Raw genomic sequence first — 499536 nt, forward strand, 5'->3', positions numbered from 1 at the left:
CAGTTGGATTCAATTTGCTAAAATTATATGTAGAATTTTTAAATCCATGTTCATGATGAATACTGATCTGTCATTTTCTCTTCTTGTGAGGTCTTTCTCTGGCTTATTCATAAAATGAATTTTAAAATACTTCCTTCTCTTCAATTTTCTGAGTTTATCTTAAAATGATATTTCTTTTTCCTTAAACATTTGGTAGAATTTACCAGTGATGCTTCTGAGTCTAGAGTTTTATTTGTGGGAAGGTTTTTAACTGCAAATTCATTTGTTAAGTTTGTAATTAACACTAATATCTATATCTATCATTATATTAATGTTAATATTTAACATTTAAATATTAATAGCATTAATATTAACCCTATAAAATAACCCTAGTAAAAATAGGGCTATTCATATTATCTACTTCTTCTTGAGTGAACTTTGGTATTAGGTAGTTTAAGCTTTTCGGGTAATTTGTCCATTTAATCTAAATGTTTTCATTTATTCAACAATAAGCCTAGTGTCAATTGTTCCTAGTATCTCCATATCTTATTTTAACATCTGTAGAATCTGTAGTAATATAATCTCTCCATTTTTATATCTATAATTTGTGTCTTACTTTTTTCCTGATCAGTTTGGCTAAAGGTTTATCAATTTTACTGATCTTGTCAAAGAACCAGTATTTTTTGTTTTAATTTTTTTCTATTTTTTACCATTTTCTATTTTGTTAATTTCTACTCTGACCTTTATGTATCTCTTGTTCTGCTCACGTAAGGCTAAATTTTCTTTTCTTTTTCTAGTTTCTTAAGATGGAAGTTAAGTTCATTGATTTGAGGACTTTCTCCTTTCCTAATAAAGGAATTTAGTAAATATCAATTCTCCCCAAAATATTCCACAGCTTTTGATCTGTTGTATTTTCATTTTTATTTAGTTCAAACTACTTTATAATTTCACATTCTGACTTCTTCTTTGAACCGAGGGTTCAAAGTTAGGACATTAAAAAAAAAAACAAAGTTAGGACATTTAGAAGTATACTGTTTAGTTTTCAGTGTTTGTGGATTATCCAGAGACCTTTCTGCTAGTTGGATTCTACTGTGGTCAGAAAACATACTTTGTATGACTTGAATCCTTTTAAATCTGTTGAGATTAGCTATATGGCTCAGAATATCTCGGTGAATATTCCTTGTTCACTTGGAAAGAATATATATTCTGCTATTGTTAGGTGGAGTGTTCTATAAATGTCAATTAGGTCAAACTGGTTGGAAGTATTGTTTAAACCTTCTACATTCTTAATCATTTTTGGTCTGCTTGTCCTAACAATTATTGAAAGTTCTTGAAATCTTAAATTATAATTGTGAATTTGGCTGTTTCTCCTTGCAGTTTTGTCACATTTCACTTCACGTATATTGAAGCTCTGTTGGTTAGGAACACCACTTGGATTTTCCTGTCCTTTTAATGAATTGGCCCCTTTGTCATTATGAAATGAACGTCTTTATCCCTGGTAACATTTTTTGCTATGAAATTAAGTTTGCTTGGTATTACTAGAGCCACTCCAACATTTTTTGTAGAATGTTATCAAAGTATATATTTTCTTATCTTTTTTACTTTTAATCTATTTGTATTTTTATATTTAAAGTGTGTTTCTCATGGACAGTATATAGTTGGATCTTGCTTTTTTAATCCATTCTGACTATCTGTGTCTTGTGGTGTTTAGACCATTTACTTTTTTCTTTTTTTGGCTGCACTGTGAGGCTTATGGGATCTTAGTTCCCCAATTAGGGATTGAACCCGGGCCCTGGCAGTGAAAGCACCAAGTCTAACCACTGGACCACCAGGGAATTCCCTAGACCATTTACTTTCAATGTGACTGTTAGTATAGACAGATTTAAATCTATCATCTTGTTATAACTCTTCATTTTACTATCTTAGTGATTGGTTTAGAATTTTTACTGCACATCTTTAACTTATTGTGATGTTATACCACCCCACATATAGTATAAGAACCTTACAATGAGGCACTTCTGTTTCTCCACATCCAAGTTTGTGCTATTGTTGTCAAATGTTTTGCTATTGCAAATGTGATAAATCTCACAGTGCATTGTTATTGCTTTTGTTTAAACAGCCCATCATCTTTTTTTTTTTTTTTTTGGTCTATACAGTCCATCATCTTTTTTTGTTTTTTTAATTTATTTATTTATTTATTTATTTATTTTATTGGCTGTGTTGGATCTTTGTTGCTGCACGCAGGCTTTCTCTAGTTGCAGCAAGTGGGGGCTACTCTTCCTTGTGGTGTGCAGGCTTCTCATTGCGGTGGCCTCTCTTCTTGCAGAGCACGGGCTCTAGGCGCATGGGCTTCAGTAGTTGCGGCACATGGGCTCAATAGTTGTGGCTCACGGGCTCTAGAGCGCAGGCTCAATCGTTATGGTGCATGGGCTTCATTGCTCCGCGGCATGTGGGATCTTCCCAGGGCAGGGCTCGAACCCGTGTCCCCTGCCTTGGCAGGTGGATTCTTAACCATTGCGCCACCAGGGAAGTCCCATCATCTTTTAAAGAGATTTAAATAAGAAAAAATCTTGTATTTACTCAGGTTATCATTTCCGGTGCCCTTCATTCTTCTCTATGGATTCCTGTTTCCGTGGGTATCTTTTTCCTTCTGCCTGAAGGATTTTCAGGTTTTGACATTCATGATGAGTATTTATAATTTTAACATTTCTTAGAGTACAAGCCAGCTGATGATGAACTCATGCAGCTCCTGCGTGCTGGCAAAAGTCTTCACTTCACCTTTGTTTTTAAAATACATTGTTGGACTTCCTAGGTGGTGCAGTGGTAAAGAATCCGCCTGCCCATGCAGGGGACACGGGTCTGAGCCCTGCTCTGGGAAGATTCCACATGCCACGGAGCAACGAAGCCCATGCGCCACAACTATTGAGTCTGTGCTCTAGAGCCCGTGAGCCACAACTACTGAGCCCATGTGCCAAAACTACTGAAGCCCATGTGCCTGGGCCCGTGCTCCACAACAAGAGAAGCGACTACAATGAGGAGCCTGCACACCACAATGAAGAGTAGCCCCCGCTCGCCACAACTAGAGAAAGCCCATGTGCAGCAATGAAGACCCAACGCAGCCAATAAATAAATAAAATTATTAAAAAATAAAATAAAATAAAATATATTGTTGCTGGGTATATTCCAGTTTGACAGATTTGTTTCTTCAGTACTTTAAAAGTTGTTATTTCATTATCTTCTTGTTCTCATCATTTATGACGAGAAATCTGCTGTCATTCTTGTTCTTCTGTGTGTAATATATGTTTTTTTCAACTGGCCGCTTTTAGTATTTTCTTTTACCATGGGTGGTCAGCAACTTGATTATGATGTGCTTTGGTACAGGTTACTTTTTTTTTTTCATGTTTCTTATGTTTTAGGTGCATTGAGCATGTTGGGTCTTTGTATTTAAAGTTTTTATCAAATTTAGAAACTTTCTGGTCGTTGTTTATTTAAAATTTTTTGTCTCCTCTCTCTCTTCTTTTTTTGGGGACTCCAGTTACGTGGATATTAAGGTTCTTGAAGTTTTCCCACAGCTCACCAATGCTGTGTTCAATTTTTCTTAATTCCATTTTCTCTCTGTGTTCCATTTTAGGTAGTTTCTATCGCTGTAAGTTTGACAATAGGTATCTTATCTTCTGCAATGTCTAAACTGCCATTAATCCTATCCAATGTATTTTTCATCTCACGCATTATACTTTTCAACTCAAAAAGCCAAATTTTAATTTTTTTCTTATATCTTTTCTTGTCTCAAACTTTTTTAAAACACAGAATATAGTTATATTAAATGTATCAATGTATTTTTCTGCCCATTCTAACATCTTTGTCAGCTCTGGGTCAGGTTGAATGGAACGATTTTTTATCCTCATTTTGAATTGTATTTTCCCGCCCCTTTACGTGTTTGATTTTTGATTGGATGCCAAACATTGTGTATTTTCTCTTGCTTGTTGCTTGATATTTTTTATTCCCATGGCTATTATTGAGCTTTGTTCTGGGATAAAGTTGAGTTTCCTCGAAAATAGTTTGATCTTTTTGGTGTTTCTTTTAGAACATGTTAAGATCCTTCTCTGCCCTCTACCCAGTGCTCTGTGAACCTTGAGGTTTTCTGGTCTTCCTGGGAGGAAGAGGCACAGCTCCGCACGCTTTGGGAGCCCCGAGTGCTGTTGCCTCTCATCCTTTCCCTGTCCTCAGGCCATCTTCTTATGCTCATGCGCCAATCATGACACAGCCCCTTTCTAGAGAGCAACTACTAATCACATGTATTTATAAATCGTTCGTGCATTTGCGACATGCTCCTTAATATAGCTCCTTGAGTGCACTCAGGACCATTGGGTGTGGTTCCCAAATGAGACAGCCTCATGACAATCCGTCACATGTTTCTGAGATAAAAATGGTCACACAGGAATTTGGAAACGGAACTTCTGTTCTGAACTACAAATATAGATTAATCATTATAAAACATGCCCCCAAAGTATGCTGAATTACATCACATTGACTTGATGCGTGTTGTATTTTCCAGAGACATTTTTCAATTCAAAGTCAAACCAAGAAGGAATTCTTTTGAGAACAATTTTAAGCATCCAGTTGAATGGAAACCAAAAGATCTCCAAACAGCACACATCCGTGATATTACAAAGTACCTGCTTTAAAGCGATGATACTCTGCTTTAAACCACATCCCTCTCTTCTCCAGAGAGGAGTGATATTTTATATAAAGGAGACAAGAAGAAAAGTTATAACAATGAACTCATGACACTTTCACAAGAGGTAGGCAGAAGCTAGGTGAGTCAATACATATTCATATTGTATATGAAAACAAATTTTAACAATTCTGCTCTACTTTGTAATCCCTGGAATATGATGTATATCGATATGTGCTTGCCAAATAAGTTAATGAGTTTCCATGAAAAGTTCCCTTCCCTTACATTTTGGTCAGGTTCTAAATAATCCACTGGGTATTATATAGGCATGTTGAAAAATCATGGGTTTCCCTAAGAATAAAACTCAGTAGTTGACCAATTTTAAATGGTTTAAAAAATTTAAAGCACCAAATGTGACCCATGACTACAAAAAAATTTATTTATCCAAACTACAATAATAATATTTATCCTTTCTATTTTATTTTTAGTTTTCCTATAATTTGAGCTCCTGCTATTTGAAAAAAACATGACCCAAGTGTCTATAGCAACCAGCTAATTAGGACATAGAACAGCTCATTCGAGAGCAGTTTGGCCATTTCAAGGAGCTGATGCATCTGGGAACCGTGTTTAGGACCACGCGGAATGCAGAATGGGGCGGTGGCTCACGGAAAAGGGCTTAATGTGACCAGACTGTATTTTCAGGCAGGTTAATCCATGTACTTCAACAGGACGTGTTGTTACTACAAAGCAACTCTTCCACTTAACCCATGTTTTAAAAGAAACAGCATTTTGCATCTGGAACCAAATGAAAGCTTTGAGATGAGAATAGTGGACTCCAGCCTTCTTGAATAAAAAATATACTAGGAGGAGGAAACAGAAAGTGTGGGTATAGGCACATTAGAGACACCACAAAATTTTAAATTGCCTCTTTGAAGCAGATCATCAGAAGAAATCGTCTGATTTCAAACTCGGCACCCACCTACCAAAGTAGCATTCATAACTCACGTCAGTGTCCTGATGTCACTACACTGGACGCATGGCAGCCTCAGGGAAATGTTCTGCCCTTAGATTTTCTCCATCCAGGGACAGTCAGGCGTACCTCCTGAAGGACGGAGAGTTTCTTTTCGTGCCATTATGCCCTGCTTTGAACGCTGCTCTAATTCCATTAGCCCTCATTCCCCAAACCAAACTCAACATCACAGAACTCTTCTGGGGAAATCCTAAAGGCCACCCATCACATCCCACCTGTTCTACTTCTGTAATAGGCACTGAAGCATCTCTACTCCCCAAATATGGGACAAAGAGGGAAGACCCAAGACAGCGGGAAGCCAGGGCACCCCTACAGCTAGAAGAGGCAACCAAAGCAACAGGGAAGCCAGAAGCTGATTAACTGCAGATTTTTCACTCTAGTGAAGACAAAACGAAAAGATTTATCCCTCTAACCAAGATGTATAATTTCATCTCAGTGGTGTGAAAGCTGCTCTTACATGCCCATTTGTATCTCAGTGCGGTAGGTTGTATGGGAGATGAGGTATTTCCCAAAGCTTCGCTGGTTCTTGTAGCATGAGAGTCCTGTTATCCTTAAAAGACACCACAAATATGTAATCGATAAACTTTTGGAATTCCGGTGCCTTTTCCTTTGGAATTTCTCAAGGAAGGAAAATAGGGCAGCCTCTATTTCAAAAGAAGCTCATTTACTGCCAAGGAGGAGCTCATCCACCAAAAGAATCTGTATCATTAAATTTGAGGACACATTTTTAAAATGCTGTCCCAGGGGAGCCAGGGGCGGGGGAGGGATGGACTGGAAGGTTGGGGTTAGCAGATGCAAACTAGTATATATAGAGTGGATAACAACAAGGTCCTGCTGTAGAGCACAGAGAACTATATTCAATATCCTGGGATAAACCATAGTGGAAGAGAATTTTTTTTTGAGATTGAACTATATTTTTATTCTTTGTTTTTAAGCTCTTTATTGGAATATAATTGCTTTACACCCTTGTACCAGATTTTGAGGTACACCAAAGTGAATCAGCTGTATTTATACACACATCCCCACATCCCCTCCCTCCCATGACTCCCTCCCACCCTCCCTGTCCTGGCCCTCTAAGGCATCTCCCATCATCAAGTTGCTCTCCCTTTATTGTACAGCAACTTCCCACTGGCTATCTATTTTACAGTTGGTAGTGTATGTATGTCTATGCTACTCTCTCACTTCGTCCCAGCTTCCCCTTCGCCCCTCGTCGCCCCAACCCCATGTCCTCCAGTCCATTCTCTGCATCTGCATCCTTATTTTGCCCTGTCAGTGGGTTCATCAGCACCACTTTTTTTTTTTTTTTTTTTTAGATTCCATATATATGAGTTATCATACAGTATTTGTTCTCCTCTTTCTGGCTTACTTCACTCTGTATGACAGACTCTAGGTCTATCCACAGAATATTTTAAAAGTTTAAAAAAAAAAGAAAATGCTGTCCTACTTAAAACCACGGGACTCGAATGGGGCTGCATCTTACTGCATTCTTATATATCCGTGTAAATTGGATACATAGTGGAAGACAGGTTACTTTCTTGGAAAGTTGTCAACATTGTCTTAATTCCCTTCTAATGGGGCATCCCAGTCCTGCAGTATCTTAACTGCATGTTTATATAATAGTCGACATAGAACCCAGCCTCGTTTTTAAGTAGCAAGATCAGAATATTGTCTTCTTTTCTGCTACAATACCCTTAGCACTGCTCCATGTCCTATAGCAGTTGCTTAATACATATTTATTTCAAAGAATGAAGCGGGTATTTTAAAGATTATATTTTCACCTCTTTTATTACCCTATATTTTCATTGCTATTCTGTTGTGAATTTTTCCTGTGACGTGAGGTTAATGTGATGGGGAAAACTGAAGTAATATTAACAAAAACTAACACAGTAACCCTCCTCTGACTAGTAACCAAAAGCAGCCAGAGCGTTCTGAGCGCGGCCCCGGTAAACAGGGCAGCAGAGCGGGGCTGACTAAAGACTGGTCCCCTTCATCTCTAGAAACCAAGGCCACAACCCATGCTGGCCAATTAGCCAGCCCTTTTCACACCCTCAGGGGCCATCGCAGGCATCCAGGAAGCATCAGCAAAAGACCTAATGAGCCCAGATTCTCCAGGAACAAAGCACTTAATCTTGACACCTTTAGAAAGCCAGTGACTATAAGCTCTCTTTCCTACACCTCCTGCTCTTCTGCATCTCAGCTCAGACATGATGACCTCAGGCCCTCAAAAGTCTATATGTGGCACACGGACGTCCCACAGTCCCCGGTACCCTCCCATCCCAGGGTCCATCCAACACACCAGGTAGCCCGTGGTTTAAGCTCTGTGTGCCGTCAGGGACCCTACCTGTCTCTTCACTGCTGATTCAGCTCCACATAGTACAATGAAGGAAGGAGGGAAGGAGTGAGGAAAAGAAAAACAGAAAGGGACGGAGGGGGCAGGGTTTGGTCAGCTATGGAGTGAGAGATGTTCAGAGTACCGCCTCCTATCGAAAGAGCAGTTATGATTCTAACATCTTCACGGACTAGGGAAAGCCCTCTTCTTGTTAATCAGAAGCAGAAACCTCACAACGCTATCGTGGACCAACCCCACACGTGCGCAGACTCCAGAAGCCAGAGGCAACAGCCAGGTGGGGTTTACAGAACTCTTTGCCACATCCCACAAAATGCTCAGGAAAAGCCTGCGTGAGGGTGTCTGCAGTGAGTTTCTGCACGCTGGGCCCTGAATGCTGTCAGGAACGCTTGCCCTCCCCTGCGCACGGAGGGCAGGCCCAGCTGCTCAGCTCTGATGTCCCCATTACACACTGTCTTTAACTCCTTCGCTCCGGGATCAAGTGCTCGCGGCTCAGTCCACCGATGACAACAGGAACCCTAACCCAAACCACCAACAGAAGGGGACGGAACGGGACAGAAAGAGAGCCGCTACCAGCAAGGCTGGCCAAGGGTTACTGAGATATCGGGGATGCCTGCAAATTTTTTAAAGTTGTTTTAAAAATGCTTCCCAAGATATAAGCTGGAATATAGTTGGAAAGTAGTGAGAAACCCAAGTGTGACTTTTCTCTTTGACTATCAACCGAAATAGCAAAGAGGCCTCTCCTCGGGGTTTTCCTTGCCTCCCTGGTGGCCACCGTGACACCATCTGACCTCAGAGCCGGGTCCACCAACCTGCTGCGTACGAGACGGGGCAGCGCAGAGAGGTAGAGCACACACACGGGAAGAACACTCGTGATCATTTCTTTCCAAAGAAAATTACAGGAAGAGGCCGTTTCTCATTTCTGCATGCCCCCCCCCCCCCCCCCCCGCCCCTGGTGAAGAAAACGTTGCAACAAAAATTCTTCTGAAGACCTAAGGGAGGCGGCCGCCCAGGCACGGGGCAGGCAGAGGGAGGAGCCACACGGGCGCTGCCCCCAGGCCCGCCCTGCACCCCCGCAGCCCACGACGCGGGGCGCCCTGCTGGCAGAGGGGGGCACCGTGCGGTCACGTAATTCCTCCCCATCCCACTTGTGACAATAAAGCATCAATGTGAAAATATGACATGTCTATGGACACATGTGGGTATCATGTCACGTGTATCAGACACACACACACACAGGGGCTTGGCTAACGCATCCTCTGACTCCATCTGGCGTGTTCCCCAACCCCCACTTCGTTGCTCTTTCGTGCAAGTGACCACAAACAGTGGATCTACATTTGGCACATTTCAGGGTCAAATGATGCAGCAAACAGAATCTGACCTCAGACGACGTACGCGCCTCTGTCCTCTCACCCTCCACGTCGATGTGCGCGCGCTCTGCGTTTCATAGATCTTTATCCTAGAACCCCCCTCCCTGAACGCTTACAGAAGAGACAGGACACCGGGACGTGTTCGTTCCTCCCACCCCGTCCCCCACACCCCCTCGTCCCTCAACACACACGCGACAGCTGTAAGAGCAAGGAGATCGTGTTTTTAAAATTCCATCGGTTCATGTAGGCACAGAATGGGAAGCAGCTCCAACATGGACATCAAGTAAAAAATACCAGTTTTCCAAAGTCTGTAATTATGTATTTACACAAATTACATAATCCTGTATGTATTTACATACAATTACAGATTATCAAGTAAAGAACACATGTAGTGTTAACGAGATGAGATAGAATGAAGCCCACAAACGGAAGCCGTCCACTTAACCACAGAACAGGACCTGGCAGGGACAGGTGCCCCGAGGTGACTGGGCATGTCCTTCGGCACCGCCTGGGGACATTCGCATGACAGATGGGGGGGCCAGTCCATGCCTGCTAAGTCTGTGACCAGGGTGCAGGTTGGCACCGACATCACAGCGGTCTGGCTGCCGGGCTTGTGTTTGTGAGAACTGGACCCAGCATCCCACGGAGGCTCGGGGTGGCCCTCCACGGCCTCGGGTCCCCTGGGACAAGAGCCGGAGACAAAGCCAGGAGCTGGGGGGACTCGCTCTGCGACCAGCAGGACAACGCCCGCACCAAAACCCTGAGCCGTCTACTCTCCCAGGACACTTATGTACAGAAATTGCATACGTCAGTATTTATTTATTTACAGACCATTACAGTTTATCGTATCAATTGCCAAAAGCATATAACATTTTCTTTAAAAGAAAAAAAAATGTAACCAAAACAAAATAACCCCAAAAGTAGACATTAAAGTAGCATTTTCTAGGAATGCATGGAGAGTTTAGTCTTTCCCACGAATCATTTTCTTCCTTTGAGGCTGATTAATCTAGCATCTCATGCTACTTTGAGATTACTTTTGGCTATCTCCTAAAATCAGTGCTAAACACTGTACCCATGACATGCTAGAAACTCGATTCTTCCCTGTGGTCACATGTTTTGTGTTTTTCAGCCAAAAATACTCAATGCCTTTTGGAAAAACTAAAGCCCGGATATGTGCACATTTCAGCAGCAGCAAAGGGTTAAATAATAAATAAGAATACTACATCTTGGAATTAAATGCAGTTCCTGTTAAGAAAACACAACAACAAAAAAATAAATGAAGAGGACGCGCTGACCTTGCTTGTACATCAGCTATTTTACACAGCGCCTGCGCCCTCCCCCCACCAGTTTTACTTCCAAACGTTGGACTTCGGTTTTCCTTAATGCACATCAGCAGGAGGGCCCTGCCTGCCGCTCTGCACTTTGGACCAGAGAAGGGCCCCCCGTGCACATGACAATAGCCATGTGCTTCTACTTCAAAACAGCTGTGACTCACCAGTGACATACTTTTATTTTTCATAGAGAATGTGCATCAGAGCAAAACAAAGTTGGAATATTAAATTTTAAAATTAGTTACATAAATCCCAACACATTTTTAACTGTCACTTTCCATTTCCCACACAACTGGCTAGAAAGTGTTATATGTGATATGAGAATTTGTTATAAATTTCTTTTTCTTAAATATTGCTTTAAGAATTTGGCTCTTTTCTCCCTAGTATATAGTAAGAAATAGTCTCCCTTGCCCAAGGGCAAGTTTCAAAATTATTGCTACTAAAGAAATATGTATTCTTACGCTTTTCAGCATAAAATGGTATAAAAGCCTTGTAAAAGAGAATCTATATAGTAACCTCCCCTCTAAAAAAAATCAAGTGCTTGTGAAGACCATTTTAAAAAACAAAACACAGTCAACAAGTATATACCTTCCCCCTCCTTGTCATGACTGATGGAGATTTACTGGTTTCATTTTGCAAGTTTTACTTGAAGGGTGCTTTTACCAGGTATTATGACAGGTCATACCGAAAGCAATTTTCTATAAAAGATGTTACAATGACCCCTATGACTTGTGTAATTTCATATTTGAGAGCCAAGTGCACAAATAAAAAGTTTATAAGAATTACCCTGTTGTTCTGACTTTCATTCTTGTCCCCTAAAAAAAAAAAAAACTGTGCCAAGTAAGCTGTTTTTTTTCCCTTTTTGAGAATCCTAAACCAATACAAGGTTTGATGAGTCCTGTTGTTCTGGCAATCGACTAAAATAAAAGCACAGTTACTGTTTAGCTTTGGTATATTCTGTGATAGATTTAGACAAGGAGGATATATACCAACCCTTATATTTTCCAACTGTGAAGTTACAATGCTGGAGGAAGTCACTTATGAGAGAGGAAATATTACAGACACAGAATAAAAGTTTGAGACCCAGTTTATCTTTAATCCTCTGGGATAAGCTATGGAACAAGCAGTCTGAAGAGTGGATACTCAGTGTCATGAACGATAAGCGTTAGTTTACAATAACACGGGCACAAAAGCGATTGTCGCCTTCAGGACATGAGGGCCATTCGAACGCCTCGAATCCACGCACGCCACGTTCGCTGCACGAATTGACCACAGGTTCGTAGCGGACGCTGCTGTTACTGCTTACAGAGCCTAAAGCTTCCAAAATGCCAATCCGGCCTGTACATATTTCATTAAAAATAAACTCTATATAATAAATAAATATATAAAATAAATAAAATGTTGCCTTTGGAATTTCTATAAATAAATTTAACTTTTCTTCTTTTTTCTTTTTTTTTTTTTACTAAGAGGTCTTTGCTTTAAATTCACTGGGACGGCACCCGTGGCAATGAACTGAGACAGTCTTGTCGGTCAGACCGCGCCCTCCTGCCCTTGGAGGTGCAGCGGGCCCCGCGAGGACCGCCAGCCGGATCCGACGCGTCCAGGTGTGGCAGCTGTGCTCGTGAGCATGGAGGACAGGAGATGTGGCGGGAAAGCATGTCTCTCCCCACATGCGCCGGCTGGTCCTCTCTGTGGCCCCCGCCGCGCCCCCACGCGCCCCCACCCCATGGCCTCGTGGCCTCCCGCCCTCCGCTCACAACCCGCCACCCACCCGGCAGTGGGCAGGGGGCCCCGCAGGAGGACCAGCCTGGAGCACAGAACAGAATCAGCACGTCCCCTCCTCGCCTCCATCAGACTATGCATGCGACAAAGTTTGGCAACAGTGGAGCTGATGTGATGACAGCAAATCATGAGAACCCACCGCGAGAAACCTTTATAGTGGTAACTTTTTTAAGGGCTCAAGTGAAGAAATGGTCTTTGTCAACTTTGGCTTAGGATATCCTTATAGAGTTCCGGTACTTTGTCGGGGTCCACCGGTCTGGGTAAAAAATGTGTGAATTTCTGGTGCCGTTTAGTCCTCGTTCCTTCTCGGGGGGTCCCGTCCTTATTTAATGCGACATAGAACCGCCTTCCAGTGTCCACGTGTTTATACAGGTTTGAGGAGTACGTGTTATACCAGTTTTCTTCAAACTGTTCTCTGAATACACACTCTTGGGTTAGTTTTTCCTGTTAAAAAACAAAAGCACATAGGTTGCAAAATTAGCTACCTTCGGGAGGTAAAGCAATTGCTACATAATATCACTGGTGAGAAGATACCGATTTTAACCCACTTCACCTGCATTCTGCAAAACCTTCTCACCTCTATAAATTTAACTACATCCTTATTGTTTTCATAATGATTAAAGCACAAAAGAGTCTAAATTTTTTCTAGTTAAACTTTTCCACGTGGCCAGGGTCTGAATGAGTCGCAGGCAAAGGCGGCTAACCCCACGAGCCGTTCCCGTTTTCACCACAGCAATTAGCCTGCCGACCATCCTGGGGGGCGGCCTTCTCGAAGGAAGAGTCTCAGAGAGCTGCTTCCCCTTCAGCGTATTTTTCATAAAGTCTTTGCCACAAAGACCAACATTACCAGTGACGTCAGAAATGTCCTGCCCATTGAAGCACTGGAGGTTATTTATTACTCCAGAAGAATGGTTTTCAAACTTCACTGTGCAGAAGAATTACTTTGGGATGCCTTTCTAAAATGTAGATTTCCAATCCCCAACCCTTTAAAATTCTGGTCCAAAAAAGTCTGGAAATATGCATTTTGAACAGGCCCTCGGGGAATGCTGCCGCAGCCACTGCGTGGTCCACGTTTTGAAATACGACGACGCTATCAGGACTGGGTCTTCCCGAGTCCAAAGAAGTAAAGCCCACTATTCTAGCCCTCCTGATTCCTTGAACTTAGACAGAAGAACCTCCCTCCCCAGTTTAAAAGGAGAAAAGCTCCACGTCTTCATGAAGGTATTATATATACTTCACGCTCCCCCAGAGCTTTAAGAAAGCCTGAGGGCCCCACAACCCGGGGCTCCTGCAGCCGCGTGTCTCAAGGACACAGTAAGGACCAGAGGCCATGCACACATCACACCCCGAGCCATGAACTCATTCCAGGCACAAACACGTGCTTCTAGCTTTGCCTGGAGAAGCGAGGCCACGGGGTGGACCCACTTCTTGTTCTTCTCACCATGTTGAAACTTTAAGGTCAACACCCTGCCAGATGGCAGTGTTGAAAAATAAACACGAAAATGACCGTGGCAAACATTCTCCTTGCTCTTACTCAGCTGGCCCCTCACGTAAATAAGATCTACAAATACACGTCCACACACACTTACACACGTGAGGACACAACTTGGTGCACTGATTCAGAAGCCATCATCTCCAACTGCCACGGACACGTCCAGAGAGGGAGGGTGGGGAGAAGGGGGTGTGTCAAACTGAGGATGCTGAAACCCAGAGGCCGGCGTGAGCCGCCTTCCCCACACTGCTCTTCCGTTCACCAAAGGCCTAAACCACCCAGAAGCACAAGTGACCCGCACCTCCTGGGAGGTGCTCTTCTAGGGGATCAAAACATACTGAGAAGGTTGGCAACAAAATATTATCTCCTTGGACAAGTCTCTGCTAAGTGAGCTGAAATAGGGAAAAGCAAAAAAAAAAAGCATCAAGCAAGACAGAATGACGAGGAACCCCTGGACCACTGGCGCTGGGTGTGTGGGGACAAGGAGGGCTGCAGGAGGCAAGAGGCACCTGCAGCTCCCCTCACCTGGGCACTAGCAGAGAGGCCCCCTCACCTCCCTCCACGAGCAAACCTAGAGGAGACCTCCTGCGCTGGGGAGACCAGGCTGAACGTGATTTCTATGTCACCTCCACTAAAACAGACAAAATAAAAAGAGTGTGTTAAAGCCATTAACAGCTATTTCAGACTTTACATCCATCTGTATAATAAATATTCTCCTTGCAGACAAGATTATTCCTGGCTTAAAATGTCTGGTTTGAGTTTGCAGTGATTAAGCAAATTTTCTAAACAAGCGATGCTCATTTATTTTCCACTTACTAAAGTGGACCAAAGTATGGAATTGTAGAGCCTTCAGTTCTACCAAGGAAATGAAAATCGAATCCAAATTAAGCTTTCTTTTTCTCAGCAGGAAATCGCATTACCTGTCAGATACTTTGCGTAAAAAACAGGGCTCTCCCTCCTCCTCCTGGACCCCAGCTGCGTCCTGGCCTCTACCTGCTTTGTATGAGTCGTACCTGCAGGGCAATGGCCTTGGGGGACCCGGAGGAGACACGGCCACCTCCGGGTCTGCACAGCGCGAGGGGCCTGGCTTCAGAGCCACAGGGCACCCAACGAGCTTCGCCCCCGACAGCACCCCGCCCAGGCAGCCTCACCGGGAGCAGGTCAGTGACCAGCACCTGAGCCAGGCCACCACAGGCGCGTAGCCGGGGGTCAGTGCCCAGCGCCCAGGACACCCTCGGTCACCCAGGTGGCTGTGCACACTCCTGATGTCAGAACCTCTCAGAACCGGAACCAACCTCAGCCAACAGCTCTCCTCAGAAAATGCCCAGGATGGGGTCCTGGAGGTGAGGCCACCTGCCACAGGCCCAGGCCCAGGATGCTGTCATGGCGGTGACAGGGTCACCTGCCCCAGACCCGCACCTTCCATGTTACACTCACAGGGGGTTCCCTTCCGACGCCCCCAGTCTGTGCAGGCCCGGGCTCCAGGGACCATGCTCCGATTCTGACAGGTCGTATCTGCTGCCTTTCTTCTTTACCTCAAAGGCAACTGTTTAAAAACACTATTCATTCTGCAGGAGGAACGGGTGGAGGTGGAGAGAAAATGGAGAGGATGGACAGAACTGCCGTGGGGAAGGCTGCCCCCAAGGTCGGAACACGGATGAGTCCAGAACTGAAGCCGAGCCTCATTTTACATGTTTTGGGGGTTTTGTCCATTTGTGAAATAAAATCTTTAAAAGAAGCTGAATGAGGTCAGAAACTGAACTAACCTTTCACTGCACAGCAAACACGGCTCTGTTCCCCTTATGAGGCTGTTGTAATACTGTTTACACACACGACAGAACTTTCTAGGCAATGCAGAAAATGAAGGGAACTGTTCCACGTAGAACAGTGTCATCTACAGACAGCAGCTCTTGTGATGGTTAAGAGTTCAGTCATTTGCTTCATGGAAGGGATGGATAAACTCAGTTAACTAGTTAAACACGGCTGTGCACACATTACATTGCAAAACCCTGGTCCAGCTCAGCTCCTGTAACCATCACACAAGGGGTGTGATGCCACTCAGATAAACCTGCAGACCTTAAAAAAATTCTGTTTACTTTAAACGACCATAAAAGTAAAAGACTCTGATACCTTTCTATACCATGCATATGCTTTCAAATAATTTCTTCTTACTATCTGGGTTTATGTGAATGTGTGATTTTTGTTTTAGACAAAGACAGACAAAGTAGCAAGGTTCACAGAATTAATCTCTTTATGATCAGACTTCAGTATCTGGCAATAAAATATTTAGTCGAGGTGAATATATTACGTCATGTCTTTGTACTCCAAGGTGATGTCTGTGAATTAAAAGTAAGTAAATGGACACAAATCGGGACAGAAAAAAATGTATTAACCTGTATTCGTATATACACACAGAGGAGAAAAAAAGGTTCTGCCTTCAAATAAACTACACACTTTAGAATTATAGAACTCAGATGTTTTAAAACTCACCACATGTTTCCAATGCAGACGGTTTATAGAGTATTCCACTATAAAGGGATCAATTCTTGTTTTATTGTATTTCCATGTTTTAATTTTCTTTTTAGATTATGTAACTGTAGCTGTTTATGGTACACCTACCTTTGAACTGCTGGATTATGTCACCAGGCTTGGGTGGAGAATATGGATTTAATTCAAACGTCTCCCGAAGCCCATGCTTTGGAACAAAATCTGGTGACCGTTAGCAACTGTGGAAACCTCTTTCCATTTTATATCATCACATTCTGAGCAGTGGGAAAAACTGAAATTAAAACCTCAAAACTTTTACCGATCCTATTAAAACCAAAGTATGAGATAATAATGTGAAAACTGCAGCATACCCCGGAGAACGTTCAGGAATGTTATACGACGTAAACGCACATGGACACTAATTTTAACTATTTGACAATTGGAAAACATGTGACGCACACGGGCATTACCAGGCCAATTAAAAACTCAAATCAAAAGTTCAAAATTCGAGATTTAAGAGTTCTCACTGAAAACGTACAGACTTACGCTGCTGTTTTAAAACACGATTTCCATTTTCATTCATATAAACACATGGTGTAGCTTTAACCACACCATCCAAACGCTTGCTTGTGTCCAGCTCCAACGGGCTGCTGAAACTCCCTGCGTAAACTCACGATGTAAATCCCAAGGTCAGAAACCACCTTGATAGGGCAGTTCTGGAACCTTTTATGAGTTACTGCCTACCGCTTCCCCCAGTCATGGTAATTAACCCCCCTTAACTGCGATTACTCGTAGGGACGTCCCTTCCTCATTAATAACCCAGCAGTAAAGTCTTCATGGGAATTGTCGCAAGGACCAGGGTGATTAAATATACTGACGAAAGGACCATTAATAAGAGGCCAGGTCTTTTAACGTTTCTCTCCCGGGAGAAGGCCCCAAACAGAAAGCAACGAACACACAGAACAGGAGGGAAGGCACTAGTTCTCATTTTATTAGACGCTCCATGCAGATCAGCCCCCTTGAGCCCTCAACATGCCTCACCTCGAGGCCCAGTTTTCAAAACCTCTTCAAAATCCCCACCATTCCCGATGGGCCTGCTTTTATACCCATGATCCTGGCCATCAAAACTGCCACGGGAGTTGTGAGAACAGTTAAGTCAGTTACGTCGGGTCCACGTACACAAAACGAAGCAAGCAGACGGGCAGCGTTTGTCTCTTCAAATACACAGAAAAGTAAGAATTCCTCCGTTCTCCCCACTCCTCCCCCACCAAACAAAACAAAAACCAGAAATCAGCTTCCCTCCAGAAGCTGCTTACCTAGGTATCTGTGGCTCAAAGGTGGGGCCCAGTCTGAATCGGGGCAGGGGGGACCCTAACATCTCCTATGCCGTGTGCTCACCAGTCACGTGGCACCTGCCACACAGCCAATGACAGAACCTGCCATGTGCACCACGGGGCAGACCAGACAACTTAGAGGTTGTCCTTAACAGCTACCCTAGAAATGGACTTTTGTTTAGCAAATCATGTGACCTCATAAACTTGCAATATATTTTCAGAGATAGAGACTGATGGGGGAAAGAAAATCCTGCCCAAGGTTGAGCAGAATTGAAATTGGAGAAGTTTAATATTCACTTTACAAAATAGTTTTGCTTGTGTCTGTGTGTAGACAATGCACATTCGATTCTTCTGCCAAGAACCCTACAGGAAAAGTTCATGAAATTTCTCTTAGGATCTTAGAACACCAAGTAAAAAAGAAATCATGTGTAACATCTCTTCTCATGAATGATTATCTGATAAGAGAAGTCATTCAAGGACCACTTAAAACGCACATCAGAGATTTGCAAAAGCTGAAAAAACTTCAAGCTAAATATTACTCTTTGTGAAAACTGAAAGCAGGACAGACAATGGGGGAGAAGTGGAGAGCTTCGGGCTGGGAGGTGGAATTACGGAAATAATTCCTATCATGAAGGACACCAGGCAGAGACAATGGGACCCAACCACCTTGTCTGCTGGATGCACTGCAGGGGGTAGAACAGAAACAGAAAAACATACCAAAGATTTTCTACGGCAGACAAAACAGGGTGAATTCAGGCCTCGGGTGGCAGAGATAACATTAGAGAAACTGAAAGATTAACCAAGATCATGGCAGTGTAAGCCCAAAGACAATTTGTGAAGAGCTGAAGGATTCACAGGGTTTCTACGGCCGAGGAATGACAGCCTCCCACAGACACACACACACACACACACAAGACGGGGCTGATTAACCACCCTGGGCCTCAAGTTCCTTCTCCTTGAAGAGAGGGGACCGGACCAGCGATGTCCGGGGTCTCTCTGAGCCTAAGACCCAACGACCCGGCCCCGGGGCATCCAGGGTGGAGGCAGAGCTGTGCGCCGTGGCCCGGGGAGGACGCCCCGAACGGGAAATGGAAAAGAAGCCGCAGCGTGGCTGGAAGACAGGGGAAGAAACCAACTAAAAGGTGCAGCACCCGCTACCGCTGCAGAGACACAGACCCAAGCAAAGCTTGCAGAAGCGACCAAGCAGGGAGGCTGCTGCCTCGCCGAAGGAGCCACGGCCTTGGCACAGGGGCCCCTCCTTCCCTCCCTGGAGGACCGGTGGGATGGCCCCTCCTGGAGGGTGTCTTGCACCGGGGGGCCTGCCGCTGACCTCCCCCCAGCGCTGGCCTCGAAACACATGGCTCACGAGCGCACGTCTGCCCGACCAACAAACCCTACGTCACGAGCTGCCTGAAGGGAACTTGCTGGCAAGAAAAACCAAATCCTGTAGGAAAACAGAGCGTTATCAAAGTCACAGAGTGCCCGGAGCTGGGGCAAAGCTGGATGTGTGCACTGATGAAAGGCAACGTCGAAGAGAAGGGACACCGGGGCTCTGGAATTTCTCAGACACAGCCCGTCACGCCCGCCCCCGACACACAGAGAGACCCCCCCAGTGGGGGACACGTGGCACACGCGTGGCTCTGGCACCTGCTCCCTCCCCGGGCCCCCCCCCCCCAGCTGCGGCTGGGCTCGTGTCAGCCCAGATCTCTCTGGACCCGCTCGACCCCCAGCACCGCGCCCCCGCCCCGGCCCGGCGGTGGAGACGTGGCCGCCTGACCGCTGCTGCTGGTCCTTCCTGACACGCGGCGCACCGGCCCATCCCCCCGGGGCCCCTCTGCTGACGGCCCACGTGCAGGACGCGACCGCGCCAACGCCGACAGCGGGCCGCCCTGCTCCCCGGGGCACGAGCCCCAGCCGTCCAGGCGGGCCGTCTCCAGCCCGAAGCACCGGCTCCAGGTGGGCGCGCGGCCCGGGGGCGTCTCCGGGGGCACGTGGACGGCGGACGCCAGCCCGGTCCTCATCGTGAGGAGACGCCGTCCTCAGCACAGAAACCCACCTGAGATTTTCGTGTGAGCGGGTGGACTAACCGTGCGCGGCCTCTGAGCCGACGGTCCACGAGCCCCGTCACACACCCGGCTGCCCGGCGGACAGCTGCCGGCGCCGCCGCGGCGGGTCGGAAGGAAACCGTCTACGTACCTTCCCAGAGCACGGCCCAGCTCGTCACTTCTGAATGCAGACTTGCGAGAACCCCCGTCTCCGTGCGCCTGCACGCGGCAGGGAGCGCCCGTATCGGGCAGGACGGCGCGTCCCCCGCGGCCACGCGCACCCCTGCAGGAGGCCCGGCAGCAGCTGCGCGCCCCGGCCGCGCCCCGGGCCCCCTCCCCCGTCCTCGCCGCGCGCTGTCACCACGCTGGCTCCCAGTCCCAGCCTCACTGGTCTCGGGAGGATGCCCAAGGCTTCACCGCCCACGAGCCACAGAGCTGGGGTCCCGGGCCCCGTGCTTCCCCCACTCCACACTTCATCTCCGAGTTCAAACTCTTCAGGACGCAAGGACAGGCCCGAACCTCCCAACAAAACGCAGTGACCTGAGGATCTACTCAAAAGACAGGGAAACAAAGAAAAAGGACACACGCCGCCCAAGAGGGTCCAGAGAAAACGACCTGCCACACGGCGATTCACAAGGCACATGGGAGGGAGGGGGGCAGGGAGAGGAGCCTCGGGCCGGGAGTGGAGGCCACGTGGCGGCCGCGCGGGCAAAGCCACTCCAGGCCTCCGCAAAGCCAGCCTGGCACGTGCCGGGCTGGGTGCCCTTGGCATGACCTTGGTAAGTCCGTGCTCAGAACACGGAGCTGAGCTGTGGGCACTTCCTCACAAGGGAAAAGCAGACTGCCGCAGCGATCTCTCTGGAAAATCGCAACCGCAGAAGACCGAGGAAGGAGGGGACTATGGAGCACCCTACAGCCCTTCGCGGGGCCCCACCCACGCCGTGACCTCTCCATCTTTGGGGAGCCTTGGCAGTGGGGCGCCGGGAAGGCAGACACGCTTCTCAGCCGCCTGTGCGGACGCTGCGGAGCTCCCCAGGCCGAAGGACAGACACGTGCACGCGCCAGTCCTGAGGGGCGGCGGGAAGGGGGGTCCGGCAAGGGGGTCTCTGGGGGGCTCGAGGGCACCTCCCAGGCCAGGACACGGAGCAGCATGGCAGAAGCACCCCTTGAACGGCTCATGACCTTGACAGTGGAGGACCCTCCAAATGTCAGCGTCGTGGCCTCTGGCAGCAGCTGGGAGAAACAGAAGCAGAGATGGGGCCTGTGGGATGGGGGGTGGTAAAGATAACAGAATCAGGATCCTTCAGCAGCCACGTCTCCAAACCCTGCAGCCCTGAAGCTGCTTTCACACCAGCTCGTCCCTCCCCGAGCACACCTGCCTACTTCCCCTCCACGTCCTCTGAATAATCCTGACTTCTCCTCCCAGCCCGAGGATGAGGCTCCCGTCCCTCAGCTCCCGGAGCGCTTCCTGCAGACAATCCCGACATCCATCACATCAAACTGCAATCCTTGGTTTGCATACCTGACTCCCCCTCAAAGTTGCAAGTTCTCCCTGAACCAGCCCCAAGGTCACCCCAGGAGGAAGCAGCACTGATTTGCCTGGGGTGTCGCGTGTGGATCTGGGCCCTGGACCACGGCTCCAGGGAAACACGGGGGAAGGTTCCTGGGAGCCTCTGCTCAGAATGTTTTCGTCAAACAATCGATGCATAACTTTGTTTGATGTCTGCTTCTGTTTAGGTTAATGGTGTGGGTTCAGTAGCCGCAGACGCGGGGCTGTGACTCAGGCCGACAGAGGCTCCCCTAAGATACAAGTTTCCTCCGTGCGACGCGCCCGCCTCCAGCACCTGGGACGCTGCACAGCATCTCAGCACTAGGCCCCGCGGGGGCATTCTCATCAGCAAAACTACCCACGAGAAGCACAAAAACGTGGGCTCCGTGGCACTAAATAGATGCCGGAAAGGATGCTTGCTCAGTGGGAGCTGAAGGCAGGAAGTGACGTGGACGCGTAGGGCCTTGGCCAGGAGCTGCCCTCACGAGACACAGCTTCTGCTTCTCTGTGCGGGTCTGTGAGTGACACGATTTCAGGGTCACGTGCAAATTTCAGCCGGTAGACAGACGTGCAAACACACAGCCCGCAGTCACGAGGGTCAAGTCTACTCCCGCACTTACGAAAGTGGCGGCCCATGTGAGCAGTGACACCATCACGGCCTCTGGTTTTGTGAAAGCAAACGCGTGTGCGAGGGAGTGTGGGAGCAAGTGGAGGCAGCGACAGGGCGGGGAACGTGGGAGCGGGGGGGGAGGGGGGCAGGCAGGGCCCCTGGAAGGAGACGCGGAAGCCCTGCGTCCCCAGCGTCCCTGCAGCAGGCCAGGCTCCAGCCCCCAGAGAGCCTGTTCTGAAAAGAGGCGTGATGTGGGGGCGAGGGAGGCACCGGGGCACAGACTCAGGGACGATTCTGCTCTGAGATCCTCGACCCCAAAGAGAGACCATCCCCGCGCACGGAGCATGGCCCCTGGTCCTGGAACCATCCTCCTCCCACCCCTCCTCCCAGACGGGTCTGCTGAGCCCGACCCGCGAGCTCTGATGGTTAAACCGGGTCCTTCCCAAAGCCTGCGAAGGCTCCAGACCTGTGCGCCATGACTGCTGCCACCGCTACCTCTCACAGTTCTCCACGCACCTCAGACTGTCAGCAGAGGCCGCTTCCCCACTTACCAACAAAAACTCGACTAAAGTTAAATAAGTAAGTAGGTAAGTTTTTTAAAAGAGGATTTTCCACTAATTAATGGCCAGGAGCATAAATGCTAAGGAAACAAATGAACCACCAAATAAAAATTAGGCTACTAGAAAGGAACAATTGTCAAAATTCTATCTGTGAAGGGGACACTACAATTCTGCTCTAATACAGGGTTATTTCTGGCAAAAAAAATATATATATATATATATTTTTTTTTTAATTCACATAAACAGATGGCCACTCTTACACATGTGTAACAGACAAGGTTTACTAACTGACCTACATTCAAATCGCAATTCCTTTCTTACTCTCTGTGTGACCTTGAGTCAGTTGCTAAGCCACTGAACTCTCACTCCCATCACCTCTAGAACAAGGACACTCTACGAACTAAATCAGCTAACACAGAAGATGCCCTTCTGAGGCACTGCCCTCCCATCATCAAAGAATCACCACTTGATCCTCGGAACACTGGCAACGTACACGTGCCACTGAAGGCCTTGCTCTATCGCACAAAGTATCTGTTTCACACCGCCCACTTCCAGAGCACACCTGCCATCAAGGAAATTGCTGCACAAATGACCCTTTTCATTTCCTTTAGAGGAATGACTTTCCTTGGAGACTCGGCGTACAGGACACGCCTGACCTTCCACCATCAAAGTCACCTGAACTGACACAGCACATGACACACTGCTAAGTCCAGTGGGGACCGGCCACTAGGTACAGGGTCCTGCTCCATAAAAACACACGTTCACTCTGCTTGTCCCCAAGCCGCTCACGGTGGTGCCGCAGACACCTAACGTAGACCGCAGGGACCCCCCGCCCCCACCAGGGCCTCCCAGCCCGGGACGTCTTCACAAGCGGCACCTGCAGCCCCCAGGAGGATAAAGGACCAAACCTGGGGGCTCTTCATTTCATGAAAAAGTAAAGGGATCCTTTTAAGGCCACTCTAGACCCTCCCGGTGACCGCCCATAACCACAGACTGCTGCCAAGAATGTGTCTGTGCCTACAGCCACCTTCAGCACCGCACAGTGCGGCGCTCACCATCGGGGCTACTGGGAAGAGAAACGACAGCCTCGGAATGTCAGTGAAGGCCAGGCGACACCTGGCTTCCCTGCAAGTTGCACAGGAAGACATGCGGACAGGTGCGCAGAGCTCAAAGCCGGGACAGCGACGAGGCGTCTCAGCCCGTCAGGTAGCATCGCCCATTCCATGAGACCCACCCTCCCGCTTCGCAGTCTGCTGGTCTCACCGTCCAGTGCAAATTGTAACAGAAACGTGTTTTGAATTGCAGTTGCCAAAGGGGCATAAGGGGTCTGTGTCTGTACATGTTCAAATAAGGTGATAAAAACGATTTTAGGCAAACGGGGTTCTGAGGATCTGAGATACTTTCCAGTTTCCTCTTACAGATGGGGATACACTCCTTCATCCTGGGATGTGTGGTCCTTCTGGCTCCCCTGCTCCCCCCACTGTGGAAAAACCACACACCACGGAAACACACACACATGGACACGCCACACACGTGGACACACCGTACACGTGGACACACCGCACACCATGGACACACCACACACGTGGACACACCACACATGTGGACACGCTGCACACATGGACACAACACACATGTGGACACACCGCACACCATGGACACACCACACACGTGGACACACCACACATGTGGATATGCTGCACACGTGGACACACCGCACACGTGGACACACCGCACACGTGGACACGCTGCACACGTGGACACACCACACACCATGGACACACTGCACACGTGGACACACCGCACACCATGGAAACACTGCACACCACAGACACACTGCACACGTGGACACACTGCACACCACGGACACATCGCACACCACAGACACACTGCACACCACAGACACACTGCACACGTGGACACACTGCACACCATGGAAACACCACACACGTGGACACACCGCACACCACGGACACACTGCACACGTGGACACACCACACGAGGGACTGCTCTGGCTCACACAGGTCCACCCACTAGAGACAACTACCCCAGCTAAGGTCTTGGGCTTTTTTAAGTCTCTGTGCACTGGAAACATAGTCCAAACCCGTCAAACCTTGGTTGCCAGTTACATGGACTCACGTAAACCCAACCGGGCCAGCAGTGTCCTGGAAACGCAACAACAAACTGGCTAGACCACAGGTGCCTGTGTGACCAACACCTCTGTCGGGCTGGTGGCCGGGCCCCACCTCTGGTCTCCGTCCTTCCTGGGCCCCCTGAGCTCCGGCCCGGGAGCAAGTCGCCCCGCTCCCTCCCTTTCTGCCTTAACAGTTAAACGGGGTCCCACCTGCAGACGCCCCAGAGGAGAGTGACATCCTGGGTATCACTGTCCACACGCAACGCACAGACACGGCGTGATGGCTGAATAGCTGGGGTGACAAACCCCACCTGCCAACTGCGTGTGACACACACCACAGGGCCTTCGGGAAACACACAGGCTGTAAAGGCAGAGACCAGCTCCTATGAGCTTAATCCAGTGGGAAAGACCAACAGGAATGAAAACTCCGGACAGAATAAAGGTGCTAAAAGGGATGCGAACCATAAACCTGCTCCATCCTTTGCCCACGTTTACAGGTCCCGGGCGCGACCTCCCTGTGTCACTGCAGTTTCACAGGCCCTACCTGCACTGCAGCACTGCAGCACTCCAGCACGGACTGTGCTGCCGCTTTTTAATGCAAAGGTCAACATCTCTCGCTAAATGTAGGCTTCTTGAAACTGACTAGTTTTTTTCAAGGCATTCTTTTTTAAAGAAATGTTTACTACAGTCAATTATCCTTGACACTTTGAAGTATTTTGATGATACTTAGGTAATTTAGATCAAGACCCTAAACGTGACTGAGCCTTACTTCTAGTCTCTTTGATAAGAACAAAAGTGACAAATGTACCCTAACTCTCTAACACTTTAATCCTCTAAGTATATGCACTCACATGAGTGCGTGTGAGATCTAACATCCTCCCTGCATCTCACCCAGGCAGGATAGTCTCGTATTTCCATCTGAAAGGTTACGTGCCCGTCCTCGTCTGCCCTCTCTTTCCTGAGACTCCTATTCATCCCTCAAGACCCAGTTAAGCGCTACCATCCAGCTCCCCCCAGCAGTTATGCAGACACTCCTCTGGGCTCCCAAGAGACTTGCGAGTCCTCTGATACAGTGCATTTCATGTTGCGCCGAATCACCCCTGTCTCTCCCACCAGATTTCGAGATGTCTGCTGCGCTGTCGCACATGTAGCACGACGCTGGGCACCACGTAGGCGTGAGTGTTGGTGAACAAATGAGCAAACGAATGGAGGTGCTGCTGGATGAACACGTGGATCCAATAATCAAACTCCATCCCAGAGTCAGAATGACTCAGGTTTTCCTTACATCACATCATGATACACATCAGCTATAGCGCTTCTCCTATTTCCACAATCTAACAGGATGTCAGAATCCTACGTATTTACTGAAGAAATATTACCCCATCCACCTCTGGCCTTTTACATCTAATCCTAATGTAATCTTGGAAACAGAACTACATAGAGTTTTACATTCATTTTTGCTACATTTACACATTCACTTACTTTGTAAAGTAATGGCTATTTCCCCAAATCTCCTATTTACCTTCTTTCCCAGTGAGGTCAGTGTTTTTAAGGTTTCCCCAGTGTTTAGAAACATACCTTCTCCACTTCACTGAGCTTCACACAACTTCACACAAGCAAACTCCTCTGGCTACCGCTTCCAGAGTGTTTAATAACAGAATCGCTGCCTGTTTCTCTCTGTCCTTGTCCCCATCTCATCAGGATGAAAGGGGACATGTGGGTGTCCCCCCCTTCTCACTGCCACACGAGGCATGACAGCCACAAAAGGAGGGAAGAGTGACTCCTCTGTCCCAGATGGGGCCACAGGGAGGAGGGCGGTGGTGGGGAGGGGGCAGGTGGCCCCCGGAGGCCCTGACGACCGGTCAAGGCCTCGCAGACACGAGTCCACCTGCAGTCCGTGTGGCCCAGGGATGGAAGTCAAGCAGCATGGCCTCTGTCCACGCGCTCCTCGCTGCCTTCAAGACACTTTACCTTAATGCATGTTTTACAAAATAACCTAACATGTATGCACTACACTTTATATACACAATTTTCAAATAATTTAAGATGTGGCGCTGAGATTCACACTCAAAAAAATCTGGAGACCACGGTGATGAAACACACACTCCCTTCCACCCATTGAAAGGTGAGACCGTGCCCCAACACAGAAAGCCTTCTACTGAGTCCAGCGATGACAGACTTAATTAAACCCACGTTATGGACCTAAAAGTGAGGGGGGAAGTGAGGGGTGACAAAAAGAGAACATCATTTCATGTCTTAAAATTTTTAAAGCTTCCTTACATCTTGTACCTCTGCAATTAAAAGCGTTGGCAAAGATAATGTATGAAGTAGATAACTTCACCTAGACTAAGAACTGTGTTTAAAAAGCTAACCTCAGTCGTATGCTTAAAAACATATTTTTAAATAATCCATTCTCTCAAGGAAGCACTTTTTTAAAGAGACAAATATCTAACAAAATCAACCAGTCTACGCTCAGATTTTACCAAGGCAGAAAAACCGTCCTCGTGTCATGAAAAGCAGTGAGCGTTATATTCAAACTATACCCTTTATCGTCACCTGCAGTTTCTGAGTAAAAGTTTGATACCCTCCCAACACTTGTCTGTGTGTGTGTGTGTACACACACACACACACAGTTACAAGTATATGAATAAGAAAAAAGTATATCTAGAAAAATTTCTCCTGATTCTGCATAAACATGCCCTTCATTTCTGTCAGCAGAGGACTCCAGAATGTCTCCCCTTCTGAGACTCTTTTAATGTCCACGTTTCGTAGATTCTAACCAAAGTTCTCATGTTGCAGATAATACGGATTGAACTCTCACTGGACCACCAATAACAGCAATGAAAAACTAAAGGCTGATTTCACAAGTCTTTTGTTGAAAACTCAGATTAGTATGCAGTAACTGATAACCTAGTATTCACACTCATACCTTCAGCAAAAAGGTATTCAGGTCCTATTGTGCACCATGCACTGTGCTTTAGAAACCGTGCAGTAAAGAGATACAAAGGCGTCAAGTCTGCCCCCTCCTCTCAAAGCAGAAGCAGGGACTCCGTCTTGTTCATTTCTGTCCCCTCGCCCCTCTGCTGGCACCTAGAACCGTGCCTGACACCTGGCGGGCTACAGGGAGTGCTCTTCTCTGCCTCCCCCAAGGAGCTTACAACCCAGTGGAGAAGGGAAGTCAGACAGGGAAAAAAGAAACTCATAATACTTGCAAATAATTATTATATTTTTATATTCTTATTCACATACAAGAATATCTGACAATAATTTCCATCTCCCTTCTCTCTCTACATGATGAAAATCTTATGTAGCTCAGAGAAAGGGTTTATACTCACTGCATGGTCTATTTCTAGTTTTAATTACAATGCTTGGCAAAGCTTGGGAGAAGATCATTTCAATTCATTTCAAAAATAACTCCCATTCAATACCAGAAGATGTGATTTTTCACAGTTGTGCATTTCTTATTTACTTGATAATGAAAATGGTTTGGCATATAAATAAAGCATTTGCTTAGAAACTCTGCTCTAGTGAATATCCAGGGCTGATATCTATTAATAAAAATGAAGTGGTTCTCATCAAAAAGTGAAAACTAACACTCCCCTTCCCACCACCGTTTCATTTCTATTTATAACCTAGAGAAAGAGCAGGTCCCAGGAAGGCTGGCGAGGCCTCTCGCGGCACTTACCGATCCGTACAGCTCCCCCTTCTCATTCATGCCGAGGTAGAGTCCGCTGTCCACGCCTCGAATGCTGACCAGGCCCACCGCTATACTGATAAACTCCAGGATGCCTGCGAGACGGACAGCAGAGCAAGACAGGTCAGAGCACAGAGCATCTCCCCACGAGCCTCCGCATCCCGGGAGCATCTAAGAGGAAGGCCGCACATTCACTCGAGAAGTATCTTCTCGTAAAACCACTGTCGCAAAGAACTGAATTTTCAACTAAATTTTATCTTACAAAATGAAACAAAAATACTTATCAACGTGACACATAACAAACAAAATGTTTTTTAAGTAAAAAAGCTAGCCTTTACATAGATATGGTAAGAAGTGCCATGTCAGATAAACCAACGTACATGTTCTAATAACTTAAAAGAGGATAATGTAAAGAAAACTTACTTCCACTTTAAAAATGTGAAATTAAGTATCTGTGTATAGCCATGGATTGGAAAAAAAGTTCTATTCAGAGAAGGGTCAATGTCCCTCAAAATAAGAATAGGAGATGCCAACCAAAGACTTTGTTTGGTTTACACCAAAAATTATCCAGCTGTCTACTGTATAAATGTACTGAGCTCCATCTGGAAAACTAAAAAGCCTACACACGTCCCAAGTATTTCTGCTTAAACAAAGTATTGATTTTCACTGTGTTTATCTAAGCCCCAAAGAGATAGTTAAGCAATTAAGATAACACAATATTCTGGGGGGAAAAAAATGCTGATTCCAAAAATGCTCTTGATTTAAAATAGTCACGGAATACTATATCCCAAAATCAAATCAACATAACGATCTTCTTTTATTTCCTTCTTTCGCCTTTCTTACCTCACTAAGAATAACAATACCTAAGCTGGGCATAAATCCAGAATTTTATGGGCACACAACAGCGGCTCCAGGTTCTATAACTGCATTGTTGTTTTAACGTGATTACCCACTGGTGTATTTGGGACGATGCTAACATCACTCGTGCGTAGCCATTTTCTCCATTTTGTATTAAAGTGCTACACTTTGTGTAAACCTGGCATTCACACATACCAAATATTGAGTTGTTTTAAAAAAAGTCTCCAAAAGTTAAAAAATTTACTTACATTTAAGAGTTTAGGAAAAAAACTAAGGATAACACTGTGCTATAGTCAGTCTCATGTGACTCATAAAAAAGCACTTACATGGATTTTTAAACAATTAATTTTGCAACTCTCACAAAAGAGTCTGTGCTGCAATCACAAGAAGACGTGAACTACAGAAAGTGAGCAAAGCAAAGGTTCCCAGGTGATGGACAAAGGGGAAGAGATTTCTTACAAAGAGGTATTCCTCACTCTGCTACAAGCACAAAATGCAACAAATATTTTGAGCTTACAGTTTACAGAAATGTCTACCTGTACCTGCAAAACTATGTATTTTAACAGAGTGTGAAAATAGTATGTGGAAAAATATAAAGAGAAGTTACGAACTGCGTTCTGGATCTGATGACCTGCGACTCTCCAGTGAAAAATACATCTGAAGTAAGTTCATTACCAGTCACCCCTACTTCACAAAGCAAATGGAAAGACAAACAAGGCACTAGTTCCATGAGAGTCATTTCATGTGAGATGCACACCCTCACTGACGAATCATTTTATGTCATTATACTACGACTAACTCTTACGATTAAAAATAACTTGCATTGTAGCATTTTATTCCTATAGGAGTCACATACATGTGAATCTCTTCTTAGCTACTTGAAAATACACAATATAAATCATAGTTACCCTGAAATAGTATAAGGAATTCACTAATGTCCAAGTTTCATTGTAAAATGAAAACACTTGGCCCCTTCGCAGCTGACTGATTCAATAGACAATGTTAACAAAACTGAAAGTCATAAAACTAAAAGATACTTGCACCTTCTAAGAGGGTATTTGATGATCTTTCTCTTTTCCCTAAACATGAAGCAGCTCTGAGACTATTAACCGACACTGCCCATCAGACCTAACAAAAAAGAGTGCACGTAATCTAACAAAGCCATGTGACTGGCTGGTCTGCAGAACATCAGGAGTAAGAATATCTACAGTGACAATCGTAACAGCTGGACTCCTTGAGCATCTAGTCTGTGCCCGGTGAGGGGCCTGCTGTCACTCAGCCCTCAGAAGAGCCCCAGGTATTACCATACACTAATCCCCAGGTGACACATGGGGACACCAGGTTTAAGGATCACTTGCCCCCAAGCAATCAGACTCCAAAGCCTAGGTCCTTACTGACTAGGCACATCGTCCCATCACTTTTACCTCTTCTCATGGATCTGTGATTTCTGTACCACTTTCATATAGTTATTCCCTCACTCGTGACTGGAAGATGTTACCTGGATGAGACTCTGTAGACCCAGTGCCCAGGACTAGAAGCAGCAGCAGAAAGGAAGAGCAGGTGAGCTCCTGGGACTGTGCTCTCATCACACAGAACATGGAAGGTGGGCACCTCCTGTGTGTGCAGACTATTAACACATTGTTTTTTGTGCACACAGCACATAGCCTTTTTTGTTAAAGGACTTAAGTTCTGAAATGATTATACATTTTGGAAACGAAGAGAGTAAGATATCTACCTTGTTATCTCCTTCTGGCATCAACAAGATATGCACTCACTCATTCAATCAACGAACTAAGGAGTCACTGCTGTAAGCCAAGCACCACGCCCTTTGTTGAGGATGCGAGGACAAACAAGGTCTAGCCTACACCCTCACAGAGCTTCCTATCCAGTGGGAGGAAGGGCAAATAACCAGATAAATGCAATCACAATGTGGGAGACGCAGTGAGAGAGAGGTGTTATGGGTACCATCAGTGTTCAAGGGTGGGCAGCTCACTCAGGCTGGGCAAGGGGCGCCAGAGGGGCCTCCTGCAAGGAATGAGACCAGAGACGAGCCTCTGAAGGCTGCTCTATGTAAGGAGGACCACGTCTAGGGATCCCAGGTGGAGAAGGCTTCATCATCTCACACCAGTACCCGCATCTCTGCAGCTCTTGAGAAGCAGAGGCCTCAAAAGGAGGCAAAAGGGCACCTCATGATTCGAGGGCAAGCAGAACTCAGCACATCTGAGTCCCAGCTGTTCCCCAACACGCAGAGAGGGCAATGCTGCAAGGCCAGAAAGGCCCGGCCACCTGGCAACCAGCTCCGCCCCGCCCAGTCTGCAACCCTTATTATTCCTGCGACCATCGTATCCACCACACACTCCAGAACCTCAGCCAGGTCAGCGAACCTGTCTCTGGGCCTGAGCCGCTGCCAAGCAAGTGCTTTCAGCCACACTGATCCGGAGTGGGGCCGCTCCCCCAGCGTCTGTTCACATGGGCTCCGGAACAGCCCAGAAGGCTTCTGTGTAGAAACGGTGAAATGCTTCACAACCAATGGGAGAGGGAGGGAAAGAAGGAAAGAGCTAGAAAGAGAAGAAGGAAGAAAGGGAGGAAGGGAGAGAATGCTGTGCCTGAAGTTAAAGTGTGCCCTCACAAGTGTCCCCGGTGGCCTGTCTCTCTTAGGCAGTTCAGAAGAGCCAGAGCAACGGGCAGTGATGGAGTGGCCTGGGAGGCCCACAGTCAGTGACGAGTGACCTCTGGCCATCCCCTTCGCAGCAGGCAACGGTTCTGATGGGGATGCACCACTGGCCCAGGAGGTCATAGGATGCCCTGTGGTCATCTATGGTCCCCAACAGGCCAGGTCAGTTCCTGGGACCACTTCAGGAAAATGACCTCAGCAGGGCATCATCCTTGCTCCAGACTCACCAGGTACACGTGCTCAGCCCCCAAGCTCTGTTCACACGGACCACTGCCCCAGAGCTGGCCCAGCTCCCAGGAGCCCCTCTGCAGGGGCCTCACCTCCACGCTGGCCATGGGAAGTGGGTGGGCCGGCGGAAGCTGCTCCACTCCAGCCCATGTTAAACAACCTCCAGCCTAAAAGCCCCCAACATTTAACAGAGCTGCATTCTTCAGAGGACAAGAATGTGTGCAGCCTGTGGAGAGAGCCATGACACGAGGCTCTCAAAAATAGATTCCCCCCCCACCCCCACCCTCAAGAGCTCCCTGCTAGCCGGGGAACCCCACACCAGGGCTGCCACACCAGTCATCTCAGGGCCTGAATGCCCGCAACCCCCAGAGTTCATCTGGGAAATGACTGACTGAACGGGAACCATATGCCCGCCGATTTTTCGACAACCTGAACCTATCCTGAAAACAGCTCCTTAAACAGGCAGCCTTTCCCCTACTGAGATACTGAAGAGCCAGACGGCCAGAACTGTTTCAAGTGCAAAACCCTGGAAAAAAGACGCTTTCCCCTCTCTCTGTTTAAAGCACGCTGTTTATCGTGTTTCTCCCCTCTGGCACAACGTCACCTGACCCCTGGACGGGGCAGCCCCGGCCGGGAGCCCTGGGCCTGATGCAGGCGGCCCGGGCGAGCTGCGCTCAGGCCAGAAGGCGAGGGGCAGGGACGCAGCCATCCCCGCGCCAGGAGACAAGGCACGGAGCGCATCAGGCCCGACGCGGACTTTTTTATTATTCCACGCTTCCGTTTCTTCAGCTGACGTTCTGCTCGCTTCTCCCGCCTAGCATAGAGCTCTAAAGAGAAACGCGCTCAGGAAACGGACCGTCCGGCTGCCCCGGCCTGTCCCCCGGAGGCAGGAGCCTGGGCTCCCCCGCCGCCGGCTCGGCCTCAGCTCCGCGCAGCACCCCCGCGGGGGGCACGGGGGGCCCCCTCCGCGTCCCCCCCGAGCTGCCACCGCGCAGCTCCCGCCGGGACGGCCGCCGGGCGCCCCCGCCCCCACGGCCCGCGCCGCCGCCGCAGGGTCACCGCCGCGCCGCCGGCAGCTGCAGTCACCTGCGGCGGCGGGGGCGGGGCCCGCTTCCCGCCCGCGTCCTTCCGCCGCTCCGTGCCAGGTAGCAGCTGCACCTTCCGCTTCAACCACCGTGCGCGCCCCCCTCACCCCCCACCCACGGCGACGCCTTCCTGGCGACGCGGAGGCGACACGGGGGGCGCGAGCGACGGCCCGGAGCGCGGCGGGCGAGGAGGGGGGCACCCGCGGGGCGGGGGCGGGGAGGGCCCGAGGTGAGGCGGGGTCGGGGGCGCCAGGTGGGACGGCCGCGGCCCCGCGCCCGCCCCGCGCCGGGTCCTAGCGCCCGCCCCCCGCCGCCCCGGGCGGGGCCGCGGGCGAGGGCGGGAGGCGCGGCCGCGCGGCGCTGCGGAGGTTGCTAATATTGGGACCTGCCGCAGCGGGAGACCGCGGCACTGCTGTCGCCCCGGGGGCGCGTCTCCCTGCCACCGGATGCAAGCTGAAATACGCCTCCCGCCTCGCCCTCCTTCCCCGCCCCCACTGCGCACACCACCCACTCAGCCGCATCCAAACCCGGGCGAGGGCGCGGCGAGCGCCGGGCGCGCCCCTCCCCCGCCGCCAGCTCCCGCCGACCCCCGGGCTCAGGCCGGACCCCCACCCCACCCCGGGCCGGGGCTTCCGCTGCCCGGCCTCCCAGCCCGACTGCGCCGGGCGGACCGGGAGCGGACGTGTCCCCTCCGGCCCTGCGGGTGGGGGTGCCGAGGCCGGGTTTTTGTCTCCCGGTCTCTGTGCAGCCACCGCGCCAGCGTCCTTGGCGGCTGACCCCGGAGCGCGCCTCTCGCCGCCCCCCTTCCGGTCCCCGGCCCCTCCATCCACCCTGGTCCCTCGCTGTCCCCGTGGCAGAGTCACCGGATTCCTAATGACTCGGTAGCGTGTAGCGAACGTCCTACACGAAAGGTGACTGCGTTAAAAAAAAAAAAAAAAAGCCCACGGTGGGAGTGGGGGTGGGGTGGAGGAGCCCCAACCGGGGCCTCCCCGTCTCTCTGCGCGGGTCCCGGGCGCGCCCGGCCCGGGCTCGGCTGCTCCGCACACGAGGCCGCCGGCCGCACTCGAGCGCCCACCGCGGGCTCCCCGGGCCCGGGCCCGGCCACGCAGGGCGCGCAGAGGGGCGGCGAGCCCCGCTCGGGAGCGGAAACAATGGCACGCGGCCCCCGCCGCCCGCGCCGCCCTTTGTCCCCCTCCCTTCCCCGCGGCTCCGGCCCTGCCGGCCGGCCCTACCCACCTCCGGCGCCGCGAGCCCACCGCTGCCGAGACCCGGCTGTGAGCGTCGAAGCGGGGAGAGGGCTCCGACAAGGGACGGGGCTCGGGGGCCTCGGCCCCGCCGCCAAGTCCCCTGCCGCGCGCGCCTCCGGCAGCTCCCACCCCGCGCGCGGCCGCGCTGCCCGGGCGGCGGCCGGATCCGCTGGGCCCGCGCTCGCACGCCGCCAGCGCCCAGGGACGCAGCTCGGGCAAAAGGAGCCCGACCCCTACACGCGGCCGCAGCGCGCCAGCCGGCCGGGCGCCCGGGACGCCGCGGTCCCCGCAGCCGAGGGCGCGCGGGGCGGGGGAAGCAGCCGAACCCGAGCGCGTCTAGGACCGCGCGGAGCTGGCCGCCGAGTGCGCCGCGGGGCCCGGGCGGCCGAGTGGCACCTGCCGGACCGCGCGCGGGGGACCCCGCTGGGCGCCGCGCCCCCGCACCCGGCCGCCCACGCCGCCCGCCCGGCCGCCGGGGCCCTGGAGCGCCGCGCGGGCTCGGCCGCAGCCCCGGGGGCGGCCGGAGGGAGCCCCTGCGCGAAGTTTGGTCCTCGCCCTGCAGCGGCCCGAGCGCCTGCGCCTCCCGGAGCCGCGTCTCCGCAACTGAAGGCGGCCGAGCAGGGAAGGGGGCAGCCCGGGCCGCTCAGCCCCGCGGGCTCAGTGCGGGCTGCGCCGAGGCAGAAGGTCCCGCGGCTCGTGCATCCGGGGCCAGCCCCGTCTCAGGCCCGAGCCGCGCTCACCCTCGGCATCGTCTGCAGCCCACGAACCTCACAGATAGTTTAGATCGCCTTCGACATCTGGCCTTAAAGCTGGAGCAAGAGAAGCACCGCAGGACTTTGTTTCTACGACCTAGTTTAAGTGTTGTCAGGTGGGTTTACTCAACTTAACTCCTTCCCGCAGTCTTGTTGCCCAAACCCCCCCCCCCCTTTTTTTTTTTGGTAAGTAAGGAAAAAACCCAAGACCCACCCACCCCACCCCCCGACTGTGTGCTCGCTGAGCCGCTGCTGCCGGGCTCTGGGTGGCCTAGCAGGCACGTGTGTGCAGTCATTACAGGGGACAGTCACCAGCCCTCGGGTCTGCAGCCCTCCGTGCTGAGTCACAAATACCCTCCTCGGGAAATGAAATCCTCGGAATGTCCTTTAAAATTAGCTCGCAGCTTTTGCACGCGCGCACACACTCACACCAGAGCCACCCAGGAAACCCACACAGGGCTGCACACCATGGAGATTACAGAGCACAGGGAATAACTCGATGGCTGGAAGGACAAACGCCCCTGGTGAGCGCCCTGCCCCTTCCCGAGTCTTTTTCCCCCAGCGCCTCTGCCCCTGCAGCCCAGAGGCTAAAATACGACTTCAGTGCTCTTCCCAACAGAACCATCAAGCAACCTTCGCCTAAAGGGTTCCAGACCCTCACGGTGGGAATAAGACTTACGCTTAATTTACAATTCAAGCAGGATACTTATTGGAGGAAAAAAAGGAAGGGGCGAAAACTTCATTTGGCACAAGATGATAAACACTGCCTTCAGGAAAATGCATTGTAAGTTCTCAGTAGTTAATGATTAAAGCTTTAAACTCGTGGAATCAGTCCATTCAAAACTTCCTAAACCCGACCTCCCCGTGTATCTGATGCAACAGAACTAGGGGCTTGTGCTATATTTATAAATCATGCCCTCCTTAAAAAAAAAAAAAAAAAAAAAAAAACCCTTCAATGTAGACCCGCATCGGTGCCAGCGGCAGATCTGCAATTCCGGAGGCTTTTTTTTTTCCCCCTCCCCGTGAGCTAGCAAGACAGAGACAGACGGAGACCGAGAGAGAGGGAGAGACCCCCTTCCCGCACCCCCTCCCGGCCACCTTCTCGGTAGTTACAATCCGAACATGCCAGCACGGACCGTAAAGGGTTAACGGTATACCTACCGAATCGGCTGTGGTCTTTCCTGGTTCCCTGGATGGTACCGTTGGGAAAGATCTCCAAGTGAAATCCAGTCCTGCAGTAGAGCTGCCTCCGCCTGAGAATCCCCTTTAAGTGATCCAGGTCCGTGACTGCGGGTCCCCTGGGAAGCCCCCCTGCTTCGGACTGGCCCAGGTGGTCACTTAACAAAACCGGGCTGTCCACCGGCAACACGGGCACATTCCCAAACGGTACCGCATCCTGCACGCCGAAATAGTTCCCAACTTCACCCAGAGGAGCCATCGGAAGCCTCGGCGTTCGGGGCGCAGCGACAAACAATAATGACGGTGCCAACCCGGGAGACACCGGGCGAGGTATATCCACCTCCCCTCCCGCGCTGCGGCCGCAGAGAGAGAAGACAAGGTCCTCCTCTTCAATCCATGCAATGCATAAATACAAGGGGTCTGCTGTTTCGCTGGCACAGGTTCAAGGTCAGACCGCGGGGAGTCTAAGAGGCCACCACTCGCTGCTCACACCCTGACATATTGATACGCGTATCTGCGTGTCTCTGCGGGCAGATCCCGGCTCTCCGCAGGCAGGAAGGTCCTCATCCCATCCGGCCGCGCCGAGGGGCGCAGACCCGTAGTTTCTCCACGGGGCGCGCGATCCGAATGGCCATCGCAACTTGGATGCCGGGGGTTATTATAGGGGTTTTAAGATGCACGGGCTACGTCAGAATGCACGGATCCTGACTCCGGGAAGGCATGCGCCGTCTTTACTCTAAGCGACTCTGCAGACATCAGCAGGAATCCTTCGGGGGGGGGTGGGGGGGAGTCTCCCGCGGGTGGCGGCGACCGATCCGCCTTCCGCGCCCCCCTCCAAAAAATGAGAACGGCGAGGATAGCACAACCCGAAGGGAAAACTTTAGGCGTCCAAGGCCAGCATCCAGGCAGCTCCCGGGGCGCGGCGGGCGTCCATGGGCGCAGCGCGGGCGGCGGGCGGCGGCGGGGCGGGGGGCGCCGCGGCTGGACCCGCGTGCCGCCGGCGGCCGCGAACAGGTGTCGGGGCGGGCGCGGGGCGAGGGGCCGGCGAGCGCTCCTCCCGCGCAGCCCCGGGCGCGCAGAGTGGCGCGGGCGGCGGCATTGGGCCGGGTTTAAGGCCGCGCCGCGCCGCCCGCGCGCCCCGCGGTCCTAGCGCCCGCCGCGCCCCGCCCGCGCTGCGGCAGGCCCCGCGCCGCGTGCCCGAGCGCGGGACCGGGGGGCGCCCCGAGCCCCGGCCGCGCCCCCACCCCGGCCGTGGGGGTAGTGGGGGGCTGCCGCTCCCCCGCGGGGCCGCAGCCGCGAGCCCCCGCTGCCGCAGTCGGGAGACGAGTTCTCCCCCGGGCTCTGGTGCGGCTGTGCGTTACGGGACCAAACTTAGCTGAGAGTTGGAGGGAAGGGGGGTGATATCGCGCGCCCGAGCGGACGCCGCGGCTCCTCTCGCGCGCCTCCCGCGGACGGACAGGCGCGCAGCGCGCGGCAGGTGAGACGGGGGTGTGCGCCCAGCCCCTCCCGCGCGCACACACGGGCCGCCGTGCCCGCGCTCCCGCTCTGGTTCGGGGCTTTCCGGGCATCCCGGGCCGGCGCCGCGTTCAGGGCTCGCCCGGCAGTGCGGCCGGCTGGGGGGCGGGGGAGCGGCCGGAGGAGCGCCTCGGTCCCCGAGCTCGCCCGGCGCGCGTCTGCGGAGAGTCCGGGTACAGGAGCGCGCGCCGGGGGCTCCCCCTGCCCCGGACCGCGCCCCGAGGGCGAGCCGGGCCCGCCCTCGGGGACGCGAGAGGCGAGGTCTCCGCGTCCCTCACGGCCGGAGGCTGCCGCCGAACGCCGGCAGCTCGGCGCGGGGGACGCCCGGGGTCGCGGCCGCTGCTTCCCGCCCTGGCCCGCGGGGCGCACGTGGGCGCCGCAGCCCCGAGCCCGGGTCGCGGTTCTGCTGGCGGCCGGCGGCCTGCGCGCCCAGCCCGGGTCCGGGACAAAGAAACTCGCCGCCCGAGCCGCCCGGGAGCCGCGCGGCGCGCTCTGCGCCCGATCCCCGCGGGGCCGGCTGGCGCGCGGCGGCCCCACGCTCGCCCCCAGCCCGCCCGCGCGCCCCGCTCGCCCCGGCTCCACTCTTTGTTCACATTGTCTTAGAAACGGCCCGACTCTCCGGGCGAGATGGTGAAAGTTGCCGAGACGGAGCACCGCTCCAGACCGCGGGACGTGCAAGTGAGACGCAAAGTCGAACGCAGACCCGGACCCCTGCGCTGAGAAAGGGAACCGGGGCCTTTTTATGGGGAGAGGTCGCATCCGCCTCGGCGGTCAGCCAGAGGCCGGCGGCGAAGGACGGGGCTGGCCCTACTCGGGGCCGAGGGCTTTCGCGGGAAGATGAAAGGGAGCAATGAATGTGCAGATTTCTCGGGCGCTGGAGGTGCTGGCGACCCGGAGCGACCTGCCCCTGCCCCCCCCCCCCCCCCCCCCGGGCTGGAAGGCGTGCTCGGCCCGCCGGGAGGAAGGAGGGTGCGCGGTGCCCTCCCTCTCCATCCCCACACCCTCTGCCGCAGTCCCGGGGCATCGGGCGTCCGGGGCTGCCTCGTGCGTCCCGCTTACGTGTTTATGAAGCTCCGGAGCCCTGCCCCGTGGTATTTACAGCGGTCACGTCGACGGTGGGCTTTAACCTTAACTGCTCAGCGGCAGATACAAGAAGCTGGGGAGGAAGTGTCACTTCTCATAAACCACCCGAGCGGCTCGCATTCATCACGCAGGCAGCCGGCGGCGCTAGGCTAGGCGGGGTCGTCACTGGACCCCTTGGGTACAATGCGCCGGGTTGGTTACTTTTTGTAAAAGCTAATGAAGAAAGACAGGCAGGCAGACAGAGGGAGCGACGGAGAGAGGGAGACGCTTGACAGGGCAAGGGCGCGCAGCACGTGGACATGTGCGCTGAAGACGGGCCCGGGACAGCTTCCACCAGCTGTCTCCAACCACATTCTTTCGGTCTGAGTTTAGACTGCCAGCCAATGAGCAGAGGCCATTTCCGCTTCCGAAGCCTGCGGCCCCGCGCCTGTCCCTTTAAAAGCGCCGCCGCGGCGGGCGAGCGGGCCGGGGGCTGATGGAGCGCGCTCCCGGCTGCAGGCCGCCTTCCCCGGCGCCTCTCTCTCCCGCGGCAGCCGCCGGGCCCTCGCTTCCCCCGCGGCTCCAGCTCCGGCGGCAGGAAGCCGGCGCTGCTCCCTCGCCCCCAGGGCCTGCCCACCGGCTTTCTCTCCCGGCTCCCGCTGGGTCGAGCGTCCCTCCTGCAGTCAGAGGCACGGCGTCCTCCCGCTCGCCGCGCACATCCCGCCTCTCCGGACCTGGCCCGCCGCCCCGGGCGGACGTCCGCGCGATCTGGCCCGGCCCCGCCGTGCCCGGAGCCCCGCTCGCAAGGCTTCTTCAGTGAGGGCGGAGACGCCGAGCTCCGGGGGGCCGCGGCCTGGCCTTCTTAGAGACACGCGGCGCGCCTGGCTTCAGAGCAGCGCCGTGGAAGGCCGCTCTTAGGAATGAAAGGGAAGATGCGCGTGAGACGGGCGGCACACAATAGACACGGACGGCACGGTGCTTCTGAGCGCTGCTCCTCGCGCAGCGCGGGGGGCTTCAGCTGCCCGCGGGGGGTTCCGCAGATGCTGTTACGGATCGGAACCCCGACGCTCCCTTAGGCCGCCTCTTCCCAGTAGGTCAGTCCCGCTGGTTTCTGCTTTTTCCAGTTTGCCACCTGGCTTCCCTGGTGACAATTTAGTCCTCAGACCCCCACAGGAACAGTAAGAAGGGACGTGAAGAGAGACGCGGAGAGGAACGCGCTCGAGGGCAGGGGTCGGCGCCTCTGGACCCGCTGCCCCCACCCCCTGGGGTTTCCGGTTCCTGGCTCGCGGAGCTGCTGAGCGGAGGCAAAGATGGGTTTAGGACGTGTGTGTGTAAAAATGGCCTGGGAGCTATCACGTCTCTGCAGATCTAAGGTGACCACGTGGAGAAAGTGCCCTGTCCACCTCCACCACTTACTTCGTTGGCACGGGGCTCCTCCTTTGATTTCCTCGGGCTCCCCAAGTGCACACCACCACAGAACCCTCTCGTGCCTTTCCTACAGCAGTGAGGTAAGGGGCCTCGGTCCTTCTATGTCCATTTCCCCCCACCCCACAGCCTTTCCTCTGCTGCCGAGCTTTGCTGTGGGAACTGTAGGAGTGGGGGTGGGGGTAGTGGTTGGAGGAGATTGAAGGTTGTTTCCAGTCCGACCCGCACGGACTGGGTTTAAGGTTCTATGATAAGGGCTCAGAACCACTATAGCCAGCACTTCTCCATAACTTACTGTGCTCCAGGGGCTCTCGTAAGTGCTTTATCCTTTTAATGCTCAAAACTACTTTACGATGTAGGTACTATTGTTATCCCATTCTACACCAGAGGACACTAGCTTACCAAGGTTAAGTAACATGCCCAGTGCCGCGGTGCTCATAGTGGTGGGGCCAAGTCCATAGACCTCAGACCCCCATCGTGCAGATCCCCAACTGCCCTCTGTCATACTGGGCATATGCTTCTAAACATTTAGAAATAGTATGTTTCCACAAAATAAACATATAGAAATAAACAGCTTATGTACACGTATAAAGAGCCAGTTAAAATACATAATTAAGAAATAAAGACTACCCTTACAATAGGAAAAGAAAAAGATTCCCGGGGAAAAAATTAACAAAACTGTGCAAGATTTACATGAAGAAATGTGTTTAAAGCTCTCAAGGGACACAAAAGAAAACATGAACAAATGAAAAGCCACACAGTGTTCTTAGACAGAAGAACTCAATTTCATAAATATGCAATCATTCCTAAATTAATCTAAAAAAATACTTAACATCATCATAAAAAAGCAAGTGTTTTTATTAGAAGAACCAGTTGCAAAAATTAATATACAAAATTAAATTTAAATTGACAAAAATGTCTGAAATTGACAAGGAAAATAAAAGGGTAACTAGGGACTTCCCTGGTTAAGAATCCACCTGCCAGTGCAGGGGACACGGGTTCCATCCCTGGTCCAGAAAGATCCCACATGCCTCGGAGCAACTAAGCCCATGCACCACAACTACTGAGCCCTTGAGCTGCAACTACTGAAGCCCAATCACCTACAGCCGTGCTCCACAACCAGAGAAGCCACCACACTGAGAAGCCCTCGCACCGCGATGAAGAGTAGCCTCCGCTTGCCACAACTCGAGAAAGCCCTCGCACAGCATTGAAGACCTGACGCAGCCAAAAATAAATAAAAATAAATAAATAAATATTAAATAAATAAAAGGGTAACTATATAATATTTTAAATATTTTAAAGCTGTACTAATTAAAACAGAGTAGTGTTTTCCTGTGACATTCATATTAACATGAAAAACAAGATAAAGCAATAACACAGAATAGGAATTATAGAAATAGACTCAAATACATATTGGAATTTAATATATGATAATCAATGGGAAAAAATGAACTATTGAGTAAATGGTTTTGAAACAACTGAATAGACAACTAGAAAAAAATAAGTAGTACCTATTCTTCACATTCTGCATGAGGGTAAAACCTAAATGGAGCAAATACTTAAAGCCATCACAAGTACTAAAAGAAATAATGGAAGAATTCCTTTATATTCTGAGTTGTGAAGGCCTTACTGATTGTATCACAGAATCAAAATGTCTAAAAGAGTAATGAAAATTCAACCACACACAAAACATTTGTTTAATTACATGGGGGAAAACACAAATTTAAAAGATAAATGACAGAAAAAAAATGGGCATCTCATATCAAGATAAAGGACAAATCTCCCTAATATATAAAGAGCTCCTACAAATCAATAAGAAAAATATGACTTCTGGTTTCCAGTCTGACATGCAGAACTTGGAAGTCTCCTCTCTTCACAAAAAGAAAAAAGTTGGACAAACTGAAAGTCAACAACTCTTCTTAGAGCCATCAAAGAACTGAGGTCACAGGACAAACTGCTGGTCTGGAAACTGGAGAGACAGACAGACAGACACAGGGAATTCTCACTGGAGCCGAAGCCCACAGCTGTAACCAGTATCACTAGGAACACTTTAAACTGTAATTGATGAGTTGCTGGGAGCTCAGTGTGGACAAGCTTAAGACTTAAAAACCCAGAAAAGTCCCAGTCTTAGAAGGGTCCCCACACTTTCCTGAGCTTAACCTCCAGAAGGCCCATCAGGTTCTCACTGAGGGGATCTCCTCCTTCCTTCAGGAGGAGAGGGGGAAGTAACCATTTTGAAACATGCGGAGAACTCTCTGTTCTCCTTCACAAAGTCTGCCTTCAAGGTAACCTATTTTACCAGCACTTAACCAACCTGGGGGGAGGGGACTATCCAATTCCAGCTCCCTCTAGCCTTCAATGTGGGGGAAGGGAAACATCGGACTCGGGCTCACGGGAGACTGAGACCTAGTCATAGGACCAGAGGACCTTTCCCTCCCCGCCCCCACCAACCCACCACCACATCCACAGGGCTTCCGGGTAATAACAGGGATTAGAGCTCAAAGAACAGCAAAAATCAGATCCAATTTGGGGAGCCTCTGGGGAAACCTAAAGGCAACAGGGGGGGCAAAAACAAGGACACCAGAAGAAATGTTAGCCCCTGACACCATAAGCACTGCAAACAGTAAAAACAGCGTAGCTCCTAGCCAGACAGATATAAAACCTCACACTAAAGGACTACCTACCTCAGTAATTTTTACCCAATATGTCAAATTAGCTTTCAACAGAAACTTACAAGGCATGCGAAAGGTTAAAAAGAAAAAAAAAAGCACAAATAAACCACAGTATGAAGAGACAAGCAAGCATCAGAACCAGACTCAGACAGACTCGTCTGTGGTGGAGATTTTGGAATTATCACACCAGGAATATGAAATAACCACGATTGACATGCTAAGGGCTCTGTTGGGAAAAGTGGACAATGTGCAAGACTAGGTGGGTAACTGAGCAGAGAGACCAAGACTGCAGGAGGTACCCTGAAGGGAATGTTAGAAATCACAGCCGCTCACAGAGAAGAACGCCTTTGATGGGTTCATCCATAGACGGGAGACAGCCAAGTAAAGAACCAGTGAGTCTGAACATCTGTTAATAGAAAGAAAGAAAGGAAAAATAAAACTAGAATGGCCGATAACTGTGGGACAATTACATGCACATAACGGGAAGATCAGAAGGAGAAGAAAGAGCGGAAAAAAACAAAAGAAATATTTGAAGTGATAACAATTGAGATATCTCCAAAATTGTTGACAGACTCTAAGCCACAGATCTAGGAAGCTCAGAGATACTAAGTAGGAAAAATACAAAAAAAATCTATGCTGTATATCATATTCAACCTACCACATTCCATGTCTACAATGTAGACAACCAAAGACAAAGAGAAAATCTTGAAAAGGGCCAGAGAGGGAAAAGAAACATCTTACCTATAGAGGAACAGGGTAAGAAGTACATCAGACTTGTCTTCAGAAACCATGCAATCAAGAAAAGAGTGGAATGAAATATTTAGTGTTTAAAGAAAAAAGAAAAAGACTAGCAATAGAATAAAATAGTTTACAGAAAAAGAAATGCACATGGTTCTTAAACATTAGTATACATGCTCAACTCCATTCATAACAAAAAGAAACAAAAAATAAAACTGTGCTGGTATACCATTTCTTACCTATAAACTTAACAAATATTAAAAATAATATGAAATGGTGTTCAAGTTTGGGGAACTCAGGCATTCCTATGGAGGTGAAAGTGGCACAACCTTTATGAACGGCACTTCGGTGATATTTACTAAAATTACAAAGACACAGGTCCTTTGACTTGACAATCTTTCTTCTGGAAATTTATCTTAAATACCTGTGGGCACATGTGCAGAACCATGTGTGTAGAAGATTCCTCACTGAAGCACTCTTCTTGGTGGCAAAAGGTTGGAAACAGCCCATCAAAAATGCCCATCATGAATGACTGGCCACAGGAATTATCATAAATCCACAAAGCAAAATCTTGAGCAGATTGTTAAAGGAAAAAAAAAAATAGGGAAGCTTTTTGTATACTGCTGTGAACTAATGTCCAGAGAATATTGTTAAGGAAAAAGTAAAGCCCAGAACAGTGTATGTGGTATGCCATCACTTGTGTCCTGAAGGGAAGACTTCGTATTTATACATGTAAGTAACATCTCTATAAGTATATGCTATCTCTTTGGTTGCCTTCAGGAAAAGAAATTGTATAGCTGAAGGATTCAGGGTAGGAGGGAGAAGCCTCATTCGATACACTTCTTGGCTTTTTGAACCACGGGAATGTAGTATCTATTTACAAAAACATAAGCCCGGTTTGATTTTTGTAATAATCACATTTCCCTCCTTCAGAGGAGTAGAAGCACAGTGCCTGATGCAAAGACCTTGGGAGCAACCGCAGAAGATGCTGTGATTAGGGACCACGTGCCCCCACACGCCCCCAGGAGCGTGAACGGACACATCTCTGACAACGAGACAGCATCAGACCCCTCGGGCTCTAGGGCAGCTGCGTGGGCTGCTCGCCGCCCATCGCTGACGCTTCCACTGCAGTGCTGGTCCCTCCTCGGCCGTGCTCGGCTCTCTTCCTGCCCATCCTGCCTTCCTGCCTGTCCCTCTGTCTCCTGTCACAAAATACGGCTGACGAAGAAGCCTGGGACTTCCTTCACTTAAAATTGTCCCGACGTTACATCACTTTGCTCGTTCAAAACGCCTCCCGCCCGCCCCGCGCTCACCCTCGTGGGCAGCGAGCTGCCAGCTTCCTCACGTGGCCTCCCCTCCTTGTTTGCCTCTTTCACCCCCTTTTTCTTCCCTTTCCTTTTGGTCGCTCCAGCGTGGCCCGTTTTAACTTTGCTTTTTTTGCCTGTTTGCCTCCTTTTAGACGGCAGCTGAAGTAGCAGCAGCGTCAAGGAAACAATAATATTTATCAGACATTTATTTATAGAAGGAACTTCATACACATCGTTTCACCTAAGCTTCATTACAGTGTAAATTAGACATTATTACCCCTGTCTGTTACGGTGAGGGAAGCTGAGGCTCAGGGAGGTTAAGACACCTGACCAAAGTCACACAGCTAGGAAGTGAGGGAGCAGGACTCTAACACAGACCTTCCAACACCAAATCTTGAGTTTTCATCTCCTTTAATATCTCGTGAAATTTAACACGCTACAACTGGGGGAGGGGAGGTGGTTCTCTTAAATATCTGACTTAGGGATTCTTCCTTTCAAGCTATGAGGAGAGAAAAAGCTCCCCTCCTGCCTCAAGGCCTCTTCAGTATTTGCTCCTTCCTTTGTGGTTGATGGGTGTCCCCAGTACCCTCTAAGGACGGTTAGAAACAAGCAGCAAATCACTCACTACTCACTGGTCTCGTTGGTGCCGCCCAGATCCTCCTGAAATGAATGAGGTTCTCAGCCTCTGCCCCGACCTCTCAGCGGGACCTGACGTGCACTCAGCTTTCATTCGCTTGTTTCGAGTCTTCCAGACTATACGCGTCCTCACCTTCCTCCTCCTTCAGCATCACTTTCTCAGTTTCTCCATTTCCTTTGCCGCATCCCCCTCTCCTTCTCAGCACGCGACACCTGAAGCGTCCGAAGGCTCCGTCCCGGGTGTGTTCTCTGTGAGCCCCTCCTAGGGGATTTCATCTCCTCAGGAAGCTGTAAATATAGCCCAGCAGCCAAGACATCCTGAATGACCCCTCCAGCCTCCCCTCTCCCCTAAACAGTAACGTGTATCCAGCCCCCTCCCTGCCACCTCCGCCTGACTGTCTAGGGGGCCTCCAACAGCCAACACTACCCCTCCCCCCGGAAATCTGGGCCCCCAGGTACCCCCCCCCCCCGTCTCAGTCCGTGGTACCAGCATGCACGCAGCTGCTCAGACCCCAAACATATACACTTCATCCAAACCCTAAGGCTTCTACTTTCAAAACACATCCACCATCCACTGATGCCACCTCAGTCCTCACACCAGCATCTCCCCTGGGTGCTGCAGTGCCTGCCTCGCGGTCCCGCTGCTGCAGCGTGCCATCCAGGCCACATCAGCACATCAGGTCCTGTCACACACACCGTCCCCCTCCCCCCACACCGTGGCCCTTACACCCAATTACCTGCAGCACCTTGGAGCACCTGAGCCCTGACTTCTTCCCACGTGTTCCCTCTGACTCCCGAAAACTGGCTCCTCGATGTTCCCCTAATGTGCCAAGGACGTCCCATCCTCTGGCGGACATTCAGCTCGAAGCACTTCTCAAACACCCCAGGGCTTGTCCCCGTGCTTTGTGGAGGCCTCCATGGAACTGCCACCCCCTTAGACGTTCCCTGGTCACCCACCATCACTAGTGTTGTCACAATAGTTATTACTGGCCCGTGTGTTTACGATAAACAACATAGACAAGGCCCTTTCTGCCGTGAGGCGTACGTTCCAGGCAGAGGAGCAGACCAAACCAAGTAAAGAAGGTGATTCCAGACAGTATCCAGCACATCAGCCAAGAAGGGTCCTGCAGAGGTGCCTGGAAGCTCTTCCTTCTCGGAAAACGACAAAAGGGAGCTGGCCTTGCTAGGACCTGAGCCGGGAGAACTCGGCTGGACAGAGTCCGCAGCGAGGATGTGCGGGGACGCCTGAGGAGCAGAGAGTCACCGCGTGGCCGAGGAAGTGAAGCCGGAGCCGCGGCACGCGGAGGAGAGTGGCGGATCCCACGGAGCCGGGAGCCCTCGGGGGTCGGGACGGAGAGCGATTCCCTCCGAAGGGCCCACACGTGGACCACGTGGCGCAGGCACGTCCCTCGTCAAGCCTAGCAAAGCCTGGGGCAGGGTTAAAAACGCCGTGCGCGTCCTCTGGAGTTTTATTAACTCTCATTGGCATCGGTCTTTCTCTCTCCCAACACTTCCTGCAAGTCCTCACTCTTTCCCCTGGTCTCCACCCCCATTTCTCCCCGACTCAGCGTCGCGTGGAACCAGGCGCCCACTCAGTCATCTGTCCCTGTTCTCTGCTCCCCTTTTCCAGCTCAGCTCTTCAGCACTAACAGGATGCTGAAGCCACTGGAGCGTCTACCTGCAGCGTTTCCTACAGAGCCATGCTTCTTAGAGATTCAGTGGGTAATTACCCAGTTACCATTTTTATAACAAGTACCTAAAAACATAAGACATGGGAAGAATAGGAAAACTGTAAAAGCACAGATTGTATTAAGAAGAAAAAAACAGTATTAGAGGTGTGACTTAAATTTCCAGAAGCTGTGTATCAAATGTGGTGAGGGAGAAGCAGAAAAGAAAAGAAGGATAAAGAGAAAATTATTAACAAGGAAAGTAAGGGCATCTAACTCCTATTATCAGCCAGCAAAAACTTCATACTTCATTAAAGAATTGCTTTTCCAATTAGGCTAGAATTTCTTTAGAATATGAGAAAATAACCAGAAAAATATTATTGAGTATGTATTTTATACAAGGCACTGGTTTAGAGTCTGTCTGGGGCGTGCATGCAAATAAGACAGGCTTCTTCCGCTCACGTTTATTTTTATACAGTCTATGTCCATTTACATCTTTCCGTCCCGTTATTTCCTCCTGCCTTTCCCTGCTTTCATCTGGGAATGTTTTCCTTCCGTGGTTTTTCTTTCCAGTGAAGCCTCTAGGCCACACATTCCTTCCGTTTTTGTTTGTTGGAAAATGTGTTCATCGCGCTCTCCTCTTTTCAGATAGTTCCATCGGGTGCAGAACTCCTGGTTGACGGTCATTCTGTTCAACTGCTCCAAAGTTGTCCTTTTATTTTATTGTTTTATAGCTTCTGAAATTTCAGTGAAGTCAGCTGTAAGTCTTACTGTCCATACTTTGCAGGTATCGTGTCCTTTATCTCGAGATGCTTTTAATATTTTTCTTTTTGTCTTTGACTTTATAGAAGCTTTAACATGTTGCCCGCAGACACACATTTTTGTGTGTTTACTCTGCTAGGGATTTACTGAGCTTCTTAAATCTCTAACTGGTGACCTGTGGCTGTGGGAAATTCTTGGTCATGTTTTTGAATATTGCTTTTCCCCCATGCTCTCTTTTCTTGGGCTACAGTCACGTGTATGTTAGACATTTTTTGCTTTGTTTTGTTTCCCGTTCCTTTTCTCTTTGTACTTCACTTTCAGTATTTTCTAATATCCCATTTTCTACTCTGTCCGTCCTGCTACTAAAGCACTCCAGTGCTTAATTTCAGATAATATTTTCTTCGGTTCTAAAATGTCCATTTGATTATTTTTAATAGATTCCCATCCTCTGGCAGAATTTTCCGTACTTTCAACTGTTATTTCTATTCCCTATTTCTATATATTCTTGAATATTATTTTATATATTTTATGTATATATATGTTCTTGAATATTATTTTAAACTTTGTGTCTATTAACTCCAGTAGTTTTAGCATGTGGTCTGCTTCCGCTGTCTGGTTTTGTCTCTTTACCATCATTCGTATTTTCTTGCATCTTCGCATGTCTAGATATTGTTGCTTGCAGGCCAGATGTTATCTATAAAAAGTGGGGGCTCCATTCCTTTGGAAAGACTGAGTGAGGGGCTGGTCTCCTGAATCCAGGAGGAGTTGAGCCGGGCTGGCCTGGGTTGCGGTTTCAGTCTGACTCTGGACCTGTGGTTCACCGCTCTTCCACGGTGTAGCCCCTCACCCCATGCTTCTGAAGGAGAGGCTGGTGGGTATCAGTTTCCTCAACCCTGAAAGATGATGGGAAATCTCTCTCTACCCTTCACAGATTTTCACACCAGCTCACCAGCCTCCTGGCCCCACAAAGCTTCTGAGTTTGAAGCCCCTGGAGTTTCCAGGTTGTCCCACTAGCCCCGTGGGGGTTAAAGCTTTGCTGGTTTCTCTTTCCTTCACAGGGACCCCCTGCCTGAGCTACGTCTGATCCTAAGCCCGTGTCCAAAATCACCGAGTGCTCCGGGGCTAACAGCTGTCAATCGCCGGCTTACCCTGGAATTATGTCCCCGCTCTGTAATTTTAGTTCTATCTAGTTTCTTCCACAAGGTTCAGTGTCTTTAAAAGTGTTGTTTTTGTAATTTCTCCCATGTTTCCTAGTTGCTGCAGTAGGACGACTGGCCTGCAGTAGGACCCACTACCTGCAATCCAAAAATAGTGGTGAATTCTTATGTCAAGGATTCTACATTCTATTTCAGTATCTTCTAGTTTTCAAAGATCTGACACATCCACTCTTTCAACTGAACCTTTCCCACGTCTGGGACATGGGTAAACCCGGGCATCTGCCTCAGCAGGGACCCACCGACGTCCTATCCGCGGGCACGACTGTCCATGAGAAAGGCCAGGAGGGCTTTCCAGGTTCTCCCAAGACCTAGCTTGTCTGCACCGATGCTAACTTACGGACATAAGAATAAATGGGAGGACTTCCCTGGTGGCGCAGTGGTTAAGAATCCGCCTGCCAATGCAGGGGACACGGGTTCGATCCCTGGAAGAGCCCACGTGCCAAGGAGCAACTAAGCCTGTGCGCCACAACTACTGAGCCTGCCCTCTAGAGCCCGTGAACCACAACTGCTGAGCCCACATGCCACAGCCATTGAAGCCCGCACGCCTAGAGCCCGTGCTCCACAACAAGAGAAGCCACTGCAATGAGAAGCCCTCGCACCACAATGAAGAGTAGCCCCTGTTCGCCACAACTAGAGAAAGCCCACATGCAGCAGCAAAGACCTAACACAGCCAATAAATAAACAGATAAATTTATTTAAAAATTTAAAAACCATCAAATGTATATTTAAAAAAAGAATAAAGGGGAGGTTATTCACCAGGCAAAAGTATAGCCTTCAACAACTGACTTGGACTTGCCAGCCTTCGCTTACAAGACTGCCTGGATGCAGACAGGTTCAAGGTGAGGGTGAAGGTCATCAGTGAATCACCTTCTTAGGTCTTCATAAAGGCAGCTTTACACATGTATGAAACAATCACCTCAAACAGCATTTTCCACTGGGTTACAGAACAGAGAAAGCACAAAATCAAAAATTACATTCCAAACTTGTCTAAGGACTTCTGTGGCAGTAAAATTACACCGTATATGAACTTCCTGGCACATTAATTCTGTGAATTATGCTGGTAGGTAAACTCACCTCCAGATAACTCTGCTGGCTTCTTGATATTATAAAACAGGGAGGAAATGTTTATCCTTACTGTCTCTCTAGGGAGCTTTACCAAGCTGGCCTTGCAAGAACGTGGAACGCGCAGCATCTTTAAGCATCTTCTTGTAGATACCTTGGCCAATTCAATAAAGCCCTTTCCCTGGGGCACGGTGGCTGCTCTTGGGCCGAGCTGGCCCGCAGCATGGTGGTGAGCAGGATTTCTGCAGTAGCCTCTGAACGAGATCCAGAAAGTCTCTGTGCCCAAAACTTCTCCCCTCTCACTAAAGGAACCAAAACCAAACAACAAACACAACAAAATCAGAGGGGAAAGGAGAGTGAGTCTTATTCATGAACTAGCCAGACCTAGAAGACACCGTTAGTATCAAGCCGTGTGCGAGCATTTATCAAGAATAATTAAATAGCTCGGGCTCAAAGAAAAGCAAGAAAATACAGCCACACCCAGCACGCGCCATCACGGGAGACGGTTCATGTTGGTGAGGCGGTCTTATGTGCAACATGCAGGAGCAACTCCAGGGCAAAGGAAGTGAAGGCACGTTTTAAACACCAACAGTAGTGATGCCTCCTCCTCCCCAGTGCTGTAGTTTGAGCGTGTACATATTCTAATCGGGCAATCACATTTGAGGTTGCTTAGTGTAGCACTGTTTACTTCAATACGTGACAGGACACTGAAAAGTTCTCAGTGTTTCTAAGAATACCTGAATACGGAGAGAATGCTGTATTTTGAATCAGTTCTCGTGTGAAAAACTACAAGGAGATCCATCTGGCAGCGCCCATGCTTAATCTTTGAACGTTTCTTGGAGGATAGCTGAATTTTACTTATTTTACTTTCCATCCTTCCCATTGGGTTGGATGCGCGTGTAGCCCTTTTTCTGTCAGTTTCAAGTGTGTATCTGATTGTGTGGATTTCTAATAGGATACTTACCAGTGACTAACCCAGAACCTAAAAATGATGGCTTTTTCCTCTGTAAAAATTAGTGGAATGAGAACTGAACTTGAAAGCACACATTGAAGTAAGACATCGACATGCATGCACCTGAAGAAGAAAGCCGTGCTCCCCTTGGCTGAGTTGTAGAAAACTGCTCACGCTGCATGATAGAGTACGGAGACGATTCTGGGTCTCTGACGTCCTCTTTCCCATAGAACAAGATGCAAAGGGCTGCTCCCCCACAATTCATAAACCCCTTTATCCATGAAGGAAAAAATAAGGTAAAATAAGCAAAGCAAGACAGCACAGCAAAGTAGAAAGAGGGAGTCTCCAGAGCCCTGCCACCTGGCAGACGGGACAAGCTCTTCAATGGTCCTAAGACCGATTTCCTCATCTGCGCGGTGAGGATTGGAATAATATTTGCCCCGTACTTGTTCTGAGAGTAAAAACAGAGGGACCATGTAAAATGCCCGATACCTAAAACAGGCTCCGTAAAGGTGCATCTTATTAATGAGCATAAATTAACTACATCCGCAGGAAAGCTATTTTCAACAAAGGAGAAATAAAGAGGAAATGATATTTATGAGGACTAAGTAATAAAGGGAAAAGCAAAAAAGAGGAAACCCCAAAACTAAAAACCTTTTAAGACGGCGCGATCCCCAGCACACAAACACACGCCTGCGTGGGGAGGGGCTGGGAGGGAAGCCTGGCGCACACGGAAGGCCGGCCCCGTTTGCTTCGATCCTGAACTTGCAGCGTGCCTGTGCTCTAGTTCACAGACGCTCAGTGGTGTGTTTAATGTTACTTACATAATGAAAAAAGTTGTTTTCGAATTTTGAGAGCTAAATGATGCCTTCTCTCACAAAAATGACCAACTTCCTAGCAGAGACATTCAAAATACTGTTTTATATACTCCAGAGCTGTTTGCGTAATTGCTAATAATAATTTCATTCAATCCATCATTTATTGAGGGCCCGTGTGCCACAGCCCAGAAGAAACAAAATAAATGAGATGGGGTCCTGTCCTCATTACCTCCCTTGACAGTTACAATGGTGGTGGTTCTCCTGTTGTAAATCAGTCCGTTCATTAGGCTTCCAGGGGAACAGAGACAGAGAGGGAGGGGAGGGGAGGGGGAGGCTGATTGCAAGGCATTGTGGGGGCCGGCTTGGCAAAGGCAAACTCTGTCTGGCAGGCCTGCAGGCTGGACACTCGCTAGGGCAGGAGACGTTTCTCCTGCTTCAGGGAAACCTCACTTCTGCTTCTGTTAAATGCATTGGGTCAGTCCCACCCAGACTATCAAGGATCACCTCACCTGCTTAAAGCCATTGGATGCAGAGCTAACAGCACCTACGCGAACCCGAGGGAGAGCCTGGGGGATTGTTGACGGGGTCACGGGGCTGCGGCCTCTCCAGGCGGACACTCACACTGACCTCCAGGCACCCAACTGCTCTCTCCTTTCTCTTCTCCTACCTCCTCGTTTACTTGAAGCCACTGGTGTCAGCCCATTTCGGACGCCACCGGAAGCAGGGCGCTCGGGAAACAAGTTTCCCGCTAAACCCCTGTCTCCCCTCCCAAGGCCAGCTGGACACAACGCGTGGTTGTTCAAGAACTTCCCACGTAGCTGAACCATCATTAATCAAACACGGTGTCCTTACTGCAGAGGTGTAAAAGCTCTCTCGCTGGACCATGTTCTTATTCGGGGGGGGCCTGTTACTTTGATCCCGGAGAAACCAAGGTAGAGAGGCACCAGAAAAGTCCACGGATGGCAAAAGCCGCCTCCTGTTAACTGCACATCAAGTCTGAGGAGCCAGCCCTACAGGCTCGAAGCTTCTGTCATTCATTAATCTTTACTTGCACCTTTTTATAGGGCAGTCTCTCGTCTGAACTGATTTTTAGGCTGTGGCCCCTTACTGATTCATGTACCATATGCTCCCGTCATCGGTGTCTACACGGAGGCCGCGCCGCCCCTGGGACTCTGGGCGACAGCCGGAGCCCTGTGTGGTGGCCGCCCCTGGGGGGTGGGGGGCAGGGGTGCTGCTGGCATCTACAGGTACGGGTGCATCCACAAGGGGCAGGACAGGGCCCCATGGCGAAGAAGTATCCAACCCAAATGCCACTGGGGCCAGGGGTGAGAACCTCTGGTCCAGCGTGAGTGCTGCCACAAATTCTAATCAAGTTCCTCAAAAACGAAGGCTATAAAAAAATTAACGTGTTCAATTTCCTTAACTTTTAGTGTCTAGACATTGCTGAAATTGCCCTTCAGAGTTGTGTTAGAGTTTTTAGTGATTTTGCAAGCGTAAGGTGAAGAAAATATGTGTACATTTAAACTAGCTGAAAACATGTTCTGAGTGAAAGTTACTGATTGTAGTTAAAGTACTAAACCTTTAGGTATGATCTCAGGTATGAGATGTCTGCTACACGGCTGTTAGTTTATCATGAAACATAATTTGTTATTGATTTTTAAGTAACATATTTCAAGTGATTTATTCAGTTTTCACTTATTCTTTAACTGAACCGACGTTAAATATCATTTGCTCCTTTCAAAATCCATTTCATCTCAAATGCAGAATGAGAGGAAGGTTTCCAGATCATAACTGTGGCATCCTCATGCCCAATGGTTCTAATTTACAGGTGACACAACACATACTGTTCTGCTAACAGTCCAATATATTTGTCATTGAGGAAAAAAAGCCTAAAAATAAACTGAAAACTGGGGGGTTTTCGTTCCCCCTTGTACTAATCGGTGTCCTCTAAAGACATATAATCAATGTGTGTGCATGTGTACCCATACATACATAGAGAGAGGGATCGATTACATGCAATAGTATTGCACGATGTACATAAAGATACACACAGGGAGATTTACTGTGAGAAACGCTCCTGGCAAGTCCAAGTCCAGAATCCGCAGGGCCGTCCAAAGGCTTGAGGCTGCTGGAGAGCAAGAGCCCACGTCCTCATTCGAAGGCCGACAGGTGGGAAGAGTCGGTGTTACTCAGGGTGGGAGTCAGACTTTTGTTGCATCCAGGCCTTCAACTGATTGGATGAGGCCTCGTCTTGCAGGGCCATCGGCTTTCCGTGGCTACGGATGTAAGTGTCAGCCTCATCCAAGAGAACCCTCACGGAGACACCCAGAATAATGTTTGACCAAATTTCTGGCACATAAAATTAACCACCACACACGCTGAGGGGAAAAAAATGACACCAGGAAAAGGGAAGAAAAAAATAGAAGTAACTTAAATGTCCAATAATAGGGAATCAGACTAATTTAGCCACAAACCAATACACACAAAGCATTATTGTTTCGTGTAGCAGAAGATTGCTTCGTATCATAGAAAAGTTTCTTAAATACCATTTCCCAGGCTCTACCATTATACACATGAATTCTTATTGTACCTTGATATATAACTCATCCAGGCCTGGAAATTTAAACCTGCTTAATGCTCTCCGGTACTCACTTATCAGAGCCATAAACTGGAATCACGTAATTGGAAAGAAACTTTCTGATGACCTCATCCAAATACCCGCTAAGAGTGAGAAAGAAAAATAAGATGGTGATTTCAGTTTACCTTGAATTATTGATGGTACCTTGATTTCAGACACTTTAATAAGCATTTAAATACCACACTAGGATTTGATACTGACCACTAAAAAGCATGGGAAAAGTACAAACCTATGATGGCAAAATAATGTTCCACTATTCCTATGTTTTTTTTCAACACACACACAAAAATTCCCAATGTTTTGTTACACGGGAGAGATTGTTTTATGCTCTGAAGAGTATCGTCACCGTCTAAGGAAACCCTAGACATCTGTCTGGGTCCTGCTGATGGGTGAGGATTCTGTGTCGGGACAAAAATGTATAGTTGCTTGGGACGTGTCTCAGACGAACTTCTAGGATTTCCCGCCCCTTCTGGTGAGAGTGCTGGTCTAGATATTTTAATTTTTGACTTGCTTTACTCAGAAATGCCCAAAGCGAAAAGCAAAAAAGGGTGTTGGGTGTGCAAATTATAATACAAAAGAAAACAGGCCTGCAATTTAAGAAACTGTTTCCACAGCTACAGTTTTCCACGTTTTTTTTTTATCAGAGAAAGTCTTACTGAAGTCATTTCTGACGTTAATCACAAAAAAGTAAAAAGATTATTGATTTTAACTTGATCAATGTCAGGGACCAGCCTTTCAGAATTCAGTTATAAATTTGTAGTACATCTATCTGTTAACAAAGGAGAATGTCCATGTGATAGGTTAAGATCCTGAGACAAAGGTACCACTAGCCCCAGACTCGGAAGCTACAGCATTCTCATCCTACAGTAGGCAACGTCATCAGAAAACTTTTCTTCAGTTTTGCAAAACCAGTTACTGAAGTATATTACCTCTTAAACCTAATTCAATAATTTTTCAAAGGACCTTCCTTCCCACAGCACACAGCTTCCTGTAAGTGGCCACTAAGTAAAGACGCTGCTACTGAGCCAGGTCTGTGCACCCGGGGTTCCAGAACTTTACCTGGAAATTACGGGGATCTTTGTTTAAAATGCACATTCCTGAGATCAACCCACAGAGATTCCACCCACATTTTTAAGTGTACCCCAAGGGACTCTGTGTGGATAGCCAAAGATAACTCAATCAAGAAACAGTTAATAAATTAAAAAATAGTAAAGATCTCATGTGTTTACTTATTTATGTATTTATGCTTGGCTACCAAAACACAACAGTTCTCTTGAAGGAGAGGGACCCTCCTTTCCTAGGTGGGTATACGTAATACAAACATTATGGCACAAGTAATACAAGCTTGCTGTAAAACGTCCAGACAATTCGGAATTCCTCTCCGGGAAGAAAAAGTTCCTTCCGGGAAGCCCATCCTCCACATGCAAGTCAGACACAAAACGCATTTGTTCTCTAACATGCGGAGCTGTGTGTGGCTCGCGTCCTGTGTTTCTCCCTCTGAGGCAATTTGTTGTTGATTTATGTTCAATACGTTAGGGTTGTTTCAGGAATGACGTGGGATTGACCTTGTTTTTCCTCCGCTGGCATCTCACCCCGTCCCTCCACATCCTCAAGTTTAGATTTCCTTCCTAGCGACTCGTTTCTTCTGATCTGTCTTCAGCAGAGACGGTCCCTGTCCTCCCCAGGTAGCAATTCTCCCTAATTGAAGTGCCATCAATGTCTCGTTTTCCACCGATTTCCTCACCCCACTCTCGCTGTCCGCACCTTCCGCCCTCACACTATGTCGTGAATTTTCTCTGACCCTCCCATCCAGTAGGACATGCCCCCAACACCACCCAGGGGTGAGCCCTGCCGTCAGGCTTTGTCCCCTACACGTCTGAGTCCCCGGAAGGGGCTGCATCACGCCAGGTGCTCAGCAAAGAGGACCTGCTACCCTCCAGGCCTTCAGTTCCCCTCTCCTGACACGACGCTGCTGGTGGTCAGGGCGTTCACGTGCGCGTCTCCAGAGGCGACGTCTTCGAGCTCTATAACGTAATACCTGTGGCTGCTGTCCAAAACGGTCCCCATTCACTCGAGGTATTCTGTACACATCAGCCGTGAGGTTACAGCGCTCACTTTGCCTCCAACCGTATATCACTCCCGGTTTCCAAAAAGCAAAGTGTTTTCATGCCAAGCCCCAGCTTTGCCGTCACTGATAAGTAAGCATACCCTCTGGCAGGATAGGTCAGTGAATGTTGACACTGGGTCAGAAACCCGTTTCTGCATGAAAGGCTAACGTCTTCCTCTTCCTTTGTGAGTGACGGTCCCATCTTCAGCTTTTGTCCCCGAGCACAGTGATTTCCGGAAGGAGGCATTCGGCTCGGAAAAGCCTGGACGGATTGACCCTCAGGTAAAATACAAGCTCCCTCCTTCCTTTCCCTTCAGTGTGGGGGTGTTTGCTGTTGTTCTTTAGACTCTGCAGAGAGCAGAGAAAACCCTAAGAGAAGAATCCGGACAACCCTGAAGGCTCCATTAGACCTTGGCAGAGACCCAAGGAGACCACCAAGCTTGCTCATAAATGCACAGTGTCTGATAAAAACGTGATGATGATTACTATGATACAGTTATTAAGCAGAAAAATGCGCTAAAAATGTCCGCGCTCTGTTACCGGGGCCTCCTGATGGGTGTGCAGAAACTGCTGTCCGGCTGTTTTCCGCAGCTCCTGCCTCTCATCTTCCTGGCCTGCTGACTGCCCGTGGCCACCATTCTGCTCGCGTGCTGGGGGTTTTCCGTGGACCAAGGGCTGCGCCCGACCGTCACCTCACATCGGGACCCCTTAATTGCGGGTCAAGCTCCATTCCATGGAGTCAAGGATGTTTACCAAGCCCACTGGATTTTTTTTTTCTGTTTCCCCAGAGGAAAGCATTTATCTGAGCTCTCAAAGTGAGGAATTTGCTTCTTCACCCGAAGATCACACACACACACACACACACACACACACACACACACACAGAAGCGACTTTGTATCCCGAATCCACTCTGACTTGGAGATCACTGCAGGAAATCAGGGGAACGCCCATTCTGTCTGGAGAACGCTGACCAGGAGGAGAAATGAGCTCCTCGGGGAATCTCCCCTGACAGCCATTCCTTGGCAAGCACTTTATCAACTCTTAGGCAAAGTGTCCTAAAATACAGCAAATGTTTAACAAGTGGGAAACCACAAGTTGTATGTCAAACCAGAAATAGGTGCTTTGTGAACTGCTTGCTTTCTCTAAATTCTGCAATGAGAAGAATAAAACCAGCCGATAGAAAACTCTGGTTTTCAATCAGGTGAGTCTGTTTTTCTTTGTGCCTCCCACTCCCTTAAAGCTGCAAGTCACCAAAATGACTCAGCCAAAGCAGAGACGTCGCCTTGCAGGACCCAGCTGTGCCGGGCGTCCGGACCCAGCACACCGAAGGCCGGTTCTTAGCCGGTCCCCGCCGTTAGGACACCTGCAGCCATTTCCAGGCACAAGTAGTAGAAATGAAATTGGTCACTTGTGACCAAAATTCAGCACCGGCTCCTCATTTCGACTGCATGAGGAATCCTCTTCTAGTGAAATTATATTTTACGAGCACTTTTTGTGTCTGCGTGCCACGGCCGAAAGAAACCACCTTAAAAATGATAGCAACCACTCTCTTTAAAACTCAGTAGTAAAACAACAACAGCAACAAAACAAAAACAACTCAGTAGTACACTAAACATATTTGCTATTCTCTCTCCTGGCTTTTCTAAGATGATAAATCAACACCTGTCACACACATGCAAATTCAAAAAAACTAAAATAAATTCAAAGTTTCACGTGTTTCGTTTTCCCAAAACAAGGTCTGGATTTGAGGCAGTCGGTTGCACTCAGGAAAAATTCCTGTGATGAAAACGACCCAGCTTATCTCCGAATCCACCCAGTAAAAATATTGTCCTAATTTTTTTCTTAGCTGTTGTATTTAAAAATAGTTTGCTGTTCATGCAACTCCTGTCTTTCTCCGCAAAGGAAGCAGCATCTGTGTCCATGTTTCAGCAAAGGTACCCAGGTATTCGGTGCAGGAAAGATAAATGAATGAGATCACTTTGAGAAAGAGTGCCGTGACCGGAACTGAAGGGGCTCTTCTCAGGAGGGACTGGGGTGGGCAGGTGAGGCACCCAGGATACAGACTTCAGGAGGCTTTGGGGAGCTGACCTGCCCTGGAGGGACCCCGAGCCAGAGGACTGCTTTGTCCCTCCCCTGAGGCCAGGTCACTCTGGGGTCAGCAAGGATGATGGGACCAGACAGGGCCGGTCCCTCTAACAGCCATGTGACCTGAGAGGACGGTGGCCCTCACCCCCAGGCCTGGAAGCCCGCGTTCAGTCCCCGCGTGTATTAAACCTGTGATGCTGAGCTGGGCGAGTCCTTTAGGTGGGATCCGGGTCTCCCGTCTCCACTGTTCCTGCTGAACAGTTTCAGGGAAATGTGGAGGCTGGGGGGCGGGGGGGGCTCTGTGTTTGTTGGGCTGCAGAGATGCATTTGCAGCGGGTGGGCTCCGCAGGCAGAGCTCTTGGGGGTCTGTTCATGCACCAGGCGGCAGACAGTCTGGGGTCCGACCTTCTGTCTGGGCTCTCTCGGGGGCTGGAAAGGCACCCCTGGACCCCAGCCACTGGCGCTCCGTGAGGTTCATCTCTAACTGGTGCCGCGGCCTCATTGCAAAGGCCCCACGGTCATTGTCACCATCAGCCAGTTGCCGGGAACTTCCCGGAGGGGCTCGCCGGCGGCCGGGGGCCGGGGCTCACTCATGTGGAAGCGCGGCCGCACTGATTCCCAGGCCCCCAGCCATTAGGGAGCGAAGCAGCTCATTAGGGGTCCTACCCTCTCCACTCCAATTACCCCCAGATAATGACGGACCCGGTCCCGCCGCAGATGCCCAGAGCCGCGCAGCTCTCCCCTCACCCGTGATCTCGCCAGAGCATCCTCAGAGCTCAGCCCCAGACCCGGCCTCCTCCTAACCGGCTGGGAACATGTGGCCCAGAGTGTGGGTCCCTTCCAGGACTGTGGGGAAAGTGCAGGGCACGCAGAGGAGTGTAGAGAGGCTTCCCCAGCTCCTCACATTCAGAGCTAGGGGAGCAAACTGTGAGTCGCAGAGGTTTCAGTGTCTCTTGTCTTTGCAGAAAACAATACAGAACAAAAAGCCAACCCAACCCCAACCCCTCATATTAATTTAGGAGTAAAAGGCCAGGCAGGGAAGCCGAGAGGGAGAAAGGGAAACACTTCCCAGGAAAGCAGAAAACAGCGTGAATCTGCTCTAAAAACAGCATCTTCACCAGGTACCGCGGGAAGGACCACTGGATAGAGGCCCCTGGGCCTCAAGGCGCTGCTGTGCACGTGCTTTTGTCCGGTGTTACCAAGTTGAACTTGTTTTCTCCACCTCTGATCTGCTTAGTTCACTCTCCGTGTTGCAATATCACCCTGAATCCGAAAGCCACGATTGTGAATTTCCAGCTTTCTGGCCACGTCAAGGAGTCTGTGTTTGTCCACCCATGTCCTCACCTGCAGCCCCTTCCTTATAGCTGGTGGCATCTGAAAAGTGTCACGCGACTCACAGCTGCCCTGTTAATGGAATGTCTCCAGAGCCGTCACTGTCCCATCATGAGAAAGCGTGTCATTCCATCCTTTCACTATCTTAAATGAATCAACTCGTGTTCTCTGTTGTGTCAATATTCTTTCAAATACGCAGCAGCACAACTTGGAGACCATTATTTTACTGACAGATCTAGTTCATGGGCACAAATGAAGGAGATGTTTTCACAGATGATCCAAATAGCACGGAGCCCATGTTTTCTAGGGATACCATTTGTTTTTAGGGTTACACGTTTCCTGATGTCCTAAACTAACATCCCAAAGTCCCGATGGAAAAAAAAAAAAACACAACTGTTTGGAATGTAACAGAACTGTCAAAAGTGACATGAGATCAGCTGTGCAAACAGAAAGCTGAAGTCACTCTTCTGTTTTTCCGGTGCCAGGGTTTTCACGTCGTGGATGGTCGTTTCCACAAGTAGATGGTGGTTTCCACGTGGACGATGGACCCAAAGGATATAGGCGCCCCCTCGTGGACAGAGCCGACACTGCACCTCAGGATGGCTGGTCCCCATCAGACAAGAGTGCAAATCACAGGTACGTTTCCAGGGCCTCGCTGTCCTGACTGCAGCTCGGGTGAACGCTCATCCTGCTAGGCCAGGGCGTCAGGGCCTCCTGTGCTGTGTAATCAGGGCCCTGCCCCCGGAGTCTCCTTAACAGACCCACTGTGCGTCTCCAGAGCCCCAGGGCCGGTGGCCCCTCTGCTGGGAGAGCACCCCCCTTTCGGCGACAGCCTGAAGCTGCCCTAGCCTTCCTGCTGCACGTCTGAGAAACGAGCCCCGCACCCCACCCCCGCTGATCACTCTGCATTCCCTGCACCTTCACTGTGTGGAAAAGAGCGCCTGACACGAACACGCCCTGTGTCCCCGTCCTCGGAGAGGGCACAGCACTGTCCTGTGCCTGGAGGGCACTGCAGGGCCAGCGCTGGCCGCGGGGTGCTGCGGGGGCGGCGGCCTTCTCCTCGTTTGACTGTGGCACTCGGAGGCCTCACTCGATGTCCGACACGTGCTGGGCGCGTGGTGACTGGGTGTCACACAAATAAACCCTGTGCCGATGCCGGTGTCCGAATCTGGCCTGCTAGAAGGTGGGACCTGCACAAAGGACTGGTCAGGCCTGCGAGGAAAAAGCTGCCCTCCTCCAGCCACAGGGAGCTGGGGGTAGGAGGGGAGGCCGGGCAGCGTCTGCCCCCGCCCTTCCCCTTGAGGAGGCAGCAGACCCCCTTGAGCCCCAGGGAGCAGGTCTGGCTGGGGCCCGAGAATGTGCCCCTCTGACAAGTTTCCAGGTGAGGCTGTTGGTCTGAGGACCACACTTGGAGAACCACTGATGGGAAATGCAGTGTGCGTCTCACTGTTAGGACCTTCTGGAAACTTCTGAAAACTTGGTGTGCAGACCACCCCCAGGACAACTGAAATCAGAACCTCTACGCCTGGGGCCCAAGCCCAGATAAGCTATCAGTTTTGATAACGGAAACACACACTAACAATGTGTCTCTACTACAAAGTCTGCCCCGACATTATCTCCTTGGAGCCTCAAACAATCCTGGGAGAAAGGAAGGAACGGTTTTAGCTCGCCGCAAGAGAAAAGCAGTCGGGCAAGAGGTGGCCGCTCTTGGAATTGACTTGGAGGATGGGTCAAAATCAACTCCAGACTCAAATGTACTTGGGATGGAGGTGTTAGGAGGTGACAGAGATTAACAGTGACACCTGAACTGAAAGGGAACCAGGGTCCCTTGGTGGCCGCTGACCCCATGGTGGTCCAGGGGTTGGGGGGAGACACAACTGGCCTCTCCCTCTTGTCTGTGGGATCCAAGCTGAGATCAGGGCATGGGCAGAGTGAGATCCTGCCTACCACCCAGCCTAGAAGAGCGACCACTGCTGGACAGATGGACACGGAGGTGTGAGGTGTAGACCCACCCCAAATGGTACCACCCGCGCCATCAGGGTGGTGACCACGAGCTCTGGATTTGACCTCCCTCTGCCGTCCAGTGGGGCACCCACGCGGCAAAGCATCTTCCAAACACGTTGTCATGGACACGCGGGGCATTAATTTCATATCACGATTTTTTATTGTCAGTCAAAGGCAGGAGACACAGCTTCTGGTCACTGTTCATTTAGGGAAGCCGGATGTACATTATACAAGAATCCATCCGTAAAGACATATAAGAAAGAAGAGAGAGTGGCAGGTAGGAAAGAAGGAAGCAAGACTTTTGTCATTAACAACCTGACACCGTAGGTTTCAGGTTTGCTAGTCTGTTTGTGGAATGCAACATTATTAAAGCCTAGTAACGAGAGGGTGCTTCTATATTTTTTATAAATTTATTTATTTATTGGCTGCATTGGGTCTTTGTTGCTGCACACGGGCTTTCTCTAGTTGTGGCGAGCGGGGCTCCTCATTGCCGTGGCTTCTCTTGTTGCGGAGCACGGGCTCTAGAGCGCAGGCTTCAGTAGTTGAGGCGCACAGACTTAGTTGCTCTGCGGCATGTGGGATCTTCCTGGAGCAGGGATCAAACCCGTGTCCCCTGCGTTGGCAGGCGGATTCTCAACCACTGCACCACCAAGAAAGTCCCAAGATGGTGTTTTTTAAAAAAGTAAAATCTTTGTCTAGAGGAAAATCCTTGACTAGGAGCCAGGAGGCCCGGGTTCTTGAAAGATCGGCACGGAAACGTCCAGTCTCTGGGTTCATTTTACGTCCTTTGTAAAATTAGAGAGTTAATAAAACATTTCAAAGGTTTGCTCCCAAATCTAAAATTATATAATGCCTTTAACAATTGAACAAGAAATTTCAATTTTCATCTTTTACTTTTCTTAACGCCAGCGTTGTGTACCCACTATTGTGCCTTGTTTTTATTGTGTGCACGGGTCAGCTGTGATCCCAAAGAACATTAGCCAGTCAGGGGAGGGTCAGCTCTGAAATGAGCACTAACCCAGTAGGGCGGTTGCACGACCTCCTCCCTGGGGGGAGCACAGCCCCAGAGTCAGGGAGGGACACTGGAAACCAGACTGCCCCAGGCTCAGAGCCTGGGCAGCTCTGCACACAGCATGGTGACTGACTCCTCCTGCCTCACACACAGAGCATCCTGCCAGCCATGGGGCCGTTACTAACAACACTTACAGGCTAAGAAATAATTTTTTGTTGTTAGTCAGTATGTAAGACATTTGCAGAATCCCATAACAAATTTTATCATGAAAAAAGAGTTTTTAAATTTTTTCTGGTCTATTAAATAGTCATTCAAAGATAAAATTAACTTCCAGAGAATTCAGACATTCCTATCATTACATACAAAGGACAAACAGGTCTTTTTCCCTTGTCATTAGTATAAATATTAGAATAATAATACCTTTTCCTCTATTCAGATAGCACCTCTTTCCCCAAGGAATTTGATGTGTTTTTCAAAAGTATTTTCTTTAAATATCTTGGCTACAGGAAATAATCCCAGTTATAATACCATGTGTTTTATAGGAATCAATAAATGTGATGTAGTTTTACAAACTTTACTGACGAAAAAATTACATACAGTTTGTCATCTCCAATATCATTTTTAAAAGCATCACATTTTAAGATAGACTTTACTATTAATTATTATTATTAACAGTAATAATACTAATTATAATCATTAGCCCTGGACAGCTGCTCACACAGAGAAACTAGACTCAATAAGCTTCTTCGAGTTTAGCATTTTCATGTAACATATCATTTTGAAATACTGAAAATAGATTTAAACACTAGTCATTCTATACTTGTGTCCTTAATAGTGTTGTGACGTAATAGATGTCTTTCCTACTTAAATTGTTTCTTCCAGCTGCATACATAGTAATTACCCAAAACTCTGTAATTCACATTAGACTCAGATACAGAGACCCTAATAAATCTTACTGGAGTTTGGAGTAAAATATATCAATTAACATTGTTAATCCTGACATGATTTATTATGCTTCTTAATTCAGCTTATTTTAGAGCCTAGAGACGAATATATATATATATATATATAGATATGATCTACATTTATATAAAATTTCCTATTATAATACCATGTGACAAAGAAAACCGTCAACAACAGAAGCAACAACATTAATCATTCTAATGAGAATGAAGAAGAAGTAATTCCACTACTGTTACACATCCTAAACTTTCTAGAAATGATCATGTCCCCCGAGTACCATTATTAGTATGTATCAGAGAGGAATCTGGAATATTCAGTTGCTTCAAAGGAGCAACGTGAGTGACAGCATGTGTGCCTGATACTTTTTTCCCAACATCATTTCCCTTCTCAGTCCCGTTTGACTTGCATTTTTCCCAGTGTCTCCCTTTAGATCCATAAACACTGCTCTGTGCTTCCTCTGCCAGCACTGATATTCACTATAATCTATTGCGTTAAATGTAAACAATTCAAGCATTTGCTCTTGGGTGAATAACATTAGGCACGATCTCATACTCCATACACCTCATCAGAATTAGTCAGTTGAGTTTTTGGAACCTGAAAGTGGGATTTGTGGCACTGCGTGGCTCTCACATCTTGGTGCACCTAAGGTGACCTGGGGCCTCCACTCCAGTGGAATCGCAGGTGGCACAGTCTGAAAGCAAAAGACACGTCACCGGGATCCCACAGTCGGACAGTGAGCAGACATCTCAGAAGCCAGCAACAAAATATCCTCAGCACGTAAAGAATAAATCACTGTCAGTCTAGAAGTAATGGGAGTCTCCGAGCACAAGCGTTTCTAAGGACACGTCACTTCATGATGCTGAAAGGGTTCAGTACCACAAATTACTACAATTTCAAAACTAATACAGCTCAAAACTTAGAAAGCAGACATTGCTAGAACTACAGGAAGAAAGCAAAAAATTACCATCACAAGATGTATACACTGAGTGGGGAGGGTTCAACATACCTTTCTCAAATAAGATAGGTCAAGCAAACAAACAAACAATAGCAACTATGGCGATAGAAGAATTTGAACACAACAAACAGGCTTGACTTATTGGACATACCTAGAATGGATTTAATAACTAGAAAATATACATTCTTTCTAAGCACAAATGGAATATTTGCAGAAAATAATGTAAAGCAAGTCTCTACATTTCACAGAAATACCATACAGGTCACATTCACTAAACACAAGACAATGCAATAACAAAAGAGAAAAACAAAAGTCCCTGTATTTGGAAATTAAATAAAAACTTCTGAAAATGGGTCAAAGAAACTATCGTAGTGGAAATTTTTTAATGTTTATAAATAAGTAATAGAAACACTATATTTGAAAGCCTGCTGGGATATAGCCAAAGCAGTAGTTCATGAAAATTTAAAGACTTGGATGGTTATTTTAGAAAAGAATAAAGACTAAAATTTAAGTGTACACTGTAGAAGTTAGTAAAAAGGAAAAAAAGGGAAACAGAAAGTAGAAAAAAGGCAACAAAAAAGAGAAAAACAGAAATTAACTTAATATGAAAACAAAAGAAGCTAACAAAGAAATGATGCCCTAAGACAAGTCTGATTATCTAAATCAGTGGCTCTCAAGCTTCACGCTGCAAGAGATCACATGGAGGGCTTGTTAAAATACGAATGGTTGAGAATCATCCCCAAAGTTTCTGAGTCAGTAGGTCCAAGATGGGCCCAAGATTCTGCCTTTGTAACAAACTCCCAGGTGGTGGTGGTGCTGCTGGACCAAGGACCGTGCTCTAGGAACCATGGGTGTGAGTCAGTGTTTCACATTCCACCCAAAGTAACAGTAAAGATGCTTTAACTCCAGTTGGAGACAGATTACACACACGCATTTATCTTCCCTCCCGTCTGAGACTCTGCTAAGAGGGAAACCTGAGTAACCATCAGCAGGTAAGAAAGTAAAATAAGGTTCTGGAAGAAAGCAATTGAAGTAGTGGTGGCAGAGCCCACAGTAAAGAAATCCACAACTTCCTTAAAGACAAGCAGGACTGAATTCCTCCCAGTAGAACTCTGGACGGGACCAGAATCAACCTAGGATATGTGACACCAGACGCATAGGAACTCAAGGGGAAAAGGAGAGAGAAAATAGAGGGAAACGTCATCAGTGACACACAAGAAAATACAGGAAGCCCGCTACATACGGACGAGTTTCATTCTGAGAGCGCGTTCTTACGTCCAATTTGTTCTTAAGTCCAACAAAGTGAGCTCTGGTACCCAACTAAGACCATCGGCGACAGAGTACCCTACTGTAACACGTTTATAATACTTTTCACACAAATACATAAAAAACAAACACAACACATGTTTAATCTTACAGTACCGTACCCTGAACAGTATGCTAGACCAGTACCACATCTGGGACACGGGGGCGGCATCGGGTGAACAGGCAGGAAGAGGTACTGCCTGGAGGAGGGAGGAGGTGGGAGACGGTAGAGCTGAAGGGTCGTCCGCAACAGGAGACGGAGGGCGAGCTGCGGTTTCACTCTCGCCTGACGTGGCTGGAGCGCACATTCGCATTTTTGAAAGTTCGCAACTTGAAGGTTCGTATGCAGAGGACTTACTGTCATTCGGCTTCAAGTGCCTTAGGATGCACTTGGAGAGAGAGACAGATTCAGATGAAGACGGTGATTATCGAGTAGTCAAGCTGCATAACAAGAAACATAAGGAAGGTTTTTAGAAAAGAAGTAGAACTTGACCTAGTCCTTACCCTCCCTGTGTTAAATGGGTGGCAAGAGGTTTCGGGGGGGGTTTTGTTCTTTTTTTAATGTTTCATCTTCTAAAGTAGTTTGTGTCACTGATGGGTGTCAAGGTGGGTTACAAAACGTATCGAATTATTAAGGAGAATTGCTAATCTAAAGTACTCGATACAAATTAGAATGTTAAACACATTCATAGCTTCAGTAGGCAAGCAGGAAAAGTCGATAATAGAAGTATTTTATGAGCAGAAGGTCTTCAAATAATGTGAATATACTCAAAGCAATATTTTATATTCCAAAGACCACAGAAATCCAGGAACATCTAAAGTACACTGTATACCTCAGGTGTTTGCCATTAAGAAAGATTCAAAATGAATTTGTGAACTTACAACTAGAGGGAAAAAATGTAAAGGACTAACTTTAAAACTTTAATAATAAATACTTAGTTGTACCTTGGGTGTTCCTATTTCTCTAAATCTTGCTCTAAATCACATATCATTCTCATGTGCAATACCATAGAACAGAAGAGAAATATTGAAAACAATTGAGCCCTTGCATTTTATATAAGAAAAAGGAGTCCCGAAGGGATTAAATGAGTCCATTAGTTGCTGTTCTCTTATTTTAATCAAGATTTCAGTTTAAAGAAAACCCTTAGCAGCAGTTAGATTTTTATGTGGTGGTATAAAATTAAATTTAACTTATTTAGAGAAAAGCATTTATTTGACCATGGTTGGCACCCGTCTGGTGACAAACACCCAGCCGCAGTGCTTTTTAAGTGACATTTAATAAGTAAAACTTCCTGAGTGCTAGCTTCGCAAATGGAAAACCTCAGAGGAGCTACAAACATCTTACAGTAAGTATAGTCAAGTCTTCATTTTCATGGGTTTTTTCTCCCCAGGGGACATTTTCTTGGACATCTATGTGGTCATCACACCTTTGAATACTTTTTTGGAAGAGATAGGCATGAAGTTCACAGCACCTTTTTTTAAAGTCTCGGATACCTAGGGTTTCAGTGATCATTCTGTCCCTAAAGTTCTCTCTTTTTTTCCTACATCTTCTACCTTGGCCAGCATTGCTGTGGGATGTGCGAATACAATCCTTGGTTTCCTCCATTGTTTAGAATGTGTTTTGAGAAATTAAGTGAATTTTCTGGTTAGACATTCTCCAAGAGCGCTGGCTTTTATTGTCGGTCTCCTCACCAGGAGACCAGACAACCTCATACGTTGTAGCAAGCGTGTTCCTGGGTTGAAAGCATCTTCCAGCTCCAGAGCTGCTCCTACCCCCACATGGTTCACTGGAATTGGATTCCTGGTCTTTGGTCAGTTCAAGTATCTTATATTTCCCTCCCATCTATTAATATTTCTATTGGGTTAAATATAGATGAGATGCTTGTGTGCTAGTGCCACCTATTGTTGAAAAATACATGTGAAAATGACTTTTGCTGGTGAACCTAGAAATTGGATTCATCTTGGCTTTAAGATTACCAAGCGACAGACCACAATCTCATATTTAATCTATTACGAAAACAATACTGCAACAGGAGAATATACAAAGTAGCTACATTTTATCTTCGTTTTCATTTGAGATTTATAATAACTATTTTCATTTCTGCCAAATTCAATTGGACTAATTTTATAGTAATAGCAAGCAAAACGCATCTTCCAAGTATAGAAAAAGAGACTGTAACTCAAGTGAAAAAGCAAACAAGTTAAGGGATGAACTGTACCGCTTACATATAGTCAAAAAGGTTGTGTTACGGTCAATTCAGAAATTTAAGGTATTTTGTAGTGATACCAAGTCTTCAAATATCATAGCGTAAACACTGATAATTTTTCCACTTAAACTCCATGAGTTGGCTTGGAATAAAATGTTGAAGATGTAATTTAAAAATAAAGTTTCTCTTTGTGGCTGCCTTCAAAATTCAAACAAAACAAAACATCCATTACAACATGTTTCCGGTCTTATTCTCCACACCCAGGAACTGAAAATATTAAAAGGTTGGAAAATAAGAGCCATGAGGAAAGATGAAAGGCGCTGAGGTCATTCCCAGCCTCACGGGAGCCTTTCAACACAAGTGTCCTTGGGCAGAGAGCAGGACCCAGCCCTCACAGTGCAGCACCCAGTGACCTTCGACCCCTGACCCTGCAGGGAGCGCAGAGAGCTCGGGCGGTCTCAGGGCGGCCGTCATTCGGGCCAACTTCCCACCCAAATAAAACGCCGTTAGAAGTAACCTCAACAGAGAGCCAACCCTGTCTCCCTGAAACACTCCCAGGCTGGGAAGCTTAAGGCCTCCCAAAGAAGTTGCTTCCATTGTTGAGCATTTATAACTGCTGGGAAGTTCATCTTCAAATTACATAAAACTAGAAATGCTTTCTAAGTGATTAGAAGGACTTAAGAATTGTAGGCAGAATCATTTTCCAGGTCATGGGCTGCCCGCACCACTTTCTATCTGACGGCCCCATCCAAACACGAAGGTGGTGGTATTTTTCTGTACACGTAGTCTTCAACCGTTCAGGGGCCCATTGTAAAACATAAACTCAATATCCAATTTAAACCAAAAATATAAAAACCAATAGCAAGGCTTCCTTCAATCAACAACTAATTCTTTAAGCTAGGCCCTGAGCGGGACTACCCCTTCTTTCTCCAGAATCAGTAAGTCTTTTCTTTTTTTATCCCATTAGTGTTTTTCTATTTTATATATATTTTCCTCCCTAGACATAATTATGTTTAGTAAGTAATAATGCCCTAAGTATTTTTCCAAGAGGATAAAGTTACTTTAAATAATATAGTATTTCTATAGCACAGAAAGGCTTGGTCATCGCCTTTCTCTCTAAAATCCTTTCTTTAGTTAATAATATTTATCCCTGAGCTCTGACTGCTCTTCGCAACTCCAAACATGAATTTTTCACTCCCTGCTGGACTTCCCTACATCAGTGCTTCAAGAATTCCAGAAGACCACAATAGACTCTCCACGCTCCCCCCCTTCACCACATCCCTGCAGGAACTCCTCCTGGGCCTCCCTCCCACGACTCAGGTTTCCCTCCTCATCAACATCCTGTCGGCTGCCAGGTTCTCGCGAGTCTACCTCCACCTCGTGCCTCCATCCCCCTGTTCTCCATGTCTTCTGCCCCTTTCCTAGGTCAGATCTTTACATCCTGACTCCAGGACCATTTCAACAGCTTCCCAACTGAACTTCCGATCCTCCAGTGAGACACCTTGATGATTCTCCAATTAATATGGAATGAAGTCCAAATACTTCAATCTGGGATTCAAAGAAAAACCCTTCTCTTCTGGAATGTTCGACTTCTTTCCAGGTTTATTTCCACTTCACGTCCCTCTAACCACACCCTCCTGCTTCTCCTTCCCCCAGAATCTGTGCATTCTGTCCACATCAGCACCTCTGCCCACGTAGTCCCAGGGCAGCGTCCTCCAGGGAACAGCTGCTAGTTGACAAACTCTCCATTCCTGAGTCCCCGGTACAAACTCCTGACCTCTTTCAAGGCCCTCCCAGTCATAATCAGCCCCTTTGTCCCCAGACATTTGAACCTGGATTGCAGCATTTAACACATTTTACCTTACAGCATAGTTATTTATATCTGAGTCTTTCTCCCACCAAGCTGGAAACTTCCTGAAAGCAGGCACTATGTCCTATTTATTTCTGCATCATCCACAAATTCTAGCAAAATCCTTTATTCATAGTGGGTGCTTTATACATATTTGTAATAGGAATGGACAAAAGTTTCATGAGAATCAGAGTAGATTAACCTACAACATGAGTCAGCTCTTTAGGAAAGGTTAAGAGAAGAAGTCCTGTTTTTTAGTGTTTTATGTCTGTATATTGACTAACAAGATACTGTCTGTTGCCATTGTGTGCTATGGAAATTAGTAACACAGAAGAAAAGAAAAACTTTTTTGAGAAAATCAGTTCCACCAAAACTTGGTTGACGGCAAATGTAAAGAAATTTTCAAAGCCTGCCCTATGATTTGTCCTCAGAATGCCGGATTTGGGTTGTTTTCCTTGTAAAAGATAACATTTCATAAACACTTATAACCTAATGGGGAATGTGCAAGTGTCCTTCAGGAGTTCTTTGGTCACATAATATATTTCTTCTTTGCTTTTGGGCTCAAAGAAAGGGGATGACAGAGAGACTGAATGGAAAAGGGAAGGAGGGGAGGAAGAGGTGGGCAGAGGGGAGAGTGGACGGAGAGAATGAAAGGACCAGAGGTGATTTACAATCCGCTTGGTGTCCAGTGTGCTCTGCCCTCTGGTCCCCGGCTGCCTTTGATCTTCCTCACAGCTCGTCCCGTCTGCTCCCTGGAGAAGCTGGAAGCCCCAAGGGTCAGAGCAATGTTACTTCTTCTGTTGCCAAACCTCAGGCTCTCCCTGGAGTCCTGCTTCCTTGCTGCTTTTACTGAGGCTAAAATCAACAATCTGCATGTACGTGTACATGCATCTATGTTTACATGGACTGTTGTGGGTGTCTTGTGTCCTCCAAAAAGATGCTCCAGTCCTGGTGAATGTGACCTGATTTGGACATAGTCCTTGCAGATGTAATCAGGTTAGGATGAGGTCATAGTGGACTGAAGTGGACCCTAACCCAGGGACTGGTGGCTTTGTAAGAGAAAAAAGAAGGACATTTGGACACGGACACACACAGATGGGAGACAGCACGTGCTGATGGAGGCACAGGTTGGAGGATGCAGCTGTCAGCCCAGCAGCCACCAGGTGGGAAGAGGCAGGAAGGATTCTCCCCGGAGCCTTCAGAGGGAGCACGGCCCTGCTGACACCTTGATTTCAGACTTCTGGCCTCTAGAAGCGCAGGAGAACACATTTCTGATGTTTGAATCCCCACAGTTTGCGCTCATGTGTTGTGGCAGCCTGAGGAAACTGACACAGGCACTCAGGAGGCTGAGTAATCAGAGGGGATCTCAGACCAGAGGAGAACGCTATAAAACTTCTCTCTTCCTAAGACCAAAGTCAGTCCATGTGCCCAGACTGCTAAAGAATGTGGTTTGCTCTACTTAGAACATATTTTGTAATATTAAGTTCTGGCTGGGCAATTTCATTTTATTACTGTTTAAAATCTCGGGCAGAAGAGAGAAGCTGCCTTGGAAGAAGAGAACAAAGACAAAGAACGAACAGATGCCTGGTAGCTAGTAGGTATTTAATAAATGCTCGTCAAATGCATGAGTGAAGTGAATGGAAACAGAATTATCAGAAAATGTCGTAGGACATAAAGGCAGAACCTCTGATCCACCAGCATAAAGAGCTTTTACGAGCTGATCTGAGTTACACAAGAACATGGGCTTGCGACTGGGGGGTGAGAGACCCACAAAGTCAAGGGCAGTTTGCAGAACATAAAATACGTGTAGAGCAATACACGACAGCACTGCAGAAAGCAGTGTACGGTCAGGGGAAGAAAATGTTTTCCTAAGTGGATGGGTTCCGTAGTGTGTACCCACCGCTCAGGAAAAAAGGTAGAAAGTCAAAATAATGGGTTCTGATGTGAGCAACTAATTTTATCCTTCCCCCCAAACTAAACTTGCCCTGCTCCGCTACTTGTCCCTGCCCTCCAGCTCAAACGCTGTCGTCGAGCTATCTCTGTCTAGTTGAACGTTTCTTCGATAACTTCCAGCCACCACGTAAATCAAGCTTTTGTTCCTTTTTTGCCCCTTGTGTCCAACAGAACTTTCTGGGATGATGAAGATGTCCTGAATCTGCAGCGCTGTCCCACGGGGGAGGCACTGACCACCTGCGCACCTGAAATGTACCCAGTGCAACTGCAGAACTGAACTGACAGTTTTCATGTAATGCTAATTAAACCGCCAGAAGGGGCTGGTGCCTCCTGCGCGGGACAGCCCAGCTCTGGACTATTTTTGAGAGAATCCCAGCCTTTTTCATGGCTTTCGTCTCCTGCTTCCTCACCTTCAAACGCCAGTCTAACCAGGAGACAGTGACTACCCATCCATCTCGCACACTCTGTCCGCCGGCCTGGCCATCTGCAGAACGTCCCCAGGCAGTGAAGGAGCGGCCTGCCCTGCTCTGTCTGTGAAGAGGCAAGTCTGGGGGGAGTCGATGAAGTTGCAAAGAAACCCACCACCCAGCCACTCCGAGAATCCATTACTGAAAGGAATTTTATCACGAGACCGAAAGATCCGGTTCCTCCTGGAATTTCCATCTGGTATTTGTGATGACCTATGATGACAGGTAGTTGGCATTTCTTAACTGCTACTATGTACAGAGTGATTTTCCAGACACTCCATAAGAAGTGAAAAAGGAGCTGGCCAGGAGGGGTGTTCAGCAAATTAGGAAAAATCTATCATTCAGAAAGAAATAATATGCATTGTTTGAAACTCAGATGAATTCAACATATACTTATTGTTGTCTTATTTCTGTTCCTTTGTTTCATCTACTGCCTTAAGTGGGAGCTCTCTAAAGGTGGGAGCCTTTCCTAGGGCAGTAGGGCCTTCCGGCCTCCGGCCTCATGCTGATGGTCAGGCTGCTTCAGAATCTCTGGGAGCTTGTGAGAAATGCCTGTTCCACCTCATTCCTGCAGAACTCGACCTGCATCTTAACAAGACGCCCCGTTTGTCTGCACATTACAGTCGAAAAGCACTGATCTAAACTATCTAGATTTGTCCACACTGATGCCACTAAATATTTGTGCTTATTAGAAAAATGGTAATAGGCTGGTCTTTAGCCCATATTATATTTGTGGGTATATTTAAGTCATTTGTGAAAAGTTCATCAATTGACTAATTAATCGTAATCTAATTTAAATTAATTTTTCTTAAATTTTTAAAATTTTATTTTCTCATTGACGTGTAGTTGATTTACAATGTTGTGTTAGTTTCAGGTGTACAGCAAAGTGATTCAGTTTTTTATATATATATATATATATATCTCCTTTTTCAGATTCTTTTCCCATATAGGTTATTGCAAGATACTGAATATAGTCCCCTGTGCTATACAGTAGATCCTTGTTGATTATCTGTTTTATATACAGTGGTGTATATATGTTAATCCCAAGCTTCTAATTTATCTGCACCCCTCCCCCACTCCTTCCCCCTTGGGTAACCCTGAGTTTGTTTTCTATGTCTGTGAGTCTGTTTCTGTTTTGTAAATAAGTTCCTCAATCATAATTTAAATGTGAGAAGTAGGATATTGTGTGGAAAGAACACTCCACTGAGACTAGAAAGCCTGAATTCTCTGTTCTTAATGCCATCGTTATCTCGTGGTGTAACTTCGGGCAACCCATTCATTCTGTTAGGTTTCAGTTAACTTTTTGTTTTTTTATTACTCTTCATTTAAATATATAAAATGAGGGCTTTCTACTAGTTGCTCCCAAACTGGAACCACAGGCTCTTTAAAATTTCACAAAAGAATCATGATCGGACCTCAAATGATCTTTTGTATTATATCGAAGAAGCCCAGTAGGGTCACCCAGAATTTACTCTTGGCTACAACATCTTCATTGCCTCCCAGATTAATGTCAAGAGTTAAGCTGTCTCAGACAGAGGAGAAATTCTCTCGTTTTATAAGACTTCCGGAGTTACTATGGGACCGATATTTAACCGTCTCCACGGTAAAAGAACATAACCGCTTCCATCCTTACGCTGTAGTTGGAGCCTGATTCCTCAGCATCGTGGGGATTAGGGCCAGCAAGCCCCCTCCTCTCAGCAGGGCCCTTCTCAGATCCCTTACTCGGATTAGCTGGCCCTCTCGGGGGCCAGGCCCTCCGGGACGGAGGGTGGACGGAGCGTACGACGGAAACACCGCCACCTGCTTCCCGGGGCTGCCCAAGGTCAGAGGCCTTTCAAGTCAGAGACAGCAAGGAGGCTGGACCGGGTCTCCTGGCTCCTGCTCTGTGGTTTGTCTTTCTTCCCTGGGCTTCGCCATGAATTGGGAGCCTCTTTTACCTTTTCTTTGGTCCAGCCTCAATGGTTTCGTACAGTCACAACCTTGTAAAATTGAAAGCAGATCTGTCCCCAGTAGGGACACCTGAAAATGTTCCAGTCCCTCAATGTTCTAGGGACTTGGGGCTATATTTAGAAACCACACTGCACCTCAGAGAAAATGTGGTTTCCCTTGAAGGGTTTGTCACACATCCCCTTCTTAAAGCAAACATATTTTCAAGTTAATAAAAGCCCTACCTGCCGAGACAGCGAATCTGGCTATAATTAAAAGGGAGGAAACATTTTACACAAGAAAATGTGTTATTTGGTGAAAGCATAAACACAAAAACCCATTAAAGCTGATAGCAAGATATAATTTATACTGCTGTTTTTTATTTACTGAACAAGAAGTTGGAAGAAAATCGTTTTAACTCTTAACTTACTGTATTCTAATACCTTTTTAATGTTGCACATAGTGACTGCAGTGGAGCCTGTAAAAATAACTTTAAATTCCAATGTCAAGTGGAGCGTGAAGATTTGGTTTCATTTTCAGAACTGCTCTGTTGAGAAATACGCCCTAAAAAGCAATTCTCATTTTACTCCATTATAGCTCCGACAGCTGCAGGATGAATTATAAAATGTATTTAACCCAATCTGAAATTTAGAATTTTGATCTCTGAGGAAAGTATTTTTGAAGAATCTCACACATGCTAGAAAAAGGATTTAGAACTTTGATAAGGCTTCACAAAGAAAGAAGCACTGTGAAATTTTAACAAAAGGTACCTTCTTTTTTTTTCCCAAGAATGCTTCAGATCTATACTATACAGTTTACTACTTTATGTACTGTATTATATATGGATAAGTAATCCTTTATTCCTGAATTTGACACCCTCTGGACACGTTAAATTATCATATACAAAAAGATACTTCACACAAACAAATTCAAACAAACATTTGTTCACAATTAAGCAAATGTTACACACACACACACCCCCAGCCCCACACACACCACACCACACACACACACACGCCACACACACACTACATAGTCATGTCTATTTGTTTCCTGGCAATTCACCCATAAAAACCATGCTTTCAAACGTGGTGTATCTTTCTGATGCTGCAGACAGCTCTCACGCCTTCACAGGGAGCCAGGGGCTTGGTGATTTTTCAGTGGCTGCCCCAGGGGACATCACGGCCGTCCAGCGAATGAAGGAAAGGTCTGTCTGTCCTGCTGGCCGCTCCTCTAGCTGCGGCCCCACCTGACACAGGCAGGTAGATACGGCCACAGTCAGACCTCATCTTCACTCATTACGACATGAGACTCATCATTGCCATCATCTTTTTAGGAAAAAAACCACAATGCAGTGTTTCAGTATCTGTTTCTGTGCAGCTGTTATGATTTTGATATTTGCACTAGGGAAAAATATACTTAAATAATTCTTATATTAATAAAAAACGTCCTATGCACTCTCACTGCTTTTCTCCTTTTACTCCATAAAAGGATATTTAATGAAATTTGTAAACACTATATTTCTGCCTAAATAAGTTATTATGCTTCTCAATCTCTACATTTGAATGAGAAAGTATTTCTTACAAAAAGATTGCAATACACACTGAGATCATTGGAACTGAAATATAGAAAAGCATATACATAACAAAAGACATGTGCACCATAATGATATACCTACAGTTTGTGTCTGATCTTTAATCATTTAATATAATAATATCCCTTTTCCTAACTTCTGTTCTATCTATTCCATCTGATTCCATTTTAAATTTAACATTTTTAAATCAACACATATGCTAAGATCTTTATTAATCAATCAACCAAAAAATATTTATTAGATGTTATTGGGAGAGTTACCAAAAACCTAGAAAACCTATTACAAACTCTAGTTTACATTCTAACTGAAAAATATGACAGATAACAGTAAAAGTCTCCATATTTTTTAATGTGTTCATATCAGCTTCTTTACCAAAAAGTATTTGAAGCATTTAAAGAAACATTAAAAGAGTGATTTATTTTTATTTTTTTAGTAGGAAAGTATGAGTCACTGGCTCTCAACCACCTCAGCTCAGGGTGGATGCAAACCACCTCTCCTCGCACGGCTGCAGCCAGACGTGATGGCCTGGCCAAACCTCACCACAACCGCCGTGTGCCCCGGCAGAGGCGAATACTGGGATTTGGTGAATCTATAATGTTGTCTTTGCCACAACTGGGACGTTGTTAGGCTGGGAGACTGGATTTGCTCCAAGATGCACTAGGCCTGTTGTTCTCAAAGGAGAGCATACACATCACAGGTGACACTGGAGCAGGACGTTATCACTCCCACGTGTTGCTTTATTCCAATCCAACTAAAACGTTGCAAAGTCCCACAGTCCCTGTGGAATGTGGCCTCACGTCACCCATGCTCCCACTTGGCCCTGCGATAAAGCCTGCCCTTCCCATCAGCCCGTGTCAGTGGACTGGCTTTCTGTGCCGGGCAAATAGACCCAGGCTGGCTTGGTGACAGGTGGGACCCTGTAAACGTCACGGTGGGAATCGGGCTGTGCGGTCAGAAGTGCCAGTCGTGCGAGCTCCCCGCTGTCTCCACGCCACCCCACGGGCTCCCAGCTCACCCACGCAGGGCCACGTGTAAGCGGCCACGGGCGGCCACCGGCCCACGACGATGCCACTGGCCAGCAGCCCTGCCAAGTGTCCGCCATCCTCGCCGGCACCCCAGCAATCAGAGCAAACGCGGCAGCCTCCCAGTCTTCCCCTCCAGGCTCAGAAATCACACTCCTGGTTTCCTGCTGCCTCTGCTCACCTGCCCGTGTTTCTGGACGGGGCTCCACTCCAGCCCCACTACTGAAGGCAAGGGGCCCTGCCAGCCCAGCCCTGCAAAACATCTCAGGTGCCCCAGGAGGCCCAGAGGACCCCCAAAGAGGAGCAGCAAACCAGCCACGTGAGCCTGGGGTTGAGGGTGCAGGGGAACCCAGCGGGCCCGCCCCCACCCGCACCCTGTGGCTGTCTCCCTGAAGACAGGCCTCCGGGGTCACGCCTTCCCCCAGGGAGCCCAGAGGCAGCCCCGTCCTCCCCTGTGCCGGCCCTTCTACACGCCAGCACCCCTCCCAACCCCGCCCCGGAGCCCACGCCCGAACACGATGCTGTCCCGCACCTGAAGTCACGCACTCGGGTTAATGGCTCAGCTTGTGAAGCTGCCCGGTGGCGTGGCCGGGGCTGCTGGCTCTCGCGGGCCACACGGCCCCCGCCCGGCTCCCCTTAATCTCCGTTAACAGTGTCCTGGCCCTAACCTCCACCCCCCGCCCCGACACCCAAAGGTCGCAGCTGAAGGCCTCACAGCTGGCAGAGGTCACGGTGGTCTCGGCCAGGAAGATGTAGTGAGCCAGGCCGATCCCTTTGAGGCCAACTGCATCACCCCCCTGCCCACCGAGCAGGTCCCCGACACGCCCAGCCGTCCGTCTGCTGTCCCCAGGTGGGTTACCAGAGGGCCACTGTCCCCCAGCCCCACCTGCCCTGCTGCAACCCCGACAAGTCTCGAGTCCCCGGAGCACAAAAGAAACTCGGGCAACCTAGTCAGTTAGAGAAAGAAGCTTCTGGAGATTCTGCTGCCAGATGGCCATGCCGCACCCTGCCGGCCTCCGCTGGACATGTCACCTCAGGCCACATGGTCACATAGTGTGGGAGCCTGAAGACAGAGAAACAACAGACTTGCCCTTGGGGGAAGGGAAAGCATAACAAAGCTGAATTTTTTTTTGTTTGAAACAATAAAAGTAGCAAAGCTTCTACATTAACTGAATGCCTCAGATTTTTGCGCAGTTGAAGACATCTATGGCATCCTGGGGGATTTGATCACATAAGTACATATCACGGACTTGGAAATTTCTGCTGAAATCCTGGGATCAAAGAACATTTCATAGGCTTTTGTTCCTGTCCCCGTCTCCCCTTACTCATCTGGACGGGCGTGCCAACGTCCTTAACTCTCCTCCAGTCACCACCATTGATTTGCTTGAGATGTATGCTTTACAACTGAAGAGGGGCAGAGGAGAGAAATGTGTTGATTTCCTTTCTTGGTGGGATATACAAAACTTTGGAGACATTTGAAGTGACTTGAAAACAATCAACTACCCCAGACATGCACAGCCTGCCCCACAAACGTGGTCTCTGGAGGAGACCCTGCTCGCAGCTTCAGAGGCTGTGCTGTCACGCCTGTGTCAGTGCACTTCAACCCACGCAGGCGGCTCTCCCCGGCATGTGGAAGTGTGACACGCGCTTGTACAAGACTTTACTCACTCTTCTTCTCTCCACCTCCTTGGTGTTTCCTAACTTTCTAGCATTTTTTTTTTCTCAGTGAAGTTTTGTGGGTTCATTGGATTACAAGCATTATTAAGAAATACAAAACAAAAAAATTGGTATGTGGTTTTTCTTATGAGTCCTCCTCTTTTAAAAATACATGATGAAACATGTAGAATAAACTTATATGAGGTTGAGAATTACTTCGCCATAACCTAGTTGGGGAGATGGAGGAGTTATGGATGAAACAAAGTAGGTCATGAGTTGATAACTGTTGAAGTCAGGTTAGATGTACACGAAGGCCCATTATTTTATTCTGATTTTGTATATTTTTGAGTTTTTCATAATAAAAGTTTAAAAGGACACAAGTACCATGATTTCATACCTTTAGTTAATAATACACTCACTCCTTCCATTTGAACCCAATGTATATTTCTGAGATATCTTTTTGAGCTATGACAGTCATTAAAGACTAATGTTTAAATTAACTGAACAGAATGCCGGACCTTTGCATCCCTAGCTCATAAAACTTAAGTCAAGATATTCTAAGTTAACAAAGCCAATTTAATCACACTGATCTCACTAAAATAATATTAACAGTTTTAGAGAAAGCAAAACATTCATTGCACCTTTAATAATAAAATCAAAGTTTTATAAATACGATTTCATCTTTATCTCACCATTTACGTTTTTATTATGTGATTTTTAACGTTTAGTTGTAAATGTGTAGATCTGGAAAACACACCTACACAAATGGGGGTACCCTGCTCGTACAAGTCCTAAGCGTGGGGCCCAACCCAGTGGGGGACAACCTGCCCGTGACAGGCACCGAGAGGGGGGCGTGTCTGCAACTCTAAGGTGTGGCACTCTGCTCGGCATGGATTCCACACTCGTTATTATTTGCCGAATGAAAAAAAAAAGCCACTCTGGAGTGGCACATAGTGAGAATTTTAGAACTGGAAAAATAAACTGAAAGCAATCTCCTCATTTTCCAACCAGGAGACGGAGGTTTAGGAAGGTTAAACCGCACAGCTAATGGAAGTGTGGTGAAAGAAATGTTTTAGGAAGATTGATCTGACATAGATCTATGGGATGCTTCAGAGGAGAAAAAGAGTAGAAGCAACAGTCCGTGGTAAGAGAGGACGGCGATCATCAAAGCCCGCGGCAGCGAGAGCGTGAGCGGGGTGATGGGGAGGGAATGAGAAGCAGGGGAGGATCTGAAAGATGTTGAAAATGCAACTCTTGGCACTGCTTTTTCACTGTCAGGAAGATTTAATCTTGACCTATTTCTACACATGCTGGTATCAATCACGATACCCAGATATTTTTACCCACGGCCCCAAACGGCACAAAAAGACATAATTAGCAATTCTTTCGACTCATCTGGGGCCTCTGAAGATGATTCATACCCTGTGCTACACAATTATCCCCCATAAATATAGATTAACCTCTGTCTATTCCAAGCAATAGTTCTTTATAACGTCCATTCAAATGCTATTTACTCTATTACCACAGGACTGAGTCCAACCTCTTTAATTCATCTTTCAAGACCCTCCATCTTTTTTTCTCCTCCACCTGAGATGATCAATCTTAACACCCCTTATTCCGTAATATAACAGTAAACAATCTTTCAGAATCAGGATAGCAATTTTTATCTTCCCCACACATGCTAGGATTAAAGATGCATTTGAGTTAATAACCTCATCTTTTGAAATGGGGACACGATAGAATAAATGCCTTCAATGAGAAAAGCTAGGTGATCTTTTTTGTTCAAGACCAGCAACCCAGAGAAAATCAAAGTCAGGTTGTAGGCAGGAAGGAAGATAATTTAGAGAAGCTCATGGGACAGTGGGCAAGAAAGGATAAACTCTGCACAGGCAGAAGAGAGTCGCCGGGCAGAGAGCATCTGCGCTGCAGAGACCAGGCACCAGGTGGGCGGGGATGCCACAAAGGAGGCGTGAGTACCCCGGAGACAAGTGCGTAGAGGCCTCAAGAGAGCTGACAGCTGGTCCATATGTTGGTGGAGATTATTGCATGACGCCCTAGTGGCCCACAGGCCACTCCAGCGCAGCCTTAAACCAGCCCTTCTGCTCCAAGCCGAGGAAACACCCACTGAATCTACCTCCTCCCAAGCTCTCAACCCTAGTGTTCCTCCAGTCTTGGAGGATTCTACCTATAGAAACCCTTCTGATTTCCCAAGTTCCAGATCAAGTCTCCCTGCTTCTCAGATGCCTTCCTCACTACTCAAGCCCACCACACTCTTCCTGCTCTGTTCAGTACCATCCTGCACTGTTTTAAATTCAGGCTTGGTTCTCCAGTGAAAATAATGCCCCTCGAGCACAGTTTTTCTACCATATAACTTTTGTCCCTCCTACAGAAGAGGAGCACAGAGTAGGTGAATTAAGAATGCTATTTTGGGATTTCCCTGGTGGTGCCATGGTTAAGACTCTGCCTGTCAATGCAGGGAACACAGGTTTGATCCCTAGTCCGGGAAGATGTATATGCCATGGAGTAACTAAGCCCGTGCGCCACAACTACCGAGCCTGCACTCTAGAGCCTGTGAACCACAGCTATTGAGCCTGTGTGCCGCAACTACTGAAGTCCCTGCACCTAAAGCCCATGCTTCACAACAAGAGAAGACATCACCACAAGAAGCCCACACACCACAATGAAAAGTAGCCCCCGCTTACCATAACTAGAGAAAGCCCGTGTGCAACAACAAAGACCCAATGCAGCCAAAAATAAATAAATAAATCTTAAAAAAAAATAAAAAAGAATGATATTTTGAAACAATCCGTGTTTATATTCTGTTTTTCTCCAATGACCATTTAAAACAGCATAAACCTTTTAGTTTTAGAAGTCATTCCGTATTTGGGGATTGGTTTATAAACTACGTGGTTGAAAATATATCCCAGCCAAGAATTTTCTCTACAGCTGGTGAGGAAGAAATGAACAAAGCTGGAGCCTGAAAAGACCAATACATTCAATGTGTTCAGACAAATGTCAGCAGCTGCCAGGGAAGATTTCATACTTAGAATGGTTAGTAGGCCAGAGATTGGCTCTATTATAAGCATGTGTTTCCTCTGCAAAAAAAAACAAAAAAAGTTTGAATGCATTAAATCTTAATGAGAGTTCCAGAGGCCTGGGCACATAACATGCAAATAATAATAATAATAATAATAATAATAATAATAATTATGAAGTACAGTTTTTCAAGTAGGTTCCAAGATTTTCAGCAAAATGAAATAACCAAAAATGAGGTTTTTGTCTTGGAAAATAAATCACACAAAAGGAATAATGTATTTCTGTATGTGTGATACCCAAAGAGTGGAAATCAGCACAGCAGTGCTGCATTTGTGCCACCCATTTACTCACTGGGTGACAGTCACTCCTTCACTGAATGTCTAATATGTGCTGGCCATTGTACTCAGAAAAATAAGATATCCTCACCCACGAGGATGTCAAACTGTGGGAGAAATACAATGTTTGTAAACACGCCAAATGCTCTAATAGGAATATGTACCTATTTGGGGCTTGGGACCGTGACTGTGTGACAGATGCCAGCTTTCATTAAGTGCATAGAGGAACTGTGAATTATACACACAGCACACAACTGCATTCTGTAATTGTGTTTCCTGGAAATCAAGAATAGCTTTGGCACTTCCCTGGTGGTTCAGTGCTTTAGACTCTGTGCTCCCACTGTCGGGGGGAACTGGTTCCATCCCCGGTTGAGGAACCAAGATCCCGCATGCTGCAAGGTACAGCCAAAAAAAAAAAAAAAAGAATAAGCTTAAAGGTAAGACATCCAGGATGTACAAACATATCCTAGGAATCCTGTAACCACCAGGGGACAGAAATGAGCTAGATGTCAATAATCCAGAAAAGTAGGACACATGCCAAAAGCTACCAGAGTCAGCAGAGGTGGAAAACAGACCAGAGGACTATGAGGTCAAGTCAGCTAGGAAAGAGCAGGAATATTTCGGGTTAGACGGGCCAGCCATCTGGACTCATGGACATTCGGTCTAGCTTATTTGCGATCAGAAGGCAGGAGTGAGCCAAATCTTGAAGAGGGTAAGCTGACATCTGTGGTGAGTCTACAGGGCATCTGGCTAGTTGCTTCCTGTTGGACGTCTCATGTGATTCCCTCAACTCCAAACCATGAGGCAGTTGTTTACAGCTGAGAAAACTAAGACTTGGAGAGTTTAAGTAATTTGCCTCAAATCACAGTGATCACCCTGGTAGAGGCAGGATGCAAGCCCTGTGGTCTGGCTCACAGCTGTGCACCAAGTCCTCTCTACTTCCCGCCTGGGAAGGACATGGAAGGTGGTTCCAGCAGCTGGGAGAGTGCAGAAGCTGTTGCAGCAGAACAGTTTAGACAAGCTGACTAAGGAAGAGGAGCAAGCACCAAGGGCAGAGCGTGACAAGAGGGTCCAGGGGATTAAATGGTCAGAGTAGAGTTAGTGCTGCACTTGTTCTTTGTTTTGGGGTTTTGGTTTGTTTTGCATAACTTCAAGATGGCCGTGATTATGTGATGAGGACTCTTGGCACCTTTGACGTCGGCCGTGAGTTACTGCATGCCCCAGTAAAGCTTCTGATGGCTTAGGGACATTTCAGAGGCTGAAGCAAGTGTATTAAGTAAATTTACTCTGAAAAGTAAAGACCAAAGAATGGAGGGTGGGAGACTACAAAACAAAGCCAAGGTATCTGCCTCAGCTAAATCATTTCTTATGAGCAGTGGAACAGCCAGGAAAACACCTGGGTCCCTGATACTAGGGACATGGGATGCACAAGCTGTGATGCTGCATCTGACTCGGCGCCCGGTGGGATAGCAGACACCATCAAACACTTTATTAGAAGAGTTTAAATCTAACAGTCGGCAAATAGTGCTTGCCTGAAGTAAAGAGACTGACTCTGGGAATTCATTAAAAACTACTTCATCAAAGTTAGACAGCTGGCATAGGACATGATTTAGCAAAAACCATGGAGCAGACAAGAATGTAAGGACAGGAAGGATGAAAAAGACAGACGGGGGACGTCGCTTTTTTTTTCTTAAGTTTGCCAGTTTTGCAAGATGAAAAATGTTCTGGAGATGATGGTGGTGATGGTTGCACAACAACGTGAATGTACTTGATGCCACTGACCTGTGCTGTTAAAAAAATGATTAAGATGATAGTGTTACGTATATTTCACCACAATTAAAAAATACATTTTTAAAAAAGTTTGTTCAAGCAGCCACAGTGAGACAATAGAACACAATTTTTTTTAACAAGGTTGTGTCCTCCAGGCCTGTGGGGAAGCCTGTATAGCCTGGGCAGCTGTCTGACTCAGGGAAGAGATTCTGAACGCAAGACCGAAGGAGGCAGAGCCGACCCGGTTCCCAGGACTCGCCGGGCGAGCCCGTCCGCGCCCAGCACCGGGGACCCGGTCGCACCGCCGTGATCACTCCCACCGGGAAAGAGGCTCCAGGCTCACCGCGACCACAACCCCGCGCCCGCGGCCCGCCGCCGGGCCCGCCCGCGGCCCCAGGCCCTCCACCCCCGCCGGGGCCCCGGCCCGACAGGACACGTCCCCCGCAGGCGGCAAGGCGGCCCGGGTACCAGCCCCGGCGGCGAGCCCACGCCCTGCGGGCCACCGCGCCCCGCCCCGCCCCGCCCCGCCCCGCCCCTCCCGGGACCCAGCTCGGCGCGCGGGCTCGGGGGCGGGGCGGAGACCGCCCGGGTCTCGCGACGCCGCGGCCGCGCGAGAGTTTCCGGGCCGCCGCGGGAAGCGACGCGGGCGCGGCGACAGGGCGCTTCCGCAAAGATGGCGGCGGCGGCGGGCGGCGCGCGCCTAGCGGCCTGGGGCGGAAGGCTGCGGCGCGGGCTCGTGGCCGGCCGGGGGGCCTGGCCGGGCCGCGGGCCCGCGGCGGCGGCGGCGGCCGGCGTGGCCCTGGCGGGAGCGGGAGCGGCGTGGTACCACGGCCGCGTGAACGTGGCGGCGCCCCAGGGCGGCCTCAGCGCCGCCGCCCAGGTACGGGACGGGCCCCGCGGCCCCGGCCGCCCGGCGGGTGGGGGGGCGGGGCGAGGGGCGTGTCCCGGGGCCGCGGCCCGCAGCCGCGCGTGGGGTCCCGACGGGCCACCCTTGTGAGAAGAGGCGTGTCCGCCGTGGGAACGGGCCGGCCGGCGGCCGCCGCGTGGGGACGTCAGGCCCCGCCGGGCACCGTCGCGCTGCCGCGGGCTCGCAGAGCCCAGCGAAGACGCTTCCGGTAAAAGCGCCGCGTCTGGAGGCAGCGGTCGCGCTCCCTTGGGTCGGTGTCAGATGGCCGCGTGACGCGTGGGAGCGTTTGGAAACGAGTGCTGCTTCTTAAATATTTAACGGGCGTTTTAACTTTATTAAGTTTGTGTTTTTGAAAATCAAAAGCCGTACTTATCCTTTTTCTGTTGGGAGTGCCTCGAGTTCTCAGATACAGCAACAGAGAGGAGAGCAGGCCTTGTGAATTGAAATTTAAGTCCTGACAGACAGTATTCTTACTTGCGTTAAGTCAGGATGCCGCAAAGTTAATACGTGCAGTCACTCTCCCCATCCTCATACCGTTTCTCATCACAGGTGGAAGGATCTGTCTAACGGTGTTTTATAGCTTTTTTGTTCGTCTTGCGTCAAGCAGTTCAATTCATTATTCATCTCTGGTGTCTCTGCGTCAGGTCTCAACCCCCTGCTTCATCCCGTTCATCTTCCCAAGGGTATCGCTTTAACCACGTAATGGACCCTTCTTCAGACACCGTTAGTGACTCGTGCTCCTGGGATAAAGTCCACGTTTTTAAACTTCGTCATTCAGAGCCCTCTGTCGTCACACTCTGACCTAGCACTGCTCAAGACACACCTTCTGTCAAAGGGATTCGCTCCGTGTGCCCAGAGATGGCTTCAGTTTCACCCCCTCAGCTACATGTAGATTCCAGGGTCAGTGCGTGTCTCATCGCGTTTCTGTGGCCCACTGCTGGCCTGTGTGTGTGTGCAGTTCCTGACAGGACACTAAAACTTCACACCGGCCTCGTGTCTTGAACTCTCCCCAGCTCCAGCTCCCTTCCCTCCCCGCAGCCTGTGGTACTTCCAGCCCAGTGAAAGCAACAGAGACCATTGTATTCTCAGCGTGTTTACAGGGGCTGTTGACAAGCGCTTGCTTGATCTGCTGTGGGACCACTTTAATGAAAACAGTGGTTTTCGTCCTGTTGCCACCATAGTGGACTTGAAGATGACCTCAGCTTCCTCTCCGCAGCAGTGGCTGGATACAGCAGGGATGGAGGGGCCTATGGTTTGAAAAGCCCCTCCACCTCATGGGCTGTGGTAACATTTCCCTAAGAGGGGCCTGCCCGTCCCTCCGCTGCCCCAGCTGCTGCCTGGGCGGTCAGCACCGGCACTGCCTCCTTGGAGTCATGTGTGCTTAGTTGAGAACTATTGAGATAGACATGCTCTTGATACGATTTTATGTATTGCATAGTTATTTTACTTAGTATTGCAAGGTGGTAAAATCTTCCTGACATGGATTTAATAATAGTGATAATGTCCGTCATTTCCAGTCATCACACTAAGTGATTTCTCCAATAAAAATAGTGAATTTATACTCATTGATTTGCACACTTTTCAGATTTCCATTGTGACCAATGCTTGCATTTGTGAAGATCGGTCAGGAATTAAGGGTAGAAGGTATTTGAAACAGTGAATAAATTGGGATTTCCCTTTTTTCTTTCTTCTTTCCACAATTATCAAAGTGCTACCCCTGTGCCAAGCAGTATGCAGCGAGTAGGGAATTCAAGACACGGTTCAGGTGCTTACAGTTTAATGTGAGGGGCAGTTTTAATATAGGGTGACAGGGATGGTAAGCGCTGGGCGCTCTGGGGGCACCTGGAAGAGCCCCTCACACAGGCTCAGTTTCCTGAAGCAGGGACCTGTAAGTGGGTGCCTGTGGGATGAATGGAGTTTGCTGGGCAAAGAAAAGGGGATGAATGTTGCAGGCACGGGATCAGTGTTGCAGAGGCCTGGAGGGAGGGGTTAAACTCAGTAGGATGTGAGCTGTAGAAGATGAGGTTCAGAACCGGCAGCGGTGGGGGGAGGGGGGTGGCGGGGAATCCGGTCATGAAGAAATTTTTATTTTGAGGACAGCAGGGAGCCATGGAAGGGGTTCTTAACCTTCACAGCCCCCCAAGAATACAGGCACAGCATCAGGGAGTCTGTGAACTTACATAGAAAAATATTACACTTTTGTTTTCATTGACCTATAACTCAGCATTTTCTTCAGTTGTGAATGTAGGCAACTAGCTACAGAAGTATTAACAGTAACCAACTGTCATCAATAACAATCTCAGGTCTTTTCCAGTTCTGATACAGTTGTTACCGATATCTCAAAGTATCACTTCTTTGAAATTAGAATGCTTATTAAACCTGCCACCATAACATGTTAATTAATGCATAAATCAAGAATCACACATTACTATATTGCAGGTTTGGCTTTGACCTTTGGAAAGAGTGTAGAGACTTTAGTGAAGGGAATGGATTGAAAGCGAGCTCGGAAGCTGTGCAGTAATTCAGGAGGGAGTTGGTGATGGCTGATTAGTTGATAAATTTGAAAGAAATTTAGAAGATAAATTTGTAGAGTCTGAGTTGCAGGAGTCTTGTGTAAAATGTAACTGTATTGTTTCAGAAAATACACATTTCCTCCCCACTATCCAAACATAGAGCGTTCCTATGAAACCTTTTGTAAGCTGAAATGGCATAAAGTGAAGAAGCAGCGACCTTAGGACACGCCTTGCTAACAGATGCACAGAATGCAGGGAGATGAAGCACTGACGCTCACAGCCACAGTTCAGAGCTCTGGCATCTGATGCCGAGAGGCTGAGTGCAGTTCTGGGGAGGAGGCTTGGCCTGGGGTGTGCGCTGCCCCCATAACGGCTCGCTGAAAACCAAAGGCTGAGCACTATTTTCGATTTTTGCCTTTATTCATAAAAGCAAAAATCCTCTTTGGGTTTTTTGGGGTAGTGGAAGCGGGTGCTAACATAGGTCTCTGGTGAAAGTGAAGTGGCCTGATGTGGGGCTTCCGGCAGGAATCCTGTACAGGTGGTTACATCTGGGCAGCAGCACCCTGCTTCCTGCAAAGACCCTTTAGGGCATGACTTGCCTTAGACGTATCAGCCCATCAGTTACTGTTATGTAAGCTGCTTCCTCTGAAACAGTCGAGTATATTTGAAAGCTGCTCTACAGTTTTAATATTACTCTCTTTACAGAATTATATTTGATTCTGGCATAGTAACGTCAGATAAGAAATGACAGAAGGGAAAAGACAGGATTACTCTGTTATTCCAATCCATTCTGCTTTCAAAGGATGGCTGCCTTCTTAATAAACCTTGATATGTTTAAAAAATATGAAAAGTTATTTCATGGGGAAAGTTAGGACTTCTAGAGGTTTTGAGTTGCAATGGCAAAATTATTTTCTTCTGCAGGAATTTCAATAATATGTAAAAGTTTTGTAGCTTTTATTGTATTTTGTGATTGCAAGCTAGAAATAATATATTGGTAAAGCAAAACTGATGAGAACAAATCTCCATATCACTAAGTAACTCCTCAGTGGCATGTAAGATCAGACTCAAAAGTAAAGCTTTTCTGAATCATTTTGATATTATAAATCCTTGTAATAAGACCTAAAACTGAGGGGAGGGGGGAGTAAAGAAAAATAAAGCTAGAAATGTTCAGAATCAGCTAAGTTACTAAATGTCCTACTCAGTTACACATTTAGCCTCATGGAGATGTACGCCACATTCCCAGTAGGAAACCTAGGTAAATAAGAAACCTTGCTCTTCTCTGCTGTGTCCCAAGGGCCTGGAAAAGAGTCCTGTGCATAGTAGGTGTGCCGGGTATTTGTTGAATGGGTAAATAAATTGATGAAATCTGAAATGAAACAATAATAGGTATACCTTTGTCTTAAAAGTTTAAAGACAGGTCCATTTCACCTATTACTGTGTATGAGATTTAGTTTTCAATTCATATTGTTAACATTTATATCTATATGCAGCAGGCTTTTGTCCTGAGCTATCACATTAAAATATCACAATTAATTTTAGCATAAAATAAATTGCATTTCCTTCCAATTATTGAGATGCTCCAACTTGTAAACCTCAAGCCAATTAAATTATTTTTAAATTTGGAAAATACTCCTGACATATGGCGAAAACCAGCTGTATTAATAAACACTATATTTTGGTGGTATAGTTAAACGCATGGCACACGTTTTGTATCATATTGATTACACTGACTAAAGATTTAAATACAAGATCTGTATCTTCACACCCGGCTAAACTCCTCTCAGGGAGAGAATGGTTTTGGTTGACGTGGTCAGGGTTTTCCGTAGAGAGTCAGCCCCTGAGGGGCTGAGTGTGGCTCAGGCTCCACGGGGAGGGCAGGCTGCTTGCAGGAGAGGCAGGAGAATTTGGAGCCTGCAGAGCAGCGGTCCCCAACCCCTGGGCTCTAATGCCTGATGGTCTGAGGTGGAGCTGATGTAATCATACTAAACAAAGTGCACAATACATGTCATGTGCTTGAAGCATCCTGAAACCATCTCCCTCCCCCACCCCAGTCCTTGGAAAAACTGTCTTCCAGGAAAACGGCCCCGATGCCAAAAAGGTTGGGGACCGCTGATGGAGGGAAGTCTGGGCATAGAAACAGAAGGGAGGGGGGAGCAGGACGGGAAAGGGTGTGTTCTCTTACAACCTTTTCATCTTCCCACCTGCCACCCAGTCTGAAGTCTGGTATGCTCACAGCGGGTTGGACAGAGTTACACAAGGTTGCTGTGGTGAGAGCACCTGTGGTGAGAGCAGAGGCAGTATCGGGTGGAGGGATGCCCAGGAGAGGAGGCCGGGAGAATGCAGTTCCCCCCATTCCCAAGTTTTTAGCAGTGCTCCTGGAAGGGGCTTTTGTTTTGCTTACCCTTCAGTTTCACTGAGGTGTACTGTGTATATTTAAGGTGCACACCTTGGTGTTTTGTTTGTATACATGGTGAGATGATCAGCACAGCCAGGCTCGTGAGCATCCTTCACCTCGCATAGTTACCGCTGTTGCCTGTGGGGGGTGCGGGGGTGGGTGTGGTTGGTGAGAACACTTAAGATCTGCCCTCCTGGTGAGCGTCAGGCGTGCAGCACAGTGTGACACGTGTGGTCTGTATGTGCAGTTGTCCCTGTCACGCCCTCGTCCTGTGTGGCTGACACTTCATACCCCTCGGCCAGCATCCCCGCACCCCCCAGCCTCTGGCAGCTACTGCTCTACTCTATTCTGAGGTTGACTGCTTAGATGTCACAAATGTGTGAGCTGTGTGGTATCTGTCTGTCTGTATCTGGCTTATTTCACTGAGCACAGTGCCCTCCACTGTCATCCATGTTGTCACAGATGGCGACATTTTCTTTTTCCAGGTTGGACAGTGCTCCCTCTGTGGGTGTGGGTGTGTATCGGTATTTTCTTCATCTATTCACCTGGGGATGGAAACTTAGGTTCTTTCCATATCTTGGCTCTTGTGAATAAAGCTGCAGTGACCCTGGGAGTGCAGACGTCTCTTAGAGACATGGATTTCACTTGCTTTAGGTATACACCCAGAAGCAGGACTGCTGGATCCCATGGTCATTCTGTGGTTAATTTTGTGAAGAATCTCCTTATTGTTCTCCACAGTGGCTGCACCAACTTACATTCCCGCTAATGGTGTAGGAGGGCTCCCTTTTCTCCACACCATCCCCAGCACTTAGGTCTTGTCTTTCTGATAATAGCCACTGTGACAGGTGGAGGTAATACCTCATTGTGATTTTGACGTGCATTTCCCTGGTGATTAGTGACGATGAGCACTGTTTCATATAGTCGCTGGTTTTTTTATGTCTTCAAAAATGTTAATCAACTCCTTTGCCCATTTTTTAATCAGGGGTTTTTGGTTTTTTTGCCATTGACTCGAGTTCCCTGTATATTTTAGGTATTAACTTTTTATCAAATGTATGGTTTGTAAATATTTTCTCCCACTCCATAGGTTGTCTTTCACATTGCTTTGCAGAAGCTTTTTAGTTTGATAATTTTTGCTTTTGTTCCTTGTGCTTTTGGTGTCGTATCCAAAAAAAATCACTGCCCAGACCAATGTCAAGAAGATTTCCCTATGTTTCCATCTTATAGTTTTACTATTTCGATTCTTACATTTTATTTAAGTTTTTAACCCATTTTGAATTAATTTTTGTATAAGGTGTGAGATGAGGGTCCAGTTCATTCTTCTGCGTGTGGCCATCCAGTTTTCCCAACACCATTTTTTGAAGAGACTGTCCTTTCCCCATTGAGTGTTCATGGCACCCTTATTGAAGATCAGTTGACTGTAAATGCATGAATTTACTTCTGGGCTCTTCTTCTGTTCCATCGGTCTGTATATCTGTTTTTATGCCAGTACCATGCTTTTTGGCACCTGCTGCGTCTGGTTTTATTGCCGTAGCTTTGTAATAGACTTTGAAATCAGGAAGTGTGATGCCCCCCAGGTTTGTTCTTCTCGCTCAAGATTGCTTTGACTTTTCAGGGTCTTTTGTGGTTCCTTGTGAATTTTTGGATTTTTTTTTTCTGTTTCCATAAAGAATGTCATTGGGCTTTTGATGGAGATCACTTCGGATCTGTAAGTCACTGGGGTCTGTTGCCGCTGAGAGGGTGAGGACAGACCGTTGAGCTTTGGGTCTGGCAGTAGAGGAGTCCTGACTCGACAAAGGCATTTCGGTGAAATACCGGGGGCAGATTTAATTGGAATGTGTTGAGGAGAGATTGTGAAATCAGGAAGCAAAGAAAGCGAATAGAGATGCTTCTTTCTAGAAGTGTTGCTGTAAAGGATATTAAAAGAAATACTTGCTGGGAGAGTGATGTAATGAGAGGCAAAAGTTGGTCCAGCTCTTTGGGAGTAATTAGAGGTGGAAGTCTTTGAGTCAGACCCCGGGTAGTAAGGTCAGGCTTTGAGACTAGCAAGTTTTCCTCCTTCGTCCTAACAGAAGTGAAAGCAGAGGGCACAGTTAACCCTAGCAGCTGGTGGTAGACAGGAGCACCTGATGGTGAGCTGCTCTGGAAAATTAAGAGGCAGAATCAGGGAAACATGGGCAACTCAGGAGGGTCAGAGCAGTAATGATTGCTGCTGGAGAAAAGAACCCACACAGGGAGGCAGAGATGGGTTAACGTGTTCATGAAGAACAAGAGCTTTGAAAGAGCAGTTATGATGACGATGGGACCAGTGGCCACAAACTTCTGATGGCTTGCTTTTGGTGAGTTTTTCCAATGTAGCTAAAAATATTACCTAACATTATTTTTAAGAAGCTTTGGTATTATGAGTTTAATGTGAATAATATATTGCATCATGGCATTAAATTTTAAAGTTGTTAAAATTCTAAAATAGTAGGAGAACGTCAAATATAGTTTTTCTTTGATCGTATTTAAATTTGCATTTTGAACTCATTTTATATTTTTTGAGTACAACCTGACTAAAACAAATGATCACAAATTTTAAATAAAGCAAGGAATTTGCGTCATGTTTAAATAGTCAAAGAAAAATATGTTAACTTGAAAAGCGACTTTGCAGGTGTTATTAGATGCAGGACTCTCTGTTGCATATCAAAGAGTATTTTAAAAACTCAAATAATGTAATGAACGAGCTGGAACTATTTTAATTTGCTATAAGAGCCCTAAACAATTCATAACATTAAATTGGCATTGCTTTCTTTTGTTTCAAGTTGTCTGACTATATTTATGGTCATTATTTTTGTGAAAAGGGGAGGTAAAGACATCAGTAAGACATTAGCAAGGATAAAACGAGTATATTGGAGTCTACTTGGATGGGAGTGTATTTGTGTGCAGTGGTTGGGTTTAACGTTAGCACATTTACAGTTGGTGTGCCCGTGGGCAGTGAAACATTGTAAGCCTAATGAAGACTAAAGCTTTCTTGCAACAGTAAAGCAGGAATGCAAAGAAGTTTTTATACTTTATTGCCTCAGGTAAAAATGTCTTTAGAAACAGATAAGTGATGACAAAGCTTTGATGTTAATAAACCCAAATGGAAGTCAAAAATCAAAGTGGTGTAAATGGCCAGATTATGAAAAGAAAGATGCCAAAGTTATACCCTGTAATTAGATGTAATTTGTGCTTTTGGCATAGCTATTTGTCCTGCATGAATGAGAGGTTGTCTTACTTTCCTTCCTTGTGTGTTAGGACACTATTTCCATATCCTACTATAAATCTGTGGAGGTGCTTTTCCGGGAGGGGGGACAAGGGGGCCAAGAAAGGAAGAAAAACAAATTGTAATGTAAAAGCAGAAGCATTTTTTTAATCTGTCCTTTTGCGATTATATATATTCAGCCGAACCCGAGGAAAAAATTACTGTTTACTTTTATTCTATAAAGCATATGTTCTGGTAGATAATGCATTCAAATTAATGCTTTCGTGACTGTGAGCTTTGGAGTTTTATGAATTATAACAGGGCATAAACATATCCTAAGCCAGCAATAGTAGCAGTATATGAACTTAAAAGTTACAGTTTAGGGACTTCCCTGGTGGCGCAGTGGTTAAGAATCTGCCTGCCAGTGCAAGGGACACGGGTTCAATCCCTGGGCTGGGAAGATCCCACATGCTGCAGAGCAACTAAGCCCACGTGTCATAACTACTGAGCCTGTGTGCCTAGAGCCTGTGCTCTGCAGCAGGAGAAGCCACTGCAATGAGGAGCCCATGCATCCCAGTGAGGAGTAGTCCCCGCTTGTCGCAACTAGAGAAAGCCCGTGTGCAGCAACGAAGACCCAATGCAGCCAATAATAAATTAATTTTTTAAAAAGTTTAAAAAGTGGTAAGTGTTTGGTAAAGTAAACCATAGTAAATATATTCTTTGAATAATCTGTTCTCCATAGAAAAGATTGTTAAATGTTTCAAATTATAAATAATTTCAATACAGAAATAATACTTAACGGATCCTATATTTAAGCACAGCCTGATCTGTATAGAAATTTTTCATTGACGTCTGTGACAGTTTCTTGGATGTGTGGCATGCAGAATAAAAGTCCTGATTCCTGTTTGTTAAGAACTGCGGCCTTAAATCCTCAGTTCATCCACGTGGGTGTTGCGGGGTTGGTGGGCTCTGTACTAGCAGTTCTGTAGCTCGGTGTTTCCACAGCACAGTTCCAGGCGTCCCCCACCTCGGTCCTCATCACTTGGCTGCCGTGTGCCCTGGACATGCAAACCATTTTTCAAATTAGACAAAATGGACCTTAAAAGGGAACACACAGTGTTTTTTCATGAAGTGTCCTGGATGTTCCAAAGCAAAGCATGGTTGGCTTAGTCTGTCTGCTGTTTGGAAATATCAGTCACTTCTCTCATTTGCTGGTGTACACAGAACATTATACATAATAAATGATAAATAGGTTGGTTTCTATGTTTTTGAGTGTGTGCAGTTATAAATACCAAGAGATTAAATCACACTATTAAGTGTTTTAAAGACAAAATCTTTTTCAGTCTAAGTTTGGTTGTAATTGACCCGTTAAGATCCAGGTCAAATCAGAAGCAGATCCCCAGTAGGGCTTCCGCCTCTGTTCAGACTCGCAGTTGTGGGGAGTGCTGGAACGCTTGGAGTTGCTCCAGGGCTGAAGTCACGTCAGGAGCCTGCTCTTGTGGTATCTCCTGCTCTGAGTGTGTGGCTTCGGTGGGCACCCAGAGCCGTGGCCGCTGAGGAGAAGCAGTAATCAGCTGAACATCTGGTGACAGTCCTGCCGGCACTGGAGTGTGATGTGAAAGGCTCAGCTCCTCTCATAGTTCTCACTCTCAGACTTACCAGGTGAGATGCTCTAGTGTGCAGCCAGGGAGGCGTGGTGATGAGGGGACATTGCAGTTTACCCAGGGAGCTACTGCAGTAGAGAGAGGACAATGAGGGTTATCCTGTGAGCCAGACACACTTTTCTTCTTTAAAAACTTAATACTAACCATATTTTATTTGTAATTGAAGCTTGACTTAATTTGATGCTGCAACTGTTTTGTTTTTAAATTAGGACTTTGTATTTTATTAGCACTGCCATTAGACTGCAATATGCAATTACAGTCATGAAAACATTGCTTCTTGAAACACTAAAGAAATGCCGTTTTATTGTGGTTATTGAAATTTCTTGAACTATATTAGGAAGGGAGTTCCAGCTGTCGGCTGTTTCTTAATTCTTAAAGATTACTTACTTATGTTGGCTTTTTTTCTTATTGAGATATGTGTGTTATGGAAAATTTAGGGAAAGAGGCAAAAAGAAACACGTAAGAACCATCTTTCCTCTTCATGACTTGAAAAGACGAGTCAGTCATGCTAAAGTTTGGGGTGTTGTATCTTGAGTGGGAAGGTTTTTATTAAAATTTATTTAAAACGTTGCAAGGCAATATTAGGGTATTAATAAATATTGTTCTCTCGTGTTATAGAAATAAAGCCAATGGCTCTGAAGTTAAGAAATAATTGTGGTTCCAGAGAGGGTCGTTCTAGTGAAATTGAGCTGTCCCTGCCCTTCTGGAGACCATCTCTTGCCCCTGTCTTTTTGCTCTCCAGTCTCTTCTCATCTGCATTTCTCTTTAGTTGTTTCTCTATTAGAAGCTGTATTTATTATGCTTCCTTGTATAGGGCAGTGCCTGGTTGGGAAAGGCAGCCTACATGGCTTTAGCCCATATAAATGAGAAGAGGAAGCGATACAAAAATCAGAATTGTGCAGATACACATATAAGACTTTATTAAGACCAAGCTTTTATTTGAATTTTTTATACAACAGTGATGTCCTTTAGTACTTTGCTTTATTCTGGCTACCCAGCAGTTGTGTATTCTTTATTTTAATCTGCTTTAGCTGGTGGAAAATGTAAGACATTTTTAAAGGACTTGAAATTTTCTCATTTTATACTTAGTCCTGCTGGACAAAACTTTTTTTGTTTTCAATGTTAAGAGTCCTCTACGACCATGTGTTGAGAATGGATTGACTCTCATATTTGTCTCAGTTATTTAAAGTTAATTAACTCTATACACGATTCTAACATGAGCAGTACTTAAAATTGGAGCTTTTTTCTAACTAATCATTATTCTGTTTTACTATATTATCACTCGTTTGCTGATTCATCTTTGTCATTTATTCTTAATCTTTGAATAGGTTGAGAATATAATAAAAGTCATGTTCTCTCTCCCAAAGAAGCGCCTACACTGTTTTCACGTATGATTTCCAGGGGTCACAGGCGCCAGGAAGCGTGACTGTAGTGTGGGCTTATGAGCCTCCGCTCTAAATTTTTAGGTTCCATTCTTGTCCCTTCAGGGTTCTTAATATTTGTCCTTCTTCACGTTACAGAGTGCTTCAGGTGTTATGTCTAAAATTATTTTCAAGTGAACTGTTTTGATCCTGTCACTGTGTTACTCTTTGGTTTTGGATGGTGTTACCCTCAGATCAGATAATTTTCTACATTTGCCTTTATCTTAAGGTATTTCCTCTTCCCTTTTACCAGTTCTTCACTTCTGCTCTGACGGTGCATTCTCTTTTCTAGCCCAGTGTGCCTTCTGTTAGCCCTGCTGTACTAGCTTATCCTGTTTACGTCTTTATGAATGTCACAGATGCCTTGGTCTGTTACTGTATCCCTCTCCTATAAATTGTCCAAGAGAGTGTCTCCGAGTTTATTCTCTTTACCCTCCAGCCTGTAAGTGAGGTGGGTTGTTCAGGAGCTCAGAGCCTAGAGAGTCTACCTGTGATTTCATAGTAACATTTTTCTTTGTGGGGTTTTTTTTTTTTTTTTTTGGATAGTAACATTTTTAATACTGGTGATAATATAACTGTGTAAAGTTTTTTATTATAAGCTAAAAGAGTAAACAACAGCCATAAATATTTGGAAACTAATTTTACACTAAACAAAATGACAAAGTTCATCCAAGTCTTTAAATATTCAGAGTAACTCTTTGGGACTTCACTAGCAGTTCAGGTTTGGAAATTAGGGTTGCCGGAATCATTTTAGAACTTAAGGCTCTATTTTAGCCTACAGATATCTGTTCCTTCTTTTCCCCTACTCTCTTCCCAAGATTTAACTAGGATTAGTCTCTTGATTATAAAGAGCATAGGAGTAAGTTAACCACCAAATAAACTTTAAAAGGGAAAGATTATCCAAGTGCTAGTTCCGTCCATGCCAACCCTTAAATATGTATGTAACAACTTATCATAAACTGTAAGCTTTTACTGGTTTTTTTAAAAAAATTAATTCAGTTAGTTATTGGCTGTGTTGGGTCTTCGTTGCTGCACACGGGCTTTCTCTAGCTGCGGCGAGCAGGGGCTACTCTTCATTGTGGTGCAAGGACTCCTCATTGCAGTGGCTTCTCTTGTGGAGCACGGGCTCTAGGCGCGTGGGCTTCAGTAGCTGCGGCACATGGGCTCAAGAGCTGTGGCTCATGGGTTCTAGAGCGCAGGCTCAATAGTTGCAGCGCACGGGCTTAGTTGCTCTGTGGCATGTGGGATCTTCCTGGAGCAGGGATCAAACCCGTGTCCTCTGCATTGGCAGGCAGATTCTTAACCACTGCACCACCAGTGAAGTCCCTTTCACTGGTTTTGTTTCTCATATAAGATTCTAAAATTTTCAGGGGTCAAGGTAAGGATTTCTCTGTAATGTGCACCCAAAGAGCTTCATGTTTGGGGCAGGCCTCACTGCTGCCTGAGCAGCTGCTGACAGTTCTTGCGTGGGCTGTGATTCCCTGGCACAGTTTTATCCCACTGCTGCCCTCTACGCGAGGTCTCAGATATGGAAACTCACGTAGCCTCGTTTGATACCGCCTGTCATTAAAGGCAGAGAAGGGTGGTGGAGCTGAAGGGAAACAGGGCTGAACGTCAGCAGCGGTGGTCAAAGAAGTGGGAAAGTACGGGTGCTGTTCAGCTTGTTTCTGTAGCGGTTGTTTACTTCAGTTATGCTTGGTGCTACCTTGAAGCAGACAAACAAAAGCAAACGTGGTCTGTTCGGTTTTTCAGCCATTGTGTAGCAAATTCTATTACGGCATCTTTTAAAATCTTCGCTGTTCAAGTGTCTTCGGAAATTACTCAGCGAGTACATGGGCGTCTTATAAGCATGAAATATGTCCAAAGAATCAGGTAAAAGCAAAAAGAGAGATTTCGGCAAGTCCTTGCCAGGTTTTAAATGATTTGTTCTATGTTCATATTTTACAGCTACAAAGCAGAGCTTTATTGAATAATTAATTTGCCAAAATATGTAATCATATCTGTGCATTACTTTCCTTTTTGTAACTTAGTGCCTTTTTTGTAAAACTAGTAACTTTAACTGTTTTGCCAATGCTTGATAAAATGTTCAGCCCATCCCCTGCTCATTTGCTACAAATACATTTTAATCAAAACTTTATCTTAGATATATTGTATTAAGTTATGTCCGGGAACTCCAAGCTGAAGCTGAAAAAATCCTTTACAACCCAAACCAAACATGGCATAAGGCCTGAAATCCACCAGATCATTCAGATTTACGGACAGAAAGTGTGCAGCAGCTGGTGCAGCCCAGCTTCAGGGCATCCGTTTCTGAGAGTCTGTGACTCCTACAGTAGGCACAAGATAAGGCCATATCCTTTTGGTACAGTTGACACTGCCACCACCTGCTTTGCCTCTGTGCTCCTGTTATGAAGGCATTTTAAAAATCTGTCGTAATTCACAGTATGCAGTAATTTGTGGCTGTGATAAGAGGAAACAAAGGACCTTTGTTTCTATCTGTGTACACACTGAGGCGCAGCTGTACAAGGCAGGGCACATACCGAGCTACCTAAAGATATTTTAATAAACTATTAGTAGTGTTTAAAATGTATGAGCAGAAAACCCTTCTGCATATTGGTTCAAGGACTGAAATCTATTAAAAAAAATTTTTTTTTTAATATCACACTTCGGTTTAGAATTGGTTCCCATTCATAAAGATTCACTTGTTCCTGGCACACTTTTTTTTTTAAGTTCTTTATTGGAATTTAATTGCTTTACACTATTGTGCCAGTTGGCACACTTTTTTAACCATTTAACATATGAACCATGTATTAGGCACTAGGGATACGGAGGAAAGAGAGACTTCCTGTCCTTTAGGAAGGCATGCAGGGGGGCAGACAGGTCCAGGGAGAGTCACCAGGGCTTTGATAAATGTTTCCTGAGTCCTGTCCTCAATCTCGAGGACACCTTACCCAGAATGGTTGCTCGGGGAATGGCTCTTGGAGGAGGAAGCTACCGGAAATCTTAACAAGTGAAAAAAGGGACAAGATGACAACTAACTGTATCACATACTTAGCTTTGTGAAGTTTTTTAATTACAGTCAGAAGCGGTAAGTGGTTATTTAATCTGTCTTCTGGAAAGGTATGCAGTAAAGGTCTATTAAAGGTCATCAGAGATAGCCAGGTAAAAACTGAAGCTAAGGACGTACTGGCAAACCCAGTCAGTCTTAGGAAAATTATATTAGCGGTGACCAAACCTAAGGCTGACATTTTAAATTAGTACAATATTTGTTTTGTACAAGACCAACCCATAAAAATGATAGTATCAATGGAATTTTAAAATAGAAATGTAATTCTTGTTTCTAATAAGAAATTACAAATCTGTCCATTCAAGCTTTCGTTATTTTTCCATTTATCTGAAGGTTTTCAAAAAGTTTGTTCTATTTTTGTTTTGGATAAAATTTGTATGCAAACAACATGTTGCCGTTTGGGCTTTTTTTCTGTTTGTTTGTTTTTTTTTAACTAATTCCGGTGTTTGACCAGATTTTGTGTAGGGCTAGAATGTGGAGCTTCAGGGACTTGGCGGTAGAGGCAAGCGGACATCAGTATTGAGCCACAAGCTTTGAAAAGCTGTCCTCGCTGTGTGCTTCCTGTAAACTGAGGAAGCACGTGGCAGGGACGGTCTTTTGCTGGGGACTGCGGATGTGGAAACCTGAGCGGGTCACGGGGAAGGTGGGAGCATGAGGGGAAGCGGTGCAGAATACTGTGTGGATGAACCGCCTTCCTTCTGGAATCCCAGTTATAAAATACACGCAGCTACAGCCAGCAGCTGTTGCCCACGAAGGGATGGGCGAGGTGGGAGGGATCCTTTAATCCGTCCCCTCTCTGCTCCATGCTGTGTGGTTGGAGGATACGATATCCTGAATGTTCAGCCCTCCTGGTGGCCTCTGTTTACGACTCAGCCCTTTGAGAGCGGCACTTTCCCCAGGCTTACTTGAAGTCCTCAGTTTTGAGGAGACCTTTCTGCGTGGGTGTGTAAGGGTCCTGAAATTAGAGCGTAGCTTATATCACAGAAGATTCCTTGTATGCTCTGCTGTACTTCTCAGTTGCCTGAAGAAGAGAGATCACAACCCAGGCAAATTTGTGGATACCAGACCTGTTAGTAGTCTTCTATTTAAATGTAATTGTATAATAACGAAAACTATTAGTCTGGTGCCTCTCTCTCTCTTTTTTTAGTTCCTTGTGCTATACAGTAAACCCTTGCTGTTTATCTGTTTTATATATAGTGATGTGTATCTGTTAATCCCAATCTCCTAATTTATCCCTGCCACCTTTCCCCTTTGGTAGTGATAAGTTTATTTTCTATGTCTCTGAGTCTGTTTTTATTTTGTAAATGAGTTCATTTGTGCCATATTTTAGATTCCACATATATGTGATGTCATATGGTATTTGTCTTTCTCTGACTGACTTCACTTAGCATGGTAATCTCTAGGTCCATCCATGTTGCTGCAAATGGCATTATTTCATTCCTTTTTATGGCTGAGTAATATTCCATTGTATGTATGTATCATGTCTTCTTTATCCATTCATCTATTGATGGGCACGGGTTGCTCCCATGCCTTGGCTGTTGTGAATAGTGCTGCTATGAACATTGGGGTACACGCACATATCTCTCATTTTGAAAAGAAAGAAGTCGAAAAGCCTGTGGTTGATAAATAACATTGGAAAAGTACCTATCAGAGATTGGAATTGATCATTGTGGGACTTTCGCGTTTGCTGAATGCTTGGTACGCCTTCCACACGTCTGTCCCGCCCTCACCCCCTTGTGTTATGCCTCTCCCACTAGGAAGGGGGTGTCTGTCCACGTTATCATAGCAGACGTAATATTTATTAGATAAGTTGATGTTGAGTGCTTGTGGGAGTTCGCAGAGTAGCATCTCCCTGGTGAGTAGGGCAGCAGGCTAAAGCAGCTCTGTCACTTCTCAGGAGCAGCTTTGCTTAGTCGTGGTGCAGTGAGTGATACTGATGACGCTTTAGGAAGGTACTGAGGTTCGGGCGCTAGTGTTTTTTTAAGCACTTGAAAGCTAATTTAAACTTTTTGTTTAGAGCATAAACAAAAACGTATGTGGTTATGGTGTATCTGAAAAGTAGTCCTGGCGGGAGGGGACGTGAGTGTCCTGCTCAGCCATCTCCTCGTGAGAGGGAGCCGTTGCCAGGGGAGGAGGTGCCGCTTTCTGTCTCCTCGGCACCCTGACAGTGGCCACTCCTCTTCAGACAGGTTGCTGTGGTCTAGAGGATGTTTTTTAATTCATATATATAGGCGTATGTCATTTCATTTTACTGTGCTCATCTGGGGAAAGCCACACGAGCTTTCTTCCCGTCTCTGGAAAGCTGTCTGGACTAGGCCATCACTGGGTGAAACAGTGTCTAGGAGCCACAGAGAGTAGTTCCCAGAGCTCCCAGGTTTCCCAGGGATGACTTTTGTCTCCCTCACTAATACTCTGTCATTTTGTAGAGTTCATCATGAAGCATAGCTTATGCAGTGAATATTTCTAATTTAGTCTGCTGGTGTTTTGTTTCATGTACAATAACATCTCCCTGATTCAGAACAAAATGGAAAAGTTCTGTCTAATGACTGAAAATTTCCAGTTGTAAAGTTTCTTTAAGAAGGAAGGATATTCTTTAATTATACCACAGAAAGTTCAAAGACAACAAAACAGTTACATTTTATCCAGATTATTGCAAATTCCAAAATAAAGACCCCAGATGAATAGGTTTTACTACATTTTGCCTGATGCAATGTATATATATTGGACATATTGAAAGCATTGTAAGAAAGGCCTTTTCTTTTCCCACTTTCTTCCTGAGAAATGTAGAGACCAAAGAATGTTCAACAAAGAACAGAGCACTTTTTCCAATTTGTCACTTCATGGATAAAAAGTAGAGACAGAGTGGTGAAGCACCTGTTACTTTAAAGGCAATAAACTAGTGAAATGTTTTAACAGAAGTCATCAGCTTTCAAAGATCTCTTTTATCCAGTTCACATCACTCATTGCTCTTAATTCCTTTGTCACATTTTTTACTGCATTACAAGTAATCCTTGAAAGCCACGGAGCATTTTGCATTTAACCAGAACCATGTGGAGGGTTCTCACATGTTGAGGGTGGCCCAGCCCGGCCTTTATGGCGCCCCTCCTTTCCCGTACATTTAGCTTCAGATGCAGGCTGGAGAAGCAGATGGCGTGGTCATGGGAGGACTTCGTCGCGGCTCCCATCGCTTTCCACCCGTCCCGGAGGGTTAGGGGCAGCCCCCGCGGCCCTCATGCGCTCCACAGCACGTTGATCTCCCCGAGCACATTCCACACGCTCCTCTTCTTCCTGACGGGCCGCTGCCCGCGTCGGTTATTTATGTGTAACGGTGTGCGTTGGCCATCACGGTTGATTCCAAGTATCTCAGGACATCTTACTCAGATAAAGGCTAGGATTGGTACTGTTTAGTCCATTCCTACTGAAATAGTTCTCTTGAACTGCAGTAAATAAGTTGGGGTGAAGAGGGGCAAAAAAATTCTCCCCAGCCTTTCGGATTGAATCGATTATGTTACCCCCCCTCACACTGCTTTCGTTTCCTCACGTAGTGTGCGAGGGTGATGTGTGTCTTTTAAGAATTATCTTAAATGTGCATCTTGCCTGATCCTTTACTATGTCATTTTTTTGTATTAACTTCTCTGAGAACAGCTTTTAAAAGGTTGAATCCAGCAATAAGGGCATCATGCTTCTCTCCTGACAGATTTTCTAACGTCTGCCTTATTTAGGTTTTCTGAAAGAACTAAAACTGACCAGTCTCCCCTGAGGTCTTCTAGGGTTATTCAAGCCTAAGAGTGTATATTCACACAGGGTGGTGGTAGATAGAGTAGTGAATCCAGGTCTTTGAGGTTTTTCCCTCTGTTTTTGAAGTAGTTGCTTGATTTGCTCTTTCTCTTCCTGAGGCACAGCCGTTTTCATGTTGAACCCTTGGTGTCTGCCACGCACGTGGACACTCTTTTCCCTAATTGCTTTTCTCTGTGCTTTTCTTCTGCCTTCTGTGTAATTTTTTTGCCTCCATCAGTAGTTTGTATACTTTCTGTAGTATTGATTCTACTTCTTCCCGTTTCTTAAAGCTTCTGTTTCCTACTGGCATCTTTCTCCTCTGCTCCTTCTGTGTAGCTGGGCCAGCTCCCTTCAGGTGCCTCTGTCATCTTACATCTCTGCTCTGTACCCATCGATCACGTCTTTCATTTTCTGTGATTTTTTTTCTGCTTTCTTTCAGATTTTGATTTTCATTGTTTCCTGTTGCTCTTCATTTTTCTACAGAATTTGGATAAGCCCAACATCAGGTTTTAAACAGATGGTCTAGCCAGGTATGTTAGTTGCCAAAGACAATGTGGATACATAAGCTCGACCCCTTTCCATCTTGAACTGAGCACCCTTTGCCTTCCATCAGAGTATCAGATGCAAAGCTGATAGTTTCCGTGGACTGTCAGTCATTCAGTGGCCTGAGGGATTGGAGGACGAGCGGGGCCGTGTCCTGGCTCTCCTCTGGGTGTTCTGCCTTCCTGTCACGCCGGGGGTTAGCCCATCCCCGGGGGTGGCCTCTGGGTCTCACTCTGTACCCCCATTGGGGGTGCCTGGCCCGTAGAGAAATGCCGTCAGACATAGTTGCTGGCTGTTTGGCCAGTGTGGTCGTGGACACAGTACTTTCCTCTAGCGCAGCCCCGCCCATCCTCCTCTGCCGATGCCAGCCCTCCGTGGACGGACACAGGAGGCGCGTGCCGGTGGCCCGTGATGGGGGCTGCCGGGGGACGCCCCTCGCACCTCTCTGGCCGGCGTGTTCCTGCACTTGGGAACTCTCAGTGACAGCATTACCCCCGGCATCTGTGGCCCCTCTGCAGGTCAGAGGACTCCCCCTGCCATCTGCTCGACAGCTGTGTGACACTCCCTGCACACCCCTGGGTGCCCCAGTGCACACGCGCAGGCCTGGCAGCCCCATCGCAAGGGATCCCAGAACCTCCCCTCTCGTTCCGTCACACTCTGGAGGAGAAAGCGAGTTTTCTTTCCTAATATTGCCGTGCAGGTGGGTCCAAATTGTCAGTATCTAGAAGGTCTTTCCAGAGCAGGTTTAATGTGGGAGGTCAGGAGCTGGCGTCCCCACGGTGGTGCATGCTTGCTGGTTTCTGTTCTGGTTCTTTGTCACGTTATGGGATGGAGATTTTTTTTTTTTTAATTTATTTATTTATTATTTTTTGGGGGGGTACACCAAGTTCAATCATCTGTTTTTATACACGTATCCCCAAGGGACGGAGATTTTAAGCAATTTTACTTACTGTTTTCACCTCAGTTTATAGTTGCTTTTTTTTTTAATGACCCTTTGATTTTATCGAGTTAACTCTCTCAAGAAGGTATTGATACATTATACCTTTTTTTTTTTTTTAGCATAGAGAAAGGACCCTCCCAAATTTTATTTGCAAGTGGATTATTATATAGATTGAGAGTAAAAACCAAAAATCCAAAGGAAAAAAGAAAACTTGCTTTTTGTAGCAGAACCTATAAAAGTTGGTATATACCTCCAGTGCTGGTATTCTCAGCATACCCTTGAAACAGCCCCTGGAACATAAAAGATTTTTAGACGTGAATAGCAACATTTATACTAAAATTTATATCCTAAATAAATTGCTTTAAATTATGGTTTGCCTAGTTGGGGGGGGAATGAATTGGGAGATTGGGATACCAAATTGTACACTCTAAATATATGCAGTGTATTGTATGTTAAAGTTCTTAAAAAATAAAAAAAAAAAATTTACATTATGGTTTGCCTTATGAAATTATTTATCTTTGAAAGGAATTGATTTAGCCCTAAGAGATAACAGTCAGATTTCTCTTGACATCCTGAAACCCCAAACCTAAGTGTCAGCATACTGAGTTGCTATTTGTATAGATGCTTTTCCTGTGAGTGAGAGCTCATCATGGTTAAGAATATGCTAGTAGTAAGTTCTTTTTAAAGTGTCTGTTAACAGTGTTGGAAAGATGAAAAGATTGGTATCCTGTGGTCTAATTTTATTTGATGTCATAGTATTTATGACGAGCCCAAACTATGTATACTTGTATTTTTCTGAAAGAGGTTATGCTTTTGCTCACAGTGCTAATCATTTTTTGTGTACATAAACACCGCCCTGGTGTTTTTACATATAGCGTGCATGCTGTGAAGCTCCCTGGCGGGGGGGGGGGGGGGGGGGGGGGGGGGGGGGGGGTGTGCTAGATCAGAGAGTCATGCTGGGTTTACACAGCATCAGTGGGGTGTGCTTCCTGCCCTGTGAGGGAGGCGTCCTGCCCTGTGAGGGAGGCTTCCAGGTGCTGAAATTACCCTCCAAAGTAATGAAACATCTTTTTTTATGCAAGATTCACATTAAAAACAGTTAAACTACATTACACATTTTCCTACATTTTTAACAGAATCCTCCCTACGTAATTAGCGATTCCTGAGTAACAGAATATCATCACCCCCATAAGTAGACCCAGTGGCTGTTTGTTGGTTGTCGTAACACTGATTGATCTGATCCAGACTGTTGTGGCCGGTCTGGCGTGTTTAGTTTTTCTCTCCTGTGTCACTGTAAGACTGTTAGATGTCCCTTCTGCCATTAGTATCCTTGACTTTAGCATTTCTAATGTAATGTTTTTAATATGCTGGGATTTTGAAACTGAAGAACCAAGTGTGTTGAATTGATACATAGATTGAGAGTAAGTGCTGAGTCATGTATGAGCTAGCCTGTAGAATCAGCCATATGCCTGGCTTCCAGTGTCTTACATCTGTGGTGGCTATTGCATGAATTAAAGGAAAATGCCCATATCCAAGGTGGTCTTTCCAGTGCAGTATGTCTGCTCTTCTCCTCTTCTGTCCATTTTTGTCACGTCCCCCAGAGACCCTCTGCCGCATGGATCTGCTGCCCAGACCTCAGGACCGACTCTAGGGCGCTTTGCTCTACTGCTGTTCCCTGTCTTGGCAGGCTCCTCCTCACCTCTGCAGCCCAGATCACGGAGCTCCTGGCCTGTGGTGCCTTTGCTCCGTCTTCCAGTGAACAAGGCAGGTAGCTGGTCCTCTGCCTTCTCCGAGAATCTTTTACATATTTCTGTTAGAGCATCTGTTTAAGTTATGACGACCATAATAGCAACAGTGACCTTCCAGAGCATGTACTATGTGTGTTATTTCATCAGATACACAGGTTTTTTGCACAATTTTTTTTTTGGGGGGGGTACACCAGGTTCAATCATCTGTTTTTATACACATATCCCCGTATTCCCTCCCTTCCTTGACTCCTGCAGCCTCGAGTCCCCCCCACCCTCCCCGCCCCAGTCCTCTAAGGCATCTTCCATCCTCGAGTTGGATTCCCTTTGTTATACAACAACTTCCCACTGACTATTTTACAGTTGGTAGTATATATATGTCTGTGCTACTCTCTCGCTTCGTCTCAGTTTCCCCTTCACCCCCCGCCCCCTCCCATACCTCGAGTTCTCCAGTCCATTCTCTGTATCTGCATCCTTGTTCTTGTCACTGAGTTCATCAGTACCATTTTTAGATTCCATATATGTGAGTTAGCATACAATATTTGTCCTTCTCTTTCTGACTTACTTCACTCTGTATGACAGATTGTAGTTCTATCCACCTCATGACATATAGCTCCATCTCATCCCTTTTTATAGCTGAGTAATATTCCATTGTATATATATGCCACATCTTCTGTATCCATTCATTTGTTGATGGGCATTTAGGTTGCTTCCATGTCCTGGCTATTGTAAATAGTGCTGCAATAAACATTATGGTACAAGTTTCTTTTGGGATTATGGTTTTCTTTGGGTATATGCCCAGTAGTGGGATTACTGGATCATATGGTAGTTCTATTTGTAGTTTTTTAAGGAACCTCCAAATTGTTTTCCATAGTGGCTGTACCAACTTACAGTCCCACCAACAGTGCAGGAGAGCTCCCTTTTCTCCACACCCTCTCCAACATTTGTTGTTTCCAGATTTTGTGATGATGGCCATTCTGATTGGTGTGAGGTGATACCTCATTGTGGCTTTGACTTGCATTTCTCTGATGATTAGTGATGTTGAGCATCTTTTCATGTGTTTGTTGGCCATCTGTATGTCTTCTTTGGAGAAATGTCTATTTAGGTCTTCTGCCCATTTGTGGATTGGGTTATTTGCTTTTTTGGTATTAAGCTTCATGAGCTGCTTGTATATTTTGGAGGTTAATCCTTTGTCCGATGTTTCATAGGCAGTTATTTTTTCCCATTCTGAGGGTTGCTTTTTAGTCTTGTTTATGGTTTCTTTTGCTGTGCAAAAGCTTTTAAGTTTCATGAGGTCCCATTTGTTTATTCTTGATTTTATTTCCGTGATTCTAGGAGGTGGGTCCAAAAGGATCTTGCTTTGATGGATGTCATAGAGTGTTCTGCCTATGTTTTCCTCTAGGAGTTTTATAGTGTCTGGCCTTACATTTAGGTCTTTAATCCATTTGGAGTTTATTTTTGAGATACACAGGTTTTTAAAAACCCTTTGAAGTAGATACTACTGGCTTCTCCATTTTACAGATTAGTTAATTGAGGGAAAAGTCACGGTAGTAACTTGGCCAACCAGGCAGCTTGGTTCCTGTTTCCTCACTCTTCATGAGTCAGCTGAGGTATAACTGGTTCAAGGTCACATACCTACCAAGTGATAGAACTGGAATTTGCATCCTGGGCAGTTTGACCTTTGGAGCCAGTGCTCTGAATTGTTTGTTTCCTCTCCAGCCATTCCCTTTGTGAGCTCCTTAAAGGCCAAGACCTCACAGTGTCTGTCTGTATATCTGCAGAACAGTGACACGTAAAGGTTTTTAAACGTTTGAAAATGAATTTGTGCACTTTTTCACCGCCGGACACGGAGCAGCACTAGCAGTGCCGAGCCGGGCATACGTTCCTCTGTTGTCTTTCTCAGACAGAACTTTAATACCTTGACCTCTGTTATTCCTCCCCGTCCTCTTCGTCCAAGCGGGAGGAGGGGGGGACAGGAGGATGCGGCAGAGAGAGCGCACTCCCGTGAGCAGGACAACACCCAGGGGAGGGGATGGAAGGGTTGGGGGCGGAGGGGCGTTGTTAACTCTTGCCGTTAAATCCATCTCGGAAGTCTGAGCTTTGACAGTAGTGGTCATACATGTGAAGTATGGCAGGAATAAACTTTATAGATAGACAAAAGATTAAAAGTGGCAAACTGATCTTCCAAATTCTGTGAAGTAAGCATAAACATATAATATACATCAATTTGTGATCCTTTACAATTCAACTACTGTATGATAAAGGGACCTAAATAAAATTGATTTGTTGGTTCGTCAGCTTGGAATTAGAAAGGCTCTGGCAATTTCCCAGTACTCTTTTTCCTCCATGTAAATTTTGCTGTAGTGAAGAAATATGTTCAGAACATCCTGCTTATTTTAAATTTTATCAAATTAGGGAAGTAACACATGTCATTTAGGAAATGGACAACACTTAGCTCAGGCCTTAAGGATGCTAATTCTAGTTCTGTTCTTTGTTATTCTCTAGAGCCTAAGTTAAATCCCAGCTTTTTAAGAAAACTCTCTCCGCTGTCGTTACCCACACTGCTTTCTCTGTTTTCCTGATTTCTGTAATTCTTAGAGGTGGTGGCTGAGACTGAGCTTGTCATGTTGCCTCTGCTGTCAGCTGACGTGCCGTGTTAGCCCAGGAGAGCTGGTTAACCTTGACAAGCTTTCCTTTCTTCTTTTGTAAAGTGAAGCTGTTGAAATGAAGTCTCCTGTTAGGGTCACTGTGAGGAGTGAGTGGGACCAGGTGCCTTGTGTACCTTGAGGTCACCTAGCGGTTACTGTCGGCGTTTGTTACTGTGCTGTTGCCGCTTTGCTCGCAGCTCCGCCTCTTCCTGGGGTGCCTTCACACTAGTAGATGCTTGATTTTGTGTTTACTTGGGAGGTCGGCGGGGAGAGTGAGGATGAAAAGACTGGTACTAAGAGTTGGTGACCTGGGAGCTTCCGCTGTATGTTGCATAGGAAAATGGTGGGATTAGAATCTACACAGGTGATGGCCTCCAGCTGATAGCTGTGTCCTCAGGAAGCAGCGTGAGAGGTGGTGGGGAGGATCAGAGAAGGGAGAAACATGGCCGGTGCTGGCAAAGGGAGTTGCAGGATTCGGAGCAGGGAGTAGGTCTGTTCACACTGTGAAGCAGCAGAAATCAAAGGTGTGAGGCCAGGCTGAGTGGTGAGGATGCCACGCCACCTGCTGCAGGGAGCCATGGTGAGGGCAGACGTGCGGGGCATTTGTTTGTGAGCGACCTTCTAAATTTGTGGTCTGCAGTTCATACGGCAGCTTTAGTTTCGCCTCCTCTACCTTTTCTTGTTCACTGGGGAGGATATTTAACCAAAACTGGAAAGAATGACAACCCAATTAACCATTATTTAAAATAGCACTTTCCAGAATAATGCACTCTTCTCAAGAATCTTCAGAAATGTTATCTTGTGCAAGTTACAGACACATACAAGCATATAGAATATGGTAGCCAAGTGATAGAGGAGCAGGTTTTTCATATCTTGCTGGGAGAGACTGGGAGGTTTGTATTTTCACTTCTTGCTCATTTTCGGTATAGGCTAGGCCAGGAGAGAGCAAGATTGCTGCAGACAGAGGACAGTGTGAAAACCAAGAGAGACGCAGAGCATCGACCCATCCTGCTGGGAGGCCACTTGAGGAGGGTAAATGAGGATTGGTCCCTTTTAGTGGGTTGACGTTTGGAAAGAAGAATTTGTTTACATAAAAAAGAATAAAGTTGTTGATAAAAGGTATTTTTTTTAACTAGTCATGAACAGCTTAGATGTTATAGGTAGTATAAAAGAGCCACCATTTGTTTAAAGATTTGGAAATACTGTACCTATTTCTGCATAGATTACTTACTTTTTAAAATCTCTTAATAGACGATATATTAACATTAGTAGAATAAATATGAATATTCCCCAAGCTGATAATGTGTATGTCCAAGTTTAACTTCCTTAGCTCTTCAGTACCCTGTATGCCCTCTCACATCAGGATTTTGTCAGCGCTGCGACATTTATTGAGAAGACTCTTCCCCGTCCCTCCTCCCTGTCCCATCTGTACACTTTCTGTAAATTCACTGCCAAGGCACTTGGTACGTTCTAGTAGGAATGAGTGCTTGTCTTGTCTACCACTGTTTTCCTGCAAATACTGTCCATTTGATAATATATCAGATGATAATGTATCTGCCTCATGTATAAACTGTTCAGAAAATATTAATAAAATTCAATTTTCTGATGATTAGAATAAGAGTATGGACTCATGTAATTAAGACATGCCCCTTGAGTTATTTTTATAGCAGTAGCTGAAGGGGAAAGAAAAGGAAAGGCGTGAACAGGTAAGTTCTAGAGGAGACGGGGCACCGTCCGTGCAGTATTACTGAGTGTCGTGTGTGCGGCCGGTATCCTGTCAGCGCCCAGGGAGACCAGTGGTCAGACTGGGGACACAGAATTAATGCTGCTCAGAGAACTGAGGTCAGCTAAAAGGAGCTGTGGACGGCTTTGAATTTGGGGAGGTTTCAGCAACTGCAGTTTCTGTTTTTCCCCCGTCTCGGTTCCAGTCGGCCCTCACAGAACATGACTGTGTGTGGCGTGTACAGGAGGTGCTGTGTCCAGGAAGGATGTCACGGTCCGACCTGGCACGTTGCCTTCAGGAAAGCCGTCTGGAGCGTGAGGGTGGTGCGTTCTGAGCCCAGCTTCCTGTTCTGACCTTGGTGTGTGCGCGCACTGGTGTGTCGCCATCTTCCAGCCTGTCGCGGGTGCAGGGCCCGGCCGTGGGGGGAGGATAGTTGTGACAGTGAAGAGCCTGGAGCGCTTCTGAGTCAGACACCCCTGCTTTCTCTCCTGGCTACGCGTGTACGCTACAGTCTTCACGTCCACTGTGGTGTCTGCTGAGCAGCTGTTGTGAGGGTCAACTCATCCATGCCAAGTGCTTAGTTACCACAGTGCCTGGCATGTGCTAAGTGCTCAGCGGAAGGGCAGCACTACGTATTTCAGTATCGTCTCCATCTGCATTTGGGTCAAGGTCCAGGTCCCTTGCCTAAGATACCGACTTGACGGTAACAGTGTTTTACCCCTTCTTGTGCTTCTAGCACTTTCCACCCGTGGTGTCAATATGTTCCTGAAAGCAGGGCCACGCACCAGCACGGATGTAATCTATCCTTCCCTGATCGGCTGTCTTCCTGTCTCCCCGCACTTCTCTTCCGCCACACTGTCCTTGAGCACGCCACGCATGTTCCCGTCTCGGGGTCTTTGCTGTGTCTTCGCCTCCTGCCCGGAATGCTCTCTTCTAGGAGCCCGTGACCACAATGTGTGCCTCGTCTTGTCGCCTTTAGTGTCGCCTGTCTGGGAAGGCTCTGCTCGTGCGTCCTGCCATGCTCTCCTTCCACCGTCTTGTGCTGCCGCTGTCCCTGATGGCATGTCTCACGGGCGCACGGTGCTTTGTGCATTTGCTCATGCACGTCAGTCTCCTGTTGGGATGCAGGCTCCCTCTGCTTAGCCGCAGTCGCTGCTCTCAGTGCCTGTGTCCTCAGGAAACACGTGCTCAGTGAATGACTTCTGAGTTCAGAGGTTGTTAGACCTAAACACTAAAATCACTCTTTGAAGATTATTCTAGAAGCAGCTACATTGAGGAGTGATACTGGAAAAAAATCTTAAATTGCAATTTCTTTTTCTTTTAGAAAAGTGTGGCCTCTGGAGAGACGACAGGGAAACCGTCCCCACGTAAGCAGCGCTTCCTGCAGTTCTCCTCGCTGGAGCACGAGGGCGAGTGTTACATGACGCCCCGGGACTTCCTCTTCTCAGTGATGTTTGACCAGATCGAACGTAAGTTGTTAAAAAAAATCAAAGATTAGGGCTGGAAAACCTCTGTTTTTTCAGAACTGGTAACAGCTTGTCTTCATTTTAAGTGTCATCATTCTTTGTACCATGCATTTACTTAATTATTTAGACTTTTCAACCTTTGTGACACTAAACTGTTTATCTAAGAAATAGTTGCTTTTGTACATGGCTTTTTCTAAAGAGAGAAAAAATAGATAAGTTTTTAAATATCCCTAAATAAATTATTAATAGAATAGTTCATCCAAGATGTTAGGTTTTGGTGCTATTGATATTTTAAATTGGGCAAAAAAAAGAAGCTAGGTGAGAGCAATTAGGAGGGTCATATAATGGAGTCATGAGGCCACTGGTTAAAAAAACAAAACAAAACAAAAGCTAGACTGAGAGGCAAAAATCTAAAAGCTATAATGAAATAATTTTATTTCATAAACTTTTAACTCTCGGTTATCCCAGATTGTCAGAAATTCTTAGTTTTCTTTGTCTAAACCACTCCCTTTCACTTTGCAGAGAATGGCTGTTGCCCTGTATTGTAGAAGTGTTCTGTGAAAACTCTTGGCTTGCTGACACCTTTCAGGGTGTGTCTACAGTCTTGCCCTCGGCTAGCTGCAGGTGGAACAGGTGGAAGGCGCCAGGGCAAGGTGTGCTGGAGGAAGTGTGGTCTGCAGTGGGAAGGACATTGATCTTAAGGGATGACCTGAACCATAACAAGGGAATGATCACAGCGTGTTCTAGGGACAGTGAGTTCACCAGTCACTAGCACCAGAGCGTGGCACTGGGGGATAGTGAGAGATCAGATTGAAAAACAATAAGGGCCAGATGCTCAGAGGATTTCATTGACCCTGTGCAACCATCAGAGAAATGTGTATTTGGTGGAGATGGTGGGCTTCACCTTGAACCAGTGAGGGAGCAGTGAAGGTTTATGAGAAGGAAAATAAGGTGTTAAAAATATATTTACATTTTTTGGGTACAGCTTTTGTTCATCTAAAATGATGAAATAGCCAGCTATTTTACCAGCAGAATGTTTTATTTTGAAGAGCAAACAGTTGCAGTTCAGAACATGCATCAGTGCGAGTCACTTAAAGCAGAGGAGAAAAAACTTTTGTAAAAGAGAAGGAAAGTTGGGAGGGGCTATTATAAATAAAAAGCCCACTGGAGGAAAGTGGGCGTTTGAAGTACAGTGGCTTTTCATTGCCAGGCAAGGAGAGCACGCAGGTGTCTCTCCCTGTCGGGGCCACGTTGATGTGGTGGTATGTGCGTGAGCGCTGCCTTCCTGGCCTCCTGACTCCCCTGGAATGACGTCTCTCACACTTCTTTGGAGGTAAGCTTGACAATATATATCAGAAACCGTGAAGATACTTACTTCTTTTGATGCAATAGTTTCGCTTCTAGAAAATTAGTCCAAGTAAATAATTGGAGAGATACAAAGAAATTTTCTTTTAAAAAGTAGTTTAGCTTCTTCAGCATGTGAAGAGCTTGCACATCATCACTCCTGTTCTCGTGGCAAAAAAAGAAGCTGAAAGATTGAAAATCAACAGCTCGGGCTTCCTTGGTGGCACAGTGGTTAAGAATCCACCTGCCAATGCAGGGGACACAGGTTCCATCCCTGGTCCAGGAAGATCCCACGTGCTGCAGAGCAACTAAGCCTGTGCACCACAGCGACTGAGCCTGTGCTCTAGAGGCTGTGAGCCACAACTGTTGAGCCCACGTGCCACAACTACTGAAGCCTACATGCCTAGAGCCCATGCTCCACAACAAGAGAAGCCACTGCAAAGAGAAGCCTAACCACTGCAACGAAGAGTAGCCCCTGCTTGCCACAACTAGAGAAAGCCCATGTGCAGCAACGAAGACCCCACAGCCAATAAATAAATTAATTAATTAATTAAAAAAAAAGAAAATCAACAGCTCTTCTTAGATCCATGAGAGAATTGAGACCACAGGGCACACAGAGCTGGAAACTGAAGAAGGCAGGTACAGAGAGCAGAGCCCACCCAGAGTGGACACTGCCCAGAAGCCACTGCTGGAGCCAGCATCTGGCAGGAATGTTTAAAGAGTTGCTGCAATCTGAGCAAGGACTACCTTGAGAGATGGAACTTTGTGGAAACGCAGCCCTGAGGGACCCCACCAGTCCTCACCGTGAAGATCTGAGGAAAAACCCTCTCCTGCTTCCCCTCAAGGGGAGGAGAAAAGTAACCATTTTGAAGTTCCCAGAGCATCGTGCTCCCTAACAAAGGCCTGCTCAGAAAGGAAGCGGTACTGCCCTAGTCTAGCCGAAGCCTGACCAAGCTAGGGAAATGGAAGTACCCAACTCCAGCCCCCTTTAGCCTTCCCGCCTCACTTAAGGGGGAAAAACAGAAACAAAAAACTGAAAGCGCTTGTGAAGATTGCAGCCCAGGGACACAGGCTCACTAACAGCCTGAGACCCATCATGGGATCATAGACTACTTTCCCTCCCCCCACACCTCACCCCACACCATCACGAGGGCTCCTGTATAACACGGGGATGCCGCTGAAAGAACTGTGCCTCTCAGACCTTCCTTAAGAAGGCTCTAAGGAGACAAAAACACAGCAGAGGAGACAAAACCAGAATATCAGGAAATTTCAGCTGCTGACACCTACAACTACAGCAAACAGTAAACAAAGCCTAATGCTAGCCAGGTAAACATAGACCCTCACACAAAAGCCTGTTGACTGTGGTAGTGTTCACCAGTCCATCATATGTGGCACTCAGCAGGAAAATCCAGTGGCCCGCTAAATGGCAAAAAGCGTGATCAGAAGAGACAATGCAAACATCAGAACCTGATTCAAATATAGCAGAGATTTTGGACTTATCAGACCAGGAATTCTGAATAACCATAATTAATACACGGAGGACTCTAACAGGAAAAGTTCACAACATATAATATCAGATGGGTGATGTACACAGAGATAGGGAAACTTTTGGAGTCAAAAGGAAATGTTAGAAGTAAAAAACTCTGCAGCAGAACTGAAGAATGCCTTTGATGGTCTCATCAGAATAATGCTCTGGGCCTGGGAAATAATTGGTGATCTTGAAGGTATGTCAGTTGAAACTTCCCAAACTGAAAAGAAAAAAGACTGGAAAAAACAGAATATTCAGAAACTGGAATAATTCAAAACGTATAACATGCCCATAATGGTAATACCAGAAGAAGAAAGAACAGAAGAAATATTTGAAGTATTAACAGCTGAGAATTTTCCAAAACTGTTAACAAAAACCACAGATTCAAGAAGCTGATAGGATACCAAACAGGATGAATACAAAAATAAACTTAAAATGTATTAAAGGCCTAAATGATCTTGCGCTTATACTATGAAACTCCTAAAGGAAAAAGTGGGCAGAACACTCATTGACATAAATCACAGCAATATCTTTTTTGACCCATCCCCTAGAGCAATGGAAATAAAAACAAAAATAAGCAAATGGGACCTAATTAAACTTAATAGCTTTTGCACAGCAAAGGAAACCATGAACAAAACAAAAAGACAATCTACAGAATGGGAGAAAATATTTGCAAACAATGTGACCAACAAGGGATTAATCTCCAGAATATACAAACAGCTCATACCGCTCAATATCAAAAAACAAGCGACCCAAGGAAAAAATGACCGGAAGACCTAAATAGACATTTCTCCAAAGAAGACATACAGATTGCCAAAAGGCACATGAAAAGATGCTGAATATCGCTAATTATTAGAGAAATGCAAATCAAAACTACAATGAGGTATCACCTCACACCAGTCAGAATGACCATCATCAAAAAGTCTACAAATAATAAGTGCTAGAGAGGGTTGTGGGGAAAAGGGAACCCTCCTACACTGTTGGTGGGAATGTAAATTGGTGCAGCCACTGTGGAGAACAGCATGGAGGTTCCTCAGAAAACTAAAAATAGAGCTACCATATGATCCAGCAATCCCATTCCTGGGCATATATCTGAAGAAAACTCCAATTTGAAAAGATACATGCACCCCAGTGTTCATAGCAGCAGTATTTACTGTAGCCAAGACATGGCAGCAACCTAAATGTCCATCCACAGATGAATGGATAAAGATGTGGTACATATAGTACACATATACAGTGAAACATTACTCAGCCATAAGAAAGAAGAAAATAATGCCATTTGCAGCAACATGGATGGACCTAGAGATGATCACACTAAGTGAAATAAGCCAGATAAGAGAAAGACAAATATCATATGATACCACTTATATGTGGAATCTTAAAAAAAAAAGATACAAATGAACTTATATACAAAACAGAAACACACCCACAGACATAGAAAACAAACTTTACCAAAGGGGAAAGTGGAGGGAAGAGATAAATTGGAAGTTTTGAGTTAACGTATACACATTACTACATATAAAACAGATGACCAACAAGGACCTACTGTAGAGCACAGGGAACCCTACTCAATATTTTATATTAACCTGTAAGGGAAAAAGCATCTAAAAAAGAACAGATATATATATAACCGAATCACTTTGTTGTGCACCGGAAACTAACACAACATTGTAAATCAACTATACTTCAATTGTTTAAAAAAGAAAGAAAAAGAAAATACTTTGAGATGAATGAAAATTAAGACATATTATATCAAAAGTTATAGAATGCAGCAAAAAGAGTGCTTAGAGGGCAGTTTACAGCTGTAAATGCCTATATTAATAAAGAAAAAGACCTCAAATCAGTAACATAACCTCTCATCTAAAGGCACTGGAAAAAGAAGTGCAAACTAAACCTAAAGGAAGCAAAAGACAGGAAATAACAAAGATTATAGTTAAAGAAAATAGAGGCCAGAAAAAGTAGAGAAAAATCAATGAAACTAAAAACTGGTTCTTTGAGAAGAGGTGTCAAAAATTGAAAAAAACTTTAGCTAAATTGACCAAGGAAAAAAAAGAGAAAACTCAAATTATTAGGAAAAGGTGAAAGAGGGAGCATTACTAACAACCTAAACAGAAAGGGACAGAAGGATGGTGAAGGAGCACAGTCAGCATTTGTGAGCAGAAACTGAGATGAAACGGGTGGGTTCCATTCTCCTCTCGTTCTGTGGGTTATTGATTCACTCCCTTCCTTGGTGTCCTTTGATGCACAAATTTTTAATTTGCTGAAGCCATATGTATTTGTTTTACTTTTGTTGCCTATATTTCTAGTGTCATAGTTGAGAAAATATTGCCGAATATGAAGTCATAAAGGTTTGCCTCTGCTTAACTATTAGTTTTAACTATTGAGATTAGGTCTTTGATCCACTTGAGGTTAATTTTTGTAAATGGTGTAAGATAAAAGGGTACAATTTCATTCTTTTGCATGTGGCTCTCTGTTTATTATTTATTATCTAATTATTTTTATCTATTATTTATTATCTAATCTAGTTATTCATTAGTTGAAAAGAGTGTTTTCCCACCACTGAATTGGCCTGGCTTCCTTGTCAAAATCCAACTGAGTGTAAACGTGTAGGTTTATTTCCGAACTCTCAATTCTGTATGTGCTATCCTTTGCTGCTACCGTACAGACCTGATTACTGTAGCTTTGTATTAAGGTTTGAAATCAGGTAGTCTGAATCCTCCAACTTTGTTCTTCTCTTTCAAGATTCTTTTGGCTGTTCAGGGTCTCTTGAACTTCCATCTGGATTTTAGGATGGCCTTCTCTATTTCTGCAAAAAACGCCATTGGAATTGTGATAGGGATTGCAGTGAAGAGAAAGGCTGCTTTTTGTAGTGTTGTCATCCTAACAATATTGAGTCTTCCAATCCATTAACGCAAGATATCTTTCCATGTGTCTAAATCTTCTTTAATTCTTCCAGCAGGTTTTATAGTTTTCAGTGTGCACGTCTTACACCTCTTTGGTTAAATTTATTCCCAAATATTTAATTCTTTGTAACACTGTCGCAAATGGAATTATTTTCTTACTTTCATTTTTGGTTTGTTCATTGCTAGTACATAGAAATGCAACTGATTTTTGTGTGTTGATTTTATATGCTATAACTTTGATAAATTCACTCATTAGCTCTAACAGTTTTTGTGAATTTCTTAAGATTTTCTACATAATGAGATCATGCCGTGTATAAACAGATCTAACTGGACTTGTTCCTTTCCTGTGTGGATGCTGTTTATTTCTTTTTCCTGCCTAACTACTCTGGCTAGAGCTTCTAGTCCCATGTTATATAGAAGTGGTGAAAGCAGCATCCCTTTCTTGTTCCTAGTGTTTCTGTTAGAGCTTTGTCTTCATCACTGGGTATGATGTTAGCTGTCACATTACATATGTGTCCTTTATAATATTAAGGACGGTCTCTTCTTTTCCTAGTCTATTGAGTGTTTTTACCCTGAAAGGGTGTTGGATTTTGTCAGATGCTTCTTTTGTATCCATTGAGATGATCATGTGGGTTTTTTCCTTCATTCTATTAATATGGTTTTATTGCAGGGATTGATTTTCATATCTTGAGCCACCCTTGCATTCGGGTGATAAATCCCACTTGCTCATGGTGTGTAATGCTTTTAATGGTCTATTGGATTCTGTTTGCTAGTATTTTTCTGAGAATTTTTGCACCGATATTAATAAGAGATAGTAGCCTATAGTAGTTTTCTTTTCTTGTTTGTGTCTAGCTTTGGTATCAGAGTAGTGCTGGTCTCAGAATGATTTCACACATGTTACCTCCTCTTCAGATTTTGGAAGAGTTTGAGGAGGATTGGTGTTAATTCTTTAAATGTTTGGTGGAATTCACTAGTGAGACCATTGGCCCTGGGCTTTTCTTTGTTGGGAAGGTTATGAATACTGACTCACACTCCATACTTGTTTGGGTGTATTCACATTTCCTTGTGTCCCTTAAGTTTCAGTGTGTTGATTTTCAGTGTTGTTCACATTCTCTGGTTCTTTACTGACCTTCTCTCTGGTGGTGCTGTCCATTGTTGAAAGTGGAATATTGAAATCTGTTATTGTCGAACTATCTTTTTCCCCTTCAATTCTGTTAGGCAACTTTAAAAAAAGTATGTGTAGAGTAAGATCCCATTTCTTTCCTTGTTTATATATGTGTGTAAATAAAATACAGTCTGCAAGGATATTCACCACATTGCTAATAGTTCACTCTTACTTTTGGAATTATCAGTTTTTATATTTTCTCTTTGTTCTTGTCATTTTCTAGTTCATCAGCAACAAATATAATTTGCATTAAAAAGTTAAAAATACTTCTTAAAGAAATCTGCATTTAAAGGGTGAGTGAAGCAAAAGAGCCAGTTACAGAGAGATTGTTAAATGAGACATTGGCCATGGATGGGAGTGCAGTGTCACGGGAGCAGGAACTGTTTGGTCAGTAGTGTGGGCTTCCAGGAAGACCCAGTAGGGTGGGAACTGGGAAGAGGCTGCTGGATTTGGTCATTAGCATGGGTCCCCAGGACCTTTGGTAGATTAGTGTCAAGAGAGTGGTGGTCAGTAAAAGAAAGAATTAGAAAGAAATGAAAATGGCAGGTATAGATTGCTTTTTCTAAAGATTTTTGTCTGAAAGGTACAAAACCCAGAGAATGATATTATGAAAGAAAACAAAGGATAATGAAAGAATTTTTTAGAAATACTTCATAGCCAAACAATTCTCGGTTATCAGAAATGTCTGTGCTATAACCTATATTGTAATTTATTTTAATTTTTTCATTTAGGGTTTCAAGTAGGGGTTGTAAAGACTTGGTTAACAAGTTTTGATTAGAAAATGTTAACCTATCGTATACTTGTAAACGATACGTATTAGTGTCTGTTTTGTCTTTACCTGACTCAGTGGTTCACGCCTGTGACTTTCTCTCACAGACATTTGTATTTTCTTCCTGTGTAACATGAGCTGTTTACTCTTGTGCTGTGTCATCAAAGAATTTTCCCGCATTTTATGTTCTTTCAAGAATTTTCCCAGGCGTTCCCTGGTTGCCTAGTGGTTAGGATTCCGGGCCTTCACTGCTGTGGGCTGGGTTCAGTCCCTGGTCAGGGAACTGAGATCCCACAAGCTGTGCGGCACAGCCCCCCCAAAAAAGAATTTTCCCCCATTTTATGTTCTTTCAATTGAAACTGTTTTACTTTGCTCTACCTTGTTTTAGCCATAAGCCCAGGTTGTTCTAATGAAGTTCAGAGTTTACATGGCTTTTTCCTTCTTTCATTGTTTTTGTTTTTATGCAACCCTTGATTCAACCAATTTAGGTTCTTAAAATGTTTCCACTTTATTATCCATTGGAAGGCAGTTAAACTCTATCGGGAGGCATCTAAGCTAAATCAAGAATTGCGTAATTTTGAAGGCTGAATAATACCTCCTTTATGCGTGTGCTGTACTTCATTTTCATCATGGATGAGAAGAGGAATCTTGGCTGCATTCCTACGGGTCATGATGAACAGCAAAACAAGGAAAACGGAGCCAACCCAGTGACCCGTGGTCCGCATGTATAAACAGAAAGAAATAAGACGATCTGAAATTTATTAGCTCCTAAACTCATTTTTACCCGCTGTTTACCTTTCTGGACTTTGTACAGTGTACTTTATCAGCAGTAGTCGATGGGGCTTACTGGAGACCCACCTCCCACCCCCCCACACCGCCTCTTCCAGACAGGTGCTGGCTGCTCGTACCCCTCCGTTATGTGCTGGTTCCCACAGCACACTCAGAAACCTGTAAAAACACGCTCCTTTCAGAATTAGGTTATGTAGCGGAAACATCGTCTTCCCTTATTTAAGTTCTCTTCTATTGAATTCCAGGCTTCGATGCTGTTTCCTATAAACATCGTCAGCCTTAGCTTCCTTAGTTTTCAGTTTTCCTGACCTCCAGTTCTCATCATCACCTCCCACGTCCATTACCTAGAATTGCTCTGGTTTTGAAATCCCAAATTACAGAGTCCCACTCTCTGGCAACAATTCAATTATCTTTCCACCTTACCTGCTTTCTCACCTGTTTTTCTGTATCTGTTCTTGACGTCATCAAAGCTTCTGCTCTCAGTTAACTCCGTTTTCCCCAGGTTCTCAGCTTCTTCTGGACCTTCTTCCTTCCCTGCAGCCTCGAGCTTTGTCGCTTTGTTGCTCTTTAATAATTGCTCTCCAGTACCTTCCCCGGTCCCTGTTGAGCCTAGACTTCTGTGAGCTGTTGGGGGACCCCATGATTACGCAGATGGGAGCCGCTAAATCCCTGTTCTCCCACCTGACCCAGATCCTCCAAGGCACTCACGTCGCTGCCTAGCCTTCCGCCAGGGGTGCTCCCTGCCCTCCCGAGGCTTGCTCCTCTGCCACCTCCGCCTCTCCCTCCATCGTGCTTTCTGCCTCTACTGCCTCAGTCTCTGAAGCTTACAGGTACTCTCGTGTCTTTGCTGTCTTGACCCCACCACAGTCTCGCCCCTCTGGCTGCTCTGGTAGCAGCCGACTTTCTGCCGCGCAGCCCCTGCGGTCCCAGCCCTCGTGCTCTCACGGTCTGGCCTCCTGCCTCCCCTCTCTGCTGAGGATTGTCTCGTAAAGTTAGGGGTGGCCCCCACACGGCCGGGACTGGTGGCTGCTGTTCGCCTGGTCCTGATTGACCCTCCAGCAGCGCTTCTGCTGTGGACGTCTCTCCTGGGAGTCTGTGGTTTTGTTCTCACTGATGTGCTCCTGCCGCCTGTTCCCTTTGTGAGTCCTCTTCCTCCCAGCGCCTGAACGCCCTCTCCTTTCAGCTCTGCTCCCGTTAGACACAGCCCCCGAAAGGTTTTGTTGTCACTCGTGGTGTCACCGGCCTCGGTGGCTGATGCTTCAGATATTTTTCTCTTTCATCTCAAACTCTCTGCTGGTCCCTAGAAGCTCTGGTCCCGCTGTCCGTTAGGCACTTGCACTTGAGTGCTGTCTCCACGGGCATCTGAAACTCAGCACGTCCAAAACCGAAGCCTCCTCCTCCCCATCACAGCCTATCTGTGTCCTCCCTCCCTGCAGTGGCGCCCCGCCGCCGCAGTCCCCGCCCCCAGTCTGCGGGGACATGTCCTCCGGCTGTCTTGTGCTTTGTATCTGACCTGTCACCAGGAGTACTTGTTCTCCCTCCTCTGCTTCTCTTCTCTTCGTCCTCCTCTGTGTCGTCCTGTGTCTCTTGCTCAGGGTCGGCCCTCAGCACCTCCCCCTAGATTATCGCGATAGCCTCCTTTCCTGCAGGCTGGACGTCTTTTTCTGTTTCACACACTGATCCTTCTACTCTCTGTAAATGTGGTGAGTGGTTCCTGAACCCCCCCAGCTCTGACTATGCCGGCGTCTATCTTTCGGGCTGTACCCTTTGGTTCCGTCATTCAGAGCAACTTAAAAACCAACTCTTGCATGTTAAAGCTCTGTAGATGAGATAGTGGCAGTATATCATTGTGATGAGAAAAGCACTTAAATTTTACTTGGAGAAATGTTATTAAAAGTCAAATTTCTTATGACTTTTTCTCACAATAATTTTAGCATGCAGCTCATTTTAGTAGAATGTGTTGTTTGTATTCCTTCTGCGTCGCCATTTCATTGGATTAATTTTAGCATCTTCAGAATGAAAAGCTTGCTGAAAATTGTTTAAGGGCACCATAACAAGGCTTTATATTATTAGAAAAACTGTCTTATGTTAGAAAATGAAAATTTTGTAGTCAAGCATCAGTTTCTTTCTTGCCTTAACGGCCTGCATGCCTAAATGTATTGCTCTATTATTATAAAATGTGTAGGCTCTGCCTTAGAACTCATGCTGCTGTAACAGCATAGAGAGAGTGTTTATATTGTCTTTCTACCCTAATAAAGTTTGTTAAGGACACTTTACTTCCATTTGTTTAGGCAGACAGAGCTACATTTTTATTTAGCCAACCAGACCAAGGCCAGATGCCCAGAAGTAGGTGCAGCACGCCCCGAGGCTTTTAACCGCATCTGCAGGCACTGCAGTGAGGAGTCCGGACAGGCTGGTGCTGACTGGCCAGCGTGACAGCTGCGGCGAGACCGTCCAGATCCCCAGGAGCCACGAGATAAACGTCTGCCCCCTTTCCAGAGGCTGTGGTCCTGAGTGTGGTGCCGTGCTCACGCACACCCGTCTTCCTCCTCTCTGCTGCCCTTTCAGCCCCTTACCTTGTCCAGTTTGTTTCCATAGCACTTGTCATACGCTGATGTTTACTGTGAGATATAGTTACAGTTTCCTTATTTTTGAAGTTTATTGTTTGTCTGTTTCTCCCCCAGAGCACCTGCTCCCTGACAGGAGCGTGTCTCTGTTGTGCTCAGTAACGTAAATAAAATGCCCAGAAAAGCGCTCGGCACATAGTAGGTGTTCGTTCATTCACAGGAGTTTCTATCAGGCATCCAAGAAGTGTCGCGTAAGCAGTGAGACGTACAAGTAGGAGAAAGAAGGGAACTAAAATGTGGACTGAAGACTCTTCAGTGGATTCATGAGGTTGCGACAGCGAGTTTAGATGGAGAAGGTGGGTGCAGCGAGTGAGCTCTGGGGCGTCCCAGCGTTTAGAAGTTGGGGAAAGTGAGTGGGAGCAGCTGAAAGGCAGTGTGAGTCCATTTATGTGAGGCGTCCAGTGTAGGCAGATCTGTAGAGACAGAAAGTGGGTCAGTGGTTGCCCAGAAGTAGGGAAGAGGAGTACTGCTAATGGGTTTTTCATTCTTTTGGTGGGTAATGAAAATGGCCTGAAATTATGTAGTAGTGATGATTGTACCACTCTGAATGTACAAAAAACCAGTGAACTGTACAGTTTCAGTGGGTGGATTTTTGTGGTATATGAAATATATCACAATAAAGCTATAAAAATACATACGTAAAAATACCAGACCTTGTTCCCAGTTGAAAATATTAATTTTAGTTATTATGCTTTGCAAAAAATAAATGGAGTCACTAAAATAATAAAAACATGACTTTTTATGCTTTTCTAATATCAGAGAACTCATTGTGGGTCTAAACCAAAACGTACTCATCAAGGGCAGTTCTAACAGAAGAGTGAACTGATTTGTAGCAGCCCACCCAGAAGTTTTAAAAGCTCAGCTCGGGACTTCCCTGGTGGCACAGTGGTTAAGAATCCACCTGCCCAGAAATAGAGACACAGATGTAGAGAACGAACATATGGACATCAAGTGGGGAAAGCGGAGGGGGACTTGGGGGGGAGTGAATTGGGAAGTTGAAATTGCCATATATATATTACTAATAAGAAAAAAATATCAAATTGTACACTTTAAATATATGCAGTTTATTGTATGTCAATTGTATCTCAATAAAAGTTCTTAAAAAAAATAGTAACAGTTTAAAAAAAAAAAAAAGAATCCGCCTGCCAATGCAGGGGACACAGGTCTGATCCCTGGTCCAGGAAGATCCCACATGCCACAGAGCAACTAAGCCCGTGCGCCACAACTACTGAGCTTGCGCTCTAGACTCCACAGGCCACAACTACTGAGCCCACCCACCGCAACTACTGAAGCCCACATGCTGTAGGGCGCGTGCTCCACAAGAGAAGCCACTGCAATGAGAAGCCCGTACACTGCAATGAAGAGAAGCCCCTGCTTGCTGCAACTAGAGAAAGCCCATGAACAGCAACAAAAACCCAACACAGCCGTAAATAAATAAATAGTCTGCCTTTAAAAAAAAAAGCACAGGTTGCTGATAAATTTCATTTATCAGAAAAATTATCTGCTTAGGCTTCCAAGGACTCACTAAGTGGTCTCCTTCCCATTCCTGCAGTGAAAAGAAAATCAATTCGTGGGTGAGAGTGGCCGTGCGCACAGTCTGCCCTGCAGCATCTGAGCACTGACCCATCTACACGTGTAAATACTTCTCCTCTCTGGGCCTTCTTGTACGCACAGCCGTGCACACGCGTTCCCAAGATGGGGCGTGGTGAGCATTTCCGTGGTCATCAGGCTGCAGGGTGGCAGGCACTTTGCCTCTCCCCTGGCTCTCGACCCTGCACCCGGACTGGGGAGGATGCATGTTGCTGTGTGAGAAGAAGAGGTTCACAGCCCACGGGCCCTGCCTTTATTTCTTAAAGACAGATTCCTCCTCCTTGGGGGGATCCTCAGGAGGGTCAGTTTCCCTCTGCCCTTATATTTCTTAGACATTCTTATGCTTTTAATCAGCTTACGTGTTCTCTGAATAATATAAAAAGGAATCAGTAAAAAGAAGGGATGAGTTAGAAATGAAATAAAATAATGAAATGAAATGAAATCTTTAAATATGATTCTTTTCATAATCCAAGCCCAAAGCCCATTATTACTCTTCTGATAGCCTCTGTAAAATCATTCTAAATATGATATTCTATGGAATGCCATCCAATGTAAGCCTACTTTACAGGGTTTGTATACAACAAATAAAAAGTAGAACAAGATAAATTAAGGCATTTAATTTTTAAATGATTCAACGTGTCCACATCCTGAGAAAGAAATGAAAACCTGGATTCTTTTTTCTGGCATCACATACACGTGACGTGTGGTTTGTTTTTGTGATTGCTGTCGTAGGAAACTGGAAGAACGGTTTACTGGACGTTTCTCGGGTCATTTAGCAATAGCTTGTCCGGTTTCAGGATGTGACATCAAGAAGCATTAGCCGCGGGTGTCCCTGGTGGCCCCGTGACTAAGACTCCACGCTCCCACTGCAGGGGGCCTGGGCTCCATCCCTGGTCGGGGAGCTGGATCCCACACACATGCCACAACTAAGAGTTTGCGTGCTGCAACTAAGGAGCTGGTGAGCTGCAACTAAGACCCCGTGCAACCAAATAAGTAAATAAATATTAAAAAAAAAGAAAAAAAAAGGAGGAGGAGGAGAAGCAGCAGCATTAGCCTGGAAGGTTTATTCCCCAGAGCCAAGCCTTTAGTGCACATTGAAGTGCTAAGCTGTGGTCCCACCTTCATCCTGTGGCATCTTTATCAAGTGAAGGCTGTGGCACGAGGGACAACCGTAATCCCTTGTGAGGAGAGCTGGTTTCCATGGGGAATCTGACACATGGAGCAGCTCAAATCAGTCTGGTGTTTAATTTCACACCAAAATAAAAATCCTGGAGGATGTAAACAATAAATGTGATACGAACCCTCAGAGAGTCTCCCGTCTAGAGTTCTTCTTAAGCTTATGTCTTTACGTCATCGTCTCTCCTCCTTCCTATCTCCTTCCTCGAGGACCCTGTCTACATCAGTGACTTAGCGGTTCCCTGAACACTGACTTCCATGTGTGTGTCTCCAGACCAGACCTCTCACCTGACCAGCGGCTCCACTAGGAAGTGCCAGAGGCGTCTCAGGTCAGCAGCTGCAAGCAGATGCTCTGCTCCTCGCCACACGCCCTCCCAGGCCCCCACCCCACCTGCCGTCTCTGCGGGTGAATCTGGTTTGTCCGTGTTCCTGCCTCGCACAGTGCCTGGCACGGATGTCTATTAAGTAGGTCGACAGGTAAATACAACAGCAATTATTATGTAATGAAATGATGAGTTATAATCCATGCGTTTATTAAAAATTGTATTGGATGCACCTCCTGTAGCAGGCACTGTGTTAGGCCTTGGGGATGTAGTGGTGAATGAAGCAGATGTTGACAGAATTCGCAGTCTAGTATCGAGTTGGGGTGATAGTTTCATCAGAGCGGTCCGGGAGGGCTGGGGTAATCACCACTTCACCCAGGGTGTCAGAAAGGTGGATACATTTCCTTAAGCTAAAACCCCAAGGGAGGGTATCCCCTGTGAGGGGATAAAGCTGTTAAGATGCTGCAGAAGGTTGTGTTTCCAAAAATGGCTGCATCAGTATTTCTGGTCCCCTCTGCTCTTCCAGAACTTTGTCACCACCCCACCCCCCATCAAGAGGTGGGGCCTGTGTCCCCTCCCCTTGTCCTTTGTGACCTCTACTCCTGTAGATGCATGGAGGTGACAGTGTGGCATTTTGGAGGCTGGGTCCCAAAAAGCCACCTGGACCTATGGCCCGTTGCTGGTATCATTCTTAGTAGTAGAAGGTTAGATGCTTTGCCTCCAGGATCAGGGAGCAGGCCAGGCTGTCCCCTCTCACCGCTTGTATTCCGTGTGCTCTGGAAGCAGCAGCCCGTGCAAAAGGCACAACAAAGAAATGAGACCTACAGATTTGAAAGGGAAGTGAAGTTGTCTTTGTTCAAAGACATGATCATCTGTGTAGAATATACCAAAGCATCGACAAATAATAAAGCTACTGAGCCTAGTGAGGGAGCTGTCGCAGTCACAGGACACAGCCCCTCTGCACAGAACTCGGCTGTCCTTCTGCACACGAGCATCTCTGCTGTGTCACAGCCTTACACTTTGTCCTACACCCTCCAGCAAAGGCCCCGTCACCAACTCAAGAGAAAGTAGAGGTCGTGAGAGCGTCGTCGCCGCAGCTTACTACTGCCACTGCCCCTCCGTCCTCCTCGTCGCGGTGCGGGGGCCGCAGGATCCCCGTCCCAGGCCTGATTCACCTGCTGGTCCGGGGAGGCTTCAGCCCCGCTTTTCTGAGCTAATTCATGCTCACCCGTCAGGTGTTAACTAAGCAGCTCTCGTTTGGAGAAGCTTTTCCTCATCTTCCCCGCTCCCGATTGTTTAGTTTCTTAGCTTTGTATTTCCCTCTTTATATCAGCTTTCAGGCTGTAATTGTGTATAATGTTCTTTTTTTTTTTAACTACGAAAATGATTATAGTTTATTTTCCATACAACTTTCAAAATTATTTTTTGTATTGCTGTGTGAAGTGTGTGGGATTGCCTTTATGAAAATATACCATAAGATTGTGATTAATTCAGAAAAGCTTCTTATATTGAGCTCTTTCATATTCTCTTTAGATAGAGCATATGACCAAAGATCTACCAAATTAATTAAAAATAAACCAAAACCTAAACAAAATTAGCATCCAGTGGTCTAGTCTGTCTACTGAAAAAGGGATCTCTCTGGGTTCCTTTATCGTATCACATCTCCTAAATTCTCTCTGTACACATTCTTATTCATCCCCTAAGGCCACTGTGTACACAGTTTATTGGGCAGACCAGTACGTTAATTGTCCATGTTGACTAGTGTACCGGGTCACACGTTTCTCATCTGTAGGGATAAAGTTTTCACACGTCGGTATCCTGTTGTAGTCTCTCTTCTTTTCCCAGGCAGGCAGAGTCATACAGATGGCCAGTATGTGTCCCTTCTGTGATGAAAAGGTGGTCCCTTTACTGAGTGAGATTAGTTCACGTGAGCTGACAGTCCGTCACTCTGCATCCACTTAAGGAATGACAGGAAGTTATTCTTCCCTCAGCGTATAAGAGAAGCTTGGATCCACAGCTAGGGTGTCCTTCAAGACTTTTGCCCAGCACTGGCATCGAATCGGGTTCATCTTGCCCAGCACACAGCAAGCCCAAACACCAAGAAGCCAAGGTTCGCAGCAAAAAGAGGACTTATTCACAAGGCAGCCAACACAGGAGACGACAGGGGGGAAGAACAAATCTCAGGTTTACCTTCTATAATGTTTTTAATAATTAATAAGAATTAATTATTCCACAGTGCTTAAGGTTGCAAAAAAGAAAGTCATGTTTCTCGTTTTTCCATTCAAAAATGACGTAGGTGTATTTCAAGACCCAACTTAGCAAAGCTGGCAAGGAGGCCAGTTTTAGGCATTTTAGGGGATCACATTTGTCTTCCTCTAGAAGAAATGCCAACCAGAGGTTATCTCTGGCTCTCACTGTCTAAATATTCCCGCAAAATAAACAAGCCAGGTGCTTTGTTGAAGGAAAATAGCACCCCTGAGTCTACCTTCCGGTCTTCCTCCCATCGTCATCAGGTGTATTACCGATGTTCAGGAGCTCAGTTGCTTTGCTGGTGTGCCGCTTCCTGCCTTGACTTCCACAGCAGCTGAGACGAGTCCCAGCAGGTGTTGGAGTAATCAGCTCTCACACCAGTTCTGATATTGAGGCCAAGTTGTTCCATATATTTATGCAAAAGATATGAAATGATGTAAATGTCTCTCGTCTAATTTTTATGTGTCAAGAGTCCACTTACCTCCAGCAAAATGAAATTGAATTAGATGCCGTTAGCAGTGTTTTACGGTTATGGTTATCAAATAACTTCAGTTTGGCTACAGGCAAGGATTTATGTAGCCCATAGCAACACTTAACATGTGAGTACAGCGCTACTTATTCCAAGTGTTAAAATGGCTGCTTGCCTGTAACAAGATGCACTTGTTCTTGGGTTTAACTTCAGAAGTCCTCTGTAAACAGTGGAAACCACGTGGTGGAATCTCCAGAATCTGTGGAGACCTTTTAAAACCTTCCACTTCTTGGGCCAGAATTCCATCGTAGTGCTTGAAGATTTATCCCTTCCCTGCCAAGAAAAGCAACAGTGTATTTTCCATCCTTTCATACTCACACAGTAAAGCAAGACAGCCTCAACTCTAAATCTACTTTTTTTGCCATTAGTTTTTCCCCATTTTGTTATTCTTATATGAGAGCATGAATATGTATGAAATAGCTATGAAAACCGTAAGAATGAATTTCTTATGTGTGTGAAAATATTTACAAATAATATGACTGATTAAGGGTTAATATCCAAAATATATAAACAGCTCATTCAACTCAATCTCAAGAAAACAAAAAACCCAATTAAAAAATGAGCAGGAGACCTGAATAGACATTTTTTCCAGAGAAGACATACAGATGGCCAACAGGTACATGAAAAGATGCTCAGCATTGCTAATCATCAGAGAAATGCAAGTCAAAACTGCAGTGAGGTATCACCTCCCACCAGTCAGAGTAGCCATCCTCAAAAAGAACACAAACAGCAAGTGCTGGCGAGGATGTGGAGAAAAGGGAAGCCGCCCTCCACTGTTGGTGGGAATGTGAATTGATGCAGACACTATGGAGACAATATGGAACTTCCTGAAAAAAATAAACACAGAGCTACCTTGTGGTCCAGCAGTTGCACTCCCGCGTGTGTATCCAAAGAAAACGAAAACACTAATTTGAAAAGATACATACACCCAAATATTCATAGCAGCACTGTTTACATAGCCAAGATGTGGAAGCAACCCAAGTGTCCATCAGTAGATGAAAGGATAAAGAAGATGTGGTATCTGTCAATACTACTCAGCATAGAAAAGAATGAATTTTTGCCATTTGCAACAATATAGATGGACACGGAGGGTATCATGCTTAGTGAAGTAAGTCAGACAAAGACAAATACTGTATGTTATCTCTTATATGTGGAATCAAAACAAAAATAAAGCAAAGGAATGAATACAACAAAAAAGGAGCAGACTCACAGATGCAGAGAACAGCCTAGTGGTTACTCATGGTGAGAGGGAAGGGGGTAGGGGCAACACCGGGGTGGGGATTAGGAGACACAAACTGCTGTGTATAAACTGAGCTGCACGGATGTGGTCTACCGCACAGGGATGCAGCCAGTGTCTTACAGTAACTGTACATGGAGTATAATGTATCACAGTTATTACTCACTCTGTTACGTATCTGGGACTAATATTGTATGTCAGCTCTACCTCAGTTTTTTTAAAAGTGGGGGAAAGAGGACTGCCCAAAAATGAATACATATGTTTAGGTATAATTAATGTGTCCTTGTGATTGTTGTCAGATGGACAAATGCCACGCCCCTTGTGTAGCGGATCAGACTGCACACCGCTTATTCCGATGCTTGGTCTCTCTCGGTGGAGCCCGTAAACGAATGGTATAAAACCAGGCAGCCTGGGTGAGAGGCACTGAAAAGCCCCCAGCAGAGCATTCTGGTTTGAAACACCACGGTTCCCTCTCTTACTCAGAGAAATGTTTATTGACTTAGGAGAAAGGAAGTGAGGAAGAAAGACTAGGTGTTCTGCTAGGAGCTCTGCCTTTTTTTTTTTTTAACCTAAAAGTGAATTTTCTGAAACAGAATGTACCCCAAACTTTTTATCAGCCAAGATAATTTCTTTATCATTTTCTAATTATTGATTCCATTTTGAAAAAAAAATTTTTTGCAAGACGAGTTCATTAAATATATGGTTTCTCCATTTTTGATCATCAAATACATATACAGGTACCAAGCAGAACTTGTAGTCAACATGAAATAACCGGGTAACTTTTATCTATTGGATGATTTCATGTTATAATAGCACCTAACATATTAGAATCTAGTTATTTGTCATTGGGTAACACTTAAAAGTTTATCAGTGATGAACAGTTATTCCAAAATAGTAACTCCTAAGCTTACAGACATGGTCATAGATGTTTCTAAAAATTGTATACTCATATTCATAATTAATATTTTAATTACTAATGCAAAAATAAAATCTTGATAATTTATTAACAGTATGTAATAGAATTTGTTCCCAGTAGGTTTATAATCCAAATTTAAGCATCCCAAACTGCAAAAAGTCACATCTAAAAGTACCTTTTTTTAACCTGTTTCCTGAATTTTCGTACACCATGTAATTGTACTGAAGGAACTTTATGGATAAGATAAATTTGAGAGCAAGAAGGGAAGTTTATGGATGCACATGGCTTATATAAGAAATAAAATTAACAAAATATTTTTTCAGTATTCTAAGTGTGTAAATGGCTTGAGGCTGTCTTCAGAAAAGGTCTCAACAAAAGAAGCAATGTGATTGCTTTAGAATTACAGTGAATAAGAGGAAAACGAGGTCAGCGTGAGGAAGGCGGCTGGAAGTCTGGAAGACTTTTAGTCTCTGTTATCCAGCAGGAGACTGTTGAAAGTAACAGCACTTTAGAGTGAGCAGCTGTGTTGGCCAGCCTTTCCATCTGACTGCAGAGCTGTGAGCTTAACAATTTTTCAGGGTTAGAAAGGTAGCTTTCTGAAACATGAATGTGTGCTTTTTTAGTCAATGAAAGCAAAAGGAGACAGATTTTAATAATCATGTAAAGAAAGGAATCAGACAGGCACGATGAGTCAGAGATGGTTAGAAGGTTCCATGTCTGAAACGGAGTGAGTGAATGTGAGAATGGGTCTTACAGAGAACTACAGTGTTTGTGTTCAGACTTAGAATTCTCTGGCTCATAGCTTGTGTTTAAAGATATTAGCTAAAATTGCCAGACTTCTGTTTTGTGTAAATATTTAGTTATTTGTTGTGTCTTTTAAGTGATTTTCTTTCTTAATGGAAGTTGAGTTTTACCAAGGTATATGGGTACTAAATAATAATTCTTTCTTGGCTGTAGGTAAGACTTCAGTCAAGAGGCTGACAAATAAGGTGAGCAAGGGAGGTGAAGGTCTTTTTTTTTTTCTTTTTTTAATAGAAAATGAACTTTTATAAGTTAAATTGAAAGATTTTACTATCTGTATTCAAAGGATATCGAGGAAGTACTGGAGGGAATCAAAAGAGCTGGTTGTGGATCAACTTTTTTTAGAGACCTTGGCGATAAAGGTAATTTTTATTTGTTTTACTTGTGTTTTATTTAACCAAAGTATTATTAAGGAATTAAGTTATGAGGTTTGCACCTGTATGTTGAAGAATATACACTAGAGAATCTACAGAGAGAATGTTACATAAAACACTGTGTTATTTAATAGACGTTTTTAAATCGTAATAAAATACTCATTACATTGGAAGTAACTTTCTCAGACGCTGAGCAATTGCAGGGAAGTTTTCTCAACCTGGATTTGATCAGGCCTGGCGGGAGGCTGAGGCGGAGCATCTCGAGTAAGAGAACGGGCGTCCCTGGCGGCCCCGGGGTTAAGGCTCCGCGCTTACCCTGCGGGGGCGCGAGTTCCATCCCTGGCGGGGCGGGAAGCTCCACAGGCCGAGGGGCGCGGCCAGATAAATACCTACACAAAGTGATTGTTCTCAAGGATTGTTCTCAAGGATTGTTCTCGGGAGTAGAGGAGGAAGGAGCGCCGGGCCGGTGCGGAGAGGAAGGCAGGAGCGTCAGAGGAGGAGAGGGAGTCGGGCAGCGGCGTGTGGGGCCCGGTGGCAGCAGCGCTGGTGGGGTCGGCCGTGAGGAGGGGTCCCGCAGGCCGGAGGGCAGGCCCCGCGATGGGACGGGTTCTGGTGGCTGGGGGCAGCCCTGGAGGGCGGTCCTGGCTGGGGCGGGGGACTGCTGTTGGGGGGAGGGCCTGAGCGCGCCTCCGGTGTGAGGGGTGCTACGTGGGAGAAAGGAAGGGTGCAGCGCTCGGTGGAGGGCGCGTGCCTCGGTGGGCAGCTTTGCGTCATCCCCGTGGGGAGGCACGGACGTGTTTGCAGATGTAGGGGTGAGAAGTCGAGGCAGGTTTGGGGGCTTTGGTTTCTTTATACAGTGGAGGTGTGGAAGGAGGAGAAGCTTTGAAGTAGCGTCTGTGGCCAGTAGAGGGATGACAGAGAAGCATAGAAAGGGTTCTGGGAAGCTCAGGGCGCAGGACACAACGTGGGTCGCGCAGGCACAGCCTCCGGCGGGCGCGGGCGCGGCTGCGCTGGCGGCCCCGCGGCCCCGGGCTGGGGAGGTGCTGTTGAGGGCAACAGTTTTACTTAAAAACATGAGAGGCTTCAAGTAATGAGCCTCGGAGAGAAGAAAGTAAAATAGGAGGAGTGGTGGGAAGACACCGGGACGTCAGGAGAGAGCGGCCAGTGCGCGCGGCAACGGGTGAGCGGCAGCCCAGGGGCGGGGCCCAGCGTGCGCTCAGGGAGCTGGGTCTGCACTCGGGTTCAGAGTGGAGGCTGAAGCAGAGCCGGGACCGTGGGTCTGAGAGATGGGGTGTGGGCCTGCGTGCTGGACGATGAACCAGGTGCTCAAGCCTCGAGTGATGGAACGATAAAGGGAGGGAGTTTGGCAGATGACCAGGAAGAAGATGGGAGGTGGTCAGCTCGAGGGCATTAGCCTCGGAGTGACAGGTGTTTACGAGAGGTGGGATGAGTGTGGCCAGGGAGAAGAGTAACCACCTGAGCCGTCTGCAAGTGTGCTGGCCGGTGTCCTTAGCGGAGAAGCAGCTTTCAGGTACAGCAGGACTCAGCACAGGGCGACCCGTTAAATGTGTTTACTGAGGAAGGAGATTTCGGAGAGCACCGCGAGGCGTCGGGGTAGGAGCAGAGGGGTGATTGGTTGAGTCAGGAAGGATGAAGCTGGACCAGCCGCAGGCCTGTAAACAGGGCTGTTTGGGAAGTGGGTGTGGCCGCTGAAGGCGGCTGGATCTAAGCCAGAGAGGGGAGCAGGGCCTAAACTGTGCACAGCTTTGGAGAAAGTGTTAGGGAGTCTGGACCTTGTCCTAAGAACTGAGGGTTGCCGTTGGAGAGTTGTAAGAAAGTGACAGATCAGATGAGAGGAGCCCTCTCCCCTGGGTGGAGGGAGCTGAGGGGCCTGAGTGGCAGGTGTTGCAATAACTGCAGGGGTCACAGGCTGGGCAGGGGGTGGTGAACGGAGGGCAGAGTGCAAGTTCAGTCATCAGTCTTAAAAAAGCCGTGAGACATTCTCGGTCCCACAGGAGATAAAGAGGTTTAAAAGCAAGATTTAACAAACTTTGAAGGAAGTGGGAGGCTCTCTGGCAAGTGAAGGCAGTGTTTTTGAGGCCTCACCTATGGCGTGGGAGTGGAGATTTCAGAGAGCAGTGAGCAGACCGTCGTGTTCTTGGCGTAAAGACAACAGCGAGACGTGGCCGGGCTTACGGGCGACGGGTTCACGAAGCCCTGACAGTGGCAGTGCGACCTGAGGGCAAGTGGACAGTTAGTCCAGCTTCCAGGTCTGTGTTAGCTACAGTCGAGTGCTTCACGCGGGGTGGGGCGGGGGCTGTCCCTGGGGCCGCTCAGGTAGAGGGTCTGCTGGGCTGTGGTCCCGTCCACAGTCACGATTCTGGTCTCAGGAAGGGGTTGTGAACCTGTGCGTCGTTACGACCTGTGCCTCTCCTGTTCCATAGGAGATACAGCAGATCACGGTCTTCAGAGGATACTGAGAAAGACTGCTAGTAACTCCTTTTTTATCTTTTGTCTCTAACTTTGAGTTACAGACACATGCCTGTCTCCGTACGTCTAGCTCTGCCTCCCCGTCTGTATGTGCCCCTGTGTAACTGCAGGGTGAACTCCTCAGGCTGCGCACACACTTCCTCCCTGGGGAGTTCTCGTTCCCTGTTCTTTATGTGACGAGAGGATCATTTATATTCTCAGAATGAACAGGGGCATCACACAGCTTTCTTAAAAGATTTCCTAGAGGATAAAAGTATGTCTGGATGACTGGGGAGAAGGCCCTTAGTGATGGACTATTTGAAAAATAAACAGAAGATGGAGTCCACAGCAGAAAGTTTGATTTTTTTTTTTTCCTTTAGGCAAAGTCCATGAGGATATTAGTAGGAGAAATAGAGGAAAGAGAGGCTTTAAAAGGAACTGGAAGGAAGAAATGACAGCAGGGAGAGACCGTGATAGATTCACTTCAGAGTCAGAGGAGGAGGAACATCAGACCTAACTTCCTACTGTTCACATGGGGTGGGGGGTATTAAAGACAGCCATCACCGATTAGGACTGGTAAGGAAATCAGGGCTTAACGGTAGAACTTACTGGTGACAAGGAAATGAAGCGGCTGACGGAAATGCGACGAGAGCAGAGCTGCGTGGTGGTGAGGAAGCAGAAGCCGTGGAAAGGCCGAGGCAGAGCTGCTGCGGCCTCCCTCAGTGCTGCGCTTCTCCCGGCGTCGCTGCCCTTAACCCAGGCTTCATTTGTGTCTTATTTGGCAGTGGTACATTTCGCCCAGCTCATTAAAACCCGGAAATAGCTTTGAACCCTTTTTCTTTGCCCCTTCATCCTTCCTGTGCAGCCAAACGCAGACCTTCCTGATTTTGCCTCCTGGATATTTATTGAATTCATCCTCTCTTCTCCCACCTCCAGAGAACTGACAGGAAGCAGAGCAAGAAAAAATCTTGAAGAAGGACTTAACAAGACTCTTTTTCCTTCTTCTTCTTTTTAGTTTTTCTCTGAGATACGTGAGTTGAAATGTATATTCCAGCTTAAAGAAAAAACACTGAATACTTTATAGGAAAGATTCAACAGATACACTTTTTCCCAGATATATTCCTTCATTGATAGTAATGAAGTCATTTGAAAAAAGGAATGTAAAATTTAGCTACATTTGGAGCAATTTAAAATATTCTATTTTATCACCTAAAAGAACTATCAAAATGTATATTACATCATAACTAGCAAAAAGGGTAGTGTACTGTTGAAATAAGAAAATAATCCACCTCTATGCATTAATATAAAGAAAGGTAAATTATGTCATAATTATAATGTATTTTTTGAAACTGAGCAGAGTTCTCAACATAATACCATCCTCAATGATATACTGAATATAAATATAAGGTATATTGTAAGATAGAAATATGTTCTTATGATACATGTAGTAATTTCTCTTTGGGGAACAGAGTTCTCAGAATTGCATTCAGTAGCAAGTCATATTTTTCAACAGTTCCAAATTTAAAATATTTCTAGAGAAGCATAGTAACTAACAGAATTTAATCATCTCTTCTAGTGGCCCTTAAGGATTCTTTAATAAATTTTTAAATATAGGGACTTCCCCGGTGGTCCAGTAGTTAAGATTTCACGCTTCCACTGCAGGGGGTTCAGTCCCTGGTCGGGGAAGTGCATGCCGTGTGGTATGGCCCCCCCCAAATTTTTTTAAATATAAATTATTTAAAATACTTTCTTATTTGACATGCAGTTTTGAAACATTGACATTTAACAGTATTTATTTTACAATTCAGTGTAACAAATATGTATTAAACTATTTCTCCTATAAATATTCGGAAGTGTCAGTTTTCTTTAAAAGCATTTTCAGAGGCAGGTGCCTAGAATGCTGTTGGAGAGCTGTATTGTCTATAATCTGTCTTGAGAGTGTAGGGTGCTGTTTTTACACTGTCTCAGCTGTGTTTATTCAAGCATTTTATTTAAGTCAGTATTTCAAAGAATTTTCTTTTTCAAAAAGTTCCCCTGTGCACAGGACATGTACCTATGCCTCGAGAAAAGAAAAGTGAGGTCTCCTTTTGGCACCAAGCCCAGTTCAGTCAAGCAGTTTGGGCATTTTTTCACATTGCTGTATTCCTTTGAAAATTAGAAAAAAAACTGTTCACTTTTTTGAGGCTGCCAAGATATGAAATACTTTGATCCTTCAACTAACATTAGAGCATTTCTCTCAGGTATGAGATATGACAAAACGCATTTAATTTATTCTCCCTTCATATAAACACTGAATATTTTGGGGAAAAAATACTTGAAGACTTATTCTAGGGTTTTTTATTAAAGGGAAGTACAGCTGCTCCAAAATAAAAAATGACAGAAAAGTTGGTGATGTAAGAAACTGTAATTCATTAAGAGCATTTAAATATATACCTGGGGACTTCCCTGGTGGTGCAGTGGTTAAGAATCTACCTGCCAATGCAGGGGACATGGGTTTGATCCCTGGTCCAAGAAGATTCCACATGCTGTGGAGCAGCTAAGCCCGTGCACCACAGCTGCTGTGCCCGTGTGCCGCAACTACTGAAGCCCACACACCTAAAGCCTGTGCGCCACAACAAGAGAAGTCACCGCAATGAGGAGCCAGTGTACCACAATGAAGAGTAGCCTCTGCTCGCCACAGCTAGAGAAGGCCCGTGTGCAGCAACGAAGACCCAGCGCAGCCAGTATACCTGAAGTTGCCTATTAGCTGAAGCACTGACCTACCTGGGTGTCAGAGCCTTACCTGCCTTGCTCTACACTGCTTTCAGCCTCACATCTCTGCTGTATGTGACCAGGGGGCCATCAGGCACTGGTCCTCCTTCATAGCAGTTAGCAAAAGTCTTTTAGACTCTTAAACTTTATAGGACAAATGACCAGGCTTCTTCAACAATTAAGTTGAAACTGAGGAGGGAACAGACCAGGGAGAACTTATAGATTAAAATCAAGTCACTGCTACAGAGATTTAACTGCTTCATTTTGAATAACATAGGGACTTCCCTGGTGGCACAGTGGTTAAGAATCTGCCTGCCAATGCAGGAGACACAGGTTTGAGCCCTGGTCTGGGAAGATCCCACATGCCGTGGAGCAGCTAAGCCCATGCGCCACAACTACTGAAGCCCTCGAGCCTAGAGCCTGTGCTCCGCAACAAGAGAAGCCTAAGCACTGCAATGAAGAGTAGCCCTGATCTCACCAACTAGGGGAAGCCCGTGTAGCAATGAAGACCCAATGCAGCCAGTAAAAATAAATAAATAACATAGTTTGACCTTTGGTATATCCAAATAAATCTCTGTCATTCTACTGAACTTACAGATTTGCTTCACTTGCGATGTTGTGAATAGTAAAATTTGAGGTGAAATTACACAAAGTGCCATGCAGATAAAACCTCAGGCGGACACCTTTACTTGCTGGCCAATGACCATTCCCATTCCTTCCTAGTAATAGTGACCCAATAAAACAGTCTCCTTTTTTTTTTTTTTTAAGTATTAGCACTGTACTTAACTCTCTTATGAAAGTTTTCCACTATACCAGAGGTAATTTAAAGCGAAAATGTGTGTTTTTAATTAGGTGAAGGATCTGTATAGTGTATATATAGTTACTTCTAAACCATCTAAAACTTACTTTCTAATGTCTTTATTTTCTCTCTTTCAGGGCTGATTTCATATACCGAGTATCTGTTCTTGCTCACAGTCCTCACTAGTAAGTATCCCACAGTTTTTCTCAGCGATCATGTGGCGTTCTCTATTCCTACCAGACAGCGTGTTGCAAGTTTGGTATTTATGTCTTTATCATGAAGAATGTTACTGGTGCCTTGGTTTCTGTACCTGCAAGATGATTCTGTTGGGTGAGATTATCCCTGAAGTCTCTCTGTTTTCCCCTGTACTGGGGCTCCCTACAACTTTGTCTCCTTAATTGAAGGCTTGGTGAGCAGAAGAGTCAGACGCAGCCTTCACTTAGGAACACTAAAAATCCCTTATCTGACATTCTGCAAAATTCCTAACCAGGAGCTCTCTTCAAACTGTCCGGACCATGAAAATCAAGGGCAGACTGAGAAACTTTCACAGCTCAGAGGAGATGAGGAGATATAGCAACTAAATGCAACAGGCTTTCTGGTGTTTGATCCTAGAATAGAAAAACCATGAAATCCAAATAGAGTCTGTCGTTTAGTTAAAGATGCGATACCAGTGTTAATTTCTTAGTTTTCATAAAGGTGCTTTGGTTATGTAAGATGCTGCCATTTGAGGAAGCTGGGTGAAGGGCCTTGGGAACTCATCGTACCAGCTGTGCAATATTTCTTTAAGCCTAAAATTACTTCAAATTAATTTTTACAAAACCCTACTCTTGAGAAAGGGAAATAAAGAGTAGTAATCAATGTGAAAATAGCCAGGGTGCTATAAGATAATAGGAAAGCTGAAGAGATACCTTAGGTTCTCAGGGGAATCTTGCCTTGAAGGGCAGAACACTGAGTTGCAGAGCAGCACACCGTGGAAGCATGTTGGCCTTTGAAATTGTTGTCCTAAGAGATTGTCTTCCCTCTACTTTAGGCACTTACTCGTGCTTCCGGTGGCTTATTTCAAGTCTGAAGACCTGTAGATCTTCAGATAGCTTGCATTCCACCAGCATTTACATAATTATTCACTTTTCACTTGTAGAGCCCCATACTGGCTTTCATGTTGCGTTTAAAATGCTGGATGCAGATGGTGATGAGATGGTTGAGAAAAAGGAATTTTTTAAGGTAGGTAGATTCTAGTTATTTGGGGTTTTTGTGTGTGTGTGTTTTGTTTTTTTTATTGGGGTATAGTTGTTTTACAATGTTGTGTTATTTTTGGTTTATCATAAAATACCTGGATGTTTGTGTGATAATTCTACATTTCCATTAAAATGAAAATTAAATCCACTGCTTACATATGAAATGTCCAGAAATCATTTATACATTCAAAAATATTAAATTTTCTATAATACAGCCTTGAGGAAACAGTTACAGTACAGAGCATAAGAGTCCAAAAGGAGAAATGAGCTTAAGCATCTGCATTTTTTTGAGTTTTATTTTTATGATTTCAGCAAATGATAATACAACAGAAAGGGCTTCATAGATAGGTTAAAAACTATTGTTACATCCATGCCAAAAGAAGGAGTGAGAAAAATAAAGCCTTAAGCCTTCGTGAAGAATAGGCTGAAAAATGAAGAAGCCACAACAATAGATATAAATTGGTGCAAATTTTCTAGGGATTTGTGAAGGCTCATAGTTGAAAAGCTGAAAATATGTTTAAATGATATTTCCCAACACATAATGCTATAACATGCCAGCAGTAAATTTCACTCCATTGCGAGGAAGTTGATGGTAGTGTTAAAAGGTCGGTGCATGTAAACAGTGGGGAGTGTGCCAGGCAGAGCTGGCTGGTCTTAATGTAGAGAAACTACGTCAGTTCTTGTCATCTGTGCTTTTTTCCCAGTCCCCAGTGCACTGGAAAGACAGAGCACAAAGCTTGCTGAAATTGTGTGTAAAACATGGAGTCTGTACTTGTGCTATTCAGTCAAGTAGCCAGGAGTCACATGTGGCTGTTAAGCCCTTGGAATATGATGTGACTAAGAAACTTGTTTCCACATTTTAATTAATTTTAAATTTAAATTTAAAAATTGACATTTATTTCAGGTATTGGTAGATTTTCAAGTATGTTTGAAATAGCCTGAGTATGTGAATCTACTTTTTACCTTTTACTTTTATTTACTTTTGTAAATTTTATGAAGTCTAAGTACGGATCAAGTACAGGTGCACCGTGGAGAAATTGTGGTTGGTTGCAGACCACCACGATAAAGCAAGGCACAGGCATCCTTCAGTCCCCAGGGCAGGTGAAAGTGGTATTTATACCGTAACTGTAATCTGTGTGTGGAATAGCATTGTGTCTTTACAAAACAGTGTATGTTACAGCCTGAATTTAAAAACACTTTGTTGCTAATAGATGCCCACCATCATTTGACAGTGCAGGATTGCCCCAAACTTTCAATTTGTAAAAAACAAAATCTGCCAAATGCAATAAAACAAGGTGTGCCTGCATTTCCAATGAAATATATTATCTGAATGTCTTGTAATGTAAAATACACACTGGATTTTGAAGAAAAAAGAAAGGAATGTAAAATATCTTGAGTTTTATATTGAATACATGATAAAGTCATAATTTTGAGATATTTCACCTGTTTATATTTTATATTTAACAAAAATGAACTGGGAAAACTATAGATGATAAATTATCTTTTATATACTTAGGCAAGAAAAATAAGTAATTTTAATCAGTGGCTTCTCTTGAGAGAAAAGACTTTGGTTCTAAAATGGATGTTACTTATTTAATTTAAATGTTTGTTATATAGATAACTGTTTTTTCAAATGACTCCCCAGACTAACAGACTTATTAAAATAACTGAACAATTACTGACCCTGGCCACAGTAGATAGTTTCCAGTGCGCTTCAAGCTGAAACACTGAGAATTTCACCTAATGCTTTACTGCCCACTCAACATGTGTTGGTATCATTTGCTTTATTTACCCAGGTGCTCAGATTTATATGCCATATACCCTCTTCCAGATGATTTCTAAAGATGTTAAACATTTATAACCCTAATTTTTGTAGGATCCCACTGATTTGTAAATGTATTTTCTATGTAAGACCTTTTTTGCTATATCCTTTGTTTCTTATCTTTGAGATAGTTTCTTACATTTAAAACCAAGTATTTTAGGAATTAAATTTGCAAAGCCTGTGGATAGATCCTTATCAAAGGGCGTTACTGAGGGAGCCTTTATATGCAGTCAGATGCACCCATCTAAAGCATCCACTATCCCCATCAGGACCCAAAACAGTTCCACACTCCAGAGTCCTCCTGTATCCCCACACCCAGCTCCCCACTCCTTGGCCCAGGCGGGCAGCCAGTGGTCTGTTTTCTTCCAGCGTGGATGTGTCCCTTTCCTAGAGCTTGTGTGAATGGAATCAGGAAGTATTGGTGTGTACTCTGTTTCACCCAGATTCATCTGTGCGTCGCGTTGCCGTTGGTCGGTGGTTCGCACCTTTACTTCTGAGCAGCGTTGTACAGTGTGGGTAGGGTCTGTGTGTCTCGTCGCTTGAACGTTTTGGCTGTTTCCAGGTTGAGGCTGCTGTAGGGTTCACGCACAGGTCTTGGGTGAACATATTGTTTCTTTGACTGAATATGCGGGAGTGGAGTTACTAGGTCATGTGCTGAGTGTAAATTAAGACGCTGCCAATTGTGTCCCATTTGATGTCCCCACCAGCAACGTGAGAGTTCCATTTGTTTCGTATCTCAAAGGCTTTTTTTAAAAAGTCACAGAGTAGTCATCTATGTGTGTACTCATGAATTCATCCGTGATTTTTCTGAGTAGTTAGTGTGTGCTAAGCCCTGTCATATAGATTTGTGTATTTTTTTGCTGCTACTTTTTAAAAAGTTTTTAACACTGCTACTAAAAAATTTAAGACCACTCGTGTGGTTCCATCATAGTACTGTTTGTCAGCACTGCTTTAGGACACACAAGACTGTAGATTCTGAGACATTTTAAAATATATTTTAGTACATGCTGCTTATGACAGTTGTCTCACATGCTGAAAAAGTTTGTCTTATTCCTGGGTTTTCAGCCTAAGTAAGAAAGCTGGAAGCTCCCCAAGGATTGGAGTTGCCTGACGTGTTCCTCTAGATACGTGAAGTTTCACTGTACTGTTCAGAGAAACAGGTCATGATCTTGTGAGATTCATTTTCTCAAAGTGGGAGAAATTAAATGTAATAGAAAGCTATAGAGGAGGACTTCCCTGGTAGGGCAGTGGATAAGACTCCGTGCTCCAATGCAGGGGGCCTGGATTCGATCCCTCGTCAGGGAACTAGGTCCCACATGCATGCCACAACTAGGAGTTCACATGCCACACTAAGGAGCGCACGTGCCACAACTAAGGAGCACACACAACCAAATAAATCAGTAAATCAATCAATATTTTTAAATACCCAAAACATAAATATAACAAAGTGATTTGAACAGCAAATGCAAAAGTAATGAAGAAATGCATTAATATAATCTTGTGAGGCTTCCTAGGTGGCACAGTGGTTGAAAATCTGCCTGCCAATGCAGGGGACACGAGTTCGATCCCTGCTCCAGGAAGATCCCACAAGCCACGGAGCAACTAAGCCCGTGAGCCACAACTATTGAGCCTGCACTCTAGAGCCTGTGAACCACAACTATTGAGCCCATGTGCTGCAACTACTGAAGTCCATGTGCCTAGAGCCCGTGCTCCGCAACAGGAGAAGCCATAACAAGAGAAGTCACAGCAGTGAGGAGCCTGCACACCACAACAAAGAGTAGCCCCCACTCATCGCAACTAAAAAGAGAAAAAGAAAGAAAGCCCACGCACAGCAAAAAAGACCCAACACAGCCAATAAAATAAATAAATAAATTTATTTTTAAAAAAGTCTTGTGAAAATGCCTTAAAGTATAAATTGTCTTAGTTTTATTACTTTTGTGTTTTGTGATACATCCCTGTTTTATTAACATGCAAAACTACAAACTGTTGGTAAGTGTATTACTTACTTCTTTATCCCAAGAATGAGTAAAATAGCAACTATGTTTATAAGCCACTCTCTGTCAGATAATAACAGACAGTTGCAGCAGTGATCAAAGCCAGTAATAGTAAGTCCATTTAATCTTTACCTTGATAGGTGGTGCATCTGCTTATTGGGATAAGTGCCAGGGTTTTGGTGCAATTTCTTTAAACAGTAGATTGATGACAAGTCTGTTGACTAGTGTCAGTTTCTCCTAGGTGGTCCTCTGACTGCACTTTGCTTCCTTGCTGGTGGGAGGGCTGCTCTTAATGCAGTGGGGTCATCATTTTATGCTATATGCACCTGCCAGACTTACTGTTAAATATAAAGGCCTTCAGTAGAATTTCTTCTTCTTTATTTTGGAATAGTGTTCTTATTCCAGAATTTAAACTAGCGCTATCCATCCTGAAAGCAAAAAGAAATTAAACTGACCCTATGTACTTTGTAAAATTTTCAGCCTGGAATTGAAAATACGTATCAATATAAAGTGAGTCGATTCAGTATTTTTTAGACATTCAGAATTTGTATTGGAATGTGTCCTTCTGCCTCTTTTACCGCTTATATATAAAAACTTTACCGTTTTTTGTTTCTCTAGGAAAGCACCCCTTTTTCTGCCAGAAACTTAGCTCTTACATCTCCCTAGAATGCCCTTTCCCCATTCCTTTGGTGGCTTTTAGTTATTCACATCTCCTCCCAAATGTCATGTCCTCAAAGAGAACTACCCAGAATAAGCCCGTCTAACAGAAACCCGTCCCCAGCAGTCTCTGAATCCTGTTACCCTACTTTATTTTTTCTAGTCATAGCACTTGACGCTATCTGAAATTCCCTTGTTTATTGGTTTGCTTGTGTGTTGCCTCTGGCCCGTTAGAATGTAAGCTCAGCGAGAGCAAGGGGGTTATCTGTCCGTAGCCACTGCATTCCCAGCACTTAGAGTGGCCACAGGAGAGGCCCTTAGTCCCCGGCTGTCAGGCATCAGCACGGCATCTTAGAAGCATCTTGGGAGACCTGAGAGGCCTTTTGGCCTAAGAGGGTACCTGGATACGGAATAGGTTCAAACAGGGCTCTTATTATAGAACTAAATATACAGTGCTGAAGTCTTCAACATGCACCAGAACCTGGGTAACCCTCTCCCTGAGTCCACACCAAAATGTTCTAGACACGACTGACAAGACAGGCTTTATCTGGCACTAAACCCACATGGATAGACTTTAGGACAGACCCTTGCTCTAAATTCTGCACAGAATTGGAATAAGCCAGTACTGTAACAAGCCTCCTAAAACGTTCTTACTTCAGTGAACTAATCCTATTTGCTGTTTTGTTTGTTTTTAACCATTTACAGTAACTATGTGAAGATTATTATAACAATATTAAGTGTCTCATAATAAAAAAATGTATTTTGAATTTTCCCTAAAAATTTATATCATTTTATGAATAACATCTGTTGTTTTCTTTTTTTAATTATTTGATAAATTTTGACTACTCAGTACTTGATCTAGCAAAAACAAATGACAACAACAAAAAGAGATCCAAGTTACCAATATTAGCAATGAAGAGAGAGAAATCACCAGAGGTCCTAGAGGTATCAGAAGGATAAAAATGGAATATTGTGAACAGCTGATTAATCTGGTAACTCAGATGACTGGACAAGTGCCTTAAAAAACAAAACTTATCAAAACAAGAGGTGGGATAGGAATCTGAATAGCCACGTATCAAAGCTTTGGATTTGTTATCAAAAACTTTCCCTCAAAGAAATGTCCAGGCTCAGGTGGTTTCACTGGTGAAATCTGTCAAGCATTTAAGGACAAAGAAATGCCCAGTTGGCACAGAATCTTTCAGAAAATACAAGAAGGAACATGTCCCTCATGTCATAAGACCAGCATATCCCAGACAACTAAAACTTGGCGAAAACCTAACAAGAAAAGTAAATTATAGACCAACTTTCCTCACAAACAGAGATATGAAAATGCTTAATCAGCTAGAAAAAAAACACATCAAGCACCATGTAAAATAATACATCCCAGACACATGAGATTTATCCAAGGAATACGAATTCATTTCATGAATTTGTCATTGAATTTTGTCGAAAATCAGTCAGTGCAGTCCATCATGTTAACAGAGTACAGGACAAACCAACGTGATCATCTCAGTACCTGCAGACAGAGCATCTAACAAAATAAGCATTTTTGTGATAAAACTCAGAGTAGAAATAGAAGAGAACTTCTTCAATCTGATAACAGGCATTTACAAAAAAATGTAAAGGTGGCATCATGCTAAAAGACGAAATACTGGACACTTTCCCCTTAAGATCAGGAACAAGGTGAAGGTTGTCTTTTCTTACCTCTTCTAATTTTTTTTTTAAGATTTTTTTTTTTACGTGGACCAATTTTAAAGTCTTTTATTGCATTTGCTACAATATTGATTCTGTTTTATGTTTTGCTTTTTGGTCGCAGGGCATGTGGGATCTTAGTTTCCCAACCAGGGATCAAACCCACACCCCCCTGCACTGGAAGGTGAAATCTTAACCACTGGACTGCCAGAGAAGTCCCTCTTACCTCTTCTCTTTAACATTTTACTGCAGATTCTACAGATAACAGCAATACAGGGAAAAAACAGATAAAAAGATGAGAAAGGAAGAAGTAAATCTGACACTATTCACAGATAATATGACTAAGGAAACAACAGCAAAATCAAAGCATAGAAGATCAGTATGGAAAAGTCAGTTGTATTTCCGTATAATTAGTAGCAAACATTTGGGAAATGAAATTAAGATCGGTTCTTTTTTAAGTGGTATCAAATAATATAAGTAGAAATGAATTTAATAAAAAACACACACCAGAAACCTCAGGCATTGCTGGTAGAAATTCACGGAGGCATCAGTAAATGGAGGAATACACAATGATAATGGAGTAGAAGATTCACTTCTTCCCAGATTGGTCTAGAGATTCGACTTTGCCAAGCAAAATCCCAGAGGACTCTTTATTTTTTTTAATAGAAATTGATGTCGATTTTAAAGTGTATATTTAAAAGCAAAGGACCTGGGATGTCCCTGGCGGTCCAGTGGTTAGGACTCTGCACTTCCACTATGGGGGGCCTGGGTTAGACCCCCAGTCAGGGAACTAAGATCCTGCACACCACGCTGCATGGCCACACAAAAAAAATAACAAATCTGAATGACTCACACTGCCTGACTTCACGATACCACAGAGCTGCAGTAACAGTGCCACTGTGATGCTGCCCACAGGGTGGACAGGTAGATGGTGAAGGATAGTAGAGAGTCCACACTACATGGTCATTTAATTTTCAGTAAAAACACCAAATCAGTTAATGGGAGAAGAAAAGTCTTTTCAACAAATGGATAGGATATATATATGGAAAAACTTAGCCATATGCCCTGCCTCACACCATATACAAAAATGCCTTTGAGATGTATTATACATCTAAACATAAAAACTAAAACCATTAAGCTACTGGGGAAAATATAAGCGAATACCTTCAGGATCTCGGGTAGGCAGAGTTGCTGAGGGCACTGAAAGGGCATCATAAAGGGAAACCGTGATAAAGTATCTGCATCAAAATTAATAACTTCTGTGTACTAGGAAAATGCACAGGAAAACTGCAGGATAAGAGAAAGTATTTCACAGACGGATACCTAACAAAGGACTTGTGTCCAGAATATATAAGGAATCCTTACAACGTAATAGTTTTTTTTTTTAAATTTTAAACTAGGCAAAAGACTGCAAAGAAACGTCACAAGAGAAAATGTACAAATGGGAGGTAGCGGTTGAAAAAGTGCTCAGGGAAATGCAAATTAAAGCCACAGTGAAGTAGCACAGAACTTCCAACAGAATAGCTGCAATTAAAGACTGATCACATCAAATGGTGTGGGTTGAAGGAACCGGAATTCACTTTGGAAGAAGCTTTGGTGGTTTCTTGTCAAGGTAAACAGACCTAACTGTTCCCCTCCTGGGTGTCTATCCAAGAGAAATATTAAAATGTGTCAGAAACAAGATTGCACAGGAGCGTTGGTGGCAGAGCTGTGCTGTGCCGCGCGGTGGGTGTGGTTCGCAGCGCGGAGCCCTGCCCTTGAAACTCCGTGCAGAGGCCGAGTCTCCTGCGGAGTGTCCTTACCACCAAAGAAAGCAGAAACAAGACGGAGGTGACAGGTGTGTGGATTGCCTCGGTTGCGGTGGTGCTTCGTGGGTGTACGCCCAGGTGTACACTCACCGGCACGTGTCCATCGTTGCGTGCCGTGCTGTGTTACGTCCACCCCAGGAGGGCCGGGAGGACGGGCAGAACGCTGATGGCAGCTCGGTCCCCCGCAGCCAGGACCCGGAGGCGGCGCCGCAGACGTCCGCCGGCGCGTGAGCGGGCGCCCGGCCTGTGCTGTGCGGGCGGGACGCGCCCAGCAGCGCACGGGGACACCTGCTGCAGCGCGGACAGCGCGGGGGAGCCGCAGACTCGTCACGCCGAGTGAAGGCGACACGGAAGAACACAGACTGCTTCCTACCGTTGACTCGAATTTGTAAACTGAGACTGATGTGATCTTGCCTCTGTGGGACGCAGCCTTGACTGGGAAGAGACACGAGAAACGTCTGAGGGAATGGGAGCGTTCTGCTGTGTGACAGAGGATGGGGTACGCGGGTGTGTCCATTTGTCAGAACGGGGGGGCTGAGATGTGTACATCTCAGAGTACAGAGATTTTTCCAGGAGCACTGCAGATAATAATAATTGAGAAGGGAACTGGGGGTGGCTAGTGGGAGCAGAGCTGGACCGAGAATGGCAGGACCCTGGACTGAGGCAGCTGCGTGAGGTCTGCACGGCGGGTCACTCGGAGAGTCTGCTGTGTGTGGAGCCTCCCGCGAGGAGGATGCTGAGCGCAGGCGCGGCAGGCGGGGCAGGCAGTGTTGGGTGCTGGACTCGGCAGTGTTGGTTGTCAGTTTAAAAACAAGGGACAAAACAGATAAAAGCTTTTCAACTTTATTCCCTGGAAGTAAGCGGAGCTAGGAGAATGTTGAAAAATTTGAGGGCTTTAGAGAACTAGAGATAAGCCCTGTGCCGAAAACAAAAGTAACAGAAGCAGCTACGTTTGAGATAATTAATTTGGAAGGTAGTTTCAAACTATTAACCAAGAAATAGCCGAAAAAAAATTGGGTAAAAGTTTGTCTCTTGATTTGAACCCATAGTTTGAGATTTTGTCTACATTTAATTTTTTTAAAAAACCTTTTGTTTTTAATTTGCTTTCCATGTGAGGATTGGTACAAATGACTCTGAAAGGTAGGTAGGTTTTTTTAATATACTCAGTCTGAAGGTGCCATTGATAGTTTTACAATTAGTAGAAAAGTAGGCCTTTACATTATTTTAATGCTTTGTAAATGCATAAGGAGACAAGGGAAGAACATTTATAAAAATGTTATGCTTGGTGTACCCCCCCCAAAAAAATAATAAATAAATAAATAAATAAAATTTTTTTAAAAAGTTATGAATAGCTTTTCAAGAGCTAGATACTTGAAATGCGGCCATAAAGCATCAGAGATAGAAAAAGAAGAGACGAGACAGAGAAAAAAAAAGAAGAGAATAAAAATTCTCTTGAAGAACGAGGGTAATTATGAAGTTTTTATACAGTGATGCCTTTAGAATATATATAAGAAAGTAAGCCTGCTTTCTTAGGAGAAAAAATGACCCAAATCGTAATAATAATAATAATGTTAATACTTGCATATCTGTTTTCTCCTTTGATTTTTATATGATCTAAGGAGGAAAAACTAATATTAGGAGTTATAACACAAAAATAATTTAATACTTAACAAAGAACTAGTAAACATTTTATAATAAAAACAGCATCAGTTTTTAGGTTGTTTTTTAAAATTCAGTAGACACGCCTCTGAATTCCTGTTTGCCCTCCTTCTAGCTGCAGCAGATCATAAGTAAACAGGATGACTTGAAGACGACAACAGCTAATGAAACAGAATGCCAGGTATGTGCAAACAAACTAAATATTTCCAAGCAGATGTATTTACAATAGGTTCTCTATTCTGTTTGTTCAAGTAAGTATTCCCAGATAGTTGGGGAAATTATCAGTAACTTAATTTTTCTAAATATTTTAAATAGATTTTCTGCACTCACATGACCCAGACCTCAAAAGATTCACAAGAAGATATATGCAGGGTGGAACTTCCCTCCCAGTGACCCAGGTCCTGGGTATCCTTCCAGAGATGCTTCATGTATATAGAAGCATATATGTAAATGAGCAACGAAAGACGTCCTTGTGTTCTTTTTACCGTTTTTATACAAGCAGTAGCATGCTATGCACTGTTCACACCCTCCCGTTGTTCCTACCGTGTCTGAACATCTCATGCTTTTCAGTGGCTCCGTGGTGCTTTTCTGCCTGGGTGGATGTACCCGTTAACGCAGCCATTCCCCTTTGGAGAGAGATTTAACACGCATCCAGTCTTTTGATATTGCAAATAATGCTGCAGTTAATAGTCTTGTAATCATATCACTTTATATGTGTGAATATATCCAATCGGTGACTTCCCAGAAATTCACTTGCTGGGTCAAAAGGTATGAACGTTTCTAAGGTTGTTGATAAGGTTGTCAATAAACCTTGATCCATGTTGGCGATAAACCTTGATCCATGTTGGCAAGTATCTTCTGTAGAAAATGAACCAGTTTTCATTCCCATCAGTGATGTATATCCTTAAATTTTTCATTGATAATCTTTTAATCAATGGTAATTCCACAATATGGTTTCAGTGAGATTTCCTTAAATTTCCAAATCATTTTATCTTTTAGAGTATGTCTGCTTCAAATTTTGCAAATTATTAAAATCACAGGTTTTTTTGGACTTCCCTGGCAGTCCAGTGGTTAGGACTCCGAGCTTCCACTGCAGGGGGCTTGGGTTCGACCCCTGATCAGGGAACTAAGATCCCGCATGCCATGTAGTACAGCCAGTAGTAATAATAAGAAAACAAACAATCAAACTTCATTTAAAAAAAAAAAAAAATCTGTTTTTTAACTATTTCATTCCCTGTGAGCAGCCACAGGCTGCGCTGGTCTCCCCCGTGTCCAGGTCCTCGAGGGGGGCCCGTCTCCCGGGTGTGCACCTCCTCCGTGTCCTCAGCCCCGCATGGCCTCTCACACCCCCTGCCCTTGTTAGGGTGATTGGTTAATCGTCTGTGTCCCCTGGGGCATGACATCCTGCTCCTCTCTCAGGTCGTGTGCGGTTAGGGAGCAGGCCACACGACCACCCTTACCTCTGATGCCCGTTGCCAGATCAGGGGGCCCCCAAGACCACCTCGGGTCTGATAATACATTGGCGGGACTCATAGTACTCCCTGGAAGTTGTGAGGTTCGTGGTTACGGTTTATTACAGCGAGAGGATGCAGGTTAACACCAGCCGAGGGAAGAGACTTGTAGGCAGAGTCCTGAGGTTCCAGTCGTCCTCTCCCAGGGAGCGTGGACAGAGCAGGCCTTCCCAGCAGTGACTGTGACAGCACCCATGGAGTAGTGCCAGCCAGGGCTTTGGCGTCCAGAGACTGTTGGGGTCAGCCCCGGAAATCTGGTTGGCTGCCCATGTGGCCTCCCTCAGACTCTCGCCCTTCCAGAGGTCAAGCTGATACCCCATGGCCCAAAGCCACCACCCAGGTGTCGTCGTTAGACTACCTGGTATGGCCCAAGGCCCCCAGGTAAACAAAGGCAACTTCTCTTAGGGACTACCTCCTCGCGGCCCAGCTGGCTGCTTGGGAAAAGTTAGTTCCTTACTACACAGATTGCATCTACATAGCCTGGAAAAGCACCAGGCACACCTGTGTCCTCCGTAATAGTTTCTAATGAATGAACAAACATCTACTCTCATGGATATCACTTTCAACCATTGACCTGTTCTTGGTCATTAAGAATGTTTCCAAATATTTGCTGTTAGAAGACACGATGCAATAAATAGGTACACGTGTAAATTTAGGGTAGTGATCTGAGAGTGAGGTTGTCAGGTGAAGGACATGGCTGCGTGTAAGGCTCTGACCGTGTTGTCAGGCTGCCTTCCACAGAGGCTGTAGCAGTTCCCCGGCCCGCTGGCAGTCTCTCCTGTGTTGGTGTCGTCTTTGTTTTGTTTTTTAATGTGTGTCAATATGACAGGGGAAAAGGTATCGCAGATCATTTTTTAAGTTATTTATATATATACCATTCCTGTTTCTTATTTTATAAATTTTCTGTTTCTCTTCTTTGGGAAGAATTTCCTTAGGGTTTTTCTTCATATTTGCATTTAAGAGTATTTCATACTTAAGAATATTAGCCTAGTGTGTGTCAAAATTATTGAAGTATTTTTCAGATTTGTTTTTGTTCATGATGTTTTGGTTATAGGTGTTTTTAATGTAGTCATGTTTAGCTGTCTTTTTATTTATTCAGTTCTTTAAAATGCCTTCCCCACATCAAAATCAGTTGTTAAATACTAACCTGTATTATCCTGATTTAGTTGTGGTTTTATTTTCTTACATATAATTTTTTTCATTCACCTGAAATTTGTTTCTTAAGGGCATTCCTAGGGCTTTTTCATTATTTAACTTTATAACTATTATAAATGGACTCTTTTACCTCAAGGGAAATTTATTGCTGTTAAGCAGGAAATTTAATTTTTAATGTTTTTGTGCTAGTCTGTCTTACTGAATTTTCCTGTTTTTTCTGTTGATCTTCCTGATTGTTCTAAGTATAAAATTATATTATCTCTAAATAATATTAATCTTAGTTTATTCCTTTATGTATTGAGGAAAATTACCTCCAAAAATATTAAGTAACAGTGTTCTTGGTAGACATCCTGGTCATTTCTAACCTTAATGAGAATCCATCCGGTTTTGTGTTTTATTGTATCTCCTGGGCATTTATATGAGAATTAAGAAAACACTCCAGGCATGACTTCCTGCCTGCACTGGTGTGGAAATTCTAATAATGGAGTTAAAACCCACATTTGTAATTATAACAACTGTTTTATAAAGTTATTAGTTACGAAGCCGCGTCTGTAAGAATCAGTACTGTGGAAGGCGCTCGCTGGTCCGTCAGCCCCACTGGAACCAGCCCGCCCTCCCCATTCGCTGACACCCGAGCGAGGTGCTGGGGCGGGGGGGGGGGGGCCTGTGGCCCCAGGGCCGCGGCAGGCGGGTGGGCGGGTGACGTGCCTGCACCGCGTCTCTGCAGCCTGTCCCCTCCAGAAGCTGAGGCTGTGCTGCCCCTGCCCAGCCTCCCGGGGCAGCGGAGCAGAGACGGAGCAGGGAGCCCGCCTGCGGACGAGGCCCTGTGACTGCTGGGAGGCCGGGCCCCAGCCGTCCCGGCTCTTTTCAAGCCTGCCGCTGCCCCCCCACCCCGGGCAGCTCCGGGAGCCAGGGGTACCTGGCGGCCGTGCAGGCTCTGCCGTGGGTGCAGCGCCCGGGCTGGGAGAGGGCCCAGCGCTCGGCCGGCAGACCTGCTCTCTGCTAAGCGGCACGACTGAGCGTCTCCTCGGCCCTCTCCCCACCCTGTCTGGCCCTGATCTGTCTTTCTGGCTCTGAGCTGCAGGGGTCTTGTTTTGACCCCTGTCCTGCAGCCCTCACTGAGGACCGAGCTCCGCCTGCTCTCCTTTGCTCCCAGAAGGCCCCAGACCACAGCCCCGTGCACCCTCCAAGGGCCAGTCCTCTCCCTGGGCTACTGGTCAGGCTTCAGTTGGACTGAGCCCGGATGATTCTAAGTCCTGAAGCCAGCCCGCCCTCTGCCTGGGCCCCGGCGCCGCCTCCGCACCCGCGACACGCAGGTCTTCCTGAGTCTCACTGTGTGACAGCCGCCCCGCCGCTGCCGTTCCCGCCGCTGTTCCAGGGAGGCGGGGCGGGACTCGGGAGCAGGCTGTGCACCAACGCCTGGAGGTAGCACTTCTTTCTCCAGCTGCGCTTTTTCAAGGTATTTGGTTTAAATTTGTGCCCCCCATTTGTTGTTTGGTTGCTGCTGGTAATCTTTTTCGTGGTTCTGTTTTATTTTTGTTTATTTTATTGGAGATTTGAAGGAGGAAGAGCCTGTGGATCTGCTTCTCTCTTTACCTTGAATAAAATCCTCACCTGGTAACTATAATTCGGCAAAGCTAGTGTTTTTCAAATTTCTAACATTCAGCAGAAGGTTCAAGACTTCTTCCCTGTTTTAGTTCTCTCAGTCCTGCTTCATTAGAAAATGCCTAGGGGTCACATTTTGAAATAACTGATGTCACTATTCTAGACTCCCTTTTTGGCGTGATGCAAGATTTCGTTCACTGCTGAAGTCCACCTTGAGTCCTTTGAGTATTTTAGCCCTTATTGTTTTCCTCCTGCTTGAGCAAAGATGATACAGTGTTTTGCAAAGTAACAGACAGAATAGCTACATCTGTTTTTTGCACTTCTTTGATGTTGTTACAAGAATCTTTTGTGGGTATTGTCCTAAGAATTCCAGGCTACAGGATCCATTTTTGCTCTTGGTTATAATTACTTGAAATTATTGTATCATTTTTATAGGAACCTACAGTGAAAGAACCTGAAATTAAGACAACCCTTCAGCTACGTTTCTTTGGAAAAAGAGGAGAAAGAAAACTTCATTATAAAGAATTTCGAAGGTAAATGCAAATATTTATATTCATTTAGGGAAATTTTATAGACGAGATAAACAAACAACTGAATATATTTATTTATGTCCCAGACTGCAGACCTTAAAACCAAATCCTATTTGTGGATCTATACAGTGTCCCTGAGAGCAAAACCTGTGAAATGTAAACTAAGGTTACTGTGCTCAAAAATACCCCTACCCTATTATGAAAAGTAATATTTATTTTACAGACTACAATAATTAGTTACGTACTGTTCGCAACTAGTAGAGAGAGGCCCCTTGTATCAGTGCTTAATTAATTCACAACAGACCATCCCAGCTTACCTGAAAACAGTGGCCGTTTGTTGCTGCCGTAAGTCTTGGGTCAGTTGGGTGCTTGTCCGGGGTCGGGATCGGCTCTCCTAGACTGGACAGGCCGGGCAGTGCCGTCTGCTGATGGCTGGCTGGAGCCGGCTCTCCTGAGAGGGCTCGGCCGGGACAGCCCAGCTCTGCTCCTGCCACCCCCGCTCCCCCCAGCGCAGGGGTGGGCAGCCCGTACGTGTAAAGGGCCGGGCAGTGAGCAAGCCCTCCGTCCCGGCTGCGCGGCTCAGCCGTCACAGTGTGAAGGCACCCGTAAACAGTAGGGGCGTGTGGATGTGTTGGTACACGATGGGTGTGTCCGAGGTCCAGTCCGGCGTGGGGACTCTCCCTGCGCTCACGTCTTTATCTGTGAGGAGGGAATCGTATTTACGGTCTGTGACATTGTAAACACCACAGCGTCCTGTCCTGTTTACCTTCTCCCCGGCAAGAGCAACTCCACGCGACAGCAGACCCTGTGCTCGCGGGCCTCCCCACTCACTAAAGTCTTGGAACAAGTACTTGAAAGCCGCTCGGAATGGTGGGAAAACACGGGTCTGGGGGGCAGGAGACTGCCTCTGGTTCAGCTCAGGGCAGCTGCCTGGAGAGCGCGCTCGCTGCGCGTGCTGCTGTGTGCAGGCGCCCCGCACAGCGCTGGCCCCTCCCGGGAAGCGCCTGGTAAACGTGCAGAGGGCACTTCCGTGCACGCAGTCGTGCCGTGACAGACGAACAGGGGTTCAGGCAGCACAGGAGAGCACCCTGGAGCGCGTGATCGGGGCCGCTTTCCAGCCGAATGGCCCCTAAGCTGACCTTGGCGGATGAGCAGGACTGACCAGGCAGAAGTGGAGTGGGCGGGGAGGGAGGGGCCCGCACGAGGAAGGACAGAGGCTTGAGAAGGCCGTGTGGCTCGTCCAGGGGTCAGAGGCCGTGTGGCTCGTCCAGGGATCAGAGGCCGGGCCTGCCAGGGCAGTAAACAAGCGTGAGGGGCGGGGGGAGGTGAGGGCGGAGGCCCGGAGGAGTGTGCTTCCTGTGGGAGGTGTCACCTGCCTTAGAAATGGGAGGTGAAATTCAGAGCGGGTTTGTGTGAAGTTTCAAGCAGTCACAGAGCTTCTGAAAGAGGTGGTCCTGCAGTTCCCTGCCAGGTGGTTGGGGGCATCAGGAGGGCTTTCAAGGAAGCAGTTCCCCCAGGCGACCAGAGGGACAGGCGGACTTAGTGGATGCCACCACGTCAAGAGAACCTTACCAGTGACTGAGGGAGCGTGTGCGTAAACCGGTGGTGTGCTTGTTTTTTGTTGTTTTCACTTTCACAGCCAGTCAGGTTCTCCAGCTGAAATACCAGTTAGCCAGTTCAGTGAAAGCGAAAGCATAATTTAAGTTCTGTCTCCTGGCAGTTTGGTGTCTGTGCATTATTATTCATTGTCAGGAAATCAGCAGGTAATTTAATTGTGGAAACTCAGTTCTTTGTCAGCATGTGTGTAGTTAAGGGGAGAAAGTGCCGATGTTCAGACCTCGCGGGTGGTGGGCGGCAGCGGCCTAAACCCGCCGTGTGCCCGCGCCTCTCTCCTTGCGGGGCTTTCCTGCCTCTCTCCCTCTCCTCCTGCTTTACTGGGGCCTTGTCTTCCTCTGCACTTCCTCTCTCTTCCTCTAGACTCAATGGTTAGCCCTAAACACAGTGACCAAAAATAACCCCTGCATTTATTTCCTGTGTGGTACATTGGAGCTCACTTTTCATTCCAATAAATACTTAAATTAACTTTGTGGCTGAAGATATATTAGCCGAGTGGTTGGACAGGGAAGAAAACTGGTCTCAAGTTTCCTCATTAGGAAAAATTAGGATATTGATGCAAATGTACTTTTTAGGGCTGGAATTTTTTTTAATTTTGAGATACCAATTATTGAGGATGTCCTAGATTCATAAAGAGCTTTTATAGATTCAGAGATGCCTGTAAGCAGCGCTGTGCTGGTGAATATGTTTGACAGTCAGCTCTTGGGAAGAACAGCCTCGATTGGTAAATGTGCGAATCAGCAGTAAACACTCTACAAGGCACTTCAGCCTGAAACCCAGACGAGCAGAGCAGGCTGTTCCCGTTGTTTCCAGTCGTGATGCTGTCTTCCTGTGAAGATGCTCGTTCATAAACGATTCCACTTGCTGCGGAGGCCCTGGTGCTCTATGCGCTGTACACTCTTCAAGTCACGTATTTATGTCCATATCGTGCTCCGGACTGTCGTGTCGTGACAAGATATGTAATTTTAGACTTAGACAGGATTTTATCCTTAAGCATATTTAATATTCTTCAAAAGTAGTATAATTAGTTAAGATGAAAGTAGCTTAAACCAGACAATGGATAGTTTAACAATAAGTTGATAATATTTCAGCCTCAGAGCCCAAAGAAAAAGAAAAAGGAAAGAAACAGACAGTAATGTTTTTATATCATATTTTCTATTTCCCTAATCACTGTACACACATTTGCAAGTAAAACATCCTTTTAACAATCCTTATGAGAATTCATTGATACCATCACAGTACCCAATACAGTAGAACTCAGTAAAACGGAGGACAAAGCATATCAGGAAAAGAGTGTGTTGATCAGCCTGAACTTGCAGTGCTTCACATTTTTAGATAAAATTCTGCTTTGACACAGAGAGACACAGCATTGATGAATAAATCTGTGCATCCAACACACCGAGAAAGTGTTGTAGGAAACCGGCTTTTACCTACCACATAGGTAGAAGCCTGAAATCAAACTCCCTCTTCCTGCTTTTAAGGTCTATGGGATAAATGCAAAATCTAAAGCAGGTAGACTTTTAACAGTGGCAGTTTTTCTCCCACTGAACAAGAATATACAGCTTTTCTCCCCGTGTGGGAGTGCGTGAGGGGATGTGCAGCTTACTGAAGCTCGCGGAGGTGCTGGTCAGGGGGCCTGCGATCCCTCTGCAGCGGCGCCGGGAAGCCCTGGGTTACTGACGTCCGTCTCGTACGTTACCACTTAGGTTTATGGAGAACTTACAGACGGAGGTCCAAGAAATGGAGTTCCTTCAGTTCTCTAAAGGTTTGAGTTTCATGAGAAAAGAAGACTTTGCAGAGTGGCTCCTTTTTTTCACTAACACTGAAAATAAAGATGTTTATTGGAAAAATGTGAGAGAGAAGCTGTCCGCAGGAGAGGTTTGTATGCCTTTTTATTATGCTTGTGATGAAGGTGAAACGATAAGTTAGACATATGTATATAATTCAGTAAAGTAACTTCCAAATTAATCAAGACGAAGCTACTCTCTGTTATGTAATTATATGACGCATGAAATGATGATTGCCAGACTGTTAGTGATGATTAATGGACAGTGGTTAGATTTCAAGTGATTTTTTTACTTTATTGTTCCAAAAAATTTGTTTTGAAACGGGCATGTGTTTTTATATAATTTTTTAAAGCTATCTCTATAGTGAGGAAAAAATAATAAAATATAATTAAGACATCATTTATAATTGCAATGGAGATGTGTAACAATCAGAAATAAATTTAACAAGAAATATATAGAAAAACTTTAAAGCCTTGATAGATAGAAAAGAAAACTTATCTAGCTGCAGGGACACCCCTGGCATTGACTAGAACATCTTACTCTTATACACACAGCAGTTGTCCCTTAAATCAGTGTCTGAATGTCACGTTGTACAGTCTGAACAGCCTGGGTTTGCTGCACTGTCACGTGAGCCCTGGCAGCCCCGCGGCTGACACAGAGAGCTTCCTCCTCTGTCGTGTGCGCGCCCCTGGTGGGCTGGTGGGAGACCCTGCCCACATAGTTGCTCGGGGACCACACTCTCCGAGGCTCTGTCCTCTCAGAGCTCCACCAGTCTGCCAGAAACACCAGCCTCAGAGGCAGGAAAGGAAAGGAGTGAGTCACGTTCCAGCAATTAAATGTTCATGTCTGGAAGCATCACACTCAGCTACTGGCTGGACTGATGACCTGACCACACGTGACTGCAAGGAGGCAAAGCGGTGTGGTCCTACGTGTGCAGGTCTCAGGGGGCCCAGACACGGTGACCCCCCAGCAGGCATCCATAAAAGGCCTTGGATTCATGAGACAGAGCTAGACGAGCCACGAGTCTGTGTGAAACTGCCGAGGGGGCAGGAGAGCCAAGGGAACCTCTGCACCTTCCCCGTGATTTTGCTGCAAACCTGAAACTACTCTAAAAAAATTAAGTCTTTAAAAAAAGAGAGAGAAAGCTGAGATACTGAAGTACATCAGCAAAGGTTGGAACTGAAACAGCGTTACTGACAGTGAATTTAAGGTAAATTGATTGGAATATAAAGTGAGAAATGGATACAAACACAGAACTTTAGTGTGTGAACTCAGGCTGCAGACTGGGAAATAGCACTGGGGTAATTCACTGGCCGTCTGGGGGGAAATGAAGGTAACCTGTGCCTCACTCATTACACTCAAGTAAATCCTAGAGGGAGCAAAGACGTGAGTGTTTGGGAGAAAACTGGAAGTGAATAGGCACAGAGGAAGACTTGGGAACTGTCTTAGAGTGAGGTGTGTATACTAAGCGCAACCCAGACACTTGCAATGAAATTGATTAAATTACTACCTAAAATGTAGGTGTCTGCTGCCTCCCTCATCCCCCCAAAATTATAATCAAAGTCAAAATAAAAATTAACAAAATGGGGGGAAATACTGGCCTCACATGTAATAGACTGATTTCTTTAATTTATAAGGAGATCTTAAAAAATCAAGAACGTGGAAGGGTCCGACATTCCGTCGTACTTAATATAGAAAATGGGGTCTCAGATATCGATGTGTTAATTACTAAAGTGTCTGAGATTTTGTCATTTGCAAGTTAGCCTGTGCCACTTCACGGGTGCCGGCAGAAGACACAAGCCTGTTGGGTCAGAGCCAGAGAAGTTTGTTATTCGTAGCATAGAGGCCATGTGAGCACCATGTCTGCGTCCATCCCCCTGCCCCTCAAGGCTCATGAAGTGGGTTTGTGATCCAGCCGAGGAGTCTGGATCTCTCTCTTTTTTTTTTTTTAATAAATAAACTTATCGATTGATTGATTGATTTTTGGCTGCTTTGGGTCTTTGTTGCTGTGCACGGGCTTCTCTTGTTGCAGAGCACGAACTCTAGGTGCATGGGCTCAGTAGTTGTGTCTCGTGGGCTCTAGAATGCAGGCTCAGTAGTTGTGGCACACGGGCTTAGTTGCTCCGTGGCATGTGGGATCTTCCTGGACCAGGGATGGAACCCGTGTCCCCTGCATTGGCAGGCGGATTCTTAAACACTGTGCCAGCAGGGAAGTCCCGAGCCTGGATTTTTTATGACAGACAGTAGGCAAGGCTGCCCTCTGCTCCAAGGGAGACAGTGTCTCTGTTCAAGGCTGTTCACTCTACCAACGTCCTAGAAAGACCGTCTGGAGCAGAAAGGTGGTTGGGGCCTCTGTTTGCAAGATGTGCAGAAACGCGGAAGACCCATGGAGGACTGCCTCCCAGCAACAAGTCATCTGACAGCCCCGCGGACACCGGGGCCGAGGACAGAGAGGACACAGGAAGAGAAGTCCACAGGTGACTGACGAACACAGAAGTGCAGAGTGTTTAACTTCACTCACAGTTACAGCCGTGCAGGTTCCAGCATTGACAACGAACCATTTCTCACCAGCAGTAAAGCTAGAATCAGAAAGGTTGCCCCGGCCTGCTGTGAGATCATGATGTAGAGAAACAGCCAGTCTTTTATTCGTGCTGACGAGAGAGTAAGGGTGGGGTGTAGACACGTGTGTCGAGGATGTGTCCGTCGCAGACAACAGGTGTGTTTGCGTGTTTGATATGAGGAGGACATTTCTAGAAAGACACAGAAAGGAACTGAAGGGGTGAAAGAGAAAAAAAGACTTTTCATTTTTTAACTTATTGAACTGTTACAGTTTTTTTACCATGTATACATATTGCCTCTTCAAGAAATTAAATTTTAAAAAATAAAAATTAGATAAATTCACAAAAGCTGAAAGCAGTGAAATTTGAATCGACCTCACATGTTCAGAGGGCACAGTCCCAAAGGTGTCTGTGAAGAGAAAGTTTTTCAGGTAGGGAAGAATCTACTTTCAGAATAAGAATTTTCATACTTTTTTTTTTCCAGTGGAAAAACTAGGTTTTTTAACTTACTTTTTGTTTAAGTGCATAGGTTTTAAAATCAGATGGACCAAGGCTCATGTCCTGACTGTTCTGTTCAGTAGCCCTTAGACAAGGAACTTCACCCCTGAGAGGCCCCTGCCTGAGGCTTAGCGAGGCCAGAACTGTGCACAGAGGAAAGGGCAGGTCCATCTCACTCCAGAGCCCCGTGCTGAGAGCACAGGGGCAGGAGGGCAAGGAGGCGGCCACGTAACAGGATGTGCTAGTCTGCTCGGGCTGCCGCAGACCAGGGGGCTTAAATAGCAGCTGGAAGTGGTTGGGTGCCAGCATGGTCAGTGTCTGGTTAGCTGCTCACACTCGGACGAGAGGCCCGGTGCTCGTCCTCTTCTCATCAGGACACCAGTCCTGTCATATCAGGGCCCACCCCTAAGGCCTCACTTAGCCTTAATGACTTCTGTCAAGGCCCCCCTCCAAGCACAGCCACACCGGGGGTTAAGGCTTCAGGTAGGACTTTTGAGGAGACACAGTGGGGCTGTAACACAGGCCCCCAGCCTACACACTCACCACCACAGGGCCCCCAGCCGTGCACTCACGTGCGCACAGTGCTCAGTCTGCACAGTCACGCCCGGGGGCCTGCACTTAATCTCTTGGGGTTCCTCTTAATCTCTAAAATCTACAGTTCTGTTGTTATTCTGCATCTCAGATTTTTCAGTAGACTTGCTTAGAAAGATGTAAGTTCACAGACTCTATGATAGAAAAGAGGACTCACTGTTATGTTCATAAAATTATGTATTTACAAAACTGTAATGAAAACTCACTTTGTTATTTTATTAGAGCATTAGTTTGGATGAGTTCAAGTCATTTTGTCATTTTGCGACCCACCTGGAAGACTTCGCTATTGCCATGCAGATGTTTAGTTTGGCACATCGTCCTGTCAGACTAGGTAAGTTACATGGATCACTTAATTTTTATAAACAGTATCACTCTGTTCTTCAGCTGGCTGATACCAGTCAAGGGACCACAATTGATTGGCCTTTCAATGAATTCAATGTGGTTATTCTAGATTTACATTTTATTTACAATTACTTTTTTGCTTTTACTTTCTTATTTTTCCCCTGAGAAGGAAAAGGAAATCTTTAAGTATCTGTGTTTGAAACTTTGATTAAACAGCCTGCTGACATTTCTCAGCCACATTCATTATTTGAACACATTCTTGATGAGTATTTTGTTCTTGTTTTACTTCACAAATGATAGTATATAGATTTGTTACTTCTCAAGTAATAAAAATTTAGACTTAGACTATTTTACGTGGTTGATAAGTATTTATGTTTTCTCCTTTTAGCGGAATTTAAGAGAGCTGTGAAAGTAGCAACTGGACGGGAGCTCTCCACCAACATTTTGGACACCGTCTTCAAGATCTTTGACTTGGATGGTGATGAATGTCTCAGTCATGAAGAGTTTCTTGGGGTGTTAAAGAACAGGATGCATCGAGGTTTATGGGTAACAGCTTTTGAGTTTTTAAATAGTTACATGTTTATATGTAGTTACATGAATGGAAGTAAACCTAGAATTTGAGCAAGTATACAGTCTTAAATGAAGTTTTCATCTTTTAAAGAGATTATAAGCTATAGTTACAACACTGAGGTATCTCCTACAGATGGGATCCACCATTTTTCTTTGTTTTCTTTTTTTAAAATATCTGAATCAGGAAGCACTATTTAGAAATCACAGCTTAGAATTTTACTTTGGGCTTTGCAGGTAGACACCTAGACTCAAACCCCATCCCTATCACGTATTAACTGCCAGATCTTGCAAAGCCACTTAATTTTTCTGAGCCTCAGATTCCTCATCTGTAACAACGAGAATAATAGAATCTACCAGAAAGAATCACAATGTAATCACTACCACTTAATGTAGTGGCTGAGACACCTGAAGTAAATGTCAGCTGTTAGCATTATGCTCTCAGATTCACACCTTGGTCTATAACTGAGGGACAAATCAAACTCCAAAGATTGTTTAGGTTAGAATCTGCTAGACACACTCACAAACACCGTCCGCAGGTTGAAAGCAGGGTTCTGGGAAGTGATGAGCAGGTAATGAGTCCAGAAGAAGGCAGGAAGGAAAACAGGAGGGAGACTGCGGTGGGGTCACGTAGGCAGAGCTGCTCACTTACCGCTTAGAAGAGCACATTCATTTTCCTGCCACACACGTTAGGGAAAATGCACAAATACGATTTCCACTGGCAGATGTGACTTACAGGCGTGTGGTTATCCAGCACCTCTTAGTTAATCATCACATTCCCGGAAGTTAAACCAGCCTTTCCAGTTAACAGTCTGACACCTCCAGCAGCCTCTTTGCCATTTCTCAAAACATATTAAAGAGAAGAGTTTCAAATCAGTGTTAGGAAAAGGACACAAATGTAATCTGAAATTGACTTTTGCTTCCATTTGGTGAATTTCCAGCAATGCTGAGCATTTGATCACCAGGAGCCAAATGTTTTCTAACCTTCGCTTTCACGTTTAACGGAGAGAAATAATAACCATGCAGTACTTGTGTGAATTATTTCTGCCTAAGGCTTCTCATCAAGTATACTATGACCTCTGGTTTCTTTCTTTTTAATTTTAGCCAAGATTAAATCAAAGTTTTAGGCTTATAATTTTTGTTCCACATAGCTAAGTGAAGTTCACCAGAAAGCCAGAAACATTATAAAATATTATAAAAGGAAAACATTATGAAATTATTACATTTTAAAACCAGCATATGAAAAAAGTCACCTGAAGTCTTTGTTACCTTCTTAGGGAGGAACCTCCATTCTCTGGTTACCGTGAGGACACCCTCACCTCACATCCACTTCTCAGCTCCTGCCTCCACGTTCCAGGCTGCTGCAGCCACCTTCACAGCGTCATCACCTCCAGTCCTTTCTGGAGGAACGTGGGAAGCGTGTAGCAGCACGTACACGTGAACGGGTTTAACTTGCAGACAGTGACCCTTAATTTTCATTCTTGGTTAACAGGTGCCGCAGCAGCTCAGTGTACAAGAATACTGGAAATGTGTGAAAAAAGAAAGCATTAAAGGAGTGAAAGAAGTCTGGAAACAAGCAGGAAGAGGTCTTTTATAGAAAAAGATAATGTGGGAATTATATTACTCCAAGTGTCAGAATTGGGGATTTCTTAAAGTACTAGATGTTCATCTTAAATCTTCATTGATTTTCTTTGTAATATAAAGATGCCTCGTATTCGCCTTCTGATTCAGTAATTGCTTAGTAATATTCCATTACAGAACTTCGTAAAAAGAAAAAGTATTCTTTTACGAAAACAGACAGTGGGTTCTGTTGGAAGGCCTAGGATTGAAGTAACGCCCTGACTTTGATAAGATGGAAAAGCTAGTCATACACCCATGTCTCAGACACAGCAGCACAGCACGTTCTCTGCAGCAGTCAGCAGGGGCACAGGATACAGGCCAGGACCAGTTGTGCACGTCCTGATGCTCCTGGTTGGGCACACCAAGTCGGAACATGCTGTGCCTTACATCTCACAGGCTGCTTGTGTATTTATTCCAGTGACCTGTATGTTAGTCGTCTTTAAAATAATATGTAAATTTCAATATTCTATCTGGAAACAGAATAAAGTATTTATAAACATAAAATTACTGAGGTGCATTTTGTTTCATATGTACTATTTAAAACTACATTTTTAAAAAACGTAAATACTCTCATTTCTTGCCAACCTCGTTAGTTTATATTCTTAAAAACCAGTGTGTTGAACTTCCCTGGTGGTGCAGTGGTTGAGAAGCCACCTGCCAATGCAGCAGACACGGGTTCGATCCCTGGTCCGGGAAGATCCCACGTGCCACGGAGCAACTAAGCCCATGCGCCTAGACCCCATGCTCTGCAACAAGAGAAGCCACCGCAACAAAGAATAGCCCCCACTCACTACAACTAGAGAAAGCAGGTTGCAGCAACAAAGACCCAACACAACCAAAAATGAGTAAATAAATTTATAATAACAACAAAAACGCAAAACCAGTGTGATTGGGAGAATCTTGATCACATGATAAGGATCTCTTGGGATATATTGCTTTATGGGTGAATTTTAAAATGGTGCTAGGGACTTCCCTGGTGGCGCAGTGGTTAGGAATCTGCCTGCAATGTAGGGGACATGGGTTCAATCCCTGGTCTGGGAAGATCCCACATGCCGCCAAGCATCTAAGCCCATGTGCCACAACTACTGAGCCCACATGCTGCAACCACTGAAGCCCACGAGCCTAGAGCCCATGTGCTGCAACAAGAGAAGCCACCGCAATGAGAAGCCTACGCGCCACAACAAAGAGTAGCCCCTGCTCACCATAACTAGAGAAAGCCTGCACACAGCAACAAAGACCCAACGCAGCCAAAAAGAAAAAGGGTATTGGGAATTAATTGGCATTAAATATGAAATGGCATATTTTAAATATGGCAAATAAAAATTATTTTTTAATATGCTTCTCAAGAATAGTGCAAATATTTAAAACCTGTTCCACTCTCTGGATAAATAGCTGATTCCAAGACAGGGGCAGGCAACCTTGAAAACATTGTGCTGAGTAAACTAAGCCAGACACACAGGACTAGTGTTGTATGATTCCACTTATGTAGGTCCCTGGAGTAGGCACCTTCACAGAGACAGAGAGTGGACTGGGAGTTCCCAGGGGCTGGGAAGAAGGGGGGATGCGGGATTGTTGCTTGATGGTTACAGAATTTTGGTTTGAGATGATGGAAAATTATGGAAACGCATGGTGGTGGTGTCTGCACAACACTTAATCATTGCCATTGAATTGTGCACTTAAAATGGTTAAAATGGCAACTTGTGTGTATTTTTAATGTAATTTTTTAAAATCAGTAATTAATACACCAGTAGGTGTTGAATTGTTTATGTGGGTGAACTGTATGGTATGTGAATTCTACCTTAAAGAAGCTATTTTAAAAAACATAATGTATGATAGGGACAAAGTTAACCAGTGGGTGGTAGGTTGAGAATAAGTATCTGGAAATGTCAAAAGCAAAGAAGGTTCCACATCTAGGTCTTGGTTCTCCACCAAGTGAGACCTAATGTCCTCTCCCCACCGCCACCATTTAAAAAAAACATTTTGTAATGCCCTTATACCATCCTGAAATGAATTTATATGTAACATAATCTTACATATTTTTAATAATGTAAAGCACTAACTTTTTAATATATAATAAAATAACTATGTTCAGACACTACTGTATCTGAAGACGTAGCAGAGCTCGCACCACGGTTCCGTCTGCTCCGTCTGTGTCTGTGTAGCACTTCCATGCTCTCTGGCTGCGCGGGGGCCCAGAGCAGGACCAGGGAGGGCTGCCTGGCTGTGGCTGGGAAGGGGTCCACCCCGACCAATCACGTGTGCCCTGAAGGGTGGGGTCTGTAAGAGCTTGCAGCCTCCTTGACCCCCCAGGGTTTGAGGGGATCAAACGAGGTGGCTTATTAAAAAGGGGTTGCTGCTCCCAGGGCGTGCCAGGGTGGGTCCTTCCTCCCCACGTGGGGAGTCTAACGGCTAAGACCACTTCGGGGGTCTCTAGGAGCACGCAGGGCTGTGACTCAGAGGATCAGGGTCAGAGGGACAAGTTTCAGGGGAACTTTCAAGAAGTCAGCTGCCCACTGAGGATTTTTAAAGAAATTTCCCCTATCTTCCCTGGGGAAGAACAAAGCAAATAGCAAAATCAGAGTTTGATGCTGAGAAGGAAACAGAGAAGTAGACAAAGGCAGCACAGGGCAGATGGGAGCTGCCTCAAAACGCTGGAGGTGTGCTGATGCCAGTAGCATCCCAGTGCTGTGGAATAAATAAGACAAAGATGAGATGCGGGGAGAAGACAAGGAAGTAGCCTGGCAGCTCCTTTAAAATAAAAGAACTGCAACACAGATGTTCCACAAGGTGGCACTCTCGCTTTTCCAAAATAGTTTATCTTCCTTGAGCACCAAGCGTGATCTTTTAACAGAAAAACCAAGCAAATACCCCCCAAATTACAGAATATTTCAAAAATGACTGACTTGAGCACCGTAGGAGACTTTGGCCGGACACACCCTTAGCTAGATATCCACCAGATCTTAGAGAAGTGTACTCAGTGCACCACTGTTGTGACCATTCACGTGCAGTCTGTGTTTGGTTATGTTCGGGGAGGAAGGAAGCTGTCTTTGGAATCTGCAGGTGACAAGCTGTAATCTGGGTGGGCTATTTCTTCAGCAGCATCAGTATCAAATTCCTGCTGAACCTGCTCTATCCAGTGCACTCTGCCGGGTGCTGGTCTTCCTTGTGTGCGAGCCTTCTTTCCTAGAGGATGAAATGGGAGAAGTTATTCTGCTCATAACATTTATAATACCGGATTTACATAATATTTAGACAGTCAGTATTGGGAGGAAATAGAATTAATAACTCCTTTATGGTTTACAGAATGTCATAACAATCTCCCCAATGACAAAATTTTATGATCCAAAGAGGATTGAAGGAATTTTCATTGCAGCCTCATTTCCAATCATACCAATTTGGAACTAGCCTAAATGTCCAGCACCAAGAAAGTGGATACATAAATGCTGCGAGAACTGTACAACGGAATTCCAGGCCGCGGTGAAGGTGATGAATGCATCAAATCAGTTCTCTGATTCTGCTGGTTGCGGAGCTGTTGTCTCTGTTCCAACCCCTCCCCCCATACACTTCCTGCCTTGTGATGCTGGGACGGGCTGTGCTCCCATCTGCTCTTGTCCTGCCCATGTCCCCAGGGCCCCAGCCTGCACCCTCGCAGCACTTGGTACCAGTCTCCTGTTGTTCTGGTTGCTGTGAACGTTTTGGCACTCCCAAAACCAGCTGTGTCCTCTTGGAGAACCAGCACCGCTGGCAGGCTTCCCTCCCTGAGCAGCACGAGGCCTTTCCTTCAAGCTTCTGGATCCTAACACACTGCCCCTCTTCTCTCTGTGCCCCGGCCTCAGGGGTGGGGCTCTTCCTGCAGGTGTTTCCTCTGTCAGACCTCAGTCCCCTTTACTGTCTGGTTCTCTAATACCTGTTTAACCACGTCCTTGTATTAAATTTTCTCTGTTGAAATACTTAATGTGGATCCTGACTGATAAAATGACCATATTCCAAGAACTGTACATACACAAGGTAGACATATATTCATACTAGTATATATACACTGATAGGTTTAGGTTCATGTATACATACAAGTACATATATACATATTTTCAATTGTGGGAAAACTGGTAAAAATCAGTCTGTAGTTTAAAGTGTTGTATCCATGTTAATTTCTTAGTTTTGATAAATACATTGTGGTTTTGTAAGATGTTAACTCAGGGAGGCTGAGTGAAGGCTATAGAGTAACTCTCTCTACTATCTTAAAAACTCTTTTGCAAACTTAAAATTGTTTCCAAATGAAACGATTAAAAAGGAAAAGAGGGGAAAACCCACCATAAACTGTAACCCGTCTCTCTAATGGATGGAGTGTTTCTGATGTTTAAGGGATGGGTAGTGGGAATGTTCTACATTCAGCAAAGTCATGGTCGGCGGAGAAGTTGGTCCTGTGACACTGGAACCCAATTCCTTAGCAGCCAGGCAAGGACAGGGATTCAGGGAAGGCCCCCCCACCGAGGCAGAGATGGGCCAGGTCTGAGGGAGGGGTGTGAGATGCGGGGGGGCGGGGGGGGCCGGTTCTTGGCATCTTCCGCATAGTAATCCCTTGTCAGATACATGATTTGCAAATGTTCCTCCCCTTCCATCGGTTCCCTTTTCACTTCACCTTTGCTCGTAAGTGATCATTTCTCTGGCTGTAAAATGTAGCGATATTAATTACTTTCTCTCAGCACTGAAAATACTAGTTTGTTTTCTGGCATCTGTTACCACTGAAAGGAAGTCAGCTGCCAGTCTAATTGGTGTTCCTTTGGTATTGTGATTTCTCTCTCTCGAATCTTAAAAATCCTAAAGATTTTCCTCTAAGTGTTTATAGCTTCACTACTCTGTGCGTAGGTTTTAAGGACTCATGTCTTTCTTCACTTCTGGAATAGTCTCATACTTAATCTCCTCAGAATTTGTTTCTTCCACGCTGCTCTCGCCCTCTTTTTCTGGAACACTCATGATAAACGCATGCTGACGTTGACCAACGTGTCTTCCACGCTTTTCATGTTTAAAAAGTATTCTCTGTGCTGTGGTCTGGATGAATTAGCACCATCTTCCGACTTGCTAACTCCTTCTTCTCCAGGGTCCGGATTAGAATCTGTCTCTTGAGAGTTTTTAATTTGACAATATTTTAATATTCTGACATTTCTAAATGGTTATGTTTAAAATCCACCCGTTCTTTCCCCGTTTTTTTTATTATTTCGTTTGTTTCAAAATGTTTGGTTCTTTTTAGATGAAAAAAAATTTTTTCATTTACCTCTTTGGGCATGCCATATACTGTTTTTTAAATTTTACTTTCTGGCCACGCCACACACCTAGGCCACGGCAGTGAAAGTGCTGGATCTGAATCACTAGACCACCAGGGAACGCACACCAAATACTGTTCTTAAGAGCCTTTGTAAGGCTGTTTCATAAAATGATCTTGAGTGAATTCAAGTTCTTTTTTTTGGAGGGGGGGGCGTGCCACACGACACACGAGATCCCAGTTCCCCAACCAGGGATCCAACCCACAGCCCCTGCATTCTTTCTTCGTATTAGACTTTTCTGTGTGTTCTGGAGCTGCGGTTTCACTCTAAATGTAGGAGCTTGCGGGGCCTCTTCCCTCTTCGCCCTTTCCATGGGGACAGCCGCACGGCTTCGGAGCCCCCGTGTCGCGGCTGCACAGCTGCCCCCCGCTGCCCTCACGGCTCCGCAGCCCCGGCCCAGGGCAGGGCCGGCCACGGCAGGGGCTGGACGCGGGTGCGGGGCCGCGTGCGTCCTCCGGCGCCGCCGAAAGCCGCGACGCTGCGGGAAGACGCGGCCGGACCCCTCGCGCGAACGGAGGCACCTGTCCGGGGCCCGTGAGGCGGGCGCCGCCCACCCGCGGGGAGCGAAGACCGCGCCCCCCCCCCCCCACGAAGGCCCCTCCCGGAGGCCCAGGCCGCGCGCGCTCCCTGCACACGCGTGACACTCGCAGGCCACTGTCCCGCGAGGTACACACAAACCCTGGAAACCTCGGCAGTCTCCGTGGGGCGGCCAGGCGGCTGCTCCGCGCGCACAGCGCGCCCTCAGAGTCGCGTTTCCCAGCCACCGGGCGGGCGGCACGGCTCCCGCCTCCGAAAGCGCAGCGCTTCCGCCTGAAACCCGAGCGCCTGATTTCAGAGCGCGGGGACCCTGAGGCCGAGGCTCCGTCCGCCCCACCAGCCTCCGGGAGGCCCCGCCCCGCTCCCGCCCCCCTTCCGCCGCCCGCCGCTCCCGCCCCTTCCGCCGCACGCCCGGCGGGCCACGCCCCCGGCCGCCCCAGAGAGGGCCCCGTCCTGTGGGCCCCGCCCCCACGGCTCGGAGACCCCGCCCCCGGCGCGGCCGGCGCGGACGCAATGCGGGGCGGGGGCGGGGCCGGGCGCGACGCGGGGCGGGGCCGGGCGCGACACTGGGCGGGGCCGGGCGGGGCGGGGCGGGGCGGGGTCGCGGCGGAGGCGGGGGCGAGGCGCCGAGCCGCGGGGAGCGCTTTAGTCGCCGCCGCCTTCTCCGCTGCCTCCGCCGCCTTCTCCGCTGCCTCCGCCGCCTCCGCCGCCTCAGCGGGGGGTCTGGCGCGCGCCGCCGCCCCGGGCCGCTGGGTGGCGCGGCCGCCGGCGGAACATGGCGCCGTGTACGTTGTGGCGCTGCTGCCAGCGCACCGTGGGCTGGGTGCCGGTGCTCTTCATCAGCTTCGTGGTCGCCTGGTCCTACTACGCGTACGTGGTGGAGCTGTGCGTGTGTGAGTACCGCGCGGGCCGGCCGCGCAGACGCCGGGCGCTGCCGAGGCGGGGCGCGCGGCCGCGGGCCCGGCCTCTGCGGCCCGGCCGCTCGCCGAGCTGACGCGGCCCCGCCGCTCGGCTCTGCCCTCCGGGGGGCTCGGGGCCGGAGGCTCGGGGCCGCGGGGCGTGGGAGGAGAGGCCCCGTGGGCGCCCGGCGCGGCGGGTGGGAGGCGCCGCGGGGGCTCGCGAGGTGCGAGGGCGGGCTTTTGAATGACAACGTCCACCGCTGAGCAAGGAATCGTCAGGAAATCTGTCCCTGCCGATAGGCCCTGAGGAGGTCAGGTGTGGACTCCGTTTCCAGATAACGAGGGCGTTCGTCCGCTGAAGGCGATTGTTTAGTTTCGTCCTCTTGGATCCCAGAATGTTTGCCGGACGTGAGTTAGGTGTTTCTTCAGGCTGCCTCCGGAAAGTGAGAATGGTAGCCGACTCTCCTCAGCTTGCGATGATCCTTCACCTTTCTGGGTTTTCCCCCTGAGCGCACCGCGCGGCCTGCGGGGTCTTGGCTGCGTGACCGCGGGTGGAAGCCGCGCCGCCTGCGGGGGGAGCGCGCAGTCCCAACCCCCGGACCGCCGGGGCATTGCCCTGCCGTGTTTACCGTGAAGTGGGCATGGGTTCCGCAAGTTGCGCTAATCTTATTTAGTTCTATCAGAAGGTTGCTCCCTGCCTCTTTCTAGTTCCACAGCGGCTTTAAAGTAAAGGTTCTGAAGCTTTCCTTGAAGATGTGCGTTGTTGTCGAAGCTGCGCACGTAACCTGTAGATGGTTACCATACACATCCGAAGGTGGCATCACCCGTGAAGGGACAGGACGTGAGTGTGTGCTCGTGGGGGTGCAGGGAACGTTTCATCGTCCTCTGCTTTAATCCTCTCGGCGTCTCTGAGCATAGGTGTCTCTGCGGATGGAGGAAAAGAGACAGGTCCCTTGGTTGGTCACACAGTTGTTGAGTGGCTATGGGGATGCCACCCACATCTCTCCACTCTGCATATAACTTTCAGGGAGCCAGGAGGGTCACTGGAACGGTAGTTGTTTGGTCCATAATGGGGAATTGGGCGGGGCTGAGTGGTTGCCCTTTTAGGAGCTCAGTTAGGCTTTAGGCCCACCCACCCTTTGGAAATCACACCCCAGGATTTCATGAAGTTAAAACATTCTGCGATAATTAAGGCCCAGTGCTCGGCAGAATTTTAAAATAGTGGTGAAAGGGCTTACATAGGGCCTGCATTTCCTGCTTCTAAGTTATCAGACTTTAGCTGTTTTCATAATCACAGACCATCCTTCTGAGAAATATCAGTGTATAACTTTTAGGAGCTGTAAAGTGAGTGGGGGAAGTGTGAGTTTAACTTATAATGCTGTTTCAATAATGTTTTCAGAATTTCCTCAGTTTCTGGTGTTCTTTTTCAAACTCGAGGGGGAAAATGGTAATTGTATCTTTGCATGTGTTAACTTATTTAATTCTTATATTCACAAAAGTTAAGTGATTTGAGCAGGGTCATACAACTAGTAAATAGCATAACCAGAATTGTAACTCAAGTGGTTTGGCTCCAGAGACCATGCGTTTGTATTTAACTACTATGCAAGACCAGTGTACTTGATTACACAGATCTAGAGCTCGGGGCAGATTTCAGTCTTATCTATAATTATTTAAATTAGGTAATTTTTTCCTGAAAGGTAGTAGCTGAAGGTTCCTAAATATTTCAGACAGTAAAAATGCATGGCCCACTGTAGGACATATGAAAAAATATATTGTTTATGAGAGGCCCTTGTTCCAGCCCAGCCACTATAACTTCTTAATTTTGTAATTCCATACATACACACCCATATATACACACACACGTAGAAATATAGTCAGCAGCTCCTATTACTGGTAGGAATAATGTTGAGGATAAAATTGAGTAAGAAATAATGAATCTGAGATGGTCATCTCACTGGGGTGATAAGCAGAGAAGTGATGATGGAGTAATTAGTAATATTGGTCCTTGATTTTAAATTAAACTGAAATTCTTTGATTTTTCCTCAAGGCTAATATTTAAACATGAGTTTAGCTATGGGTGGATTGACCAACTTTTCCAGTTTGGTCAAGCTGGTTATTTTGGGGGAAAGTGCTAGTACAGGTTCCTAGAGTTTTATCAGGTCATTTGGAGCTTTTAGTAGAAGTGTACCTCTTATTTGGCACTTGGAGAATCTGAGAGCTTAAAGAGATTTTAAAGATGATTTAATTCAATCCCTTTATTTTACTTCTAAGAAAACTATTACTTGGAAGAGCTGTATGGTTTGTCCAAGGATGGATATGCCTTTTATCTTTTTTTCAGAGAGAATATGTAGGATAGAGCGGTAACCTCTGTGTCTATATAGCTAATAATTCCTACGTCTCCTGCGTAATTTCTTCAGATTTAGAAAGACAAGATAAATAGCTTAAACATCAACACTGAGCACACTGTCTTGACACAGTTGATTCCAGTGTATTTTATTGATTTCAAAAGAACCAGCTTTTGAATTCACCTGTTTTTCTCTGTTGTTTTTCTGTTTTCTATTTCACTGACTTCTTATCTGATATTATTTCCCTTTCTCTTTTACTTTGGGTTTAACTTGCTCTTTTTCTAGTTTCTGAATATGTAAATTGAAGTAATTGGTTTGAGCCCTTTCTTAGGTGTTTACTCATATATATTTACCCCTAAGTACTGCTTTATTCACATCCATGAATGTTGTATTTTCATTTAAATTCACTTCAAATTATTTTCTAATGTCATTTTTCATTTCATCTTTGACCCATGGATTATTTTCTAAGTATGCTGTTTAGTTTGCAATTACTTGGGGATTTTTCAGATCTCTTTTCATTACTGATTTCAAGTTTAACTCCATGTGGTCAGAGAACATACCTTGTGTGACTTGTCCTTAAAATGTATTCAGGCTTGTTTTATGGCCCAGAATGTGGTCTGTCTTGGATGTGTTCCATGTGCACTTGAGAAGAATGTGCTCTGTATTCAGCAGTGTATTTTGCTGTGTGTTGTCGGGTATTCTGTTGCATCATAATGCTCCATAGATGCCAGTTAAGGCAGGTTGGTTGCTAGTGTTGTCCAGATCTCCTGTGTTCTTGCTGATCTTCTGTTTGTTCTACCAGTTAACGATAGAGGTATAACAATAATTGGATTTGTCTGTTTCACCTTGTCATTCTCTCCGGTTTGTGTTCATGTATTTTGCAACTCTGTGATTAGGCACATAAAGTGTTGGGGTTGTGTCCTCTTCATGAATTGACCCTTTATCATTATGAAGTGACTTTCTTATCCTTTGTGACATTATTTGCTTTGAATTCCACTTTGGCAGATATTAACACATCCACTAATCTTTCTTTTGATTAGTATTAGCGTGGTATGTCCTTTTACTTTCACCTGTTTACTTTAATCTTTATATTTAAAATGCATCTCTTGTAAGCAGCATATAGTTAGTTGGGTCTTGCTTTTTTAATCCAGTCCGAAAATCTCTGCCCTTTCTTTTCTTTTTTTAAATTGAGATATAATTGAAATATAACATTCGTTTCAGGTGTCCAGCATCATGAGTCAATACATGTATATGTTGCAAAATGACCACCACAAGATTAGTTAACATCCATCACAACACATAGTTACAAGTGTTTATCCCTTGTGATGCAAACTTTTAAAATTTACTCTCAGCAACTTTCAAATATAACGGTAGTCACTGTGCTGTACAGTATCTGCCTTTTAATTGGCCTGTTTTGACCATTTGCATTTGATGTGATTGTTGATGTGGGTAGCTTAAGTCTTATCATTTGCTTTTTAAAAAATCTGTCCTGTCTGTGCTTTTTTCCCTTTTGCTCCTCCTCCAGCCTTCTTTTGAATTAATAAATTTTCAAAAGATTTTAAATTATTCTGTATGATTCTGTTTTCTCTCCTTTGTTGGCTTATTAGCTTTAACTGTTATTTTAGTGATTTAAAGTTTACAGCATGTGTTTAATTTGTCATAATCTACCTTCCATTGATAGAACAGTTCACATGAAGTACCCTATAAAAGCATTGTTCCATTTCTCCCCTCCTACCCTTTATGCTGTTGTTGTTATGCATTTTATATGCTATGAAACTAACACTGTATTACTATTTTTTTATATAAATTTATTTATTTATTGGCTGCATTGGGTCTTCATTGCTGCATGTGGGCTTTCTCTAGTTGTGGCGAGCGGGGGCTACTCTTTGTTGTGGTGCGAGGGCTTCTCAGTGCTGTGGCTTTTCTTTCTGAGGAGCACAGGCTCTAGGCGGTCAGGCTTCAGTAGTTGTGGCAAGTGAGCTCTGTAGCTGTGGCGCACAGGCTTAGTTGCTCGGAGGTATGTGGGATATTCCCAGACCAGGGCTCGAACCCTTGTCCCCTGCATTGGCAGGTGGATTCTTAACCACTGTGCCACCAGGGAAGTCCCATATATTGCTGTTATTTTGTTTAGACAGTTTATTCTCTTTTATCAATATTTATTTTTTTAAAAGGAATCTTTTTTTTTAATAAATTTATTTATTTATTTATTGGCTGCATTGGGTCTTCTTTGCTGCACATGGGCTTTCTCTAGTTGCTGCGAGCGGGGGCTACTCTTCATTGTGGTGGGCAAGCTCCTCATTGTAGTGGCTTCTCTTGTGGAGCATGGGCCCTAGGCACGTGGGCTTCAATAGTTGCGGCACATGGGCTCAGTAGTTGTGGCTCAGTGGCTCTAGAGCACAGGCTCAATAGTTGTGGCGCACGGGCTTAGTTACTCTGGCATGTGGAATCTTCCCAGGGCAGGGCTCGAACCCTTGTCCCCTGCATTGGCAGGTGGATTCTTTACCTCTGCGCCACCTAGGAAGTCCCTATCAATATTTAAATAAGTAAACAAATCTTATATGTTTATCTATGTAGTTACCATTTCTGGTATACTTCATTCTTTTTTATAGATCTGTATTTCTAACTGGTGTCATTTTCTTCTGCCTGAGGGCTTCCTTTATCATTTATTGTAACACAGGTCAGTTGGTGATAAATTTTTTCAGCTTTTGTATGTCTGAAAAAGTTTTTATTTTGCCTTTTTTTATGGAGGTATAATTTACATACCATAAAATTTATTAATTCGCAGTGACTTTTAGAAAACTTACTAAGTTACACAGTTATCACCCCAGTCAGATCCTTGTGCCCATCTGTGATTAGTTCCTGTTCCCACCCCCATTGCCAGGCGACCACTCGAGTCCTGTTCTCTGTGCCTTTTCTGGATATCTCATGTAAATGAGGTCAAACAGTAAGTGGTCTTTGGTGTCTTCTGCATGTTTTTGAGGTTTATCTGTATTGTAGCATATATCAGTATTTCTCCCTTTATGCAGTTTTATTTAAGAATATATTTCTAGTAAGTCCACAAATCACTTGTGCGTTGAATTAGAATGTAAATAAAAACCATGCACTTTATTATGTTTAAGTATTTTAAAAATCCTGCTTTTAAGATTTATAAAAAGATTTATTGGGTCCTAGTCATCTTTGTATCCACTAGAGAATCTAGTTACTAAGTAGACTTTCAATAAATATGTGTTGAATTGAATAGAATCATACTCCTATAAACTCACTTGAATCGTGTTTGAATGTGTTGAACAAACATCCACAGTAACAATTAAAGTATAATTACCAGCATATATTTCAACATCCTTTGGGGTTAAAGGCTCTGTGATATTGCTTATTGGTTCTGCAGTCTCTGTTTTAGATTTTGAAACGATGATTCTTTGAAATTATGCTGATATTGTTTTTTAAAAATGTGGCTCCTTAAATCTCATCCCCAATAGATGACATAATTATAGGAAAAGTTAAGACATGAATTAAAAATATTTATTTGTTTATTTATCTATTTTTGGGCTGCATTGGATCTTTGTTGCTGCACATGGGCTTCCTCTAGTTGTGGCAAGCAAGGGTTTCATTGCAGTGTTCGGGCTTCTCATTGCAATGGCTTCTTTTGTTGCAAGGATGGGCTCTAGGTGAGAGGGCTTCGGTAGTTGTGGCACACAGGCTTAGTTGTTCCGTGGCGTGTGGGATCTTCCCAGACCAGGGATTGAACCTGTGTTCCCTGCATTGGCAGGCGGACTCTCAACCACTGTGCCACCAGGGAAGTCCCTAGAGTATTTTTTAAAACCTTTTAATTTTGTTATTTCATATCTGTTTTCAGAGCTGGAATGTAATAATTTTCTATATAACTTGCCTTTTGCAAGCTGTTGTTAAAAAGCTACAGTGTTCTGCAAACTTCATTATTTGCATTCTTCATTACCCTGACCTTTTTCTTTTCTTTTCTTGAATAAAAATTTTTTTTCTTAAGACTACTAGTGATTTAATCTGTCATGGTGTCATTTTCTTTTGATACCAGAAAGCAGACTGGTCTGAGAGAACTTTATAAATAATATCCCCAAAATCCCAAGCCCAAACGAACAAAAAGAGCTTTTATATTTTCTTCCATATACACTGAACCTTCTTTGGGCCTCTACTGCTTTCTTGTAAGTCAGGGAATATGGAAGAGGTGCCAGACAACTTAGGAAGCAGGTCAGGCTATTTGGAGGAACAACATCATGCCCTAGTCATGCAGGTAAAACTTTTTCTTCTGGTCACTTCCACTTTATGGCAAAGAAGACATCGAGTGCTAAACTCTAGCCTCTAATGTCAGTTTACTTGACATCTCTGCTCAGGTACCTTATAAGCATCTCAGACTTATCCTCCAGAACAAAAACTCTTTTGCGTTTTTTTCTTTCTCCTGAATTGTTCCTCCTGTCTTAGCTCAGTAAATAGCAGTTTCATCCTTTTAGTTCCCTGGTTGAAAAGTCATTCTACATCCCATTAATCAGCAAATCCTGTCATTAAGTGTACCAAAATCCAGTTGCTTCTCACTACCACCCCTGCAGCTATATTCTTTCAGGCCACCATGACCTCTGTCTTGTGTAGTAGACTGAAAAACATGGCCACAGTAATTAGCACTTCCTCCCAAGAGGTGGAGTCTGTTTACCCACCCAGTGAACCTGGGCTGGCTTTGTACTAGTTTTGACTGGTAGAACATGGTGGGAGTGATGTGTGAGATCTGGAGTATAGGCTTCAAGACCACATGCATCTTACACTTTAACTCTTTTGGAACGTTCTGGTCGCCATGTAAGGGAGTCCAGGCTAGACCATATGGAGAGAGATGCCCAAGCGAGATGAGTTAAGCACCAAAGCCCCTGATGTGTGGATGAGCTTCTGCCCCAGTTGAGCTGCCTGCGGACCGCAGCTAGTAGCAACAGGCCAGCTGATCACAGCCCCAACTGCTGACCCACACATTTGCAGGAAATAATAAATACTGATTGTTTAAAGTCAGTAAGTTTGAGGGACTTCCCTGGTGGTCCAGTGGTTACGACTTCACACTTCTACTGCAGGGGGTATGGGTTCAATCCCTGGTTGGGGAACTAAGGTCCTGTCGGCTGCCGTGGCCAAAAAGTAATAAAGTCACTAAGTTTGAGGTGGTTTGTTCTGCCTCGTTATCACTTGCATTACTGTAGCACCCTTTATCTTGTCTCTCCCTCCTCACTTAACCCTTAATCTTCTCCCTCTGTACCGTCTTCTACGAAGCAGCCAGAATAATCCCTTTAAAATTAATACCAGATTTGTCACTCCTCTAATGAAAACCTTGGCTGGCTTCCTCTCTTGTTCACCGGAACTCCTAATGTCCTTACCATGGCCTCTTCCCCTCATTACTTCTCTGGCGTAATTTCCTTTCCACTCTTCCTTTGAGTTCTGCAGCTGCCACACTGGCCTCCTTGCGATCCCTTTTTACTGGTTGAATGATCTTAATAACTTATTTAGCCTCTATGAGTTTGTTCCTGTGCTGTAAAATGGGGTAATGCCTGTCTTACAAAATCAGGTGATACTCTTAGCAGGGTAGGCTTTCAGATGTCATTGGGGTTGGGAGAAGATGTGAATAGCCACTAGCAAACTTTTTCTTGCCTTCCCTTTTTGGGGCAGGAAATGTTTTTGTTTTTGTTTTTTAATTCTTAGAATTGTGTCCCTCCCCACACCCACACAGTCTTAAGGGAGTGAAGGAGTGCATTCTCAGTTTCTGAAAAACTGGCTGTAGTTGAAGATCATATTGCAAAAATAGTTTCCTGTTTTGTTATGAGCTGTTGGTAGTGTCAGGGGTGTGCCTGTGGGAGAATTGTTGCCAAGGGAAGGGAGCCCTCCACACCATCATCATGTGGGACCTTAAGAAGATTAATATCTGATGCTACTCGTGTAAGCATATAAGCTGCACAGATTTAGACATTGCTGAAATATGCAGCACATCTTCTTGAGCAGATGGGCACCTACGCTTAAATAACTGACATCGTCACAAATAGAGGTGATTATGGTTTTGTGAAGAATAGGTTTCTCTAAGACAGAGATCTGTAAGTCTTGATGATGAGATTTTTTTAAATTGTTTTAAAAACATTTCTGTTCTCTGTGTTCTTTCACTCTTCCCACAGGTTCATTATACTCACTGATGTGAACTTTGGCCCAGCCAGTTGGACTCATAGGAGGAATAGTTTTTATTAACATACTAACTGAACAAACATGAGCTTATTCAATGTGAAGTCTTCAGGGAAGCTTTTTAAACTGAATGCAGGGAGAGGATGTCATGAGTCCCTGAAGGAAGAAAGAGCAGCGCACGGAAGTGTTAACCGTGTGTGTCACTGTGTGAGTGCTGAGGAGGAGGGGGGCATGGCTGTGGCAGGTACCACGGATGCGTGTGCGTGGGCCTCCTCGCAGCATGCTTCCCCCACCCTCCGCACAGCCGGGCGAGTCTTCTAAAGCCCAGGCAAGATGCCTGCTCCGCTGCGTGCTCTGGTGGCCTCCTCCTTTGCGCCTCGTGAAAGCCAGGCTCCTCCTGTAGCCTGTCAGGCCCTGAGCGCCTCGGCCTGCCCCGGCTTCTGATGCTTCTCACTCAGCGCCTCCTTAGCTTGTTCTGCGTCAGCGAACCAGGCCTCCGTGCATCTCTCAGGCCGTGCCTGGTCCCACCTGAGAACCTGTGTACTTACAGTTCCTTTTGCCTAGAATGCTTTCCCCCCAGATTCCCACGTGCTTAGCTCTCTCACTTCATCTAGATTTCTGTTGAGGTATTCCCCCATCAAAGAGGCTTTCCCGACTACTCTGTATAAAATACGTACTTCCTCTTTCACTTTCTCCTTACCCTGTTTTGTTTTCTCGTAGCACTTATTAAATGCTTGACGTGTAGTCATTTGTGTATCTCTCCTGATCAGTGTGTTCTGGAAGTAGAGCATATTCACTGCTCTACTTCCAGAACCTAAAACAGGTCCTGTGTAATATGTACTCAGCAGGTTCATTGAGTGAATTGATTGTGTTGCTGCCACTTCCCGTTCCAGTACAAGAGGGAGAAGTGCAGTGTATTCACATAGTAGGTAATACACAATTTCAAATACACATACTTTCCTGGCCTTAAAAGCTTCTCTCTGTTTATTTCAACCTAAATAAAATGTGAATTTTGTTTAAAAAAAAACCCTGTATGTTATTTTAGTAGTGTAACAAACATTGAATGCTTACAGCGTTTCAGTGTTGACTCTGGGGTTGACTGGGAATTCAAAAATCTATAAAGGCACATTGTCAGATTCATTTGGACTTTGTATAGTAGTCTCTATCGTTACTGTCACCATGCTTATTTGCATATTACATGTTTTAAGCCCTTCTGTAAATAAGTATGGAACTTTGTTTAATCCAGTATTTTTCTAAGTTCTTTTTGCCATAGAATTCTTTTTTTCATGAAACATCTCTTTAAATCCTTTTAGGGACTTCCCTGGTGGTTCAGTGGTTAAGAATCCACCTGCCAATGCAGGGAACATGGGTTTGATCCCTGGTTCGGGAAGACCCCACATGCTGTGGAGCAACTAAGCCCGTGCGCCAGAACTACTGAGTCTGTGCTCTAGAGCCCAAGTGCCACAGTTACTGAAGCCCCCACGCCTAGAGCCTGTACTCTACAAGAGAAAACACGGCAATGAGAAGCCCATGCACTGCAACGAAGAGTAGCCCCCTCTAGCTGCAACTAAAGAAAGCCCGCACGCAACAACGAAGACCCAACACAGCCAAAAATATAAATAAATAAATAGATAATAAATAAAAATTAAAAAAAAAAAAAAGTAGCCCCTGCTCACTGCAGCTAGAGAAAGCCCAGGCACAGCAACGAAGACCCAATGTAGCCAATTAATTAATTAATATAAATAAATCCTTTTAGACTTAGTTGTTGACCTTTGGGAACAAAGCTCCTTTGGTGGTGGGGGTGGTAAGAGTTCAGGACTGAAGGTGTCTCTGAAGGAAGTGGTGTGAGTGGTGAATGTGAAGGGTAATAACTAATTCCTTCTGCTTCTGTTACTAAATTCATCATATTAGTACATTTAGGAAGAAAAATCATTACTTCTGTAGAGGCCAGAAGGATACTTGAAAAGTCCAACATCCATTCCTAATTAAAAAAAGAAAAATAATAAAATAGGAGTGAATGGATACTTTTCAAACAGAAGTGGATACATACAAATTGCTTAATCAGTTTCCACTAAAACTGGCAGTAAAGTGAATACTTATCACTGTGTGCATTGCTACATACTGAATAACATTGTAATGACGAAACCAATTACCACATTGAATCAAGAGAGAATAATTAGAAGCATAAGACATTGGAAGGGAAGAGGGAAAGCTATTTCTGTGTGCAGATGTGATAGTATATGTTGAAAAGCCAAGAGAATAACAACAGAACACCTAAACAAAAGTAATTGAGGCAGGATATAAAATTAGCAAACAGAACCCAATACTTTCTGTTTATACACAGTAATGAAAATAATGAATGATTGAAAGTATGATGGAGGGGCTTCCTAGGTGGCGCAGTTTTTGGGAGTCTGCCTGCCAGTGCAGGGGACACGGGTTCGATCCCTGCTCCAGGAGGATCCCAAATGCCACAGAGCAAGTGAGCCATGCGCCACAGCTATTGAGCCTGCACTTTAGAGGCCATGAACCACAACTATTGAGCCCATGCGCTGCAACTACTGAAGCCCAGGCGCTTAGAGCCGATGCTCCGCAACAAGAGAAGCCACGGCAATGAGGAGCCCGCGCACCACAACGAAGAGTAGCCCCCGCTTACCGCAACTAAAAGAAAGCCCGCACACAGCAAAAAAGACCCAACACAGCCAATAAAATAAATAAATAAATAAATTTATAAAAAAAAAGTATGGTGGAAGAGAAGTCTCCATTTCCAATAACATTTACTTAAGAATAAACTTAAGGACTTCCGTGGTGGTGCAGTGGTTAAGAATCTGCCTTCCAATGCAGGGGATGTGCATTCTATCCCTGGTCTGGGAAGATCCCGCATGCCTCAAAGCAGCTAAGCCCATGTGCCCCAACTACTGAGCCTGCACTCTAGAGCCTGCAAGCCACAACTACTGAATCCTGTGCACCTAGAGCCCATGCTCCACAACAAGAGAAACCACCACAGTGAGAAGCCTGTGCACCACGACGAAGAGTAGCCCCCACTAGCCGCTACTAGAGAAAGCCCACACACAGCAACAAAGACCCAGTGCAGCCAGTAAATTAATAAATAATTTTTAAAAAATTTTTTTAAAGAGAATAAACTCAAGAAAAATGCCGGGTCTATAGGAGGAAAACATTTCTGAAAAACATAAAAGTAGACGAATAAATGGAAAGACATTTCATATTTCATGTTCATGAATAGAATAACTCAGCATTACAAAGACTTCAGTTCTCCCCAAGTTAATGCATAAATCCAGTCCCGAAAGTTTGTTGTTGTTGTTTTTCTGGCACTAGGCAAGTTGATCCTAAAGGTCACACGGAAAAATAAACAAGAAAGAATGACCAGGAAATCCCTGAAAGAGTGATAAAGAGGGCAAAACCCCACCTAATTTTAAACCACAAATCTCTATAATTAAAGCTGTGAGAGCAGGGGGCGTAAATGAGAACTCTGTTTTTGTTCAGTTTTGCTATGAACCTAAAACTGCTCTAAAAAATAGTCTGTTATAAAAATTGTGTGCCAATTCTATGGTATGATGTGTGGACAGACATATTGGCCAATAGAACAGAAGAGAATGTCCAGAAATAGTAAATATAGAAATCTAGAATAAAGTAGCACCTCAAATCACAGAGAAGGTGGGACAACTGGATGGATATTTGCTAAGAGATAAAACTGGGTCCATATCTCACACTGTATTCCAGGATAAACTACAAATGGGTAAAATCTTATTTTTTTTTCTTTCTCTATTTTATACTTTTTATTTTAAAATAATTTTAGACTTGTGAACAATAGTACAAAGAATTTCCATGTGTCCTTCACCCAGATTCCCTAAAGGTTATCATTTGCTACATGCTTTATCATTTATTCATTCTGTCTCTGAAATATTTGAGAGTAAGTTGCAGACCTAATGTCCCTTTACTTATAAATATGTCAGTGTTATGTTCTAAGAACAAGAATGTCTTAGTATGTTCAGGGTTCTTTAACAGAATACCATAGACTTATGTGGTGGCTTATAAACAATGGAAATTGATTTCTTACACTTATGGAGGCTGGAAGTCCAAGATCAAGGTGCCAGCAGGGGTCTGGTGAGGGCCCACTTCTTGGTTCCATCTTTTCATTGTATTATCACATGACAGAAGGAGTGAGGAATCTCTCTCTTATTAGGGCACTAATCCCAGTCATGAGAGCCTCACTCTCATGCTGTAATCACTTCCCAAAGGCCCCACCTTCAAGTACTGTCACACTGGACATTAGGATTTATTTTTAATTAATTAATTAATTAATTTTATTGGCTGTGTTCGGTCTTTGTTGCTGTGCGCAGGCTTTCTTTAGTTGCGGCAAGTGGGGGCTACTCTTCATTGTGGTGCATGGGATCCTCATTGCCGTGGCTTCTCTTGTTGTGGAGCATGGGCTCTAGGTGCGTGGGTTTCAGTAGTTGCAGTGCATGGGCTCAATAGTTGTGGCTCACGGGCTCTAAAGCACAGGCTTAGTAGTTGTGGCACACAGGCTTAATTACTCCACAGCACGTGGGATCTTCCTGGAGCAGGGATCGAATCCATGTCCCCTGCATTGGCAGGCGGATTCTTAACCGCTGCGCCATGTAGGAAGGCCTGGGCATTAGGATTTAACGTGAATTTTGGGAGAACACAAACTTTCAGTCTGTAGCAAAGAACATGCTCTTATATAATCAGAGTACAGATATCAAGATCAGGAAATGAGCATGGTAAAATGCTGCTCTCTGATCTGTGAGCCTTACTGGGACTTCTCCAGTTGTCCCACTAAACCCTAGTTGTGCTCCACAGGCCAGGCCAGGCGCACACATTGCACTTAGCTGTCAGGTCTCTGCAGTGGCCTTTGATCTGGAAGAGCTCCTCAGTCTTGCTTTGTGTTTCATGACCATGACATTTTTGAAAAGTGCAGGCTTCTTGTGTAGAATGTCCCTCATGTATACATATTTAGCACAAATACCACAAAAGTAATGCTGTGTCATTAATTGTACTACCTCGGGGACTATTTACTTTGGTCACCACTTAAGGTGCTGTCTGCCAAGTTTCTCCATTCTGTAAAGGTACACTTTTTCCTAGTAATTAGTAAGTATTCTGGTAGACCCAGACAACCCACACATCCCTCTTTGAGGAAGGACTTGCTCAGTTGTGGCAAGTGTGGTCAGCAAACACCTTCCAGCTGTCAGCTCTTTCAGTGTGACTCAGCTCACCCAAGGTCACACCCTTCCTGGGCAGTGGCATCCAGTGCTGAGTGGAAGGGGCGGACTTCTTCATAGCTCCCTGCCTGTGGCCAAAACCTGTGCTGTAGTGAGATGTCTCCCTCTGCCCAATTCTGCTTCCCCCACTTCCTTTCACATATGTGGATCCCTAGTGAGCATCTTGTATGCAGACTCTGTCTCAGCACCTGATTGCAGAGAACCCAATCTAAGACAAGTATATTTGTGGGAAAATCTGTTCATGATTACTTGTACTTACTCTTTTTTAGTCTCTATTGAGGATTCTTGCTTGAAACAATTACTGTGGTTGCCAAATGGTGATTTTTTTTAATTCTGTGATTTCTTCTACATTTAATAGCTAGAATTCTACTGAGAGGAAGCGCTTTCCCTCCTCCCCATGTATTTATTCATTCACTCATTTATTTCATCATGCTCTCATGAACTCTTATTTTATGGGTTATAATCTATCGTTTATCTTGTTGCTCAAATTGTCCCAGATTTAGCCATTTAGGAGCCCTTTCAGTTTGGTTTCTGTGTCCTTTAGACATGTCCCCATCATTTTTCTTTCCTTACTTTCTGGCACCATGAGATTTTTTTCAGGCTTATCTGATACTTTTCCTGCCTCTGAAATCTCCCATTTCAAAATGGACCAAATCTGAATGTAAAAGATAAGAACCTTCCAATACTAGGAAAAAACATGCGTGGATGATCTTATAACCAGGGAGTGAGGAAAGCCTGATTTAAAAAAAAAAAAATGGATGCAACATAAACAGATAGTTCACAGGGGAAAAAATGAAAATGGCTTATAAACATGAAAAGATTCTTACCCTCACTTATTTAATGCAAAGTAAAATTACCCTATAATATCAAAAGTCTGAAAATACTTTATTGTAGAGAAATAAGCAGCCTCATGCATTGCTTGTAGGAGTATCAAAATGGTACAACCCCTGTAACGGATTTTGGAGAAAGCAGACAGATTTGCTTTTGGTCCAGTAATCCCACTGTTAGAAATCTACACTGAAGATAAACTTCCACAAGTAAACAACACATGCGTAGGGTTATTCATTGCTGCACTGTTTGTAACAGCAGAAGATTGGAGACAACCCAGATGGCTGTCAATAGAGGCCTGGTTGTATAACTGGAACACCCACACAATGGAATACCATGCAGTGCTTTAAGAAGCAAACAATGGTTGTCTCTGTACTAAAGTGTAGTGATTTCTAGGGTATAAGTGAAAAAAGCAAGATATAGACCAGGATATATAAAGGAAGAAATTAGAAATACATACTTGCTTATTTTGCTAAAAGAAATAGTGGAAGGATAAGAGAGACACTAAAAAAAATGATTACCCGGGGTGAGGGAGTGAGGAATGAAAGCAAGGCCTTTCTGAGTACCTTTTTATGTAGTTCTGACTTAAACATTTATATTTGTTAAGTACCCAAAATAAAATTAAAACAAAGAGGGGGTAAAAGCAAACTGTAAAGTTTGAAATCACAAAACAAATGAACTTAATTTTATAAAGTTGGTACTATAACTACACAGAAGAAAGAATTATTTCAAGTGAGTTTTGAACTTCGTACTTTTTAGTTGGATATAGTTTAAAGCCAAAACACTGCAAAGAAATCTTAATCTAGTGTGCAGTTTCTAAACTATTTTATGTATGTTTTAGGATAAACTGAATAAATGAGTAAATTACTTAGGAACTAACATTTTCATTATGAAAGTGAAGAGATACAAATATAATGCCAAAGAAATTAAGAAAAAACTCTTTAATGTTCTATTTGAAATGGAAATATCAACATGAATATAAATATAAATGTATAATACTATTTCTGTAACCCAAATGGCCTAAAAGCAATGAAACTCCAGTAGCTGTGAGCACCCTGAGAATTCAAAACTTGGTTTCTACATATCGTTAAAAGGAACCAATGACCATTGAAGAAATGGCTAATGTCAGGTCCAGGGGAGGAAAATGTAAAGTGATCCTGGGACGTCTTGTGCTGTACAAGGAAGTGCTCAGAGACGAATGGGAATGATTCAAGAGGCCACAGGAGTCGGTTGGAAGAAGCTTAGCCAAGTTGAGACGCTTTGAATATAAGAAATAATGAGTGTAGTTGATGATGACGCAGTGAGTAAATAAAATCTGTGTCTGTATTGATATTCAAGAAGAGAAAAACTAAATTTATTTGCTGACAGTGGAGGTGAATATTATACCAAAATGTTATTCTGAAAATGGGTAATTAAATGGAAATAATTTTATTTTTGTACTGCCTTTTTATTTTATTTTATTTTATTTTATTTTATTTTATTTTTTGTACTGCCTTTTTAGGATGACTCTAGTTCATCTTCAGTGAGGGAAAGCTCTTTACAGAAGAATGCCAGCTTAAAAGTATGGAAATAAATAATAGGGTGTTTTTAATGGTGATTTTCTAATTCTATGAAGTAATAGATTCAGGCAAGGCATATCAGTGGATGCTAAAACCATTAGGTGAAAAGTTTTAGAGGAAGAAGATATTCACATACCCTTAACATTTTACTCCACAAAAAAATTTCATAACTATCAAAGTGAAAAATGAACCTTTACAAAGGAGTCATTTGGTGGTCACAAACTTAAATAGTGTACCTCCTGAGCTGGTATACTATACAGTACCCAGATGAGTGTTCTTGTCCGTCCTCTTCCCCCTGCTCCCCCAAATTATACTCAAGCCATTAGACTTTGAATGGAATGGTAGGAGGAGGAGGAGGAGGTTGGGGGGGGGGGAGAGGCAGAAGTGAAGGACAACAGAAACAAATTCAGAATGTCGCACATTTCACAAGACATCTGGCCTCCTCTCTCCAAAAGATCACTGTCATTTGGGATTCTGGGAAGGTGACGGTAATGGTTTGTTATTTTTGAATCTCCCCCAAATCACTGCATAAAAACAGAACAACTTGAATTGTATCTACAGCAAAACCAGTTTGCAAGAGAATGGGGGTGAGCTTTAGACAACCAAAAGGACTACAGAGATAGCAACTTAAACTATGATATGAACATTAAATATGTATGTGTGTTATTATAGACCTAAGTGAGGGTTATAAGGAAGAGAGAATATAATTTGTAATGTGTGTTTGCTCTAACAAAGTAGATATGGTACAGCTATTAGAGAATGGAGAGCATGTATACAACAAATTGTTTAAACCTTTCAGTAATCACATTACTGGCAGTACTAATGGTCTCATTGATTGAAATAATATCAGGCATCTTATTCGACCACAATACTATGTGGCTAGAAATCAACTACAAGAAAAAAAACTGCAAAAAAAACCCCAAATATGTGGAGGCTAAAAAACATGATGCTAAACAACCAGTGGATCATTGAAGAAATTAAAAAAAAATTTCTGGAGACAAATGAAAACAAAAACATAGTGACCCAAAATCTGTGGGATGCAGCAATAGCAATTGTAAGAGGGAAGTGTATAGCAATACAAGCCTACCTTAGGAAACAAGAAAAATCTCAAACAACTCTGAAAGAAAGGACAAGAAAAACAACAAAACCCGAAGTTAGTAGAAGGAAAGAAATCATAAAAATTGGAGCATAAATAAATAAAATAGGGACTAAAAAAAAATAGATCAGTGAAATGAAGAAGAGCTGGTTCTTTGAAAATATTTTTAAAAATTGATAAAGCTTTAGCCAGACTCATAAGAAAAAAAGAGAGGACCTGAATCAATAAAATCAGAAATGACAAAGAAGTTAAAACTGACACCACAGAAATATGAGATCGTAGCAGATTATTACAAACAATGATATGCCAATACAGTGGATAACCTAGAAATAGACAAATTATTAGAAGTGTACCACCTCCCAAGGCTGAACCAAGAAGAAATAGAAAATATGAACAGCCCAATTACCAGTAGTGAAATTGAGCCAGTAATAAAAGAAATCCCCAACAGAAAAACATCCAGGACCAGACGGCTTCACAAGTGAATTCTACCAAATTTGAGAAGACTTAACACCTGTCCTTCTCAAACTATTCTAAAAAATTGCAGAGAAGAGAGTGCTTCTGAACTTACTGTACAAAGCCAGTATCACCCTGATACCAAAATCAGACAGAGATGTCACAAAAAAAGAAAATCACAGGGCAGTATCACTGATGGACATAGATGCAAAAGTCCTCAACAAAATATTGGCACGTCAAATTCAACAGCACATTAAAAGGACCGTATACCATGATCAAGGGGGATTTGTTTCAGGGATGGAAGGATGGATCAGTGTCCACAGATCAGTCAGTGTGTTATGCCATATTAACAAGTTGAAGAGTAAGAACCATATGATCCTCTCAACAGATGCAGAAAAAGCTTTTGACAAAATTCAACATCCATTTATGATAAAAAGCTCTCCAGAAAGAGGGAATAGAGGAAACATACCTCAACATAATAAAGGCCATCTATGATAAGCCCATAGCTAATAGCATACTCAGCAATGAAAAGCTGAAATCATTCCTCTGAGGTCAGGAACAAGACAAGACTGCCCACTCTCACCTTTTTTATTAAACATAGTATTGGAAGTCCTAGCCACAGCAGTCAGAGAAGAAAAAGAAATAAAAGGCATCCAAATTGGAAACGAAGAGTAAAACTGTCACTGATTGCAGACTACATGGTAATCTACATAGAAAATCCTAAAGAGCCCAGCAAAAAAAAAAAACTACTAAAGCTCGTTGATGAAATTTGGTAAAGTTGCAGGATACAAAACATCAGAAATCTGTTGCATTTCTATATACTAATAACAAACTAACAGAGAAATTAAGGAAATTCCCATTTACTATCACATCAAAAAGAATAAAATACTTAGAAATAAACCTACCTAAGAAGGTAAAAGATGTGTACTCGGAAAACTGTGAGATACTGATGAAAGAAATTGAAGATGATACAAACAGATGGAAAGATGTACTATTTTCATGGATTGAAAGAATTAATATTGTTAAAATGACCATACTACCCAAGGCAATCTACAGATTCATTGCAATCCCTATCAAAATACCAAGGGCATGTTTCATAGGACTAGAACAAATAAGTTTAAAATTTGTGTGGAAACACAAAGGACCTCAAATAGCCAAAACAATCTTGAGAAAGAACAGAGCTGGAGGAATCACACTTCCTGACTTCAGACAATACTACAAAGCTATGGTAATCAAAACTATGATACTGGTGCAAAAACAGACACATAAATCAATAGAACACCATAAAGAGTCCAGAAATAAACCCACTCACTTATCATTAATTAACCTATGACAAAGGAGGCAAGAATATATAATGGGGAAAAGACAGTCTCTCCAAAAGTGGTGCTGGAAATACTGGACAGCTACATATGAAAGAATGAAATCAAAGCATTTTCTTACACCATGTACAAAAATAAACTCAAAATGGATTAAAGACCTAAATGTAAGACCTCAAACCATAAAACTCTTAGAAGAAAACGTAGGCAGAACACCCTTGGACATAAATTGTAGCTGTATTTCAGGTGTACAACAGAGTGATACACAATTTTTAAAGATTATACTCCATTTATATTTACTATAAAACATTGGCTATACTCCTTTTGCTGTACGATATATTCTTGTAGCTTATTTATTTTATACATAGTCATTTGTACCTCTTAATCCTCCACTAGTTCTTACCCCTCCTCCCTTCCCTCTCCCTATTGGTAACCACTAGTTTGTTCTCCTATATCTGCGAGCCTGTTTCTTTGTTATACTGACTAGTTTGGTTTTTGGGGGTTTGTTTGTTTTTTTTTGATTCCCCATATAAGGGATAACATACACTATCTTTCTTTGACTTATTTCACTACTTTCTTCAGTAGAGAAAGTATAGTTTTTTCAGCTAACAATATTGAACTGTTGTCCATCCATATGCAAAAAAAAAATTAACCTTAATCTTCACTTCATACCATATTTTTTAAAAATCAGGTTTTAAAATTGATTACAGGCCTAAATGTAAAACCTATAAACCTTCTAAAAGTAAACATATGAGAAAGACTATGTAACCTTCGGTTGGCAAAGATATAGAGAAGAACCATCTTTAGAATTGGAAATTTTAGAACTGAAAAATACAGTAGCCAAATTAAAAACTCATAAAAGTCTTCTCAGTAGCAGAATGAAGAGGGCAGAGGAAAGCATCAACGAACTTGAAGGTGGAACAATAAAAATTACCCAGTGTGAACAACAGAGGAAATTAAACTGAGAAATAAAAATAAGGAGATCATCTGGGACTTGTGAAACTATTAAAAAAAAGAAATCTAAACTTTGTGTCATTAGCGTTCCAGGAGAGAAGAATGACTGTGTGGCTGAAAAAGTATTTGAAGAAATAATAGCTTAAATTTTTGCAGATATGACAAAAGATGTAAACCTACAGGTTCTAGAAGCTGAGTGAATGCTGAACAAGATAAATCCATGCCAAGACACATTGTAACCAAACATCTGAAAACTAAAGACAAAGATAAAATCTTGAAAACAGTGACAAAAGTATACCTTACCTATGGGGGAAAATTAGAACAGCAGCAGGTGTTTCATCAGGAACCGTGGCGACCGAAAGGAAGTGCTGCGGCATTTTTCAAGTGTTAAACGAAGAGAACTGTCAACTTGGAACCCTGTGCCAGCAAATGTTGTTCTCTCGAGGTGGACAGTTGCAGACTGGCAGTTATAGATGTCAGCACACCCTTATGTTATAAGCATCCAAAGCAGAAACAGGACGAAGGCGATAACACAGCTTTCTCCTCACGTGCTTCTCACTTGTCAAGGAAGAAAAAGTTTTTTCTACCATAGCTCTTCCTTTACCAGAGATGTATCCGTTAGCCAGAACTGTATCACATGGTCACAGTAGATGCAAGGGATGGTGGCTGAAGTGAGAGTATCTGGGATTTTCAATCTCAGTTAGTGGGGGTAGGTGAGAAAAGGGGGCAGTTAGGTGGAGAAGAGCTTGTGGCCAGCTCTCATGTTCACAGAGAACCTTAAATTTAGATTAATACTATCTGCAAATGAGATTATACATGGTCACTGACATGATTGAGAAAAGGACATTCATTATACCTTTACAAGGCATATGCAGCCATTTAGTGTGTGTAATGTTTTCTATAGTTATAGCTTTATCATCAAAATAATGTTTTAAACTATATTGGGATCCTCAGAAAATGGAATATCCACTGTGAGGCTAGAGGCTCTTGCTCTGCAGACGGCCCAGTGTTGGTTGTCCCTTACTATCCTTTGTCTGTGTCGTTGGAGGGGCAGCTAACAGATGCTGAGGCCTGGTTCCTCACCACCCTGTGCCAGTGCTGGTGACTCAGTCGTGTCCCTTCCTCCAAGAGAAATCTGGAGGGAACTGCAGACTGGAAACTAGTGATTACATGTCGGTATCAGGAGTGTTAGGCTAAGGGAATTATGGAGTGCTGTGCGAATGTATGCCAGGGAGATGTATTCACCCCACTCCTGTGGTCGGAAAAGCCCTCTTGAAGAAGTAGTTTTGGTCACTCTTGGTTTCTCTAGCTTTTTTTTTTTTTTTTTTTTGGTATGGAACAGTTTTGTTTTTTCCTGTAATTGCGTGCTATCTTAGTAGGAAGTTGGAAGAGGCAGCCACCGGAAACTGTTAGCCAGAGGCAGTTATTTTATTTACTATTTTTTTTGAATAAATTTATTTATTTATTGGCTGCGTTGGGTCTTCATTGCTGCACGCGGGCTTTCTCTAGTTGTGGTGAGTGGTGTCTACTTTTCATTGGAGTGCGTGGGCTTCTCACTGTGGTTGGCTCTCTTGTTGGCGGAGCACGGGCTCTAGGCTCACAGGCTTTAGTAATTGTGGCATGTGAGCTCAGTAGTTGTAGCTCTCAGGCTGTAGAGTGCAGGCTCAGTAGCTGTGGCACATGGGCTTAGCTGCTCCTCAGTATGTGGGGTCTTCCTGGACCAGGGATCCAACCCGTGTCCCCTGCATTGGCAGGCGGATTCTTAACCACTGCACCACCAGGGGAGTCCCGACCATCTTTTTTGTGTTTGAGATGTTTGTATTTCCTATTCTGTGAAAAAGTGGGTGGTGTAAAAAACACTCTTACTGATTTGTATGTACTCTTTAAATAGAGAAGTTAGTTTTTAGTACATAGTGAGAATTGTGAATATTTTTTCCCCAGTTTCTTGTTGTCTTGTAGTGATTTTTTTTCAAGCATTTATTTTTACTTTTATGCAATCAAATGTATTAGTATTTTCCTGTGGTTTCTATGTTTTGTGTCATACTCTGAAATACCTACTCAGCTCCAAAAGTGTATATATTTTAAAATTTCTCTTGTTTCATCTGGTAGCATGATTTTGTTTTTATTTTTTGCATTTAAATCTTTGGTACATTTGGGATTTATCCTGATCTATATTGTGAATCTCAATGGCATCTTTTTTCAACATGGCTACCCATTTACTCTAATGCTATATATTGGCTCTGTCCACACTGACTTAGAGTCCCATATTTATTATATAATGAATTCTTATATGCATTTGGGTCCATTTTGGAGCTTTCTGTCCTGTTCCATTGATCTGTTTATTCATGAGCCAGTACAACTGTTTTAATAATTGGGACATTTGTAATATTTTTAAAATATTGTGCCCCAGTATTTGGCATGACTAGTGCTACTTTGTTATTCATCTCTTCCAAAATTTTCCTACCTCATCATGTAAGTTTATTTTTCCACAAATGAACTTTGGAATTTGACTGCTTAAAAAATAAAAGTATTTTTATTAAGATGACACTAAATGTAGAAGAATAACCTTGGGAGGATTGCCGTTTTAATGATGACTCTCCTATGTGGGAATATAAGCCTTTCCTCTTGTTCAGATTTTTGTTAGTGGCCCTCGGAGACATCACCATGGTTCTTTCTGTGTAGATCTCGCACAGGTCTTACATTTGCCTAGGAATGGTATGTTTTTAGGTGGCTTTGTAAAATAAGTCTTTCTTTTATTGTAACTTCCATGTCGTGATTATACGTATATTGGGAAGCTACTGATTGCCGTATATCAGTTTTTGTACGCTACCACCTCTTATTTATAATAGTTTTTCAGTTGGTTTTCTTTGACTATGAAAGAATGTAGTCATATAATCTACAAATAGTGATACATGTGTCTTCTTTTCAATTTCTATACAATTAATTTATTTTTCTTTTATAATTGTGTGGCTGTTGTGCTTCCCAGTCATTTCATATCACGGCCCATAATGAAAATTATATTTTTAGTGTACACCAGCATACAGGGAAATGCTTTGTGAGGCCAGAGGGAACCAGCCCAGACCGTACATGAATGACCTAAGATGGGTTGAAAAGAAACCCTATGCCTCTCTGAAACAGTGTTTTAAAAAAAAAAAAAAAGTAATGATCATGAACCTGCTTGTTATGTTCCTGACTTTAGTGGGAATACTTCTGTCTTGTTTTCTCATTAAATTATGTTGGTTTGGGGATTGAGGTAGATATATTTTAGTTTATTAAGGAAATATCCAGGTAACCCTATTTTATCAAGAGATTTTATTGAAAACTGGGTATTGAATTAATAAACATTTCATAAGCATTGCTGCTGTATGCCAGGCTTTGGAACTAAAACTGAATAAAATGAGACACACTACAGGAAAGGATACACATCCAAGTAGACTTGTCCAGATCTTGTCTACATTGCACGTACTAGCTCTGTGACCTCAGGGACTTCACTTAAGTATTTTGAGTCTTAGTTTACTTATCTGTAAGAGGGAGCTAATGATAACTGTTAGGGCTGTTATTATTCTAAGACATGATTCCACACTAATGCAGTCCAGCAGGGTAAGACAGATACGTCAACAAGTAATTGCAAAAAATGAGGTGTTATGGAAGAGATGGAGGAGTGAGCAGTGGTGAGATAAAGTAGTAAACCGCTCTGCCTAGTGAGAGACTCAGAAAGTCTTTACCAAGGAAGTAGTATATAAACTGGGTCTTGAAGGATGACTAGAGGAGGCAGCAGCATGTGGAACTGCCTGATGTATTTAAGAAACTGCAGTTTTTTCAGGATAATTAGACTGTGGGTATGACAGAAGAGACTGGAGAGGCGTGGACAGACTGTAGATCACAGAGGGCCTGTAGATTTTGACTTTTTTCTGTAAGTGACTGTGGGGTTTTGAACAGTATTCAATCTTCAGATTTGCTGATGGTGAGGGTGTGTTAAACTGATAGTAGAGTTGCTGTAAGCTATTGCGTTTGAGAAGGTTCTGAAGTAAGGCAGTGGAAGAAATGGGAGAAGGAGAAAGATTTGAAGAGTCTTAGGTAGTAGAATCAATAAGACCCAGAGGCCATTTGGACCATCCAGACAGAAGCAAGAAATAGCAGTTCCCAGGGTTTCAAACTAGGAAGAAAAAGTGCTCTAAAAATTATAGGTTTAAGTTCCTCTTGTTTTTTATTCTGTAGAAAAATAGCAATGTGTGTGGCTTTTACAGAAAGTTTGGTAAGGTACATCTCAGACTAATTAAATAAGTGCCATAATGAGTGCCATAGGGGAGAGTTCTGTAGGTATTATGTAGGTATTATGTAGGTATGTTTTCCTGTAGGTAGCATTAAGAGAAGAGCTAAAAAAAAAATCATAACTACAACCATATTGACACACGTAAAATTAGCAAAGGTCTGAAGGAAATCTTTGATGTGATTGCAATGTTAATCGTAAAGAAGAGTTTGAATTTTAGTGTCCAGGGTTTTTGAGTGTGCAATTCTGAATTTGCATTAGAGTTCACATTTTATAACTAAATTTTATTTTTATGAAAATGATGTTAATATAGTCAACCTGAAATAAAGTTTATATACAGGTGTTTAAAGTATATTTATTCACTGTGTTTTCTTCTGTTCTAGTTACACTTTCTGGAAATGGAGAAAACGGTAAGGCACTTTTAACTTTAGTCTCAAGTTAAGTAGAGCACTTATGGTATGTTAATTACAACCCATGTACTTGTTATTTGGTGATAACTGTGTGTGTTTTGGTTTTCAGAAAGAAAATATATATTCTTGAAGTTTAAGTGATTAAAAGGAGATGCATTATTGGGTTTATTTGTATATATTCAGTATATTCTCATTTGTTATTTATATAAATTGAAGTAGCTGTTATTTTGTAAGGCATCTAGTACTCAAACTTCTTTCATGTATTTATATATGTATTTTTGCCTTGTATATTCTTCAGAACTCTTTATTTATTTATTTTAATTTATTTATTTATTGGCTGTGTTGGGTCTTCATTGGTGCATGGGCTTTCTCTAGTTGCGGAGAGCTGGTGGGGGGTGGGGGGGCTACTCTTCATCGTGGTGCACAGGCTTCTTACTGCGGTGGCTTCTCTTGTTGCAGAGCAGGGCTCTAGGCACGCAGGCTTCAGTAGTTGTGGCACATGGGCTCAATAGTTGTGGCTCGCGGGCTCTAGACCACAGGCTCTGTGGTTGTGGCGCACAGGCTTAGTTGCTCTGAGGCATGTGGGATCTTCCCGGACCAGGGCTGGAACCTGTGTCCCCTGCGTTGGCAGGCGGATTCTTAACCACTGTGCCACCAGGGAAACCCCAAGAACTCTTTATAGTAGTAATTCAAAGATTTTTAATATCAGTTCTAGCTAAGTTTGAGGAGGAGTAGGTTTTGTTTCATGATGTCTAAATTTTATTGGTGGTTCTTTTGTTTATGCATTTGTTTAAAATAATACTTTACTACTCATAGTCATTTAATGAAATAACCAGACTCTGAATTTGTAAATTATATTACCAGTTCATTTTGAAATGAGATTAAAGTTTTAATGACTAGCCAGAGACAGTGTCTAGAGAAAAATCATTACTCAAAATTTCATTGAGATAAAAGAATTTTAAGTCCTTTGCTATCAAATTTCAAAAATAAAATTTGATTTGAGATATGAAAATCCAGAGGGTTTCTAAAACAGTTAAATAGTTGGAAGTTGTGTGTGTTTGGGGCGGGGGGGTGGGGCAGGGCTGTGCGACATAGTGTGCAGGGTCTTCATTCCCTCACCAGGGACTGAACCCGTGTTCCCTGCACAGGAATCGCGGAGTCCTACCACTAAATCTCCAGGGAATTCCCTAGAAATTATTAATAAGTATTGTTGAAAATAGAAGGCATTAAGCATGCAAATCTCAAGTTGACATTGGATCTAATTTCTCCGAAACAGGATAATTACAGACTCAGTCTTGGTAGGCTTGTTTTTCTTGCTTAAAATCAAAACTGTTTCCTGTGTGTTGAAAGCACAGATATAGAAAGCAGAGAATTCCTGAAATTCTTATAAAAGAACTTTTAACTTGGATCATTATTTCTTGGGGCTGTTTTCCCCATGTCTTTCAAAGAGTCTTTTGGTGAAATTTTTTGTTTGCTTATTTGTTTGTTTTTTAATTCACTTACAGGTGATTTTTTAATCAGATTTTTTGACTTATAGGTTCAGTTTTTTCTTTTAACTTTGATTTAATTTGCTTAGTTAAGGTTTTACTTTAAGTATTACTTCTAACCAGTAGTTCATAGCATATATATGGGATTATTGGTAATCACATTAATTTGAACTTATTTAAAAACAATGTTTCTTGTTATTATTTATATTATAATTTGATAATTACCATCTATTAAGTGCTTACTATATTCCAGGCAATATACTAAGAGATTTATTTTATCTTTTCTTTCTTTAACTGAAGGTTAAGTTTTTTTAATGGCAAAAACCATGTGTTTCTGTTCTCATGGAGAGCAGAAATATTCTAAAAAAATTAAATGTTTAAAAAATGTTAAAGAATATATTGTTTCATATTCTAGCCTTACTTGTAAGTAACTAAATGATTAAGAAACTTAAAGTTGAAGTAACTTTAAGGTAACTATTAATCTCAAAGCTGTGCAATAATATATAGATGAGGATTGACAAACTTGATTGAATATGGGGGCCAGGCGATAGTATAAATAAGTAAAGTGAGCTGGGTGAAGATAAAATTGCAGGCTTGATAAATGGCTTCAGTGTTGCTGTAACAGTAGGAGGCTGAGTTCCAGCGTGTTTTTCCAAAAGAAAAACAAATGAAGGAATGATATTGAATCCATTGGTTAGACAATAGGGTTTAGCCTAGGGGGAGCTGAAACAAGAGAATGCAGATTTTGAGAAACCAGAATTTTCAATGAGGATGACAGTCAATTTTTGTGAAGGTGAAAGAAAGCATATTTGAAAATAGGAAGGTGTGGTGGCTAAACCTTCATCTTAGCATCAGAGGTTGTCTCTGAAGTAGAATGTGACCACTAAGATAATAATTAAGGACGTGGAGGAGAATTATTTTAGGTATGACACAGTGAAAAAGACCTTGGGTTTTTATCAAGCATATAGGGGTTTGAATTCTGGCTTTATCATTTAATAAGGAAGTGACACTGGGCAAGATAGTAAATTCTCTGGGCCTCCGTTTTTACATTTGTAAATTGAAAGAATACCTATGAGACCATTGCGAGGGTGAGAAATAAGGTAAATTTATATCTTGTAGTAGACTTTCAGTAGGTGGAAGGGCTGATTTAAGTAGCTGTAGTTAACTATGGTTACTAGGAAGTTCCAGAGTTTTAAGATGCATTCCTTAGTCACATAGATGGAGCTATTTCCCAGAAATTGCACAGCCAGTGGGGAGAAGAAACCATGAGCCACGTATTTTACGCTGGCCATTGAGATGGCTCGGAAGCAAGAGAGGCTGGCCAAATGAGAGGAGCAGTGATCTAAGAACTATTGCACTAGCATTGAAAAGAATGAGAAGGAGTTTACTTCGCAGGAGGTCTTAGGAGCTAGAAGTTGAAGTATGCTCTTCGTGCTGATTTGCCAGCTGTGCCATATGGGAAGACATCAGCCCTGGCTTCCTGCCTCTGTCACCTGTGTGACTCAGGGCTCTGTTCTTTTAGGCCAGGCATGGACCAGTATAATTGCAGAAGAAAATGCTGGGATCCAACAAGTTGTCAATTTTGTATCATCATTTTATGTAAAAACATTTTTTAAAGACCAAGAACTAAGGAAAAGTAACCTCAGACCAAAGGAAGAACAGTACTTCAAATTGAATACGTTAGCTTTATAAAAATTTCACTACATTGTTCTTAGACCAGTGAAAACTTTTATCAGTCCATAAACTTGGATAACACTGAAATAGGGAATGCACACACACACAAACAGATTTTGAGGCTAAGGAATTACTATGCTTGGATAGCAGTGATAATAATAGCCAGTATTTATTGAGGATTTATTATGTGTCAGACATTGTTCTGAGTGTTTCCCATTTATTAACTCATCAATATTAAGCAGGTAACTTAAAGTGCTTTAATAGAAGACTGAGTAAATTATTTGGGGAGAATAGTATACGGGGGTAATAAATTCTGAAAGTAATGGAGGAGGCTTTTGGAAAAAGTTATATTTGGTGTCAACTTTAAAAATGAGTAGAATCTCAAACTTTTATGCTTGTCTGGGCTTTGTTTTCTTCAGTGAGTTTGTGGTGCTGCATTCCATACTGAAAAAGGATTTAAGCACTTGGTAGATAGTTCTTGCTTCTTAATGGAAACCAGTCCCACTTCCTACAGATAGAAAGCAGAACACAACAAAAAGTTTTTCGTTATATCAATGAGTTAATATTTGGAGATAAAGATTTTGGAATGTTACACTAATCCACTTAGGAAACAGTTAAGGCAGAAATTCAGAGTGTCTAAAAGTTTTTCATTACTATGTGTTGAAAAGGACAGTGAAATTTAGGATACCTTTTCTGACAATCCAGGAATTGAGTTGTTTATTTTCAGTATATAGTTCCTTGGATTTAATGTTCATAGTGATGGAATCTGTCATAAATAATTTTTAAGTCATTTAAAATTTAACTTTTAGGAAGTGCTTTTGAAGGAGGTGCTTTTAAGATTTCAGCTTAAATCTTCAGCAACTTAAATCAAATCTCACCTCAGACCACAGTCTTTACTTATAAACCAGGCTGATAACTCTTAAATGCAGGAATAGAAGTTTTTTCATATCTGTAACGTTACGTCATGCAGATAAAGCAGTGTATATATTTGATGTTTTTAGTACGTTTTAATTAAATTTTTTATTGGATTGAGCCTCCTGACTCTAAATATTATGTTTTAATATGTAATGCTTTTTCCTGTTTTCACTTGGATTCAACGAAATGTTATTTGTTTTTATTTACCAGGAAAGGCCGTTGTTTACCTTGTGGCTTTCCATCTGTTCTTTGTTATGTTTGTATGGTCCTATTGGATGACAATTTTCACATCTCCCGCTTCCCCCTCCAAAGAGGTAAATTTAATGTTGGTAAATTACCAAATGCTTTCACTAATTATGGGATTATTTCCCCTGTGTTACCTTTGTTAAAACTTTATTGCATAATGCATTTGTTCTGTTCCCATTCATAAATTGCTTGGTAACTCTACATTGTGAGTGTGAGTCATCATGTATCCTTAGGTGCAGCCCCCAGCGTAGCATCGTAAAACATCAATGATGGCGCCAAGGTTTAGCTGTGCTATGTTTTCTTAAATTAAAGGTGTGCTTTACATCACTGGAGTGAATAATCTCAAGGGACAGATTTGAATCAGGAAAGTAGAGTTTATTTTTAGAAACTCTCTTAACATTTTTTCTCAGGCCTAAACAAATAAGCTGACACTAAATAAAGGTTTTTGATTGTGGGAAACAAATTGTTCACCTGTTTTTTGTCACGCCCAGTGTGGCTAGTGTGTTCTCTACTTGGAGGGTCCACTTGGAAAGAATACGCGCACACATTTACATGGCGTAAAGCTGAAGTCCGCTGTGTCTCTTCTGCCTCGCTGTAGCCGACTGAATCTCTTCACCTAAAGTTTCCTGTGGCTAGACAGGTGCCAATGTGGTCTCTAGAGTTAGGGTTGTCTGAGTTTGATTTTCTGCTCTAACACATTATTTAATGAATCCAAGGCTAAGTTTTCTACTTGGAAAGTAGAGCTGTCAAACCTGTCTCTACAAGGATGTTTGTGAGGATTAAGTGAGAGTCATTCATGTAAAGCTTTTAACATAGGACCTGCCGTGCGGTTAGCACGCAGATATTAGGCGACGGTAGTAATGTGCTTATTTCCCTCTGTGTTAAATTCATCAGAATCCATTAAAAATTATAGATAAATGTTTTGAATGAATTGGGAGATTGGGATACCAAATTGTACACTCTAAATATATGCAGTTTATTGTATGTTAACTGTATCTCAACAGTTCTTATAAAAAAATGAGACATATGTTTAAAGATATCAGCTTCCATTTAACTTTTTATAGAACATATATGCAGAAAATTACACGTGCCATAAATATACACTTGACGAATTTCCACGAACTGAACATGTGTGTGTAACCAGCACCCGGTTCCAGAGGCATCCCGTGAGCCTCCACACGCTGCCCCCAGCCACGGCTCGCGGCTCTGCTCTCCTGCCTGGCTCTGCGCTGCACGTGGGTGGAGTCGTACAGGATGTGTGCTTGCACGTCTCTCACTAACATTCTCCATGTGTGCACTTCATCCACGTTGTTGTGTGTGACTGTGGCTCCTTCCTCCGCTGTGTCATAGAGCACAGTTTACTTATCGGGTGTCCTGTTGACGGGCACAGGCCTCTGGGTCGCTTCCAGATTCAGGTTGCTACACGTAGGATGCTGGTAGCCTTCTAGCACACGTACGTACATACATAGCTCTTTGGGGAAGATGCCCAGGAGGAGGATTGCTGGGTACTGTGTGTAACATTCAGCAGTAGTGGGTAATGCCAAACTCTCATCGCCTATTGTTTGTATTAGGGGCTTTTGTTTTAAGGGATAATGTAAACCATTCATTAAGCTTACTGTTCCTTCAATTATATTTTTCAAACATTTGCTAATAGTCAACCCTTTAAGTTATATTACAAACTGCCATCCATATCTTAATCTCTTAAGTTGAAAAGAACCTAATTTTATTTATCATTTACTAGCAGTGATGGCTGTTGCTATTGGAAACATAGTATGTGTAAAAGTAAATAGATTTTATTACAGGTAATAAAATGTAGAATAAGAAAAAAAATTTTAAGAGTTTTGAGAAGCAGGATAGCACAGAGGTTAAGAACTCAGCCTCCGGCTGCAGACTGCCTCGCCCACCCCATCCCTCTGCATGTCCAGCTGTGTGACGTTGGAGACGCTCCTTAGCTGTTGGCACCTCAGGTGTGTCCTCTGTGAAGTAAGGATGACAGTCATGCGCACCTTACTGGATTGCTGTACAGGTTAAATAAATTACTCATACATACGTGTGATTGATAGTATTTATAATATTACATAACTAACGCTATGTGGAAAGTGCTTAAAGGATGCCCAGCATCCACTTATTATGATAAGTGCCATCTGTTATTTTCTTCTTTTTTGGTTGTCGTATTTGCAATATTGCACCCATTTAGCATTCAGCCTAGTGCTTAAGCCTTTACGTCCACTCCTTCCTTCATGCTCCCCTGCTCTGTAAGTGTGACTGCCCCATTCTATGTCCAGTGGCCCTGCTGTGGCACGATCTTCCTTCCCTGTCATGGACCTTGTCGTCTCACATCAAAGCATCACCTTATGAAATTGTCAGTTGTTTGAGGGCAGGAGCCATGTCTGTCACGTTCCCCACTATATCCCTCTCCTGCTCTCTAGCACTTAGTGGGCATCAGTAAGTATTGAATGGATTGATTATTAAAGCATGAAGAGCCAGCTAAGCTAGGCTACAGTGACAACCAGAAACAGGAATGTAAGACTCTTTCTAAATAAGCTTGCTCAGGGCTGCCTGAGTAGCTCTTGATAAGAAATGACACAGTTTTGAGATCGGTGCTCATGACCGCATTAAAAAGACTCTGTAAATGCAGAGGCTTGAGCAACAGCTGGGGCTTGGATCTAGGGGAATTGGTTGGGTCTAAAAAGTAAAAACTATACATTTTTAGGGAAGTTAAGTTATAAAGGTGGGCTTTTTTTTTTTCGTTCTTTCAGGCAGCAAGTATTTACTGAGCACCTGCTGTTTGTGGTACTGTGGTGGCTCTGGGAATAAAAAGAGCAAGATAAACATAAAGTGTTATAAATTGTGGTACATTTGGAAAAAGAACACGATGAAGTGGTAGATAGCAGTAAAAGCTATTAGGAAGAAAGCTATTTTAGATAGTATGATCAAAGAAATCTCTGAAGAAGTGGTATTTAAGCTGAGACCTTTATAAGTTCTCTCTTCCACTAAAGGATAAGCTTTTTGAAGGAAGAATCTTTGTTATTTATTGCCGTATCTTCATGACCTAGAATCAGACCTAGTATATAATATATTGCTAAATACTTGAATGAATGAATGTAAGGAGGAAGCAGCGTAAGAAAAGCTGGTAGGCATCTTCCATCACTAAGTGTCATCTTTCTAAAAAGAAAATACGGTTCCATTGCTTCCCCGGCAGTCCTACAGAGGTTGCCAGTGGGCTGTTCATATGCCTGGTACACAGACCCTTCATGAGCTAAAGTCTTACTTCATCTCCATTGCTTCTTCTTGGAGCTCTGTATTCAAGTAGTGTGTTGCCCTGAATATAGTATTTTCACCTCTTTGTGTTTTCTATATGCCACTTCTTTTGCCAAAATTTTCTTTCCTGCTTTGTCTTCCTGGATGATTCCTGTTTTGCTTTCTAAACCCAGTTTAGCTACCACTTCTTCCAAGAAACTTTCATTGACAGCCCTCATCCCTCCCAAGGGAGCTTTGATCATACCTTGTAAAGAATTGCTGATTTGTAATTTGTAATTCTTTGTTTACGTGGTTAACATTCGTACTGGACTATAGGAATGTATTTTTGAAGGCAAAGGCTGTATTTTTATTCATCTTTGGATCCCTGGTACCTGGGATCAAGCTCTTAATTGGTGTTTAACATATACTTAAATTGAACCATCTGAACTCTTAAGTTAATGGCATTTCATAATTTGCATTCTGTTCAGTAGTATTTAATGAAAAATAGATAATTTCAAAAATCTAATTCATTTTAAGTTTTGTTTTGTATCATTCCTCATCCGAAATCCTGGTGTCTCTTAAGATTTTCATTTGGTTTAAGCTTTTTGTAATTTATAACCATAATTCTTAAGGAAAAGTAATGATTTTGAGGCCTGGCTAGAAACAGTTCAGCCCAGGGAAATCTGCTCAGATTTTACAAGGAAACTGTAAAATTTGATTAAAGTATCTTTTTTCCAAATATGTATTTAACATTATACTATGTGATTTTTATTTTCTATTTTGAATATTTCAGAGGTGCATCATGTCAGGGAAGAACTTTCTAGCAAGTTACAGTTCTCTTAAAAGAGAATTCGCCGTCTTACAAAGTAGGAAAGTATTTTTGTATCTGAACGTGTTCAAGAGGGGGTGGATCTCAGAAATGTCTGAAGATTCCAGCCTGCCTGGGAGTTTAGATAAGTGATCTCCAGAGTCTCAACTTTGAGATGGCATATATTTTTTCTGACTTTTTTCTGTCCTGTTCATATGTCCATGATACCTTTGTGCTTTGTAAGTAATTTGGGGATTTCTTGTGCCATCAAGGTTTAGTTGTGGGAGCCAGGCTCAGTCATCTAAATGGACTCTTCCACTTCCTCAGCCAGTGTGTTTTGGTCAGGTTAGAGTAACACGTCTATAAAAAGCAAGAACATATATTTCATATTAGCAATATAGAGGGATACATATAGAGTAGAACTCAAGAGGCTTGTGTTATTATATCAGCTCTGCCAATAATTATGCAGTCTTAGAAAATTCCCTGAGCCACTTGGGATCACAGCTTCCTCACCCCAGAGCTCCTAACCCTGTGCCGCACGGCCGCCCTGTCTGTACCAGAAGAGGCTGCGTCAGGAAGGCAGTGCCGTTACTGGGGCACTGAGAGCGGGGGAGGCTTGGTACTGGAGTTAGCAGGTAGACAGAACACTCAGATTTTAAAAGATAAAATTTTAGTCATGACTCCTTAAACCTTTTCAAATGAAACCCCGTAAGTAAATAAAAATTGAAGAACAGTATTGCTGAAGTATGAAATGTGATCAAAAGCATGTCTCAGGCCATATTTTGTTTTAAAAAAAAAAAAAAAACTGTGAAATAAAGACCAATAGAAACTGAAAAAAGCTCCTGGTTACATAAAATAGAGGCATAAAACTGAGGTCCTTGAGAATTTGGGATGACATGAAAAGAAGATCAACTGAACAAGTCCTTTGTAGGAAAATGCTATCTAAAGAAAAATAGGCCGGAGGTTGCCCACACCATGGAAATTAAAACTTCAGAAATGGAAACTAGAAACAGCTCTATAAAGGAATCTCTCCTTGAGAAAAGAAGACTGTCCTTGACAATCCTTAATAATTCTGGAGAAAGTACCCTGATTGGTTAGCTTTTTAAAAGCAAAAACAAAGTAGTAAAAGAAGGACTTGTCCTCATTGAGAAATTTGGCCGGAAAATAGTAGGACCCCATGCCTGTGATTTAGCCTTTTACACAGAGCAGGTGACTCTTTGGACATCCTTCCAAAGATTAAAAATCTCGACACTAACTTTCAAACACCAGCATTTTTACTGACAGAAAATATATGTTAAGCCCTTTTTGATGGGGAACGTTAATCTTCTCTGTAAAAAACAAAAATGCAAAAATATTTAGTCATTAGTATGGAGGGCAGATGGTTTTCAGTCTGTCAAAGGTGTGTATTTTTGTTAAAATGTGCTTCATTTAGCTTCCTAAACAAATGTGAAGACAAGTTTTGCCTTTAGAGAAGGAAATATTTTTGTTTTTTTCTGTTCTGGATAAAACTTTGTTTTTCTAAGTCTGATAGTTAATAATCATGGGATTAAAAAGAATTAATAGTTATCTCTCCTTTTATAGTTCTGCTTGTCCAATTCTGAAAAGGAACGTTATGAAAAAGAATTCAGCCAAGAAAGACAACAAGAAATTTTGAGAAGAGCAGCAAGAGATTTACCTATCTACACCACGTCGGCTTCAAAGAGTAAGAAAAACAAATCTTAAGCTTTCCTTTACGAAGAATTTTTAAAATATGGTCATTTTTGCCAAGATATGTTTGCATCATTTGACTATTAAGTGGATATTGTGGTGCCACAAATAACATGTGCAGGAACAAGCTTTTCCTGTGTTCTGTGTCTTGTGTGCTCTTTCAGAGGCAGGCATGTGCTTGTATTGATACAGATTTTTTAAAGGGCTCACTTTAATATGGATCTCTTTTTTTCTGCATTTCTGTTTTGTTTTCCCCAACTCAATCTTCAAGGCTAAAGATTCCGTTTGTAATTTTCAGTAAACTAGCATTTGGAAATCCTGGTTTGAATTTGAATATTTTGTGTTGTCACTGAGTAATTTTTTAAAAATCAAGAATGTGCTAACTTTGAATGGGGAGAAATAAAAGACACAAGGGGAAGATACGTGGTCCAGGTTATAAGCTGGTGTTCAGAGAGCCAGAACGTGAAGTCAGGTTTGTCTGGTTCCGAAGCCATAGGCGTTTCCCCTCTCGCACTGGCTGTACTGACGTTTGTGACCGCAGGAGCTTCCTCCTCTTGGGGCAGACAGAGCCTTATTGATAGTGTTGGCTCTCTGAGTGGTGAAACTGGTCATTTAAGTACAGAAATTGTTTTACATTAGGTATTATATATCTCATTAGTTCATTCCAGTGCAGATAATGGTGATAGCTAAGTGATTCTGATCCAAGTTCTTTACACACATGCACTCATTTAAACTCCACACCAGCCCTGTGAGGGAGATACTACTGTCTCCATCTTACAGATGAGGAAACGGAGACAGAGGTTAAACAGCTGGTTTAAGGTCATAGAGATGGTATGTGAAAAGGTGCTCTCCCTATGCTTCTCAACTCCAAGAGGAAATAAAAGGAGCTTTACCTTTGTATAGGTATGTACATATTCTGACTTAAGAAAATTTAAAATTTGTGCAAGATTTTAGGAGGGAATATTTGACTGACATTTAAATTTTTCATGCATTTAAAACAGGCACATCTTGGAGATGTTGTAGGTTCACTTCCAGACCACTGCAATAAGGCGAATATCTCCATAAAGCAGGTCACATGAACTTTTTGGCGCCCAGTACATATAACAGTTAGTTTACACTGTACTGTGGCCTAGCAAGTGTGCGATAGCATTATGTCAGAAAAACACGTACATACCTTAATTTAAAAATGCCTTATTGCTAAACAGTGCTCACCGTCATCTGAGCCTTCAGCACATCATAGTAGTAACATCAGAGATCACCAGTCACAGGTCAGCATAATAAATATAATAATAATGGAGCTTGAAATATTGTGAGAATTACCAAAACGTGACAGAGACACACAGTGAGCAGATGCTGTTGGGAAAATGGCACCAATAGATTTGCTCGACACTGGGATGCCACAGACCTTCAGTTTTTTAAAAAAAACGCAGTGTCTGCGAAGCACAATAAAACGAGGTATGCCTGTACTGTCCTTTTGCATAACCAATATAGTACTGTATAGAATGAAAACATGGTCTTCACGTCAAACCCCAGCTTTTCCATTACTAGTGCAATAAGAGTCAAACTTTCTAAGCCCTGGTTTGTTCATTTTAAAGTGAGAATGATAGTCTCTGAATCTCTGGAAGTATACATAAATGAGATAAGCACTTAGTATAGATCTTGGTGTACAAGAATAAATTTTCAGTAAATGAGAGCTAATTTAAAATAATCCCTTTTTATACTTAATTACAGAATGTCTAGTTTACAACAGATGTTAGTAGTTGCAGTTCTGTAGATAAGATTTTTTTTTTTTGGCCGTGCCGCATGGCACACGGGATCTTAGTTACCCAACTGGGGATCAAATCCCTGGACCATCAGGGAATTCCCTAGGTGTTTTTAACCCAAAGTCCAAGGTTTCAGAGAATTTATGAAGCCCTGAGATTAAACACAAAATTTTGGGTGCTTTTTGAAGTAGCCTATTCTTTTGAATTTCAGAGCAGTACCTGTGCCCCAAAGAGTTAAAAGCCACTAATGTAAAGTCTTTACCCTTAAAGCTTTATTACTTTTCATTAATATAATGGCTTTCCACTAATCTGAATAACACCATTCATCTGTTGAATATTACACCAGAATTACGCTGAGCACTTCATGGTGATTATTTACTCCTCAGGGCCACTCTGAGACAGCGTGGCACTTGTCCCCACGTTAGAGATGCAGCAAGGTCCCTAGAGTCCCAAAGTGGCAAGGTCTGGGATTTACACCTTATCTTCTGCCCTTGAGCACCGTTTTATACTGCATTTCTACTGTTTAGAATCTCAGACATTAGGGGTTTCTTCTTTTTCTCTTATTATAGACATAATATCATGTATTCTTTAAAGAACAAAATTACAGAACCACATGTTATGGAAAGTAGACCTTTCCTGGACCAGAGATTGGTGAACATGATGGAGCTGCCTTCACAGAGGGGGATGGGGACTTTCACTGAACTCCTTTTTGTGCTTTTTTGAACCATGTGGACATCTTATCTATCAAGGAAGCAAAACGAGTCTTTCTGAACCTCCTGCTTCCACAGTCTGGATACAACCAGTGTTTCTCTCTAGCTTCATCCTGCACCATTTCCCTGTGTCAACTCTGCTAAAACTCTGTCCTTCCCTACCTTTTATTTTTATGTCTCTTTTCTCTGCCTAGAATGATTATTTCCTCCTCTCTAAATCTACTTTAAAGTTTTAATTCACTGTCCACCTCTCTTCAACCATTTCTATTCACTTAAAGAAGTGATTTTCAGGGGCTTCCTAGGTGGCACAGTGGTTAAGAGTCCTCCTGCCAGTGCAGGGGACATAGGTTCAATCCCTGCTTCAGGAAGATCCCACATGCCGTGGAACAGCTAAGCCCGTGCGCCACAACTATTGAGCCTGTGCTTTAGAGCCCGTGAGCCACAACTACTGAGCCCATGTGCCGCAACTACTGAAGCCCACGTGCCTAGAGCCCATGCTCTGCAACAAGAGAAGCCACTGCAATGAAGAGCCCGCGCACCACAATGAAGAGTAGCCCTCTCTCGCTGCAGCTAGAGAGAGCCTGTGTGCAGCAGTGAAGACCCAACACAACCAATAAATAAATAAGTAAATAAATAAATAAATTTTTTTAAAAAAGAAGAAGTGATTTTCAAAATCTTCTCTGAGCTTCCCAGACTCTTACGTTGTAGACCCTAGTCCACTGTCTGGTGGTCGCCTGGGTTCTCCTCACCCCTCGCCTCAGCCCTGAGGCTCTGACGGCAGCAGCCCCTGCCCGTGGTCTGGCCCTGCCCCCCCGGTGCTCAGGAGGCGTTTGTGGGGTGAATCTCTTCCCGGGTGGTCTCCATAGTGGCTGCTTATACTCTTGGGAAATGTCCCTAGTTTTCTCCCTTTCACTAATTTTTCCCATCCTAGAGTCTCACTTTATGTTGTATCAGAAATGATAATATTATCGTAACAATAACTGCCTTGCTGAGAATTTGATATGTTCTAGAAGATTTTTTTTTAAATCTGCACAGTAGTTCTTTACACTTGATATTATTTGCATTTACAAAAGAGGAAATTGAGGCTTTTAGAAAGTGAGTTACTGACCCAGGGTCACAAGCTGGTAAGTGGGAGAGGACTGGTTGAAATGCGGTGGCAGAGTCCCCACGGCCCCTCAGGGCCTCGCTTCCCTCTTGGAGTCTGCGTTCTTGTCCTTTCATAACTTGCACAGAGGCTGCTGCCCTTCTTCTCCCCTTCTCTCCCAGTGTGGTCCTAAGAATCTCGCTTCTTCACCTAATAATGTCCAGCCCATTGTTCCCTCTGCTTTCAGGTGTACTTCAAAGTGTACCTGCTCTTAAAAACAACAACGGAATTTTGGTTCTGGTGTGTTCTAGCTACCATTCTGTTTTCTCTTCCCTTTGACGGTAGGCCCCCTTGTAAGCTCTCTGTACCCCAGGCCTCTTTTCCTTCCCAGCAGATTCCAGGCAGCTGGCTCTCATTCTTCCTAACCAAGCTCGGTGGCTCTTTGTCATTCTAAGTGCTTGAAAAACTTCCTTCTTTGTGCTTTTCTATTCCAGCTGTTTTTGCATCCTTGAATGTTTATTCTTCCACATTGTTTTAACCCCACTTTACAAGGGTGCCTCGTCCCCATTCTCTTCTTACTGTTCCTTCCGCTGTTTTTAACCATGGAGTTCTGACACCTCAGTATTGTGATCATTACTGTGTCTCAAGTAGTTTGTCTTCTTTAATCATTTTCAGACTGAGTTACCTTTCCTTACTACGAACGAGCACATTGAAGGATGGTGTCACGCTAGCACACACTTGCTGCCCAAGCCCTGTCTTGTTGTCAGGCAGAGGGGTGGACTGCAGCTGCACTCGAGTCACGTGTCTGCCACGTCCAGGAGCGGGGGTTCAGATGGCCGAGGCTGCCCTGCCCTCCCCCAGGGCCCCCAGCTTCGACACTCCCCTTGCCGTGTGCTTGTGTTTCCAGCTTCCAAAGGATAGCTGTCCCTGAGTGACCTGTTATACCAGTTCAAGTCAAGCAAAACCTAACACCATGGGGGCAGGAGAGAAGTCTGTCTTGTTCAACTTTATATTCTCAGCATGAGCACGAAACAGTGTTTGTCACAGGGTAGAGACTCTGAATATTTGTTGAATGAATAAACGAAAGAAAGAAAAACAACCCATCCCCTCACTCCCCCCCAACGCCCAGCATCAGGCTTATTTCTGTCATTGGCAACATTGTGCTTCTGGCCATCCATCCTAGAAACTGCAGTTTTCTTTGCTGCCTTTACTTCAGTTCTTCTATCTACTCAGCTGTCAACACCCTTAAAAAGGCTTCTTGAAAGGTCTGTTTAGTTTCATCTGATCTGAGAGCAATGGTGGAATTTTGAGTGGAGGAAATGTAGAGGAAGAGGAAAGTAAAACACTGGGCTTCTGATCCTGATCTGACCACTCGGTTGGGGCGGGGGGGGGGAATCTTGGGCAAATTACTTTTTTTCTCTCTAGGTTTTGGGGTGTTTCTAACCTATAAAGTTGAGCTAGGAGACCTCTAAGGTCCTTTATACCTGCTCTGCTTTTTCTGCCTTGTGTGGTTTCACCTCCCTAGTGTCCAGCCTAGGCAGGATGCTACAGAAGGCCCTCAATAAGGTATAGCTTATTCATTTAATGGGTGGATATTTGTGTATATTCCCTTCATCTTAAATTTTGGTTTAAATTATAAAAATAATACATGCACATGATTTAGAAAAAAAATTTTAAGGGCACCAAATGAGAAGTGTCTGCCTCTCACCCTGGCACTGCTCCCCAGAGGTCGCCACCCTTCTTGTATATCCTTGTAGAAATTTTTTATACACAACAAACTATTGCAAAACATATATAATCAGTTAACATTTTAACAGTGAGAGTGGTTAGGTATTAACCAACACAGATTTGGTTACCTGGGTCGTGCTTTCTAGCAGGTGTAACTTCTAACACTGCTTCAAAATAACACTTTCTGGGACTTCCCTGGTGGTCCCGCGGTTGAGACTCCGTGGTGCTTCCATTGCAGAGGGCACAGGTTCATTCCCTGGTCAGGGAACTAGATCCCACGTGCGGCAACTAAGGCCTGGCACAAATAAATGTAAAAAAATAACATTTTATGTCTCTCTCCTATATGTTAATTCAAATCTGAAGGTGGATGCATTTTATTGGGATGTGTAAAGAGGAAAATACATGTATTCTTCTCCTCCTTAGAGATATGAAACATGCTACCTATCGAACTATTCTGCAGTTTGCTTTTTTCCATTTAATGTGTTTGCGTTTTTCCAGTTTAGGGTAAGTGTCTATTTTGTATGGAAAATTCTTGTTAAAGTCTACATAGTATATCATAAAATACTTAGCTATTTTCATAATTCATTATTCCTAGTGTTTTATTATTAAAAACAATGTTGTGGTGGGCATGTCTATAGAATAAGGTTTGTAGCGGCAGAAATCCTGAGCAGAGAGTGTACACATCTTACGTTTTTATAGATACGGCCAGTTTTCTTCCAATAAGACTAACTCATGACGTGGGCCATCTACTCTCTGGAGGGTATGTTTAATGTCAGTTTTTATTTGAACCTGTTTTCTGTGCTGCTGCTATGTTTGTTAGGCCTAATGATCACAAGTAACAGACAGAAGTTTAAGCTTTTCAACTCTCCCTCCCCCCCCCCCCCCAAAAAAAACTACCATAACACACAGGACGGTGTAAGGACGCAGTGGGTATTTGCTGTGCCCCGAGGGCAGGAGTGCAGGAAAGAACTGGAGTTGAGAACTGGGAGCCAGAGGGGCTCCCTGCAGCTCTCCTGCTGCTTCCTGGCATCTGCTCACTTTCCACACAGGCACCCTTTCTCATCCCGTCCGTGGCGAAGCATGGCCATCGCGTGGTACTCAGCTCCACCGCATGAGATGCAGCTCACTGCCCCTCAGCCCTCGCTCATAGGAGAGAGCGTGGACCAGAAGGGCGAAGCAGGGTCACAGTCCACGTGGGAGAGGGGTCTGAAATCAATTCCTAGGGAGAGAGAGTGGCCTGTAGACCAGGCGACCAGGCAGATACCCCCAAATGAAGTCCACACGCGGACAGTAGACCCCATAGAGTGTTCATTAATTAAATGCTCTGAATCTGTGGAAGTTCCTGCTCTTGGAAACGACCTACAGTAATTTGTCTTGATGCCAAGAAACATTTGTTTGCTTTAAGGGGCCATCATAATGGAAGATTAGCATTTCACTGTAATTGTATTACTCTGTTCATCCAAAATAATGGTTTTAAAGAATTATTGATTTGTGAAGTCTTAGGACATTTCCCTCATGAATCTCAAAGAACTGTTTTGTCTCTTATTTAACCAAAATCTCAGGTTCTGAATGTTCTACAGATTCTGGTGGAGCTCTTTGTCCAGTGGGCTTTTTCTCTCTCTCTCTTTTTTTTTTTCCTTTGGGCTCACCATGCAGCATGCAGGTTCCTAGTTCTTCCCTGACCAGGGATCGAACCTGCACCCCCTGTGTTGGGAGCGCAGAGTCTTAACCACTGGGCCGCCAGGGCAGTCCCCTCCAGCTGGCTTTTTTTCTCTCAGAGTACTTGAGCTGAGTGGGGAAAACAAACCTTACCTGACCCGACTTCTCGAGCCCTTACTGGTGTCCTCCTCCTCTTCTCTGTGCCCCAGGCACAGCGGCCCTTCCCTGTTCACGCACACACTGAGCACACTCCCACCTGAGGCCCATCCCCTCTGCTCAGATTCCTCTTTTCCTTTCTTTCAGTTCCAGTTTTCTCAGCAGCTCTAAGATTACCATGCCCCAGCGCCCCTGCCCTGCTTTAGTTTTCCTGTCAGCACCTGTCACTAATATACTACTTATTTGTTACTGTCTCTTGCTCACTACGCCCCATCTTTACCACTAGCGTGTGAGTTCCGTGAAGGCAGGGATTGGTGCTGAGAGCAGCACCTGGCCCTAGGAGGTGCTCATGTTCTGAGTGAATGAACATATGAACTGTATATATTAGAATTTAGTGGGAAGACGCTTGGAGTTCTTTTTCAACAATATGTTTGCAGTTTTGCTGTTTATCTGGGACGGGGAGGGAGATCATTGGAAACGTTCGTTTTGATATCTTACTACAGACCTTGTGGTACAATAGGAGAAAATACTTGATTTAGATTTAGGCCTTAGTGTGTCTGAGTTTTGCCTCTAAACGATGTGTTTGACCTTGTACCAGTCTCCTATTTCCTTGGATCTACTTATTCATCTGAACATTGCTGGGCCAACTACATTTCTGAGGTTCTCTTCTGCGTCTTGATATTTTGATTTCAGAATCTCTCCATTGCATTTTGGTGTTATTTTAAAATTATTAGTTGTCAGTTTCCCAGAGTTGTTTGTAGGAAATGAAAGCAAATTTTATAGTTAAATTAACTCAACTCTAAATGTACATTCTTCAACAACTTCCTTTTAATTCCTAAATGTAGCTGTCAGATATTGTGAGAGATGTCAGCTGATCAAGCCTGACCGCGCGCATCACTGCTCAGCGTGTGACGTGTAAGTTCATCGTTGGCTTTCATCCAACCCCAGTCCTGGAAACTGGTGATGGGAGAGCAGAAGGGGAAGGAATGTACCAAAAATACAGCATCCTCTCCCATTATTTGCTCTGTATGCAGAGTTAATATAAATATGTATATAAGCTAGAATATACCTTGAAGTAATCTTTGATAACAGTTCATGTACCAGTTGTTAGAATTTTCTTTAAGTGTGTGTACTTCTTGTGCATCTGCTCAACGTAATATTGATGAATAAGCAAGGAATTCCCACCTTGAGGAAGGTAACTTTAATTCCTGGATTAAAAAGACCATCAGGACACTTTTTTTGTTTTTATTGTTAATGCTGGTATTAAAACCTAACAAACCACAAAAATATTACTTTCAATTACCACCTGTGAAGTTGTTCCCCCCAAAATTTGAAAGATTTTATCTCTGTGCTCTTGTGAGAAGGTGGTTACGTGTTAAAAGAAAGACCCCTAGTATGGGAATTTCAGCGAGTCCTTGAACTTTAGTGAGACAAGTCATTTAACCTTCTGGGTATCTGTTTACTTATTTGTTATATTATTTGATATGATCCATTGTGTAACTTTATGTAAATATACACTATGTATACTGGTGGGGAGGCAAATTTGGGGATTTTGTTTCTGATTATAAAAGTACAGTGGTTCTTACACATGGGATAGAACTGTATAAAATCTGTGGAAAGAAAATAACCACCTACAAGCCCACCAGTGTTTGTATTTTAACAATATTTGCTTCTAAAGTTTTATTTTTATGACTTGCACATGTTTAAAGTCACTTTCCTTTCTTCAGCTGACTTTGTAAACTAGATTTAGCTAATGTACCAAGTACGGTATGCACCATGTCTGTATAGTAAGATGATATTTGATGTGGTCCAAGTCAGCTGGCTGTGCTCAGCTGAATTCTTGTGTGAGAAACCATTACTTCTTACCTACAAAAGTATTTGTGGAAATAACAGAAATTGTCTCTAACCTAATGTCTACTGGGTTGGTTTTTCTAAAATGTATTGCTAAAGGGAAAATTTTAAGTAAGAAAAGAAAGAAAATGATCAGGAATTAGAATTAGGGGACATTTCCTACATGGGTTTTCTTATGCTTGTTTGCTTCTTAGGTGTATTCTTAAGATGGATCATCACTGCCCTTGGTGCGTATGAAACACAGAAGAAATGACCCGGGGGTGGGGGGTGGGAAGGAGAGGATTTGGAATGATTTACCTCAGCATTCCTAAATTTTGAAGGTCAATTTAATTATTTGTAGATATCAAGACTGATCTAGTTTTGTTTATTTTTTCCTTTAAAAATATATTCTAATGTTATTAACCCAAATAATTGTATACTAAGAATTAACATTGAAATTCCAAGTTCCTTACAGAATTTATTTAAATACACTTCTGTAATTAAGACACTGCTCCGTGCTTCCCAAATGACCCATTTTCTAGTTATAATGACTTTAAGTTTTTTGATCTGTCCTATTTGTTATTATTATGGTAAAAAAAAAAACATTTAATTTACTGTCTTAGCCATTTTTAAGTGTACAGTTCAGCAGTGTTAACTATGTTCACATTGTTTTGCAACCAGCATCCAGAACGTTTTCATCTTGCAAAACTGAAACTCTGTACTCATTAAACCACTCCCCACTCCCCTCCCCCTAGTCCCTGGTAAACATCATTCTAGTTTTTGTTTCTGTGAGTTTGTCTTATTTTCACAGTGTAATTTTCTTTGTTCTTCTAGGGTGAATAACTGTGTGGGATTTTCTAATTACAAATTCTTCCTGCTATTTTTATTGTACTCTCTATTATATTGCCTTTTCGTGGCTGCAACAGTTTTACAGTACTTTATAAAATTTTGGACGGTAAGTCTTTTTTTCTATCTTAAAACATATACTTAAGACTTTTTAAGATGCTATTTCATAGAGAATTCCTTCAGTCTTTATTATAGGTAGACATACTTAATTTTACTAGTTAGAATTTATAATGGCTGAGAAGATAGATGGGGTTAAAATATACTTTCATATATACATGTTTGTAAATAAATGAATATTAAACAGAATATAGTGAGCTGCTTTTAGTAATCCAAACTGTTTCCAACCATACTATAAGGATGGGCTGTCAATTTTAGGGAAGTAATTACTTTTATTTGAGTTGAGGAGACTTCCTGCAGTTTTACAGTAATAAAGGTGAAATCCACAGCCCCAGACAACCACTAATCTGTTTCCTGTGTCTGTAAATATTCCTTTTTCTGTTGTGAGTTGCAAATGTTTTTCCATAATTTTGATTGATGTCTTGTAACCCTGTTTGCTTTTGTTTTTACTAAGTCAAAATTTTATGTTTTTAAAGCAATACTTTTAAATTATGATTTCTGGCTTTATTCTATTCACTGTAAATTTATACAAATACTTGCCCAGCTTTTCTTCTGGCATTTTTATTGTGTGGTTTTTTGGGTTTTTTTTTTTTTTTTCTCCCTCCATTTAAATCTGTGATTTTGAAGGTGGGAGTTATTGTGGTTAAAAGGTACTTTTGTATTTACTCTTCCTAAAAACCCTATGAAGGTATTTTAAAATGCAGGTTTTATTATTATTCAGGTATGGTGAAGCTGACAGATCAGGAGAAGATAACCATTGAAAAGACAGTTTGTTACAGTTTCCAGGGAGGGTTCATACCACACCATGCTGCACCGTGCAGGGCCAGCCAGGAAAGCACCAGGGTCACTCAGGAAGCAGAAGGCATAAGGGCTAGAGCCTTTGCTATGATGTCCATGGGATACAGGCTGGTTGTCTGGTGTGATGAGGTCAGGGTAGTATTGCCCCCTGGAGTGTGAGAGCCAGATAAAGGAGGTGTTTGGAGTATGGACTCTGGATTGATTAGTTTGTATATGAGAGACATCCTCCTTGCTATCTCTGTAAGAATTGGGTGGCCCTGAGAGAGGCACTGTCTCCCCAGTCAGCAAGACTCCAGATGCCAGAGCATTAAGAAAACCGAAACGGAGAAAATACAGTTAATGCAGAAGGAGCTGTTATTATTATTCCAGCTTTCAGAGTTGGAAACTGAGGTTAGAGAAGTTAGGTAACTACCCAAGGTCACATATTTAATTGTATAGGAAGCCAACATGTTAACTTAGATCCGTCTGTTCTAACATCCAGATACTTGACTCATCAAGCAGAATTAATTTTCCAGGAGATGTCTAATACACTTTAGAAGGATTTTCATTAAAACATCATTAGACTTTTAAAGTTTGGGTATTTAAAACCAGGGTATGCTAGCACTTGCAGTGCCTTTGTGCATATTAAAAAAGAGCACTTCAGTTCTGTGTGGTATCAGCTGAATGAATTTTAGCCTCTGTCATTCCCCTAGTTCAGCAGCTTTGTTCAGTTTACAACCTACTTCACTATGCCCACTGGTCCTATTTAAGTGACGATGAGGGAATTCCCTGGCTGGCCAGTGGTTACGACTCAGTGCTTTCACTGCCGTGGCCCAGAGTTCAATCCCTGGTCAGGGAACTAAGATCCTGCAAGCTGTATGGCACGGCCAAAAAATTTTAAAAAAATAATAAATGAAGATGTATCAGTGCCAGATGAATGAAGTCAAAATTATAGAATTTCACATTTCACATTTCTTTATCAGAAACTTCAGTGTTTGCATGTAATGATTTATTAATTAAAAAATAAGTATTTTAAAACTTTCTAAGATTCATCATGAATAAGGAAAGACTAATAAACTTGTCTACTTTTTTCTTCATTCTCCAACAATCACTATATGCCAGGCACGTATGTTCTAGGTACTTGGGGTATAAAGAGAGCAGACAGAGTTCTGTCTTTGTAGAACTTACTTTGAAAAAGGAGATACAAATAATAAACATGATAAATAACTAAATTATATTACATATTAGAAAGTAAAGGCTATGAAAAAAGGTAGAGCAGGGTAAGTGTGTGGGGGAGGTGGGTATGACAAGGACAGGTTACAGTACTAAGAGATCATTGTAGACCTCAGTAGGAAGATTAAATTTGAGCAAGACTTGAAGAAAGTTAGTGGACATCTGAGAGAAGAACATTTATGTGGGACTTCCCTGGTGGTCCAGTGGTTAAGACTGCGCTTCCAATGCTGGGGGTGTAGTTTTGATCCCTGGTCAGGGAACTAAAATCCCGCATGCCACATGGTGTGACCAAAAAAAAAAAAAAAAAAGAACATTTATGCGCCCAAAAAAGGAGCACTTAAATATATAAAGCAAATATTAACAGAAGTAAAGGGAGAATTGGACAGGAAGACAATAATAGTAAGGGACTTTAATACCCTACTTTCATCAATGGATGAATCATCTAGATAGAAACGAAATAAACATTGGACTTAAATGATACTTTAGTCCAATTGGACTTAATAGATTTATACAGAACACTTCATCCAAAAGCACCAGAATACACGTTTTTCTCAAGTGCGCATGGAACGTCCTACATGATAGGTTACATGTTTGGTCACAAAACAAGTCTTGTAAATTTAAGAATATTGAAATCATAGCAAACATCTTTCTAACCACAATGGTGTGAAACTAGAAATCAATTTCAAGAAAACAAAGCTGGAAAATTCACAAGTATGTTTAGATTAAACAACATGCAACTGAACAAGCAATCAGTGGGTCAAAGAAAGAATCAAAAAATATCTTGAGACAAATGAAAATGGAACTACAGCATAACAAAACTTATGGGATGCAGTGGGAGCAGTTCTAAGAGGAAAGTTCATAGAGATAAACCTGTGTTAAGAAGTAAAAAAGATCTCAAGCTAACTTTACACTTTAAGGAACTAGAAAAAGAAGAGAAAGCTCAAAGTTAGGGACTTTATCCTGGGGATCCAGTGGTTAAGACTTTGTGCTTCCACTGCAGGAGGCTTGGGTTCGATCCCTGGTTGGGGAACTAAGATCCCACATGATGTGTGGGGTGAGGAGCCCAAAAAAATGCCCCAAAAGGAAGGAATAAAGATCAGAGTGAAAATAAATGGAATAGAAACCAAAAAGATCATAGAAAAGATGAGTGATACTAAGAGCTGGTTTCTTGTAAAGAAACAAAATAGACAGGCCTTTACTTCGTCTCACCAAGAAAAAAAGAGAGGACTCAAAATCAGAAGTAAAAGAGGAGACATTACAGCTGATAAACACAAAGGATCAGAGAGACATCTGTGAACAATTATATGCCAGATAATGGACAACCTGGAAGAAGTGGATAAATTCCTAGAAACATACAGCTTACCAAGACTGAATCATGAGGAAACAGAAAATCTGAACAGACTGATTAATAGTAAGGAGATTGAATAAGTAATCAGAAACTTCCCAACAAATAAAAGTCCAGGACCAGGTGGCTTCAAAGGTCAAGAATTAACACCTATCCTTCTCAAACTTCCCAAAATTAGAAGAGGGAACACTTCCAGAGTCATTTTATGAGGTCAGTGTTATGCCAATACCAAAACCAGACAAGGTCACCACAAGAAAATTACAGGCCAATATCCCTGATGAACATAGATTTAAAAATCCTCAACAAAATATTAGACCAAATTCAACAACACATTAAAAGGACCACACACCATGATCAGGTGGGATTTATTCCGGGGATGCAAGGATGGTTCAGCATCTGCAAGTCAGTCAGTGTGATACACCACATTAACAAAATGAAGGATAAAAATTATATGATCATCTCAGTAGATAGAGAAAAAGCATTTGACAAAATTCAACATCCATTTATGATAAAAACTGTCAACAGAGTGGGTGTAGAGGGAATGTACCTCAGCTTAATAAAGGCCATATATTGGCAAACCTGCAGCTGACATCACATTGGAGGAAAGCTCTTCCTCTCGTATCAGGAACAAGACAAGGTTGCCCATTCTTGGCACTTCTCTTCAACATAGTATCAAAAGTCTTGGCCAGGGCAGCTAGGCAAGAAAAAGACATAAAATGCATCCAAATAGGAAAGGAAGAAGTAAAACTGGCTCTATTTGCAGGTGACATATTATATTAGAAAATCCTAAAGACTCCACAAAAACACTGTGAGAGCTAATAATTCAGTGAAGTTGCAGGTTACAAAATCAGTACACAAAAATCTTTTGCATCTCTGTATGCTAATAATGGAAAGAGAAATCATGATAACAGTCCCATTTACAGTTGCATCAAGAAGAATGAAATGCCTAGAAATAACTTTAACCAAGGAGACAAAAGATATGTACATTGGAAAATATGAGACACTAATGACAGCAATTGAAGAAGACACAAATAAATGGGAAAATAATCTGTGCTCATGGATTGAAAGAATTCATATTGTTTCAAATGTCCATACTACCCAAAGCTATCTACAGATTCAATGCAATCCCCATGAAAATTCCAATATCATTTTTTCACAGAAATAGAACAATCCTAAAATTTGTATAGAGCCACAAAAGAGCCCAAATAACCAAAACAGTCTTGAAAGAAAAAGAAAGCTAGAGGCATCTCGCTTCCTGATTCCAAAACTATATTACACATATGTAGTAATCAAAACAGTATGTTATTGACATAAAAACAGACACATAGATCAAAGGAGTAGAATAGGAGAGCCTAGAAATCAGCCCATGCACGTACAGTCAATTAATTCATGACAAGGAGCCAAGAACACACAGTGGAGAAAGGGCAGTCTCTTCAGTAAATGGTGTTGGGAAGCCTGGACAGCCACATTCAGAAGAGTGAAGCCGAACCTCAGTCCTACATCATAGGCAAAAATCCATTCCAAGTGGATTAAAGACTTGATACTAGACCTGAAATCATAAATTTCCTGGAGGAAAGTACTGCTGGTAAGCTTCTTGACATCAGTTGTGGCAGTGATTTTTTGGATTTGACACCAAACACAAAAGCAGAACTAAACAAGTGGGACCACATCAAACTAGACGCTTCTGCACAGAAAAGAAAATCATCAACAAAATGAAAAGGCAGCCCACTGAATGGAAGAAGATATTTGCAAATTATGTATCTGATAAGTAATATCCAAAATATATACAGAACTCCTACAACTTAATAGCAAAAACAAAACAAGAATTAGATTTTAAAAAGATCAGAAGATCTGAATAGACATTTTTCCAATGAAGACATAAAGATAGCCAACAGACGCATGAAAAGATGTTCAGTATCACTAATCATCAAGGAAATGCAAATCAAAACCACAGCAAGATATCCCTCACCTGTTAGAATGGCTATTATTAAAAAGACAAGAAATAACGAGTTTTGGCGAGGATGTGGAGAAAAGGGAACCCTTGTGTGTTGTTGGTGGGAATGTAAATTAGTGCAGCCACTGTGGAAAATCGTATGGCAAGTCCTCAAAAAATCAAAATTAGAACTACCATATTATCCAGAAATTCTACTCCTGGGAATATATCCAAAGGAAATGAAAACACTAACTCAGAAAGATATCTGCACCCCTATATTCATTGCAGCATTGTTTATAACCGCCAAGACATGAAGATACTTTAAATTTACATCGGTGGATGAATAACTTGTGGTATAAGTATGCAATGGAATATTATTCTGCCATAAAACAAGAAGGAAATTTGCCGTTTGTTGACAGCTCAGATGGACCTTGAGGGCATTATAATAAGTGAATAAAGTCAGACAGAAAGACAAATATGAAGTTATCTAACTTATATGTGGAATAAAAACAAAAAGTCATAGATACAAAGAACATTTTGGTGGTTGTCAGAGGTGTGGCGGGGATGGGTAAAGTGGGTGAAGGTGGCCAAAATAAGTCTGGGGATGTAACGTGCAATATGGTGACTGTAGTTAATAAATATATTTGAAAGTCTCTAAGAGTTAGATCCTAAAAGATCTCATCACAAGAAAAATATTTGTGTGACTGTGGTGTGGATGTTAACTAGACTTACCGTAATGATCATTTTGCAACGTAGGCAAGACATATATGGAATCGTTATGTTGAGCTCTTGAAACTAATGTAACATTATATGTCAATTATATCTCCATTTTCTTTTTGAGAGTGATCATGGTAGGCCTCAGCAAGAAGGTAGTAGTTGAGCAGAGACTTGATGGGCCTTAGTGGATTTCTGAGAGAAGGCCGTTTCAAACAGAGGAAACATCTAAGCTTTAGGGTAGAGGCCCAAAAGGAGGAGCGTTGTGCCAGCGGGCTGATGAGGCTGGAGTAGACGAGCAGAGAGGGAGACGAGTGGGACCCGGAGGGGCCCAGGGGTGAAGGGCCTTCGCGGGTGTTACAAGGATCGCGGAACGGGGAGCAGAGGGGTAACGCTGTCTGATTTACAAAGGTCCCTCTGGTCGCTGTGTGGAAACTAGGCTGGGGGGAGGTGACAGCACCTCTGGGAAGGCTGCTGTGGTACCGGTGAGGTGGGTGAGAAATTATTAGATCTAGTTCTTAGAAACTACTCATCAGAAGTTTTTTTTAAAAGCTCTTTGCTAAAAAAATTAATTTTATTCTTTCCTAGATATAAATTTCTGTTTTAAAAACTTTGTGGAAAGGTGTGTAAAGTGTACCCTAAATGTGCTTGGGGAGCAGCGTGTTCTTGTCTTTTGTGTGTTTTGAGAAAATGTCGATGACCTTTAGAGAGCCCGTCTTAGTGGTTCTTCCATGGTGAAAGGTTTATAACAATAGTGCACAGGATAATTGTGTATAAAAAGTGGTTTCTTAATACACTGTCTCTATTTGTACAAGCTTTGCCGCAGGAAATCTACAGAGAGTTGTCCAAAGGTAAAATACATCATTGCCATGACATTCTTGCCATCTTTTTTTGTGACGTTTATAGTGAATATGTTTAATACTTTATTTGCTTCACAAGATGGGGAGATGGAAGAATCACTTGATGTGTTTAAAAGGTATCGCGGTTACTCTGGAAGAGAAGAAGAAAAGATAGATGTCAGAATTACCTAATGCTAAAATCCTTCCTTAGCCTGTAAACAGTGTTTAAACCAAGCAGGAGCAGCTCGTGTTCTGTGAGGCTGTGGTTGGCCTGCGAGGCTGTATTGTGAGAGCGAATGCTTTTATAAAGGCTTCCTCCTTCTCCTCTTACTAGATACTAACTTCTTCTAGGTTAACACTTTGCTTCTACTGAAATGAATATAGCCATTAAAATGTTTTCATTCACTGATACCTTGTGGCAAATGTAGGAATGGAGTGAGGATTAAAAGCATAGGAGTGGAAGCAGCTGGAGGGCTGGCCTGTTTGCAGTGGTATTTGGGAGGTAGAGACTAGGGAAGTCCAAAAATAAACTTATCACAATTCGTTTCTGGTTACATAATTAAAACAAGCAAATATTTTAGCATAGATGGAGAAAACCCTCGTATATCCTGGATATTGGGGGGAAGCTTGAATATATGTATAAAGTAAAAGAAAAATGTTGGGTAAAAACGTCCATCTTTTTATTTGGTTTCTGAAAGTATTGCTAAAATTTAAGAGCGGCTTCTGAAGTGACTCATTCTGACATGTTATGTAAGCAAGTCCCTTTGATAATACCAGTTCTCTGCTTTGGGCAATGTTGCTTTTGGCTATATTATCTAATTTACTTCATTATGTCTCATATCTGGCAATTTTTTGGTGAATTCAACAATCTTTAGGAAGAACCAAAAAATAAGAGTGTAATTTAGAGGCTGACTAGTTCTCAAATGTAAGTCTCCTTTCTTCTTTCCTCAGAATGAACTCTCAGATACGCGCGCAAAATTCCACGTGCTTTTCCTTTTCTTTGTGTCGACGATGTTTTTCATCAGTGTGCTGTCACTCCTCAGCTACCACTGCTGGCTGGTTGGAAAGAACAGAACAACCATAGGTAACGCAGGTTAAAATCAATCATAATTGTTCAGGAAAATGGCCACAAGTGAACATGAAATCTAGAGAAGGACAAAAGATGATAAAGGTAATTCTGTATTAGAATTCACCTTGGATAGGAACAACGGCTATTTAATAAATGTAAATGTCCATAATTTTGAGAAGGTTGCGGAAGTGAGATTGACTTTTATATATTCTTTCAGTAGTGTGTTGTATATAAAAGTAGAGCTGACTATATTTTATAAATTTTAACAAAAGCTGTTTCCTTCATTTACACAATGTCTTTTCAAAAAGTCAATCTGTGAAAGATATAGAGTAGATTTACGTTATAAGGAGGTTCATTCTTACACTGCAAAAAAATTTTTAAATGCTAAATTATAGCTTATCATTTAGCTAAATCACACTTCTTTCCTTTTTCCCCCCACGATTGATTCCACAGTTTACTGGCACGTGTTTCCTGGCTGAAGCAAAGGAATAATGTGTTTGACGTAGTTCTTCATTTCCATGTTTGTGTCAGTTGACAGTGAAACTTCTGTGTTGTATCACTAATATTAGCACTTATGTCCCTTTTTTGCTCTCTTTTTAAAAAAATTTTGGGCCATGCTGCACAGCATGTGGGATCTTAGTTTCCCGACCAGGAATCAAACCCATGTCCCCTGCATGGGAAGTGCAGAGTCTTAACCACTGGACCGCCAGGGAAGTCCCATGCTCGTTTTTTAAAAATGAAAATATTAGGGAAGAATTCAGTAAGGCATTCAAATAATTGGACACGTACTTCTGAAACAGGTGGTGTGGCATTGCTCAGATCACACCATTGGCATGTTAGCAGCAATGCCAGCCATATCGGGAATGTTGAGGGATTGACTAACTTACCAAGGTACAGAATACGATTGCCACAGTGTTTCAAAGAAAGTTAAACACTCCCTGCTGTCTAAAGCCAGCGTCCTCCAGGAGAGTTGGAAGGGGACATATTTGAATATAGAAAGATGCTGATGTAGGTAGACTCTTAGCTACTTTTATATTTGGATACCTTGGCTCTGTTGTCTTGTGGAGTCGTGTGAAACACAATGGGCTTCCAGGGTGAGGGCTTCCAGCCCGCCTCTCCCAGCTCACTCTGCTCTCGCACTCTGCTCCACGTCCCACGCCTGCACCCCTTTTCCACGTGAATAAGCCTCTTTATGACGATTAATTTATCATCCTCACAGAATATTCCATCATCTCCTTTCCTTTACTCACAGGTGACAGAAGGCAGCCCACAGTCTAGCTCTTCAGGCCTCCCACAACAGCTGAACACTGAGAGACTTCACACAGAAAAGGAGATTTCTTCTTTTCAAAACTGATGACTCTGGTGGCCCTGTGTTCCCACCTGGCGCCCTTTGGTGGAGCTCAGTAGTGGCTGGCTGCCTCCCGTGGCCACGAGCATTCAGGTGGCCACGGTTCCCACCAGCCTGCCTCACTCTTTCCCGGCCCAGGCCCTGTAGGTGTCTGAGAGATGAGTGCTTCCTGGGAAACACATCGTTCTCTTAAAAAACAATCTTTTTCAAATGTTTTTGCCAGTGACTACAGTAAGAAATGCATCATTTTATATCACGACCTAGTGTAGGGACACATATTTATAAAATTATGTTACTAGAATAAGCATAGTTTTCACAAAACATCATTAGTATCTACTGTGTCCAGTGTCCTCGAATATTTTCTGTTCTAGTCGCTTAGAAAGAAATGCTGGTTTCAAACCACTGTGTTGATTTTCCAGCCTGTTGAGATGTTGAAACCCTGCCCCTAACACCCTGCCCCCCGGCACAGCTGCCCCGCACCCCCGTGCTGCCCAGCTCTCCATGGCTGCTTCCAGGTGTTGGCTCTTCTGTCCTTTGGGGCATCATTTCCACCTCCCTTGTAGCTGTCACCTCCCTACCTTGAATCATTTCTCGTGTTCCAGAGTTTCTGTTAGTACATTCAAACTGCTGCTGTCACTCCAGACAAGCTGGTTGGTCTCTTTGATCCTGATAGCCAACCATTCCTGTACCTGAACACTGAACCTTTAATCCCTTGAAACTGAAGAGGCCTCACATTTTCGCCTTGAAGTTTCCATTCTCTGACCACAGTCTATCTGCTCAGCTCTCCCTTCCCCTGTTCTAATAGACACCTTTTTGTAGGCTACTGAGTTCTCCATGTTCCAACACTTTTCTCCCATGTTTCTTTCCCTTCTGGTTTCATTTCTCACCCTTTCCCATTCTTGATCCTGTAAAATGACCTTAAGCTCCAGCAGCACTCTCCCGTTACACATGCCCTGAGGCACCTCTTCTCCCGTAGTTGCTCTGCCAGGCCCTGACCCAGGTTATGCCAGTGATGCATTCTTCTCCGAATGCACTAGGGCTGGAGAGAGCTGGTGAAGACCGTCTCGCTCCCATAGAGGTGGTCACAACTACAGACTCACTTAGGCCCTCAACTCTGTTTGGTAGTAATGTCACGTGTTTCTGGTCAGGTTTGCACCTTATTACCCACAATGGTTATTCCAGACTTGATCATTCTCCCTAACTTCCTTACCTATTTTGTGAATCCTTCATGGAAAAATTAGAAGTTGTCACAAGTAAATTCTTATTGTCCCACCTTTATAACCTCACACAAACATTTCTACTTTCAAACTCATCAGTGTCACCCTCTTTGTAACTTCAGGGGACATGTCTTTTCTGGTATCTATGGTTAATCTTTAGAACTTTTCGAAAGACCATCCTATTTCTTCTGGAATTTTATTCCATCAGTTTTACTTTACTTTTCTATATGATCAACCTTTCCCAATCACTGTCTCCCTGGCTCCTCCTTATCCTTAACTTATAAAACATCCTGGAATGCGTCCTGTTTTTAATGGAGATCCTAGTCTCTGGTCACCACCGGCTTGCTCACTTGTCACTCGTAGTTCATGGTCACGCTCGGGTGTCACCACCTGCATGTTTCACCTTCCTCGGCCACCACCCCCAACACTCGCATGACATTGTAATTTTGATAGACTTTGTTAGACTGGGTTCTTTGGTCAGAATTTCATCTAATTTACCTTGGGATCCCAAAACCTGGTGCTGTGCCATGAGGCGCACAGTAGGAAGTTCATAAGTAATGAGTGAAGTTGCAAGAGAGAGAAAATCTTTAATTAAAAAAAGGCAAAGCATGTTGAACATACTGAAGTAGATTTTCTGTAATATCACATAATTATTTTGACATTTTCATTTTATAAGGGTGATGAAATTTTCAAGAGGTTATATTTTTCCCCAAAAAAGTTTTTCTTTTTTTAATTTTTTGAAAATTAAATATTTGATTGTGCCAGGTCTTAGTTGTGGCTCGTGGGCTCCTTCCTTAGTTGTGGCATGCAAACTTTTAGTTGTGGCATGCATGTGGGATCTAGTTCCCTGGCCAGGGATCAAACCCAGGCCCCCTGCATTGGGAGCGCACTGTCTTAACTACTGCACCACCAGGGAAGTCCCCCAAAAGAAGTTTAAAAAGAGAAAAGAAAAAAACGGATATTTTCCATCCCTCCTAGATTAACTCTTCTTTTTTTTAATGTATATCTGTAACAGAATCATTCCGCGCACCCACATTCTCATATGGACCTGATGGAAATGGTTTCTCGCTTGGATGCAGTAAAAATTGGAGACAAGTCTTTGGTGATGAAAAGAAATATTGGCTACTACCAATATTTTCAAGGTAGTTTATAAAATGCATGTCTCAAAAATTATGGAATCTGTGATAGTCTCTGTCTCTCGGGTTAAAAGATTCAGAGAATACAGTATATTATGACATTAAGAGCCTTAAGAATGACAGCTCAGAATATCTTGATTATGTAAAGTATTTTTTCATGTTTTTTTATAAGGGTGAAGGAGAGTTTGGTCATATATTTAAATGAGAATTAGGGAAAAGAGATGATACATAGAAAATAAGAATCACTCCTTCAAAATGAGAGTAAGTTTTTGAAGTAAAGAATCATAAGAATTTATATTTATTAGCCATATCGTCAAAGATTTCCAGTACAGGTAATATATTCTGTTATGTCTTAAATCAAAGAAGACCCAACACACAATGCAGTTTTTACCTCAAGTTTAAATGAGAATATATGCTCAAGATGATTCATAATTTCCTTTTCTCCCCAATTCTCAGCCATCCTAGGCCATCTACATACCAAAAGTCATTACAGAACAGGAAAAAATATTTGAAATTCAAATACCATATTTGTGTTGTGGGTTTTTTCCCTTTTTTCCCCTTAATTAACTGTATTGCTTATTATTGTCTGAAAATGACATATTTGCCTTTTTTTGGAGGGGGGGGGGCATGCCACAACATATGGTAGCTCCCTGACCAGAGGTTGAACCCAGGCCCCAGCAGTGAAAGTGTGGGGTCCTAACCACTGGATCACCAGGGAATTCCCAATTGCCTTCATTTTTGAAAGACATTTTTGCTTGGTATAGATTTGTAGATGTTGCTTGCATTTTTCTGATGAAAAGTTTGTGGATATTATCTTTTTTACTATTTGTGTAATATGACTTTTTTCTCTGGCTGCTTTTAAGATTTTATCACTGGTTTCTTGCAATTTGATTATGGTGTGCCTGGTGTGGTCTTCTTGATTCTAGTGCTTAGGATTGTTGAGCTTTTTGGATCTGTAATTTTTAAATTTTCATCAAATTTGAAAAATACTTTTAACCACTATTTCTTCAAGTGTTTCTTCTGCCGCCCCTCCTCTCATCACTGCAGGGCCTCTGCCTGCATGTCTGTGGCTCCGCTGGAGGCTCTGCTGTGGCTCGCTGGTGGGCTGCCCACTTCTTGTTCAGTCTTTCTCCTGTGTTTCATCTTCAAGCGCACCAGTCTCTTCTGTGCCCTTTATCTATTGTCTCTTATATTCAGGTTTTTGCACTCTGACTGGTTGGAACATAGAGTATTATTTTTTAAGGTTATTTTCTCTAAACAGAAATTTCAATGATGGCAGTTGTTTTTTTGTTTTTCGTTTTCTTTTCCCTTCTTAAAAGATGTTGTTCCATGATCATCTGGCTCGTGGTGTTTGTGTGAGTAAATCAGCCCCTGTGTTATCTTTATTCCGCTGTTTGTACAGGCACGCCTCACGATATTGTGGGTGTGGCTCCAGACCAGCAATAAAGCAAATGTCACAATAAAGTGAGTCACAGGGATTTTTTGATTTCCCGGTGCAGACACACTAACCACAGACTCTTAAGTGTTCGATAGCATTATGTCTAAAAAACAATGTACATACCTTGATTTAAAAATACTTTCTTGCTAAAAGCTGCTGATCATTATCTGAACCTTCAGCAAGTTATAATGTTTTTGCTGGTGGAGGGTTTGAAATATTGTGAGAATTGCCAAAATGTAAACACAGAGACTCAAAGTGTGCAAATACGGTTGGAAAAATGGCACTGATAGATTTGTGCAAAGTAGGGTTGCCTCAGACCTTTAACTTATAAAAATCACAGTATCCACAATGCACAGTAAAACGCAACACAGGAAGACGAGGCATGCTTGTAAATTACTGTGTCTTTTCCCCTCTGGCTGCTTTTTTCTTTTTTTTTTTTACAATAAACTGTATACATTTAGAGTGTACAATTTGGTATCCCAATCTCCCAATTCATTCCCCCCTCAACCCTCCCCACTCCCTCTGGCTGCTTTTAAGATTTTTACCTTTATCGCTGGTTTTGAGTTAGGTGATGATATTCCTTTGTATGGTTTTCCTTGTGTTAATCCTCTTTGGAGTTCATTAGGCTTCTTGGGACTATGAATTTACAGTTTTCATCAAATCTGAATAATTTTGAAATAATTTTCAGTTGTTTTTTCTGCCTGCTTCCCTCTTCCTGTTCCCTTGACCCCCCCCCCCCAAGCTTTTCAGGTTCTCTTAAATATATGTCGTGACCCAGCAGTCATTGCTGTTGTCCCTCTCTTCTCCCCTTCCATCTTTTGTGTCTCTTTGCTTCAAGTTGGATAGTTTCTATTGTTACATCTGTAAGTTCACTGATATTTTCTTCTGTAGTGTCTACTGTTAAGCTCATCCAGTGAATTTTTTATTTCAGATCTATTTTTCAGCTCCAGAAGTTCAATTGATTCTTCTTTCATATCTTACATTTCTCTTTTCTTTATATCCACTTCTTTCTGTTAATTCATGGATATATTTATAATCAGTATTTATGTATTTATTTGGCTGCATCAAGTCTTCATGGCGGCATGCAGGTGTCTCTCTAGTGGTGGCGCAAGGACTCCAGACCACACAGGCTCAGTAGTTATGGTACTCAGGCTTAGTTTCCCCGAGACACGTGGGATCTTAGTTTCCCAACCAGGGTTCAAACCCGCGTCCCCTGCATTGGAAGGCAGATTCTTAATCACTGGACCACCAGGGAAGTCCCTGTAATCACTATTTTAAAGTCTTTGTTTCAAGTGTTCATGGTCATTCCTAAATCTTTTCTACTGACTTTTTTTTTCCTCTTAGCTGTGATCACATTTCCCTGCTAGTAATTTTTGATTGGATGGTGGACATTTTGAATTCAGAGTATTCAGAATTTGTCTCCCTTTAAAGAATGTCGGATTTTTGTTTTGGCAGACAGTTAAGTTACTTATGTTTCAGCTTAGTCCTCCTGATGCTTGTTTTAACCTTTGTTAGGTTGGGTGTAAAGTAGCATTTTCTCTAGGGCAAGTTTAATCCTACAGCAAAGGTGAGAGCCTGCTGCGGTCGCCCCCAAATCCACCTGTCCAGTGAGATCGCTCTACTCTGGCCGGTCGAATGTGAACGGCTTTTAGTGCTGTGCGAGCTCTGAGCTTTTCAGCTTACACTCCCCAGTTGTTCTTTTCCTGGATTCACATGTGTGGCTTAGTCTTCATCAGAAGACTCAAGTAAAACCCTGTGCAGATTTCTGTGGTCCTTTCTCTGCACGTCTCCCTCTTCCTCACCTCTGTCTGAAAGAGTCAAGCCTCCTCAGCTTCTCAAAACTCCTGTCTCTGTCACCTCAATTCAGTGAGACCACCTTGCTCTGCTCGGCCGCTCCTGGTACTCATGTCTGGCAGAAGCTGCAGCTCCTTGGTTGGTTTCTCTTCTTTCAGACACCACAGTTCTGTGCTGCCTGTTTTGAAAACAGTTGTTGCATATACTGTTCGACAGGTGGTCAGATGTACTGGTTAATCCATTGTGGCTGGAAGTGGAATTCCCTGCTGTACGCAGTTTTGATGTTTTTAGAATGTGGAAGTGAGGCGTGGCTGTACTTTTTTTAGGTTGTGAACTTCTTGAAGGCAGAGATTTTCTTTTCTTTCCATTCAGTGGTATGCCCCTAGCACTTAAAATGGTACTCGGGACATCCAGTAAATATTTGTTTAATGAACGTTGTTGCATGAATAAACATGCAGAACTTACATCTTGAATTTCAGTGTGAGTGTTTATGTGTCTTAAATGATTGTGATAGGCAGGCCGGTTACCCAGATATTTGAGTATGTATGTTTAAGGTATCATAACTTTAATAGACGTGACAATTTCAATAGTCATGGAAGATATTGTTTTTAACTATATGTGAATTATGAAAGAAAAAGACTTACTTCCTCAATGGAGTCTAATAATCCTCTGAATTAGAAATCTTAGAAAATATTCTCTGAAATGACAAATTATGATAATTTCTTTATACCAGGCCTCTGAAAAATAGGTGTTAAATTTGACCACTTTTGATTTAACTTAACATGATTAAATTGTTGCTGATATTTTTCCTTATGCAGTCAGGGTGATGGCTGCAGTTTTCCGACTCGCCTTGTGGGGACGGATCCAGAACAAGCTTCTGTTTCAAACCAAAGTGAAAGTACCAGAAGGTGTGCTTCTTGTCATTAAGGTTTCAGAATTCATTATAAAGCAGACTGTGTGTGTGTGTGTGTGTGTAATGCACAGATAAATTTAATGTAGCAAGCCTGCATAGATAGGGAAAGAAATTTTGTTCAGTTTTTGAACTGAAGGTTAATATGTGCATATAGCTGAGATGCTTAGCATAACTGTATCTTTTATCATTCACACCAGAACACTTTTGAGAGTAAGGAAGTGAATGCTTGCTGTTAGTCGTTGAAGCAGGACAGTCTCGTGTCACTGGAAGTGTCTGGCAGAGTAGGAAGCACGGCTACCCTGCCTGTGCTGCGTCTTCCTAGAAGAGAAGACTCAGGATTTGATTATGTTGGTTTATATCAGTTATTTTTTTGAAGAAGTTAGTCCTTGTACTGTTCACCATTTTATTTTGATGAACAGATTTTAACTGCAGAGTGAAAATAATATTAATGAGGATTCCAAAATACAAATACAAATTTTTTTCTTATTCATCTTAGAGGATATTTTCTCAGAGTTTGTATGGCAAGCACACTGACTCATAAATTCAGAGAAATAGTTCATTTTAAATGACATTTTAAAGAAGATAGAGATACTTCTGTCAAAATGCAACACTTGAAACTTTACTCCAGAAATAAATTGTGGGGGAGGAAGGATTATAAATTCCAACTTAGCAGATTGATTTTGGAAGAACATAGGCCTTAGAACCTAGAACCTAAGGCCTTAGGACCTCAGAGCTCTAACGTTTATTGTGGGTCTGAACAAGTTATTTAAACTGTCTGAGCCTCAGCAGCCAGATCTATAAAAGGAGGGTTCATACCACATTTGGGGGTTATTGTGAAGACTGTGGGAATGTGTAGAAGGCACCTAGCACGGTGTCTGCCCATAGTAGGTCCCCAACAAAATTAGTTCCCTTTTCCTCCTTCTTTTGTTCCTACATTCCCTCCCTCCCTGGATCTCTTAGCTAGAAAAATAAGTCTACGCTAAATCACTAAATCATTTTTTCCCCTTAGATCTATACTGCAGAGGTAGAAAGCAGAAAACTTGGGAAATGACAGGTAATTTTTTTGTCCTGGCCACAGATTTAGATCCTCACCTGTCCTTGTGCTACTTATGGCTCTTGATTAACATGTTAAAAATGTTTCAGATTGGCCTCTGAAGCTGTTTTTCTTTTGTCTAACTTTTCATCGGCAGTGCTGAGTACAGATTCTTGGATCTAGAGAGGCATTTAATGGGGGGTTGGGCATATTTTTCTTTTGAAGACAGAGTTTTTTCAGAGTGCTGAGATCTCATGAGTTGCCTTTACATATTTAGGAGAAGGAATACTAATTTGCTGCTTATTAATTATCGTTAATTGTGCATTAAACTCTTTACTGAATTCTTTGCTCCTCTTTCAGTATTGGCTCAAATCAACCCTTTCCTATCAAACCGCTTAGTGAATCAAAAAACCGCTTGTTGGACAGTGAGTCTCAGTGGCTAGAGAATGGATCTGAAGAAGGCGTTGTCAGATCAGGTAATGCTTCTCTTCTGAAAACATTGCTTAATCTGGTGAAAATGAAAATCACCAGATTTAATAAATGTGGAAAAATTGAAATGCATTATGTGATATTTTAAAATACTAAAGTATTTGAAAGTATTTAATAAAATATCTTATATGTGGGCTGTTAGTGTTTACTGGTAGCTTTCACGGGGGCGAAGGTTGAGTGAGGAGGCGTAGTGGCTGCTGCTGTTTTTTCTGTTCACAATTTCTTTTTCCTTGTTGCTACCCAGCCATGTATCTTGTCACCTCAGATGTAGAAGGTTCTTTTGGTATAATATTCTGGATAATGCTTAAACGAGGTTATTCTTTAGGGTCATAGCTTTTGCTTATTTGAAGATAATTTTGAAATGCCTTGTACTCTTTAGCTGTCTTAGTATAATATAAAAAGAGTGCACTGAATGTATTTTAACCTTTACATGATGACTCTTAATCATTTAATGAATTATGGATACATTATAGCACAGTTGATAAGATAGAAGTGGGCTTTTGAATCAGGCCTGGGTTTATAATACAGTCTGACTACTTAATAGCATTATAGCCTAAAACATGTCTGTGGTTCTTACTAATACTAGTAGTAACATTCTTTTTGCACTATAGGACAATGGTTTGGACGTTCAGATCAATTTGTTCCAACTCTAGGAAATGCCCTAAGACTTGAGGCCTTGCTGTCACAATTTCTGATTTGTTGCTGTGGTCCTTCTGGCTTTCAGCAGCATTTACAGTCAAAGTAGCTTCATTAAGACCTTCATTTAGGCCTTTAGACCCTCCGCATAAAATCAAGGGAAAAATCCTTTTTGTGGACGTGGAATTATTGCTGCTAAACATCTTGAGAGGCAGTGGACGTTTTTACAAAGATAAGCATAAAAACAGATTTTCAGATTTTAGCACTGCTTTCCTTTCTTCTGGGTTCTAACAGAAGAGAAATGGTTAGCACCAGAACGTATTTAGTGCTCACATAAGACTTGCTTTTACTGTAATCATCAATTTTACCATTTAGCCAGAAACTTAATACTTCTTTTTTTGTCATGTCATATACAATTATGTGCTTACAGGGACAAATAACCATGTAACAGTGGCAATAGAAAATTGAGTACCACTTGTTCATACTAACCAATTGAATAAGAGCAAGGTAAGACAGCAGAAAGGTAATTTCTCCAAAAATCGCATTTATTTGCATGTCAGCATCTCAGAACAATTTGCAGTTCAGGCTTTTTTACTCTTCCATGATGTCAGCAAAATCAGATCATCCAGGAGAGATTGGAAGGTAGCATCTGCCTGACTCCTGTTTTACTCACCATTCCTAGCACGACCTTACTGGATATTTATTGGTAGATTAATGAAGAAACTAATAAAAATTGCTTAGGATTGGTATATGGACAACCAGCCTTTTCAGTAAACGGTACCTTATTCATTAGTTTAAGAAAAAAAGGTGACTTCTGCCCACTACTGAAGAAATTTGATTCAGAGAAGTGTGCCTAAGATTAAAGACTGAAAAAATGACTTGAGGTTCGTTGATATTTACTTGGTAAAAGATATAGCAAAAGAGCAATTTTCTGTAGCCAAGTCACTGGATCAGCGATGCTTTGTTTGCCCAGAGACAGTAGCCAGAGGAAGTCAATTTAAGTAGGAATAGAAGCCCTTCCCTATGGACCAGTAGAAGCAGTGAGGGCAGTGCTAATGCGGACCCTGAACCGCAGGGATGTAGTGAACTCTCTCCTGATGCTTAAAAACAGAAGACAGCTGTGCACCTTTAAGTCAGAAGCTAAGCCCACTGGCTCAATAACATCATGCACTGCTGTTAGATTTTTGAAAACCTGCATGTAGTGTTTATTGGTTACCTATTGCTACCTAACAAATTACCACGCACTTGGCCACTTAAGACAACACACCTTTACTGCCTCAGTTGCCCTCTTCTCATCTGTCGTCTCCTCTAGGGGGCATCTGCTTCCTTGCTTGGTGTTTGTCATCAGCGTTCAGTTCCTTTCAAGGACCTGGAGCCCATGTCCAAGTCACAGCCAGAGCCTAAGACCAGAGAGCATCAGAACCAGCCCCCAGTGGGGCTCCCTAGCCCCAGGCAGAGGGCAGCAGGAGCCGCAGGTGGTGATCACGTGTTGTTGGCAGCCCCATGGAGAGCTGGTCCTAAGACAGGGCTCCCACGTCTTGGCTCTGGCGTCTTCCCCGTGGAGGCTGAATAATGGCTGGTGCTCATGGTGGTTGAGAACCCTCGCTGAAGTTGCCATGAACATCTGATAGCAGTCTCCTCAGACTGCGGCCAAGTTAACAGTGAGGGAAGAGTGTAAGGATCTGCCTCTATTAAATGCTCACGTGTTGCTCCAGGAAAGGAAAGTCAGTTATCGGTCCCTGATTTACAGCATCTAAAAGCCTTTATTATTATTAGAATGTTAGCCGTATTCTATTAAGATAATTTGGAAAAAAAAAAAAGAATATTAGCCGTATTAAAGTATTTCTTTCCTTTCTTGTTATATTAGCAGCTTTATGCCTTAGCCCAAAGAACTATTTAATAAATCTTATTTTCAGAAATATAAATCAAGTTTTAATCAGTAATTCAGTTGTTTTTGGTTTTTATAGGTTTATAAAAACATAATGGACTGATATTTTCCATTTTATTTGCAAGAAAATGATCAATGGAATTAAATAATTGAAGTATAAATGAAGATATATTTTTAAAAAAGGAAACCTTTGTACGGATTGCTGGGTCCACAGAAGCACTGCTCCAGAGCTGGAAGATGCCTTAATCTTAAATGAGCCCCTTTGTTCAACGCTGACTTACAGCTACAAAAGAGACTTAATTTTACTTTGGAAATAACATTTACTCGTAATAACATTATGAGATGCTGTAATATGAGCTATCAGGTCATGTGTTAACATGGCATATGTATTTTTTGATACCTGAGTTACATTATTAGAGTTATTAGTATCCATATAGATTTTCACTCCAGAAACACAAGCTAAAATCTTGTCTTGAGTGAAGTACATCTAGGTCAGTATGGTGGCTGAAAGGGAATAATATCCAAATTACTGTTGCTTGTACTGTGTAAGAAAAAGAAAATAACTGCTTTTTAAGAAAAAAAAATTGGTGTTTGCTAATTTATAGTTACTGTTTTATACTTTTCAACATTTTTAATGAAGATTTTTTTATTGCTGGCTATAAAATAACACTCAGAAGGATTTAGATACCTAATTATTTAAAACATGGGACATATTTGTATAATCCATTGAAGGATTAGTTCTAAGCATTAATTAAAACCATGTGTAGTGTTGTGCCCAAGGCTTAAAGAAAATTTGGCAGTAGAAGAAATTGTTTCTCTCTGCTTTTAATATACTTTTTTGTTGAACTTTCATGGGTATTCATATGGGTAGGGAAACAAAGGTTACATGTGCTACAGAAATACTGGACACCATACGATTGGGTAGAAGTGGCTAGAAGAAAAGTAAAGAGAAAGACAAGCTACAAGTAAGCTGTTAAAATTTTATGTTTTCAGAGTGCTGCCTGCTGTTGAGTTGATTTTCAAGATTCAGTTTAGGTACTGACTGAAATTTGCCTTGAAACTTTTTACAGTAATCCTGTAACAGCTTAAGTAGTGACTTAAATGCAATTTGAACTAGGGTTACACCGTTTAGTATAACACTGCTCTCAAGAAAGGAATTCTCACCTGAGTATTCAAAATGTCTACTCTCTCAGAGGTAGATTCTACTCCTATACACAGGATTTTATATCTGACTTCCTAACAGCAACCTCTTTCTGCCTGGACACTGATCCCCCTTTTCCTTTCGAAATCCAGTCTAAGTGACAGGTATTCTGAAGAAAAATACAGTATCCTTTAAAGGAGAAACAATATACAAATGTTACTCCTCCTTTATACTGGTTAGTCAACCACACACACACACACAAGCTAAAATGATTGCTTCCAGTAGTGGGTAGATATCATTTTTAACCAGCATCTGTAAATATCAGTTATAGTTTTGTCTGTAAAATGGGATTGGGGAGAGGGGTGTTATGAATGACTTGGACTGGACAGCGTTTCACATTCTTTGATTTCTCATCTGGCACAGTACCTTACTTTCACATTCGTCGGACAGATATTTTGGGAGTTCCTACTGGATGCCAAGCAATATACTGGGGATAGCTCTGGGATCTCCTAATGCAGCATCACAAATTTTAGAGCCAGCTATTTCAGATTTACAGTTAATAGTATCTATCTAATGCCATGGGCTATATTAATACTAGATTTTAAAAGGAAATAATTTTTTTTCCCTTTGAACTAGAGGAGTGAGTTAGCTTTGAAAACATAGTTTGGAATACTACAATACAGCTTCTACCTTTATTGCAACACTGTAGTCTTAATAATCTTTATTCCAGAAAAACTTTTGTGAGAGCTAAGGGGTATCAGCTACCAACCAGAAACATCACTTCAGTTTGGCAGTTTGTGTATTATAAGGAAATAGTAAATGTTTAAAGTAAGTGAATGCTTTCCTGCTGGAAACTTCCTGGTACTTCTTGTGAGTGTTTCTACATTCAGGTTAAGGGATTTGTGTGCACCTGATTAACAACTGAGGAAACTTAATTTTCCCCTTAACCTGTTTGGGTGCTTTTGTAGTGTTTTTGCTTTTTCAGTTCTTTCAATTTCTGTTATTTAACATCACCTTAATAGCATCAGTAAACACCCTTTCAGGAATTTTCAGCTAAAGCCTTTTAATTTAGTTACGTTAGCTTTAATTAATTTATGGGCAACATTTGCCACGTTCTAAGTGATATTCGGCTTAGTTTATTCATACATTACTAATGGCCATTTGGCAAGGTATGGGAATCAGGGAAAGGCTGCCTCTTTGGTATTTCAACTGGTATTGATTAGTGCTGCCAACCTTTGGGGAGAAATGGTCAAAATGAAGCCCTGTCCAGATTTATTAGTACTGTCTTTGTTCCTTCAAACACTTGAACAGCTGTGATGAGATTTAAGGAAAATAAAGTTAAATTCCGGGTCTTGCCATTGCCATGAAAAACAAATTAGACAGGAAACTTGGTTTTACCTGGGTACCGACTTACTTGAATATTTAGTACCTGAGGCATCTGACCACTGTCACTGTGCCAAACCAAAGAGCAGCTGCAGCTTAGTGGTCACTAAACTAGCACCGCTTACAAAGTATAGTTTCATCTTTGCATCTGGACAATTTTTAAAAATTCTTACATATTTAGTGGTTATGATCCAATGTGTCATAAGTTAACTTAGTTTAAATCAAATATGCGATGTTTACTTGAATTTTGTTTCTATTAAAAGCAGATTTTGACTGTTTTTGTAGGATTGTTTAAACTACAGATTTTTAGTCATGTGAGATTTCCCTTCAGTCATCTTTAAAGCAGATGCATATTAAGGGCTTAGTGTTAGGATCTGCATATTTGGGGCACTGAAAAGACAAATGACTTACAAATATGTTTTGCTTACATTTTGTCCTAGGACTAGCACTGCTATCGATGGAAAGTATTTTTAACTAATCTGTTATTGAGAAATGAACCATATTTTTGCACTTCAGCCAAAATAAAGACGATATCTAATATTCTGTAAGATACAGCTAATATGTAAATCTGAAATTCATGTTTCGTATGATCTGAACTGTATTTTCCAACGTAAATTAAAAATGCAATATAGATTCAGAAACGTCCATATTTTTCTAACGACTTCACTTTATATTTTGAGTTGCATAAAGAAGCAAGGAATTGTTTGTATTAAAAGCTTCAGAAAGCTGTTAGTTGAGTTTATCATATTTGTACATGATTACAGATGAGTCTATGCCCATTTAAAGAAAAATGGACACTATTTTAAAGCGATCTTTAATGTTTTTATATAAACAAATTTGAAATATAGCTCACTTTGGTTGTTTTTACATATCAAGTTCTATAAGTCTTTTATTTGTTTCTCGTAAGTGTAACCCTGGACCATGACTTCATTTTATTTTTGCTTTGTCTTTTGGGTGGCCTAACCTCCATTAACATGAAGGCTGAACATTTTTAAACTTGTTTTTCCAAAAATCATAATGATTTACTTTATTAATAAATAAAATAAAGTCGTGTATTTGAACAGTTTTTGTTGTTATTAAGTGGTATTTACCAAATGAGAGAACAGCTATTTTAGTCATCTTGAACAGATGGTAACATACAGTGTCTCTTTTGGGGGGGGGGGGGGGGGGAGGTGCTGGTGGTGTTTTCTTTGGCTGCGCCGCCGGGCTTGAAGGATCCGAGTCCCCAGGCCAGAGAACTCCCCCAAAATAAACAACTTTCAATTGTCCGCTTTGAGTAGCAAACCAGAAAACGCTATTTTTAGGAATATTTAATTGAAAGATCTCATTTTTTCATTTACGTTTAAGCAATCCCTGTTGACAGAAGGCAAGCGAACGAACGTGTCCTGAAGCCCCCGGCAGGAGTCCCGCACTGAAGCACAGACGCCAGAGCACCGTCCGCAGCTGCCCTGCAGCGCCGTCCGCGCGGCACGGTGCAGCGGCGGTGCGGCCCGCGATGCCCGTAGCGCCCCAGGGGGGCGGAGGGACGCCCGACCAGACTGCAGGCGCCGGAGGGCGCGGGCCGGGCCTCCGCGGGGTCAGGACCACTTCGCGGTGACGCCGAGGTGGCCGAGCTGCTCCTCCAGCCGCCGGTGCGCGGGGAAGCGGGCCGCCTGCGCCGCCTTGAGCGCCTCGAAGGCCGCCGCCCTGCGGGCCGCCGCGTGGCCGCGCTCCTGCTCGGCCGTGAGGAAGGGCCGGCTCAGCCAGTAGTGGTTCTCCGCCTCGGTCTCCAGGCGGCGGAGCATGTTCTGCTTCGCCTGCGCCGACACGGCCCGCGGCCGCCGGTGCTTCCCGATCCACTGCCGGCCGGGGATACGGCCGCGGCGCAGGAGCGCGGTCAGGAACATGGTGCCTGCCGGGGGCACAGAGCGGGGAGCTGGGGGCGCGCCGGCCGAGGGGAGAGGGGAGAGGGGAGCCCCGCCGCCGCCCGCAGGCCGTGCCCTCCCGTCCTGTCCCGTCCCGTCCCGTCCCGTCCCGATTCGCGACGCCCCACTCACCCGCCGCGCCTCGGGGCCGCCCTCCGCTCGCCGGGACGCGACGCCGGACGCCGGAAGCGCGCCTCGCGACGCGCCGCCCGTCTGCTCGCGCGAGGCTTCGGCTCTCGCGAGAAGGGCGTGGCGCGACTCGCGGAGCCAATAGCGCTTCCGGCGCTGGGATTCAAACGTGCGCGGGCGCTGCGGCCGAGCGCCGGGCGCTGCCATGGATCTGATCCGGGGCTTCTGCGGGAAGCTGCGGTCTCTGGCCGTCACCCTGGACGGCGAGACGGCCCGGCTGCAGCGCGCGCTGGACGGAGAGGACCGCGGTGAGTGGGCGCGTGCGGGAGGCTGGCCGCCAGCCGCTGACTGAGTGCGAGGGGCCGCCCCGGGGAGGCGGCGGCGGAGCGGCCGCGCCGAGGAGCCGAAGCGGCGGGCTGGGCTCGCGCGGCGCTCGCGTCCCCCCGCGGGGGCCAGCCCGCAGCGCCGCGGCCGGGAGGAGACGGGGGGTCTCCTCCGGCGCAGCTTCTCGGGCCTGCTGCTCGCTGCGGAGCGACGCCGGCCTGGCCCGCGCGGGCCGCCGCTGCGCGGTCTGTGTGGCCCCAGCACGCCGTATTGCCGACGCGAACGCCGGTCCCCGGCCCCGCAGAATCCCCCGCCGCTGACGTTTACGTGAGAGCTTTTTTAAAGTTGTTGCAAGAGTAGTTCAGCTTCTGAGATCATTTTGTGTCATCATTGTAATCTGCCTTAACATACGGCACGCTGTAGACACAGACGCCTGTTACCTTAATTAGGTGATGAGCAGTTTTCCAGCCATTTAAAAACGTTTATGCCTGTGGCTGTGAAGACAGTGTATGTGCACGGCAGGAGGTTTCAGGGAATGGAAAAGCAGGAAGAAGAAAACACATCTCTCCTATAGCTTCAGCATCAGAGGACGCCGCTGACAGTTCAGTAGCTTTTCTACCGTGCTTATTTTAGCGTTGCTTTGCTTTGCTTGACTTTGTTTACATAGTTGAGGTAATGCTATAAGACACAAAATTGTATTAACGGTTTTGGAGTTTTGATATATAGCTGAACTGCTTTCCATAAAGTTTGTACTAACTTACCTCCTTACCCACGTATTACCTGTATACACAAATTCTTCCCTTTTGGTTTTACAAGAAAAAGTGGGAATACTTTTTCAATTCCTGGACGGCTTGTATTACGGAATATATGGAATTGTCATACTTAGAGAAAATGAACACCCCCAAATTCACCTTTTAGATCACAGTTATGAATTTCATAAAATTCACCATGTAAAAGGATACAATTCAGTGGTTTTCAGTATCTTCCCAGAGTTGTGCAACCATCATCACAACACGTTTAGGTTTTCATAACCCCCGCCCAAGAAACCTCTGCAGCTGTTAACAGCCCCTTCCCATAATCCTGCCCCCACCTACCACACTGCCTTATGCAACCGCTCATCTATTTTCTCTCTCCATAGACTTGCCTGTTCTGGACATTTCCTATAAATGGAATTATACAATCTATAGTCTTTCGTGACTGACATTTCACTTAGCAAAATGTTGCAAGGTTCATCCATGTCATGGTAGCAAGTATCAGTATTTCATTACATTTTGTTGCTGAATAATATTTCACTGTACAGATTTACCACCTTTTGCTTAATCATCAGTTGATGAACATTCGGTTGTTTCTACTTTGGCTATTATGGATAATGCTACTGTAAACACTCGTATGTAAGTTTTTATGTGAACATGATGTTTTCAGTTCTCTGGTGTACATTTAGAAGTGGAGTTGCTGGGTCATATGGTAAATCTGTTTAACTTTTTGAGGAACTACCAAATTGTTTACCAAAGTGGCTGCACCATTGTACATTCCCACCAGCAGTGAATGAGGGTTGCAATTTCTCCACATCCTCAACATTTGTTTTTGTCTATCTTTTTGATTAGAGTCATTCTAGTGGGTATGAAATACAATATCATTGTGTTGTTGATTTGCATTTTCCTGATGAAAACTGGTCAACTTTTAACTGGTGGAGGGAGATGATCTTGAAAGGAGGCATGTTTTAGAAAAGAGAAATCTTTTTAAAAACTGCTTTTATATTATCTATGTTACCAACTGATTAATAAGAAAGGTGACAATACAGTGGGTAAAGTATGTCTTTAGAGTGCCAGGTCAATTGAACACTCATGGAAAAAAAGAATGGATCTTGATCCCTACCTCATGCCATACACAAAAATCAATTCTGGATGAATTGTAGCTCTAAATGCGAAAGACTAAACAATGAAGCTTTTAAAAGAAAATGAAAGTATTGTCACTGGCAAAGATTTTAAAAATAGGAGCCCAGAGACTTCCTAGGTGGCACAGTGGTTAGGAATCCACCTACCAATGCAGGGGACACGGGTTCAATCCCTGCTCCAGGAAGAGCCCACAGGCCACAGAGCAACTAAGTCTGGGTGCCACAACTATTGAGCCTATGCTCTAGAGCCCCTGAGCCACAACTATTGAGCCCACGTGCCACAATTGCTGAGGCCCGCATGCCTCGAGCCTGTGCTCTGCAACAAGAGAGGCCACTGCAGTGAGGAGCCCACACACCACAATGAAGAGTAGCCCCTGCTCTCCACAACTAGAGAAAGTCCATGTGCAGCAGCAAAGATCCAATGCAACCAATCAATCAATCAATCAATCGATTTAAAAAAAGGAGCCCAAAAATGCTCACCGTAAAGGAAGAATTGCTAAGTAGGACTACAGTCCCTCCTCTCCTCTTCTCCCTCCCTCCTCCCTCCAGTCCGTAACCTGAGTGCTGATTACATAGGTATGTTCATTTTAAAAATTCATCAAACCATATACTTATGATTTTTGTACTTCATGTATGTTATAGTTTAATAAATTTTAGAGAAAAGCCTTAGAACTTTTCGTTGCAAATGACAGGCTATAAATTATAAGTATCTACAAAGATTTTATAATTCTAAAAATCTATACTAAATTATATTTTCAATTCTTTTTCCTCCTTTTCCTTGTTATACTTTTTCCTTTCAATATTCATATTGAAGACTTTGAAGATTATCCAATGAGAGTTTTACATGACCTTCATTCCGAAGTCTGGACTCTAAAGGTATCACTCCTACAATACTAATTTATCATTTTTATGTGGTAATTTAAAAAGACTAAATAGACTTAGTCAAAAGTTAAATTAAGATGTACTTTCTTTCCTCACAAAAGGATGATGTGAATATTCTTCTTGATAAAGCAAGCTTGGAAAGTCAAGAAAGCATTGGTTTCATAAAGGCAACAAAAGTATTGATGAAAAAAAATTCAATGGATATCATGAAAATAAGAGAGTTTTTCCAGAAGTATGGATATAATCCACGTGCCAAGGAAAATTCAGGTGTGAATAACTTGCATTTTATAGCATTTGTTTCAGTATTAAAGAAAGAAGGCAGCATGATTAAGACTACTATAGGCTTGGCCATTGTTTCTAGTTCTAACTCTGCCATTATGTGACAGTCATTTGATCATTTATTCAGCGATCACTGTGTTCTGGATGCAGTGCTGATTAGTGGTGCAATATAAAGGCCGTCCTTGCTTTCCTTTGCAAATGCTGGGTGAGAACCAGTGCAGTGCTGGATGAAAGAAGAGTACAAGATAAATCTATGTGACTTGAGGACAGTTGGTTTCTGGTCAGCTCTGCCAATAAACAGCTGAGAGACCAACCTTAAGGCATGCTGTTTCACTTTTGTCATTCTCAATTTCTTCTTCCATAGAATGAGAGATTTTTGGCTATATAAATTCATAAAATCCTTTTTAGTTCTAAAATTTTAATGAAGGGTAGGATAGCAGGGTGGTTTGGAATATATTCAAACTGCTTGAGTTCAAATCTCTAATTTTACCACTTACTAGTGGTATTAATCTTTGACCAGTTACTTAACTTTGTACCTCAGTTTCTGATCTATAAAGTAGAGATTTTGTTTGTTTGTTTGTTTTTTGGCCGCACTGCACATCTTGCAGTATCTTAGTTCCCCTACGAGGGATCGAGCCCAGGGTCGAGTTAGTGAAAGCACCAAGTCCTAACCACTGAACTGCCAGGGAAGACCTATAAAGTAGGGATGTTTAATAGTATCTACCTCTGAGGTTGTGTAAGGATTAAATGAGATAGAATTTATTTAGAAAAGGACCTCGTATGCTAATCACCCATTGTTGACTACTGTTATTGTTATGCCCATACCTGTGGGTGACTAATCTCAGTATGCTTCAGTGTCTGCATTTCTGTTATGAGAATGATCTTTGTACATAAGTAAAACATTAAGTAGATTCAACAAATAGGTACATATTGAGGATATATATGGAAGGTATATTAAACAGTCCACATGGTATAATGGAGAGTATTCAGTTGACTTTGGTGTGAACAATTGACTTTGGTTACTCAGAAACTGGTTCTGCCAATTACTACAGGTGTGACCTTGGGTACTTTCTCTAAACTGCTTTTCCTCACTCGTGAGTTAGAGATGCTGACACCTCCCTAAGAGACAGCAATAGTGATGGCGACTATTTTATTAAACTCATCAGTCACAGCCTTGTAATAAATTCAACAGTAGGTTTTTTGGTAGTTCTTGTAACATTTCTCAGAATTAACAGAGCACAGTGCCAAAACAGAACTCTGAATCAGCAGCTCTTCCAGGGGCCAAAAGCCATGAAATCAAAGTTTATAACGTTTTCTTTTTTTAATGGTTCGTCCTTCAGATGTAACGTGCCGTGGCTCCTCACACACACAGAAACAACACCCTCTGCTGGTTCATTGCAGCTGCCAACCAAAACAAGGAAAGCAGTGTCTTTAAAGGAAAAGTGTACCTCTTCACTTCCTTCAATCTGTTGGATCCCTTAGCTGGTCAAGTAAATGTACAGCCTAAATGTATCGCTTTTCTCTGCTTTTGAGCCCAAAAGATTCTGATCGACCTGATTCCAATGTCTGATTGACCCCATTTCAACTATAACCTTTCCTTTAAAGGATGGAGTAGGGGATATGTGTATAAAAACAGATGATTGAACTTGGTGTACCCCCAAAAAAATAAAAAAAATTAAAAAAAAAGGATGGAGTAAACAGAAACAAGAAAGGTCATTATCAGACTTATAAAAATACATTCTAATTTATAACAAGAAAAGTATAAGTATTTTCCTAAAAAGAATGCAACAAACAGGAAATTTTAGAAAATTTTATTTCCCATTTCTTTCAATAAATATGTATGATTGTTACAATTAATATTTCCCACTTAGTTACCAAATGTTATCTGTTCAAAAGTCATCTCAAACAAATCTCTTTATTAACTCCCTCCAAATACTTAAACATATGGCAGCATTTAGAATCAAAAGCTGTGGGTTCAAGTCTTGGCTCTTTAAATTCTATCAGCTGAATGTTCTCCAAAATGCTAAGTACCTTAATTTTTTAAATGAGAAAAAACAATTCAGAGATTTTTTTGTGCTTGGAACAGTTGATATGAAAATTAAATAGAGTGAAAATTAAATATAAAAATGCCTATCCCTTGGGGGATTTTAAATACATTTTAGATTCTCCTCCTTCATCTCACCCTCTCCTGTCTTCTATCACCCTTTCCAATTACTGGTTAATTTCCCTTCTCTAGTTCATACTACATTTCTTTCATACACATTTTATATTTGTCATTCTGCATTTTCTTCCACCGTTCCATTCTCTACTTTATACCTTTATACCTTGCTGTCTCCCTGTCTCACTGAAGCCCTATCATTTGTTAAATTAATCTCTGCCCAGATCCTGACGAAATCCACTCACCTTCTTTCTAGTTATCCTTTCACTTTCTCTCAACAAAAACTAGTATTTTTCCTTCTTGAATTCTTTCTTGGCATCGTAAGTGCTATCCTGGATCCAACCTAAGTTTCACACCAAATTTATTAACCAGTGGTATACCCAGGAAATGGCAAAGGACTGTGGGAAAAAGTATAGTTGTTGTGAAAGTTATTTAGTCTGAAATGTAAGTGTAGTGGTTAAGCCATATGGGGTCTGGAATCATATATAACCTATGAAAGATTAAGAAACTACTTGTCTCACTAATTTCTCCTATTATTTCTCTCAACTAGGCTTTTTATTCAGGTGTTCCAGACAGAATAAAAATTTATATTTGTGTAACAGTCTTTCCTTTTTACCTTAGGCATCTGTAAATTAGAAATCTAAAATATTGTTATACTTTGTGTTAAATCTAGGTTGTAGTTAATTCCACACTTAATTAAATGTCATCAAACGATAAGATAGTTTCATAATATGTTAAGAAAGACTGGTAAATCACATTAACTGAGAAAGTAAGGATTAGACTTAGACTTTTACTTGTGGGTATTGATATTTCATCTTTTAACGTTTTAGTTTACTTCCCTTCTCTAATGTATTATCAAGATGAGATATGCGTGGACAACCTGTACGTGTCAGAAATTTAAAGGGACAATTGAAATAAAACCTTAGAAAATAAGAAGACAGGACTTTGGCTGATTTGGGACATTTCAAATGGAACTGTTTTGTGTGGTTTTAGTATATGACATTTTCTAGTTTGATGTTTGACCACAATATGACCTTGATTTTTCTTCCCAGTGGATGAGCAAGAAGTCACTGACTCTAAACCAGAGTCTAATAAACATGAAAATCCTGAGAAGCCTGATGTGAAGAATGATTTGTCAGATTCTGCTCCTCCCAGCAGTTGTGTTTCTGGGGAGTCTCCACGTAGTCCACAACTTTCTGATTTTGGACTTGAGCGGTACATGATATCCCAGGTTCTGCGAAGCCCTCCACAGGCAGTAAACAACCAGAAGGAAGAGCCAAAAATTTTAACTCCATTTTCCAAACAGTCACTAGTAAAAACTCCCAAATGTGCACTAAAGATGGATGATTTTGAGTGTGTGACTCCTAAATTAGAACACTTTGGTATCTCTGAATATACTCTGTGTTTAAATGAAGATTACACAATAGGACTTAAAAATGTGAAGAATAACAGGTGAGCAGCTTTCTTAAAAGAAACATTTTATCTAACTTTCTAAATCTTTTATACTTATTGATTTTTTTTCCCCTGGAAGAAATATGTCTCAGACAGTATCTTTCCTTCAAAGTTTTTCAGATAACTTCACATTTCAAACTTCTCTAAATCACCAATTCCATCAGTAAGGTGTGAGCTACTAGTTTTCTCAGGTTAGAAGATATAGAAGGAATAAGAGCCTGAAAACATGGTATTTGGTGGGATAGAGAAAATGGGATAAAATAAAAAGTAGAATTACTAAAAACTTGTGATTGATTTGGTACGGAGACCTGAGAAGAGAAGAGGATCTGGGATAAGTCACAGGTGTCTTTTTTGTTGCCTGAGATGATACTAGGGAACTAAAATAGGAATACCTGCAGCTTGGGAGTAAAGGTGATGAGTTTCCCTTCATGCTGGTTTTAAGATGAATTTGAAGTACAGTGATACTAGACTAAAGAGATGGGAAGTGATTAGTATGGAAGTGGTAATTAATGAGTTACAATGAAAATGAAAATACTACATATCAAAATACCACATATAAATCTATATCTTTAAGCACTGTAGTTATTAAAGAAGGAAAATAAACATTCAACTTAAAATGTCAGAAAAAACCCCAACAATTGTGGGGAAAAGAGAAGGGAGTAAATATTAGAGATAAAATAAAATGTCATTACAAAATATTTTTAGAAAGGTAAAATTGATATGTTTAAGAACTGATTCTTATTTAAACATGCAAATGGCAAAATTAGGAACTGCGGCCTATATTTTTTAGTTTTTAAGCTGTTAGAAATACTATAGGGTATAATGCTGGGAAATTTAGAAAGTTCAGATAAATGACAAAGTGTTGAGAACAACACAAAATTATCAAAACAGACTTGAATTAGAAAACCTGTATAGATCAAAAATAGAGAAGAAAACTAGAAAAGTTATCAAAGAACTAGCTTCCAAAAAGCTCTGAGCACAAATGCTTTTCTGGATGAATTCATTCATAATTTCAGAGCACAAAGACCTTCTATCTTACATAAAAGTTCTTTTTCTGAAAAGGAGATATACATTCTAGTTCAGATGCCAACACCTAACCTGGGGGCCTTCAGACTCACAAAATCTCTCTATGTTCTATTTCATCACTAGTGGAATGGTTATAACGATACCCATCCTGCTTACATGGAGTTAGTGGGGTATAATGGATAAAAAATTATAAACTGCTTTAAGAATGAGATACTATGAAAAGAATGATTTTTAAAAACAACTGTCATTCTCAGGGGTCTACAAACTATAGCCACAGACCAAACCCAGCCTACTGCCAATTTTTTGGTAAATAAAATTTTATTTGAACACACCCCCCCAAAAAAGTTCTTTTTTTAAAACTAGAATAAGACAGAAAACTCTGCAGTTTAGTTTGAGATTGATATACCCTTGATACAAACACAGGCAGAGCACACTAAGGGAAACTATGGCCCAATCTTAATTATGAATATACATGTTAAAATCCCAATTAAAATACTCCTAAATTGAACTCTATAGAATAATAAAAGTATAATGCATAACTTCCATGTTAAGCTTATTCCAGGAATGCAAAGATAGTTTAATATGTGGAAACTCATAAGATACATCAGTTCTATGATTCAACAAGAAAAAAAAGTAGGATAATCTCAATAGATGTCAGTAAGGAATTTTATGAAATTTGACACCCGTTCTTCATTGAAAGTGTTTGGTCAAACTCTAAGTAGAAGGGCACTTCATTAACATAATAAACAATATGAATATCTATTCATAGTGAAGCTGTCTGTCACCATTATTAAAATTTTTTTTAACGTCATTCTTGATGTTCTGGCCAATATAATAAGAAAGGAAACAGAAATAAGTTTTACTTTGATGTGTTTTTAGGCCATGTTCTGTACCTGGGCAACTAGAGAAAGTCACATCTAAAGTTTCTAGAAATAATAAAAGTTCAAGGAAGAGGCTGATAGGGACTTCGCTGGCGGTCCACTGGTTAAGACTCAGAGTTCCCAATGCAAGGGCTATGGGTCTGGTCCCTGGTCAGGGGACTAGATCCCACATGCTGCAACAAGACCCAGCAGAGCCAAATAATTAAATATTTTGTTAAAGAAAAGAAGCTGATATATTGGTAAGATATATTTTATTTAGTTATAACTTTTAAATAATATGCTTTTCTGTATTTTGTTAATAACTGGTTGGTAAATACAGGGGGGGAAATCATTCGGATTTGCAACAAAAAAGTAAAATACTCATGCCTATTGTATTTGAAAGACCTGTATGACTAACCATTAAACATTTCTGAGTTATATAAAGGGAAAATTAAGATGAAAAAATATACCATATTCCTGAATTAGAATGACTGAATATTATTAATATGTTCAATCATATCGAGTTAATTTATGGATATCACAGAATTACAATAAAACCTGCTTGGGATTTTTTGCAGGGGGGGGATTTTTTTTTTAAGGTGGAGAGTGAGGGATATTTGACAAAATTATTCTGCAATTATTTGGAAGAATAAAAAGTAAGGATAACTAAGAAAATAATGAAAAGTAACAGTAATGATGGAACTTAACCTGCTAGTTATTAAAACATATAAAGCTACAGTAAGTAAAACAGTATAAAACTGTGACAGAATGGACCTATTGCAGGAACAGAATAGCCCAGAAACAGCCTCTAGTTTACAAAAGAATTTAATTCATACTGAAGGTGTTTTTGAAGTAAAGATTATTCAGTGAATTATGCTAGGACAGTTGGTTAATTGAACCATCTTATAGTACTCAGTGATACTCTTTATATTTCAGACATCTGGGTAATTGGCTAGAACAACCTTAATAAGATGGCAGGATCAGTTATAGTCTTAAAAATGTTCTTAATCTCTATCTAAATACTGGTATAAAATTGTACTTTATGATTTTGAAGCCATGAGCTATACAGTTTCTATGTTTGAACTAATGAGTTGAACTCACAGCTTTCCTTAGGTCAAAGTTTTTTGCTGTTTTGTGGTTTTTTTTTCGGCTGCGGGGCATGCGAGATCCTAGTTTCCCGATCAGGGACCAAACCCTCACCCCAGCAGTGGAAGCGCAGAGTCCCAACCACTGGACCACCAGGAAAGTCCCTATGTGAAAGCTTTTAACCCACTTCTAAGTCAAAACTGTCGATAAAAAACCTTTTTTGAGCCATGGATAATTATAAAAAAAAAAAAAAAAAGATTTGTTCCATGGGACTTATGTTCCATAAAACATAACTGAATGTTTGTCCAGACCTGATAATATATAGTAAGATTAAGTTTTTTCCCAGAGGTTTAATATTAACTTATTTTAACCTTATTATTTCCCTATGAATCACGCCAGTGAGGAGGCCATAGAAACAGAACCAGTGACCAATGATAACTTCTCTGCCACTCCTGGCCTCGTAACCCAGCCTCTGGAAAAAAAGGGTAAGTTGAAAATCAAGTTACTTCTCAGCTATCCTCTTTCCAGACTATCACCTTAGACACTGTAGCAGCCTTTTGCGTCTTCTCAGTTCATAATATCCAATTATATGAAGTACCATTCCAGTCAGGTTCAGCATGATTTCACACAAGAAAAATACAGTTTTCTAGTGTGATTTTCATACTCTTCCAGCTTGTATTCAGTATTTTTCAGCTTGTTTGTTTTTTTTTAACATTTTAACGTAAACCACATAAATATATATTCATTCACCAATCTTTTGATATAAAGCCAGTAGAACCTTTTTTTGTTTTAATGTAGCTTCAGCCTGCTGATTAGAGTCCTACATTATCTTCCTTACACAAACCACACCCAGGATACATCAGCTACCATTTCAAATTTGGGGTTTTTTTAAAAGAAAATTATTTTCATGTAATATTTTTCATACTTGTCCCAGCAAACATGAAAACGTTGGTTTTCACTTAAATATAAAATGAAAAATCCTAGAGTTTTATGATTTCTTTGAATAATTATTTATAATCATCTGGTTTATACCAAATTTATTGGAAAATTTTTTAAAGTAACTTGTCTCTCAGGTATTTCCAAAGCTTTGGACATATTTTCAGAAAAATTCTCTTTTTGCGCTAATTTCACTGACTTGTTACTAAATTAGCAAATATTGCTGGCATAAACAGGTTTGAAAAACTACAGCTGACACACAGGAAGCTGAGCTCAACTTATACGAGCATGATTATGTTAAATGGGGGCCTTTTTTTTTTTTTTAAAATAGAAAGAATGAACCACTACCTCCTTCACACCATACTCAGAAATCAATTCCCAGTGGACTATAAACTTTTTAGAAAATGATAAAGGAGAATGTCTTCATGCCTTCTGAAGCAGGATGGACTTTCTAAAGAATAGCTTACTGACTGAAATCCTTCCATATACCGACAGCAGTATATCTTATGGAAGGGAACCGAATGCTGTCGTTTACCCATTAGTAACTTGGTTAAGTGGAGGCTTGTTAATAGTTTCTATTGTATTTTAGTTTGACCCTATTTTTATGCCACGAAAGTGTCATTATTATGGTTTTTATAGTCTCTACTTACTAAAATCTAGTAATTTGTTTACCATTGTTCTTTTATCCCACTCACTCCTTCTGGGTTTAGTTTTCCTTCTTTTTTTTTTTTTTTTGGTCATCCCCACCCCCACCCAGCGCAATTATTTATTTATTTATTTATGAAATTTTACTGAAGCATAGCTGATTTACAGTGTTGTCGCTCATTCTTGAATGATAATTTGGCTGGATATAGATCACTAGATTGACAGCTTGTTTTTCTTGGATGTTTTAAAGAAAGTGCTCCGTTGTGATCTGCTGTCTACTGTGCTGGTGAGCAGAGTGCTCTAGGTCTGATTAGCTTTCCTTTGTGGAAAATCTCTTTTCTTCCTGGTAGTCTGTAAGATTTTTGTCTTTATCTTTTATATTCTACATTTCTCTATAATATATATATACATTTGTTTTTATATATTATGTTTATAATTTATTATGATTTTTCAAGCTAAGGACACATGCCCTTAATTCTGGAAAATTCTCTGATATTATCTCTTTGATAGTATTACTTTTCTCCTAATTCCTTGATTTTTTTCCTCAGATTCCTGTAATGTATATTTTAGAATGTTCTCCTTCAGCCTCCTTGGTTTGTTAACTTCCCTTTGATATTTTTGTTTCTCAGTGTGACTTTTTGCTTTAGTTACAACTTTCTTCCAATTTGCTATTTCTCACTGAATCTAAGTTATTATTTTAATCCATCAATTGAAGTTTTACTCCAGTGAGTACCTTTTCTGTTTTATACTTTCTTCTTTCAAATGTGACTGTTCCCTTTTTTCCTTCTGTGATGTTGTTCTCTTGCCTTACGGTTTCTCTGCCTGCATTTATCTCTTTGAACACTTTAAACACATTTATCTCTTTATGGTATTGATTCTCTTATTTATTGCCCTGATTCTCTTACTTGGGAGTTTGTTTCTTCACATGTTTTTAATTTTTTTAACTGTGAACTCATCTGCAAATGAAGTTGTTTTCCGTGGAAGCCCTGTGTGCGCCTGTGGAGTTGTTCCCTGCTTACCCCAGCCAAGGGCGTGGGCTCACCAATCGCAGACAAGTTTTTAGGTCAGCTGCTTGGCTTAGGGTACCTGCACTGGACATAGGCTGAACGCAGAACCCTCAGCTCTACACTGTGCAGATTTGATATTGCGATTTTTCAGTATTTTTCCAAAGACTTGCTTTCATCCTGTCCCCCTGGAACCAGTGCCAGTGGGCTGACATCTTCTAGTCTGTGGTCCGCAGACCTCACAGCTCTTCCAGGCTCTCAGCCTTACACAGATGCTCCCCTTCAGAGCCTCATACCTTGGAGCCTGTGCCCTTCACTCCTGCCTGTGCTTCTCTTAAAATCCCAGGTGTTCAGGAAATATCAGATTGAATAGATGTTAACATCTTGCTATATTTTCTTCAAATCTTCTTTTTTAATAAAGTTATACATAAAGCGAAACCCCCAGCCTCACTCCATTGTTCTCCTTCGCTTCCCCCCAAAAGTAACAATTCTTCTGAAGTGTAGTTCTGTTGTTTTAAAATGTCACATAATTGGCAACATCCAATTCATATTCTTTTGTTACTTGCTCTTTTCACTCAAGAGTATGTTTTCTGTGTTAATCCGTGTAAATCCAGTTCCTCCATTTTCATTGTTAAGCAGTTTTCCATTGTATGAATAGCCATATTTCATTCGTTTCTTAAGGGATAGATTGTTTTGTTTTGCTTTGTTTTGTTTACAGGCAGTGCTCTAGTTAAACTGTCCCTTGGACACGTGTTTCTCACGTCTCGGAGACGAATTTCTAGATCAAAGGGGCTGCACCTCTTCACTTCCTCTAGATAAAGTGCTACGTTGCCTCTGTAGAGCGGCTGTTCTAGTTTATTCTCACCAACAGTGTTTGAGTTCCTGTTTCTCCATCTTTTCCAGCACTTGATGATTAGACTTAATAAAATTTTTCCAGTTTCCTCATCTTTCTCACATGTTTACCTTTTCTCTTTGGTATTTTCTGGGTCGCTTTCGTACTTTATTACAGACAGCAGATATCCATATGTGCATATTCTGGTTTCAGGATCTCTTTTTCGTTCTCGCAGCCAGTTCTTCCATCCCTGCTTTCAGTTACTACAGCTTTAGAAGAAGTCCTAACGTCTTGGAAAGCAAGTGACCTTCCTCGCCCTCTTCCTCCTCCTTTTTCTTCTTCAGAAATTTGATTTTCCCATAAAGGTCTTACACAGTTTTTAATAGATTTATATGTAGGTATCTTATCTTAGTTGCTATTGTGAAAAATAGTCTTTTTCAAATATTTTTTTTATTGTTTGTTGATCTTATACTGGAACTTCAGTTTTGTGCATTGCATTTGCACCTTGCAGCCTTGCTGGACTTTTATTTTATGCTAATGATAATTAGATTGTGAATATGGCAGTTTGGTTTTTCCCTGTCCAGTCAAGTACACACTATAGTTATAATTTCTTAATTTATTAAAAAATAAAGTGCACAAATTATACTGACAGAGATTATAACATAAAAGTTAAAATCTTTATTTCAACCTTATTTTCAAATACTTATTTTCACGCCATTGTATGTGTCTTCTAGATGCCGAGCACACACATTCTCCCTTGGCACCTACATTCTGCACTCCTGGTTTGAAAATCCCTTCTGCAAAGAACAGCACAGCTTTGGTAAACTTCCATAAAATTGAAAGTGCTAATCTTTTCCCTAGTGGATCAGATACACTATTTTCAGGCTATTTAAAAAAGGTAGACTGTTGCAGCCTTTGGGATGTATTTACAGTGTTTCCAAAGGGTCATTGGGCAGCAACTATCAAGAGCTTTAAAATGTTTTCATAACCTTTAACCAGAATTTATTCTAAGGCACATTGGGACAAAGATTTATAACAATGAAGTTATAGAGGAAAGAACAGCATTATTTATTACAGCAGAACATGGGAACAAACTAAATGTCAAATGACAAAGGGGCAGCAAAATATATTAAGGTAAAGCCATAGGATCCAGTGTCATGTGATGAGGATGTTTTGAAAAACAGATGAGAACATATAGAAAGAACGTCTTCAAGAAATATTTACTGATATGGAAAATGATGTACACATACACATATATTTTATTTTAAGGAAAAAGACTGGATAGAAACACACCAAAATGTGGTTATCTATGGGTGATTTTTATGCCTTTTTTTCCAAGTTTTTCCCAGTGAACAAATTTAACATGTAATCAAAACCTCCTCCCTGTTTAAAGTTGGTATGAACGGAGCTTCCCACAGTGATGGAAACGTTCTGTGATCTGTGCTACCCTGTGTGGTAGCTGGCTGCTGAGCACAGACGTGTGGCCAGTGCACCTGAGGGGCTCATTGTCAGTTTTCTTTTTTCTTTTTTTTTTTTTTAATTTATTATTTTTTGGGGGGTACACCAAGTTCAATCATCTGTTTTTATACACATATTCCCGTATTCCCTCCCTCCTTCGACTCCCCCCCCCCATCCCTTGAGTCCCCGTCAGTTTTCTTCGTGTTATTAACATATAGTCAGTGTACATGGCGCAGTCCCTGGCCACGCGGAAGCCACCCCCTGGGCATTCGCTCCGTCCCTAGGGAGCCGGCTGCTTAGCAAGAATGGGCTGCTTTCTCCCTGGCAGGCGTGAGGGCCTCCTCCAGTGACTCTTACCTGGCCTGGGATAGTGTTGCCCGAGTCTGGGCGGTGACTCCATCTAAATCTGGGGTTCAGCCAACAAGTCTGTTTAGATTTTATGTGACGCTCCCGCTCAGCCTTAATTAATGATGATGGTACCTGTCTTCCATATGCCATTGCTTTGTGTCCTTGATTTCACTTAGTTCTCAGTCTGGGAAGAGGGGGTCATTTTTGGGCCTACTTAGAGAACCCAACAGAACTAACACTTGAGTAACAGTTTTTACTTACTGTGTTACTTTATACCACTGTAATTTAATGATTTTTATTTACCATTATTTACTATATTACTTCATACCACCGTAATTTAATGATTTCTTTTTATTCAATAGGTATCCACACATTATCCATTATCAAAAACAAATAGTTCATCAGATAATTTGGAAATGAGAGACAGCACATCCTTAGTTTTAAATTCAGACGAGTGCTTTGAGAATTTTGCAGATCCCTCTTCTCCTACGATTTCTTCTTATGAGAATCTGCTCAGAACACCTACACCTCCAGAAGTAACGACAATTCCAGAAGATATTCGCCAGGTTATTTTTCTAAGCTATTGGTTTTGTTGATTTTTTTCTGCAAAAAGACCTGAAACTGATATAGACTGTATTATTTATCATCAGGCTAATGTGCTGGTTTGTACCTAAATCTCAATTCTGGGCTGTTAAGCCTGTCTAAGACACCTGGCTAAGGCTCTTCAGCTGAGCACAAGCTAGTGATGTCATCACACTTCTGTGCTGTCAGGAGGCATTTTCTCTTTAACTTCTTGTTTTGAAATGTACTCTTATAATATTTTCTAATCATTGTTCAAATATGATCACCATGGTGACCATTGTTTCCATTGGTGTTTCTAGCAAAGTCAGAAATGTCATTTACCCTAATGACCCTAATGTCATAACCCTCCAGAGTAACTTGTATCAGTGTTTCTTGAACTTGAGACATCTTGGACCTCAAGTTCAACAAGTTAGAAACACTTGTTTAAATATATTAGAATATCTGATTTTTTTTTTTTAGGGTTAGGGTTTTCTTTTTTTTTTTTAGGGTTAGGGTTTTCTTTTCTGGCTGCCTTGCGGCTTGTGGGATCTTAGTTCCCTGTCCAGGGATTGAACCCAGGCCCCGGCAGTGAAAGTGCCAAGTCCTAACCACTGGACCGCCGGGGAATTCCCATAGGATTTGGATTCTTTAGTACAACATCATTCACCAGTAGGCTGCTGCTGGTTTATAGCAACTACCAACTCTACTAAATAACCACCAGCCTGATTCTTTGAGCATCCCCCTTAATAAAAGTTACAGTGTTGGGCAGTTATTGCTTAGGCCAATGGAATTCTTAATAACCATTCTAGAAACCGTCCTGGCATACGGAGAAGGATAAAACTATTTGGGGAAATACCCAAATGCCATTGGAAGGGACTCATCCTAAGATGTCAGTAAAATATTTGTTATCCTTCTTCCTGTCTTTTCTGCTCTCCTGGCGCTGTAACCCGCTGAGGGGGCAAGGAGCATCTTCTGCCTGTAGGCGTTACACACTGTTTCCAGTTTGCCATAGTGACCCTTCTCTTTACTTCTGCGTGAAAGGAGGAGGACCGTTCATTTAGTGTATTACATCTTTGTGAAAAAAATCATAGTTGATATTTCGGATTCTCCTTTTTATAATCTTTATAGCTGATGATTTTTCTTTTGAGCATTTATTTCGCCTCTTTCCCTGACATCTTTGTAAAGGCTTGACTTGCTCAGGGACGCACTGCTGCCTGCTTCTGTTAACCTGGCGGTACATTTAGAAGCTTTAAAACTCCAGCCTCGACACCCAAGTTAAACTTCTGATCTCTCCATCTCTTCTGTGCTGTTGAACATCTGTGCTGCTAGGTATTATGTTTCAAATAACCCAGGTCTTTAAATTTTCCTTGGCTCTTCTTGACTGTTTTATAACAGCTTCAAATTTACATTATCTTGTTCATGTGATTTGGTAAAAGGAGTTTGCTTTCTTTTAGATTTTATCAAAATACAACTCAAACCTAGCTACTCCAGTAGCAGTTAGAGCAGTGCCACCCAGCAAAGTGTTCCTTCCTCGGTATTAAGCACAGAACGTCCGAGACGCTGGCAGCAAAGAACACTGGTAAAAGTGAGTACATGCCCCGCCTGAGGGGGCGCCTGTGCTATCTGAGGAGAACCTGAGAAGTCCACACTGGAATAGCAGGAAACACCTGGACCTGACGTCTGCCAGCCTGGGGGACAGCCCATCTCTCTTTTGGTCCAAAACTTGTGATCCCTGTGTCTCGGGCTGTCACACCAGCACGCTTGTCCACGTCACCAGGAATCTATTCCCAACCATACTATGAGTGTCAAGTCATGTGTTTTGTTGGAGGCTATTGATTGTACCTAACTGATACTTTTTTATTTGTATCTTTCTACAGAGACTGTAGGGGGTCCATCCTTCCAGTATAGAAACCGAACAGGAGATGAAAGCAAAGCTTGCTCGTACTTCATTTTTCACATTCCCTTCATCTTCCCCCTTTTGAAAAACCAACTCATATTAAAGATGAACATGGACACTGATGTCATCAAATGCTTCTTATCAGGTTTGATTCGTCTAACCTGTCTTGTTGACATGTAGTTCACTCAGTTTGAAAGATCAGTACTATTTCAGTGATTTCAAGCTTCCCCCGCCTAACGGAGCTGCGTGGTTTCAGTAATATTATGAAGCAGGATAAGTAATATTTGAAATTTAAACATTACTGTTTGCTACTCAGATAAGGTCCCCTTCAGTCTTCTTGGGGCTGGACGGTAGTTGCCAGAGCTGGGCTTCGTCCTTGGGTCTAGCTCTGTCCTTCTGTCTCCTCTTATGACTGTCCCAAGTCTTTTACACCTTTTATTTCAACAATGCTCTTTTAAGGCACTGTTGTTTACAAATGACAAATTAATTTAGGAAAGAGGAGTTTACAGGTCTAGGTAACTGTACTGCAGTAGGCATCTCAGATACTTGCCTGCTGTTGGGACGGATTTTTTTTTTTAAGCTCTTTATTGGAATGTAATTGCTTTACACTGTTGTGCCAGTTTTTGCTGTACAACAAAGTGAATCTTCTGTATTTATACATATATCCCCATATCCCCTCCTTCCTGCAACTCCCTCCCACCCTCCCTATCCCAGCCTTCTAAGTCATCGCGGATGTTCTTGTCAGTTTCGTTCCCTCAGATCAGCTCTTCCCAGCACGTGGCTGCGACCCCTCCAAGCCCCACTCCAGCTCAGCAGCCCAGCACAGCCCAGGCCTTCCCCTCCGTGGGGGGTGCTAGGACTTCTCCTGGCCAGGTGCTCATCCTGGACGGTCCACGGTGCCTCTAGCATGGTCTGAGGGCTCCAGGCTGCCCTGTCCATGCAGTCCGAGAGCCTTCCCTCTGGTCTAAGCAACGCTGATGCAGCACTGTCCCCTTCATGGCTGTGCCTTGAAAGTCCAGTGTGAAGACCCGTCACATTGTGTCTCCTCATTCTGTCAGAAAATTGTCACTAAAACGAAACACCTTATTCTTTAGTCTAGAAACTACTGTGTAATTTTTTGCTAAATATAATGTAAAATACAAGACAGTCTTATTTTTCAAGGTAAGCTCTGGTCAGCCTTGTATACGGTGGTGACTCCCACATTGTGTTGATCTCTTGTACACTGTTTACCATCGTTCTGTGCACGTAAGTCCAGAGTGGACAAGCCTGCTAAGGAGGGAGGGAGTGTATTCAAAGTGCAGTAAGGACTGAATCCTGGAGTTCTCATTTTAGAAGAGGGAAAGATCTAGCAGAGGAGTTTGAGAAGAGGCCAGTGAAGTAGGAAGAACATATTTCAAGGACAGTGATCCAGTCTGTCAATATTGTTGAGAATCCAAGTAAAAAGACAGAATGACCCCTGGACTTGGCAAAACTGCTATTACTGACAGCACGGATTGATTCTGACGGAATGATTGGGACGGACATCCAGAGTGGACAGAGGTCAGAGGTGAGGAAGCAAAGACGGTGGACTGAGCGGCTCTTTCTGTGAGTTCTGTTCACAACGGGAGAAAAGAATCAGTGCGGCGGCCAGAGGGGGGTGGTGAGTGAAACTGGGGTTTTGAAGATGGGAAATAAAGAACCTTCCCTCCAGCACTTCTGATGGCCTGCTGGGTATCCCCACCTGTCCTGTGATGGCCCCCCAGTTCGGTCTGTCCAGGATTTCTCTTTCCTGGCCCTTAGCACTCCTCCTGTGATCTTAGTTTCTGTTCCTCGGAACTAGGATGCTTCCGGCTGATCAAACTTCCAGGGTTACCCTTCAGCGTCTTCCCATTGCTCTCGAGATGAACCCAGGCTCCCAGCAGGGCCCCCACAGCTGCCCGTGTGAGCCAGCCCTTGGTGGCTCCTCCCTGCTCTCTCCCAGCCTGGGCTCCAGCAGGCGGCTGGCCTTCCCTCTCCTTCCCGCCCCGGGCTTCACCACTTGCTCTCTCTGCCCAGATGGCTTCTCCCAGCCACTCTGCTCAGCTGACGCCCTCACACCCTTATGCTGTAAATACTGCACGTTTCTGTCTGCTCACCACTCCTACCCTGTAAAGAAAAACAATGTGCTGCTTTGCCCTGAACTCATGGCCCAGCTCCAAGGTCCACCAAGCAGGGCCACAGTCCCCGACCACACCTGTCGGATCCAAGAGCAGTTCTGGGGCTTTGGGAAACTGCTGGGAAGGGCAGGGCAGCACAGTTCTCTGGACCTGAGGAGACATGTGCCCAGAGCCATGGAGCGGGAGCCGCCTGATGATGGGGCCGCCCCAGGAGCTCAACCCCAGCTCTTCAGGGAAACGATTGGTAAACTTGTTTTCTCGTTACGTGAAGCTCTTAACAGTGCTGGCTCCTCTGCTTCAGGTCTCAGGTTAAATGTCATTTTATCAGAGTTTACCAACTTTCCAGTCAGCTCCCTACTCGCATCCTTTATAATACTGGTAGAATGTGTAAGAGGATGTTGGAGTGTACATTCGTTTAATGTTCATCGCCCCACTGGCATAAGCTCAGTGAGGACAAGGACCTCATTTGCCTGCCTTGTTCATTATTACACCGGTACCTCCCAACTGAAAATATTTAATCAGTTAGTGATAACATCGAACACTTACTATGCTAGACGTGGTTCTGCATACACTCATTAACCCATTTAATTCTTAACAAGTAACTCGCAGCGAATAGGTGCTAGCATTTTGACTTTCAGATGAGGAAATTGAGACTTTAATGGACATTTCTCTCCAGGTCCCATTTCCCACCCAGATTTGCTGACCACCTCCGGGGTGTGTTCCCTCCCCCACATCCTCTGCCAGCCCCCCCCCGCCCACCGCCCCATTCCTCTCCATCCTGATCTCCAGCCAAACTCCTGGCAAGTGCTCTGGTTTGTTCATGCCACCTTCCACGCCACACCCTTTACCTGCTGGGAGCCTAAATCCAATCCCTGTGGGTGCTGAACAAGCTCACGTGCCATCTTCAGCAGCAGCTTGTCTTTCTTGTGAAAGCTGTAAACCAGCCTTTACAGCTGGTACCAGACCAAGGCTGTCCCAGGGAGGATCTGGGTGTCCGATCTGTCTGCTCCCCCAGGCCTGCGGTACCTGGTATGTGATAGGCACTCATGCCGTACATTTTATTCCCTGGAACTGTGGGAGGAGTTAGTTTACTACAGATTCTAGCAGTTTTCAATATTTTATGCAGATTTTGAAAATGCTTCAGGTGGTTCAGCTCATTGATCGTTTAGATTGCCTTAATTTCATCCTACGCAGGACGTTTTCTCAGGAGCTGGTTATAGCTGGTCTGGCCTGAGAGTGTGGACAGAGTAGGAGAGTCTAACAGCTGAAGGCAAAGGTGAGGGGGCTACGAACGTCTTTTTTCTTCTTTGTGGCCGTTTATTGAACATTCCCTCTCTAAGCCCCCTTTCACTGACTCTTCTCAATGTCCTGAGGTAGGCATGTGATTAGAACATCTTTATACAATAAACTCAGCATTCCCAGGCTGATGGGTTTTGCTTATTAAAATTATTTTAGTATTTAGTATTAAAACTGCATTTTAAGTTTTAGCTTATTCTTCCTAGGGATTTCTGGGGGAGGGATCAATGACTGTCTTCATAGAATAGTTCCCTAGTTCAGGATTAATCCTAACAGAATAAACATACTGCCTTCAAGCTTGTTCCATTACAGATTCTGAGAACCACCTGTATCTAAGCGATAGGCTACACACCAGAACACTCAGACCTCACCTGGCTGCTCTGACACTCACCCTGGAAACCATGACCATATCATTTCCTAAAAAGATAGATAGGCATTTCGGCCTGTGCCAAAACTGAACCAGGCCTGTGAACTCTGGATGACGGTCCCTTGGCAGAAGTCTGTAAAGCAGGGGACAGTTTCACTGCATACAGCAGCACCAGCATAGCGGGTGGAAGCCAGCCTGCAGTGAGCTGAGGACAACACAAGGCTACTTTTGGAAACATATTTCAAGTCATCTATTGTTGGCTCCCGAGGTTCACAGCCCACTTGCAAGCAGGCCTCCGTTTCAGCTACAGTGAAATGGTAGCCACTGCCTGCCCCGCAGTGCTGAAGGTGAAATGAGGTCAGGCACCTCCGAGCTCCTCAGCACAGCTCAGCACTCAAATTATAAGCCAGTGTTTCACAGAAACTATAAGTTTGGAGTTTGTGATAGAATAGAAACAGGTAGGCTGAGTTCAGCTCTATTTAAGAGTAACAGTTTGCCTAACAGTTTAACAGCTTTCCTTCCCCGCACAGCTGCCCCTACGTTCGCACACACACGCACACACACGTACACGGAGTTGATCTCTGAAACATACCTGAGCCAGTAACCACTATGGGCTTGAAAATTTAAGTATAAACTTAACATCAACTCCCTACTAAGGATCTGGTAAGTAACTGAAAACCCCAAGCTCCTGTGCGCTGTGAGGAAACTGAAAAGACAGCCCAGCAACACCTGTTCTCTAACTCACTCTCCGCAGGGAAGATGCCTCAAGAGCGTGTGAGGCAGTCAGAACACTGGCAGCTGAGCTGTCACAGTGGCCATGAAGCAGCTCAGTTACTCACTCAAAGCCTAAGTACAAGCTTTTGATTCTCAGCGTTATAGTCAATGATAAATGCACTAGCTATTCTTTACCTGTACTTTTGGTGGAAGATTGCAATCTTTAAAGGAAGAATTCCTTTATGTTGGGACATAGAGGTGGCCAGCAGACACGTGGCCAGGTACCCAGCATCACTAATCATCAGGGAAATGCAAATCAAAGCCACAAAGAGTAACACCCCACACTGGTCAGAACGGCTACCATCAAAACGACAAGAGGTAAGTGCTGGCAAAGCTGTCACCCCCGTGTTCACTATAGCATGATTTATTAATAGCTGTGGTGTGGAAACCACCTGAAGTGTCCATGGGTGGATGGATAAAAAAGTTGTGAGACACACACACACACACACACACACACAGAGGAATATTAGCCATAAAAAAAGGAAATCTTGCCATTAGCAACAGCATGGATGGATCTAGAGGGCATTATGCTGAGTGAAACTAGAAAGACAAAGATATTGATAAATACCACATGACCTCACTTCTACGTAGAACCTAAAAAACAACAAACCAACCAACAAAACAAAACCAAATTCATGGATACGGAGGACAGACTGCTGGTTATCCATAGTGAAGGGGCAGGGGTGGGCAAAAAGGGTAAAGGGGGTCAACTGTATGGTGACAGCTGGTAACTAGATTGTGGTGACTGATCTGTATTGTATGCAAGTAAGGAATTATGCTGTATACCTCAAACCAATATGTTGTTAGGTACCAATTTTACCTAAAAGAAAAAAAATCCATTTTAGAACCAAGCAAATAAATCACTTTATTTTCAACTAGTGGGAAAATAACGTGGAATTACCCCATTGTAGGAGTTCACACAGTTATGAAAAGTTAGCTTACAAAGTCTTTTAATGAGTTCCTGCCTTCTTGATCTGCATAGTGCATCAGTATCTTCTCCACAAACAGGAAGGTAATCATGGCTCCTCTTCTCCAAAAAACTAGATTTAAGGTAATTTTATGACGTAAGGAGCTCAAGTCCATCCAGCTGTGAGTGAGTAAAGAATCTAAGGGTTTGGGGCAAACTTCAGTGGAGAAGAGGCCCTAGATCTGGGTTCCAGGCTCACACCTGTCACCTGCTGACTGACTGCACCAAGGACCCCAATCCAACAATCATTAGATTTTAGGGCTGCTTCTGTATGTACAAGATCAAATTACTGCAATTTTACTTTGCTAGTACATTTTTTTAAAATTTTGGAATGCACATTTTCAAAATTTTCTACTGCAACACACTGAAATCAACAGGCCTTATCACATACTGCACGCTGTATATAAACTTCAAAATGAGACTGTAACAGTGCCCGTTCTGACTGGCCTCTACTTCATGGCTAACTTTGTTCCCTGCATGCCAGGCACTATTCTTAGCCCTATGCAAACATTTAATTAGTCTTCACAATCCTATGGGCTGTTACCTCCATTTTACAAATTTTAAACAAAAAACACAGGTTCAACTAACTTGTCCAAGGTTGCTACTAGTGTGACCAGGATTTAAATGTTCAGCCCAACTGGTTTTAACCACTATGCATACTACCTCCCAAATCAGACACGAGACAGCCCCAGCACTGAACAGGGCGTGTGACCATCCCCTACACTCATCTCAACTTGACCTCATCTCTGACCTTCACCCTTGCTCTTAAGATTCCTTTTTCATTCCTCCCTCCATTTTCACATCTTCAAGGCAAACCTTTCCATCCTTATCCTAAGTTCTAACCCTTGTTCTGCTATACTACTTCCTGCCCTCAGAATGCCCCGTTCTCCCCACTTTTAAAACATAAAAAGGCCTCACTGTGGCACCCATTCTCCTTTTCTCTACATGCCATCACCCCTTGATCCAGGCAGGCTGCTCCTCCAAACACAGCTTCTTCAACGCGCCTCAGCTCAGACACTCCCCCCACCCCCCTCCCAATTCCCACAGGTCCTTTTCCCAACCCATACAACCTTCTAGGTGACAAACTCCTGCCCTATGTAACAGTCTCATGGCTTTCTTGTTCTGCTCCATTTGGACTTAAACATACCAACTCCATTAACCCATGCCCCATTAACTTTCACACTCAGAGTGACTGCAACATATATTTAACAATACAGTTTTACATAGAATGCTAAGAGCACTTTTCATATTTTACAGAAGCACTTGAAACATACGGACTTTCTATTAATATTCATACCATAGCAAAGCCAAATCTAACTCCTAAATAGATGCATTACAATTTGTTTAGAGTTTAAAGGCTTAATGGCAATAAGGAGGGGAGGAAGAAACAAAAGTTAATTTTACATAACTGAATGGAAAATAAGTTCAAGAAACAGTAAATAAACTTTAATATGGCCTCAGGCGCCCTGAAGGAGGCGGTGCCCGATTCGGAGGAGTGATGGCTATGTCCAGATAGTCTCCTATTTGGAACTTCTGAGACTGCAGGGTCATGGAGTCGTCCGTCCCCTTTCTCCCAGACATGGTGCTGCCAATCTCCTTTACTCTGCAGGAAAGGAGGTCACCTGTTAAGGGTGGCTGATCGAGGACACTGAGTGTGCAATGCAAAGTGCACGTGAGCGGAATCTGCTCCACTGCCTTACAGCACAGTTAAAAGTCTATTATATTAACCTAAACCAGATATTAAGATATATAATCTATAGTCCCCCTCCACTAAAGAGATTCAGTGAAGGGACTATACCTATCAGTGAAAGCATACTGAAATCAAAGAGATTATAGGAATTAAAAATGAAAAGTTACCTACCGATAGCCAGGCCTCTTAAGATCTGTAAAAACAATTGCAAAATTGAAGTGTGTGCCCTTCTTTCTGGCTTCTGGGTAGACTTCTTTTACTAAACTAGTCAATTCTTTCAAGGTTGCATCCATCCTGTTTTTAGGGGAAAAGACATTCCATCTGATTAACCAGCAATGATGTAATAAGAATACTGACATACGAGTTAATTACATGTGTCTCAATTGCAACTTTACCTTAGAAACTGTGAGGGTCTTACAACTGAGTTAATTTTAAAGCATCTAGTAATACTACTTGCCCCCAGATATTCCCCTTACCAGCCTCAGTGTTTAAAATTTTCATGAATTAAGGTCAGACTGGTAGCATGCTAAAAGGGACTTCAGAATTACATATGCTACCTTCTGTTGCTATGTAACATCTCATTGGCCTAGTGATTTACCCACTTAAGGATAACTAGTCCAAATTAATCCAAATTCTTAAAATAATTGCTTTTCATTATTTCGAAGATATACTTTTCTACATTTTAGCATCTCCTTTCTAAGACTGAGTGTTCTGATGAGTTTTAAAATAGATGGACTCCTAAAACCAACGAAATATGGAATTTTCAAGACAAAATACAAGCTCCTGCCAAGGTACACATCCTTACCCTCTTATCCTGCCAACTGCTACTTGAACTCACACCTTAATACAGTCCCTTGAGCTAATATGGCACAATCTGCAAAAATCTTTCAAAATATAAGCATCTTGTATTGCAAGCAACAGTCTAAGTTTCTGAACTGTTTTCTTCCCTGACAACTGGGAACGTGAAATGGAGGACTTGGAACTTGCAGCAGCACCGCCTGCAGGGTGCTATACAATAACTCCAGATGCAAGGCACCTGTAAAGATGAGAACTCCAACAGACAGTATCGAGCAGGGAACCAACTCTGCACCCTATTTACACCACCTCCACCACATCACTCAACTAGAACCATGGCTTCAACTGCAGTGAGAGCAAAAACGTCCACGATGACCACATCTACTTCTGTTCTCTACTGCTGCTGAATCCTCCTCAATATGCTCATGACAGAACTCAACAGTGTCCCCCACAAAACATGCCCTTCCTCTCATATTACCATCAAAACTACCATCACTCACTTAGATGCCCAGGTCACAAACCTAAGCATTGTTCCGTTCTTTTCATCTCTATCCTGTTGTTTTTACCTCCTAAAGACACATCAAATCAGACTTCCCTGGTGGTCGAGTGGTTAAGACTCTGCGCTTCTACTGCAGGAGGTGTGGGTTCAACCCCTGGTCAGGGAACTAAGCTCCCACATGCTACATGGCGCGGGCAAAACACAGATCAAATCTATTTTTTTCTTCATCCCCACATCATGGCTTTGTTTCAGCCTCTCATTATTCAAATCTCCATATGTTGCTTTCAACTCATCTCAACTTTTCTTCTGACATTCTAATGTTTATTCTGTATCAATTATTCCCTGGTATGTATGTACAGTGTACACTTACCATATGTACCAGAAAGGACTCTTCCTAACAACACTTTCCATATATTGTTATCTTGCTCATAATGAACGAGGGGAATTCGGTTCACACCTTTTTATCAGTCCTTACAGTGAGTCCTCCACAAGCTTCCCACCTGCTGTGGACTATCCCCAGACCAACAGCTGGAGTACCGAGTGATGCTTTCTGACCAGTAGTCTAAAGTGTGAGGACACAGGTGACAAATGCAAGAGCTCTCTGGGTTGAAGCCTTTGCTGGGTGACTCTGAGGATCAGTTTTATGTGTCAATTTTGAGAAGCTACAGCCCCCAGTTATTCAAACACTAAGGCAGGTGTTGTGTAAGGCATTTTGTAGATGGGATTAAAGTCTATAATCAGTTGACTTTAAGGCCGATTATCCCAGATAATCTGAGTAAACCTCTTTCAATCAGTGAGTGGGCCTCATTCAGTCAGTTGAAAAGGCCTTCAGAGTAGAGCCAAGACTTCCCTGAAGAAATTCCAGCAGCTTATGCTGGAGAGTTCCAGCCTGCCCTTCCTCATAGCCTGCACCACAGCCTAGGGACTTAGGTACCTAGGCAGTCCCACAATTGTGTGAACCCATTCTTTGCTATAAATCTCTTTATATCTCCTAGTGGTCTGTTTTTCTGACTGACCTGTTACAGTGATCTAGATAATTCTCTTCAATAACCTGTTTAGTGTCCCCCCAAGCACAGGATGTACCACTCCTCTGGTGCGTGGGGGGGTTCCCCCAGCTCCACACAGTGCCTTCACTTTAGCAAACTCCACTAGCTTCTGCTGGGCTCCTCTGGACTCACTCCTTTCTCCCTGACTTGTCTTAAGGCCACTTACTTTGGCCCCTCAGTCTACTTTCACACATTAAGAATTCCCAATCTTCCCTCATTACTGCTTCTGGGAGTGGCAGCAGGGCTCTGTACCTCACCAACCATCCAGTCTTTCTTTGGCCACCATGTTGAGGTATAACACAAGGTTGTCTGTCCTTGTTTTGTTGCAGTTTATAGACAGGAGGACAGTTTAGGACAGTAGTTTTTTTGTAATTTCTTTCTTGATTGAGAGTGGAGAGTCTGTAAAACAATCTGACCCTGCCATCTCTACCCTAAAGTCTTAATTAGCATTATTTCTTCTGCTTTCTCCCCGAGATTGAGTTTACTACAGAGAGGAGCAGTACCCCTGGGTCTGAGCAAAGCATCTGATGAACAGGAACTCTCAATTTGCTGGAGGAAATATAGACGTTAACATCGGAACACAGGTGTTTATCAACCTATGAATAACAGTTCTTCCCTATAAGTTAAATGAACCTTCCTGAACTTTTATTCTGGAACAATACTAAACTAGAATCATACTACATAAATTTAGCTTAATGGTGGAAACAACCCCCAAGGGTTCATCAACAGACAAGTGGACAGACAAAATGTAGCATATCCTTCCAATGAAATACTCTTCAGCCATAAAAAAGAATGAAGTTCTGGTACATGCAAAACATGGATGGACCCTGAAAACATAAGTGAAATAAGCTAGACACAACAGGACAAATATGACATGAGAGCATGTATATGAAATACTTAAAATAGGCAAATTCATACAGACATAAGAGCAGTGTCTACGGGAGGCGTTCCCATTGTTCCTGCTTACTGAGTACAGAAATTCTCTTGGGGGGAATTTAAAAGTTTTGGAAATAGTGGTAATGATCGCACAACGTGAATATATTTAATGCCACAAAACTGTACTCTTAAACAATTAAAATGGCAAATATCACATATATTTTACCACATTAGACATACGTATTTTTTAAAATTACACCACTTTTTACTGCTACTAAGAAGCCACTACAATGTCAAACCAAGGAACTGCATGCAGCCTGCTGTATGTAACGGTCCTAGTCTGGCATGGGGTAGGGAAGGTACACTTATGGAACATTCGCTGGCAGGTCGTCAGTAAACACACATCAAAAGCTTCTCCATGAGTCGCCATACCAAAAATCACCCGGTTCTGTTTGTTTTTTTTGATGCTCCGGCACCTACGGCTTAATACTCCGTACAAACGCTCTACGAGGCCGACAAACGTCACCCAACAGCACCACTCCCCCGCCCACCCCCGTTATTCCAGCACCACAGACTCCACCAAGATTAGGGGCGGCTGCCGCACTGAAGCATCTACGTGTCACTTTCGGACCAAGCAGCCACAACAGTGACAACAACCTTGGGTCACCTCTTAACGACCCCAAAGTCTCAACATCAGACGTAAAAGCGCCACAAGGCGAGCAAACACCCGTTTCCCCAACAGCTGAGACCTCGACTTCCCGCGAGCTGCGCCCAGAGGCCCGAGCGTTGGCGGGGCTGAAAATGCGGCGGCTGGGCCCCCAGCGACGGCAGGCCCCCGGCCCCGCCGCGACCCCCGGCCCGACCCCCGGCCCCGCCTCACCAGGTGTAGATCTGCAGCTCGCTGGACGGCACGTTTCCGCGGGAGAACTCGTCCATGCGGTGGTGGCGGCCGTTGTTGGTGGTGAAGACGCGCAGCAGGAGCGGGCAGGTCTGGGGGCGGGAGCGGCGAGAGTCAGGCGGCGCAGAGCGCGGCCCCTTCCCTCCCCCCTGCCCGCGCACGGCCGCCCCTTCGCCCTGGGGCCGCCTCGGCCTCTCCCGACCCGCACCTTCTCCCGATCGATGGGCTTCTCCGGCTCCTTCTTAATTTCCTCCTGGGTAACGCGCGACTCCACCGCCATCTTCCTCCTGCGGCCCGCGAGACGCTCGCTCTGACCTCCGACCCCGGCAGCGAGCATGAGACCCACACCTCTCGCGAGGAGACGCTCAGACTTTATAGCTGACCGGCGTGGGGGCGGGGCGTCTCCCGGCGCAGGCGCACTAGGCGGTGCGGCGCAGGCGCTCGACGGGCGCGCCTGCGCGCTGCGTCCCGGGAAAGGGCGGTCGCGGGCGTCGCGCGCGAGATGCTGAGGGCGGGGCGCGCGCGCAGAGGGACGGCCCGAGGGGCGCGGACGCCGGGCTGTGGAGGGAAGGGCGGGCGCGCGCCGGGAGTAGCCGTGGGCCGCCCTCAAGGCCGAGGGCTGGGGTGCGTGGTACGACGGGCGCCAACGGGAGAAAGCTGGTAAGTCTGACTGGATTCAAATGAAAAGAAAACGCAGAGAGACAGCCCGCAGGCCGGGGGGAGCGCGCGAGCGGCGTGTGGCGGCCGGGAAGCTGGGGTCAGGACGCCCCAGGGCTCCTGGAGGAGAACGCAGACGCGCCGGTGGGCGGGGGGCAGAGGGGCCGGGCGGGGGGCCGTCCGCCCCGGAGGCGCTGGCGCGGCGCCGCCCCGGACCCTTCACCCGCAGGCGCCGCCCTGCGCTGCGGGCAGGCTGAGGGCTTCTCCGACGCCGGCGGCCGTGGGGACGGCGCGCCCGCCTGGGCGGTGGGGGGTCGTGCGGTGGGGGGTCGTGCAGGTGGAGGTGCAGGAGCGTGTGCTTCAGGTCTCCCAGGGCCGCTCTGTGGTGTGTACCCTAGAGAAGGTCTGCCTCAGGGACCTCCGGAGACCTTCCAGGCGCATTCCTGGCCGCCTCGTTCCTGAGAACAAAAGCCTGGAGACCAGCCAAGAGTGCCAGGCTACGAGCCTTTGGTGAATTGTGGGGGACGGTGCAGCCGCAGGACCACCCGTCAGCAGTGGATGGCGTACGGCAGCCGAAATGAACAGACGGTTGGGTTGAGCAGAAGGTTTGCTGGCTTTTTCCGTGGGATGGCCCTCGTGTTTAGTTGTTTGTAACTTCATTGGAAATAACTTTGTTAGATTGCGTGTGACAGCTGTCATATCAGCGTGCATTTTAAAAAAAGCTTATCAAAATTGGTGAATTTTTGTGTAGCCATTTTAATATTGAAGGTGGAAGAAAAGCAACATTTTCAGCATATTATGCTTTTTTATTTGAAGAAAGGTAAAAATGCTACTGAAACGCAAAAAAAACATTCGTGCAGTGCATAGAGAAGGTGTTGTGACTGATCGAACGTGTCAAAAGTGGTTTGCGATGTTTCGTGCTGGAAATTTCTTGCTGGGCGATGCTCCTCCGTCGGGTAGACCCCTTGAAGTTGATAGCGATCAAATCAAGACATTAACTGAAAACAATCAGCGGTATACCACGCGGGAGATAGCCAACATACTGCAAATATCCAAATCAAGCGTTGAAAATCATTTGCACAAGCTTGGTTATGTGAATCGCTTTGATATTTGGGTTCCATGTAAGTTCAGCAAAAAACACATTCTTGACCATATTTCCACGTGCGATTCTCTACTTAAACATAACGAAAACGTTCCGTTTTTAAAACAAATTGTGACAGCCGATGAAAATTGGATACTGTACAATAATGTGGAACAGAAGAGATTGTGAGGCAAGCAAAATGAACCACCACCAGCCACACCAGAGGCCAGTCTTCATCCAAAGAAGGTGATGTTGTGTATATGGTGGGATTGGGAGTCCTCTATTATGAGCTACTTCCCGAAGAACCAAATGATTAATTCCAACAAGTACTGCTCCCAGTTAGATCGAGGAGCACTCGATGCAGAGCATCAAGAATTAGTCAACAGAAAACGCACAATCTTCCATCAGCGTAATGCAAGAACACATGTTCCTTTGATGACCAGGCAAAAACTGGTACAGCTTGGCTGGGAAGTTCTGATTCATCCTCTGTATTCGCCATACACTGCATCTTCAGATTTCCATTTATTTCAAAATTCTCTTAATGGAAAAAATTTCAGTTCCCTGGAAAACTGTAAAAGGCAACTGGAACAGTTCTTTGCTCAAAAAGATAAAAAAAATTGGGGAAGATGGTATTATGAAGTTGCCTGAAAAATGGCAGAAGGTAGTGGAACAGAAGGGTGAACATATTGTTCATTAAAGTTTTTGGTGAAAATGAAAAATGTGTCTTTTATTTTTACTTTAAAACCAAAGGAACTTTTTGGCAACCAATAACTATTTGAAACAGCATGAAATTCACAAACATGGTGCTGGGTGTAAGAAGCCAAAGACAAAGGAATATTTAACCCTAACCCATTTTTATAACATCCAGAAGCAGGCAGTACTAAATGTTGTTGTTCAGGATGCATTTCCAGGTGATGTAACTATAAAAAGAAAAGCAATGAAGTAATTACCACAAAAGTCAGAATGGAAATTACCTCTGAGCAAAGAAGGGGACTGTGATTGGTGGGGGGGGGGGGTGCTTCTGGACTGTTGGCAACATTCTACTTTTTGACCTAAGTGGTGGTTGCTCAGTTGTTTGATTTTAAATAATTTTTTAAACAGTGCATTCGTGTTGTACATACTCTTCTCTATGAATGTTATTTCTTTCTATTTTAAAAAAACAGCTCCTTAAAGAAAAAAAGAATGCCTATGAATCAGTAAGGAAAAAAATCCAGTAGAAAAGTGGGAAAAGACATAATAGGCATTTCATAGGAGAGAAAACATAAATTACATGTAAATGTGGAAAAGATGCCTAACCTCATGAATAATCATAATGTACATTTAAATCACAATGAGTTAGCATTTCACTCTACTAGATTGGCCGGAATGTAAAAGTCTGATGACCAAGTGCTGGCAAGGATATGGAGAAAAGGGAATTATTATAGGCTACTCTCATCCACGTTGGAAAAACCGGCATTACCTAGAAAGATTGGATAGGTGCACACCTTAAGACCCATGTATTGCACTCTTATTAGTTATACCCTAGGGAAACTGTTACACATGAGCACCAGGCAACATGTTGAATATGAATAATGTTCTAACATCTGTGTTCATAATAACTGGAAACAATCTGAATGTCTATCAGGAGTATAAAGTGGAGTACCATAAAGACTTGAAAGTGAGTGAATGAATCACCATGCTTTTTAAAAAGGTAGAATAAAAAAAAGCAAGTCACAGAAAACACAATAAGATTCAATTTATGAAAAGTTCAAAGGTAAGAACCCCTCCCACCCCAAATACTATTTAGGGAAAAAAATACAAGTGCTAAAACTATAAAGAGAAGCAAGGGGATGAAAACACTAAATTCAGGATAGCATTTCCTCTGAGAGTAAGCTGGGGGGATGCAGTTTATAAAGGGCATCCAGGGGGCTTATAAGGTGCTAGTAATGTACTCTTTCTCACCAAAAGGGGTGTGGTTTTCCATTCTCTACGTTGTAGCTATACATTTTAGATCATCTTTTGTGCATGTGATTAGGTCAATGTAAAAAAAATGTGCTTAGGGATGGGACCTTGCATGCAGTCAGTTTTTTAAAAGATATTTAAATTTCCTCACCAGTTCTATGATTCCAATATTAAGTCTTTTTCAAACCACCATGAAGATAGAGACACATGAGGGAAATCGGTTAAAGGGAAAACATTGAAACTGTGAAAATGATATTGGTGATATTGAGGAGGTTTAGTTTCTTAGATATAAGCTCTCATTTTGAACTTTTCCAAATAGCAAGCTCTCACCACAGCAGAATTTCCCAATACTTGAGTCAGTGGAACTGTAGTTTTATTATACAGTAGTTAAGATAGCTTTTCAGGCATCCCTCAATCCACCTAACTTGTCCTTCTAGGTCCAGCTCTGAACACACATTATAATATTTAGGTGTACGTATCCTTTCTCTTTTTCTTTAGAATTTACTCAAATGAGTATTACACTTCCAGGTATATACTCAAAAGAATCGAAAGCAGGGACTGAAACAGGTATTTGAACACCAGTGTTCATAGCAGCATTGTTCACAATAGTCAAAAAGTGGGAACAACTAAGTGTCAGCATATGAATGGATATAAATACTATGGGATATTATCAGCCTCAAAAAGGAATGAAGTAGTGGTACTTGCCACCATAGCGATGAACCTTGAAAACATGCCAAGTGAAATAATCCAGACACAAAAGAGCAAATGTTTTATGATTCCACTTATATGAGGCACCTATAATTGGCAACTTCGTAGGTACAAAAAGTAGAAGACAGGTTATCTGGGTCTGGCAGCAGATGGGACTGAGTTATTATTTAGTGGATACAGGGTTCTGTGTGGGACGATGAAAATTTCTGAAAGTGGACAGTGGTGATGGTTGCACAATATTATGAATATGCTTACTGTCACTGAATTGTACACCTAAAAATAGTTAAAATCATACATTTTATGTTATATATATTTTACCACAATAAAACTTTTTTTTAAAGAATGAACATTTGAGGGACTTCCTAGGTGGCACAGTGGGTAAGAATCCGCCTGCCAATGCAGGGGACACGGGTTCAATCCCTGGTCCAAGAAGATCCCACATGCTGTGGAGCAACTAAGCCCGTGCACCGCAACTGTTGAGCCTGCGCTCTAGAGCCCATGAGCCACAACTATGGAGACCATGTGCCGCAACTACTGAAGCCCACATGCTTAGAGCCCGTGCTCTGCAACAAGAGAGGCCACCACAGTGAGAAGCCCACACACCACAATGAAGAGTAGCCCCTGCTCGCCGCAACTGGAAAAAGCCCACGTGCAGCAATGAAAACTCAACACAGCCAATAAAATAAATAAATAATAATTTTTAAAAAAAAGAGTGAGCATTTGAGGTATGTGAAAATAAGTCATTAAGCTTTCTTCACTCTTCCTTGTCTCCCTCTTTCTGTTACATGTTCCGGCATTTTGAATTGAGAGAAAGGTAAATTTTCCTAATTAAAATCAGAAGTATGTAATGTGGAGTTTTACAGAACACTCCTTAGTCAGTGACTATAGCTCCATGACTGTTTCTGCTGCTGAGATTAAGAAGGACAGCTTCTGATGGCAGGAAAATAGGTATTCATGAATATGTACAAAACATGTTTCTGGAAAAGATTTAATGGAATATATTTTTTAATAGGATTTTCTGACTTGATAAAAGTTGTAGATTGTAAACTTGAACCTATCTGAGGGCGTTATTAAAGCTTTTCAAATTATTCCTTTAGGTGCATCTGTGGGAGACCAGGTGTATAGCATTTATAAGCACAATATTTATTTATGGAGTTCTGTTTCAGAAAAAGGTGTATATAAACACTGTCAGTAAAGCATCTGCTTGTTACCAAGAGTAGAAAAAAAATGTGCATTTCCATAACCATTCCTAGAAGAATTAAGCCTAGAGGCAGTATAATTATTACTTAGAAGATAGGTTTTGTTTTTGTTTTTTGTTTTTTAATTTATTTATTTTTGGCTGTGTTGGGTCTTTGTTGCTGTGTGTGGGCTTCCTCTGCTTGCAGAGAGTGGGGGCTACTTTTTGTTGCAGTGCACAGGCTTCTCAGTGCAGTGGCTTCTCTTGTGGAGCACAGGCTCTAGGAACATGGGCTTCCGTAGTTGTGGCATGTGGAGTCAGTAGTTGTGGCGCATGGGCTTAGTTGCTCTGCAGCATGTGGGATCTTCCTGGACCAGGGCTGGAACCTGTGTCCCCTGCATTGGCAGGCGGATTCTTACCCACTGCGCCCCCAGGGAAGCCCCGGGTTGTTTTATGTCACCCTAAATGAGCATGCATGCCTGCTTGGCATTAGCACTGTAAGCAGTGCTGCGGTGAACCAGTCCTGATGTGCCTGAGTGGTCTTGTGGTGTCACCTCTAGTCATTCTTCACATCACAGCTGGGGTGGTTGGTAGCGTTTTTAAAGACTACTCCCACTACAGCACACTCTGAGGTATGGGGTTTGGGAATCCACTTTTTAAATCCTTCTCTGGTTCTCAGAACTGCCTCATTTACAGCACATTTTAAGCTAGTGAAACAGAATGACAGGTCACATTTGCTTCTCAGAGAGTAGAAATATCTCTCACTTTTTAAAGTAACCCCCTGCTTTAAGCATTTAAACGATTGGATTGAAAACAATTTTTAAACAGACATCCTAGTCTCCAAGAGTCTGCAGAGTGTCAACAACATATTTACCAGAAGCAAGTTGTAGAGGGCAACTAAAAAGCTTAATTAATGGTTTAAAAGCTTAGGCTTTGAAGTTAAATAGACCTTAAATTTAAACTTTAGCTCAGTCACTTGCTAGCAGGTTAATCTTGAATCACTTAACTGCTCCAACTCAGATTCCTGATCCGTGTTAGGATAATAGAATAGCAAATAACCTGTTATGAGGAATGAATGCATCTGGAAGAGTTGGCGCAGTACCTGTATACTGAGCACTCAACAAATGGGAGCCACTGTAATTACCATCATCATCCTGTGGATTCTGTTTCGTTTTGCAGTGAAGCAAGGGGAGGCAAAATAAGAGGCTAATTTCCTCTCAGCTCCCTCTATTGCCCAAGGGTAGTTGATGTCATGAAAATTTCATGAAAAAAAATAGCATTGCTGCCATAATTACTAAATTATACATTTTTGCCAGTGCACTACTGTGCACATTCAAATAAAGATGTACTAATCATGGGAATTTCCTGAGGGTCCAGTGGTTAGGACATGACGCTTTCACTGCCTTGGCCAGGGTTTCCCTGGTCGGGAAACTAAGATCCCACAAGCCATGCCTCACAGCCAAGAAAAAAAAAGTACTAATTTTCAATCACTACAAAATACCAAGAGCATGTTTATTCAATTGGAAAAAAAAAAAAAGCAGCTATGGAAATTATTTTGTTTCATCATTTAACCATAAAATCTGTGAGGAGTGCTTTTTTAGGGAGACTTGGGGTGGCTCTTCTGGCCCTAATTCTAAGGTTGTACATGAACAGGGGACTTTCCTGGTGGTCCAGTGGTTAAGACTCTGAGCTTCCACTGCAGGGGCCATGCAGTGGAGCCCTGGTTGGGATCTTTGTGCCAGGGACGTGGCATGGCCAAGGAAAATAAAATAAAACTTTTTTTTTTCATGAGCTGTTACTTTGTTTTTAACATACAATAAACTGCATATATGTAGAGTGTACTATTTGGTATCCCAATCTCCCAATTCATTCCCCCCAACCCTCCCCACTTTCCCCACTTGGTGTCCATATGTTTGTTCTCTACATCTGGGTCTCTATTTCTGCCTTGCAAACCGGTTGATTTGTACCATTTTTCTATAGTCCACATATATGTGTTAACATGCAATATTTGTTTTTCTCTTTCTGACTCACTTCACTCTTTGTGGCAGTCTCTAGGTCCATCCATGTCTCTACCGATGTCCCAGTTTCATTGCTTTCTACAGCTGAATAATATTCCATTGTATTTATGTACCACATCTTTTTTATCCATTCCTCTGTTGATGGACATTTAGGTTGCTTCCATGTCCTGGCTATTGTAAATAGTGCTGCAGTGAACATTGGAGTGCATGTGTCTTTTTGAATTACGGTGTTCTCTGGGTGTATGCCCAGCAGTGGGATTACTGGGTCATGTGGTAGTTCTATTTTCAGTTTTGCAAGGAACTTCTATACTGTTCTCCATAGTGGCAGTATCAATTTACATTCCCACCAGCAGTGCAACAGCGTTCCCTTTTCTCCACACCCTCTCCAGCATTTACTGTTTGTAGATTTTCTGAAGATGCCCATTCTCACCAGTGTGAGGTGATACCTCATTGTCATTTTGATTTGCATTTCTCTAATAATTAGTGATGTGGAGCAGCTTTTCATGTGCCTCTTGGCCATCCGTATGTCTTCTTTGAAGAAATGCCTACTTAGGTCTTCTGCCCATTTTTTGATTGGGTTGTTTATTTTTTTGATATTGAGCTGGATGAACTGTTTATATATTTTGGAAGTTAATCCTTTGTTGATTCGTTTGCAAATATTTTCTCCCATTCTGAGGGTTGTCTTTTCGTCTTGCTTATAGTTTCCTTTGCTCTGCAGAAGCTTTGAAAAAAAGTATATTTTTTATTTATTTTTGTGTGGGAAATGGTGTATTTTTTTTATATCGATTTATTCATTTACTTCTTTGGCTGCACTGGGTCTTAGTTGTGGCACACAGGATCTTCATTGCTGCATGCAGGATCTTTTAGTTGCGGCATGCAGGGTCTAGTTCTCTGACTAGGGATCACACCCAGGCCCTCTGTTTTGGGAGCTTAGAGTCTTAACCACTGGACCACTAGGGAACTCCCCCCAAAAAAATATTTTAAAAAAAAGGTTATACATGAAGAAAGGTCTCCAATACTTTGTTAGTGCTTTGTGATTAGGAAATGTATGTGAATAGATTTTTTTGTGGTATTGATGTCTCCCATGGCGTGATATGCCACACAGTAAAGCATGTGTTAAATGGTTAAAGACATTTTCAAGTGCTTAGATAAGTGTCTCAGACTCATAGTCTCACCTTTTACACTTATATGGCAGTAATGGTTAATAGTATTTAATGATCACTGTATTGATTATCTTTTTATTGCTGTGTAACAACTGCCTGAAAAATAGAAGCTTAAGATAACCATTTTATTTTGGCTGGCCTCAGCTAGGCAGCTCTGGTCTCACCTGGTTTCCCTCATGTAATTATGGTTATCTGATAGCTCAGCTTGAGGGAAGGAGGTTAGGTGGTCTAAGGTACTTCACCTCCCTGTCTAGCTGAGCTCTGGCTCTGGCTGTTGTCTGGGCCATGTGTCTTTTACATCGTGATTTCGGGGTTCCAGCAGAGTCAGAGCAGAAGCTGCAAGGCATCTCAAGCACTTGGCTCATTAGCTACACAACTTCATTTTTGCCTCATTCTGTTGGCCAAAGCAAGTCACAAAGCCATGCCAAGAATCCGGGAAGCAGAGAAATAGACTTTACTTCCTGGTCAGTTATAGCTGAGACACACTCCGAAGGGGCATGCACGTAGGATGGAGGAATTGATGGCCATTTCTTAACAAGCTGTGTGCTAGGCAGGCTCTTCGCTACCTGCGTGCATGCGTTAGCTCGTTTATTTTCCACAGCTGTCCTGTGAGAGGTGAACATCATTAAACCTACTTTACAGACGAGAAAACTGAACTACAGAGATGTTATGTAACTTAACATTTCTAATTTGGAAAATGTTTATTAAGAGTTCTTAATGACTAAAACTATGCTAATAATAAAATGTTATATTTAAAGGAAGGATAAAATATAAAGAAAGTAACCCAATTATGTTTTTAAAATATGTGCACACACACAAACACAAACATTCTGGGAGGAAATATTCAGAAACACTAACAAATTCTTCTTAGTTGGAAAGTGATGGTGGATAATTGTGATTTCCATCTTTTTGGTGTTTTCCACATTTTTTCCACATTTTTTATAATGAGTATATATTTACTTTTAGAAATTAAAAAAGTAATGTTTAAAAAGTAAATCTGTGAAAACCCACAAGAAGAAATAGGTGACCTGAATAGACCTTTGTCTATTATAAAGAATTGAATCAATAACTAATAACCTTCCAAAACAGAAAGCACCAGGCCCACATGGGTTCACTGTTGAATTCTACCAAACACTTAAGGAAGAAAGTATACAAATTCTCTACAATCTCTTGTAGAGAAACTCTCTCTAGAAGAGAGAACACTTCTTAACTCATCATATAAGGCCAGCATTACCCTAATACCCAAACCAGACAAAGACATTACAAGAAAGAGAAACAACAGACTAATATTTCTCATAAACAGAGAAGCAGAAATCCTTAACAAATATTAGCAAATCAAAGCCAACAACGTTATGACCAAGCGGGGTTTATCCCAGGTCAGAAAGTCAGGGAGTGTGATGCCTCCAGTCTTATTCTTCTTTCTCGAGGTTGCTTGGCTGTTCAGGCTCTTTTGTGGTTCCATACAAATTTTAGGATTGTTTGTTCTATTTCTATGAAAAATGCCTTTGGAATTTTTATAGGAATTGCTTTTAATCTGTGGATTGCTTTGGGTAGTATGGACATTTTAACAATATTAATTCTTCTAATCCATGAGCATAGGATATCTTTCCATTTAGCTGTTTCTTCAATTTCTTTCCCTAATGTCTTTTTTTTTAAGTAATACCTGTTGGACTTCCCTGGTGGCGCAGTGAGTAAGACTCCGCCTGCCAGTGCAGGAGACACAGGTTCAAGCCCTGGTCCAGGAAGATCCCACATGCCTCGGAGCAACTAGGCCTGTGTGCCACAACTACTGAGCCTGCTCTCTAGAGCTCAAGAGCCATGACTGTTGAACCTGTATGCCACAACTGTTGAAGCTCGTGCACCGAGAGCCCATGCTCTGCAACAAAAGAAACCACCACAATGAGAAGCCTGCTCACTGCAAGGAAGAGTAGCCCCGCTCACTGCAATTAGAGAAAGCCTGTGTGCAGCAACGAAGACCCAACGAAGCCAATAAACATAAATTAAATTAAAAATAAATAAATACCTGTTAATTTTTTTATTAAGTAATTTATTTTTATTGGCTGTGTTGGGCCTTCATTGCTACACCAGGCTTTCTGTAGTTGCAGAGAGTGGGGTCTACTCTTCACATCAGTGCACAGGCTTCTTATTGCAGTGGCTTCTCTTGTTGTGGAGCATGGGGTCTAAGTGTGAGGGCTTCAGTGGTTGCAGCCCCTGGCCTCAGTAGTTTTGGCTCGTGGGCTCTAGAGTACAGGCTCAGTAGTTGTGGCACACAGGCTTAGTTGCTCTGAGGCATGTGGGATCTTCCTGGAGCAGGCATCAAACCTGTGTCCCCTGCATTAGCAGGCAGATTCTTTTTTTTTTTTTTTTTTTATGGTGGTAGTGTATCTTATTTATTTATTTATTTATTTTTGTTTAATTATTTATGGGCGCATTGGGTCTTCATTGCTGTGCTCAGGCTTTCTCTAGTTGCGACGAGCAGGGCTACTTTGTTATGTTTTGTGGGCTTCTCATTGCAGTAGCTTCTTTTGTTATGCAGCATGGGCTCTAGGCTCACTGGCTTCAGTAGTTGTGGCACCCAGGCTCAGTAGTTGTGGCTCTCAGGCTCTAAAGCGCAGACAGTAGTTGTGGCACATGGGCTTAGTTGCTCCAAGGCATGTGGGATCTTCCTGGGCCAGGGATTGAACCCATGTCCCTTGCATTGGCAGGCTGATGGCAGGCAGATTCTTAACCACTGCACCACCAGGGAAGCCCCCTAATGTCTTATAGTTTTCAGCATATAGGTCTTTAACCCCCTTGATTGAATTTATTCCTAGGTATTTTATTTTTTGATGCAATTGTAAATGAGATTGTTTTCTTAATTTCATTAATGTCTTACAGTTTTCTTTCCAGCTTAAATAAGTCCCTTTAACATTTCTTTTAAGGCTTATTTAGTGGTGATGAACTCCTTGAGCTTTTGCTTTCTGGAAAACTCTTTATCTCTCCTTCAATTCTGAATGATAACTTTGCCAGGTGGAGTGTTCTTGGTTGCAAGTTTTTTCCCCTTTCAGCTCTTTGAATATATCATGACATGCCCATCTAGCCTGCAAAGTTTTTTCCTGCTGAAAAATCTGCTGATAGTCTGATGGGGGTTCACTTGTATGTAACAAGTTATTTTTCTCCTTCTACTTGCTGTTCTGATTGAATGAGTTTCACTGCCTTGTCTTCGCGTTCACTGATTCTTTCTACTGCTTAATCTTGTCTGCTGTTGAACCCTTAAGTGTATTTTTCAGTTCAGTTATTATATTTTTCAGCTCTGTTATTTCTGTTTGGTACTTTCTTATATTTTCCATATCTGTTGAAGTTCTGTGTTCATCTATTCTTCTTTTCAGCTCAGTAAGCATCTTTATGACCATTAGTTTTAACTTTTTATCAGGTAAATTACTTATCTCCGTTTCATTGTTTTTTTCTGAGATTTTATCTTATTCTTTCATTTGGAACATATTCCTCTGTTTCTTCATTTTGCTTGACTTTCTGTGTTGGTTTCTATACAGTAGATAAAACAGCTACCTCTCTTGGTCTTGAAGGAGTGGCCTTGTGTTGGAGGTGAAATTTGTCATTCAACCCTGCCCCAGCTTTTGGTTGTCTCTCAAACCCTGTGCTTGTCCAAACAGCTTATTTTTTTTTTTAATTTTATTTATTTATTTATTATTTTGGGGGGGTACACCAAGTTCAATCATCTGTTTTTATACACATATCCCCGTATTCCCTCCCTCCCTTGACTCCCCCCCACCCTCCCTCGAGTCCCCCCCACCCTCCCCGTCCCATTCCTCTAAGGCATCTTCCATCCTCGAGTTGGACTCCCTTTGTTATACAACAACTTCCCACTGGCTATCTATTTTACAGTTGGTAGTATATATATGTCTGTGCTACTCTCTCGCTTCGTCTCAACTTCCCCTTCACCCCCCGCCCCCAAACAGCTTATTATTTTTTTTATCCAACTGTAGTTGGTTTACAATGCTGTGTTACTTTCTGCTGTACAGCAAAGTGATTCAGTTATATATATATAATCTTTTTCATACTCCTTTCCACTATGGTTTATCCATTCTATATATAATAGCTTGAATCTGCTAATACCAAACTCCCAAACCATGCCTCCCCCCACTCCCCTCCCCCTTGGCAGCCATAAGTCTGTTCCCTGTGTCTGTGAGTCTGTCTCTGTTTTGTAGATAAGTTTGTTTGTGTCATTATATGTGTCATACCACATATAAGTGCTATCATATGGTACTTGTCTTTCTCTGTCTGACTGACTTCACCTAGTATTATCATCTCTAGGTCCATCCATGTTGCTGCAGATGGCATTATTTCATTCCTTTTTATGACTGAGTAATATTCCATTGTATATATGTACCACATCTTTTTCTTTTTAATAAATTTATTTATTGGCTGCATTGGGTCTTCGTTGCTGTGCGCGGGCTTCTCAGTGTGGTGGCTTCTTTTGTTGTGGAGCACAGGCGCTAGGCTCGTGGGCTTCAGTAGTTGTGGCACATGGGCTCAATAGTTGTGGCTTGCGGGCTCTAGAGCACAGGCTCAGTAGTTGTGGCGCATGGGCTTAGCTGCTCCGCAGCATGTGGGATCTTCCCGGCCCAGGGCTCAAACCCGTGTCCCCTGCAATGGCAGGCAGATTCTTAACCACTGCGCCACCAGGGAAGCCCTGTACCACATCTTCATTCATTTGTTGATGGACATTTAGGTTGTTTCCATGTCTTGGCTGTTGTAAATAGTGCTGCTGTGAACATCGGGTTGCATGTATATTTTTGAATTATGGTTTGCTCTGGATAAATGCCCAGGAGTGGGATTGCCGGATCACATGGTAACTCTATTTTTGGCTTTTTAAGGAACCTCCATACTGTTCTCCATAGTGGCTGCACCAGCTTACATTCCCACCAACAATGTAGGAGAGTTCCCCTTTCTCCACACCCTCTCTAGCATTTGTTATTTGTAGATTTTTTAATGATGGCCATTCTGACCGGTGTGAGGTGGCAACTCGTAGTTGTGATTTACATTTCTTTAGTAATTAGTGATGTTGAGTATCTTTTCATGTACCTGTTGGCCGTTTGTATGTCTTCTTTGGAGAAATGTCTATTTAGGTCTTCTGCCCATTTTTCGATTGGGTTGATTTTTGTTGTTGTTGAATTGTATGAGCTGTTTGTATGTCTTGAAAATTAGTACCTTGTCAGTTGCATCATTTGTAAATATTTTCTCCCAGTCCATAGGTTGTCTTTTCATTTTGTTTATGGTTTCCTTTGCTGTACAAAAGCTTGTAAATTTGATTCAGTCCCATTTGTTTCTTTTTACTTTCATTTCTGTTGAGTTGGCAGACTGACCTAAGAAAACGTTGGTACAGCTTATGTCAGAGAATGTTTTGCCTGTGTTCTCTTCTAGGAGTATTATGGTGTCATGTCTTATATTTGTCTTTAAGCTACGTCAGATTTATTTTTGTGTATGGCATGAGGGTGTGTTCTAACTTTATTGATTTACATGCAGCTCAAACAGCCTATGATATTTTTAAAGCTCCCAGTAGTTGAGAGTGTGCCAAGACCTGTCAGTGTCCCAGAGGGGAGGACTTCAGCACCTGGATTCAGGCTGACTGGACGCCAGACCCTCAGGCAGCAGCTTTTAAAAGAATGCAATACGTACAGCCCTGTGGGACTGCAAGCGTCAGCCCCACTGGCCGCCAGAGCCAGGCTATCTGGAGGTGTCCCCGGGGCAGCAGTTGCAAAAACTGGGGCTCCAGACAAGCATATAGTGGCCGTCCACTATTAAAGTGATATCTAATTATGGTTTAGATTTCCATATGCCTGGTGATTAGTGATGTTGAGCATCTTTTCATTTGCTTCTTGGCCAGGTATCTGGGTTTTAAACTGCTATAGAGTGCTGAATTGTAGCTGTTTTCAGCCAATCCTCATGTCATTTTTAAGACTAAATAACAAAAATAGCTCACAAACAATCTAGAGACCAATGAGCTTTTTAAGGTGCCTCAGAAGTTGAGCCTGTGTCACTTCAGATGAGTTCTAATGCTGTTAGGTTGGAGACCTTCATTGTGGCCCAAAGCTCGTAGCATTTCTAGTTCAGTCACTGTTTTAAGTAAGTGGATGAATACTCACTCAGAAGGATAAAAAGCCTCTTAAAGAGAAGGAATGTCTTATTACATATAGAAAACTCTAGGCCTACATGATTCCACGTTGTACTTTTCTATCCATTTAAGGAAGAAGTAAGACCAACTCTGCACAAATGTTTCCAGAAAGTAGAACACTTCCCAACTCATATTATGAGGCTGGCATTGCTCTGATCCCAAAGCCTGACAAACGCTCTCTGCAGAGGGCCCTCAGGCCTCCCTCCTAAAGCACAGTGACTGGTACCAGTGAGAGCAAGACTGGTGATGCTGGGTCTGGAGCTCAGTGCTAGAAACGGGGTGGGAGTGGGCACAGGCCGGGGTGCTGCCAGGAGGTCACCCTGAGTGGAACTTCACCAGAGTGTGCATTCCCTGGGTCCTTGGTGGACACAGCAGGAGAGGCCTCCTTCAGAAGCAGCCCGTTCATGCTTGCAGTATCTTTTTCCTTCTTTAAAGTTTATTTTTGTGTCCTGTTGAGTGAAATGCACCTTCCCACTGTACAGAACAGAAGGAATAGTTACTCTGCTTTTCCTTCAAATGAGAATTTTGCTGGCAGTTTTTGCAGTAATTGACATGGCTTAGCCATTTTCACACAACTCCTCCCGGTTCTTTTTATGCCTGTTTTGTCCTGAGTAGGTAGGTTTCTGTGGTCCTGAGGCCTATGCATTTGGCCTGCTCCCCTGGCTGTGGAAGAAGCAGGGGCTCCTGCTCTCTCCCCTAGCTCTGGCTGCTGTGCTGCCCGCCAGGTGGGGCAGAGGCCACCTGGGACCATCAAAGCCCATTCCCATCATCTTGGGTCCTAACCTTCCCGCGAAACCTGCCCAGGAGGAGGGGGTGACACCAAGAAGAGGGAGAAAACCTGGAGCAGACACTTGGACCACAGGTTAGCTTCAGGGGAGACGTGGGCTGGGACGCAATGGGGACAAGCCCAGAGGCGCGGGCACCGGGCGCTCCGCCCTCCCTGCTCTTAGCAGCTGGCGGTTAGGCAGCCACAGGGCTGGGATTTCTGGGAAAGTTTTCTCCATTTTACTCAGATGTGAGTGCTCAGCACTTCACATGAATTATTGCATGGAAGGCTCACAAAAACCTTAAGAAGTAAATACCACTCTTCTTCCTTTTTCTTTTAGGTATGGAGACCCTGAGGCCCAGCTGGGATCCCAGGGATGCAGGGAGGGTCCCAGCGAGAACGGCTCAAGATGCCTTCCCTTGGCATCCATGTCAGTGCAGCTCAGGAAGCTGCCCAAGAGCACACAAGGGGGGTCCAAACCCAGCGCGAATACAGGACTCGCCCCACAGGGCACCCACAGGCCCTCAGCAAGGAGCATGTGCCCCACAGAAGGCTGTGCTGTGCTCACCAGAACTGGAGAGGCCACCTGGAAACACTTTTTTTCCAGCCTTTAGAAGATGCTTGCACTTTCTAGAAAATATATATTGTATATATGTATATATTTTATATGTAAAAATATAAATACGCACACCTACTCAGGTGTCTCCCTTGAAACTGTGGTGCGTGCACACAGACATTCTCATCTGAAACGGAGAGCACTTGGCTCAGGGGCAGAGCCACCTGTTTGGGAAATCAGCAGCTGTGGTTTGTCTTACCCCTTAGGTTTCAGATCTGCTCAGCCTGTGATGCACAAGGCTCCCCTGGGCTTTGATGTCAGATAAACTCGAGGTGCCCTGTCCTTCTCTCAGGTCCCCGCAGCCTCAGCTCCTCCATCTCTGGCTGCCCAGCACAAGATGCAAAGTGCCCAGAGCAGCTCAGCACCAGTGGACAAAAACACCTTTAAGGAGCTCCAGCCTAGAAGGAGCTGACAGATCCACCCTTTTAAATTTTACACTCAGTGTGCGAGTATATTGAGCATGAATCGTATTCACTTATCACCCAAGTGAGAAAACATGGATCTTTTAAAAACCTATCAAATGTAATCTTTTCCTAAGACCTCATCTATACAAAGACGTGATTACTAGTTGGACCAATCTTTCAAGACCTTTCTTTATGATTACTTATTTCCTGAAATGTCTTATTTTTTATTAAAATAGCATGTGTTAATTGCACAAAATTTAGAAGGAAATATCAAGGTGAAAGAAGAAATTTTTTAAGTAATCCATAACCCGTCAGGTATAGTGACAACCGCTGCGCATGTTTCAGTTTTTCTCATTCATTTTGTGTGGATACACACATACATAAATAAATATGTGCAAATATGGGATGACGTGTTATTTATTTGATAATCTTTTTCTAAACATTTCGTCAACATGTACAACAGGAAGATGCACAGCCTCCTATATGCGATGCATCACCTTCATCCTCACCTGTCATCAAACCCTCTCCCACAGCACCGTGTCTGCTAGCCGCGGTATTCCTCTGTGAGCCTGCCGCCTCCCCAGCGTTCTGGAGTTGCCTCAGGTCAAACAACTCTCTGTAGAGCTCTTTTTTTTTTTTGGCCACTGTTTGCAGGATCTTAGTTCCCCGACCAGGGACTGAACCCGCATCCTCAGCACAGTGAAAGGGCCTAGTGCTAACCACTGGACTGCCAGGGAATTCCCCAGCGGGACTTTTATTTCAAGGTCCTGCACACTGTCCCAGGTCATCTGTGGAAACTCGAGGGCCTCAGGACCACCCGTATCAGGACCCTGGGGCTCTTGATTAAAATGCAGGGTCTTGAGTTCCCACCTCAGCCTTGCTGAATAAGAATGTCTGGGTTTGGGGCCCAGGAATCTTCATTTTAAATAACCCCGTCTAGGAACTCTTATGAGCATTAAAGTTTGAGAGACCCTGGCCTCTTACCACTTGAATGTGAGCATTCCTTCTCGGGGTGTTGTTTTCCAGAATGGCTGAGGTGGTGGCCCTCGTTCATGAGACAAGCCTCATGTTCTTCAGTGCCTCCTAAGTTGAGGCTGTCTGGAGAAGAGACCGATGCCTTAGTGGAGACGAGCCGGCTGCATCCCCGACTCCCCCCCTTGCACCCCTCAGTGACAATGTTTGCAAAAGTCTCTGGAAACCCAAACCTGCTCTACAGTATTATCATCATCCACAGCTCAGCCCTTTCCCTCTCAGCCATGGGGGCCTGGTTAACAGTTGCTTCTACACCTGTGATGTCCTATATGGTAGCCACTAGCCACATGTGACGTTTGAACATTTAAAATGTGGCTAGTCTGGGGAATTCCGTGGTGCTCCAGGGGTTAGGACTCCGAGTTTGTGCTGCAGGGAGCCTGGGTTCAATCCCTGGTCGGGGAATTAAGATCCCCACAAGCCATGCAGCATAGTCAACAAAAAAAAAAAAATGGCTAGTCTGGATAGTGTTAGTTTTGTTTTGTTTTTAATTGAAATATAGTTGATTTACAATGTTGTGTTAATTTCAGGTGTACAACAAAGTGATTCAGTTATACGAATATATATAAGTTCTTTTTAGAGTCTTTCCCACTATAGATTATTACAAGATATTGAATATAGTTCCCTGGGCTATACAGTAGGTCCTTGTTGGTTATGTGTTTTATGTATAGTAGTGTCTATCTGTTACCCCCAAACTCCTATTTATCCCTCCCCCACTTCCCCTTTGTTAACCATAAGTTTGTTTTCTATGTCTATGAGTCTTTCTGTTTTGTAGATAAGTTCATTTGTGTCATTTTTTTTAGATTCCACATATGAGTGGTATCATATGATACTTGTCTTTCTCTGTCTGACTTCACATGGGATGATAATCTTTAGGGTCATTCTTTTTTATGCCTGAGTTCTATCCCATTGTATATATATATATATGTACCGCACCTCCTTTATCCATTCATCTTGTCGATGGACACTTAGGTTGCTTCCATGTCTTGGCTATTGTAAATAGTGTTGCTATGAACATTGGCATGCATGTATCTTTTTTTTTTAAGTTTTCAAAATAACATTTATTTCTTAAAAGTTAACGTGCACAATAGGAAACCAAAGAACACAAGAAGCAAAACACAAAGTCATCCATCATCACAATCAGTTTACCGTTTGATATGTCCTTTTAGGTCTCATTTGTGTATTTACACAGCTAAGCATGCATTTTTTGTTTTGTTTTGTTTTCAGGTTTCAACTTTTTAATCACCTCAGTGAAAGACATCCTAAACGCTACATGAAACACAACAGAATATTTTTTTCTTCCAGTATTAAAAAAAATGACATACACAGATATCTTTAAGAAACTTCTGTATAATCAAGGCAGAGATCTGGAGTAAAAAACACCTCTAAGTAATCATGTCCTTGAGTTCTTATAGTTACAGTTGGAAATTGCTTCTAATCACGATGAAACATTGTGTACGGGTTTTTAAAATGTTCCTAGATGCACATTATTAAAAAAAAAAATTAGTCCGGCCAAACATTTTTTACCAGAACCATAATCCTGAGAGCCTGAAATAAAAAACTGGTAAAAAAGGAAAAAATACTCAGACTCTACAAATGTCTCAGAATTTGCCTTTTTTTTTTTTTCATTTTATTTATTTATTTTTTTTGAGGTACACCAAGTTCAAGCATCTGTATTTATACACATATCCCCATATTCCCCAGAATTTGCCTTTAAATGGAAGAAAAATTTTAAAACACACGGAACTTTCTGAAAGGTCTTTAACAAGCTACCTTGGGAGCTCAATTCAAAAAGAGGTTGATATAACTAGAACAGGTGTTTCAGTGCAGTTCCAAAAATCTTTATAAACACAGCCATTTGGAGGGATGGTGCTAGATCAGAAGTTTTATTCCTTGTGTGTATTAGGTGTGCATGCCTCATCTCAGTTGTCGTAATTGTCCCTGTAATTTCCTCCTGAGTAGCGCTCATAACCACCCTGGCTGCCGCCATAATCTCTGGACCTTCCATATCCGTATCCTCCAGGTCGACTGTCACACCGGCCACTTCCACAGCCCTGGTCCCCACCACCTCTGGAGTAGCTGCGACCATGCCCACAGGCCCCAAAGGCACCCCCGCTTGTTCCCCGGGCCAACTTGCCCGCGTGGTCTACACAGACCTGACGACCATCCAGAGACTCTCCATTCATGGCTCTCATGGCATCTGAGGCGTGCTCTGGACGGGTGAAGGTGATGAAGCCAAAACTCTGGGATCGCTGAGTCTCCCGGTCCTTGACAACGACCACCTCAGAAATAGGTCCGAAGCTGCTGAAGTGGTCTTCCAGAGCCTGTTCGTCAGTGTTGAAGTTGAGCCCTCCCACAAAGAGCTTCCCTTCTTCAGAGGACATGGCAGTAAATTCAAGTCCTGGAAATTAAGAAGTAAAAAGGCCAAAGAGACAGCTACCGCCAAGAAGCTGAGTGACTGGGCTAAGCATGCATTTTTATGTAATTAAGATCACACAGTTATGTATCATGCTTTTTCACACACCAAGCATATTTACCATTTCAGAGGCCCAAAGCTGTGAGTATTTTCATAACCAGGAATACACTACACCACCTCGATCTGGAAGGAAAGAAATGTAACCCTGCCTTTCTTGGCGAGCGAAATTCAGAAAAAGACAAAAATGGCAACAGGCGTTTAGATAAAGATATTGGCAGACTTATGATTGAAATACTGCATTCCCTTAATGTTCAACGAAAAATGAGACATAAAGCAACAGAATACACAAAGTATAATGCTTTTAAGAGGACTCATTATCTGATCTAAACTATTAAAGTATTAGCAAGGAGGTATGTTTCCACTGAATTACTTAGCAGTGTATTCCTATAGCACAGCCAAGAGACACACACACATCCATGGTTTTCATCAAAGTACAAATGTTAACACATCCTCATACATCCCTGCCTGTGTACTTCCTTCTGCCCCTCTGCTGCCAGCCTAGTGAACACGTCCTGACGCACATTTCTCAGAGATGGTTTAACAATACCGTGTCCAACATGCTGCTTTTTTTGTTTTTTATCAATTATAACAAAGATATTTACAAATTGGGTAATTCACTAGCTCTACTTTTTATCATACATCCTCACCTCAGGACATCTGAAAAGCCTAGATGTTGCAAAAGAATGAGCCTTGTCTGTAATAAACACTGATACTTTACAAAAATGCACATGGAGACCTATGGTAATAATCTAACATTGTCCTCTAGATATGCAGATGTTAGCCAAGAGCCCTTCCCCTCACCCTGCCCCTTACCCCTCCTCCAGCATTGCAGTGACTGAGTACGAGATTACATCTAGCGCCAAGGGGTGGGTTAACATACACACTCCCAGAAGACACAGCCCTTCCTAAAAACCAACAGGGCATTTATTAAGGGATTATTTTACTACCTCTACTTTTATATACTATGGGCATTAGAGATTATAGCGTTTGTATGCAGTTTATTCAATATTACTACATGTATATATAGGGAACAAACTTAAATCCTTATTGAAACATGTAGTCTTTCTAGATACGTAAAAGTGCACAACATATGTTGAAAGAGAGTGAAAGTGACACCTTTTAAGTGTTTTTTTCTGTTAATTCATAGGAATGGTCGTATTTGGGGAGTGGAATTGTTAAACTCGAGAATAAACTGATTGTTCACTGGGGGGTGGGGTGGGGTGGGGGGTAGGGAGCGGACAGGTCAAGAAGTGCAGAGAGAAGGGTTCCTTGCCCATAAGTATTTAAGACAAGTTCAGATTGCCTAACCATTGTTCTGTTTGTGTGTTTTAGTTGATATTGCTGTGTGTTAAATAATAAGCATGTATCTTTTTGAATTATAGTTTTGTCTAGATATACGCCCAGGAGTGGGATTGCTGGGTCATATGGTAACTCTATTTTTAGTTTTTTAAGGAACCTCCATACTGTTCTCCACAGTGGCTGCACCAACTTCCCACCAACAGTGCAGGAGGGTTCCCTTTTCTCCACACCCTCTCCAGCATTTATTTGTAGACTTTTTGATGATGGCCGTTCTGACTGGTGTGAGGTGATATCTCGTTGTAGTTTTGATTTGCATTTCTCTAATAATTAGCAATCTTGAGCAGCTTTTCATGTGTCTGTTGGCAATCTGCATGTCTTCTTTAGAGAAATGTCTATTTAGATCTGCCCATTTTCTGACTGGATTGTTTGTTTTTTGGGTTATTGAGCTGTATGAGCTGTTTGTGTATTTTGGAAATTAATCCCTTGTTGTTTGCATCATTTGCAAATATTTTCTCCCATTCCGTAGGTTGTCTTTTTGTTTTGTTCATGCTTTCCTTTGGTCTGAATGTTATTATAGATATGCTGTAAGTTAAAATACACACCATATTTGGAAGAGTCAGTGCAAAAAAAAAGAAGAGTAAATATCTCAGTAAGTTTTTAATACTGATTACATGTTGAAATAATAATTAGGGTTAACTAAAATATACAATGAAAATCCATTTCCCTTTTTTCCCTTTTTTCTAATGTGGCTAACTAGAAAATATTTAATTGCATATGTGATTTGCACTATATTTTTATGGCTACTGCTTTTCTAGAGACCTTTTCAATAAAATACTTGAATTAAAATTCACAAGTAATAAAAGAAGGTCAGTAAATAAGAACACAAACAACCCAATTTAAAAAATGGGCCAAAGACCTTAACAGAGCATGTGAAGAGGTGGTCCACATCATGTCATCAGGGAAATGCAAAGTAAAACAAGATACACCACCCCTACTAGAAGGGCCAAAACCTAGAACCCTGACACCACTAAATTCTGGGGAGGGTGTGGAGCCGCAGGAACCCTCATCACTGATGGCGGGAATGCAGGCTGGCGCAGTCACAGTGGAAGACAGTCTGTGCGCCCCCTTCTCAAGGCTGCTGGCCCGGCCCGCTCCCGAGTGGCAGTCGAAGCACCACATGCAGGAACCGCCACGCAGCTAACTTGACTGGCTGCACGCTGGCCTGACCTTGGGCACCTCCGTTTTCTTGTGGATCTGTCTCATCAGATAACATGATGAAGATGTTTTAGAGTATTTAAAAAATGGTCTGGAATCAACTCTTGAAATACACAGCATGTTCTGTGCAGTGATTACAGGAGCTCCCCTGGGCTCACCCAGCTGCTGAGTTGTAAGCGTGAGAGGGAGTCACATGTGAGTGTGTGGCAGGTCAGCGCTTGCGTTTTACACAACTAAATGGGAAAAAATAAATTAAAGAAAAAAGTCTTTAAAGGAAAAAGGAGAATATATGGACCTGAAGGAGACATTGGCCTGAGTGGGGCAACGTTATAATTATACGGGGGGTTTGTCCAAATTCACACACTCAGCTCTGCCAGCCACCCACAGAATCACATGGGGCTCTGTCCTCAGCGCTGCCAGGAGCCGGCCTGGGGAAGGGACAGAGCCCCAGGCTTGTTAAGTCGTTTTAAGGAAATCAAGGCTACAGAAGAAAACACGACTAAGGCCCAGGGACGGTGAGATGCCGATGCCGGTCACTGCTAAGGCCAGAGTCCAAAGCGCCGCATTCTCTCGAGGGCGGCTGTTAGGAGATCCATGATTCGCTTTAAAATACTTCAGTGCAGCCAGTGTGATATCACGTGGGTGCCAGTCAGCTTCACACCTAATTGTGAGAACATGCAGCCAACTGCCTGCTACCAGCTCTAACACACAGCTCAGCCGCCACCGGAGTGAGCCACCCACCACGCAGCTCAGTCTCGGCTCTGTGTGCTCAGGGAGGCAGCCGCACAGCACCCAGGACCTTCCTGAAAAGGCGACTGTCAGGTAGATCGATGCACAAATGAACTTACCTACCAAACAGAAACAGACTCGCAGACACCAAGAACAGACAGGTGGTTGCCAAGGGGGAGGAGGTGGGGGAGGGAAGGACTGGGAGTTTGGGATTCGCAGATGCAAACTGTTATATATGGAATAGACAAACAACAAGGACCTACTGTAGAGCACGGAACTATATCCAATGTCCTGTGATACAGCATAATGGAAAAGAATATGAGAAAGAATGTGTGTGTGTACATATATATATATATATATATATATATAGCCGAGTCACTTTGCTGTACACCAGAAATTAACAGAACATTGTATATCAACTATACTTCAATAAAATTAAAAAACAAAACAGAAAACATCAGTGGCCACCTGGGGCTCGAAGTTACTGTGAAGGAGCTTGATGAATATTTTATATCACAGGAGAAGCTCTGTATCATGAGTGTGGTACTCAGCTTAGCTATTTGTCTAAACTCAGAGAGGGGAATTCCCTGGCGCCCTCGTGGTTAGGACTTGGTGCCTTCACTGCCGAGGGCCCGGGTTCATTCCCTGGTCGGGTAACTAAGATCCCACAAGCCCTGCAGCCAACAAATAAAAATAAAAAATATATTTAAAAGGGGGAATTTTACTGTGTGTAAATTATATTTCAGTAAACTTAAAAAGACTGCACAAGCCATATTTCACTGTAAATTTTACTTCAAAAACTCCATATTGGAATATTGGGGTCTGGCTGATGCGCCTGTTGGCACCTTTAGGGGTGACGGGCTGAGGCTTGCCACCTGCCCTGAAAGGTAACAAGGGAGACGGAGGACCAGAGGGTCAGACACAGATGTGCACAGACGTGCGAAGAAGTAAATGTGCAAAACTTTCATGTGGAAGCAAGGTCTGTGGTTTTCTAAGTGCCGTGCCAGACCCGGCAGCATCAGCCTTGCCCGGACACTTGTTGGTCGTGCACGTTCTCAGGCCAGACCCGCTGAACCAGAACCGGCGGAAGGCCCGCCCAGGGTGTCCTCACAAGCCTGTGAGGAGATGCCGACACAGGCTGGGGTCTGAGCCATTGATGAGACGCTGGTGTACTGGTGTTCGTTGTACAGTTCTTCCGAGTTTTCTGCATGTTTGAAAATCTTCATGATAAAATGTGGGGCAGAGGACATGTGACCCTGGGCGCCGGCCCCCAGCCCTGCCTCGGAAGGGACACCTTGGGAGGTGTGGGGTTCGCTCTCCAGTCTCCATCAGCAGCCTAGGCTTCTCTCATCAGCACACTGGCCATCCAAAATGGGATTCTGCGGGTAAGCATGGTGTCTTGTTATTTAGCATGATACATGCCAAACATGGGCTCCTGCGGGTGAAACTAAAGGCAGTTAAGTAGGGATCGGCCAAACTGCCAGAGCAGGCAGGGGCATTTGGAGGCCTGTGGCCTGTGCCCCTTGGGCTGGGCCTGGGCTGTGGGGGCCTCCCGGGGGCTCATCCTTTGCATCTCAGGAATGTGGCGTCCGCAGGTGGGGGGTGGACGTCTGGGCAGAAGACTGAGAGTTGGAACTTCTTTGAGTCTCCAGAGCAGGTTGTATGAACGACTCTGTGCCTGCTTTGCTAATAAACGTCTTGTAAATACCTGTTTGTGTCCGGCTTTCCTTTTGACCCAGGAGTGAGATGTGAGAGGGGAGCTAACTCCACCCACTGCAGGATTCCGGGGCAGCGGCCACCCCTCGAGGGAGCAGAGGGGCTGTGTGGCCACAGGAACTCAGGCCAGTCGCAGCAGTAGGGACAGACTGTCGGGTATCTGGAGAGTTCGGCCACTTGCTGTCAGTACTTCAAAAATGTCTTCTGAATTATTCACTGCAGGCTGTGTGGCTTCTAGACTTTCTTTTGATTCCTGGTTAGCCTTCATTATAGCCGCCTTTCGTTAGCTGGATTTGTCCTTTTTCCTCAAATTTTACAAAATATTTACTGATTACTCCAGAAAGCTCATTCCACATGGAAGGGAATCTAGTGGCGTGACGGAGATTGGGATCACCCCACGTGTAACTCTGCATGAAGCCTCATCGTGCAGGCCTTTGGTGCAGGTGGCCTTCGTTCTGGGGATCCCAGTCCAGGGCTTTTCACCTGAGGGTCACAGATCCCAAAGGTCTGTGAATCCAAGTCAAGAGGCTTGAACTTGGATGGGGAAAAGTTACGTCTTTATCTTCTCCCAACTTTGAACTGAAACTTAGCATTTCCCTCCATCACAGATATGGGCAGCACAATACAGGCACGTCAGCAGAACCTGTGCCTCTGTCTCCAGGAGAAACCACAGACGTTTTCACATCACATGACAACACTGTAGTTATTCTGAAAGACCATTTGTGGGCATCGCTGCCTCGAAACTAGGGACGTTGTTAGATCTGCCGACAGACCTTACCATATCACCAGATTTCTAAAATATTTGATCACTGTATTTCAGTACAGCTGGTTTCCTTTAGAATCATATGTATTTTATTTTATGCCTTAGAAAATATTCTGAGACGGAGTCCACTGGCTTCCCCAGACTTAAAGAGGTTCCTAGCTCAAAAAAGATGAAAACATCCTGCTTAGCCAGGTTTAGAGACTATTTATTTCTGAAATTTATTTCTGAAACATGTAAGGGTTGGACACCGACCCCCAGCACCACCACCCCCGCTCTCAGAGCTGTGCCAGCGGGACGTCAGCAATCACCCGGAAACCAGAGGCGCCGGAGGGAGGGGGTGGCGAAGTGCAGGGGGCAGGGGAACAACACGTGCTGAAGAACCAGCCCCGGGCCTGGGGATGTGCTGGGATTTCATCACTACGGGGACAGCCTATGCTTTTAAAAATAATAATCTTCAACTTCCTCAGTTTTGGTGTGGGCCTCAGTATCTTCAGTGACACGGAAACAAACGTAGATTTACTGCAAATGTACCGCATCGTTTTCAGTGAAGCTCAACCTTGGCCCACTGTACAGAAATGCGTGAAATGGCCCCTGCTCTGCCGGCTGTAAAACCCAACTGGAAGCTGTTCCAAGCTCCGGAGGCAGACGGTTGTGTAATGAAGAGGAGGAGGAGGGAGCCCTGTTACCTCTCCTAAAGACGCTGAGAAGGCGGGCACTGGCTGGCTGGCAGGCTGCAGTTAGAGTATACAGGCAGCCGGGTCTGGGCCTGGAAGCTGGCTTAGCCCCTTACTAACTAGGCGATTTGGGGCAAATTAAGGTCTCTGAGCCTCCTTTTCCTCTCTGTGAAATGCAGTTTATCAGTGGATATTTTGGTTGCTTGAGCATGTTAAACGTCACCAATTTCCACTCAGCTGCGCCACTAACACCAAAAAGAGGCTGTGAAGCAAGCATAAAGAGCCGAGCCCGTCGTCAAACCGGTACTCCACGTGTCAGCGCCTTTTGTCCCATCAAGCACTGCATGTTTAAGAATTGTCTTCAAACCAAATGTCAGTCAGCTGTGCGAAGTCACACAACCAATTTTTTGTCTTTTACATGGAAACAGGTCAATAGCAGATACTTTGTTTAGAAAACAATAAGAAAAAATGTGTAATTCTGCCTTCTAGATTGGGGGGGTGAAATGATAGGTCTCTGAGCCTAATTCTCGGAAACTATCCTAAAATGACGTTTCCGAGCCCCCGGGCCTCCCACCGGAGCGGCCCCTCCCAGGCAGCTGCCCACGTTGGAACGCCAGGTGCCAGCTGTGACGCCCGTGAGCGCTCAGCCCTCGCTCTGTCTGCGACTCTGAACTCCTGTGGTGGTGCTGCTCCGTAAACAGCACCCCGCGTGACTCCTCTTCGGCGTGGGGGCCTCTCCGTCAGCGCTTTGTGTTCACTCTCTTTGAGCCCTGGGCACACAAGTGCTCAGCGGATGCTACCGGCTGACTCGCAGTCCTGTCCCGCCGCAGCCAGCCGTGCACCCACGGAAACTGAGTTACCCGACTGTGGGATCCTGGGCCTTCTAAACAACACGGTAACGCATGTCGCCCAGGCCTGTGCTCGGCACTTAGCTGTGCAATCAAGAGGGCAGCTTCCAATGTGACATGTGTCCCCAGCTGAGCGGACAAGTACTTGTTTTCCACACAAATGAAGCCCGTGCATCAGTGTTTTGCCAGTTGTGCTCCTTGCAGCGCTTACGTGTGATGACCTCACTGCACAGTAACGCCGGCGCTGCCAGGGAATTCTCCGCGCTGAGCCCCTCCGACTGGTGTCTGGGCAGGGGCGGCCCATGTGGCACTGGAGATCATGCCTGTTAGGCGAGCTGGACGCGAAAGGGCAGACTCCTCCGCACATTCCTCGTGGCGGCAGGAACTGCTCCTCTCTGGGAAGGAATTGAAATCATTGGACCATCTCTCTTCACCCCTCGTCTCAGTTTCCTGACATCCTGAGAGGTTTTCAGTGACACATTCCGAGGGGCGTGTGAACCGACCACACGGGGTGAGGCCTCACCATCCTCCGAACAAGCCTCACTTCCATTTCCAGCTGAGAGCGAGGCCATCTCGTGTGTGCATGTGTGTGTGCACAAGCGCGTGTGTTTGACAGATGACGGGGCTCAACTCTGACCGGTCCAGCTAATGATGCAATGACGGTAAAAACAAACGTGAAGTAAAGGTGGAGCAGTGACACAGTACTGTCTCCACGTCAGCAGGCTCAACGTCATCTGCATCCTCCCAGTCCAACCTGTGAGTCCCGGGTGTCTTCTCTGTATAACAGGATTAAAGGAAAGCCAGGACTGTGCCTGAGCAGAACGCCGAATTTCAGAGGCCATGCGTAACACGTGGCTCTGCTCTCGCCAAACAAAACACTTGTCAGGCCTTAAGATGGCTTAGAAAGAATTCCACGGCTGGCAGTTGTGGCGCTCACCCCGTGGTGTTCCTTCCTGAGGGTAGGGAAATTCCTTCCAAAGGCCCCAGATTCTTCTCGTTTTTTCAGTATGTACAGCATCTAGAATTTAATATAGCTAAATCGTTTCCCAAAACAAAATTCACTGTCTACGGGATGTTGGTCACAAAATCGTCATAAAGGACTTTTAGATTTTTCTGATCATGATTCCTAAGAATGCACAGCTACGGGCTGTGGCTGGAGCAGATGGTGCTGCTTCCTTCTGTAGAAATTCATTTCCCTCCCCAGATCTGACATTAATAACTTGATTCATTAGATGGAAAACTGACAGAAGGATTATTGGCTTTACCCTCCATTCTAGGACATTCTTTTCCCTCTTGATATTTGGTAAGCTCCAGCTCTTCAGAATTTTTCCTTGGATAAAAGGAGCAATGCACACCTGCCAGACGCTGGGGACGTCACCCCTGTGTGTCTCTTATGTGGTCCTCGTGACGCCACGGGGGGTATGAATCCCTGCTCTGTGAAGGAGGAAACCAGGGCTCTGAAAAGTTCCAAGAAACCTGGCCAAGATCTCACAACTAACCAGATACGTTGGCTCCAAAGGCTGGGTCTTTCCAGTACACTTGGCTGCCTCCTGGCCCCGAGGTCATGTGCTTGCAGTCCAAGATCCGGGAAGGCTTCCTGGAGGAGGTGGGAGGATGGCGAGCTGATTTAAGATCAGGGCGATGGAGCTTTTGGAGCACTGAGTGGGAAAAAGAATTAAGGATCAAAACCATATGGAAAATCAATAGAAATACAACGTACACATAGCACTCCTGGGCACCTGAAATCACCCCTCTGGACAGCAGTTAGCTGCGGTCGTTCTGCCAGCCACATGTGCTGGACACCGTCCACACGCCAGTCCCTGCCCTCGGCTCTGAGGGTGGAGCTAAGGCTAAATGCCTCTGGCGCTGTTGGTGGGGGGGGAGGGTAAGGCCTCTCCTGCCTTCACCGTCACCTACTAACCCACCCGCCCCTGCCTTCTCCAGGAGCCTCGGGAACGCCTCCGGGAGACAAGGCTCGGACAGAAGCCTGGCAGCGGAGCAGCGAGAGGAGGGTCTGTCTGTCCTGCGCTGTCGCAGGGAAGGGGGTTGCAGGAAAGGACCCACTGACACCTGACCCACTCCCAGTCCACTGGTCCACCGTCTGCGCCTGGCCATCCCCCCACCCCCGCACACCTGTACCTGCCCGTCCTCCTCGCACCCGCACCCGCCTTGCCCACGCCATGGCAGCATCCCATCCCCTGGGGTGGGGGGGGGCTCTTCCCACCTGCCCTTGGCGCCACGCCTAGGAACGGGCACACCAGGGTGGGGACAGAGCCCGAGGGGCTGCGGCCGCAGGAGGAGGAGGGCACCCACGGCGGGTCATCTCCTGCCTCTGCCCCACCAGCCTCCATGCCCTGCCGGCCAGCTGAGACTCGGGCACCAGCAGGTCTGCCTGGTTTCCAGATGGGTTTTGTTGCATCAGCAACGTGTTTTCTCAGAAATGGACTCTGTGAACTTCTAGGCAAGTCATGCCTCCTGCCACAGGCCGGATGTGGTTCCTTCCTCCAGGGGCCTCACCTGGTGGTCCTCACAGGTACCTACACCTCCTGAGCTGCTTGGTCCTGGGTGGAAGGGTGTCTGTCATCCACGTCTGCCTCTGTGTCCCCCCCCCATCTCACCTGAGGCCAAGCTGGGCCCACCTGCCTCCTCAACAGCCCCCTCATCCCGCTTCCCTGCGCCCGCGGCCGTGGCTCTAGAGCAGGTTGGCAGACGCTTCCTGCAAAGGGCCCGGCCGCCTGAGGCTCTGCAGGTGACATGTGTCCCTCGCAACTGCTTGGCTGGACTCTGCTGCAGGGCAAAAGTGGCCACAGACAGCACGTAGTGGATGCATGCCCCGTGTCCCCAAAAGCTTTATTCACGGGTACTGAAATACGGATTGCATTTAATTTTCATGAGTCATGAAATATTCTTTTCCTGATTTTTCCCCCAGTCATTTAAAAATGTCAACACCGTTCTTAGCTCATGGAGCGTATAAGCACAGGCGGTGGGCTAGACCCAGCCCGGGGGCCTAGGTTTGCTGACCCCTTGTACGGGTTGAGCTGTGTGCCTCCAAAATTCCTCTTGGAGCCCTAACCCCCAGGACCTCAGCCTGCAGCCTCGTTAGAGAGAGCGTCTTTGCACAGGACACTGAGTGACATGAGGTCATCAGCCTGGGCCCTAACCCACCAGGCTGTGGGTCCTTATGAAAAGGGGGAGTCTGGACACAGACACAGACAGAGGAAAACCTGTGAAGACACAGGGAGAGTGCCTGCGGCCACAGAGGCTGGAAGGGCGGCCTGGCGCGCTCTGCCGCGGCGATCGGGGGAACCAGCCCTGCCGCCACCTTGACGTCGCACGGCCAGCCTGCGGGGCTGGGAGGCGGGAATCTCTGTCGTGTGAGCACCCAGGGTCCGGCAGCCCAGCAAGCCACCCCAGCCCTGGCCTCCGAGCGGCCCTGCTGGCTGGCCGTTCCTCCCCCCAGCCCCGCCACCCACTGTCCACGCCGCAGACACAGGAATGTCCAGAAAGCATGTCCCCCCTGAGCGTGGACCTTCTCAGTGACTCCCGTTGCTCTTGGGTAGGGGAGCGCCACTGCCTCACCCCTGAGGCCGGCCGCCCTCACACCCTCCTCCACAGGCACTTCCCCGGGGGCTGCCATGACCGCTGCCTTCGTGGGCCCCTTCTCGGTAAAAAATGAAAATACTATTTACACCTGTGTTTCATCCAGACTGGACTTACTCTTATACATTCATTGTTAGTACATTCTCATTTTCCTCCTGATTTTAAAAGAGTTAGAAGGTTTCTGCGGGCCCTGGGCCTGGGGGATGTGAGAAGGATCTAGGTCACCAGCATCCCCCTCCCCCACCCCGGCCCCTCCACCTAAACAGACAGCTCCGTGAAAACAGCACTGCTCTGCGAAAGCAGCCTGGGGCCAAGTCCCCACCCTGACTCAGCCCGCCTGGGGGCCCTGTCAGTGCCAGCCAGAGGGGGGCTGCTTGGTGACAAAACGGAGGGGTGCCATCCAGGAACAACAGGGGAAGCTTCTGTCCCAGCGGGTGAGCTCCCCAGCCAGCCTGCCCCCTCCCTGCCTGGCGACCCCCCACTGTCCCTTGGTGCTCACAGGCCACTCCCTGGGGAAGGCCAGCCCCCACGTGAGGAGGTTGGAAGTCCGCCTCCTGGAGGCCGTGAACTCCACGACGACAGGGTCCTGTCTGGTTTGCTCACCGCCGTGATGTCAGCGCCCAGGACTGTGCCTGGAATTCAACATACACGTCGGATGAATGGACGAAAAAATATTTATGATTCCTGAAATTCCACCAAAAGAGAGTCAGTCTTTTGAACCTTGAAGGCTTTCCATCTCCTGGGTTCCCTCTAAAGAACAAAGACCCAGCAGTTATCCGTTGCAGAGGACGTGTAGTCCAGGAGCAGCCAGACGTGGCCTCCTAAGCACCCAGACGTGGCCTCCTAAGCACCCACACGTGGGACATGCAGAACGGTGTCTCCCTCCGTGAGAATCAGGCCTGGACTTCCAAGGGCATTTTCAAAGACCCTCTTCTCTTACTTTTGACCCCCTCTTAGGGCCCGCTAATAAAAAGGACCTGGGCTTGGGAGCCTGTGTGACCCTACCCTGTTTTTATTGTGCTCAGTAGTTACACATTCATCTGGAGAAGAGACTGACAAACGTGTCCAGGACGGCTCCACAGTGGCGGGGCCCGCGTCCAGCGGCCTGTGTTCGCGGGAGCCAGTTCCGGGCCCTCAGCCCCCTCGCAGCCGGTCCTCTCCAGCGTCCGCCCCCGCCAGCTGCACTTCTTGGCTTCTCCCTCTGTCTTCTGCCACTCCTTCCCTTCCTAGCCAGATTTCATCTAAAATTCCTCCAGATTTCTGTAGCTGTGTTCAACATTTGAGTACTTTCACATTCTCCTTAGAGGGGTCTGTGCAAGATGCTTGTCATCTCTTCACTTTTAGATGTGTGTAGAATAGATGGACATGAACATGCCCCTTGATCTGGGGAAAAATTTTTGTTCCAACCTATTTTTCTCTTTCTAGATCTAAATACAACTTATTTTCACCACCATCTTCTTCCCTCCACCATAATTTCACCCTGGAAGAGAAACATTAAAATGCAGACTTCTCCTTCATAAGAAGCCAAGTCCTGTTTAGTGTGAATGGAACTAACGTACTGTTGGCAGCCGTATTGAGAGAAACAATTCCTTGGTTGTCAGAAGCGATTTAAGAAAAGAAAGTGTCTCTTTATCCATTCTTATATATTATTCATCCCTTAAAGTTCCAAGGTCCTGTTCTGAGGAAAGCCACAACATAGAACTAATTAAGACGAATTACATGACAAGAATACTTCCTGTTAGCAGAAAAGATTTAAATGGCTCGGGAGGGGGGGGCCCACAAAGGAATGGCTTCTCATTCCGGACAGATTCTGTTGCACCTGGGGGAGAGGAGGTGCGAAAGGCCCACTTACTGTGATTACGTTGTTTCTGTCATCTGCACAGGGACGTCCATGTGCTCATCCATCATGTTAAAAACAATTACCGAGTGACTTCTGTGTACCAGGCAAGGGGCTACATAGTGTGGCAGCTACTGGAGCCACCCGACCCCTGGGCCCTAACCTCAAGGAGCGGAAAGTCTCACGGGAGAGCGGGGACGAGTCTGCGAATAACCGTGTCTCAGCAGGTGCTGCGGGGAGTTCAGAGGGAAGCAAGGCGGTCGTTTCCAACAGAGGCCGTCAAGGACAGCTTCCAGGGGACGCTGAAGCAGAAGCAGGCCGTGCCGGCAGGCGCAGCGCTTCCTCTCGCTGCCACGACGGTGCCGCAGACAGTGGCCGGAGCGTGGCACACGGATTCTCTGGCAGTTGTGGAGGCCCGAAGCCCGACACGGTTCTCGCGGGCTGAAGCCCAGAAGCCAAGGCGTTGGCAGGGCAGCCTCCCGCCTGGAGGCTCTGGGGAGAGCCCACCTCCTGTCCATGCAGGTGGCTCTTTGTGGGTGTGAGACCGAGGGCCCGTCCGCCTGGCTGCAGGCGGAGCGCGTTGCCAGCGGCCCGCGGCTGCAGGTGCTTCTGGGCCCCCCTCCGCGCCGGGGGGAAGCGCAGGCTTCTCTCGGGCCCCGCGGTGTGCGGCTTGCTTACAGCAGCAGCAGCAATCTCCCGCTAAACACACGTCCTCCCCGCGAACCCTCGTTCTCCTCCAGCTGCCCCTGGACGGCTCTGCTCCCCGTTCCAGCTGCACGTCTCAGAGTCTCTGGCCTTTGCTACCGAGCTCATCCGCGCCCCCACCACGTGCGCTCAGGGTCCAGGGGCCTCCGCGTCTTGAAATGCAGTGGGCGGCTCCCAGCTGTCATTTTACTTGCTTCCTAAGAGCCTGTATCTTGGTTGACCCCTCCCTCCTTGAAACACTCTTCCTTTTGTTTCTGAGAAGCCCTGTTTTCCTCCAGCCCCCGTCCGCTCACCTGTTTCCTGTGCACACACCCTCCGCGTCACCATTCATGTTGCGTTTCCTCAGCCTCGCGGCCCCTCCCATTCCGTCTACACTGTCCGCCAGGCTCTTCCTCCGCATCTAATCCGCGGTACCTGTAGGCGGCTCACCTTCGTATCTCCTCTGCTACAAATCAGTGTCCACAGCGGCCTTCATAATGTCTCCATTCACTCCAGTCCGGCTCAGAAGGTACTTCCAAAAACGAACTTAGGGTCTCAGTCCCAGTTACAGACGTGAGAACCCAGGAGCCACGCCCTCCCCCCCCCCCCCCCCCCCCGCCGTGGTCCAAACGGACCACCCATCCCTGGGGTCTCACAGTTTGACCACGGTTACTTCTCCATTGCAGCTACTTTTCCCCATACGGGCATCACCTGCGTCTGCAACTAGTAACATTTTTACCCCCCCTTCCCTCCCTCCCTCCCTCCCTCCCGGCTACCACTCACTCCGGCACAGCCAATCCTGAATCCTGTTATTCCTCTTCTACTTGGGTCCCTTTCATGACTCCCACTGCTCTGGGTATTAAGACTGAAATCCTTAAAGTGAGCCTAAAAGCCTGGGTACCTACCTCTCCTTCCTTGTCCCCGATCTCTCCCTGAATCTCTGCGCTCCAATCACAAGGGCCTTTTTCAGTGTTTGAGATGCTGGGTCTTGTTCCTTCCCCCCACAGGGCCTTTGCACACGCAGCTCTCTCTCTCGCTCGCTCACTCGCTCTGTAACTCCCTGTTTGTCTTGTTAATTTCTTCTCCAGTTTTTAAAAAATATTTATTTGGTTGTGCTGCATCTTAGTTATGGCAGGCAGGCTCCTTAGTTGTGGCATGCGAACTCTTAGTTGCAGCCTGCATGTGGGATGTAGTTCCCTGACCAGGGATGGAACCCAGCCCCTGCACTGGGAGCGCGGAGTCTTACCCACTGCACCACCAGGGAAGTCCCTCTTCTCTGCTCTTACATCTCAGCTAAAGTGCTTCCTCATTTCCTAGCCCAACCAGATCACATCCCCTCTATGATAAGAGCTCAAGGAGCTGTGCCTTTCCTTTACAGTATTAATCACAATCCAAAATTTCCGTTACTTTGGAGCATTACCTGGTGAGGATTTCCCTCTCCTGCTAGACTTGGAAGCGCCACGGTAATGTCTGTTGCCACTATTTTGTCCCCAGGGCCTAGCACATCTGGGTGCCCAATGATGTTGGACGAATTAGGTGCTGCTGGCCAGGGTGAAAGCCTGGCGGGTCATAAGTTCTCCGTAAATGTTTGTCCTTTTGACTTTCAAAGGTGGTCAAGACACAAACGGGAACGTGTCTAGCAAGTGGATGGAAGTGTGAAAATGAAAACATGGGATTTTGTGATGCAGATCATAACTTTTGTGACCCATGAACACACCCCAAATTCCCATTTATACAAAATACCAGAGAGGAAGGGCAGGCAAACTCAGGACCTTGTTTTCCCTTGAGGTCGCCTTCAGTGTAGCCAGAAACCATGCTCCACCCTTTTGTCCTATGAACCCTGGGCACTGTGGCGCCTCCCACCAGAGAATAACCCTCTCACCTCCAACCTCTACTTGAGCTCGATTTAATTTTCTCTCACCTCCTGTGATGGCCCCCAAATGTGTTTTCTGTTCTTCTTTCCCACAAGGATTGACTCGACAGCACCTGATGACAGAGCTGCCACCCACCTACCCTTCCCTTCTCGGCGGCGTCCATCTGCTCTCTCAGGGGCCCCTCCCCACGTGACGTAAACACCTGCCTTCCTGTGACTCTGCTTCTGCCCTCTCCCCCTTCCCAGATCTTTCCTCCTCTCACCTCTGACTTTCTGGAGGGTTTTAGCTCTCGGACATTTTTCGAGTTCCAACCCCCAAGCCCAGAAACTCTTCTTGTCCTGGGGTTACAGCAATCAGATACAATCTGCATGCCTGCTTCCTGACTTTTATAGGTTTTCCTTTGCGCTTTCAAGTTGGGCAGCCCATCTGTCACTGGCCTCCTTCCACTTCTGCACGTGAAATCACCTTATCATCTCATCATGCTTTTCATGATCGAAACCCATTTATCTAGCATCTGAAGAGAACACACTCAGTTTTTCTTTTCAGGTTTGGTTGATAAAGCAAAATACATGGTCTTAAAAGCAACTGTTTAATGACAACCATAACGGCATTTATGTAATTATATATATAGTAGTTAATTGTAAATTAAAAGTTAAAAATAGACCATGAAAATGTCCCTTTTACAATTACACAAATATTTCTTGTCGATTTAGATTGGCTCAGATGTTTCCCTTTGAAAAATGTTAATTTTTTTATAGAAATTGATTTTGTTGAGACACGAGTTGGAGCCTTACACTTTTTTGTCCATCCTAAAGCAAGTTTTACCAGTATTTCCTGCAAAGATTAGATTAAAAACCTGAATGGAAAGTTTTAGAACATCTAGGAGCACACAGACCTTCACAGTAGGATTTTTCTTTCAGTTACAGACACAAAACCATTCTGCTCGAGTCTGCAAAAGAAACAGAAGTTGCAGCCAACTCTACATGTAATGAGAAGTGAGTACGTAGCCGGTGCTGCAGGTGCAGCTCGTTCGGCGTGCAGCGTAAACTAACGGAGGATGTGGGAAGAAAAGAAAATTTATTTTAGCAATTGTCTGTTAATAATGTAAAGTGTCAACATAAGAATTCTTTAAATGCAGAATGTGATTTTTATCTTGACAGTGTTTCTTTGAGGTCTTCTGGGAACACATCTTAAATTATTGAGCAGTTCTGACTTATGCGTCTCACAGACTTCATTACTCATCTGAGAAGCAGAGCGGCTGTTTGGAGAATGAAGCTGGGTTCTGTGCTGGAGGCGACTGGAAAGGCAGGTCTGCAGAGATTGGCCAGGTGGCCGCCCTGTACGGCCTGCTGTGACCCTGGGTCCTCCCCTACATATGCCCTGGAGGTTTTGACCAACATTTCCAGGAAGCTCTCTTTTCCAAAATGGCTCAAGGCAATTAGAAATAAATTAGAATCAGAGCGAGTTTACTCTCTCATGATTTTTATATTGGAAAACACATGTAAGAACTGAAATTTAGGGAATTACCTGGCAGTCCAGTGGTTAGGACTCTGAGCTTCCACTGCAGGGGGCACGGGTTTGATCCCTGGTCATGGAACTAAGATCCCGCAAGCCGCTTGGCAGGACCAAAAAAGGAAAAGAAAAAATACTTAACATGGTAAATTTTACATCAAGTATTATTTTGACAATTGAAAAAATAAAATACTTTTTAAAAGAAAAAAGTTCTAGTGCTAGAACTGTTAAATAAAGGCTTTTGAAACAAATACAAGCTATGAAACATTTCTGGTTATTCATCTAGTGGTCTATTGACTACTCTTTCAAAGACAATAATAATCCACTTTTCCATAAGTCTGACTTCCAATAATATAAACCCTTTGGGAAATGTCCAGAAATTGAGGAAGCAGGAGGTCTTTTAATACTTGAAATAGCATTACAAGGTCCTAGCTCTCCTCTGCATAGGAAAGGCTTTTAGAAATAAGAGGTTCTGTTGGCTCTTAGTTTACATACAGTTTTGAGAAGTGAAGTAATCTTTCATAGCCAACAGCAGATTAAAAGCAGAAAATTAGTGGGAATTCCCTGGTGGTCCCCTGGTTAGGACTCCATGCTTCCGCTGCAGGGGGCACAGGTTCGATTCCTGGTGGAGGAACTAAGATCCCACAAGCTGTGTGTCAAGGCCAAACATTTTAAAAAATAAAGAGGTAGAAAATTACCTAACAGGGGAAACAACAAAAAAATGCCTCAAAAGAACAAACAAGGGACCTCCCTGGCGGTGCAGTGGTTCAGACTCCGCACTCCCAACACAGGGGGCCTGGGTTTGATCCCTGGTCATGGAACTAGATCCCACATGCCGCAACGAAGACCTGACACAGCCAAATAAATAAATAAATATTTTTAAAAAGAAGAAGAACAAACAAGATGGGAGGGGATGGGGAATTAGTGTTTAATTGGGACAAAATAGTTTGGGAAGAGGAAAAAGTTTTGGAGATGGATGGTGGTGGTGGCTGCAAACAATGTGAATGTACTTAATGCCCTTAAACTATACAATCAAAATGAGCTAAAATGGTACATTTGGTATCATGTATATTTTATCACAATAAAAAAAAACAGTAAGAAAAACAAAGTTCATCATTAAAATAGATCCCCCAACCAATAAAGCTGGTATTGCTCACTCTTTCTAGAAGTTCCTACTAGTTTGCAGAACCAAGACCTCCAGAGAACAGTGGACCAAGAGATCTCCCTGGCTGACCCAGAGTGCTTGGTTCCGAGAAAAAGGTGATAGTTAAAATTTTGATATTTCAGACATTAAAACAGCCTTTAAAATTTCATTGAATGAATTCAAATCAGGAGTTAAATTCTCTATATGTAGTTTTGAGGGGAGAAAATGGTCCTTGTTCTTGAGGAATTTATAATCTAATCAAGGAGACAGACTGCATGGGTATAAAACAAATTAAATCAGTGTAGCACATCTTCTTCCTAGTTTCCTAGGCCTTTCACAGTCTGACCCTACTCTACTGTTCACTGCTCCCCAGGTTTGCTGCGTGTCCTCCGCAGATTAGAAACGAGGAGGCCTTTTCTTCCCAAGAAGACAAAAATTATGTCTAGAGACCAGAGCTGCTTTCCAAGCACTAGGGTATAAAGAGGCTGAGTCACAATCAGGTTTCTTGCATTCACAGGTGGGGTGGGGTGGGGGAAGGGGGAGCGGGTAGGTAGTCTTAGGGTACCTTGCACCTCGGCCTCAGGGAGGACCCCTACAACATCCTGACTCCACTCGTGCAGGTGAGGTGATGCTGGTGCCTGCCGGCCCTCAGCCTCTGCTCTGGCTGGTGCTGGAGGCCCTGGGCCACGCTTCCTCACTCCACGAAGACCATTCCTCTCCCCTCAGAAAATCTGGTTTCAGTTTCCTTAGTAATAAGTACACTGTGATCGTGACTGTCTGAGATTCCTTGAAGACAGCCTTATAATTCACTGTTTCCAAGCTCTGGTGTCACATCTACCATGGTTGGAATCCCAGCTCTTTGGACTCTGGTGATTTAGTTGGGCTCTGTGTTTCAGGGTGTTCTTCTATAAAATGGGGTTGATAACAGTTGGTTAGAGAACTAAATGAAATAATGCACAAGTTTAGGGCAACAGCTGGTATACACACATGTAAACGTATGTGAATGAATTACTTTATACGTGGCTGGCGAGGTTGCCACTGCCACAGGGACTTGTGCTCTCTCTCCCTTTCTCCCCTCTCAACTGGATGCGTTATGTGGATGAACTTATGTAGCTGATTATTTAAACAGTTTTTAACTATCTTATTTATAAGTATCAGGAATTATAAGACAAAAATCACCCAGAATCCCTATATCCAGAGACTACCACTTTTAATATTTGGCTGCATACTTTTCTGGACTTAAAATGAACGCATCTACAGGAGTGTCAGCTCCGCCAGTGGGTAAATCATGTCGTTTTGATCACGGTGGTACCAAGTGTTTGGTTTAATCCATGGTTCATGGCAGGTCCTCAAAAATTTAAAAAAACAAAAAGCCCAAAGGAATGAGTAACTCCATGTCAATAATCAGAATGTTCTCCTACATTGTGTATCGGTTTCCTCAAGTAAGACTATTTGGAAATGTACTGTTTCCAATTTGTTTCATATATATATTTTTTAAAGACAGCAATCACAAGGCCAACATTGAACAGAGTTGAAAATACGAAGATGTGAAATTGGCATTAGGGACCCTCTCTTGTGAGGACTTCCGATATATGTTTTTTAAATTAATTAATTAATTAGGTCGCGCTGGGTCTTAGTTGCGGCAGGTGGGCTCCTCAGTGGTGGCACATGGGGTCCAGTTCCCTGACCAGGGACCAAACCCCGGCCCCCTGCACTAGGGGTGCAGAGCCTTACCCACTGCGCCACCAGGGAAGTCCTAGATATATTTTCATTTATGTATATAAATGAAAGCATTTTAAAGGTGTTTTTTAAACGGGCACAAAGAATAACAGTCCACGTTATTGAACCTAATCACTCAGAATCAACAAATTTTAAGACTCGGACAGTGGGTTCCGAGTAAAGAAGTACAGCCCCGGAGAGCGAGCTGAGCGCTCACCGGTCTCCCCCGAGGCCTCCGCCCGCGCAGCTGTCGCGGATCCGGGGTGCGCGTCTGCCGCCCGCGTCCACGCGCGTGTAAAGCACGCGATGCGCGCAGCTCCCGCGGGGCTGTCCTCGTAGACACGGCATCGCCGCGCGGACGCGGCCCCAGACGCGGTCCCCCAGCGGCTGCCCGCCGTTCGCGCTTGCGGCCCACGCGGGGCGGGCGCTGCGACCCCAAAGTGCGGGCGCACAACTTGCAAAGTCCGTGACATTCCTCTCATTTACAACACGCCTCTCTTAGTTAATTATGTGTCCGCGTTAAAGGCAGAGCCAGGGCAGGACCTCTGCCCGCTCGGAAAGCGGGGAGGGGGCGGGGGCGCGCGGGGGGGAGGGGGCGCCGGGGGGCGCGGGGGGGAGGGCGCGGGGGGAGGGGGCGGCGGGGGGCGGGGCGGCGGCGAGGGGCGGGGCGGGGGGCGCGGGGCCGCAGGCCGGGCGGGGCCCGTGCGCGGGGCGGCGCGGGAGGGCAGCGGCCTGGGGGGACGGGCGGGCCGGGCCGGGCGGGGGCGGCGCTGACGCGGCGGTCACGTGGCGCCCCAGGAATGCCAACAATGTAGCGAAGGTCCCGCTCGGGCTGCGCGCTGGGCCGCGGCGCGAGCGCCGGAAGATGGGGCCGCCCGCCCGCCCGGCGCCCCGCGTCCCCGCCCGCCGGCCGCCCCCGGCCCGGTGTCCCCCGCGAGGCCCCGGAGCCGCGGGCCAGGCGGCCGCGGACGGCGTAGACGGCGCCAGGTGAGCGGGGGCCGGCTCGGGGCTCGGGCCGGGGCGGCGGGCGGGGCCGCGGGTCGTGGGGGGGGGGGTGTCCGCGCCGTCGGGCCGCGCCGGCCCTCGCCCCCCGGCCCCGGCCCTCGCCCCCCGCCGCCGGCCCCCCGCGGGAGCCTGTCCCCCCCGACGGAGGCCGCCCGCCCCTCCCCCCGCGCGCCGCCCCTCCCCCACCGCGCCCCCCCCCCCCCGCCCGGCTGCGGACGCGGCCGCGACCCCCTGGGCGGCGCCTGGGGGGCCCCGGGGAGCCGCGCGGGCGCGTGGGGGGGGCTCCGGGCCGGCCGAGGGGAGGCGCAGGGGCGCGGCGGGCGCGCAGGTGCCGGGCGCCGTCGGGGGGCACGGCCCGCGCTGCCCCGTGCCCGTCCGCTGTGTCCCTGCGCCGGCGTGTCGCCGACGGAGGCGCGGACGCGTTTTCGCCCCGAGAATGCACGACCGTGGAAGGAAGTCTGGGTTCGGGGGTCGCTGACAAGCCTCTGTGTTCCCCAGCCTCTCACAGAACGTGGCCTCGCTCCCCGGGTACTTAGAGCGCTGCTGAATGACGATGCCAGCGTTCCTTGGAAATTAAAACTGCTGAACAGGTAATAAGGCTCAAAATGTCGAGCAGTTTTAGATGGTACGTGAGCAGAAGCTGTCGTGAAAAGCGGTTAAGGTGAATTCCTAGAACCTCGGAAGTGTTGCACTGGAAAGGATGCGGCTAGCCTCTCCGAGTAGTGTGAGCTGTTTCTGACTTAGGGGTGCGTCAGGGCTGTACCTGATTCTTTCTCTCCTTAGCACCTCGCAGGGTTGCTGGGAGGGGCTTTCCTGTGGTGGGAGGGGCATGTTTTTACAATGCGATGCCTTGTTATTTTAAATGCGGTGGTGTAAATAGCCAGCCCTGGGCTCCTAAATCCCACTGCACGTGTGGGTTGGGGGTGGGGAGAGGTGTTGACGCCGATAAATTCCCCATAAACACACCGGGAGGATTTGGGGAAACTTGGGGTGGGGGGGCAGGGTTGTGATGTGCACGGCAGAAAGACTAACACCGTTTTTGAAAAGCTGCTTTTATGTTTCATTTCATGGATATAATAATGTGAAACTTCTAAGTAATGTTATTTACTGACTTTTAAAAAATAATAGTTTTGAAGAAATACGGAAGATAAATTCAGTGCATTTACTTTGTTTTGACTGTACATCTGCTCCAAAAAGGAGCAAAACATTCTGATCAACAGAATGAAGAGTTTGGGCTTGAACAATTCTAGGACATTTCTGAGTTCCAGCTTGAAAAATTCTCTGCATCTCCTTCCTTTTTAAAAAGCCTATTGCTTACTAATTCCTGGGGACAGAACTGGGCCTCCTGAGTCCAGGGGTCCCCATCCCCATTGCGTGCTGGTGGCAGACCCTCTCTGTGGGGGTGGGGGGTGGGCCTTATGACGGAGAGCACCTGTGGAGGGCCCCGGAGCCCGAAGGTAGCCCGGCTTGGTCACTCATGTCGGTGAGTGTTAGTGTGATACTTTTAAGCCTAATGCTATTTGATTTCCAGTTTCATTTTGCAAGTATGGTTAAAACAAGGTGATGGAAATAAAGATAATAGTTACGATGCTAAAATGAGGGTGGAAATTTGACATTGTTTCATGTTTGCCATTCACTCTCCGAAAACTTTATTTCGCTTGCCATCTTGACCATGACAACCTAGTAGTGACAGGTGGTTTTGTAAGTTAATTAAATACTCTTGTTCGTATGCCAGCATTTGCCATTCATAGGAATTCTTCTGGAGGACAAGTGAAAACACTCAGATTTTGTAGCCGTGTTTGTGTTTCCTGTTGACTGTTCCCGATACTGCGGGGTTGTGCAGATCGTGTAGTCTCTAAATTAGCCTCCCCGCCTACAGGCGGTGATCTCGAGCAGGAGTGCTTGTTCCGTACTAACCCACTCCATCCTGCCGCACCAGCGTCACTGCTGTGTTTTCGTTGAACGTACCGTGACGTACCTGCCTCCATCCCCAACGTTATCTGCCTGTTCGTCTTTCTCTTCTGTGTTTGAGCCTTTCCACAGGAAGTTCCAGACTCCAAGGATAGCTTCACACTTCCTCCATCAAATCTTAGCCCTTTCACCTTTCCAACGTGGGTGAAGCGATCCTTCCTCTGGGAGGTTTTCTCCAAATAGGCCGGTGCGCTGGGATTCCTTGGGCCAGTCACTTATCACCTCTGTCTGCAGCAGTGACTCTCCAGCGCACGGGTGGTCCGATCCCTGGCCCGGGAGTGTCTGAAACTCGGAGGGGAGAGGGTTCAGAGGAGGTGAGGCCTCTCAGAGAGTGAATACCCCTGCTGGAGTTTGGAATGGAATATAAGGAGATCCATCCTGTTGGGTGGCTTGCTGTTAGGATTGCCGCAAAGAACGGATGATACATTTATCTACAGCCTGGTCATTCCGTGTGGTCGTCTTGAGTACAAATTTCTATGGCTCCATTTTTTAATGCTGTCGTTCATAATGTGTGTCTGTATGTGTGTGTGTATATGTGTGTGTTTCTGTATACACACACATATGTATCTCATACAGATAACATGTGCAAAGCTAATAGGACATGTGGTGGTCTGTTTTCCCTAGATCATAAACTTATTTGGAGGTGAGGCCCTGTTCTACCTGAGTGAATCTGTATAACGTCCGGTACAGTGTTTGGCACATGTGGGAGACCTGTGTACCCGCCGAACCTTGTGACTGCGCTCTTGATTGGAGGGAGGTCTTCGGGGGCCCTCCTGGTGAGGGGCCGCCCCTGTGGTGGGGTTCCTGGTGGGGCTGCTGGAGAGGCCGCCCGCCTGGTGGTTTACGCGTCTCACATTCAGCATCTGGCCGCAGGCCTGGCCCGGCTGCCTGATTTGGTTTCAGCTTTGCTAGTTAATTATAGCAAGGACGTGATTTAAATAATAACTGGAACTTTAGGTCCAAGAAATGCTGTTTAAAAGAACGCCAGCGTGTGTGGTTAGTGTGGGCCGCGGGTTTGGTGGCTTCCGTGGTAGGGGCTGCGGGCGTGTTTGGCAGCCAGTGCCGGTTGTGAAGCACTGGGAGAAATGAGAATAAAAATTCTTCACCATCTGATAGTATTTGCCAGGATTGGTTTAAGAACTAGAATTGGGATTGGTAGCTGACTTAAGACATGCTTAAATATTGCTCTCATCTGACGTTTTCACAGGAGCCACCTGTACCGGGAATAGAATTTAGTAGTTGTCTCAGCTCCAGGTTTGAAAATGAGTTGTTTTTCTCTTGTGAGTTGTACTGCAGTTTTACATTTTCAGTGTCTTGTAGTCTTTCTTTCTTTTCTTTCTTTCTTTCTTTCTTCCTTTCATTTGTTGGCTGCGTTGGGTCTTCGTTGCTGCACATGGGCGTTCTCTAGTTGTGGCAAGCGGGGGCTACTCTTTGTTGTGGTGCACGGGCTCCTCATTGTAGTGGCTTCCCTTGTTGCAGAGCATGGGCTCTAGGTGCGTGGGCTTCAATAGTTGCAGCACATGGGCTCAATAGTTGTGGCCGACGGGCTCTAGAGCACAGGCTTAATAGTTGTGGCGCACGGCCTTAGTTGCTTTGTGGTATGTGGAATCTTCCCAGAGCAGCGCTCGAACCCGTGTCCCCTGCACTGGCAGGCGGATTCTTAATCACTGCGCCACCAGGGAAGTCCCTCTTGTAGTTTCTTTTAAAGTATATTTAAATCAATCAATGATACGTAAGAAATTTCCAAAATTAGGTTACTTTGCTTGCTACCCCCCTTTTTTTTTCTTTTTCTTTTTCTTTTTCTTTTTGGCTGCATCGTAGCTTGTGGGATCTTAGTTCCCAAACCAGGGATCGAACCCGGGCCCCAGTTGTGAAAGCGCAGAGTCCTAACCACGACTGCCAGGGAATTCCGCTACCCCCATTTCTTAAAGACCTATCCGTGAGGCCCTAGAGTCGTGTTTATAAAATTCTTGATGAGAGAGCTTATTAAAATGATACAGTAGTGTGTCAGAGGAGCTCATTTCCAGCTACAATCTTAATTTGACAAGTAGTCTCATGAAAAAATGCTTTCAGAAGTGCATAATTTCATCACAAAATCAGCTGTTGTCAAACTGAAGTCTAAAATACAAGTTCTCAAGCTGAGAAGATACTTTCATTGTTTGAAACTGAAGGAAAGTTTCATCCTTCCCAAATTATTCAGGCAGGACCCGTTTGCCTGTAGGTGTCCTGCATCCTCACCTAGGAAGCCAGGTGTGCCCAGGAGACCGTGATGGGAAGGGGATTGGGGGGGGGGGTCCTCCTGGCCCCTCTGCACCAAGGAGCTTTCCCAGGTGCATGTTTAGGGGGTGTCACTGAATAACTCAGCTTTTCTATATGTTTGAGAATTTTCATAATGAATGTTGGGGGTGGGGGAGAAAGAAAAGAAAGCAGGACATCTGATCTGGATTCTGTGTGGGGACACGTCCACCTGGTATTTCTTAGCTCGGGTGTAAATACAGACTTGGACACAGGAATGTCTGGTCTCTCCTGGGCTTTAGAATTGGAATGTTTGTGGGACACACAGGCGCTAAAAAAACCCCCAGTATCTGCAGGCGCATGGCTCTGGGAAGCCCCTGCCCGTTGCGTTTCGGTGTGGGGGTTGGGAAGCGGCTCAGACCGCCTTCTGCGAGGGGAGTTTGCCCACCGTCAGCGCCCAGTGCCGGTGGCCGGCCTTCCCTTGCGTAGCTGTGTTTAGAGAGGGAACGTGCTGGGACCCCAGCAGCTGGATGTGAACGCTTAGGTGACTTCGGGTAACGCTCATCATTTTAACCTCTCCTGAGTGCACAGTTCAGTGGCGTTACACGCATGTGCCTTGTCACTGCAGTCGTCACCACAGTCTGTACCCACTAAATGATAACTCCCTGTCCCCCAGCCCCTGGTGACGCCAGTCTGCCCCGTCTCTCTGGATCTGCCTCTCAGGAGTGGAGTCACACGGTGCTTGTCCTTCTGGAATGGGCTCCTTTCCCACAGCACTGTGTCCTCAGGGCGCATCTGCATTGCTGCAGGTGTCAGAGCTGCGTCCCTTTTTCTGGCTGAGTGATACACCACATGTGTGCAGCTTTTTATCGTGAATTTGTGTAAATGTCAGGAAAATTGTGTCTGAAACCTCAGAGAAAGGGCACTGTGTTTCCCGAGGGCCACCCCGTGCACAGCCCTGGTGCGTGCTCTGCCAGGACCACGCAGGTTTTATCCCCAGGACCAGGCAGGTTTTATCCCCAGGACCAGGCAGGTTTTATCCCCAGGACCAGGCAGGTTTTATGCCCAGGACCAGGCAGGTTTTATGCCCAGGACCAGGCAGGTTTTATCCCCAGGACCAGGCAGGTTTTATGCCCAGGACCAGGCAGGTTTTATCCCCAGGACCAGGCAGGTTTTATCCCCAGGACCAGGCAGGTTTTATCCCCAGGACCAGGCAGGTTTTATGCCCAGGACCAGGCAGGTTTTATCCCCAGGACCAGGCAGGTTTTATGCCCAGGACCAGGCAGGTTTTATGCCCAGGACCAGGCAGGTTTTATCCCCAGGACCAGGCAGGTTTTATGCCCAGGACCAGGCAGGTTTTATCCCCAGGACCAGGCAGGTTTTATCCCCAGGACCAGGCAGGTTTTATCCCCAGGACCAGGCAGGTTTTATCCCCAGGACCAGGCAGGTTTTATGCCCAGGACCAGGCAGGTTTTATCCCCAGGACCAGGCAGGTTTTATGCCCAGGACCAGGCAGGTTTTATGCCCAGGACCAGGCAGGTTTTATGCCCAGGACCAGGCAGGTTTTATCCCCAGGACCAGGCAGGTTTTATGCCCAGGACCAGGCAGGTTTTATGCCCAGGACCAGGCAGGTTTTATCCCCAGGACCAGGCAGGTTTTATGCCCAGGACCAGGCAGGTTTTATCCCCAGGACCAGGCAGGTTTTATCCCCAGGACCAGGCAGGTTTTATCCCCAGGACCAGGCAGGTTTTATGCCCAGGACCAGGCAGGTTTTATGCCCAGGACCAGGCAGGTTTTATCCCCAGGACCAGGCAGGTTTTATCCCCAGGACCAGGCAGGTTTTATCCCCAGGACCAGGCGTCTAGGGTGGAGGGACAGACTCGGGTGCTTCCGCGCAGTGGGCAGGGAGCCCCTGCCCTCATGGGCTCAGAGTTCAGGTGACTGAGGAGGAAAGCAGGCACACGTGACCATGCTGCGTGTGTGTGTGTGTGTGTGTGTGTGTGTGTGTGTGTGTGTGTGTGTGTGTGTGTGTGTGTGTGGAGGGGGTGTTCTAGAGGGGCTGTGGGTGAACAGCAGGGTCTACGAGGTTGGGTGGGCGGGACGACCCTCTGCTGTGGAGGGGTTTGCAACAGAACCCTAGGCGTGTGGTGAGCAGGCAGGAGGGGTGTTTGTCCCTGGCAGAGAGGGTGGTCTCGCCACGTTCCGAATGGAAGGAAGAGCTGGGTGCCTCAGAGCTGTGCAGCCTGGGCCTGGCTGCAGGCACGTCTTTCAGACCGTGCGTCTGATGGTGTCAGCTTTTCCCTCTATGTGCTTTTCTCTCTTTAAAGTAAAAAGAAAGATACTTTAACTTTTTAAACATTGTCATGAAATATTCATTTTTTTAAATTGAAGTATAGTTGATTTACAATGTTGGGTTAATTTCTGTTGTGTGGCACAGTGACTCAGTTATACACATATATACATTCCTTTTATTTTTTATAAATAGATTTATTAATTAATTTATTGTTTATTGGCTGCATTGGGTCTTCATGGCTGCATACAGGCTTTCTCTAGTTGCGGAGAGCGGGAGCTACTATTTCGTATCTGTGCCCGGGCTTCTCTTGTTGCAGCGCACAGGCTCTAGGTGTGTGGGCTTCAGTAGTTGTAGCGCATGGGCTTAGTTGCCCCACGACATGTGGGATCTTCCCAGACCAGGGATCGAACCCGTGTCCCCTGTATTGGCAGGCGGATTCCTTTTTTTTTTTTTTTTTAATTTATTTATTTTTTTATTTATTGGCGCGTTGGGTCTTTGTTGCTGCACGTGGGCTTTCTCTAGTTGCAGCGAGCGAGGGGCTACTCTTTGTTGTGGTGCGTGGGCTTCTCATTGTAGTGGCTTCTCTTGTTGCAGAGCGCGGGCTCTAGGCACGCAGGCTTCAGTAGTTACGGCACATGGGCTCAATCGTTGTGGCTCGAGGGCTCTAGAGTGCAGGCTCAGCAGTCATGGCACACGGGCTTAGTTGCTCTGTGGCATGTGGGATCTTCCCAGCCCAGGGATCGAACCCAAGTCCCCTGCGTTGGCAGGCGGACTCTTAACCACCGCGCCACCAGGAAAGCCCCTACATTTTTTTTTAATATTCTTTTCCACTGTGGTTTATCCCAGGACATTGAATGTAGTTCCCTGTGCTGTACAGCAGGACCTGGTTGTTTACCCGTCCTGTATGTGATAGTTTCCATCGGCTCATCCCAGGCGCCCGCTCCATCCCTCCCCCTCCTGACTCCCCCCTTGGCAACCACGAGTCTCTTCTCTGTGTCTGTGAGTCTGTTTCTGCTTCATAGATGGGTTCATTTGTGTCATATTTTAGATTCCACATATAAGTGACATCATATGGGATTTTTCTGTCTGACTTAATTCATTTAGTATGATAATATCTAGTTACGTCTGTGTTGCTGTAAATGGCATTATTTCATTCTATTTTGTGGCCAAGTAATATTCCATTGTGTGTATGTACCACATCTTCTTTATCCATTTCTCTCTCGATGGACACGTAGGTTGCTCCCATATTTTGGCTATTGTACATAGTGCTGCTGTGAACATAGGGGTGTATGTATCTTTTTGAATTAGAGTTTCCTCCAGCTATATGCCTTCCCGGAGTGGGATTGCTGGATCATAGGGTAACTCTAATTTTAGTTTTTTTTTTTAATATTTGTTTTATTTACTTTTATTTATTTTTGGTTGCATTGGGTCTTAGTTGTGGTACGTGGGATCCTCGTTGAGGCATGCAGGATCTTTTGTTGGGACGCACGGGATTCTCTCTAGTTGTGACGCGTGGGCTCTGTAGTTTGAGGCACGCAGGCTCTCTAGTTGAGGTGCGTGATCTCAGTAGTTGTGGTGCTTGGGCTCATTGCCCTGCAGCATGTGGGATCTTAGTTCCTGGACCAGGGAACGAACCCAAATCCCTTGCATTGGAGGTTGGATTCTTTACCACTGGACCACCAGGCAAGTCCCCTCTTTTTAGTTTTTTTAAGGAACCTCCATACATTTCTCCATAGTGGATGCACCAGTTTACATTCCCACCAGCCTTGTAGGAGGGCTCCCTTTTCTCCACACCCTCTCCAGCATTTATTGTTTGTAGACTTTTTGATAATGGTCATTCTGACCCAGGTGAGGTTTTGATTTGTATTTCTCTGATTATTAGTGATGTTGAGCATCTTTTCACGTGCCTGTTGGCCATCTGTATGTCTTTGGAGAAATATCTATTTAGATCTTCTGCCCATTTTTTTTTTCGAAGTTTTAAAAAATTAATTTAGTTGTGCTGGGTCTTAGTTGCGGCAGGCAGGCTGCTTAGTTGCAGCTGGTAGGCTCCTTAGTTGCAGCTTGCAGCCTCCTTAGTTGTGGCATGTGAACTCTTAGTTGTGGCATGCATGTGGGATCTAGTTCCCTGACTAGGGATCAGCCCAGGCCCCTTTCATTGGGAGCGCGGAGTCTTAACCACTGTGCCATCAGGGAAGTCCCCATTCTGTCCATTTTTCAATTGGGCTTTTTTTGTTGCTGTTGAATTGTATGTTCATCAAATACTCATTGAAAGAGGAACCCTTGGAGTGAACATGAAACACCTGCACTTGAAGTCTCAAATTGGTACCCTTCCTGTGGAGCCCATCTGACGTGGCCCGGCTCTCATCTCCTGGCTTGGTTGGCCAGTGTGTCGTGCGTTTACAGGCAAGACTGCTTGCACACTCGGTGTCCCCTGTGGTCCTCAGAGCAGCCCTGTCAGGTAGAGCAAGGCTTGTTACGGAGTGGAACGTCGAAGCTTGGAGAGGTAAAGTGTGGGCCCGGGTCCCGCAGGGCAGCATCCTGGAGCTGCCCACCTCCAGCTGCTGTGTTTTTTGCACGAAACAGCTGTGTTGTCACCTCCTCCGTCCACACCAAGGCTGCTCTCTTGAAGGCCCCTGTGGTCCAGGTGGTGGTCTTGGCTCAGAGAGGGGTGGTACCGTCAGCTCTGGGTTCTAACCCAGAAGCTCAGGCTTCCTCTTTCCAGCCCTCCTCTGTAGAGAGCAGCACCAGCTCCTGCGGGCTCTGTGTCTTCAGTGTGTTGAATCCACCCACTTCTCTCGACCCTCCAGCTACTACTCTGTTTCAGATCTCCGTAATTCTTTGGGCAGACTTGCGTGGTCACGGCTGCTGTCCTGTGCTTAGATAATTGATTCCCACACCTGTCTCCCCATCTTGAACTGTGAGCTCCTTAGTCAGAGGCTGGTTATCATTTTCCGCGTCCCGAGACCTAGTGCCAGGGTACCTGGTGTGGGTGCCGAGGTTGCGCACTGCTCAGGGGTCTGCATATGAAAGGGGCACCTCCCATGGTAGACAGTCTTATGTAAGGGCAGGTTCCACCTACCTGGAGACTCTGGGCTGCCCACACACCCCCTGGGCGGCAGCGGTAGGGTCCCCTCCCCCGAGAAAGCCACACACGTGGGTGTCGCTCACAGTCTGGCGGCCACAGATGATCCCACATCTGCCCTGCGACCTGTGCCCCAGAGGCCCGGTCCCCACCTCCCCTGGGTCTGGGCGCGCCCGCCCCTGGCCCTGGGAGAGGTGTGTGCCAGATCCCAACGTGTGCTGGCGGGGCGTGTCCCAGCGTGGGCCGGACCGCTGCCCACGGGGCCCCCAGAGCCCCCACGGTGTCCAGTCGCGGGAGCAGGAGCATCTCCTCGAGGAGGGGTGCTTTATAGGCCCCGCAGCACGCACGTGGGCCCCAGGCCCGCCGTCGGATGGCGCCCACGCCTGCAGAGGGGCCCCCCGGGGGCCTCTCGGGGCAGAACGGGCCGCACGGTGGCCTACGGCTCAGCCACGAGGCCGGCAGCCGCCCCGCACGTGCCGCCCGGGGTGCAGGCCCCGCGCACGGCGCACAGACGGCGCGACCCCGTGGGTGTTGGCTCGGAAGCCGTCCGCCCGCCACGGCGTCAGGAGCTGTGAAGGCGGTGTCGCCCCGGCCTGGGCGGCGTTCTTGGTGAACGCTCATCCGTCTTGTGATTTACTTTAAAAAATTATGTGACACGTTAAACACCCGAGAAAACAGGGCGTGCCGTGCTCACAGCTGTCAGCACGTCTCCTCTTTAGAGTAACTTCCAGGAAGGTACGCAGAGTCCTTGTGGCCTCCCCGTGGCCCCGACGCCCCTCTGTCTGCTGCCGTTACCCTGCTGGGAGGCCGGCCCGCATCCTGGCTTTGACCTTCTCACAGCTCTTTTTCCTTCTCCGTAGACCCTCTCCAGGGGCCGAGTGCAGAGCATCCTTATCTGTCCTGCCCGAGTCCCCTGGGGGCGGCCTGAGGCCCGTCACAGCTCTGAGGATCGCCGCTCACCCGCCCAACTGTCCCGTCTACCGTGGGGTGGGGGGGGTGTCACTGCTTCTCACCCAGGTCCCTGCCGTCCACCTGGGGTGTCCCTGTTTTGTCCCTCCCAGCCCTCCAAACAGTTGGCTTCCAGACTCTACGCTCTACAGGGCCCTTGGCCGTGTCACCCTTGAGCTCAGCTGCAGACGGCGGCCCCCCGTGTCGTCCAGACGTGCCTGTCCGTGGCCTGGAAGGTCCTCCCCGTCCGGCTCCGGGTGCCTCCCGGGCCTCCTCCCTCCAGACTCCGGGAGAGGCCCCCCCGCGGCCCTCACGGTGGTGGGGGAGCCTGTGGGCTCTCGTGCGCTGCCCCTCTGCGGGCGCTGCCCCCGGGCTGCAATGCCGTCTTCCCTGCGCAGAGGGCTCGCCGTCTCTGCGCCAGAGCTGCTTCACACTCTCCGCTTTGTCCGCCCACCTGTGGGCTGATGTTTCTTCTCCTTTTGGCACCTCTTTCTTTGAAGCAGTTTGCCTCTCTCTGCGCTGCGGCCGTGCTGAGTGCAGCAGTGCCTTAGGTAGATGTTTGCTGAGGGGGCGGGTGCACCAGAAGGCCCCTCCCTCTGTGTCATCGGGCCCCTCCTTCGCGTCGGTTACTGACTGGGAGCACAGTGCGATGCCTGACTTCCATATTTCCATGTTCAAAGAAAGGGAAGAGAATCAAAGATTGGAAACAGTGATTTGTGTGAGGATGGAGGAGAAGGTACACTCCTGCCTGTTCTCAGACACCAGATGTGCTCAGCAGCTCCTTGAGCATCTCTTCATTTTTGTTGGAATGTGAACTTGGGGTCTTAGACAGGTGTTTCAGAGCAGGCGCGTAGACCACAGGGTCGCTGAGGGGGGTGTGGGCGCAGTGAGCGCTGGTCCACGGCCCGGGGCCCTCAGCGGTGCCGCGGCCGGTGGGTCCCTGGCGCGTCCTCAAGGGCATTTCAGTGACTTTGACGTATTAGATGTTGTGTTTAAAAATACGAATTTCATGTTGAAAAATTTTTGTAGCCTGCTCCTTATTTTCTAAGTAGAATCCGCTTGTAGTTACAGTGACAAAGGGGACCATTAAAACCTTTTAAGACCTTCCATCTTCCCACCTCTGAGAAAGGAATAGTAATTTTACGTCATTTATTCAGGTTTCCTGTTGTGTATGGTGATGTAATAGATCTGTGTAAGTTAACTCACGGAAAACTCTTGGAACAGCGCCTGGCGCTTCGTAAACACTGGATAAACAGTAGCGCTCTCTCCTCCCCCCCCCACCCCACGAGAAAGGCCGTGAAGCAGAGTTCCGTTTTACAGTGGGAAAGTTCCTCGCTGAAAGAAGTCCAGACCCCTGTGCCCCTCTCCTTTTAAAGGATGCTCCAAAAGGGATCAGCTTTCCTTCGTCCATTAAAACTCAAAGTGATTGTCTCTCACAGTCCGCTCACTGAGTTCTGTGGGGCCAAAGGGAGTAGCGGGGGAGGCCCTGGGGCCTCAGGAGGGAGCCCACGGCCCCGGCCACGGCCACGTGACGTGAACAGCAGTGATGGCAGGACTGCTGAGCCTCCCTCCGCGCTCACCCAGGGCTGCCTCCTGTTGGACAGAGGCGAGGGAGGTGACCTCACCTGTCCCAGGCTGTCCAGCCCCTGAGCACCTAAGGCAGGTGCTGCGTCCGGGGAGCCGGCGGCTAAGGGCGGCATGAGGGCTGGGCTCGCCCCGGCGGCCAGGAGGACGCACTCGGTGAGTCAGGCCTTGAGCAGGTACGGTGGTTGTGGACACACGCCTTTGTGACGGCAAGCTGTGTGCAGAGGCCGCGTCTGCGCTGGGGGTGGGCGCTGCGCCCGCGCAGCCGCGCCGGACTGTGGTCGCCCTGTGAGCCCTCTGCACGGAAGTGTCCGTTGCCACAAGCAAGACGTTCTTATTTTAGTGTTTAGGTCAAAATGCTGGTAAGAAGTGGACCACTTTCCAACAAAACCAGGGGAGTCGTGACCCTCCAAGTCTCATAGCACGTTGTGTGACCCTTCAGTGCGACAGGCTGTGCTTTCTTCCAGGAGGAAGGACCACGGGTTGAGGCGGGCGGAGAGGGGTGTGGGGTGCGCCTCCGGGGGTGGAGGACGGTGGTGTGGACCAGCCGCTGAGCCCTCGGGCTGTGGCTTGCAATGTGAAATCATCTTCAGAAGGAGAATCGTAAGTGACCTCATGGCTGTCACTACTGTTGCTCTTGCCCTGAATTGCGTATTTGTGAGACAGCGTTGGCTGGTGGGGCTGTGTGTCACTGCAGGTTACATGTTACAGGAGACGCCTGGGGTGGCCCTGCCTGTCATGAGCTCTGACCAGGGTCCAACAGTATTTTTATCTTTTCTGAGAGGTGGTGTGTTCCCTCTTAATCTTTCCAAGTGGGATATTTTTAGGATCATTGCCCATTTCTGAAAAGTATTACTAACATTATGTGGGAACCACGAATGATCACCTTCTCATTTTCCTTTTTAGGTGGAGATGATCTTCACAGTGAAGACTCTGGAAAATGCTTGGTTCTCTGCAGGAACTACAGAAATGGAAGGAAAGAACATTTTCAAAAGGAAATTGTTGTGAAAGTGTGTTTACAACTAACTCATACTGTTGACATTTTTTTTTTTTTGAAATCATAAAACACTTTAAGAAGATTGTATTTATGGTCAAAGGAAACTGGACGAACCATGCGGCCAAAGACTTTTCCCGCCACGTCGTACTCTGGGAACAGCCGGCAGCGGCTGCAGGAGATCCGCGAGGGCCTGAAGCAGCCGCCCAAGACCCCCGCCCCGGGGCCGCCCGCGGGGCCGGGCAGCGACGCCGCCCTGGACGCCAAGGCCCTGGGCGGCAAGGACGCGGCCAGGCCGCAGCAGCAGATGAGGACCGCCCCCAAGTTCGGGCCGTACCAGAAAGCCCTGAGGGAAATCCGGTACTCCTTGCTGCCCTTTGCTAATGAGTCAGGCACCTCGGCCGCCGCAGAAGTGAACCGGCAGATGCTGCAGGAGCTGGTGGACGCGGGCTGCGACCAGGTGGGTGGATGCTCCCGGGAGGCTGCCCCTCTGCCGTGCCGAGGTCAGACGAGACCGGCAGAGGTCCCGGGGGGGGGGGGGGGTCTAGGCTGCAAACCTGAGCCCTTGCCGCGTCCCGTTGCGCTGTTTTCCAGCTTCTCTCCAAAGCTGTCTTGTTTGCTGCTCTCCTTTCGAGCCAAGATCCAGAGATTTCTGAACTCTGCTGAAATTGTGTCACGGGCACTTTGTGTCCTGTCCCTGTGAGGACGGCAAGGCTTTCCCATGTAGTCCTTCCTTGGGGTTTATTTGGCTTATTCTGAGCTCCCATGGGGAAGAGAATGGCTTCTTTTGACTTATTTTTGGTTTGTGCATTTTTTAACTCAGTGAAGGGGAAGGTTGATTCACGTGAGTTGACTCCTTGACTCTTTCTCCTGTTTTAAGGGTGGTACATGTGCTGTTGGAGGACATGTAACTGCATTAAGGGAATGAGAAAGACTAGAACATAAAAAGCTTGCAGAGTCATCACGTGGTGGCAGCAGTCTTTCTCACCGCTTACGGGAAAGGGCCAGGTGATGGGGGAGATGCCAGGTGCACGTAAACGCCCACGGGGAGCCGTGCGTTTTCCATCCCGCGCGGTTCGCGGGGCTGAATGTAGTCCGGTTCGAGGGGCAGGATCGTGCAGAATGGAGCTCGTGTCCAACCCGGTAAAGATGCATCTGTGACAGGTATCTGGGGAAATGTAAGTGTCTTTTGAAATGGCTTCTGAAAGCAAGTGCTGTGTCACCACCTGTCGTGTGTAAGTCAGAGCTGCCGAAGGTGGAAGGAAGCAGGCCAGGCGTCTGTGCTGCCTTGGAAACTGAGTAGGGTTTTGTGCTCAGAGCACATCAGGATGGCTTCAGCACTCTTAGTTTCTTAGAAACAACCTAATTACGTACTCCTGGCCTCACAGTCTGGAAACTGGGAGAAAAGAGAAACAATGCCCTCTTTTATTTCTGAAAGCTACCTCAGCCCTCCTGTAGTTTCTTACCAGAGAACTTGCATTTCTCATGATCTGTTTGTGGAACTAGTGGTGCGGTTTTGTGGGGCTTCCTGACCCTCGGGCACGTGCTGGGATCGACCTGTGGGTAGAGCCGCTTTCGTGAAGCCCAGACTGTGAGTGACGGGCGCAGAGGGTCAGCGATGCAGCCGAGCGCAGGGGCACGGCCCTTCTCTCTGTGCAAACATGAAGCTGTCCCCTGGCAGACAGACCTTGATGGCTTTGAAGGTAGGAAGGAGCCGTCCTGGGGAGAGAGTGGGTGAGACTGCAGGGACTCAGCCCAACAGCAGAGCTTCTGTGAATCACTTGCAAACAAAAGAGGGAATCAGAGCGGCTGTTCTTGTGGTTGTGATAAAAGTAAACAGATCAGGCAAATGATCCAGGACACAGGGGCCTCTCATTGTGCGAGACTCCCTTCGCGGTGACGGCAGTGTGAGCAGCAGTGAAGCTGGCGCGTTTTCAGCACAGACTGCGGCCACATCAGGGGTCGGGACACACCCCCGAGGTCCCATTGGCATTTAACTCACGGTACTCGCCAGCGGAAAGGGCTCCTGAAATAACTGTCAGTTTGGTGTCTAGTGTCACTTGAGACAGCTCTGCCTTTGCTCTGACCCTCAGCTCAGACGTTTTCTGGCCTGGTTGGAGGGTGCGTTTGCTTTCAGGGAATTCTGGTTAGAAAGTCGTTGTGTGAGCCCAAATAGTGTGGCAGAAGAAGATCCGCAGTCCCTCTAGCGCTGTGAGTCTTGGAGAAAGCAGGCGACTGGAAGTCCCGTGTAACAGGTGCAGAGAATTCCTGTCACTGCAGCTTTCCCCTGTGTCTCTGTTGTATATTGCCTTTTAATTTAGGTTCAGTTTTGTTTTCTTATGTTTTGAGTTTGTGCCATTTTAACCCTGTATTTATAAAAGTGGCAGTAAACTCCCAGTTTTCCCCAGGTCGGTCTTGTAAGTCCTTGTTGGTGATACACACTTTTACATGCAGTTTTATCTGCTGCACGTGCACACGTACTTTTTCCCCATTTTATTTGAACTCTGATTCAGTTTCCGGGAAAAGTAAAAGACTGTTCACTGTGCGATGGTATAATGTGCATGTCGAATGCTGTGATGTCCATAGATCGTTTGCACGTAAATCACTGACGGCTTGTGAGAATTTCTCCGGGGAAAACAGAGGGCAGTAGATTAATGTGTCTTAAGGAAGGAGCTGCCCTTTAAATATCGATTTAAGGAACTGGATAGATGGGTTTTTGATCATGAGCGTGATGTTTTGTTTCATTGGATACTCTTCTTATTAGTACAAGTGATGATTTAAATTTAGCTTTTACTTTATCTTTCTTATAAAACTTAGTTTCACTTTTTCTTTTAACCTTTGTGGTTCCAAATGACCATTTTACCGAGTGTTCCCTCTTTCTTCCTGATACAGTTTTGAAAACCGCTAATTCAGTTGCACAGCAGTGCTGGTACGGGTGGCGTTGCTGCTTCTCAGAAGCGCTGGCTTGTATTCGCCCGTGGATCGTGGCGGCTGAGCGCAGGCAAGGGGCCCTGCGGACGGGCCGCAGCCCTCGGGGCTCCTCAGCCTGTGGTGCGGCGGGTGCTGGGGGCCTGGGGACAGCAAGGATGCCCGTGGCTCCTGGGCCTTAGAACAGCTGAGCGTTCCCTCGCGTCGTGTCCCGGGGGAGGACTTGGGTGAGGAGTTTCTTTCGGACGCGAGTGCCGGGACCGTGCGTGCTTTTTCCCTGGGGGCGGCCTGTGTGCCGACCTCCCGCCTCCCTCATCGCTCTGCCGAGTCCAGGGCCTGTGGCCCGTCGGGGCTGTGTTCCCCTGGTCCTGAATTTCGCTGTTGGTATAATTTTCCTCATCCTGACTTAATCCCGTTTTCCTCGCTTTATTGTACGTGTTTAAAATCCGTAATTAAATGAAGGTAGGAAGAAATGTAAACAAACACCTTGGTTTATGATGCCTGGGGGGAAAGGCCGGGGGTCAGGAAGAGGCTTCGGAGGCGGGCGTCCTGGGCCGGGAGAGCGAGCACCAGGGGAGCCGCGGGGCCCCGGCCCGCGAGCACGGGGAGCGGATGCTCGGCCTCCGCACGCCACGAAGTGCGGGCACGTCTTGTTTCTCAGCCCATCGCGCGAGGCATCCGTGACTCGGGTCCTTTCGCAGAGGCCGAGGCGCTGGGCGTGCGGCCGTCCCCGCGGAAGGACAGGCCTGGCGGTGGCCGTGGCCGCGTGCGCCCCGCGTGTCTGGGACCGCTCGGCAGTGGTGGGAGGGGGCTCCCCCGTGCCCCTGCCACGTGCGGTCGCCGTGCCAGCCCGCAGCCGCGCGGGCACCTTCCCCGACGCCGTCGCCCGCGTGCCCGTCTGGGTCTGGTTCAGCTCTCCTCCTGCAGGAGCCTGGTTCTTGCCTCCGGGTTTGACCCTGGTCAGACCTACGGGGCCCGTTGTTTCTGTCTTTATTTTTGGCTGCGCCACGCGGCGCACCAGGGATCGAACCCGCGCCCCCAGCATTGGCAGCGCGTGGTCTTGACCCCCCGACACCAGGGACGTCCCGGGTCCGTTGTTTCCAACTCTAGGCCCTGTGTCGCCAGCCCTTCTCGGGGCCGGACCCGCGAGTGTGCCCCGTTTGCCCCTCGAGTATGACCCGCGAGTGTGCCCTGCGTGCCCGGGAGGCCCCCGCGTGGCCAGGGGGCTGCGCCCGTCAGTCGGCGGGAGCGGCGACAGGTGCAAAACGCAAGCTTTGCAGACAGGACTCCGGGCGCTGGTCCACTAAACTGTCCCTAAGGTCTCAGGCCCCGGAACAGACAGAAGCCCAGCTCTGCCTCGCGTCTGTCGTCAGGAAAGCGCCAGAGAGTGACGGAGGGCGCTGAAGCGAGGCTGCCGTCCCTTCATCCTGGTGACAGGTGGCCTGGGGTGATTTCACTCGGGGGCTGGGGTTTTGCTGATGAGAGAGATGCAGCGATTCAGATGACACGTACGTTTTCCTCGTCCTCCCTCTGGAAAGGGGACTTGTGTTCAGGGTTGTCACTGCCCTGAAATACTAATAAGAGCAGGAGGAAAAGAAACACTTGGGTTGAGGAATGTCAGTCCTGTAACAGGAAACTGTCTTAACAATGACTGTGGGTGTAGCTGCCCTTGCCTTTCCCCCCTCTTTTTCCCTTTTTTTTTTTTTTGGATTTTCAAATTAATTTTGGCCCTGCCAGAAGATAAACTATACCTTCTAAAGTAGGATTTAGAGTTGCTTTCACAAGACACAAGCAAATCATACCTTTGTGTCTCGCCCTCCCCCGGGCTTCCCCAGGTTATTAAAGCAGCGTGTGTTCATTGCATATGTTTGGAAAATACGGAAAAGTATAAAAAGAAGATAAAAATTGTCTGCAATTATATCAGCCCTGATACGACCACTCAGAACATTTTGGTATAAAAGTGGCCAAATTTTTCTATAATTTAAGGAAATTAGGCAACATTACTGAGGAGGGATGTGCCCGTGGTGACAGGCAGAAAAAAGCCAATCAGAACAGCGTGGACAGCATGATCCCAGTTCTTCTGTTACAGAAACACGTGTGTGGCCTCTCTCTGCTCCCCTTCTGGTTGGCTGTCCTGCTGGGCCTGGGAGCACAGGCCCTTCCCCATCTGCTCCGTGCACAGAACCGTCCGAGCGGTCATTTTGGAAAGAAAGGATGCCGTCCTTTCCCTCCAGAAAGCTTCCCACTGTGCTGGGGAAGTTCTCGGCCTCCGGTCCCGCCTTTCCCGCGATCAGCGCCCTGGCCCGCCGGCCGCGTGGCCTCTGCTCAGGCTTCCCAACTTGGGCCCCTCCTTGCCTGCGTGGTGCCCACTCCCCTTCGGAGGCTGGTCTTCGTGTCATGGATTCAGAAGAGCCTTGTCATCTTACGGCCATACCACCCTGAACGCGCCCGATCTCGTCTGATCTCGGAAGCTAAGCAGGGTCGGGCCTGGTTAGTACTTGGATGGGAGAAAAGCCTTGTCTGATCCCCGGTCTGAATCAGGACCCCCCCCCCCCCCCCCCCAGGATTGCAGTGAGAGTCGCTTCTGTGGCGTTTATCAGTTTGTTTCCCTGTACGTGGCTGCGTGTTTTGTCCCGTCACCATCTCTCTCCTCAGGTCTCAGCCCCATGAAGCAGTGGCTTTGCCCGGGTCTCCATCCTCTAGGCCCTAAAACTGGACAGACTCAGAAATGAAGGGATTAAGATTTCCTCCTAAACATTTTTATTTTTAGCATCTGTCATACTGCCTTGTTCAAACAGATGTTCTGTAATTTACTGTAAACAACGGGTGTTGAAAGGTAAACCGAGGCATATTAGACATTGGAGAGTTCATTTGAGCAAACCCCGATCTGAGCTGGGTCGCACCAAAGCGGACGTAGGAGCTGCGGCGACCGGGGCGGGAGCGGGGGGCGGGGGGCGGGGCCGGGGAGCGGGAGGGCGGGGCCGGGGCCGGGGGGGCGGGGCCGGGCGGTCGTGGCCTCAGAGCGCGCGGGGCTCTCCGCCCCCTCCCCCGCCCCCGCCTCCGCGTGGCGCAGCGCTGGCAGTGAACCGCCCTCTGCGGGAATCATAACGGATTTCACTCACTTCCTGGGAATACATTCTAGAGGTGGAATTACCAGGGCAAGGGATAAGAGCGTTTTCACAGTTTTTATTTGAATCAGCACGTTTCTTGAGAAGAAATGTTCACATTGCACTTGTATTTTCACCCCTTCCCACAAGGAGCGAGAGCTCTGTCGTGCTCTCGTCTCGGACGAGAGCCTCTGCTTCGGTCCCCGTTTCATGAACACCTGCCCCAGGACCTGCTGTTTTCTAAGAAGCGTTCAGAGGTCTGCCTTCTCCGTGCTCCCGCCCTGCCCCCCAGCCTCTCCTGAGAAGCCCCGACCGGCCTCCCTCCCCGCGGCCTTTTCCTGAGCCCCGGCCGGCAGCCACCGCTCCGGAGCCGCCGCACTTCCTCATCAGACCCGGCCTCTCCCGGGCCCGGCCCGCCCGCCTGCCCCAGCCGTGTCCCCTGCTTACGCCACGGGTGTCCCCCTCCTTACGCCAGGCTCCCTCCCGCGCTGCTGCGGCTCCCACCGCGCCCCACCCGCCTCTTCCCTGACCCACCCTGCGGCCGCCTCTCCCTCCCATGAATCCGTTTCCATCGGGACCACCCAGGCAGCCGTGCTGGGTCACAGGGGTCTCAGGGTTGGCGGCCCCCCCGGCATGTTCTGCAGGTGAGTGAGCCGAGACCCACCGCAGTAGAAAGCGTCCGTGAAATCAAAGATGATGAGTAGACGTTACACACTGAAAAAACATAGAAAAGGTGGAAGAGAAATAAACAGACTCGCAGAGGCCTGTGGCACAGTACCGAGGGGTCCAGGATGTGTGACGTGTGTGAACTGGAATCCGTGCAGGAGGAAGGGGCAGAAAAATGCCTGAAGCGGTCATGGCTGAAAACGTGCCAGATTTGGTGAAAACTTTTAGGGACAGGCAGACCTCAATAAGATGAGGCTTCACTTTGTTGCGGTTCACGCACAGGGGTTGGGGGGTTAAGTGGAGGCACCGTGGACCCTTGAACGACTTGGGTTTGAACGTCTCCGGCCACTTCTGCACAGATTTTCTTCAGTAAACGAGTCCGTGGACTCGGCGGACTGGGAAGCATGCATGCGGCCGGCTGTGAGGCTGTACCCGGGTTTCGCCCGAGTGGGGCGTCGGCACCCTGACCCCCCCGCTGCTTCCGGGTCAGCTGTAGCAAGGGTCCTGTGTTTGTTCTGACACAGTTAGAAATGAACATTTAAGCAGATTGTGATGTTGAAAGTGCATGTTGCAGCCGTTAGAGGAATCGCTAAAGTAGTCCATATAATTGGAAGAGAGAGAGCCAGAGTCAGGTGAGGAGTTAAAGTGAACAACTGAAGAAACGTTTGATTCACGCGAAAGGAGGCCGGGGGGGGGGGGGGGGGGGGGAACAGAGGAGCGAAAACCAGAGGGGGATAGGAATGGCAGACCTAGATAAAGCCGTATCCGTCATTGCATTCACTGTGTAAAAGGATTAGGCAGAGATCGTCACACGGAATAAAAAAGCGAGATCCACCTGTATCCTGTGTCCAAGGCACGCTTGTTACAAGGACACAAATAGACTGAAGCCAGAGTCTGGGAAAGAGACCTGCTGCGCAGACAGGAAACGTAAACTAGACGCAGTGGCAACACTGAAATCAGACAGTCCCCTGCAAGGCGAGTGTCACCTGGGACGGAGGGACACTTGATGATAGAAGGGCCAGCACGTCAGGGTGATGCAGTGGTGAGAACACGCCTGCGACGAAGCTTCAGACTCTGGGCTGAGGTTGTGACCGAGAGTGAAGAGGGGCCGCGGGCGACCTCCAGCCGCGCTCTCCGGGGACGGGGGGCAGCCTGCAGGGTCGCGCGGGCCCCTCTGTGAGTCAGCTGACCACTCACGTTTAGTGCCTGCTGGATGCCGATGGGAACAGCGTCGAGGCCTGAGCCCGGCGGGTCAGGGGTTTTGGTCCAGAGCCAATAAAAACCAGCTCCGGGGCGTCGTGCCTCCCGCCGTGGACCGAGGTGAGCAGGCACGTGACCCTACGTGGAGGGAGGCGCTGAAAGGCACTTCCTGAACGAAGGTGCCGCCAGCCTGGGCACCTTCCCCATGACGACGCCCGCGCGGTGCCCCTGCAGGCGCGCCCGTGCTGCCCTGACACCCGCGGAAACGTCTGCACCGGTGAGCGGGAATGCTAGTTCCCAGAGGCGCCGGACTCGCCGGGGGCAGGAGATGGTGGCCCGGACAGAGAGGAAGACTCATGTGATCGGTAATAACCCGAGGAATAAATGAAAACCCGTGAATCAAAAAGGAAACAAAGTGGGCCCGCAGGTCAGCGGAAGCCCCAGCCTGCCGGGTTCTGCAGGTGCCCGGTGGGCCCGCTGAGGCTCGGGCCCTTGCTGCCCGGGTGGGGCCCGCGCTGCCCCGGCCAGCGGCTCGTCCGCGTGGAGGTCCACACTGAGCCTGCGGTACACACCTGATTCGGAGGACTTTGTGTAAAAGAGAGAGTGTGAAATATTTCTGTACTTTTCATATCAGTTGTTACATTTGGAAAAGATATATGGGGGTAAATAACGTATTCATAGTAATCCCACTTTTACCTGTTTCTTCTTAAATGTGGCTACGAGAAAATGAAAGTGCCTCTGTGGCCCGTGTTAACTTTGTGTTGGGCGGTAGCCAGTCATGCGGGTCAAGGCGGGTGAGCCGTCCCTCGCTCCCTGCCCAGACATCCTGCCCTAGAATTGCCAACCAGCTTAGAAAGGGCAACTTGTAATTTCACTGCTGTAATCGTTGTATTGTTTTTTAAGTGGTTATTTATATTTGTTATAGAACATTTTAGACGTTGTAGATGAAAACAAAAGCAGTTGAAAATCTTACCTCTGAAAGACAAGCACCGAGATTACGTTTTTAACATTAATATTTTTATAGATATGCACCTTCTTTTTACATGTATATATTTTATAAGAAAACAGCTTTTTGAGTTTTACAAAAGGGTTTAGACTTATTCCATGAATTGCTGCTTCTTTCCATATTCTGGTTCTTTTTCTTCTCACGTTTAAGTCTTCATATTTTTTCAGTTGAATGTTGAACTTTTCTCTCTGCAGGTCTGTAGCTGCCCACACATTGCCAAGATGCCTGTTCTGTTTTTCTCCACACGTAGCCAGTAGCACAAAGCGTGTCATTAATTGGACCTCTCTCCCATCCTTTCGGAAGTCTCAGATCTTGTTTCCCTGTTGGGCTTCCATTTCGTGACGCAGGAACCCAGTGTTCTCGCTGAGGGTGGCATGCGCCGCCCTCCCTGCCCCCTGCCCCCTGCCAGGCCTGGGTGAACCCCGTCCCCGCCACGGGCACCACACGAGGCCAGGCTGCGCGAAGCAGGGCCCGCAGACTGGACCCTAAAGCTTTATTTCTTTTGCAGTTGTGTTTTCTTCTGCCCCACACAGCACCTCACCTTTTTAAAAAAAAAAAAAGTCTGTTGCCAGTTTTTAAACATCAGGAGCGTTCACATTCCGTTTTGGGTCTTTCTCTTCCCTTGTAAAGTAGGAGCCAGTTCTCGTTCCTCTTGTGGACGCCAGTCCCGGGGCTTTAGGGTGGCCCCTGAGGCCTGTGCCCCAGCCTGGTTCAGTGCTGACGCCGGAAGAAGGGCACCTAAGGGCACCTGAATCCCGGGGCAGCAGAGAGGGGTCCAGCCCCAGGACTCCCCCCTGAGCGAGCACCCCCTCCCTCCTCTGAGCTGTTGGGGCACAGGCCCCGGTGCTCCCCCACCCCCTGCGTTTGCTGAAGGAAGAGGTCAGAGGGACACGCAGCCACCTGCCATGGACAGGAGGAAGTCCTGCCATGTGTGACGATGGGTGGACCTGCTCAGCGAGAGAGATGCTGTGCGGTCTCACCCCACGTGGAGTCTCAGACAAAACAGAAACAAGCGCGCAGATACAGAGAGCAGCTTGGGGTGGGGGGGTAGGTGAAGGTGGGCACAAGGGGAACGTGAAAAAGTAGTAGCAGTGGTAGTAAGGTCAGTTATTGCTGATGTCACCATCATTGTTATGACAAAACAGACCCAGAGGATTATCACTCCTGCTCTAGAAGAAAACGGGAAAAAAAGTTAAATGTAAAATTTTCTTTATTTGAATTATAATGAACTTTTAGGTTAGTGCACCAGAGAGGTTAGAAAAAAAAGGGAGGTACTTCACTGGCGGTCCAGTGGTTAAGACTGTGCTTCCAATGCAGGGGGCACAGATCCCTGGTTGGGGAACTAAGATCCCAAAGGTGGAGGAAGAGAGAGGGAGGGAGAGAGGAAAAAAGGAAAAAAAAAAAAAAGGAATTAAAAAAAATGCCTAGAGCACATGAAAAGATGCTCAGCATCACTAATTATTAGAGAAATGCAAATCAAAACCACAGTGAGGTGTCACCTCACACCAGTCAGGATGGCCGTGAGCAAAAAGTTTACAGTGATAAATGCTGGAGAGGGTGTGGAGAAAAGGTTACCCTCCTGCACTGTGGGTGGGAATGTAAATTGGTGCGGCCACTATGGACAACAGTATGGAGATTCCTTAAAAGACTAAAAATAGAACTACTGTATGACCCAGCAATCCCACTCCTGGGCATATATCCAGAGAAAACTCTTAATTCAGAAGGATACCTGCACCCCAGTGTTCATCGCAGCACTGTTTACAGTAGCCAGGACATGGAAGCCACCTAAATGGCCATCGACAGAGGAATGGATAAAGATGTGGTTCATATGTACAATGGGATATGACAGCCATAAAAAAGAATGAAATCGTGCCATTTACAGCGACATGGATGGACCTAGAGATTATCATGCTAAGTGAAGTAAATCAGAGAAAGACAAATACATTGCTTATTTGCATCTTGAAAAAAGATACAAATGAATTTATTTACAAAACAGAAACAGTCTTAAGGAAAAGGAAACAAGTCTTATGGTTACCAAGGGGAAATGTGGGGGTGGGATAAATTAGGAGGTTGGGATTAATACACACGCTACTATGTATGAATTAATCAACAAGGACCTACTGTGTAGCACAGGGAACTCTACTCAGCAGTATACAGTAACATGAGAAAAGAATCTGGAAAAGAGTGGATGTATGTATGTGTATACCTGAATCACTGCTGTACACCTGAAACTAACACAACATTGTCAATCAACTATACGCCAATACAATTAAAAAAAAAAAAAAAAGATGCCAGGTGGGGAATACCAGACAGCAGCCACTGGCAAAGTGTATTCAGCTAAAGAGTCAAAGGGGGAATTTTTATTACTTATTTTTTGCATATGATCAAGATAACGAATGTGTCTCAGAGAAGGTCCTTGTTTCTTTGAAAGCAGGGCTTTGTGGCCTTCGTCTCCCCCCACAGAGTATCTGGAAGATCCCTTCGTGAACAAAGTGAGGCTCCTCTGTCCTCACCCAGGGTGAAGACCTCTAGCAGCTCCAGTTTCCCAACAGCAGCAACACTGTCTGGCGGACTGTATTCCTCCCTGTGACCTCTCTCACCTCCCCCTGCTTGCCCGGCACTGGCTTTCTCAGGCCCAGGTTTGCAGACACCCTGACCAGCACCTAGAAAGCCCTCCTCCTGACTCGGTCCGGTTAGAACCAGGCTGCAGCCAGGCTGGGGGGCTCCAGGGCCGGTGGGGGTCACGGGCCTAGTCCCGTGCCTCCGTGGGGTCCTCGTCCTCCTCACGTGGACCCTCGACCTGTACCCCCATCGCTGCGGTGTCAGTGGGTGAGGTCAGCTCTTCTGATTCGAGGAGGAACGTACAGAGCGGTCAAGTTCAGGTGTTCACTCCCTGTCGCAGGGGTCGTGGGGCGGAGGGGCGGGCAGTGTCCCCCCGGTGCTGCCCCGGGACCAGGCCCGGTGCCCTCGGAGCAGCCCCCTCCCCATCCCGGGCCGGCCTGGGGGGCGCGGGGCGCGGGAAGGAAGCGCGGAACCCGCGCGGGCTGGAGGCCGGGCTGGAGCGGGGCCTGTTCTTCCCGGGATCCTGGGCTTGCGCGGCCACAGCGCCTTCGATCGCTCCATCCTGGAAGCCGCCCGCCCCCGCGGTCCGGAGCGGCCGGGGTGGAACCCACTGCCGACGCCCTCCTCCCAGATGGCGAGTCAAGGACGCCCTTCATTCTGGAAGAATCGCGGGGCTGTGGCCCAGAGAGGATGTGGGGAAAGCAGAGCCGCCGGCGCGTGCCCCGACGTGTGCCCCGACGTGGCACCGGGGCGCGGGCTGGGGCTGGGCTGGGCTCCAGAGGGCAGGTGCCCGCTGACCGGGGCCTCGTCTGCACGTGGTGCTTGTGGCCGGGCCGCCGCAGCCTGTGGACGGAAACGCTTCCTCCTGCCCGTTCCGGGAGGTCCTTGTCGTGGGCACCGCCCCCCCACTCCCCGGGGAGCCGGACGTGCTCGGAACAGAGGTCCTCGCGGCGGCTGGGCACGCCTGCCGGGCTCGGCCGTGTCACCGCGAGGGTGTGGTGCTCCAGGGACGTGCTCTTCAGACGGAGGGGCCTGGGGATCTGTCTGGAAGGGGAGGGGTGTGCGGCCACCCGGCTCCACCCTCCAGCACGGCCGGGACCACGTCCCTGGTCTCCACGAACACATACCAGTGAAAAAACTAAGACGCTTAGTTTTTTGAGAGATTTAAAAGTTAATTAAAAATTTAAGCAAAAAGACATGATTTCATTTTTCTAAACTACAGTTCCTCTGGAGCAGCCTGTGAGGGCACCAGGCACCGCACAGGTGTCCACGACAGGCGAGAAGAAAGAGAGGCAGGCGGGGTTGTGGCCCTGCTTCCCCAGGAGGAAACCAGACGCCGTGATGACTTAACTGGCGTGAAACACACTAGATCTTGTCATCGCCTGGGTGCTCGGCTGGAGGAAGAATGTGAAGTGTTATTTGTGAATTTCTGAGAAGGGCGATTTCATTTGGTTGAATCTGTAAAGTTAAGGCACTGGGCAAATGTTCTTTCTGTGTCTGTGTCACACTCCGCCTTCCTTGGCCCCGCAGACGTTGGGCTGTTGCCCAGAGTGGACTTTCAGGCTGAGAGCAGCCCTGCGGGTCCGCGGAGCCGGCAGAGACCCGGGCTCTGACTCGGGCACCGGGCCGCAGTGCCCCGGGGGTCCCAGCATCTGGGGAAGGGGTGCCGGCATCTCAGAAGGGGTCCAGCGCAGGCTTTGTTTCAGACGCGCGGGCGCGTGGCCCCGGCCGCGGGAGCGCTGTGTGCGGAGCCCCGCGGGTGCGGGCCCTTCCGGAGGAGGCCGCTGCCTGTGCCTCCAGGTCCCCGCGCCCGCAGCGGAGATGCGCCGGTCCCCCCGGAAGGGGAACAAGCGCCGTGGGAGCCTCTCCTCCCCGCCCCGTCCTTGTCACCGCCGCGGCTTTGGGTGACTTGAGAGTCCGTCTCCGTCTCGGCTTTTCCGCCCTCGACGCACGGCCGGCGCGCTCATTTCTCGGGGCGCTCGTGGCAGGCGGGACGGGGTCGGGGTGCGGGGCCTGCGCCCGCGCGTTCGCGCCAGTCCCTCCCGCGGCCTGTCCCCGCGACCCAGCGGGGCTGCTCACGGCATCTGCTGGGAGCGCCGCCTTAAAGTGGGGGCGCGCTGGGGAGAAAGGCTCGCGGGCAAAGCCCCCGGGAGCCTCGGCAGGCGCTCCCAGTGAAACTGGGTCACCTCTGCGGCGGCCCAGGGCTTTGACATTCCTGGCCCGCGCAGAGCCTCCGGCGCTGGGGACCCGCCCCGCGCGGAGTGGCCGTTTCCGCGGCCCCGGGCACGCGTGGGGGCCTCGTCTGGTGTCCAGCCGCGCCTGCGGGCACCTGGGCAGCTGCGGAGCCCCGGCCTCCCTGTCACGAGGAGCGTCCCAGCCGCGGCTCACGCGTGTCCGTGGAGGGTGGACACACACGAGGCCTCTAGAAGCCGTCTCAGTAGAGCCGAGAGCAGGAAACAGGTGCTTTTAAACGGCAGCCCGAGAAGAGGTGAGAGGAGGTAACGGGCTCGTGGGTCGCGACACCCGATGACCCGGTGGCTCCTTGGCTGCGTTTCTGGAAGGTCGTCAGGCCCCGCTGCGCTGAGATGCCACTGTGAGCATGTCGGCATCCGCTGTGGGTTTTTTTTCAATTTATACAGTGAGGTCGTATGGCGTGAGCCGCTGGAGTTGTTTGCTCTTGGCCCGTCGCGGCTGTCTGTTCATAGCTGGGAGTGATGGCCGCAGCGCGGGTGGCAGGGGCTGTGCGGTGGCGTGACCGCGGTGACCGGCTGGCGGCCAGGCTCACAGGTGCCCACGTCTGGGCTTGGCTTCTCCAGGGCAGGGGAGGCCCTCAGCTCTGTGAGGTGGGGGGGGGCCCCAGAGGGCTGCGGCCTGGCTCGCGGCGTCCTTCGGTTCACTCCTGTGCTGCTCGTCAGCCCCTCGCTGTGCCGCTGCAGCCTCTGGTCGGAGCTTCTGGCTCAGCGTCCGCAGGGCCGGCCGGGGCGGTGGGGCCCCGAGTCCTGATCCTCTCCTGCCCCGGGGGCTCACCGTTGGCTCCTGGGCGCTTCGCCCGCTCCCTCTGGCTCCGCTATTCCAAAACGTCCTGTGGCCCCTTCTCCGCTGTGACTGCCATGTCACAGCTCTGATGGAAAATGAGAGTGACTTTGTGGCTGATGTACCAGGTATGAGCCCAAGTCCCGTGTGTTTTGTGACCCACTGTTTGTGCTTGGCTTAGTTTACTTTACGGTATACTGTAAGCACTTCCCCATGTGGTTGCGGGGTATTCTCTGACACTGTCTGAAAAAACAGTGTTGTGTTCCAGTGAATGGATGACAGACCTTAGTCTATTTTAGGGCACTCGGGTTGTTTGAAAGTTGTCACACACACACAGGTTGTTTGAAAGGTGTCACACGTAAGGGACAGCTGGTGGGTAGACTCTTCGTTAACCCTTTCATTGCGGGATGGAACCTGCTGGGCCCCAGGAGGTCCTGTTGGACACCAGTTGTCCAACAGAGGATTTGAGCCAGTTTGCAGGTGGGGTTCCTGTGGAGGGGTGGGGACCCAGGAGCAGGTGTCGAGCGGCGGGTGACTCGGCCCCTCCGGAGGCCTCCAGGGAGCCGTCACGCGGGAACGGTGCCCTCCTGCCTCTTCCACGTGCTCACGAGGTGGGGCCGCCGGGGCAGCAGTGGCCGGGCGCTGGCAGGCTCGTTCCCTCGTTCATTCACCACTTTCCCAGCGCCCAGGCGGTCCTGTCCGCCAAGCCCGTGCACACGGACGCGAGCGGGACGCAGTTTCCGGCCCGAGACCTTCAGGGTCCGCAGCGGGATTGCGGAGCAGGAGCCTCGGCCGTGGGTGGGGCGGGCAGCACGCGGCCTGGTTTTCCCGTCCCAGACGCTCGTGACGGCTGATGGGCGTGTACCATTTCAGACGTTCGTAGAGGCGGAGAGAGCAATGGAGCATTCTCCCGCCTTTGTTCCGGAGACGTGGGGTGACGCTGTGTCACACGTAGGCGCTCCCCGGTGCCTCCGCCCGGGTCCTCATTCCCACCCGCGTGCGGTGCTTTTGCTGCAGGTGTGTTCTATAACCAACCCGCAGTATTGTTTTACAAGCTTTTGGAAAACCCTGTGTGGTGTGATTGTGCATCTTCCTTTTCCAGCTGCATCGTGTTTTGAGGTTTATCCGTGTTGATGGACAGACTCCCGTCTCTGTAATTGCTGAGTCATTTCAGCGCCACGTAAGCGCCTCCGTTCTCCCGCCGATGGATGGTCACATCATTTCCAGTTTTCCATTCTCAACAGAAGTGCAGTGGGTGTTCTCCCGTGTGTCTTCTTGTGAACACGTGGGGAATTTCTCCGGAAGCGGAGTTTCTGGGTCACAGGCTGTGAGCACCCTGACTACCAGGTGCTGTCCTGGTGTTCACAGGTCGGCATCCCGGCCACAGCCTCTGCGGGGAGGTCTCCCTGCCCTTGCCAACACTTAGTGGTGTTGGGCATTTTGAACACTTGTTACTCTAATGAGTGTGAGATGGTCCCTGGTTTTAAAGCATTGCAGCCCCTGGTTACGGATGAGGTCTGAGTTCTGACGTGACCGCTGGCCGCGTGAGCTTGGGAGCCAGCTGCTCACCCTGAGCCTCAGCTTCCTGATTTTGTTAAAACACCAGCAGCCGCATTGCAGAGCGATTCCGAGACCTCGTGCCCGGCTCCTGTTGCCTCTCTGTCTCAGTCCCGAGTCCTCCCCCCAGCAGCACCCAGCAGCCTGTGCCGCGTTGAACAGACCCCCCCCCCCCCCCCCCGGTCTGCAGCACACAAGCCGGGGTCTCCCTGGGCTGCGAGGGGCCCTCTCGGGAACCCAGCAGGAGTCCGTGGGGCCCTGGACGGCCCCTGAGCCCGCCCCCTTCTCCCCTTAGAGCCTGCTCTCCGCAGAGCAGCCGGGGACCCTTTTAAACCAGACGTCAGATCTTGTGCTCGAAGCCCTGGGTGGCTTCCTGCCTCACTCAGGGTAAACACCAGCGTCCTTACACAGCTTTCACCCTGGGGGTCGGCACCCATTTAAATCCTGAAATCACTTTAGAGACGTTTAGAACCACGGGGCGGAGTCAGCCAGAAGGCTGCCTGCATGGCAGCTGTGTTCTCCACCATATGTGTCCATTCCCAAGTCACACTGTAACTTTTTCTCCTTTCCTTCCCTTCCCCTCCCCCTCCTTCCTTCCTTCTTTGTTTTCTGGGGGTTTTTTTTGTTTGCTTGGAGGTTTTTTTGGCCGCACCTCCAGGCCTGCAGGATCTCAGTTCCGTGACCAGGAATTGAACCCCAGCCACAGCAGTGAAAGCTCGGAATCCTAACCACTAGGCCACCAGGGGATTCCCTAACTTTTTCTGAAAATTACATAAGGGACTTCCCTGGTGGTCCAGTGGCTAAGATTCCACACTCCCAATGCGGGAGGTCTGGGGTTCCATCCCTGATCAGGGAACTAGATCCCACATGCTGCAAACCAAGAGTTCGCATGATGCAACTAAAATCCTGCCTGCTGCAATGGAGACCCGGCACAGCCAAATAAATAAATTAAAAAAAAAAAGAAAGAAAGAAAGAAAATTACATAAAAACTACATAGCCTGGAAATTAGTCTTCAGTACCATATTTCATAATTAAAATATACATTTTAGTAAATTATACTGTATCTTTCAAGGGTGTAAAAGTATCAGAAGACTGCCTTGCTTCTTAGATGACCCTATAGCTTTCTAGATCTCTCCATTTACTTGATAACATTTTAAAAAACAGCCACAGTGAAGAGAGCTCTCTGCGGTTGGTATCCAGACGTCCCCTCCGCTTGAGGCCCGTGGGGTGACGGTCCCAGCAAAGTGGGACAGAGGCCGTGCAGAGGGCTGCAGGCCACACGGGAAACAGCAGCTGCTCACTTAAAGCGCAGAAAGGGGCCTGAAGTTCTGTGACTGAGGATGCTCGGTGCAGAGGCCCATGTGCTGTTTGTGGGTGAGACATCTGAGGGGCAGAGCTTGACGGCGGCATTGCCTGCACGGGAAGCATCTGCCCACACACTCAGCCCACTGGGCTTCTGGAGCCAAGACTGGCTTGTAGCCGATGAGGAAATCTGTTCTTCCGGAGCCACACTGAGCCCCTGGTGCTTCAGCTCTGCTGGCTGGCCCATCTCCTGGCGTTCTGACGTCCAGCCACGGCACAGGTCAGGCCTGCGCGGCTCCGTCTTGTCTCCACAGGTACTGGGCACTTTTCTCCGACGGGACCTGCCTCCCTGGCCCCTGCAGGCGCGTGCGCCCCGGGCCAGGTCCTGCTGCTCACACGCTGGCTGTCGCCTCCCGCTTCCCCCTCCGGCAGCGTGGGCTGAGGCTGAAACTGAGTCCTTTCCTTCACAAAAGCCTTTTACCTCTCACAGCAGAGGTCCCAACAAGAGTGTGAGTTAAGGGGCTTCCCTGGTGGCGCAGTGGTTAAGAATTCGCCTGCCAACACAGGGCACACGGGTTCGATCCCTGGTCCTGGAAGATCCCACATGCTGAGGAGCAACTAAGCCCATGCACCACAACTATTGAGCCTGTGTGCTGCAACTACTGAAGCCTGCGCACCTAGAGCCCATGCTCCACAACAACCGCAATGAGAAGCCCACGCACCGCAACGAAGACCAGCCTCCGCTCGCCACAACTGGGAAAAAGCGTGTGCATAGCAACGAAGACCCAATGCAGCCAAAAAAAAAATAAAAAACCAGTGTGAGTTAAAACTCCACATTAAGCCCCTTCTTGATCCTCCTCCTGGGCCCCGGGGGACAGTGGTTGGAGGCTCTTGGTCCTGTCTTCTCTTCGGTGTCTTCTCTCTACCCCATCAGAGTCCACAGTGCAGGTTCAGAACCAAGGGTGCAGAGCTAGGAGCTTGGCAAGCCCTTCCTTCTGAACCCTTGTCCTGACCTCTGAACCTGCCCTGAAAGAGCCGGGGTCAGGGCAGTGGTGGCCAGCCAGAGCCCTGCCTGGTGGGGGAGCAGGAAGGCTGGCCCTGGGCCCTGTGGCACTGCGTGACCCAGTGCAGACCATCCAGTGAGGCCATGCTGTCCCTGGGCTTTCTCTGCCTGCAGCCTTTTCTTCTGAGCTCTGCCTGCCCCCAGCGGCACCCTCCGTCTGGCCTTCTCAGCTCAGGCTTTGAGAGCATCTGTCTCTCTAATTTAGCGTCAGGTTTCTTAGTGTTTGGAAACCGCAGACCTCTGCCCACTGGTGTCACCAGCCCTCTGGCTCGTGGTGACCAGGCTTTCCCTGGAACCTGTCTCCTGTGGGGCCCACACCATCCATCCCTGTGCTTCTGCCACTGGCTCTTTCCTCCCCCAGAACTCAGCTCGAGGCTGGTCTCTCCCTTGCAGCGATGATCTGGCTCCTTCCTTGTTTCCTGGGGCGGAAGAGATTGTCTCAGAGATTTTGTGAAAGGGAGGCACGTGGTTTTGGGTGTGTGTCTGTTTTTTTAGTGACTTGTACACGGTGGATATTAGAGGACCTGCCCCTAAAAGCAGGCATGTGCTGGTGGGGGAAGGGCTGGGGGAGGGCCTGTGTCCTCAGCCCCCTGTGCTTGGGTGCTGCTGGGTGGTCTCCTGGGGCAGTTAGCGCCAAGGGGGGGTCTTCCTGCCAGAGCACAGGGTGGGGGCCAGGCTGGGGAAGCCCCTGCAGGGCTGGTTCCCTGAGCTGAAGCCTTGACTTTGGATTAAACGCAGAGGACTGCTCTCCAAGGGCGTTGTGATCTGGCGTGACAGTGCACACCCGCACACTGCTGCCTGCACTGTCCGCGCTCTGCGGAAACCTCGTTTTGAGGTGTGAAAGCATCCTCCGTATAGTCCTGATCTTGCTCTATCGGACTTTCACCTGTTTGTCCCCTGAAAGCAGCCCTACGAGGATGAAGATTCACTTCTGGTGAAGAAGGGAACACAGTGGTGCATTCGTGGCTCACAGCTCAGCCTGAAACATTTTTTAATGAGGCAGTACGAGAACTTGTTGACAGATGGACCATGTATTGAAAAGCAAGGGGATTGTGTTGAAAAATGATGTATTTATCTTTTCTAAAAGTTAATTAAAATAAATGCTACAGCCAGAGTGCGGATAGTTTTTGACTCGCCCTTGTACAATAACATTCTCAGTTTCTCTGTGGGTGTGTGTAAACTCATAGGGGATTTTGGTGGTTTCCCTGGAATGTGTCACACCCTTGCTTCCCTATCTCTGTAGTGCCAAGAGTCAAATGCTTAATATTTATCAACCATCCCTTGAACTCATGGACCTTCTGAGTTGACGGGAGCTGTGGGACGACCTTGTGAGATCTTGCCCTCTCATTGGACTCGGCTGTGATCTGCGGAATATTTGTCTTCTGCCTGCAGTTATGTAGCTGGATAACAGCTTTATTATGAAGGAATTGAGCGTATGCATAAGTATTCTCATTGTCTTACCCTCTTTTTAAAAAAAAATTTATTTATTTGCACCGGGTCTTAGTTGTGGCAGGCAGCCTCCTTAGTTGTGGCATGCGAACTCTTAGTTGCAGCATGTGGGATCTAGTTCCATGACCAGGGATCGGACCCGGGCTGTCTGCATTGGGAGCACGGAGTCTTATCCACGGAGCCACCAGGGAAGTCCCTGTCTTACCCTCTTTAACAAAAAGAAATCATTGCATATTTCAGCATAAAACAAAACTCAAACTTCTTTCTCTCATGTTCCAATCGAGTCCTTGTTTGTAGGCATAATTTGTACGTGGTCGTGAGGCTGACACACAACATTTTGCACGCCAGAATTTCTGCACGTCGTCTGCGCTGTGGAAAGTTGCACATTTTGTTCCCTGTTGTATACACTGTGGAGGCGAATATTAGATGCTTGGTACAGCATTTGTCCAGGAGGAGAATTTTTTGGCTGCATTAAGTGTGTCCCAGGGAAAACATTAATTACAGTCACGGGACAGGTAAGCCCTTTCTCACTCCCGCCCCACGTGCTCCTGTTTCAGGGGCTGTCAAATTCTGACAGACATCTTTATGCAAATTGATTTAAAAATTAAAAAAAAATTTTTTGGCTGCGTTGGGTCTTCGTTGTGGCTCTCAGGCTTCTTTCTAGCTGTGGCACATGGGCTCAGTAGTTGCAGCACACGGGCTTCGTTGCTCCGTGGCATGTGGGGTCTTCGTTCCCCGACTAGGGATTAAACCCGAGTCCCCTGCCTTGCAGGGTGGATTACCACTGGACCAAGGGAAGTCCCTGCAAATTGATTTTTAAAACAGAATTCTTTTAAATTAGCCTGAGAGTTTCAGGAAGTAAAATTATTAAATCAGGGCACAAACAAATTTAATAACTTTTGATATTCGTTCACAAGTATTCACCTCAAAGGACCAAAGATACGTGATTGTGAAGAGTTTCACACCCCCCGCCCCATTTTTCTTTGTAACTACAGTATTTTGTTCTGGTGTTAACAATTCAATTTAAAATGCTATTTTGTGCATGTTTCTTTGATCCTTGGTAAGGTTGAACATTTTCCATGTTTGTTTAATTTTAGGCCAAATTTCTTCATTCCCTACCTATAAGCTACTTAAAAAAACAAATCTTTTTCCTCGGAAGCGCTCAGCAGTTGCCCTCCTTGCTGTCGGGCCGGGGCCTTTGGGGAGAGGGTGGGAGTGGTGCCTCGTCTTCTTGTCACCTGCACATATTTCAGATTCACAGGCACTTGTGTTTTCTTGACTTTTTCTCTCCTCGTTCTCTGGGAACCGCACAGAAGGCCGGCTCGGGCCCCACGCTCTCTGCGGGGGCCTGTGTTTCTGGCTCGGGCCCCAGACAGGCTGGGTCACCCTTTCCTTCTCCGTCACCGGCCGCTACCTGCCCTTCAGGCTCCTGAAGGCACCGGCTCTGGGGCTGTGGGCACTTTCAAGCCGGCAGGTCAGGGATGGCAGGGCAGGCGGGAGGGGCCGGGGGTGGCACGTGGGCAGCCGTGCAGACACCGGGCCTGTGCACACCTGGCTCACGAACGCCGGGTGCAAGCGTGCCGTGCAGCCGGGGCCGAGCCTGCGGGCGTGTGCGGGCGTTCCCGGGCAGCTAGGCCCAGCGCCTGCACCACAGCTGGCCTCATGTCTGGGCGCTGGAGTCACAGAATCGGGGTCCTGCTGGCTGGTGGGTGGATAGGGTTGTGATTCCTGACGGACATAGAAATGATTCTGTGTTTCCGGCAGGGTGGTTTTTTTTTTTTTTTTTTTTTAGTATTTATTTTGGCGGCGTGCCAGGTGTTGGTCGCAGCACTCAGGATCTTCATCGCGGCGCGCAGACTCTTAGCTGTGCCGTGCGGCGTCTAGCTCCCCGACCAGGGCTCGAACTGGGCCCCCTGCATTGGGAGTGGGGAGTCTTACCCACTGGACCGCCAGGGAAGTGCCTTCCTGCAGTTTTTACAGCATGGCTGTACATATATGTCTAGTGGTGCCTCAGACAGTTACCGTGCAGACACTGCACATTTGCTCAACGTGCTGGGAGGGACAGACGGCGAGGGTAAGACTGCCTGCCCGGGTCGTTTAGGAGACAGGCGGGCTCCGTCGTGGGATGGGCCTAGGCTAGCGGGTCAGTCGTGCGGTGTGAGACAGCCCTGTGAGCCGGCTCTCCCCGCAGCTCAGGGTCTGAACTCTGCCCTCTCCTCCGTCCCAGTGCAGCTCTGGTCACCATCTCCAGCCTCGTGAGCTCTCCCCTCCACGTGCTCCCCCCGAAGCCGCCTCCCTGCCAGCCTCCTCCCCAGCCCTTGGCTCTCCCGGCAGGGCTCTTCCTGCCTCTTCTCTCCCCAGATCCCCGAGGCCACAGGCACTCCACGGGGCGGGCCAGGATGGAAGCTTGAGTTCAACATTACGCGCACACTCGGTGGACGTGAAGCACCAGAGTCCTTCCTGCCCATGTGCTAGACGGGTGGACGCAGCTGGGAGCCCCGCCCGTCTCGGCCCCCGCCCTCGCAGTCCCAGCCAAGGGGCAGACACGCGGGTCCGCGGACAGGTCCTCTCCGGTAGCCTTGAAAAGCGCCTAGCCCGGCGCGGGGAGAGTGGCTCATCCGGCCTCAGGGTCTGCCGTGGCTCTTGGCTGACCGGCCTTTGTCTCCTGCGGCAGAGCAGCCCCGTGCGTCCTTCTCTCGGCCGGGGTCCTGCTGCCTGCACCCGCTTTCTCTTCTCCTGTCTGGGCTACAGCAGTCTTCTTGTCAGCGCGTGCCCACCCTGGTGTCCTCTGACCCCTCCCCTCCTGCACCTTCTGTTCCCTCCTGCCCGCCTGCCCTTCCCACTTCACAAGACTCTCCGTCCATCCTTGAAGGCCGCCGTCTCTGTCGACCCAGGGGCCACAGACCCGTAGCCTGTCCCCATCCTGCCTCCCCGACTCCTCTGGCCTGTGCCGGGTCCATCCGGCTCTGCCCCGGTCCCTCCTCTCAGTGACCCCCAACTCTGCTGGGAAGCTCCCGCAACTGCCTTCAGATGAGGGGCCCGTCTGTGGTCCCTCCCCCGGCCCCGCCCCCCTCCCACCTCCCGCCCCCCGCCCCTTCTCCCCTCCAGGCCCCTGCTCTGACCAGTACCCCCTGCCAGAAATACCTGCTTCCACCAGGCCCTCCAGCTGCCCAAATCCCGACTGTCTTTGAAGGGCCGGCTGTGCCTCCGTCTGGCCTGTGAACAGTCCCTGGTCCCTCTCCATCCTCCAGCCCTCTTCCCCGGGTGCTCATCCCGCCAGCGGTGCTGGGACTTGTCCTGGGGCCGCTGTCCTCTCTCGCCCACTGAAGCCTGCACTGGGCATTGTAAACAGTAGGCGTGCACCCCGCCCCCCGGGGCAGGGGCTCCCTCCCACAGGAAGCCTGGGGTGGGGAAGGCCGGTTCTCTGACTTGCACAGACCAGACAGGGAGTTATCAGGCCAGTCGTGGAAGGTTTCACAGCAGGAGCAGAACGTGCGGTCTTCCAGGCCCTCCGTCTCGGTCGGGGGGTCACTGTGCGTGAGGTTGTCATCGGCCCCTGAGGACGCACCCCCAGCGGCGCCGGAAGGCAGTGCCTGGAGGCTTTGTGTCGAGGGGACGCGTGTCCAGGCTGACGTTTCTGTCCCCCAACCCCGTCCCCAGGAGATGGCGGGCAGGGCCCTCAAGCAGACGGGCAGCCGCAGCATCGAGGCCGCCCTGGAGTTCATCAGCAAGATGGGCTACCTGGAGCCGGGCAAGGAGCAGATTGTGCAGGTGGTCAAGCAGACCTCCCCAGGTGAGCGCTGGGCCCGCGGGGAGGGGCCGCAGGGAGGGCCGCGCGGCTGTCCAGCTGCCCGCCTCCCTCCCAGCAGTGGGGGCGCTGGGTGGGCCACCCAAGGGTGGGGGCAGCGGGTGGCAGATACAGCACTGAGGTGGGTGCTTCCTCCCTGGGGGGTTTGTGACCTCGTTTTGTTTATGAAAGATGGGAACATTCGTTGGATATTAAAATCAGTCAGCCCAGCAGGCTGCTTCTACTTTCGCTTGGGCCTGTGGGGGTGTCTTTGAAGGAGACGCTTATTTCACTGATTCTGAAACACCATTTCCCAATCTGTGGCCTCTTAAGAGCCAGAGGCCTTGGGCAGGGGTGTGGGAATGCCCCCTGGGCAGGCCCAGAGGCCCCAGCACTAGAGGCCCTGCCCTGCTGGCTGTCACTGAGTCTCTCTTTGTGGGCAGAGCAGACGGGGCCATTTTTGGGACCCGAGGTCCCTGGGTGTGATAAGGGATTCAGGATATTGAACAGAAGGCGTTTTCCCTGTTTTGTGGGAGACCTTGGATAAGCCCAGTTCATCTGCTGAGTGTGGAAGGTGCGCAGGCTTTGTGCGCTGCACCTTCCTTATAAAGAGGACACAGGTTTCTGTTTTCTCCTTGATTGAGGAATTTCCTTAAACAGTGCCTCGCTGGCCACCCCTGTCCAGACTCTCAGGGTCCAGGGGTGTGTGCTGGAGCACAGCCCCTCGCAAGGCAGCGCCCTGCTCTGCGATGGTCGCACACCTGCCTTTGTGGTGGTCTTGCTGCCGCATCGCCTTAGCCCGGGAACGAAGCCGTCCATGGGCTGTGGCTTCTGCTGGAGGCACACCTGTGCTGGGGTCTGGGCTCTGCCGGGGGCGGGGCAGAGCCTTGGTGGGCGGCGCCTTCCCGGCCTTCAGCCTCCCGCTCTCTCCTCCGCAGGAAAGGGCCTGGCGCCAGCCTCTGTGCCGCGGAGGCCGAGCTTCGAAGGCGCCGGTGAGCCCTTCCCGCCCTACCCCCAGGCGAGCGGGCCGGCCTTCGAGGGCCCCGCCGGCCTGGAGGAGGCGCCCCGCCAGTACCCGGACTTCCTCTTCGCCGGCGTCGGGCCGCACTGCCGTCCGCACCCGCCCAAGGGCTACGCCGCCGCCGCCGGGGAGGCCGCCGGGATGAGCGGCCCGGGGGGCCCGGCGCCCCCGCTGCAGGGCGCGCACTACAGGGCCCCCCTGCTGGGCCCCGCGGAGCCGCTGGGCTACGGCGTCCAGCGCAGCCCCTCCTTCCAGAGCAAGGCCGCGCCCGAGGCCGGCGCCTACGCGGCCCTGGCCGCCAAGGCGCCGCCCGGCCTGGCCTTGCCGCCCCCGGGCGCCGGCGCCGCCTACGCGCCCCACGCGCACGCCAAGCCGCCCCACGCGGGGGGCCCCCGGGGCGCCGTGTTCGCGGGCGACAGCCCCCCGCCCGGCCTGGCCGCCCCCCCGCGGACGCCGGGCGCCGAGCGCTTCGAGGCGGGCGCGCCCCCCGCGCCGCAGTGGCCGAGCGCCGGCCTGGCCCGGCGGGACTCGCTGCCGAAGCCGGGCCCCGGCCGCACCGGCTCCTTCCGCGGCCCGCAGGCGCCCCCGCCCAGCGCCGTCACGGCCGTGACCGCGGCGCACGTGCTGCGCGCCGTGAAGAGCGTGCGCGTGCCGCGGCCCGAGCCCCAGACGGCCGTGGGGCCCTCGCACCCCGCCTGGGTGCCGCCGCCGCCGCCGCCGGGCCCCGCGCTCGAGGGCCTGGAGCCGCAGGACGAGCCCGCCGCCGCCCCGGGCCCGGGCCGGCCGCCGCCCTACCCCCGGCACCTGCTGCGCGCGCAGGGCCGCGCCGAGTACCACGTGGACGGGCTGTGCGCCGGGCTGCAGCAGGGCCTGCGGGGCGGCCGCGCCGCCGAGCCCCCCGACGGCAGCCCCCGGAGCCCGCGGGGCAAAGCGGAGAAGGCGGGCAAGGACCGCAAGCAGATCCAGACGTCGCCGGTGCCCGTGCGCAGGGGCAGCCGCGACGAGGAGAAGCGCGAGTCGCGCATCAAGAGCTACTCGCCGTCCGCCTTCAAGTTCTTCATGGAGCAGCACGTGGAGAACGTGCTGAAGACCTACCAGCAGAAGGTGGCGCGCAGACTGCAGCTGGAGCAGGAGATGGCCAAGGTGCGTGGGGGGGGGGGGGGGCGGCGCAGGCCGGCGGGCTCCCCGGGGAGGGGGTGGCGGGGGCCCCACCTGGAGCAGTCCCGCCATCGCGTCCCCTCTCCCTGACTCCTGGTGGGGAGGGCTGTGTGTGATGTGATAAACATATTGGTTTTCATGGTGTGTCCTTACCCGTGAACAGGTCCCTCAGGATTTTCTAACTAGTAAGGAAACATTTTGAAAGTGTAGAAACAAACTTTGAAGTTCTATACATTGAAATTGTGGGATTTATAAAGAAAAGTACATGTAGTAGTGATTTATCTATTCCTTAATAAAGTCAGTAGTTAGTAAATAATGTTTGAAATATACCATAGTTGACACTAAATTGGGAGAGAACGTAATTATTAATGAAATTGTTTAGATTAAAATGCTACGGTAACTTCAAATTCTAAAAATAAGATTTGTGCCTTTCCTGCTGTCCCATTTTCATTGACTTTTTTCTTTTTGTTTTCCCATTTTCCCCTGAACTGTTATTAAATTATTACATTGGTCTTAGAGTTCCAGAAATTTCGTGGTCCCCTTTCCCACAGATTTTTACTAATACAAGTTTCCTTTAGTTTTTAGAGCCTAAAGTCACCCGGGGAAGAGGTCCCTATTGTTAAGTCTTCCCTTTCGATTCCAGATCTGTGACTTTGTGTGGATGTAAAGAACACAGTTTCTTGCTTGTGGTGTCTGGCCCGATTCTGGTGGTTTCCGCGGATTGAGTGGGGTCCTTTCCATTCTGGGCCTCTTCCCCCCCACCCCACCGTGCCCTCCCCAGGGCTCCTCCACGTGACCCTCCCTTGTTTCCTGCTGCACAGGCTGGGCTCTGTGAGGCTGAGCAGGAGCAGATGAGGAAGATCCTCTACCAGAAGGAGTCCAATTACAACAGGCTTAAGAGGGCCAAGATGGACAAGTCCATGTTTGTGAAGGTGAAGACCCTGGGCGTCGGAGCCTTTGGGGAGGTGTGCCTGGCCTGCAAGGTGGACACGCACGCTCTGTATGCCATGAAGACCCTGAGGAAGAAGGACGTCCTGAACCGCAACCAGGTGGCCCACGTCAAGGCCGAGAGGGACATCCTGGCGGAGGCGGACAATGAGTGGGTGGTCAAGCTCTACTACTCCTTCCAGGACAAGGACAGCCTGTACTTCGTGATGGACTACATCCCAGGGGGCGACATGATGAGCCTGCTCATCCGCATGGAGGTGTTCCCCGAGCACCTGGCCCGCTTCTACATCGCGGAGCTGACGCTGGCCATTGAGAGCGTCCACAAGATGGGCTTCATCCACCGCGACATCAAGCCGGACAACATCCTCATCGATCTTGACGGCCACATCAAGCTCACAGACTTCGGCCTCTGCACTGGGTTCAGGTGGACGCACAACTCCAAATACTACCAGAAAGGTACCATCTCAGGCCAGGCTGGACACAGCGGCGCTGCCTCGGGCCTTTTCTTCCCCTCCTGGGTTGCATCTGTCCCTCTGTGATTTTATAATTTGGTGTGACATCCTTTTCTCCCTGAAGAAGTAGTATGACACGTAAGGCTTTTTTTGTCTTGTTTTTTAAATTAGTGGCTTCAAGTTTTACTAATATGTGTTTAGGACAGTAGGCCGCAGGGTCTCATGGGGCCTTGCCGAGGCGCCATCTCTCTGACCTATGAAAACAAGCTTCCCAAGGAGCCCTCTCTCACAGCCACCCTGACTCTGCCTGCAGGTGCAGACCCAGCTGTGGGTCCAGCTTAACTCTACCTCCCGTAGTCCTGCTGCGTGGAAACGTCAGAAACAGCTGGTCATTATCTTATTTATGGCTCAAATTCTTTTTTTTTTATTAGCTTTTTTTTAATTTTTCATTTTTTACAGTAAACTGCATATATTTAGAGGGTACAATTTGGTATCCCAATCTCCCAATTCTTTCCCCCCCCAACCCTCCCCACTTTGCCCACTTGGTGTCCATATGTTTGTTCTCTACATCTGGGTCTCTATTTCTGCGTTGCACATCGGTTGATTTGTGCCATTTTTCTGTAGTCCACATATATGTGTTAACATACAATACTTGTTTTTCTCTTTCTGACTCACTTCACTCTGTATGACAGTCTCTAGGTCCATCCATGTCTCTAAAAATGTCCCAGTTTCATTGCTTTTTACAGCTGAGTAATGTTCCATTGTATATGTATACCACATCTTCTTTATACCACATTCCTCTGTTGATGGACATTTAGGTTGCTTCCATGTCCTGGCTATTGTAAATAGTGCTGCAATGAACATTGGAGTGCATGTCTTTTTGAATTATGGTGTTCTCTGGGTATATGCCCAGCAGTAGGAATGCTGGGTCATATGGTAGTTCTGTTTTTAGTTTTGCAGGGAACCTCCATACTGTTCTCCATAGTGGCAGTATCAGTTTACACTCCCACCAACAGTGCAGGAGGGTTCTCTTTTCTTCACACCCTCTCCAGCACTTCCTGTTTGTAGATTTTCTGATGATGCCCATTCTCACTGGTGTGAGGTGATACCTCATTGTTGTTTTGATTTGCATTTCTCTAATAATTAGTGATGCCGAGCAGCTTTTCATGTGCCTCTTGGCCATCCATATGTCTTCTTTTGAGAAATGCCTATTTAGGTCTTCTGCCCATTTTTTGATTGGGTTGTTTGTTTTTTTGATATTGAGCTGGATGAACTGTTTACATATTTTGGAGATTAATCCTTTGTTGATTCGTTTGCAAATATTTTCTCCCATCCTGAGGGTTGTCTTTTCTTCTTGCTTATAGTTTCCTTTGCTGTGCAAAAGCTTTGAAGTTTCATTAGGTCCCACTTATTTATTTTTGTTTTTATTTCCATCATTCTAGGGGGTGGATCAAAAAAGACCTTGCTGTGATTTATGTCGAAGAGTGTTCTTCCTTTGTTTTCCTCTAGGAGTTTTATAATGTCTGGCCTTACATTTAGGTCTTTAATGCATTTTGAGTTTATTTTTGTGTGTTGTGTTAGGAAGTGTTCTAATTTCATTCTTTTCTATGTAGCTGTGCAGTTTTCCCAGCACCACTTTTTGAAGAGGCTGACTTTTCTCCATTGTATATCCTTGCCTCCTTTGTCATAGACTAGTTGACCATAGTTTATCTCTGGGCTTTCTGTCCTGTTCCATTGATCTATATTTCTGTTTTTGTGCCAGTACCACACTGTCTTGATCACTGTAGCCTTGTAGTATAGCCTGAAATCAGGAAGCCTGATTCCACCAACTTCGTCTTTCCTTCTCTCGATTGCTTTGGCTATTCGGGGTCTTTTGCGTTTCCATACAAATCGTAAAATTTCTTGTTCTAGTTCTGTGAAAAATGCCTTTGGTAATTTGATCGGGATTGCATTGAATATGTAAATAGCTCTCGGTAATATAGTCATTTTCACAATGTTGTTTCTTCCAATCCAAGAACATGGTATGTCCCTCCATCTGTTTGTGTCATCTTTGATTTCTTTCATTAGTGTCTTATAGTTTTCTGAGTATAGGTCTTTTATCTCCTTGGTTAGGATTATTCCTAGGTATTTTCTTCTTTTTGTTGCAATGGTGAATGGGATTGTTTCCTTAATTTCTCTTTCTGATCTTTCATTGTTAGTGTATAAAAATGCAAGAGATTTCTGTGTGTTAATTTTGTATCTTGCTGCTTTACTAAATTTGTCAGTTAGTGCTAGCAGTTTTCTGGTAGAGTCTTTAAGGTTTTCTATGTATAATATCATGTCATCTGCAAAGAGTGACAATTTTACTACTTCTTTTCCAATTTGGATTCCTTTTATTTCTTTTTCTTCTCTGACTGCTGTGGCAAGGACTTCCAAAACTATGTTGAATAGTAGAGGCGAGAGTGGACATCCTTGACTTGTTCCTGATCTTAGAGGGAATGCTTGCAGTTTTTCACCGTATGGCTCAAATTCTTATAATAGTAACTTTAATACTGTATAGGTCAGGCTTCTATTTTTTAACTCAGTTCTAATTCTAAATCATTTTATTCATTCCCATTTTTTGGCATCGAAGTTATGTGTGTTCACATTTTCTAAATCCTCTCGTGCTTTTCCATCCCTGTCTTAAAACATGTCTGTCAGACAGGTGGTGGTAGCCTTTGAGATGGGCCTGCGAGGCACTGAGACCACCATCCCACAGTCCCTGAGCCCTTCTCATCAGCCCCACGCTGCCACCCAGCACAGGGCCCCCAGCACAGGGCACCGCCTCTGCAGCTGCCTCACCCGTGAGCGTGTGGACCTCACGGCTTGGTCTGAGACCCAGGACCACCACTACCCTGCGAGCTGGAAGGAGGACTCTTTCCTTCACTGTGTCAGGAGCTGGATTCGATTACATTTCCTTTCGAAGCCATGGGTTTCTTGCATTGCTGAAGAGTAAAAGTTAACTTTGTTTTCCATTCTGTTCCTTCCCCGCCCTGCTTCCTGGGTGAAAGGGACTCACGCCAGGCAGGACAGCATGGAGCCCAGCGACCTCTGGGACGACGCGTCGACCTGCCGCTGTGGGGACCGGCTCAAGACCCTGGAGCAGAGGGCGCGGCGGCAGCATCAGCGCTGTCTGGCTCACTCCCTGGTCGGGACCCCAAATTACATCGCCCCGGAAGTGCTCCTCCGCAAAGGTGTGTGCTTCAGCCCTGCGCCCAAGCTGGGTGACCTCTGGGAGTCCCCAGCCCCAGCTTTCAGACACTCCACGTGTCCCCACTGTGTCTGTGCTCATGGGAGCTCGAGAGCTGGATTCTTCCCTTCGCAAACCAACCCCCAGTGTGTGTCCCTCTTTTTGGGAGCTGCCTCTGCTTCTGGGCCACCTCCACTTACCCCTCCTTAGGCTGGAAGTGATAGGCTGGGCGCGTGGTGGGCTCCCTCCCCGGAGCCCAGAGGAGTCTCTCCAGAACTGGTGTTGACAGAGTCCTGTGGTAGACAGGACTGGGGGAGAGCGGTGCAAGGGGGTGCTAGCCGGGTGGAACCACCTTCAGTGGTCAGCTGGCGTGAGGATACAAACACTGCTTCCTCCGGTTCTCCCCCGCGGGTCCAGCAGCGCCTTCAAGGTGAGATTTGGGGACAGCGGTGCTCGGACCCGTCCAGCGGGCTGCTGGCCGAGCACAAGAGGCATCTCTGACGGTCAGTGGCGGGGCCGCAGCGGCTGGTCTGCCCACCTGATTCCGTGTAGTAAACCCAGAGCGCGGTGGCCTGTCTGTCCTCACGCGTCGTCTCCAGTCGCTGGCGCCGGCGGGCTGGGCGCCCTGTGGGCGCTGTGAGCGGGCAGGTCCCCGGCCCCGCACGCACGGGCTCCCTGGAGCAGCGGCGCCTCGGGAGTCGCTGGGGGTGTTCCCCTCGCTGTGCCTGTGCCCCCCGCCCACCCCGGAGGCCGTGCTCGGCGGGACCTCGGGGGCGGCAGGACCCGGGCGGGGGACACAGAGGTCAGCCTGGCGCCCTCGTCGCCCCCAGCGCCCCCTCCCCTCCTCTCCCAGAGCCCCCGGGAGCCCGCCCCCGGGCCTCACCAGCGGCCTCCCCTGACCTTCCGCCACGGAGCCTCTGCTCTTTACTTTCTAGGTTTTAACGTGCGTCTCGTCCTGTTCTTCAGGAACTTAACATTCAGGTTAGCGTTGTTGTCGTAACAGCGATCTTTTAAAACCAAAACGTCTTTTATTCCAAGCGCATCCTGTGTGTCTCACAGAGCAATGGTGGGACATGAGAACACGCGCGTGCGCGCGGCCACGCTCCTTCCGCCGCAGCGTCCGCTCTGAGCCCGGTGGCGCGAGGGGCGGCATCCTGACCGGGGCGTCCTGACCGGGCGTCCTGGCGGCGGCGTCCCGCGGACGGGGGCCGGCAGGAGCTGAGCGTCGCTGTCTTGCAGGGTACACGCAGCTCTGCGACTGGTGGAGCGTCGGCGTGATTCTCTTCGAGATGCTGGTGGGGCAGCCCCCCTTTCTGGCGCCGACTCCCACGGAGACGCAGCTGAAGGTAACGGGCGCGCGGCCCCGGGCGGAGCCAGGCGCGTGCGCCCGCGTTGCGCTTCCGCGCCGCGCCGGGCGGGGGCGCTGCCGGGGGTGCCCCCTGGGGCCCGGCCTTTCCCCGGGGCGGGCGGCGCGGGGGCGGGGCCGGGCTGGGGCGCGCGGCCGTGGGCGAGTCGCGGCCGTGGGGTCGCTGCCTGTGCGCGCGGCCGATGCTGGTCTCGGGCAGGAAGTTGATGGCGAGGAGGCCGAGGGCGACGGCCCGTCCCCCCGCCGCGCAGGGTGGCTCCGCGGCGCGTCTCGGGGCAGGCTCGCGTGCTCCCTGACGGGGCCGGGCCGCCGGCGCGCGCGGGAGCCCCCGGTGCGTGCGCTCCCCCGGCTGGGAGCCCCGCGGCCGGCGTGGCTTCTCCCCAGACACGGCGAGACGGGGCCTCGGCTGCCTGCCTCCCGAGTCCCTGAACGAGTGGCTGGTTGGCCTGTGCGATGGTGACGCGGCGTTTTGCGCTGTGACGGGCTTCCGCGCTTTCAGCGCCGTGCGGGCGCCCCCGCCGTGGGGCGCGCTGGCCGGCGCCGCCCGCCCCGGACGGCTTCCCCCGCGGGGCGCTCCCGCTGCTCCCTGCCGCGCCCCCGGGACCCCGCTTCTGTCGGCGCTCTCCCCGTTGCGGCGCCTGAGGTAGGGACGCCGTGGGAGTGGGGCGGCGCAGTGCGTGTCCCTCGGCGCCTGGCTGACGTCTCTCCGCGCTGGCGCCTGCGTCGCTCTGCTTCTCTCTGGGGCGGCCCCCTGGGCCGCTGTGTGACCTCGGAGGACGGTCCGTCGTGTCTGTCCGTCCCCGCGCAGGGGACACGGGGCTTGTTTCCACGCCTCTGCTCTCGTGAGGGGCGCTGCTGCGAGCCCCCGTGTGTATCCCCGTGTCCAGGTCCTTTGTGTGTGCACCCAGGAGCGGACTGGCTGGGTCGCACCGTCCTTCTGTGTTGCAGCTTTTTGAGGAACGTCCCTACTGCTTCCATAGTGGCCGCGCCACGTGACAGTCCCCCCAACACTGTGCAGAGGCTCCTGTCTCTCCCCATCCTGGCCAGCCCTTAATGTCGCTTTTTTGTGTTTTCTTTTTAATAGTAGCTATGCTACGGGGTGTGAGGGAGTATCTTGTAATTTTGATTTACATTCCTCTAATGTTCAGGGGTCATGTGTAGATATGTGTGGTGGTCATTTGTAGATCTCCTTTGGAGAAATATCTATTCAAATTCTTTGCCGTTTTAAAATTAGATTGCTTGGGTTTTTGTTGTTGTTGTAGTTTTTCATGTATTCTGAATATTCTTTATCAGATGTATGCTTCGCAAATACGTTCTCCCATTCCATGGTTTGTCTTTTCACTCTGTCGATAGTGTCCTTTGATGCACAAAAGTTTTAAATTTTGATGAAGTCCCTTTTATGTATTTTTTTCGTGTATTGCCTCTGCTTTTGGTATCATATCCGAGGAGTCATTGCCAAATCCAGCGTTATGAAAATTTGCCTTTATGTTTTCTTCTGAGTTGTATAGTATTAGCTCTGCTGTAACAGTGACTCAGGTTCCAACTAGCCCTCACACCCCCTGCCTCCTTGCCACTCCCAGTTATGTTGGCCTTGCTTCATCCTGGCTCCAGGCCTAAACAAGAAGTCCCTTAGGCGTCCTCCTCACGGTAGAGACGTCTCTGTGACAAATGTATTTCCTGAGCGTCTGGATGGCTGCTGTGTGTGGTTGAGCTTTTGTGGGGGAGGCTTTTCTCACCCTGTGCATTAGGCTGTGGGCTCCTCCTGAAACTACACTGACCATTTGTAGCTGCTCAGATCTTCCTACATCTGTTGTGTTCTCCCATCGTGAGATTATCAAAATCTTTTTAAATTAAAAAAAAAAAGTTATTTTTCTTGAAGTATAGTTGATTTACAATATTGTGTTAGTTTCAGGTGTATAGCAAAGTGATTCAGATTATATATTGTTTTCAGACTCTTTTCTATTATAGGTCATTACGAGATATTGACTATAATTCCCTGTGCTATCCAGTCAGTCTTTGTTATCTATTTTATATATATTGGATAGTAGTGTGTATCTGCTAATCCCAAACTCCTAATTTGTCCCTCCTCTCGTCCCTCCGCTTTGGTGACCATAATTTTGTTTTCGATGTCTGTGAATCTGTTCTTGTTTTGTAAATAAGTTCATTTGTATCATATTTTAGATTCCACGTACAAGCTATATCGTATGGTATTTGTCTTTCTCTGTCCAGCTTCACTTAGTATGATAATTTCTGGGTCCATCCATGTTGCTGCAAATGGCATTATTTTGGTTTTTTCTTTGTATGATTAAGTAGGATTCCATCGTATATATGTACCATGTCTTTATCTATTCATCTTTTGATGGACATTTTGCTTCCATGTCTTGGCTATTGTAAATAGTGCTGCTATGAACATAGAGGTGCAGGTATCTCTTTGAATTAGAGTTTTGTCTGGGTATACACCCAGGAGTGGGATTGCTGGGTCATGTGGTAGCTCTATTTTTAGTTTTTAAGGAACCTCCGTACTGTTCTCCATAGTGGCTGCACCAGTTTACATTCCCACCAGCAGTATAGGAGGGTTCCCTTTTCTCCACAGCCTCTTCAGCATTTATCATTTGTAGGCATTTTGATGATGGCCATGCGGACTGCTGTGAGGTAGTACTGCGTTGTGGGTTTGATTAGCATTTCCCTTAGGGTTAGCAATATTGAGAAGCGATCACGTTCTTTAACACTCTGTCCCGGGACGGCCCTCGTTGGCCTCGCGGGTGAGGAGGAAGGAACACCAGATGTGTTGTCCTTGCAGGTGATTAACTGGGAGAGCACACTGCACATCCCTGCGCAGGTGGAGCTGAGCCCCGAGGCCCGGGACCTCATCGCCAAGCTGTGCTGTGCAGCCGAGCACCGGCTGGGCCGCAGCGGGGCCGACGACCTGAAGGCTCACCCGTTTCTGGGAGCCATCGACTTCTCCAGTGACATCCGGAGGCAGCCGGCCCCCTATGTGCCCACAATCAGCCACCCTATGGACACGTCCAACTTCGACCCAGTGGACGAGGAGGGCCCCTGGCAGGATGGCAGCGAGGACAGCTCCAAGGCCTGGGATGCCCTGGGCCCTCCGGGCAGCCGGCACCCTGAGCACGCCTTCTACGAGTTCACCTTCCGGAGGTTCTTCGACGACAACGGCTACCCGTTCCGGTGCCCCAAGCCTGCGGCGACCGAGGCCGGGGCTGAGGCCGAACAGCCAGCTGCTGGGGGCCCGGCTCCAGGGGCGCAGGCCGGAGGCTGCCAGCCCGTGTACGTGTAGACCCTGGGGGATGGGGAGGTCAGCCCCTCAAGTCAGTCGGCCGATTGCCCCTTGAAAGTCTGGTCTGCACTCAAAACCAAAGCAGAAAAGCTTCTGAAAAGAGGAATCGCCTCTGACATCTTCATCTCCAGATTCTGGTTGATGGCGGTGCGGGGATCAGCATGGCCTGGAATTGGCTTTTGAGAACCTTCACTGCATTAAAACAATATTTTTTAAAATTAGTACAGTTTAGAAAGAGCACTTATTTTGTTTATAGCCATTTTTCTTACTAAATTATAGGGATTAATTTTGACAGATCATGCTGCTGTTATTTTCTACGTTTGTATTTTATCCACAGCACTTATTCACATTTAGGGAAAGACATAAAAATTGAAGACCATGTGATAAGAAATCTCTGTGCAATAATGTAAAAAAGAAAAAAGAAAAAAAAAGACAACACTGTTCTGTTACTGATACCATTTTATTCACACAATGGTTTTTGTTTTATATTTTTCCCACATTTCAAAATCGTGATATATGTTAAAAGCTGCTTTTGTTGTTTTGTTCTGTTTGCTTTTTGCATATTATAGTATACTAGGAAGTGTGAGCAGGTGATCACGCAGGTGTGACTTCAGATGTTAGGTGTGCACAGAGCACTGCGTGAACAGGGTTTTTCTATTATAACGTGACCGTGTCTTGCCGTTCACAGCGGGTTCTGTGAATACGTTTTGAGTGAGTTGTTCTGGACAGTGTGCTGATGCCGTGTCGTGTGGTGACTTCCTCGTCGTGACTACGCCCCCCTCTCTCGTTGAGGAAATGCACATGTACCTGAGAGGTGATGCGACTGTGTGTGTCATGGGTGTGATTGGACTCTTTGGAGGGCAAAGATATTTGTCCTACACTAAACTTGTGTACATCAAAAGGGATTCATGTAGCTCTGCCAAAACAATGTTAGTTAGTCGTGGACCTCTGTCTGCTTCACCAGTCAGGAGACTGTCCTGGTGGCACAGCCGCCACGGGGAGCCAGAGCCCCACCCGGCAGATGCCCCGCAGAGGGGCAGTGATCTTGAGGTTCTGTCACAGTGTTTCTGGTGTGCTTTGAAGGATCTATCTTAACTTGGTTTAGAAGCACATTTTTCTAATCTTCATGAAACAGCAAGGACCATTCAAAGTGACGCTGGGGAAAAAAAAAAAGATAATTAAGCCATACATATTTTCTTAGGAGCGTAGATGTATATATAACTACATAGATAAACACACAAAATATTCTTATTTCAAATTAGTGTGATTCCTATTTAAAGTGATTTATATTTGAATAAAAAATTAAATTCTTTTTTTGCTTTTTAAAAACCTGATGCATCGTATTTTTCATTGTTATTCCACATATTTTTCCTTGAGATTTTTAGCATAAGGTATCCGTTATTTAGTGTATCTCTAGACAACAACACTCGCACGTCTATCGATGTCTAAACTGAAGAAGAAGATTCCTGTGTACTGGTTTACATGTGTGTGAGTGGCAGGTTCTGGGTCTGCTGTGCTGTGTCGTGACTGTCAGTGTTTCTCTAGTTTTGCAGTAACGCCGTGTTGTTATTTACGCTCTGACAGATGTCATGTGGTAGGTTCTTTCTCAGGAACTCAGTTTAACTATTATTTATTGATATATCATTGCCTTTGAGAAGCTTCTGCTGGCACAATTTATTATTAAAATTTTGAATCCAAATCCCTTGGTGTCAAGCTTCATTGGCGTTTGTAAGTTCTTGCTTGTATCGTGCGTTGTGACTCCCGCATGCTTTCCTGTGAGTCACGTGCCACTGGGGCTGCCATTGTGGCGGGGAGGGCGCGGAGCCCCCCACACCTGGTTCTGTCTCAGGAGGGGTCTGCAGTTTGGAGGAGATCGGGTTGCAGGTTACAGCACAGGTTCCCGGTCGGTTGTGGTTCTGTGACCGGCTTGTCTTCCCAGAGGTTGTGACGAGTACATGGCTTTAGGTTGTCGAGTGGGTTAAGTGGGGTGTCAGACAGATCATCAGTGGGCGTTGACTCCCCCGCTTGAGACGGTTACACTGACAGGACAAGGGTAACGCCCCACCTTGGCTTCAGAATGGTCAAAGGTACTAAGAAATCCAGAAAATATCACAGTTTGTTTTACTCTGGGTTGCTCATTTGAAAGGAGCCGTCACATGGTCACCCCCGGCAGTCCCAGCTCCAGGCTGCCTCCCACCCCGTCCTAGCAGGGCGGGGGCCCCATGCTCTCCTCCTAGGCTGCCAAGGGGGCATGGAGATGCCAGGGTCCTGCCCGGAGTTCTGGGACATGACCCCAGCAGGGACGTTGGGGAGCTCTGCTGGCACGTGGGGGCAGAGCTTTCTGGTCCAGTTGCTGGAGCGGAGCACTCGCTGCCTGTCTGCCCCTCTCCTCCGGGCGGGGGTGGGGGTGGGGCGGTCAGGCTGTTGTGGGAATTCAGCTCCTCGGCATTTCCAGGTTGCTGGCTTCCACTCCCCGCCTGGAACATGGAGGCGAAACGAAAACCCGGAGAACATAGCGCTCTTTCACTCCTCGGAGCCGGAGACCCAGCCACTCTGCCGCCGCCTCCCCACCTCTCAGGGTCTTCTGTTCTGTGTACAGTGTCCAGGAGTTTTAGGTGTACTTGGTGGGGGGCACGGGAAAAGTCTGCCCCATCCTCCTGGAGGTGCAAGTGGATTTCGGTTTCCGTTTCAGTTTTTACTGATGAAGGCTCACAATTCACCTCCTCAGTCACACCAGCCACGTTTCGCAAGCTCATCGCCACGTATGGTCAATGGTCCACGTCTGAGGAGAGTCCTCTGGCTCTGCATTAGTCCTTGCGCTGACATCTGGCAGAATTTGAGGACTGGTGTGATCAGTTGGCCTTCATCTCTTTCTCCTGTGCCATTAATGCTTGGGCAGCGGAGAGGCCACCCTTCCTGGGGAGCAGGTCAGCTGCCCTGACCACCCACAGTGCCCAGCACCACCCTCCGCTCAGCCTCACAGCCTCTTTCTTTCCTGCTTTCTGCTCCGAACACATGGACCCTCCTAAAATCACTAACTTCCTATCTTTTTTAAGCCAGTGACTGGTGTCTTCAAAAGGATCATGGTAGCTTACAGGCACAGGACCGGGTACTGAAGCCTGCCTCCCCACGCCTGCTGCAGTGGAAGCACGGAGTCTTAACCACTGGACTGCCGCAGGAGTCCCAAAATTGCTTTTTAAAAAAAGAGTCTCTGTCCATCTCTTGCCATTTCCTGCTTCTCTCTCATGTCTTCTATGTTATTTTCTCTGGCATTTCCATTATATAACTAACAGGCTTTTAAAAATTTATTTATTATTTTTGGCAGCATTGAGTCTTAGTTGCAGCACTCGGAATCTTCATCGAGGTGTGCGGGATCTTTTGTTGTGGCGCACACGGGCTTCTCTCTAGTTTTGGTGTGTGGGTTTGCTCTTTCGTTGTGGCACACAGGCTCCAAGCCGTGTGGGCTCTCTAGTTGAGATGCGCGAGCTCAGTAATTGCGGCACTTGGGCTTAGTTGCCCCGCGGATGTGGGATCTTAGTTCCCGAACCAGGGGTCGATCCTGCATCCCCTGCATTGCAAGGCAGATCCTTGACCATTGGACCCCAGGGAAGTCCCACTAACAGACTTTTTAGTTAATTTATTTTAATTAATTAATTTGTTTATTTTTGCGCACAGGCTTCCTCTAGTTGCTGCTAGTGGGCACTACTCTTTGCTGTGGCTCACGGGCTTCTCCTTGTGGTGGCTTCTTGTTGTGGAGCACGGGCTCTAGGCGCGTGGGCTTTGGTAGTTGTGGCATGAGGTCTTCAGTTGTTGTGGCACTGAGGCTCAGTAGTTGTGGCACACGGGCTTATGCTCCACAGCATGTGGGATCTTCCCGGACCAGGGAGCAAACCCATGTCCCCTTGCATTGGCAGGCAGATTCTTAAGCACTGAGCCACGAGGGAGGCCCCCCACTAATACGCTTTTAACAATATTTCTTGATTTACTTATTTTAAATATTTTCTATCAGTGACATATATGGTAATTTTCTCATAGCCTTTCCTCCAGCCTCTGTTTCCTAGTTCTAGTTCTATCACAACTTTTAGTTAAATCAGTTATCAATGTAAATATTATTAAGACTATGCTGGGGAATTCCCTGGCAGTCCTTGAGTGCTAAGAGCTCTTCGTTTATTCTGAATAATAGTCTTTATCAGATGTGTCCTTTGCAAATATTTTCTCCCAGTCTCTGGTTTATCTCATTCTCTTGACAGTGTCTTTCACAGAGAAGTTTTAAATTTTAATGAAGCTCAGATAATCAGTTCTTCCTTTCCTGGATTGTGCCTTTGGTGTTGTATCCAAAATGTCATTGTTGGGACTTCCCTGGTGGTCCAGAGGTTTAATGCTCTGTGTTTCCAGTGCAGAGGGTGCGGGTTCAATCCCTGGTCGGGAAACTAAGATCCCATGTGCCTCATGGTGCAGCCCAAAAAAAAAAGCCATCCTCATAACCAGGGTCATCTAGGTTTTCTCCTATGTCATACTGCAGGAGTTTTACCTTTAGGACCATGATTTTTGGTGAAAGTAATTTGCACGAGGATGTCCAGGTGTTCTGGGACCATTTGTTGAAAAGACAGTCTTTGCCTTTTCTCCTTTGTCAAAGATCAGTTTGACTGTGTTTGTCTGTTTGAATGTTGACCTAGCCTTCCTTACCTGGGATAAATCGCACTTGGTTGTGGTGTATAATTCTTTTTATACATTATTGGATTTGATTTGCTAACGTGTTGAGGATTTTGCATCTATGTCCATGAGAGATATTGGCCTGTAGCTTTCTTGTAACATCTTTATCTGGTTTGGGGGGTTAAGGTAATGCTGGGCTCACAGAGTAATTATTCTTCTGTAGCGTTTGGTAGAATTCACCAGTGAACCCATGTGGGCCTGGTGCTTTCTGTTTTGGAAGGTTATTTGTTATTGATTTAATTTCCTTAATAGATAGAGGCCTATCCAGATTATCCGTTTTCTTCTTGTGTGAGTTTCGGCAGCTGTTGTCTTTCAAGGAATTGGCCCGTGTCATCTAGGTTGTCACATTTACCCTTCTAATGTTCATATGCTGGTGATAATCCCCTCCTGCAGTTCTGATATGAGCAATTTGTATTTTCTCTCTTTTTTTGTTAATTGGTCTGGCTAGAAGCTTATTGACTTTATTGATCTTTTCAATGAACTGGCTTTTGCTTTAATTGATTTTTGTCTTCTCATTTTCTATTTTCAGTGTCCTTGGTTTCTGCTCTATCAAGTCTTTATCATTTATTTTCTTCTGCTTACTTTGTATTTAATTGCTCTTCTTTTTCTAGTTTCCTAAGGTGAAATGTTAGATTATTGATTTTATATACCTCTTCTTTTCTAATACATGCATTCAGTACTATAAATTGCCCTCTTATCACTGTTTTTGCCACATTTCACAAATGTTGATAAGTTGTATTTTCATTTTCTTTTAGTTTAAGATATTTTAAACATTTTCCTGGGATTTCTTCTTTGACCCATGTGTTATTTAGAAGCATGCTGCTTAATCTCCCAGTATTCTGGCATTTCCCAGATTACTTTCTGTTATTGATTTCTGGTTTAATTCTCCTGAGGTCTGAGAGCTGTGATTTCTGTTTTTTGAATGTATAAAACTGTTTTATGGCTCAGAATGCAGTCTGTCTTGAACGTTCTTACTAAAATAAAGAGGATTAGTTGAAAATCTGTTTTAGAAGTTACCCAGATCACCTCCCCAACTCTAGCCAGACAAGTGGCTGCCCTTCCCCCAACTGGAAAAAGACGGGAAAGTTCTCTCTGAGGATGGTAAACTAGAGGGTTGCTATGGTTACAAGGCACGGTTTGGGACAGAGCCATGAAGTGAATGTGCGTGCTGTATCCTTCAGACCGCTTTTCCCACTCAGCTCTCGGAATACTGGCAACAAGGCTGTCATCCTCTGGGCAGGAGACAGGTGGTCCCCTCTGGGGCCTCTGAACAGCCTGGGGGAAACTGATGCCAAGGTTCTCCAAGTAGCAGGCTGGCCAGATTACCTTTCATGGCAACTTCGCCGCTCGTGCAGAGCTTCCTGTCAGCATTTCCACGGCCAGCCCTCTGATAGGAACCTCTGAAGAGTAACGCGGACCTGACACGGATGATGTGGAGAAAAATGAACCCAAATGAGACCGTGCAAGAAGAGCTTCAAGAAACTGTCACTGATGTTTTTAAGATGATAAGAGAGGATGTTGCAACCTTGAAACAAGAAGAGAATATATGTAAAAGAACATTCAGAGAAGAGGGAGGTCTTTGAAATTGAAAAATTAACAATGATAGCAAAAATCAAACAGTCAGTGGCAAGTTTGGACTGTAAAGTCAAGGAACTCTCCCAGGAAAAAAGAGCCAAAAGGATGAAGAAATGGAAAATGAGGGAAATGTAAGGAAATAAGATATGTCCATGTCTATATCCAAACTGTAGGAGTTTCAGAAAAATATGTTAATGGAGTTGAGGAAATCCTCAATTCAGCAATTCAGGGAAATTACCTGGAGCTAAATGGCATGTTTTTAAAGGAGCCGAAATGCCCAGAACAATGGGTAAAAACAGACCTGTACAAATGTACATCATCTGATATTCCAAAAGGTTTGGAACAAAGAGACAATTTTCCAAGCTTTGGAGAGAAAAGAATTCATATACAAAGTGGCGAGAATCAAGAGCTTTGAAGGTAACACCAGTTCTAGACATTAGAGGATAATGGAACGCAGCCTTCAAATGTCATGGAAATAGTTGTTTTCACCTTTAAATTCTATCCCCAGACAAGTTATTAACCAAGTGTAAGGGTAAAATAAAGACATTTCAGACATTCAAGATTTCAGAATACTTTCTTCCCATATCCTCTTTCTCAGGAAGCTGGAGGCAGACGTTGGGGTCCAAGAAACGGATCCAGCAAAGGGGAGGAGGAGCAGGGCTCGGTGGGAGCTGCTGAAGGGACCGCAGCCGACAGCTGTGCCCCGGGTGTGGGGGGCAGGCAGCTCGCTCGGGACAGTCAGAGGGTCTGGACAGCCTTCGCCGGGAAGAGGTCCTTCACCTGCCTTAGAGGAGATTCGGTATTGGAGAACAGTTTGGGATTGGATTTGGGTTGAGGATATAAAAAACTAAGCAAATGAAAAACACGAGCCAGTTATTAATTCTAGGGAAAACTGAAGGTTGTATGGAAAAGTGAAGGTAATTATAGGAATAGTATGGTTCATTTGAGGGTAGCATTTGCATAGTGGTGGTAATATGCTAATTATTGACTTCACCAAACATCCAAAAGCCTGACAATGTGTATTAGGAAGACAGGGGAATGGGAAGGGCATGCCTGGGTATCAGGGGAGGAGCGTTTTAAAGGAGCTACTCATCTTCCATAACGGGAAGTCATTACATCATGCCAAGATGAAAAACTCAAGATACTGGTTTACAAGGATATAATTTGTATACATGTCCTTTGTCAGAAGTACATATTGAGAATATTTTATCCCATTTTCTTGATGGTGTCTTTAAAAGAGCAGGTTTTAATTTTGATGAAGCCAAATGTATTATTTTTCTTATTGTTAGTGCCTTGGTTGTTCTGTTTAAGAAATCTTTTCCTTCCTCAAGATCGTGAAGAAATTCTCCTGTTTTCTTCTAGAAGCTTTTTAGCTTTAGTGTTTATATTTGATCTGTGATCCACGCCAGAGTATTTTTATGTGTAGTGATTTTTGTTAAAGTGAACGTGTCTTACTTCCTTGTTTACTTCCTGTGCCTTGCACATAGCAGGTGCTCGTATTTTTGTTGTGTTTTATCTGTATATTTACCTATGTGTTCCTTCGGAGCAGGGCTTATGAGGCAGTCACTTGTGTTCTCCCTGACCTGTCCCCATCACACAGCTCTGCACAGCAACAACCCTCCGACAGAGGAGCCCAGAGGAGCCAGGGCACCGGCCACGGCTGTTTGTCCCTGGGCCGCTGAGCCAGGCACGCTCTGTTCTGCCCCAGGACCTCAGATCAAGCAGGTGTGTCCCGCAGGCGGGGGTAGAGTCTGCCTTGGAAGGCGCTTATGCTGGGCACTGGGCATGGGCAGAGGCTGGCCCTGGGGTCTGTCTCCTGGCCTTTTCTTCCTGGGATTTCAGATGCCCGAAGGCTGGTTTGTGGTTTCTGTGCTCTGAATTCTAAGGACAGCCAGCCTGTAAGCCAAGGCCACTTCTTTTCTCCCTGGAAACTCTTTGATCTTAAGCTTTATCTCTTAGTAGCATGGAGATAAATTATTTTCCAAATAAACCCCACCTGGGAGTATACACAAAGTCTGTGTTAGTAAATTGCTAGTGCTTGGACACAAACACTTTTTTACTTTCGTCTACCCAAACACAAGGTTAAAAAGTCAACCACCATCACGGGATGCAGCCGCCACCTTCCTACTGAGAAAAACCAAATCTGCACTGGTTGCATCACCATCGAACAAAGACAGGAGCTGGAGGGACGCTGAGGGCAGAGCTGGGGCGCGGTCCTGCCCCGTCTCCTGGGACGCTTGCCAGCTCGGGCTCGGGCGTGGCCTGCAACCCAGAGCGTGTCCTTGTCCTTGTTTCCCTGCAGGAAGGAACAATGTGAGGAAGCTGTGGAGGGCCAGCCCTCCCCACCCCGGCGGGCCCTCGGGACCACTGCCCAGACGTGAGCTACTGGTGCCGGCCCCCCAGAGACAGCCCCAGGCTAACGAATCATCCCCCTGAGGAAACAGCTTCCATGATTTCCATGGCCAGAAGACAAGGTGGCCCAGTGCTGGGGAGCCCAGCCAGCCCGGCCCAGTCCCCTCACCTGCGGGGATGGAATCGTGGGAAGCTTTGGCTTCGGGGGGACTTGATTTTCAGTTCTGGTGGGCCTGAAGCTGTGTGACCTTGGGTGCTTTTCCTAACCTGAAAGAGTTGCTGAACACCTCAGAAGCTCAGGGTCCTTAATTCCTAAACATGAAACGAGGATCACGGTGCCAAGGGGTGAATTAAACAGAAAGCATCCGCAAAGTGATGGAGACACCCTAGATGCCCCTGCCCAGCCCCCGAAGCCACTCCGGCGTGAATCCCTGTGCACCCCGCCCTCCTTTGCCACTTTCCTTTACCTGAAATGAGGTTGCTTCCAGGCCTTCACCTGAAGTCTACCCTGTCCCCTGGACACCAGGTCACCGGCCGGCATCACCGCAAAGGCCTGCGCCCCACCTCCCCCAGGCACCCGCGGTCTCCCCAGCCCCGCCTTGCGCGGGCCTCTGGCCCAGGAGCCCCACCTGTGTTGTCAGGGCTGAGGCTCCTCCCAGCCTCCCTGGAGGCATCGCTAGGACCCAGCACGCTGGACACACGAGGAAGCACTTGAAGTGTTTGCTGAGTAAGTGAGGGACAGTTAGTACCTGTCGATGCCCCTTCCACCCTGGAGTCAGAGGGAGGCTCTGGCCCTGGTTAAATCTGACCGTAATCTCTCTGAGTCTTAGTCTTGTTATCTGTACACTGCAGCTGATACCAGTGTCTGTTTCAGAGATTTTATTGGTGAAGATTAAGGGGTCCACTGCAGGTGAGGGACGCACTGCTGCCCTTGTAACATTCGAGCGTTGTCCTCCGCCGAGCTGCCCTGGCGAGTCACAGGAGCGCTCCCACCTCAGCCTGCGCGGCTGTGCAAGGACAGAGGGAACCACGTCGTTTCTAAGCTGTTGGAGCCTTTGGGAATTCTCCTCACAGGATTCCATGCCAACTCCCGATTAAAGTCAATGTGATTCTGAAAGGGCGTTTGTAGAATAAGCGCTGTCTTGTAGTAAGAAATCTGCAGTTCAGGGTCGTGGGAGCCTGGAATAGGATCTGAAGCAGCTTTAGTAGCAATGAATGCAGCTGAGAAATGATTCACTGAGACGTGATCTTCATGGAATTTTTTTTAAAGTTTCTTAAATATCTACACAAAATAGAAAAACGAGTTTTCAGCTATGAACCTGACATAACTGTTGATCAGTTTTTGTGTCAGGAAACGTCTCCAAATCTGCCTTCACTATGAACTGTCCATCACAAGAGTATACTTTTTGTTGGTCGCTCACCAAAATGACAGTTTCCACTGGATGATGTTTTTCAGCTTACAAATATTTTCATGCCTATGATCTCATTTAAAATTTGTCACAGGGAGGGACTTCCCTGATGGTCCAGTGGTTAAGACTTTGGCTCCCATTGCAGGGGGTGCACATTCGATCCCTGGTTGGGAAACGAAGCTCCCTCATGCCGCAGGGCGCGGCCAAAAAGTAAAAAAAAGGGGAGACAGTTTAATAAGTAAGTAAATGAATTAATAAATAAAATTTGCCGCAAGCCTGAAAGATGGCAAATACGGGCAATTCGTTGCTCAGCTGAGGAAACCGAGGACGGGGAGACGTGCCTCAGGGATCGGGCACGCGTCACCTCCGTGCGCCCAGCCGAGGCTTCAGACTTCGTGTCCTTCTCAGAGTTTCCGTTCAGAAAAGGCAAATGCATTCTTCAAAATAAGCAGCCCTGTGGTGGTTGGTTTTCTGTGTCCGCTCAACCAGCCACGGCCGGAGCAAATGAAACGTTATGGGGGCGTGTGTGTGAGGGTGTTTCTGGATGGGATGAGCACTGAATCATATTTTCTGCATGTTTCTAAATGGTCTGCAATGAACACGTGATCCTTTACATCATAATTGTAAGAAGGTAGACATGGGGGCTGGGCTCCAGGATCTCAGGTCACCTTTAGCTCTAAAATTCCATACAGCTCACAGCACACAAGACTGCTTCCCTCCACGGGTGACAGGATATAGGACAGGGTTGCTGACAGCAGTGCTGCCTGGTGTTTCCCTTCCAGCTCTCGGGCCGGACTCGGTGTTGTCTGTCGAGCTTGAGTGCAGAACCGCCATCTGTGAAGCGTGCCCACCACCGAGCCGCGAGCCGAGCCAGGACAGCAGCGCGCGGAGACGACGGGGGCGTGGGCCTTTCTCCACGTTGTGTCACGCTCCTCACGGTTTCTTTACGGCAAGGGGACGCGCCCAGCCTGCTCAGGAAGGCAGACCCAGGTGTGAGCTGGGTGTCGGTGTGCGGCCACCTGCCCTCAGCCCTGATTTTCTGTCTTTGCTCCCACCTGGGGAGGTGGTGTGCCGAGGAGGAGAGGCGGTCTTAACGGCCTGCCCGGGGGCGGGGGTAGGAGGCCCCCCGGCTGCCCAGGCCTATCTTTGGGGCAGGCATCTGCGGAACGGGCACTGCGCGCCTCGGGTCACCGTGGGGGACTGGCTGAGGCCCCGGCAGGCTCCTCTGAGGGCTTGTGTTCAAGTCAGAGGGGGGCTTCCAGCCCTGGTGGGTCCTGGCCCAAAGCCCCTCGGCTTCCTGCCTTTGCCCCCAGTCAAGGTGGCGGTGCCCCTTCTGGATGCGCATCCTGGACCGGGCCTCTGGCCTTGGTGAGGACATGTGGATCCCCACTCGTCCCTCCCCTCCCCCGTCTGACCCGTGTTGCGTCCCTTCCCTGCAAAAACCCATCTTTCCACTTTCAGAGCAGACCTTTACACGATCCCTTAAGGCCAGAACCCAAATCTTCAGCGCTCCCCCGCCCCCACATGGGTTCCTCTCTCCTCCTGAGCCAGGACGGCTGTTTGGTGGGTGCATCTCTCCTGTCACCTCCCGTGTGGGTGCTTTGCGCTCGTCCCCCGAGGCCACCGTCTGGCCTGGAGGGGCAGAGGCCCTGTGTGCCTGCCCACCGCACCCTGCGGGTGACCCCGGGCCCTGCCGGTGACCCTGGCACCCCCCTTGGGACTGCACACCGCTCCCCTTGCTCAGGCCGCCCCGCAGGGGAGCAGCCACTGAGCGGCCGTCTCCGGTGGTTCTTCCACAAATTCTTCCACAGAAAATAGAAATAAGGTTGACAGAAAATAAAGTTTCTTTTTGAAAGATGCATGTCTTTGTACACAAATCTTTCTCTGCCTCTCTAAGTATATCCTTAAGAACATTTCCAAATTGATTTTCCGGAAGGGCTGTGCCAACTTATACTTCCAGGAGAGTGTTAGCGCCCTGCTACCTCTCGTGAAGATGGTCTTACTCTTCACATGTTTCACGTCTGCATTTTTTAAAATACTTACTTTCTATTTATTTGGCTGCCCCGGCATCGCCTTCGGGGCGTCCCGAGACGTGCGGGGCTGGGCCCCTGGCTCCCGGCAGCGGACTTACGTCGGGAGCCCCGGGCCGCCCCGGTGGGAGGAGGAGAGCCGGGCAGGGGGGACGGGTCAGGGCGGGCGGGGGGCAGCTGCCAGCTCGCGCGGGGCGTGGACGCCGCAGGTGACAAGCGGACCCCCGGCGGCCGGCTCGAGAGGTGCGCGGGGCATCAGGGCCCAGGGCGGCGGCCGCCTGGACGGGGCCCCACGCCTGCGGCCCCTCCGGACGCGCGGCCGGGCGCGTGCTGCCCGCCCCGGACCGCAGCCCCCGAGTCCCTGCGGGGAGGGGCGCTCTGAGAGTCACGGAGCAGTTCCTGGTTCCGTCACCGGTGCGTGCGGACAGCTAAGCTGCGGCACAGATGTCACCGACACAGACTCGCCTCTTCTGCCGCAGCGCGCAGCGCCGACGCACGGGCCCCGGGCGGTGGCGGAGGAAAGGGCAGCGCTCGCTGCGGCCGCCGAGCAGGGCGCGCAGGCCGCTCACGCGCGCAGGACCCGAGCTCCCCGGGGGCTTTCTGGGACAGGCTGAGGGAGGCGGGGCGTGGAGGGCGTGGTCAGCTCGCGCACATTCTTCTGATTGGCTGGTGGTGAGGTCATCAGGCGTCAACATCATGAACCTGGTTCCAATGGGTCTGGGGTCCCCGTGGTTGTGGGCAGCATCCAGGTAACTTCTTCCATCTGGTGGGGGTTTCAGTACCTGCAGAACAGCTAGAAGGATGTGGCTCAGAATAGTATCTGCAGCCCCGAGGAGGCACTAGAGGTCCTTGACTTTGTTTAATGGCTAAACTATTATTGTTTTGTCTTGCTCGACGGTTCTTTCTTTCTGCATTTTCTCACTTCTCTGATTCATTTGTTCTTTGGAACTTGGGGAAGACCTATGAGGCTGAGGTTTCTCTACAGACAAGAGGCAGGTGGAGGACATGGGGGACTTGGGGTCTGTCCTGAGAAGACCGCATAGGGTCCAGTTCGGTTACACGTCGGCTATGATCCAGACTTGCAAGAAAAGATTGTTCCCACAGAGCGTGCTTTCTCTTGGATCATTTCACTTTTTTTACCCAACGAGTGATTGTTGTATAAAAATACAAAGGATTCCTTTTTCCAAATAAACCTATCTTATCCAATTAATCTGGGGTCTTTAGGAACTAGTAAAATAATGTGGTGAGATACACTAGGTGTATAGATATTAAGAAAGGAATCATATAGAAACTAAGTGCACTTTATAAGTGGGTCTAGGAGTATTTTTTAAATTATTATTTGCTTTAATTAAGGAGAAATAACTAGAACCCACCTTGGAGATTTCAGGAAGGCTTTAGTACTTCGAATGAGAAATACTTTAAAGCTAGGGAAAGAAAATAAAATTGTTGCCCTAAATACAGCTGCAGGTTTTCTTCCTAATTAAATCAGTTGTTCTTTCCCCCAGAATTTTGACTTTAAAGAGCTGATGAACGGGAGATGAAGGCTTCAGCTCAAGGTGGAGGTGGGCCCAGAGCACCATCTCGGGTAGCTTTGGGATTTCCTATTGAGGTGGTGAGTTGTTTGGAGAAGTGGGGTTCACACCTAGAGGCTGTAGGACCCACTAGGTGGGGTTTGGCTACTCTGCCCTAATCATCCACAAATAACTTCCCCAGAGCATCTGAGTTTTGTTGAGCAGACTGTTGCATGTCTCTCCTCTGGGCATGTAGTTCATGCTACGTACACATACACAGGTCCACGCTGCGCGTCATTTCTTCTCAACAAGAGGGTACACGATCACAGCTGAAACAAAAACAGAGATCGTATTGAATGTAATAGTAAGACTATATGTAGAAATCTTTGTGCAAATGTGTTTGGTGGTTTGATTTCCTTTACTCTGGAATATACATACAGAATAGACTCGCTTGTGCCTACTCCAGTAATAATTTATCCTGAATTCTATACAGTATTTTAGTCCAGAAAGTACCATAGAATATCTGAGTTCCAAGTTCAACCAAGAGACAGCAGAGGGAGCTGGTGATGTGCTTTTGCAGCTGAGATTTGCGCTCACTTTAAGGGCTCACAAAATGTCTTGGCACGCGTGCCCTTTCCATGGAGAGGAAAGCAGGGATTCTTATTAAACCACCTGCAAATTGCGGTGTTTTCTTTTCTTTTCACATTTAAAAAAAACTGAAGTATAGTTGATTACAATGTTGTGCCAATCTCTGCTGTACAGCAAAGTGATTCCGTTATACACACATATACATTCTTTCTTTTAATATTCTTTTCCTTTATGGTTTATCTCAGGATATTGGATATAGTTCCCTGTGCTATATAGTAGGACCTTGTTGTTTATCCATGCAAAGTTTCCTTTATTTCTTTTTATATCTACAAGGGTGAATCAAAAATTATCCACAGTCTGGCTGTAGAATTTATTTTAATTAACTTTTAGAAAAGATAAATACATCATTTTTCGACATAACCTCCTTGCTTTTCAATACACTGTCCATCTGTCAACAAGCTTTCGTATTCCCCCATTAAAAAGTGTTTTAGGCTGAGTCGAGAGCTACAAACGCACTGCTGTCTTCCCTTATTCATCAGAAGTGAATCTTTGCCCTTGTAGGGCTGCTTTCAGGGGACCAAACAGGAGAAAGTCCGTTGGAGCAAGATCAGGACTAAAGGAGGATGCTTTAACTCCTCAAAACGAAGTGCTTGCAGAGTGCCGACAGTGTGGGCAGCAGTGTGCGGGTGTGCACTGTCACGCCAGGTCACAGCGCCCCTGGAGAGACGTCCTCTGCGTTTAATCAAAGTTTAGGCTTCAGCTCCTCAATAAGCATCTCCATCCATTCATACACACGTCTTCACGACAAAACACTTTCTCCATACTATGCACAAAGTCTTCGATAAATAACGGCACCAGGTACACCGGCAGACCACAACAAACGAATCACTGCACGCTGCTCTCCTTTCATGCGAATCACAGGTGGGGCATCCATTTTTGCTCGCACCACAGTTACAAATGAACTGATGTAACACATTCACACCTGCACAGCAGTGACTGGGGAGACAGTATCCTTGACTGGAAAGCGCTAAGACGGTGCTGCCAACAGACATTTTAATATAACCGGAGTGCAGATACGTTTTGACTCACCCTTGTGTATATTCTAGAAAGGTGCTGTTGAACCTAGGCAATCACTTGGAAGTGACAAACACTGTGCAGATTTCTATGTGAAGGCAAATCTGCATTGTGTGTCCTTCCCTCCCTCCCCCCAACTGAAAAACCAGACAGTTGCCAAGGGGCCCTGGAGTGGCTTACTCTGCTCCGGAGTCATCAGGGCACCTACTGTCCATCACACACGGAGTCAACAGAAACGCACCTGGCAGCTGAACTGAGCCCCACTCGGCACATGTCGGATCCTTCAGGTGGAAGCCTGAATGTTTTAAAAGCCATGGGAGTCTCTACGTACATTTGTCACAAGCTTGCAAGACCAACAGTATAAAGCAGATGGGATTAGCTGATTCACTAAGTTCTGTAGTCATTACTTTCCTCAAACTTGGAGAGAAAATTATTTTAAGGCTACAGAAAGAACATACTTTTACCTGAAATGTGACTCTTTCTTCCTTTAAGTAAACAGTGTAGAGACAGAGTCAGGAGAGCCGGTGGGGGCCGTGTTTGAGAAGGGGGACTTGCGCTTCGCTGGAGGACACCCAGAGCTGCCGTCACGAAAGGAGGCAGGGATGCCGCTGCAGGTGAGGGTGCAGGCAGCCGTGGGCACAGGGGGACCAGCCTGGCCGGGGTTGTTAAGAAACCGCGCTCCTTCCCACCAGGCGGGTCAGAGCAGGCCCTTCCAGGAAGGCGCATCCGCCAGCGCAGCGGTTTCTCCAAGTTTTGTTTTGGATCCTTTGTGCTCTTCAGGCCGCGGGCCGAGCTGCTGGTCGGGAAAGGGGCCACAGGCTCTCCTTGTGGGCGCTGTGCGGCCGGCCCCGCGCTCCCGCCACTGCTGGCTCACCAGCTGTGCTGGCATCGGGTCGGCGCTGATCTCCAGCAGGTAGAGGTGCAGATCCGGTGGCCCTGCAGGGAGCTACCACCCTCCCAGGAAGAGCTGAGGAGGATAAAAACAAGGGGAGCACAGGAACACCAAGAGAGAAGACAGAAGCCTGGCTCCCGGCTGCCTGCGTCTGCGCTGCACAGACCCCGTCTCTGCTGTGAGCCCTCCTCTCGCCTGGGTGACCAGAGGCTTTAAAGGGACCAGAATGTTGAAAGCCGCCATCAACAATGACGCAGAATATTCAGGGCAGAGGGTGGACGTGCCAGTGTTTATGGCACCTGTGTGGGGTTGGAGGACGCTCTCAGGGCTCGAAGTGAGGTGATAGCTGGGTGGAGACGGCAGGACACCTCTCCCCCCGGGCCCAGGGCTGCCCACGGGTCAGAGGACAAGGCCAAGCACCTCAAGAACATGAGCAGGAGCTGCTTCAAGACGTTATAAATGAAACCCCACTTTCTCCAATTACCTGTTGGCTGGAAATGTTCAGAACAAAGCAAGAGCTCTGCTCACAAAGCCCGAGGTCCTCTCCCGGGGGCCTAGTGATGACTCCCAGGGAGGTCCAGCGGAAAGAGCCCCCACCAGCCCTGTTCTGTCACAACCAAGGCCAGGGACTTCCTTGGTGGCGTAATGGTTAAGAACCGCCTGCCAATGCAAGGGACACGGGTTTGAGCCCTGGTCTGGGAAGATCCTACCTGCCACGGAGCAACTAAGCACGTGCACCACAACTACTGAGCCTGAGTGCCGCAACTACTGAAGCCCACACGCCTAGAGTCCATGCTTCGTGACAAGAGAAGCCCCCACAATGAGTAGCCCGCCCCTGCTCGCCGCAACTAGAGAAAGCCTGTGTGCGGCAACAAAGACCCAACACAGCCAATAAACAAATAAATAAATAAATAAGTTTATAACAAAACAAAACCAAACCCAGCCCAGGCATCACTGTCATTTCCCGGGTCACAGGGGCAGGGACAAAGTTGCCGTTGCTGTTCTCAGACCAGCCAACTCTGTCCCCGGTGGGGTGGGGTGGGGGTGGGGCTTCTCTTGGCCCGCCTCCCGGGGACTCACAGCAAAAGCTGGGCTGTGTCGTCCTCTGCCCACTGCCAGCAGCTCTGGTTTGGTTCTTCTTGACAAGCAGAGGACATCTTGGGATATCAGCCCTTTGATGCCATTTGAAGAGGCCGATCAGGCCTGCTTGAGAGGAACTTGGTCCCAGGCCGGCCTCCCCTCTGATCCCCTTGCTTGCCCACCCTTGGCTCTGCGGGGCTCGGGCTCTGGACCCTGACATCCAGCAGTGTCCCTGCTGCTGCCTCTCCACGGCACCCTCTGTCTTGCCCCCGAGGCGCCGGAAATTTCCATTTTCCAGGCCAGGAAGCCCCTACCTTGGGTGGTCTTTCCGCGCAATGACATCATACACTTGGACAGCACAGCAGCGCCTCAGATGGTCACTCCTTAGACCACGTCTCTGGCCAGGGCACCGGAAGGCCTCCTGGCAGCAGAAGGATTGGTTAAAACCTTTGGGAATCAGTGAACAACTCATGCCTTCAGGTCGCTGGGTTGTAGGGACAACCCCAGAGATTTGTCTGGAAAAACAGAGGTCCTTACCACAATCTCAAAAAGTTTTAGTGGGGTGGATGCCTTATAATGTTGAGCTTTATAAGGAAGGTGGAATATTGTGCTTGGTTATTGATTAGAAGCATCTTACTTAATAGGAAAGTTGCTAAGTTTTTACTTATCATGTAAATTTTAAAAAGAAAGAAAAAGAAAAATAGACTACAGTTACGGTGCCTGAGGGTTCAACAGCATGAAAAAAGTCCTGATTTCATGTTGTAAAAGTAAACTGGTTCAAAGGAAGCAGATACAGAGAATGGACTGGAGAACTCGAGGTATGGGAGGGGGCGGGGGGTGAAGGGGAAACTGAGAAGAAGCGAGAGAGTAGCACAGACATATATATACTACCAACTGTAAAATAGTCAGTGGGAAGTTGTTGTATAACAAAGGGAGTCCAACTCGAGGATGGAAGATGCCTTAGAGGACTGGGGCAGGGAGGGTGGGGGGGACTCGAGGGGGGGGCGTCAAGGAAGGGAGGGAATATGGGGATATGTGTATAAAAACAGTTGATTGAACCTGGTGTACCCCCCAAAAAAAAAATAATTTAAAAAAAAAAAAAAAGTAAACTGGTTCAGAAATAAACTTTGAGACATGTTGTAAGAACAGGAGGGATAAAGCCACTGACTACTTTTTGCAATTACTTTGATACACACATCAAAACTGTGCTATATTAATCAAGTATTTAAGAACTCAAAATAGTAACATTTCACAGATGTAGCGTATGTGTAGACATACTCTTTCTGTGCAAAAGACATATTTTAAAGACTTATTTCCCTTTTGGTCTCATGTTTTTATTTCTTGTGAAATATATTAAGTTCCTATAAATTTGATACCATAATACTTTCGGTTCTATACTGCTGCCTTCAAAGGTTTCAGAACTTTGGGTTTTAAGATCCCTTAACACTTTTGAGATCAGGTGTCTTCTATATTTAAAGGAGTTATTCTTAGTAAGTGTTCCCACTTAATTTGGGCTTTAGAGATGCCTTCTAAAAAAGAGATTTTGTTCTTCTCTTGAGTGTCTCAAGTAAAATAGAATAATCTCTCACTCTGTTGCATAATTCATCTGTGTTCCTTGTAAGGGCCTCATTGTAATTTTGATTTGCATGAAATTATTTTCTCAGTTGCCTTTTCTGATGATTGTTAGTATATAAAAATGCAACTGATTTTTAAAAAATGGATTTTGTATCCTGCAACTTTGCTGAATTCATTTATTAGCTCTAACAGATTTTTATGGAATCTTTAGGATTTTCTATATATAAGATCAGGTCATCTGTGCACAGAGATAATTTTACCTCTTCCTTTCCAATCTGGATGCCTTTTATTTCTTTCTCCTGCCTGGTGCTCTGGCCAGCACGTCCGTTAGTGTGTTGCATAGAAGTGGTGAGAGGGAGCATACAGTTGGATCCTGTTTTTTCTATCCATTTAGCTAATCCATGTGTTTTGATTGGGGAGTTTAATCAGTTTCAAGAAATGGTTGATAGGATGATAGCCATCTGAAAACAGTTTTGACCCAAGACCCTCTGATAGGATCTTAGGGGCCTACTAGGTATTCTGGGACTTAATGAGTGCCTCCAGGCCACACTTTAAGAACTGCTGCTCTAAGGTTTTTCATCATTACGTTTATGTTGGCAAGATGTTTATGACTTGACCAAAAAACAAACAAACAAAAAAACCCCCCACCAAACCAAACCTATGTTTCCAAGGAAAAATTATAATGTACTCAACTAATCACTTCTGGTGAAGAATAAGTGGGAACAATTTTGAAGGCTGTGACATCATAGGTGTTAAAGGCATACCCTAAAAGTATAAGGGATGTCATATTTGTGAAATGCTCTTGATTCCAGGAACATTCCGAGCAGATTCTTAGACCATAAATAAATATTTCTCGTTTGTGTCTTGTGAGAAATTATTGGAAGTTTCTTCTCTTCTACTTCAGGATCCCAAAAGCATGTGGCTAGGCTGGAACACTACTTCCCCTTTCCCCCACCCGCGGGAGAGCGCTGCTGTTGAATAATAAAACGAGAAACAACAAGTCAGGCATTGGAGGGGAGGTTAAACCAGTGGGTAAATTCTAGTGTCTTCCAACAGTGAGATTCTACAACCCTGCCCTAAAACTCGTGGCTCCGTGATTTGAGATGTAACTTCAAAATGCTAAGCTAATTCGAAAGGAAGCATACTCATCCTCACATGAAATAAGATACTTTTCCCTCTTCCTCTTTCTTGAAGAGCACCTAGATGTGAAGCTCTTGTGTAACTGCACAAATCAAATGTCTGGGAACACAGGGCCCAATCTGAACCATCACAAGCCGGAAACATGTAATGCCACAGAACATTCATTCGTCTACACCCTTGCAGCTACATCATCGACCTGCGGCGGTTACCATCTACAGCAGGTAGGGACACTGTGTAATCCTGCTGCAGATCGCGATCCAGATCTCCCGTGACTCACGACGGCGTTACGGCCCAATAAACCCGCGGCGAGCGGAAAGCGCGCTGAGCACACCGAGGCCCCAACCGTCGCGGCGGAGCCTCGCCCGCCTTACACGTGGTGTGGGCGCTCCCCGCCGGCCCGCGCCCGCCAGAGTCCCCGGCACAGAGCCCGGCCGGTGCTGAAGCGCGGAGCGTCTCCGGCCAGAGCCGCGCCCGGCCCTCCCGCGGGGAGCCCGCAGGGCGGGAAGGGCGTCGGCGGCGGCCGACCGCACAGCGCGGCCCCGGGAGAGGCGCGCGCGGGAGGCCCACAGCCGGCGGCTCGGCGGCCGCGCCCCCCGCCTCCGCAAGGCGGCACAAAGCGCCTCCCGTCTGTCGGGCGGCGACGCCGAGCACGAGAAGCCCGTTCTCACACGGAGCTGCTAACGCGGTTCTGTGGCAGCGACGTAAAAACAAACGGGAAAGCCACACCGTCAGGCTGAGGACGCGGGGAAGGAGCGCGGCGCGGGCGCCCGGACGCGGGCAGGGCGGCCTCCGAGGCCCCTCCCGGGCCCTCCCTCCCGGCTCCGCGCCGAGCCGCGCCTCGGCGGCGTCCCCACGCGGCCCGGCCGCCCGCCGAGGGGGCTCCGGCTCCGGCCTCGCCTCGTCCCGGGCCCGCGGCGCGGGGGCGGGGGGCGCAGCCCCGGGAGGGAGGCGGCCGCCGAGGACACGCTGGGGCCGGACAGGCGGCGGGCGGGCGCGCAGCGGCCTCGCGCGGCGGAGCTCCCCGGCGCCGCCGCCGCCGCCCGCCCGCGGCCCTGACCCCGCGGCCCCGACCCCGCGCCCCCGCGGCGACGTCGGCGGCGGCGACGGCGCCGCGCGATTGGCCGGCCGGGCGCCCGCTCCCAGAAGGCAGCGCATGGCGCGTCATTGAAGAGAGACCATGATGGCGGCGGCGCTGGGGCCCCCAGAAGTGATCGCTCAGCTGGAGAACGCGGCCAAAGTTCTGATGGTGAGCGGCCGCGCCCCCCCGCCCCGCGGCCGCGGCCTCCGGCGGCCCGGCGCGCTCGGCCCTGGCGCCCGCGGGCTGGCGGCCGGCCGGGGCCCCCCGGGAGCCCGGCGCTGGAGGCGGCGGCGTGGCGCAGGACTCGCCCCCGGCCGGCCGCGGGGTGCGGGCCGCAGGGAAGCGGCTGCCGCGCCACGGCCGTCCCGCGCGGGGCCGGCGGCCGGAGCGCGCCGCTGGGGGGGTGGGTGCTGGCGGAGTGCCGGCCCGGCCCGGCCCGGCCCGGTCCGCCCGGGCGCCGGGAGCAGCCCTCCGTCCCCTCGCGCCTCCGGGGCCCCGAGCGCGTCCTCCGGCCTGCGGGCGCGTCTGGGCGGCCGCCGCGGCCGCACGTGGAAGGAGCCGCGGGAGGGAGGGAGGGAGGGGAATCCTCGGGGCCAAGGTCACCGGGGCAAGACTTCGTCTGGAACCGAGCTCCACGCGCGTCCCCGTGGAGGGGAGTCGGGGCTGCGGTTCCCGTTGACTTCTTCCCTCCACCGAGAGCGGCTTAGCGAGCAGGTTACTCCTCTGCCCAGGGAGGAGGTGAGGCCGGGTCACAGGGTGAGGCGTCCACGCAGCGCGTGCAAATGAGGACAGACCCTATTTAGTTACTCAGTAAACGTTGCGTTTGCTGGCTCAGTTTTGTGTTTGTAAATCGTGATTTTCGCCTTGGTAGATTTCTTTGGAAGTTAGAGGCCTATTTGATTCCTTGAATTGACGCAGCCTTTCTGAGGATTGAATGCAGCCAGCTTCGTTACCTTTTTGCACCTTTTCCCCCCTTCTGGTTCGGTGTTTGGGTTCTGTGTTCAAGCATCACATTTTAAAACATTTGAACGAATTTTAGCATCGTTGGTAGTTCCTCTTATCAAGTTTCATTTTCACACACGACACCAGATAGCTCACGAACTTTAGCTCGTGAAACTAAGACGTCTAATTAAAAGCGGGATGTACTTGCTGCATTATGAGCGGAGTTAGGCTGGTCGTTTTGTCACAAAAACTGACTCAGAGAACGTTTTCAGACTCTTGCAAGTTAAGTCCAGAAAAAACTAGCTACTATTCCCCCTTATTACAAAGTTCTTAAAGTCTCTGACTTACAGCGTTTTCTGAAATATGTGAACAATTTCCAGGAGCTAGAAGCCCCATTTTCATTAGACTTTGGAAGGAGTATGTGACCCCCAAAACACTGCTTTAGTTTGTATGTCGATAAGATAATATGTGTCTTTCATCATTGGCCCGAGTATTAATTAGTATTTGTTCTTGCAGGAACCACTGCTCTTCTCTGGCAAACCTAGTTTCATCACCTGTAAGGGAGTAGCTGAGAAGAGTCGGAATAAGTACTGTTAGCTGAGTGCACATTACACGCTAGATGCTGTGCTTGATGCTTTACCTACTTTGTTAATCCTGGCAACCGCTTTACAAGGTTGAGAGAGACCTTAAGTGGCCCCGGTTACATAATTACTCAGTGGCTTAATTAGGTCTAGAACTCGGATCTGTCTGGCTCTAAAGCTGAGTGTCTTTCCACTCTATGTTGCCACCTCTCATATGTGTTGTATAGGTATCCATTTACGTACTTTTAGATCTTTCCAGAAGGGAAGGGTATTGAAAAAAATGTTATTATAAATGGGAAATTAAAAATGAGAAATTCTTGGGAATTCCCTGGTGGTCCAGTAGTTAGGACTTCTTGCTTCCACTGCAGGGCGCACAGGTTTGGTCCCTGGTCGAGGAACTAGGATCCCACAAGCCACTCAGCACGGCTGGGGGAAAGAAAAGGAAATTCCTTTTTGGAAATAATTCACTTACTGCTTAAAACTGTGTACTCAAAATGTGGAAGAGTAGCAGTTACTGCATGATATCTCATCCCATTGTATTATAACTGGTAATAACAGCTCACATTTTATTGAGTGTTTACTCTGTGTGAGGCATTATGCCAAGCACTTTACATATATTACCTTATTTAATCATCAGTAACTACCAGGTAGTTATTACTTTCGTTTTCATTTTATGGACTAAGGAACTGAAACATGTAGATGCTAGGGAATTTACCCAGATTTTCAAGGAGAGTAGTGGAGTGGAGGCTCCAACTCAGGTTCATCTGTTCCAGCCTGTGTTTTTTAGCCTGTGGGGTAGTGAGAGTAGAAAGCAGGTGGATTAATTCATTTGAGGATAGTTGAGATTGTCAAATCTCCTTCAATTACTTAGCATTAGAAGGTTAAAGAAAGAAAAAAAAACAATAGGTGATGTGAGCATTTATCTGTCTGAGGGTCAGATGGGTATCCATCTGAGGAAATCTTTTTTTTTTTTTTTGGCCATGCCATGCAGCTGGTGAGATCCTAGTTCCCCCACCAGGGGTCGAACCCAGGCTCCCTGCAGTGGAAGCCCGGAATCTTAACCACTAGACCGCCAGGGAGTTCCCTGAGGAAATCTTGTTTGTAGCAAATTGCTATGTATTTTAGCTGTTAATATGTTTTGAGATTCAAAGTAATTAGTCACGTCTTTCACAGTTAATTTTGTTTAATTTCCGTTTGGTAGTCCATATATTTCTTTTATGAAAATCAGCTTGGAGTTTCAGTGTGTAGAACAATCTCAGGACATCTTTTAGTGCAGAGGTCTTAGGGAGTTTGCAGTGGGTATCAGAAGGAAATAGTAAGTACATTTTTGGGTGCAAACTTACATTTTTGGTAATAGGTTTTATACCTTTTATCAGTGTCTCTCAGGAAATAGAGACCCTGAAAAAAATCTAGTCTGTTTTCCCTTTCATTCTACAGATGGGGAAACTGAGGTTCAGAGAGGTAGAAGTGACTTGCCAAAGCTGGGTCACAGAACAGATAATGATGAGAGTGGTCCAGAACCCGGGTCACCAGACTCCCGTTTCAGAACCCAGAATTCTTACTCAACCGTACTACTTCTCAGTGTTATAAATGTTGCACTTTATTGCTTGATGGGAAATTTCTTTTTTTTAATTGAGATATAATATACATTTATTGAGATATAACATACATCATAAAAAGATTATCGCAAGTTTGGTGAATCTCATATAGATACAAAATTAAAGAAATGGAAAAATTTTTTCTTTGTGATGAGAACTGTTCGCACTTACTCCCTTAACAACTTTCATATATAACATAGAGCAGTGTTACTTATGTTTATCATGTTGTGTATTATGTCACTAGTACTTATTTATCTTATAACTGGGAGTGCGTACCTTTGACCAACTTGATGGGAAATTTCAAAGTCTGTTTTTGGATATTGCGGTTGCTTCATTGTGAATACCTGTATTGTTTCCTCTTTAGGCTATTGCAGAAACTGCCAGGAAAGTAGTGTATTAGACCTGTAGAGGAAAAAAGATGTTTATTGGTTTTATAGGTATAGGTCTCAACAGAAAGCGTGATTTCCCCCCCAAAAGAAGTAATAGGGAGTATTTTCTGTAGATGCTTGTGAATACTGCTTAGTCTTCTGATTCAAAACAGTGAGGTTACTGGCTGGAAAATAAATTTGAAGGTCAAGAAACTAGAATGAGGAGGGGCTCTTGTAAATCAGTAAACAGTGTGCACCTGATGCTCTCTGTTCTGAAAACACTGTGCAAATGGAACGCTGTTTAAATACGTCTTGAAGTTTTCTTTTCCAAAGAGATTCCGGTTGTTGGCTTTTTCTTAAGATGCCTAACCATGCATTTTTGAGAGGGTATTAAATACATAGAGAGTAACTAAAGTGGACCACACTTCTGTGCTGACATTCTCAGCGGTGAGAGTCTGACTGTATGAGCTTAGCAGGTTACAGTTATAGGCTGAAAATCTGGTGTTGCTGATACATTTTATGTCATTTACAAATGGTGACAGTAGTTCTGGAACATGTTAAAGTATATCAGCAATACACAGTGTACAGAGTAAAAAGTGTCCGCTCCTATTCCTTTCGCCACTCTCAGTCCCTTTCCCTAAGCAATCCTCATTGTTTGAATATACTATCACCTTATTTCCTATGCTTTTGCAATATACATTATGTAGTGCTTTGTGTATGAATGATGCACTACAAATATTATCCTTGGTTAAAAAAGAATCTTAGCGATGCCTTTCTGAATGGTAAGAAATTCAAGCTCTGCAGAAAGGTGTGTGGGGAAAGAAAAGGCTCTTTAAGGTCCCCTGTCCTGTCTTCGGAGGTCACTGTTTTCTGGGTATCCGTCTTGAAGATCTCTGAGCATGTAAGAGCACACATACGTCCTTTTTTTAAATGTATTTTTTACGTGAGGGAGCTGGTGTGGTCCATATCCCCCTGTACTTTTCTTTATTCGCTTCATTGTGGGTGAATTTTAAAGAAGTTTTTTCCATTTTCTTTTTTATGTGAGTAGATATAAAATATAGGAAGTGTTAGGATTTTAGAGACACCATAAAGAAGAAACCTAGCATTCTTCTGGTATTAATATTGTATTTGTTGAACCGTAAATCCAAAGAGTGATTTATTTATTAATTGTCTTAAATTTCCTTGGTTTTGGCCCCCTGGCTCCCTTGGATAAGGGGTTGTCCTTAATGAGTGTGTGCAGTGGTAATATAAAATAATGCAGGGCACATATGCTAATTGATACTTTATAGAAAAGTAATCTCATATATTTGTTCTTTTTTCTATTCTTTTTATTCATTTTTCTTTAATGTTAAAGAAAATCCCAGATATATCAACTCTCTCTTGCATACTTCAGTATACATCTTACAAAATTTGGATTTTTTGTTCTACATGGCTGCAGCATAATGCCACTATCTTACCTAATAGAATTATCAATAAGTACATTCTAGGTATCATTTAGTATCATTCCATCATCAGATTTCTGTGATTGTATCAAAAGCGTGTATTTGCTTTAAAGCTGGAATGGATTTTAGTAAATATAATTGCAGTGTTAATAAGAGGGGTTCATGAATGGTTTTCATGGTTTTTACTGTGGAATTCGGTTAACATTTTAAAAGCACCTGCAAAAATGTAGCGCTGTAGAAGAATTCTTACCATCTTGTTTGATTCTTAAATCAGCCCCTTGAAGTAGATGGGAAAAGAGTTATTCTTAAACTTTATGAATGAGAAAATCTGAGATTCAGAGCTGGGAACTGGTTTGCCTGTGGTCACATGGCTGGTTTGGCTCTGGAATTCAGGCTCTGGCCGTTCCCTCATTCTGCCGCGTTTCTTCAGTGCGTGTGTGCTTGGCACGGTGCTGTCGACTCTGAGGAGATGGGAGAAGGAGACCTTGTTCTCCAGGAGACCATAAGTCTAATGGGGAAGAAAGGCAAGACTATTCGCAGTTATTGGGTGGTGTTATAGTAGGAGTATGTACTGCTGCTCCGTGAGAGTATAGGGAGGGACATCTGAGGCTGAGATGGGACCTAGAGAGGGCTTCTAGGAACCCACGTGATCCTGAAGCTGAGACATGAAGGATGGAATGGAGTTTTCCAGCTGGATAGGGGTGTCCCAGGTAGAGGGATATGTGTGTGTGAAGGGATGAGAGAGCCAAATGCAGTGCGTTTGGGGAATAGTTGAGCATTTATTTAGTTTCCTGAGCCCCTGCTCTGTGTAAGGTATAATGCTCTGTGTATGTGTGTGTGTCCATGTGATCAATCGTGCACATCATGAAATTAGTAATTTTGGTTATAGCATTTACTTTTCTTATCAAAAAGATGCATTATATCATGTAAGCATTTTTGTTTCAACCTTGTCTCTTCATCTGTGCTGTGGCAGTAGATATTAGAAAACTGGCACTAACAGTTCTTTTTCTCAAAAAGCTAGGTAATGGGAAATTTTTATTTAAAACTCAGTTTAATTAAATTTGTATTTTGCAGTTGGACTTGTATCAAACTCAGCTAACTGGAACCTAGCCAGTGATCCAAATAGGAAAAGTGAAAGACCTTTGAAATCATCCATGGATACCTAAGAGGCAGTTGATAAAATTTAACAGCATTTTATGATTAAAAATTCAATAAACTAGGAATTGATAAAAATGCAATAAAAAATAATTCTTTGAAACCACCAGTAAAAGCTGATAGTCTTAAGAGTAAAATAGGGAGTTCTAATAAAACTGTTATTCAGTACCTTTTGGAGGGGAGGGACTGGCTAATACAGTAAGATAAGAAAAAGGAATAAGGGCCTTCCCTCATGGTCCAGTGGCTAAGACTGTGCTCCTAATGCGGGGGGTCCTGGCTCAGTCTCTGGTCAGGGAACTAGATCCCGCATGCCACAACTAAAGATCTGGTGTGCTGCAACAAAGGCCCCTCGTGCTGCATGTCGCAATGAAGACCTGGCGCAGCCAAATAAATAAATAAATATTAAAAAGAAAAAAGAATAAGTGTAAATATTGGCAAGGAAAGTAAAAAGATCATAATTTGCAGGTGATATTCAGAAAAAAGAAATCCAAGGAAATTAACTAAAAAATTATTACTAGAACCAGTAGTTGTTTGGTAAGGTAGCCAGATATGAGGCCAGTTTGGAAATTTCCTTTATAAAACCAACACTGGTCAGCTTAAAAATGGAAAAAAGATCTCATTCTATTAACAATAAAAGCTGTAGGAATAAACTATAGGACCCTATTTAATAAGAAATATGCAGCATCTTTGTGATGTAGGCTAGACAGCTTATATGAAGAATGTAAAAGAAGCTCCGACTTATGCAGAGGCTGTGTTCCTCAACCAGAGAGTTCACCTGGTGAAGGTGGCAGTTCTCCCTCCTTAGTCTGTGTACTGAATGTAGTATCATCAAAATTCCTCTTCCCTCCTCACAGTCTTTTGAGGTGGGAGAAAAGCTTACTAATTACTTAGAAAACATATCTGGAAGAATATTGTATGACAATAACAAAGTTAAGAAAAAGAAGAATGGAGGGTTTGGGGGACTTTGCACCAGTTATTAAAATGTATTCAGAAGCTATAGTAATTGCAGTGTTGTGGTGCTAGCCTGGAAAAAGAATAGAAAGTTGAATAGAATAGGGCAGAAACAAAACTGTGATTGAAATATTTCAGGTTGTGAATGTATGGGGAGAGGGACAGTGTTTGTGGAAGTGTCACAAACTGCAAGATTTGGGTAGGTAGTTTGGCAGTATGTTATGAAAGCCTTAAAAACCTGCATATCCTTTCACCCCCAGCTATTTTACTTCTGCCCATTTATTCAGCCTCCCAAAATACTTGCACATGTGGGAAAAACACTTACTGAAGTATCTGTATACCTTGCTGTAGCAAAGAACTGAAATAGTGTGACTGTCTAGTTGGAAGAAATTGTGGAAATAAACTGTGATATTCTCTATAGTGGAATATTATGGAACATTCAAGAAATGTGAGTCTAATACGTGATTTGTTTTCTAATTTTTTGGCTGTGCCGTGTGGCATGTGGGATCTCGGTTCTCCAACTAGGGATCAAACTCGTGCCACTTGCGGAGTCTTAACCACTGGACCTCCAGGGAAGTCCCAAATTCAAGTTTTGCTTTTTGGAACTTTCTGAAAACTTTTTCACCAATGTTTTCAATCTGTAGTTGGTTGAATTGGCAGATGTGGAACCTGTGGATACAGAAGAGTAGTTATTTACAAGTATCTATTGCAGCAGATTTACAGCTGATGATTCTTGCAGAACATTTTTTCTAAAAAGACTTTAACTCTTCATATAAATCAGTTTCATGTGAGTTTGAATTTAATTTTAGGTGTAAATTTATCAATATTTTAATGTTCCTGTGACAGTTCTTGTTACTCGTAGAAATTATACAAGAAACTAAAAGTAGCTTAATGATTTGTATGTAATTAAAAATGCCCATTTATGCATTCTGCACTTGTGTCTTCAGCTGTAGGAAAAAAGTCTTCCTTATTAATAAATGGTTCACCCAGAGCTTTATGTTAACATAGCATTCTTTTCCATTGAAGGTGAAAATCTCTGAATTTAATTTCTGTTTCTTAGCCTGTAGATATTTGCTTTGCTGTAGCAGTTTCGAAAATTAGAGATTCTTTGAAGAATCAAACTCTGAAGAAATGCATTATTGCGGTGTCCATGTGTCCATTTTTTTGTTTACCAAGTTCCTGTCATAGTGCTTAGGCTGGAGAGTTAATATTTGTGCAGGTGCCTTGCGGACAGCTCTGGGGACGGACAGGCAAGCTGGCCCCCCCACGGGTCCTGGTGCTGCTGCCAGTTTGGGCCCAGCCTCCCCCCCCCCGCCCCCGTGCCCTCAGCCACCGTGGCCCGGTGTCCCAGGCAGCCCTGAGGCACATGCGTGTGTGTCTGGCCACCCGCCGGTCCTCACTGTTCCCACGTGTGCTCCACTGTCCCATTGGGCTTTGCTTACAAAACACAGGTTCACAGGTAAAATGATTCAGAATCTCAGGAGGGCGAGCACAGTGTATTGCATTAAGCATGGGCCCTGTGGAGAGCGGGGCCCCATCCTGCTGCCCTGGTCACACAGTGGGGAAGCTGGCCTTGGGCTGCACACACTGGGCCTTGGTGCATCACGCTGGATCTGCTCCCTCCTTCCTGAACTGTATGTGCAGGGGTTCCCTTGGCTTGGAACACCCTTCTTCCTCTTTTGCCTAGTTGACATTTAATTTTTCAGATCTCGGTGTAGTTGTGTACTTTGACAAGAAACGTCTGATCACTCTGAACTAGATTAAATTCTCTTCTCATAGCACCGTTTGCTTTAGTGGCATTGATGACATCCACGCTTAGGTGCTGCTTATTTGATTATAGGACTGACTCCTCTGCAGGATGATAAACTCCCAGGGGGCGCGGGTTCTGTTTGGTGTTGCTTGCCGGTGACGCCCTGTCGTGTCTGAAGCTCCTTGCCTGGCGCATGGTGGACATTTGATCATAATTGGTGGGTGGAAGGATGCTGTCTCAGTTTTATTACTGCTTCTCTTTGTGAGGCTTTCCATACGTTGTTATCTTTCCAGCTTCTGAGGACCCTTCTCCCCTTGCTTTCTCTCTCCATCAGCCACACCAGCTCCCTCTCCGTCCTTCCCTCTCCCGTCCTCTGTCCTTCACAGAGCCTTCCTTTCGTGCACTCTTCCTTCTGCCTGAAGTGCTCTTCCTCACGCGCACCAAGCCTTCAGGTCTCCCCAAAGTCGCTTTCTCAGCAAAGCCTTCCTCAGCTTCCCAGAAAGGTGAGATTCACTTGTGCTACACTTAGATTACAGCTGCCCCGTGTGGAGTTTTACCTCCATTGCTGTGGTTGATTGGTGAATGTCCGTCTCCCTAGCTGGATGCTGGTGTGTGTTAGTTTAGGGACTTTGTTTGCACATGTAGTTGTTCGGTAACATCTGCTGAATGAAAGAAATGAGTAAGTGGGGAAGGGAGGTGAGCCTAGGGAAATAGGCAGGGGCTGGGTTCTCTGAGGTCTTCTTTGCCACGATAATTAGCTTGGACTCACCCTGTGGTATGACAGGTCACTTCTGTGGTTTCGCTGTGGGACTGACAGCGTGTGAAAATCTGATCTAAGGGAAGCGAGACGTGAGGTGGAAGACCAGTTAGGAGGCTGTTGACGTTGCTCTGCAAAGAGATGATGGGACTCTGAACAAAGCTAGGGTGGGAGAGAATATATTAACATTGTTTAAAAAAATTTTTAATGCCAAGGTGACTCTTATGGTAAAACAGAGTGAATATATGTTTGGGGGAGGCTGGGGAGTACCCCAAAACAGCTTATATAAGCTAAAAATCTCTCAGTTTTTATCTTAAAATGTTAAGAGGTACTTCTCTGGTGGCCAGCAGTTAAGAGTCAGCTCCCAGTGCAGGCAGCCCGGGTTCGATCCCTGGTCCAGGAAGTAGATCCCGCGTGTGTGCTGCAGCTAAGAGCCTGCATGCCACAATTAAAAGATCCTGCATGCTGCAACTAGCGATCCCGCATGCTGCAACTAAGACCTGGCACAGCCAAATAAATAAAACGAATATTTTAAAAAAGTGAATAGAAATTGTATTCTAGTCCATAATATGTCCATGTTTTAATATAAAATTATTTGACCCCAATCTTGCTGGTCTGTCTATATGTTGTGTTTTTGTGGCAGGGATTAGAGAACTGATTAGAAGACAGCAGTAGTATGGTAGTGACCTGATCAGATGAGGTGTTGGAAAAACCACCCCATTCCTTGCCCGGCCCCCACGTGATGCAGCACTGACAGTTGGGAGCTGAGAAGCAGCGCATAGAGGGTCTGGAGCCTGACTGTGGGATTCCTCGTGACTGCGTCCTGTGACTAGCTGTGTGACGTTTGGCAAGTCACTTACCCTCTACGTGTCTGTTTCTTCATCTCTCAAATAGGAAAATAATTATTTCCAGGGAGTTAACCTGTAGATTAAATGATTCTATATACATTTAAAAGGAAAGTGTTTAGAACGGTGCCTGGTACATAGTAGGTGCTCTATACGTGAGCAGTTACGTTGTATATTACTCTATCAAATAACATTGCAGCAAATCATATGAACCTAGGTACCTTTATAGGAAGCACTCAATAAATATTTGTTGAAATAATTAAATTTCTTCAAGAGTAGTGTCTTCTGTATCTGCACTCTCCAATGTGGTAGCCAGTAGACATGGTGGGTATTGAGCCCTTGAAATGTGGCTTGTGCGAAAGAGGAACTGAATTTTTTACTTTAATTCGTTTAAATAGTCACGTGGGGTAGCAGCTGCCGTACTGGGCAGTGCAGGTCTGGAGTGTGACCGTGTGGCTTTGCGTCGTCTCCTGCGCTATGAGTACTGATTCCAGGGTTCAGGTGCTTCTCATGGGTCCCAGCACTGCTTCTGGTGGTTACGTTCTCACCCTCAAAATGCAGTACTGTTTCTAGACATCAGATGTATCCTTAGTACGTTTTAGCTTATTTTGATTCTTTTTCTTGCTTTAGAATCATCAAAACACAGTATTTTTGAAAACATTGAGGGCACATAATGATGAACAGAAGATGGGCATATTTTTTGCTTCGTAATTGTGAATCATTTTTAGTTTTAGATTTATAGGCACCAGTTGGAAAGATTGACAGTGACTTTGTTTTATCATTGTATACTCACCTACCTTTACCATTTGTCCTTTTAGGAACTGTATCAAACAGATTTTTTCACAGACATCGTAAGAGTTAAAAATACTGTCACATATCCTTTTAGCAAAACAAGTTGGTTCAGGTTTTTGTCACAGAATATTGGGTAATAAAGTAATTCTTGTGTAACCACTGACTGGATGAGAGGACCCTATTTCCTATTCGTCCGTGGAAGTGCATTGCTTGTTCACCGGTTCTTGAGCCTGAGAAGATGCACCTGGGCAGGATTTCTAGCTGTGGGCGCTGTGGAGTTTCAGGCTGGGTGGTGCGCGGCAGGCGGTTGAGCCCCTGCCCTTTATACGCTGGTTGCCAGTAGACGTCCCTGTTGCGGCAGCCAAACATGTCTCCAGACCTGGATGTCCCCTGGGACAGAGCTGCCTCAGCTGAGAACCACTGATCTAGAATATCCTCATCTCAGGACTCAGGGTCTGAGGCTACACTTATATGATCAGTTTTATCATCGTTAATGGAGTGTGTCCATTGGAACTTTCTGTAGTGATGAGGATGTTCTGAACCAGCACTTGAAATGTGGCTAGTGCCGCCAAGGAACTGAATTTTTAGTTTAATTTAATTAAAAAAAATTTATTTATTAATTGGCTGCACTTTGTTGCTGCACACAGGCTTTCTCTAGTTGCGGCGAGTGGGGGCTACTCTTCATTGTGGTGTGCAGGCTCCTAGTTGCGGTGGCTTCTCTTGTTGCTGAGCACTGGCTGTAGGCCAGTCTTGGTCTTCAGTAGTTGCAGCACACAGGCTCAATAGTTGTGGCGCACAGGCTCAATAGTTGTGGCGCACGGGCTTAGTTGCTCTGTGGCATGGGGGCCCTCCTGGAGCAGGGATCGAACCTGTGTCCCCTGCATTGGCAGGCGGATTCTTAACCACTGTGCCACCTAGGAAGTCCAGTTTAATTAATTTTAACAAACATGGCTAGTGGCTGCTGTCTTGGACAGTGCAGGTTTTAGTGTGCTGCTGTATGTCTTTTTGCATTCATCTTCTGATTTATCTCTTAATTGTGAAATGCCATTCTTTATCAACTTTTAAAATTAATTAATATTTATTGGTTGCATTGGGTCTTTGTTACTGCATGTGGGCTTTCTCTAGTTGTGGCGAGCAGGGGCTACTCTTCGTTACGGTGTGCAGGCTTCTCATTGTGGTGGCTTCTCTTGTTGCAGAGTATGGGCTCTAGGTGCACGGGCTTCAGTAATTGTGGTACACTGGCTCAGTAGTTGTGGCGCACAGGCTTAGTTGCTCCGTGGCATGTGGGATCTTCCCAGACCAGGGATCAAACCTGTGTCCCCTGTGTTGGCCACTGCGCCACCAGGGAAGTCCCTCAGTTTTTTTCTCTGTCATTATGGGTAGAAAATGAAAAACTCTTACCCAGATTTCATTTATACCTTCTTGAAAGATCATGTTATACTCTGAGCAGTGTAGTGAAAAAATTGAGGATAAAGTAATAGTGCTGATTGATTTTTATTTTGTTACTGTATTACTTTCCCAGGTGATTTTGTCATTTCTTAGTTTTTAATTTTATAATAGTTTTTTCGTAGCATAATTTGGAATAATTGATGAGTCTGATGAAATAATCCTTAGAATGGTGAAATAGCAAAATGTTTGAAAATATAGAAAAGAATATGATCACTAAGATCTTCTTATGTACCTTAGAAAAGGGCCTCGTGGACCCATAACTTCACATTAGAATGAGTTTTATTCTGATTTTTATAAGTAAAATTTGTCTTTATTCTTTGGAAGACCTCAAAGAAAAACTAGGAATCACAAAATATCGAGCATTGCAGTTAGTTGAAAGTGCTTTAAAAGAAAAAAAAAGTATCTCAAAAATTGGATCCCTGGACCCTGGACTGACAGTTCCTGACGATTTGGGGGATGTCTTTATTGTCTTAACATTATTGATGTTTGCTGTAATATTTTGTAAATTCTGTTTTTCAGGTTAAGGAAGTCTCTTTCCATTCCTTCTTTGCTAAAAGTTTAGTCATGGATCTTAATTTTTTAAACATGTTTCTTCTGCATTTTTAAAATGATAATGTAAGCTTTCTCCTTTAATATGTTAATGTGGTACAAGATATTGATTTTTTTCCCCTTTATTTTTGGCCATGCTGTGTGACTTGTGGGATGTTAGTTGGCTTGCGGAATCTTAGTTTGTGGGATTGAAGCTGGGCCCTGGGCAGTGAAAGTGCGGGGTCCTAACCACTGGACCTCCAGGGAATTCCCTGATTTTTCTAATGATAGCCCAGTTTTGCATTGTTGGGATAGACTAACTTGGTCACAGTGTATATTATTTTTTTTTTTAAAAATTCCATTGTTGCATTTGGCATGTGAACTGTCTTAAGGCTTTTTTCATCTCTGTTCATGAGTAAGATTAACCTATAAGTTTTTTGCACTGTCCTCATCTGATTTTGGTATTGGCATATTTCTGATGATATGCTAGTCTCCTAAAATGGGCTGAAGAGTGTTCCCTCTTTTGCATTCTCTTGAAATTTGGGTAGGATTGGAATCATTTATTCCCTGCTGATTGGTAAAATCATTGATAAAATCAACTGGGTCAGTGGCTTTAAAAGAAAAACTATTTTAAACTGATGATTCAATTTATTTAATAGGTGCAGGACTATTCAGGTTTTCTATTTCTTCCTAAGTCAGTCTTTTTATGCTTTTCTAGGGATTTGTCCACGTCACATACATTTTTATGTCTATTACTGTAAAGTTTTCCTTTCAGTATCTGTGTATTATGAGGCATCCATAGCATCTCTTTTAATCTCACCTGCTTGTAGATTTGTGTCCTTCCCTCCACTTCCCTCCCTTGCCTAATTTTACCAGAGTTTTATCAGTTTTGTTAGTCAATCCGAAGAAGTAATTCCTGGCTTTTTTATTTCTCTCTTTTGTACGTGTAATTTCTGTTTCATCATTTTCTACTCTTTATTATTTACTTCATTCTGTTTTCCTTGGGTAGATTCTGCTATTTTTCTAAGTTCTTAGGTTGGATGCTTAGCTCATTTGTTTTAACCTTTTAAAATTTAATGTAATCATCTAAGGCTGTGCATTTTCCTCTGTTTGTATACCACAGGTTTTTAAAGGAATATCTGTTTTATTTTATTTTTTATTTAGTTTCGGCTGCATTGGGTCTTCGTTGCTGTGTATGGGCTTTCTCTAGTTGCAGCGAGCGGGGACTACTCTGCTCTTCATTGTGGTGCACGGGCTTCTCATTGTGGTGGCTTCTCTAGTTGCAGAGCACAGGCTCTAGAGCGCAGGCTCAGTAGTTGTGGCACACAGGTTTAGTTGCTCCGCAGCATGTGGGATCTTCCCGGACCAGGGATTGAATCCTTGTCCCCTACATTGGCAGGCAGATTCTTAACCACTGCACCATCAGGGAAGTCCCAAACCACAGGTTTTTGGTATGAAGTATTTTTGGTTAATTCTAGATGTTTTCTGGTATGATTTCTTTTTTCATTATTGGATTTTTCTAGATTTTGTTGGTAAATCAAGTTCTGACTTAACTAGATTGTGGTCAGAGAACGTGTCATATACATACATATATATGTGTGTGTTATTTACAGTTTGTTTGGTAGAAACAACCAAGTGTCCACTGATGGATGATTGGATAAATAAAATATATTATATTATATTCAATGTAATATATCCACACAATGGGATATGTTCAGTCTTAAAAAGGAATGAAACTCCAGCACATGCTATAACATGGATGAATCTTGAAAACATTATGCAAAGTGAAATAAGCTAGACACAAAAAGAAATACTGTATGATTCCACTTATATGAGGTACCTAAAATAGTTAAATTCATGGAGAAAGTAGAATAGTTGTTACCAGGGGCTAGGGCGGTGGCGGGGGAAGGAATGGGGAGTCATTGTTTAATGGAACAGAGTTTCAGTTTGGGAAGATGAAAGATTCTGGAGATAGTGGTGATGGTTGCACAACAATGTGAAAGTACTCAGAATGGTAAAATCTGTATTTTACCACAACTTTTTAAAAATGTAAGTAGGAAGATAACAGAACTTTTAGACGCAATATAGTAAGAGAAACTTAAATATCCACAGACATATACCTTGGTGGGATGGTAGTTACAAGGGTATATACAACTGCCCAGACTCCTCAAAATGGACACCCAAGGGTTGTGAATATGTTAAAATACACATATTCACAACTCTCATATAAAAAATATGTTAAAAACTCAATGTACAGATTGGAAGGCAGACTGGATGCATTGAGAAGAAAACTGAAGACAGATATGAAAAATTATTGAGAATGCAGAAAGATACAAATATTAAGGGTCTTCGGAGGACAAAGTGAAGGTCAGTTCTCTGCCCTCTTTAGAGCCCCAGCAGGCCCCACAGAGACCAGCCCTCCAGGCCTCCCTGCAGGCCCTAGGGCTCCCATGAGGCCGCTCTCCTTGCAGCTGCAGCCCTCTCCAGGTCTCCGCTCTCCCTCCCTGCCCTGCCACCTCTCTGCCCGTCCCTTACACCTGCGCCTCCCGTAATGCCTTCCGTCCACTCTCCAGTTACCCTTCTCAGGGCTCCTCTCCAGGGCTCCAGCACACCGCCTGGGGTAATGATGGGAAAGACCATGATGCCAAGAAATAATGGCAGGACGTGTCCCCAGACTGATGAGAAACACTGAAACTCAAAGTCAGAAATGCCTGATGGATTCCAAACACAATAAAAAAGGGAAAAAAAATCAGATATTGATATCACAGTGAAATTGAAAAACTCAGAAATCAGAAAGATCTTAAAACCAACCAAAGGAAAAAAGATAATTTACTTTCAAAGGAAAGGAATGATTTTCCCTCTTTCATCTTCCACTGGGGTCCAGACTGGCAGGTTTCTTCCTCGTTCCTTCCTCCCTTCCTGCCTTTTTTTAATAGTTTACCCATATACGGAGGATCCCAGCATTCTGTCGGGGATGTCCTTGTTCAGTCCTCATCTCAGGAGGGCCCTGGTTTTCTCTCCTGTCTTCTACACCTTGGACAGCTGTCCAGGTGGAACTCAAGGTCACGCAGAGTTGGCAAGAGTAAATTTGTGAGTATATGCTTTCATCTTTGGGTCCCTGCTTTTGCTTCCTTTTTCACTTCTGGGGTTTCCTTAATTTCTTGTAAGCTTGGCAGTACGTTAAAATTTTTTTTAAATGTTTTAGTCACTATTTTAATTTGGTTTTAGCAGAAGAGTTGTTCAAGGTGTCTAGTCAGCAGTATCATTGCGATTGGAGGGCCCACTCATTTTAAAAGTTGCAACGTTTTAAATAGGTGGAAAAGCACATAGAACAGTGTAAATCATACCCACGTACCCACCTCCTAGGTTAACATGTGAATAAAGCCATTTTACTTATAATCTTTAAAAAATATACAGATCACAGGTGTCATTCAAGCCCCCTTTGGGTCCCTTTTAGATACCATCCTTCAGCCTCTGCGTCTTCATCCACAAAAGTAACCACAGTTTTAAAGTCGTTTCCTCTCCTTTCCATGTTTTTACACGTTGCCCACAAAGGTAAATAACATGCTACATATGCTGTTGAGTTCAAAACATTTTATATAAATGATATATTGTGTACCTCCCGTCACTTGCCTCTTGGGAGTAGTTTCCCGAGTCCAGTCTTCCCCTGCCTGGTGCACGGCTGGCTGGCTGGCTGTACCACAGTGTGCTCCCTGCTGGGGGCAGCGCGAATTGGTACCTTTCTCCTCTCACCGTGATGGTGCTGTAGGAACGTGTGGGCGGGAGAGGGCCTCTGGGAGTAAGCAGGAGTCCTGGACTCGTGCGTACCTTGACCTTATTCTAGAGAGCTCTGAACTGCAGGTGAATGGCCCATTTTAGGTGACCCCCAGTTTATAACTGCCTGCAGTACCCCAGACTTCCCAGGCTCCTGTTTTTGTACTACAGGTTTGTCTAACCCGTCAGCTCATTGTTTTAATTGGCGTTTCTGAGGTTACTGGTGAGGCTGGGAGTGTGTTCTCTTGCCTGTTAACCGTTTTTACTTCTACTCTGAGTGGTCTGGCCTGGTCACGGGCCGTGTCTCTGCCGCACTGTGCGCTCGTTGGGGTTGGATTTGGCAGCATGTGACAGGAAACACCAGTAACGGTGTTGTAAGAAAAGGGTTTATTTTCACTCAGCGGAAGTACGGAGTTAGGTGATCCGAGGGGGGTCTAGCGCCTCTGGGATCACCAGGGGCTCTTGCCCTTTCCTTTCCCTTCCTTCCCTTTCTCCCTCCGTGCCCCCCTCCCTGCGCTCCTTCCACAGTCCCTGGCTGACGGCTTCCGTCTTGGAGATCTTCTTGTGGCCCGAGATGATTCGTTAGAACTGCAGCCCACCTACCCGCTTCCAGGGAGCAGGTCAGAGGCTGCAAGGAAAATGCGCTCCCCCGGAATCAGCTCCCTTGAGGAAGTCCCACCCCAAACTTTGCTTGTATCTTATTGGCTGGAGTGTACTCTCGTGGCTGCTTCTAGCCAGGGAGGGGACTGGGAGATGCCATGGTGCTGGGTGTGTCACCATGTGCCTGAGTTCTGTTACTGAGGAGGAAGGGTGTATTGAGTATTGAAGAGGTGGCTGTCATTTTATGCTCTAAATTGTCTTTTCTTATTTTTGTGGGAATTTTTATGATTAATCCTTTGTTAATTATATGCAATGCAGTTATTGTCTTCTAATCTATGACTAGTCTTTCACTTACGGTTAATGTGTAGGAAGTTATCATTTTAATATAATTGAATTAATTTTAAAAAAAGAATTGTGCCTTTTCTTTATTGTTAGAAAGTCCTGCCATACCCTGACATTTTCCTGTGTTTTGTTAAAAGTTTTTTAAAGTTTTGCTTTTCACTTTTAAATCTTAAATTCAGCTAGAATTTATTAATATGTATGAATGGGTAGAGATCTAATCTTACATTTTTGCTTATAAATAGCCCACTTTCTAGTGCCGTTTATTGTAAAGTTTAGTCTTCAGTAATTAGTCATATCTCATGAGTCTGTTCCTGGGAGTCCTCTCTGCTCCATTGTTTGTTTTTTCTTGCTCTCATACTGTGTTTTAAATTATTATTACGCCTTAATAGTGACAGTTAAATTATTATTATAGGTATATGAGGTTGGGTAAGATTCCCTTCTTGTCATTGTTTTTCTGAATTGGTTTTTAAATGGCTGTGTTTTTGAACCTCAAAGTGTTAATTTACCCCCCCCCCTTTTTTTCGCCTTAAGGCATAACTGACATTTAACATGCTAGTTTTAGAGACTTCCCTGGTGGTCCCGTGGTTAAGACTCCGCGCTTCCAATGCAGGGGCACAAGTTTGACCCCTGGTCGGGGAACTAAGATCCCACATGCCAAAAACCACCTCCCCGCATCGTGTTAGTTTCAAATGTATGACATAATGGTTTGATATTTGTGTATATTGGGAAATGATCACCATAATAAGTCTAGTTGATGTCCATCACCAAATATTATTACAAATTTTTTTGTGTGATGAGAACTTTTAAAATCTGCTCTCTTAGCAACTTTCAAATATGCAGTTCAATATTGTTATTATTATTATTTTAAATATTTATTTGTTTATTTATTTGGCTGCCCTGGGTCTTAGTTGTGGCCCTCGGGATCTTTGTTGTAGCATGCAGGATCTTTTAGTTGCGGCATGCGGGCTCTTAGTTGTGGCATGCGGGATCTAGTTCCCTGACTGGGTATTGAACCCGGCCTCCTGCATTGGGAGCTCAGTCTTAACCATTTGACCACCAAGGAAGTCCCCAATTCAGTGTTATGAACTGTAGTCATCATGCTGTGCTTACGTCCCCATGACTTACATATTTTATAGCTGCAAGTGTGTACCTTTTGACCACCTTCATTCATTTTGCCCACTCCCCACCTTCTGCCTCTGGCAACCACCGATTTCTGTTTTCTGTATCTTGTACTTAGGGGTGTATTTTGTTGTTGTTGTTGTTGTTGTTGTTAGACTGCAAATGTAAGCGAGACCGTAAGGTATTTGTCTTTCTTTGTCTGACTTATTTCATTTAGCATAAGGCCCTGAAGGTCCAAATTATTTTGACTGTTTTTGGCCTTACATGTATTTGGGTCACCTTGTCATATTCTGAGATAATACAGTTCCCATTTAAATCCCAGTAAGGTCTAATCACTGTAGGCTGACTGGGGAGGCCCACAGGCACACTTTTAACCGTGGTTCTCTTGGCAGTTATGAGACACATTTCTTGGCATCATTAGGTTGGGGAGCCCTGATGTGCAGAGAGGTGTCCTTGCCCAGGGTTTCCTGGCTCCTGCGCTGCACAGATATGATCAGAGGCAGGTCTTTCTGAGGGGATATCCTGTTGTCAGGTTGTCTAAAGGGGTTTTTAAGGTAGAGTTGACCTGTTGTAAGTGGAAAGAAAGGAGCCCCTGAAGATAAGGGAGGGGGTCCGGCAGGACTGGGAGAGAAGTGAAGGACTTGAGGCTTCCTGGGGGTGTGGGGTGGAGGAGGACTTATGTTTAAGAGAAAGTTTGGGGGAGGGGGAATATTTTGTAAGAAATTGGAGAAGGTGATGGAAGGAGAACGTTGCTTTTGAAAAGGAAAGTACTTAAAGGAGTTTATCATACAGAAAGGCTTTTAAATGAGAAAGTGAAACCTAAGGTCATTTTCTGAGAGGAGTGGTGGATGTCAAAAAGAGATGAGAGGTTTGAAGGAAGACAAATGTGAAAGGACAGCTTTGGGGCATATGCTAGGGAATCACAGAAGATTGATTAGTAGGGGATTGTCTCTCAGATTTGTTTCCCAGTATCTGGAATTTACTCCGTGGACATTATGGAATATTGGAATGGTGCATTTCAAGTAACAAAGTGTATGGATTAGATTTAGATAGTAGCAGTATTAAGTCCCAGATGCTTAAGGAAAGATTATAGAGAGAACACTGAACGCTGAGCAAATTCTCATCACTAACTTCCATCCTCAGTGAATGAACTGGAGACCGCCGTGCGCGGTGTGGGTGGTGCGGGTGTGCTGTTCTGATTGGAACACTGAACTGTGCTCTCTCCAGAGGATCAGCAAGGAGTTAGAGCTGAGAAAGCCCTGCATATGAGCTCTGTGGTGTGACTTCAGAACCGGGTTTGCTTTCTGCTTTTATAGCTATTTCCTGCAAGTTGTGCCTGAGTTTTCAATCTGACGTTGATATCCTTACTTTTGTTTTTTCCTGGTCCTGTACATTATGATATTTATAGCAGGCCAAGAATGGTATTCAGATTTCTCTCCTAGCTTTCTGAGAGCTATTAGTCTACCCACCTCTGTTCCCTCAACAGTAATACTTAAGGGCATTTGAACCGTGGGCTTTGGTGTCATTCAGATTAAGTCCAAATTCTGGTTATGATACTTAATAACTTTGTGACCTTGGGCATGTGACAGTCTCTGAGTCATAATTTCTCTGTATGTAAAAGAGGGGAAATGATTCCTACAGGGATGCTCCTAGGATTAAATGAGAGAACGTGGTAACACATTCAGCACTCTGCACGGCAGGTAAACGGTGCCGTCGTCATGGTTGTTGACAGGAACAGAAGCTTACGTTAGAACTCCCCAGGGAAAGAAAGAGTTTAGAGTTCCTGTAGGATTCGACGTTGGGGGTTCCTGACTTTTTGGGCATGATGGAGGAAGAAGCCAGAATACAGTCAGCGGAGGCAGAAGTTCTAGCTGTCATAGTTATTTGTGGAACTTTGATGAATGTCTCTTGCTCCTAATACACTGAGAACCCCAGGAGGGCAGAGGCTGTCTTCCTCAAGCTTGTATCTCTAGCTTCTAGAATTGCGCTTGGAATAGAGTCGGTTCTCAGTTAAATACTTTCTGGACAGAAGTAATTTAGGCACTTTGATTCTCTCATCAACACCCTCCCACCCCCACCCCCAGTCTGCTAAAGACTCCTAGTAAGGACACTGTTTAATTCATTCATCAGTAGTCAGTCTCCAGAGCCCCCACGCTGGATGCCCCTGGCTCTACGCCACTAACGGTGTTTCTTCGGGAGTTGTGAATTGAAGGTGGCTGCCCCGGCCAGTGGAGGGGTGAGGGCTCGGCCAGACACACCAGTGTGTCGGGTCAGGGATTTGTGAGCCTTAGGTCTTCTGCCAGTGTGGCTCCTTCTAGAGACACCTCTCATTTTTCCCGTGTCCTTGCCTTTATCTTCCTGAAGGTGATGGGAACTGGTCCCCTGCTGCTTCCTTCTCTGCCCTGTCTGTTCTCTACTAACATCTCCTGTTCCTTCCAGCTCTGAAGTGTGAGCTTTTATTTTTACTTATTTATTTTATTGAAGTATATTTGATTTACAGTGTTGTGTTAGTTTCAGGTGTAGAGCAAAATGATTCAGTTACACATACATATATACATATATTCTTTTTGTAGTCTTTTCTATTTTAGGTTGCTACACGATATTGACTATCTGTGCTATACCATAGGACCTTGTTTATCTCTTTTGTATATAATAGTTTGTATGTGCCAATCCTAAACTCCTAATTTATTCCCCCCTCCCCCATCCCGTCCCCCTTTGGGAACTGTAAGTTTGTTTTCTATCTCTATGAGTCTGTTTCTGTTTTGTATATAAGTTCATTTGTGTCATTTTTAGATTCCACGTATCGGTGATACCATATGGTACTTGTCTTTCTGTCTGACTTACTTCACTTAGTATGGTAATCTCTAGCTCCATCCATGTTGCTGTAAGTGGCATTATCTCATGCTTTTTAATGGCTGAGTAGTATTCCATTGTGTGAATATACCACACGTGTGTGTGTGTGTATACACACTACATCTTCTTTATCCATTCATCTGTTGAAGGACACTGAGGCTGCTGCCATGTCCTGGCTATTGTAAATAGTGCTGCAGTGAACATAGGGGTGCATGTGTCTTTTTGAATTATGATTTTCTCTGGGGTATATGCCCAGGAATGGGATTGCTGGGTCATATGGTAGCTCTGTTTTTAGTATTTTAAGGAATCTCCATAATGTTCTCCATAGTGGCTGTATCAAGTTACATTCCCACCAACAGTGTAGGAGGGTTCCCTTTTCCCCACACCCTCTCCAGCACTTACTATTTGTAGACTTTTTGATGATGGCCATTCTGACCCATGTGAGGTGATACCTCATTGTAGTTTTGATTTGCATTTCTCTAATAATTAGTGATATTGAGCATCTTTTCAGTGCCTTTTGGCAACCTGTATGTCTTCTTTGGAGAAATGTCTATCTAGGTCTTCTGGTCATTTTTTGATTGGGTTCTTTGGTTTTTTTGTTATTGAGTTCTATGAGCTGTTTGTATATTTTGGAAGTTAGTCAGTTGCATTGTTTGCAAATATTTTCTCCCAGTCTGTGGGTTGTTTGAGCTATTTTATTTTATTTTTTTTGAAGTTCTTTTATTTTTTATTTATTGGCTGTGTTGCATCTCCATTGCTGCAAGTGGGCTTTCTCTAGTGGTGGCAAGCAGGGGGCTACTCTTTGATGCGGTGTGCGGACTTCTCATTGAGGTGGCTTCTCGTGTTGTGGAGCATGGGCTCTAGGCGCTCGGGCTTTAGTAGTTGTCGCACATGGCCTCAGTAGTTGTGGCACACAGGCTCTAGAGCGCAGGCTCAGTAGTTGTGGCACATGGGCTTAGTTGTTCCATGGCATGTGGGATCTTCCTGGACCAGGGCTCGAACCTGTGTTGCCTGCATTGGTAGGCAGATTCTTAACCACTGCACCACCAGGGAAGTCCCATGAGCTCTTTTAAATTAAAGATTTTATTGTTAGTGACAATGACAGAATGAACAGGCAACACAAAAAAGTGCCTTTATTATTACTTGTACTGAAATAATAGCTTCACAGGCTAAGTAAAACACTCTGATGTCTGTACTGGGTCCTAGAGGGGGACTTTTAGGGGAGATTCCCCCCACCCTCGACACTGCTGCAGCCTTAAGCTTAAGTGTAGCTTCTGTTGAAGAGTGGGGGCCCTGGGGTCAGTTTCCACCTCTGCTTCCTACTTGACCTTGAGGGAATTACTTACTGCATTCCCCAGTTTCCTCATCTGTAACATGGGGGTAATAGTATCTGCTTCATAGGGCTTTCGTTAGGATTAACGGGACTGCATGTCTGTCTGCCTGCCTCCGTGTCTGTTGAGAACAGTGCCCTGTGTGGTGCTGGGCGCTCAGCGCGTGTTAGCCGTTGTGACGCCGCGCCCTCTTGTAGGCACTCGCCTCTAGGAGTTGAGAGATGAGTGAAGAGTGAAGGAGGCCTCTGGTGTCACAGAAACAGTGATGAGAAAGGAGGGGCAGGAGAGTACTTGGAGTACTTGTGACAAGCAGTAGAGGCTCACGCGTGCTGGTGGTGTGAGGTTGGGTGGGGACATCTTTTGTGCACAGACTTGGGAAAGGCCCGGAAAGGCTGGCAAAGGCGGGACGAAGGCAGTTGAGGAGGGTTCGACATGTGGGGGCTTTATAGGTCAGTGCTCCCTGGAGAACTTGGAGGGGAAAATGCATGTTTTTGGTTTTGACTCCCAGCCTGTTGAATCTTTGGAGACTGGGAATCTGTTTTTTTTAACAAAGAAGTTTCTCAGGACTTTATAACTTGCTACTTGGAAACCATTGCAAAGTCATTTTCAAGGAGAAAGAATTTAAGGTTTTAGCTTTGAGAAATTAAAGTGAATACCATATTGCCACAACATATTAACTTGATGATTTCATTGTTTGTATGATAATGTTCAACCAGGTGGTGAATACAAACTAACCTTTAGATTATACTTCATTATGTGTGAAATCTGGACTTTTTTTTTTTTTTTTTTTTGGCACACGGGCTTAGTTGCTCCACAGCATGTGGGATCTTCCGGGAGCTGGGATCGAACCTGTGACCTCTGCATTGGCAGGTGGATTCTTAACCACTGCGCCACCTAGGAAGCCCCACATCTGGACTTTTATAGATGGAATGTCATTTTTTTGTTATATTAAAATTGTATTCAGACCTGTACCTTATTAAGTGTGTGGATATCAGGGTGTCCTAAGATCATTAGCTTTGGGAACTGTTCTTATTTGTGGAATAAATAGCATGTTAATTATGCAAAATTATGCATGTAGAGTACTTTTTAAGGGTGTTGAGAAGAAAGAATGTATAATTCAGAAATTCCCTGGGTGATCTGTAGTTGACTTGTAGTATACAGTGTAACAGGTGGTAGTAGCTTTAGTGTGCAGTGTATTCAGGGTGTAGGCAGCAGATGTTAACAATTAAGTATCTTGTAAAAGCATAGACTCCTGAACTAGGGAAAATGGTGAGAACGAAGAATTTGCAAATGGAAGGACAGAAGTATATTTAGCATAGTTAGCTGTTCACAGTGTTTTATTAATAAAGCCTTTAAAACAGTATTAAAGAATGTAACAGTTCTTTTTTGAAAGTTGAGGTATGGATGATTTACAGTGTTAGTTTCAGGTGTGTAGCCTAGGCAGTATTTTTGTAGATTGTGCTCCATTATAGGTTAGCACAAGATAATGGCCGTGATTCCCTGTGCTATACAGTATATCCTTGTTATCTATTTAATGTAGTTCTTTAATGGAAATATTTTCATTTTTATCTGGAGAACTGTAGAGGGTGCTATATCATTATGAATAGTAGTCGGAACTGGCTTTAGGTAATTATAAGAATTCCTTTGGGCAGGAGAATCAAAGTTAGTTAATTTTTCTTGGATGCACTTTAATTTTTTAAACTTATTTTAACTGCAAATAGAATAACTAATGTTGCATAATTGATATAGTTTATGATGAATATTGATCTAATGTACCTGGTTGCTGAATGTTTCTCATCTTCCAGAGTCTTTGAATACAGTTGAAATGATGATTTTTCCCCACTTTTTGTTGGTTACAATAACACTAACCCTAACCCTCCCAAATTGAGAAATCTGATATTTTGATCTGTATGCTACATAAGCAGTCTCTTCTCCTTCTCCTCAGATGGGTCTCAGTAAGGTCAAAGATAACGCAACCATGGAATGGGCATGTATATTTTAGGTAGAGCTGGTTCAGAATAGTATTACCTTTGGAAGAAAGAGTGTTAGAACAAAATGGAATTTAAAAACCTGAGCAAACTTTCAAAAGCTGTTTTTGTTGAGAGAGAAGTCTGGCTTTTCTGGCTGATCAGTTTATTATTCAGAAAAGAGTTTTGTAACCTCCAAACTTTGCTGTTCCTAATTTTTCTGGTTTAATAATGAAAAGAAAACTTGAGGTAGAATTATCTGATAATATTTCTATCTTAAAGGATTGCCTTTTAGAAATCAATTTTTAGTAACTTTGGGTTCAGTTTCACCAGTGCTGAAGAATTTAGAAATTTTTTGAACTTAGTCAGTTGAGGTGGAGTGGTATATTTTAGAATAAAAGGCAATAAGTTAGCTATGTTTTTTTAAAAAATTACGAAAAAATGTTAAGTAAATATCCGTCTATTTTTCTAAAATGTAGGCAGCTTGGAAGGATCCTGATCCAAACCTTGCTAGGAATTTCTCTCTTTGCCCTGAAACCATATTTTAAATATTTATTATGAAGTCCGGTACTGTAGTTCCTTAGGAAGAATTAAGCACATATTTGTCCTCCTGTGAAGGTGAAAGTATCTCCTTGTTGTTGTGGGTGGAGGGAAGGCCTTCGCTCAGGCTCCTCACTAAGCAAGTGTGCTCTTGTCTGTGTTTGTCTCTGCCCCTCAAGGCTCCACCTTCCATGGTTAACACTGAGCAGCGCCAGCATGCTGAGCATGTCTTCTTATCATTTAGGAAATCAAAGTCTCCGTTCGCAGTTTGCAAGCATATTTTGGGTAAGTGTCTGCTTTAAAAATACCTAGTTGTTCTATCTTGAACTTTAGATATTTTAAATTCCTTTAAAAATAAGCAGGTTTGTACAGTTATAATTTTCCACTCATAATTATTCCACTGAAGTGGCCTTAAAGACACTCCATAAAGCCAGAGAGGAAACTCTGTTTCTGCTTTGGATTTTTCTTCGTTACGTACAGCATTAAGTAAATCGTTTCATTAGTGGCTGCAGTATCAAGGCGGTTAATGGTGGGAGGAAAATCTAATGTTTTTTCTATTTTTTCCAAGTATGACATCACTTATAGGAAACGTGCTATAACATATCCCAGTGTTTTAAAATTAAGACTATTTTTGGAGGTTTCCACAGTTTCTTTTGTTTTTTCATAGTTTTTAAAAAACAATATAGTTTGTACTCAGCTTGCTTGGCCAATGTTCATCAGTTCTGTGTAGGTTCTTCATTGTGTGTCCTAAAATGAGGCCTTGATTTTTACTCTTGTAAAAAAATGTTTTGTGAGTACCTTATATCTGACATATGTACAGAAGTGATCTCTTTCCTTTAAAAATTATCACAGAAGTTATGACTTGTTCAACAACGGCATTTTCTTTGCCTTTTAGATATTTTTGAATAATAGTAAAAGATTGCATTGGTTATTGTTATTTTATAACCTGATTATTGTTGGCTGTTTTTCTTAATTGGAGCCATTTTTTTTATAACCCACGTCGAAGGCTCTGAAAGGAAGGCTGTTTGAGTTGTCTGTGACCACAGTGTTGGTTAGGTGAGTGTTAGGAACTAAACTGTCTGACCTTTTATTCTTGTGCTTTTAGAAAGACTGAGGGGTTAGCCACCAGCACTCTGTTTTCCGATGGAAAGAGCCCCCCATTCCAGCCCTGTCTGCAGTGCTTCCCAGCTTAGGGCTGGGGCGAGGGCTGGGGCTCAGGGGGAAGGGCTGGGCGCCCGCAGCCTGGAAGCAGCTTCAGGAAGCTGCTTCACCTTTCAGGGCCCTTTTTCATCTGTGAAATGGGCATAATGATGCCATTTTCCTTAAATGGAATTGACTGTCTTAAGTCATAGTGAGGTGCAGATGTAGTAACATGAAAGCACTTTGTGAACAGCCAGGTAAATGTCATTGCCCCATCCCTTCATTTCAAATGGCCTCTAAAAAACTCTGCGCGGAGCTGGCAGCGGTGGTAAAGGCAGCCCTGTCTCCTTCAGGAGTTAGATCTTATGTTAGAGAAACAGTTTAATAACCATCTTTAATTTTAAACGAGGCAGGGTTTTTTGGGTTTTTGGGGGGGGTGTTTTTTGAGTAGTCAGTTTTTATACTTGGTTGAATTTGTTTCTGGCGCTAAAAAAAAATTTGTTATCTTGTGGAGAATATTTAACAAAATGTTAAATTAAAAGAAGCGAAACTAAACATCATTAAGGGTTTAAGGGAGCCTTACTTCATCCTTATGCCTTGAACGTGTTCAGCGTTAGTAGATGTAGAAAACCTCAGATGATCTAAGCCTGGCTTTTGTGGCTGTGCCTTCACTGCATAAACAGGGTCCCAGCAGTGTTTCATCTGACTTCCGAGCGTGGCTCAGTTCTCATTCTGTGCTAGCTGGGAAATACCTGATCTAAGTGATATGTATGTTATTAGAGTGTGTTTGTTTACACCGCTCTTTCCTTTTTAGAGTGTGTATATTTTATGAAGAACTATTGCTTTGTTATGATGTGAGCTTGTTTTAGAATACGTACGTTTTCCTGATAAAAATTTCTAAAGAATAGTATTGCTGGTTCCAGCCATGCTGTTGAAAGCATTTGGGTTTTGAGACATTAACTGTTTAAAAGGTTGGGTGCATGTATTATAAGCACAGTCATTAATGTACTGCAAAGCCTTGTGTTACATTAATGTTTACATCTAAACTTCACAGAAAATCTTAACTCCTTACTCAGTTGCCACCAGCCCAGAAAGGCTGATTCCTCTAAGAAGACTTCTCATGCACGTGGCAGTCGATCGCAATCCAGTATTTTCACATACTTATTTCGGGTCCTAGGTCATTTTTATAGACTGTCTGGGTGATAGAGTCTAATGAAGGGGAGACGTTCTTTTGGATGCTTCCCTTTTCTGGCCTCTTAAAAAATTCTTCCTTCCCATGTCTAACTTAAGTTTTATTATGTTTCTCATTTTTCGTCATGTCTTTCCTGTCTTATCCTTTTGTTTCCGTTGCAGTTTTCATTTCTTTTTTCTGTGTGTGAGCGTGCGTGTGCATGTTGCGTGCCTGTGCGTTTTGTTCTAAGAGCGCCTTCGGACGTCTCCGCCTCAGGACTCTTCGGCTCTCAGGAATTTGCTAGTTTTATAGGGTCAGGTGTTCCTTCAGAAAACCTGCGAGGTGTGCTCTTGTTCAAGAAACACCCCCCGACCTTGAGGGGTGGGCCCAGCGCTTCCGGAGCCACCGTGGCAGCTGCCTCTTGCCCTTCCCTCGGGGAGAAAAGGATTTCTTTCGCTCGTCATCTCGGAGGTGGCCGAGACAGGACGGAGCGAGCCTGCGGCTGCTGCGGTCGGTGTGCGTGTGTGTCGCCGTGGCGCGTGTCGCCGTGGCGCGTGTCGCCGTGGCGCGCGTCGCCTCTGCTTCGGACAGGAGCCCCCGAGGCCAGCGAGGGCAGCGCCGTCCCTGGGCGCCAGGACGCAGGGCCTCTCCGCTCGGCCTTCAGCGTCACTCTCGCTTTAGTCTTCCTGGCTGTGTCTCATTTCAGATAGCCGACAAGATACTCATGCATTTTATTTACGTAATTATTATTAAAGAGAGTCATTGTGGTAGCAAGTGAAAGCTTCATGCTGAAGTGGCTTAAACTAATTTGTCATCTGGACAGTGTCCTAGTTGGTGGGAAATCATCCCTAAGAGTATGGAATTCTAGGTGAAATGTAAGTTCTGCACAAGGACCTGGCAGTTTTGAGCATCTTCCCAGCAGAGAGCAAGAATAAGGCTTCTGTATGTGTGAAGTCCTCATCTGCTGCTGGCAGGCTTCCAGAGTGCTGGTGAGCATCTTCTGCACGTTTCTGTTATGTTTAAGTGCAGTTTATGGAGGCCAATGGCAGTTTTTATGAGAAAGTATAATTCATCAGGTTAGGAAAACCTTTAAATTTGGAATCTGGCTTTCTTTTTTTCAGTTTCCTCCATTCTTAGAGACAGTTTCTTATGGGAATAGTAATTTAGAGATCTTCATTTGATACCAGACAGATACCTAACGAGAACAATCCTCTTGAAATCTTCTGCATGTCATTTACTTTCTGTAATTTCCCCCCTACTGACCCTTGCAAAGAAGGGGAGGGGGCAGAAAAAAGGCCGAAGGACAAGGAGTTAGACAGGAGCATGTTTATTTGCCCACGAGAAGCAAGTGTGTGTGTGGGGCCTTGTCTTGTGGGCACTTGTGCTTTGGGCCGGTGCCTGTCACCCAGAGGATATCGACCAGCCACGCGGGCTTCAGTTTCCTCTCAGTCTCCTGGTGCGCCTGTTTCTTCAGTGGTCAAACCCAGGGATCAGATTAGATGATCTGCGGAGTTCCATTTCTAAAATTCTGCGAGTCCCTACAATCTTCCCTCCTTGTTAAAATCCATGGTTAAGGATTTCAGGTCCTTAAAATGTTTACCATTGCGGTAGAGAATGCAGATGGCAAATAACCATCCTTTTCTGTCAAGCAGTGGTTTATAGTAAGAGATGCCTTGAATTACCTTCATGAGGCAGTACCATATTTCTCCTTAGTGAGCAAAATGGATAGAGCTGGTTTCTGTTTCAAGTCCTCTTTGAATAAAATACTTCCCCCCCCCGAAATTTTAAACATGTCTTTTTGTAGTAGATTTACAGTTTTGGAAGCCTTGCTTTATTTATTCATTATATTTTAAGCTTTCTAAATTTTTACAAGTTCTGATTACCATCTCAAGTAGATTTCATGTTAAGATGGCATGGACTAATCAAACTTAAAAAAAATGAAAGTCCAGATTGGTTCCTCTTATTAGTTTTGATATGTTCAAAACTCCTCTGCTGCAGTCTAGTGTGATAGAAGTTGATGTAGGCATACCTTTCCTTGCACGTTTTAAGAGAAAATTGTGTCAAGATCACTTGTAACATTTTTAAATGATCTGCGCTTGAAAAGGAGAGAAAATGATGTGCCTGCCTGTATCTTCATGCTCTTCTGAGGAGCTCTTGAAGGTGCTGTTCTGCACCGAGAGGTGTTTCTCGGGCTCCCAGGCACTCCTGTCTGGTGATCTTGGCAAATACCCTGAAGTCGAATCAGATTCTGCATGGGTTTCACGTGATGGTTATTTTATAGCGCTTCAGAAAATTTCTACTTTTTCTTGACTTCATTTTGGCTGTTTCTCCCCTTTGATAATGCTATTTGGAAACTGATTGTAGTGATATTGCCCAGTAAAAGAAAAAATAGAAAATTAATGTAAAATATTTCTTCGGTACATTAATTTTCTGTCCCCCCCCCCTCCCCGATCCAGTTCTTCGTTCAGATACTGTAACTTGCTAGTTAAAGCTGGATCTTTCTAAGCGTAGCTTTGGGATTTTACTCAGTTTGATCAGTATTGCAATCAGAAAATTCACGAGAACGTCTCACCTTGTGTAAATGTGCCCCCCCCGCCCCGCTTTTTTCCAACATTCTGAGAAGAGGGACTGAATGTGATTGTGTCCATTTCTGAACTTGCTGTTGGAGATGGGCCATCCTGCTGAGAGCTTCACCAGTCACTCCACACACTGAGACACCCTGGCAGCATGGCTCATGGCAGGCAGCAGTGTTCACGGACTAGCTTGTTACGTGCTTGTCAGATGCAGAGTTCTGCTTTGCACAGGGTGAGAATCTCTTGGGGAATTTTCTGATTGCTTTATATTTCTATCTTATTTTTTTAAAGCTGTGTTATTTTTTAGTTCTTCATGCTTTGGAAGTAGCGGTTGAAGAGAGGTGAGGAAAGTGTGTGACAGTTGTGGTCCATGATTAGCTGCCACCTGCCTGAGGTGTCTTCTGAGAGGAACTAACCTCTTTGTGGTGCTAGAGCAAGGTCACTGGATAAAAAAGGAGCAGGTAACCATCTCATTCCTTGTCTGAAAGTTCTGTTCAAAATTAATAAATGCAAAATGTTCAGGGCAAGGTGAGCTGCTTCTTAAAGAAAGTGTCTTGTTTCCTTCTCAGAAACGAGTAAGGTGGACTATGTGCTCTTTCAAGCTGCCACGGCCATCATGGAGGCCGTTGTCCGGGAGTGGATCCTCCTGGAGAAGGGGAGCATCGAGTCCCTGCGCACGTTCCTCCTGACCTACGTCTTGCAGAGGCCGCAGTAAGTACGGAGGAGGCCCCGCCAGGCACTTCTCGGAACTCATCCTTTGGGGTGTTTTTTTTCTTTGCTTTTTAATGATTAACATTTGTGGTTAAGCTCTGTGTGGGGCTTGTATTTTAAAAACTCATACACACGATTGTAGGTTGTTTTGGGACTTATAAAAGAATAGGTTTTTTTTTTTCTTTTTTTGAAAGAATAGTTTTTAATATAAGCTTGTGACACTGGGTTTTGTTTCTTTGAGGAGATTGTGCTTCTACGTTAGAGTTTTTTGTTGTTTAGTTCTGGGTGTGAGCGGAAACCAGGCACCACTAGCAAACCAGGTATTACCAAATATGCAGAAACCTGCGTTGAAAAGGCTGTAAAAGAAAAAGCACCACATTCTGTAACAGGTTTTTTTTGGAGAGGGGACCAGGTTTGAGAATGGGGTGAAAGTGAATTTTCTTTTTATATTATGCACGTTGTATTGTTTAAAAATTTTACAGGATTGTGTGTATTCATTGCTTGTATGATTTAAAAACAAATGAAGAAAACTAGTAGCCATACAACTTTTGGGAGAAATTCATTTACCATATATCCTTTTTTTTTAAAGTCCCCTCAATTCCAAGTCTTCTAGGAAGAGGCAACGCACGTTGCACGCGTGCAGTTTGAGCAGTTGAATATGTTTTGCGTAGATATTTATTTTCACACTCAGTGAAGAAAATCTTAGGTGATCAGAAATGCTGGTAATTAGGAACGTTGATGGATGGTGGTAAAGATGCATTAAATGTTACAAGTCAGTCAGAGTGAACTGTCATGCCTTTGTTCCTGCTGACTCCACTAGCAGCCTCTGAGTTCATGGTATTAATAATATTACTGGCATGACTTTTGCACGCAGCAAAGTGCTAGTAAGTGCTTCACCTATAGAAAAATGCATGAGGGAAAAAACCCAAGTGTTACTTAGCCTGTTAGCATTACAGGTTTAATGGACAGCGTGTTCCAGGGATGAGTGGGTACACATGCCTCTGAGTGAGAGTGTGGCTTATTTTTTCCAGTTTTAACAGAATAGGGAAAACTTGCCCCTGTTTCAAACCTTTCTCTTCTCCTTCATGCTGGTTTTCTTCCTTTATTTAAGTCTTAATCCGTTGTTTAAGGAGCCCTTTTGGGTGTGATGTTAACTTGCCCTGGAGCTGCCTATTTATCACAGCGCATACACACACACCCACCCACCCACCCACTGAGCTCAGCAGATTTCCATTGTGTGTATGCATGTCATCTCTTGTGTTATCGAAAATCATCTCATCATAATAATTTTGATTAGTTCAGGGGCTATTTTAGAGTTGATTGTAGGGTTCCACATTGAAATAGTTCATTTATATATTGTCTCCCAAACTCTGGGGTATTTTTGTTTGTTTTTTAGGGGTTTTTTTTTTTTTTTTTTTGTCCACATGGCTTGTGGGAATCTCAGTTTCCCAACCAGGGATTGAACCCAGGCCACGGCATTGAAAGGCCGGAATCCTAACCACTAGGCTACCAGGGAACTCCCCCAAACTCTTACTTTGGACAAAAGAAACAAAGTTTTCAGCAAAGTTGAAAGCGCAGTGCTGGGAACACGCCCTCTCGCTCTCCCTCGTGGAGGCCCAGCCAGCGCGTTAGTGATCCTCCATCTCTCTCCTGAGAGGCCATCTCAGTACTTGTGATAAGAAGTTCTGTGTTTATATTATTTAATATAATCCTAACCTCATATTTGATATTCCCAATTGCCTGAATAATGCTATTTATAGCCTTTTCCTCCTTTATAGGTTCCTTTTCTGATCCAGGATTTAGCCACAGATTACATGTTGTATTTAGTTGTTGTGTCTCTTTTAATCTAGAATAATTCTGCCTTTTTTGGTCTTCCATGACACAGACATTTTAATCTTGTAGATTGTCCTATGAATGGATTAGAGTCAAGTTAAGGCTCCTGGTGTGCTGCATAGGTAGAACACTGCAGATGATGTACTGTAGAACACTGCATACGCAATGTCGTGTACTTCCCATTGCGTGCATGGAAGTTTTCCTTTCTTTTCTATTTTTTCCTCCTAATTGTGATTAAAATTTGCACAGGATGAAATGCAGGGTACACTTTTTAATTTTTATTTATTTAGTTACTTTTTTTTATTTTTTGACTGTGCTGCATGGCATGTGGCATCTTAGATTTCCTGGCCAGGGATTGAACCCACACCCCCTGCATTGGGAGTGCGGCGTCTTAACCGCTGGACCACCAGGGAGGTCCCAGGGTACACTTTTTTAAAGACAGGATAGCATAGTGGTTGAGAAAGAGACTGTGAGTCCCCCTTTTGCCACTTACTAACTCCATGACCTTGGGCAAATTACTTAACCTCTCTGTGCATTAATTTCCTGATTATTAAATAGAATAATAGTACTTTACTAAAAAAATTGTAAGGATTAAATGTATTAATTTTTGTGAAGTTGGTTTATATAAAGAGAGGTCATAACCACTCAATAAATGTTAGATATTATTATTTAGTTTCCTAGGAATTTATAATTTTTGCCAGTAGCAATATTTAAAACTAGCTTTATGTACATTTCTAGTAGCAGTCAGTGTGTTTGAAACTGTTGTGTCCCCGCAAAGCGACAGATATTCCCTTTGGTCAGTTCACATTCTTGCACACAGTAGGAGCTTTGCTTTTATTTGCTTAATGAATTCTTCAAGTCTGTTCTGAAGGATCATTTTTCTCTTCATTCTTGACAGAGCAAGACACGTTTGTTCATTTGTGTGAATGTCTAGTAAATGCTTGTTATGTGCCAGGCAGTGTGCCTTTCTGAGAGTACAACAGCACGCTCGGCGTGGCGTGCCTCATGTTAGGTGAGGTGTGAGGGAGCCCGCCTTCACAGTGCCCGGCCACATGCAGAGTGGCATTTAGAGGCCGGGAACTGAAAGAGGTTCAGGGTAGTTGTGGTTGTGGGAGTGCATGTGGGGGCTGAGAGGAGAGGGGAGCAGGTCCCTGGCCGTGAAGGGCCTTAGCCCTGGGTGACCGTATCATTTGTGTCCAAATGGGGACACCTTTCAGAGTGCTGGACCGCGGGTAGATAGGGAGTACCCCACGAAGGCTGGGATGGGCCCCATGGCTTACAAGCCACGCTCGGGAACCTGGGTTTTATCCCAAGGGCATGTGGTGGTTATATCTGTGTGGCATTCTAGAGCCTGGATTATAAAGTGCAGGGTTATGTTTTCTGGGCCTTCCTTTTAAGAAACTGTTATGAAAAGGCAGTTAAAACTGTATGCCCCTGTGGCCCCATGAGCCTTTGTAGGAGGCCTCCATCTGAGAGGGGTTCTCCTGCTACCACATTGGGGAACAGAACTTAGATATGAATATTTACAAAGGTTTCGAAGAATGTGTGTGTTCCATAATGTGGTATCTTGGCTAGCTAGCATGTGGCCTTTCCGTGTTGAAGGGGATGGGTCAACGATGATACTGTTGGTTGGGGATGGAGATTAGGTCAGAATGTGTCTCTTAACTGGTAGAATGGTCACCTGGCTCTTAGTGCGCTGACAGCACCACCCGGAGCAGCTGACACTTACGTAGCCCTTCGTGTGCACGGGGTGCGGTGTTAAGAATATGTAATTCTTGGGACAGCCCTGTTACTGTTGTCCCCGTTTCACATGTGAGAAAACTGAGGCTCTGAGTGTGAACGGTCTTGCCCAGGGTCACATGGTCACAACTGGAGTGTGGATTTGAACCCAGGTCTCTGGCTGTGGAGTCCGCGTGGAACCAGGAGCACGCCTGCGTAGCTGTGTGCCGTGCTGTTAGCAGCTGCAGGCACAGTGAGAGATCTGGGAGTGTTTTTATGCTGGATTTGTGTAAAAGCTTTCACAATGATTTTTATGTTTTGCAGCCTCCAAAAGTATGTTCGGGAACAGATTCTATTAGCAGTAGCGGTAATTGTAAAACGAGGATCATTAGATAAATCAATTGACTGCAAAAGCGTTTTTCATGAAGTCAGCCAGTTGATAAGTAGTGGCAACCCCACCGTGGTAAGTGTGCTCACTGTTTGTAAGTACTTAACAGTCTTATTTTGTGTCACGCAAATGCTGTTGTAGCCACACTAACGGGTATCTGCCTGAAGGAAAAAAGGCGCAGTCTGAGCAGTCCAGCGGCTTCCCTCTGCTGCTTCTCGTTCTGCTCCTTTGTTATCTGTGTGTACACTGTGCACTCTGCTTCCTCATTTGATTGTGTCTCCCTGCCGCCCGTGTTGCTCATCACCGTCAGTGCGTGAACCTCGTGTGGCTTTCACGACCCTCTTTAGTGGTGTCACATGGTCCCAGCTACTGTGCCGGGATATTCTTAACCGTTTCCCTGCTCTTGAACATCTCCCCTCATTGTTAATAAACCTTCAGCGGGTACTAGTGATAATGAACGTGTGAGTAAAATAGAAAATGGTATCTGACATACAGATTCTTCAGTGTTGCAGTACTAGTAGGTCAGGGTGCGCCGTGACGACCGGGTGTGGCTGTCAGCCTCCTGAGTTTTCTGGGGAGCCTGCTTGGTTTCCCCTGTCTGTCCCCGTCCTCCTGGAGGGTGACGGGCTCTGGCCGCTCCGTCGGAGGCCCGAGTTGCCGAGCGGGTGTTCGTGACCAGCTGCGGCTCTTGGCCGGAGCTGTGGGCTTGCATCCGCTGGGTGAGGCGTGACTCCTGTTGAATCGGGGCTGTCAAAACCTGGCTCTTCTTTTTTCTTTTTTCATGGAAGTATAGTTCATTTACAGTGTTGTGCCAGTCTTGGCTCTTCTGATTCCCAGGTGTTAAACTATTTTGGGTAATCTTTTCACTTTCTCAGTTTCTTTTCTTTCATCATTTGAAAGATATCTATGAGGCTGTGCCCCTCACGACTCTATACGGATGGTGTCTTCCGTGTGCCCTCAGTGTGATTTTACGTTATTTGTGGGGTGAGGTTAGGACACTGTGGTCGTTTAGGAGGACCGTGCGTGCTGTCCCTTCCCTTTCACGGTGTCTGGGTCTGTGCTTTCAGCCTTCAGGTAGGACTTCCACAGTCTGTTCTCACCCTCCACGAGTAGCTTCTTGGCAGCTGCGTGCTGAAGGCAAAGGATCCAGAGCCCTTGCCCCTCAGGGAGGAGCACACACCCAGGAAGTGTGTGCTCCGCTGCCTCTCCCCTGGGTAATTTGACCCATCGCAAAAAAGTAGGCCCACGCAACCTGGCAGTTGGTTTTTCTGAGCCGCTGAAATAACCGATGTTCTGAGAATGATTGGAACAGGTGTAGCTGTTTAGTTAGAGAAGGTTTCGCTCTTCACAGTACACGCACTTTGATGAGAAGAGTGGATAACTTTAATATCCTCATGAAATATTCCAAAGCAGGAGGAATTTTTTAAAGTTGTGTTTCCGCTAACAGGGTGGAGAACTGCTGTGGTAGTAGGAAGTCAGTAGTGGGAGGTAGAGTTCAGTTGCAGCATGGCTGCATGACCTGAGATTGTGGCCACACTGAAAGCATCGACCTCAGCAAGCGGTCCTGCACGTGTGTGGCAGGTTCAGAATGAGGCCCTGCCGCTCATGCAGCAGCGGGGTTACAGGCCAGTAGAGCATCTTAACCTGCCTTCCTCTCTGTCGTCTTCACGGACTGGGAAGAATTTGTGGGAGTGCTTCAAGAATTTACTTAAGATTTTCTCAGAGACATTAATAGCAGTGGGAGAGAGGTTTAAAACTTTGATAAGAGAGAACAGTGATAAAATCAGAGCATTGGTAGAATGTTGGCTAGAAACTGTCTCCGTGAAGGTGATTTTAAGAGATACGTGAAGTGAAGAGATAACTGGTTCCCTCTGGATGAAAGCGGGGTGACCTCATGAGCTGTCACGTTAGGTGACCACCCTCACCCTTGCCTGTCCAGAGGGACGCGTCCAGGCCGCTCCCCTGGACCGGTGGCTGTGTGTGGCTGGCTCTCCCTCTGCTTCTCAGGGTGCAGTGCCGAGCCCAGCATCGTGCTAGTCAGGTGTGCGTGCTTAGATGCTCTTAGGGGCAGGATAACACGAGTGCAGCACGGTTTCGATTTTGGGTTTACACTTAGGTTCCCATCCTGGCTCTGCCATTTGCTACCTGCTTGACTTGAGAAACCGTCTCACGTCTCTAGGTGGTGATTTACGAGCGCACGAGAGGAACGTGGTACTATCCAGACCCAGAGAGGAAAGACGATACTAAGTGCATCTAGTAAGCACTTAGCAAATGTCTGTGTTCTGTCCCTAGTGGTCTCACTCCCCTTTGTTGGTAGAATCTTAGGGCGTGAACTATCATCTCTTTCTGTCACATAATATTTTAAGTGTTGAAAATCAGAAGAAAGTGTTTATGCTATGATCCATCAATGAAAAGTAATTGTGTATTTAAAAAATCTAATGAACATATTAGCTTTCCTTTAAACGCTCTGAGGAGCACCTTATGGTCTTTGTTCTCTCTGGGTATTTATGAGTGAGACAACTGCCTGTGGAGATTCTGCTTTGTAGACTCGCGCGGTGCTCTGGGCACCGTGACGTCCTCTCAGAGGGACGATGCCCGTGTGGCGCGTGCGTCCTGTGCTGTCCCTCCTGTGTGTGCACAGGCTGCCCTCCCTCTGTGGCTGCTTCACCGCGGTTTGCAGTGGTGTCAGACTTCACTTCCCAAAGAAAGTGGCTAAATTTTTTATTTCAGTTAACATTTAAGCTAATTTTTAACCCATTTCATGTTTATTTCCTTTGAAAGCAGTAGGCATATTTAAATCACTTTTAAAGCTGTTGAATATATCATTTAAGCCTCCTTTCTTCCTCTTTGCCGTGCTAGAGAGAAGAGGGTGAGAAATTCCCCGTCTGCTTCATTGCTGCCCGGACGTGCTAGCAACTTAATCTCTCTTATCACAAGTCTCATTGATGTTTGCTTAGAGGAGCAGCTGGAAGTCTGCTTTATGTATGGCAACCTTTCGTAAAGTTTATTCTTGGTAATAAAGCTCCTGGGGTAAGAGCCAGGCTATTATAAGAGACAATCCTCTCTCTGAACAAGAGTACTTTATTTTGTCAGCTGGAGATAGTGTTTGAGTATCTTGTTCTTGTGACGGTAAGCTGGAGAGTAAAGCAAACCGTCTCTGAAGGGTGTTTTTCCAGTATCATGAAATCAATGTCTTTTACTGGAGATGAGAATTCTGCTGTTAGATTTTTAATGTGAAGGCAGCAGTTACTTCAGTTGTTAGACAGTGAACTAACCTATGAGTTTTTAATACTTCAGTGAAAGAAAACATACTAGACTCTTTCATAACCTCGAGGGCTTGTTGAATTTCTTCTGCTTGTTTTACGTGTTTACATTTTCTCTTTGAAATTCACTAATAGCTAAAACAGATAGGGAGCACGTCACTTGCTCATTTCCCAGCTTCCCTTGTGTAAACATCACATCAGGCACAGCGGCAAACGTGGATTTATTAGCGCAGGTGGCTTGAGAGTACGCGCTCTGGTGCTCTAGTGAGGTGTTAGTTTTGGTTTCTTTTTTTAGTCGATAATGTATCTTGTAATTTTAATTTGGTGGATGGTAGGTAACAATCAGGAGGACTAAAGAGGCCAAAATATGTTATTTTTTATGAAAATGACGAGAATACTGTTGCCACTTGACCTTATCAGAACCTGCTACATTTGCATAGTACTTTTTCTTGCATTATCTACTTTGAACCTTAGGACAGTGTGTGAATTCTGCAGTGTACAGGGTAGTGGCCCTTTTCACAGACGAGAAAACCGAGGCCCTGGTCGATGAAGCAGTTTGCCCTCAGTTACTTGAAGTGGTAAATCTTGGACTTTCAGAGCCCAGATTTTCTGAGTTCTTTATCTGAACAGTAAGATTCTTCTGCACTGTTGAAAGAGTCCTGCAGAGTGTTTTTATTCAGAATTTATTTGGGACAGAGTTGTAATAAATGCTATTATTTGGTTTCTGACTGATTGAAAATGAACGTTGCCACCCTGGGGCTGCTGGTTAGGGCTGGCCACGTTGCCAGCAGCAGCGGGCATAGACAGGGCAGCTTGGCAGAGCCGCGGGCAGACTCGCACGGGGCACGGGGCTCCGGCCCCCAGCGGTGCAGGCTGGGGATCCCGCCCTGAGTGTAGTAGATTCCAGGTGGTCTCTTTGTCACCGCATCGTGTAATAGTTGCCTTTCTGATTGTTTTGGAGAATTTTACATGAAGTAAGTCTCATTGAAAGGGTTTGCGCGCTGCATTTGGAAAATGAACAGGTACTGACTGAATTGTTTATGGTCTTGGGTGAGTGAAGCGTCGCCGCGGGCACCTCCTGGAAGCCTCGGGGGGTGCGCGCGGTGCTTCGTGCCAGCCTCATTCCTGCTGCAGTGGTGCGGCAACCGCCTGCGTGCTGCTTTCCGCCCGCTCAGTCACGGTGGACCTGGGCGCATGGAGATTCGCCACTTTGCAGTGTTCACCACAGCTTTTGTGTCTGACCCTCTGAAGTAGTGAAATCACCATCTCCAGTGCAGAAATCTGGTCCAGCCCTGCCTGCCGCAGAGGCAGAGGCAGCCCTGGAAGGCGCGGGTCCCTGGGGGGTGGGTTGGGCAGATGGGGCGAGAGGTGAGGCACGCGGGGGGACCCCTAGAGCCTGAAGCAGGCAGATGGGACCCTCCACAAGGGCAAGAACAGCGAGGACTTGGGGATGCCTTTCCCCCTCCTTCCTCTGTTTCTCTGTCCCGAGAAGGAACCTCCTCTTTTCCCCCTGAGGACGCCCCTCTTCGCCGCCTCCCTAGCTGTCTCAGTGCACGCCCCCTGCTCTTCAGGTCCCTCTGTGTGAGTGAGATTTAACTGATAATTGGGTCTGGAGATGAATGACTGTGTCGGGTAGTGAGTCCTGAGACCCCGCGATGTGCCTGAGCCCTCTGTGAGCGGGGGGAGGGGCGCTGTGCTCTCCTCACATGAAGCCAGGGCTTCACAGTCACCATCCTCCGGGAGCTGCTGTTAACTGGGCACCTCTGAGCCACAGCCGTTTCATAGAGTTGTTACCAGTGCCGCGCGGCCTGTGGGGTCCTAGTTCCCCGGCTGGGGGTGGAGCCCAGGCCTTGGCAGTGACGGCGCCAAGTCAGAACCACCGGACCACCAGGGACGTCCCTGTAATTAATGTTCATGAGGCAAATCTCAGATCCTTTCAGGGCTTCCCGATGAAGGAGCAATTAAACTATTTGGTTATCTTTTAACGATGAAGATCTCTTACTAAATTTTAGTTCTTAAAAAGCTGGTAATTATGGGTAGGTCAAGGCCAGGAGGATTTGATTTCTGGCATTACTGCTAACCATGCTGTGTAACTTATTTTTATGTATTTCTTAAGTCTTTGAGTGGAAAATTTGATAAGGACACACTTGTTTTTGAAAATTTGTCATTTTATTTCATAAGTGTAAAGTGGGAGAAGTAGAATACAAAACAATGCATTGGGTTAATAGTAATGGTATTATAATGAATAATGTATAACTGCATTTAAAAATTGGAAAGCTGTAAACAAATGTTACAGTAGTAACTTCTGGGTGGTTATTTTTGTAGGAGGAAAAAGTTATTTAAAAACAAAATATTCTTATGTTCAACAAGCGAAGTCTGCAATAAGAAGGTGTTTTGTTTTTATTTGTGTATTAAGAATACACTTTCTTTTATGGGTGAATTTGTACTTTTCATGGATGTGAAAGTTTGCAGTTGTGGTGGGATGTCTTCAGTGCTTCGTCTCAAAAGCAGCCCCAGCCCCCTGAGGGCTCCTGGTTTGTCTGCTGAGGCTGGTGGTTAAGGGAGGCTTTGCTTTTAAAACCTCTTTTCCTGAGCAGCGGCCTCAGAACTGTCTCCCCTACTCAGGGCTGCTGCCCCTTCCCTCGGCCCTCTGACCACAAGCACACGCTGGTAATCCTAGGAACTGCTTATTTCACAGAAGAAGAAAGCTTTGTTGCAAGTACATGGTGCTTCCGTCATCAGAGTCGAGTTACTGAAAATTTGAATATGGTCGTAATTTAGAAATACAATGTTTTGTGGTGAATGTAGTTTGGCACTAAAAAACAATTTGTGGCAAGTTGTAAATTACTTGTACACAACTGTTACAGACAAGTTATGTATAAGAACCGTAGGTTTGTGTTTGATGAGCGCTTCTGGGCTCTTTTCAGTTTGCATGTTTTGTGTAAGTTGTGCGTGAATTCTATTTCCAGTAGATTATTATCTCACCAAAGATTCCAAAATTAGTTTCCTTTTATTTATTTTTTTATAGTAAGACACATTTTCTTAAACATTTAGGTACCTATTCATAGTGTTCTGTTCACTGAAGTCTTACTTAGAAAGGGTAGGAGAAAAGCCACAAATGTGGGGAAAATTGTTTTCAGAATCATAGGATCTTGTAACCGATCATGTTAGATCCTTGTAAGTTAACTTTTCCCTTTGAATTTCATTAATTTGAATTTAATACTACCCTCTTTCCCCACCAAAGCCTAGCTATATTTAAAAGCTATATTCATGGTTGATCCCAGTGTTATTTAAATGTATCTGAACCTTTGATTGCCGGCATTTCGATCATTAATCACCATTTTACAAGAGCCATTCTTTAAAATACAGTTTTGTTAACTAAAAAAAAGAAGGTGATCGCCCTTCATGTGTTTCTAAGATCTCTTCCAGCTGTAAGGTGACGTGAGTATGGGATGAACTGTCTCTCTGTACTAGGCTCTTGAATGCTTGGTTTCTCCCCCCTTGTGCCTGGGTCCTTTACGTAAAGGCAGTTGAACTTACTTTTCTTGAAGATTGGGTCAAAGGGGACGTTTTAATGTTGAAACAGATTATCAATGTATTTTGAAGTACAGTTACAAAGTGTGTGTGTGTGTGTGTGTGTGTGTGTGTGTATTTAAGCTAATGTAGCTGTAGTCAGAGGACTTACTGTTGAAGGCTGCCTTATGTACATACTCCCGGATTCCTGAGGGTATTTGCATGTATTTTGTGTTGTTAGGGCTTCCTGGTGTGGAAGAGTCTGAGAAACTGCTTGCATCTCTGGGCTAGTGTGCTATCGTAATTGTTAATTATACATCATACTTAGTTAAGATGAAGAATCAAATAGGCATTTAATTCTTTTTTACATTTTCTTAGAGGAAAATTTTAGACGTATACAAAAGTATACAAATATACTACAGACAGTATATCGGTCACCTGCGTAACCATCATTCATCTTCAACAAGTATCAATTCACGCTACTCTTTAGGAATTGAACTTTATGTGTATTTGCTAAGATGTGCCAGGATGAGCATCTGTAAGGTCAAGGTACTGACACGAGAAGCATTTCTGAGCGAAGATGCTGCAGTTGGTGGGCGGGTAGCGCTGTGCGCAGCTGTTGTGTAAGCTGCATAAATAGTGCCGTCCTGACTTTAATCTTGCGGTTGTTCAGAGGTAGTGTGCATGTTTCTGTGTAGCCCCTGGAAGCTTGCCAGAGTGGTTTGTCTCCCCGCCCCCGCCATGGCACCTTGAGTCGGAACAGTCTGTGAGTGAACAGAAGCGGCGAGGCGATAGGAGGAGCCTGCTGGCTACAGCACCGGAGAAGGAAAACCCTCATTTTCAATTTTAAAAACTTGGGAGTACAACCTGGTTAATATTTTGGAGACTATAAAGTCTGTTTCACTTTTCATCTGTGGGGAATCACGTTTTACAGACATCAGAACGTAGAGGCAGACAGACCTGGGTTCAGATCTCAGCTGGCCTTAACTACTTGCCCTTTGACTGTCACTTCTTTCACATGTAAAACGGGGGTGCGGATTGCCATGTGAATTAGACGAAATAACGTGTTAAATGTTGATCGTCTTAAAACACCATTTATACTCTTTGGTGGAGGAGGAGTAGGCGTGTCCCGAGTTCACATCTCAGATGGGTGTGTGTGCTGGAGCGAGGAGGAGGCGTACTGAACAATTTCAAGGCTGCTGGGAAAGGAGAGCTAATCTTTATCTTGTCATATCTCATTTTCTGACTGGTTGGTATAAGATATGATGGAAGATCTAAAGATGAAAATATTTCATTATGTTTGAACAAATATTGTATTGAAACAAAGCATTGGAGAAATAATGCCTCACAATTATTTGTTATCAAATGATTACAGCAAACTCTGGCCTGTTCTATTCTAACTGCGCTATTGAGTGAATTCTCAAGTTCAAGTAAAACTAGCAACATTGGACTGAGTATGGAATTCCATGGCAACTGCAAAAGAGTTTTTCAGGTACTGGTGTTTTTGTTCTTATGTTTTAATCATTAGATCATTCACTTTTTACTCATTTGTTCCTAATGGAGTGAGAATATTTCTTTTATCCAGTTGAATGATAGCCCGTGCTTGAAGATTTGTGTTGTGATTTCATAGGCTATAGTAAAGCGGTAGGTTTGGTGAACATAGTTGATGATTTAAGATTATTTGTTTAATTCTAGTCTTTAAACAAAACAGAAAGGAAATGCTACTGTTAAGATCCTTAGCTTGTTAATTTTGTTCTTGTTGTGTTTAGATAGAACTAGTTCAATTGGTGGGACTCTGCTGGCCTTAAAAATAGGCCTGGCAGTGTGCCAGAGGGGCTGTGTGTTCAGCGCTGTTGCAGATGGTGTGGGCTCTTTGTTTCGTGTGTATTGTTTGAAGTAAAGTCGTGTGAAGGCACTGGTTTCAGGCCGGGGGGCTCCGCTGGAGCCGTGGTCATCAAGACCTGCTTCTCTAGGGAGTGGCATTCACGTGGCGGTAAATGTATTCCGACCGGCAGCTCTTGAAAGCTCTCTGCGGTATAAGTTATGAGCAGGCCTCAAGATGGAAGATGTCCTTAAAGAAGTAATATTTTCCATTGGAAGTTTTAAGGTTTTTATTTGTTTGTTTTGTTTTATGGTTTTAAAAGGGAATATATTTTGAATAAGCTTTTGATACAAAAATACGTGTGGTTATTAATTTACTGCAGGAAGAAGACCTGCGTCAGATCTTCCTGCTGACGGTGGGAGTTCTGCAGGAATTCAGCAGGCGGGAGCACCTCAGCGCGCAGCTGTCGTCCGTGTTCCAGCGCTACCTGGCCCTCGCCAACCAAGTCCTGAGCTGGAACTTCCTTCCTCCAAACTATATCCTTTAACCACCGAGTGCTTTCTGTGCCGTCATCTTCCTAGATGGACTTAATTATGGCTGAAAGTGCTTTATCACTGCACGTTTATAAAACATGTTTTTGAAAGAAAATAGGAATCTTTTAGAAATGGGATTTTACTTTCTTTTATAATACCACAATAAAGTGGAGTCCTTAGAAAACTTAAAATTTCACTTATCACCTGTAGAAGAAGTTAAATGAAGGGAGCTGTTTGGTGGACTGTGGGTTGCTGCTAACGGGGGAGGAGCACACCTTAGGAAGGAAGGGGAACAGTGGGACGTGCGTTTCATCAAGAAACCAGATCATGTTCTCCTGTAACATGTAATTCCATTCAGATTTTGACTGCCTTTCCTTAAGGCTAGTTTGGAGTTCTCTAATTTGATCTTTGTGGATTACAGCATTGTTTGAGTGTAGATAATTAGGTACTAATATGTTTACTCTTTGAAGAATGTTTGCAATATAAAAATATGAAAATTTCATTTCTCACAAATTATTGGGAAGACATTAAGTTTACATGGGTTGTATTATAGATATAACGTATCTGCTTCTTTATCATTTACTAAAGTGGAGAAATTTGTGTTAGAAAGCAGTTCCTTAGTTCAGAGTTTATGATTTGCTTTTCTAGGACAGGTGCTGCCTTGATTGATTGAAAGCAATGACATATGGCGGGCTGGCTGTACCTATCGCCGCTGAGTCACGCAGATGCAGGCTCACGTTTCAGCTGATCGCAGGCAGATTACTGAACCTCTCTGAGCCTCAGTCTCTCCAGATGGGGACATGGATGGTTGGGAGTTGAGTGAATCAGTACATTGAAAACACACTCAGGAGGTCGCTGCTGTTGGTTGCGCTCTCCGGAGCCCCCCTTGAGTGAGGAAGTTATCAGCTGGCTGGCTGTGCTGTGCGCTCCCTTCTTGATCTGATACACGCCTCATTGTAGAGAAGATTGCAGGAAGTTGGCTTTAACCTGTTCCAGGTGTTGTTCACCAGCCCTGTCACGGAGGACGCGGGTCTGTTCAGGAGACGGGCGGATGGTGAGCGCGCAGGTCACAGGTACCCGGCCATTTCAGAGGTTCGGCGAGTGGAGCGCCGCGCTCACCTGCGCAGGCCCCGGCTCGTTCCCTGGGCTGTGAACTGTGAGGGTTTGAGGCGGCGTGGCCGGGGTGTGACTCCTCTGTGTTCCAGCTGATACATTCACGTCGTAGGGAATGAGCGCTGTGTAGGGTGATGGTCTCTGCCGGGACGCCCGGGTTTGCTTTCTCAGAGGCGGAGCTCATTGCGGGGCAGGGCTCGCGGGGAGGTTAGCCACGCCCCCTTCCACTCTGAGCCCCCTTCCACTCTGGGCCCCATCCTCTTTCTCCTTAGAGTCACTTTTTTTTTAAGCTCTTTATTGGAGTATAATCGCTTTACACTCTTGTACCAGCTTTTGAGGTACACCACAGTGAATCAGCTGTAGTTATACATCTATCCCCACATCCCCTCCCTCCCGCGACTCCCTCCCAACCCTCCCTGTCCTGGCCCTCTAAGGCATCACCCATCATCGAGTTGATCTCCCTTTGTTATGCAGCAGCTTCCCACTAGCTATCTGTTTTGCAGTTGGTAGGCTATATATGTCTATGCTACTCTCTCACTTCCTCCCAGCTTCCCCTTTGCCCCCCACCCTGTGTCCTCAAGTGCGTTCTCTACATCTGCGTCTTTATTCTTGCCCTGTCACTGGGTTCATCAGTACGACTTTTTTAGATTCCATATATATGAGTTAGCATACGGTATTTGTTTTTCTCTTTCTGGCTTACTTCGCTCTGTATGACAGTCTCTAAGTCTATCCACCTCATTACATATAGTTCAGTTTCATTCCTTTTTATGGCTGAGTAATATTCCATTGTATATATGTGCCACATCTTCTCTATCCATTCATCTGTTGATGGGCATTTAGGTTGCTTCCATGTCCTGGCTTAGAGTCACTTTTATTTATATCTTCAGTATATTCCTTTCGGTTGTTAAGAGGCACATATTTTCTTAGTTTGCTTTTAAAAAAATTTCCCCTTTGTGTTTTGCAGTCTAATTTTTGCTCCAGTTTTTGTTGGGGGGAAAAAGATGTTGAAAAACTTCGAGACAGATTTAAAAAGTAACAGGCCATATGGAGCTATCAAAACATTAATTATATATGTGTAAATCAAGGAAAGTTACACTGCATATATTGTAGCCAATTTTACAGTCTCTGTTTTTGGGGAAAATTCAGTTGGCTGAAGAGTGACAGTTTTGTGAAGGGAAGCTGCTCTGGGAGTTTGGAAACAAAGTTTGCTTAAAGATACATACACATAAAATATTTTTACAAAGTGTGTAGATAAAGCTTTGGAAAGCCTGTCATCTACAAATGATAAGCGGGGCCACAGTGTTGCTGAAGGAAAGAGTTCCTGTTTAAAGAAAAGTGAATCCTGCTCTTGACGTAGGGTGTTCCATTTCATGGCTCACAAGTGAGTTTCTTTGTGCCTATATATGTTCCTGCAGCAGCCATTTGTTGGCTAACGGAACTACAGTTAAGCATTCCTTCCTTTAAGTGGATTAGCTTGCGTGTAGGAGTAGGAATATGGCAGTGGAACTAAACTGCGCTATAGTGTCAGGGCTAATTAAGAAAACTAGTTTCAAGGAACCCAATTCTGACATAATTTCTGATTTTGGTGATTACTTGCAGATCTACTATTCAGTAACCTGGGAAGGAGTTGAATAATTATTTAGTTTTATACCTTGAAAAAGGTCTAATGATCACATTTAACTTAGTTAATATATTAAGTTAGTGTCTTTTTAAAATAGGATTTGTCTTTTAGGATAGGCAGAAGCATGGCAAGTATACCTTGTAAAAAATACTGTGTGTTTTGTATCAAGTCTATTTCATCATTTAGAATGGCATGTTAAACGAATCTGTGTTATCAGTATCAATTCCAATTCATAACATTTGTAATCTGTTATCTTTTGCATCTTTTTACTTTGAAGTAACTTTAAGCGTACAGAAATATTACAAGGGTAGTTGAAAGTTGCCATATATGCCCTTTGCCAAGATTCACCAAGTGTTAATATTTTTTCCTATTTATTATTCTTTCTCTCTCTTTACACACACACTCGCACACGTGTTTGTATAACAGTATGTGTCTATTTAAACGCATTTCTTCCTGAATCATTTGAGAGCCTTTGCAGACATTATTCCCATACACTTCTGAGTACTTCACTGTATGTTTTCTTCTGGTCAAGAATTTTCAAATTGCACTGTGGTTCTTACAGGAGAATGTCTTACAAAACTGTAGTATAAGTTTCAAAACCAAGAAATTTAATGTTGACACATTGTTATTGGCTGATCTGCAGTCCATATTCACATTTTGCCAGTTGTCTCAACAGCACCCTTTGTAGCTGTTTTCAGTACTTCGTGTTTAGTTGTCCTAGGTCGATCTGGAACAGCTCCTCAGCTTTTGTCTTTCATGAATTTGACATATTTGATGTGTATAGATCAGTTACTTAAAAAAAATACCCCTCAGTTTGGGTCTGTCGGGTGTTCCCTCATGCTAGTTCGGGCTGTTAACTTTTGTAGGACCGCGGAGTAGTCATTCCTCTGTGTCAGGAGGAGCCTGAGGCAGTTTGTCCCATTTGTCCCAGAGATCACTTTGATCTCTCGGTTAAGGTGGCGTCTGCCAGGTTTTTCCAGTGTAAAGTTGCTGTTTCTTTTTGTAATTAATAAGTGATTTGTGCTGTTATACTTTGTATAAATGTCCTGCTCCTCCTAAAATTTCAACTGTTCTAGCATTCCTTGGTACTCCTGGCCCGAAACAGTTATTACGGTTGTTGGAAGTTGGTGATTTTTCTGATGCCATCATCTCCTCCTGTGTGTGTTTGCCAGCATTCTGCCGTGCAGGAGAGGCTTCCGTGCTTCATCTGTTTATTCCTTTCTATCAGTATCGGCTCAGGGATCTTCTTGGGAACGGACTGTAAGCTGCTGCTTGCGTTGCGTATTTTGCCGCCCACATTGCCCCAGCTTTGGCCCCCGCCAGCTGACTTCCGTGTCCTTTTGGTTTGTCCCACTGTTCTAAGTTTTAACTGAAACAACCTAGGTTTAAATTTTTAGGAATGCATGACTTATTTTAGGTGTTCATGGAAGAGTTCACGCTAATTATTTAAAAGTGTTCTTTTACATGTTTAGAAATTTAAAAATTGAGCTCCCTTAAAGAAAATCTGTTCACGGATCCGCTTTGTCTGTTCCTGTGCTCAGGTAGTGTCTGTTGCAGTGATAATTGGCTATTTTCTTTTTAAAATTATGTATTTATTTATTTATTTGGCTGCATCGGGTCTTAGTTGAGGCACGCAGGTTCTCTAGTTGTGGTGCACCGGCTCTAGAGTGCATGGGCTTAGTTGCTCTGCAGCATGTGGGATCTTAGTTCCCCGACCAGGGATCGAACCCAAGTCCCCTGCATTGGAAGGGGGATTCTTAACCACAGAACCACCAGGGAAGTCTGGCTATTTTCTGTAGCAGCTTTATTGAGGTGTATTTCACATATCATACCGTCTGGCCATTTAAAGGATACAATTCAGTAGTTTTTTGTGCAGCGACCATAAACTTGTACAGCACCACTGTCATTAGTTTTAGACCATTTCTGTCAACCCCAAAAAGAAGCCTTGTAGCTATTAGTGATCATTCCCCAGTTCCCCCAAACTCACCAGCCAAAGGTACCCACTCTCTCCTTTCTGTTCCTGTGCTGGACATTTCACGCCTGTTGAGGCAAATAACATGTGGTCTTTTGTGACTGGCTTCTTGCACTTTGCCTGATGTCTTCAAGATCCACTCATATCGTAGCACACGTCAGCAGCCATTCCTGGTTGGTGCCGCTTGCTAGTAAAAGTAGACCGTATTTTTATTTATTTGTTGATGAGTTGATTGATAGTTGGATGGTTTCAGCTCTTTGGCTGTTATGAGTAATGCTGCCATGAGCATCCATGTGCAGTGCAGGTTTTGTGTGGACTTATGTTTTCATTCCACCTGGGTGTGTACCTAGGAGTGCAAATGCTGGATCGTAAGGAAACCCATTGTTCACCCTTTGAGGAACTGCCAAGCTGTTTTCCAAGGTGGCTGTACTATTTTACGGTCCCATCAGCGTCCTTTGAAGGTTCTGGTTTCTTCATGTCCTGGTCAGCACTTGTTGTCTATGTTTGTTTACAGCTGTCCTGTTCCGTATGGGGTGCTGTCTCATGGGACTGTGATTTGCGTGACCCTCTTGGTCACTGTTTCAAACATCTTTTTTGTGGTTATGGGCCATTTTTGTATCTTCTTTGAAGAAATGTTTATTCATACCCTTTGTTCATTTTTAAATTGGGATATTTGACTATTTAAAATTGAATTGTAACAATTTTTTGTATCTTCAGATAAAAGTCCCTTAGCAGATAAATGATTTTCAAATACTTCCTCCCTGTCTGTGTGTTTTGTTTTTACTTTTTTATGGTGAACTTTGAAGCACGGAAAAGTTTCATTTTTATGATATTTAATTTAGCTCTTTTTTTCTCTTGATGTCCGATCTCAGAAACCATTGCTGGATCCAAGGTCATGAAGGTTTATGCCTGTGTATTTTCAAAGACTGACATATTACATATAGGCTCTTATATTGAGGCCTTTGATCCATTTTGAATAATTTCTCTATATCATGAGAAATACTGATGCAACTTGATTCCGTTGCATGTGAGTATCCAGTTATCCCAGCAGGTCACTGACTGTTGATGAGAAGGAGGAAGAGCTGGTAGAGTAGGAAGCACTTTAGAGAATGTGGTGGTGAATGATTACAACTTTGTTGCCCTGACATCATTTATGGGTTATTTGTCTTTTTAAGATTTATTAGTTGGGGGACTCCCCTGGTGGTCCAGTAGTTAAGACTTTGCCTTCCAATGCAGGGGATGCGGGTTCAGTCCCTGGTTGAGGAACTAAGATCTCACGTGCCTTGCAGCCAAGAAACCAAAACATAAAGCAGAAGCAATATTGTAACAGATTCAATAAAGACTTTTAAGAAAAAAATGGTCCACGTCAAAAAAATCTTTAAAAAAAAGATTTATGAGTTGTAAGAGTTCTTTGTGAATTCTAAATATATAAAACAGATTTCTTAGCAGATGCATGATTTTCAAATATTTTCTCCCGATTGTTGAGTTGTCTTTTTTTAAAAATAATTGTTTGTTTTATAAATTTATTTACTTAATTTATTTATTGGCTGCGTTGGGTCTTTGTTGCTGCACACGGGCTTTCTCTAGTTGCTGCGAGCGGGGGCTACTCTTCATTGTGGTGCATGGGTTCCTCATTGTGGTGGCTTTTCCTGTTGCAGAGCATGGGCTCAAATAGTTGTGGCACGCGGGCTCAATAAGTTGTGGCTCATGGGCTCTAGAGCACAGGCTCAGCCATTGTGGCACACGGGTTTAGTTCCTCCGTGGCATGTGGGATCTTCCGGGAGCAGGGCTTGAACCCATGTACCCTGCATTGGCAGGCGGATTCTCAACCACTGCGCCGCCAGGGAAGCTCCCTTTCTATTGTTTTAAATCTTCAGTTTCTTTCTAAAGATCTTTTCACTGTTTTATAGTTTTCAGATAAGAAATTTGAACTTCTTCTGTTAAATGTATTCTGAGTATTTTATTTTTTAATTTAATTATAAATGGAGTTGATTTTCAAATTATTTTTGTGTTCATTGCTGGTGTATAGAAATACGAATTTTTGTATATTGATCTTGTACCATGTAACGTTGCTGAACCTGTTTATTAGTTCAAATAGTGTTTTTAGTGGATTGTTTTTGGATTTTCTGTGTACGTGTCTTCTGCAGAACACTCCCCACCCCCGCTTTTTTTTTTGGCCGTGCTGTGCAGCGTGTGGGCTCTTATTTCCCCCACCAGCTGTTGAACCCCCACCCCCTGCACTGGAAGCGCAGAGTCTTAACCACTGGACCTCCAGGGAAGTCCCTGCAAGCCATTATTTTTTTTTTTAGAGGATTATTATATGTAGGTTTTAGATGTGTAGTCGGTACTTTATGAAAGCATCCTCCACTCCAGGCCTGGTGGTGCAGAGTCTGTAGCTCCTGCTGGTTGGCGGGTGTTCAGATCGTCTCCTGGTGCAGTGGGCTCGTTGCTCTGACCATTCTGCCCTGGCCTCACTGTCTTGAAAGATCTGAGAGGAAATCCAGTTGCTTTTCATTCTGCTTTAGACTATTATTGTCTAAAGAAAGTGTCCTAGTCCTAGGGTCCTCTCTTACACCACCACCCTCATTTACGCACGCGTGCCTTTCTCTCAGAATGCTCTTTGCGCTCTCTCTGCTGGAGCTGCACCCTCAGGCTGAGTTTCCTTCTGCCCCAGCACCTTTGCACGTGGGGCTTCTCTTGCCTTCTAATTGTGCCTCTGTCGTGCACCCCAGACCAGGTCAGGCTTCCTTTGCTGTGACCTCTGATATGCATGTTACACATACTTTTCTCCCATTCAGCCCACTTTCCATTGTAATTTCTTCTGTTAGCTTGCTCGAGTGGTACCTGTTTACTGCTGGTCCAGAGGCCGTGTTTCGTCCACTGTGCTGTCAGCACCTCGCAGTATCTAGCATGTAGTAATTTAACAGGTGCCTAACAAGTATATATGCTGTGGTGTTGGAGGCAAGGTGACTCAGAAGTAGAATCTCAGCTCTTGGGTGTTTGTTTACGCGTCGCATGCTGTGCGGCCGTTAGCTCACCTAGTGTCCACGAATGCTCAGGAGTTCTGGCAACACTAATCATAAATGACAATATCGTTTTGTAATAAGAATGCTTGGCAGGTATGTTTGGTATGTTGGCTTCAGTAAGAATTCTTTTTTTAGTTTGGTTACACCGCCTTTTATTGGTATTCTATTTTTGTGGATCTGATTTGGTTTTGGTAAAATTTTTTTCAACTCAAGCGCTTGGGGAAAGCTAACTGGATCGTAAAATAGTAACGGGATACAGACGCTTTCACCTAAATTAGGATTTCCAGTAAAGCCACCGTTGCTATTTGGAGGCAAGCCTTTGGAAAACATTCAGGTGAGGTCAGTTCTCCTTTATTTCAAAGGACTTTGGTTACTTGGACTAAGTGCTTTGTGAGACTGGGCCCAGTGGTGTTCTGTGCTATGCCAGAAGTAGCAATTTTTGTTGTTAGAAAAATTAGTAGTTGACAGAGATTAAATACGTAAGAAAAACTGGGCTTGCCCTTCTGAAATTTCATTTTACGAATGAGGTGGGGTAAAAAGAATATGGGAAGATGGGGACAGTAAAGGGTTACTTTTGTAAAATGTCCATTGTTGCTACAAGATCCTCCTATATTGTAAGGTACTTATAAGAATAGGCAGCAGAGATTTTCAGACTTCCCATGTTGCTTCAGGAAAGTTGGTAGCTATTGTGTGAGTCCTTTGTTATTTTGCTGTCGGTCACCACCACAAGATGATACAAAAGGTGTTGGTAGGTGAACAAGACCTCATTTGCATGTGGAAGGGCCAGTGTGTTTCCAAAGGTGACCTCCCCCCTTAGTTAAGAGCATGTACTTGTGGGTCACACTGTGTGGTTGAGACAGAAGACTTAGTGGGTTTATCCAGCGACAGTCGTGGCTGGTGTGGCTGAGCTCTGTCCTCCTGGCCCCTCGTGTGTGTGCGGCTCTGGCTGGTGGTTCCAGGGCAGGGCAGGTGCTGCGTGTCTGTGCCTGTGATTTCTCGGGAGCGGGTGAGCTTCCCTGGCAGAGAGCTTTAGAGCTCAGTGGGGTGGCCGTGGGAGAAGGGCCAGGAGACGGAGAGTTAATTCTTCACTGTGTGAGCGCCAATGAGTTGACTTCCAGCTGTGACCGATGTCCAGGGGACGGAGAGTGCAGAGCTCAGAAGACGGGCTGGGTTTTTAGACTTCAGAATTGCGGCCTTGCTCAGAGAGGGGCTTTTACTGTGTCCAGTGACTGGAGAGCCCTTGTGCTGTAGCTCCTGGTTCTCGAAGCTGGTGAAAACACGGGAAGGTGCAGTGACATTGGTGTGCTGACAGGTTTTTAAAAAGACGTGAGGTTATTAAAGGCTGGAGGCAGCTGTCACATGGGTTGGATTTTATTTGATCACAGATGAATGATTCTGACACAAAATATAAATTACCTTAGTTGAGTATTTATTTTAGAAAAATATATAAAGCCATAGCCCCCGAAAATTCTTGGTTTAAAATCTGATGTGAATTTCGGTAAATGACTGCTATTTAATGGTATCAATTGGGTGTGACTTGTGTGTCTCCTGAAATCTGACAGGCGTGTAATAAATGATCAATTAGTAAATAACACTTCATTGTCAAACTTCTCTTTTATTGGTGATATATTTGCATAAAAAAGGTAAATCCATATAACGTTGATATTATTATGGTTGTTAAAGTTGTGCTGTAAATTGAAACTTTTGCAGCTTTTTAATAGGAACCTGTTGTTTTATTAAAACTGTTAGAGACTATTGCTTTGTATAACAGTTTTTTTGGGAAAAGGTATGTTTGGATATCAGGAAAAGAGAAACATGATTAACATTTGTATATGATAGTCTAGGCTTGGAGAGAATTATAGGTTATTAAACAAGAACTTGAGAAAAGTAACAATTTTTGGAATCATGGAGAGAAGGGGTGTGATGGTCACAGTCAGAAGAGAGTAAAGGAAGACACAGAACTAGAAAAGGAGGAAATACTGCTTTATTTACACTTTAAATTGTTGAAAAAATATTGTGTTAAGAGGAGAAGTGCTAGGTTTCTGAATTTCGGGGATGTCTCCTTTTGTTCTTAAAGTAGCCTACGTTAAGAACTTTCTGGGGAGAAGTATTTTGGGGTCACTTATACGTAGATACAGAAGTAATTAGTTGGTGATGCCACATTAAAAGTTGAATTACCCTGATTCTCTGCATTATTTTGAATGTGCAGATATGGTCTGTTCACACTGTGATATGCTTCTAACTACCTTTTTAACTGAAAAGCAGTGTGTGCACTTTCTTAGTAACAGTGTTGTGGGCGCACAGAGGGGCCCTTATTCTCTCTTCTTTGCAGGCAGCAGCTTCAGCAGTTTCACTGTGCAGGGTGCTGACCAAAACATGTACTTCTTGTTAGAAGAGCATTGCTCTTAAAAATTTGTTCCATTCATGACTATACTGTTTTTTGTTGTTTTTATGTTTAAGTTTGTATTAAAATGCTTTTGAGGGTAATTACATTTCTTTCAGCAGGGGAGAGGTTATTTATAAGTCATGTGATTGTGTCTTCTACACACTGGAGCGTGCGTTCATTCTCACTGTGGACAGCTGGTATTGGGCGGTGGCGCTAGGCTGGCGGGTAAGAGAGGAGGTGGGTCCGTCTGCAGTGTTGTGGAGTAACTCTTCAAAGGACAGTTAGCGTAACCTCTTGGCGAGGTGTGTTACCAACGAGCTTTCTTAGTAGAAGGCAGACGTCATGTCAGAGGTGAAGATCCTTTCCAGGTTTGGAGTTAAGAACAAAACTCATGTGGAACTTTAAAATCATTATTGGGGAAAAGTATTTTCCGATAGTGTCAGATATTAAAGTCTCAGATCTCCTTGTGCTGTGGGCAACATGTGAGGAATGACGATTCTCAAGCCAGGCTGGTCCTCAGCTTTTTAAGGACATTTGGCCATGCAGAGTGGGCACTGAGAACAGTGTGTTTAAAACGGGCCAAGATCAAGAGAAGCTAACATCAGGATTTTTTAAAAAAATAAAGGATTTGAGGATTATTTTGCACCTGATGTTTAGGTGAGCAGTTGCATTTAATTCCATTTCATACCTGGAAAACACCCTGTCTCAAACTTACGTCTGTTTCCTCTTAACACAAGTGGCTGGTGTCTACAAGCATTTATGGAGTGCACTTTTTGTAACTGAATGAAAGATAGGAAAGAATTGCGCAAGTATCTTGGTCTGGGTCTCGTTTCCCTCTGTTATATTTGTTCATCTTTGACATTATTATCTCGAGCTCACTGAAGGAGCGGGGTGAACCCCTTGGTGTGTTGTAGCTGGCGGGCTTGGTCAGATGCGGCGCTCTTCACTCACCTGAAGTGAGCTTTTCCATGTTTCCAAGACTAGCAGAGTCCGTAAACGCCGCTCTTGGCTTCCTCCCCCAGCACCGCTCCGCTGCCTTCGCCGCTCCTCACCTGAGAACCGCGTGCACGCGCTCTGCGCCGGGGGGCTGTGTGAACGAGACCTGGGGCAGGTGGCCTGAGTGTGTGTGACACCTTAGTGCATCTGCCGCACATCCCACCTAGTGTAAAAATAAAATCATGACACCTTTAGTGAGCGTATGAAGTATTAAGAAGTTCTGTTATTTTCCTCATGGAAAGTGTCTAGTGATTGTACACATATATTTTGTTTGTCAGATTTGGGTATCTAATAAACAGTTTATTACCATGTTAATGTCAGATTGCGAGCCCGCGCACCGCAACCAAGAGCAGCCGCCATTCTCCGCAACTAGAGAGAGCCCTCGCGCAGCCGTGAAGACCCGATGCAGCCATCAATAAATAATAAATCTTTAAAAAAAAAAAAAGTGAAGGGAATTAATCTGGAGATGAATAAGTATTTTTATGACGTACAGGAGCTTTGTGGCCTTACTCAGGTGTTTTCTTTCATATGCTTGAGTCTCCTGGTTCCATGCCCAACCTTTTATTGTGAAAAATTCCAAAGATGCACAGAAATAGAACACCCAGCTTCAGCTGCTGTCAGTTTTATTTCCTCTCTGCTCTTCCACCCCCAGATTATCGCGAAGCACATCCCAGACATCAGATCATTTCACCCACACATATTTCAGTTTGTTTTTCTAAACGATAATCAAGGCCCCGTTTTTAGACAGCACAGGGACAGACCTGGTGTTGAGTCATTGTGTCTCTTCTGGGTGAGTGCTCAGTGCTAACAGCCTCCCCCCAGGTGGGCGCCTCGTGAGGAGCCGGGGTCATGCTGGAAGCTACGCACGGCGCCCTGCACATCCCGCGTCGGGAGGCCCCGGGCTGCTGGGGGGCCGAGTCCGCCAGCTCCTTTCTTTGGGCCCCGACTCCCTGCACTCCACAGGGGGCCCGGCGGAGGAATAGAAAAGCCAGATGTAAATGAACCTGGTTTGAGTTTCACTTTCACTCAGCAATTAAGTGGACTCAGAACGTTTCTGGAGTGATTTTTCAGAAACAAGCAATGGCCTCTTTACTGAAACAGCTCTCGGTGCCCCTCCTTGTTCTTCAGACACAAAATAATATTAGAAATTTTAAAAGGGGGTTAACAAAGGCAAAAATCTTTCAAAAAAATTTCCAGAGCTTTACCTTTAATTTTCTCTATTCATGATTTGGGCTTTAATGGACATACAGCACTTGAACCTATATCTAATTTCGCAAACTATGGTTTTGAATAACTGTTGCTGAAATTTCTCATTGGGTGATGAGAATGTGGTCTAGCTGCTGCATTTCTGTTGGACATTTGATGAGCGCGGAAGGGGCGTAACGCCATCTCTGTGCCCAGAAAGCGCTCTCCTCTCTTCAGACCTCGGTCACGGTGTCGGCATCTCTGGGCCCGTTCTGTTCACGGATGCCGGCAGGTGTATCGTGGCTCCTCCGTGTGGCAGGGGTGGTGTTCGCTTTGAAGCAGCTAGACAGTGAACACCTGAATATCATAAACGTTGGGTTTTAGTCTGGGATAGAGTTGTATGTAAACTGATAATTTCTTTGTGTGGCGTTGGATTCTCTGATGTGTGGAAGTTCTTCAGTGGGATGTATATTTGCTCTTCCTGTTCTCTTTTTTGTTTCCCAGAAAACATATTTCTTTTGTGAAAATGCTATTTTTGTTCTCTTTTTTGTTTCCCAGAAAACATATTTCTTTTGTGAAAATGCTATTTTTTCCAAGCAGACTATATGAGACTCACATTTTGTGTAAGTGGTTTTAGCTGCTGCTCGATATTTGGGGAAATGATGGGATCAACATGTGGAAATTGATTCTTCTTTTTTCGCATGTATCGTGGCATCTGTTTGTGTTACTGTTTTTCCCTCTGTTGCCACCACTCGATCGCCTAAGCTCAGAGTTTATGTGTCCCCACAGCAGGACATGTAATTGTAATGAAACTGTTATCTACATTCCTGTAGCATTCTTGTTTTCAGCACTTAATACCTTTTATTCCTTCACTTCAGGCATGAATTATGTAGCATATGTGAAGAGGCTTAAACTGTTTCCATTACATTCTTGCTGGATGGCTTCGTTATATTTAGGATATACTTACATTTTAGACAAAGTAGGAATGTTATTGTGGTTGACCTTGACCCCACATAACTGGGCAGACATTATATAGCCATGTTTGAGTCCTCACAAAATGTGCTCCTGAAGCCAACGGAGTCCTGGCGGGAGGCCCTCCTGGACAGCAGGGTCATGGAGCTGTTCTTCACCGTAAGTCCTGCTCGCCCCTTGTGAGATCACGGAGAAATGCCACGGGAAGAATGTGTGCTTTTGTATTTTTCTTAAGTAAAACAAGACAGTTTGCTTTTCTGCTCCAAAGCCTTCTCTTCTGATTAGTATATATGCTTAAACAAAGGTTATATAGAAATGTCTTTGCTGATTTGTAAAAATGTTATATAATTATGAAGGGTTTAATGTTATAGGGGTCAAGCTTTTTGGTGTCAGGACCTCTTTATACTTAAAAATCATCGAGGACCCCAAAGAGCTTTTGTTTATGTGGGTCATAGCTATTCGTATTTACCATATTAAAAATTCAAACAGAGCTTTAAAAAATAATTTAATAATTCACTTAAAAATAGCAATATGAAACCACTACATACTAGCATAAATAGCATTTCATTGAACAAACAGCTATATTTTTGAAAACAAACAAACAAACAAAAAGTTGAGTGAGAAGAGCGGCATTGTTGACGTGTTTGCAGACCTCTCTGGTGTCTGGCATCGTGGAAGACAGCCCGGCTCCCACATGTGCTCCTGTGTTCAGCTGGTGGCAGTGTTACAGTCACGTAGAACGTGTGTGTGTGTGACGGTGGGAATGGAAGAGGCAGACACTGCCTTCGTGGTACTATGAGGGTCGTCTTGACCTTACAGACAGCCTGAGGGTCTTAGGAGTCTTTGGGGATCCCTGGGCCACACTTGGAGAAGTGCCGTTCTAAAGCAGTGCACGTTGTGTGCGAATCAGCGCCATGGGTTGTTAGTGTTGTTGAGTAGCAGTTTATTTCAGCTGTCACTTTAACAAGTCCTGTTTACTGTTTGCTAAACATCAAGAAGTTAGGAATGTGTTCCCATGTTTGTCCAAGAGGGCCCCCGATGTAATAGTCAGAAGCTGGGGAAAGGATGGAAAATGTACGTGTGTGTGTGGTGTGTGTGTGTGTGGTGTGTGTGTGTGTGTGTGTGTGTTGGGTGCTGGTTTGCAGATGTAGGGCAAGCATACAAGTTAGATATATAATGACTGGGACAAAAGTCCAAATGAAGAACAATGAAAAAAAAAAAAGAGAGCTATTTTGCTAAACCCAGCCGTTAGTTATAGGTTACCTTTTCATTTGTTTTAAAAATATTATTCACTAGCCTTACAACTACCTGCGCTTTCACAGCCTGTAAAATATTGTAGGTATATGGTATACCTTTAAAAATAGCTCGAACGAGGTTATTCACCCTAGGTGTACATGAAAATATTTTTCTGTAGAAATACTGACTGTTACCTTGCATTTTCTTCTTTAAATCTGAGAGATGATGGCTAAAAACATTACCAGTATCAAAGATAATTGTAGCTACATTTTAACATTCTGTTGCCTGCCTCCTGTGGCAGAAATTGTTTTGACGTGTATCCAAGTTCAAGTCTTTGTATTCATTTGACCGAAAGTGGATCCCCTCCCAGCAGTTTGTGAAAAGGCGGAAAACTTGCTGGCAGTAAGCAGCTCCCCCGCCTGAACAGCTGTCTGGATGCAACAGGCAGCTGCTCCTGTCAGCTGTGAGCCGCCACATGCGGAAAGTGAACCCCTTTCTCTTTCTTATTTTAACAGTTTTGTGTTTGTGGCTTGTTACTTTCGTGTATGCATTTTATGAACAATTTTAATTTTGTGTTAGAAAAATGTCAGTGACTGATCTTTCTATTCTTTTTTTTTTTTTAAGTTTATTTTCAATTATGTGAATTCATTGCCCCTTTGAATCAGTTTTCTTCTGGATGCCACTTTGTCTCTAGGTTTGAATCGCTGCACTTGCGTGTACTGTGTCGTGGCCTCAAGACCCCGACATGACCTGTCTGGGTTTAGGAGACCTTTTAGATGGCCTTCTGCCCTCCACAAGGTGACAGGCTTCTCCAGTTTTCTTTTTTCCATTAGATGTTGGAGAAACCACTCTCCTTCGTTTTTCCTTTTTGACTTATTCTTCCTGATCTCATTTGTGGTCTCTTCTTACTCTGCTCGTTGCATACATACTGGTGTTCCTGTCTCAGTTCTCCGCTTTGCTGACGGCGTACGCTTTCCTTGGGCTTCTTTTCCCCTCATAGCTCGTTGGGTGCCACTTGTGCACCGATGACTCCTCGTCTGTGTTCAGCACAGGCTGCCCCAGAGCCCTGTAACCCCTGCGCTCTGCTGGGTGCTCTAACTTGGATGCCCACAGACACCTGCGGTCCAGCATGCTCCCCCAGAACGCGGCGTCTTACTAGCGTGCTTTTCTTTGTTCCTTGTCTATGTGTCTTTTCTTGCTTCTCTGCTCACCTCCCTGGGTCTTCTGCTAGACTTTTTTTTATCCCTCTGCTTTTCCCCATTCAGGTGATGAATTCAGGTTTTAGTTTGTGCAGCATAGTTCAGATATGGTAGCGCTCCTTTCTGATGGAAGAAGAGCAAGAACCTCCCATGTTACAGGAGAACCAGCCACTGCTTTGTCATGCGTTTAATGTGGTGCATGTTTCAGGAAACATGGCAGTAAAGCCAGGCTCTGAGGACAGCCTCCTACTTTTACTGTATCTAATACGTAATCCATGTGGCTGTCCCTTCTGCTTCCTCGAGTCCAGAGCAGGACCAGCAGCCGTCTGGCTGTGTGGTGTGGCCCAGGTTGTGTTGTCTCTGTCACGTGTAGGTGTTGATAAGGTTAAAAAACACAATGACAGAGGTGTAGTTAGCGTTTTCAGATAAGGAACTGAAGAAGTTGTGTTCGGAAGTGCTTGAAGAGAGTGGGTATGTGGATTTGTGTATTGTGCTTTTAATTTACTGCGTATAAAACTTAAAGTATATTTTGAAAAACACGTGTGTTGTTCTAGACCAGGGATTGGCCGGGTGAGATACTAGGCTTTGCAAGTCATGAGTTCTCTGAGGCAGCTTCAGCTCTGTCCTCCCAGGGCAAGCAGTTACAGCAGCGCTTCACTGACAGTGTTAAAGGTGAATTTTGTATAATTTTCGCATGTCTTGAAATGTTTTTATTCTTCGGTTTTGTTTTCCCTGACCACGTACAAAGGTCAAAACCATTCTTGCCTCACAGGCCACAGAAACGCAGGCTGGAGGCTAGGTCTGGCCCGTGGGCTGCAGTTTGCCAGCCCCTTTTCTAAACCACAGAGGGTAACTAACATAGTTTCAGCATGTCAGTAGGTAAATTAACTTTGCAACTTATAGTGAGTTTATACTATTTTAAATTTCTTACAACCTTAAGAATTTCAGGAATTAAAGATAAAGGACTCAATCAGTGAACGGAGGGTTTGTGAGTGTTCACTGAGTCCCAGCACCTTCCGTGAACAGTCGGGACACACCATTACTTCAGGTAATCTGTCAGTGATCTGCAGAGTCAGAGTGAGATAATCTGAAACAGATAGAGAATGCATGTTTAAATTGTGTGACATTCAGAAAGCAGATTTGTGTAGGGAAAGAGGGCTGGAAACGTCAAATGCATGCAGAAAGCAGAAAATGGCCCCAGGAAATGTGGTGGATTAAGAGAAGTGACTACCTGTGATTTCTCTGCTAAACGTATTTCCTTGGCTCGTCATTATGCAAGCATGAGAACATCAGAGACACTGAGATTAGGGAGCGTTTTCCTTCATCTGAACACTGTATGCCAGGCGTTTCACATCAGGATTGCAGCGCTGACCGCAGTAAATTCTAGATGAAGGGTCAAGTGAATTTAAGTATTATTTAAGTAAAATTTAAACCTTTTTAAAATTTATTAATAGCAGTGGTGTAGGATAAGATGAGATTCAAGCAAATTGTAGGAGTCTTGGAGTCTGCGCAAGACTGCGTTTACGCGTTGTGTGAATGAGCGCGGTTCTGGGGCCGGAGCGGCAGGTTGGTCTTCTGAGGGACGCTGCATCCAGCGCGGCGGCGTGTGCGCGCCTGCCTGAGCTTTGCTCACTTTAGCAGGGCGCTGCGGCGGGGCATCGTTGGCGTGGTGCGGATGACTGTCCCCGCTGCTGTTCTTAGCAGACGCGCTGTGTCTGGCCGGCATCTGTCGCGCTCTCGGCCGCAGCGTGCTGGAGACAGTTCCGCTCTGCACACGTAGGTGGCTCTCCGCAGAAGACCGCTGGACGTGTGTAGGCTCATGGCCCGGGCCGCGCAGGGCGCGGAGGGGCGATCTTCACGCCGGGGCTCCCCTCGGGCGCCGGGTTTCCGGGAGCCCTCGGCCACGGCGGGCTCGTGGCGCCCCGGGGCGGGCGCGGGGGGGCCCCGGGGCCCCGAAGGCGGGAGCCGGGCCCGGGGCTGAGCGGCCGTCTCCGCAGGTGCACCGGAAGATCAGAGAGGACTCCGACATGGCCCAGGACTCGCTGCAGTGCCTGGCGCAGCTGGCGTCGCTGCACGGGCCCGTCTTCCCCGACGAGGGCTCGCAGGTGGACTACCTGGCGCACTTCATCGAGGGCCTGCTGAGCACCATCGACGGGTAGGCGCGCGGCCGCGGCCTGGCGGGGGGCGGCGGGGAGGCCGGGGGCGGGGGGCGTCCGCACCCACGCGCCTCTGCCCCTGCAGCGTGGAGATCGAGGACGCGGAGGCCGTGGGCGTGGCCAGCATCATCAGCAACCTGGTCACCGTGTTCCCGCGCAGCGCGCTCACCGCCATCCCGCGGGAGCTCTTCTCGTCCTTCGTCAACTGCCTGACGCACCTCACCTGCGCGTTCGGGCGCAGCGCGGCGCTGGAGGAAGCGGTGAGTGGGCCCGCCTGCGGCCCGCGCGGCTCTGCGCACGCGTGTCGTGCCTTCAGGCGGGGAGATGTCGTGGCTCGCGAGACGGCGAGTCGGGCAGATGGAGTCCCTGGGAGCAGCAAGTGGGATGACACGTTTTTACTAAAAAGTACTGCGGAAAGCCCTGTGAATAGGAAGCTCTGATTGAGTTCCAGGGGTGCTGTCACCTTCGTGGTGTGGTTCTGGTTGTGCCTAAGTTTAAGTCTCTTTTGAGAATTTAAAACTCTTGGGCTTATCGGGAAAGTATGCACGTATAGTTTGATTCAAATCATTGGAACCCTGCTTATTTCGATTAGACTGTGCTCTTCAATTCTTTTTGGTGCTGTGGTTTAATAATGTAAACCAAATTGGTAAATTTTAGTTTACATTACAATTAAGACCAATTATAGTACTAAAGTTGTTTTTTGGTACAAAATTTTAAATGCTTATCTTCTAAGTTTTATATTTAGTTTAGAAAACATATAGTAAACGCCTGCGTTTGCAACAGTTACTGCGAACAACTACACGAATCTCGGAAAGGAATTGTTTTTTTGCCTACAAAGTAGTTATTAAATTATTGAACGTAATTGTTTTTTAATGAAATGTAGATTCTTTTCAGAGATCGAAAGGTTAAAAAGAATATTTGTAGACATGTGCTAGAATTTCGTGTCAAGTCCTAGCGGTTCTGCTGTGGGAGTCTCTTGTGTCCCCTCAGAGGTGTCAGAGCCCGAAGCACAGGGGAGAGACTGCCCGCACGTGGACACCTCAGTGGTTTGGCGGGATAGGAACCCGGCCGGGGGATGTTTGTGTGTCAGAAAGTGTAGGTCACGGAGGAGCAGAAGTTTATGGGCTTCACGTGTGAGGTCTGAATTTCTAAGAGAGAATAATTATGTCCTAAGCATGGAAATACAGGGAAATTTTACGTATTTTAGCTTTACTCAGACCCCTTTCAAACGATCACAAATTCCAAATCGCTCGGGTTTCATGTAGCATGTCCCCCTCTTCCCCCCCACCCCCTTTGTTCATTTTCTCTAAACCTGGTGGGTTAAACACGTTGAGCACATGTTGATAAGCACAGCTGCCTTTTGTGATGGTTTCTGCTGGTGAGGAATTGCTGAAAGATACGTCACATTCTTGGCTTGCATATTTGAGGTTTAGAATGTATTTATTTTGCCTAGGGGACTGACAACTTGGAAAACAATTTTTCTGCCAAGGTTTTACCTAGAAGTATTGGAGCACAGAGAGCCTGGATGCACTGCCGGAGAGCAGACGTGTGTTGTGCTGTCTTTTTTTTTTATTTTTGGGCACACGGGCTTAGTTGCTCCATGGCATGTGGGATCTTCCTGGAGCAGGGATTGAACCCGTGTCCCCTGCATTGGCAGGTGGATTCTCAACCACTGCGCCACCTAGGAAGCCTGACACGTGGGATTTTAATGGTGGAAAGGAACCTTTATATTAGCCTTCCTTAGCTATTGTAGTATTGTGTATGTGCTGTCTCACTAGATAAGACCAGTTCTTGAGTTTTGTTGTTTTATGCAAATCAGTAATTTTAATATTAGGTTTTTAAAAGTAACTTTAGTGAAATGTTTTATTTTTCTTTAATATTGAAAAAGCTTCTTTTCCCTATAGGAAAGCAGATTCAGCAATACACTTGTTTTACGGTGATAGTTTTTCAGAACTGTATTTATTTAGGAGTCACATAGCTTGTCTCTTGTTTTAGAAACTCACGTCTTAGATGGTGATTATGTTGCTGTAGCAAGGAAAAAAAAAGCCTCTTCGTGGGAAGAAAAATTCTTTTTTTTTAAAAAATGTATTTATTTATTTATGGCTGTGCTTGTGTTTTCATTGCTGCATGCGGGCTTTCTCTAGTTGTGGCTTGCGGGCTAGAGCTCAGGCTCAGTAGTTGTGGCACACCGGCTTCGTTGCTCCGCGGCATGTGGGAACTTCCCAGACCAGGGATAGAACCCGTGTCCCCTGCATTGGCAGGCGGATTCTTCACCACTGGGCCATGAGGGAAGTCCAGGAAGAGAATTTCTTGATACTACTGTGTGTTTATGAACCATGTCCCTGCTTGGTGGCTGTATTGTGTGTGTGAAGAGGCTGTCATTTGTGACTGCCCTCAACTTGCGGTGGCCTGAACGTCTGTGCTCAAAAGGAGCAACTCCAGCCTTCAGCCACTTTGTTCTGTTGGCTGTTATCATTGTGTTACTTTAGGCTTCCTGACGCTAAGAATTTTTTCATTGTACCCCAGAAATCAAAATTTTGTCTATTGCTAGACTGAAGAGGTAAGAAGAATGATTAGAAGATGAAATTATTGCCTTTTTAAAAAGTAGAATCCTAACAAAATAATAGTTCATATTATGTCAACTATTTTATAAAATATTTGTAATACTAGTATATGCATTTGAATTGATTCCATGAAATTTGAAGAGAATGTGGCTTGAGTGTAGTTTGTTTCTTGGTTTCTTTTGTCAGTAGAAAAATTTTAAGCTTAGCCCCCAGTAGGTTCTTCAGCCAGAAGCCGCATAACGTGTTAACTGAACAGAACAGCCATCGTGGACCTTAAACTCTGAAGACTCTGTGTGTGTGTGCGCATGTGTGTGTGTTGGATAAGTAAAGGAGGTGATGGTAGTAAACTTTACAGAGGAAGAACTTAACATTTAATTTTAGTACCTTTGTACCCTCACCTCAAGACCAGCAGGATAAGGTAGTAGAGAAGAACTATCTTGATGAAGTTGTTGGGAAGTCCATTATAGAATGTGCTGCAGTAAAAGAATTTTGGCAGTTTCCTACATGAGTAGGTGCATTTTAGAGTTCGGCATTCTTAACTCATGATCTAGTTTCTCCAGCTCAATGGACAGCTTTGTGGAGAGGAGACGTGGTGAAAGAAGTACATTGAAGCCAAGTTAAAAACTGAGATGTGGGAAGCAGGAGTTTGGGGGTATTTCAGTCATGAGGGGGAATAACTGGCTTTCTGGAATGGTGGTGTCAGCGTGGCACAGATGTGTGGTCGACGCTGCGCCTTAACGCCTGGGAGGATGGGGTGGTTTGGGAAGCCGTACCAGCCGCCCTGCCCAGCGTCTGCTGGCCGGGGAGGAAGGCGCAGATGCTAGTCCAGCTGCACGTGTGCACTTGTTTCCTCCGCGTGTTGATCAGAGAAGAATTAAATGAGATGCATGAGCAACCTTGCACATTTAGAGGATGCTTCTTTTTAATACTAACAGTGGCTTTAGCTCTGTTTAGGATATTTGAAAGAAAATTGGTTACTGTTACAACTTAAGTACAGATTCTTATTAAAAGAAGTCCTTAAAATAATTCAATTTTTATTTCATTCTTGTCGGATTTTAATTTTCTCATGCCGTGTTTCCTGACTTGTGTATGAGTCAGCTCAGATTTTTCAGTCTGCTTCCAGCCCTGGTGCAGAACCATTGTTTGTGTCACAGAATTCTTGCACTTGAGAGAGAATGTGGTGGATTTAATAAAACCTATTTACTGTCATAGCTGCGGTTCCCTATAGTAACCTTTGTGTTGCTTTCGAGACTAGCATTCGAAACATAACCAGACCTACTGGGCCAGGGTTTCAAAAATGAACGGAAGAGTGAGGTGGAAAGAGAAGGCCCTCCTGCCTCAGGCAAGGCGGTGGGTCCCGGTGGTGCTGGCCCCTTGGGAGTGCTGCGGGGTCGGTTCAGTGCTGCGAGTGTGCACCAGCGCCTGCCGTGTGCCAGGCACGGGGTTTGATGAGTACACATTCTTTAGAATCAAGAATTCGGAAATTCATCTTTGTTTCCAAAAGGAAAAAGTTATGTTAATCTAGCAGTGTGACATTTAAAAACTCTGAAAATTACAATTCAGAATCTTGGTGTTTTTGTGGGAGTCGATTTTTTTTTTTAAGTGATCTATTTATAGGAGTTTTCTAACAGCTGCAGTGCTTGTCCACTAAATCAATTTCTCTTGGGGATTTCAGAAGCCAGGAATACTGTCAGCTGCATAGGTGCTCTGGAGTCACATTAATTCTGCACTATCAGGACTGGCTAGGAAAAAAAATGAGAGAATGAATTAATTTATTTTGTTTTTGACATTCAAAGACTCATAAATTCTTTTTAAAATGGAGAGCTCATGACGTTCTGTTTGTGACATTACTGTGATTTTTCTCTGTATTCACATTTTTGCTTTATGTGATGCTACACTAGGAAAGTATTTGTAGCAGATGAATAACGGCGTAAAATACTACAATTCTTTCAGTCTTTAATCTTTCATCTGTCCTTTCTTATTCTTTTATACCATGCAGTACGTGTATTATTTGACCTGTCATTGGACTTGGGGGTTAAGGCAATGCCTGTAAATTTTAAACTTACTGTGAAATAGTTTTTTCATCTAAAGTAAAAACTTTATGTATGGAAACATTGTGAAGACTATTGAGATGAACAGCTGTGCCAGCCATGCAGAGTAAGAAACAGTGTATTGATAGGCCCTTGCCCCCTCCGCTTACCTGCAGGTCTCCCCTCTGCAGGGGGTTGGAAGCACGGTTTGTGTTGTGCAGAGTTCTTTCTGCGCGGTGGTTTTGTATCATATCTGCCGATGAGCGCTGCGTGGGAAGCGCGGCCAGTGCTGCTGGCTCCTTCCCCACCCGCTGCCACCTCCGATGCTTCAGTTTGCCTCCATTCCCAAGTCCTGTGAGAGCGGGAGAGCAGCCCCAGGCTGTAAGCAGGAAACGCAGAGTTGCACAGGGGTAGTCCTCAGAGACCCGACGTTCCAGTTCCCTGTGCGAGCCACGCCCACGCCCACCTTCCTGCAGCTTTTTTGTCTGTGAGTCATGGTGCTTTCCTTAACGGACGCCTGTCGCTTATGTTTACATATAAAGATAACACCCGTGGTCAAAGAAAGAGCTCTCCAGTTTCGCAGAAATGATCTGCAGTTGTCACGTTGGTTATTTGCTGTTTGTGAAAAGAAATCTGTTGGAATTCTTTGCAGCATAACAGATATTGGAAGTCCTGTAGCGCGAGGTTTACCTTGTGTACTCTTACAGTGTCGCACGTTAGGGACACATACACACACTTTATTTTTTTAGAGCAGTTTTAGATTCACAGTAAAATTGAGTGAAAATACGGAGTTCCCATCCCCCCCCCCCCCACAGCGTCCCCCGCCATCAGCGTCCGTGCCAGAGGGTGCGTGTGTCACAGTCGGTGACCTGCACTGACGCGTACTCCTCACCCCAAGTCCGTGGTCTGCGTCAGGCTTCACTCTGCGTTGTGCACTCCGTGGGTTTGGACACGTGTGTAATGACATGCATCCGCCGTTACGGTCTCGTGCGGAATAGTTCCACTGCCCTGAATGTCCCTGAGCTTCACGCCCCCACCCAGCCCCTGGAAGCCACTGGTCTTCTTATTGTCTCCATAGTTTGGCCTTTTCCAGAACGTCGTATAGTTGGACTCATGCAGTAATGTTAGATTTTAATCTGAAATTTAGATCAGTGTTTACAAGGGAGCAGATTCACATACTGGAAGTTGTCTTTCCCAGGCTCCGTTTGGCACCGTGCTCCTAAACAAAATGAACCACTGCTTCTGTACGTGCAGACAGTCACCAGACACAAACGCAGATCTCTCTGGCTGAAGAGCGGCAGGTTCACCCCCTGTACACTCGCAGGTTAATTACAGGCGTTGACATGTCAGTGCTGATGTCGTGTTTTGATTACCTTCTCCACCCGGCATCCCCACATGGAGTAAAGTGGGGTCACGTAGCCTCCTAAGTGCCGCGCCCCTCTCTAACGCCCTCCTGGCAGCAGGCCCGAGATACCCCGGGCGCGAGCAGAGCGTCTGGCGGGGGCCCTCGTCTTCTCCGGGCATGTGCTCCGGCCTGGCGGCTGGGTGTTGGCCAGAGGGGCTGTGGAGCAGGTCCAAGGTATTAGCGACGAGTGCTCGGCTGGCTTTCAGTTCTCTGTGTTTAGGCTGAAAGGTTTAGCTGCCAATTGTCATCAGCCAGATTTCTCCCACTTTGCCCGATGAGTTACTTGTATTGGTTTCCAAGTGGAACAGAAGGCTCTGTACGAGTTTGCAGTTCTTCTTTTAAATCACCACGCAGCGAGCAGGGGCTCTGGTGGTCCGCTGTGAGCTCCTGTTTTGTCTCATATCAGGGCTTTATGGGAGGGATCGTGGAACACTCTTCCAATAGTGAAAGGCTCGTAAGGCTTTTCCATTTTGTGTGTACTTTTCTGTATCTGAGTGATTAAACCCTGGTGAGTATGCGCCGTACGTGTGCTGAGGAACAGCAGAGAGAGTTCTTGGAAGTGCTCGGCTGCTTCCTTCTGAGAGGTGGGGTCAGAGGATGCGGTTCCTCTTACGATAATGTTACCAGTCTGTTTGTTTTGGCAAGGTAAACTGCTAAGACTTAACAAATGATTTCTGCAAAGCACATGCTTTAAGTATGTAAACGGGCCACAGATGTTTCTCTGGGCAGAAACTGTCTTATTCCCCTCCCGTTCCAGGACTTAGCTCTGGCGTCGGTGCTTCTGCTGAAGGCACACATCCAGCCGCCGCCGCCGGTGCTGGGAGCAGAGGGAGCACTTCCCTGGCATCCTGTGTGCCCTTTCTCCAGTCCTCAGAACCAGCATTGATGACTTCATTGTATCACACATGGTACAGACAGTAGATAAAGCAGCTAATAAAATGACGGTGGGCGAGCCCCCGGCCCAGCTCAAGAGCATTCCTGGTCCCAAGGTTGCTGTGACTGGCGTGCTGTCCACTCCCTCGCTAGCGGGTTCCCCTCTGCCGCCTCCACAGGAGAGGTGGCCTCTGTGCTGAATTTTATCATTGATACGCGTAAGCAGTGTCATTGTGTGAAGATTATACCACGCTTTGTTTTCCGGTTCTGCTGTAAAGGAACTTTCGGGTTTCCTTTTTCTGCCGGTAGGGTGTTAAAGTAAACGTTCTTTAACGTGTTTCCTAGCACATCTTTGTGAGCGTTTCCTAAGGTCTAAACCTCAGAATGGAAGTTTTGAATAATAGGCTATGCAATGTTCTGTTTTCAAAGATAGTTTCCCAGGACGTCCCTGGTGGTCCAGTGGCTAAGACTCCACGCTCCCAATGCAGGAGCCCGGGTTCAATCCCTGGTCACCGAACTAGATGCTGCATGCTGCAACTAAGGGTTCGCATGCCACAACTGAAGATCCCATATGCCACAGCTAAGACCCAGTGCAGCTAAATAAATAAAATGAATTTAAAAAAAAGATAGTTCCCCATTGTTTGCTCACGTGATTGGACTCTGTGCTCATGGTGGTGTCCGCGTTCCCGTTGACCTGCGTATTCACCGGCACAGCTTCTGCCAGACTCACGATATAAAATGTGATCTTAACTTGCTTTCCCAGGTACTGATAACACTGAGCATCTTTTCATAGGTATCAGTGCACAGTTCCCATGATCACTCGTATAAAATGCTGGTTTCCTCTGTTGCCCATTTTCCTATCAGGTTGTGTTCTCCTTGCTGATTTGAAGAAACCCTTTATATATTCTGCACGCTGAGTTCTTATTGGTTTATTTGTGCTGCAGAGGTCTTCTCCTAGTTTTGTGGCTCCTGTTTTCACCTGATGGTATTTTTTTTTTTTTTTAATCTGGAATACTTTTAGATTTACAGAGAAGTTGCAAAGCTAGTACAGTGTCCCCGCATGCCTCATTTCCCCTAATATTACCATCGTGTATAACTTCGGTACATTTATTAAAACTGAGCAGTTAACATTGGTTCATTTTGATTAGCTGATATGTAGGCTTTATTTGGATTTAACCATTTTTCCACCCATGTCCCTTTTCTGCTCCAGGGGCCAGTCGTGGACACTCTAGCACTTAGACTTGATGGTGTATTTAATGGACAAATGTCCTTCATCTCAGTGCCGTTGTCACTGTCAGATGAAGGTACTGACATTTCTTTTATAATTTTCTTTATTAGTTTCCTGTTTCAGACACCTTCTGGTGTTTTCTTCTAAATGCCTTCAAAGTTTGCCTTTCATGACGTTACCATCTTAGAGTTTACTTTTGAATATGGTATCGAGTACGAAATCCAATTTCATTTTTCCCCATATGGATAACAGGTTTTTCCAGCAACATACACACATACGTTCATTTATATTTGTGTTTCCTCTTCCTTCTTGCCCCCAGCTTTATTGAGAAGTAATTCACTTGCATCACCGTACGAGGCTAGGGCGGCAGCGTCGTCCTGGGTTGCGCTCGCGGAGTTTGATTGACAGGTATTGTGAAATGGTTACCAGAATGGGTTTCATCAACATCCGTCCTCTCATAGACGCAGTAAGAAAAAAGAAAACGTTTTCTCCTTGTGGTGAGGACTGTCAAGGACTTCTCTCCGAACAGCTTTCCTGTGCGCCACACAGAGCGGCAGCTGTCGTCACCATGTGTGCATTACGTCCCCAGAACTTAGGTGTCGTGTGACTGCGAGTTGGTACCTGTTGACGACCGTCCTCCAGTTTCCCTCCCCCACGCCCCCACCTCTGGTGACCCCAAGTCTGCTCTCTCAGGATTCCACATACGAGTGAGGTCATGCAATAGTTGTCTCTCTGTCTGACTCCTTCCCTTAGCAGAATGCCCTCAAGGCCCACCCATGTTGTCACAGATGGTGGGATTTCCTCATTTTCTTATGGCTGAATTATGTTCCGTTGTTACGTACACCACAGTTTCTTTACTCATCCGTCCGTCCATGGACACTCAGGTTGCTGCCGTGTCTTGGCTCTTGTAAATAACACTGCAGTGCACATGGGGGTGCGTGTATCTTTTTAAGTTAGTGTTTTTGTCTCCTTTGGAAAATACCCCAAAGTGAAATTGCTAGATCATATGGCAGTTCAATTTTTAATTTTTTGAAGAACTTCCACACTGTTTTCCATAGTGGCTGCACCAATTTCAATCCCATCAACAATGCACAAGGCTTCTGTTTTCTCCACATTTTCACCAGCACTTGTTATCCTTTGTCTTTGTGATGGTGGCCAGTCTAACAGGTGTGAGATGATCTCTCATTGTGGCTTTGATTTGCGTCTTACTGATGATTAGTGATGTTAGCATCTTTCATGTACCTGTTGGCCATTTGTATATCTTTTTTGGAAAAATGTCTCTTTGGGGCCTCTGCCCAGGTTTTAATCAGATTCCTTTTTTTAAATTTATTTTTTATTTATTTATTTTTGTTTGTTTGTTTTTTTTGGCACACGGGCTTAGTTGCTCCGTGGCATGTGGGATCTTCCTGGAGCAGGGATCGAACCTGTGTCCCCTGCATTGGCAGGCGGATTCTTAACCACTGCGCCACCTAGGAAGCCCTTAAATTTATTTTTTAATTGAAGTATAGTTGATTTACATTATGTTAGTTTCTGGTGTACAGCAAAGTGTACGCCATTATGGTTTATTACAAGGTACTGAATATAGTTCCTTGTGCTGTGCAGTAAGACCTTGTTGTTTATCTACTTTATTTATAGTGATTTGTATCTGCTAGTCCCAAACTCCTAACTTAACCCTCTCTCCCTCCCTTCCCCTTTGGTAACCATAAGTTTGTTTTCTATGTCTGTGAGTCTGTTTCTGCTTTGTAAATAAGTTCATTTGTTTCATATTCTAGATTCCACAGGTAAGTGATGTCCTGTGACATTTGTCTTGCTCCGTCTGACTGACTTCACTTAGTATGATCATCTCTAGGTCCATCCATGTTGCTGCAGATGACATTATTTCACTCTTTTTTATGGCTGAGTCGCATTCCATTTGTGTGTGTGTGTGTATACCACATCTTCTTTATCCATTCATCTGTTGATGGACATTCAGGTTGCTTCCATGTCTTGGCTGTTGTAAATAGTGCTGCTGTGAACACTGGGGTGCATGTATCTTTTCAAATTAGAGTTTTTGTCTTTTCTGGATATGTGCCCAGTAGTGGGATTGCTGAATCATATAGCAAACTGTATTTCTTATTGATTGATTGATTGGCTGCGTTGCTCTGCGTGGCTTGCAGAATCCTAGTTCTTGACCAGGAATTGAACCCGGCCCTCGGCAGTGAAGGTGTGGAGTCCTAACCACTGGACTGCTAGGGAATTCCCTATTTTCAGTTTTTAAGGGACCTCCATGCTGTTCTCCATAGTGGCTGCACCAGCTTACGTTCCCACCAACAGTGCAGGAAGGTTCCCTTTTCTCCACACCCTCTCCAGCATTTGTTATTTGTAGACTTTTTAATGATGGCCATTCCCACCGGTGGGAGGTGACACCTCATTGTGGTTTTGACTTGCATTTCTCTAGTAATTAGTGATGTTGAGCATTTTTTCATGTGCCTGTTGGCCACAGATGTGTGTCTTCTTTAAAGAAATGACTGTTTAGGTCTTCCGCTCATTTTTTTTTTTTGACTGGATTGTTTGTTGTTGTTATTGAATCGTTTGAGCTTTTTACGCATTTTGGAAATTAAACCCTTGTCAGCTGCATTGTTTGCAAATATTTTTTTCCCAGTCTGTAGGTTGTCTTTTCATTTTGTTTATGGTTTCCTGTGCTATGCAAAAGCTTACAAGTTTGATTAGGTCCCATTTGTTTATTTTCGCTTTTATTTTTACTGCCTTGGGAGACTGACCTAAGAAAACACTGCTATGGTCTATGTCAGAGAATGTTTTATTTTTTTAAAATTTTGGTTTTTTAAAAGTATTTATTTATTTATTTTGGGCTGTGTCTGGTCTTAGTTGCAGCATGCAAAATCTTTGGTTATAGTGCACGGGCTCCTTGTTGTGGTACACGGGTTTCTCTCTAGTTGTGGCATGTAAGCTCAGTAGTTACCCTGAGGCATGTGGGATCTTAGTTCCCTGACCAGGGATCAAACCCATGTTCCCTGCATTGGAAGGAGGATTCTTAACCACTGGACCACCAGGGAAGTCCCTGTTAGAGAATGTTTTGCCTGTGCTCTCTTCTAGGAGTTTTATGGTGTCATGTTTTGTAATGTCTTTAAGCCATTTGAGTTTATTTTTGTGCATGGTGTGAGGGTGTATTCTAACTTCAGTAATTTACACCCAGCTGGCCAACTTTCCCAGCACATGTCTGGGCTCTCTATTCTCTTCCATTGATCTGTGCGTCTGGTTTTGTGCCAATACCACACTGTTTTGATTACTGTAGCTTTGTAGTATTGTCTGAAGTCTGAGTGGGTTATGCCTCCAGCTTTGTTCTTTTTCCTTAGAATTGCTTTGGCAACTGAGGGTCTTTTGTGATGCCATATAAATTTTTAAAATTATTTGTTCTAGTTCTGTGAAAAATGTCATGTGTAGTTTGATGAGGATTGCATTGAATCTGTAGATTGCTTTGGGTAGTATGGCCATTTTAACAATATTAATTCTTCCAGTCCAAGAGGATGGGATGTCTTTTCATTTCTTTGTATCATCTTTAGTTTCCTTTATCAACTTTTTATAGTTCTCAGTATGTAAGTCTTTCACCTCCTTGGTTAGGTTTATTCCTAAGTATTTTATTTTTTTGGATGTGATTTTAAAAGGGTTTTGTTTGTTTGTTTTAAAGAATTTAAAAATTTTTATTTATTTTATTTATTGGTTGTGCTAGGTCTTCGATACTGCACATGGGCTTTCTCTAGTTGCATTGAGCAGGGACTACTCTTCTTTGCGGTGCACGGGCTTCTCAGTGCAGTGAGAGATGTCGCGGAGCATGAGCTGTAGGCGCGAGGGCTTCAGGGGTTGCAGCATGTGGGCTCATTAATTGTGACTCACAGACTCTAGAGTGCAGGCTCAGTAGTTGTGGCACACAGACTTAGTTGCTCTGCGGCATGTGGGATCTTCCCAGACCAGGGCTCGAACCCGTGTCCCCTGCATTGGCAGGTGGATTTTTAACCACTGTGCTACCAGAGAAGCCCCTCAAAGGGTTTTTTTTTAACTTTCTCTTTCTGATATTTCATTATCAGTGTAAAGAAATGCAGCCAGTTTCTGTGTGTTAATCTTGTATCCTGCTACCCTGCTGAGTTCATTCATCACTTTATGAGGCTGCTGTGGTGGCCCTGGCCCACCCTTCATGGGCACTAACAATGGGGCTTCTGTGTGGACCTGGGGTCACTCCAGCACACACACCCTGGCCCCTTCAGGCTGTCTCTGCACAGCCAACCCCAGTCCCCTCCCTGAGTCTGTCCTCTGAAGCCCGAGCTCAGCCCCCAGCCCCCGCCTGCACCAGCAGGTGCATCTAGGACTGGAGACTGCAGGGAGGTGGCCAGGACCCTCAGTGCACCTCTCTGTCCTGCCTGCCACGGTCCAGCTGCCGTGCTCTCCTGCCAGCCTCTGAAGCCCACATCTGTCCCTGCTCACCTCCGCGCTGGTGAAGGGGCTCCCAGGATGAGGGTGCCTTTCCTTCTCACAGTTCCCTCCCAGAGGCGCAGGTCCCATCCCAGTTCCTTTTTATTTTTTTTTCTTCTTTTGTCCTACCCGCCTACGTGATGATCTTCCTTGCAGTTTTGGTTGTCTGCAGTCTTCTGCCAGCATTCGGGGGGTGTGCTTGGAGAATTGTTCCACATGTAGGTGTGTGGTTTTTTTTTTTTTAATTTATTTATTTGTTTATATATTATTGGCTGTGTTGGGTCTTTTTTGCTGTGTGTGGGCTTTCTTCTAGTTGTGATGAGCAGGGGCTACTCTTCACTGTGGTGCGCGGGCTCCTCACTGCCATGGCTTCTCTTGTTGCTGAGCACGGGCTCTAGGCGTGTGGGCTTCAGTAGTTGCGGCACATGGGCTCAATAGTTGTGGCTCACGGGCTCTAAAGCACAGGCTCAGTAGTTGTGGCACATGGGCTTTGTTGCTCCACAGCATGTGGGATCTTCCTGGACCAGGGATCGAACTCGTGTCCCCTGCATTGGCAGGCGGAGTCTTAACCACTGCACCACCTAGGAAGCCCTAGGTGTGGTTTTAATGTATTTATGGGAGGGGGTGAGCGCCACACTCTTCTCTTCTACCATCTTGAGCTCCTAGCCTTAATCAGATTCTTTTTTTTAAAAGAATTTATCTGTTTCTTTATTTTAATTTTTTTTGGCTGTGTTGGGTCTTGGTTACTGTGCACGGGCTCTCTCTACTTGTGGTACGGGGGCTGCTTCTCGCTGTGGTGCTCGGGCTTCTCGTTATGGTGGCTGCTCTTGTTGTGCACAGGCTTCAGTAGTTGCAGCACGCGGGCTCAGTAGTTGTGGCGCACAGGCTTCACGACGTGTGGGGTCTTCCTGGCCCAGGGATCGAACCCGTGTCCCCTGCACTGGCAGGTGGATTCTTAAGCATTGCGCCACCAAGGAAGTCCCTTAATCAGATTCTTAATCTGTTTCTTTAATGTTTTTTGTTGTTGTTGTTTGTTTGTTTTGCTATTGAGTGGCAAGAGTTTCTTACATATTTTGGATATTAACCCCTTATTAAATATGTGGTTTGCAGATATTTTTCCCCACGTGTTAGGTTGTGTTTTTGCTTTGTTGCTGGTTTCCTTTGCTGCTGTCAACATGCAGTGATTTGTAGGACTGTTACCGTCATATGTCTAGTGTTCACATACCAGTGGATCTTCCCTGAGCTCACTAATCACTTCCATTGGTCAGTTAGTCTATTTTTGCACCTACATTTTGCTTAGTTTTAAGGGGTATCAATTCCTACCCCATCCCCCACCCCCTCCAGATTTTCAGAAGGAATCTTGGATATGTTTCGCTTTTTATTCTTTTATATAAATTTTGTCAGTTTTTCAAATTGGATTGTGCCTGGGATTTATAGGGATTCTTTAGTGAAGAATGGATCTCTCTACTGTGTTAACTCTATCCATAAATGTGGTTTCTGTATACAAATTTAGGTCTAATTTATTATCTTTTGATAAAGGAACAAATTTTTCTTTAGTACCTTTTATTTTTGTTACTATTACAAATAGTATCTTTAGTAAACCTCTTGTTTTTTTTTTTTGTTTTTTGTTTTTTTTAATTTTGGCTGCGCTGAGTCTTCCTTGCGGCACACATGCTCTTCATTGCAGTGTGTGGGCTTCTCTAGTTGTGGCATGTGGGCTCCAGAGCACATGGGCTCAGTAGTTGCCCAGCAGCGTGTGGGGTCTTAGTTCCCCAACCAGGGATCAAACCTGCATCCCCTGCATTATAAGGAGGATTCTTAACCACTGGACCACCAGGGAAGTCCCTAAACCTCATTTCTGAGATAGTTGCTGGCATAGAGAAGTGAAGTTGGCGTTTGTATGTTGATCTGATATTTACTAATTTTGCAAAATTCTTATTGATCCTAACAGTTTGTCTCTAGAGTCTTTTTAGTCTTCTGTGGACCATCGTATCATCTGAATAATAACAGTCTTGCTTCTTTTCAGTCTTCGCAGTGTGTGCGTCTGGTGCTTGTTGTGTGATGCGTTTCCTTTTCCTGTGGTGCAGTGTTGAATACAAGTGGCTCATGTTAGGAGTAATGCTTGCTAAAATTTTGAGCTTTCCTTTATCAGAACCGCTAATAGATTTTTGTTTTAATTATTTAATTTAATTTAATTTTTATTTTTGGCTGAGCTGGGTTTTCATGGCTGTGCACGGGCTTTCTTTAGTTGTGGCGAGTAGGGGCTACTCTTCGTTTCAGTGCACAGGCTTCTTATTGCAGTGGCTTCTCTTGTTGTGGAGCACGGGCTCCAGGAGAGTGGGCTTCAGTGGTTGCGGCATGCGGGATCAGTAGTTGTGGCACATGGGCTTAGTTGCTCCTCGGCATGTCGGATCTTCCTGGACCAGGGATGGAACCCATGTCCCCTGCATTGGCAGGCAAATCCTTAATCACTGCGCCACCAGGGAAGTCCCAGCTAATAGATTTTTCAAACATGATTGAGTATTGAATATTATTAACTATGTTTCTACTTAATCTGTTAGTGTGAGAAATTGGTTTTATAGATTTTTCTAATCTTAAAATTGCCCTTACTCCCCCCAAAATAATAAATAAATAAATAAAATTAAAAAAAAAAATTGCCCTTGCATTTCTGGGCAGTTTCCAGTTGCACCCGGCTTGGCCATGTGTCCTGGCCTCGTGTGACTGGCTGGGTTTGCTGGTATCAGGGTTACATCAGTGTCCACTCATTCTCTTTTCCTCTCTCTCTGGGTCAGTTTGTATAAGATTGGTTATTTTTGTTTTGTTTTTTTGATGGTTCAGTAGATCTCACCTGTAAGTTTACTAAGCCTGGCATTTCTTGGGGAAGTTTAAACTAAAATTTTTAAACAGTTAGTTATGGGACTGTTTAGGTTTTCTTTTTTCTTATGTTTCTTGATCCAAATATGAAGATACATTTTTTCTAGTAATACATTTCTAAGAATGGAATATGTCTATTTCTTGTAATTTTGTTCCTAATAGTATTTCAGAATATAGTTTTAATGTGAAACTGGTATATGCTCATTGGTGAAAGTAAACAGTACATGAAGTTAAAATTTTCCACCAGTCCATCATTTATGCTTTCTTGGCATCTGTTTATTCACACCTAGATCCATATAATACCTTTATATTATGATAAATTTATGTCACCAATTGTTAGAAGTCGTGTTTTTAATATAAAAGGTTAGGGGAATGGTTCAGTGAGTGGTTCAGTACAGTTGTTTGTACTGTTTTCAGTAGTGCTGCAGCAGGTGCTCTCATACACCAATCACCCAGCCACTCTCCTATTAAGTAAACATTCTTAAATCAGTTCAGTTTCAGTTAACCCTCAAATGGTGACTTGTTCTGTGTAAGTACCCATCACAGCTGCTCCTCCGTGAATCAGGCAGCCTTTAAAAGAGTGCATGTGTCCTGGAGAGATAGAACAGAGGTGATAAGCATAGTCGTTAAAACTATAATAGAGATTATTTTATTTTTTCATAACTCTCTGTTTCATACAAAATTTCTGGTGGCTTATAAACAGAACATTTAGAATGAAATAATCTTTTAGAACTTGCAAAAGACAATTAGATTAGAGTACAAAGTCAAGCCTAGAGAGAAAGAGCAGTCTTGCTATCAGGCTGTAGTGTCTGTACATACAGGTTTAGAAGGAGCTGGAGGTACACTTCCTCAGGAGGGTCTCATGCAAAAGAGGAGGCACACCTGCTCCTCAAAGGAGTGTTTCCTAATAATAAGTAAAATGAAAAGGAAAACTCTCGTGCAGAGCTTCATGTAGCGAATGGTACGGAATCCTCAATCCCATGACAACAGATCATGCTTGAATAGGCTCCTTCTTACATCGTCCTTTAACCCTTAGTAGACCACCAGGGTCTAGCTTTTGAGTTTCCTTTTTGAACAGTTCTAACTATTGTAAACATCAGTTTTTCATGACTGGTATTCTTTCTTAGAGACCTTAGGACACAAAGAACATTTTTTATCATGTAATTATCTTAGTATAAATCTAAAACACATTATGGAATTTTAGTGATCTGATTTCTCCTATATCTTGAAGCATTTCGCTATTTCATGATCTTAAGTATTTCACCATTACTTATCAACTCCCATCTATAATAAAAAAGAGACTAAAAGAATAAGAAAATGCAAGAATGATAGAATCACCTACAAGAATGGTATAGTCGTGAAATAGTCACCACAAATAGAATAAATAGCTATTCTTAATCATTTTTCAGTTTTCTAAAATTGCATTTTCTGAAATATATCACAGTCTTTCAAGAAGTCTTGAGAAACCATCTTTTATGTTTTATTGTTGTTGTTTTTAAGATTTCATTGGATATTATTTGAAATTCAGAATTTTTCATTTTCTGCCCGTGGTAACAAAGAGAAGGAAATTGTCAGAATAAGATGTTTCACAGTGAGAGAACAAATCAGAAGGTGAATGTAAAGAGACAGCAGCACTCTGAGCTCTAATGATGTTGGTAAAATTGATAGTATAAGTGAGATCTGAGACTGAGTTTTAGGTGATCAGTTTTTTCAAGCTCAACAATTTATGAGCAAACAGTATATTTCCAAGGACAAAAAGGAAATATGGCATTCTCATCCAGTCAGTTATTCCATGGAAAACCTTCACCCGGTAATGTGTGAGTTTAGAGTTTACTAAAGGATATTGACAGTGTTTCTTTATCTGATGTTCATGCAGCAGAATTTACTTACTGTGATTTGTCGTTGCATGGATGGTGAAAGCAGCATGTTCACAGTCGGAAGGAAATAAATGGTGTCATGAAGAATTGAAATGATCATTTTTATTGGTATTTATAAACCTAAATGAATATCTTACTGCATTTATGGAACCAGGAATATGGCTGTCCTTCAACAGAATTTTGAATGAGCTGTAAAGGTTTTAAAAAGTGTAGTGCAGTTTCCTGGTACATGAGTGAGAAGAGCCAGCATTAGTAGTAAGTTAGAACCTCCCAGAGTTAGATTCTGCAAGTACAGTTGGTCCTCGTTGTTTGTGGCTTCCATATTTGCAAGTTCACTTCCTTGCTTAAAAAACCCTCTGCAACCCCAGAATCAGCACTTGTGGAACTTTGCGTGGTTATTCATGGACGTGTGTGTGAAGAGTGGTGAAAACTGCCGCGCCCTGCCTGCTTGTTCCCAGCGAGGGTGAGCTGGGCAGCGCCCTGCCTTTGTGTTTTCGCCCTCACACCATGAACAGGTGTCCTTCTCACCGTCTCCAGGCCTTCCATTTTTGCATTTTTGTGTGAAATGAGGTCTTCCAAACTTTTGTCACAAAATATTGATGTTCTTGCAGGGTGAAGGCTGATAGGATGATTTTGTTGTTTCAGATGGTCTTCAGGTGTTGTGCCCAAGTGCAGGGAGGCTGGGGTGCACCTTAGGGAGAAAATGTGCCTGTCACATGAGCCTTGTTGAACAGGCTGCTGGCCGTGAGTCAACAACAAATGTGAAATAAGGTGTCTGAACACAGAAACACACGTAAAGCAAGGTGGCGTGTCCATCCATCCACCTGCGCATGGGGAAAAATGCAGTGACCAGAGTGTTCGCTAATTCAGTGTTTGTGGCACCTGTGTAGGACACAGGTGATGGTGAGAATCAGCTGTTTCCAACAGGAATGTGCCCTCTTTAGTTACACTCAAAGAATGTTGCCTGTTTTCAGTATAAACACTTTCAAGGCCAGAAAAGTAGGAATGAAATTTGAGTGTGCTATTTTTAAATTCTTAATAAAATTATCTAGTGAAGTTTTTTTCACTTTCCCTTTATTCTTATGTAAAGTTTTCACAAAATTACTTTTAAGTATTTTTTAAAAATTTAAAGGTTCATTTGACCCAGAGAATGACAATTTTTCTTTGTATTCCCTGGGTTAATAAAAGCAAAAGACATAAAAACACCATTCACTGGAAGCAGTTCCTTAGGTGCTTATATATATAGTATGATCTGGAGGTAGTATTCTGATGGTCCGGCTTAATCTGGAGAACTTGGAATAGATCTCCCATTACTTTCTTTTTTGAGTCATTGATAATTGCTGGAGTAACAGTTTAAGGTGGCGTTCTCTGTTGGAGGTTCCAGAGTTGGTATATTTGTAGGATGAGTCCTGTCTGCTTTGGAAACCAGGAGAGCAAGTTGTAGAACAGACCTGTAGACCGTTCATGTTCCTGGTTCTCCAGCTCTTAACAGAACGCCACGTATAGACCAGACACGCAGACTTCGTGTATTCCTGGTTTGCTACCTATTAACAGAACGTCAGGAACTGTGGTTGTGCCAAACAAAAGCTTTTAAGATTGAACACAGGGCTTGAAGACTCTACTTCTTTATTTTTAACAAATTACTTACAAGAGATGCCATTATTAAAAACCGACCCTGGAATATCTTTATCTCTTCTGGCCTGCAGTATATTTTCTGCACGTGTTTTGTCTGCTTCTCACCTTTTCCCAGTGCATTGAACTTGACGGTCTATGAATAGTATGTTAGTTATGTTTTTGCACTGAACATAGCGCTTGACACCTAAGTTTTCAGAATTTCACTATATAGTGAATTTGTGGATGAAGAAATACAAAGATTGAATTATGTACCATATTACTAATTAATGGCAAAATTCAGACGTGGATTCTTCCTGGCATGTGAGAAGGTGAGCAGGGCTGCCTGGAGTCTCTCAGTGTGGCCTCTTCCTCCTCAAAGGGCGGAGTCCTTTACTCTGAGGTGATTCTAGAACCCCACCTGTACATGGTAGAGAATGTCGTAGCCAGGCCCGGCTCCTTCCAGTCTGTCTGCTCCCCGTCCATGTGGCTTCCGCACGGGTTCTCACACATGCTGTGGTCTCTGCGAGTGTCCTCCTTCCTCTGTGCCCTCCTCCGGCTTCTCTCAAGGCCCATCCTTGCTGTTCTGGTTTCCAGCAAGATGCCGAGGAGCATCTGTGAAGCTCTCCCCATGCGTTCTTAAATATGCTAATGAGGCCAGGATCGTCATTCAGTTTTTCTATAATCATTTAATCTTATTTTAATCTAACAGTTCTTAACTACAGAAAAATGGTAACATTATTTTTGTTTGAAAAACACATGATCTGCAGAGCACTGAACAGCTAGTCGTTTACAGAAATAAACATTAATTCCTGTTTGCCTAAGAATTTAGATTGTTAGAAAGATCTTAGAAAGTTTAATGAAAAGCCCACACGTGTTCCCAGCGGAGTTTGGACTGAAGAGTTCATTTCAAGGTGAGCTCCCTCAGCCTGGTCGCTAATTCGGGATTGGGAGCCTTTGTTAAAAGTAAACCGCGAGCTCTGTGGCCGTGCGGCTCTGGGCGCCTGCGGTGGTGCCTGTCTTACTCGCGGGCCTTCTGTCCTGTGAATGTGCTTTGCCCTTAGCTGGATAAGGACGACATGGTGTACATGGAAGCGTACGACAGGCTGCTGGAGTCCTGGCTGACGCTGGTCCAAGACGACAAGCACTTCCACAAAGGCTTCTTCACCCAGCACGCCGTGCAGGTGTTCAATTCGTACATCCAGTGCCACCTGGCTGCTCCCGACGGCACCAGAAACTTGGTGAGTTTTCAGCCAGATTGTAACTAAAAGTCTCTTTCATCACGGGCTCTCTAGTCTGTTTTATCACATCATACACATATAATAAATACTAGAAACGTAGGTGAGCTCCTTCAGAGGACTTGCCGAGAGCATCAGATGGAGAGCAGAAGCCTGAACAGGTCCGTGTTTTGTGGGAGGTGGCTTGCAGTTACCTCACATCTCCTTAGTTTTCAGCTCCCCACCTGTGTCTTGCTAGCTCAAGTGACACCCAGAGGACCGTGGATCTTAAAGGTGTCCGATCTTTTCAGTGACGGGCGTTAAATGCTCTGGTGTGGGAGGTGGGTGGGAGGTGTGCACTGGCTGTGTTTACGTGTGACGGTGGCTGGGGTCATACCCCACCTCTTTCTCTTCGAGTTTCCCCCTTTTTGGTAACTGCCTGGGCTGCCGGCGCGGCCCTGCTCGGCCCTGCTTTTCGCGTCCACGCTGAGGGTATGTTGCAGCTCGGTCTTTATGTCTTTCATCAAAAACAGACTGCCAATGGCGTGGCCTCTCGCGAGGAAGAGGAGATAAGTGAGCTTCAGGAAGATGACCGGGACCAGTTTTCAGACCAGCTGGCCAGCGTGGGCGTGCTGGGGCGCATCGCCGCGGAGCACTGCGTGCCTCTCCTGACCAGGTACCCACGGTCCAGACGCCCGTGCACACGCGCGCGCTGTCCCCCTTCCCCGGAAGCACGCCCACCCCGTACCCAGCGCGTGGCGCCCGCGGACAGAAGCGCGCCCGTGGTCGGCTCCCTTGGCTTGTCCGCGTGGAGCCCAGCACGTCGGCGTAGGTGGCGGGGTGTGGGAAGCGTGGTGTGAGAGGTGACGGGACCCACCTCAGGGAAAGCTCGGGACTTCCGGTGTTCAGATGCCTGTTGTCAGCCTTGATGGTTTGTGAAGAGATGTTTTAATGGGGTCGTAAGCGATCGGTCACAACCCTTACAGCGCTGTGGGAGCACTGAGCGTGTGATACATGCTGTGCGTGCGTGTCCTGGGCTCCCGTCGTAACCCGCGCGGTCCCGCGCGTGGCGCTGCGGCCTGGCGGGGGGGACTTGCTCACGGCCGTGGTGACGCTGCTGTTCCCTCCTGCAGTTTGTTAGAGGAGCGAGTCACGCGGCTGCACGGGCAGCTCCAGCGGCGGCAGCAGCAGCTCCTCGCGGCCCCGGCGGCGGGCCCTGTGGGCGGCGCGGCGCTGGACGACCTGTATGAGGACCTCCACTGGCTGCTCCTCGTCGCAGGTCTGTGGGCTGTTTCTGGGACGCGTCGCTGCGGCTGAGCGGGCTCGGCCTTGAGGGGAGCTGGCTGTGTGAGTAGCGGCAGGGCCCGCGTGGGCTGAGCGTGAGGTCTGGGGCCCGCTGCGGCACGTCCCGGGGCTCCCGTGCTCTCCTGTACGGTAGCGGCTGGCACGTGTTCGGTGCCTGCTCCGTGCCGCGTGTTTCACGTGGGACTCGCGGTAGCCCCTGCACGAGTGCTGTCCCTCGGTGTTCGTGCTGTCCTTGTTGCTGTGGGTATCACTACTGCTGTTCATTATCACCCCACCTTAGACGCGAACGAGCTGAGACTTGGAGACCAGCCCTGGTCCCGCTGGTGCAGATCCCGGCAGTCTGACGTTGCCTGAGGGTCTTCTGTAACCATGTCGTCAGTGTTCCTGTATTTTAAGTAGTCAGAAAAAAAAAAAAAAACAACTTAATGTTTGGAAAGGCATTCCCAAATATTGACTTTTGATAAAGATAATAGTAGAATCCCTGTTAACGTTACAGAATATATTACTGAAAATTATTAGAAGCTCATAGAGTAAAAAGCCTACTTGGTGAATAAAACATTTGTCCTTTCCTATATTTTTGAGGGTTAATTATCTTAGAAATAGAAAGTTTCTTCTCATCAAACTTGAAATTAACATAACATTTATAATTTACTTTTACATCAATTGATATGATGTATATAAATCAGATAAAACTGAAAACATTTATAGTGCAATTTGATAAATGTAGATTGTTAAGTGTTCATTTTTAATTCTTTTTAAACTGAAGGCTACCTCTTAGCTGATGATACTCAGGGAGAGACTCCGCTAATACCTCCAGAAATAATGGAATATTCCATTAAGCATTCATCTGAAGTTGACATTAATACAACACTTCAAATTTTGGGATCTCCAGGAGAAAAGGCTTCTTCCATCCCAGGGTACAACAGAACAGATTCTGTGATTAGGTAATATGACCTCTATAGCTGTGCTCTTGTAATTTATTCTGTTTTATAAATTCTGAGTTGATGGGTAGATGGCTCGAGTGACAGGCGGGTTGTAAAGCTGACACACGAAAGAAGATAAAACTTGGAGAAGCCTTGAAACAAGCAAGGATGGCAAGTACTCTGCACATGTGAGCAGTGCCACCCCGGTGGGAACTGGCAGCTGTGTCCAGCACCGAGGAAGCAAGCGTAAGGTGTTCTGCGTGTAGTGAGGCTTTGGAGGGACACTCGGGCTAATTCCTGCGGACATCCCTTGACCATCAGAAAGCGGTGCGAATGCGGGTTTGGGCACCTGAATGGCAGCACCAAGAATGGGAACTTCTTAGAAACCAGGTGAACACGAACACGTATTTATTGCTGGGGAAGCTGGAATGACTCTCCAGTGGCTTTCCTGGCCTCTTATAAAGAGAAAGGTTTGTCCTGAATGTGTGAACCTGGAGAGCCCTGTTCTAAGACGGCAGTGCCCCCCAGATGAGAGAGTTCACTGTGATCTTCCTAGGAGGAGTGGCAAAACTGCCAGTAATTCTTGATGGTGAAGTTAAGGCGGGATGAACCTGAACTAAGTATCTTCCTAAGAGTGAATTTGAAAACAGCAATTTAAGTTTCAGCACCTTAAACTTTACATTTAGGTTGCAGGCAGAGAGAATAATGAAATAATATTGGTTTTTGTCAGTTAAAAAATCAGTAACTCGAACAAGGTGCTGTCCCCCTCATTCTTTTTATTTTAATGCAAAATACATAGATACCATGTAAACCTGTGCAATATGAAATAGGATTTAAAAAAAAATTAAACGGTTAAGCTGGTATCAAGGAAATGTTTGGGAATTTGTTTCCTTTCTCGTTGCGTTGTCTTCCTTGAAATGCCGTATCAGTGCTGTATTGGTGAAGCTTTGTTTACTCTTCCTTTCGGGGCTGCTGCTCGCGGAAGGCGATGCTGGGGAGGCGGTCCTTCTGGCGCCTCGCCCTGTGTCCTGTGCCTCGGCCGTGCCTGGGCAGCACCTCAGGGCGCTTTCCTCACGTTTGCAGCGCTTCTCAGTGTCTGCCCGTCTTGGGTGCCCGTGGGGGTGCGCACCGAGCTGGCGTCTGAGAGCACAGACGGGGGCGTGTTGGGGCGCAGGGGTGGAACAGCGAAACACCGCCATTGCTTTTCAGTCCAGTCGAATGCGAGGAGAGAAACAGGCCTCGCGGACTAAAAAAGCAGCTCCCATTTCTTCTCGAAGTTACCATTTGACAAACAACCGTCAAGTACTTACTCTGTACCAGGCACTGTTGCGGGCATTTGGGCCACGTCCGTGACCAGAGCAGACAGAGCGCTGCCCTGTGCAAGCCCCTCGCGGGGGAGAGGGGAGCGGGGAGGAGCCCGCGGCCGCGGGCGGAGGGCAGCGCGTGGGAAAGACGCGGCGGCCCCGGGCCGGACGGGCAGCCCTCGGGGCGCCGCCCGCGCTGCCGGCGCTCGGCGGGCGCTTTACCTCGCAGGCTGCAGGGGCCCGCAGTTTTCAAGGCGCCTTCCGTGAATTTATGTGGACGCATGTGCTCAGTGCTTGTATCTGTTGACATGGAAAATAAGAATCAGCTTAAACACACACGGACTAATTTGGAAAAGTAAAACCCGGCCACATTAATCTTATTCAGATACATGCATTTTATGTATTTATTTTAAATTGTTTAAATTGCAGTAGAGTTGGCCTGCAGTAGTATATAAGTTACAGGGGTACCGTCTAGTAATTCAGGTTTTAAAGTTTATGCTCCATTTATAGCTGTTATAAAAGGTTGGCTATATTCCCTGTGTTGTAGATAAAATTTCGTTTTTAATATATATGTTTAATAATTTAAATTTGTGTTATAGTTTGTGTACTTATAAGTATTGTAATGATAACTCAATCTAGAAGACTTTTTAACAGTCTTATTGTAAATTTTTAAAAATTATATTTTAATATCTGTACATACTTGCTTCAGAGACGTATGTGGTGTGATTGATAAAGGGAGTATAAGAAGTTTATTAGGGTAATAGTCTATGGGGAAATGAAATAAACGTAAAAATTTAAGGAGAAAAAGAAAGTTTCCAACTGTGAAAGAAGACCTTATTTTTCGGATGATGGTGGGTGTCAGAAGTCTAGGATAGTCACCTCCCAGCGCCTGCATTTACATGGTCACTGCCATGGCTTCACACAGCGTCTGGGAGGCTGCAGAGTATGTCATTTAAACTGTGGTTTCTTATGGGAGAAATTTGATACATCAGCTTAAAATGAACTGTGAAATTGCTGGGGTTTTTTTGGTCACGTGTACTCTAAAATAATTTTTAAACCTTTGAGCACTGTTGGCATGGTATGTATACAGTGGAGGCAGGACCTTAAAACCCACCAGGGGTAAAGAAGGTCAGGGGAAGAGGGGCGTCACCGCCTGGGAGGAGGCAGCCAGTGCACCAGGAACGGGAACTGCCCGAGAGAGTCCACCTTAGGGCGAGGGTTTCTCTCGTCCTGAGAGCAGCAAGGAACGTCGCTCCTGCCCTGGCACTGCTGTTCGTAACACGGTGCCGTGATGGGCTCTTTCGCTTAAGTCCTTTGCTTCTTTCCCTGTTAGCTAAAGTCAAGTTAAATATAGATCCCTTGTGCCCTCCTCCCAAACCCAGAACAAAGACTTTTTTTTACTTGTCTGCATATCTTGCTATGTTAACACTACACAGTGTATGACTTCCGTAGTGTAGAAAGGACAATACCTGCCCATATGTAGGTAATTCTAGCAACATTTTTTTAAAATACCCTTGAAAATCAAGTTTGTTAGGAAATAAATAGGACTATCAGATTTAGAGACAAGACTCAATAGTCAAAACATTCTCGATAAGTCACTTAACCCATCCCTGCACCATAAGATGACCAATGTGTAAAAATAAAACAGGACCGGCCGTTGGAGTTTTAAGGAGCGTTTACTCTGAGCTTTTAGACAGCAGTGCTGAGATTCCCACGTGCAGTCACAGCACAGCAGAAGGTGCCTGTAGCCACGACTCTCTTCCTTTTCTGTCTTTTCTCCTGCTTCCTGAAAGGTCAAGCAGTAAAATGGGGCATTTGTCTCCAACCCTCTTGAAGAAAATTTCAGAGAGTGGAGAAACAACAAAGGGCTTCTTAGGGAAAAAATATGGTTAGACACTCAATACATAGATAAAAGAATAAATGATTTCCTTTTTGTACCTACAGGCTGTTGTCTGCCGTTCTCAGAGTTTCAGAAGTTGAGTCTCGGGCCATCAGGGCCGACCTCACGCACCTGCTGAGCCCTCAGATGGGCAGAGACATTGTTTGGTTTCTGAGACGCTGGGCCAAGACCTACCTCCTGGCGGATGAGAAGCTGTACGACCAGGTCAGGATGCAAACTGTTCCACTGCATTTGGATTTATTAGGATGGGAATTATAGAAATGAGAACATTTTTCTTGGTGATTTTCTCATCAGAATGTAGGAGCCGAGTGTCTTCTACATGGGAGAAGACCATGTGGACTGCGTGCTGTTTTATTAACTTTGCCTAGAGCGTATCTTGTGATTCTGCTTATTTTAACCTGTTTTAAGTTCAGAGTACTGTTTGGGAATGGATTTATGTTCTTTGTATTTGTGTGAATATGTGACTGTGTTCGTAGTATGAGAATAATTAGAACTAACAGGAAGACCACACTGAGAAATGTCCGTGGATTGAGGGTGTCCTTTTTGCGCTTTTGGAAATGAATATATTTAGGAAATTGGTGTGAAGCCATTCAGATTTAGTGCTAATTTCAGTTTGATTTCTCTATAGTTCCTCTGTCTTTCCCTCCCTCCCTTCCTCCCTCCCTCCTTCCTTCCTTCCTTCCTTCCTTCCTTCCTTCCTTCCTTCCTTCCTTCCTCCCTCTCTCTTTCTGTTTCTGGCATATCTTTCTTGCTGACCTTGAGACCTGTGTTTTCTCTCTGAAGGTAAGTGTGCCGCTCAGTGCGGCCTTCGGCGCGGACACAGAGGGCTCGCAGTGGGTCGTGGGCTACCTGCTGCAGAAGGTGCTCAGCAACCTGTCGGTGTGCAGCAGCGAGCAGGGCCTGGCCAGTGACACCGTGCAGCTGCTCGTCACGCTGGTGGAGCGGAGGGAGAGGTGAGCGTGTGACGCAGTGCCGTCTCTGCACGCAGCAGGCGGTTTACACGGTCCTAGGGTCCAGGTAGACCCTGCGTTTCTGGAGCAGTGTGTTTTAAAAAGTACATCATAGTCTTGTTACAAATGCAGACCGATCTCTTCCTTGTTATGATGGAAGATTGCATACATGTTCAGGATTTGGCATCAAAGAATCCTCATGAGTAACATATATAGTTAATTTAGTAATTTATAGTTTTAATATAAAATAGTCTTATTTGAATTTTCAAGTATCCTATTAGTGTTATCCGTTTTAAAAATAAGAAAAACTGATAATTTAATAATTAATATTTTAATTCTGCAAAGTAAAATTTTTAGTGCTTTCTACAACAAATTCTGGAAACGTTTTCAGTTTTCTTACTACATAGGAAAATGTTACTGCTACTGTCATGGGCTCCTATTTATTGAATTCTTGTCACTTACTAGGTCCTGTTCCGAACATTTCATGCGTAGTGTCTCATTTAACCATTTCATCAGTCCCAGCCATAGATTTAGGGCTGTTATTTCTGTTGTTATCTTTATTTTGCAGATCACGAATCTGGAATTAAGACAGATTAAATAAACTTTACATTGACAAATGGCTGATTGAGTTTGAATACAAGACTCCAAAGTCTATACCAGGTTTACTGTGCTGGACTCTAAAAAGAAGCCAAACCTAGTTACCATCCACATCCGTTTACTTAGCGTCCATGCAGCGTAAGGAAGGGATGCATCTCGTGTCTTGTCTTTGCTCCCTGCAGGGCAAACTTGGTCATTCAGTGTGAGAACTGGTGGAACTTAGCCAAGCAGTTTGCGAGCCGAAGCCCACCTCTGAATTTCTTGTCCAGTCCTGTGCAGAGGACGCTGATGAAGGCACTGGTCTTGGGAGGCTTTGCTCACATGGACACAGAAACCAAACAGCAGTACTGGACAGAGGTGACCGCTCCCCTTACCTTGATGGTGTCTCCGATTCCGCCTGTGATGGTTTCATGTATGTGTTGCCATAGATGGCCTGTGGAAACTTAGCTTTTCTCGTGTTTTGCCCTCCTGATGAGTGGGTTGGAGCTTAGGGTTTGTCCGACCTGCTTGCGTGAGGACATTGAATGTTGTTGAGCGCCCTGCAGTTTAGGCACATTTTCCCCCAACCCAAAGGAGAGCGTGAGCTGGTGTGTTACGTTTCAGTGAAGAGCCAGTGACGTGTTCCTTTGTCTTGAACAAGGACGTGCAGATTAACCACTGTGCTGGTTTACTGGGGCTGCTGTGACAGAATACCAAAAACTTCGTGGATGAGACGGGACGTTTACCGTCTCACGGCTCTGGAGGCCAGAAATCCGAGGTCGAGGTGTGGGCAGGGCTGGTTGCTCCTGAGGCTGTGAGGGCGGGCCTGGGGTCCCTGGCCTTCCCGGAGCTCCTGGTGCTCTGCTGGCAGCTGCGGGGTTCCCTGGCTTGTGGGTGCATCTCCCCGCCTCCCCGGCATCCCTGCGTGCGCATGTCTGTGTCCAGATTGCCCCTCCGCAGGAACACCGGTCGTACTGGGCTAGGGGCCCACCCGAAGGACCTCATCTTAATAACTAATTACATCTGAAACAGCCTTATTTCCAAATAAGGTCATGTTCTGAGGTACTAGAATATATCAATTTTGGAGGGATGTAATTCAACCCATAGCAACCACCCCGGACACTTCATCTTATATAATAAGGTTTAAATTGGGAACCAAGAGTTACAGTGTGTGTAGGTTGCCAGCCTGTAATCCCTGTGACTGGATGCTCTTAGTGTTTGAGAAAGGGCACAGGAACGGAAATAGGCAGTCGTCTGTGACTTCGGAGCCAGAACGAAAATCAGTCTAACCACGTGCTTGCTTTTTTCTTTCTTCTTTTCTTTTCTTTTCTTTTCCTTTCTTTTTTAAAAAATTAATTATTTTATTTTATTTTTATTTTATTTCTATTTTTTGGCTGTGTTTGCTCTTTGTTGCTATACGTGGGCTTTTTCTAGTTGCAGCGAGTGGGGGCTACTCTTTATTGCAGTGCGTGGGCTTCTCAGTGCGGTGGCTTTGTCTTGTTGTGGAGCACAGGCTCTAGGAGTGCAGGCTCCAGTAGTTGCAGCACACAGGCTCAGTAGTTGTGGCACACAGATTTAGTTGCTCCGAGGCATGTGGGATCTTCCTGGACCAGGGGTGTCCCTCTGCAATGGCAAGCAGATTCTTTTTTTTTTAAATATATGTAAAGTGTACAATTTGGTATCTTTTTCTTTTTCTTTCTTTAAGAACTTTTATTGAGATACAATTGACATACAATAAACTGCATATAAGGTGTACGATTTGATACTTTTGTCTTATTAGTAATGCATACATGGCAGTCCCAATCTCCCAATGCCTCCTCCCCACCCGCTTTCCCCGCTTGGTGTCCACGTGTTTGTTCTCTGCAGCTGTGTCTCTGTTTCTGGCAGCAGATTCTTAACCACTGCACCACCAGGAGAGAAGTCCCCTGACCACATGGTTCTGGTTTAAATAATTTATTATCATGTGTGCAGCTTTAAATAGAATTAAGATATTCTCTTCATGAATATGCATATTTACTCTTACACCCAGGGCAGGACTCATTATCTGAAGTTATGATCTATGCCAAGAGGAGTTGGAAAGGAAAAAATCAGACGAGAGCTTGTGTTGGTCTGCACCCAGGAGGACAGAGGTTGGGAACTGCAGCCCACAGACCAAATCTGGCCTGCTGTCTGTTCTTATAAATAAAGTTTTATTGAAACACAGTTATGCTTAATTGAGTACATCTTTTCCATGGCTACTTATGCACTACAGTGAAATCATAATTGAATAGTTGGGCCAGAGATAGTATGTCCTATAAAGTCTAAAAGATTTACTCTCTGGCCCTTTATGAAATATGTATATATTTTTCTTTTGAACTTAAATTACTTGAGGAAGTACAATGATAGCGTGCACTTATATGCTTTCCCATAAATAATACTTTCTTTTTCTCACTTGTATTGAGATGTAATTGACATACATCACTGTGTAACCTTAAGGTGTACAGCATAATGGTTTGGCTTACGTATGTTGTGAAACGGATAACTGCGGTAAGTTTAGTTAGCATCCATCATCTCGTGGATGCCAGAAAAAGAAAATTAAAGAACATCTTTTTCCTTGTGACGAGAACTCTGTGGGTCTCCTTTCTTCGCTTTCCTGCATCTCATGCAGCAGCGATAACCGCAGGTGCCATGGCGTGCGTTACACCCCAGGAGTCGCTCATCCTGTAACTGGAGTCCGTGCCTTTGACCGCCTTCCTCCCTCCCAGTTCCACATATAAGTGAGATCTCTCTCTGTCTGATTTATTTCACGTGGCATAATGCCCTCAGGGTCCATCCATGTTGTCATGGTTGGCAAGATTTCCTTGTTTTTTATGACAGAGCAATATTCCACTGTGTATGTACCCCATCTTCTTTATCCACTCCCCTGTCAATGGACACTTAGGTTGCTTCCACATCTTGGCTGTTGTAAATAGTGCTGCTGTGAACATTGGGGTGCATGTGTCTTTTTGCATTAGTATTTTCATTTTTTCAGGTAAATATGTGAGAGGTGGGATTTCTGGATCACGTGGTAGTTCTATTTGTAATTTTTTTGAGGAATATCCATACTGTTTCCGTCGTGGTCGCCCAGTTCGCGTTCCCACTGACAGTGCACGAGGGCTCCCTTTTCTCCACATCCTCGCTAGCACTTGTTATTTCTTGTCTTTCTGATGATGGCCCTTCTGGTGGGTGTGAGGGCATGTCTCCTAGTGGTTTTCATTTCCGTTTTCCTGTTGATGGGGGATGTGAACGTCTTTCTGTGTGTTGTGTGATTTGTTTGCCAGAAGTTAGGATCACCTTCAACATGGGGTATGTAACATGTGCTTCAGGTACTTTTTGTTTTCTGTGTTTTTTGCCTCCAACAATTGAAAATGTTTTGGAAAGTGAATATTTATCCAAGTTGAAGAAATTAAGCATGTGAATCAGAGTTTTATTTTTGTAGGTTCTTCAGCCTCTTCAGCAGCGATTCTTACGAGTGATAAACCAGGAGAACTTTGCGCAGACGTGCCAGCAGGAGGAGGTAAAGCAGGAGATCACCGCCACGCTGGAGGCCCTGTGTGGCGTCGCCGAGGCCACCCAGGTGGACAACGTAGCCATCCTTTTCAACTTCTTAATGGACTTCCTTACCAACTGCATTGGACTGATGGAAGTTTACAAAAATACCCCAGAGACTGTCAATCTCATAATAGAAGTTTTTGTTGAAGTTGCACATAAGCAGATATGCTATCTTGGAGAGGTGAGTAGTCTACTCTGATCCCCTTCCAGATCAAAACTCCTGAAAACTATAACAAAATAGTACTTTACTTTAAACTGAAGGAACATTATTTGAAATAATGTTTTTATGCCTCCAAAAGATTTTTCAAAAAGACTGTTTTGAAAAGAACTCAGAGTTCAGAGGAAAGAGTGTTGAATGAATGTAAATTCTTGCCCTAAAAATGTAAATAATCAGTCATTTCTTTGGGCTAATGTGTTAGTCAAACTCATTCAGATGTGGAATATTTAATAAAACAAATGGATTGTGGTAGAAAATGTTAACCAGTTTCTCTGTGGTGGAACCCTAGGACTTAGAACTTTACGTGGCAGTTTGTATCTTGGTTTTGTAAAGCAGATGGATGTTTACACATGTTCTTCTATATTCAGTCAGCAAAGATGTTCCTGATTTGTGTTTTGTTGTTGTTGTTCTTGGATCAAAGGAGCCTGCTTAAAAGTGAGGTTACATTTTATAAATGTTGTAAATGTTGTCACAGGTGCATTGTTCAGAGGCCAGTGCCATTTATTCTAATGTTTGGTGCTCTGTGCTTCTGTAACTTAAACTGTTTTAATTCTTAATATATGTCATACAAGAAGTTGAACAGCAGAAGTAAAGCAGTTCTGTTGCCAAAATTATATTGTCTTTCGAGGAGGTATTACCAAATGCACACGGTGTCAAATTTTATTTTTAGAAAACTACTAATATTTTAAATATAACTAATCTTTAATACATGCTTTTTCATTTTTGTTAATGCTTTAATATAGTTTAAGACAAGCATTAGAGCTGCTAGGGGAATTTGGAGTGAATTTATTAGATTAAATTTCGAATTTCTTTAATATCTATATTTGTTTCCCAGCCAGGTTCTGCCTAGTAGCATAATTTCTGCCTGCTTTTTTACAGTCCAAAGCTATGAACTTATACGAAGCCTGCCTTACCTTGTTGCAAGTATATTCTAAGAATAATTTAGGGCGGCAGAGAATCGACGTTACAGCAGAAGAGGAGCAGTACCAAGACCTGCTGCTCATCATGGAGCTTCTCACGAACCTTCTGTCCAAAGAGTTCATCGACTTCAGTGACACAGGTAGAGCGTGTGAAGGCTTTAGACTTTGCTGTTACTGTTGCTTTTATTAAAAGCAAAGAAACGTGTTCATCCTGTGACATCCCATGGGGAGCTTGCCTCTGTAGCATGGGTGAAAGTGCGCCTCTGTGGCTGCAGGGAGGGCGGGACGCGCAGCCCCGCGTGCTGGGCTTTCCTCTGGTGGAGGTGGGAGGGCTGCCGGCCTCCCTGTGCTAGGCTCCCCGTCAGTGCCGGCCGCTGTTCCGTCCCCGCAGCGGGAGTCCGGTGCCACTTCGTACTCCTCTCGTGGGGGAGGGGACGGGCACAGAGCGTTTATGCCACGCGCCCACAGGTGCCTGGCTAGCACACCCCCGCATCTGACTTCAGAGGCCAGTGTCTCCAGAGCTGCGCCCCTCCGTGTCCTCTGAGGTGGCTGCCCAGGAAACCCCAGCCCTTTGCCCAGTGCAGCGTGGGAGCCACTGACCTTGGGCGCTGAGAGGCCACACGGAAGCTCTAACCTGGGGCCTCCCCAGCAGCGTGCCCTTGGGGACGTCTGCGCCTTCCTGGCCTCCCTCGCTGTTAGAGGGGCTGTAATAACCAGCGTCCGGCAGAGCGTGTTCGCGATAGGCTGGCAGGTACCTCTGGTGCCTGGCGTTGTCCCAGGCGGGCGTGTCGGGTGATGGGGGCCTCTGGCCCACTGCCAGCCTTGCCTCAGGACGCGGACCTCGTGCTCCGGGAGGAGTGTTTGCCGTCCACGTCTCCTCCCTGGGCTGAGCACACCTGACACTGGACACTGTTTCTCTGTGTTCCCTCCACTGGTTCACGTGTTCACTCAAGCGGCTTCAGGCAGTGTCTGCCCTGGGCGCCGAGGTGAGGGGCCTCTGCTGCCCGCTGTGTCCAGGCCCAGCCACTCACGCGGGTGTTGGTCCCAGGTTTTCTGATGCCTTCAGGCTGGCGCTGCCTCACCTTTTCTAGCTCAGATATGCCTCTAGCGCCTCGCGTTCTTGTGGGCCTTTCCCTTGAAGGGTGTGTGTTACACAACCGTGGAGGTTCGCATGCCGTGTCAGCTGATTTGTCAACTTTTCGTGGGTGTAAGGAGCAGGGTAGGAGCCCTGTACCTGGAGGAGCCGACTCACAGTTGAGCTGATGTTGAGAAGGACGGGGGAGCTTTGTGCGAAGGGCATCTGGAGGGACAGAAGCCTCCCAGCCTCCCCTGGGAGCGAGCGGTGGAGTGGACGATAGGGGTAAATGTGAATGGGCGGGTTTTCAAAGTAAAAAGGCAAGAGCATTAAAATCGTAATAAACTGTTAGAAAAGAAATTGAGGCTAAAATGCTCAGGATTGAAAGTACAAAATAAGGGTAAAAGAGAATAGAATAGGGGTGGATAGAGTTGAAGTGTAGAAGAAAGGAAATGACAATTAAAATAGAAAATGATAAAGTAATAGCATTACTTGATAATAAAATAGATGGTAAAAAGGGAGAGAATCTTTCAAAGTAATTATTTTACAAATAAAGATAATAGGTGAGATAAGAGACTATTTTATTTCATTTATTTTTTAAAAATGTATTTATTTATTTACTTATTTGTTTACATGTGTTGGGTCTTAGTTGCAGCATGAGGGATCTTTCACTGTAACGTGCAGGCTCTCTAGCTGTGGTACTTAGTTGCCCTGTGGAGTATGGGATCTTAGTTCTCAGACCAGGGATTGAACCTGTGTCCCTGCGTTGGAAGGCGGGTTAGTTATTTGTTTGTTTGTTTATTTGTTTGTTTATTTATTGGCTGCATTGGATCTTTGTTGCTGCGCACAGGCTTTCTCTAGTTGCGGTGAGCAGGAGCTACTCTTCATTGTGCTGCGTGGGCTCCTCATTGCGGTGGCTTCTCTTGTTGTGGAGCACGGGTTCTAGGCTCAGGAGCTTCAGTAGTTGTGGCATGTGGGCTCAATAGTTGTGGCTCTCGGGCTGTAGAGCACAGGCTCAGTAGTTGTGGCACACAGGCTTAGTTGCTCCGTGGCATGTGGGATCTTCCCAGACCAGGGCTCGAACCCGTGTCCCCTGCATTGGCAGGCGGGTTCTTAACCTCTGCGCCACCTAGGAAGTCCTGAGAGAAAATATTTTGAATATCATGAAATAAGATTAATAAGCAGGTGAGGTGTGGAAGCATGCCTGAGGACGAGCCTCTGCCTGACGTCCTGGAGTCCCCGGTGGCGCTGGTGGCTGCAGAGCTGGGCCCCACCGTCCAGGCCAGGAGCCCGTCTCGTGAGCCTGCCGCTGCCCTGCGCAGCCCAGGCTTCCTGCTGGTGGATCCGGGCTCACCAGTCCCTGGCTTCGGAAACGGGGATTCTTCCAGTGAGGACTGTGGCTCCGGAGAAAAGTACAGAGTTAGTTAGGCTGAAAAAGTGGTTTTTAAGTAGAAGTGCTTTCTTACTACATTTTGTCCTTTGTTTTTTCTCCCTTGTGAAAATAATATGCTCATAATAGGAAAAATTTGAAGTACAGAGACAGAAAAGTCACCCACACTTTGATGTAATCCAGAGTCAACTATAAATTACAGTCTGATTTCCCCTCTGGTTATTTTGAACAGTTTGTGTGTGTGTGGTTGTACTTCAGATATAATCTCATATTCTGCCTTTTTCGTCAGTGTGTTAGCCTCTTCCTTGTCACTAACATTGGTCGTGGCTTGGTGGCTGCATGGAAACCCGCACTCGGGAACCTAGCCTGTTTCCCTAATATCAGACATCGGGACTAGTCACAGTTCTGCTGTTACAGTGGTAAACGAATCACTCCTGTGGGCGAATCTCTGTCTACATTTCTGATTATATCCTTACTATACACAGTGCTCACACGTCTCTTCTTACGTTGCTTTTGAGGGTGACTGTCACGCTGTGTCCTCACCAGCGTTAAATGTTGTCGTGCCGGAGTCGTTTGTGATCTAGTGAATCAGAAGTAGTGTCTTCAAAACCTTTGCATTGCTTGCTGAATTATTGGATCGAACAGTTTTTCATTGGGCTTGTGGTTTGTTAGGTGTTTGTTTATGGATTTTGGTCCTTTATCTCTTTGGGTTTTAGGTTCTTACTGATTTAAATGCATCCTTTGTGGGTTAAGGTTAATAATCCTTTGTCATGTTAGTAGCTTTTTTTTAAACTTTTTTAATGCAATATTTAATTCCTATACTTCCCCCCGATTCCTCTTCAGCTTAGAAAAATCCCACACACCTAGGAGAAAAAAGAATAGTACTGTGGAAATTATTTAACTCACAGTATGACTCGTGTGTTAGCGGAGTCCATTTTACTTTTCAGAAAACATTGAAGAAGCATTAGTTTTACTTTCCCGGTCATAGAATAACAGTGTAAACTCAGAATACCTGCCGCCAGGACTCAGACCCTAAACAGCACAGCACGGCAGGATGTGTCACTCTCGTGGATTTATTTTGTCTTGGGGGCTTGACTCTGCCTTCACGTTCCCGCGGGAGAGTATGTCCACCTTTGCAGGGTTACTGACGTTTCCGCGTAGGACGGCGTTGTTTCGTTTTACAGATGAAGTGTTTAGGGGTCAGGAGCCCGGGCCTGCGGCAAACAGAGCGGTGTCGGCTGCCGACGTCGTGTTGTACGGAGTGAACCTGATTTTGCCCTTGATGTCACAGGACCTCTTGAAGGTACGTGAAGAAGGGAAGGTGAATGGTAAAACTGCATATGCTTGAACGCGAAGGTTCAAGGCATCTCAGACACGCATACACATCTGATTTAATGAAGGGGGCCGGTACCTACCCGTCTGCACGTGTGCGTGGAGACGACGTGTTCGTGGTGCTGTTCTGTGTCTGCCACACCCACGCCTGCCCTGGAGCCCTGCGCTCATTCACCCCTCCGCGTCAGGGAGGGCCGGTTCTTCTGGAAACGGGGGCCGACGTCCGCAGTTGGAGTCCCTGGTCACTTGTCGCTCCGCGGGCGCAGCGGGTCCCACGTGGAGTGTGTTCCCCGCAGGCGCTTCCCAGCCGCTCCGTGAGACACGGGGCGGGAGGAAAGCAGGGCTGGCGTGCTGACCGCGCGGAGGGTGTCGAGGGTGTGGTGGTGGCGAGGCCGGTGGGAGCGGGAGGGGCCGGGGGTGTGCGTGCACACAGGGGAGGGGCAGCGGGGGAGGGGTGGGCAGGGGGCCGGGCGTGAGCAGCCTCTGCGGCGGGGGGTCAGAGCGCGAGCCCTTCGGTCCCCAGCCCTTCGGTCCCGCACCGCAGGCTTCTGTCCCTCTGGGCAGAGCCGCCAGTGGCGGGCTGGGGGTGGGGGGGGGGTGAGGACGCTCTGTGTGTGGATTTGCTTTTAGGGTTTTTTTTGTTTTTTGTGTTTATTCACCAAATAAACCATGAGACGTTTAGATGTGTATTTTCTTAAGTGAGGTTAAACCGTAGATGAGCTACTTTTTACTTCAGTGCTCCAGGGCTGTGTAACCAGGAAATAGGGGTTGGACGTGTGCGGGGCTGAATACTCTGTCCTAATCATCATTTTAACAGTTTGTATTATGTTCTTGTATTTTTCCAACATGCTTCAATGCAAATAAATACTTTGTGAAAGGGTTTTATTCACAGGTCCTTTACTAATTTGAGATTTGACTTCTTTGTTTACTTTTTCAAGGTGAACATAGAATATCTGGAACCATGTTAAACAAACCATTATACTTAGAAGCGTGATGGTTATTACTTTATTCCATTAATGAAAACAAATTTGATATCATTAAATACCTAAATATTTAATATTTCTTTTTCAGTTTCCAACCCTTTGTAATCAGTACTACAAATTAATCACATTTATCTGTGAGATTTTTCCTGAAAAAATACCACAGCTTCCTGAAGATCTTTTTAAGAGCCTGATGTACTCGCTGGAGCTAGGGATGACGTCATATCCTTTGAATGAACAGCGTGGTCACTGGTCACTAGGGAAAAAGCGGTCCCTTGGAGAAAAGTTTTCAAAATTTGTATTTTTCCTTTTGTGGCTGTCTTATTTCTTTAAAAAGGAGTCACCTCTGCATCTCCCCTACTTCTGTGTTTCTTTCATTAATCCACCTCACCGTGTCCTCCTTTCACAGACCCCAGGGGTGTTTGGCCCCTGGTCCCAAAGTCCCTCTCTGATGGAGCCCGGGTGGTAATGTCACGTCCTGTTGCTGAGTCTCTGATCTTTGCTGCTTGCTTGTGTGCATCAGAACACAAACAGACCTCCAGTCCTGGGCCTGAGACACTCACGGGTGATGTCGGAGACACTGGGAGTCTCCTCTCCTCACCCAGCGCAGTAGAGATGCACCGATGTCCTCACCTTCCGTTGGATAATAGCATAGGCTTTTTATCTTTTGTGAGTCACATGTGTCTGCGCCAGTTTGTTCTTTGACCTTGGGGATCAGAATGAGTCCGGAGGTTTGCCAGCTGTGCCTGGAAGCTCTGACTCCGTTAGCTGAGCAGTGTGCCAAAGCACAGGAGACAGACTCGCCGCTTTTCCTGGCAACACGGCACTTTTTGAAGGTGAGATGCTTGGGCGCGGTTAGTGCCAGGGGTCTTCCCTCCAGGGGGCAGTGCCGGCACCTTTGTCCATGAGGAGGTCATGCCTTTCACTGCAGTTTCTGGAGATCAGCTTCCTTGGATGTGTTGTTCTCCAGTTATTTTGTGTTCTTGACGTGTTATGTGGGGAACGTAAGAGGGGATTTGAAAAATTGATTATTTCATACACCACAGCCAGCAGTAACATCGTCACATTATCCTTGGGGTTTTTTTTTTTTTTTTTTTTTTTGAGCGGTTTACATATTTTTTAATCTTCTGTAATATTTTTAGTTTGTTTTAAAAAACTCATGTTCAATTTATAGTCAGGAAAATGACAGACTCTTCAAAATAGATTTACAATGAAAAGCAATAGTAACCCAACTATAATATTTAAAACTCTAAGAATCCTTGGATTTTTAAAAAACTATTTTTTTTACTTTTCAGATTTATTTAATAAGTAAGAGTAACCTCCTTTAACTTCCTTTTCCCTCTTTTCCCTTTTGAAACAGGGAGGGGCTGGAGGGTTGGGTGGTCATCGTGTGTCTTTATCGAGAGGTGTTATTGTGTACTTTCAGCTCGTGTTTGATATGCTGGTTTTGCAAAAGCACAACACAGAGATGACCACGGCGGCGGGTGAGGCGTTCTACACGCTGGTGTGCCTGCATCAGGTATGGCCCGCGCCGCCCCGGCCTTCTCCCAGCGCCGTGGAGCGCGGGGACGGTCCAGACCGCGGGCCGTTCATCCCTCTGTTGTCAGCGGGTCTGTGCCTCGGTGCTTCCACTCACTCAGCGAGGCTGTGTTTCTTCACACTCTCAGCAGCTCTAGCTTTTTATTTTGTGTTTATCTGACAAGCTGTTAATAAGTAACTACTTTCCCTTCTCCACTGTTACGGACCATCCTCTACGTGGATCACTGCCCTAAAGCTTGTCCTTAAATGACTGTGCTGGGAGCCAGGACTCAGGACAGAGTAACGGGCACATGGTCTCTTCCTTGAGGAGCTCACAGTTTTGCAAGGAAACAGTATGAATAAGCCTGGGGACCCCGGGAGTCTGCCTTCAGGAAGCGTGGGAAACCACAGTGTGATTTCATAGCGCAGCGTGGAGGACGGGGGTTGGTTGGAGCCCGTAGCGCCCTGCAGCGCGCCCTGCAGCGCTCTCTGACGCGGGTGTCGCAGAAGGAGACTTAGGCTGGCTCGCCTGTCCCCCCGCCTGCCCCTGCTGAGGGGGTGCCCGTCAGGCGGGCGAGAAGAGCCTTGCTGGGTCATCAGCTGCCTTGGGTTCCAGTCCCTGCCCCCCCCCCCCCCCCCCCCATGTACAAGGGCACATCCCAGCGTGACCAAGTCATTGGCTAGAGAAGTTTTTTTTTTTTTTTTAAGTATAGAGGCTGTAGCATGTGCTGCGACTGGTACGCAGAGTTTGATTTTATTTCCCTTCTTTTTAAAAGGTAAGGTTTTGAGGAGCCTTGCATGCTCCCTCTAAAGACCCCCTTTCTGCAGACTTGCTGCAGCACGTGTCCCCGGTGGGGCTGTGCTGGACGGGTCTCCTGCCTCTGCCGTGGCTGCTGCCTCCCGCGGGTGGTGCCCGTCTCGGGGGCGGGCCCTCCATCACCTGGCTTCCTCGCCCTGTGTGCATCGGCCGTTGCATTCTGATGGGCTTTTAAAACCATGGTGCACGTTGTAGACGAGCGAGCACCGGGGACTAGGGCTGGGCTGGGCTGGCCGCGGAGGCGCTGCGCTCTCTCGGGAGTGGAGCGGGGTGGGGGACGTGAGTGTGTGCTTGGCCCCTGTGCGCAGGCCTGCCTCTGGCGTAGCCACCCTGGCTCCAGGCACGTGGGGTGGGGTGCTGTCCCGTACTCCTCCAGTTGGGATTAACATCAGGTTTCCCCATTTTGGTCTATTGTTATATCCCAAGAAGCTCATGAGAAAGTGACAGAGAGAAAGCTTTTTCCAAGAGAGCTTGTCTTGGAAAGCCCCCCAGGTTCCGGTTCCCTCTCCCCACCCCCGTCCTCTGTGGAAGGCTTTAAGAACTGGAAGCCTCCCCCACACCCCCTGCCACCCTGTGTTGCTGAGCCCCTCCCCTGAGGGCCCCGGGCCCCGCGCTCCCTTCCGCCCCGACGCCTCCCACGCAGCCCCCGGCCGCAGCGGTGCGCACCTGCTGTGTCGAGGCCGCCACCCGTGTGCGCAAGACGTCTGCATAAACCTCCAGGAGATTTGAGAGCCAGCTTGCAGACTTAGGGCCCAAGAATCTACCGTAAATCTGTCATGCCAAGAATCTATCATAGAATGCAAAAAAAAAAAAAAAAAGGGTGCTTTGAAAACCCAGAAGGAAGTGGCACCACGAGGTGGGTGACTGCGTGGGCTCTGGAGCTGCACGGCCGGTCGTTGCTCAGAGGCCTGTGGTCTCGCGTAGGCCGTGTCGTCTCACTGGGTGGAAGGCCTTCCGTCTGTGAAACGGGGATGTACACAGGATCTGCCTCACGGGGTTGTTAGAAGATACTGAGTTGCTCATGGAAAAGGCTGGAACAGCACCTAGATTGCCGCGAACTCTCAGTAAACATCAAGTGTTAGGAAGAGCCGTCGGACCCGCCTTTCGGACCCCCGTGGCCCGCTGGGTGGTGTCTGAGGAGGCTGTGTGTTCTTACATGTACATGTCTCTTCAACAGGCGGAATATTCTGAACTGGTTGAAACACTGCTGTCAAGTCAGCCGGACCCGGTTATTTACCAGAGGTTAGCAGACGCCTTCAACAAGCTCACCGCCAGCAGCACACCCCCCGCGCTCGACCGCAAGCAGAAGATGGCCTTCTTGAAGAGCTTAGAAGAGTTCATGGCAAATGTTGGTGGTCTCCTTTGTGTAAAATAAACAACAGAGCTTTATGCTTAATCAGACCCTTCCTGCAAAGTGCACTGAATTGCTAAAAGTTGACTTGAGTCCTGTCCTGTTCGTCAGTTCTTTGGCCGTTTGGATTCTGGGAGCCTGACAGTTCGGTGTGTGGTTCAGGGGACACAGGGGTCAGCTCGGGTCAGCTTCTGCTGTCAGCAGGCATTAACCACCGTCCGTCTTAGGTCTTGTAGGTTTTGACTGGTGAATTCAAATCCTCCAAATGAAATTGCATATGTGTGCAAACAGATATGGGCACCAGGAGATACGTATCCAGTGCCGTTTCCCTCTTTATCAGAATATTAGGTGGCTACCCACAGTGTTGCCTTTGCGTCACCAAGTGTCCGCTGGACCTCTGCTCGGCCGTTGTCCAGTGATCCCCTACGTCGCTGAGGAGCTGGTGCCCAGGTAGATTCTTGGGCCCGATGGTAGACCCTCAGAGTCAGCCTCTACGTGTTGGACCTGGGATTCTTGGTTTTAAGAAGCGCCTGTCCTCTGCCCTCCCCCGCAGTTTTCAGCCAGTGCAGAAGACACTGGGAGCCTTTGAGAGGGCTCTTCCCCAGCCCTGCCTCTGGCGGAGGCGGCGGGAGGAGGGACCCCGCCGGGTGTTCGCAGCTGCGGGGCCCCACGCTCGCCCTGCGCGTCTGTGTCGCAGCAGCCTGGTGAGTGCAGGCTCTGGGAATCCGCTCTGATGCCTGAACTTGAGGAGGAAAATACGTGTATATTTTTGTTCCATAAAAAGAACTTTAGGACCTGTAGCCATTTCATTGCCTTAATATGAAGAAGAAATTACAAAAAAAGAGCAGGTTTGTTTTAGTAAGAAATCAAGTCTTGACTTTTCAGAGTTGGGTTAGGGTGTAGCTGCCATGACCCCGGGCCCTTTTGCTTGTGGATTGATGTGGTTTTCTGGGTGGAATGAGAGGCCCATTCATGCGTCGTCTACCTTTCTGAGTATGTTTCTGTCTGGCCGCTAGCCCATGGCTGACAGCCTGCTCTGAATGGCTTGCTTAAGCAATAACTCACTACTTCACAGGCTGTGAATTACTGATTCGCACAGACTTACACGGTGGGCCGTTAGGGCAATAATTACGCTTGAGTGGGTGTCATCTTATCTCACAGGAGCCACGTAGATTTCATGTAAGAGATGAAAAAATCCACGGTAGGTCCTCGAGTTTGATGTTTCTAATCAGGATGTGTGTCCCGCCACCCGTCCCCTTGCCCGCGTGCCCGCGTGAGTTGGGGCATCCCGGCACGCGAGGCTCTGCCCACTGCAGCGTCAGTCACACCGCCCAGTGGCAGGGCTTCCTCCTCCCTGCCCTTGACGGCGCGTGCTCCGCGGACCCGTGAATGTGGTGTTGACCCTGAACCACGCAGAGCCGATGCACCCGCCGGCATGCTGCTGTGTTCTCGGCAGTTTTGGTTAACCGGCGTCCAGGTTCCGTCCAGCTGTGCAGGTGTCGCTGGACACATGAGGGCAAAGCCCAGAGCCTCAGATTTTTGAGGAAGAATTCTCTTAGTTCAGTGCCCGCTGACTAACGACTGAGGTAGAGCAGAGGTGTCTTAAAGGACACCTGGGGGAGACTAGAATCACTCCTCCAGGGTGCACATACTCTTGGGTTCTTAAACATACTTTGGACAGTGCATTTATTTTTAGATTTCTCCGTCTTTCCCTTAAAGAACTTGAAGTCAGAGACAGCGGTAGTCACTTTGTTTGCATTGTCCTGGCGTTTCATGTTTCCCAGGTCCCTTGCGCCCAGCAGTTGTCAGCTAAATATGTCCCTGTCCCTTTGCCTAAGGGCACCAAGACACGCAGCCAACTGGGTCAGTCCACTGACTGCAAAAAAACTATAATCAAGTTGTTATTGAAGATAAAGATGAGTAGGAAAGGAATGCCATGGTAAACAAAAGGGCATCTGTATTTGATAACTTATCTAGACAGATATGTTTGCTAAATTTGCCCAGATTTTATTACAGTACTATATTTTCATTAGACCACTTTTAACTGAAACAAGATTTACTTCAGATTGGACCAAATAATACTTAAGGTATCATCAGAATGTTGGTTAGTGGCACACTGGAAGGCAGTGCCGCCACCATGTTTAGGTAGTGGGAAAGGCCACTTCGGTGCAGGAGCCTGGCTCTTTTCAGGTGTTTGTGTATATGTTTTCCTGATTGGATATTTCTTTAGTGGGTCATTTGTTTTATTCTGTCTGGTTTTGTCTTTAGCTGTTTGTTGGCTTTTCAGTTTGGGGGCGGGGAGGGTTGTTTTAATGCTCTTGGGCCAGTGGGTGTCAAAGATACTGGCTTAGTTCTAGTGCATTGATTTTCACTGTTAGAACAGACTATTAAGTTGTCAGAGAGTTTTAAAAACAGCATTATTTTTTGCCCCTTTTTATATTTGTTAAAGGGACACTGTTGAGTATTTGAATTTTTGTAATGCTGTGTTTCATAAACTTTCTCCTATTTCACACACAGCGTCCTGCCACCTCAGTTCAGTTCAGCCTTTGCTTGATTTTATTTCCCTTGGCTCTTTTATTTCTGAAGGCACAGCCTCTGCAGACTTTGTACCTTCACAGGTTGCACTCGTGTGGCAGCACCTGTAAGTAATTCTTGCAGCTCTGCTCGAAGGATCGGTTTTGCGTTTGCGGTTCTGGGTGCGTGGCTCCCTGGGCATAGGCCACCTGAGACAGTGTTTGACAGTGTCCTTTCAACACAGTGGTTTGGGTCTTTCGGCCTTGCTGGTTCTTCATCTCTTGGGAGACAGTGGCATGTACCTTTTATGTAAAAAAAACTGCAGTTTTTTTCAAACTAGTTTTAAGAATTTAGTCTCATTTCATTGTAAACCATGTTTCTAATTATATTACATTACTCCGTTCAGAGGAGATAGTTACTTTTTTTCACAATTTGCCTTTCAAAACCAAGCATCTCTAATTTCCCCCAGTCAGCATTATTTAACTTGCCTTTCTGTCTTTGGCTGAACTTTCTCTTTTACCAAGAATGTCAAGTCTTTATTTTTTCTAATATTACCATGTTTCCCATTTCTGTTTATACTTGTAAACTCCTCAAGTATTGAAGGGAACAAGTTGTCGATTTCAAGGATTTCAAGTTTAAGTATCTTTAATTTACAGTGTCAGTTGAACCCTTAAAATACTGTTTTTGTCTGTTACAACTTTACTTGTTTATGTTTGCCACCTCTGTCATTAGAGGTGTTGTCTTTAGTCCTTAGTAAGTGAGCTGTCTCTGACGGGCGACTACTGTTATTAGTTCCTGAATAAAATATTAACTGTTGAGAAGAAGAGACCTCAGTACGTCTTAGGGGTTATTAACTGTTGAGAAGAAGAGACCTCAGTATGTCTTAGGGGTTTTTCAAAACCAGACAATGAGGAACTGATTTGGATATGAGTCCTTAACATTATAATTTTCTGTAAATTCCTCTAGAAAACAACATAGCTGATTTGAGGATATAATAATGTTTTAAATTATTTTAAAATGTAAGTGGATGTTCTCTGACTTGGTAACTGTGTTGAAAACACTGCATCTAAGAATTCTTTAAAAATTGATTTTCTAAAATTTTAAAATGTCTAACTTAGGTATATTGCTGAGCTCAAATTAATTTGCAGTGCCATGGTTCAAATTGAACTTTAAACATTTTAATTTAGATGTAAGAAGTGTTCCTGATGGATTATGACGGAACCCATGACAATTAGCCAAAGACTGTGTTTGGTTCAGGTAAAGATAAAGCTTAATAACGGTCGTCCATTCTTTTCTGAAGAAGGTGGACGAGGTGATGTGTTTCTGGCCTCTGGCTCTGCACACATGAGTCTCTGTAAAGGCAGAAACGTGGAGACGGGGAGATGTGGCCCGAGCGCCAGCCCCCTGCCCCAGGCTCACACCGCAGACCGTCTTCTTCGTCCCCCTCGCCCTCTATGGTTTGCTCTTCGCCTGGTCCCAGACTTCCCAGCAGTGGAGAGGTTTTGTTTTGGGTTTTCTTTTCAGTCTGTTTTCTTAGGCCTCTCTGCTCTTAGGAGCTGTCAGAATGTACTAAGAGCGATTTTCCTAGCCTGACATTCAACGCTGTGTCCGCACTATGTACCTGATGGGGATGTGACCACAAGCGTGTCCTGAGCCCAGGTTACCTGGTGTGGTGTCTGTTACCACATAACAATTATGACAGATTGCAAAGACTGGTATTGTGACTTGGTTCTCTGTACAAAAGCAAAGGCCCCATGCAGTGAGTTTCTGGTTTGACAGTCACAAAATGTTAGCACTGCTACTACCATTCAGCACATGTAAAAATTTTTAAATTTATAAATATTAAAATTTTAAACTTATACTGACTTTTCAGTTTTTTTCAGAGACCCAGGGATGAGTATACTGTTTAAATATTTACCTCTATTATTAACATTATTAATAAAGGTATAAAGTTGCATTTAATTTTTTGAAAGATGCTACAATATGACTTTAGGAAATAAATCCAGGCCATGTATTGAGCCAGTTACAAGGTAAATATAAAATTGATAAAATTTTATTTGTATTGTTCAGTCCATAAATGGGAGTTAAAATATGTCTTTTCACTAAATATTTTTATGACATATTTGTTTTGACCATGTGTGGTTTGTTCATGGGTGTCTAGCTAGACTACTGTATGAAACTTGTTGAATGGTGCTAGTTCATTTACCAGCCTGGGATGACTGACACTGGGGGCGTTACACAGTCAGAATAATTTTAAATAAAAAACATGAGGACATATCTGCACAGGTAAAATAGGGATTTGCATTACCTTCCGGGATAACCCCAACCCTGACAGCATGTCCAGGATTCAGAAAGAAAAGCAGAGTTTCATTTATATTCTGTAGTACTGAGCACGTTTATCTTTATCTCAGCTCACAATCTTAGAAACAGTTTCAGAGTTATTAGTTAAATCTTTGGGTTTGGGGCATATTTGTAGTAAATGTAGTTTGAGTCATTCTTTTTGGCCTTTCAGGGAAAGTGGAAAAGTACCATTCCGCTGTATGTCAGCCAGACTTTACTTTTTACCTAATTCTAAATCTTGTAAACATATGCAGTGAAAAGTTAATTTTTTAAGGAAGAAAATGCGTTTTGAAAGTATATTTATTTTAGACGTCATGTTGCTTTGAATGTTCATTGATTTGTAATGGTATTTCTGAGGTTATATTGAGATTTGATTCCACTCCGAGGGTGGATACAGAAACCCGAGGCTGCCGAGGCACTGAGCAGAGTTCGTTCATTCTCAAGGGGGCACCTTAGGCCCAGGCTGATCACCTGTTGCTGGAGGGGGTGTAGATGATTTTAGAGGCCCCAGATATGAAACCTGGTGCTGCTTCTTAAAAGACATCTTTAAAATATTGGTGCTCTCTAAAAATAGTCTGTTTATATTGAGCGGTTTATGAATGATGACTTTGGTGCATTAATTAGATTTTGAAACATTTTTGTTTCTTAAACATAGGATCCCGGATTGGGTCTGGTGCATTCTTTGTAATCTCGAGTGGCAGATCTTTTAAAATTAAATGGAAGCAAAGGGCATACTTGGTGATATCAGGGAGACAGTCTTTGGCTTGGAGTCTCATGCGATACTAACGGTAGCACACTCTGTCAGTTCTAGCACAGAAATCAACATCCTGCTGAACTCCTTCCGTGTAAGTTATTTTTAACTTCTAGCAAGAGAATGAACTATGGTTAAGTCATTGATGCTTCCCAGAGCTAAGTGAAAACAAAAGAAAACCAAAATGAAGCAGTGAGAGTCTATTTTTATTTAATTTTTATTTTTTTAAATTGTTTGGCCACTCCAAAAAATGGCACGATGTGGGATCTTAGTTCTTTGACCAGGGATCAGACCCGTGCCCCCTGCATGGGAAGCGCAGAGTCTTAACCACTGGACTGCCAGGGAAGTCCCACAAAGAGAGCTTAAACAGGGATGTGCTAAGTGTTTTTATTCCCTTAGTAGTTAATAGTTTTGTTTTTGTTTTGATAGTGTTGCCTCCTGATTACTTTGCCAGGTCAGTTTTCAGATATTCCTTTTAGTAAGCTCCAAATCTTAGGCTGCAGTTTTGTTTTGTACACTTGCTCATAAGTTTCTGAGGACTGACTTGGTAATAAAGCTGTTTGAGCAGGCAGAGTACAGGGTAGAGACAGGGAGACCTAGATTCAGTTCCTGGGTAAGCTGCTTAGGGTTTACACTGATTTCCGTAAGTCTGTCGTCTGTATCATAGGACTGTAAGTGTTGTTAATTCCCAAAGAACAAATTTAAAGCACGGTGATGGATAAAATATAAAAACAGATGCTTCATAAATTCCATTCTATTTAATGGTCATTTATAAGAACACTTCTTGCTCCATTAGATAGATGTACCCTAACACGAAGTCTGATACCGGATAGTCACTTCCTGTGGTGGTCTTGTGAGAGCTCACTGTGTTATTCACTGCACCTTCTGTCCTAAATGAGAGAATTCATCTATTTAAGTCAGTGGTTTCAGTTTCCGCTGAATATATGCTCATGTTATTCCCACAACAACAAAAAGTCCTAACGGTGATTCCCAAAATGTTTCATGCGTCACTAATTCTTTCTAACTTAGCTGTTACCAAATAATTGGAGAAATAAAACTAGTTTCTTTACTGTGTGAAGTTAAATGTTTTACCACGAATGCATGTTGTGAGGCTCTAGAGGAAGATCTTAATCCAGCTGCCCTCCACTTATTTAATGGTCTCTTCCCAAAGCACCTTATGGCAGTGGTCCCCAACCTTATGGCACCAGGGACCGATTTCGTGTGAGACAGTTTTTCGGGCGGGAGGGGTGGGATGGTTCAGGCGGTACTGTGAGCGATGGGGAGCCGCAGGTGAAGCTTCGCTGGCTGGCCCACCACTAATCTGCTGTGCGCCCTGGTTCTTAACAGGCCCCAGACTGATACTAGTCTGTAGCCCGCCAGTTGGGGGCCCCTGATTTATGGGACTAGACTTCTAGGGAATAATCCTTTGCAACATCAACTTAGGTTAACTTAGGTTAATTTAAGTAATTTGGTAACAAATCACTAAAAAAATGTAAGAAAAACCTGAATCTGTGTTCTTGTAATTGTAGGTTATACTAGTTATTTTTAAAAAGGAAAACCGAATCTAGCTCCATGTGCATCTTCAGAGGTCCGTCCTTCCAGAGTAATCTCCATTTATTTTATGCACCATTTCTGAAGGGTAGCAGGATGAGCAGAAATCAGTTATGAATACACAAAAGGAGTCATTCCTGAATTAAGGTTGATTTGAATGTCTTTCAAGTTCAGTTTACTGGACAAGTAATTTCCCATTTATTTATTTATTCATTTACTTACTTTACTTACCATGCAGCTTGTGGGATCTTAGTTCCCTGACCAGGGATTGAACCCAGGCCTTCGGCAGTGAAAGTGCAAGAGTCCTAACCATTGGACTGCCAGGGAATTCCAATGATAATAAAATTGCCTCTTAATATTTTACATTTTTTATAGTTTGCAAAAACCATTAAATTATAGTGCACAGGTTTCACCTGGAAAGGTTTAATCTTCATGTATTACTGTGACATGCTGTCTGAGCACTGCTGGTGGAGGTGTAACTATTTGAACTTCCTGACAACTAAGGACATTTTAATTATAAAGATAACATAGGAACACACATTACATGCAGCTAACTATTGTCTCGGGTGCTATGAAAGCAACTGAAACTTTGAAAGCTTAAAATAGATGTTTCACACCAAAAATGACTTGCTTTGACCGAAGGCTTTCGGTTGAATGAGCCAAGGCAGCTGCCTACGCGTGGATAGCTACCTCCGTAAAGACACACTGCCGTAGGGGCCGGTTCTTCACTGTTCCTCCGTCCACGCTGGTGCTTTCTTTTAGCGGGCGTGTGTGTCTCCTCGCTGCTCCTCTGCTAAGTTTCGGCGGGTCCTGAACTATCCGGCTTAGTGGACTTGTCATCGAAGCAAGCAAAGGGAAAAAATAAAAGCGCGGGTCGCTACCAGCCTGGAAACGGTACTGAACACAGGCATTCTGGCGCTCCCGGAGGCGCGAACCTGCCCTCCTCTTGTATCCTCAGCGCGCACCAGCGGAGACCTCCGGCCGAGGTGCGGGGACGAGGCGGGGGGCGCGCCGCGGGCGGGCCTCCCCACGCCGGGCCGGGCCCCGCCGCTCGCCTCCGTGCCTCGGTGAGACCCGCGACGGCACGGGCGGCGCCTTGCCGCGTGGGAGGCGCCCGAGCGTCTCGGGGCACAGCGGCAGGGCCCTCGGGACGCGCTTAACCTGAGGGGACTCCACTCGGAGCCCCGCGTCTCTCTCGTGGCCGCCACGCCCGGAAGCAGCTGCGCGCGGGACCCGGCCGCCCTCCGGAAGCGCCCGACGGGGCGGTGTGCGCGTGCGCGTGCCAGCCGGCCGCCCCGCCCACGACCTCGCGCCGCGGGACCCCTGCGCATGCGCCGACGCGGCCGACGCGGCCCCCGCCCCCGCTTCCGGTCTGGCGGGACGGCGTGCGCAGACGCGGGCGGCTGTGCGGCTGGGCCCTGCGAGGCTGCGGTGCACGCGCGGACGCGAGAGGCGCGCGGAGGTGAGTCACCCGAGCAGCCTCCGGGCGGCCGCGCGCGGGCTTCTGCTTCTTCGCGTTTCTCGGGGCAGCGGCTGCGGTCCGCGGGGGCCGGGCCGGGGCCGCGGGGCGGGGAGGGGGCGGGGCTCGCGCGCGTGGAGCCGGGCTGCCCGCCGCTGCGCGCCCCGCGCGTCTTAGCCGTACTTAAGGCGAGCGCGACGGACGGAGCTTCCCGAGCGAGAGGGAGGGCGCCGCGCGGGGCGGGGGGCCCCACGGAGGCCCGGCGCTACCGAGGGCCCCGGGGCTTCTGGGCGTGTTGCGTCTCCCTCGCTCCGGGGAGGCTGTGGTGGCGGAGCCCGGGCTCTGGGCGCGAGGGCTCAGTCGTTGCGGCGGCCGGCCTTAGTCGCTCCACGGCAGGTGGGGTCTTCCCGGGCGGGGCTGGACCCCGTGTGCCCCGCGGTGGCGGGCGGATTCTCAACCGCTGCGCCGCCTGCGACGTCCCTGCCCAGCTGTGTTTGTACTGGACACTCTCACAGCAGTTTCACAAGCCCACTTGGAAAATTTTTAAAATATGCTGAAGATATGATAGTGACTTCAGTTTAGAAATATGTATGTTAAAACTAAAGTTCATTTAATTTAGAATGTCGTGGTGTTTATTACATAAGCAGATTTCAGTTTCTCCCACTGCGGATTCTCTCATGAACTCCCTCTATTAATGTATGAAACTGAATGATTTGCTCAAACTGCAGCTCCTGTCCCTCCACTGAGCGTCTCTTACCATGATCCAAAATATATTTTATTTCTTTTGTTTGTTTTCTCTCTGCCTCACTAGAATGTAACCATCAAGAGGACAGAGACTTTGATTCTTGTCACCAAGAATAGCGCTGCTGCAAGATAGTGCCTCGATGAATGCTTATCAGCTTTAAAATAAACTTTTATTTTAGGGCCAGATTCATACTAAAATATAGATTGAAATTTAATTGCTTTTTACAGCCTTGAAAGTAGATAGTCTTCTTAAATTGCTCTTTGGAATTCTTTCATTTGAACTTAAAGTCAGCTTTCTAAAAATTCAGGTATTCCTGTCTGTAGAATGTATATGGACACAAAACACACACACACATTTTTCTTTGTCCTTCAGCTCTTCTAGGCACCCTTGTGGTGCAGCTTGGATCAGGAACTGGTTGTACACTTCAACTCCCAGGAGATACAGGATTTTAATGTTTGCCTGATTCTGAATCCTGAAGTAGGAGACCAAAATGAAGCCCCTTCCTACTTTGCAGATCAGTTTCCTGTGTTCTCAGGTATTCTCAGCTCAGCACGCACACATAGTGATAATCTCTCTCTTTTCTTCTTCTGGGACTCCCACAGTGAGTTGGAGTTGGTCCACTTGAAGGTGTACCCAATCTCTATTGATATTTCCATTGTGTTCATACGTTGTGTTTAAATTTTCTCCACATCTTTTAGTTCTTTTAGCATCTTTAGAACAGTTGTTTTAAAGTCTTTGTCTAGTGGGTCTGCCATCTGATCTTTTTCAGGGATGGTTTCTGTTGGTTTACTTTTTTCCCTTGAATGGGCTTTACTTTCTTTTTCCTTTGTATGCCTTGTGATTTTTTTTTCTTTTTTAATTGAAAACACTGGAAATCACATTCTCCCCCTTCCCCAGGATTTGCTTTTTTTGTCATTCTGTGTTGTTATTGCTATTATTGTAGGCTGTTGTGTTGCTAAGGGTCAGCCTGAGGAAACTTAAAGGTCTTTTTAAGCCTACATTTTTTCTTGGGTATGCAGAGTGACCTACATTCCTCCATATGTGGTTGCTATTTATAATGGTCTAGTCTTTAAATGTGTGGCCCCCAAAAGGGTGAAAAGAGAAAAATGAAAGCAGGGGAAGGTGCTGGCACTTTAAATCCCCTCAAAGTTGCTTCTGCTGGAGGGTGGAAGTGCTTACAATAATGTGAGCCTTGCAGTGAAGGCTGCCTGACTGCGTTTTTACCTCCGTGATTAGAAATACTCATTATAGTCATTATTCAGAGCACAGATCCCCCTTATGTGAAGGGCAGGGTCCTCATTGCCCACCTTGCTCCCACAGGTTGCATACAAGCAGCTCCTGGAGCTGCTGAAATTGTCTATCCTTCGGCTTTATGTTTGTCTACTTGGTATCCATTAATTACAGGGCCAAAGTAGTGGCCAGAGTTGCTTACATCTTCTCTGCGAGTTAGCTCTCATGGGCACATGGAAGCCCTATCACAAACCTCCCAACCACACGTTATAGAATGTGTGTTTTCCCTTCCTCCCCACTGTCTTAGCAGCAAAGACTGTCCCAGTTCTGTCTGCTTCCTTGTTCCTGCATGTGACAGGTTTCATGTGGTCCTTCACAGTGTGCTGTGCCTCTCATTTCTAAGGGAGCTGTGAATAACAAACTCTTCTTTCATTGGTATTGACCTCTCCATGTGCTCACTCAGCTGTACAGATTAATCCCTTAGCACAAAACAGGAATTTCTGCACACCTTCCTGAGGTAGGAATGAGGAGTGAGGGCTGGGCAGCTACTGCTGAGTTAAGTGCCCAAATTGACTGAAATTAACCACATTTTAAGTCTTCCCCTGGGAGTTGCAAGCCTTTGAATGGACTCTAGGGATCCAAGACAGTTGCATCAGATAGGTTGTGCCAGTGCAATTATCTAGGTGTGGAGACAGCCTTCCCAGAACCTTTTAATAACCTTTATACACTCTCTCTCACCATTCATTCCCATGGATACTGCCTTGATGGTGTCAACCTTCAGCCCACTTTATTTTGAGGCTGTAAAATGGTAGATCTGCTACATCTGCATTTTGTCTAAAAGTGATATAGTGATAACTGTTTTTTATCAAAACTTAAGAAAACATGCTATTACACTTCCATTCATTTTAAAGTGATTTGTTAATGTAATTAAGTAAACTGTGTTCCTTATGTCTATGAATGTGATATATGTGACAAGTTACTCAAAGCCAGTCCTGTTCCCTGCAGACAGCACTCACCATGCTTGTCCAGTTTCCTGTCACACTTCATATTATTCTCTTTAATTATTGATTTCCTATGGTCCACTTACACTCATTCTCTCTTCTGCCAGTTCACTTTTTGTAAAGCAGACAGTCATGTGAAGGCACTAAACTGTCTTATTTAGTGGTTACCACAGATACCATATTATTAGTGACACACTACAACTTCAGACAACACTGAAGGTGACACTTGTGTTCCTGTTGTGCGCCAAGGACTATTAGGCACTTGGTAGATAGTAACTCATCTAACTCAGAATAACGCTATTAAGTAGATATTAATATTGTGTCCATTTTACAGATGAGAAACTTGAGGCATAGAGGGGTTACATACTTGCTCCAAGCTATGCAGCTAGTAAGTGGCAAAGCCATGATTTCAGCCTAGGTAATTTGGCTCCAGAGGTCATGCTTGTAATCCTGTATCACAGTGTTTTCCTGAATGTCTAAATAATAGCAGAAATGCTTTTTCACAATCGGTATAAAAAATGTCATCAAGTATCTGCTTTAAGTAGGAGTTGTTTATATGACCTAGTCCAATAAAGTATTAGATAGAATATCTGCATCTTGAGATGCGTGTGTGCACAAATTACAGATAGTTTACAATGAAAAATTTCAAACATTTTTTTAAAAATGCTGATGTTGTCCTACTCTGTTGATTTCCTAACTTAATGGGGATCGTGTACAGTGTGAAAAACAGAACAGATGAGTTGTTTCATGAGATTTATTCTGAGTTCTTTGAAAAAGCTTAGTACTTTGGGGAGACATCAAACTGTCTGGAAGCCATTTCAGAAAGGCACTTTTTACTTACAGAACCAAGTGCATGGGTGTCTGCGGATACATAATACACATTTAAGAAGTTATGTGTACTCCTCACTCCCGGAGATAACAACCATCTTGAATCTTCAGTTTTTTATTAACTTGTTTTTTTATCTGCATGTCTCTGAACTTCATTTAAATTGAATTATTTACACCATGTGTGTTCTTCTGTAACTTAGTGACTTACATGTTTTTGAGATTTATTCTTGTTAGTATATAGAGCTGTAGTTAATTTTTTTTTTTTTTTTTTTACTGTTGTGACCTTCCACTCGGAGTAACAAGGACTAAGTTTCCCCTCCCATCTGATTCAGCTAAAAAAGACAAAACCAAAAAAAAAAAACCAGGTAAAATACGTGGGAAAAAATGTCTTCGAAAATGCTGGACACCAGGCTACAAAGGGCAGTGGACCCGAAAGAGGGGAGCAAACAAACTGAGCCTGACGATTGCCCGTCTTACTGCCTGAGAGAGTTTTCAGACTGCTGTGCGGGGAAGAGGGAAACCAGGCAGGACCCAGAGACCTCTCTGGGTTGAGGAAATACCGCACAGGTTCTGGGGAAGCCAGATGGGGCCGGAGTGTGAGGCAGAGTACCACAGAAAGAACTCTAGAGAACTGCAGAGGGACCTCCTTAAGAAATGACCTGAGGCTAGAGAAAGAAATACGTGAAAGGATTTGAAGGAACAGAACTCACTCGAGACAGGGAATAGTGACTGTTCCCACCAGCTGCACTGAAAAACCTCATAATTCATGGGATCTGGATAAAGTACTTAGAAATACTGGATATTTTGCCACAGTGGTGAGTGGTAATTAGTGCTAGACTAACTACTGTTCTACTCTGTACTGACGGTCTTAAAAGCAAGACCTCAATAGATCAAATCGTTTCCAGGTAACTTTACTGAGTCCCAGTACAAATCTCAAGAATACTTATATTTATAAATACTTATAAATACTTATGGGAGTACAAAAATATCCACCACCCAACAAGTTAAACTGCATAATATCTGGCATTCAATTAAAGAAATTAATTGAATGCAAAGAAGCAAGAAAATATAACACATAATGAGAAAATCAATTGGTTGAAACTGACCCAGAGCAGACCAGATGTTATTATTAGTAGACAAGGGTAGTGAACAGTGACAACTGTATTCTGTACATTCAGGAAGCCAGAGGGAAGACTGAACATAGTGAGTAGGAATATGAAAGCTATATTGGGTTGGCCAAAAAATTCCTTTGGGTTGTAAGTAAAAGACACTTTTTCATTTGCACCAAGAGCTTTATGGAACAGCGTATTCACCCTTCTGTTCCACTACCCTCTGCCATTTTTCAGGCAACTTCATAATTCCATCTTCCCAAAACTTTTTATCTTTTTGAGCAAAGAACTGTTTCAGGTGCCTTTTATAGTCTTCCAAGGAACTGAAATTTTTTCCATTAAGAGAATTTTATAAAGACCAAAATAAATGGAAATCCAAAGGTGTAATGTCTGGTGAATACAGCAGACGAATCAGACCTTCCCAGCCAGGACTTCCTTGGCGGTCCAGTGGTTAAGACTCTGCACTCCCAATGCAGGGGGCCCAGGTTTGATCCCCAGTCAGGGAACTAGATTCCCACATGAATGCCACAATGAAGATCCCACGTGCCGCACCTAAAAGATCCCACACGTGGCAATGAAGATCCTGTGTGCTGCAACTAAGACCTGGTGCAGCCAAATAAATAAATATTAAAAAGCAAAAAAAAAAAAAAAAAAAAACTTCCTAGCCAAGCTGTAGCAGTTTTTGCCTGGTCATCAAAGAAACATGCGGTCTTACATTATCCTGATAGAAGATTATGTGTTTTTCTGTTGACTAATTCTGGATGCTTTTCATGGAGTGCTGCCTTCAGTTGGTCTAATTGGGGGCAGTACTTTTTGGAATTAGTCGTTTGGTTTTCCAGAAGGAGCTCATCATAGAGGACTCCCTTCCAGTCCCACCATATACACAACATCACCTTTGGGTGAAGACTGGCCTTTGGTGTGGCTGGTGGTGGTTCATTTTGCTTGCCCCATGATCTCTTCCAATAATGCAGTATCCACTTCTCATCACTTATCACAATTTGTTTTAAAAATGGAATGTTTTCATTACATTTAAGTAGAGGATCACATGTGGAAATATGATCAAGAAGGTTTTCTTCACTTACGCGGAACCCAAACATGAAAGCAATTAACATAACCAAACTGGTGCAGATGATTTTCAGAGCTTGATTTGGGTATTTTGAGTATGTCGGCTATCTCTCATGTGGTATAATGTTGATTGTCCTCAGTTAATGTCTAGATTTGATTGCTGTCAACTTCAGCTGGTCTACCCAATGGTGGCGCATTGTCCAGTGAGAAATTTCCAGCATGAAACTTTGCAAACAACTTTTGACACATTCAGTCAGTCACAGCACCTTCTCCACACACTGCAGAAATCTTTTTTTTGTTTTTTGTTTTTTTGCATTTCAGTTGCATTTTTACCTTTCTTGAAATAATAAAGCATAATATGCCAGAATGTTGCTTTTTTTCTTCCATCTTCAATATTAAAATGGCTACACAAAAATTCACCAATTTTGCTTTTTTTTTTTTTTAGAGTATAATTGCTTTACAATTTTGTGTTAGTTTCTGCTGTACAACGAAGGGAATCAGCTATATGTATACATATGTCCCCTCCCTCTTGGACCTCCCTTACCTCCCCCCACCCCCACCCCACCCCCATTCTAGGTCATCACAGAGCACCAAGCTCAGCTCCCTGTGCAGTACAGCAGGTTTCCACTAGCTATCTATTTTACACGTGGTAGTGTGTTTATGTCAAACCTAAGCTCCCAATTCATCCCAGGCTCCCCTTTTCTGCTGTGTGCACACATCCGTTCTCTACATCTGCATCTCTATCCCTGCCCTGGAAATAGGTTCATCTGTACCATTTTTCTAGATTTCACATATATGCATTAATATACGATATTTGCTTTACTCTTTCTGAGTTACTGCACTCTGTATGACAGACTCTAGGTCCATCCATATCTCTACAAATGACTGAATTTCGTTCCTTTTTACAGCTGAGTAATATTCCATTGTATATATGTACCACACCCTACTTTATCCATTCATCTGTCGATGGACATTTAGATTGTTACCATGTCCTGGCTATTGTAAATAGTGCTGCAGTAAACATTGGGGTGCATGTGTTTTTTTGAATTATGGTTTTCTCTGGGTATATGCCCAGCAGTGGGATTGCTGGGTCATATGGTAATTCTGTTTTTAGCTTAAGGAACCACCATACTGTTCTCCATAGTGGCTGTATCAATTTACAGTCCCACCAACAGTGCAAGAAAGTTCCCTTTTCTCCACATCCTCTCCAGCATTTATTCGTGATTATAGATTTTTTTGATGATGGCCATTCTTACTGGTATGAGGGAAAATCTCATTGTAATTTTGATTTGCATTTCTCTAATGATTAGTGATGTTGAGCATCTTTTCATGTGCTTCTTGGCCATCTGTATGTCATCTTTGGAGAAATGTCTGTTTATGTCTTCTGCCCATTTATTTTTAATTTATTTTTTTGGCTGTGTTGGTCTTTGTTGCTGCATGCGGGCTTTCTCTAGTTGTGGCGAGCAGGGGCTACTCTCTGTTGCTGTTTGCGGGCTTCTCATTGCAGTGGCTTCTCTTGTGGAGCACAGGCTCTAGGTGCGTGGGCTTCAGTTGTGGCATGTTCAGCCCATTTTTTTATTGTGTTGTTTGTTTTCTTGATATTGAGCTGCATGAGCTTTTCATATATTTTGGAGATTAATCATTTGTCCATGGCTTCATGTACAGATATTTTCTCCCATTCTGAGGGTTGTCTTTTCATCTCGTTTATGGTTTCTTTTGCTGTGCAAAAGCTTTTAAGTTTCATTAAGTCCCATTTGTTTATTTTTGTGTTTATTTTCATTACTCTAGGAAGTGGGTCATAACAAGATCTTGCTGTGATTTATGTCATAGAGTGTTCTGCTTCTGTTTTCCTCTAAGAATTTTATAATGTCTGGTCTTACGTTTAGGTCTTTAATCCATTTTGAGTTTATTTTTGTGTATGGTGTTAGGGAGTGTTCTAATTTCATTCATTTACATGTAACTGTCCAGTTTTCCCAGCACCACTTATGGAAGAGGCTGTCTTTTTTCCATTGTATAGTCTTGTCTCCTTTGTCATAGATTAGCTGACCATATGTGCATGGGTTTATCTCTGGGCTTTCTATCCTGTACCATTGATCTATATTTCTGTTTTTGTGCCAGTACCATGCTGTCTGGATTACTATAACTTTTGTAGTGTAGTCTGAAGTTAGGGAGCCTGATTCCTCCAGCTTTGTTTTTCTTTCTTAAGATTGCTTTGGCTATATGGGGTCTTTTGTGTTTCCATACAAATTGTAAAAATTTTTGTTATAATTTTGTGGAAAATGCCATTTGTAATTTGATAGGGATTGCTTTTCATCAGTGTTTTATAGTTCTCTGAGTACAGGTCTTTTGCCTCCTTAGGTAGGTTTAGTCCTAAGTATTTTATTCTTTTTGTTGCAATGGTAAATGGCATTGTTAATTTCTCTTTATGATCTTTTGTTGTTAATGTATAAGAATACAAGAGATTTCTGTGCATTAGTTTTGTATCCTGCAACTTTACCTAATTCATTGATTAGCTCCAGCAGTTTTCTGGTGGCATCTTTAGGATTTTCTATGTGTAGTGTCATGTCATCTGCAAATAGTGACAGTTTTACTTCTTTTCCAATTTGGATTCCTTTCCTTTTTCTTCTCTCATTGCCATGGCTAGGGCTTCCAAAACTATGTTGAATAATAGTGGTAAGAGTGGACATCCTTGTCTTGTTCCTCATCTTAGAGGAAATGCTTTCAGTTTTTCACCATGAAGAATAATGTTTGCTGTGGGCCTATCATAATATGGCCTTTATTATGTTGAGGTAGTTTTCCTCTGTGCCCACTTTCTGGAGAGTTTTATCATAAATGGGTGTTGAAATTTCCCTAAAGCTTTTTCTGTATCTGTTCAGATGATCATATGGTTCTTAGTCTTTAATTTGTTATTGTGGTATATCAAATTGATTGATTTGCATGTATCAAAGAATCCTTGCATCCCTGGGATAAATCCCACTTGATCAGGGTGTATGATCCTTTTAATGTGTTGTTGGATTCTCTTTACTAGTATTTTGTTTAGGATTTTTGCATCTATGTTCATCAGCAAAATTGGTTTGTAATTTTGTTTGTTTGTGATATCTTTGTCTGGTTTTGGTATCAGGGTGATGGTGGCCTCATAGAACGAGTTTAGGAGTTTTCTTCCCTCTGCAATTTTTTGGAAGAGTTTGAGAATGATGGGTGGTAGCTCTTCTCTAAATGTTTGGTAGACTTTGCCTGTGAAGTCATCTGGTTCTGGACTTTTGTTTGTTGGAAGATTTTTAATTAGTTTCAATTTCATTACTTGTGATCAGTCTGTTTATGTTTTCTGGTTCAGTCTTGGAAAGTTGTACCTTTCCAAGAATCTGTCCATTTCTTCCAGGTTGTCCATTTTATTGGCATATAGTTGCTTATAGTAGTCTCTTATGATCCTTTCTATTTCTGTGGTGTCCACTATAATTTCTCCGTTTTCACTTCTAATTTTATTGAGTCCACTCCCTTTTTTTCTTGATGAGTCTGGATAAAGGTTTGTCAATTTTGTTCATCTTCTCAAAGAACCAACCTTTA

At 45.5% G+C, this 499536-nt stretch overlaps 9 protein-coding genes and 1 long non-coding RNA gene across 25 annotated transcripts; 6 read left to right on the forward strand and 4 right to left on the reverse strand.

The window, feature by feature from the left end:
* Positions 1-12668: 12668 nt before the first annotated feature.
* Positions 12669-36701, reverse strand: FGF9 (fibroblast growth factor 9). Its single transcript, XM_057707695.1, has 3 exons — positions 36425-36701; positions 28411-28514; positions 12669-12958 (listed from the first exon to the last, which is right to left on the reverse strand). The coding sequence occupies exons 1-3, from the start codon at positions 36699-36701 to the stop codon at positions 12713-12715; spliced, it is 627 nt and encodes a 208-aa protein (XP_057563678.1). The 3' UTR covers positions 12669-12712.
* A 48464-nt stretch (positions 36702-85165) lies between these two features.
* MICU2 (mitochondrial calcium uptake 2) lies at positions 85166-164597 on the forward strand. 2 transcript variants are annotated; one of them, XR_009049034.1, is made up of 12 exons: positions 85166-85372; positions 112380-112524; positions 132625-132656; positions 132755-132830; positions 138999-139046; positions 140000-140082; positions 149844-149909; positions 154435-154532; positions 157850-158021; positions 160248-160407; positions 161800-161908; positions 162308-162347. XR_009049034.1 is itself a non-coding variant. In XM_057707644.1 (12 exons), the coding sequence occupies exons 1-12, from the start codon at positions 85166-85168 to the stop codon at positions 164081-164083; spliced, it is 1299 nt and encodes a 432-aa protein (XP_057563627.1). In that variant the 3' UTR covers positions 164084-164597. The 2 variants fall into 2 exon arrangements, 1 of the variants encoding a protein (XP_057563627.1); XM_057707644.1 differs by lacking the exon at positions 160248-160407 and adding an exon at positions 163979-164597 and having other exon boundaries at positions 162308-162465.
* A 5970-nt stretch (positions 164598-170567) lies between these two features.
* Positions 170568-238876, forward strand: ZDHHC20 (zinc finger DHHC-type palmitoyltransferase 20). Of its 8 annotated transcripts, none has more exons than XR_009048938.1 (13): positions 170569-170857; positions 195494-195520; positions 199807-199910; positions 205472-205592; positions 213543-213612; positions 214743-214775; positions 215362-215482; positions 223283-223415; positions 226981-227107; positions 231152-231241; positions 232256-232300; positions 232640-232755; positions 235372-235385. XR_009048938.1 is itself a non-coding variant. In XM_057706986.1 (13 exons), exons 1-12 carry the CDS (start codon positions 170740-170742, stop codon positions 233870-233872), a joined length of 1098 nt encoding a protein of 365 aa, XP_057562969.1. In that variant the 5' UTR covers positions 170569-170739; the 3' UTR covers positions 233873-233911; positions 235372-238876. The 8 variants fall into 8 exon arrangements, 7 of the variants coding, with proteins under 7 accessions (XP_057562971.1, XP_057562974.1, XP_057562969.1 ...); XM_057706986.1 differs by lacking the exon at positions 232256-232300 and adding an exon at positions 233835-233911 and having other exon boundaries at positions 235372-238876; XM_057706989.1 differs by lacking the exons at positions 170569-170857; positions 232256-232300 and adding exons at positions 171027-171271; positions 233835-233911 and having other exon boundaries at positions 235372-238876.
* A 96-nt stretch (positions 238877-238972) lies between these two features.
* MRPL57 (mitochondrial ribosomal protein L57) lies at positions 238973-239926 on the reverse strand. The gene is made up of 2 exons (XM_057706994.1): positions 239853-239926; positions 238973-239707 (listed from the first exon to the last, which is right to left on the reverse strand). The coding sequence occupies exon 2, from the start codon at positions 239700-239702 to the stop codon at positions 239394-239396; it is 309 nt and encodes a 102-aa protein (XP_057562977.1). The 5' UTR covers positions 239703-239707; positions 239853-239926; the 3' UTR covers positions 238973-239393.
* Positions 239927-240011: 85 nt separating this feature from the next.
* Positions 240012-259262, forward strand: SKA3 (spindle and kinetochore associated complex subunit 3). Of its 4 annotated transcripts, XR_009048939.1 has the most exons (10): positions 240012-240157; positions 242882-242943; positions 243051-243216; positions 246439-246838; positions 250210-250295; positions 253962-254047; positions 255396-255599; positions 257049-257179; positions 257472-257636; positions 258237-259262. XR_009048939.1 is itself a non-coding variant. In XM_057706995.1 (9 exons), exons 1-8 carry the CDS (start codon positions 240055-240057, stop codon positions 257133-257135), a joined length of 1194 nt encoding a protein of 397 aa, XP_057562978.1. In that variant the 5' UTR covers positions 240012-240054; the 3' UTR covers positions 257136-257179; positions 257472-259262. The 4 variants fall into 4 exon arrangements, 3 of the variants coding, with proteins under 3 accessions (XP_057562978.1, XP_057562979.1, XP_057562980.1); XM_057706995.1 differs by having other exon boundaries at positions 257472-259262; XM_057706996.1 differs by having other exon boundaries at positions 257481-259262.
* A 4954-nt stretch (positions 259263-264216) lies between these two features.
* Positions 264217-269183, reverse strand: SAP18 (Sin3A associated protein 18). Its single transcript, XM_057707738.1, has 4 exons — positions 269043-269183; positions 268817-268926; positions 264892-265014; positions 264217-264633 (listed from the first exon to the last, which is right to left on the reverse strand). Exons 1-4 carry the CDS (start codon positions 269169-269171, stop codon positions 264477-264479), a joined length of 519 nt encoding a protein of 172 aa, XP_057563721.1. The 5' UTR covers positions 269172-269183; the 3' UTR covers positions 264217-264476.
* A 138-nt stretch (positions 269184-269321) lies between these two features.
* LOC130835837 (uncharacterized) lies at positions 269322-285945 on the forward strand. Its single transcript, XR_009049050.1, has 3 exons — positions 269322-269494; positions 273563-273946; positions 284858-285945. It is a non-coding gene; the product is annotated as an uncharacterized LOC130835837 (long non-coding RNA).
* A 2395-nt stretch (positions 285946-288340) lies between these two features.
* On the reverse strand, positions 288341-288959 carry LOC130835836 (RNA-binding protein 3-like). The gene has a single exon (XM_057707698.1). It carries the CDS (start codon positions 288948-288950, stop codon positions 288489-288491), a length of 462 nt encoding a protein of 153 aa, XP_057563681.1. The 5' UTR covers positions 288951-288959; the 3' UTR covers positions 288341-288488.
* A 20547-nt stretch (positions 288960-309506) lies between these two features.
* On the forward strand, positions 309507-359567 carry LATS2 (large tumor suppressor kinase 2). 2 transcript variants are annotated; one of them, XM_057707642.1, is made up of 9 exons: positions 309507-309643; positions 310160-310251; positions 322681-323228; positions 346302-346434; positions 347367-348592; positions 349429-350011; positions 353037-353219; positions 354455-354561; positions 357382-359567. In XM_057707642.1, the coding sequence occupies exons 3-9, from the start codon at positions 322887-322889 to the stop codon at positions 357877-357879; spliced, it is 3072 nt and encodes a 1023-aa protein (XP_057563625.1). In that variant the 5' UTR covers positions 309507-309643; positions 310160-310251; positions 322681-322886; the 3' UTR covers positions 357880-359567. The 2 variants fall into 2 exon arrangements, with proteins under 2 accessions (XP_057563625.1, XP_057563626.1); XM_057707643.1 differs by lacking the exon at positions 309507-309643 and having other exon boundaries at positions 310016-310251.
* A 19361-nt stretch (positions 359568-378928) lies between these two features.
* On the forward strand, positions 378929-485752 carry XPO4 (exportin 4). Of its 4 annotated transcripts, none has more exons than XM_057706959.1 (23): positions 378929-379064; positions 404760-404865; positions 410034-410175; positions 414052-414190; positions 422267-422383; positions 423096-423249; positions 436564-436676; positions 440950-441107; positions 441194-441368; positions 461099-461275; positions 461785-461927; positions 462385-462530; positions 463323-463500; positions 466728-466887; positions 467467-467636; positions 468413-468587; positions 471667-471960; positions 472876-473056; positions 476566-476684; positions 477785-477915; positions 478412-478529; positions 479120-479212; positions 481206-485752. In XM_057706959.1, exons 1-23 carry the CDS (start codon positions 378996-378998, stop codon positions 481401-481403), a joined length of 3456 nt encoding a protein of 1151 aa, XP_057562942.1. In that variant the 5' UTR covers positions 378929-378995; the 3' UTR covers positions 481404-485752. The 4 variants fall into 4 exon arrangements, with proteins under 4 accessions (XP_057562942.1, XP_057562945.1, XP_057562944.1 ...); XM_057706961.1 differs by having other exon boundaries at positions 379003-379064; positions 404825-404865; XM_057706960.1 differs by lacking the exon at positions 378929-379064 and adding an exon at positions 409772-409925 and having other exon boundaries at positions 404766-404865.
* The last annotated feature ends 13784 nt before the right edge of the window (positions 485753-499536 follow it).

Source organism: Hippopotamus amphibius, chromosome 14 (genome assembly GCF_030028045.1).
Source record: "Hippopotamus amphibius kiboko isolate mHipAmp2 chromosome 14, mHipAmp2.hap2, whole genome shotgun sequence".
NCBI classification, from domain to species: Eukaryota; Metazoa; Chordata; class Mammalia; order Artiodactyla; family Hippopotamidae; genus Hippopotamus; species Hippopotamus amphibius.

Coding starts and splice junctions, on each gene's coding strand:
- SKA3 (XM_057706995.1), top strand. CDS start 240,055: ATGGATCTGATCCGGGGCTTCTGCGGGAAGCTGCGGTCTCTGGCCGTC. Junction 243,217..246,438: donor ACGTGCCAAGGAAAATTCAG/GTGTGAATAACT, acceptor TTTTCTTCCCAG/TGGATGAGCAAGAAGTCACT. Junction 246,839..250,209: donor AAAAATGTGAAGAATAACAG/GTGAGCAGCTTT, acceptor GAATCACGCCAG/TGAGGAGGCCATAGAAACAG.
- MRPL57 (XM_057706994.1), bottom strand. CDS start 239,702: ATGTTCCTGACCGCGCTCCTGCGCCGCGGCCGTATCCCCGGCCGGCAG.
- FGF9 (XM_057707695.1), bottom strand. CDS start 36,701: ATGGCTCCTCTGGGTGAAGTTGGGAACTATTTCGGCGTGCAGGATGCG. Junction 28,515..36,424: donor GAAAGACCACAGCCGATTCG/GTAGGTATACCG, acceptor TCCGTCTCGCAG/GCATCCTGGAGTTTATCAGT. Junction 12,959..28,410: donor AGGGGGAGCTGTACGGATCG/GTAAGTGCCGCG, acceptor GTTTTTTAACAG/GAAAAACTAACCCAAGAGTG.
- MICU2 (XM_057707644.1), top strand. CDS start 85,166: ATGGCGGCGGCGGCGGGCGGCGCGCGCCTAGCGGCCTGGGGCGGAAGG. Junction 158,022..161,799: donor AGAAGCTGTCCGCAGGAGAG/GTTTGTATGCCT, acceptor TTATTTTATTAG/AGCATTAGTTTGGATGAGTT. Junction 162,466..163,978: donor GGATGCATCGAGGTTTATGG/GTAACAGCTTTT, acceptor CTTGGTTAACAG/GTGCCGCAGCAGCTCAGTGT.
- ZDHHC20 (XM_057706986.1), top strand. CDS start 170,740: ATGGCGCCGTGTACGTTGTGGCGCTGCTGCCAGCGCACCGTGGGCTGG. Junction 231,242..232,639: donor CAAAGTGAAAGTACCAGAAG/GTGTGCTTCTTG, acceptor CTCCTCTTTCAG/TATTGGCTCAAATCAACCCT. Junction 232,756..233,834: donor AGAAGGCGTTGTCAGATCAG/GTAATGCTTCTC, acceptor ATGTGCTTACAG/GGACAAATAACCATGTAACA.
- LATS2 (XM_057707642.1), top strand. CDS start 322,887: ATGCGGCCAAAGACTTTTCCCGCCACGTCGTACTCTGGGAACAGCCGG. Junction 353,220..354,454: donor GGAAGTGCTCCTCCGCAAAG/GTGTGTGCTTCA, acceptor GCTGTCTTGCAG/GGTACACGCAGCTCTGCGAC. Junction 354,562..357,381: donor CCACGGAGACGCAGCTGAAG/GTAACGGGCGCG, acceptor TTGTCCTTGCAG/GTGATTAACTGGGAGAGCAC.
- XPO4 (XM_057706959.1), top strand. CDS start 378,996: ATGATGGCGGCGGCGCTGGGGCCCCCAGAAGTGATCGCTCAGCTGGAG. Junction 423,250..436,563: donor GAACTTCCTTCCTCCAAACT/ATATCCTTTAAC, acceptor ACCCCACATAAC/TGGGCAGACATTATATAGCC. Junction 476,685..477,784: donor TGTCACAGGACCTCTTGAAG/GTACGTGAAGAA, acceptor TTTCTTTTTCAG/TTTCCAACCCTTTGTAATCA.
- SAP18 (XM_057707738.1), bottom strand. CDS start 269,171: ATGCTCGCTGCCGGGGTCGGAGGTCAGAGCGAGCGTCTCGCGGGCCGC. Junction 268,927..269,042: donor AGCCCATCGATCGGGAGAAG/GTGCGGGTCGGG, acceptor TCCCGCCCCCAG/ACCTGCCCGCTCCTGCTGCG. Junction 265,015..268,816: donor GAGCTGCAGATCTACACCTG/GTGAGGCGGGGC, acceptor CCCTAAAAACAG/GATGGATGCAACCTTGAAAG.
- LOC130835836 (XM_057707698.1), bottom strand. CDS start 288,950: ATGTCCTCTGAAGAAGGGAAGCTCTTTGTGGGAGGGCTCAACTTCAAC.